The sequence below is a fragment of the Scyliorhinus torazame genome, chromosome 25 (genome assembly GCF_047496885.1).
Source record: "Scyliorhinus torazame isolate Kashiwa2021f chromosome 25, sScyTor2.1, whole genome shotgun sequence".
NCBI classification, from domain to species: domain Eukaryota; kingdom Metazoa; phylum Chordata; class Chondrichthyes; order Carcharhiniformes; family Scyliorhinidae; genus Scyliorhinus; species Scyliorhinus torazame.
Window position 1 is genome coordinate 9,139,047 of NC_092731.1, and position 576,716 is coordinate 9,715,762.

Consider the following 576,716-nt stretch of genomic DNA (forward strand, 5'->3'; position numbering starts at 1 on the left):
CTGATCGCTGGGCGTGACCTGGTGACTGTCAGTCTGCTTTGTCTTAGCTTCTTGTGGTGCCGGGGAGTCTGCCTTAACATTGTGTAATCTAAATGTTTCCCTTTTGTCCCCGGAGATGGCTCATTAGTATGTAGATCGTTTGGTAGTTTCTGTCCTGTCTGAAAGTTTAAGGTTCTAATCAACAGACAGAGCTTGCACCTGCTTGTTTCTTAGCATTGTCCAATTTTTCCTGCATTCTTTGCGGATGTCCATTTTGTAATCGGGACGTGGCCATCCCAGATGGCTACACACCCTCCTTGTGATCCTTAATGCAAAGCGTGAAGGATCACATTACTATGGCGTCTTCATCCTCTGATCCCCGGGGCACCCATGCTTAGGCTCTACACTGTCCTATCCTATGCAACACAATTTTACCTAAATCATTTAAATTACATTCATTATCATAAAACTCTATGGGGCGCTATGAGATTAATACATGCATTACAGAAAAATAAAAAAAACTGGAACCTCTAACTATTCTCAATAAGCTATCCTCATTCAAACAATCCAAAAATACAAACAATCCAAAAATAATCTATACATCTTAAACTGTACAAAATAGCAGCACACAGATTTCTCTGGCCTGGCAGTCAGACACAGAGGTTTACATCTCTTTATTCCATAGAATACATTAAACAAAATGGATGCTCTTTAATCCGTCCCAATGGGTTCGGGGGTCTGGTCTAATCCAAAAATGGGGGACCTAAATCTGTATACCGGGGTGCGAGAGCAATATGCTCTCTTTCGCCATTTCCTGTCTCTAAACGTTTGCACGACACTGCAAAGTATCGCCAGCACTAAGAGTGCTTCGACTACATATGAGAGTGAGTACCAGGTGATAAACTTATCACACCAGGTCGGGGTGTTGCTAGCTGTCGCTGGGCTAGTTATCTCGGGGTTTCATGTATTACAGGGGGGAGAGTCATTTACGGTTTGTGTGGTAGGGGTCGGGGGGTAGCGTCCGCGTGCAACTGAAGGGATCCCGCTAAGATCCATGTGAACACGAAGGCTGTCTTCATCTTTGTCGGACTTCTTCTTTGTCTTCCTCTGGGGTTCCCGGGTTTCCGAGTTCTGTGAACACAAGCATAATTTCTGTTATTATCTTGCTTCAGATCTCTTATGTCTGTCTGTCTGTCCTTTACTGCCAATTTCCCTTTATAATTGGTCACCATCTGTGACTCCCTCATTTAAAAAAAAACGAATATTTGGACAAGACATCCAAGAAAGAAAATACTGCGGTACTGTGAGCCGTCTCGCAGCCTGTATGAGGATGTAAATAGCAGAGGGAAGCAACCTAAGGATTGCCAAAACCAAACAAAAGAATTTTGAACGTAACGAGCCACACTGGGCCGCGGCGGGTAAGAAATGGGTGGAATCCCCGGGTAGGATGGTGATCAGTGCCGTATGTGCTCTACCCGAGCGTAGCTGACCAGACGGGGGGTCCTCAGGCAGGGCGGAGACCAATGCCGTTTCTCCACTGCCTCAGCAACCGGCAATAACGGGTAAGAATGTGGTCGTCGTGGGGGGCTGCCCCTCGAATTGGGAGAGCAACTATGAGTCGTGTTCTGTCAACAAATTAGTTCCTCTGAACTATTGTCCGGGACAAACTTGTACCTTTAACAAGGTTCTGGTGTGGTCTACAATATATGCAATCGCTGCCAGCTCTGCTGCCTGCGAGCCTAAGTGTCCTGGCAACTTCAAGGATATTTCATCTAGGGCGCGACCCTGCGCGTCCTCTACATATATCCCGCAACCGGTAATTCTCTCTCCGTTTAACACTCTGGAGGAGCCATCCACATATATCTTCAGGGGTGCGCACGTGTCTGTGGGCTGGGGTCTCTGGGATGTACTACCTGTTTTCCTGGGGGGTGTTTTGGGAATAAATGGGCCTGTGTTGTGTTTTGTGGTGATGATCTCACATTCATGAGGGATGCCTGCATACTGTAACTTATCGGCAAGGAAGGTATGGGTTTTGGTTCTCTTTACCGTGATGTCCCGTCCCTGTAAAAGAAGGGTCCAACGGGCTGCGCGGATTTGGCTGACTGTGCCATCTTTAAATCGGCCGTCTAATAATAGCTGTGTCGGGGTGTGTTCTGTGAGGATGTGATGGGGTTGAGTCCTGTAATGTAGGCGAAGTACTGTACTGCTCAAAAAACTGCGAGCAGGTGCCTTTCACAGGCAGAAAATCCTTGCCCTACGGGGTCTAACATGCATGAGGCGTAACTGGTCGTGGCGATCCTGGAGGAGCACGGCCGAAAGGGTTCGGTCAGTGCTTGTACCTCAATAGCGTACGGGGAATGTGGATCTGGGACCTGTAGAGCGGGGGCTGTGCTGAGTGCTCTTTTTAAAGCATCCACGGCATCTGTATGCTGTGGAAGCCATTCCCAAGGTGCCTGCTTCTTGAGAAGTTCGGAAAGGGGCGCTGCTTTAGTGGCAAAACCGTCAATATGGTTTTGGCAGTAACCAACTAGTCCTAAAAATGACCGGAGGGCTGAGGCATTGTGGGGAAGGGGCAATTTGACGATCGAGTCAATTCTCTTGTGCTCGATCTCGTGTTTATCATGTGTGATCACTGTTCCCAAGTAAATCACTTTTTCTTTCAAAATCTGGGCCTTCTTGGGGTTGACTTTACAACCAATTTCTTTTAGGAGTGCTAGGAGCTCGGCGAGAAGCAACATGTGCTCTCCCTTTGTGTCGGTCTGTAGTAGCAAGTCATCTACATACTGGACCAGACAATCGGGGTGGGAAAATTTTGCTAAACCATTTGCCAGCTGTCGGTGGAAAATGGAGGGGGAGTTGTGGAAGCTTTGTGGAAGGCATGTCCACGTGTATTGTTGCCCTTGGAATGTAAAGGCGAATTTGTACTGGCACGCTTTAGCCAATGGAATGGACCAGAAGCCATTACTAATGTCCAAAACTGAAAATTTTACTGACTGGAGTCCCTGTTCGAGCATGGTCTCGGGACTTGTGGCTACGGTGGGGGCTGCTACTGGGGTTACGTTGTTCAGTTTCCAGTAATCAATGGTCAGTCGCCATGATCCATCCAGTTTCTTGACGGGCCAAATCGGTGCGTTGTTTGTGGAGGCTACTGATCTGAGTACGCCTTGATCCAACAAACTCTCTATTACTTTGGAGATTTCTCCCTCTGCTTCCTGGGGAAATCCGTACTGCTTCTGGGGTTTAGGGTCGGGACCTGTAACGTTCGCAAAGCCAGTCAAACTGCCACAGTCGTGCTTGTGCTGTGCAAATGCTGCTTTATGTTCCTGGAGGACTGCCCTAACCTGTTTGTCTGCACTAATGGCTCGAGGGTTGAACCAGAAGTCTCCTACTGAGCTAATCCTATTTACATATTCTCCTACTGTGAGCGTGACGGGGCTCGTGCTGCCTTTGCCATTTTCCATACACACTTGTCCACTGGATCAAAAGAAATGTTATGGGAGCTCATGAAATCGATCCCAAGGATATGTTCTGCTGTCTGGGCAGATCAACTAAATCTACGGGGTGCTTGGTCGCTATGTTACCTATCTGTATTGCTATAGGGGCTGTGATGTGTCCCTGTTGTAAATGGCCTGTAAAACCGCTGAGTGTAATGGTGTCTGTTGTGGGCCACGTGTCTCGCTGGAACATCATGGAGGAATTGAGTGTGGTGCGGGACCCTCTGGTCCCAAAGAAATTCTATGGGTTGTCCCCAAACTTTGCCTGCTGCTACCCGTCTACCGGACTTGTCGCAGACCCAAGTTGGGGAGCCCGATCACCGTCAGTCGGTGCCATTCATGTCTGTACACTCTGAACAGGCGCTAACGCTATGGATTGGCTTTGCCCTATTCTTGTTTAGGGTGCTTGTCTGTTGGTTTCTCTGCTGCTTCTGGGGTGCGTTACACTCTCGTACAAAATGTCCTAGCTGTCCACAATTATAACATTCCTGAGCTTTGGGCTGGGGTTGGCTGTTCCTGCCCTCATTTCCCCATGCGGGGATCTGGTGTGCTTTAACTGGATTCATTTCTACTTGCTCTTCATCGGGTGTTATAAATGCGGTTTTGCCTGCAATTGATTGTTCCCAAGCTCGGGACAATCTCTTCAAAACCCATTTTCCGTTGTGGGTCCCACCTGAACAAGAACATAATTTTCATACTCAATTACTTTAAACTAATTCCTCTAAGCTATGGAGAGGGAGTGTTCCAATTCCTCTGGGTATATGATCACATGGTTACAAGACAATGATCAAGGTTTTTCTTGATGATATCGAAACAAACCTGTTGGACTTTAACCTGGTGTTGTAAGACTTCGTACTGTGCTCACCCCAGTCCAACGCCGGCATCTCCACAACAAGGTCTTTCTGGGTTGTCAGATGTTTGCAGCCCGTGTACATTTTGGAGTCTGTGTAATTTTTGGCTAGTTTTCTAGGTTGGTACATTCATCCTCTGAAACGAAACAGACGTGCAAACACCGCAACCTGTCTCAGAGCCTCGCTAATATTAGACTGTGTGCCGTCAACACAGGAGGTGCAGCAGTGCCGTTGAAGACAGCCATCGATAGCCAGCAACTGTTTCCCCAGTGAGACAGCACTCCGAGTATTGGGGACCAGATCGCTGAAATGTTTCTGTATTCCTTAGCCGCCGCCATGGGTTTAAATGGTCCAGGCACAACTCTACTTTCTCTTTTGCTAAGTGCTCTGTTCATTAAGTGGTTTCTTAAACCCAAACAGGTGCAGAAAGGCAGGCTGCCCCCAGGTCCTTCTGCCCTCCCAATTCTTGGCAACTTATTCCAAGTGAATAGAAGAGCACCGAACAAGTCTCTCATCAAGGTAAGCTGCTGACTACTGCAAATGTACGTATTTCATTCTAACTTTGGTCCCTTCCTCTGAAAGCTTTGCCTCATCTGGGAGCACAAATTCACAGGGGCCGGAGCACATCTGAGGATTCATCCCAGAAGCTATTCTAAAACAGTTTAGTAAAATTACTGAGTGTCGATGACCCACTAAAGCAAGATTCACTGCCAAACCAAATTTAATCCAACCAATATCCAAATAAGCTATTTTTTCAGCTCGGGTTGCGTATACTGCTCAGAAATAAAGGTTGGTGGACTTGAGCGATATTGAGGGTTTACTAGTGTCCCTAAAACTATCCTAACTGAAACTGGCAGACCAAAGTTGCAATTTTAGACCTTTGAGTTTCTAAATGACTTACGTCAATGCCTCAAACGCATTTATTTCCCAAAATGTTATGGATGTAGGACCACAAAGATAAAGTAATAATATAATCTTTTCCACCTGGGAAAAATAGCTAGACCAGGCTTTTGTAAAATTACCTTTCACCCGCAGTTTCATATCCTGGCCCAGTGAGAAGAAGGTCTGTCTGTTAGCTGGAAGCTTTCATTAAAAAAAATTTTTTTTTAAAGAGTATCCCAATTATTTTTGTTTCAATTAAGGGGAAATTTAGCATGGCCAATCCACCTACCCTGCACATCTTTTTGGGTTGTGGGGGTGAAGCCCACGCAGACACGGGGAGAACGTGCAAACTCTACACGGACAGTGACCCAGAGCCGGGATCAAACCTTGGACCTCAGCGGCGTGAGGCAGCTGGGCTAACCTTTGCACCTCCGTGCCGCCCTGCTGTAAGCATTCATGTGAAATGTGGTCAGTCCCAATCTCATTCCCAGTGGGCGCAAGGCCAAGAAAGGGGTCTTCCTAGTCGCTGGTCTGAGAGGCACGTTAACTTTTTTTAAAGATGTTATATATTGGGTATTTTGTACATGGTAGTTACAGGTGTACACAGAAAAACCAAAAATAGATAACAAAAACGTAACATAAGTAAAAAAACGAGGGGTGGGAGGTAAAAACTGGGGAAGTGTATATACATAAAAGCAACAGGGAGACAATTACAATGTACATGTTTTTGTTTGGGGGGGGGGGCTTTCTCCTTTCTTGTTTTAAAAAAAAAGAAAATACATGCAACACAAGCAAAGCAAAACAAAACTGGGTGGGCATGTTGCTTGCTTCTCCCGGTCGGATTTCGCTGTTTGAGGTACCCTCAATAATGACGCTTAGAGATTAAACTGTAAAGAAGGCTTTATTAGACTAATAACTATGCTACAGCTATGGACGAGAGCTGACTGCTATACAGACCATGAGGCAGGCCTTTATGTATGGCTCCCAGATGGGCGGAGCCAGAGGCGGAGTCCCCAGGGTTCCAAGCCAGGTCTTAAAGGGGACATCACCTTACATGATGATAAGGTAGTAACCGTTCATCACACTGTTGTTGTGTGTTTGCCTCCGTCTCGGCCGTTTGTCGTTCCTTCCTCCTAGACTTCCTTACTGTCTGTTGCCCTGCTGTGTTCGTTGTCGTTTCCCATGCCCTTCTTCCAGTTTGTGTTCCCTCACCGTTCCTCCCCTTCTTCTCTGCCCTCTGTCCTTCCTTCTTCCCTGCCCCCCCTCTCTGCAGCTCCCCTTTCTTTTCTGTTGTGTTTGGCTACCCCCTCTTGCACTGCCCCCCCCCCCCCCCCCCCCGATCCTCCCACTCTTCCTTTTCTTTTCTCATGTCTTGGCTACTTTGAGGCACGAGTACGTAACGATTACAGATGTTTACACTAGGCTCGTGCATTGCTGGGCACAACTAGCACCAGTATTATAGATCTTGTGCAACAAAAAAATGTGTTAATCAGAAATGTCCCAGATTTGATCCCTGGTCTGGATGAGTTGATCTCAGTGGAGATCTACAATTGGCTTCAGTGTCTTAGTTAAAGGATTGATCAAAGTTCCTCTGCAACAGCATTTAAACAGCCCAGTCAGTCATCCATTACTACCTTTGCTTCAGCCCATTTGTTGCTGAAACCCACATTGATGCATTTAAGACCATCAGACATAGGAGCAGAAGTAGGCCATTCGGCCCATCGGGTCTGCACCCATGCTTAAGGTTAGAGCAATCATCTCCTGGTAGGCCTCCTCTTTCCTACCTGCTATAAACATCTCTATTAAAACTCTGCTGCCCGTATCTTTTTTTAAAAAATCTTTATTTATTGTACAGTGTAACGCAAAAAAGGATTTTATCTTACTTTACTTTATTTACAGATTTCTGCCATCTAGTTCGGCGTGTCCTCCCCCCCCCCCCCCCCCCACCGCACCGCCCCCCCCCCCCCCCCCCCAGACCTCCTTTCCCTAACCCCTCCCTGTCTCCCCCCACCCACCCCATGCTGCCCATATCTTAACGTTCACCCAAAACCTATGTGCTCCCTGACCGACATTGGTTCCTGGTCTAATGCCTCAAGTTTAAAATTCTTACATTCAAATCACTTTCAATGATGTAACCACCTCCAGTTTTACAACTCTGAGAACTCTGCATGCCTCCATTTCTGACTTCTTTGTCATTCCCAACTCACTCTATTATTGCGGGATGTGCTTTCAGCTGTCTAGGCTCCAGTCTCTACAATTCACTTCTTGAATCTCACCATCTTTGGCTCCTTTAAGATTGCCCTCCACTCCAACCTTTCCAACTAAACTTTGGGCATTTGTTTTAATGTCTTTAAATGTTCCTTTAGCTCAGTTCAGTTGCTTGTCAATCTGTTTTTCTGTTCTAAGGGCACAATATAAATGCAAACTGTGTTATCGATCAGTGGCTTTGGCTGGAAAAAACATTTACGTAGCTGTCATGTGTCACTAGGAATGGGTTTAATGGCGAGGTTCCCCAAAATTAAAAAGCTGCTAGCTGCTCACTAGACTCAGACATGAAGAATGGTCTTTTGAATGAGATACCAGTGGAACTGCACCCTGCCACAACTGAGCACTTCCAGGAAAGTTAAACACTAGAAAATAATCCGTCCGGGTGAGATGCATTTTTGCCCTCCCCTTTGTGACTTGAAGAAGATCATTCTGTCCATGTGCATGTGTTAGCTCTCTACACTCAGGCCCAGCTACTCCAATCTATCCACATAACTGAAATTACTCATCCCTAGAACCATTCTCGTATATCTTTTCTGCATCTCTCTATTGCTTTCACTTCCTTCCTCAAGTGTGGTGCCCAGAACTGCGCGCAATACTCCAGTTCAGGCTGAACCAATGCTGTATACATAGGTTACCATAGCTTCCATGTTTTTGCATTCTGTGCCATTATTAATAAAGCTCAAGATGCCGCATACTTTATTAACCATGTTCTCAACCTGGGTGGCACAATGGTTAGCACTGTTCCCTCAACGGCAGGGACTAGGGTTAAATTCTATGTCTTGGGTCATTATCTGTCTGGAGTTTGTACTGTTCTCCCTGTCGTATTAGGTACACTGGTCTAACACTGGCTGCAACTGGATGCAGCTTAGATCAGAAAGATACTCCAGACCTTGATGTTAGTTCATTCAGGTTTATTGAACTAATAGCACAATTAACACAGTTCTCTGTGAGTTCGACTCTCTGCTAACTTAAGTGTGGTTACTCTGTCTGACTGAACCAGACTAGCTCTTAGCCACGTGGTGGAGGTGTGAGATTGGAACAACATCCTTGACTGACTCTCTAGATGTTCATCAGTGGAAAGAGGCGGAGTGTGAGTGCCTCGTGTCTTTTATAGTCAGATCCCACCCCTGAGTGTCCTGCCTGCTTATTGGTCATGTCCTGTTCTCTGTGTCCATTAGCTGCTTGTCTGTATATCATTATGTGTGTGTCTGCATATCATGACAGTCCTCATGTCTGCGTGAGTTTCCTCCGCATATACAGGTTTCCTCTCCCTGTCACAAATTAGTGCAGGTTAGGTGGGGTTCCGGGGATGGGGCAGGGGAGTGGGCCTGGGTAGAGTGTTCTTTCAGAGGGATAGTGCAGGCTCAATGGGCTGAATGGTCTCCGTCTGCACTACAGGGATTGTATACATTCCTGCCACCTTCAATGATTTGTACACATATATATGCAGGTCCATCTGCTCCGTCTCCTTTAGAATTGTACCTTTGGTTTTATATTATCTCTCTACATTCTTCCTTGCTAAATGGATCACTTAACACTTCTCTGCATTAAATTTATTTTGCCACTTGCTTGCCTTTTGCACCAACTTGTCTGTTATTTTTGAACTTCTACATTATCCATCTCACAGTTCCTAATAATTCCAAGGTTTGTTTGTCTGCACAATTAGAAGTTGTGCACTGTGCACCAAGGTCTCGGTCATTTATGTATATCCGAAAGAGCAGGGGCACAAACACAACTCCTGGGGATCTCCACTTTAAACCTTCCTCCAGTCTGATAGACAACTGTTCATCACTATTCTCTCTTTCATGTCACTCAGCCAATTTCAAGCTCCAGTTTTGCTCTGAAGCTTGTTGTATGGCACTTTATCAGATGTTTTTTGGAAGTCTCGGATGATTCGGGTGGTGAGCGTGTGCGGTTCCAATGTCGGGATGTCTGGGGACCCTGTGGGGAACAAGATGGTGCGCACATTGCGAGGTCGGGACAAGATGGCGGCGCCCATGGTGCGCACATTGCGGGGTCGGGACAAGATGGCGGCGCCCATGGCCGAAGGGGGACAAGATGGCGGCGCCCATTGGTCGCACATGGACCTGGGAGGAGAAGATGGCGGCTCCCATTGTGCACCTGGCGTGGGGGAGGGGGCGATGGCGGGCGCGATCGCAGCGACTGGCACACAGCCGCGAAGTGGCCCTTTTTACTGCAGCCTTTACAAACTGCAGTGTGGGCCGGGCAGTGTTGGCGGGGATGCTTCTGCTGACTGCAGAAGTAGCAGCGGGGACCCCCGGGGTGCGTGGGTCGGCGTGCGGTGCAGGCATATTGCGAAGGCAGGGCCCCGACTGAGGAGGTCGTCGGCGGGGTCCAGGAGGGGTAGGAAGGGGTAGAAGGGTGGGCAGCGCGGCAGGAGAGGTATGATTGTACGTTACGGGATGCGACCGTCATGGAGAGCGCCAAGGTTTTCAACTCCGCCAGTTCGAGCGTGGCCCCTTCAAGCAATCGTTCTCGGATGTGGTCCGACGCAAGCCTCGTCACGAAGGCATCGCACATGATGAGATTTGCGTGTTCGGCGGCCGTGACGGCCTGACAGTCACAGTCCCGGACGAGTGGAATTAGGGCCCGCCAGAAGTCTTCGATGGACTCATCAGGTAGTTGCGAGCGGGTGGCGAGTACATGCCTGGCGAAGAGCGTGTTCGCCTTCTGCGCGTAGTGTTCTTTGAGGAGTTCCATTGCTTTTGTGTAAGTTGTGGCGTCTTGGATCAACGGGAACACGCTGGAGCTCAGTCTGGAATGCAGGACATTTATCTTCTGAGCCTCCGTTGGCGCGGGGTCCGCCGCGTTGATGTACGCCTCGAAACATGCTAGCCAGTGAGTAAAGTCTTTGCTGGCGTCGGGCGAATGAGGATCCAGCTGCAGGCGATCGGGCTTAATTCGGATATCCATTCTGTGGAAAATCTGACTGGAATAAATTGATGCACGATCAATTGCACAAAGACTAAAGTTGGGGACAACTGTGGCTTTATTACAGTCAGATGCGTGGCCTCCTGCTGCAGCCGGCGAAATGGGAGGGCACTGGAGGTCATGCATATTTATACAGTTCTCCGTGGGCGGAGCCAGCCGGCAGGAGCTACCGGCAAACCTGTAGTGCAGGTCCTACCTTACATCTCTTATTACAGTGGATCACCACAAAGTCCATATGCATTACTGCATTACCCTTATCCACATTGTTACCTCATCAAGAAACAGGAATGTTAGTTAAACACAATTTGTCATTAACAAATTCATGCTGCCTTTCCTTCATTAATCTGCATTTGCCCAAATGATGCTGATCATGTACCGAATTTTAATTTCTAAAAGGTTCCCCACCACTGAGTTTAAACTGACTGGCCTGTTGTTGCTCGGCTTATCCTTGTCCCCCTTTTTGAACAAAGGTGTAACATTTGCAATTCTCCAGTCCTCTAGCACTACACCTGGGGCGTCATTCTCCGCCGGCGGGAGTCTCCGTTTTGCCGGCGCCCGGGGGTTTCCCGACGGCGTGGGGCTGCCCCACAATGGGAAACCCCATTGACCGGCCGGTGTTACGGAGACTCCCGCCGGCCGGTCGGCGCAGAAATGTGGCGGGGCGGGTAGGAGAATTTCGCCCCTGGTATCTAACTGAAGATGACGAGTCAAGTTTAGTGCTAGGAACAGGATGGAAAGAGATTCTTTGCTAGAAGTCGATGAAATACAATTAATAGTTGTTCTTTATTTATTATTTCTCTTCAGCTGGGTGAGCAATACGGCCCCGTATTCACCATTTGGTTTGGCAGTTCTCCTGCAGTGGTGCTGTGTGGCCAGGAGGCGGTGACAGAAGCATTGATCGAGCGAGGGCATGACTTTAGTGGCAGATATCTCTTGCCTGTCTTCAGAAAATTGACAAATTACTACGGTGAGCAAACGTCCTATTTTCTATTTGAATTATTATTGCTGCTTTTACTACAATAACTGAAAATTTAGAATGAGCCTGTTGTGGGAAAAATCAACCACTTCCGGAGTCAGACTTGCTGTGTTCAAATCAGTGCAGTTTTATTGTTACACAAAGCTTCGGGAGAAAGCGTACTTTCCCCGCGGTACGGTAGCCAGCCTTTCTCGTGGTTTGAATGGCAGTCATTCATTTTATACTTTGGGTTCACAATGAGCCCAGATACAAAAAAATTATCACCTTGTTATCTTTAAACATTTTATAGATTGTACATGGCTATTTGTAAGCGTTTTGCCATTTACACATGGTTATAGTTAATGAGGTTTTACAGGTTACAGGTAGCAGCAGAAAAGCAGTATCGATTGTCCCTTTGTTTTTGGAAATGGCCCAAGACATTCGTATTAGCATATCATTGTGTACACCTTGGCTGAAGTCAGCTTTATTCAAGTGGTGTCCCGCATTTATGTATTTCTTAATCTTCCTGTCTGGCTCCCTTTGTCCTGGATCTGTTCCTATCTGTCCCACTGGCACCCCGCTGGACTCCAGGCATCAGTTATGTCTGCTTTATTCTCTGTGTCTCCATCTTGTGTGTCAGGCAGCCATCTTCTGTGTCAACTTTAGTATCTGTTCCATGTTGTACTAACCAACAGTGAAAAAAGCATTTCTTAGAATAACTTGGTAATTCTTCCAGTGATAATCCTAATTCTTTGGCTCCTGGTTCCTAATTTGGAACGGCGAGGAACATATCAAAGTCACCAACCCACTGCTTCCAGCAAATCATAGAAATATTGAAGCAGCATTTCTAAAACACTTTTTCTGTCGTCAAGGCATCACAAAGCTCTTTGTTACCTATTAATTAAAGACCTTCTGAATTGTGGTTACTGTTGTTGGAACTATGATGTTGTTGCCATTACAGAGACCTGGTTGAGGGAAGGGCAGGATTGGCAGCTAAACGTTCCAGGATTTAGATGTTTCAGGCGGGATAGAGGGGGATGTAAAAGGGGTGGCAGAGTTGCTCTACTGGTTAGGGAGGATATAACAGCTGTACTACGGTAGGACACCTCAGAGGGCAGTGAGGCTATATGGGTAGAGATCAGGAATAAGAAGGGTCCAGTCACAGTGTTGGGGGTTTACTACAGGTCTCCCAACAGCCAGCGGGAGATAGAGGAGCAGATAGGTAGACAGATTTTGGAAAAGAGTAAAAACAACAGGGTTGTGATGATGGGAGACTTCAACTTCCCCAATATTGACTGGGACTCACTTAGTGCCAGGGGCTTAAACGGGGCAGAGTTTGTAAGGAGCGTCCAGGAGGGCTTCTTAAAACAATATGTAGACAGTCCAACTAGGGAAGGGGCGGTACTGGGCCTGGTATTGGGGAATGAGCCCGGCCAGGTGGTAGAAGTTTCAGTAGGGGAGCATTTCGGGAACAGTGACCACAATTCAGTAAGTTTTAAAGTGCTGGTGGACAAGGATAAGAGTGGTCCTAGGGTGAATGTGCTAAATTGGGGAAAGGCTAATTATAACGATATTAGGCGGGAACTGAAGAACCTAGATTGGGGGCGGATGTTTGAGGGTAAATCAACATCTGACATGTGGGAGGCTTTCAAGTGGCAGTTGAAAGGAATTCAGGACCGGCATGTTCCTGTGAGGAAGAAGGATAAATATGGCAATTTTCGGGAACCTTGGATAACGAGAGATATTGTAGGCCTCTTCAAAAAGAAAAAGGAGGCATTTGTCAGGGCTAAAAGGCTGTGAACAGACGAAGCCTGTGTGGAATATAAGGAAAGTAGGAAGGAACTTAAGCAAGGAGTCAGGAGGGCTAGAAGGGGTCACGAAAAGTCATTGGCAAATAGGGTTAAGGAAAATCCCAAGGCTTTTTACACGTACATAAAAAGCAAGAGGGTAGCCAGGGAAAGGGTTGGCCCACTGAAGGATAGGCAAGGGAATCTATGTGTGGAGCCAGAGGAAATGGGCAAGGTACTAAATGAATACTTTGCATCAGTATTCATCAAAGAGAAGGACTTGGTAGATGTTGAGTCTGGAGAAGGGTGTGTAGACAGCCTGGGTCACATTGAGATCCAAAAAGACGAGGTGTTGGGCGTCTTGAAAAATATTAAGGTAGATAAGTCCCCAGGGCCTGATGGGATCTACCCCAGAATACTGAAGGAGGCTAGAGAGGAAATTGCTGAGGCCTTGACAGAAATCTTTGGATCCTCACTGTCTTCAGGTGATGTCCCGGAGGACTGGAGAATAGCCAATGTTGTTCCTCTGTTGAGGAAGAGTAGTAAGGATAATCCAGGGAACTACAGGCCGGTGAGCCTTACGTCAGTGGTAGGGAAATTACTGGAGAGAATTCTTTGAGACAGGATCTACTCCCATTTGGAAGCAAATGGACGTATTAGTGAGAGGCAGCATGGTTTTGTGAAGGGGAGGTCGTGTCTCACTAACTTGATAGAGTTTTTTGAGGAGGTCACAAAAATGATTGATGCAGGTAGGGCAGTGGATGTTGTCTGTATGGACTTCAGTAAGGCCTTTGACAAGGTCCCTCATTGTAGACTAGTACAAAAGGTGAAGTCACACGGGATCGGGGGTGAGCTGGCAAGGTGGATACAGAACTGGAGGTTGTGTCTCACTAACTTGATAGAGTCTTTAGAAGAGGTAACAAAGATGATTGATGCAGGTAGGGCAGTGGATGTTGTCTATATGGACTTCAGTAAGGCCTTTGACAAGGTTTCTCATGGTAGACTAGTACAAAAGATGAAGTCACACGGGATCAGGGGTGAGCTGGCAAGGTGAATACAGAACTGGCTAGGTCAAAGAAGGCAGAGAGTAGCAATGGAAGGATGCTTTTCTAATTGGAGGGCTGTGTTCCGCAGGGATCAGTGCTGGGACCTTTGCTGTTTGTAGTATATATAAATGATTTGGAGGAAAATGTAACTGGTCTGATTAGTAAGTTTGCAGACGACACATAGGTTGGTGGAATTGCGGATAGTGATGAGGACGGTCAGAAGATACAGCAGGATTTAGATTGTTTGGAGACTTGGGCGGAGAGATGGCAGATGGAGTTTAATCCGGACAAATGTGAGGTAATGCATTTTGGAAGGTCTAATGCAGGTAGGGAATAGACAGTGAATGGTAGAACCCTCAAGACTATTGAAAGTCAGAGAGATCTAGGTGTACAGGTCCACAGGTCACTGATAGGGGCAACACAGGTGGAGAAGGTAGTCATGAAGGCATACGGCATGTTTGCCTTCATTGGCCGGGGCATTGAGTATAAGAATTGGCAAGTCATGTTGCAGCTGCATAGAACCTTAGATAGGCCACACTTGGAGTATAGTGTTTAATTCTGGTCACCACACTTTAGAGAGGGTGCAGAAGAGATTTACCAGAATGTTGCCTGGTATGGAGGTCTTTAGCTATGAGGAGCGGTTGAATAAACTCGGTTTGTTCTCACTGGAACGACGGAGGTTGAGGGGCGACCTGGTAGAGGTCTACAAAATTATGAGGGGCATAGACAGAATGGATAGTCAGAGGCTTTTCCCCAGGGTAGAGGGGTCAATTACTAGGGGGCATAGGTTTAAGGTGCGAGGGGCAAGGTTTAGAGTAGATGTACGAGGCAAGTTTTTTACACAGAGGGTAGTGGGTGCCTGGAACACGCTACCGGAGGAAGTGGTGGAAGCAGGGACGATAGTGACATTTAAGGGGCATCTTGACAAATACATGAATAGGATGGGAATAGAGGGATACGGACCCAGGAAGTGTAGAAGATTGTAGCTTAGTCGGGCAGCATGGTCGGCGCGGGCTTGGAGGGCCGAAGGGCCTGTTCCTGTGCTGTACTTTTCTTTGTTCTTTGTTCTTTGTTATGCAGCAAAATACAATTAATTATCTACAAGCAAGAAGGTTCGACCAACAATTGTCTGGTAAAGGAACAGGTATTATATGTTTTTTGTGTTCTTTGAAGAATAAAAGTTGGGTGGAACACTGAGTGCTACCCTGCACTTTGCTGATCATTGTCATGGATCTTTAAATCTACCGTTCACACAAATCTTCTACCCCCTCAAAGAGCTGGCTCACCCTCGCCCTTGTGGGTGATTGAAAATACATGCAGGCGGTGTGTCTGCAAAAGGTACAATTATGGGGCGAAATTCTCCCGAAACGGCGCGATGTCCGCCGACTGGTGCCCAAAACGGCGCAAATCAGACGGGCATCGTGCCGTCCCAAAGGTGCGGAATGCTCCGCATCTTTGGGGGCCGAGCCCCAACATTGAGGGGCTAGGTCGGCGGCGGACGAATTTCCGCCCCGCCAGCTGGCGGAAAAGGCATTTGGTGCCCCGCCAGCTGGCGCGGAAATGACATCTCCGGGCGGCGCATGCGCGGGAGCGTCATATTCCCGCGCATGCGCAGTGGAGGGAGTCTCTTCTGCCTCCGCCATGGTGGAGACCGTGGCGGAGGCGGAAGGGAAAGAATGCCCCCACGGCACAGGCCCGCCCGCGGATCGGTGGGCCCCAATCGCGGGCCAGGCCACCATGGGGGCACCCCCCGGGGCCAGATCGCCCCGCGCCCCCCCCCCAGGACCCCGGAGCCCGCCCGCGCCGCCTTGTCCCGCCGGTAAGGTAGGTGGTTTAATTTACGCCAGCGGGACAAGCATTTTAGCGGCGGGACTTCGGCCCATTCGGGCCAGAGAATCGAGCGGGGGGCCCTGCCAAGCGGCGTGGCGCGATTCCCGCCCCTGCTGAATATCCGGTGCCGGAGACTTCGGCAACCGGCGGGGGCGGGATTCACGCCAGCCCCCTGCGATTCTCCGACCCGGCGGGGGGTCGGAGAATCTCGCCATGATCTTCCAAAAGTGAGATAATCATTTATTCTAACCATGTACTTGTTTACAATGAGATTCTTAATGGAACATTGTTATAATTGCTGGAGATTCCCCGGAGAGTAGATAATTTAAGATTTTGGGGTGGATTCTCCGCCCTGTGACGCTGGAAACCTGGATCATGATTGAGCTGAGCATCGGGCGCCTGCCATAAACCAGGGTTGGTGCAGGCTGCCGAACCGACTGCCATGTGCCAGGGCCCCACTGGTGGTGACAACACGCCCTGCGCCGGATTGCGAAACCGGTGTTTGCATGCGTTAGCATACCATTCCATGACAACTGGTTAGACTCCTCAAACGTTTGAGAAATCTGTTACCCCTGATCAAATCTTAGTGGTATCAGAAGTGGGATAACGGAGATAGAAGTTCCAGATCTTGATTTGTTTAGTTTGTGAGAACACTGGGATTGGATAGGAAAAAAGCAAGAACTGCATGGACAGTGAAGGGAGTATTGACATTTTAGCAGTTTTATACATGATCTGCATGTGGCTGTCAGTTTCTCCAGTCATCTGTGGAATGAATCGTACCCTTGTGTGTACGGTTCCCTGGTGCACACAGCCTTCCAGCACCTTCCCCAAGTTTGTTCTTCGGATGCAGGAGGCAACAGTGAGACAGCAAGGCTCAGCGCAATAAAACTTAACCACTTATTTTGGAACTATAATCATAGCCTACATTATGGACACTTTGCACCAGGAGTTCGTGGAAGCTGTATTCCTCTCCCTAATTCAGGGATTCTGAGGCCAACTGCAAAGCCCAACATGCACCCAGAAAAATGACCGCTTGGGTGAGCTACTTGGAGGCTGTGGGAAAGAGGAGAAAAATATATTGAAAAATATTCCGTATATTCTGTCCGGAGCAAATGGAAAACTCCACCCCCAAGTTATTTACATTTGTGTTAAATGTCTCTGATTCAGGAATTGTCTTCAGCAATGGAGAGAGATGGAAACAGCTTCGCAAATTCACGCTCAGCACCTTCAGGAATTTTGGAATGGGGAAAAAGAGTATTGAAGAACGGATCCTGGAGGAAGCCCAGTTTCTAGTTACAGCTATCCAAAATAAAAAAGGTTTCTGACTAAAATACTGGAGGAATGTCATTTTCAAATTCAAGTAGAGATGCTCTCTTTTTTCAAGTTCCAAGCCAAAGATAGGAATGAAACCGAGTGATAGGATGTGGCATGGATAAAATGATACAATAAAAAACAAAATTTAAAATATCCTTCGCTTACTGATAAAGCAATTGGATAAAGAAGTGGGAAAAGGTGTCTGCTTACCCCTCAAGAATCTGGTCAGTACTTGGGTGTATGGCAATTAACTCAGGAAATAGAAAATAGAATCAATAGGAGGCCATTTGGCCCATGGAGCCTGCTCTGCCATTCATTATGATCATGGCTGATCAAGTTCAATACCCTATTCCTGTCTTTCCCCTATATCTCTTGATCTCTTTAGCCCCAAGAGTTATATCTAATTGCTTCCTGAAATGACATATTTTGGCCTCAACTACTTTCTGTGGTAGTGAATTCCAGGTTCATCACTCTCTGGGTGAGGAGATTTCATCTCCCCTCATTCCTAAAAGGTTTACCCCTTATCCTCAAACTCTGACCCCTAGTTCTGGACTCCCCCACCATCCACAACATTCTTTCTGAATCTACCTGTTTAATCCTGTTAGAATTTTACAAATTTCTATGAGATCCCCTCTCACTCTTCTAAACTCCAATGAATATGATCCTAACCCACTTAGTCCCTCCTCATTTGACTGTCCTGCCATCTCAGGAATCAGCCTGGTAAACCTTTGCTTCACCCCCTCCATAACAAGAACATCCTTCCTCAGATAAGGACACCAAAACTGCCCACAATACTCCAGGTGTGGCCTCACCAATGCCCTATACATAGAACATACCGTGCAGATAGAGGTCATTCGGCCCATCGAGTCTGCACCGACCCGCTTAAGCCCTCACTTCCACCCAATCCCCGTAACCCAATAACCCCTCCTAACCTTTTTTTGTCACTAAGGGCAATTTATCATGGCCAATCCACCTAATCTGCACGTCTATGGATTGTGGGAGGAAACCGGAGCACCCGGAGGAAACCCACGCACACGCGGGGAGAACGTGCAGACTCCACACAGACAGTGACCCAGCAGGGAATCGAACCTGGGACCCTGGCGCTGCTAACCACTTGTGCTACCGTGCTGCCCTCTACAATTGTAGTAAAACATGCCTATTCCTGTACTCAAATCCTCTCGCTATGAAGACCAACATACCATTTGCCTTCTTTATAGCCTGCTTATCTGCACGCTTACTTTCAGCACCAAGGGTCTTGCTGAGTATTCACCTCTCTCAATTTACACTCATTCAAATTATAATCTGCCTTCCTATTTTTGGTACCAAAGTGGATAACCTCACATTTATCCACATTATACTGTATTTGCCATACATTTGCCCACTTACTCAGCCTGTCCAAATCCCTCTGAAGCATCTCTACATCCTCCTCACAGCTCACTCTCCCACCCAACTTTGTATTGTCTGTAAATGTGGATATAATACATTTAGTTCCTTCATCTAAATCATTAATATATAATGTGAACAGTGGGATCCCTGCGACACCCCACTAGTCACTGCCTGCCAATCAGAAAAAGACACGTTTATTCCACCTTTTTACCTCCTGTCTGCTAACCAGCTTTTTACCCATCTCAAGACTGTACCGGCAATTCCATATATTTTACCTTTACATAGTAATCTGTCATGTGAGACCTTGTCGAAAGCCTTCTGAAAGTCCAAATAAACCATATCCACCATTTCTCCCTGGTCAACTCTACTAGTCATATCTTCAAAGAATTCCAGTAGATTTGTCAAGCACAATTTCCCTTTTGTAAATCCATACTGATTTTGTCTGTTTTCGAAATGCTGTGCTATGAAAGTCTTGATAATGGACTCCAGCAACTTCCCTACTACCGACATTAGGTTAACTGGCCTATAGTTCCCTGTTTTTTCTCTACCTCCATTGAGCCCTCTTGAACAAGTCAGAAGTACTGGTTTTCTGTGGGAAGATGAGGACTGGGTAGAATCATCTCATTGATTATACTGAGTTAAAACACATAGGTGGTTCTTCGGGGAGGAGGGCTAATTTGCAGTTCAGGTAGAAATGGAATAGTACTAAGAATCAATACAGAGTGAACACTATCTCTGCAGTTGACATCAAGAGTCATCAAGAGTTCACATGTTCAGTTACAATATATTTCAGAAAGAATGAGAAATCAAATGGAAAGAACAAAGGAAGAGAAGCGAGCCATTGTGAACATTTAGAATTTGGTTGTGGGTTTAAGGCTGCATAAGTGGAAAGATGTAATGGGCATCAACGCAGTGCCTCTCATTTTATCATGATTTTCCCACGAATGTCCAGAAGAGATGGGATTTAGAGAAATACTGGGAACAATACCGTGGGCAGCACGGTAGCATTGTGGTTAGCACAATTGCTTCACAGCTCCAGGGTCCCAGGTTCGATTCCCGGCTTGGGTCACTGTCTGTGCAGAGTCTGCACGTTCTCCCCGTGTGTGCGTGGGTTTCCTCCGGGTGCTCCGGTTTCCTCCCACAGTCCAAAGATGTGCAGGTTAGATGGACTGGCCATGATAAATTGCCCTTAGTGTCCAAAATTGCCCTTAGTGTTGGGTGGGGTTACTGGGTTATGGGGATAGGGTGGAAGTGTGGACCTTGGGTAGGGTGCTCTTTCCAAGAGCCGGTGCAGACTCGATGGGCCGAATGGCCTCCTTCTGCACTGTAAATTCTGTGATTCTATGAATCATCAATTTTATTATACCAAGTTTAGATTCCAGCTGTGTCTTGAATGTAAGGCTATCTTCCAACATTCCTTCATTTCCATTCCTATCCTAGTTATACCTCACAGTTGAGATAAATAACTTTATAACTTGAAGTTTAAAGAAAGAAAAATTCACCCTGGGTTTCTACCCAGTCAATGTCCAGTGTCTCCTCACAGATGGATGTCAAGTGAAGGCAGGTTTCTGTCCTGGTTGCAGTGATGCCTTCCCACACCACTGAATAACCTGTCTACATTAATGAAGAACTGGAGAGCTGCTCAAGCTCAACCCGGCAGGAGTCGTGCACTTCAGGAGAAAGGAAGAAAATAAAATGAATTAATTTTACATTGATCCCATGGATGAGGCGCTTCAGTATGTGCAGCAACTTGAGGTTGCTCTTCTTAGAGAACATAAGATTAAGGGGGAATTTAAAAAAGATGTTCAAAATTCAGAGGAGTTTTGGGAGTACAAGTGAGTAGCAGCCCTTTCTGGTGGGAGGTGGATCGATAATCAGAGGACACAGATTTAAGACATTTGCAAAGGAATTAGGGGGAGATAACTTTTTTTTAACGTAGCAAAGATATGATCTGAGTGCATTGCCTACCTGTGTGTTGGCTGCAGACTCAATTGTAACCTTCAAAAGACAATTAGATATACAGCATATCTGAATAGCAAAACACTTCACAGCCCTGGGGAAACAGTGGAAGAGTGGGACCAATTGGATAGCTTTTCCCAAAAACCAGCACACACAGGATGGGCTGAATGTGCTGTATGATTTGATTCTCAACAGTTATTAAGGAGGCTTTACTTCTACAGGCATCTGTTATAACATGCTGGTTTGTGAAAAACCGTTCTGTATGTTTAGGTATTTATCTTGCTGTTAGCAAAGGGATAGTGGCATCAAATGTCAGCCAACATTCCCAAGGTTTAAATGAAAGTTAAGGATAGCTCAACTATTAACAGCAATGAGTGACTGAGGTGCAAATACTAGAAATCGTCCAGGATTACACCCCTGATCTTGGTTGGCCTCAGATGAAAAAATGAAATGAAAATACTGAGGTGCACAAACTAGAAATGCTCCAGGTTTAATCCCCCGATCTTGATTGGCCTCAGCTAGAGTGTTGGTGGGATCTCTACAGTGCGCTTCAGCACATTGGAAGATTATGAAGTAAAACCAGTTACTTGACCCTAATTTGACTCCAGTGATACCCTCCCCGACTGGGAACGCAGGTAGATGGGCACTGAAAGAGGACAGATTTAAATTCAGATATGACGGCTCCCCTAATCCAAAAGCCAATTGACACTGGGAGGAAATTGTGCCTCATTGTGCCTGCTTTCCGGCCACAAAGTGGTGACAAAAAAGGTTTGCCTCTGGATGCTCAACTCTAGCTCACCAGAAACATGGTGATGAGCTCCGAGGCCCAATTTCAAACAAGTCTCAGACGTCCAGCATTCACACTGAGCAGTCATCTATTTTGGCCCTGAACCTGGAATAAAACCAATTTTTTAGCCTCTGTTTACTTACTTACTTTTGAATATTAATATCTATGAAATATTAATATCTTCCTCTGTTATTTATGTATCACAGTACACTTTTCTAACTGACCTTCTCTTTCGATTATATCAGATACCCCACTTAGCCCAAACTTTCTGCTGAGATGTGCATCATCTAATATCATCTGTTCCATCGTCTTTGGAGACCGGTTTGATCATGAAGATAAAAGGTTTCTCACATTGATTGAGTTGTTTGCAGAAAATCTGCAAATTTTAAGTGGCCCCTGGATACAGGTATTTCCCTTTCTTTTAAAATCATAATGTGACTGAAACAACTTAAACTGTCACATTTGCAGAAGATGCTCAAATAATGGGAGTGGCAGAGAGAGGAGCAGCTGGAGATTTGCAGGAGGATTTAAATTGATTATTTAACTTGGAAATATATGACAACTTGAATTTAAATGGATAAATAATGATCTGAGTTTGGAAATGAAGGTTTAGAAAGGGATCTGAGAGTAATGGTCGACTATTCATTTTCTATTTCTGGTTTAGACAATAAACTAAAAAAGAAAGAAAAAAGAGCTCAGTTTTCCAGCCCTTCCTGCCAATGGCGACCTCAGGTGTTCACCGGTGAACAATGCAAAACGCCATTGGTGGAGCAGAAGATCCCGCTGGCGATCATTGGCGAGCCGCCGCTGGAAAGCATGGTGCGGGGGTGGGAAATCCCGGCCATAGTCACGACAGAAAATATGTCTGCAAAGACAAAATACTGTGAATGCTCGTATAATACCCCTCACAAGACCCACGGGACACATCGACTGATCTCTCCGTGAGATTCGTGGAATATCAGCTCCCCGCTAGTGAGCCGAGGTCCGCACAACGGGGCTCGTAAATTCACCCTTTATAATCCAACCCGGAATGGGGTCGGCACTGCCAGTCGTCCCGATTGAGACCTGTGAGCTGGAAGCCACGTTGCAGCCTTTTACTTTATGTTTACGAATTAAATGTTGTTTAATTTACCTTCCCAGTCCTCCTGAGCTTTTATACCGAGAAACATGAAATACAAACAGAAAATGCTGGAAGTATTCAGTAGCCCAGGCAGACTGACGACCTTTAGACCTGAAATTTTTTTTTCTCTCCACTGGTGTTGCCTAAACTGTTGAGTAACAGTTTCCAACTATTTCTATTATCTATCTACAGAGGCTATCTACATTTGTCAGGCTTCCATTAGTTTTGTTCAGGTTGATCACATTTCAAAAATGTGTATACACAAGGTAGAAGTTATAAAGAGGAAGAATCAAACTGCGGCCAAGGGCATTAGGGTTACTTTATGAGGATCACAAAGTCAAATAGGAATCCCTATACTGCATAAGGAGCCCATTCGGCCCATCAGGTCTGTCTGCACTAACCCTCTGAAAGAGCACCCTACCTAGGCCCACACCCCACCCTATTCCCCTTACCCCACCTAATCTGCACATCATTGGACACTAATGGGCAATTTAACATGTCCAATTCACCTAATCTGCACATCATTGGACACTAATGGGCAATTTAACATGTCCAATTCACCTAATCTGCACATCATTGGACACTAATGGGCAATTTAATATGTCAATTCACCTAATCTGCACATCATTGGACACTAATGGGCAATTTAACATGTCCAATTCACCTAATCTGCACATCATTGGACACTAATGGGCAATTTAACATGTCCAATTCACCTAATCTGCACATCATTGGACACTAATGGGCAATTTAACATGTCCAATTCACCTAATCTGCACATCATTGGACACTAATGGGCAATTTAACATGTCCAATTCACCTAATCTGCACATCATTGGACACTAATGGGCAATTTAACATATCCAATTCACCTAATCTGCACATCATTGGACACTAATGGGCAATTTAACATGTCCAATTCACCTAACCTGCACATCTTTGGACTGTGGGAGGAATCAGGGGTACATGGAGGAAACCCACGCAGAAACGGGGAGAAAGTGCAAACTCCGCACAGTCACTTGAGTCCCGATGTAGTGAGCACCCATTCACCAATGATGTCAAGGCTCAGAGGCTTATATTTGCAGCAGAGGCATTTATATCTAGAGGTCTAGAACTTAACCAATTAGAAGTCATGCTTCAGCCAAACAAAGCCCTGGTTAGTCCACACCTTCAGTATGCTGAGCAATTCAATGCATTATTAGCACTGTTGCTTCACAGCGCCAGTGTCCCGGGTTCGATTCCCAGCTTGTGTTACTGCCTGTGAGGAGTCTACACGTTCTACCCGTGTCTGCGTGGGTTTCCTCTGGGTGCTCCGGTTTCCTCCCAGAGTCCAAAGATGTGCAGGTTAGGTGGATTGGACATGTTAAATTGACCATTAGTGTCCAATGATGTGCAGGTTAGTGAATTCGCCCTCGGTGTACCCGAACAGGCGCCGGTAAATGAGACCCAATGACACCATATGACAGGAAATCTAAGTGTTAAAAAACATTTTTTTTGCCTTGCAGCTGTACAATAACTTCCCGACGATCGTGGATTTCCTGCCTGGGCCTCACAAAAAGCTCTTCCAAAATGCAAAAGATTTGATGAATTTTATAAAACAAGTGATTCAAAGTCATAAAGAAAGTTTGCAGAAAGATGTTCCCAGGGATTTTATCGACTGTTTCCTCATCAAGATGGAGGAGGTACTGGAAGCAGTTTTCCTTTTATATTTGTACAGGTTCAATTTTCGTACCTCCTCCCCGAAGGTAAGGAGGGGTTTGGCTGGATACTGATGTGGTGAGTCCAACAGGTTTACACAAAGCTTAACACCAGCTAAACAAGACCAGCATTTTGGGAACTAGTGTCGTAAATGTCCCGTTGACACCAATACATAAGCAGCTAAAAAATGTAACATGTGGATTGATTAATAGCACAACCTGTATTTGAAAAGAAATCTGAAAGTGACGACACACAGCATAAGGCCGTTAATATTTTAAAAGTAGATTACATTTGTTTCAGGAGGAACACGAGCATGACTCGGAATTCATTCTCATGAATTTGTTGTGGACAATAATGAACTTATTTTTGGCTGGAACTGAAACAATCAGCACGACACTGCAATGGGCTATCCAGATCCTGGCAAAGTATCCACAAGTTCAGGGTAAGCAACATTACTATAAGAGGCTGGAGGATTTCAACAGTCCAACACTTGGGATTATAGTGTTGGGAGAATGGAACATTCTCATTTCGGAATCTAGAATCTAATTTTAACCTGGGGGTGGACAGCTGCATGAGACCTGGGACAGGAGTGAAGAGCTTACTACAACATGAGGCCTTAGGAATTTTTAATTTTTGGGCTTCATTTAAATGTTGATATGTTGAATCCCACCAAAAGCTGACAGAGCTGCCAACAAAGGCAGCAGTAGTGAGCTGTGTTTCTGGCAGCAGACTCGATGGGTTGAATGGCCTCCTTCGGCACTGTAAATTCTATGATTCGATGATATGTATGACCAAACAAATTAGGAGCAGGAGCAAGTCATTCAGCCCCTCGAGGCTGTTCCACCATATGATCATGGCTGATCTGATTGTAACCAGTACTTTCTGGTCTGCCCCATATACCCTTGATGTGGAGATGCTGGCATTGGACTGGGATGGGCACAGTAAGAAGTCTTACAACACCAGGTTAAAGTTCAACAGTTCCAACAATCATTAGCTTTCGGAGTGCAGCTCCTTCCTCAGGTGAATTCAGCTGTGCTCCGAAAGCTAGTGATTCGAAACAAATCTGTTGGACTTTAAGCTGCTGTTGTAAGACTTCTTACTGTACCCCATATACCCTTGTTAGTCAAGAATCTGTCCATTCCAGCCTCAGAAATATTGGAGACCCTGGGCGGGATTCTCCACTCCCACGCCGAAGTGGCCGCGCCGTCGTGAACGCCGTTGAGGTTCACAACGGCGCGGAACGGCCCCGGTCCCGACCGATTCAGGCCCTGACAATGGGCCAGTATCGGGGCCGCGTCATCCGCCAGGCCTTGTCGCCCGCGTAAAAGCGGCGCCACATAGATGACACGGCCGGCGCCGCATAACGGACGTCATCCACGCACGCGCGTGTTGGCCGGCGCCAACCCGCGCATTCGTGGTTGCCGTCCTGTCCAAATCCGCCCCGCAAGAAGATGGGGGACGGATCTTGCGGGGCTGCAGAAGGAAGGAGGTCCTCCTTCAGAGAGGACGGCCCGACAATCGGTGGGCACCGATCGCGGGCCACCCCACATTGCAGGTGAAGCCCGGTGCAGGATCCCCCCTCGCCCCCCCAGCGTTCACGCACCGCCCACAACTGCAGCGACCAGGTGTGGACGGCGCCGGGGGGAACCCGCCATTTTGGCCTGGCCGCTCGGCCCATCCGGACCTCAGAATAGCGGGGGTGCCGGAGAATCGCCATTTTGGGTGTCTCCGACAATTCTCCGACCTGCGGCCCGCAAAACTCGACCGGGCCGTTCCCGCCGCTTTGGAGAATCGCGGGAGGGCGTCGGACCGGCGTCCCCGGAAATTTTGGCGGCCCAGGCGATTCTCCCAACCGGCGTGGGAGTGGAGAATCGCGCCCCCTGCCTCCACTGTTCCCCGGGGAAGGGAATTCCACAGACTATCCACCCTCATAGAAAACTTTCTCCTCATCCTGATCTTAAATGGGTGACATCTTGGGCGGGATTCCCCCAGTCCAGCGACGCCAGGATCGTGAAACGCGATTGGGTGGAGAATCACGCGTGAGACCAAAATTGTGGCCAGTGGCAGGCGCATGCCAGAATGCCATGCTCCGGCGCCTTGACAGTGGCGTCAACGCATTCTACTCCACACGTAAAGTGAACGCTATCCGCATGTCATTAATAATAATAATCTTTATCCAACGTTGTCACAGGCTTCGAACTCCCTCATTTTGAAGCGGGAAAAGGACCCGGAACAGTGTGGGTCACACAGACCGATCTCCATGCCAAATGTGGATGCCAAACTATTGGCTAAGATCTTGGCCTCGAGAATAGAGGATTGTGTCCCAGGGTGATGGGGAGGACCAGACGGGGAGGCATCTGGTGGGCAATATCAGGAGGCTACTCAATGTGATCATGATGCCCCCAGGGGGGCGTGAGATTGAGGTGGGGTCGCCATGGATACAGAAAAGGCCTTTGATCGAGTGGAGTGGGACTGTATGTGGGAGGTCCTGGGGTAGTTTGGGTAGGGTTTTGTGGACTGGGTCTGGTTGTAATAACAGGCAGCGGACGAACCGAGTGAGTTCAGATTATTTCAGGCTGCACTGGGGGACGAGGCAGGGGTGCCCACTCTCCCCACTGCTGTTTGTCTTGGTTGTAGAACCTTTGGCAATGGCACTGAGGGCGTCAAGGGTCTGGCAGAGGATAGTGCGGCAGGGGGGAGTGGAGCACAGGGTCTTGTTATATACAGATGACCTACTTTTGTATATTTCAGATCCGCTTGGGGGATTGGAAGGATTATGGGGTTACTAGAGGAATTTGGTCGGTTCTCAGGGTATAAATTGAGTATGATAAAGAGCAAAGTCTTTGCGATCCAGGCGAGGGGGCAGGAGAAGAGATTGAGGGCCGATGTCATTCAAGGTGGTAAGGGTAAGAGCTTTGAGTATTTGGGCATCCATGTGGCACGGGAGTGGGAGCAGCTGCACAAGCTGAAACTGGGTCGGTTGGTAGAGCAGGTGAGGTGAGGACGTTCGGAGGTGGGATACGCTGTCATTGCTGGGAGGGTGCAGACAGTGAAGATGATGGTCCTTTCGAGGTCCCTGTTCGTCTTTCAGAGCCGACCAATTTTTATCCCCAAGCTGTTCTTTAAAAAAGTGAATGTGGTGATCTCAGGGTTTGTGTGGACAGGTGAAACCCCGCGGGTGAAGAAGGTGCTGCTGGAGCGGGGACGACGGGCTGGCCCTTCCGAACGTTATAAATTATTATTGGGCGGCGAACATACCAATGGTCAGGAAGTGGGTAGTGGGGGAGAGGTTGGTTTTGGATGGGAGGAGGTGGCCTCATGTAGGGACACGGGTTTAGGGGCACTGTTAACGGCACCTCTGCCGATTTCGCCGGCGAGGTACTCCACAGGCCCAGTAGTGTGGCAGCCCTGAGGGTGTGGGGACAGTGACAGCATCACATAGGGCTGGGGCGGGCGTCGTTATGGGCATCGATAGGTGGTAACCACCGGTTCACTCTGGAGGGGCTGGATTGGGGGGGGGGGGGGGGGTCCTGAGGTGGCAGCGGGCGGGGATCGAGAGATTTGTAGATCTTTTTATTGATGAGGGCTTCCTGAGATTGGGGGAGCTGGAGGAGGAGTTTGAGTTGCAGGGGGGGAAAGGGTTCCAGTATCTGCAAGTGAGTAACTTTGTGCGGAGGCAGGTTTTGATCTTCGAACATAGAACATAGAACATAGAAAATACAGCACAGAACAGGCCCTTCGGCCCACGATGTTGTGCCGAACCTTTGTCCTAGATTAATCATAGATTATCATTGAATTTACAGTGCAGAAGGAGGCCATTCTCGCACCTGCCGCCCCAGGGGCTGCAGGACAAGGTGATATCGAGAGCAGTGGTGGGGGAAGGGAAGGTTTCAGAGATCTACAAGGAACCGATGGAGTGGGAGGGAGCCCTGATAGGGGAGATGAAACGTAAATGGGAAGAGCTGGGTGGGGAGTTGGAGGCCGGGTTATGGGAGGAGGCCCTGAGGCGAGTCAACGCATCCTCGCCGTGTGCCAGGCTCAACCTGATACAATTCAAGGTGGTCCACAGTGCGCACGTGACTGTGGCCCGGATGAGCAGCTTCTTTGAGGGGGTGGAGGATAGGTGTGGGCGCTGTGCGGGGGGGTCTGCGACCCATGGCCAAATGTTTTGGGCGTGTCCGCGGCCGAGAGAATTTTGGCAGGGGTTTGTCAGAAGTATTAAAGGTGTGGGTCGTGCCGAGTCCAGAGGTGGCGATCTTTGGCGTGTCAGACGATCTGGGAGCCCCAGGGGTTGAGAGAGGCCGATGTTTTGGCCTTTGCCTCCCTGGTGGCCCAGAGACGAAGCTTACTAGTATGGAAGGACTCGGAACCCCAAAGTCGGGGGTATGGGTTAGCAACATAGCGGGGTTTCTCAGACTCGAGAAAATCAAGTTCGCCTTGAGGGGATCAGGACGGGGGGGAAAGAGGCATGGGGTGTTGAGTAAGGTTAGAAGGACCAGTGGAAAGTGGGGCTGGGGAAGGAGGTCCTGTTTATTAAAGACATGTTGGCTGGGGTTTGTTATTGGGTGGGGTTGTTGTTTATCTTGTTTTGTTCCCTTTGATACCTGGTGGTTAAAACTCCGGCGTCTGTTCGGGTAACTGAGGAAGAATTCAGAATGTCCAAATGACCTAACAAACACGTCTTTCGGGACTGTGGGAGGAAACCGGAGCACCCGGAGGAAACCCACGCAGGCACGGGGAGAAAGTGCAGACTCCGCACAGACAGTGACCCAAGTCGGGAATCGAACCTGGGACCCTGGCGCGGTGAAGCAGCGCTGCTAACCCCTGTGCTACCATTAATGGGCCTGACCTGTTATTTCCAGAGCCTCCGCGATGCTCTGCTGGGAGGAATTACCGACGGCGAGTTTCACTTCTGGTTTCAAAACCAGACCGATGAAGGAGAGGAGGTAGGACATGCAGAGGCGCGACCGTGGGCTGACGGACTTCCACTGGCAGGGCTGGCTGGAGATCCGTCTGCTAGGTCCGGGGAGGGGGGGCAGCGTGGGGTGACCAAGGGATGGGCAGTGGTGTCGGGTTGACGACCACAGGACTGGGGAGCCCAGACATGGACCGCCATTGCCGCAGCCTATAAGGCAGCCATCTTGCTGCGCACCCCACTGACTGCCCTCCTTGACCTTTGGTTACGCAATGACACCGGCCATATAGGTGCCCCCACCCCACCACCTCTACATTCCATCCCCCACCCACCAACTTTCCTCCCTGCCCCAACAACCGCATGCCACCCGTGGGGCAGCATGCGGCCCACCCTAGGGATGTGCCCACGCTAGCCCCTGCAGGAGGGCGCCTGGTGGGAGCCAAGGACCACAGAGCTAGCATGGGTAGCGCCAGCCAATGATACCCCTGGCAGTAGGGATGGGCACCAGAGCCAGAGGCCGCAACAGTGCCGGGCATTGAAGGGGCCAGAGGTGTAGAGGGCAGAGTGCCAGGGGGATCGGCTGGGTGGGTGGGGATGGGGAAGAGGACATGCAGGGGCAGGGATAAAGTGCAAACCGCGGCCACCGTTTGGCCTGTTGGACCTGGTTGGGTACGGGGGTACGCACCATGCTAACATGTCTGACTTCCACCCCATATAGACCATGGACTTGGAATCCAGCCAGGAATGGTGGTCTTCATCCTAGTCGCTGCAACCCTGGGGGATGCACTCAGGGTGTACGAGCTGGAGCTGCTCAGGGTAGACCTTGCAGCAACGGAGGCTGCCCCAGAGGAACAGGAGCCAGCTGGTGAGGATGGAGAGCCGGCCAAACAACAGTCCGAGGAGGAGATGTGAAGGAGGCACTGCGTGTACTGGCAGCGTCTGTCATTCGAGGACCTGCTGGACCGGGCATGACGTTGAAGACTCCGGCTGACATATATGCGACATATCTGCCAGATCATGGTGCACCTGGCACTGCGAGGGGTATGGAGGAGGACCCCCGCTCCCGGTGGTTGTCAAGGTGATGGCTGCCCTGAACCTTTATGCACCAGGGTCCTTCCAGGCGCCGAGTAGAGATCTGTCTGGGATCTCAGACCTCGGTGCGCAGGTGCAACTGCACTGTCATAGAGGCCCTTTATGCCCGGTGGGCACAATATATCAAATATGTGGACGGAGCTAACGAGGAGGTCCGGGCAGCGGGGCTCATTGTTACCGCCGAGATTCCCAAGGTTCAGGGGATGATCGACAGGATGCATGTCGCCCTACGAGCACCGGCCCACTCACCACAAATCGAAAGCTTTTCCACTCGATGAACCTGCAGCTGGTGTGTGACCATGAGGTGCACGTCATGCACGTCTGCGCCCAATACCCAGGCAGTGTGCACAACGTCTTCATCCTCGCATACTCAACGGTTCCTGACCTCTTGGAGGTGCAACCCCAGCTGAGGGGTTGTCTCCTGGGTTACTGGGGTTATCCGTTGCAGACATGCTTGATGACGCCTTTCCAGAGGCCCACTACAATGATGCCCATGCAGCGACCAGGGACATGATCGAGCGATGCTTCCTGAGGATGAGGTTCAGGTACCTGGCCCACTCTGGAGCAACCTTCCAGTATATGGTTAGGTGAGTCTCCCACATTATGGTGGCCTGCTGCATCCTTCACAACATCGCGCAGCAGGGGGGGGGGGGGGGGGGGGGCGTGCTGGAGGAGGGTAATCTTTTCTCAGTAGATAACCCCTCCACCCCAAGAATCAGTCGAGTGAACCTTCTCGCAGTGCTTCCAATGTAATCATATTCCTTTCTTAAATGAGACCAAAACCATACACAGTACTTTTAGGAGAAAAGTTAAGAGGAAATATAACTTAGGAGAGGTTACTGATCGAGGTGTTCAAAATAGAGGTAAAAAAGCCAACATAAGTGTACTTTACCTGACTGCTCGTCGTATTTGGAATAAGGTAAATGAGTTGATAGCGCAAATCATCGTGAATGACTATGATTTAGTGGCCATTACTGAAACATGGTTAAAGGATGGTCACGACTGGGATTTAAATATTCGAGGGTATCAAACTATTCGGAAGGACAGAGTGGATGGTAAAGGAGGTGGTGTAGCTCTGTTATTTAAGGATGACATCCGGGCAATAGTAAGGGATGACATCGGTGCTATGGAGGATAAAGTTGAATCCATTTGGGTGGAAATCAGGAATAGTAAGGCGAAAAAGTCACTGATAGGCGAAGTCTATAGGCCACCAAATAATAACATTATGGTGGGGCATGCAATAAACAAAGAAATAACGGATGCATGTAGAAATGCTACAGCAGTTATCATGGGGGATTTTAATCCACATTTCGATTGCTTTAAACAGGTCAGTCAAGGCAGCCTTGAGGAGAAGTTTATAGAATGTATCTGCGATAGTTTCCGAGAACAGTATATAATGGAACCTACGAGGGAACAAGTGGTCCTAGATCTGGTCCTGTGTAATGAGACAGGATTGATTCATGATCTCATAGCTAGGGATCCTCTCGGAAGGAGCGATCACAATATGGTGGAATTTAAAATACGGATGGAGGGTGAGAAGGTAAAATCAAACACTAGTGTTTTGTGCTTAAACAAAGGAGATTACAATGGGATGAGAGACAAACTAGCTAAGGTAGACTGGGAGCAAAGACTTTATGGTGAAACAGTTGAGGAACAGTGGAGAATCTTCCAAGCGATTTTTCAGTGCTCAGCAAAGGTTTATACCAACAAAAAGGAAGGACGGTAGAAAGAGGGAAAATCGACCGTGGATATCTAAGGAAATAAGGGAGAGTATCAAATTGAAGGAAAAAGCATACAAAGTGGCAAAAATTAGTGGGAGACTAGAGGACTGGGAAATCTTTAGGGGGCAACAGAAAGCTACTAAAAGAGCTATAAAAAAGAGTAAGGTAGATTGTGAGAGTAAACTTGCTCAGAATATAAAAACAGATAGTAAAAGTTTCTACAAACATATAAAACAAAAAAGAGTGGCTAAGGTAAATATTGGTCCTTTCGAGGATGAGAAGGGAGATTTAATAATGGGAGATGAGGAAATGGCTGAGGAACTGAACAGGTTTTTTTGGGTCGGTCTTCACAGTGGAAGACACAAATAACATGCCAGTGACTGATAGAAATGAGGCTATGACAGGTGAGGACCTTTAGAGGATTGTTATCGCCAAGGAGGTAGTGATGGGCAAGCTAATGGGGCTAAAGGTAGACAAGTCTCCTGGCCCTGATGGAATGCATCCCAGAGCGTTAAAAGAGATGGCTAGGGAAATTGCAAATGCACTAGTGATAATTTACCAAAATTCACTAGACTCTGGGGTGGTCCCGGCGGATTGGAAATTAGCAAACGTGACACCACTGTTTAGAAAAGGAGGTAGGCAGAAAGTGGGTAATTATAGGCCAGTGAGCTTAACTTCGGTAGTAGGGAAGATGCTGGAATCTATCATCAAGGAAGAAATAGCGAGGTATCTGGATGGAAATTGTCCCATTGGGCAGATGCAGCATGGGTTCATAAATGGCAGGTCATGCCTAACTAATTTCGTGGAATTTTTTGAGGACATTACCAGTGCGGTAGATAACAGGGAGCCAATGGATGCGGTTTTTCTGGATTTCCAGAAAACCTTTGACAAGGTGCCACATAAAAGGTTGCTGCATAAGATAAAGAGCCATGGCATTAAGGGGAAAGTAGTACCATGGATTGAGGATTGGTTAATTAATAGAAAGCAAAGAGTGGGGATTAATGGGTGTTTCTCTGGTTGGCAATCAGTAGCTAGTGGTGTCCCTCAGGGATCAGTGTTGGGCCCACAATTGTTCACAATTCACATCGATGATTTGGAGTTGGGGACCAAGGGCAATGTGTCCAAGTTTGCAGACGACACTAAGATGAGTGGTAAAGCAAAAGGTGCAGAGGATACTGGAAGTCTGCAGAGGGATTTGGACAGGCTAAGTGAATGGGCTAGGGTCTGGCAGATGGAATACAATTTTGGTAGGAATAACAACAAAAGGGATTATTATTTAAATGATAAAATATTAAAACATATGGCTGTGCAGAGAGACCTGGGTGGGCTAGTGCATGAGTCGCAAAAAGTTGGTTTACAAGTGCAACAGGTGATTAAGAAGGCAAATGGAATGTTGTCCTTCATTGCTAGAGGGATGGAGTTTAAGACTAGGGAGGTTGTGCTGCAATTGTATAAGGTGTTAGTGAGGCCACACCTGGAGTATTGTGTTCAGTTTTAGTCTCCTTACTTGAGAAAGGACGTACTGGCACTGGAGGGTGTGCAGAGGAGATTCACTAGGTTAATCCCAGAGCTGAAGGGGTTGGATTATGAGGAGAGGTTGAGTAGACTGGGACTGTACTCGTTGGAATTTAGAAGGATGAGGGGGGATCTTATAGAAACATATAAAATTATAAGGGAATAAATAGGATAGATGCGGGCAGGTTGTTTCCACTGGCGGGTGAAAGCAGAACTAGGGGGCATAGCCTCAAAATAAGAGGAAGTAGATTTAGGACTGAGTTTAGGAGGAACTTCTTCACCCAACGGGTTGTGAATCTATGGAATTCCTTGCCCAGTGAAGCAGTAGAGGCTCCTTCATTAAATGTTATTAAGATAAAGATAGATAGTTTTTTGAAGAATAAAGGGATTAAGGGTTATGGTGTTCGGGCCGGAAAGTGGAGCTGAGTCCACAAAAGATCAGACATGATCTCATTGAATGGCGGAGCAGGCTCGAGGGGCCAGATGGCCTACTCCTGTTCCTAGTTCTTATGTTCTTATTAAGTGTGGTTTCACCAATGGACTGTACAACTGTTGTAAAACCTCCCTGCCGTTATATAAGGAGGCCCAGTAGTTCAGTGGTTAGCACTGTTGCTTCACAGCACCAGGAACCCGGGTTTGATTACCGGCTTGGGTAACTATGCGGAGTCTGCACGGTCTCCCGTGTCTATGTGGGTTTCCTCCGGTTTCTTCCCAAAAGACGTGCTTGGTGAATTGGACATTCTGAATTCTCCCTTAGTGTACCCGATACGTGCGGAATGTGGCGACTAGGGGATTTTCACAGTAACTTCATTGCGGTGTTAATGTACGTCTACTAGTGACACTAATAAAGATTATTATTATATTCCATTCCCCTTGCAATAAGTAACAAAATGTTGTTTACCTTCTTAATCACTTGCTGCACCTGCATACTAACATTGTGTGATTCATGTACCAGGACACCTAAATCCCTATTCTCACACCTAGGCAGGTTCCAAGAAAAAGCTGATCACTTGGCAGGTCATTCCTCCGTCGCCTGCAGCATTCAACCGCTGCTCACTATCACAATCAGTTGCGTCTTCTAAATTTATCAATACCTCTATGGTGACTGTGACTGTGACTGTGAACTTTCTCTTCTTGTTCCTTTAATTTGCATATCCCCCATTTTGCAATCTTGCTTATCCCTGGATCTTCATTGTGTCAAAATCAAGACTCATCCACTTGGTTTCAAAAATGACGGGCAGGATTCTCTCATCCCGCGGCAGAGTGTCCACGCCGTCGTATACGCCGTCGCGTTTTACGACGGCGTGAACGGATGGATCCCAGGACTAATTCTGGCCCCTACAGGAGGCCAGCATGGTGCTGGAGCGGTTCACGCCACTCCAGCTGCCGATCCCGGCACGAACTGGGTGCCGCGGGATCCGCGCATGCGCGGTGGTGCCGGCGCCAACGCGCGCATGCGCAGTGGCCTCCTTTGACGGCTGGCCCCGACGCAACATGGCGCAGGACTACAGGGGCCGGCGCGTAGGAAATGTGTCCCATAGCCAGAGATGCCGGCCCGCCAATCGGTGGGCCCCGATTGCGGGCCAGGCCGCATTGGAGCCCCCTTCCCCCCCCTACAGACCGCCACCTGACCCTTCCACGCTGAGTTCCCGCTGGTTGAGAGCAGGTGTGGACGGCGCCGGCGGTACTCAGCAATTCCACGACGGCCGCTCGGCACATCCCGGCCCGAGAATCGGTGGGTTGGACATGTAGAGCGGCCCGCAACCAGCACAGCACCAACCACGCCGGCTCTGCGGAGAATCACATGCCGGCGTCGGGCGGCGTGGCCCTGCAGCCATCTAAGATGGCCACCTGCAAAGGGCCATGGGAATTATGGCCAACCCAGGACTCAGACAGATGCAGAGCCTATGTGTATCTGAAGCACAGGTAACCAGGCCTGATTGAAACCCCCGCTCGTTTGCATTTCAATGGCCCATTTTCCCAGGACAATAGAACTCCAATCAAGCAACCGGTACAGCCACAGACTGATCGGCGCCACTCCCTTTACCCAGGAAGTCCAACTGCCAAGGTCAATGACCGCTAAGGACCCGCCCAGCCACCAAGGCAGCCGCCCCTTTATTGGCCGAAATCGAAGACAGTGATCAGAGCCCTGGTGAACTATTGGGTCCAAGGTTAAGGACCTCCCCAAAGAGCGTGAAATCCCAGAGGGATAAAAGAGAGCACAGCCATGTGTTCTGTCTCTTTTGGATCCGGCCTGTGCTGACCCAATTGCAGCAGGAACAGCCATCCATGTTCAAGACCAACGATCACTACCTGACGGATGAGCCCAGCAGAGACAAAGCCACTTTCTTCGAACCAGCCAAGTGAAATCCAGATAAAGGCCTTATCCATTTACACAGTGCCGGTCGCCCTGAAGTTAAGTATAGGTTATTGTAGCTGATAGGTGTAGTTTAACTCGTAGTAGATATTGTAGATTTGCATGTCGACATAACCCTTATGTATGTAAATAAACCATCTTTTGAACTAACTAACTGGTTGTGTCGTCATTTGATCGATATAAGGGAAGGCTTGTGGTTCACCAACATTATTAATAGAGCAACAGCCCGGTCGCGGGGATTCTCTGGCCTGGCCCAGGGCTGGGAGAGTCCCGCCCGACGACTTTTCCAGTATCCCAAAACTATACGATTCCTTACCTCCTTTAATTTTTTTGCTTCATCCTAAAATCTTCAGGCTTTAAAGAGCCAAACATTGTGTGCCTAATCTTGGATTGTGGGCATTGATTTCCACCCCGGGTTTCTAAGTGAGAATATATTAAATAAGCTCTAACTCTCCAGTAGTCTTCAACCAATATCTTGTAATTGGCTAAGACCATCAAATACACTGGCAGTCAGGTAAAGTAATGGTATCGGCCACAATGTGCGAAGTGTCACAGACGACATGGATGATGTTTGTAAATGAAATATATTTAACAATTTAAAACTATCTTTCTTTGTCCTACCAGAAAAAATTCATCGAGAGATTGATGAAGTGGTTGGATCCTGTCGAAGACCCACTGTTGAAGATCGAGCAAATATGCCATATACAGATGCCGTTATACACGAAGTTCAGCGATACATCGACCTTGCTCCCATGAGTCTTCCACACACGGTGACAAGAGATGTAGAATTCAGCGGATATCTGATTCCTAAGGTTGGAATCAAAACCATTATTTATATAGTTCCTCATGATGTCAAAACAGCACGTTGTATTATGGAATTGCGTTTGAAACGCAACGACTATTGTTATACGGAAATTGTAGCGGATATTCCTTGCCACCATTCTCCCACAAAACACACAATGAGACATATAACTAGTTCTTTGGTTTATAGTTATTTTGTTAAGGGAGCAATATTGACTGGAATACCAGGAGGAAATTTTACATTATGAGAAGGTATTTAATAGCACAGATACAGGGAAACTATGTCCTCTGATGGGGAAATCCAGTACCAGGGAGCAATAGCCTTAATATGCAAGTGAAATCAGGGAGCACACAGGGTCATGGAAATCTGGAATTTATTCCCCTAAAAAGATGGGGATGCTGAATCAATTGAATTTTCAATGGAGGGGGATACATGGAGTTGATGTATAAGTTAGCCATGATTTAATTGAATGGCAGAAGTTTAAAAAAATACATTTTTATTGGCACTTTTCAATTTTTACAGAATAACAATTTAATGAATAGTGCACCTGATATTTATATGTTGTGCAGTTTCTTATTTACATACCTTTTAACATACATTCCCACCCATCCATCCTCCCCCCCACTCCCCCCCCCCCCCTTCCCGCCCTCATTGGTAGTCCAGTCTTCTGCCCTGGGTGTCAATTACTGGGCTCAGCTCCTCTTTTCTGCGGTTTTCTGTTGTTGTCCTTGTGAGTTCGGCTGGGGGGGGGGGGGGGGGGGCTTCCTGCCTCCACTCTTCCTTCCTTTTTTCCCCATGTGACTCCCTTGGGTTCCTTCCTCATCTCCTCCCCCTTCCACCTTTGCTCCGCCTCATTGTGTGCGTTCTTGTCTGCTCTCCCCCTTCACTCCTGTGGTGATATGCATATGCCCAGTAATGTATATAATTATCTATTAATGTATATAGTTATCTATACGAACTCCAACCAGCAGGTGGCGATGAGATCCACCATGTGACTCCACAGATGGGCAGTTGGTAGTAAGTTGTACTCGAGGACAGTTGCATTAGAAGTAGTTCCAGGAGAATTCACTTATTCATTAACATTTGTATTGTAATTCGTTAGTTATCTTTCCACGTGTTCATTTTGTCAATAAACTATCTTACGAGTAAAGAACTAGAAGTTCTGTGTGCATCCTTACAACGGCCACAGCACAGAACATAACATGGTACCAAGAGTGTTGAACAATTGAAGATAACTATGGAGAAGTCAGGACAAAACAGACTGAAGAAAGAAAAAAGAAAATTCTTCCACCTACCTGATAAACTACTGGCAACTGGAACTCAATGCACGAAAAGACTGAAATTTGAGATGGGAGGTCTGAAGGCATCTCACCAGCTTCAAGTCACTTGTAATGTGGATGAGAATTGGCGTGTTTTGAAGCAGCAATTCGAACTCTACGTTGCAGTCCTTGGCCTGCAGGCACAGCCTGATGAGAAGCATATTGTGTTGCTGCTCATGGTAGCAGGTCTTCAAGCCACTGAAATTTACAATACCTTCGCGTACGACAGCGAAGCAAAAAGCAAAACCTTTGATGAAGTAATGAAATACTTTGATTGACATTGCTTCCCGAAAAAAAAAGAAACATTCAAGCATTATTGGGGCGATTCTCCGATATTGAGGCCAAGTGTTCGCGCCGTCGTGAACGCCGTGAACAGGGCACGGACATGACCTATTCAGGCCCCCACAGGGGGCCAGCACGGCGCTGGAGCGGTTCACACCGCTCCAACGTCCTTACGTGGTGCCAAATGGGCGCCATGCCAACCCATGCATGCACAGTTCGGGCAGCCCAATCCTGCGCATGCGCAGTTGGGCCGCGCCATCCTGCGCATGTGCGGGGAACGTCTTACGCACGCCGGCCCCGCACCAACATGGAGCCGGTGTTCTGGGGCTGCGCGCAGAAGGAGGTAGGCCCGGGAGGGGAGAGGCCAGCCCGCCGATCGGTGGGCCCCGATTGCGGGCCAGACCCCATCGGAGGCCACCCCGGTAAAGGAGCCCCCTATCCCCCCCACAGGCCGCCCCCCCCCAGCGTTCCCGCAGAGTTCCCGCCGGCAGCAACCAGGGGTGGACGGCAACGCGGGAACCTTTCGTGTCGTAGCGGCCGCTCGGCCCACCCGGCCCGAGAATCGCCGCTCGCCGGTTCTCCGAGCGGCCCGATGCGAATTGCGCGCTGCTGGTTTCTGGGGGGTGGGAGAATCACGTGTGGGGGTCGGGGCAGCGTGGCGCGATTCGCGCGGCGCCCCTCCCACCCGGCGTGGGGGGGGGGTGGAGAATAGCGCCCTATTTCTTTCACATGTGTACTCAGTAGGTGGGCAAATCTTTTGTTAGTTTTCTAACCGACATATGGTTGAAGGTACAGTCGTGCAATTTTAGTATTTTAAAGTCGTTGATAATCTGCGATCAGATAGTGTCGGGATTTTGACTGATAAGGTATGCAAAAGGCTATTGAGGGAAGAGCTTCAGCAAGAAAACGCTATCAATATTTGTCATGCAAGCGAGCTAGCTGCACAGCAGATTAGCGCGCTCAATCTGAAATATTTTAGTGTCAATGTGGCACAGGATGCCAGCGCCATAAGCTTACTGACGCAGTCAAAGAAGAAACGTGGAACATGGTCTCAGAGTGGGCATCTATTTTAAGCGGCCGACCTGATCCGCCATTTTGTGCCAGCGATAATGTCCTGCGTTCGGGGAGGTGTGTTCCAAGTGTGGAAGAACAAATCATTTTGCTGGGCAATGTTTTTCACGTCCAACAGTGGACCAAACAAGACCAGTTAACTTAGTTAATGAGTCATCCATCGGAGACCTGGTTGCTGTTGATTTGATTTCAGCTGAGGACACAAGTAGTCCGAATAGGCAAAACCACAAATCTTTCCTCACAATTTGCAGCCATGGTGATGCGGATGCGAATACCACAGTAGATGGACGGTTCTGTTGATGGTGAATGGCACACTAATCAAATGAAATCTCAACACGGGAGCGAGGGCCAACCTTATCACTTTGTCAGCTTTAAAAGGGCTGAAAACGAAACTGAAAATAGTTCATCAATCAGTACTACAGGAGGAGTATAATGGTAATGAGATCGCAATGTGCTAGGAGCATGTGAGCTCGCAGTAACTCTAAAAGACAGAACTTAGAATCATAGAAAAGCTAAAGCACAGAAGGAGGCCATTCGGCCTATCTTGTCCATGCCAGCTCTAGGACACCCAGGTGCCGTTTCTAATCCCACCTTCCTGCATCCGAGCTCTCGCGGAGCGCAAATCCCTCATAGGAGTGGAAGTATGTGGAGCGCTTGGGCTGTTAAGTGGGTTTACAGTGCAGAATGCATGGTACCCCGCCAACATGCATCCATAAAATCCATCAAAAAGGGCTTTCCGAAGATATTTCAAGGCTTTGGCACTCTGCCTTTTACATACCACATCCAATTGAAGGAGGATGCGAAGCCAGTCATACACGTGGTGTGACAGCTCCATTGAAGGATAACTTGAAGGCCAAGTTAGATAGAATGACAGCTCTAGGCATCATCAAACGCATAGAGGAACCTACAGACTGGGTTAACTCTATGGTATGCGTCAAGGAGAGGAATAATGATCTACGAATATGCATAGACCCCAAAGACCTTAACATCAAGAGAAAACACTACCCGATTCCAAAGAGGGAGGAAATAATATGCGAGATGGCTGGAGTGACATGTTAGACATATCACAAGGCTTTTGGCAGCTCAAACTGAACAAAGCGAGCACAAAGCTGTGTACGTTTTACACATCCTTTGGGCGCTACTGTTTCCTTCGGATGCCATTTGGTATAATTTCTGCTTCAGAAATTTTCCATCGTGCCACGGAAACATCCGCAACAATAAATACAGAACAACCAGGAACACCAACAATAAATGAAGCGGAACATGATCACCTATTCAGCCATTGCTCAGATCAACCCGATTACTTCATAACCTCAGAGACTGAATTTGTAGTGAACTGTGCACAGTTACATGTTTAAAATTATTATGCATATCATGTTTGGTGAAGCAGTTCTATTTGTAAATGTTAATGCTTCCAAAGGAAGGGGGCTGTGGTTATATGCATATGCACAGTAATGTATATAGTTATCTAAACGATCTCCACCAGTAGGTGGCGATAGAGATCTAGCACGTGACGCCACAGATCGGCAGTTGGTTGTAGGTCGCCAGTTTGCTCAACGTTGCTAGTCTGTCCCTTATGTAAAAGTCCCTGACTGCTAGCGACGCCCGTCCTGTCTCCTTTTTATAAAAGTGATGTCGAGCATGGCTGGTGTGAATTTGAGATTTCCACAGATGGGGGCTGATGCACTATCAATTATGACGAGACGAGAGTAGACAGTAATCGAGGCTTTATTAAGCAGAGATGTGTTGCCTCCTGCAGCTGCTACCGAAATGGCAGCAGCTCGGTGAGCACACCCATTTATAATCAGCCTACTGGGCGGAGCCAGCAGGCAGGGATCTACCCCTGTACCTGTAGTACAGGAGCCTTACCGTATTACTTCTAATACACATCTTATACAAACAGTGGTGACTACCACAGGGGCCATGGGAGATATCTCTGTATGATCGAAATGCTGCCTCATTTGGTTCCATGTCTTTAGTGTTGCTACCACCACTGGGCAGGGTGTCTATTTCGTCGGGGCGGGGGGGGGGGGGGGGGGGTGGTAGTGCTGCTGTGGAGAGGGCCAGGAGGGTTGTTCCCTTGCAGGAGGACTCCTCCAACCTTACCCATTCCATGTTAAGTTCATGTATCCATCCCATCATCCTCTCTGCAGTAGCTGCCCACCAGTCGTCTTGTAGATTCGGCAGACCACCCATATTTTGCTTCCTTTGCAGTGTCAATTTAAGTTCTTACCCCCACCCTCCCCACACACAAATGCTATGATCATTTTGTCTATGTTATGGAAAAACTCTTTGGGGATGAGGATCGATATGGATCTAAACAGGAAGAGGAATCTTGGCAGTACGTTCATCTTGATCGTCTGCACCCTCCCCACCAGGGAAAGCGGGAGTCCATCCCATCTCTGTAGTCCTTTTTAACTTCCTCCGCCAGACTGGTCAGATTCCACTTGTGGACCCATGTCCAGTCATGGGCTATCTGGATCCCCAGGCAGTGGAATTTGTTTTGGGCTAGTTTGAATGGTAGTCCCTCCTTCTGTCCCTCCCCCATTTGGGTTCACCGGGAATGCCTCGCTCTTGCCCAGGTGAATTTGTAGCCCAAGAAGGCTCAAAACTCTTCCAGGAGCTGCATGATTGCTTTCAGGCAGTTCTGTGGGTCCAAGGCGTAGAGGAGCAGGTCATTCGCATAGAGTTTTGATTTGATTTGATTTATTATTGTCACATGTATTAGTATACAGTGAAAAGTATTGTTTCTTGCATGCTGTACAAACAATGCGTACCGTACATAGGGAAGGAAGGCGAGACTGCAGAATATAATGTTACAGTTATAGCAAGGTGTAGAGAAAGGATCAACTTAATATGAGGTAGGTCCATTCAAAAGTCTGGTGGCAGTAGGGAAGAAGCTGTTCTTGAGTCGGTTGGTACGTGACCTCAAACTTTGGTATCTTTTCCTGACGGAAGGAGGTGGAAGAGAGTATGTCCGGGGTGCGTGGGGTCCTTCATTCTGCTGGATGCCTTTCTGAGGCAGCGGGAATTATAGATAGAGTCAATGGATTGGAGGCTGGTTTGCGTGATGGACTGGGCTACATTCAGACCTAGAGTGAGACTCTGTGCTCTCTGCCTTTTCTTTGAATGCCCCTCCAGCTTTTCGCATCTTGCAGAGTGATAGCCAGGATTTCAATTGCCAGGCCGAACAAGAGCGGAGACAGTGGGCATCCCTGCCGTGTGCGGCTGTGCAGCTGGAGGTATTCAGAGCTGGTGGTGTTGGTTTGAACACTTGCCTTGGGGGGTGTTGTACTGGAGTTTCACCCATGAGGTGAACCCCGCACCTGGCCCAAACCGCTCCAGTACCTCAAAGAGCTACTTCCACTCGACTCGGTCCAAGGCCTTTTCTGCGTCCAGGGAGACGATAACCTCTGGTGTTCTCTCCCCAGATGGGGTCTATTACATTCATCAGTCGACTGATGTTCACAGTTAACTGTCTACCCTTAACAAAGCCCATTTGGTCCTCTGCGATTACCTCCGGTGCGCGGTTCTCCAATCTCTTGGTCATGACTTTCGCGAGTATCTTCTTGTCTACGTTGAGCAGCGAAATGGGTCTGTATGATCCGCATTCCGTCGGATCTTTTTTAGGTATCAGCGATATCGTGGCCTGTGTTAGCATAGGAGGCAGAGTACCCCTCGCTAGCGAGTCTGCGAATATATTCCTTAGGTGTGGGGCCAGGGCTAGTGCAAATTTTTAATAGAAGTCTACTGGGAACCAGCCAGGTCCCGGTGCCTACCCCGCCTGCATGGAACTGATACTCTCCATGATCTCTCCCAGTTCTATTGGTGTTTCCACATCCCCCCGCCTATCATCCCCCTTCTGCTATTCTTCACCTGGGCTATCTCCCTCGTGGCTGCCTGCTTTCTCAGCTGGTGAGCCAGTAGACGGCCAGCCTTTTCTCCGTGCTCATAGATGTTCCCCCATGTCTGGCAGAGTTGGTGCACTGCTTTCCTGGTGGATAGCAGATTAAAGTCCATTTGTAGCTTTTTCCTCTGCGGCAGCAGCTCTACGATCAATGCCTTGGAGTATTATTTGTCGATCTCAAGAATGGGGTCGATCAGTTGTTGCCTGGCCTCCCTATCTTCCCTGTCTCTACTTGCCTTGTAGACTATAATTTCTCCCCTAATCACAGCCACCAGTGCCTCTCAGAATGTGGAAGGTGAGACTTCCCCATTGTGGTTATCAGTAACATACTCGCCTATGGCCTGTGATGGCAGAAGACCTTGTCAGCCAAGAGGTCCGTGTCCAGCCGCCATATGGAGCACTGGGCATGGCCCATCTCCAGCCGCAACTCGGTAGCACTGTTTCTTCACAGCGCCAGGGTCCCGCTCGGGTCACTGTCTGTGCGGAGTCTGCATGTTCTCCCCGTGTCTGCGTGGGTTTCCTCCGCGTGCTCCTGTTTCCTCCCACAGTCCAAAGATGTGCAGATTGGGTGGATTGGCCATGCTAAATTACCCCCTAGTGTCCAAAATGGTTAGGTGGGGTTACTGGATTAAGGGAATAGGATGGAGGTGTGGCCTCTTTCCAAGGGCCGGTGCAGACTCGATTGCCAAATGGCCTCCTTCTGCACTGAAAATTCTAAAATTCTAAATCAAACTCTATGTAAGCGTGGTCGGTGATGACTATCACAGAATATTCCACCCTTACTATTCCTGGAAGCACCGATTTTCCCACTGCAAAGAAGTATATCCTTCAATATGCTTTGTGCACAGGCGAAAAGAACGAGAATTCCTTCTCACCAGGGTGTAAAAACCGCCATGGGTCCACTGCTCCCACCTGCTCCATGAATACTCCCAGTTCCCTAGCCATGCCTGCCTTTTTCCCTGTTCTGGGGTTTGATTTGTTGGTCAGAGCGTCCTGTACACAGTTGGTGTGTGTCAATGTCGGGAATTTCCGCCATGGTCTTTTTAAAGTCTGTGTCGTCCCAGTTGGGCGCGTACACATTTACCCAGATTACCAGTGCCCTGTCCAGGCACTGCTGATCATGATGTACCGTCCCCTTTGGTCCGTAATCCTTCTTTGTCGCTGTAAACCTCGTCCTCTTACCAATCAGTGTGGCTACTCCCCTAGCTCTTGTCCCGTAACATGAGTGATATGTCTGTCCCACCAAGCCCTTTCTTACCCGCAATCGGTCCTTCCCCTTAGGTGTGCCTCCTGCAGGAAGATCATGTCGGCTTTCAGAATTCTTAAGTGGGCGAAGACTCTGGATCTTTCCACCGGGCCGTTAAGTTCCCTGACATTCCAGGTGAACATAGAACAGTACAGCACAGTACAGGCCCTTTGGCCCACAATGTTGTGCCAACCATTTATCCTCATCTAAGATCAACCTAACCGACACCCCTTCAATTTACTGCTGTCCATGTGCCTGTCCAAAAGTCGCTTAAAAGTCCCTTTTGACTCTGACTCCACCACTTCCGTTGACAGTGCATTCCACACACCCACCACTCTCTCTGTAAAGAACCTACCTCTGACATCTCCCCTATACCTTCCTCCAATCACCTTAAAATCATGTCCCCCTCGTGACAGCCATTTCCACCTGATGTGCATCCTCTCAACACATCACCGTCACTGGAAGACCGAATGGCAGAGGTTTTGAATAGTGCATGTGGTCATGACGGGCAGCATGGTAGCGTTGTGGATAGCACAATTGCGTCACAGCTCCAGGGTCCCAGGTTCGATTCCGGCTTGGGTCACTGTCTGTGCGGAGTCTGCACGTTCTCCCCGTGTCTGCGTGGGTTTCCTCCAGGTGCTCCGGTTTCCTCCCACAGTCCAGAGATGTGCAGGTTAGGTGGATTGGCCGTGATAAATTGCCCTTAGTGTTCAAAATTGCCCTTAGTGTTGGGTGGGGTTATTGGGTTATGGGGATAGGGTGGAGGTGTTGACCTTGGGTAGGGTGCTCTTTCCAAGAGCCGGTGCAGACTCGAAGGGCCGAATGGCCTCCTTCTGCACTGTAAATTCTGTAAGTTCTATGATGACTGAAAACCTGATCCAAATAAGTAGAGATACTGGACTTTGCTCTAACTTTTCATTGTTAATCGTACAAAGAGTGTCTGTCCTCCAAATTCACTCTGGAATAGGAATTGAATCATCATCTTCTAACTAGGGGCACTAACAACTGAGTGAAGCTTGCATGTCTGTTCCACCAGCTGCCATTCATTAACCAGATTCACTCAATGTGGTTTTCAGGATTCCAATCAAATTTTCCCATCTCCACGCTGACAGTGCAAATTTCTATAGGTTCGAGGAGCTCTGAGACCTCACACACGTGTGCATTCCTCATGCAGGGACTTCTATGGACGATGGTGGCAGGCTGTTTCACTGGCATCTCAACCAAGCCTAACCATCCACAATCACATTCTTCTATTGTCTCAGCTTATAGTGGGAAACCTTTGTTAATTTTGCTTCAAATGTTCACCTATTACATCACTGTGATCTATTTCTGACCCTTTTCTGGATTGACTCTTATATCTTTGGGAATGGCATTCCACTGACATACAGAACAAGTCCAGACTCCCACAAGTACCTGGATTATTATTCTTTCCACTCGATCCCTTGCAAGGATTTCATTCCGTTCAGCAAATTTCTTCATCTCCATTCAATTTGCCCTCACGTTGTCACCTTTTACATGAGTTTTTAAAATGTTCCCCATTCTCCTCAACCATGGGTGAAAAACCTCAACCAAGTCCATCCTGTTTCTCTGCTTCTAGCCTCACCCAATCTCAAAATAGTGACAGAAACTCACCATTTCTGCATTCCACCTCACCAGCTGCCACATTCTTGCCACCTCCAATGCAAATATGCCCCATCTTCACCTCCCCTTTCATCATTGCAAAGGGAACTTTCCTCTGTGATATCCTATTTCACTCTTTCATCACTCCTATTACCTGGCAATGGAGATGCAACATGTCCCCATCCAAGTCTTCCCATACCACTGAAGAGGAACACAATCAGCCCTTCCAGGTACCACAGCAATTCACCTGTACCTCTGCCAACCTGTATATTGTATTGTCTCCTCGGCATTGGAATATTGAGTGTAGATTTGGTCCTCACTGTGTCAGACACCTTCATTCTGTCCTCTTGTAACAAAGAACTGTCACTTCAATTCTTTACCCCACCGTCACTCTGATTTCCACTTGGAATTTCTACAGTTCCAATAAAGCTCAACATAAGCTGAGGAACAGTGGGCGGGATTCTCCGATCCCCCGCCGGGTCGGAGAATCGCCGGGGGCTGGCGTGAATCCCGCCCCCGCCGTGTCCCGAACTCTCCGCCACCAAAGATTCGGCGGGGGGCGGGAATCGCGCCGTGCCGGTCGGCGGGACCACCCCCGCCGATTCTCTGGACCGCGATGAGCCAGTCCCGCTGCTGGAATGCCTGTCCCGCCAGCATGGATTAAACCATCTTTTGAACGGCGGGACAAGGTGGCGCGGGCGGGCTCCGGGGTCCTGGGGGGTGCGCGGGGCTATCTGGCCCCGGAGGGGTGCCCCCACGGTGGCTTCGCCCGCGATTGGGGCCCACCGATCTGCGGGCGGGCCTGTGCCGTGGGGGCACTCTTTTTCTTCCGCCTTCGCCATGGTCTTCACTATGGCAGAGGCGGAAGAGACCGCCTCCCCTGCGCATGTGCGGGGGTAACGTCAGCAGCCGCTGACGCTCCCGCGCATGCGTGGACCCGCGTCACCCGGCGAAGACCTTTTGGCCCCGGCTGGCGTGGCACCAAAGGCCTTTCCCACCGGCCGGTGGAGAGCAAAATACTCCGGCGCAGGCCTCGCCCCTCAAGGTGAGGGCCTGGCCCCTAAACATGCGGAGACTTCTGCAACTTTGAGGTGGCCTGACGCCAGAGTGGTTCCCGCCACTCCATCACGACGGGACCCCCCCGCCCCGCCGGGTAGGGGAGAATCCCGCCCAGTGCCTTTTTTACAGCTCTCTGGTCTTAGCACTGACTGTGCATCAGAACACAGCTTTCGGACTTCCGGTTGCGGCGATGCGGAGCTAAGCCGCATGATTCGGCAGCTCCCGTTATTACGGACTTTCGGGCTCTCTAGAGGAGCCCCAACGGGAATTTTTTGAAGATATTCCGTGTGGGAAGAGTGAGGTCCCCCTTCACCGTTTATGGACCGGACCAGAAGCGAAACGGCCAAAAAAGCGGCATTGGAGCAGCGGAAGAAGCAAGGGAAGAAAAACAAAATGGCGGCGGCCGGGGATAAAGTTGAATGCGGGCTGGAGCTGCAAGAGTTCATCAGGCGCTGCTTCGAGGAGCTGCGGAAGGAGATGCTGGCGCCTATGATGTCGGTGATTGAAGGACTAGGGATGACCCAGAAGGCCCACGAGGTAAAGATCCAGGAGGTGCAGAAAAAAGTCAATGAGAACGAGGACGAGATCTTGGGCCTGGCGGTGAAGGTGGAGGCACATGAGGCACTGCACAAGAGATGGGCGGGAAGATTCGAAGACCTGGAGAACAGGTCGAGGAGAAAGAATCTTCTGATCCTGGGTCTCCCTGAAGGAGTGGAGGGGTCCGATGCCGCGGCATATGCGAGCACGATGGTCGAGTCGATGATGGGCGCGGAGGCCCCTTCGAGGCCTTTGGAGCCGGATGGGGCACACCGGGTGCTGGCGAGGAGGCCCAAGGCTAACGAGCCGCCAAGGGCGATTGTGGTGAGGTTTCACAGTTTCACGGACAGTGAGAGGGTCTTGAAATGGGCCAAGAAAGAGCGGAGCAGCAAGTGGGACAATGCAGAGATCTGAATATACCCGGACTGGAGCACGGAGGTTGCAAAGAGGAGAGCGGGTTTCAACCGGGCCAAGGCGGTGCTGCATTGGAAAGGAGTGAGATTCGGAATGCAGCAGCCAGTGCGATTGTGGGTCACATACAAGGATCAGCACCATTATTTTGAAACGCCTGAAGAGGCGTGGACCTTTATTCAAACCGAAAAGTTGGACTCAAACTGAGGGTTTGTGAGGGTGGGGGGGATGTTTGATGGTTGTTGTATATCGGGTGTTAATCACGCGCAAGAAATGTTACACGGGCTGGGGGAGAGAGGGGGATGGCGATGGGGGAAAAGAGACAAGGCCGCGACAGGAGCTGCGCCAGAGGGGGCGGGGTAGGCTTAGGAAAGCGCGGGTTTTTTCCCACGTTAGGGAAGAAAGGCGGGAGAGGGAATGGAGGAACGCACACTGATTGGGAGATTCCCACACGGGGGGGGGTCAATGGGACGGCGGGGGAAGCCGGGGTCAGCAGGTGTCAGCTGACTTACGGGAGTGTTATGGGGGAGCAAAAAAGCTCGACACGGGTCTAGAGGGGGGAGGGGAGGGGGGAGGATTGGGGGGGGGAAAGGGTTGCTGCTGCACTGGCCGAAGGGGAATGGGACACAGAAGTGGTGGTCGGGGCGGGGGTCTCCCGTCTGGGGGACTGGAGGGTGAGGGCGGCGCGGGCACGGGACTGGCCTAGAAAAGGAGATGGCTAGTCGGCGGGGTGGGTGGGGGTGGGGGGGGCCCAATCCAGCTGATAACGTGGGGGTGGGAGCCCCCCCAATCCGGCATATAACGTGGAATGTGAGGGGCCTGATTGGGCCAGTAAAGAGGGCCCAAGTGTTCGCGCACTTAAAGGGACTGAAGGCAGACGTGGTCATGCTCCAGGAGACACATTTGAAGGTGGCGGATCAGGTCAGGTAAAGAAAGGGATGGGTAGGACAGGTATTCCATTCGGGGCTGGATGCGAAGAACCGAGGGGTGGCAATATTGGTGGGGAAGCGGGTGTCGTTTGAGGCCAAGAATATCGTAGTGGACAACGGAGGGCGATATGTGATGGTGAGCGGTAAGTTGCAGGGGACGGGGGTGGGATTGGTAAACGTATACGCCCCGAACTGGGATGATGCTGGATTCATGAAGCGCATGCTGGGGCGCATTCCGGACCTGGAGGTAGGAAGCTTGATAATGGGGGGGATTTCAACACGGTGTTGGACCCAGCACTGGATCGCTCCAGATCTCGGACCGGAAAGAGGCCGGCGGCGGCCAAGGTGCTTAGGGGGTTTATGGATCAGATGGGGGGAGTGGACCCGTGGAGGTTTGCCAGGCCGCAGGCCAGGGAATTTTCTTTTTTCTCCCACGTGCACAAAGCCTACTCCCGGATAGATTTTTTTGTTCTGGGCAGGGCGCTGATCCCGAAAGCGGAGGGAACGGAGTATTCGGCCATAGCCATTTCAGATCACACCCCGCACTGGGTGGAACAGGAGTTGGGAGAGGAGAGGGACCAACGCCCGCTGTGGCGGTTGGATGTGGGACTGCTGGCAGATGAGGTGGTGTGTGGGAGGGTGAGGGGGTGTATCGAAAGGTACTTGGAGGTCAACGACAACGGGGAGGTGCGGGTGGGGGTGGTATGGGAGGCGCTGAAGGCGGTGATCAGGGGAGAGCTAATCTCCATCAGGGCTCATAGGGAGAAGATAGAGGGCATGGAAAGGGAGAGGTTAGTGGGGGCGATTTTAAGAGTGGACAGGAGATACGCAGAGGCCCCTGAGGAAGGATTACTTAGGGAAAGGCGACGTCTCCAGACGGAGTTTGATCTGTTGACCACAGGGAAGGCAGAGGCACAGTGGAGGAAGGCGCAGGGGGCGACCTACGAGTATGGGGAGAAGGCGAGCCGGATGCTGGCACACCAGCTCCGTAAGAGGATGGCAGCGAGGGAAATAGGTGGAGTCAAGGATGGAAGGGGAGCTACGGTGCGGAGTGCGCCGAAAATAAATGAGGCATTCAAGGCCTTCTATGAGGAGCTGTACAGCTCCCAGCCCCCAGCGGGAGAAGAGGGGATGAGACGATTCCTAGACCAACTGAGATTCCCGAGGGTGGAGGAGCAAGAGGTGGCTGGTTTGGGGGCACCAATTGGGTTGGAGGAGCTGAGCAAGGGTTTGGGAGTATGCAGGCAGGCAAGGCCCCGGGACCGGACGGGTTCCCGGTGGAGTTCTACAGGAAGTACGTAGACCTGTTGGCCCCGCTGCTAGTGAGGACCTTTAATGAGGCAAGGGAGGGAGGGACCCTGCCCCCGACAATGTCGGAGGCGACAATTTCTTTGATCCTAAAGCGGGACAAGGACCCACTGCAATGTGGATTGTACAGGCCGACCTCACTCCTCAATGTGGATGCTAAGTTGCTGGCAAAAGTGCTGGCTACGAGGATCGAGGACTGTGTCCCGGGGGTGATTCACGAGGACCAGACGGGATTTGTAAAGGGCAGGCAGCTAAACACCAATGTGCGGAGGCTCCTAAACGTGATAATGATGCCATCGGAGGATTGAGAGGCGGAGATAGTGGCAGCTATGGACGCGGAGAAGGCCTTTGACCGAGTAGAGTGGGAGTACCTCTGGGAAGTGCTGCGTAGGTTTGGGTTCGGGGGAGGGTTTATTAGCTGGGTTAAGCTCCTTTACAGAGCCCCGGTGGCGAGTGTGGTTACGAATCGGCGGAGGTCGGAGTATTTTCGTCTGTACCGTGGGACGAGGCGGGGTCCCCCATGTTATTTGCATTAGCAATTGAACCCTTGGCCATATCATTAAGGGAGTCTAGGAAATGGAGGGGGGTGGTCCGAGGGGGAGAGGAGCATCAAGTGTCGCTTTATGCAGATGACCTGTTGCTGTATGTGGCGGATCCAGTGGAGGGGATGGTGGAGGTCATGCAGACTCTAAGGGAGTTTGGGGATTTTTCGGGCTATAAGCTTAATGTAGGGAAGAGTGAGCTTTTTGTAGTACAGGCAGGGGACCAAGAAAGGGGGATAGGCGATCTACCGCTGAGGAAGGCGGAGGGGAGCTTTCGGTACCTGGGGATCCAGATAGCCAGGGGTTGGGGGGCCCTACATAAACTGAATCTGATTAGACCGGTGGAGCAGATGGAGGACTTCAAAAAATGGGACATGTTACCGCTCTCGCTAGCGGGTAGAGTGCAGTCGGTCAAAATGGTGGTCCTTTCGAGGTTTCTCTTTGTGTTTCAGTGCCTTCCCATCGTGATCACCAAGGCCTTTTTTAAGAGGGTAGGCAGGAGCATTATGGGGTTTGTGTGGGCGAATAAGACCCCGAGGGTAAGGAGAGGGTTTTTGGAGCGCAGTAGGGACCGAGGAGGGTTGGCGCTGCTGAATCTGGGGAGCTACTACTGGGCAGCAAATGTGGCGATGATCCGTAAGTGGGTGATGGAGGGAGAGGGGGCGGCATGGAAGAGGTTGGAGATGGCGTCCTGCAAAGGAACGAGCCTGGGGGCGCTGGTGACGGCACCGCTGCTGCTCTCGCCGACAAGGTACACCACGTGTCCGGTGGTGGTGGCAACGCTAAAGATCTAGGGCCAGTGGAGACGGCACAGGGGTGCAATGGAAGCCTCGGTGTGGTCCCCGATCAGGGGTAACCACCGGTTTGTCCCGGGGAGGATGGACGGGGGGTTTCAGAGTTGGCATCGGGCGGGGATTAGAAGATCAGGGGACCTGTTCATTGATGGGACGTTTGCGAGCCTAGGGGCACTAGAGGAGAAGTTTGGGATACCCCCGGGAAATGCTTTCAGATACATCATAGAATTTACAGTGCAGAAGGAGGCCATTCAGCCCATCGAGTCTGCACCGGCTCTTGGAAAGAGCACCCTATCCAAGGTCAACACCTCCACCCTATCCCCATAACCCAGTAACCCCACCCAACACTAAGGGCAATTTTGAACACTAAGGCCAATCCACCTAACCTGCACATCTTTGGACTGTGGGAGGAAACCGGAGCACCTGGAGGAAACCCACGCACACACGGGGAGGATGTGCAGACTCCGCACAGACAGTGACCCAAGGCGGAATTGAACCTGGGACCCTGGAGCTGTGAAGAAATTGTGCTATCCACAATGCTACCGTGCTACATGCAGGTGAGGGCGTTTGTGAGGCGGCAGGTGAGGGAATTCCCATTGCTCCCGGCACAGGAAATTCAGGACAGGGTGATCTCGGGCGTATGGGTGGGAGAGGGCAAGGTGTCGGCAATATACCAGGAGATAAAAGAAGAGGGGGAGGCGTTGGTAGAGGAGCTGAAGGGTGAATGGGAGGAGGAGCTGGGGGAGGAGATTGAGGAGGGGCTATGGGCTGATGCCCTAGGTAGGGTTAATTCCTCCTCCTCGTGTGCCAGGCTCAGCCTGATACAATTTAAGGTGGTTCACAGAGCACACTTGATGGGGGCGAGGCTGAGTAGGTTCTTTGGGGTAGAGGACAGATGTGGAAGGTGGTCAGGAAGTCCGGTGAACCATGTCCATATGTTTTGGTCATGCCCGTCACTGGAGGGGTTCTGGAGGGGAGTGGCGGGAACAATATCTAAGGTGGTGAAAGCCCGGGTCAAGCCAAGCTGGGGGCTAGCAATATTTGGAGCAGTGGACGAGCCGGGAGTGCAGGAGGCGAAAGAGGCCGGCATTCTGGCCTTTGCGTCCCTAGTAGCCCGGCGAAGGATCTTGCTAATGTGGAAGGAGGCGAAGCCCCCCAGCGTGGAGGCCTGGATAAATGACATGGCTGGGTTCATTAAGCTGGAGAGGATAAAGTTTGCCTTGAGAGGGTCTGCGCAGGGGTTCTACAGGCGGTGGCAACCGTTCCTAGACTATCTCGCGGAGCGTTAGATGAAGGGCGGTCAGCAGCAGCACAACCCGGGGGGGGAGGGGGGGATGTCTTGTGAAGTGGGGCGGGGGGAGGGAGGGAGGGTGGAAGGGGGGTCTGCCTGGGGGGTATTTGAGCAAGAGAACACATGAAAGATCTGGAAAACTGACATGTACGGGAGGAATCCAGTGTACAAAGCTCTGTAACATATCGTTTTACCATGTTTATATCTTGCTCTGTGCGTTTTCTTTCTATTTTGTTACGAGGAGGGGGGTTTGTTTGTAAGGGTGAAAAATTGTGTTAAAAAACTTCAATAAATATATTTTTTAAAAAAAGAACACAGCTTTCAGTTACTCTTCTAGTTTATACTGTCAATGTAGAATAGGTGTGAGAGTTCTTGATGATGGGAGAGGAGAGTGCATTGGTGATAGGTGTGAAAGTACCATGTACACTCATAAAACTGAACTATTGTGGTCATTGCACCATTTCTGTCAACAACATATTTCACCTAGAATAGAACATAGAATATACAGTGCAGAAGGAGGCCATTCGGCCCATCGAGTCTGCACCGACCCACTTAAGCCCTCACTTCCACCCTAACCCCGTAACCCAATAACACCTCCTAACCTTTTTGGACACGAAGGGCAATTTATCACGGCCAATCCACCTAACCTGCACGTCTTTGGACTGTGGGAGGAAACCGGAGCACCCGGAGGAAACCCACGCACACACGGGGAGAACGTGCAGACTCCGCACAGACAGTGACCCAGCGGGGAATCGAACCTGGGACCCTGGCGCTGTGAAGCCACAGTGCTTTCCACTGTGCTACCATGCTGCCTGCTCTATTTGTCTAGATTTTTATGATTTCCATTCTACTATTCTTTATTAACTATTCTAGGTTCAGTGCTGTTCTTCTATTAGTTGATTTCTTATTCTCCACAATGCCCACTTCTAATTCTTTTCCAGTGCGTTGTTGCTGTGTATGTTTTGTCCTGTTCCCTATTCTGTTCCTCTCTAAATGCTGTTTATCAGTAAAGTTTTACATTCTGAGAAAGGTTCTGCAATGGAGAAGTTAGCTTGTGTTTTTTGATGTTTGATTTGTTGGGTGTTGTAGCCATCTGGAATGGCCACTTCCAGAATACAAAATGGATGCTCACAAAGAATGTAGGGAAGTGTGGACAATGCTAGACAACAAGCAGGCACAGAGCCTGAATGTATATTTGAGAAGCAGTTACCAGACGGAATCGAAACTCTGGGTCGATTAGCATATTGATGGCCCATCTCCGCGGAACAAAGGACTAACACTCAGGTAGTTGACACTGTTACAGACATCCCGGCGCCAGAAAGACACAAACAAAGCAAGGCCAACGGCCACCTAAGACACGCCCAGCCATCAGGGCACCCACCCCTTTTATTGGTTAACAGTGATCGAGAAGCTGCCCAATTAAAGGAACCCCCACGAGAGATTTGCTCTCTTAGATTTGGCTCTCTAAGCGGAGAGACCCATCCACCAGCATCACCAGAACCAAGTAAGTTCAAGGTCAACTCTCGCTACCAGACGGACGACCTTAGCTGTTCTCCTGTATCTCTTCGAACCCAACAGCCTCAGATCCGAACAACGGCCATTGTTCCTCTGACTACGTGGGCACCCGAAGTTAAGTATAGGCGTTAGCGTTAAAGATAGTTTAGTTTGTAGTACTGTTGTGCATGAGTAGATCTTACTGTGTGTTTAAATAAATAGTAATGACTTTGAACTAACTAACTGGTGTATTGGCTCTATGATCGGTATTCGGGTTGAACCTTGTGGCGGTATCAAGAGATACCTGGCAACTCTGAAAGTAAACATAATTAGGATTAAGGAAGGTGACCATATTGTCCGCCATATTTATAACCAGATAAACAGAGCAACAGTGTTTTCAGTGTTTGCTCCCTGGGAGCTACTCTGACTGTTTATTGATGTTACTTGATTCTTTTATCATGATGTTGCTATTGCCGTGTGAGTGTCCCTTTAAGAAAGGTTTTGTTTTACCACATGGCTTGTAGCACGGCTTCAGTGATGTCATTTGTGGGTGGAGCTGGGCTGTGGCTGTCAGGTGAGAGGGGGTTTATTTTTTTTGGTTTCATTTTTGGTTTGTTCGTTTGGACTGCAGGAAGTTTCCCTGTTTTCTCTGTTTTATTTTAAAGCTGTTGCAGTGAACTGAAACCACATTGCGTGTGGCAAACTGCCGTGGTAACCTGAAAGCTAGAGTTGCTTTCCGGAAGGAGTTTTGAATCTGCTGGATGGAACTGGATCAGAATCTCCAGGAAAGGACCAGTCCCATTCAGTGAGATTACAGTGTGCTGGGCCACACCCTTGAAAGGGGTTTTGGTTTATTGGATTTTGTATTGAATTGGAACTGTTACTACGGGGATTCATTAAGAGTTATATACAGAGATTACTATAGCTGTTGTGTTTTTTTCCGTGTTTGTAATTGATAACAAATTCTTGCTGCGTTTTATATATCATAGAATTTATGTTATATAATATATATAATATATGTTAACTACATTCTTATAATAAACCATGTTTTACTAAAAGCGCCTAGGAAGTCTGATGAATCATACCTGAAGTGAAGGCTTTTGTGTTCATCCTAGCCAAATTCAACAGAAAGGGTATAGGTCAGGTGAGCTTCATAATACACTTTGGAGTTTCTAAGCCCTGGCCCATAACACTATGTTGTAATGCACTCCAGTTTGTAATTCTGACGTGCATTTTTCTTGTTTTCTTTTCTGATCTCATAATTTTGTTTTTAGGGCACATATGTGGTTCCTCTGCTTTCCTCTGTTTTGAAAGGCACCAGCCAGTGGGAGACTCCAGAAGAATTTAACCCAAACCATTTTCTTGATGAGAATGGGCACTTCAAAAAGAGTGAAAGTTTTGTGGCATTCTCGGCAGGTACAGTCTCTTTCCTTTGTTACATTTTTTCTTGCAGTTTCTCTACTCTGTTACACCACATTTTAACCCCAAACTTCAAAACAGGAATCACAATTACACCAAGCCAGACATTGCAGGGATTTTGGTTACAATCCCACGATTTTAGGGAATAATTTCCTCCTGTAAAATTTCAGGTGTCATCGTCAGTGCTTCCAAGTGACAATTTAAACACCAACTTGGGTCTCACAGGGAGCATTCAGCTCCAGACTTTGTTCCAGGCCTGGTCCAAATAAGGACGAAAGAGCTGAATTCCAGAGGTCAGAGTGTCTACCTAAGACATCTAGGCAGCATTTGACCACAATTGGATTCAAGCAGGCCTATTAAAATTGAAATCAATGGAAATCAATGGGGGGAATCTCAACACCAGCTGAAGTTATACCCCGCACAAAAGATGATGACTGAGGTTGTTGGAAACTTTTCATCTCAGTCCCAGGACGTTGCTGCGGGAGCTTCTCAGGGTAACTACCTGCCCATTTGAAGGCTTGATGTGGGGATGTTCACTGATTGTTCAGAGTTCACTTCCAATTGCAACTCATCAGATAATGAGGCAGTCTGTGCCCACATGCAGCAAGACCCAGGCACCATTCAAGTTTGGGCTGATAAGTGACAAATAACATTTGGCTACACAAGCACCAGGCAATGACCATCTCTGACAACAGGAAGTCTAACCACCTCCCCATAGCATTCATCGGCATTTGGGGGTTACCACTGACCAGGAACTGAACTGAACTGAAATATAAATACTGCGGCAACAAGAGCGGGTCAGAGACCATATATTCTGCAATGAGTAAGACACTTCCTGGCTCCCTAAAGCCTTTAAACCATCTACAAGGCATAAATCAGGAAAGTGATAGAATATTATCCACTTGACTGAATGTGAGCAGCTCAAGCAACACTCCAAAGTTCGACATAATCCTGGACAAGGCTGCCTGGTTGATAGGCACCCCATCCACCACTTAAACACCTGGTTGGGAGCATAATTGGAGATAATAGGTATTAGTCTGGCACAAGGTAATCAAATCCTCAAAGGGCAAAATGATTCCTGTGGTTAGTTGGGTGTGAGAATTATGGAGGACAGAAAGGGTTAGGGTTAAACAGTAAAAATGTCAATAAATATTCTCAAGCATTGCAGGATTCCATCACCAATAAGCGAGTAAATTACATTTTGTTGGATATTGAGTATGTGGGTTAGAAAATGACCATTCACCTCATGGTTAAGATTCAAATCCAGTGCAGATTGATGGGATGCCAAGAGGGAACTCCACCTAAGACAGGCAGAAGTGTCAGAATATCAAAACTTTGAAAGTTAACACCTTGAACACACACATACATCCAGTTATATTATATTATTTATTTATTTATTCTTAAATTTAGAGTACCAATTTTTTTTCCAATTCAGGAACAATTTAATAATAATAATCTTTATTAGTGTCACAAGTAGACTCACATTAACACTGCACTAAAGTAACTGAAAATCCCCTAGTCGTCACATTCCGGCACCTGTTCAGGTACACAGAGGGAGATTTCAGAATGTCCAATTCACCTAACAAGCACGTCATTCGGGACTTGTGGGAGGAAACCGGAGCGCCCGGAAGAAACCCACGCAGACACGGGGAGAACGTACAGACACCGTAGACAGTGACCCAAGCCGGGAATCGAACCTGGGTCCCTGGCGCTGTGAAGCAACAGTGCTAACCACTGTGCTACCATGCCGGCGTGAAATTTAAGTTTCAAATTTAGTGTGGCCAATCCACCTACCCTGCACATCTTTGGGTTGTGGGGATGAGACCCACGCAGACACGGGGAGAATGTGCAAACTCCACATGGACAGTGATCCGAGTTCTGGATTAAACACGGGTCCTCGGTGCCGTGAGGCAGTAACCACATCCAGTTTTAACACAATACTGCAAACAAATTTCAAAATTTTTTCTTAACCTTTCAGGGAAAAGAATCTGTCCGGGAGAATCCTTGGCTCGCATGGAACTCTTTCTTTTCTTGACTACTCTGCTGCAGAGCTTTGTCTTCAAGCCTGTTATCGACCACAAGGAAATTGACATCTCAGCAGTTATAAGTGGTTTCACGGCTGTGCCAAATGATTACGAGTTCTATTTCATTTCTCGCTAAAATCAACTTGGTTATCAATTGATCTAGAATTGAAAAAAATAGAATGTTTTTTGTGATGTTGGCTGAGGGATTGATATTGGACCATTATCTTTAAATAGTAGTATTATATTAACATAAGAGAGCAGGTCAGGCTTGTCTCATCCAAAAGATGGAACTTATAGCAGTGCAGCACCCACTCAGTACTGTGCTGATTGTGTCCATCTCTGGAATGCAGCTTGAACAGCCAGCCTATTAACTCAGGTGACAATGCTACACCTGATCTAAAGTTGACACTTCTATCTTACATTTACTAATTCAGAACATAGCGTGATCTTCAGTATCCAGAATCCTGTCTAATCTATAGTTGCAGAAGTCCCTGCTGTCTGCACATGTTGCCTTAATTTTGTATGATCCAATTTCTTGATTGAGTTGCAGCACTCATCAACATGGTAAACTGCAGCCTACTTTACAAACACATCTTCACTCCTGCATCTTGATTGTAATCAACTTGACTCATTAGGAGAGAGGGAACATAGGGAAGAGACAGTAGGGGCAAGAAGAAAGGGGATACAGGAGGTTATATGAGAGGACGTCGTGGAGTAAAGGTGATCAGGTGGGATGGAGAGGGAGCTAACTGAATAAGGTCATGGCAGCATGGTGGTACAGTGGTTAGCACTGCTACCTTACAGCACCAGCGTTTGATCCTGACCTTGGGTGACTGTTTGCATGGCATTTGTATATTCTCTCTGTGCCTGCATGGAGTTTCCACGTTCTCCTCGTGGGTTTCCTCCGGGTGCTCCGGTTTTCTCCCAAACTCCAAACATGTGTAGGTTAGGTGGATTGGCCTTGCTAAATTGTCCCTTATGTGTCCAAAAGGTTAGGTGAGATTACGGGGACAGGTTGCTCTTTCAGAGGGTTGGTGCTCACTTGATGGGCGAATGGCATCCTTTTGCACTGTAGGGATTCTATGATTCTATTCTATGATGTTATTGTGAGCAGTTTTGGGTGCCGTTTCTAAGGAAGGATGTGCTGGCCTTGGAAAGGGTCCAGAGGAGGTTCACAAGAATGATCCCTGGAATGAAGAGCTTGTCTTATGAGGAACATTTGAGGACTCTGGATCTGTTCTCGTTGGAGTTTAGAAGGATGAGGGGGGATTTTATTTAAACTTACAGGATACTGCGAGGCCTGGATAGAGTAGACGTGGAGAGGATGTTCCAACTTGTGGGAAACACTAGAACCAGAGGACACAACCTCAGACTGAAAGGATGATCCTTTAAAACAGAGATGAGAAGCAATTTCTTCAGCCCGAGGCTGGTAAATCTGTGGAGCTCGTTTCCGCAGAAGGCTGTGGAGGCCAAATCACTGAGTGTCTTTAAGACAGAGATAGATAGATTTTTATTAATAAGGGGAATAGGAGTTATGGAGGGAAGGCACTGTGAATGCTACTTGGCTGGATGAGAGTGTTTTAGAGTTGGGTGAAAAACAGGGAGTTGGATGAAACTGGGAGAAGGTGAAATCGGGAGCAGAGCTGAGCGGGAGATTTTTGTCGCGCAGCCTGGGAAGGTATGTGGTTTCACTGATTCACTGATTAGGGGAGAAAAACTGAAAAGTGGTATCACAGGAAGGCTGTGATTTGATTGGCTAATAAGGAATCCTTTTTCTTAAAAACATCTTTTTATTCTCCTCATTTTCGACATTGTCATCAAATAAACAACAAAAGATAAAACAAAAAAACACAAATACAATAACAATCCCCCAAACAAAAACAGCACCCCCTCAATATACAGACCAAAAATTCCACCCGTACATTCTCGGTAAAATAAATTAACAGTCAATAAGTAAACGGTGTCATCAAAGTCAACAATAATCCTAGCCCCCCCTCCCCTCCCTAATATTCAATAGCAACCAATTCTCGAAAGTCCATAATAAACAGTCCCCATAAATTATAGAACCCTTCCTTGATCCTCCTCAGCTCAAACTTCACCTTCTCGAGAGTCAGAAATTCAAGTCGATCCCCCTGCCAAGCCGAGGCACAGGGCGGAGAAGCTGACCTCCACCCAAACAGGACCCGCTTATGAGCAATCAGCGAGGCGAAGGCTAAAACTTCTGTGCCCGCACCCACCTGCAGCTCGGGCCAGTCCGGCACCCCGAAAATGGCTTCCAAGTTGACACTGAAAACCGCCCTCCAATACTTCTCCAGCTTCAGACAGGATCAAAACACATGTCCATGGTTTGCAGGGCTCCTCCCACAACCCACACAGACGTCCTCCACTCCCTCAAAGTGTCAGTTAATTCTCCGCCTCGTGAGGTGCGCCCTAAACACAATCTTCAGCCATATCAGCCCAACCTTGCGCATGAGGTTGTGGCGTTCCCCCTCCTGAGTACCTCACACCACAAACCGTCTTCCATAACCTTCCACAACTCTTCCTCTCACTTGGCTTTCATCCCCAATGGACAGCCCTCCCTCCCCCAAAATCCTCCCGGGGATCGCCGACACCACTCCCTTCTCCATTTCCCCTGCCGTCAATACCTCTTCCAACAATGAGGGGGTAGGCCGAATTGGGAAGCTCTGAACCTCCTTCCTAGCAAAGTCTTAAAGCTGCAGGTACCCTTCTACTTGCCCCAGTCCATATTTCTTCCCCAACTCTTCCAACGTCGCAAAACGTCCCCCCAGGAACAGATCTTTTAATACCCTGATTCCCTCTCCTCCACCTCCGAAATCTCCTGTCGAGCCTCCCAGGCTCAAACCTATGGTTCCCCCTAATTGACGTCTCCCCTGACCGAGCCCCCAGCTTAAAATGCTGCCTCAAAATCTAAGGTGTTGCCACCACCACTGGACTCCCACAGTACTTGCCCAGGGCCATTGGGAGCGGCGCTGTTGCCAGCGCCCTCAACCCCGAAGGCCTACACAGACCCACCTCCATTCTAACCCACTGGAACTTCCCCCTTCCAACCCAACTCCTCACCTTTTCTGCATTCACCGCCCAATAGTAATATAATAAATTCGGGAGGCCCAACCCCACCGCCTGCTGCCCTCTCTGCAGGACCACCTTCCTAACCCTAGCTACCTACCCCCTCCCCAAATAAACAAAGTGATTGACTTTTCCACTACCTTAAAGAATGCCTTCGACAAAAAGATCGGCAGGCACTGAAATAGAAACAGAAATCGCGGCAACCCATTACTTTTAATCGCCTGCACCCGACCTGCCAGTGACAGAGGAAGGCTGTCCCACCTTGCCAAATCCGCTTTCACCCCCCCACCAGGCTAGAACAATTGTACCTATGGAGCACCCCCCCCCCCCAAGTCTTGCGCCATCTGCACTCTCAAATACATGAAATGGGTTGTCGCCCGGCGAAATGGCAGCCCTCCCACTCACACCTCCACTCCCAGCCGAGACACCACAAAATATTCACTCTTTTTCTGGTTCAATTTATACCTTGAGAAAGGTTCCTTACAAAATAGCTGTACCCACTCTGTAAATCTCAGCCCGATACAAAACCTCAAGAACCGCCATCAGATACCCCCATTCGATTCGATCAAATACCTTATCTGCGTCTAGTGCAACCACCACCTCTGTCTCCTTTCCCTCTTCCGGCGTCATGATTATATTTAATAACTTCCTAATATTTGAGATAAAGAACATAAGAACATAAGAACTAGGAGCAGGAGTAGGCCATCCGGCCCCTCGAGCCTGCTCCGCCATTCAATGAGATCGTGGCTGATCTTTGTGGACTCAGCTCCACTCTCCGGCCCGGACACCATATCCCCGAATCCCTTTATTCTTTAGAAAGGCATCTATCTTTTTCTTAAAAACGTTTAAAGAAGGAGCCTCAACTGCTTCACTGGGCAGGGAATTACAGAGATTCACAACCCTTTGGGTGAAGAAGTTCCTCCTAAACTCAGTCCTAAATCTACTTCCCCTTATTTTAATAGCTGCCTTTCTTTCACCCCCGTCTGAAATGAAATGAAAATCACTTATTGTCACAAGTAGGCTTCAAATGAAGTTACTGTGAAAAGCCCCTAGTCGCCACATTCTGGCGCCTGTTCAGGGAGGCTGGTACGGGAATTGATCCGTGCTGCTGGCCTGCCTTGGTCTGCTTTAAAAGCCAGCTAATTAGCCCTGTGCTAAACCAGGTAAAACATTCCTTCCCCCCCCCAAAGTCCAAGGGATCTGAAGACCCTGGCGAAGGAGGGCGTCGGACTTGTTTTGCCGCAGGTCGGACACCATTTGCATGAGGCATTGGATCGGGCGGCGTGTAACGAGAAGGTGAATGGTGCTTCCGCGATGATCGACGTAACGGTTGTTCATCCACGGGTCGTGGAATCGAGAGTTCCCTCTCCCAGGCATCCTGTGTCTCCATTCGGAGTCAGATTCCAAAGCCTCCGTCATCTCGCCGTCCATATCTCCAAGTGACTCTGCAACAACCCGCACAGGTGTTGAGTGCAGTGCCTGAGGAAGATCATGAGGATGAATCTCCACTCTGTCTGGTCTCTGCGGCTGTAGAAGTGAGCTTCAGGGGCGGGAATCTTTGGAAGAGGCTGCCTTCTGGACCGAACGTGGTCTAAATGTTTGCGCTGGAGACGACCCTGGGCTTGCACCTGGTGAGAGATTGGGCCCGTTTGTCAAAAGATAATGACAGGGACCAACTGGGCACCACCAATAAAACGCGAATGAACACCGGGTCACCAGGCGCAAACTGCCGAATCGTGTCGATGCCAAGAAAGGCCACCCCCTGTCGTTTTTGAGGGCAGCATACTTTTGCGCCAATGTCCGGGAAAATCATGCTAAGGTGGGTGCGAAGTCTCCGGCCCAATAGGAGTTCTGCGGGAGCTACCCCAGTGACCGCATGTGGAGTGGTCCTATATGAAATCAAATAATGAGTCAGTCTAGTGTCCCTAAACCCGAAAGACTGTTTCTTTAGGCCCCATTTGAACATCTGCACTGCACGCTCTGCCAACCCATTGGAAGCCGGGTGGTACAGAGTGGTGCGGATATGGTGTATGCTGTACATCTACATGAACCTTGCAAACTCCTCACTTGTGAAAAGAGTGCCATTGTCCATGACGAGCACCTTGGGGAAGCCATGCGTGCTGAAAGATAAACGCATCTTCTCGATCGTTGCGCAAGACATTGTGCCTACCATCTTATGCACCACTAACCATTTAGATTGGGCATTAATTAATAAAAGGAACATGGATCCTTGAAGAGGGCCGGCGAAAACCCCATGCAAGCACGCCCAAGGCCTCCCTGACCATTCCCAGTGATGTAGAGGCGCGACTGGCAGAAGCATCTGATGCTCCTGGCAAATGGAGCAGTTTTGGGCCACCTTCTCAATGTCGGCGTCGAGGCCTGGCCATCAGACATAACTCCGGGCCTTTTTCCGCAACGACCACACGCATCCCCCACAAGAGGATACAGTCTTCCATGCTAAATTCTGACAGCGTGAAGGAAAATGTCTGCAACTCGCCTGGGAGCAGCCTATGTTGCCCACCATACAGGACTATGTGCCGAACTTTTGACAGGACTGGATCCGTCTGGGTCCACTCACAGATCTGCGGTGCCGTGACAGGCAAGGAGTCCATAAAATTTAGGCATGCAACCACCTCACCTGTTGTGGTGGTCGACATGGGGCCGGTCAACAAAGGCAATCGGCTCAGTGCATCGGCATTCGCTATCTGGGTCCCTGGTTTATGCTTGAGAGAATACTTGTAGGCAGCGAGCTGTGGAGCTCAGCGCTTGATCCATGCGGAAGCAATGGGCGGAATTGGCTTATCCTCTTGGAAATGTCCAAGCAAAGGCTCATGATCAGTCACAATAGTGAAGTGTCAGCCGTAAACATACAGGGTAGAAGCGTTTCACTGCAAAGACCACCGCCAGGCCCTCCTTCGCGATCTGCGCGTACTTCTTTTCCGCTGCAGTCAATGTGTGGGAGGCAAAAGCTATCGGTCGCTCGGCTCTGTTCTCCATCTTGTGGGACAGGACAACCTCGATACCATATGGGGATGCACACACGTGATGAACAAAGGCTTTTCAGGATCATAGTGGGTTAGTAACCCGGACGACAACAGTTGCCAGATTGGGGAGGAACATCCCATAATAGTTTATGAGGCCGAGAAAAGAATGAAGAAGCGAAGCGTCAGTCGGGGCAGGGACCTGTTGAATTGCATGCACCTTCTCTGTGACGGGGTGCAAACCTTCGCAGTCCACCCGATAACCTAGGTAGACTACTTCCTTCGCCTGAAAGACCCACTTTGTATGGACTCCAGCCTCTGAGAAGCATCTAAGGACAGCCTCCAAATTTTCCAAATGTTCCTGCTCTGAGGTTTCCGTAATCAAAACATCCTCTAAGTAAACAGCGACACGTGGTAAACCTCTCAAGATGCCCTCCATGATGCGCTGAAAAATAGCGCAGGCAGAGGATACTCCAAAGGGCAACCGTGTATACTCATACAGAGCCCTGTATGTAATATAGTTACATATGGCCAGGAGACAGGGTCCAGCTCCAACTGTAGGTAGGCGTGACTCATGTCCAATTTCGTGAACGAGAGTCAGCCTGCAAGCTTCGCGTAGAGATCTTCTCTGCGGGGCATTGGCTATTTGTCGAGCTAGGAAGCTATATTCACTGTACGTTTATAGTTGCCACGCAGGCGACCCATGGCATCTGGCTTCATTACCGTTACAATTTGTGCTGCCCAGTCGGCGAAACGGACGGACCTGATAATACTCAAGGACTCCAAACGAGTGAGCTCCGCTTCTACCTTCTCGAGTAAGGCGTAAGGCACCGGGGGCGCCCGGAAATAGCATGGTGTGGCTCCTGGTTCAACCTGGATACAGGCTTCTTTATCTTCCCCAAACCGGGCTGGAATACATCTGGCTACCGTCCTAGTACCTCCACTAACCCTCCAGAACCTGTTTGAAGGATGTGCTGCCACTGCAGCTGCAAATGGCGCAACCAGTCCCGACCCAACATGCTGGGCCCCTGGCTGCGCACCACAATAAGCGGGAAACGCCCCTCCTGGTGACCATAAGCAACAGGGGTCATCATAGTTCCAGCAATGCCCAATGGTTACCCCGTATAGGTGGCCAACCTGGACTGTGTATCTTTCAATGTAAGGGGCTGTACACCCTGTTTGATGTGGTTGAATGTCCTCTGGGCAATCACGGAGACCACTGCGCCAGTGTCCAACTTCATCTCAAGCGGGTGTCCATTGACCCGTACTGTGACCTTAATGGGGGCCACACGGGGAGCTGCCACACAATGCAGCTGCAGGCAGTCATCCTCTGTCTCCACGTCCTCAGGAGTAGTCCCCACAGGTTCATCCATATGGAAGATACGGCCCCTGGGCTGTCCCCAGTTTCTGTCAGAACGACGGCACCTCTGGCGCCCCGTGGACTGGCGTCCGCGACGGGGCCGGCGCCCACACGTCCGACATTGACATGATTCCTCATCCATCGGCTCTGGAGAAGGTTCCCTTTGGGGAGGAATGTCCGGCGGCCACTGGAGTCGATTCAGACGCTGCCCCGCCCAAGGCACAGTAGATGTGCGGGAGGCGCTTTTGGATTGGAGGTGTTGCGCCCCAAGGCATGCACCTCCATTCCCTGTAGCTCCTGCACTCCCCGTTCTGCGCGCTCTCGGGACAACACTATCTGGATGGCCTGCTGAAAAGTCAATGTCAGCTCGGCTAACACCTTCCTCTCGGGGCCGTGTTGTTAATACCGCAAACCAAATGATCGCATAACATTTCTGACAAGGTCTCACGATAGTCACAGTACTCCGCAATCCTGCGTAGCCTGGATAAAAACTCAGCAAGAGATTCTCCTGGGGTCCTCTCTGTGGTATTAAACTGGTGACGCTAGACTATCGTGGACGGGGTTGGGTTAAAATGTTGCCCCACCAAGGCCACAAGTTCATCAAATGTCTTGCAGTCAGGCGCAGTTGGGTATGTCAGGCTCCTAATCACCACAAACGTATACGGGCCACAGGTGGTGAGCAAAATGACCACCTGTCGCTCATTTTCGTTAATGTTATTCACCCGGAAGTAGTAACGCATCCGTTGTGCATACTGGTTCCAACTTTCCAGTACAGCATCAAAGACATCCAAACGTCCAGAAAGAGGCATGGTGACACAGAAAAAAAACTTCCAACCTGTATCTAACAAAAATCCAGGGAGGTGGCTTCAGCAACGTAGCCAGCTATCCACTTTAACTCTCGTCGCCGGTTTTATGAGGGCCATGAAGAATCCAGCACGAGTTTGTAGAATCGGAAAGAAATAACTTTATTTACAATTACATATACACAACAGCAGTACTCCATCACTGCTCTCTCCTCTAGCTGGTTCCAAGCTGGTTCTAGCTGAAGTTACTGTGAAAATCGCCACATTCCGGTGCCTGTTCGGGTACACAGAGGGAGATTTCAGAATGTCCAAATTACCTAACAGCACATCTTCTGGACTTGTGGGAGGAAACCGGAGCACCCGGAGAAAACCCACGCAGATTCAGGGAGAACGTGCAGAGTCCGCACAGACAGTGACCCAAACCGGGAATCGAACCTGTGATCCTGGTGCAGTGAAGCAACTGTGATAACCACTGTGCAGTCCATGCATACTGACTGGATCAATCAAATTGGCAATAATAATAATCTTAATTCTCACAAGTAGGCTTACATTAACACTGCAATGAAGTTACTGTGAAAACCCCCTAGTCGTCACATTCCGGCACCCATTTTCGGGTACACAGAGGGAGAATTCAGAATGTCCAAATTACCTAACAGCACGTCTTTCGAAAAGGGTAGTCTCGAAGGAGATTTCATAGAGTGCATGAGGGATTGTTTATTAGAGCAGTATGTTGTGGAGCCAGCCAGAGAGCAGGCTAGTTTTGATTTCAGTAAGAAGTCTTACAACACCAAGTTAAAGTCCAACAGGTATTTTAGATTCAGTATTATGTAATGAAGGAGGATTGATAAATAGTCTTGTCGCTAAGGATCCTCTTAGAAGGAATGATCATAGCATGCTATAATTTCAAATTCAGATTGAGTGAGAGAGGACAGAGTGCCATACTAGAGTTTTAGCGTTGGACAGAGGTAATTATACAGGTAATAATTCTGAGGAAAGAGTTGGTCCAGGTAGGCTGGGCCCAAATAATTGAGGATAGGATAGTTCAGGAACAATGGCGGATGTTCAGGGAGATATTAAACACCTCTCAGTTAAAGTATATTCCCAAGTGGAAGAGGAATTGTAAAAGGGAGAAAAACGTTTCATTGCTAATTAAGGAAGTCAAGGAGGACATAAAGGCAAACACTAGGGGATACTATACTGCAAAAGCTAGTGGTAAGCTAGGAGGATTGGGAGAACTTTAAGGGTCAGCAAAAAGCTACTAAAAATAGAATGAAAAAAGCTAAGATTAAAATTTTTTAAAAAAAAGTGTATCCTATTATTTTTTTCCAACTAAGAGGCAATTTAAGGTGACCAAGCCACCTACCCCGCACATCTTTGGGTTGTGGGGTGAGACCTATGCAGACTTGGGGAGAATGTGCAAACTCCATGTGGACAGTGATCTGGGGCCAGGATTGAACCCGGGTTCTCAGCACCGAGAGGCAGAAGTGCTAACCATTGCGTTACCGTGCCACCCCTTAAAAAAGTTAAGATGAACTACGAAAGGAAACTAGCAGAAAACATAAACACTGATACCAAGAGCTTCTATAAGAATATAAAGAGGAAAATAATAGCTAAAGTAAATGTTGCCGCTTTAGAGGACGAAACTGGTGAGGTAATAATGTGGAACACAGAGATGGCAGAGGAACTGAACCAATATTTTGTCTCTGTCTTCACAGTACAGGATAATAAAAAAATTCTAAGAACTGCAATTAATGCAGAGGAACTTACTTCAATAACCATCACTAGGGAGATGGTATTGTATAATCTAGTGGGACTAAAGGCAGATAAGTCTCCAGGACCTGATGGCCTGCACCCGAGAGCATTAAAGAAGGTGGCAGCAGAGATAGTGGCTGCATTGGTTGATATTTTGAAATTCTCTGGATTCCAATGGATTGGAAACCCGCGAATGTGATGCCCTTATTCAAAAATGGAGAGAGACAAACGTAGGAAACTATAGACCAGTAGCTTGACCTCTATGGTTGGGAACTTGCTGGAATCAATCATTAAGGTGGAGATGACTGAATATTTGGAAAGATAAAGCTCAATCCACCATTGGCAGCATGGTCTTATGAAGAGTAAGGCATGCTTGACAAACTTGCTTGAGTTCTTTGAGGACGTAACCAGCAAGGTGGATAATGAGGAAACTGTGGATGTGGTATATCTAAACTTCCAGAAGGCGTTTGAGAAGGTGTCGCAAGATTGATCCAGAAGGTGGGACCGCAGGGGATTGGGGGTAGAGTACTCGATTGGATGAGGCTTGGTTGACTGACAGAAAGCAGAGGGTTGGGTTAAATGGGTCCTTTTCTGGTTGGCGAACTGTAACAAGTGGGCTGCCGCAGGGTTCAGTCCTCGGACCACAACTGTTTACAATCTATATAAATGATATTATTGACCACGTTCAGTGTCGTTAGTATGTGCCCTACGTAGAAGTCCCGAACTGTCAGCGTTCCCCCGTCCTGTTTCCATTTGTTAAACGTTGCGTCTAGTATGGCTGGCGGGCCTCTGTGGTTTCTGCAGATGGGGGCCATGGCGACATCCTGGTCAGCCCAAAATGTTGTATTAGCTGGCCTCACATTTTCAGTGTGGCCATTACCACTGGGCTCGATGTGTATTTTGCCGAGGGGGATGGGAGTGCTGCCGCGGCCAGGGCTCGAAGGGTCGTTCCCTTGCAGGCTGCCTCCTCCATCTGTACCCGCTCCAAGTTGGGCTCGTACACCCACCCCTCACCCTTTCCGTTGTTGCTGCCCAGTGATAATATTGCAGGTTTGGCAGTGCCAGGCCTCTCTTAATTTTCCCCCTTTGCAGTGTTGATTTGGTGACTCTATGATTCTTGTCCCCCACACAAATGCCATAATTAAGCTATCTACATTCTGGATGAAGGCCTTGGGGATGAAGATCGATCCCCACCCATAATCAGCTGTTGCAAGTCCAGATCCAGGATTTCCCCAATACTCGCCTCATAAACTCCACATCAGTCCAGTTTGGAGCATAAACATTTACCAGAACTACAGGCATACCCTCCAATTTCCCACTTATGAACACCCGAATCCGCTCCTATATTCCCCACCTCAAACGGCACGTGCTTATTGACCAGCACCCAACCATACTCCTCCTTAGGTCAGCCCCCCACCCGTGCCATGCGCCCCTTCAGGCCCACACCCGGAGGTCCACCATCACTACTCCCTCCCATATAACGCCACAGCCACAGCACACCTTTGTCAGCAGCCCGCCCTCCCAGATAAAACAACAAAACCCTCCCCCTCTACTTCACTAACCACCTGCTCACCCCCCACTCTGCTCCCGGTAACTAGCCCGCCCAGTTAGCCTGGCAGCCCCCGCTCAAGGCGCCTAAACCTCATTACCCGCACTGATTCCCCTCCGTCCCGCTCGCACGTCTCGCAACCAACAGTGCAACAAGAAAAAACAACAAAGGAAGAAAACCCAAAAGCACAATAGGTGCACTCACCCCTCATCGCATTGAAAGATCTTGGAGGAAAAAGGTTCCCCAACCACCAACAGAACAAAAGATACAGGGATTACCAAAAACAGGAGGGGGGCGGGGGGTGGGGGAAGGAAACATCATTCATCTCCACATCCCTCCTCCACAGTTTAATGTCCTCCTTCACCTGCCATCCAATTGTCTCTCAAAAACTCCATCGCCTCCTCTGGTGTCCAAAAATAGTGCTCTCTGTTGTGAAAGGTCACCCAGAAGCGAGCCGGGTACAACATCCCTAACTTCACCCCCTTTTTAAAGGGGGCAGCCTTCACCCGGTTAAACCCAGCCCTCCTCTTTGCCAGATCAGGGCACAGACCCTGATGCACCCGCAGCCCACTCCCCTCCCAGGTGCATCCCATCATCTACATCGCCCATCTCAGAATCTTTTCCTCATCTAGGAACCAGTGAAGACACACCACCATTGCCCTCGGAGGATTGTTCGCCTGCAGCCTCCTCATCAGCGCCCTATGTGCTCGGTCAACCTCCAGCGGCGGTCAGAGACCCCCTCTCCCATCAGCTTTTCCAACATTCTGACCACATACGTGGCAGCGTCCGCTCCCTCGATGCCTTCAGGCATCCCTACAATTCTCAGGTTTTGCCTCCGGGAGCGATTCTCAAAGTACTCTACCTTCCCCTCTAGCCTCTTCTGGGTCTCCCGCATTACTCCTACCTCGGCCGACTCCTCCACTTTCCGGATAGCTTGGCTCTGGGACTCCAGCCTCTGCTCCACTTGATCGATTCCTGACTTCAGCAGATCCGGCCTTAGCTAAGTCCTCATGCGCCTCGCTCCTCTGCTGGCAGAACGTCTCGTTTAAGAAGTCCACCAGTTGATCCATCGACCATTGGGTCGGCAGTGTAGGCCCTTTACCCTCCGCCATCTTAAACATTCTCCTGTTCCAGCTGCTCTCTTGTTCGCGACCAACTTCTGGTCTGTGGATCCATCCAGCAGTCCCACCAGTGGAGTCAGACTTCCCTCTGGCTAGCACTATACTTTCAACCACACATCCACCGTCCGGACGGGGAGCAGTTCCGAAAAACACACCCTTGAGCGGGAGCTGCCAAATGTGTGACCGCTCACACCCTGGCTGCCATCGGACGTCCAGGACTTGAATTTATATACTGCCTTCCACTCATGTCCTGAAGCTCTTCCCAGCAGTGAAAGTGGATTTGTAATGTAGTCACTGGTTTTGTTGACCAATTTTCTCACAAAGGCTTCCCAAACGGTGAAAAGATAAAAAAATTAAATTAGGTAACATGTTTCAGAATTCCCACTTGAGTGATCAATCTTGCTCATATACAAGAACTCTCCTGCTAATAAATCTATGCTGTATACTTACACTATGAAGGTAGTTTAAGAAATTCTCTTTGCTGGCATCACAACACTTACCAACAGTCTGATACACGATGAGCAAACGAAATTAATCGATATAAAAGCAGAAATGAAGCAATGATACAAGTGTATATTATATCATTTTTCTGTAATCCTATAGAATTGTTATAACATTTGTTTAAACAGCTATAAAATAAAGTTGTCTCAGGTATTCATTCTGTGTACTGGACTTGTTGCTGTATCACAGACACAACTGTGATAATTTATCCATCACTCAGAGGAAGGTCATGACCTTACATCAGAAGATGCCCATGTCTGAACTGTGTTTTGGACTTCCCTTATATGCTGGGATTTGTGAACATTTCCCACAAGGGATAAAATAGTTGATTCCTTGTCTGCTACACCCCCCTACCCCGCCCCAGCTTCCAAGTTATTAGCAAGAAGTAACTAAGCACAACTTTTGACCTTTTCCACAAACTAGACTCTCTGATATTAATGTTTGTTGGTACAGTCCGTTGGGCAATTAAAAAAAACCTCCAAGAGTCTCCATCCAGACATCGGCAAAAGATGACCAATTAAAATTCCCCAAATTTGGGTCTGCACATTTGATGCTGCGCCTGTGCAGCAGTAACACTGGGGTGAGAATACTCTTTATTTACTGTTTTTCAAATTAATGCTGTATTCAAAATGAGAACATACCTCTTCATTCACCTGAGGAAGGAGCAGCGCTCCGAAAGCTAGTGTTTGAAACAAACCTGTTGAACTTTAACCTGGTGTAAGACTTCTTACTGTGCTCACCCCAGTCCAACGCCGGCATCTCCACATCAAAATGAGAGTCAGACTTTCATTTTCCATCACCCAGCAATGGTATCAAGAGCTCCAAAGGCAGCCACAGAATGGGAGATTCCTCTACTTTAGCTGAAAGTGTGCTACTGCCTGAAACTAAAGAGAATTAAGAAAAAGAGATGGTGCATCTTCACACAAAACTTCAATAAAGTACTGACATGCATTTACTCACTTTTAAAATAAATCAGATTTATTCACTTCATGTTCATAACCACAGCCCAAACATAATTTGTTCTGGAAAGAATCCGTAACATAGGAGAATTTATTCTTTTCAACTGACTGTTGAATTCCATAATGCAATAATTGAATAGGTCAGAATATGTAGGTCAGGAAGAGGGCACAATAGTTAGGGCAGCGAGTGATAATTTTTCACTAAAATTATTTTTAAACTCCGGAGATTGGGACAGTTGTATGTAACTTCTTCGTTTCAGCAATCGTCGAGGTTTACAGCACAGAAAAGACCCTTCAACCCATCACATCTGCACCGGTCAAAAACAACCACCTAACTATTCAAATCCTCTTTTTCAGCACTTGGCCCAGAGCCTTTATGCCTCGGCAATGCAAGTGCAAATCTAAATACTTCTTAAATGTTATGAGGATCTCTGCCTCCGCTACCCTCTGCGTAAAAAGGTTTTCCTCACATCTCCTCCAAACCAGCTGCCCCTGAACCGTAAATCTATGCCCCCTGGTTATTGATCCCTCCACCAAGGGGAAAGGTTTCTTCCTGTCTACTCTATTTCTGCCCCTCATAATTTTATACATCTGGGTCATGTTCCCCCTCAGTTTCCTGTGCTCCAAGAAAAACAACCCCAGTCTATCCAATCGTTCCACAGAGCTAAAACTCTCCGGCCCAGACAACATCCTGATAAAGTCTCCTCTGCACCCTTTGGAATGAGGACACGTTGGAGATCGCAAGTAGCCGAGTTCAAGAACGCCAAATATTACCTAAAAGGAATAGACGTCCACTACATAGACCACCTTTTTGAATTGATTTCATGCATAGAAATTATGGGCACTTCACCGAGTGCCCTGTGCTATGACCAAGCACAGTGCAGCTGGTGAATGCCGGGAAAAGCCTCCCGCATGTTTCCCGGCAGCCTTCACACCTCAAGGGATCTACCCAAGTCCGACGAAGCATCGGAGTCAGGTTTTAAACCGACTTTGGTGAGCTTACCTGAGATCCACCAGCCTCCCGGGATCTACCGGCCTCATAAACGTGGTCCAGACGGAACGGCACCCGGGGGCTCTCCTGGGCTGTCGGAGACCACTGGGTGGTCAGAGTAAGTGCAGGGTGGCCCCCTGGCCCTCCCCTTGGTACATGGGCACCTTGGCACTTTGCCACTGCCACCCTGGCATTGCCAAGGTGCCTGGATAATTGCATAGCTGGCAGGAGCACTACCCTGGTACCAGGATGGCAGTGCAAGGGTGCGAGGGTAGTACTGCCGAGGGTTTGGGATCGAGGAGACTATGCTCATGAAAGGTGGGAGGATTTGCAATTGACACTCAGGAGGCTGACAAGCTGCAACCGCATATACACATTGCCCTCCCACACATACTCATCCCAGCCAACAAGATGACACTGGTTGTGCTGGAGCAAGTCCAACCTGCTGATGGTTTGGCTGGGACCAGAAGGCACCTCGGGGGTGGCTTGGGGTACACGACCCATGGCCCTAAGTTCACAATGGACAGTCAGAGGCGTGCGCAACAGCACGGCTGTCAGCAAACTATGGCAATATTGGACACTTTCTGTACCCCCTCTCTATCCCTCAGCAGCCACGGCGTCGGTCTCATGATTTAAAAAAGAACAAGTGAACTTCGCCATCGGGAATTTGTCCCAGCAGAGGCCCTGGAAAATACCGGATATGGTCCGCTAATCACATGCCAACGCTGTTTACTGTACGTGCGTTCTGGAATGCATTAACGCTGCTTTCGAGGCAACGGAGAATTGCGATTTGACGTGAAACCGGTGCCCGCCACGATTTCAGTGTCAAAACCAATTCTCCGCCCAATCACATTTCCCAATTCCGGCATCGGCCGACAGAGAATCCCGCCCTATGTATTTCCAATGTAGATGAATTAGGAGTAGAAGCAGGCTACTCCAGCTTGATCCGTTATTCAATAAGATCACGGCTCATTTGACTGTAACCTCCCGTCTATCCCCGGCAACCTTTCACCGCCTTGTTTATCAAGAATCTACCTCTGCCTTTTAAATATTCAAAGTTTCTGCTATCTTAAATGGGGGAACCTCTTATTTTTAAACAGCGACGCATAGTTCCAGGTTCTCCCATAAGAGGAAACATACTCTGCACATCCACGCTGTCAATAACCCTCAGGATCTTAAAGGCTTCAATCAAGTTGGCACTTACTCTTTGAAACTCCAGTGGATATAAGCCTAACCTTTCAAACCTTTCCTAATAAGACAACCTACCCATTCCTGGTATTACTTTGGTAAACTTCTCTGAACTGCTTCTAATGCATTTACATCCTTCCTTTAAAAGGGAGAACAAGACTGATACACAGTACTCCTGATGTGGTCTCACCAGCTTTATGTACAATTTGAAGCATTATCTCCCAATTTTATATTCAATTGCCCTTGGATAAATGATAATACTGTATTAGCTTTCCTAATTACATGCTATATACCTGTACACTAGCCTCTTGTGATTCATGCACTCAGACACCCAGATCCATCCACACCTCAGAACTCTGCAATCTCTCACATTTTCGATAATATGCTTGTTTAAAATTCTTGCTGCCAAAATAGACAATTTCCCATTTTCCCATTTATACATCTGCTCGATCATTGCCCACAACTTAACCTATCCAGACACCTTTGTCGCCTCCTTATGTCCTCTTCACAACTTTCCCACCTATCTTTGTATCATCAGCAAATTGAGAAAGCATAACTTTTTTGCCTTCAACCAAGTCCTTTATGTAAATTGTAAAAAGTTGAGGTCCCAACACTAATCCCTGTGGCATATCATGCATTACGTCCCGCCAGCCAGAAAAAGACCCATTTACACCGACATTCTGATTGCTGTGAGCTAGCTCATCTTTGATCTATGCCAATAAATTATCTCCTATGCCATGAGTTTTTATTTTCTGCAATAACCTTTGATGTGGCACCTTATCAAATATCTTCTGGAAATCTAAGTATAGTACATCCACCGGTTCCCCTTTATCCATAGCACATTTGATTCCTTGAATGAACTCAGATAAATTGGTCAAAATTTCACAAAACACATGTTGACTCTGCCTGATTGCCTGGCATCTTTAAGTGCTCTGCTATAACATCTTTAACAGTAGCTTCTAACATTTGCCTTCTGACAGATGTTAAGCTAACTGGCCTGTATTTTTCTGATTTCTGTTCCCCCCAAATTAAACCAATACATCAACTATCTCACTCGCCACTTTTAAGATTCTAGGATGAAATCCATCAGGACCCGGGGATTTACTCATATTAAATAGACCCTAAAGTTCAGTACCCAGGACCAGCCCCTTGTAACACTGAACATTATTTCTAAGCTGCCTGTGTTTGAGAAATCCATCTGAATACTTACCTCGACTTTTTTACTTGCTGTGTTTTATTAGATTTCTGTGGTAACTTGAACATGAAAGGGTAGTCGAAACACGTTGTTGGTTAAGTTAATAAAGTTAATCTTCTTTAATATCTAAAAATAATGCAATTTAAAATACAGCATGGACTCAAAAACGGGAGCAGCAAGCTAAACATCAAAATAACAGTAACAGAATAGAATCAGAACTAATGACATCACAGCACTCACTGATGACATCAGCAATGGATTTAAATAAGAAGATGTATAATAATAACACTCTTTCACATTTCCTGTCAGCATTATTCAATATTCTTTTGAATTTTGCTTCCAGCACAACTGAAATCACAATCCATACTTATTCACCCCTGAATTAATTTATCCAACATCATCCTCACCAGCATCTCATCCTCCACCCTCCTTAAAGACCTGAGACCAAATCTGCACCACCCTTCAGCACTTACGTTCTATTTACCCTGTGACGAAACACCCAAATAAATAGACAGAATTCATAAGCATTCAGGATATTATACTTCAGGTTTAAGAAAATGGATGCAGGCTAACAGTCATTTTTACCCAGAAGCCTTTATACACAGAATGGGCAACACAAAGTTTAGGATTAGACGTTGCTAGATTCTCCGGTCCCCCAGCAGCATGTTTCTTGGCAGCACACCATTTACTGATGGCGGAAATCTCTATTCCTGCCGGTTGTCAATGGGATTTCCTGTGGAAGCCACCTCATGCTGCCGGGAAACCTGCGGGAAGCGGTGCACTGCCAGCGGGGAAAATGAATCCCAACAGCCGGAGAATTCCGGCCAATACTCATAGAACATAGAACATAGAAAAATACAGCACAGAACAGGCCCTTCGGCCCACGATGTTGTGCTGAACCTTTGTCCTAGATTAATCATAGATTATCATTGAATTTACAGTGCAGAAGGAGGCCATTCGGCCCATCGAGTCTGCACCGGCTCTTGGGAAGAGCACCCTACCCAAGGTCAACACCTCCACCCTATCCCCATAACCCAGTAATCCCACCCAACTCTAAGGGCAATTTTGGACACTAAGGGCAATTTATCATGGCCAATTCACCTAACCTGCACATCTTTGGACTGTGGGAAGAAACCGGAGCACCCGGAGGGAACCCACGCTCACACGGGGAGGATGTGCAGATCAGGAACTGAGGAGTATGCAGCAATTACAACTTTCTAGATATTTGCTGAAAACTAATTTTGCTATCTTCTGAAATGCCACAAACATTATAAAATTATCGTCTGGGGTTCATCAACACAAGGACAGTCCACACTACCTTTCGTTCTGCTTTCAAAGGTCATCCAATAGGTCACTGTGGGAGGAGAAAAAAAAAACATGGAATAAAGCTCCAAAGCTGAGGCAAGAATCCTGGGCTGGATTTTCCATTTTTGGGACTATGTCCCCACGCCGTTGTGCAAATTGTGGTCTTTACGTCAGGAACCTGGCGTCAAAAAGCCACAGATTCACTGCCTTGCAGGGGACGTATCGGCAGCTGTCGTGGAGTTTGCAGCTCCACCTGCCGATACGTCCTCCCGCATTTCCGGGTCAGAGGCCGCGCATGCGCACAGTGACGGCCTCCAGTGGCCGCGCCATGCCCCATGGCGGACTCAGCCCGCGGACGTGGACCCCGAAATAGTGCCCTGAATCGGCCGCTCACCCATCCCGGACCGCCCGCCACATAGCCCCCAGTCCCGAATGAGACGTCCCCCTCTGCACCCTGTTTGGCCCTCCCTCGACTGTAGTGGCCATGGACTGAATCCGTAGCCGCCACGTGGGTATCATGGACGGTGGGAGCATAAGTGTTCCATGCCGTCAGGAATTCAGCCAGTCGGGGACGGAGAATAGTGGGGCGGGCCTCAGATAGTCGGCGGGGCGTACTCTCGGAGTCCTGATTTCTTGCGAGGAACTGGATTCTCCGCCCCGTCGCTGAACGCGATTTTGGCGTTGGGGTGTGGAGAATCCAGGCCCTGTTCTCTCATGTAGTAAGAACAAATTTTCATATTCAGTTCCTTTAAACAAATTCCTCTGAGCTATGGAGAGGGAGTGTTCCAATTCCTCAGAGTATATGATCACATGTTTACAAGATAATGAGTAAGGTTCTTCTGGGTTGTCAGATGTTTGCAGCCCGTGTACCCTCTGTGTAATTTCTGCCTAGTTTTCCAGGTTGACAAATACATCCTCTGAAACGAAACAGACGTGCAAACACCGCAACCTGTCTCAGAGCCTCGCTAATATTAGACTGTGTGCCGTCAACACAGGAGGTGCAGCAGTGCCGTTGAAGACAGCCGTCGATAGCCAGCAACTGTTTCCCCAGTGAGACAGCACTCCGAGTATTGGGGACCAGATCGCTGAAATGTTTCTGTATTCCTTAGCTGCCGCCATGGGTTTAAATGGTCCAGGCACAACTCTACTTTTTGTTTTGCTAAGTGTTCTGTTCATTAAATGGTTTCTTAAACACAAACAGCCGTGGAAAGGGAGGCTCCCCCCAGGGCCTTCTGCCCTCCCAATTCTTGGCAACCTATTCCAAGTGGATAGAAGAGCACCAAACAAGTCTCTCATGAAGGTAAGGTGCTGAATACTGCAATGCCCGTTTTTCATTCCAACTTTGTTCCTTTCCTTTAAACGTTTTGACTCATTTGGGAGCATGGTAGCACAGTGGTTAGAACTGTTGCTTTACAGCGTCAGGGACCCAGGTTATATACCTGGCTTGAGTCACTGTCTATGAAGTTTGCACGTTCTCCCCGTGTCTGCGTGGGTTTCCTCCGGGTGTTCCGGTTTCCGCCCACAATCCAAATGTGCGGGTTAGGGGATTGGTCACGCTAAATTGCCCGTAGTGTCCAAAACGTTAGTTGGGGTTGCTGGGTTACGTGATTAGGGTGGTTATGTGGGCTTAAGTAGGGTGCTCTTTCAGGGTCTGGTGTAGACTCGATGGGCTGAATGGCCTTCTTCTGCACTGTAAATTCTATGAAATTCACACTGGCCGGAGTGCCTCTGAGGATTCATCCAAGAAGCTCTTATAAAACTGTTTAGTAAAATTACTGAGTGTCGATGACCCACTAAAGCAAGACTCACTGCCAAACCAAATATTTTCCAACCAATATTCAAACAAGCTATATTTTCCAGCTCAGGTTACTTATACTGCTCAGAAATAAAGGTTGGTGGACTTGTACTAGCGATATTGAGTGTATTACTAGTGTCCCTAAAACTATCCTAACTGAAACTGGCAGACCAAAGTTCCTGTGCAACAGCAATAAAACCGCCTAGTCAGTCATCCATTACTACCCGTGCTTCAGCCCATTTGTTGCTGAATCCCACATTGATGCATTTAAGACCATCAGACGGAGGAGCAGTAGGCCTTTCGGACCATCGGGTCTGCTCCACTTCCATTCTTTAGATTACAGTCATGATCTCCTGGTTGGCCTCCTCTCTTCAAATTCTCATTTTCGTGTTCAAATCACTATATGGCCTCACCACTTCTTTTTCATTCCCAACTCGCTCTGTCATTGGTGGATGTGTTTTCAGCTTTCTAGGTGCCAGTCTCTAGAATTAACTTCTTGAATGTCACCATCTGTGTCTTCTTTAAGATTGATCTCCGCACCAACCTTTCCAACTAAATTTTGGACATCTGTTTTAATATCTGTTGTGTGGCCATCAAAAATGGCCACCCGCAAAGGATAATGGGAATTGTGGTCAGGCTGTGACACAGACAAGACACAGCTTGTGTGTGTTGGTGTTAGATCTACCGTGCGGTACTAACAGCACTTTGCGATTAATAGAACTCAGTAGAAATTTAAGTTAAAACTTCTCAGGTGCAAATAAGAATGGTTTTATTTGTCTTCTATTGATTACAATTGGGAGTCATTGAAAAGTTTAATTCTCGAATACGTCCAGCCAGCATAGGACTCACAGAGAGGCAATTTGTAGACAATTGAAACTTTCAAAGAATCACAGAAATGATTTTCTTGCTTAGGCAAACAGCTCGCAATAACTTTAGAAGTCAAAATCTGAAAATGAAATATGAAAGACAGCGAATAGTTAAATCAAAGTATAGATTGATTCCGGAAAGAGAGAGAGAGAGAATGATCCAGAAAGAGAGCGAGAGATGGCCGAAAATCCATCACGGTTATACTATATCATATCTGTCTTTAGCCATCTAATTACACCCCAATGTAATCCTAATTGGTTTAGGTTAATATCAAATAAATTTGAGTCGAGTGTTAGTTGTCACTCATTTAATAGGAAACATAGATTCTTGGCTGAGCTGAAGAATGAGGTCTGAGCACTCTTTTCTGTATTGGCTGTTAGCCACCTTGTTGTCGTGGAGCTTGCCTTTGGAGAAATGTATTCATTAAAGCGCATGCTCTATCAGAAACAATGTATTTTAAAGTTGTGTTCGAACAATGGCATGCTATCTTGTAAGCTGGATGTTTTGAAATGAATTGTGCTGAATGTGTGTTTTGCTATGAGTGAGTTTTAAAATGGTATTTAATTCTAGGGTCTTAACGCTCACTTTTACCCATTATAGATTACCAGGTGTACTAGAAAATACAGTTTGCAAAAGCAATCTAGACCTATGCAGAAATTTGCACCTGTTGGAGGTCAATCACAGATCTCCCCAGGACAATGGGCTCAGATTGAAACATAACAGCAGTAACAGACTCGGGGGCGCCTATTCACCTTATTTGGGAGTGCATATGTGCCTTGAACAATAATAACCAGAACCCGCCCAGCCATCAAGGTACCCGCCCCTAACTGGCCAGAATCGATGAGGGTGATCGAAATCCTATCGATCCATTGGATCCCGAGTTGGGACCGCCCAAAAGAGCTCGAACGATCGGAGGATAAGAGGAACTGCGTGACCAACGCTCTGTGTCTTTTGGGACAGGCCTCTGCCCCACTAACTGCAGCATATCGACCAGCCAAGTTCAGGGACCCGCGACCGCGACCAGAAGGACGAACCTCAGCCCAGACGTACCTGACAACTTCCAGCCACCATACTTGGGGAACCAGATGAAGGCCTTATCTAACCTGCACAGAGACGGTCACTTGAAAGTTAAGTAAAGGTCATTTAAGCTGTCGTCTAATGTGCAGTAGCGTGTAAGTTATTAAGTATGGAACCAATTCTATGTTTAATAATAAACTATAATTGAACTAATATCCTGGTTGTGTGGTCGTTTGTCCAATACCTGGAACGTACTCGCATCTTGTGGTATTGATAAAGATAGAATATAACTCTGATGGGATTCGACTAGAAGTGACTTTGTTACTCCGAGAGATCCCACAACTTTGATTGAATTGGAATAGGGCAAAACGCACAAGCGCGAGTTCCGTATTGGCCAAATGACCAAATTTCGGAAATGTGCACGAACCACATGAAAAACTAACAGGGAAGGATAGGGTAAACTCTGCAGACTTGCACGCAAATCGAGAGGGATTGTGAACCGGAACATAGCCATAAGCCGTAACCGTTGTTCGATCGACTCCCTAATCCCCTCTTCCAAATTAAATAGTGAGGAAATGGCGACGCAATTGATAGAGAGGAAGATGAATCCGCAGCAGCAAACCGAGGTAGAAGTACTTGACATGTCACAGAAGTGTCCCATATGGGAGGATGTACTAAGGAAATACTTAAAGAGGACAGAATGGCCCTTATGGGCATATCTTTGTGTGAACATCGAATCGGGTCCAGGGAAGATAGGACAAACTTGGTGGGAGGATTTATGTAAAATTTATAAGAAGAATGTAACAAAGTTTAAAAAGCCAATGGCCGTAGTGTGCTGCTTGACGCAGCTAAGAGGAACCGAGAAGGTCTTGGAGACGCTCCGCAGTCAATTAATAGAGAAGGAGGAGGAGAGGAAGAAAAATGAGGAATTCCGGGAGAAGTTAGCCACTAAGGACAGGGAAATTGCGGTTATTAAACGTGCCCACCAGTCCAGTATAATCCATTTTAGCAGCTTCCAAACCCAGTATGACAAGGCCTCCCAGGACACACAATGTGCGTTCACTTAGAGAATAAATGTGCCAATCTACAGGCAGCTTTAAGAACGCTCCACCAGTCCACTAAGGAGCAAAGGCAAAACACCGCTGACCACACCAAGTGCCAGCGAGAAATAGAGAGATTACATGCATTACTTACAGTTCAAGACGGATTTATGTGTACCTTCGGGACAGTAAGGACAGAGGAAGAGGAGATGGCTGATTGGGAAGAGTTACAGGAAAGCGCGCAGTTGTATGTAATTAGATCTGAAAGTCAAAAGCAGCCGCCACCATCCCCAGTAATAAATGCACCAGCCGCACCAGCAGGCCCGGTTGCACAGGTCACACCAACCCCACTGCCCCGGCACCTATGAATCCGGTCACTACAGAAAGAAGGATCGGGAATACTCCAGGTCCTCCTATTACCTCCTAATATAAAGATAGAAGTCAACATTAATTGGTGACTCTGATGGGATTCGACTAGAAGTGACTTTGTTACTCAGAGAGATCCCACAACTCACGGTAACCCAGTTAAGGGATGCATGTAACAAAATTACAACATTTCAGCCCACTGCGGACCCGCATTGCTTCTTTGAAGAGGCGCGCCAACAGAAAATTATGTATGGGTGGGATGAAAGGGAAGAGGTAAAATTAATAGATATGAAACTTGGCCACTCTACGATTAGCTCTACCTGAGCCCCAAAATGTAGGGGGGGAACCCAAGACGAAATGAGGGACACCATATTAATTGCTATTGGTTACAATAGAGGGGAACCTGTAGATGGTTTAAATAAATGTAGACAGAGGAAAGGGGAACATCTGACTGCCTTTGCCGGTCGCCTCTGGATACATTTTAAGGCAGTATTTGGAGACTTAAACCGTGCTAACTTAGATGATGATGTTGCTAACTTTTGGTTGGTTCAAGTGGCTCTGTTTTATAACCTTTGCTCTCGAGTCGCCAGGTACCTTTATGATACCGCCACGAGGTTCAAATTCAAGTAATGATCAATAACTCAACACACCAATTAGTAAGATTCAAATCAGTACACATTTATTATACACAGTAAATCGCTACTCATGCATAAATTCTACTTCTAAGCTACTTCTACAGCTAACAGGCCTATACTTAGCTTCGGACTGGCCCACCAGGTCAGGGGAACAAATGGCCTTTCGTTCAGGTTCTGAGTTTGCGGGATTCAAAAGTGGTATAGACTTGTAGCTAGGAGCGCCTATCTTGTAGCGAGCGTTGACTTAAGACTTATTTCGTTGGAGCGGCAGCTGGACAGGTCACTCTCAAGGGTTGCTTCGCGTTGCTGAGTGACCCTGTCAAGAAGGACGATTTGAACTTGGGGGCTTAACTTTATAGTCCCCAGGGGCATCCCGCCTTTCGCTTGGTTCGATTTCTCCAATACTGGAGCGGTTCCCTGATCGATGGGTGGTCTGGAGGTGTCCGTTAACCTCTTTTGTGTTGGCTCCTGCTGGCGCCGAGGAGTCTGGCTTGGCCTTGTTTATGCCAAATGTTTCGAATGTTCCCGGGGATCGCTCATTAGTATGTAGATGGCTGCTACATTATTATGCAGATGGCTGCTTGTATCGATGCTGTCTGGGCTTTTGCAGAGTTTAATACACAGTAAACTTGCACCTGCTAGTTTCTGCCTGTGTTGGCTGAATTTCCCTTCAGCCTTTGCTGTTCTCCATTTTACGTCGGGAGTTGGCCAACCCAGGTGGCTACAATGAAGTCACTACCAAATGGGCCCGCACTTTAGTTTCACTTGTCACAGAAGCAGGTAGAGAGGCTTGCGCAAACTTCGTCCCCGCAGAGCTGACACATAATGAAGCATGGGTACTCAGACAAATGAGGGCAGAGGAGAGGTCCAAGATCCCAGGGAACAATATCCAAGGTGTCATGAGAATGTCACTTTAAGAAATGTTTGTCTGCTCAAGTTACTGCAGTGATGTCAGAGTGTGGGTGGAGCTGAGCTCTGGCTCTGCTTTTTAGTTTCACTTTGAGAAAAGCTTGAGTGTGTCTGTGTTTTTTGGTTTTGTTTTAGTGTTGGAGCTGCCAGCCAGCCAAAGAAGGTCTAATGTTGTTTCTCTCTGCCATGTAAAGACTATCTCTTGATCATTTGGTGAATTCAGAGTGAGAACTGTTCTCATTAGTGAATTTAAACCTGACGTGCTTCGGTTCAAAGGTGTTTCTTTTGTCTTCTGGATGTTGTTTGGGAAATTATTAAGCATTAATTAGTGTTGTAGTCTTTGGGGGATGTATTTGAATTGATGGTTGCTAAGATGTTCACTGTATGTTTTAAAAAGGTTAACTTGAGTTCATAGAATAAACATTGTTTTGCTTAAAAAAATACTTTTCGATTTCTGCTGTACCACACCTGTAGAGTGGGCCGCGTGCTCCCCATAACCACAATCTAGTAAAAGCTGTGGGTCAGGTGAACTCCATGATACACTTTGGGGTTCTCTAAACCCTGGCCCATAACAAAGAGAACAATATCCAAGGGAACAATACCCCAGAGAGCCATACACAGGGCACGGGGTCCGTCTTATGCGCCCCAAGGGTCATGTTATAGTTATGGGCAATCGGGCCAGTTCGCTCGCGAATGTAGACAAAATCCGCCACCTTATAACTGATACCAAAGACCACAGGGACACACTAACCCCCCACCAAGAAACAATAGGCCTGACCACGATCGCATACCAAGTCAGCAAGAAGGCAACGCTCACACCATAAACGCCTCTGTAGATGATCTTGCATATAACTCCCTCAATTGACGGTGTCTGGCCTCTCTAACGTGGGTCTGTGATACACAATAGAATAATGTCGGGAGGCCGGTAAAAGGCAAAGTCCGGGGACATTTGATTGATTTTCTCTGCGACACAGGAGGCTTCTGGACAACGCTAATTCATCCACCCTGTCCCTCAAAGCGCCATGGCCAATTGTGGACACCATTACACTGAGCGGATTTACTGGGCACATGCAGGAAGGATATATTACAGCCCCTCTACCTGTCCATGTTGGAACAATAGCCACTAATCACCCTGTCGCTCTGGTCGAGCTACCCCCCAACGCAGAGTGCATTTTAGGAATGGATTTCATGAACTCTAATAACTTCTCATTCGTCCCCGTAAATAGGTGTGTATGGCAGATGTCTACCATAACAAGGCTCCTGTAACTATCAGGAGGTGATTATGTAAACAGGATCAATTCAGTGGGAGAATAGTGGTTAAAAGCAAATTACTGTGGATGCTGGAATCTGAAACGAAAGAGAAAATGCTGGAAAATCTCAGCAGGTCTGGCAGCATCAGTAGGGAGAGAAAAGAGCTAATGTTTCGAGTTCGATAACTCTTTGTCAAAGCTAACAGTAAGAAGACTTACAACACCAGGTTAAAGTCCAACAGGTTTGTTTCAAATCACTAGCTTTCGGAGCACTGCTCCTTCCTCAGGTGAATGAAGAGGTAAGTTCCACAAACATATATATAATTAAGTCTTTACAGATCTAGAGATAGGGATAACCCCAGGTTAAAGAGGTGCGAATTGTCTCAAGTCAGGACAGTTGGTAGGATTTCGCAAGCCCAGGCCAGATGGTGGGGGATGAATGTAATGCAACATGAATCCCAGGTCCCGGTTGAGGCCGCACTCATGTGTGCGGAACTTAACTATAAGTTTCTGCTCGGTGATTTTGCGTTGTAGCGCGTCCTGAAGGCTGCCTCGGAGAACGCTTACCCGGAGATCAGAGGCTGAATGCCCTTGACTGCTGAAGTGTTCCCCGACTGGAAGGGAACATTCCTGCCTGGTGATTGTCGCGCGATGTCCGTTCCTCCGTGGTCGCAGCTTCTACATGGTCTCGCCAATGTACCACGCTTCGGGACATCCTTTCCTGCAGCGTATGAGGTAGACAACGTTGGCCGAGTCGCACGAGTATGTACCAAGTGCCTGGTGTTCTCATGTGTAATGGTGGTACCCATGTCGATGATCTGACACATCTTGCAGAGATTGCCATGGTAGGGTTGTGTGGTGTCATGGTCGCTGTTCTGAAGGCTGGGTAGTTTGCTGCAAACAATGGTTTGTTTGAGGTTGCGCGGTTGTTTGAAGGCAAGTAGTGGGGATGGCCTTGGCAAGATGTTCGTCTTCATCGATGACGTGTTGAAGGCTGCGAAGAAGATGTCGTAGTTACTCCGCCTGGTGGAAGTACTGGACGACGAAGGGTACTCTGTCGGTTGTGTCCCGTGTTTGTCTTCTGAGGAATTCGGTGCGGTTTTTTTGCTATGGCACATTGGAACTGTCAATCGATGAGTCGAGCGCCATATCCCGTTCGTACGAGGGCATCTTTCAGCGTCTGTAGATGTCTGTTACGCTCCTCCTCATCTGAGCAGATCCTGTGTATATGGAGGGCTTGTCCACAGGGGATGGCTTCTTTAATGTGTTTAGGGTGGAAGCTTGAGACGTGGAGCATCATGAGGATAGATGTAGCCATCTAAAATGGCCACCCGCAAAGGATAATGGTCACGCTGGGACAAAGACAAGGCACAGCTTGTGTGTGTTGGAAAAAGCAACCTGAACCTATACAGAAACCTGCACCTGCTAGACGTCAATCATAGACCTCCCCAGGACAATGGGACTCAGATTGAAACATAACAGCGAGGCCACATTGGATTTGGTTTTGGGTAATGAACCAGGCCAGGTGTTGGATTTGGAGGTAGGTGAGCACTTTGTAGACAGTGACCACAATTCGGTGACGTTTACGTTAAGGATGGAAAGGGATAAGTATACACCGCAGGGCAAGAGTTATAGCTGGGGGAAGGGAAATTATGATGCCATTAGACGTGACTTGGGGGGGATAAGGTGGAGAAGTAGGCTGCAAGTGTTGGACACACTGGATAAGTGGAGCTTGTTCAAGGATCAGCTACTGCGTGTTCTTGATAAGTATGTACCGGTCAGGCAGGGAGGAAGGTGCCGAGCGAGGGAACCGTGGTTTACCAAAGAAGTGGAATCTCTTGTTAAGAGGAAGAAGGAGGCCTATGTGAAGATGAGGTGTGAAGTTTCAGTTGGGGCGATGGATAGTTACAAGGTAGCGAGGAAGGATCTAAAGAGAGAGCTAAGACGAGCAAGGAGGGGACATGAGAAGTATTTGGCAGGAAGGATCAAGGAAAACCCAAAAGCTTTCTATAGGTATGTCAGGAATAAGCGAATGACTAGGGAAAGAGTAGGACCAGTCAAGGACAGGGATGGGAAGTTGTGTGTAGAGTCTGAAGAGATAGGCGAGATACTAAATGAATATTTTTCGTCAGTATTCACTCAGGAAAAAGATAATGTTGTGGAGGAGAATGCTGAGCTCCAGGTAAATAGATTAGATGGCATTGAGGAACGTAGGGAAGAGGTGTTAGCAATTCTGGACAGGCTGAAAATAGATAAGTCCCCGGGACCTGATGGGATTTATCCTAGGATTCTCTGGGAGGCCAGGGAAGAGATTGCTGGACCATTGGCTTTGATTTTTATGTCATCATTGGATACAGGAATAGTGCCAGAGGACTGGAGGATAGCAAATGTGGTCCCTTTGTTCAAAAAGGGGAGCAGAGACAACCCCGGCAACTATAGACCGGTGAGCCTCACGTCTGTAGTGGGTAAAGTCTTGGAGGGGATTATAAGAGACAAGATTTATAATCATCTAGATAGGAATAATATGATCAGCGATAGTCAGCATGGCTTTGTGAAGGGTAGGTCATGCCTCACAAACTTTATCGAGTTCTTTGAGAAGGTGACTGAACAGGTAGATGAGGGTAGAGCAGTTGATGTGGTGTATATGGATTTCAGCAAAGCGTTTGATAAGGTTCCCCACGGTAGGCTATTGCAGAAAATACGGAGGCTGGGGATTGAGGGTGATTTAGAGATGTGGATCAGAAATTGGCTAGCTGAAAGAAGACAGAGGGTGGTGGTTGATGGGAAATGTTCAGAATGGAGTTCTGTCACAAGTGGAGTACCACAAGGATCTGCTCTGGGGCCGTTGCTGTTTGTCATTTTTATCAATGACCTAGAGGAAGGCGCAGAAGGGTGGGTGAGTAAATTTGCAGGCGATACTAAAGTCGGTGGTGTTGTCGATAGTGTGGAAGGAAGTAGCAGGTTACAGAGGGATATAGATAAGCTGCAGTGCTGGGCTGAGAGGTGGCAAATGGAGTTCAATGTAGAGAAGTGTGAGGTGATTCACTTTGGAAGGAATAACAGGAATGTGGAATATTTGGCTAATGGAAAAGTTCTTGAAAGTGTGGATGAGCAGAGGGATCTAGGTGTCCATGTACATAGATCCCTGAAAGTTGCCACCCAGGTTGATAGGGTGGTGAAGAAGGCCTATGGAGTGTTGGCCTTTATTGGTAGAGGGATTGAGTTCCGGAGTCAGGAGGTCAAGTTGCAGCTGTACAGAACTCTGGTACGGCCGCATTTGGAGTATTGCGTACAGTTCTGGTCACCGCATTATAGGAAGGATGTGGAGGCTTTGGAACGGGTGCAGAGGAGATTTACCAGGATGTTGCCTGGTATGGAGGGAAAATCTTATGAGGAAAGGCTGATGGACTTGAGGTTGTTTTCGTTAGAGAGAAGAAGGTTAAGAGGAGACTTAATAGAGGCATACAAAATGATCAGAGGGTTAGATAGAGTGGACAGTGAGAGCCTTCTCCCGCGGATGGAAATGGCTAGCACGAGGGGACATAGCCTTAAACTGAGGGGTAATAGATACAGGACAGAGGTCAGGGGTAGGTTCTTTACGCAAAGAGTAGTGAGGCCGTGGAATGCCCTACCTGCTACAGTAGTGAACTCGCCAACATTGAGGGCATTTAAAAGTTTATTGGATAAACATATGGATGATAATGGTATAGTGTAGGTTAGATGGCTTTTGTTTCGGTGCAACATCGTGGGCCGAAGGGCCTGTACTGCGCTGTATTGTTCTATGTTCTATGTTCTATAACAGTAATAACAGACTCGGGGACGCCTATTCACCTTATTTGGGAGTACATATGTGCCTTGGACAATAATAACCAGGACCCGCCCAGCTATCAAGATGCCCGCCCCTAATTGGCCAGAATCAATTAGGGTGATCAAAATACTATTGACCCATTGGATCCCAAGTTGGGACTGTGGTGATATGCATCACTGTCAATACACAAGGGGTTAATGTAAATACACTACGACTAAGTAAACACTAGAGGGAGCACCAGAGACGTTGTGACATGCAGACATACAGCTAATGAACACATAGAATACGACACGACCAATGGGCAGTCAAGACACCCAGAGATGACACTCCCACAAGGAGGCATTACACAACCCATATATAAGGACAGGGCACACATGCTCTGTCTCTTTGCACAGGCGACACTTAGAGAGTAGGACAGGGGCAGATCAGAAGCATCACACCCACCATATGGCTTAGAGCAGACTGGTTAGTTAGACTGAGTTACTATAGCAAGATTAGCAGGAGAGTCGAACTCATAGAGAACTGTGCTAATGGTTCAATAAATCACATTGAACTTACTTCAAAGTCTGGAGTATCTTTTGATCAAAGCTGCATCGAGTTGCAGCCTGTGTTATCCCAGAGTACATAACAGAACAGGAACCGCCCAAAAAGAGGCGCAGAAGATCGGAAGATAAGAGGAACTGCGCGACCAATGCTCTGTCTCTTTTGGGACAGCCCTCTGCCCCACCAACTGCAGCATATCGACCAGCTAAGTTCAGGGACCCGCGATTGCTGCTAGAAGGACGAACCTCAGCCCAGACATACCTGACAACTTCCAGTCGCCACACTTGGGGAACTAGACAAAGGCATAATCTAACCTGCACAGAGCCAGTCACTTGAAAGTTAAGTCAAGGTCATTTAAGCTGTTAGATATTGTCTAATGTGCAGTAGCGTGTAAGTTATCAAGTAGAGAACCAATCCTATGTTTAATAATAAACTATAATTGAATTAACATACTAGTTGTGTGGTAATTTTCCAATACATGGAACGTCCTCGCATCTTGTGGTATTGATAAAGATAGGAGTCAACAGTTCCTTGATCTCAGTTCTGGGGCGTCATTCTCCGACCCCCGCCGGGTCGGAGAATGGCCGTTGGCCGCCGTGAATCCCGCCCCCGCCCCCGCCGAAGTCTCCGAAGGGAGAAAAGTCGGCGGGGCGTTAATGGCGCCGCTGCCGCGGAGAATGTCACGGGTCTGCGCAAGGCAGCCCTTCCGGATGGGCCGAAGTCCCGTCGACGTGATGACCGTTCACGTCGACGTGAATCAAACCTCCTTTTCATCGGCGTGACCCGGTGCTCCAGGCTCACGCCGACCAGCGAGGAGGTGAGTGACGGCCTGGGGGGTTGGCTCTGGGCAGGAAATGGCGTGGCCGCAGACTGATTGCGTGAGGAGAGGTGTGTCTCGGCTTGTGTGTGTGTGCGGCGGGGGTGGGGGGGGGTGGGGGGGGGGGGGGTGGTTAGAGTAGGCTGGGCTCCGGGGGAGTGCCGGGAGGGGGTCCGTGCCGGGGTGGAGGTTGGGGGGGGGTCCGTGCCGGGGTGGAGGTTGGGGAGGGGGTCCGTGCCGGGGTGGAGGTTGGGGAGGGGGTCCGTGCCGGGGTGGAGGTTGGGTGGGGGTCCGTGCCGGGGTGGAGGTTGGGGGTTGGGGGGGGGTCCGTGCCGGGGTGGAGGTTGGGGAGGGGGTCCGTGCCGGGGTGGAGGTTGGGGGGGGGGGTCCGTGCCGGGGTGGAGGTTGGGGGAGGGGGTCCGTGCCGGGGTGGAGGTTGGGGAGGGGGTCCGTGCCGGGGTGGAGGTTGGGGGGGGGTCCGTGCCGGGGTGGAGGTTGGGGGAGGGGGTCCGTGCCGGGGTGGAGGTTGGGGAGGGGGTCCGTGCCGGGGTGGAGGTTGGGGGTTGGAGGGGGGTCCGTGCCGGGGTGGAGGTTGGGGAGGGGGTCCGTGCCGGGGTGGAGGTTGGAGGGGGGGTCCGTGCCGGGGTGGAGGTTGGGGAGGGGGTCCGTGCCGGGGTGGAGATTGGGGGGGGGGTCCGTGCCGGGGTGGAGGTTGGGGGGGTTGGGGTCCGTGCCGGGGTGGGTGATGGGAGGGCAAATGAGTTGGTCCACCTGGCCAGGTGCCAGCCTCCAACAGTTGGACCCATGCGGTCCATGCCACCTGGCTGGGGGGAGGAGGGGATATGGGCAATGATGACATGTCGTCGTTCCCCTCCCCCCCCACCAGGCCGTCATGTTTTCAGACCATCCAGCGATGTTGGCCGCCGTGGTGGCAGCCGCTCATGTCTATGTTGCCCTGGATGAGGAGGAGGAGGAGGAGGAGGAGGAGCGTGCCAGAGAGGCGGCGCATGCTGCCGCAGAGGGGCAGGCGGCAGCCGCCCAGGCTGGAGGGACACCTGACCGACAGGACGAGGAGGGGGAGGAGGACGTCGCGGCCCCACGGCAACGGAGGCACCCGAGGGCGCCCCGTGTGTACCGGCCCCGGCAGTCATACCAGGACCTCACGGACCGGGAATGCAGGAGGAGACTCCGGATGAGCCGGGAAACCGTGGCACACATCTGCCACCTGCTGGCACACCTGTCACCGCGTGGCACTGGCGGGGGACACCCTCTCCCCGTGTCCGTCAAGGTTACGGTGGCCCTGAACTTTTATGCAACGGGGTCATTCCAGGCACCGAGTGGGGACCTGTCCGGCATATCGCAGACATCGGTGCATCGGTGCATCCGGGCAGTGACAGATGCCCTTTATGCCATGGCGCACCGCTACATCCGCTTCCCCGTGGACCGGGCCAGCCAAGATGCCCGGGCCGTGGGCTTCTCTGCCGTTGCCGGGTTCCCCATGGTCCAGGGCGCGATCGATGGGATGCACGTCGCCGTGCGGCCACCTGCAGAGAACAGGGCCGTGTTCACTAATAGGAAGGGGACCTATTCAATGAACGTACAGGTGGTCTGCGACCACCGCATGATGATCCTGCACGTCTGCGCCCGTCACCCAGGCAGTGTACACGACTCATTCGTGTTGTCGCGGTCATCCATCCCCGGCATGTACGAGGGACGCCATCCCCGGCTGAGGGGCTGGTTGCTGGGCGACAGGGGCTACCCATTGCGATCGTGGCTGATGACGCCTATACGGAGGCCACGCAATGAGGCGGAGAACCGCTACAATGATGCCCATGTAGCGACAAGGGGAGTGATCGAGAGGTGCTTTGGCGTGCTGAAGATGCGTTTCAGGTGCCTGGACCTCTCTGGGGGCGCCCTCCAGTATCGGTCAGATAGGGTCGGCCGCATCATTGTGGTGTGCTGCGTCCTGCACAACATAGCCCAGCAGAGGGGCGATGTGCCGCAGGCAGAGGAGGGCGGAGTGGAGGAGCAGCAGGAAGAGGCCCAGTCCTCCCCAGATGAGGGGGATGGGGGCAATGGTCAGGGCAGACGGGGTAGACACAGGCGGGTGGCTGTCCACCGTTACCGGCTGGCCCAGCGGGCACGGGACAGACTGATAGACGCCCGCTTCACTGACTAGATGGGCGTGGGAATCGGGTAGTATGGCCACAGACCGCACACCATGACAACAGCCGACCACCCACACCCCCCACCCATCCACCCACCCAGCACCCTCACCCCCCTCCCCAACCCCACACACCCCACCCGCATGCACACCACCCCCCCACCCCCAATTGCCGATCCACCGGCGGCACAATGGGCCGGGCTCACCCAGTTGCGGGTGGACGCGTGTCTATCGCAGGCCATGGAGAATGATGACAACCCGCCTCCGATGAGCTCCTGGCTCTACATCGTTGGACTATGTCTGACCCATGGCCACAGTACCACCATCCACCCGGACCATCCCTGCATGCGGCTGTGACACTGCAGCGCACGGTCCCGTCCTCTGCCCGGGGGATGTTGATGGCGGCCCAGGGGGAAGGGGGCAGACTCACCTGGGGCTGAGGTAAGACCACCCCTCACACACACACTTGCGCTCAACGTACATGACACCCCCGCACACTTTGGACAGAGCACAAAGGCAGCTTCTGTAGGTGTAACATTGACTTTAATAACCAAAGGAGTTCATGCACGTGCCCTAGCCCCTAAAACTCATCTGTGCCCTGCACCCGTGCCAACTTACTCAGTGTCTAATTGTTTGGCCTTACGGGCCCTTTGACTACGTCTAAGTGGTTCCCCAGACGGTACAGCAGAACTGGAGGTGGACTCCTGTGATTCCTGCCCTCTGACACTGGATCCCTTTGGCGGCCGTTTCCTGGGGCGTCCTGGCCTAGATGGGCCAGGCTGCGGCCCGGGCGACTGGGATGGCGAGCTGCCAGCCTGTCCTGCCCGTTGCCCACCCGATGCACCTGGGACGGAAGGGGGGGAGTCCGAGGTGTCGCGGTGTACCGGGACCTCCCCTACAGAGGGAGCCGGGATGGACCACACCACCTCCTCCTCCCTCGGGGTGCCCGATGGCCCCCAGGCCTCTACATGGGTGGGGGATACGAACGGACTGGCCATCCGACGCGCCCCCGACATCTGGCGCTGCCAGTCCTGGAGGCCCGTGCTGGTATCGACAGGGGTCTGCAGGTTTGCAGCCATGGAGCCCAGGGGGTTGTCGAACCCTGTCTGCGACAGTGCGACGCCAGCTCGCACATGGCCACTGGCGCCGATGCCCTCAGCGATGGCCTGCTAAGACTGGGCCATGGCCTGCAGAGACTGGGCCATGGCCTGCAGAGACTGGGCTATGGCCTGCTGAGACTGGGCCATGGCCTGCTGAGACTGGGCCATGGCCTGCTGAGACTGGGCTATGGCGTTGAGCGCCTCTGCCATCTGGCGCTGGCACTGGCTCATGGCCTCCTGTGAGAGGGCAGCCATTTCCTGGGCCACAGATGCCGCCTGCACGGAAGGCCCCAGGCCTCGCAAACCGTTCCCCATGTCTGACACCGTCGCACCCATTGCCTCCACCGCGGACGCCACCCGTGCGGCGTCAGCCTGGGTGGCACGCATGACCGGGACCACTCCCAGCTCCTGGACGCGGGTGGACTCCTCCACCTGCGACCGCAGCCGCCGCAAGCCACCCGTCACCCTATTCGCTCGTCTCCGTGTCGGTGGTTGCATCGGATCTATGTGTGGGTGTGGTAACTGCAGGAACCCGGGATCCATCTGGGCGGCAGATGTTCGCTTGGCCTGGGCTGCCCTCCGACCGCCCGGTCCCTCTGCTGCTCCTACCTCCACCTGCTGTACCGGGACGGCTGTGTTGTGCGCACCAGTGAGTGTACCAGACGCCTCATCACTAAAGTGCCCAACCGTGGTGAGTGTTTCTGCGATGGTGGAGGGTGTTGGTGACAGCAGTGGCGTTGTGTCGTGCTCTTCGTCCCACTCTGAGTCCATGGCACTTTGGGGTGGGGGTTCGTCTCCACCCATCCAGTCTGAGTCACTGTCCGGTATTTCGTCTTCCCGGGTAGGGGTGTCCTGGGTAGTGCTGTCCCGGGTAGTGGTGTCCCGGGTAGTGCTGTCCCGGGTAGTGGTGTCCCGGGTAGGGGTGTCCTGGGTAGTGGTGTCCCGGGTAGGGGTGTCCTGGGTAGTGGTGTCCCGGGTAGGGGTGTCCTGGATAGTGGTGTCCTGGGTAGTGGTGTCCTGGCTCGGATGTGACGGGGGCCTGTGGCTGCCCCCCTCATCGCTGGGTGGACGCTCCCGCACGTGACGGGGGTGTCGTCTCCCTGTTGCTCCAGGTCTCTCCGTCTCCCGTGGTCTCCGAGGGGCATCCTGCGGGCGTCGCATGCTGGAGGGTTCGGGTCTCTCCGTCTCCCGTGGTCTCCGAGGGGCATCCTGCGGGCGTCGCATGCTGGAGGGTTCGGGTCTCTCCGTCTCCCGTGGTCTCCGAGGGGCATCCTGCGGGCGTCGCATGCTGGAGGGTTCGGGTCTCTCCGTCTCCCGTGGTCTCCGAGGGGCATCCTGCGGGCGTCGCATGCTGAAGGGTTCGGGTCTCTCCGTCTCCCGTGGTCTCCGAGGGGCATCCTGCGGGCGTCGCATGCTGGAGGGTTCGGGTCTCTCCGTCTCCCGTGGTCTCCGAGGGGCATCCTGCGGGCGTCGCATGCTGGAGGGTTCGGGTCTCTCCGTCTCCCGTGGTCTCCGAGGGGCATCCTGCGGGCGTCGCATGCTGGAGGGTTCGGGTCTCTCCGTCTCCCGTGGTCTCCGAGGGGCATCCTGCGGGCGTCGCATGCTGGAGGGTTCGGGTCTCTCCGTCTCCCGTGGTCTCCGAGGGGCATCCTGCGGGCGTCGCATGCTGGAGGGTGCGGGTCTCTCCGTCTCCTGTGGTCTCCGAGGGGCATCCTGCGGGCGGTCTGCATCTGCGGGGATGGGTGCCTGGACGTTTGGTCCTGCGATACACAATGAAGCATGCATGGTTAGACATCAGGCAGTGATCAGGTGATACGGGGGAGGGGGATATAGGGGAGGGGGGATATGGGGACGGGCTGTTGGTGGCTCACTTGCTCGTGGGGCCCCGACCTCTGCATCAGCAACCTCCCGGTCCTCAGGTCCGCCAGCCAGTTCCAGGGCCCTTTCCTCGTGTACGGTCAGTGGCCTCTCATCAGCGGGCCCTCCTCCAGTCCTCACATGCTCCCTATTGTTGTGTGCGCGCTTCTCCTGGGGGGGGGGGGGGGGTGGTGGCAGGGGTAAAAGGCAACAGTGTTAGGCAGGTATATGAATGCACGCCATCGGTTGCGCGTGCATTGCAGAGGTTAAGGTTAGGGCTGGATTCACTTGGGGATATGGGGGAGGGGGGGATATGGGGGATATGGGGAGGGGGATATGGGGGAGGGGGGAATATGGGGGATATGGGGGAGGGGGGATATGGGGGAGGGGGGATATGGGGGAGGGGGGAAATGGGGGAGGGGGGATATGGGGGATATGGGGGAGGGGGGATATGGGGGAGGGGGGAATATGGGGGATATGGGGGAGGGGGGATATGGGGGATATGGGGGAGGGGAGATATGGGGGAGGGGGGGATATGGGGGAGGGGGGATATGGGGGAGGGGGGATATGGGGGAGGGGGGATATGGGGGATATAGGGGAGGGGGGATATGGGGGATATGGGGGAGGGGGGATATGGGGGATATGGGGGAGGCTCACCCTGCCTGCTCTGACGAGGTCGTTCACCTTCTTGTGGCACTGGGTGCCTGTCCGTGGTGTTAGGGCCACAGCGGTGACGGCCTCTGCCACCTCCCTCCACAGACGCCGGCTGTGGCGTGGGGCAACTCTGCGGCCGTGCCCGGGATACAGGGCGTCCCTCCTCTGCTCCACCGCGTCCAGGAGCGCCTCCACATCGCGTGACTCGAACCTCGGGGCTGAGCGACGGCCAGCCATCAAGTCGGGTGTTGCGGTCGGCTGTTCCGGTCGGGTGGGGGGGTTCTGCGCGGCCTTATGAGCCGTCACGCCGTGCAGCGCGTATGACGCTGCACGGCGTGAACCACTGCGCAAGCGCGGATCCCGTTACGTCGCTGCTAGCCCATTTCGGGCCGCAGACTTTCGGCCCATTTTTATGACGTGACGCAAGTGGGATTTGCGCCGTTTTTTGCGCCGATCGGCGGACTTTCCGCCGATAATGGAGAATTTCGCCCCTGGTGTTTGTCGATCAACTTTTCTGTTAAATTCATTGTGATGTTTTCGTATTTTAAGGGCACAATCTAAATGCAAACTGTGTTATCGATCAGTGGCTTTGATTGCAAAAAACATTTACGTAGCTGATGTGTGTCACGAGGAATGGGTTTAATGGCGAAGTCCCCCAAAACCTGCTAGCAACTCACTAGCCTCAGACATGAAGAATGGTCTTTTGAATAAGATACCAGTGGAACTGCACCCTGCCACAACTGAGCACTTGCAGGAAAGGTATAAAAAAAATATTTTAATTGAAATGTTTATAAAACTTTTATATCAAAAACAGAAAAAGAACAATAGGCATTAAACATTAACATAGTGCAAAAATAGATATTTCCCCAAACTGCTCTGTCTTCCCAGACCGAAAATAAATAAAAAACAAACTAACACAACACTACCCCGCCCCCCCCCCCCCCCCCGGAAAGCTGCTACTGCCGACATTTTAAATTAAATTTCCCCAAGAAAGTCGACGAACGACTGCCACCTCCGGGAGAACCCTAACACTGATCCACTTCAGGCAAACTTTATTTTCTCAAGGCTGAGAAACCCAGCCATGTCACTAACCCAGGTCTCCACACTCGGGAGCTCCGAGTCCTCCCACAATAACAGGATCCGTCTCCGGGCTACCAGGGAGGCAAAGGCCAGAACGTTGGCCTCTTTCACTCCCTGAACTCCCGGGTCTACCGACACTCCAAAGATCGCCACCTCTGGACTCGGCACCACCTGCGTACCTCGCACCTTGGACATTTCCCTGGCAAACCACCGCCAGAACTTTTGGACATGGTTTGCTGGGCTCCCCCACACCTCGCACATCTGTCTTCTACCCCGAAAAACTTGCTCATCCTCTCCAACATCATGTGTGCCTGGTGAACCACTTTAAACTGTGTGAGACTGAGCCTGGCACATGATGAGGAGAAATTGACCCTATTTCGAGCATCCGCCCATAGTCACGGCTCTAACTCCCCTCTTAACTCCTCCTCCCACTTGCCTTTAAGCTCCTCCGCCGGGGTTTCCTCCGCCTCCAACAGCTCCTGGTAGATATCCGACACTTTCCCCTCCCCCACCCAGGTACCAGACACTACTCTGTCTTGTATCCTCCGTGGTGGCAGCAGCGGGAAGGCCACCACCAGTTTCCTCAGGAAGGCCCTCACTTGCAAATATCTAAAGCCATTCCCTGCCAGCAATTTAAACTTGTCCTCGAGCGCCTGCAGGCTGAGAAAGCTCCCATCTATAAACAGGTTCCCCATCCTCCTAATCCCCGCCCTCTGCCAGCTCTGGAACCAGCCGTCCATCAGGCAGGAACCAGACCGACGCGCCTTCCACACTCTTGTGTCTCCTCCACTGCCCCCAGATCTTCAGAGTCGCCACCACCACCGGACTTGTGGAGTAGCGGGCCGGCGAGAACAGCAGAGGTGCCGTTACCAGCGCCCCCAAACTGGTGCTTTTGCATGACGCCGCCTCCAACCGCTCCCATGCCAACCCCTCCCCCAATCTTACTGACCATGGCAATGTTGGCCACCCAGTAGTAGTTGCAAAAGTTTGCATGCCTGCCCACCCTCCCCCGACTGCGTACCAGCAGCACTCTCTTCACTCGCGGGGTCTTGTTCGCCCACACAAATCCCGAGATGATCTTATTAACCCACTTGAAAAAGGCTTTATGGATGAAGATGGGAAGGCACTGGAATACAAATAAGAACCTGGGGAGGACCATCATTTTCATGGTCTGTACCCTCCCCGCCAGTGACAGCGGGATCATGTCCCATCATTTAAAGTCCCCTTCCATTTGTTCCACAACCGGGTCAGATTAAACTTATGCAACAAATCCCACTTCCAGGCCACCTGTATACCAGGTAACGAACACTCATCTCCACCCTCCTCAGCGGCAGGTCCCTCAGTCTCTTCTCCAGTCCTTTAGCCTGGATCACAAACTGCTCGCTCTTCCCCACGTTCAATTTATACCCCGAGAAACTGCCAAATTCCTTAAGATCCGCATTGATTTGTTATGTTGTAGGTGTAACATAAGCGGCTTCCTTGTGGTGCACTTGACAAAGGAAGGTTCAGACGTGGAGATAACTTCAACACGTTTATTAGACTATTTACACTTCTATTACTCGGGTTCAACACTACTGCTAATCCGACTATAGCTACCCAGACTGACTAACCAGCTGCTGCAATCCGCGTGGTGGGTGTAATATTGAATCAACCCTGTGTCTCTACTCACTGACTGTCTCCACTGGAAAGAGGCAGATCATGTGTGTGGTGTCCTTTATATATGGGTTGGTATAATGCCCCCTGTGGTCGTGTCACCTCCTTGTGTATCGTGAATGTCTATTGGTCATGTCCTATCTACTTGATCTATTGGTTGAGTGTGTGTGTGTGTGTGTGATGTTTCTGGTCCTCCCTCTAGTGTCTAGCTAGTCTACATGCATTTACATTGATGCACATCACCACATCCCCCTTTTTCATATGTTACATATTTTCTGCACACTTTGTGAGAAGACTGAACAAAACCAGGTAGATAAGTTAAGGTATATACAAGTCATGAAAACAGTGATTAAACAATAAGTCCAAATCATTCACGTGAGTGCAAAAACCATCAATCACCATGGTCAAATGTCTCTCTTGGTTATGAACGCCATCAACATCCCTGTGCCACAGGAACCAAGAAGTGGTCAAATCACTTTGCTGTCTGATTTGGAGTCCCTTTCTTTTTTCGATGTTTGTGATGGTGCTGTCGGATGGCATCTTGTAGCTGATAAGGTGTTGACGTTGAAGAGGTACCATCAACAATATCATTCGAGGTCATGGATGTGCCATATGTTGAAGTTGGATAAGACTGTACATACTGGTTCTGGCCACATGCTGTGCTGGAAGGGTGATCCTGCTGAGAACCGTTGAGCTTGTCGAATTGGAAACAGAATTGCTGCTCGCATAAATACCTGGTGATGGTGTGAAACTAGAACCTTGCATCTGATAGGAATATGCCGTCTGGCCAAGTTGGGGTGTAGCAAATCCTGGGCTGTAACTAAGGCATCCAGTCTGTAGTGCAGATTGTGCTTGCGGTTGTCCTCCTTCGGTCTTGATTCCATTCGTGGGCAATCCGTAGTGCTGGCCTGTTTGAGAATATGCTGCATAGACTCCTGGCTGCTGCATGTCTGAATACTGGGTTTGTCCAGCATGAGCTGTCATTGGCTGCACTGCTGGTGTGGACAAAATGTGTGGATATAGCTGTGGTGAATATTAGTGTATTCCCCTTGGACTGTAGCCGCTGCTTGTTATTACTGACCCAGTGTAATTGTTAAGTGATCCATCTCCTGTCGTTGTGGCATCTGCTGTCACCCTGAGCATGCCATCACTGAGGTTGCGGCACTCCCTGTCTCGAGTAAAGTCCGGCTTCCGTGAATCAGAGTCGGCGTTTGGTTGCTCCCCATCTGGAGTCTGATCTGTTTTAACTGAGTCAGTGTTGGTTTGTTGATGCTCCCTGTCCGGAGTCTTAACAGGTTCACTGGAGTCAGCTGAGATTTCTTGAAGCTGCACATCTGGAGTCGGAACATGCAGGAATGCATTGACTTGTGGAGAGGTTCGAGCGAATGAGGGTGGAAGTATCATGGTGTCACCGGAGTCACCAGTGGTCTCACAGTGATCGTCGAGTGCCTCTGTACACACTAGCTGAGGTCTGTCACTTTGCACATCTTGCATGGAAGGTGGGATGCTGTCGTCACTCATCTCACATACCGTAGGTAGATCCTCAGTAGCTGCTTGTTGTTCACTTGGATTGGGTAAATTGTCAGAGTCTTCATCTGGTGGTGCAAACAATGTGGGTGGACTGTCATTGTCTTGCTGTTGTCCTTCATTTGGGCTTGGACTGTCATCGTCGCTTTGTTCTTCACTGTAACATGATAGACCGTCATCGTCGCTTTGTTCTTTGTTGTAGCACGATAGACCGTCATGGTCGTCCTGCTATGCACTGGAGCGTGGTAGACTGTCATAGTCTTCTTGCTGTTTACTTGAGCATGGCAGACTTGCATCGTCTGCTGCTAGTTGGTCAGAGGAGGTTGCTAGACTCTCATGGTCTTGTTCCTGCAAGGACTGCGCGTCGGAGTCTTGCGTTGCTTCTATTGTGGAGGCTGTCCACGAGCTCGCTGCGGAGGCTTGTGACACTGGAGTCACGTCTTGTGTATGCAAGGACTGCGCTCTGGAGTCTTGCGTTTCTTCTATCGTGGAGTTTGTCCACGAGCTCGCTGTGGAGGCTTGTGACACTGGAGTCACTTCTTGTTCGTTCAAGGCTGCGCTCTGGAGTCTTGCGTTTCTGCAATTGTGGAGTCTGTCCACGAGCTCACTGTGGAGGCTTGTGACACTGGAATCACTTCTTGTTCATTCAAGGACTGCGGTGTGGAGTCTTGCATGTCTTCTTTCGTAGAGTCGGGAACCCTGAGCGGTGCGTGGACCACGCTCTGTGTAGCAGCAGGCCGCTCTCTGTGGGCTTGTACCGCTCTCTGTCTCTTGGTTTCAGGCTGCAGCATCATCCTGCACTCACGAGTTGGGATATCATATCTGCTGGGCTGAAGATCCTCAAATCCGAAGAACAAATCCGCGTCTGTGTCGGATTCAATACGCAACACGTCTTCAATGTGCAACACGTCTAATTGCGGTTTGGATTTGGTACTGGGGTAGCCTCCCAAGGTGAAAGGTTCGTCTGTGTCGTTGTCTTCTAGGACCATATCATCACTGTTTGCGTCGGAGCTGGCATTGGGCTCGCGAGGACCAGAGAAAATGTAAAGGTCGGTATCGAAGTATTCAAGGTCGGAATCATCGGTTTGGGCGTAGGTAACTGCTTGTTGCAGGGCTCTTCGGAGGATAATTTCATTTCCTGGTTCAATTTGAGGCATTGTGCTGTCATTCCAAGTGAAGGAAGGTCGTTTTATAGCTTTAAAAGATTTTTTCTTTGATTTGGGACGTTTCCCCTATAAATGGGCGTGGCCCGGGGCCTCTGACGTCATGACGCATGTGACGTAGCGAGTAGGAAGCGATTGCACATGCACAGATCGCTGTTCCTTTACCGATGGCCATTTTCATGATTGTGCATGCGCGCCGTCTTGCGCATGCGCAAACGGACCTTCCCGTTCTGCGCGCTTCTCGCGCAACTGTGCAAGTGCAGTCCCTTTAGAAAGATGGCCGCCGATCACAATTGTTCTCTGCTCCGGGATCCCGGCCTCGTGGTGAGTACTGGCGCTTCTCTTGCTGGTTGGAGTGTGTTTTCCTCACAGTATTTGCCGAATTTGTCCAGGACTGCCTGGAAGTCGCTCCTGTTTTGCCCTTTGGAGAACTTGAATTTTTTAAAGATTTCTTCTGCTCTGGGACTGGCTATGGTGAGCAGAAGCTCTGTCTTTTCAGAATCGGCCGGTCTTCTAGTTCGGTTGCCACCAGGAAGATTTCAAACTTTTGCTGGAATGCCCGCCAGTTTGTATGGAGATCGCCGTGTCACTGGAGCTTCTGCGGAACACGGATCTAGAACATCTTGCCTGGGTATCGTTGCTGGTTGTCACTGTACGATGAGGTATGGCTATGTGGATTGAAACAGTTCAGTGCTGGTACCATGATTTGTTATGTTGTAGGTGTAACATAAGCGGCTTCCTTGTGGTGCACTTGACAAAGGAAGGTTCAGACGTGGAGATAACTTCAACACGTTACTCGGGTTCGACACTACTGCTAATCCTACTATAACTAGGGACCTGGGACAGCAATCGCACCCACCGGATAAAGCCCTCACCAAACCCAAACCTATCCAGCGCCTCCCACAGGTACTCCCACTCCACCCGATCAAAAGCTTTCTCTGCATCCATCGCTGACACAATCTCTGTTTCCTCTCCTTCCGAGGGCATCATAACAATATTTAAAAGCCTCCAGACATTAGCATTAAGTTGCCTGCCCTTAACGAATCCAGTCTGGTCTTCCCTGTAGAAGCCAGGTATTTCTAACACAACTAGTATAGGTAAAAGATAGCTGTTTAAGCATAAATATTAAGCCCCAGTTTTAAATATCCATTTAAAATTCACCCATAACCTCAGGTCATGACAAAACACATAGCTTCAACAGAGGCACAAAAAGCCTGACACATGCATAAACTAATTTGAGATAAAAACAACATTTTCACTAAGCAAAATGAAAAAGCTATTGTTCTAATAAATTAAGAAATGAGCTGTACCAGTAATCAGATCAAGGACGAAGCAGGCATCATAGCAACATGAACGCACCATTGTTCACAATACAGATAACAGCTAAGTCAGCAGAAGACCAGTTTTTGCTGGTAAAGATTAAGCAGACTATCGCATTCCATAACATGCACACGTATTCAGACATGAAACAATTAAAACTAATGTTGCACATTGAAGATGGACGGCCTGCCGTCAAATAAAATGCGTTTGAGTCTCACCCAAACCAATTAGGATTATATTGGGGTGTGATTAGATGACTTAAGACAGATATGAAAGGGTATAACTGAAGAGGTATTTGGCCACCATTTTAGTGTTGTGTGTTGCGGTGTGTTTTCTGTGTGTTTTTGTGAGTGTTTTGTGTGTGTGTTTTTGGTGTTTTAGTTTAGTTTGGAGTATAGTTTTAGATTAGTTTTTGTTTTGTTGGTTTGAAGCTGAAGATTAGCTCTCTCTCTCTCTTTTTCATATTTCATTTTCAGACTTTGACTTTTAAAAGTTATTGTCGAGCTATCTACCTAAGCAAGAAGATAATGTCTTAGATTCTCTGAAAGCTTCAAATTGTCTACGAATTGCCTTTTAAATGACTTTCAAATCGTATCAATAGAAGACAAATAAAACAATTCCTATTGGCACCTGAGAAGTTTTAACTTAAATTTCTACTGAGTTCCAGTAATCGCAAAGTGCTGCTGGTAACCGAATAGTAGGAATACTATAAATTCCTTCAACTTGGCGCAGTCCAATATTAGGAATCTTTCAACTTGGCGTAGTCGGCAGCAGGGGGAGTACTGATACGACCTTCGGAGGAGGCCAAGGCGACGAAGGAAAGCTTCGGAGATAATCGGAGGAGGCCCGGAACCTTCGGGAAGCTTCGGAGATAATCGGAGGAGGCCCGGAACCTTCGGGAAGCTTCGGAGGTAATCGGAGGAGGCCCGGAAACTTCGGAGATAATCGGAGGAGGCCCGGAAGACAGCCAGAACCCACGGCTAGACTAGGGTAAGAAATATCTTTTCCACCCATTAAAAGTCTTAAAGCCACATCAATCAGTGCTTCGGCCCCTGTAAAGAACATTTTTATCGACTGTGTTAAATCAATCAGGTGCCAGTCGTTGAGACTAACATAGGCGTGGCTGAAAGATTAGCCACGGCAATCAGCGATCAAGGAAAATCTATGGCTGATCCAAATCAAAGTGTAGATTCAGAGTCTTTAGCAGGAAGAAAATTACTCCCCACTACATCCAAGGGGGGGGGGGGGGGTGCTGGAATACCAGATGTTTCTGTTGAAGATTTGTTGGGGTATTTTAGATCTTTCATTCGTAGACAATTTGACCTATGTGAAACCTCAAAAAAAAATTGAATCAAAGTATGATATCCCCAGAGGACAGTGGTCCTCAAAAGAGCATGGGGAAAATGCACACGATTACACAGTGCAGAACGTGTAAAATGGTCCCTGGTAATTATGGGACAGATACGCAGTCAGCAAGAGATCATTATTAAAATTAAAAGTGATAATGAGTATAGGTCCACTAAAGACCAACTAATTGCAGTTGTTGAAGAATTGCGAGATGCAAAATCCAAACTTGAGCATTATGATGAAATTAAAACAGATTTGCAAAATAAAACCTCTGAACTCCAGCAGTTATCTTTTCAAATAGCAGAATTCCAAATTCAGGTTTTTAAAGTGGAGTCAGAATTCCAAAAACAAGTTTTTGAAGTGGAGGCAAAATACCAACAGTTGCAATTAAATACTGAGCGAAGTGATGATGAGTATAGGTTCACTAAAGACCAACTAATTGCAGTTGTTGAAGAATTGCAAGATGCAAAATCCAAACTTGAGCATTATGATGAAATTAAAACAGAATTGCGAGGTGCAAAATCCAAACTTGAACATTATGATGAAATTAAAACAGAATTGCAAAAGAAAACCTCTGAACTCCAGCAGTTATCTTTTCAAATAGCAGAATTCCAAAATCAAGTTTTGAAGTGGAGTCAAAATACCATCAGTTGCAATTAAAAACTGAGCGAATTGAACTTGAAATTGCAAGTTAATCGAAGAAAGATGTGTTTTAGAAAGAGATATAAACAACGTCACTGAACTCTGCAAATTTTTGACACATAGTCTTTCTGTGCAGAAATTTGAACAAACAGCACAAACTCAGAAAGCAGCCCAAGCATCCCACCTAGTGGCACAATCGGCAATTGCACAGCCAAGATCAAGTGTCAAGAATAAATCAGTTCCTTTGTCAGATGAATCAGACGAAGATAGTGTTCCTACAATGCAAAATACTAAATTAATTTGACTAGCCCCTTTAAAATGCAAACGGGTTAGAGTTGGAAGCAAAAAAATAGAAGAAGACGGTGAAACTATCACTAGAAACATATTTGACCACCAATGGATTCATGAACCAACAGACCCTTCAAAAATTGACGAATGGGCCAAAGGTCTTCCACACCCTAAAAAAGGTGGTATGACCTCATGGGATGGAATTCACAGATTACAAGCCATTTACAGTCTCCACCCATTTGATGGAGTACAAATTCTGACTATCATGCTAGGTACTCGTGTAATTTCAACCCTTAGAAATGAAGTAGAAGTTGCCCTTGGAGACGATTTGCAAAATTTAGAAGCTGGTTGGCTAGCAGTCAAGAATTGGCTTTTAAAATTTCGCCCCCCGAGGACCAATTGGTCTAAGATCACATCTTGCATTCAAAAAAATATTGAAGATATTCAGGATTTTGAGGAAAGATTTTTACATACTTGGATGGAATATTCAGGGATGACACTCGACCAGGAAAATGACACATGGGATGCAAGCACTTTAAGTCCATTAAAAACGGCTTTTATAGCCGGTGTTAAACCTGAAGTTTCTGCTGCCTTGTATTTGGTTTTACCAGCTTGGGCCACAGCTGGCACATACCGAGACATAGTTGACCGATGCATTCAGATCGATCGTGGTTTGCACAATCAGGCACGTTTTAACACTGCAGCTGCTCAAATGCAGCCTATTGCTCAAATCCAGCCCATGTTACCTGCTGCTCCAGCGGCGGCTGTTGCAGCACCTGCAGGAATATCAGCAGAAACTACAATTTCACCACCAGCGCCAGGGCAAACATGTACCCTTGCGCCATTAAAATCATGTAGGAAAATACCACAATGTCTTTTCTGTGGTGGAGTAGGACACTGGATGGCAAAATGCTGTCATAAACAACGGATGGATTCGAGAGATGATAATGAAGTAGACAATGTTCACTACAATACATTTCCACCTCGTGGTCAACCATGTAACGCGTACCAACAAGACACACCCAGTACGGCTTCTGGTCAGTCCCACTGGCTAAGCAACTACAACCATGGTTTGCTTTTACAGTTAATCAGCAACAGTATCACAATAGCCCAACTGTTTACCACATGACTCTACAGAATCATCTCAGGCAACTGCCTGTTCGGCCTTCCACCATTATCCATGAAGATGATGTTCTGATAACCTCCATCAATAAAAATGATCATGACAAAGACTTACGGGTGGTCTTGAACCACCTCAGTGCTAATAGTCACAAAGCTAGCTTTGCCAAAGCACAAATTGCCCAGAAAGAAGATGTTTACTTGGGACAGAAAATTTCCAAAGGAAAAAGGGAACTTACTCAGAACAGAACGGCTGCCATCAAAGCAGCTAAAGAAACCTCAATGTATCGCTAAAAAGTTGCCAAGAACTGTCAACTTAAGAAAACTGTCACTATTCTGAATGTTGCTTTATTAATTTAAAGTAATTAACATATATTGTTAGCTGTGTTTCCTTTAACAGAATCGACAAATTCATCTACAGAAAACCAAGATACAGCGCAAGATTGGTTCAGTTATATATTCAATAAGTTATTGTGTTTGATACTTTAAAATAAATGTTTAGAATTAGCTTGGAAATTAAAACTTCAGAAAAGTAACTCTGAGTAAAAGCAAATCTATATTCCAAAAGAACAGATCGTTCGAAGGCATTTGATAACGGGAATTTGGCAGCAATCCACCTTTTACTCCCAGTCCATTTGAGTGACAAATATAAAAAACGTTTAGAGATGCGAATGGCATCATTCCAAGCTATACGCCCCTTTTTGTCTCTGCAAGAAAATTAACCCTTTCAACAAGCTTTTGTGTATAATCCAGAAGATGTCAAAGACTTGACAATTCACATCCAATACAAAGTTTCATTGTTATTCATTTATTCGTGAATTATTATTAATAATTTATTAATAAATTACATAATCAATTTTGATAATCATTTTACCATTTATTACTAGATCATATGTTCAACATTTTTATTGTATAATCATTTTATTTGTATACATGAAGTTATTATTAATTGTTTATTGCTGAATTATGTAATCATGATATCAATTTTCAATCAGTATATCAATGTTAAGATCTGTAAAATGTTAACCGTAGTATTACAAAATCGAATGGCACTTGACTATGTGCTAGCTGAAAAAGGTGGCACCTGCGCCCTGATTGGTGCAGAGTGTTGCACTTTCATTCCCGATAACTCTAAAGAAGTTAAAGATTTGGCATTACATATCCAAAAAGAAATCAAAAAACTTGATCCACCCCAATTTATCTCTCTCTGGGATAAAATTTGCGAGTGGCTTGGACACACTGGAATGTCCACAATAAGGATAATCCTATTCTCCTGTGTAGCTGTATTCATCATTTACATAACATACCAATGTGCTAAGTGCATCAAAAAACTATTCGCTAAACACAGGGGACCAACTATCGGAATGTTTCAAACTAACCCAACTGCTCCCCCAATTGATGAATTTGAGCTGAAATACTATTATTGAAATGTTACTGATCAATCAACTATTTGACTATATTAACATATTGTAGAATTTATTAATACTGAATCAGTAGGATCAAATTTGATTAATTTATTAATTATAATAATTATTTTGAAATGCCTGTTGCAATGCTAAGTGTCCATTCTATTGTTTTCAACTGCAGTGACAATATGAATGAGTTATTCTTTGCGTTTTTACCTATCCTATCGCATTAATGATGTCTTTTATCTTATTCTTATATATCTCACTTAATCTTTCGATTTATCAAAGGGCTGACTGTAGAAGCCAGGTATTTCTAATACAACTAGTATAGGTAAAAGATAGCTGTTTCAGCATAAATATTAAGCCCCAGTTTTGAATACCCATTTAAAATTCACCCATAACCTTAGGTCATGACAAAACACATAGCTTCAACAGAGGCACAAAAAGCCTGACACATGCATAAACTAATTGGAGATAAAAACAATATTTTCACGAAGCAAAATGAAAAAGCTATTGTTCTAATAAATTAAGAAATGAGCTGTACCAGTAATCAGATCAAGGACGAAGCAGGCATCATAGCACCATGAACGCACCATTGTTCACAATGCAGATAACAGCTAAGTCAGCAGAAGACCAGTTTTTGCTGGTAAAGATTAAGCAGAATGTCGCATTCCATAACATGCACAAGTATTCAGACATGACACAATTAAAACTAATGTTGCACATTGAAGATGGACGGCCTGCCGTCAAATCAAATGTGTTTGAGTCTCACCTAAATCAATTAGGATTATATTGGGGTGTGATTAGATGCCTTAAGACAGATATGAAAGGGTATAACTGAAGAGGTATTTGGCCACCATTTTAGTGTTGTGTGTTGCGGTGTGTTTTCTGTGTGTTTTTGTGAGTGTTTTGTGTGTGTGTTTTTGGTGTTTTAGTTTAGTTTGGAGTATAGTTTTAGATTAGTTTTTGTTCTGTTGGTTTGAAGCTGAAGATTAGCTCTCTCTCTCTCTTTTTCATATTTCATTTTCAGACTTTGACTTTTAAAAGTTATTGTCGAGCTGTCTACCTAAGCAAGAAGATAATGTCTTAGATTCTCTGAAAGCTTCAAATTGTCTACAAATTGCCTTTTAAATGACTTTCAAATCGTAATCAATAGAAGACAAATAAAACAATTCCTATTGGCACCTGAGAAGTTTCAACTTAAATTTCTACTGAGTTCCAGTAATCGCAAAGTGCTGCTGGTAACCGAATAGTAGGAATACTATAAATTCCTTCAACTTGGCGCAGTCCAATATTAGGAATCTTTCATTCCCCTATCATCCCCTGGGACATAATCCTCTATCTTCGTGGCCAAGATCTTAGTCAATGGCTTGGCATCCACATTTAGCAACGAGATTGGCCTGTTCAGGGTCCTTCTCCCGTTGCAGAATGAGTGAGATCGAGGCCTGTGACATTGTAGGGGGGAGGATTCCCTTCTCTCTCGCCTCATTAAAGGTCCTCATTAATAGTGGGCTCAACATCTCTGAAAATCTTTTTAAAAATTCCACTGGGAAGCCATCCGGCCCCGGACCTTTGCCGGACAGCATGCCCTCCAGCCCCTTAACAATTTCTTCTATCTCGATCGATGCCACCAGCCCTCCACCAGACCCTCCTCCACCCTCAGTAACTTCAACTGGTCCAGAAATTGCCTCATCCCTTCCGCACCTGCTGGGGGTTCCGACTCATAGTTTGCTGTATAATTCCTTAAAAACTTCATTCACCCCCTCTGGGTCTGAGACCAAGTTGCCCTCCTTATTCTTTACTCCCACAATCTCCCTGGCTGCCTCTCTCTTCCTAAGCTGGTGCGCCAGCATCCTGCTCTCCTTCTCCCCATATTCATACACCACACCTCTAGCCTTCCTCAACTGTTCTACCGCTTTCCCTGTGGTCAACAATTCAAACTCCCCCTGAAGTTTGCGCCGCTCCCTCAGGAGTCCCGCGTATGGGGCCTCCGCATATTTCCTATCCACCCAGAGTAACTCCTCTACCATCTCTCCCTCTTCGCCCTTTCCCTCTTTTTTCTATGGGACCCGATCGATATAAGTTCCCCTCTAATAACTGCCTTCAGAGCTTCCCAGACCGTCGCTGCCGAAACCTCTCCCGTGTCGTTTGTTTCCAAATAGTTCTGGATACTCTTATTCACTCGCCCGCAAACCACCTCGTCCGCTAACAACCCCATGTCCAGTCTCCACAGCGGATGCGGCCCTCTCTCATCCCCAAGCCCGATTCCAGCTTGGGTCACTGTCTGTGGGGAGTCTGCACATCCTCCCTGTGTGTGCGTGGGTTTCCTCCGGGTGCTCCGGTTTCTTCCCACAGTCCAAAGATGTGCAGGTTAGGTGGATTGGCCATGATAAATTGCCCTTAGTGTCCAAAATTGCCCTTAGGGCTGGGTGGGGTTACTGGGTTCTGGGGATAGGGTGGAGGTGTTGACCTTGGGTAGGGTGCTCTTTCCAAGAGCCGGTGCAGACTCGATGGGCCGAATGGCCTCCTTCTGCACTGTAAATTCTATGAATAATCTATGAATAAGCCGCAAATCTACCCAGTGCGGGGAATGATCCGAAACTGTAATCGGCAAGTATTCCGTCCCCATCACCTTTGGGATCAACGCCCTGCCCAGGACAAAAAAATTAATACGGGAATAAACTTTGTGGACGTGGGAGAAGAAGGAAAGCTCCTTGTAAACCTCCAGGGGTCTACTCCCCCGCATCTGTTCCATAAAGCCCTTCAGCTCCCTTGCCGCCGCCGGCCTCTACCCCGTCCTGGATTTTGAGCGATCCAATTCAGGTTCAATGACCGTATTAAAGTCCCTTCCCATGACCAAGTTGTGTGACTCCAGGTCTGGGATTTTGCCTAACACATGCCTCACAAAATCCACATCGTCCCAGTTCAGGGCGTAGACATTCACGAGCACCACTCGGACCCCCTCCAGCATCCCACTCACCATGATATACCTATCCCCTTTATCAGCCACTATTCTCCCAGCCTCAAATGCCACTCGCTTGTTGATCAGAATTGCTACCGCCCTGGTCTTCGAGTCCAGCTCTGAGTGGAACACCTGACCCACCCAACCCTTCCTTAATTTCATCTGGTCAGTGACCTTCAGATGTGTCTCCTGGAGCATTGCCACGTCTGCCTCTAGTCCCTTTAAATGCGCGAACACGCGTGCTCTCTTCACTGGCCCATTCAGACCTCTCACGTTCCAAGTAATCAGCATGATTGGGGGGCTACCACCCCCCGCCCCCCCATGCCGACTAGCCATCACTCTTTCTTGGCCAGCCCCGAGCCCGTGCCCCCCCCCGCTTCCCCGGGCACCCCCTCAAGCAGCAGCCGCCCCCGACCCTCCTTTTATTCCCTGAAGAAAATTTATCTCTTGCCCGCAGAGCAGCCAACCCCCCCCCCCCCCCCCCCCAACACCAAAAACCTAATCTCCCAAATCAAACACCAACTCAACACTAAGTCACCCCCCACCATGCTCCCAAGAGTCAGCTGATCCATGCTGACCCTGATAGCCCCCGCCCCTGGTGCCGGTCAGCCTATCGCCCTGTTGTTCGGGCCCCTCTCCCCACATAGAAAAAAACCTATTTACACTTTCCCCAGTAAGTAAATAACAGCTCTCCAAAAGCCATTAGCATAACCATAAAGCCAAACAGACACACTCACTTAAAACAGAACCCAGTCCCCGAAGGGTAGTACTCGCTTCAGGGCCCCCCCCTCATATCAACCACCTTCTTAACAAAGCGCCCTCCAGCCATCCCCCCAACCCGTTCTCTCGCCCATGACTAACCACAATCTTATTTAAAACAGAACACAAGTACAAACCGCCGCCTCCACCCATCTTCAAAGCATTAAGTGTCTCTGAACTCGAGTCCAATTTCTTCGCTTTAATAAATGTCCAATCATCATCTGGCGACTCGAAATAATAGTGTCGGTCTTCGTGCGTTACCCACAGTCTCGCTGGGTATAACACCCCAAACTTCACCCCCTTCTTAAAGAGGGTCGCCTTTGCCCGGTTGAACCCCGCACGTCTCCGCACCCAGGTTCTGAATGATGCGCACCTCATTATTCTCCCACTTGCTGCTCCGTTCCTTCTTGGCCCATCGCAGGACGCGCTCCGTGTCTGAAAATCGGTGGAAACGGATCACCATATCCCTTGATGGGTCTTTCGCCTTGGGTTTCCTTGCGAGGGCTCTGTGGGCTCCATCCGGCTCCAGGGGTCGAGGGAAAGCCCCCGCTCCCATCAACGACTCCAGCATACTCACCACATACGCTCCCGCATCTGATCCCTCAATACCTTCGGGAAGGCCAACGATTCTTAAATTCTGCCTCCTGGTTCTGTTCTCCAGCTCCTCCCAGCTTCTCCTGCACCTGCTTGTGGCGGTCCTCTAGCACCTCCACCTTATGCTGCAGCACAGTTATCTCGTCCTCTTGGTTGGAGTTTTAATTCGATCTCCTGGATCGCTTTCCCCTGGGCTGCCTGAGTCGCGACCATTTGGTCGATCGATGCTTTCATCTGGTCAAGCATTCTCTTTTTAGCTCAGCAAAGCAACTCTTGAAAAACTCCATCTGCTGCTCCTTCGGCCAGTGAGCCGCCGCTCCCTGGTCCTTGACGTCTGCCATGCTTCGCCGCACTGCCAGCTCCCCTCGCTTCCCTCTATCGGGACTGATTCGTTTCACACGGCCACTTCTGGTCCAGCTATCCATACACCGGGGGGTAAATCCTCCTTACTGATGCTAACTCCACCGATTTATTTCATAAAGTCCACAAAAATCCAGGAAAAAAGATCCGAAAGTCTGATTCAGGCGGGAGCGATCGAATGTCCGACCTACTCCTCCATGGCTGCCACCGGAAGTCCACTTCCAGGAAAATTAAACACTAGAAAATAATCTGTCAGGGTGAGATGCATTTTTGCTCTCCCCTTTGTGACTTGAAGATCATTCTGTCCATGTGCATGTGTTGGCTCTCTACACTCATCCCCAGCTTCTCCAATCTATCCACATAACTGAAATTACTCATCCCTAGAACCATTCTCGTATATCTCTATCGCTTTCACCTCCTTCCTAAAATGTGGTGCCCAGAACTACGCGCAATACTCCAGTTCAGGCTGAACCAATGTTGTATACATAGGTTACCATAGCTTCCATGTTTTTGCATTCTGTACCATTATTAATAAAGCCCAAGATGCCGCATACTTTATTAACCATGTTCTCAACCTGGGTGGCACAGTGATTAGCACTGTTCCCTCACAGCGTCATGGACCAAGGTTCGATTCCGGCCTGGGTCACTCTCTGTCTGGAGTTTGTACTGTTCTTCCCGTGTTGTGTGAGTTTTTTCTGCATCCTCTGGTGTCCTCCGACACTCACAAATGTGTGCAGTTTAGATGGGGTGGCAGGAATTGAGCGGAGGAGTGGGCCTGGGTAGAGTGTTCTTTCAGAGGGATATTTCAATGGGCTGAATGGTCTCCGTCTGCACTACAGGGATTGTATACATTCCCGCCATCTTCAATGATTTGTACACATATATATGCAGGTCCATCTGCTCCATCTCCTGTAGAATTGTACCTTTGGTTTTATATTATCTCTCTACATTCTTCCTTGCTAAATGGATCACTTAACACTTCTCTGCATTAAATTTCTTTTGCCACTTGCTTGCCTTTTGCACCAACTTGTCTGTTATTTTTGAACTTCTACATTATCCTTCTCACAGTTCCTAATAATTCCAAGTTTCGTTTGTCTGCACAATTAGAAGTTGTGCGCTGTGCACCAAGGTCTCGGTCATTTATGTATGTCCGAAAGAGCAGGGGCACAAACACAACTCCTGGGGATCTCCACTTTAATCCTTCCTCCAGTCTGATAGACAACTGTTCATCACTATTCTCTCTTTCATGTCACTCAGCCAATTTCAAGCTCCAGTTTTGCTCTGAAGCTTGTTGCATGGCACTTTATCAGATGTTTTTTGGAAGTCCATGTGCAGCACATCAACTACATTACCCTCATCCACATTCTGTTACCTCGTCAAGAAACAGGAATGTTAGTTCAACACAATGGGCGGGATTCTCCGACCCCCCACCGGGTGGGAGAATCGCCGGGGGTGGGCGTGAATCCCGCCCCCGCCGTCCTCCCAATTCTCCAGCCCCCCAAAAACCGGCCCGGCGTGAGTCGCACCGCCCGCCCCGGTGAATGACGGGGTCCGGTGCGACTCGGGCTGGAGCCGCCCAAATTCTTCGGCCCGTGATTGGCCGAAGTCCCGCACGCCTGTAGCCGGTCCCGCCGGCGTAAATTAAAGTAGGTCCCTTACCGGTGGGGTATGGCCGCGCGGGCGGGCTCCGGGGTTCCTGGGGGGTCACGGGGAGATCTGGCCCCGGGAGGTGCCCTCACGGTGGCCTGGCCCACCGATCCGTGGGCGGGCCTGTGCCGTGGGGGCACTCAATTTCTCCGCATTGGCCGCTGTGGTCTTCCGCGATGGCCGATGCGGAGACGAACCCTCCCGCGCATGCACGGGGATGATGCCAGCATGCGCTGGCGCTCCCGCGCTTGCGCCGACTCGCGCCGGCCCTTCGGTGCCAGTTGGCATGGCGCCAAGCCCCTATCCCACCGGCTGGGCACCAACCACTCTGGGTGGTTCACGCCACTCCGTCCCACCGGGACCCCCCCACTCCGCCGGGTACAGGAGAATCCCGCCCAATTTGTCAATAACAAATTAATTCTGCCTTTTCTTCATTCATCTGCATTTGCCCAAATTATGCTAATTATGTCCCAAGTTTTAATTTCTAAACGCTTCCCCTCCACTGAGTTTAAACTGACTGGCCTGTTGTTGCTCGGCTTATCCTTATCTCCATTTTTGAACAAGGGTGTAACATTTGCAATTCTCCAGTCCTCTAGCACTGCACCTTGTATCTGAGGTGCAACGGAAGACGATGAGTTAAGTTTATTGCTAGGAACAGGATGGAAAGAGATTATTTGCTAGAAGTCGATGAAATACAATTAATAGTTGTTATTTATTTATTATTTCTCTTCAGCTGGGTGAGCAATACGGCCCCGTATTCACCATTTGGTTGGGCAGTTGTCCTGCAGTGGTGCTGTGTGGCCACGAGGCGGTGGCAGAAGCGTTGATCGAGCGAGGGCATGACTTCAGCGGCAGATATGTCTTGCCTGTCTCCAGAAAATTGGCAAATGGCCTCGGTGAGCAAACTTCATATTCTCTACTTGAATTATTATTGCTGCTTTTACTACCCTAATAACTGAAAATTTAGAATGAGCCCATTTCATTTTCATTTCTTTTCATTCACTCATTTTCATTTTATTCATTTGTCCACTGACTTTATGCGGGTTACGGATCTTCCACTGAAGTTACCTCGTCCAATCCAATGTCCCCGCCTTTTCCCCTATCACAATAGTCATTTATAATAACATGTTCCATGTTGTACGAACCCCCAGTGAAAAAAGCATTTCTTAGAATAACTTGTTCATTCTTCCAGTGATCATCCTAATTCTTTAGCATTTCTAAAACACTTTTTCTGTCCTCAAGGCATCACAAAGCTCTTCGTAACCTATGAATTAAAGTCCTTCTGAATTGTTAGCTGATAAAGGAACAGGTAATATGTTTTTTGTGTTCTTTGAGGAATAAAAGTTGGGTGGAACACTGAGCGCTACCCTGTACTTTGCTGATCATTGTCATGGATCTTTACATCTACCGGAATAAGAAACGGCCTGAGTAAAACGACACATGCAAAAGAGATCCTCGGAACAGCAATAAAGTGTCAGCCTATGTTATATATACTGTAGTTTTGGCAGATGATCGTGAACCCACATCTTCTAACTCAGATGCCAGAATTCCAGTACTGTACCAAACTGACACTGGAAAGCTTTAAGCATTAGTAGCTGCCAATTGGGAGACCCTGGGATTTTCTGGAGCAAAAACACTGAGAACAGTTATCACTTTAACATTACCACCAGGGAGCTGCGCTTGCCCGAGGAAATTCAAATGTTTGCCACTACCCGACATAATAAGCTGAGCCTCCTGACGTACCGCCGTAGCAAGGGAACTCTGCCTCTTCTTGTTCACCATGTCATGGCTAATGATTCACGGGAATTGCACCCCCTCCACTTCCAGCTGCAGATCTCTGAAAGGCAGACTGTAGTTCCTGATCCCCGCTCTAATGTCCAGCTCATGTCCGACAACAGCAGGCTGCTGTTGGTCATATTGTTCCTCATCCGAGGTCCAACCAATGGAATCCCAGCTTCTTCTCATCCAGATGTGATTCTCAACTGTAGAAAATAAATTCTCAGCAAAATTACTTTGAATGAAGTGATTGAGGAATATGTGCGGTTTAATTGTCCGGGTGAGGTCTCGCAGGTGGTGGTGTGGGAAGCTTTGAAGACAGTGGTGCGGAGGGAGGTGATATTGTTTCAGGCAAAGGTGGATAAGGAGGAGAGGGTGGAGCGGCAAAGGTTAATAGATGAGCTATTGGAAGTGGACAGGAGGTATGCAGAGTATGTTGATCCAGCACTGTTGGAAAAGAGGAAGGAGTTGAAGGCGAGTTTTGACCAGCTATCCACAAGGAAGGCAGTGCGCCAATTGAAGCGGGCGAGGGGAGCGGACTACGAGTATGGAGAGAAGCCAGGATGCATGCTGGCTGGTCAATGTCGGAGGGAGGCAGCGGCAAGGGAAATTGTTCAGTTCAGGATGGGACAGGCAAGTTGGTGGTGGCTCCGGACGAGATTAATAGGGTTTTTGAGGAGTTCTATGAGAGGTTGCATAGGTCGAACCACCAGGAGAGGATCGAGGAATTCAGGAATTCCTAGGTGGTATGGAAGCTAGCAGGGCTGGATGGGTTTCCGGTGAAGTACTACAAAAAATTTAGGGATAACTTTGCGCCGCTGATGGTGGGGATGTTTGAGGAGGCAATAGGGAAGGGAGTGTTGCCACAGACTTTGAGGCAGGCATTGATCTCCTTGTTGCTCAAGAAGGATAAGGATCTGACAGAGTGTGGGTCACATAGGCCCATATCACTCTTGAATGTAGATGCAAAGGTGTTGTCGAAAGTGTTAGCGAGGATCCTGGAGGAGTTCCTCCAGAAGGTGATAGGGAAGATCAGACAAGGTTTGTCAGAGGGAGGCAGTTTTTTTTCAAACATTATGAGGGTTCTGAATGGAGTTAATGCATAGGCGGAGGCAGAGGTAGTAGTGGCGCTGGACGCCGTGAAGGCGTTTGACCAGATAGAGTGGAGGTATTTATAAAGAAAATATTTTTATTTTCCTCCTTTTTCACATTTTCTCCCAAATTTACACCGAACAATAAACAATCAGTAACGAATGCAATGTCAATCCCCAGATTGTCATGTGAGAGTACCTTTAAGAAGTGGGTGTTTATTAAATAGCTGTAGTGGATATACCTTTAAGAAATGGGTGTTTATCAAATAACTGCAGTGATGTCAGAGTGTAGGTGGAGCTGGGCTGTCTGCCTGTTTTACTTTCGCTTTGGGCTGTCAACTACATGGTGTGTTTAAAAATGTTAATTGGATTCATAGAATTAGCATTGTTTTTTTGTTTAAAAATACTTTAGTACTCTGTTGCATCACACCTGTAAAGTGGGTCCTTGTGCTCCCCATAACCAAAATCTATTCACAGTTATGGTTCAGGTGAACTCCATGATACACTTTGAGGTTCACTAAACCCTGGCTGGTAACAAATTGGGGGCTCATCCGGGATACAAGTCTATCTATTAGGTTTGCTTTGTGAACTTAACGTCACTGAGGGGTGAGCATATTGTGGTTGCTTTTCATCGTGTGGTATTCCAGTTTAAGCAGGGAGTGTGTTGTGGACAATGGCTCTTTCAGAGGCTCTGACGTTTTTGGGGGTGGAGACGGTCACACACAGTATCTTATGAACAGAGACTACAAACAGGTTTTTAGATTTGGCAAAAACATTGCAGTTAACATTAACACCTGACAGAATATGAAAAGAGGTACTTACAGTGTGAGCTGAGCATTTAAAATTGCCTGAGCAATAGTCTGAGTCATTAGAAATGGCAAAAATTCAGTTACAAATCAAGCAACTTGAACATGAAAAAGAATTAAAGCAGCTTAAATATGAAATGAGAAAACAAGAGAGAGAAAGGGAGATACAGATCAGGGAAAAAGGACAGGAGAGCGAAGAAAGAAACAAAGAATAGCCCCGAGCAAAACAAAAAGAGAAAGGGAGATACAGATCATGGTAAAAGAAAAGAAGAGAGAAGAAAGCAACAAATAATGAATCACCTGCTCTATTTAATCGTTCCCTAAAATTTGACACGTAATCCAATAATGTAGGTTACGATTTCTCACTCACCAATTTTTTCTTACTCAATTTAAGTGGTCCTCGTACCTCATGACCAAACATTAATTCAAAAGGACTGAATTCGGTTGACTCATTAGGTGCATCCCTAATTGCAAACAGTATGAATGGAATTCCTTTATCCGAAACCCCTTCATTGTCTTTGATGTCTGATGCTACCTTTCTAACCCTCCCTGTGATTCTGGGTGGTACGCAGTTGATTTAAATTGTTTTATTCCTAAGCTATCCATAACTTTTTTGAATAACCTTCAGGTAAAACTTGATCCTTGATCCGAATGTATTTCTGTGGGTAGTCCCTATATAGTAAAGAATTTAAGTAACTCTTCCACAATCTTTTTAGCTGTAATATTACGTACTGGAATGGCCTCTGGAAACCTAGTAGACACATCCATTCTCGTCAAAAGATACTGATTCCCACTTTTTGTTTTAGGAAGCGGTCCTACACAACCAATTAAGACCCTTGTAAAAGGTTCCTCAATTGCTGGAATTGGTATTAAGGTCTCTGGTTTTATCACTGCTTGAGGTTTCCCTATCACTTGACATGTGTGACGTGATCGACAAAATTTAACTACATCTTTATGTAGTCTAGATCACCAAAAATGTTTTTGGATTTTAGTTTGTTTTCCTTACTCCCAAATGACCTCCCACTAGTACCTCATGTGCTACTCGCAACACCTCCTTTCTATACCCTACAGGCAATACTACTTGATGAACTTCTGCCCACTTTTCGTCCACCTTCTATTGTAACTCCGCCAATTTTCTTGAACTAAAAATACCCGCCTCATCCTCCACCTGTTCTTGTTCTTTTTCAACCATCTGACCAAAAATCATTTCTGATAATTGAACTTCAACTTTATCTTCACTCTTTGATTTCTCCTCTTGTCTTAACCTGTGACTTTGCGACCTTGTTACTACACAATCCGGAAAAATCCCAGGATATTCGTCCTTGAACACTTCAGTTGTCTGATTTTCCACTGGCTTATCAACCACAGTATGCATCACTCCCACCTGTGATACAGCTACAGCATTACCCAAGATAAACTGTATTCCTGGACAAGATAGTTTATCTATTACTCCTACTACAATTTCAACGCTCTTCACTAGACTTTCCAACCTTACCTTATATAATGGAACACTGCTCTTCGCACCCTGAGTTCCACATATTACCACCTTTTCTGGCAATATTCTTCCCAAACTACATAACTCCTCATCTCTTACCATTAAAGATTGACTAGCTCCCGTATCTCTTAAAATTGTGACTTCTTTACTTGCTCCTCCCGATACACATGAGTAAACTTTACCCACACATGTAATTCTTTAAAGAGATCTGGCACCATCTTATCAATCCCCTCTTTATCAATCTGTACATTCGTTTGCTCCTCCTTCGCTTCACTCGGGCTTTCCTTTACCACTTCAACAAACCCCACTGTCTTATCCTATTTTGCCACATCAGTCTTCCCAGTGCATTTCTTCAACCATCAACACCGTGACTTTACATGGCCTAGTTTATTACAGTGAAAACATTTGAAACTTTTCATTTCTCTTCCACCGTCATGGATTTCTTTTTTAATCTGAGGTACATTCTCCTTCTTATCTCCCATCAGATCACCTTTACCTCTACCACTTGAGTATTTCTCTTTTCCCCAGTTTCTATCCCTCACAGGCTGAAACTGATGTCGGTTACCAAGCTTTGATTTATGAACCAATTCATTATCATCTGCCATTTCTGCTGCTAATCTTGGAGTTTTAACCGTCTGCTTTTCCACATTCTACATCAGGAATTGAATTTTTAAACTCTTCCAAAAGCATAATTTCTCTGAGAGCTTCATTCGTTTGGTCTATTTTCAAAGCCCTTAGCCACCTATCAAAATTACTCTGCTTAATCCTTTCAAACTCCATGTATGTTTGACCAGGTTCTTTCCTTAAATTTCTAAACCTTTTGTCTGTAGGCTTCAGGCACTAGTTCATATGCACCTAAGATGGATTTTTCCACCTCCTCATCCGTCCCAGATACCTCCTCCAGTAGTGATGCAAACACTTCACTAGCCCTACCTACCAGCTTTGTTTGAATCAGTAATACCCACATGCCCTGTGGCCATTTCCTTTGTTTAGCCACCTTCCACCTTCTCAAATGAAATGAAAAAGGCTTACACCTCCTTCTCATCAAACCTTGGCAATGCTTGGACATATTTAAATAGATCCCCACCAAGCCTTCGACTGTGATCCTCTTTCTCTTTATCCTCATCACTATCCTCCAACTGTACATTTCCCTTTACATCCGCCAATTTTAAGTGTTATGTTTCATGGTCATTTTCTGAAGTTCAAACTTCTCTCTTTTATCCCTTTCTCTTTCTTTTTCCATGATCTGTATCTCCCTTTTTCTTTCCTCTCTCTTTTTCTTTTTCTCTCATTGCATTTCAAGCCGCTTTAATTCTTTTTCATGTTCAAGTTGCTTGATTTGTAACTGGATTTTTGCCATTTCCAATGAGTCAGACTGTTTCTTAGGCAATTTTAAATGCTCATCTAGCGCCATTAGTACCTCTTTCCTTTTCGTATTCTGTCAGGTAATGTTAACTGCAATGTTTTTGCGAAATCTAAAAGCATGTTTTTAGTCTCTGTTCGTGACCGCTTCCACCCCTAAAAACTTCAGAGCCTTTGAAAGAGCCATTGTCCACATCACACTCCCTACTTAAACTGGTATACCACACCTGACGAGCAGCCATGATATGCTCACTATCCCTTTTCATACCCCCGAACTTCCTAACGCCATGACCAATGACTCAATCGTGAGTGCAATCAGCAGGGGCGGCATAGGACATCCCTGCCTAGTCCCACGGTGGAGAGGAAGGTATTCTGAGCTGATGCTATTTGTGTGGACATTGACCCTCGGCTCCTTATATAGTAGCTTTACCCAGTCCACAAAACTTGGTCAAATCCCAAATCGCTCCAGAACTGCCACCCATTCTACTCGGTCAAACGCTTTCTCAGCGTCCAATGCCCCAACCACCTCCGGTTCCTTCCCCTCTGCCGGTGCCATAACCACGTTCAATACCCTCCTAATGTTCGAAAAGAGCTGCCTCCCTCTCGCAAACCACATTTGATCTTCATCTATCACCTTCAGGAGGCACTCCCCCAGCCTACCTGCCAGTATCTTTGCGTCCACGTTTAGAAGTGATATGGGCCTATACGACCCACACTCAGTCGGATCCTTATCTCGCCGTTCCAAAATAAAAGTTCCTGAGCTTGTAAGTCACCCTCAGCTTCGCTGGATATGCAATGCTGCACCGCACCTTGCTAATGTACAGTGCCCTCTTCACCCAGTTGAAGGCAGCCCGCCTCCTTGCCAGCTCCACCGTAAAGTCCTGGTATACATGTATACCAGCTCCAGCCCACTGCACCACCCGCTTCTGCTTGGCCCAGCTCAGGACCTTCTCCTTCACGCTGTACCTACGGAAGCACAGAGTCACTGCCCTTGGCGGCTCACTCGCCTTTGGTACAGGCCTCCACGACCGATGAGCCCGATCCAGTTCATATCGGGAGGGGTCCTCCCCCTCCCCCAGTAGTTTTGCCAGCATCGCGGCAAAATACTCAGTCGGCTTCGGTCCTTCAACTCCTTCGGGCAGCTCCACAATCCTCAAGTTCTGTCGCCTGGATCTATTTTCCAGGTCTTCCATTTTTCCTTGCAGATCCTTGTTAGTATCCATCACCTTCCGCATCTCTTTCCCCATCGAGGCAAGTTGATCACCGTGCTGCAATAACGTCTCCTCCACTTCCTTCAGCGCCTCCCCTTGCTCTCGCACCTCCGCCACTGCGTTTGATCCTTATCTTTCTTAAGTAACGGGGAAATCGATGCCTACCCCAAAGTTTGTGGTAACACCCCCTTCCCTATCGCTTCCTCAAACATCCCCATCATCAGCGGTACCAGCTTAACTTCGAATTTTTTGTAATATTCCACCGGAAACCCATCCAGCCCAACCACCTTCCCAGACTGCATCCTCCCAATCGCATCTTTTATCTCCTGCTCCACTATCGCCCCTTCTAATGTCGCCCTGTCCCCCTCCCCTAACCTCAGGTACTACAGACCATCTAGAAATTCTTGCATTTCCTGGCCTCCCCCAGGTGGCTCTGACCTGTACAACCTCTCATAGAATTCCTTAAAGACCTTGTTAATCTGATCTGGAGCCACCACCAACTTCCCTGCCCTGTCCCGCACCTGGACAATTTCCCTTGCCGCAGGCTCCCTCCGGAGCTGACCCGCTAACAGCCTTCTCTCCATGCTCGTAAACTGCACCCCTTGCTCGCCTCCATTGGCCTACGGCCTTCCTGGTAGATAGTCGATCAAAGCGCGCCTGAAGTTCCTTCCTCTTTTCCAACTGCGCTGGGTCCCTATCTTCTGCATACCTCCTGTCTACCTCCAGCATCTCATCTATTACCCTCTGATGCTCCAACCTCTCCTCTTTGTCTAGCCTATCCTTGAACAAGATCACCTAACCCCTCACCACCGCCTTTAAAGCCTCCCAGACAACCGCTTTCGACACCTCCCCCGTGCAGTTAAAACATACATATTCCTCGATTACTTTTTCAATTTTGTGACAGAACCCTCGGTCCCCCAACAGTCCCACAATTAACTTCCACCCTGGTCTGTGTGCCACCCCCTTCTCCAGTACCATATCCACCCAATGCATGGCATGATCTGATATTGCAATTTCCAAGTACTCTGACCCTTTAACCCCAGCTAGCAGCACCTTCCCCACCATGAAAAAGTCGATCCGCGAGTACACCTTATGGACCACTGAGAAAAATGAGTACTCCCGCTCCCTCGGGTGCAGAAACCTCCAAGGGTCCACCCTCCCATTTCCACCATGAGCCCAGCCAGCACCTTCGCCCCTTCCTGATGGGACCAGCAAGCGGGCTGTGACCTGTCCAATCTTGGCTACTGCACCAAGTTCCAGTACCCCCACTATCAGTTTGTATGTGTCCAAGTTGGGGATGGCCCCACACACCTTCTTTGCGAATCCCACATCGATCCAATTGGAACCATATACACTTACCAGCGCCACTAGCCTCCCCTCCAGCGCTCCTGTCACAATCACATACCTACGCCCCCTGATCTGAAACCACCTTCTCCATCTGGAACTGTACCCTTTTGCTGACCATTACCGCTACCCCTTGAGCCCTTCTGTCAAATCCAGAGTTAAACGCCTGACTAACCCAGCCCTTTTTAAGTCTCACTTGATCCTTCACCCTCAGATGAGTCTCCTGAAGCATTGCTACATCGGCTTTCAATCTTTTACGATGCGCAAGCACCCTTGACCTCTTGACTGGACCTCCCAACCCCCTCATGTACCATGTGACTATCCGAACTGGGGGTCTTTAACTCCCCCTTCTTATCCACCATCATAATTTCACCGGGGCCTGCCCCATGAGCCTGAATCGTCCCTATCCATTATTAACATCGACCCCCCCCCCCCCCACCTCCCAGAATCCCCCCTGCACTTCCCCTCAAAAAAATCTCACACAGTATCCATCCTCTCCCCTCCCCCACTTGCTCGCCTCGTAGACGCATCAAAACCTGCTAACCAGGCTCAATGTCCGCAGCCTTCCTCTCACCTCACCTCCGTTCACTAGCTGACATTAATTAGCTAGCGCGGGTGGCCCCTCCCCCCCCAAAAGGCATACTGTCCCCTCCCACCCAGTCCCAAAAGTCAAAGAAAAGCTATGTAACCCATACAATTCAATAAAATAACATATAACATTTGCAACAAAGAAAAAGAACAAAAATGCCAATCAAACCAAACCAAAACTTAAACTCCATAACGATGTGAAGTCAAGTATGTTACAATACAGTGAAGCACGATCAATGACCACTAAAGCGAGGTTGTAGTCCAACTGAAGGCTTTAATAAGCTAGATGTTTCCCCCAGCAGCTCAGGTACAGAATGAAGGCTGCTGGGGTGGCACGGGCTCTTACACCCCGCCTAGCAGGGCGGAGCTACCATACAGTTTGACCAATAGGAAGCATACAATATCTACCAATGCTGTTCCAGCATTACCAGGTACCGTAATTCCTTTACACAGACTACCACATACAGGTCAGTGAAAAGAAAGTTATAACATTTATACATTTTCCAGCTCCCCAATCACAGTCCACAATCTTTCTTCCAGCTCCACTCCTCACTTCTGTCCCAAGCCTCTGCCTTCATGAAAGCCTCAGCTGCCTCCACCGTTTCAAAATAAAAATCTTTGGCATTGTATGTCACCCTCTGCTTTGCCGGATATACCCTACCAAATCGCACCCCCTTGTTGTACAGTGCTGCCTTCACTCAGCTGAACGCAGCTCGTCTCTTCACCAACTCCACAAGTCCTGGTAAATCCGAACTCTAGCACATCCCACTGCACCTCCCACTTCTGCGTCACCCAGCTTAACACCTTCTCCTTCATGTGGTATTTATGGAAGCAGATAATTACTGCTCCCGGAGGCTCATTTATTTTGGGTTTTGGCCTTAACGACCAATGAGCTAGGTCCAGTTCATACCGGGAGGGGCCTTCACCCTCCCCCTTCAACTCCCGTACCAGCCTCCCCGAACAGGTGCCGGAATGTGGCGACTAGGGGCTTTTCACAGTAACTTCATTGAAGCCTACTTGTGACAATAAGCAATTTTCATTTTTCATTTTTCAACTCCACCAGCATCCTAGCAAAGTACTCTGTTGGCCTTGAGCCCTCTGCCCCTTTGGCAAGCCCAGAATTCTCAGATTGCGCACCTCGAGCAGTTCTCCAAGTCCTCGAGCTTTGCTTGGAGTCCTCTGTTGACCTCCACCAACCTCCACAGCTCGTCCCTCATCAAAGTGAGCTGGTCGCTGTGCTGCGACATGGCCTCCTCCATTTCCTTCATCTTCTCGCCCTGCTCGCTCACCTCGACCAATGTCTTTGCCACAGCTACCCTCACCAGGGTGATTGTCTCCTCCACCAATGATTTCAGTGCGATTGCCATCTCCTCCCTCGCAAACTGCTTCTCCAGTTCCACAGCAATCACCTTGGCCATCCTTTCCACTGTAAGTAGTGCGGCCCAACACACGGTCCGGCACCCGCCATCTTGTCAGCGCTTTTACTGGTCCTCTCATTCTTCACAATTGTTTTTGGCATCCCTTAACCACTTAGTATGTTTCTCCTTCTTTCTTCAATCTTAAAATAAATAAATAATTATGATAAAAATTTTTAAACATTCTTATTAAATAAAAATTAAAAATAAAATAAAACAAAATTCAAAAATCAAAATTCAAAAAATCTCTTCCCCTGGGACCGGACTTCAAACATCCCAAAGATTCATTTTCAGCGGGGATACAGAGTGGAGGCATTTGATGGCGGTTTTGGAGAGGTTTGGCATTGGGCTGCGATTTGTGGATTGGGTAAAATTACTGTACAGGGAGCCGAGGGCAAGTGTCCACACGAATAATATGAATTCTGAGTATTTTGCTCTACATCGAGGGACCAGGCAGGGGGATCCTATGTCCCCCTGTTGTTTGTGTTTGCGATCGAGCCTTTGGCCATCACGTTGAGATGTTTGGGGATGTGGAGGGGGATAGTACGGGGGTAGGGGGGGTGGAACATAGGTGGCACAAAATTGGGGTGCTCCGTAGATATAACATCACTAGTTTGGTGAGGAGGGTGAAAGCGGATTTGGCAAGATGGGATTGTCTTCCTCTATCGCTGGCAGGTCGGGTGCAGACAGTTAAGCCTGGTATGGAGGGCATTAGCTATGAGGAGCGGTTGAATAAACTCGGTTTGTTCTCACTGGAACGACGGAGGTTGAGGGGCGACCTGATAGAGGTCTACAAAATTATGACGGGCATAGACAGAGTGGATAGTCAGAGGCTTTTCCCCAGGGTAGAGGGGTCAATTACTAGGGGCCATAGGTTTAAGGTGAGAGGGGCAAGGTTTAGAGTAGATGTACGAGGCACGTTTTTTATACAGAGGGTAGTGGGTGCCTGGAACTCGCTACCGGAGGAGGTTGTGGAAGCAGGGACGATCGTGACATTTAAGGGGCATCTTGACAAATACATGAATCGGATGGGAATAGAGGGATACGGACCCAGGGAGTGTAGAAGGTTGTAGTTTAGTCGGGCAACATGGTCGGCACGGGCTTAGAGGGCCGAAGGGCCTGTTCCTGTGCTGTACATTTCTTTGTTCTTTTTGTTTTGAATGTATTGCCGCGGTTTCCATTCATTTTCAGTGCTTGCCGATCTTTTTATCAAAGGTGTTTTTTAAGGAAGTTGAAAAGATGATTACCTTGTTTCTTTGGGGGGGGGGGGGGGCGGGAAGGTGGCCAGGATTAGGAAGGTGCTGTTGCAGAGAGGATGGCAGTGAGGGGTGTTGGATTTCCTAAATTTATTGTATTATTACTGGGCAGCGAATGCTGAGAAGGTGCGGAGTTGGGTGAGGGGGTGACCCCCAGTGGGTTAGAATGGAGGAGAGTCAATGCAGAGGGTCGGGATTGAGGGCGTTGGCAACAGTGCCGCTCCCGATGGCCCAGGGAAATACACAGGGTGTCCGGTGGTAGTGGCGATGCTCAGGATCTGGAGGCAGTTGCACCAGCACTTTAGGTTGTAGGCGGGGTCAAGGGAAATGCCGATTCGAGGGAATCATAGATTTGAACCTGGAAGTTGGGATGGGAATTTTCGGAGATGGAAGTGAGGGCATTAAAGATTTGTTTCTGGAAAGCTGTTTTGCGAAGTTGGAGGAGCTGGGGGTGAAATATGGATTGGGGCAGTGGGAGATGTTTAGATATATGCAGGTCCGAAATGCTGCCATGAAGGAGGTACAGAGCTTTGCGATTGCACCGCCCCCACACTGTTGGAAGAGATATTGACGGCGGGGGGGTTGGAGAAAGAGGTGGTGTCGGCGATTTATGGGGTTATTCTGGGAGAAGATAAGGTATCACTGGATGGTGTAGCCATCTGGGATGGCCACTTTCGGTATACAAAATTGACGCGCAGAGAGACTCTCGGGAAATATGGACAATACTAGGCAACAAGCAGGCACAGAGCCTGAATGTATATTTGGGAAGCAGTCAGCAGACGGAATCGGAACTCTGGGTCGATTTACATATTGATGGCCCATCTCCGAGGAACAAAGGACTAATACTCAGGTAGCTGATACTGTCTCAGACATCCCGGCGCCACTACCCCAACCAAAAGACACAAACAAAGCAAGGCCAACGACCACCTAGGACACGCCCAGCCATCAGGGCACCCGCCTCTTTATTGATTTAGATCGATGACAATGATCAAAAAGCTGCCCAATTAATTGAGACTAAGTTTAAGGCCCACCTAAAAGCGCGCAAAGCCCCTCCAAGTGTAAGAAGGAACCCCCACCAAAGATTCAGCCTCTTGGATTCGGCTTTCAAGCGGAGAGACCCATCCACCAGCATCAGTTCAAGGTCAACGCTCGCTACCAGACGGACGACCTTAGCTGTACTCCTGTTACCTCTTCGAACCCAACAGCCTCAGATCTGAACAACGGCCATTGTGCCTCTGACCTAAGTGGGCACCCGAAGTTAAGTATAAGTGTTAGTGATAGAGATAGTTTCGTTTGTAGCATTATTGTGCATGAGTAGATATTACTATGTGTAAATAAATACCATTGACTTTGAACTAACGAACTGGTGTATTGGCTCTTTGATCGGTATTAACCTTGTGGCGGTATCGAGAGATACCTGGCGACTCTGGAAGTATACTCATAATTAGGATTAAGAAAGGCGATCATATTGACTGCTATATTTATAGCAAGTAATCAGAGCAACAATGGGATTAAGGAAAAGTGAGAGGAAGAGATGGCGGAGGGCAGGGAGGAGGGGTTGTGGTGTGAGGTGCTACGGAGGGTGAATACGTCAACATCATGTGCGAGATTGAGGCTGATACAGCTGCAGGTGGTGCATAGGGCGCACCTCACAAGTGCGAGGATGAACCGAGGGGGCGGAGGATGTTTGTGAAGGCTATGGGGGGGGGGGGGGGGGGGGGGGCACTAATCACGTTCATATGTTTTGGTCCTGCCCAAAACTGGAGGGGTATTGGAGGGAGGTCTTCAGGGTAATCTCAAAGGTGGTGCACGTGAGATCGAATGAGGTTCCCTAGAAGCCATATTCGGGGAGTTAGATCGGCCGGAATTGGAAGGCAGTTGTCGGAGGCAGTTGTCTTAGCCTTCGCCTCGCTCATTGCCCGAAGGCGGATTCTGTTGGGGTGGAGGTCGGCTTCCCCGCCCTGTTCCTCGGCATGGTGGGGGGACCTGCTGGAGTTCCTAACACTTGAGAAAGTAAAGTTCGAGTTGAGGGGGCGGATGGAAGGATTCTACAACTCATGGGCCTTGTTCACCATGTATTTTCACGAATTGGATGACATTGAACATTGGGGGGGGGCGGTTGGAATGTATAAATTAATGATGATTCTTTTTCATTGGTGTTTTGTATACAAAATGTTTGGAGCTGTTTGAGGGTGGGTGGGATGAGGGGATTGTTGGCTCGGGGATTGTCATTGTGTTTGTTGTTATTGTTAATTAGTTGTTGTTGTAAATGTGATGAAAATGTGAAAAAGGAGGAGAATAAAAATAATTATGACAATTTTTTACTTTAAATGAACCCTTTCCCACTATTAGGTGTAATAGTGGAACAGAAACTGCTGTAAGTATTGAATATATATTGTGGTGTTCCAATTACTTTAAATAGTTTAGGGGCTGGTTTAGCACAGTGGGCTAACAGCTGGCTTGTAATGAAATGAAAATCGCTTATTGTCACAAGTAGGCTTCAAATGAAGTTACTGTGAAAAGCCCCTAGTCGCCACATTCCGGCACCTGTTCGGGGAGGCTGTTACGGGAATTGAACCGTGCTGCTGGCCTGCCTTGGTCTGCTTTAAAAGCCAGCTATTTAGCCCAGTGTGCTAAACCAGCCCCTGCAAAACAAGGCAGCAGCGCGGGTTCAATTCCTGTACCTGCCTCCCCGACCAGGCGCTGGAATGTGGCGGCTAGGGGCTTTTCACAGTAACTTCATTGAAGCCTACTTGTGACAATAAGCGGTTATTATTATTATCAATCCCCTCAATTGCCATTGTGTCTTTGCCTTGCTTTAACTCGCAAGTTTTAGCAGAACGTGGAAAGCTGTGGATGTGATGTTCAGTTTAAAAGTGTGTGGATATACTGACCCAATTGAGCAATGAGCATGTGTTAGTGGTAACTCACATCAAGGGAATGCATGCAAAATATGCATTTGAGCTAAATGCAGAACTCAGTAGGTCGAAGCAGACTTCCCAACATGCCCGTACATTTTAATATCCCACCTGGACTCTAATCCTCCAGGTGAACACTCCCTTGAATGAAGCTCGACTGTGATAGCTGCCATTAGTCAGCGCTCATTGCCCTGGTTCACGTGAAGGTTTGCCACTTGGATACGGTGTTAGAGAATCCATTCACTGCACTGGAACCTGGCTCAGTCAGACTGGATAAACACATGAGAAACAAGGGCAGGACACAACAAACAGGGACATACGATAGATACAGTTGGGAAGTTCTGCTTTATAGTATGTGCAGTACAAAACATTCAATCCCCCTTCAAATCACCATCTGGCATCGTGTAATGAATTGCATGGGCAGAAATGACTAAGTAGGGGAGTCTTCACATTGCATCAGTATTCTACAATATAGAAGCAAATGATCAATTTATAAAATAGTTATGAGTAGATGTGAGAATGTTATAAAATTGTGAGAAATAATAGTTAAAGAAGGAATGCTGAGGTTGTGGTTTCTGAGGAATAAGGTTTGCTCTCTCTTTGTCCCAAGTTCAGGGAACTCTTCAGTTCTTGTGGGAGATAAAATACAACACAGTCAATAGCTTATCGTTCTCCAAAAGGGTTCTACCGAGGTTACAGTGCTTCTTCAGATACAGGTCTCTTATGGACAAACCAGATTTTGATCACATAAAGTCACAATCAACATTAAATAAATGAGATGGTCTGACAAGAGACAAGTTATAAGGTAATATCAGGGGCAAGGGGAGGCTGGAAAATGAGATGTCGACTTTGTGTCTCTATCTGCCCCTTGGATAATTGAATGGAAAGACATGATTGAATGAGCGATTAACATGAGACGGCCACCAACTCCTTGAAAATAAGGTAGATAAATGGGTAGTCAAGAAAGAGAAGACACACAGAAAAGGACAAGGCTAAAGCCTTTTGGCAGCCTGAAGAGATAGTTACATCTGGCAGCAGAGACCAGGCCATTCAGTTTGTCTGATCTGAGACCAGTAAACCTTCTCACCTGTCACGGGTTGAATGTCTACCCCATACATTCTGATCAGGTGTTGTATTTAAACTGTTACTCTCGATAAACCACTTTAAACCTATAATTAAACTGTGTGAGGAATGTAGGAAATGTTTATATGGATTGTATTAAAAAAATCTGTTGCAGTAATGTTATTAAAAGCCTGCGTTAGGGTATAGATATATAAATCTGTTGCAGTAATAATTAAAAAAAAACTGATTGAACAAGCAGGCAGATGGTGTGTCTGCAAAAGATACAATTCTGGGGCGTCATTCTCCGACCCCCCGCCGGGTCGGAGAATGGCCGTCGGCCGCCGTGAATCCCGCCCCCGCCCCCGCCGAAGTCTCCGGTACCGGAGATTGGGCGGGGGCGGGAATCGGGCCGCGCCGGTTGGCGGGACCCCCCGCTGGATTCTCCGGCCCGGATGGGCCGAAGTCCCGCCCAGAAATTGCCTGTCCCGCCGGCGTAAATCGAACCTGGTATTTACCGGCGGGACCAGGCGGCGTGGGCGGGCTCCAGGGGGGGGGGCGCGGGGCGATCTGACCCCGGGGGGTGCCCCCACGGTGGCCTGGCCAGCGATCGGGGCCCACCGATCCGCGGGCGGGCCTGTGCCGTGGGGGCACTCTTTCCCTTCCGCCTCCGCTACGGCCTCCACCATGGCGGAGGCGGAAGAGACTCTCCCCACTGCGCATGCGCGGGAAACAGACAGCGGCCGCTGACGCTCCCGCGCATGCGCCACATTTGCGCGCCAGCTGGCGGGGCAACAAACGTCATTTCCGCCAGCTGGCGGGGTGGAAATCCCTCCGGCGTCGGCCTAGCCCCTCAATGTTGGGGCTCGGCCGCCAAAGATGCGGAGCCTTCCGCGCCTTTGGGCCGGCGCGATGCCCGTCTGATTGGCGCCGTGTTTGGCGCCAGTCGGCGGACATCGCGCCGTTGGGGGAGAATTTCGCCCAAGATCTTCCAAAAGTGAGATAATCATTCATTCCAACCATGTACTTGTTTACAATGAGATTCTTAATGGAACATTGTTATAATTGCTGGAGATTCCCCGGAGAGTAGATAATTTAAGATTTTGGGGTGGATTCTCCGCCCCGTGACGCTGGAGACCTGGATCATGATTGAGCTGAGCATCGGGCGCCTGCCACAAATCAGGGTTGGTGCAAGCTGCCGAACCGACTGCCATGCTCCGGAGCTCCACTGGTGGTGACAACACGCCCTGCGCCGGATTACGAAACCTGTTTTTGCATGCGTTAGCATACCATTCATGACAACTGGTTAGACTCCTCAAACGTTTGAGAAATCTGTTAGTCCTGATCAAATCTTAGTGGTATCAGAAGTAGGATAACGGAGATAGAAGTTACAGATCTTGATTTGTTTAGTTTGTGAGAACACTGGGATTGGATAGGAAAAAAGCAAGAATGCATGGACAGTGAAGGGAGTCTTGACATTTTAGCAGTTTTATACATGATCTGCATGTGGCTGTCAGTTTCTCCAATTATCTGTGGAATGAATCATACCCTTGTGCGTACGGTTCCCTGGTGCACACAGCCTTCCAGCACCTTGCCCCAGTTTGTTCTTCGGATGCAGGTGGCAAAAGCGAGTCAGCAAGGCTGAGTGCAATAATAAAACTCAACCACTTATTTTGGAACTATAATCATAACCTACATTATGGACACGTTGCACGAGGAGTTCCTGGAAGCTGTATTAAAATCATAGAATTTACAGTGCAGAAGGAGGCCATTTGGCCCATCGAGTCTGCACCGGCCCCTGAAACAGCACCCGACCTAAGCCCACACCTTCACACTATCCCCGTAACCCAGCAACCCCACCTAACGTTTGGATACCACGGGGCAATTTAGCATGACCAATCCACCTAACCTGCATATCTTTGGACTGTGGAAGGAAACCGGAGCACCCGGAGGAAACCCACGCAGACACGGGGAGAACGTGCAGACTCCGCATAGACAGTGACCCAAGCCGGGAATCGAACCCGGGTCCCTGGTACTGTGAAGCAACACTGCTAACCACTGTGCTACCGTGCTGCCCAGTATTCCTCTCCCTAACTCAGGGATCCTGACACCAACACAACACAACTTGCACCTAGAAAAATAACCGCTTGGTTGAGGTACTTGGAGGCTGTGTCAAAGAGGAGAAAAAAATATTGAAAAATATTCCATATATTTTGTCTGTAGCAAATAGAAAATTTCACCCCCAAGTTATTTACATTTGTGTTAAATGTCTCTGATTCAGGAATTGCCTCCAGCAACGGAGAGAGGTGGAAACAGCTTCGCAGATTCACTCTCAGCACGCTGAAGAATTTTGGAATGGGGAAAAAGAGTGTTGAACAGCGGAACCTGGAGGAAGCCCAGTTTCTCGTTACAGCTATTCGAAATAAAAAAGGTTTCTGAATAGAATACTGGAGGAATTTCATTTTCAAATCCAAGTCGAGTTGCTATTTTTTTTCAAGTTCCAAACCAAAGATAGGAGTGAAACCGAGTGATAGGATGTGGCATGGAAATGGTACAAGGGTTAGTGAAGAGTTCACGGTCCAAAATTATCTTTGCCCTTGATGGACAATTAAATGATATAATAAAAATCAAAAAAATTTATATTACCCAATTCATTTTTTCCAATTAAGGGGCAATTTAGCGTGGCCAATCCACCCACTCTGCACATCTTTGGGTTGTGGGGGTGAAACCCACGCAGACACAGGGAGAATGTGCAAACTCCACACGGACGTGACCCAGAGCCGGGATCGAACCTGGGAACTCGGCACCGTGAGGCAGCAGTGCTAACCACTGTGCCACCATGCCGCCCTGACCGCCTTCACCTTTTGATACAGCAGTTGGATGAAGAAGTGATAAAAAGGACATTTGCTGTCTGTTTATCCCTCAAGAGTCTGGTCAGCACTTGGATCTGTGGCAATTAACTTGAGGTTTAAAGAAAGAAATATTCACCCTGGGCTTCCACCCCAGTCAATGTCCAGTGTCTCCTCACAGATGGATGTCAATTGAAGGCAGGTTTCTGTCCTGGTTGCAGTGATGCCTTCCCACACCACTGAATAACCTGTCTACATTAATGAAGAACTGGAGAGCTGCTCAAGCTCAACCCGGCAGGAGTCGTGCACTTCAGGAGAAAGGAAGAAAATAAAATGAATTCATTTTACATTGATCCCATGGATGAGGCGCTTCAGTATGTGCAGCAACTTGCGGTTGCTCTTCTTAGAGAACATAAGGTTAAGGGGGAATTTAAAAAAGATGTTCAAAATTCAGAGGAGTTTTGGGAGTACAAGTGAGTAGCAGCCCTTTCTGGTGGGAGGTGGATCGATAATCAGAGGACACAGGTTTAAGACATTTGCAAAGGGATTAGGGGAGACAACAAAATGTTATGATCTGAGTCATTGCCTATCAGCATGTTGGCTGCAGACTCAATTGTACTCTTCAAAGGACAATTAGATATACAGTATATTTGAACAGCAAAACATTTCACAGCCCTGGGGAAACAGTGGAAGAGTGGGACCAATTGGATAGCTTTTCCCAAAAACCAGCACACACAGGATGGGCTGAATGTGCTGTAGGTTTTTATTCTCAATAGTTATTCAGGAGGTTTTACTTCTACAGGCATCTGTTATAACACGCTGGATTGTGAAAAACTGTTCTCTGTATGTTAAGGTATTTATCTTGCTGTTAGCAAAGGGATAGTGGCACCAACATTCCTAAGGTTAAAATGAAAGTGAAGAGGTGGGATTTTCCGTTATAGCGGCAGAGTGTTGACAGCGTCCTAAACGCAGGAGCTTTTTACGACAGCGTCAGCGGGCTGCTAGGAACAGCGATCCTGCTGGATCATGGGGGGAACAGCGAACCTGGCCGCGGTGGAGGATAGGAGGGCAATCCTGTACCCCAGCCTGGGCCGCAACATCCCGTGCAGCACCGTCCGGCGTATGTGGAGGGAGGTGGGACAAGCCGTCAGCGCTGTGGGGCACACCCCATCGACCAGCGACCAGTGCCGCAAAAAGCTGCATGACCTAACTAGGGTAGGGTGCGTACCCAGCAAACCCCCAACCCCTCTCCCAGGAGGATGACACAATCCCCTCCTTGACCCCCATGGGCTGCACCCACCCATTCCAGCCATATTGGCAGGGCGCCATGTGCCCCTATGCCATCGTATTGCCAACAGCTGCGCTGCATGCGTCGGACCACCTAACACTGATGTTTGTTCCCCCCCAGGGGGAGAGCGCCCACAACCACAGGGAGCAGGAAGAAAATGTAGGGGGTCCATCCGTACTGCACCCTCTCACCGTCCATGAGCAGAGGGCACTGGACCTCGCAGGCTACCCGAGGACTTGGAGGTTGCCGATTGCCAGGTCGGCGGCGCACCAACAAGTGAGACTCCCCTGCCTGACTCTACCCCCTCACCCCAGCCCCCCACTTCACACCCTCACCCCAGCCCCCCACTCCACACCCTCAGCCCAGCCACCCACTCCACACCCTCACCCCAGCCCCCCACTCCACACCCTCACACCAGCCACCCACTCCACACCCTCACCCCAGCCACCCACTCCACACCCTCAGCCCAGCCACCCACTCCATACCCTCACCCCAGACCCCCACTCCATACCCTCACCCCAGCCCCCCACTCCACACCCTCAGCCCAGCCCCCCACTCCATACCCTCACCCCAGACCCCCACTCCATACCCTCACCCCAGCCCCCCACTCCACACCCTCAGCCCAGCCCCCCACTCCACACCCTCACACCAGCCCCCCACTCCACACCCTCACCCCAGCCCCCCACTCCACACCCTCACCCCAGCCCCCCACTCCACACCCTCACCCCAGCCCCCCACTCCACACCCTCACACCAGCCCCCCACTCCACACCCTCACCCCAGCCCCCCACTCCACACCCTCAGCCCAGCCACCCACTCCATACCCTCACCCCAGACCCCCACTCCATACCCTCACCCCAGCCCCCCACTCCACACCCTCAGCCCAGCCCCCCACTCCATACCCTCACCCCAGACCCCCACTCCATACCCTCACCCCAGCCCCCCACTCCACACCCTCAGCCCAGCCCCCCACTCCACACCCTCACACCAGCCCCCCACTCCACACCCTCACCCCAGCCCCCCACTCCACACCCTCACCCCAGCCCCCCACTCCACACCCTCACCCCAGCCCCCCACTCCACACCCTCACACCAGCCCCCCACTCCACACCCTCACCCCAGCCCCCCACTCCACACCCTCAGCCCAGCCCCCCACTCCATACCCTCACCCCAGACCCCCACTCCAAACCCTCACCCCAGCCCCCCACTCCACACCCTCAGCCCAGCCCCCCACTCCACACCCTCACCCCAGCCCCCCACTCCACACCCTCACACCAGCCCCCCACTCCACACCGTCAGCTCAGCCCCCCACTCCACACCCTCACACCCCATCCGCCTGTCTAACGATACATGCTGCCTTGTGTCTTACAGGACCAGCCGCCGGTTGTCCCAGGCCGTCCAGCATACCAGTGCCAGGTCCAGTGGCCCCCAGGGACGCAGGCCACGGCGGGGAGGGCAGCCGTCACAGAAGCCCTGCCAGGACACGGACACCCAGGAAACTTACACACAGAGGACACCCAAAGGATGACACACCAGACACCGACACAGAGAAGACGGACACAGAGAGGACGGACACATAGAGGGCGGACACACAGAGGACGGACACACAGAGGACGGACACACAGAGGACACCCAAAGGACGACACACCAGACACCGGCACTGAGAGGACGGACACAGAGGACGGACACACAGAGGACGGACACAGAGAGGACGGACACAGAGAGGACGGACAGAGAAAGGACAGACACAGAGAGGACGGACACAGAGAGGGCGGCACACACAGAGGACAGACACACAGAGGACGGACACACAGAGGACAGACACACAGAGGACGGACACACAGAGGACGGACACACAGAGGACGGACACACAGAGGACGGACACACAGAGGACGGACACACAGAGGACGGACACAGAGAGGGCGGACACACAGAGGACGGACACACAGAGGATGGCACACAGAGGACAGACACAGAGAGGACGGACACACAGAGGATGGACACACAGAGGACAGACACACAGAGGACGGACACAGAGAAGACGGTCACACAGAGGACGGACACACAGAGGACGGACACACAGAGGACGGACACACAGAGTACGGACACACAGAGGACGGACACACAGAGGACAGACACACAATGGACGGACACACAGAGGACGGACACACAGAGGACTGACAGACCGGACACTGATACACAGAGGGGGGGCGACACAGGGACCTTCAGGCCAAGGGTTGACGCAGGAGATCCTGGACTTTGGCTCTGATGGCGACATGGACTTTTCATCACTGCTGTCTCCCACACCCTCCTCCATTGCAGAGACTCACCTCAGTTGGCAATTTAGTGATGAGGCTTCCGGGACGCTCACTGGGGCGCACCACACAGCCGTACCGGTATAACAGGTGGAGGTAGGAGCAACTGTGGGGCCGGACGGTCGGAGGGCAGACCGGCCCCAGCAACCATTAGCCACCCAGATGGGTCCCAGGTTCCTGCAATTACCACAGCCACCCAGAGACCCGATGCAGTCAGACACCCAGAGACTAGACAACGGGATGACGGCTGGCTTCCAGTAGCTGCAGACACAGGTGGAGGAGACCATCCGCGTCCAGGAGCAGCGAGTGGTGCCGGTCATGGCTGCCACCCAGGCCAACACCACACGGGTGGCGTCGCGGTGGAGGCAGAGGGGGCAAAGGTGTCGGACATGGGTCAGGTTATGCAAGGCATGGGGCTTTCTGTGCAGGCGGCATCCGTGGCCCAGGACAGTGCTGCCCTCTCACAGGCAGCCATGTGCCAGAGCCAGCTGGAGGTTGCAGCGGCTCTCCGCAGTGTGGCCGGGTCTCAGCAGGCCATGGCTGAGAGCATCGGCGCCATAGCCCAGGTGCTGGTTGGTGTCGCACAGGCCCAGAGGGAGGTGGCGCTGTCCCAGGCAGTGATGGCCCACTCCCTGAGCTCCATCGCTGCTAATGTTCAGACCCTGGTCGATACCATAGCGGGCCTGCAGGACTGGCAGCAGCAGGTGTCGGTGTTGCCTCGGGGCATGTCTGCGCTCGCACCTCCCTCCCTTGGAGAGGCCATGGGGCCACCGGCCCCCCGAGAGAGGAGGGGGTGCTGGGGCCCGTGCCGGTGACTCCTGCAGGGGAGGTCCCGGAACACCCCCGCACCTCGGACTCCCCCCATTCCGTCCCTGGTACATCTGGTGGGCAGCGGGCAGAAAAGGGTGGCACCACGTCATCCAGGATGCCTGAGGGCAGCCTGGCCCATCCGGCCGCGCCGCCTCAGTAAACAAGCGCCAACGGGGACCCAGGTCGCAGGGCAGGAGTCTCAGCAGTCCGCCTCCGCTGCTGCTATACCGTCTGGGGAACCACAGAGACGTAGTGATAGGGCCCGTAAGGCCATCAAGTTAGATACCTAGTAAGTTGGCACAGGTGCAGGGCACAGCTTAGTTTAGGGGCGAGGGCACCTGCATATAACCTTTCTAATTAAACTCACTGTCACACCAATGCAAGTTGCCTTTGGCTATTTTCGATGCTTGTCGGGCCGGGTAGGGGACTGAGTGCCACTGTGGTGGAACACTGAGCCCCGGTGGGTGTACTGTGCCCCTCCCCCCCACCCCGGACGTCCATGCCAGCCCTCCCCCAGTAATTCAACAGGGCCATGTGATGGAGTGTCCAGCACACATACAAGGACCACCCAGGTGGAGGGTGTAACTGTGGCCATGAGTCAGACATTATCTTACGGCTTGGAGCTCAGAGCTCAGCGCAGAGCAGGTTGTCATTATCCTCCATGGCATGGACCACACCCGCTTCCACAAGCAACCGTGTGAGCCCAGCCCATTGTGCCACAGGTGGATGTGTAATGGCGGGATGGTGTGGGAGGGGTGGTGTAGGAGGTGCGTCTCATGGGTGTTTTGGGAGGTGGGGGTGGTGGGTGATGAGGTGGCGCAGTACAGTGGTGTCAGTGCCTCTGCTCAGCAAACCCCCACCCCCCTAGTTGGTGAAACGTGCGGCGATCAACGTGTCCCATGCTCGCTGGCCCTGCCAGTGGCGTCGTGCAGCCTCCCGTCCATGTCCAGCCCCCATGTTCCTCCATTCACGCCCCCTCCCCATTCTCCTCATCTGGAGAGGCATGCTCTTCCTCGTGCTCCTCCTGCCCCTCTGCCTCCCCCTCCTTCAGCACATCGCCCCTCCGCTGGCCTATATTGTGGAGGACGCAACATACCACAACGATGCGGCCGACCCTCTCCGACTGGTACTGGAGGATAGGTCCAGGCACCTGAAGCGCATCTTCACCAGCCCGAAGCACCTCTCGATCACACACCTGGTCGCTGCATGGGCATCGTTGTATCGGGTCCCCGCATCGGTCTGTGAACTCTGAACAGGCGTCATCAGCCACGATCGCAACTGGTAACCCCTGTCACCCAGCAGCCATCCTCGAACGTGTTGGGTATGAATGATTGCGCCAGGTTAAACGGGTCATGCACCCTGCCCGGGTAACGGGCGCAGACATGCAGGATCCTCGTCACTGACCACCTGAACGTTCATGGAGTAGGACCCCTTCCTGTTCATGATCACGGCCCTGTTATCTGCTGGTGGCCACTTGCACCCCATCGATTGCCCCCTGGACCATGGGTGTCCTGGCCACGGCAGTGAAGCCCGCTGCCCGGGCATCCTGGTGGGCACGGTCCACAGGGAACTGAAGGTAGCGCTCCGCGGTGCCATACAGGGCGCCTGTCACTGCACGGATGCATCGGTGCACCGATGCCTGGGAGATGCCCACTCGGCGACTGGAACGACCCCGTCGCATAGACGTTCAGGGGCACCGTCACCTTGACGGCCACCGGGAGTGGGTGTCCACCCCCAGTCCCATGCGGTGCCAGGTGTGCCTTCAGGTAGCAGATATGGGCGACGGCTTCCCGGCTCATCCAGAGTCTCTGACTGCATGCCCTGTCCGGGAGGGCCTCGAATGACATGCGGCACCGATAAACACGAGGCCTCATCGGGCGCCTCCGTCGCCGTGGCTTCATTTCCTCCACCCCCTCTCCTCCTCCTCCTCATCGGTATCCTCATCCTCGTCGTGGTCCTCCTCCTTCTCCCCTCCAGCCTGAGTGGCTGCGACCTGCCCCTCTGCAGCCCATTGATCTGCTGCAGCCGCCACAGCCTCTCTGAGCCACCTGCGCTGACGCTGCCACAGGGCTGCATGCAGGGCAGCGGCCCACGCCACGGTGGCCAACATCGCTGGCTGGTGCCCAAACATTATGATCTGCAGGGGGTGGGAGGTAGACAACAAGTTTAACCATGGTGCATGACCCTCTCCACAACCAGAAGCCATGGGCTACGTGGCTGCCCTGGTTGGCAGTTTGCGCCCCAGCCACGCAGGCCCCCCACCCCCACCCACCCCCTTGGTGTTCCGACTCCTGTTGCCTATCCCTCCTGCCAGAGCCACCGTTGAATGGCGCAGCCCTCACCGGGGGATGCCGTGGCTGCGGCCCTGGACTTATGGAATGCCGCCACCTGGGGGGGTCCGGCACCGATCCGCACGGCCGGGAGGCCTGCGCTCAGCAAGTGCCCGGGGTCGGTGCCCATCAGCCTGGCCGCCGTAATGGCGTCCGTGGCTTTGGAACCACCCTACCATGCGGGCAGTTCCCGGCTGTCGGGACTGTCCTCCCCACGCCCCCACCAGAACCTGGAGGGCCTCCCCCCCACCCCCGCCAGCCACGGCCGTGCCCGTCCCGCCAGCCCTGGGTCCCCCCACGCCAACCCCTATCTCCTGCTGTCGCATTGTCAGCCAGCACGACTGGCTGACGATTTTTAAAACCCCATTAGAACCGCGCCGGCGTGACCGCGGGACTTCGGCTCAGCCGGGCCATAGTATCGCTGGGAGCCCGGAGAATCCTCATCGGACCACCTCAGGCGATTCTCTGGGCCGCGCGGCACCTTTCATGACCACACCGTTTGACCTCGTTTGGAGAATAGCAAAACGGCGTCGGACCGGCGTTGTGCGACTTTCTGTCGTGAACGGCGATTCTCCGAACCGGCGAGGGCTCGGAGAATCCCACCCAAGGTAGCTCAACTATTAATAACAATGAGTGACTGAGGTGCACATACTAGAAATGCTCCAGGTTTAATCCCCCGATCTTGATTGGTCTCAGCTAGAGTGTTGGTGGGATCTCTACAGTGCGCTTCAGCACATTGGAAGATTATGAAGTAAAACCAGTTACTTGACCCTAATTTGACTCCAGTGATACCCTCCCCGACTGGGAACGCAGGTAGCTGGACACTGAAAGAGGACAGATTTAAATTCAGATATGACGGCTCCCCTAATCCAAAAGCCAATTGACACTGGGAGGAAATTGTGCCTCATTGTGCCTGCTTTCCGGCCACAAAGTGGGGACAAAAAAGGTTTGCCTCTGGATGCTCAACTGTAGCTCACCAGAAACATGGTGATGAGCTCCGAGGCCCAATTTCAAACAAGTCTCAGACGTCCAGCATTCACACTGAAGTCATCTATTTTGGCCCTGAACCTGGAATAAAACCAATTTTCTGGCCGCTGTTTGTAGTGATCTGCATACCTGTATATATACAAGGGGTCAATATAAGTGCACTACAACTAAGCAATCACCAAGGGGAGCACAGGAGATGTATAAATATGGACAGACAGGAAGTCAGGGGGCACTCTTAACAGAAGCAGCAGCTGGTGAGCAGGACACAGACAGGCAGCTCAGATGGAACATAGTATAAGCGTTGGGGAGAGAACAAACTCACACAATAAAGCATCTACTTCAACTGTAAGACTACGAGCTTTATTCAGACATAAGGAATAAGACATGGTACCAGGTGACTTCAGAACGCTTACTAGAAGATTACACAAGATGCAGACAAAGAAAGATTGAAAGAACAAGAAAACACGTACCGGACATTCGACGTGGGGAGACTTCGCTGATTCAATGAAACTCGTTGGAACTCCACCGAAGCTGAAAACAACCGGTACTTTAAGTCATAGATGGAAAAGTTGTAAACAAATATTCGAGAATATATATCATAGCTAATGATTTGAGAACAGCCTCGGAAGAAACAAAAATAGCACTGCTCCTAGCAGACGTGAAGCTAGAGAAATCTATAACGGCTTTAAATACTTGAAAGGTGAGGACAACATCAAATTAGAAGTAATACTCAAAAAATTTGAAGATCACTGTAACATCAGTAACAATGCTACTTTAAGACATTCAATGCTTGGAGACCAAATTGCACAGGGAATGAGTGAAGCAAAACTCAAACAATCATTACCAGAACTGAAAGGTTTAACGCTGGAAATCGCGATTGAAAAGTGCAGATCGAAAGAAAAAAGTAACATTAACTTTTGACCAAGAGAAATCCACGTTAAAATGGCGTCTGAGCACATTTTAAAGTCCCCGGGGAAGAAAAGACGCAAATCGGGTTCTGTGCATGCACTGGAAACCGAAGACACGCATGCGCAGTCAAAACCAGCCGTTTTGCGCGAAGACCATTCTGCGCATGCGCAAGCCGCACATGCGCAGTTGAACAAAAACAGCACACCGTTCGAGGACGGATCTGCGCATGCGCACAGTAAAGGAAAATCGATTTGCACATGCGCAATCGATTGGTACGCATGACGTCAGGACCGTGATGATGATGTCAGAAGACTCCGACCACGCCCACTGAAAGGGTAAATGCCCAAAAATCACAAACAAGACTCTTAAAGGCACATAACCAAAAAATTCAACCTCAAAATGCACAACATTGCCTGAACTTCTACCAGCAGTTGAAACTAACTTTCACAACATCCTGGAACAAGCAGTTTGCACCACCCAAAGTGAAGAGCACAATGGCAAACCAGAAACCAAAGAAAATGATTTGTTCATTGATCATGAAGAGCACAATAACAAATCCAAAACAAAAAAATATGATTTGTTTATCGAAAAATACTACTCAGACATGGCTGAGTTATTCGGATATGCTAATCATAGTATCAGCGACATGGTTGAAAAACTCAACACGACTCTACTCATGGTACATGAATCCAATACCATGATGCAATGGCAGATTGTTGATACATTGGATGAGAGCAACCTGTCGAATGGCCAAGAAGAAAACAACGCCACACAGAGAGCACTGACCGACTCCGTTGAGAGAGCACAGATCGACTCCACAGAGAGGACACAACACGACTCCACACGGAGAGCGACGAAAGACTCCACAGAGAGAGCGATGCAAGCCTCCACAGAGAGCTCATTGACAGACTCCAAAATAGAAGCAATGAAAGACTCCATAGCGAACGCCATGCATGACCAAGACCATGAAGGTCTATCCACCTTATCTGAGCACCCAGGAAAAGACAATGTATGTGAGAACAGTCACAATGTGATCACAATCGACATACAGGATGTGCAGGATCACAGCGAGACTGACAGATCTATGCTCGTCTGTACAGAAGCACTCAACAATCAGAGTAGAGCTACTCATGAGTCCAGTGAGACCACGTCAATCGAAACCTCATCTATTCTAAACTACACACAAGAAAATGAAATCTTGAAAATTTTGACTCCAGAAGAGGAGCACCAAGAAACCAAAGATGATTCAAATGAACCAGAAATGACTCCAGAAGAGGAGCACCAAGAAACCAAAGATGATTCAAATGAACCAGAAATGACTCCAGAAGAGGAGCACCAAGAGACCACAGATGAAGCAGATCAACCAGAAATTACTCCAGAAGAGGAGCACCAAGAGACCACAGATGAAGCAGATCAACCAGAAATTACTCCAGAAGAGGAGCACCAAGGAAGCAAAGAAGAGGAATCAAATCCACCACAAATGACTGATGTCACCAAGATCAATGCAACATCAGATCATTCTCACAATCCTCAAGAAGAAACGCTCAATGAAACATCAGATACAACAAAGGACACTGACACCAATAACTTTGAGAATGACCCAAATTATCCACATGGAACAGTCATTGAGCGCAACAAGAACAACAAAAACCACAAGAAGCACAACAGAAACAAGAACAACAGCAACAATAAAAACAACAAGAAGCACAACAAGAACAACAACAAAAACTACAAGCACAACAAAATCAACATGAACAAGCATAACAAAGACAACAACAGCAACAACAAGCATGACAAAAACAACAAGAACAACAATGAAAACAACAAAAACAGAAACTACAAGCACAACAAAAACAACAACAAGAACGACTACAAAAACATCAAAGGCAGAAATGACAGAAACAACAGCAATGAAACAACAACCTGTACAACATAGTACAGCTCTGCACATGAAGGACAATGCAACAGCACACTCCAAAACAATGACAAGAGTACAAACATACCATGGCATGACAACAAATCTGACAAATTCACATTTTCTCCAGAACAAACAAGCGCACGAGCTTTCAAGGCAGATGACATACTGAATCGATACCACAAGCACAGAAAAAAGTCCACGTCAGTCAACATCAGTGGTTTGATCATTCAAACACCTCGTGATGATTTATTGGTTACTTAAAAACAAGAACACTGATGACATTCACAAAGAAAGTACAGTATCAACATCACCACGTCATCAACAGAAGAAAAAACTCAACTTAATAAATTCATCAAGTTGGACTCACGAACTTTTTTATTAAGATTGGACTCAGAAATATTAATTGGCTTTGTATAATAACCAATATCATCACAACTTGTACAGATATGCATATCATAATTAATTAAATTGTTTTGTAGAATTTTCTTTAACACTGTACAAAAAATATGTAAAAGGAAAAAGGGGGGATGTAGTGATCTGCATATCTGTATAGACAAGGGGTCGATGTAAATGCACTGCACTTAATCAATCACTGGAGGGAGCATGGGAGATGTATGAATATGGACAGACAGGAAGGCAGGGGGCACTCTTCACAGGAACGGCAGTTGGTGAGCAGGATACAGACCGGCAGTTCAGATGTAACATAGTATAAGCACTGGAGAGAGAACAAACTCACACAATAAAGCATCTACTTCAACTGTAAGACTACAAGCTTTATTCAGACACAAGGAATAAAACACTGTTTACTTACATACTTATGAATATTAATATCTGTGAAATATTAATGTATTCCTCTGTTATTTGTGTAACACTGTACACTTTTATAAGTCACCTTCTCTTTCAATTATATCAGATACCTCACTTAGCCCAAACTTTCTGCTGAGATGTGCATCATCTAATATCATCTGTTCCTTAGTCTTTGGAGACCGGTTTGATTATGAAGATAAAAGGTTTCTCACATTGATGGAGATGATTTCAGAAAATATGCGAGTTTTAAGTGGCCCCTGGATACAGGTATTTCCCTTTCTTTTAAAATCATAATGTGACTGAAACTAACTTAAACTGTCACATTTGCAGAAGATGCTCAAATAATGGGAGTGGCAGAGCGAGGAGCAGCTCGAGATTTTCAGAAGGATTTAAATTGATTATTTAACTGGGAAATATATGACAACTTGAATTTAAATGGATAAATAATGATCTGAGTTTGGAAATGAAGGTTTAGAAAGGGATCTGAGAGTATGTAGAATCCCGCTCATTGTTACCTGGATTTTTAGTCCAATATCAGAACCACTTCTCTGACTGGGTGCCATAATTATGTCCTGTGCCCTATGTTCGTTCTGCAATTTACTCCCACCCGTTTTTTTCCTGTCATTATTTAGAAACATAAGCCTTTTTCCCCAGCTTCTTAAAAATAAATTTAGAGCAGCCAATTCTGTTTTTTCCAATTAAGGGACAATTTAGCGTGGCCAATCCACCTACCCTGCACACCTTTTTGGGTTGTGGGGATGAGACCTCTGCAGATACGGGGAGAATGTACAAACTCCACATGGACAGTGACCCGGGGCCGGGGCTAATCATTGTATCACCGTGCTGCCTGTGCTTCTTTCCCAGATTAGTGCCAGCTCTTATTGGCTCACCTAACACCAAGAATTGAATCAAAGACTCTCTTGGTCCCTCTGGTTCGGAATGCGAACAGGAGATTGAACTGTATTTCATGCATTGTTCTGTTTGGGATAACTGAGTCCACACCAATCTAATGGGTGGGATTTACGGTCCACCCCGCCACATGTTTTTTGGCGGGGAAGCAGCCTGTCAGCGGTATCTACCGGTCCCGCCGTTGTCAATAGGATTTCCAGTGTGCCGGTGTGGGACCAGAATTTTCTGCCAGTGTGAACAGCCGGTAAATCTCATCCAATGTCACCATACGACCAGAAATATAAGTGATAACGAACATTTATTTTGCCTTGCAGCTGTACGATAACTTCCCGACGATCCTGGATTTCCTGCCTGGGCCTCACAAAAAGCTCTTCCAAAACACAGCAGATTTGCAGAATTTTATGAATCAAATGATTCAAAGTCATAAAGAAAGTTTGCAGAAAGATGTTCCCAGGGATTTTATCGACTGTTTCCTCATCAAGATGGAGGAGGTACTGGAAGAAGTTTTCATTTCACATTCGTACAGTTTCAATTTTCTTTTTACATTCGTACAGTTTCAATTTTCGTACCTGCTCCCCGAAGGTAAGGAGGTGTTTGGCTGGATACTGATGTGGTGAGTCCAACAGATTTACACAAAGCTTAACACCAGCTAAACAAGACCAGCATTTTGGGAACTAGTGTCGTAAATGTCTCGTTGACACCAATACAAAACAGCTAAAAAATTTAACATGTGGATTGGTGTGGTAGTATGCATTAGGGGTCATGTGGGACTGTGAAGCCGTGATGTCATTGGCTGACAGATCCCGGGTCCTGGTTGGCTGTTGACCTCTAGCTCCGCCCTGAAGGCGGAGTATAAGAACCAGGAGTTCTCCCCCGCAGGCCAGTCTGTTACTGAACTGCGGGGAACAAGTCACGCTTAATAAAGCCTCATCGACTTCATCGCTATTCGTCTCTCTTGAGTCTTTGTGCGCTACAATTTATTAAGCGTGCTTAAAGGACTATGGAGCTCAGGATCATCCCGGAATGCCTGAGGATCAGCCCCAACGCAGTGAACTCAGCAGCAGTTTGCACTCGAGGGTAAGCCCGGAAATTTTCCCTCTCATCGAAGACGCAGAGGATTTCCAGACGGCGTTCGCAGCGCTAAAGAGCATCTATATTCGCCCAGTGTACCAGATCTACGCACGCTACCAACTCGCAATGAGACGGCAAAGTCCCGGAGAATCGCTGGACGAATTCTACGCCGCGCTGCTAATTTTGGGACGGGCCTGCAACTGCCCGCCGGTAAACGTGATTGAACACATGGACATGTTGATGCGCGATGCTTTTGTCGCAGGTATGAACTCTCCCCAAATCCGCCAAAGACCTTTGGAAAAAGAGTCGCTGGGACTCTCAGAGGCACGGGCCCTTGCAGCCTCCATGGATGTAGCCGCGCGAAACGCCCGCGCGTACGGCCCCGACCGCGCGGCAGCCCCTTGGGCTCCGTGGACCTCCGTCGCGACAAACCCCCCCCCCCACCCCACAGGCTTGCGCGGTTCAGACTCCAAGTCGGCCCGGGGGAGCCCGCTGCTATTTCTGCGGCCAAGCGAAACACCCCCGGCAGCGCTGCTCGGCCCGCGCAGCGATTTGCAAAAGCTGCGGGAAAAAGGGCCATTTCGCGGCTGTGTGCCGGTCCCGGGAGGTCGCCGCTGTCCCAGGAGAAGAGGCAGTCCTGCGCGTTTCTAACGCTCCCCAACCCCCCCAGTGCCCTATGTACGACCCGCAAGCGCAACAATTTTGGGTCCCGGCCACCGCTGTCCCCGGAGAACAAGGAGTCCTGCGCGTTTCAAACGCTCCCCAACCCCCCCAGCGCCCCATGTGCGACCCGCAGGCGCCGCCATTTCGAGTCCCGGCCACCACGAGGGGAGGAGGTGCACCGCCATCTTGGGACCCCCAGCCCTGTGCGACGCATGGGGGCGGCCATTTTGTTCACCCCGCCACCATCTCGTGACACCCCAGCCATGTGTGATGCATGGGGGCGGCCATTTTGTTCACCCCTGCCGCCATCTTGGACGGCAACAACGGACCCCAGTATCGACGGCTCCACGGGGTTCGAGGAAGATGCTCAAGCACTACGATCACGTCTGGCCTCAATGACGCTGGACCAAGCACGGCCCCGGACGCTCCAGGCGACGGCAACAACGGTGCTGATAAACGGCCACGAGACACCATGCCTGCTCGACTCCGGGAGCACAGAAAGCTTCATCCACCCCGACACGGTAAGACGCTGTTTTTTGACCATCCGTCCCAGTGCGCAAAAGATTTCCCTAGCTGCAGGATCCCACTCCGTACAGATTAAAGGCTTCTGCACAGTAACCCTAACGGTGCAAGGGAGGGAGTTTAAAAACTACAGGCTCTACGTCCTTCCCCAACTCTGCGCGCCCACATTACTGGGATTAGACTTCCAGTGCAATCTGCAGAGCCTAACCTTCCAATTCGGCGGCCCAATACCCCCACTCACTATCTGCGGCCTCGCAACCCTCAAGGTTGAGCCCCCATCCTTGTTTGCAAACCTCACCCCGGATTGCAAACCCGTCGCCACTAGGAGCAGACGGTACAGCGCCCAGGACCGGACATTCATTCGGTCCGAAGTCCAGCGGCTACTGAAGGAAGGCATAATCCAGGCCAGCAATAGTCCCTGGAGAGCACAGGTGGTAGTAGTAAAGACAGGGGAGAAGCAAAGGATGGTCATAGACTATAGCCAGACCATCAACAGGTACACACAACTAGATGCGTACCCTCTCCCCCGCATATCCGACATGGTCAATCGGATTGCCCAATATAAGGTCTTCTCCACCGTGGACCTCAAGTCCGCCTACCATCAGCTCCCCATCCGCCCAAGTGACCGCAAGTACACAGCCTTCGAGGCAGACGGGCGATTATACCACTTCCTAAGGGTCCCATTTGGCGTCACAAACGGGGTCTCGGTCTTCCAACGAGAGATGGACCGAATGGTTGATCAACACGGGTTGCAGGCCACGTTCCCGTATCTCGACAACGTAACCATCTGCGGCCACGATCAGCAGGACCACGACGCCAACCTCCAAAAATTCCTCCAGACCGCTAAAGCCTTGAACCTCACATACAACGAGGACAAGTGCGTGTTTAGCACAAACCAGCTAGCCATCTTGGGATATGTAGTGCGCAATGGGATAATGGGCCCCGACCCCGAACGCATGCGCCCCCTCATGGAATTTCCCCTCCCTCACTGCTCAAAAGCCCTAAAACGCTGCCTGGGGTTCTTTTCATATTACGCCCAGTGGGTCCCCCAGTACGCAGACAAGGCCCGCCCCCTAATACAGACCACGACTTTCCCTCTGTCGACAGAGGCTTGCCAGGCCTTCAGCCGCATCAAAGCGGATATCGCAAAGGCCACGATGCACGCCATCGACGAGTCCCTCCCCTTCCAGGTCGAGAGCGACGCCTCCGATGTAGCTCTAGCGGCCACCCTTAACCAAGCGGGCAGACCCGTGGCCTTTTTCTCCCGAACCCTCCACGCTTCAGAAATCCGCCACTCCTCAGTGGAAAAGGAAGCCCAAGCCATAGTGGAAGCTGTGCGACATTGGAGGCATTACCTGGCCGGCAGGAGATTCACTCTCCTCACGGACCAACGGTCGGTAGCCTTCATGTTCGATAATGCACAGCGGGGCAAAATTAAAAACGACAAGATCTTAAGGTGGAGGATCGAGCTCTCCACCTTCAACTATGAGATCCTGTACCGTCCCGGAAAGCTGAACGAGCCGTCCGATGCCCTATCCCGCGGCACATGTGCCAACGCACAAATTAACCGCCTCCAAACCCTCCACGAGGACCTCTGCCACCCGGGGGTCACTCGGTTCTACCACTTTATAAAGTCCCGCAACCTCCCCTACTCTGTGGAGGAGGTCCGTACGGTCACAAGGAACTGCCACATCTGCGCAGAGTGCAAACCGCACTATTTCAGGCCGGATGGTGCGCACCTGATCAAGGCTTCCCGTCCCTTTGAACGCCTTAGTCTGGATTTCAAAGGGCCCCTCCCCTCCACCGACCGCAACACATACTTCCTGAATGTGGTGGACGAGTACTCCCGTTTCCCCTTCGCCATCCCCTGCCCTGACATGACAGCGGCCACAGTCATTAAAGCGCTTAACACCATATTCACACTGTTCGGTTGCCCCGCATACGTCCACAGCGACAGGGGGTCCTCCTTCATGAGTGACGAGCTGCGCCAGTTCCTGCTCAACAACGGTATAGCCTCGAGCAGGACGACCAGCTACAACCCCCGGGGGAACGGGCAAGTAGAGAGGGAGAACGGCACGGTCTGGAAGACCGTCCTACTGGCCCTACGGTCCAGGGACCTCCCAGTTTCACGGTGGCAGGAGGTCCTCCCAGACGCTCTCCACTCCATCCGGTCGCTGCTGTGTACTAGCACTAACCAAACGCCTCATGAGCGCCTCCTTGTCTTCCCCAGGAAGTCCTCCTCCGGAACGTCACTGCCGACCTGGCTGGTGGCCCCAGGACCCATCTTGCTCCAAAAACATGTGCGGGCGCACAAGTCGGTCCTCCTCCCAGGTCCGACCAGAAGTGAAGTTGAAGCAGAAACCGTAAGGCTCCCGGAGACGACAACACGGGAACAAGCACCACCACCGGGGCCGAGGCGATCGACAAGGACGACCAGACCGCCCGACCGACTCGTGGCACGGATGTAACACTACAATGTTGTGGACTTTAACGAGAACTTTTTTCTTTTCCCCCTTACGACCACTGTAAATAGTGCAAAACAAAAATAACCCTGTACATACTGTGATGACATGCAAAAGTTTTCCTCCCAGGACCAGCCTTGTAAACCCTTACCACCCCGCCGGGTTCATTTTTAACAGGGGGTGAATGTGGTAGTATGCATTAGGGGTCATGTGGGACTGTGAAGCCGTGATGTCATTGGCTGACAGATCCCGGGTCCTGGTTGGCTGTTGACCTCTAGCTTCGCCCTGAAGGCGGAATATAAGAACCAGGAGTTCTCCCCCGCAGGCCAGTCTGCTACTGAACTGCGGGGAACAAGTCACGCTTAATAAAGCCTCATCGACTTCATCGCTATTCGTCTCTCGTGAGTCTTTGTGCGCTACAATTGGTTAATAGCACAATCTGTATTTGAAAAGAAATCTGAAAGTGACTACACACAACATCAGGCCGTTAATATTTTAAAAGTAGATTAAATTTGTTTCAGGAGCAACACAAGCATGACTCGGAATTCATTCACATGAACTTGTTGTGGACAATAATGAACTTATTTTTGGCTGGAACTGAAACAATCAGCACGACACTGCAATGGGCTATCCAGATCCTGGCAAAGTATCCACAAGTTCAGGGTAAGCAACATTACTATAAGAGGTTGGAGGATTTCAACAGTCCAACACTTGGGATTTTTTGTGTTGGGAGAATGGAACATTCTCATTTCGGAATCCAGAATCTAATTTTAACCTGGGGGCAGGACAGCGGCATGAGAACTGGGACAGGAGTGAAGAGCTTACTACAACATGAGGTCTTGGGAAGTTTTAATTGTTGGGCTTCATTTAAATGTTGATATGTTGAATCCCACCGAAAGCTGACAGAGTTGCCAACAAAGGCAGCAGTAGTGAGCTGTGTTTCTAGTAGCAGGTGAACACCACTGGGGATAGCAGTAACAGCCTCCCCGAACAGGCGCCGGAATGTGGCGACTAGGGGCTTTTCACAGTAACTTCATTTGAAGCCTACTTGTGACAATAAGCGATTTTCATTTTCATCTGAGAGAATGGTCACTGCATTATACACATATGTACAACCATACAAATTAGGAGCAGGAGCAAGTCATTCAGCCCCTCGTGTCTGTTCCACCATATGATCATGGCTGATCTGATTGTAACCATTACTGTCTGATCTGCCCCATACACCCTTGTTATTCAACAATCTGTCCATTTCAGCCTCAGAAATATTGGAGACCCTGCCTCCACTGCTCCCCGGGGAAGGGAATTCCACAGACTATCCACCCGCATTGAAAACTTTCTCCTCATCTTGGTCTCAAATGGGTGACATCTTGGGCGGGATTGTCCGTCCAGCGACACCGGAATCGCAAAATGTGACTGGATGGAGAATCGCGCGTGAGGCCAAAATTGTGGCCAGTGCCAGGTGCCCGCCAGAATGCCAGGCTCCGGAGTGCCTCGACTGCATTGTCAAATATCTCCAGACGTAAAGTAAACGCTGTCAGCATATCATTAGGAGGCCTGAGCTGATATTCCAGGAGTCTCCGCGATCTCCACCTCTGCTGGTAAGAACTACCGACGGCGAGTTTCACTTGTCATTTCAAAAATCGGGCAACAGGTGCAGTGGCTGATGAGGGAAAAGACAGGAGAGGAGGTAGGACATGCAGAGGCAAGACTGTGGGATGGGCTGACCCCCCCACAGCACCATGGCATCCAGACATCCATTGCCGCAGCCTGAAAGGCAGCCATCTTGCTGCACACCCCACTGGCTTGTTGCGAGAGTGACACTGACCGTGTGGGTGTTCCCATTCCATCCCCCCCTTCCCAACTAGCTGCTTCCCGCCGGAGGGGCAGCACGTGGCCCACCCAAGGGCAGCGCCCACAATAGCCCTGCAGGAGGGCGCCCGACGGGGGATACGGAACGTACTGCTGGCATGGGTTGTGATAGCCAATAGTACCTCTGGCAGTAGGGGTGATGGTAGGGCCAGAGGCCGCCACATTGCAAGGAGTGAAGATGGATGGGGTGGGTTTGGGGATAGGGGGGGCCATGCGGGGGCAGGGTCTGCAGTGCAAACCGGGGCCACTGTGTAGCCCATTGGACCTGGTTGGACACAGGGGTACCAACATGCTAACATGTCTTCCACCCCATACAGACAATGGACGTCAGAATCCAACCAAGAATGGTGGCCTACATCTTAGTTGTTGCAGCCTTGGGGGATGCATTCAGGTTGTACGAGCTGGAGCTGCTCGGGGAGGTCACCGAGAACAGGAACCAGGTGGTGAGGATGGGGAGCTGGCAGACCAACAAGCCAAGGAAGAGATGGGAAGGAGGCACGGCATGAGGCCTCGTGTGAACTGGCAGCGTCTGCCATTCGAGGACCTGCCAGGCCGGGCATGCCTTCGCAGACTCCGACTGAGCAGGGGGACAATGCAACATTATTGCCAGATCATGGCGCACCGAGCACCACGGGGTATGGGGGAGGACACTCGTTCCCGGTGGCCGTCAAGGTGATGGTCGCCCTGATGCTTTACTCCATGGGTTCTTTCAGGGGCCGAGTAGGGACCTGTCTGGGATCTCACACACCTCGGTGCACAGGTGCATCCGCGCCGTCACAGAGGCCCTATATACCCGATTGGCACAGTATAATCAAACTCAATGTGGACTGAGCCGAGCCCACCAAGGTGCCCGGGCAGCGTGGTTCGCCGCCATCGCCAAGGTGCATTGGGTCCAGGGGGTGATCGACGGGATGCAAGGCACCAAACGAGCACCGGCCGTCTTCACAAACCGAAAGTGTTTCCACTTGCTGAATGTGCAGCAGCTGGTGTGCGACCATGAGATGCACATCGTGCACCCGATACCCGGGCAGCGTGCACAATGCCTGGCACACTCGACGGTTCCTGACCTCTTCAAGGCTGAAGGGTTGGTTTCTGGCTGTCAGGGGTTATTCACTGCAGTTGTGGCTGGTGGCGCCAATCCGGAGGCCACTGACTGATGGGGAGACCAGCCACAACGACACCCATGCAGCGACAGGGGCAGGATCAAGGCGTGCTTCAGCATCCTAAAGAGGAAGTTCAGGTCCCTGGATCGCTGTGAAGGGGCCCTCCAGTATATTGCTAGGAGAGTCTGAGACCTCCACAACATCGCACAGCCAGGGGCAAAATTCTGGAGGTGGAAGATGAACTCCAGGCCTCGTCCAACAAGGAGGCTGCGGAGGAGGCGCGGATGGGCAGGACATGGGGCTCAGGCACACACAGGAGGCCGCTAAATGTGTGCGCCAGGGCCGACACGCATGGAATGGTCTAATCGCCTCCAGATTGATTGCCGCAGGGGTCTGGCCAGTAGCCGAACCCCCTGGGCATCCACCCCCTCCCATGAACACCTCCCCTGTACCACCCCCACCACCTTACAACCCACTCTGAGATTCCTACCTGCCTCACCATGGGGTGTGGGCCCTGGGTTGGCAATAACAGAAGGTCCAGCCTTTGGGATGGGGGTGATGACGACCTGCTCTGCGATGAGCTCTGGTACTCTGTGCAGTTTGACAACATCTGACCCCTGCCCGCGGCAGCACTTTCCACCGTCCACCTGGGTGATTCTGCATGCAAGCTTTCCATTCCATCACATGGTCCCACTGAACGCTAGGGGTGGCGGAGGAAGGGGGTATGGGGTGGAGAGGGAAAGGGTGGGGCACCGGAGCGGTGAGCGCTGGCTGAACTGGGGTCCCTGGCCCAAGTCCACCCCCCGTCTGCTCATCTCACCCCCAGCGTCCCCCCTGCAGCCAGCCCAATCCATCCCTCACACGCGTCTGACAGAGCACCGAGGCAGGTTGAAACGTTGTGAACATGTGTTTATTGTGAAATGGTGAATGTATGTATACAGGTTTGTGCCCAGCCTCTAACACGATACTCTGTGCTGCACCCGTGCCAATCTAACTGGTGTGCACCTTTCTGGCCTTACGGACCCTAACGCTATGCCTAGGTGGATTACCAGGTGGTACATCAGGAGTGGAGGCGGCCTGCTGCGATTCCCGCCTTGTGATCTGGGTCCACTTTGGTGACTGTCTTCTGGAGCAACTGGGCCTGGATGAGCCCGGCTGCTGCTTGGGTGTCCCAGATGGCATGATGTCACCCTGTTCTGCCCGCTGGCAAAGACAGGAGTATGGGGGGTCCAAAGCGCTGTGGTGTTCCGGCACCTCCCTTGCCGGAGTCACTGGCATGAGCCCCATCACCTCCTCTCCCTCGGGGTGCCCCACGGCCCCCGGCCGATTCCATGGGACGGCGGTGAGGCACGATCAATTTGGCTGGAGACGAAGTTGAATTCAAACTGAGGTTTTATTAGTCTCTGAAGTGTGGCCTCCTACAGCAGCTGACGAAATGGCTGCGAGCTGAAGGCCACGCACATTTATAACCCGGCTCCTGGGCGGAGCTAGCATGCAGGGGCCCAGGTGAACCCTTAATATAAGAACACATTGGTTTGCCACATTCACCCCCTGTTAAAAGTGAGTCCGGAGGGGGTGGTGGATAACTATATATAATTCGCAAACTTTAATATTTACAGAACAGTAAAATAAAATGTCTCTGGTCATCCGTGGGCCGGTCAGAGGTTCAGCCAGTCCGGCACCTTCATCGTCCTCTATGATCGACGATGTGGAGCCGGTGATGTTGGTGCTGTCGTGGTCGAAGTTGACTCCGGGAGTGTGCCAAAATCCTCTTCATCAACGGGGGTGGGCATGGGGAGGACAGACAGTCCTAGGTGGGGTGATGGGAGAGGGTGGCGCCGGGGGCGATGGGAGTGGCGCGGGGGTGGAACCTGCTGGTGCCAGATCCCTGAGGGAGACGGTATCCTGGTGGCCGTCGGGGAACACCACGTAGGCATACTGTGGGTTTGCGTGGAGCAGGTGCACCCTTTCCACCAACGTATCCGCCTTGTGGAGCCGCACATGTTTACGGAGAAGCACGGTTCCCGGAGCTGTGAGCCAAGTTGGGAGCAATACCCGGGATATGGACTTCCTGGGGAAGGAAAAAGACGTTCATGCGGTGTACTGTTAGTAGCAGTGTAAAGTAACGAGCGAATAGAATGTAGTGCATCAGGGAGGACCTCTTGCCAGCGGGAGGCCGAGAGATTTCTGGACTGTTGGGCCAGCTGGACGGCCCTCCATACCGTCCCATTCTCCCTTTCTTCCTGTCCGTTTCCTCGGGGGTTGTAGCTCGTCGTTCTGCTGGAGGCGATACCCCTGCTGAGCAGGAACTGATGTAGCTCATCACTCATGAATGAGGATCCCCTGTCACTGTGGATGTAGGCGGGGTAGCCAAACAGAGTGAAGATAGAATTAAGGGCTTTAATGACGGTGGCAGACGTCATGTCGGGGCATGGGATGGCGAAGGGAAAACGGGAGTATTCATCGATCACACTGAGGAAATACGTGTGTCGGTCGGAGGAGGGGAGGGGGCCTTTGAAATCCACACTGGGGCGTTCAAAGGGGCGGGAAGCCTTCACCAGGTGCGTGAGGTCCGGCCGGTAGAAGTGCGGTTTGCACTCCGCACAGACCTGGCAGTCCTTGGTGATCGTCCTTACTTCCTCGACGGAGTAGGGCAAATTTCATGAATCTCCTGCCGGCCAGGTAATGTCTCCAATGTCGCACAGCCTCAACAATAGCCTGGGACTCCTTTTCGACGGATGAGTGCCAAATTTCGGAGGCATGGAGGGTGCGGGAAAATAATGTCACGGGCCTGCCTGCCTGGTTGAGGGTGGCGGCAAGGGTGATGCGTCGCTTTCTACTTGGAAAGGAAGTGTTTCGTCGACAGCGTGCATTCCAGTTTTGGCAACATCAGCTCTGATCCGGGTGAAAGCCTGTTGGGCCTTGGCAGTCAGGGGGAAATGAGTGGACTGTATGAGTGGGCGGGCCTTGTCCGCATAGTTTGGGACCCACTGAGCGTAATACGAGAAGAATCCCAGGCAGCGTTTGAGGGCCTTGGGGCAGTGGGGGAGGGGAAGCTCCATGAGGGGGCGCATGCGGTCGGCATCGGGCCCCAGAAATCTGTTCTGGACCAGAGGATGGCTAAGCGGTTTGTACGGAACACACACTTCTCCTTGTTATACCTGAGGTTGAGGAGAGTGGCGGTGCGGAGAAATTTAGCGAGGTTGGCGCTGTGGTCCTGCTGATCATGGCCGCAGATGGTCACATTGTCTAGTTACGGAAACATGACCCGCAAGCCGTACTGGTCGACCATTCGGTCCATCTCCCCTTGGAAGACCGAAAGCCCATTGGTGACACCGAAGGGGACCCTAAGGAAGTGATATAGCCGGCCGTCTGCCTCGAAGGCGATGTATGGCCGGTCCGATTTACGGATGGGGAGCTGGTGGTAAGCGGATTTCAGGTCCACCATTGAGAAGACCCAGAACTGTGCAATCTGGTTAACCATGTCAGATATGCGTGGGAGGGGGTACGCGTCGAGCTGCATGTACCTGTTGATGATCTGGCTGTAGTCCACGACCATTCGGTTTTTCTCCCCAGACTTAACCACAACCACTAGAGCTCGCCAGGGGCTGTTGCTGGCCTCAATGACTCCCTCCCGAAGCAACCGCTGGACCTCGGACCTGATGAAGGCCTCCTACAGCAGCTGACGAAATGGCTGCAAGCTGAAGGCAACGCATATTTATAACCCGGCTCCTGGGCGCATGCAGGGGCCCAGGTGAACATGTAGTGCAGGTTCTACAGTACAACCCTTAATATAAGAACACAGTGGTTTACCACAGGCGGTGCGAGCGGAGCAAACCCGAGGCTCATCTGCCAGTCCTGGAGGCCCGCTTCTGTCTCGAACAGGGTTTCAATGCGGATATCTTTGGCCCCAAGGCCTCCACCGCGGACGACACCCATAGACAGGGTGACACGCATTGCCGATACTACCTCCTGCCCCTGCAGGCAGTTGGACTTCTCCAACTGCATCTGCAGGCGCCGGGTGGTTGCTGACAACCCCTCATGCAGTCCCAGGCTCTGTGACTGCATCTCCACTGTCGCTGGGACTGCCCTTTCCAGAAGCCCAAAACCTATCTGGACAGCAGCTAGTCTGACAGTCCGCCTCCTCGGTGGTTCGTACCTCCACCTGATGTACCACAGCACGAGTGTAGAGCGCACTAGATAGTGTCCCAGGAGCCTCTTCACTAACATGCTCAACCGTGAGGTGAGTGTCTATGGGATAGTGGAGAGTGTTGGAGGCAGCTGTGTCGGGAAGTCAGTGTCATACCCGGACTTGTAATCCAGGGTGTCTTGGGCAGCGGTTTGAACGCTCGCATCGCTGTCTGTGTCGTCTTCCTTGCTGCTGTACACTGGGGGTTGGGGTTGTAGTTGGGTCAGGGGAAACCAGAAGGTCCCGCCTCATCGCCAGGGGATCCTGCAAGACACAAGGCATGATTGTGTTGTGGGTTGGAGTGGTGGTGGAAGGAGATGGTATGGGAGTGGTGGTGATGGAGGGGGGGTATTTGGGGGACGGGGGATGGTGGGCGGTGGTCTGGGTGTGGGGAACGGAGTGTTAATATGCGGCTGCAGCTTGTCAGCTTCTCGTGTCTTAACTCCGACACAGTTTCTCATTGAAATCGATTGTGTTCCACGTGGTGCCAGTGCTAGCCCATGAACGGCTGATGAACTGCTCCGGGAGTGGCACTACTTTTGCTGTGGTAGAACTCCACCAGTTCTGTCCCGGGGTCAGCAGATACGGCAGGATTCACCGCTCCCCGACGGTGATATCATAATTCGTTCCGACGCTGAAATCGAGGGTGGCGCCGGTTTGACGCCGGTTTTCTATGCTCCGCCCCCTCCAAAATGGAGTCATTGCATCGCACGCTATTGCACCGGCGTTGGCGCATCACCTGAAGGCCCTCCCCCGATGCTCCGCCGCTGATGGGCCGAGTGTGGTCTCAGCGGTCGGCAATCCGGCGTGGCGGCTGCGGACTGTGTCCAGTGCTGCCAGTTGGCCGGGTGCCGTGCTGCTGGCCAGTGCGGTCTTCGCGAGGGCTGGGTTGACTGGTGGGGGCTGGCCAGGGGGGCACATTTTGGTAGGTCGGGTCTGCACACGGCCGGCGCGAGTTTTACGGCACGACCGCTGCAGGTCATCGGCGTGCACATACGTGGCCACAGACCCGGCAATTCTCCAGCCGTTTGTATCGTGTGAGCTGGGAGTTTTACTCGGCGCGGCTGTTAGCTCCTCACCACTCACAGGATCGGTGAGGATTCGCCGCCGTATTTGGCCGTCGTAAAATGCCACTGTTCCCACGCTGGCATTGGCACTGAGCCTCCAAAACGGTGCATCCAGCCCATAGTCTCTGAAACGGAGAATCCCGCCTCTTATTTTTAAATTGTGTCACACTAGAGGAAACATCCTTCCAGCATTAACCCGTCAAATCCCATCAGGATCTTTTATGTTTCAATACAATCACATCTCATTCTTCTAAACTGCAATGGATACAGGACCAATCTGTACAATCTCTTCTCAGTGGATAACCCCTCCACCCCAAGAATCAGTTGAGTGAACCTTCTCACAATGCTTCCAATGCAATTATATCCTTTCTTAAATGAGACCAAAACCGTACACAGTAACTTAAGTGTGGTTTCACCAATGTACTGTACAACTGTCGCAAAATTTCCCCACCTTTATATTCCATTCCCCGAGCAATAAATAGCAACATTCTGTTTACCTTCCGAATTACTTGCTACACATGCATACTAACATTGTGTGATTCATGTAGCAGGGCACCTAAATTCCTCTTCTCACACCGAGACAGGTTCCAAGAAAAAGCTGATCACTTGGCAGGTCATTCCTCCCTCGCCTCCAACTTTCAACCGCTGCTCACTATCACAATCAGTTGCGTCTATCAATACCTCTGTGGTGACTGTGGCTCTGAACTTCCTCTTCTTGTTCCTTCAACTGGCATATCCTCCATTCTGCAATCGTGTTTTTCCCTGGATCTTCATTGTGTCAAAATTAAGCCTCATCCACTTGGTTTAAAAATATGGTGACTTTTCCAGTGTCCCAAAACGATACGATTCCTTACCTCCTTTAATTTTTTTGCTTCATCCTAAAATCTTCAGGCTTTAAAGAGCCAAACTTTGTGTGCCTAATCTTGGATTGTGGGCATTGATTTCCACCCCGGGTTTCTGAGTGAAAATATGTTAAATAAGCTCTAACTCTCCAGTAGTCTTCAACCAATATCTTGCAATTGGCTAAAACCATCAAATACATTGGCAGTCAGGTAAAGTAATGGTATCGGCCACAATGTGCGAAGTGTCACAGATGACATTGATGATGTTTGTAAATTAAATGTATTTAACAATTTAAAACTATCTTTCTTTGTCCTACCAGAAAAAATTCATAGTGAGATTGATGAAGTGGTTGGATCCTGTCGAAGACCCACTGTTGAAGATCGAGCAAAAATGCCATATACAGATGCCGTTATACACGAAGTTCAGCGATACATCGACCTTGTTCCCATGAGTCTTCCACACACGGTGACAAGAGATGTAGAATTCAGAGGATATCTGATTCCTAAGGTTGGAATCAAAACCATTATTTATACAGTTCATCATGATGTCAAAACAGCACGTTGTATTATGGAATTGCGTTTGAAACGCTACGACGATTGTTATTTGGGAAATTGTAGTAGATATTCCTTGCCACCATTCTCCCACAAAACACACAATGAGACACATAACTAGTTCTTTTCGTGATTGTTTTTTGTTAAGGGAGAAATATTGACTGGAATACCAGGAGGAAATTTTACATGATGAGAAGCTATTCAACAGCACGGATACATGGAAACTGGGCGGGATTCTCTGGTCGCCGACAGCGCATTCAGTGATCGCCCGGAGAATCCCTGTTTGTGCCAAAATCGGAGTTAGCACCGCTTTTGCAATGCTCCGCCCCCTCGAAAACGGCATACTCGCAGAGTACAGCGTACGCCGTCAGAACGACCTCTGGGCGTCCCCTGAGGCCCTCCCCCGATGCTCCAACCCCAACACGCCGGGTTCCCTACAGTGTGGAACACCTGTCCTTTCTATTTTCATGAACCTGGCGGGGCGGCTGCGGACTGAGTCCAGTGCCGCCACAGTCGGGGATGGGGGGTGGGGGGGAGACGTTTCGCAGGCAGGGAGGGCTTTGGCGTGGGCTGGGGGCACTGGATGGGGGATGTTCCGGGGATGGCGAGGCTGACTACAGGGGGGCAGGTTTTGGCAGGCTGGGTCCGTGCACGGCCGTGCCAATTTGCACGGTGCAGCCGCTGCAGGCCGCCGCCGTGAGCATGCGCAGCCACGGCAATTCTCCGGCCGTATCCACAGGTAAAGCCGGGGGTTTTACACCGTGTGCCTTCAAGCACCCGCCAGACGGAGGATCGGTGCAGCTTTTGCGTTGTTTTTCCGGGCGTAAAACGCCACAGTTCCCACGCCGGCGTCAGCACTTAGTCTTCAATTCGGAGAATCCAGCCCACTATGTCCTCTGTTAGGGAAATCCAGTACTAAGGAGCAATAGCCTTAATATTAGAGCTAGACCATATGCAAATGAAATCAGGGAGCAATCTTTAGCACACAGGATCATGGAAATCTGGAATTCACTCCCGAAAAGATGTGGATGCTGAATCAATTGAATTTTCAAGAAAGAGGGATAAATGGAGTTGATGTATCGATCGGATTGGATTGGATTGAATTAGCCATGATTTAATTAAATGGCAGAAGTTTTGAATGGTGCATGTGACCATTATTGAAAACCTGATCCAAATAAGTAGAGACAAGGGGCGTGATTCTCCGCCGGCGTGATTCTCCGTTTTGCCAGCGCTCGGGCGTTTCCCGACGGCTGGGACTGCCCCACGTTGGGAAACCCCATTGACCGGCTGGCGTAACGGAGAATCCCGCTGGCCGATCGGGGCAGAAATGTGGCACGGCGAGGCGGAGAATCCCGCCCAATGTTCTTTGTTTGAAATTTTCATTGTTAATCGTACTCAAGAGCGTTCGTCTCAAATTCACCCTGGAATCGGACTTGAATCACATCTTCTAACTAGGACCGTTACCAACTGAGTGAAGCTTGCATGTCTGTTCCACCAGCTGCCATTCATTAACCAGACTCACACAATGTGGTTTTCAGGATTCCAATCAAATTTTCTCATCTCCACGCTGGCTGTGCAAATTTCTATAGGTTCGAGGAGCTCTGAGACCTCACACACGTGTGCATTCCTCATGCAGGGACTTCTATGGACGATGGTGGCAGGCTGTTTCACTGGCATCTCAACCAAGCCTAACCATCCACAATCTCATTCTTCTATTGTCTAAGCTTATAGTGGGAAACCTTTGTTAATATTGCTTCAAATGTTCACCTATATTCCCGTACCAGCCTCCCCGAACAGGCGCCGGAATGTGGCGACTAGGGGCTTTTCACAGTAACTTCATTTGAAATCTACTTGTGACAATAAGCGATTTTCATTTCACTTTCATTTCATTTTTTCATATTACATCACTGTGATCTATTTCTGACCCTTTTTTGGATTGGCTCTTATATCTTAGGGAATGGCATTCCACTGACATACAGAACAAGTCCAGACTCCCACAAGTACCTGGAGTACAAGTTCCACTCGATCCCTTGCAAGGATTTCATTCCGTTCAGCCAATTTCTTCATCTCCATTCAATTTGCCCTCACGTTGTCACCTTTTACAGGAGCTTTTAAAATTGATATGGGCCAGGGTTTAGAGAACCCCAAAGTGTATCATGGAGTTCACCTGACCCACAACTTTTACTAGATTGTGGTTATGGGGAGCACAGGGGTTTACCTTACAGGTGTGATGCACCAGAAATCTACAGTATTTATAAATTAAAACAGTGTTTATTTATGAAACCAGCTAACACTTTGTAAACCCACAGTAAACATCTTAACAACTATCAACACCAATAAATCCCCCAAAGAATACAGTACTCTATAAGTAACTCTTAATCTTTCCTTGCAACATCCACAAGACAAAAAGAACCCTTGGTACAGAAAGACATCAGGTTTAACTTCACTACTGAGAACAGTCACCACGTTGAAATCACCAAATGGACATTCATAAGCCTGCAGAGATTCATCACATCTTGCTGTGACTGCAGCTTCTCCAAATCTAAAACAAAACTAAACTCACCCTGTAGCTGCAAGCACAAAGCGAAAGTAAAAGCAGACAGACAGTCCAGCTCCACCCACACTCTGACATCACTGATAATCACCCATTTCCTAAAGGTACATGCACGACAGATATTTTTATAAACACCCATTTCTTAAATGTACTCTCACATGACACCTCCCCCAAGGAAAAAACCCATCAACTTCAAGATGGTTTCATTTTTCACCTTTTCACTTTCCTTTGAGAAATATGGACAGTGAATATACGTTTTTTTTTAACAAAACAAAACACGCAAACATTTATAATAATTTAGCCCATTTTAGTTCTTCTTCCTCCACCGAACCTGCTTCTGTTCATCACATTTGTGACAAAGCGGTAGGGTCCTTGGCAATGTGGAGGAGCAGAGAGATCTTGGGGTCTATGCTCATAGATCTTTGAAAGTTGCCACTCAAGTGGATAGAGCTGTGAAGAAGGCCTATGGCGTGCTAGCGTTCATTAACAGAGGGATTGAATTTAAGAGCCGTGAGGTGATGATGCAGCTGTACAAAACCTTGGTAAGGCCACGTTTGGAGTAAGGTGTACAATTCTGGTCGCCTCATTTTAGAAAGGATGTGGAAGCTTTGGAAAAGGTGCAAAGGAGATTTACCAGGATGTTGCCTGGAATGGAGAGTAGGTCTTACGAGGAAAGGGTGAGGGTGCGAGGCCTTTTCTCATTAGATCGGAGAAGGACGAGGGGTGACTTGATAGAGGTTTATAAGATGATCAGGGGAATAGATAGAGTGGTCAGTCAGAGACTTTTTCCCTGGGTAGAACAAACCATTACAAGGGGACATAAATTTAAAGTGAATGGTGGAAGATATAGGGGGGATGTCAGAGGTAGGTTCTTTACCCAGAGAGTAGTGGGGGCATGGAATGCACTGCCCTTGGAAGTAGTTGAGTCGGAAACATTAGGGACCTTCAAGCAGCTATTGGATAGGTACATGGATTCCGGTAGAATGATATAGTGTAGATTAATTTGTTCTTAAGGGCAGCACGGTAGCATTGTGGATAGCACAATTGCTTCACAGCTCCAGGGTCCCAGGTTCAATTCCGGCTTGGGTCACTGTCTGTGCGGAGTCTGCACGTTCTCCCCTTGTGCGTGGGTTTCCTCCGGGTGCTCTGGTTTCCTCCCACAGTCCAAAGATGTGCAGGTTAGCTGGATTAGCCATGATAAATTGCCCTTAGTGTCCAAAATTGCCCTTAGTGGCTGGTTTAGCACACAGATGCTGGTTTAGCACACAGGGCTAAATCGCTGGCTTTGAAAGCAGACCAAGGCAGGCCAGCAGCACGGTTCAATTCCCGTACCAGCCTCCCCGAACAGGCGCCGGAATGTGGCAACTAGGGGCTTTTCACAGTAACTTCATTGAAGTCTACTTGTGACAATGAGCGATTTTCATTTTAATTTCATTTCATTAGTGTTGGGTGTGGTTACTGGGTTATGGGGATAGGGTGGAGGTGTTGACCTTGGGTAGGGTGCTCTTTCCAAGAGCCGGTGCAGACTCGATGGGCCTAATGGCCTCCTTCTGCAATGTAAATTCCATGATAATCTTTGATTAATCAAGGACAAAGGTTCGGCACAATATCGTGGGCCGAAGGGCCTGTTCTGTGCTGTATTGTTCTATGTTCTATGTTCTGAAGCATCGACTATCACGTTTTCTCGTCCTGCCATATGTACTATTTTTAAATGCAAAGGATGTAACAATAAATTCCATCGAAACAGTCTTGCATTGTTATTCCGGAATCGTTCCAAAGATGCCAATGGATTATGATCCGTATATATAATGGTGTCAGACGGATTGCTGGTCACATAAATGTGAAAATGTTGCAAAGCCAGCACCAAACTCAAAGTCCCCTTCTCAATCGTCGAATACTTTTTCTGGTGAGAATTCAATTTCTTTGAAAAATAACCAAGAGGCTGCTCTAGTCCTTCATCATCGTGTTGTCGAAGCACCGCACCTACGCCCACATCACTCGCATCCACAGCCACTTTGAATAGTTTGGTATAATTTGGGATGGCTAACACAGGAGCAGTGGTCAACGCAGCTTTCAAGCAGTCATATGCCTGTTGACACGCCGCTGTCCACTTAAATTTGCTACGTTTCTTTAGCAAGTCCGTCAGTGGAGCAACCACACTACTAAAATTTGGCACAAATTTCCGGTAGAATCCACTCATGCCAAGAAATTGCATTATTTCCCTTTGTGGCGAAGGTATTGTAAACTCCCCAATAACTTTTGTTTTCAAATCCCGTGGGACCATTTGTGACTTGGGCTTTTCCAAATTCACTTTTGGCTAGGTTTACCACCAAACGCACGTCCTGAAGTCGATCGAATAACTTTTAAATATTCTTCCCATATCTGGCTGAAAATTACCAGATCGTCGATGTATACTGCACAATTGGATAATCCGGAAACCACTTTGTTAGTTAACCGTTGAAATGTGGCTGCGGCGATTTTCATGCCAAATGGCATAACTTTGAATTGGTATATACCATCTGGAGTCACAAAAGCTGAGATCTCCTTCGCCCTTTCGGATAAAGGTACCAGCCAGTAACCTTTAAGTAAATCCAGTTTGGAAATAAAAGCTGACTGTCCCACTTTCTCAATGCAATCCTCCAAATGTGGGATTGGATAAGAGTCCGTTCTTCTAACTGCATTAAGCTTTCTCTAATCCACACACAACCGTTGGGTACTGACCGGTTTTGGTACCATCACTATGACTCCATTGGCTACAACCCACTTCAATTATGCCATTTTTAAGCATACTTTCAATCTCCTTGTTAACCTGTGCCAATTTTAAAGGGTTAAGTCTGTATAGATGTTGTTTAATTGGAACAGCATTTCCCACATCTACATCATGTACTGCCATTTTAGAGCTTCCCAACTTATCTCCACAAACTTGCCCATGTCATATCAATAACTCTTTCAGGTCAGTCCGTTTTTCCTCCGGAAGGTAACTCAACAATTTATCCCAATTTTTAAGAACATCCTCGTTTTCCAATTTAATTTGAGGTATGTCAAATTCAAAGTCATCTGGATTTGGTTCGTCACTTTGAGTTAGAATCTTTAAAACCTCTTCCTTTTCCTCTCCTTCCCGTTCAAAGTACCTTTTAAGTATATTCACATGACACACTCGGTGAGATTTCCTTCTATCCGGCATTCGTACTGTATAATTCACCTGACTTAATTTCCTTTCAATCTGATAAGGTCCACAAAACCTTGCTTTTAAAGGTTCACCTCCCACTGGTAACAATACTAAAACTTTATCTCCACTGGCAAAACTACGAACTTTGAATTTTGTGCAATTTTTAAATGCTGTCAAGCCAATTCACCTGCTCTAAAATTCTCTAAAATTTGATACGTAATCCAATAATGTAAGTTCTGATTTTTCACTCACCAACTTTTCCTTAAACAATTTAAGTGCTCCTCTTACCTCATGACCAAAAATTAGTTGAAAAGGACTGAATTACGTTGACTTATTAGGGGCATTCCTAATTGCAAACAGTACAAACGGAATTCCATTATCCCAATCCTCTGGATAATCTTGTCTTCAATGTCTGATGCCACCTTTGTAACGCTCCCTGCGATTATGGATGGTACGCAGTTGATTTAAATTGTTTTATTCCTAAACTATCTATAACTTCTTTGAATAACCTTGAGGTAAAATTTGATCCTTGATCCGATTGTATTTCTGTGGGTAGCCCATTTCTAGTAAAGAATTTAAGTAACTCCTCCACAACCTTTTTGGCTGCAATATTACGTACTGGAATGGCCTCTGAAACCTGGTAGACACATCCATTATCGTCAAAAGATATTGATTCCCACTTTTTGTTTCAGGAAGCGGCCCTATGCAATCAATTAAGACCCTTGTAAAAGGTTCCTCAAATGCTGGAATGGGTATTAAGGTCGCTGGTTTGATCACTGCTTGAGGTTTCCCTATCACTTGACATGTGTGACATTGTCGACAAAATTTAACTACATCTTTATGTAGTCCAGGCCAATAGAAATGTTTTTGTATTTTAGCTTGAGCTTTCCTGACTCCCAAATGACCTCCCACTGGTACCTCATGTGCTACTCGCAACACCTCCTTTCTATACCCTACCGGCAATATTACTTGATGAACTTCTGCCCACTTTGCAACTGCCTGCATATGTAAAGGTCTCCATTTTCTCATCAAGACATAATTTTTACGGTAATAACACTCCGGTATACACTCAGATTCCTCTTCCGTGTATGTTTTCTGATACATCCGTTTTATTTCTATATCTTGCTGTTGTAACTCTGCCAATTTTCCTGAACTGAAAATACGGAAGCAACCTAAGGGTTGCCGAAAACAAACAGAAGAATTTAGACTTGAAAGTGCCAAAATTGGGTGCGTATGGGCCGCGGCAGGTAAGAAGTGGGTGGAATCCCCGGGTAGGACGGTGATCAGTGCCGTTTGTGCTCTCCCCGAGAGTAGCTGAACAGAGGGGGGTCCTCAGGCAGGGCGGGGATCAGTGCCGTTTCTCCACAGCCTGAGTGACCGGCAAGAATGGCTAAGAATGTGGTCGTCGTGGGGGGCTGCCTCTCGTGATCGAATCAGGAGAGTAGCTATGAGTGGTGTTCTGTCGACAAACTAGTTCCTCTAAACGGTTGTCTGAAGACAAACTAGTTCCTCTAACAGTCACTGGGCGTCAAAGGGGTGGTGGCGTGGGGCCAGGAAAAACTTTTTAAAAAACTTCTAAATTTACACACAATAAACATGTACATTAAACGAACAAACATACAACAAACATGGTGCAGGTTCCATCAGAAAGGACACCATATCTCTCCATCAGTTCCTTTTTTCCATCATCTGGACACCTCATTGATCAGTAGCGAACAGGGTCGCAAAAGGATTCGGTTGGTGGGAGTCTAACTCTATGTCACCATCTTCTCCCGGCTGCCATACTCTTGACTGGAGTAGTTTGGCTAAAGCTGCTTGGGGTGAATTGGGGTCCATCTCATCATTCCGGATGAGCCTGAACGAATTGTTGCGGTGCCAGAATTGGGTGGCGAGGTTGGAGCTACTGGGCTGTAATCCGTAATCGTCGGGCAGTGGGTCTGGTCAGGGGCTTTGATGTATGGGATCTCGAAGGGATCGCTGGAATCATGGTGGGAATCGCTGGCAGTGGGGCCTGGTGCATGGTATAATCATAAGGTGGTGTGCTGTGGCTGTCGTCATTGCTGTCGCTATCACTGTCGCTGCTGGTTGAAGGAAGAGAGAGGCGGAGTTGTGCCTCTGGGGGTGGAGTTGAAGTTGTGTCTGAGGATGGGCTGGACTGGCTGGGGGAGGGTATGAATGCTTTATCTGTGGGCGGGTCGTGCTCGTCTGCTGCTGCGAGCAAGATGTGGTGTGAATGGTTGTTCTACGAGCCATAAGCCTTAAGCTGGTTTATGTGAAACCACACAGACTTGCCGTTCGGATATGTGATCTTGTATACCGAGGGGCTTACTTTGTCCGAAATGGAGTACCGACCGGAAAATTTGGGGGAAAGGAATGAACTGGGGTTGTATAGGGAAAGCATCACCTGCTGCCCTACTACAAACTCGGTGGCGTGTACCTTGTTGTCGAAACAAGCCGTGCTTTGTTTCCTCCTGGTTCCAAGTCTCACAGCTGCTGCGAGTTGCGCTGCCGTTATGGTCTCTATTAACTGTTGTACAGCATTTTCATGCGTGAGATGACTGCGGGGCTGGCCAAATCCAGTCCTAATAAATACTCTGTCCCTTTCATGGGGCGTCCGGTCATGAGGGTGTGGGAGGTGTATCCTGTGACGTGGATACCGTGTTTCTTAGGAACATTAAAGCAAATGGGAGAACTGAATCCCAGGTGCTGTTGTTTTGTTGCACCATTTTCCTGAGGGTGGCTTTTAGAGTCCTGTTCATCCTCTCCACAATGCCGCTTGACTGGGGGTGGTAGGCTATGTGAAACTTTTGCCTGATTCCGAAGATTGTGAGGACGTTTTTCATTACTCGTCCTGTAAAATGGGAGCCTTGATCGGACTCTATACTGTGTGGGAGGCCACATCTTGCAAAGGTGTGCTGTGTTAGTATTTTAGCTGTTGTCTTGGCCGTATTCGTTCTCGATGGAAAAGCTTCCACCCATTTTGTGAAGGTGTCGATGACCACCAACACATACTTATAACCATTTCTGCAGGGGCATAGGGGTCCTATGTAGTCTATCTGCAAATTCGTCCAGGGGCCATTAACGGGGCGGGTGTGACTAAGCTGAGCCTTTCTTGCATATCTGTCCGGATTGTTCTGGGCACAAATCAAGCAATTCTCGATGTAGTGAGTAACATCGGCTTTTAAAACAGGCCACCAGCAGAGCAGTCTGAGGTGGGCTAGGGTTGGTTCAATGCCTTGGTGTCCATGATTGTCATGGACCTGACAAATAATCAGGTTCCTGTCCTGGCTGGGAACTACATAAATGCCTTCTTTGAAAATCATACCGTCGTGTGTGGTGATTGCGTTTTTAAACTTGTCGTACAGGGCTGGGAAGGTTCTTTTTGAAACTTCCCTGACTTTTTCATCTTCCTTCTGTGCCTTTGCTACATCCTGAATGTTGGTCTGTAACCTGAACTGCGTGTACTGGTGCGCTCTCGGTGGGGGGGGGTTCCAAAAGTAACCATGCCTGGAACCTGCCTTTGCTAGGGCGTCTGCTTTAACGTTACCTGGGGGGGGGGAAGAACGGTGATGAGTGCGAACTTTAATTATGCAATATTTCCTATTTTTGGCTGTCTCTAGGATATGTTGGAGTAATGGGGCTGAGGGTAGGGGCTTTCCATCTGCGGAAACAAATCCTCTAGTTTCCCACAGGGGTAGGAATTCCGTCGAACTATTACAGACATACAAGCTGTCCGAATAGATGTCTGCTGGGGTCGGGAACGAGTCGGGGTGGTCTACAATATAAGCGATTGCTGCCAGTTCTGCTGCCTGCGAGCCTAAGTGCCCGGGCAACTTTAATGAGATCTCATTTAGGGTGCGTCCCTGTGTGACCTCTACATAAATGCCGCAACCGGAAATTTTCTTTCCGTTCAAAACTGTGGAGGAGCCGTCCACATAGATTTTCAGGGGTGCGCACGTGCCTGTGGGCTGGGGTCTCTGGGGTGTATTACCTGCTTTCCTGGGAGGTGTTTTAGGTATAAATGGGCCTGTGTTGTGTTTGGTGGTGATGATCTCACACTCATGAGGGGCTCCTGCATATTGCAAATTATCAGCTAGGAAGGTGTGGGTCTTGGTTCTTTTGACTGTAATGTCCCGTCCCTGTAAAAGAAGGGTCCAACGGGCTGCGCGGATTTGGCTGACTGTGCCATCTTTAAGTCGACCGTCTAATAATAGCTGTGTTGGGGTGTGTTCAGTGAGAATGGTGATGGGGTTGAGTCCTGTAATGTATGCGAAGTACTGTACTGCTCAAAAAACTGCGAGCAGGTGCCTTTCGCAGGCAGAAAATCCTTGCTCGACAGGATCTAACACGCGTGAGGCGTATGCCACGGAGCGTAATTGGTCATGGAGTTCCTGGAGGAGTACGGCCGAAAGGGTTCGGTCGGTGCCTGCAACCTCAATTGTGTATGGAGGAAGTGGATCTGGGACCTGTAATGCGGGGGCTGTGCTGAGGGCTCTTTTTAAAGCATCCACGGCATCCGTGTTCTGTGGAAGCCATTCCCAAGGTGCCTGCTTCTTGAGAAGGTCGGATAGGGGCGCTGCTTTTGTGGCGAAACCGTCAATATGGATTCTGCTGTAGCCAGCCAGTCCTAAAAATGACCGGAGGGCTGAGACATTGTGGGGAAGGGGCAATTTGTCGATCGAGTCAATTCTCTTTTGCTCGATCTCGCGTTTACCATGTGTGATTACTATACCCAAGTAAATCACTTTTTCCTGCAAAATCTGGGCCTTCTTGTGGTTGACTTTACATCCAATTTCTTTCAGGAGTACTAGGAGTTCAGCGAGAAGCGAAATGTGCTCTCCCTTTGTGTCGGTCTGTAGTAGCAAGTCATTTACATACTGGACCAGACAATCGGGGCGGGAAAATTTTGCTAGTCCATTTTCCAGCTGTCGGTGGAAAATGGAGGGGGAGTTGTGGACGCCTTGTGGAAGGCACGTCCACGTATATTGTTGTCCCTGGAATGTAAAGGCAAATTTGTACTGGCACGCTTTATCCAATGGAATGGACCAAAAGCCGTTACTAATGTCCAAAACCGAATTTGTTTTTGACTCGAATCCCTGTTTGAGCATTGTCTCGGGATTCGTGGCTATGGTGGGGGCTGCTACTGGGGTTACTTTGTTCAGTTCCCGGTAATCAATGGCCAGTCGCCATGATCCATCGGGTTTCAGACAGGCCAAATTGGTGCGTTGTTTGTGGAGGCTACTGATCTGAGTACGCCTTGATCCAGCAAACTCTCTATTACCTTTGAGATTTCTCCCTCTGCCTCTTGGGGAAAGCCATACTGCTTTTGGGGTCTCGGGTCAGGACCTGTAATATTTACCAAGCCAGCTATCTTGCCACAGTCGTGCTTGTGCTGTGCAAATGCTGCTTTATGTTCCTGCAGGACTGCCGTAACCTGTTTGTCTGTATTAATGGCTCGAGGGACGAACCAGAAGTCTCCTACTGAGCTAATCTTGTTTTCATAGTCTCCAACTGTGAGTGTGGCGGGGGCTCGTGCTGCCTTTGCCATTCTCCAAACACATTTATGAACTGGATCAAAAGAGAGGTTGTGGGAGCTCATAAAATCGATTCCTAGGATGTGTTCAGCTGTCTGGGGTAGATCAACCAAAACTGCGGAGTGTTTGGTTATAATGTTCCCTATTTGTATCGCTACAGGGGCTGTGATGTGTCCTTGTTGTAAATGACCTGTAAAGCCTCTGAGGGTGATGGTGTCTGTTGTGGGCCACATGTCTCGCTGAAACATTGTGGAGGAATTGAGTGTCGTGCGGGACCCTCCTGTGTCCCAAAGAAATTCTACGGGGTGTCCCCGGACATTGCCTGCTGCGACCGGTCTACCAGACTTGTCCCAAAGTGTGTCGCAGACCCAGGTTGGGGAGCCCGAACACCGTCAGTCAGTGCCGTTCATGTCTATGTTCACTGAACGGGCGCTAACGCTATGGATTGGCTTTGCCCTATTCTTATTTAGGGTGCCTGTCTGTTGGTTTCTCTGCTGCTTTTGGAGCGCATTGCACTCTCGTGCAAAGTGTCCTAACTGTCCACAGTTGTAACATTCCTGGGGTTTTGGCTGAGGTGGGCTGTTCCTGCCCTCATTTACCCATGCGGGGTTCTGGTGCGCTTTAACTGGATTCATATCTACCTGCTCTTCATCTGGTTTTATAAATGCGGTTTTGCCTTGGACTGATTGCTCCCAAGCGCGGGACAATCTCTTCAAACCCCATTTCTCATTGTGGGCCTCGTCTGAGGGGTCGTAATTTGCACAAGCTCTCTGTCCATCGTCTGTTGCATGAGAGACTAGGATTCGAGTCCATTTGACCATGTTATCTGGGGACAAATGGGCGCGGGCTAACTCTCAGAAAACTGCTGTGAAATGTATCCACAAGCGTCCAGCCAATGCTATGGGATGCTCTGTCTTCTTTTGCCTACACTTGTTTAGGCCTTCTGCGGGGTCTCCTCTGTTATAGCCGATCGCATCTTGGATCGCTGTGTGCATGTCTTGGAGTGTGCCTCCTCCTACATTCTGTGGGTCGGGAAGGGCTGCCACGACTGAAGGGTCGAGGCTTAAAACTGTGAGCTTCACTTGCTCCTTTTCGTCCAGGCCGTACATGGTAGCCTGCTGTTTAACTCTCGCGAAAAACTGGTGGGGGTCTGATGTGGGAAGGAACGGTGTAATTTTTCCACACGTGTCCCATAATTGAGTCACGATTAACGGGGTTGTATATAGGAAATCTGCGTCTCCTTCTGCTGCGGCCCTGCGATGTGTGGTTACAGGGTTCATGGGGGTGTGTTCTGCCTGTTCAGTCGGGGGTTGGGCTGCTTTTCTCTTTTGGGGTTTTTCTTGCGTACATGTCCCATGTATATATCTATGGGCAGTCTCATTTAACTCCTGCCAATCGGGGCCGTTTACCTGGTCTAATTGGGGTCCAAACGTATTTTGAAACCCATTCTGAACGAAAAGCAGAGATTGCAATTCTGCAATTTGCTTCCGGTACGTTGCGTGATCAACTGAGCTCTGCCTTTGTTCCACTTCATGGAAGTGTGGAGCACTTGTAGGGCTGCTTTCAAATCATTGCACTGTTTCTGCAATTTCTCTACCTGTTGCTCGGTTTCTTGTCTTACCAAGACCGCACGTTGCGTGTCCTGGTAGGCCTTATCATATTGGGTCTGAAAACTACTCAAATGGGCGAGACAAGACTGGTGTGCCCCCTTGGCACCATCCACCTCTCTGTCCCTCGCTGCTAACTGTTCTTTCAAATCTTTATTCTCTTTCTCAAACTCGCTCACATCTCCCTCACTACTTCTGTCCCTCTCCTCTATCTCTCTACGGAGCGTCCGAACGACCTCCTCTGTGCCTCGCAATTGTGCCAAGCAGGAAATGATTGCCAGCGGCTTGCGAGCTTTCCCTAAGCTATGCTTGTGGATCTCTGACAAGTTCTCCCACCAAGTATATCCTATACTCCCGGGACCTGTTTCATCATTCGCGCAGAATTCGCTCCAAAGGGGCCATCCATTCCCTTTGAGGTACTTCCTGATTTCCTTTTCCCATACGGGACACTGTCCTGCTCTACTGGTCGCTGCGACCTCGAATTCCTGGGGGTTCATAAGGCGTTCCATTGCCTTCATTGCCATTTTCTCAATCTGGGTTCTCTACTGAATTTGGAACAGGGGGTGATAAAGTGGTGATGTAAACACGGGTATGGCTTACACTAATTTCCGGCCTAAAAAACTCCCGACAGTTTTACGTCACAAAATCTCTCAGGTTTACCTTATATCCCTGTTAGTACGCATGCATTAACACACTTCTGAATCTCGGAGGTTTGATCAGTATTGTTCTTACACTTGTGGTTTTTCTGTTTCTAATTGGATTCCAATTCAAATTTGGGTTCTCTCGGAGTCGTTAGGCCACTTCTAAGTCGAGTCCCGTCAGATGTTGCCAGTAAATATTGCTAATTGTGTTTCTCTTAATTTGGCTCTGAAGATGGCGGCCAATATGGTCACCTTCCTTAATTCTAATTACGTTCGCTCTAGAGTCGCCAGGTATCTTACAATACCGCCACAAGGTTCAAAACCGAATACTGATCAAAGACTCGATACACCAGTTAGTAAGTTCAAACTTAATGCTCATTTATTTACACACACTGTTAAATATACTCATGCATAAAACTCTACAAACTAAACTACCACTACTGCTAAAAGTCTATACTTAGCTTCGGGCGCCCACTCAGTCAGAGGAACAGTGGCCGTTGTTCGGTGCTGGGGTCGAATTGGTACGGAATAACAGCTAGAAGCGTCTGTCTCGTAGCGTGCGTTGACCTTGGACTTACTTGTTCTGATGTTGCTGTTGGGCAGGTCTCTTCTTGGTGAGAGCCGGGGCCGCAAGAGGGCGATTCTCTCTTGGGGGATTCTTCTTATACCCAAAAGGGGCTTTGCGCGCTATTGGGCGGGCCTTGAATTTGGCCCCAATTAATTGGGCCGTTTCCCAATCGTTCTCATCGATTTCCTCCAACAGAGGGGTGGGTGCTCTGATTGCTGGGCGTGCCCTAGGCGGTTGTTGGCCGGCTTTATTCCGGTTTCCTCTGGCGCCGGGGTGTCTGTCTTGGTATTGTTTACTTAAATGTTACCTTTTTGTTCCCGGGGATGGCTCATTAGTATTGAACTGCTGTGGCTCCAATCAACAGACACACCTTGCACCTGCTTGCTTTCTTAGTATTGTCCATTTTCCCTGCAATCTTTGCAGAGTGTCCATTTTGTAATCGGGAAGTGGCCATCCCAGATGGCTACACTACACAACCCGGAAAAATCCCAAGATACTTGTCCTTCAACAATTCAGTTGTCTGATTTTCCACTGGCTTATCAACAACAGTAGGCATCACTCCCACCTGCGATCTAGCTATATCATTACCCAAGATAAACTGTATTCCTGGACAAGATAGCTTCTCTGTTACTTCCTACCACTTCACCACTCTTCACTGGACTTTCCAACCTTACCTTATATAATGGAACACTACTCTTCTCACTCTGAATTCTACATATTACCACCTTTTCTGGCAATTCTCTTCCCAAACTACATAACTCCTCATCTCTTACCATTAAAGATTGACTAGCTCCCGTATCTCTTAAAATTGTGACTTCTTTACCTGCTCCTCCTGATACACGTGAGCAAACTTTACCCACACTTTAAAGAGATCTGGCACCTTCTTATCAATCACCTCTTGATCAGGCTGTACAATCTTTTACAGCTCCTTCGCTTCACTTAGGCTTTCTTTTACCACTTTAACAAACTCCACTGTCTTATCCTGTTTTACCCTATCAGCCTTCCCAGTGCTTTTCTTCAACCACCAACACTGTGACTTTACATGGCCTAGTTTATTACAGTGAAAACATTTTAAACTTTTCATGTCTCTTCCACCCTCCTGGATTTCCTTTTTAATCTGAGGTACTCTCTCCTTATTATCTCCCATCAGATCACCTTCACCTTTACCACTTGAGTATTACTCATGTCCCCAGTTTCTATCCCTCATAGGCTGAAACTGATGTCCTAAACCAAACTTTGATTTATGAACTAGTTCATAATCAACTGCCATTTCTGCTGCCAATCTCACAGTTTTAACCCTCTGCTCTTCCACATGAGTTCTCACTACAACAGGAATTGAATTTTAACACTCCTCCAAAAGTATAATTTCTCTGAGAGCTTCATACGTTTGGTCTATTTTCAAAACCCTTATCCACCTATCAAAATTACTCTGTTTGATCCTTTCAAACTCCATGTATGTTGACCAAATTCTTTACTAAAATTTCTAAACGTTTGTCAGTCGGCTTCAGGCACTAGCTCATATGCATCGAAGATGGATTTTTTCACCTCCTCATACGTCCCAGATACCTCCTCCGATAGTGATGCAAACACTTCACTCGCCTTACCTACCAGCTTTGTTTGAATCAGTAATACCCACATGTCCTGTGGCCATTTCATTTGTTTAGCTACCTTCTCAAATGAAATGAAAAAGGCTTCTACCACCTTCTCATCAAATCTTGGCTCTGCGTGAACATATTTAAATAGATCCCCACCAAACCTTCGACTATGATGCTCTTTCTCACTATCCTCCACCTGGACGTTTCCCTTTACGTCCGCCAATTTTAACTGACTCATGTTTCATGGCCATTTTCCAAAGTTCAAACTATCTCTCTCTTTCTTTTTCCTCTCTTTCTCTTTCTTTTTCATCTTTAATCATGGACTCTAAAATCTTCCCAATGACCGAAGTCAGGCTGACCAGTCTATAATTCCCCATCTTCCGACTCCCTCCCTTCTTAAACAGCGGAGTTGTTTCCAGTTCCCTGGGTCCCTTCCTGTCTCCAGTGATTCCTAAAAGATCACCACCAATGCCTCCACAATCTGCTTAGCTACCTCTTTTAGAACCCTGGGGTGTACTCCATCTGGTCCAGGTGTTAAAGGTAAGATCCTGGCATGGATAGAGGATTGGCTGACTGGCAGAAGGCAGAGTATGAGGATAAAGGTTGTTTTTTCAGGATGGCAGCTGGTGACTTGTGGTATGGTGGCGTGCCTCAGGGGTCTGTGCTGGGACCACAATTTTTCACAATATACATTAATGATCTGGAAGAAGGAACTGAAGGCACTGTTAATAATAATTGCTTATTGTCACAAGTTGGCTTCAATGAAGTTACTGTGAAAAGCCCCAAGTTGCCACATTCCGGCACCTGCTCGGGGAGGCCGGTATGGGAATTGAACCCGTGCTGCTGCCTTGTTCTGCCAGCTGTTTAGCCCACTGTGCTAAACCAACCAGCCCCTGGGGATAGGGGGAGGGTGTTGGGGAGGGGGGTGGACCAAACCAACCAACCAACCTGTTGCTAAGTTTGCAGATGATACAAAGATCTGTAGAGGGACAGGTAGTATTGAGGAAGCCGGGGGGCTGCAGAAGGATTTGGACAGGTTAGGAGAGTGGGCAATGAAGTGGCAAATGAAATACAATGTGGAAAAGTGTGAGGTTATGCACTTTGGAAGGATGAATGGAGCCATCGGCTATTTTCTAATTGGGAAAATGCTTCGGAAATCAGAAGCACAAAGGGACTTAGGAGCCCTTGTTCATGATTCTCTTGACATTAATGCGCAGGTTCAGTCGGCAGTTACGAAGGCAAATGCAATGTTAGCATTCATCTCGAAAGTCCAAGACCAGTGATGTACATCTGAGGCCGTAAAAGGCTCTGGTAAGACCCCACTTGGAGTATTGTGAGCAGTTTTGTGCCCCGTATCTAAGGAAAGATGTGCTGGCCTTGGAAAGGGTCCAGAGGAGGTTCACAAGAATGATCCCTGGAATGAACAGCTTGTCGTATGAGGAACGGTTGAGGACTCTGAGTCTGTAATCTCGTTGGAGTTTAGGAGGATGAGGGGGGGTCTTATTGAAACCTACAGGATACTGCGTGGCCTGGATAGAGTGGACATGGAGGGGATATTTCCACTTGGAGGAAAAACTAGAACCAGAGGACACAATTTCAGACAAAAGGGACAATCTTTTATAACTGAGGTGAGGAGGAATTTCTTCAACCAGAGGGTGGTGAATCTGTGGAACTCTTTGCCGCAGAAGGCTGTGGAGGCCAAATCACTGACTGTCTTTAAGACAGAGATAGATAGGTTCTTGATTAATAAAGGGATTAGGGTTACGGGGAGAAGGCAGGAGAATGGGGATTAGAAAAGTATCAGCCATAATTGAATGGCGGAGCAGACTCCATGGGCTGAGTGGACTCATTCTGCTCCTGTGTTTTATGGTCTTATCAACTATTCTAAGGTTCAGTGCTGTTCTTCTATTACTGGATTTCCTATTCTCCACAATGTTGAACACACTTTTAATTATTTTCTCGTATGTTGTTGCTGTGTATGTTTTGTCCTGTCCCCTATTCTGTTCCCCCCTAAATGCTGTTCATCAGTAAAGCTTTACATTCTGAGAAAAGTTCTGCGTGGAGAAGTTAGCTTGCGTTTTCTCAATACATGACATCAAATTTGTTGCTCTTTTCATTGATTGCCTGCTGGGAGCTACTCTGACTGCTTATTGATGTTACTTGATCATGATGTTGCTATGTTGGAATGCACACAAGTGTGTAATTCTTATGTGCATTTTTCTTGTTTTCTTGTCTGATCTCATAATTTTGTTTTTAGGGCACATGTGTGGTTCCTCTGCTTTCCTCTGTTTTGAAAGGCACCAGCCAGTGGGAGACTCCAGAAGAATTTAACCCAAACCATTTTCTTGATGAGAATGGGCACTTCAAAAAGAGTGAAAGTTTTATGGCATTCTCGGCAGGTACAATCTCTTTCCTTTGTTACATTTCTCACTTTGCAACACCACATTTTAACCCCAAACTTCAAAACAGTAATCACAATTGCACCAAGCCAGACGATGCAGGGATTTTGGTTACAATTCCGCGATTTTAGAGAATAATTTCCTCCTGTAAAATTTCAGGTGTCATCGTCAGTGCTTCCAAGTGACACTTTACACACCAACTTGGGTCTCACAGGGAGCATTCAGCTCCACACCTTGTTACAGGCCTGGTTCAAATATGGACGAAAGAGCTGAATTCCAGAGGTCAGAGTGTCTACCTAAGACATCTAGGCAGCATTTGATCACATGTGGATTCAAGCAGCCCTATTAAAATTGAAATCAATGGAAATCAATGGGGGGAATCTCTACACCAGCTGAAGTTATACCCCGCACAAAAGATGATCACAGTAAGAAGTCTTATAACACCAGGTTAAAGTCCAACAGGTTTGATTCAAACACTAGCTTTCGGAGCACTGCTCCTTCCTCAGGTGACTCTGAGGAACTGGCTCCGAAAGCTAGTGTTTGAAACAAACCTGTTGGACTTTAAACCTGGTGTTGTAAGACTTCTTACTGTGCTCACCCCAGTGCTATGCCGGCATCGCCACATCACAAAAGATGATGACTGAGGTTGTTGAAAACTTATTATCTCAGCCCCAGGACGTGGCTGCGGGAGCTTCTCAGGGTAACTATCTTCCCATTTGAAGGCTTGATGTGGGGATGTTCACTGATTGTTCAGAGTTCACTTCCAATTGCAACTCATCAGATAATGAGGCAGTCTGTGCCCACATGCAGCAAGACCCAGGCACCATTCAAGTTTGGGCTGATAAGTGACAAATAACATTTGGCTACACAAGCACCAGGCAACGACCATCTCTGACAACAGGAAGTCTAACCACCTCCCCAAAGCATTCATCGGCATTTGGGGGTTACCACTGACCAGGAACTGAACTGAACTGAAATATAAATACTGCGGCGACAAGAGCGGGTCAAAGACCATATATTCTGCAATGAGTAAGACACTTCCTGGCTCCCTAAAGCCTTTAAACCATCTACAAGGCATAAATCAGGAAAGTGATAGAATATTATCCACTTGACTGAATGTGAGCAGCTCAAGCAACACTCCAAAGTTCGACATAATCCTGGACAAGGCTGCCTGGTTGATTGGCACCCCATCCACCACTTAAAAACCTGGTTGGGAGCATAATTGAAGATAATAGGTATTAGTCTGGCACAAGGTAATCAAATCCTCAAAGGGCACAATGATTCCTGTGGTTAGTTGGGTGTGAGAATTATGGAGGACAGAAAGGGTGAGGGTTAAACAGTAAAAATGTCAATAAATATTCTCAAGCATTGCAGGATTCCATCACCAATAAGCGAGTAAATTACATTTTGTTGGATATTGAGTATGTGGGTTAGAAAATGACCATTCACCTCATGGTTAAGATTCAAATCCAGTGCAGATTGATGGGATGCCAAGAGGGAACTCCACCTAAGACGGGCAGAAGTGTCAGAATTGTTAAAATTGGAAAGTTAACAGCTTGAACACACCCACTTCCATTTATCACAAGAAAGCAAACAATACTACAAACAAATTTCAGAATTTTTTCTTAACCTTTCAGGGAAAAGAATCTGCCCGGGAGAATCCTTGGCTCGCATGGAACTCTTTCTTTTCTTGACTACTCTGCTGCAGAGCTTTGTCTTCAAGCCTGTTATCGACCACAAGGAAATTGACATCTCACCAGCCATAAGTGGTTTAGTAGTTGTGCCAAATGATTACGAGTTCTATTTCATTTCTCGCTAAAATCAACTTGGTCATCAATTGATCTAGAATTGAAAAAAATAGAATGTTTTTTGTGATGTTGGCTGAGGGATTGATATTGGACCATTATCTTTAAATAGTAGTATTATATTAACATAAGAGAGCAGGTCAGGCTTGTCTCATCCAAAAGATGGAACTTATAGCAGTGCAGCACCCACTCAGTACTGTGCTGATTGTGTTCATCTCTGGAATGCAGCTTGAAGAGCCAGCCTATTAACTCAGGTGACAATGCTACACCTGATCTAAAGTTGACACTTGTATCTTACATTTACTAATTCAGAACATAGCGTGATCTTCAGGATCCAGAATCCTGTCTAATCTTTGGTTGCAGAAATTTTCTTTGCTGGCATCACAACACTTGCCAACAGCAAACGCAATCTGATGCACGATGAGCAAATTAATCGATATGAAAGCAGAAACGAAGCAATGATAAAAGTGATTATATATGATTTTTCTGTAATCCTATAGAATTGTTATAACATTTGTTTAAACAGCTATAAAATAAAGTTGTCTTTGGAATTCATTCTGTATACTGGACTGGTTGCTGTATTTTTTAAGACACAACTATGATAATCATTCCGTCACTCAGAGGAAGGTTATGACCTTACATCAGAAGATGCCCATGTCTGAACTGTGTTTTAGACTTCCCTTATACGCTGGGATTTGTGAACATTTCCCACAAGGGATAAAATAGTTGATTCCATGTCTGCTACACCTCCACCCCCACCCTCCAAGTTATCAGTAAGAAGTCCAAAGATGTGCAGGTTAGGTGGATTGGCCATGATAAATTGCCCTTCGTGTCCAAAATTGCCCTTATTGTTGGGTGGGGTTACTGGGTTATGGGGATAGGGTGGAGTTGTTGACCTTGGGTAGGGTGCTCTTTCCAAGAGCTGGTGCAGAGCGATGGGCCGAATGGCCTCCTGCTGCACTGTAAATTCTATGATATAATTGAGTACCTACTTTTTACCTTTTGCACAAACTAGATTCTCTGATATTAATGTTTATTGGGACAGTCCTTTAGGCAATTCAAAAAAAACCCCAAGAGTCCACACCCAGGCATTTGATAGGTGCATCTGCAATAAAGGACAAATTAAAATCTCCCCAAATTTGGGTCTGCACATTTGATGCTGTGGGCAACATTAATACTGGGATGAGAATATTCTTTATTTACTGCTTTTCAAATTAATGTTACATTCAAAATGAGAGTCAGACTTTCATTTTTCATCACCCAGTGTTGTACCGTCAATATGCCGCAAGGCAGGTTGAAGTAACGTTAATTAAAGGCTTTATTAAGCAGAACTTGATCCCCAGCAGCTTGGTTCCAGAATGCAGCTGCTGGGGGAAATGCCGGGTTCTTATACCGACATTTCTGGGCGGAGCCCAGTAGGCAGCCGATCCTATCAGGACCCGGCATCCCTCCACCAATAGCCTGTCGACACGTGGTGTACCGTATTAACCCTAATACATACCACCACACCCAGCAATGGCATCAAGAGCTCCAAAGGCAGCCACGGAATGGGAGATTCCTCTACTTTGGCTGAAAGTGGTTCTTACTGGTTTTCTGCTGACTCACATTTTATCCATATTCTGATCAATGGTGGATTCATTTTGCTCTGGTGCTCATTCCGACCTTGATTACTGGTACAGCTCATTTTTAATATGAAACTAATTTTGAATTCTGTTCATTAGAACAATAGTCAGTTCATATTGTCAGGAAAAATGTTGCATTTTTCTCCAGGTAGTTTGTGGATGTGTCAAGTTCTGTACCTCTGTTAAAGTTATGTGTTTTGTCATGACCTAAGGTTATGAATACTGAAATCCTTATTTTTAAATGGGTTTTAAAGACTGGGCTTTAATATTTACAAAAAAATAACCTTTTACCTTTTTCCCATGAGTCATTACCAATGACAAGGTGAACAGGATGAGGTAGATGTGGCGGTACTTCAGGAGGCTCAGGTTATTATGTCAGTTGTGGCAAACATTGGGGCTGGATTCTCTGTTCTGGAGAAACGGCGTGAAAACGGTGGCATTTAATGCCAGGAAAACTGGCGCAAAACGGCTACCGATTCCCTGCTCTGAGGGTGCCAGCAGCCAGGCAGCGTATTCATTGAATTTGATTCTACTGATTCAGTATTAATCTTTTAGCAATATGTTAGTAATACAGTCAAATAATTGATTCATTGTTATTGCATAATATTAATTTGTTAAGAATTTTAATAATGTTTGCTGTAATGCTTGAAATGCAATGCTTGCCCACTCTATTGTTGAAGATTGTTATCAATGACAATGTGAATGGGTTTTAAAGACTGGGCTTTAATATTTACAAAAAAATAACCTTTTACCTATCAGAAATAGCTGATTTGCTTCAGTCCTCCCTTTGGTAAATCAAAAGATTAAGTCAGATATGTCACAATGAGATAAAACAAAGGAGTAAATGTGATAGGATAGGTAAAAGCCCGAAGAGGAACTCATTCACAGTGTCATTGATAACAATCTTCAACAATCGAGTGGGCAAGCATTGCATTTCAAGCATTACAGCAAACATTATGAAAATTCTTAACAAATTAATATTATGCAATAACAATGAATCAATTATTTGACTGTATTACTAACATATTGCTAAAAGATTAATACTGAATCAGCAGAATCAAATTCAATGAATACGCTGCCTGGCTGCTGGCACACTCAGAGCAGGGAATCGGTAGCCGTTTTGCGCCAGTTTTCCTGGCATTAAATGCCACCGTTTTCACGCCGTTTCTCCAGAACAGAGAATCCAGCCCCAATGTTTGCCACAACTGACATAATAACCTGAGCCTCCTGAAGTACCGCCACATCTACCTCGTCCTGTTCACCTTGTCATTGGTAATGACTCATGGGAACTACGCCCCCTCCACTGTCCAGCTGCAGATCTCTGAAAGGCAGGCTGTAGTTGCTGATCCCCGCTCTAATGTCCAGCTCATGTCCTACAACAGCAGGCTGCTGTTGGTTTGTTCCTCATCTGAGGTCCAATCAAAGGAAGCCAGATGCTGCTCACCCTGATGTGATTCTCAACTGTAGAAAGTAAATTCTCAGCAAAATTACTTTGAATGAACCCTTTCGCACTATTGAGTAAGAAGCTGATGTAAGTATTGAATATTAATTGTCGGGTACCAGTTTAAATCAATCCCTTCAATTGCCATTGTGACTTTACCTTGCTTTAAGTTTCAGCAGAACTGGGAAAACTGGATGTGATGTTAAGTTTAAAAACGTGTGGATATATTGATCCAATTGAGTGAGGAGCATGTATTAGTGGTAACTCATATCAAAGGAATGCATGCAGAATATGCATTCAAGATAAAAGCAGAACTCAGTAGGTCGAAGCAGGCTTGCCAACATGCTCGTACATTTTAATATCCCACCTGGACTCCAATCCTCCAGGTCAACACTCCTTTTAATGAAGCTCGACGGTGATAGCTGCCATTACTCAGTAATCCATCAGCACTCATTGCCTGGTTCACGTAAAGGTTTCCCACTTGGATACGGTGTCAGATAAACCATTCACTGCACTGCAACCTGGCTCAGTCAGACTAGATAAATTCATGGGAAATAAGGGCAGGATACAACAAACAGGGAAATACAATAAATACAGTAGAGAAAGTTTTGCTATGTCATATGTGCAGCGTAAAACAGTCAATTGGGGTCCCCAATGGTCCCGGACCCCTTGGGACGGAGGTGCGGCGGAGTGAGCTCTGAAGGTTCCACCGTCACCTTGCGCTACCAATCTTAGAGGTCCACTGTAGTCTCGACCAGGATCTCAATGCACTTGGCCATGCCCCTCTGGGACTGTGCCAAGTCCCTCGGTGCCTGGCACAGCTCAGCCAGCGTCACCCTAAGGTTTACTAGCTTCTCCTGGCATTGCAGGCTGGTTCTCACGGTGGAGTCCACAGCGCTCACCGCCCGTGCCAACTGCGCCCAGGCCTGGTTGACTTCCGCAGACAAATAGGGTGTCTCGCCTCACCTCCACAGCAGTGTCTCCAGCTCCGTATTCACTCTCCTCGGTCCCATTTTCCTGGCTGCAATGAAAGTGAGTGGAGAGCAGAGTGCTTAGATGCAGCTCCAGTTTGTCAAGTTCTCCAGTGCCATTTCCGGCCTCAGCGAATCCGCGCAGGCATCAGTTGGAATTTCACTCGTTTCACGTGGGCAGATTGCTGGCCCATTACCATGTCCTGAACGATTCCGGTCTGGCGCTCCCAACGGGAACAGGGAACACTCCCAATTAATTCCCGGTGTCAACACTTCGGGCTGGATTCTCTGATTTTGAGGCTGTGTCTGGAGGAAGTGTCTCGGTATACGATGAAAAAGTCGGCGCCGACCCCACACCGATGCTCCGCCCGTTGGGGGGCTCACAGTCACGCCACGTAAAACCCCTGGCATTCGCGACAGAAATGGTTGGATAATTGCCGGGTCCATGACCTACAGCGGTCGCGCCGTACAACATGGCACCGGTCTGCCAGATAGTGCCCTTCTGTACTACCCTCGCCACCCTTCACCAGTCCTCCTTTCCCCCGCGAAAGCGCCCCCCGGCCAGCGGAATGGCAACCCCCCCACCTCCCCGGACTATGGCTGTACTGGACACGGTCCATAGCCGCCATGCGAGGTTGACAAAAACTCAGAGCACACGTGTCCCACGCCGTCGGGAAGTCAGCCCATTAGGGTCGGAGGATCAGGGGAGGGCCTTCAGGTGACGTCCTGAGGCCGACCCAACGGCGTGCAGCGGACTCACTGAGAACGCTGTTTAGGAGGGTACGGTGCATCCGAAAAATGGTGCCGCCCCAGATGTTGCCATCAAAATGGATTCTCCGCCTGATCGTCGAGTACGGCGTCAGCGAGCGGAGAATCCCACTTATTGGGCGTCATTCTCCGACCCCCCGCCGGGTCGGAGAATGGCCGTTGGCCGCCGTGAATCTCGCCCCCGCCCCCGCCGAAGTCTCCGAAGGGAGAAAAGTCGGCGGGGCGTTAATGGCGCCGCTGCCGCGGAGAATGTCACGGGTCTGCGCAAGGCAGCCGATTTTCGGCCTGCCGATATTTTCCCTTCCGGATGGGCCGAAGTCCCGTCGACGTGATGACCGTTCACGTCGACGTGAATCAAACCTCCTTTTCATCGGCGTGACCCGGTGCTCCAGGCTCATGCCGACCAGCGAGGAGGTGAGTGACGGCCTGGGGGGTTGGCTCTGGACAGGAAATGGCGTGGCCGCAGACTGATTGCGTGAGGAGAGGTGTGTCTCGGCTTGTGTGTGTGTGCGGCGGGGGGGGGGGGGGGGTTAGAGTAGGCTGGGCTCCGGGGGAGTGCCGGGAGGGGGTCCGTGCCGGGGTGGAGGTTGGGGGTTGGGGGGGGGGGGTCCGTGCCGGGGTGGAGGTTGGGGGGGGGGGTCCGTGCCGGGGTGGAGGTTGGGAGGGGGGGTCCGTGCTGGGGTGGAGGTTGGGGGTTGGGGGGGGTCCGTGCTGGGGTGGAGGTTGGGGAGGGGGTCCGTGCCGGGGTGGAGGTTGGGGGGGGGGTCCGTGCTGGGGTGGAGGTTGGGGAGGGGGTCCGTGCCGGGGTGGAAGTTGGGGGGGGGGTCCGTGCCGGGGTGGAGGTTTGGGATGGGGTCCGTGCTGGGGTGGAGGTTGGGGGTTGGGGGGGGTCCGTGCTGGGGTGGAGGTTGGGGAGGGGGTCCGTGCCGGGGTGGAGGCTGGGGGGGGGGGGTCCGTGCTGGGGTGGAGGTTGGGGGTTGGGGGGGGTCTGTGCTGGGGTGGAGGTTGGGGAGGGGGTCCGTGCCGGGGTGGAGGTTGGGGAGGGGGTCCGTGCCGGGGTGGAAGTTGGGGGGGGGGGTCCGTGCCGGGGTGGAGGTTTGGGATGGGGTCCGTGCTGGGGTGGAGGTTGGGGGGGGGGTCCGTGCTGGGGTGGAGGTTGGGAGGGGGGGTCCGTGCTGGGGTGGAGGTTGGGGGTTGGGGGGGGTCCGTGCTGGGGTGGAGGTTGGGGGTTGGGGAGGGGATCCCTGCCGGGGTGGGTGATGGGAGGGCAAATGAGTTGGTCCACCTGGCCAGGTGCCAGCCTCCAACAGTTGGACCCATGCGGTCCATGCCACCTGGCTGGGGGGAGGAGGGGATATGGGCAATGATGACATGTCGTCGTTCCCCTCCCCCCCACCAGGCCGTCATGTTTTCAGACCATCCAGCGATGTTGGCCGCCGTGGTGGCAGCCGCTCATGTCTATGTTGCCCTGGATGAGGAGGAGGAGGAGGAGGAGGAGGAGGAGCGTGCCAGAGAGGCGGCGCAGGCTGCCGCAGAGGGGCAGGCGGCAGCCGCCCAGGCTGGAGGGACACCTGACCGACAGGACGAGGAGGGGGAGGAGGACGTCGCGGCCCCATGGCAACGGAGGCACCCGAGGGCGCCCCGTGTGTACCGGCCCCGGCAGTCATACCAGGACCTCACGGACCGGGAATGCAGGAGGAGACTCCGGATGAGCCGGGAAACCGTGGCACACATCTGCCACCTGCTGGCACACCTGTCACCGCGTGGCACTGGCGGGGGACACCCTCTCCCCGTGTCCTTCAAGGTTATGGTGGCCCTGAACTTTTATGCAACGGGGTCATTCCAGGCACCGAGTGGGGACCTGTCCGGCATATCACAGACATCGGTGCATCCGGGCAGTGACAGATGCCCTTTATGCCATGGCGCACCGCTACATCCGCTTCCCCGTGGACCGGGCCAGCCAAGATGCCCGGGCCGTGGGCTTCTCTGCCGTTGCCGGGTTCCCCATGGTCCAGGGCGCGATCGATGGGCTGCACGTCGCCGTGCGGCCACCTGCAGAGAACAGGGCCGTGTTCACTAATAGGAAGGGGACCTATTCAATGAACGTACAGGTGGTCTGCGACCACCGCATGATGATCCTGCACGTCTGCGCCCGTCACCCAGGCAGTGTACACGACTCATTCGTGTTGTCGCGGTCATCCATCCAGGGCATGTACGAGGGACGCCATCCCCGGCTGAGGGGCTGGTTGCTGGGCGACAGGGGCTACCCCTTGCGATCGTGGCTGATGACGCCTATACGGAGGCCACGCAATGAGGCGGAGAACCGCTACAATGATGCCCATGTAGCGACAAGGGGAGTGATCGAGAGGTGCTTTGGCGTGCTGAAGATGTGTTTCAGGTGCCTGGACCTCTCTGGGGGCGCCCTCCATTATCGGTCAGATAGGGTCGGCCGCATCATTGTGGTGTGCTGCGTCCTGCACAACATAGCCCAGCAGAGGGGTGATGTGCCGCAGGCAGAGGAGGGCGCAGTGGAGGAGCAGCAGGAAGAGGCCCGGTCCTCCCCAGATGAGGGGGATGGGGGCAATGGTCAGGGCAGACGGGGTAGACACAGGCGGGTGGCTGTCCACCGTTACCGGCTGGCCCAGCGGGCACGGGACAGACTGATAGACGCCCGCTTCACTGACTAGATGGGCGTGGGAATCGGGTAGTATGGCCACAGACCGCACACCATGACAACAGCCGACCACCCACACCCCCCACCCATCCACCCACCCAGCACCCTCACCCCCCTCCCCAACCCCACACACCCCACCCGCATGCACACCACCCCCCCCCCCAATTGCCGATCCACCGGCGGCACAACGGGCCGGGCTCACCCAGTTGCGGGTGGACGCGTGTCTATCGCAGGCCATGGAGGATGATGACAACCCGCCTCCGATGAGCTCCTGGCTCTACATCGTTGGACTATGTCTGACCCATGGCCACAGTACCACCATCCACCCGGACCATCCCTGCATGCGGCTGTGACACTGCAGCGCACGGTCCCGTCCTCTGCCCGGGGGATGTTGATGGCGGCCCAGGGGGAAGGGGGCAGACTCACCTGGGGCTGAGGTAAGACCACCTGTCACACACACACTTGCGCTCAACGTACATGACACGCCCGCACACTTTGGACAGAGCACAAAGGCAGCTTCGGTAGGTGTAACATTGACTTTAATAACCAAAGGAGTTCATGCACGTGCCCTAGCCCCTAAAACTCATCTGTGCCCTGCACCCGTGCCAACTTACTCAGTGTCTAATTGTTTGGCCTTATGGGCCCTTTGACTACGTCTACGTGGTTCCCCAGACGGTACAGCAGAACTGGAGGTGGACTCCTGTGATTCCTGCCCTCTGACACTGGATCCCTTTGGCGGCCGTTTCCTGGGGCGTCCTGGCCTAGATGGGCCAGGCTGCGGCCCGGGCGACTGGGATGGCGAGCTGCCAGCCTGTCCTGCCCGTTGCCCACCCGATGCACCTGGGACGGAAGGGGGGGAGTCCGAGGTGTCGCGGTGTACCGGGACCTCCCCTACAGAGGGAGCCGGGACAGACCACACCACCTCCTCCTCCCTCGGGGTGCCCGATGGCCCCCAGGCCTCTACATGGGTGGGGGATGCGAACGGACTGGCCATCCGACGCGCCCCCGACATCTGGCGCTGCCAGTCCTGGAGGCCCGTGCTGGTATCGACAGGGGTCTGCAGGTTTGCAGCCATGGAGCCCAGGGGGTTGTCGAACCCTGTCTGTGACAGTGCGACGCCGGCTCGCACATGGCCACTGGCGCCGATGCCCTCAGCGATGGCCTGCTGAGACTGGGCCATGGCCTGCAGAGACTGGGCCATGGCCTGCAGAGACTGGGCTATGGCCTGCTGAGACTGGGCCATGGCCTGCTGAGACTGGGCTATGGCGTTGAGCGCCTCTGCCATCTGGCGCTGGCACTGGCTCATGGCCTCCTGTGAGAGGGCAGCCATTTCCTGGGCCACAGACGCCGCCTGCACGGAAGGCCCCAGGCCTCGCAAACCGTTCCCCATGTCTGACACCGTCGCACCCATTGCCTCCACCGTGGACGCCACCCGTGCGGTGTCAGCCTGGGTGGCACGCATGACCGGGACCACTCCCAGCTCCTGGACGCGGGTGGACTCCTCCACCTGCGACCGCAGCCGCCGCAAGCCACCCGTCACCCTATTCGCTCGTCTCCGTGTCGGTGGTTGCATCGGATCTATGTGTGGGTGTGGTAACTGCAGGAACCCGGGATCCATCTGGGCGGCAGATGTTCGCTTGGTCTGGGCTGCCCTCCGACCGCCCGGTCCCTCTGCTGCTCCTACCTCCACCTGCTGTACCGGGACGGCTGTGTTGTGCGCACCAGTGAGTGTACCAGACGCCTCATCACTAAAGTGCCCAACCGTGGTGAGTGTTTCTGCGATGGTGGAGGGTGTTGGTGACAGCAGTGGCGTTGTGTCGTGCTCTTCGTCCCACTCTGAGTCCATGGCACTTTGGGGTGGGGGTTCGTCTCCACCCATCCACTCTGAGTCACTGTACGGTATTTCGTCTTCCCGGGTAGGGGTGTCCTGGGTAGTGCTGTCCCGGGTAGTGCTGTCCCGGGTAGTGCTGTCCCGGGTAGTGCTGTCCCGGGTAGGGGTGTCCTGGGTAGTGGTGTCCCGGGTAGGGGTGTCCTGGGTAGTGGTGTCCCGGGTAGGGGTGTCCTGGATAGTGGTGTCCTGGGTAGTGGTGTCCTGGCTCGGATGTGACGGGGGCCTGTGGCTGCCCCCCTCATCGCTGGGTGGTCGCTCCCGCACGTGACGGGGGTGTCGTCTCCCTGTTGCTCCAGGTCTCTCCGTCTCCCGTGGTGTGCGAGGGGCATCCTGCGGGCGTCGCATGCTGGAGGGTCCGGGTCTCTCCGTCTCCCGTGGTCTCTGAGGGGCATCCTGCGGGCGTCGCATGCTGGAGGGTCCGGGTCTCTCCGTCTCCCGTGGTGTGCGAGGGGCATCCTGCGGGCGTCGCATGCTGGAGGGTCCGGGTCTCTCCGTCTCCCGTAGTGTGCGAGGGGCATCCTGCGGGCGTCGCATGCTGGAGGGTCCGGGTCTCTCCGTCTCCCGTGGTCTCCGAGGGGCATCCTGCGGGCGTCGCATGCTGGAGGGTGCGGGTCTCTCCGTCTCCTGTGGTCTCCGAGGGGCATCCTGCGGGCGGTGTGCATCTGCGGGGATGGGTGCCTGGACGTTTGGTCCTGCGATACACAATGAAGCATGCATGGTTAGACATCAGGCAGTGATCAGGTGATACGGGGGAGGGGGATATAGGGGAGGGGGGATATGGGGACGGGCTGTTGGTGGCTCTCTTGCTCGTGGGGCCCCGACCTCTGCATCAGCAACCTCCCGGTCCTCAGGTCCGCCAGCCAGTTCCAGGGCCATTTCCTCGTGTACGGTCAGTGGCCTCTCATCAGCGGGCCCTCCTCCAGTCTTCACATGCTCCCTATTGTTGTGTGCGCGCTTCTCCTGTGGGGGGGGGGGGCGGGTGGTGGCAGGGGTAAAAGGCAACAGTGTTAGGCAGGTATATGAATGCACGCCATCGGTTGCGCGTGCATTGCAGAGGTTAAGGTTAGGGCTGGATTCACTTGGGGATATGGGGGATATGGGGGAGAAGGGGATATGGGGGAGGGGGGGATATGGGGGATATGGAGGAGGGGGGATATGGGGGAGGGGGGATATGGGGGAGGGGGGATATGGGGAGGGGGGATATGGGGGAGGGGGGATATGGGGGAGGGGGGGATATGGGGGATATGGGGGAGGGGGGATATGGGGGAGGGGGGATATGGGGGATATGGGGGAGGGGGGATATGGGGGAGGGGGGATATGGGGGAGGGGGGGATATGGGGGAGGGGGGATATGGGGGTGGGGGGATATATAGGGGATATGGGGGAGGGGGGATATGGGGGAGGGGGGATATGGGGGAGGGGGAGATATGGGGGATATGGGGGAGGGGGATATGGGGAGGGGGGATATGGGGGAGGGGGAGATATGGGGGATATGGGGGAGGGGGGATATGGGGAGGGGGGATATCGGGGATATGGGGGAGGGGGGATATGGGGAGGGGGATATGGGGGATATGGGGAGGCTCACCCTGCCTGCTCTGACGAGGTCGTTCACCTTCTTGTCGCACTGGGTGCCTGTCCGTGGTGTTAGGGCCACAGCGGTGACGGCCTCTGCCACTTCCCTCCACAGACGCCGGCTGTGGCGTGGGGCAACTCTGCGGCCGTGCCCGGGATACAGGGCGTCCCTCCTCTGCTCCACCGCGTCCAGGAGCGCCTCCACATCGCGTGACTCGAACCTCGGGGCTGAGCGACGGCTAGCCATCCAGTCGGGTGTTGCGGTCGGGTGTTGCGGTCGGGTGGGGGGGAGCTGCGCGGCCTTATGAGCCGTCACGCCGTGCAGCGCGTATGACGCTGCACGGCGTGAACCATTGCGCAAGCGCGGATCCCGTCACGTCGCTGCTAGCCCATTTCGGGCCGGAGACTATCGGCCCATTTTTATGACGTGACGCAAGTGGGATTTGCGCCGTTTTTTGCGCCGATCGGCGGACTTTCCGGCGATAACGGAGAATTTCGCCCATTGTCTCTCAAACGGAGAATTCCACCCATTGTGTTTAAACGTAGGTAAGCAGGTCATGCGAGCTGAGTTGAACAGAGATGATGTAATTAATGGGAGGAGCCAGGTCTGACTGGAGATTGGCAGTTTGAAATAGGTTTGGCAGTCTGCTGGGAGTTTTCAAGTTGAGCAACAGTTTTGTCAAATGCTGTCAGGCTGAGCAGGAGTCTGAAAAAAGCCAGAAGCATCTGCAGGCTGTTCCGGAAATATGTCTCTGTCTCTCTCTCTCCATGCAGTCTTTCCAAGAAAGCTGTACACGAGTACAGCAAGTATCCCTGTGTTTGCTAACTTTATTTAGCAACGCCGTTTAACCTGCAATGGGCTTTGCTTAATTGGAGATAAAGGGTGTATAAGTCACTGGTTAAAGTGTGTCCTTTTATTTTAAGATTTTTAAAACTGTTAATTGTAAAGCTATTTTCTGTGAGGTCAATTTGTTTAATCCTGTGTCGATAATAAAGTTTATTTCAGTATAAAAGAACCTCATTTGTCAGTGAACTTTATTATCAAAGAACTTGTCTGCCTGTGACCGCTGTAACAATGAGCGCCGCCCACAGGCGGCAGGTCTTTATACCGCCCCGGGGGGGCGGAGCCCACCAGGGTTCCAGTACAATACATGGAAGGAGATCATATTACCATTCCCTGGCCATAGGACACAGTACTTCAGACAACTTAGATTATGGTGATTACATTCACCACAATAGATTACAGCTCCACCTTCAAAACCATTATCCAAACAAGATTAATAACCAAACCTTGCAACCTTGGACTTGACCCCTCCCTGTGCAGCTGGATCTTTGATTTCCTCACCAATAGACCGCAATCTGTCAGGATAGGTAGCAACACCTCCTCCACAATAGTGCCCAACACCGGGGCCCCGCAAAGGTGTGCTCAGTCCTCCACTGTACTCCCTGTCATACATGACCGTGTGACGAGATTCAACTCCAATTCAATCTATAAGTTTGCAGATGATACGACTGTGGTGGGTCGTATCTCAAACAACGACGAATCAGACTACAGAAGGGAGATAGATCACTTGGTTGCATGGTGTACCGAAAACAACCTCTCTCTAAATGTTGAAAAGACCAAGGAACTGATCATCGACTTCAGGAAGCACAGCACGACACCCCCCACCCGTCTACATCAATGGCTCTGAAATCAATGGCCCCGCGGTCGCCCTGGTCGGGGGCGGGGGATCAGGCACCGGGGAGGGGGCCTTATGGGCGGCCGGGGGACAGCTCATGCCTGTCGATCTTCGGGCGCGTGGCCGATCCGGGGGGGGGGGGGGGGGGGCGGCCTACATTCTTCACCTGTCTCCGCGGTCCGAGTCTGCCATGGCGCTCGGCGCGGCCGCTGGAGGCCACCGCCGTGCGCATGCGTGGACTCAAAACCGGACGTGCGGGGGCCCGTATCTGCAGCTAAAGCTGCGTGAACTACTCCAGGTCCCAGCTAGCCCCCTGTAGGCCAGTGAATCAGCTCATCCTTTTCCAAGGAAACCTGAGAGTAAAACGCCAGCGTGGGGACATTGTCACATTTTGGGAGAATCCAGTCCATAGAGCTCAGTTTTCCAGCCCTTCCTGCCAATGGCGACCTCAGGTGTTCACCGGTGAACAATGCAAAACGCCATTGGTGGAGCAGAAGATCCCGCTGGCGATCATTGGCGAGCCGCCGCTGGAAAGCATGGTGCGGGGGTGGGAAATCCCGGCCATAGTCACGACAGAAAATATGTCTGCAAAGACAAAATACTGTGAATATTCGTATAATACCCCTCACAAGACCCATGGGGCATATCAGCTCCGCCGCTCGTGAGCCGAGGTCCGCACAGCGGGGCTCGTAAATTCACCCTTTAAAATCCAACCCGGAATGGGGTCGGCACTGCCAGTCGTCCCGATTGAGACCTGTGAGCTGGAAGCCACGTTGCAGCCTTTTACTTTATGTTTACGAATTAAATGTTATTTAGGTTTATAATCATCTCGATAGGAATAATATGATCAGGGATAGTCAGCATGGCTTTGTGAAGGGTAGGTCATGCCTCACAAACCTTATCGAGTTCTTTGAGAAGGTGACTGAACAGGTAGACGAGGGTAGAGCAGTTGATGTGGTGTATATGGATTTCAGCAAAGCGTTTGATAAGGTTCCCCACGGTAGGCTATTGCAGAAAATACGGAGGCTGGGGATTGAGGGTGATTTAGAGATGTGGATCAGAAATTGGCTAGCTGAAAGAAGACAGAGGGTGGTGGTTGATGGGAAATGTTCAGAATGGAGTACAGTCACAAGTGGCGTACCACAAGGATCTGTTCTGGGGTCGTTGCTGTTTGTCATTTTTATCAATGACCTAGAGGAAGGCGCAGAAGGGTGGGTGAGTAAATTTGCAGACGACACTAAAGTCGGTGGTGTTGTCGACAGTGTGGAAGGATGTAGCAGGTTACAGAGTTCATAGAATAAACATTGTTTTGCTTCAAAAGATACTAAGTGCCGATGCCAACGGATGATCTGTACTGCTTCACGACGGGAAAATTGGCGCGGAAGCCTCACCAATTCCGCTACCGGTGAGAGGCTAGCACCGGCGCCGTGTGAAACATCCACAGAATGAGCGGAAAACAGTCGGAGAATCACAGGGTCCCGTGCTGCACATGTGCAGGGCTGATAAGCGGGAGACGCGCATGCCGACACACCAACACGTGCATTGGTCACACCGGAAATGATGGCGCCGGCCGTGCTGGACCGCATACCCACCCACCCCAACCCTATAGGCAACCTCCTGGCCACCCCCTACTCCCCGCAGCCCTGGCAGAAGCCGCCCGGCCAGCAGAACGGATCTCTGCCGAATGTGGTGGCGCTGGACACTGTCCACGCGCCGGCACGCCAGGCTCCCGACTGCTGGGAACTCGGCCCGTTGCAGGCAGAGCATTGCGGGTGCGCCAGCTGATGACGTATTAACCACATTGGCGCACGTCCTAATGATGCCGATTTGAAGGGAACGGAGCATCGTGACCTGGCGTCAAACCCCCGCCTGTCCCGATCCGGCATTGGGATATGAGAATCCCACCCAATGTCATCTGGATTTTTAGTCCAATATCATAACCACTTCTCTGACTGGGTGCCATACTTGTGTCCTCCACCCTATGTTCGCTCTGCAAGTTAAAAGCTTGTTTTCTCCCACCCGTTTTTTTCCTGTTGTTATTTAGAAACATGAGCCTTTTTCCCCAGCTTTTTAAATAAATTTAGAGTACCCAATTCTGTTTTTTCCAATTAAGGGGCAATTTAGCGTGGCCAATTCGCCTACCCTGCACGTCTTTTTGGGTTGTGGGGGTGAAACACACGCAGACATGGGGAGAATGTGCAAACTCCATACGGACCGTGACCCGGGATCAAACCCGGGTCCTCAGCACCATGAGGCAACAGTGCTAACCACTGCACCACCGTGCTACCTGTCCTTTTTTCCCAGCTTAGTGCCAGCTCTTGTTGGCTCACCTAAGACCAAGAATCGAATCAAAGACTCTCTTGGTCCCTCTGGTTCGGCATGACACCAGGAGATTGAACTGTTTATCATGCATTGTCCCGTTTAGGATAACTGAGTCCACACCAATCTAATGGGTGGGATTTACGGTCCACCCTGCCACGTGTTTTTTGGCGGGGAGGCGACCTGTCAGCGGTATCTACCGGTCCCGCCGTTGTCAACAGGATTTCCAGTGTACCGGTGTGGAACCGGAATTTCCTGCCGGTGTGAACAGCCCCTAAATCCCGTCCAATGACACCATACGACCAGAAATCTAAGTGTTAACAAACATTTTTTTTGCCTTGCAGCTGCACAATAACTTCCCGACGATCATGGATTTCCTGCCTGGGCCTCACAAAAAGCTCTTCAGAAATTCAGCAGATTTGCTGAATTTTATAAAACAAATGATTCAAAGTCATAAAGAAAGTTTGCAGAAAGATGTTCCCAGGGATTATATTGACTGTTTCCTCATCAAGATGGAGGAGGTACTGGAAGCAGTTTTCTTTTTACATTCATACAGTTTCAATTTTCTTTTTACATTCGTACAGTTTCAATTTTCGTACCTGCTCCCCGAAGGTAAGGAGGTGTTTGGCTGGATACTGATGTGGTGAGTCCAACAGATTTACACAAAGCTTAACACCAGCTAAACAAGACCAGCATTTTGGGAACTAGTGTCGTAAATGTCCCGTTGACACCAATCCAAAAGCAGCTAAAAAATGTAACATATGGATAAAAGCACAACCTGTATTTGAAAAGAAATCTGAAAGTGACGACACACAACATAAGGCCGTTAATATTTTAAAAGTAGATTTAATTTGTTTCAGGAAAAACACAAGCATGACTCGGAATTCATTCACATGAACTTGTTGTGGACAATATTGAACTTATTTTTTGCTGGAACTTGTTTTTGAAAACTCACCACGATTCTTAGAATTCCCCCTATACCAAAAAGGGCCTACATTCCAAATGGTGATCAGGGATTCTCACTCCCCGACTCCGATACAGGCTTCAGTGGGTGCTATTCAGGTCAAACTATGTTTTCAAGTTATCCCCCGGTATAACCAATACCTTAGACCATAAGACATAGGAGCGGAAGTAAGGCCATTCGGCCCATCGAGTCCACTCCGCCATTCAATCATGGCTGATTTCAACTCCATTTACCCGCTCTCTCTCCATAGCCCTTAATTCCTCGAGAAAGCAAGAATTTATCAACTTCTGTCTTAAAGACACTCAACGTCCCGGCCTCCACCGCCCTCTGTGGCAATGAATTCCACAGACCCACCACTCTCTGGCTGAAGAAATTTCTCCTCATCTCTGTTCTAAAGTGACTCCCTTTTATTCTAAGGCTGTGCCCCCGGGTCCTAGTCTCCCCTGCTAATGGAAACAACTTCCCTACATCCACCCTATCTAAGCCATTCATTATCTTGAAAGTTTCTATTAGATCTCCCCTCAACCTCCTAAACTCCAATGAATATAATCCCAGGATCCTCAGACGTTCATCGTATGTTAGGCCTACCATTCCTGGGATCATCCGTGTGAATCTCCGCTGGACCCGCTCCAGTGCCAGTATGTCCTTCCTGAGGTGTGGGGCCCAAAATTGCTCACAGTATTCTAAATGGGGCCTAACTAATGCTGTATAAAGCTTCAGAAGTGCATCCCTGCTTTTATATTCCAAGCCCCTTGAGATGAATGACAACATTGCATTTGCTTTCTTAATTACGGACTCAACCTGCAAGTTTACCTTTAGAGAATCCTGGACTAGGACTCCCAAGTCCCTTTGCACTTCAGCATTATGAATTTTGTCACCATTTAGAAAATAGTCCATGCCTCTATTCTTTTTTCCAAAGTGCAAGACCTCGCACTTGCCCACGTTGAATTTCATCAGCTATTTCTTGGACCACTCTCCTAAACTGTCTAAATCTTTCGGCAGCCTCCCCACCTCCTCCACACTACCTGCCCCTCCACCTATCTTTGTATCATCGGCAAACTTAGCCAGAATGCCCCCAGTCCCGTCATCTAGATCGTTAATATATAAAGAGAACAGCTGTGGCCCCAACACTGAACCCTGCGGGACACCACTCGTCTCCGGTTGCCATTCCGAAAAAGAACCTTTTATCCCAACTCTCTGCCTTCTGCCTGACAGCCAATCGTCAATCCATGTTAGTACCTTGCCTCGAATACCATGGGCCCTTATTTTACTCAGCAGTCTCCCGTGAGGCACCTTATCAAAGGCCTTTTGGAAGTCAAGATAGATAACATCCATTGGCTCTCCTTGGTCTAACCTATTTGTTATCTCTTCAAAGAACTCTAACAGGTTTGTCAGGCACGACCTCCCCTTACTAAATCCATGCTGACTTGTCCTAATCTGACCCTGCACTTCCAAGAATTTAGAAATCTCATCCTTAACAATGGATTCTAGAATCTTGCCAACAACCGAGGTTAGGCTAATTGGCCTATAATCTTTTTCCTTGTTCCCTTCTTGAACAGGGGGGTTACAACAGCGATTTTCCAATCCTCTGGGACTTTCCCGGACTCCAGTGACTTTTGAAAGATCATAACTAACGCCTCCACTATTTCTTCAGCTATCTCCTTTAGAACTCTAGGATGTAGTCCATCTGGGCCCGGAGATTTATCAATTTTTAGACCTCTTAGTTTCTCTAGCACTTTCTCCTTTGTGATGGCTACCATATTCAACTCTGCCCCCTGACTCTCCGGAATTGGTGGGATATTACTCATGTCTTCTACTGTGAAGACTGATGCAAAGTACTTATTTAGTTCCTCAGCTATTTCCTTGTCTCCCATCACAAAATTACCAGCGTCATTTTGGAGCGGCCCAATGTCTACTTTTGCCTCCCGTTTGTTTTTAATGTATTTAAAGAAACTTTTCCTATCATTCCTAATGTTACTGGCTAGCCTACCTTCATATTTGATCCTCTCTTTCCTTATTTCTCTCTTTCTTATCCTCTGTTTTTTTTTGTAGCCTTCCCAATCTTCTGACTTCCCACTACTCTTTGCCACATTATAGGCTTTCTCTTTTGATTTGATGCATTCCCTAACTTCCTTTGTCAGCCATGGCTGCCTAATCCCCCCTCTGATAACCTTTCTTTTCTTTGGGATGAACCTCTGCACTGTGTCCTCAATTACTCCCAGAAACTCCTGCCATTGCTGTTCTACTGTCTTTCCCACTAGGCTCTGCTCCCAGTCGATTTTCGTCAGTTCCTCCCTCATGCCCCTGTAGTTACCTTTATTTAACTGTAACACCTTTACATCTGATTCTACCTTCTTTCTTTCAAATTGGAGATTGAATTCTACCATATTATGATCACTGCCTCCTAAGTGTTCCCTTACTTTAAGATCTTTTATCAAGTCTGGCTCATTACATGACACTAAGTCCAGAATGGCCTGTTCCCTCGTGGGCTCCATCACAAGCTGTTCCAAAAAGCCCACCTGTAAACATTCAATGAATTCCCTTTCCTTGGGTCCACTGGCAGCATTATTTACCCAGTCCACCTGCATATTGAAGTCCCCCATGATCACTGTGACCTTGCCTTTCTGACATGCACTTTCTTTTTCGTGGTGCATTTTGTGCCCCCGGTCCTGACCACTGTTAGGAGGCCTGTACATAACTCCCATTATGGTTTTTTTGCCTTTGTGGTTCCTCAACTCTACCCACACAGACTCCACATCACCTGACCCTATGTCATTTAGTGCTATTGATTTAATTTCATTCCTAATTAACAAGGCAACCCCGCCCCCACTGCCCACCTCCCTGTCTTTTCGATAGGTTGTGAATCCCTGGATGTTTAAATGCCAGTCCTGAACCCCCTGCAACCATGTCTCTGTGATGCCTACCACATCATACCTGCCAGTCACAATCTGGGCCACAAGCTCATCTACCTTGTTCCGTACACTGCGCGCATTTAAATATAGCACCTTTAATTCTCTAGTGATCGTCCCTTTTTGTTTTCTTAGTGTGGTGGACCTTGGTTTACTGAGCCTTTCCATACACTGAGTCATATTTTGTGGGATGGGGACTATCGTAACCTCTCCTGAGTTTTGTCTTTTCGTGCTTTTTTGTATTCCTAAGCAGCTACGCTTCCCACTGATTACTTCACCTCTTGGTTCCCTGACTTTCCCTTCCCCCCCAATCTTTAGTTTAAAGTCCTATTGACCACCCTATTTATTCTTTTCGCCAGAACACTGGTCCCAGCTCGGTTCAGGTGGAGACCATCCCAACGGTATAGGTCCCCCCTGTCCCAAAACTGATGCCAGTGTCCCATGAAAAGAACCGTGAAAATGTCCCGTGTCCCGTGAAAATCTTCACCGAAGATTTCATCTACTTACAACTTAGTAGCATCGATCCTGGGTCCCGCATTGCTAAGTAAGTAAAGTAGACTTTGGAATAACTTTGACTTCAAGAGGTGTTACTTTTGGTTCGGTTCCTGTCGTTTCTGTAGTTTTATGTTCCAATTGTGTCCTCAGCTCATAATTTTGACTTTGATTTTGGCTTTGAATTATGTTTCTCGTGGACTGATCGTCTCCAGTTTTCTTTAATTTACCTGGTATTAGCAAAATTTCACACCGAGAATTGTCCCAAATTCAACTGACCCTCATCCTTTCTTTTCCTTTCCAGCTGTTCACTAAGATAATTAATTTCAACGAAGGTGTGAAACATTGCTTTCAGCTGTACGCTAAAAATCCACTTGGTTATAACTTCAAAGGTTGACATTTATCACCTAGCTCAACTGAAACCTGCTTTTCCAGATGCTTACTAAGATAGTTACTTTCAATGAAGGTGTGAGCCATTGTTTTTGGCTTCATTCAAAATCCTGTGTTTGCTAAACCTGCTTGACCAAGGATATCTGCATTTTACAATCCTGCTCTTTGCAGCTGCTGTTAACCCTTTGTGGGATCTTTCCTTGTATTCTCTCATGTTCCTCTCAGACCAGATATTGCCAGACTTCCATGTTTCAAATGACACATATTTCCATATTTTCAATAACAAACTGAAACAACCAGCGTGGTAGCACATGTGGCTAGCACTGTGGCTTCACAGCGCCAGGGTCCCAGGTTCGATTCCCTGCTGGGTCACTGTCTGTGTGGAGTCTGCACGTTCTCCCTGTGTCTGTGTGGGTTTTCTCCGGCTGCTCCGGTTTCCTCCCACAGTCCAAAGACTTGCAGGTTAGGTGGATTGGCTGTGATAAAGTCAGGAAGAGGGCACAATAGTTAGGGCAGCGAGTGATAATTTTTCACTAAAATTATTTTTAAACTCCGGAGATTGGGACAGTTGTATGTGACTTCTTCGTTTCAGCAATCGTCGAGGTTTACAGCATAGAAAAGACCCTTCAACCCATCACATCTGCACCGGTCAAAAACAACCACCTAACTATTCAAATCCTCTTTTTCAGCACTTGGCCCAGAGCCTTTATGCCTCGGCAATGCAAGTGCAAATCTAAATACTTCTTAAATGTTATGAGGATCTCTGCCTCTGTTACCCTCTGCGTAAAAAGGTTTTCCTCACATCTCCTCCAAACCAGCTGCCCCTGAACCGTAAATCTATGCCCCCTGGTTATTGATCCCTCCACCAAGGGGAAAGGTTTCTTCCTGTCTACTCTATTTCTGCCCCTCATAATTTTATACATCTGGGTCATGTTCCCCCTCAGTTTCCTGTGCTCCAAGAAAAACAACCCCGGTCTATCCAATCGTTCCACAGAGCTAAAACTCTCCGGCCCAGACAACATCCTGATAAAGTCTCCTCTGCACCCTTTGGAATGAGGACACGTTGGAGATCGCAAGTAGCCGAGTTCAAGAACGCCAAATTTTACCTAAAAGGAATAGACGTCCACTACATAGACCACCTTTTTGAATTGATTTCATGCATAGAAATTATGGGCACTTCACCGACTGCCCAGCGCTATGACCAAGCACGGTGCAGCTGGTGAATGCTGGAAGAAGCCTCCCGCATGTTTCCCGGCAGCCTTCACACCTCAAGGGATCTACCCAAGTCCGACGAAGCATCGGAGTCAGGTTTTAAACCGACTTTGGTGAGCTTACCTGAGATCCACCAGCCTCCCGGGATCTACCGGCCTCATAAACGTGGTCCAGACGGAACGGCACCCGGGGGCTCTCCTGGGCTGTCGGAGACCCCTGGGTGGTCAGAGTAAGTGCAGGGTGGCCCCCTGGCCCTCCCCTTGGTACATGGGCACCTTGGCACTTTGCCACTGCCACCCTGGCATTGCCAAGGTGCCTGGATAATTGCATAGCTGGCAGGAGCACTACCCTGGTACCAGGATGGCAGCGCAAGGGTGCGAGGGTAGTACTGCCGAGGGTTTGGGATCGAGGAGACTATGCTCATGAAAGGTGGGAGGATTTGCAATTGACACTCAGGAGGCTGACAAGCTGCAACCGCATATACACATTGCCCTCCCACACATACTCATCCCAGCCAACAAGATGACACTGGTTGTGCTGGAGCACGTCCAACCTGCTGATGGTTTGGCTGGGACCAGAAGGCACCTCGGGGGTGGCTTGGGGTACACGACCCATGGCCCTAAGTTCACAATGGACAGTCAGAGGCGTGCGCAACAGCACGGCTGTCAGCAAACTATGGCAATATTGGACACTTTCTGTACCCCCTCTCTATCCCTCAGCAGCCACGGCGTCGGTCTCATGATTTAAAAAAGAACAAGTGAACTTCGCCATCGGGAATTTGTCCCAGCAGAGGCCCTGGAAAATACCGGATATGGTCCACTAATCACATGCCAACGCTGTTTACTGTACGTGCGTTCTGGAATGCATTAACGCTGCTTTCGAGGCAACGGAGAATTGCGATTTGACGTGAAACCGGTGCCCGCCACGATTTCAGTGTCAAAACCAATTCTCCGCCCAATCACATTTCCCAATTCCGGCATCAGCCGACAGAGAATCCCGCCCTATGTATTTCCAATGTAGATGAATTAGGAGTAGAAGCAGGCTACTCCAGCTTGATCCGTCATTCAATAAGATCACGGCTCATTTGACTGTAACCTCCCGTCTATCCCCGGCAACCTTTCACCGCCTTGTTTATCAAGAATCTACCTCTGCCTTTTAAATATTCAAAGTTTCTGCTATCTTAAATGGGGGAACCTCTTATTTTTAAACAGCGACGCATAGTTCCAGGTTCTCCCATAAGAGGAAACATACTCTGCACATCCACGCTGTCAATAACCCTCAGGATCTTAAAGGCTTCAATCAAGTTGGCACTTACTCTTTGAAACTCCAGTGGATATAAGCCTAACCTTTCCAACCTTTCCTAATAAGACAACCTACCCATTCCTGGTATTACTTTGGTAAACTTCTCTGAACTGCTTCTAATGCATTTACATCCTTCCTTTAAAAGGGAGAACAAGACTGATACACAGTACTCCTGATGTGGTCTCACCAGCTTTATGTACAATTTGAAGCATTATCTCCCAATTTTATATTCAATTGCCCTTGGATAAATGATAATACTGTATTAGCTTTCCTAATTACATGCTATATATCTGTACACTAGCCTCTTGTGATTCATGCACTCCGACACCCAGATCCATCCACACCTCAGAACTCTGCAATCTCTCACATTTTCGATAATATGCTTGTTTTAACTTCTTGCTGCCAAATTAGACAATTTCCCATTTTCCCATTTATACATCTGCTCGATCATTGCCCACAACTTAACCTATCCAGACACTTTTGTCGCCCCCTTATGTCCTCTTCACAACTTTCCCACCTATCTTTGTATCATCAGCAAATTGAGAAAGCATAACTTTTTTGCCTTCAACCAAGTCCTTTATGTAAATTGTAAAAAGTTGAGGTCCCAACACTAATCCCTGTGGCATATCATGCATTACGTCCCGCCAGCCAGAAAAAGACCCATTTACACCGACATTCTGATTGCTGTGAGCTAGCTCATCTTTGATCTATGCCATTAAATTATTTCCTATGCCGTGAGTTTTTATTTTCTGCAATAACCTTTGATGTGGCACCTTATCAAATATCTTCTGGAAATCTAAGTATAGTACATCCACCGGTTCCCCTTTATCCATAGCACATTTGATTTCTTGAATGAACTCCGATAAATTGATCAAAGTTTCACAAAACACATGTTAACTCTGCCTGATTGCCTGGCATCTTTAAGTGCTCTGCTATAACATCTTTAAAAGTAGCTTCTAACATTTTCCTTCTGACAGATGTTCAGCTAACTGGCCTGTAGTTTTCTGATTTCTGTTCCCCCCAACCCCCCCCCCTTTTTAAACAAGGGAGTCACATTAATAATTTTCCAATCTAATGTATCCTTCCTATATCTCGTGAATTTTAGAAAATTAAACCAATACATCAACTATCTCACTTGCCACTTTTAAGATTCTAGGATGAAGTCCATCAGGACCCGGGGATTTACTTATATTAAATAGACCCTAAAGTTCAGTACCCAGGACCAGCCCCTTGTAACACTGAACATTATTTCTAAGCTGCCTATTTAATAGGGGCTGTTTAGCACAGGGCTAAAGCGCTGGCTTTGAAAGCAGACCAAGACAGACCAGCAGCACGATTCAATCCCCATGACAGCCTCCCCGAGCAGGCGCTGTAATGTGACGACTAGGGGCTTTTCACAGTAACTTCATTTGAAACCGACTTGAGACAATAAGCGATTTTAATTTCATTTCATAATAAAGGCGTTTGAGAAATCCATCTGAATACTTACCTCGACTTTTTTACTTGCTGTGTTTTATTAGATTTCTGTGGTAACTTGAACACAAAAGGGCAGTCGAAACACGTTGTTGGTTAAGTTAATAAAGTTAGACTTCCGGTGACGGCGGGCGGGAGGCAGCCGCACATTGGAGGGCTCCCGTTCGGGAACGGCATTTTCGCGGAGTAACGCCCGGTCCTAGGGCCAGCGACGGCAGTAAAAGTCGGGGGATAGCGCAAGGAGAAGAAGGATGTCGAAAATCACCAAAAAATCGGCCGGGAAAAAAGCGGCTGAAAGGCCGTTGGAGAGTGGAAAGGTCACCGCGGGGTCAACAAAGAAAATGGAGGCTGGAGCACCAGGGAAGGCCGCAGTGCTTACGGCTGAAGAACTAACTAAGGTGATAGCTGCGGAATTCCAAAAGCAGTTGGCGCAGATTGAGAAATGTATGGAGATGGTGAGGAAGGAGATGAGGGATGTTTTGAATGTGCTGGTGGAGGAGGCGGTTTCCCCGGTGAAGACTGCGAGCACAGTGGCGGAGGTGCGAGAGCAAGGGGAGGTGCTGAAGGAAGTGGAGGAGACGGTATTGCAGCACGGTGATCAACTTGCCTCGATGGGGAAGGAGATGCGGAAGGGGATGGACACGAACAAGAATCTGAGAGGAAAAATGGAAGATCTGGAAAACATATCCAGGCGACAGAATTTGAGGGTCGTGGGGCTGCCCGAAGGAGTTGAAGGACCGAAGCCGACTGAGTATTTTGCCGCGATGCTGGCAAAACTACTGGGGGAGGGGGAGGACCCCTCCTGATATGAACTGGATCGGGCTCATCGGTCGTGGAGGCCTGTGCCAAAGGCGAGTGAGCCGCCAAGGGCAGTGACTCTGTGCTTCCGTAGGTATAGTGTGAAGGAGAAGGTCCTGAGCTGGGCCAAACAGAAGCGGGTGGTGCAGTGGGCTGGAGCTGGTATACGTGTATACCAGGACTTTATGGTGGAGCTAGCGAAGAGGCGGGCTGCCTTTCAACCGGGTGAAGAGGGCACTGTACATTAGCAAGGTGCAGTGCGGCATTGTATATCCAGCGAAGCTGAGGGTGACTTACAAGCTCAGGGACTTTTATTTTGGAACGGCGGAAGCAGCGGAGGAGTTTGCGAAGGCAGAAGGACTGTGGCAGAACTGACAAATTGAGGAATGGTCATGTGCCGATGTAACCTCATGACTGTATTGTCTTCCTTTTTTTTTGTATCACTGCGCGCGGGGGTAGAGGCTAAAGGAGCCAGTGCTGCATATATTTGGACAAGGGAAGGGAGCAGCACCCTTTCACTCGAAAGGAGGGCTCTTTGGGGTGTAGGTGGATATGCGGGGTTTGTGTGCTAAAAGGGGATCTTTGGGCTTTTCTAGGGCTGGGCAAGAGGGAAAGGGACCTGGGCGGGGGCCTCCACGCTGGCCAGTTTAAGCCGGCCAGTGAACGGGAGTGAGGTGGGGGGAGGGGCTGCGGCCATCGGAGCCTGACAGAACGGGGTCCGAGTGGTCTAGCCGAGTGGAAATTTGGGGGGAGGAGGAGTTTTACAAGAGGCATTGGACGGGAGGAGCTGGAGACTTGGGGGAGGGGGGGTGAGGGGTACATCTTTGGGGTATCATGTACGGTACTCTCTTAGAGGCTGGATGGCGTTGGTTGGGGTGGGTGGGTGGGGGGGTGGGTGGGTGGAGAGCCGTGTAGATTAAGGGCGACTACGGGTAATCCCTGATTCCTTTTTGTCATTTGTTTATGTAAACAGGCGGGTTGAGGTTTGGGGGTTGGTGGGTGGATGGGATCGTTGTTATTATGGGGATTGACATATCTTGTTGATTATTGTTTATTGTTGATGGGTGTAAATGTGGGAGAAAACGTGAAAAAGGAGAATAAATTAAAAAAAAAAAAAAAGTTAATCAAGTTAATCTTCTTTAATATCTAAAAATAATGCAATTTAAAATACAGCATGGACTCAAAAACGGGAGCAGCAAGCTAAAGATCGAAATAACAGTAACAGAATAGAATCAGAACTAATGACATCACAGCACTCACTGATGACATCAGCAATGGATTTAAATAAGATGATGTATAATAATAACACTCTTTCACATTTCCTTTCAGCTTTATTCAATAATCTTTTGAATTTTGTTTTCAGCACAACTGAAATCATAATCCATACTTATTCACCCCTGAATTAATTTATCCAACATCATCCTCACCAGCATCTCATTCTCCACCCTCCTCAAAGACCTGAGACCAAATCTGCACTACCCTTCAGCACTTACGTTCTATTTACCCTGTGACGAAACACCCAAATAAATAGACAGAATTTATAAGCATTTAGAGGGCAGCACGGTAGCATGGTGGTTAGCACAATTGCTTCACAGCTCCAGGGTCGCAGGTTCGATTTCCGGCTTGGGTCACTGTCTGTGCGGAGTCTGCACGTTCTCCCTGTGTGTGCGTGGGTTTCCTCCAGGTGCTCCGGTTTCCTCCCACAGTCCAAAGATATGCAGGTTAGGTGAATTGGCCATGATAAATTGCCCTTAGTGTCTAAAATTGCCCTTAGTGTTGGGTGGGGTTACTGGGTTATGGGGATAGGGTGGAGGTGTGGGCATGGGTAGGGTGCTCTTTCAAAGAGGCCTCCTTCTGCACTGTAACTTCTATGATATTATACTTCAGGTTTAAGAAAATGGATGCAGGCTAACAGATAGTCATTTTTTACCCAGAAGCCTTCATACACAGAATGGGCAACACGAAGTTTAGGATTAGACGTTGCTAGATTCACCGGTCCCCCAGCAGCATGTTTCTTGGCAGCACACCATTTACTGATGGCGGAAATCTCTATTCCTGCCGGTTGTCAATGGGATTTCCTGTGGAAGCCACCTCATGCTGCCGAGAAACCTGCGGGGAGCGGTGCACTGCCAGCGGGGAAAATGAATCCCAACAGCCGGAGAATTCCGGCCAATAGTCATAGAACATAGAAAAATACAGCACAGAACAGGCCCTTCGGCCCACGATGTTGTGCCGAACCTTTGTCCTAGATTAATCATAGGTTATCATAGAATTTACAGTACAGAAGGAGGCCATTCGGCCCATCGAGTCTGCACCGGCTCTTGGAAAGAGCACCCTACCCAAGGTCAACACCTCCACCCTATCCCCATAACCCAGTAACCCCACCCAACTCTAAGGGCAATTTTGGACACTAAGGGCAATTTATCATGGCCAATTCACCTAACCTGCACATCTTTGGACTGTGGGAAGAAACCGGAGCACCCGGAGGAAACCCACGCTCACACGGGGAGGATGTGCAGATCAGGAACTGAGGAGTAAGCAGCAATTACAACTTTCTAGATATTTGCTGAAAACTAATTTTGCTATCTTCTGAAATGCCACAAACATTATAAAATTATCGTCTGGGGTTCATCAACACAAGGACAGTCCACACTACCTTCGGTTCTGCTTTCAAAGGTCATCCAATAGGTCACTGTGGTAGGAGAAAAAAAAAATGGAATAAAGCTCCAAAGCTGAGGCAAGAATCCTGGGCTGGATTTTCCATTTTTAGGACTATGTCCCCACGCCGTTGTGCAAATTGTGGTCTTTACGTCAGGAAACCTGGCGTCAAAAGGCCACAGATTCACTGCCTTGCAAGGGACGTATCGGCAGCTGTTGTGGAGTTTGCAGCTCCACCTGCCGATACGTCCTCCCGCATTTCCGGGTCAGAGGCCGCGCATGCGCATGGTGACGGCCTCCAGTGGCCGCGCCATACCCCATGGCGGACTCAGCCCGCGGACGTGGACCCCGAAATAGTGCCCTGAATCGGCCGCTCACCCGTCCCGGACCGCCCGCCACATAGCCCCCAGTCCCGAATGAGACCTTCCCCTCTGCACGCTGTTTGGCCCTCCCTCGACTGTGGTGGCCATGGACTGAATCCGTAGCCGCCACGTGGGTATCATGGACGGTGGGAGCATAAGTGTTCCATGCCGTCAGGAATTCAGCCAGTCGGGGAGGGAGAATAGTGGGGCGGGCCTCAGATAGTCGGCGGGGCGTACTCTCGGAGTCCTGATTTCTTGCGAGAAACTGGATTCTCCGCCCCGTCGCTGAACGCGATTTTGGCGTTGGGGTGTGGAGAATCCAGGCCCTGTTCTCTCATGTAGTAAGAACAAATTTTCATATTCAGTTCCTTTAAACAAATTCCTCTGAGCTATGGAGAGGGAGTGTTCCAATTCCTCAGGGTATATGATCACATGTTTACAAGATAATGAGTAAGGTTCTTCTGGGTTGTCAGATGTTTGCAGCCCGTGTACCCTCTGTGTAATTTCTGCCTAGTTTTCCAGGTTGACAAATACATCCTCTGAAACGAAACAGACGTGCAAACACCGCAACCTGTCTCAGAGCCTCGCTAATATTAGACTGTGTGCCGTCAACACAGGAGGTGCAGCAGTGCCGTTGAAGACAGCCGTCGATAGCCAGCAACTGTTTCCCCAGTGAGACAGCACTCCGAGTATTGGGGACCAGATCGCTGAAATGTTTCTGTATTCCTTAGCTGCCGCCATGGGTTTAAATGGTCCAGGCACAACTCTACTTTTTGTTTTGCTAAGTGTTCTGTTCATTAAATGGTTTCTTAAACACAAACAGCCGTGGAAAGGGAGGCTCCCCCCAGGGCCTTCTGCCCTCCCAATTCTTGGCAACCTATTCCAAGTGGATCGAAGAGCACCGAACAAGTCTCTCATGAAGGTAAGGTGCTGAATACTGCAATGCCCGATTTTCATTCCAACTTTGTTCCTTTCCTTTAAACGTTTTGACTCATTTGGGAGCATGGTAGCACAGTGGTTAGAACTGTTGCTTCACAGCGTCAGGGACCCAGGTTATATACCTGGCTTGAGTCACTGTCTGTGTGGAGTTTGAGTCGAGTGTGTTGTCACTCATTTAATAGGAAACATAGATTCTTGGCTGAGCTGAAGAATGAGGTCTGAGCACTCTTTTCTGTATTGGCTGTTAGCCACCTTGTCGTGGAGCTTGCCTTTGGAGAAATGTATTCATTAAAGCGCATGCTTTATCAGAAACAATGTATTTTAAAGTTGTGTTCGAACAATGGCATGCTATCTTGTAAGCTGGATGTTTTGAAATGAATTGTGCTGAATGTGTGTTTTGCTATGAGTGAGTTTTAAAATGGTATTTAATTCTAGGGTCTTAACGCTCACTTTTACCCATTATAGATTACCAGGTGTACTAGAAAATACAGTTTGCAAAAGCAATCTAGACCTATGCAGAAATTTGCACCTGCTGGAGGGCAATCACAGATCTCCCCAGGACAATGGGCTCAGATTGAAACATAACAGCAGTAACAGACTCGGGGGCGCCTATTCACCTTATTTGGGAGTGCATATGTGCCTTGAACAATAATAACCAGGACCCGCCCAGCCATCAAGGTACCCGCCCCTAACTGGCCAGAATCGATGAGGGTGATCGAAATCCTATCGATCCATTGGATCCCGAGTTGGGACCGCCCAAAAGAGCTCGAACGATCGGAGGATAAGAGGAACTGCGTGACCAACGCTCTGTGTCTTTTGGGACAGGCCTCTGCCTCACTAACTGCAGCATATCGACCAGAGAAGTTCAGGGACCCGCGATCGCGCCCAGAAGGACGAACCTCAGTCCAGACGTACCTGTCAACTTCCAGCCACCACACTTGGGGAACCAGATGAAGGCCTTATCTAACCTGCACAGAGACGGTCACTTGAAAGTTAAGTAAAGGTCATTTAAGCTGTCGTCTAATGTGCAGTCATAGATTATCATAGAATTTACAGTGCAGAAGGAGGCCATTCGGCCCATCGAGTCTGCACCGGCTCTTGGAAAGAGCACCCTACCCAAGGTCAGCACCGCCACCCTATCCCCATAACCCAGGAACCCCACCCAACACTAAGGGCAATTTTGGACACTAAGGGCAATTTATCATGGCCAATTCACCTAACCTGCACATCTTTGGACTGTGGGAGGAAACCGGAGCACCCGGAGGAAACCCACGCACACACGGGGAGGATGTGCAGACTCCGCACAGACAGTGACCCAAGCTGGAATCGAACCTGGGACCCTGGAGCTGTGAAGCAATTGTGCTATCCACAAGGCTACCGTGCTGCCCCTAAGTAGCGTGTAAGTTATTAAGTATGGAACCAATTCTATGTTTAATAATAAACTATAATTGAACTAATATCCTGGTTGTGTGGTCATTTGTCCAATACATGGAACGTACTCGCATCTTGTGGTATTGATAAAGATAGAAGTCAACATTAATTGGCGACTCTGATGGGATTCGACTAGAAGTGACTTTGTTACTCCGAGAGATCCCACAACTTTGATTGAATTGGAATAGGGCAAAACGCACAAGCGCGAGTTCCGTATTGGCCAAATGACCAAATTTCGGAAATGTGCACTAACCACCTGCAAAACTAACAGGGTAGGATAGGGTAAATGCAAATGCATGCAAATCGAGAGGGATTGTGAACCGGAACATAGCCATAAGCCGTAACCGTTGTTCGATCGACTCCCTAATCCCCTCTTCCAAATTAAATAGTGAGGAAATGGCGACGCAATTGATAGAGAGGAAGATGAATCCGCAGCAGCAAACCGAGGTAGAAGTACTTGACATGTCACAGAAGTGTCCCATATGGGAGGATGTACTAAGGAAATACTTAAAGAGGACAGAATGGCCCTTATGGGCATATCTTTGTGTGAACATCGAATCGGGTCCAGGGAAGATAGGACAAACTTGGTGGGAGGATTTATGTAAAATTTATAAGAAGAATGTAACAAAGTTTAAAAAGCCAATGGCCGTAGTGTGCTGCTTGACGCAGCTAAGAGGAACCGAGAAGGTCTTGGAGACGCTCCGCAGTCAATTAATAGAGAAGGAGGAGGAGAGGAAGAAAAATGAGGAATTCCGGGAGAAGATAGCCGCTAAGGACAGGGAAATTGCGGTTATTAAACGTGCCCACCAGTCCAGTATAATCCATTTTAGCAGCTTCCAAACCCAGTCCGACAAGGCCTCCCAGGACACACAATGTGCATTCACTTAGAGAATAAATGTGCCAATCTACAGGCAGCTTTAAGAACGCTCCACCAGTCCACTAAGGAGCAAAGGCAAAACACCGCTGACCACACCAAGTGCCAGCGAGAAATAGAGAGATTACATGCATTACTTACAGTTCAAGACGGATTTATGTGTACCTTCGGGACAGTGGACAGAGGAAGAGGAGATGGCTGATTGGGAAGAGTTACAGGAAAGCGCGCAGTTGTATGTAATTAGATCTGAAAGTCAAAAGCAGCCGCCACCATCCCCAGTAATAAATGCACCAGCCGCACCAGCAGGCCCGGTTGCACAGGTCACACCAACCCCACTGCCCCGGCACCTATGAATCCGGTCACTACAGAAAGAAGGATCGGGAATACTCCAGGTCCTCCTATTACCTCCTAATATAAAGATAGAAGTCAACATTAATTGGTGACTCTGATGGGATTCGACTAGAAGTGACTTTGTTACGCCGAGAGATCCCACAACTCAAGGTAACCCAGTTAAGGGACGCATGTAACAAAATTACAACATTTGAGCCCACTGCGGACCCTTATTGCTTCTTTGAAGAAGTGTGCCAACAGAAAATTATGTATGGGTTGGATGAAAGGGAAGAGGTAAAATTAATAGATATGAAACTTGGCCACTCCGTACGATTAGCTCTACCTGAGCCCCAAAATGTAGGAGGGGGAACCCGAGACGAAATGAGGGACACCATATTAATTGCTATCGGTTACAATAGAGGGGAACCTGTAGATGGTTTAAATAAATGTATACAGAGGAAAGGGGAACATCTGACTGCCTTTGCCGGTCGCCTCTGGATACATTTTAAGGCAGTATTTGGAGACTTAAACCGTGCTAACTTAGATGATGATGTTGCTAACTTTTGGTTGGTTCAATTGGCTCTGTTTTATAACCTTTGCTCTCGAGTCGCCAGGTACCTTTATGATACCGCCACGAGGTTCAAGTTCAAGTAATGATCAATAACTCAACACACCAATTAGTAAGATTCAAATCAATACACATTTATTATACACAGTAAATCGCTACTCATGCATAAATTCTACTTCTAAGCTACTTCTACAACTAACAGGCCTATACTTAGCTTCGGACTGGCCCACCAGGTCAGGGGAACAAATGGCCTTTCGTTCGGGTTCTGAGTCTGCGGGATTCAAAAGCTGGTATGGACTGGTAGCTAGGAGCGCCTATCTCGTAGCAAGCGTTGACTTAAGACTTACTTTGTTGGAGCGGCAGTTGGACAGGTCACTCTCAAGGGTTGCTTTGCGTTGCTGAGTGACCCTGTCAAGAAGGACGATTTGAACTTGGGGGCTTAACTTTATAGTTCCCAGGGGCTTCCCGCCTTTCGGGGCGGACCCTGTACCTGGTTCCAAGTGATTGGACTTCGTTCCAATCGCTTGTTTCGATTTCTCCAATACTGGAGCGGTTCCCTGGTCGATGGGCGGTCTTGAGGTGTCCGTTAACCTCTTTTGTGTTGGCTCCTGCTGGTGCCGAGGAGTCTGGCTTGGCCTTGTTTATCCCAAATGTTTCGATTGTTCCCGGGGATCGCTCATTAGTATGGAGATGGCCGCTACATTATTATGCAGATGGCTGCTTGTATCAATGCTGCCTGGGCTTTTGCAGAGTTTAATACACAGTAAACTCACACCTGCTAGTTTCTGCCTGTGTTGGCTGAATTTCCCTTCAGCCTTTGCTGTTCTACATTTTACGTCGGGAGTTGGCCAACCCAGGTGGCTACACACCCTCCTTGTGATCCTAACGCGAAGCATGAAGGATCACATAACTGCGTTGTTCTTCATTCCCTGACCCGGCGAGCACTCTTCTGTGGCCTCTACACTGACCATAACTATGCAAGAAATTTTTAACTGACAATTTCGTGGGGCGCTATGTCAAACAGGGACATGCATTACAAAATAAGAAAATTGGTACCTCTAACTATCCTTAATAAACTACACTCACTCAAACATTCAATCATACTAACTTCCTAAACAATACACACAAAATCATAGCAGCATTATACACATTTTTCTGGCTTGGCAGTCAAGCTCAGGATTGTACAATCGCTCATGAAACATTTCTTTATTCACAACAACAAAAAACTCTTTATTGTAGATCGTGGGGGGTGGGGGTCTGGTCATATCCGAAAATAGGGGATCTCATCCTATATACCGGGGTGCGAGCGCGGTAGGCTCTCCTTCTCCATTTTCTCAGACGAATAGTCTGCACAATGCAGCAGAATATCGCCAATACTAGTAGGGAGTCTATCAAGTAGGACAGGGAGTACCAGGTTATAAACCTGTCACACCAAGATGGTGTGGTGTCGCTTGTGACTGGGCTCTGGGTACTGTGGGGAAGTGAATCATTAACGGCTGGGGGGGTTTGAGGTCAGGGGGTTCGCGTTCGCGCGCAACCAAATGTCTATTATAACGATGAACCACGCGGAGGATGTCCTCATGGTTCTTCTTCTTTCATAGAACATAGAACGATACAGCGCAGTACAGGCCCTTCGGCCCACGATGTTGCACCGAAACAGAAGCCATCTAACCTACACTATGCCATTATCATCCATATGTTTATCCAATAAACTTTTAAATGCCCTCAATGTTGGCGAGTTCACTACTGTAGCAGGTAGGGCATTCCACGGCCTCACTACTCTTTGCGTAAAGAACCTACCTCTGACCTCTGTCCTATATCTATTACCCCTCAGTTTAAAGCTATGTCCCCTCGTGCCAGCCATTTCCATCCGCGGGAGAAGGCTCTCACTGTCCACCCTATCCAACCCCCTGATCATTTTGTATGCCTCTATTAAGTCTCCTCTTAACCTTCTTCTCTCCAACGAAAACAACCTCAAGTCCATCAGCCTTTCCTCATAAGATTTTCCCTCCATACCAGGCAACATCCTGGTAAATCTCCTCTGCACCCGCTCCAAAGCCTCCACGTCCTTCCTATAATGCGGTGACCAGAACTGTACGCAATACTCCAAATGCGGCCGTACCAGAGTTCTGTACAGCTGCAACATGACCTCCTGACTCCGGAACTCAATCCCTCTACCAATAAAGGCCAACACTCCATAGGCCTTCTTCACAACCCTATCAACCTGGGTGGCAACTTTCAGGGATCTATGTACAGGGACACCTAGATCCCTCTGCTCATCCACACTTCCAAGAACTTTACCATTAGCCAAATATTCCGCATTCGTTATTCCTTCCAAAGTGAATCACCTCACACTTCTCTACATTAAACTCCATTTGCCACCTCTCAGCCCAGCTCTGCAGCTTATCTATATCCCTCTGTAACCTGCTACATCCTTCCACACTATCGACAACACCACCGACTTCTCTTTCACTTCTCTTTTCTTCTCTTCTCTGGTCCTGGAGCTTCTGGAGTTCTGTGGGCTCAAGCATAGTGTCTGTTACTTTCTTGGTTTAATATCTCGTATGATAGCCTGTCTGTCCTTTAGTGCCAATTACTCCCTTTATAATTGGCCACTATCTGTGACTCCCTCATTTCCCCCCCCAAAAACCGGATTTCAGGACAAGACACACTTACAAATACTGAACCAGTGCGAGCCGTCTCGCAGACTGTACGGTTTACCTTCCAAATGTTTGAGGATGTAAATAGCAGAGGTTGGCAACCTAAGGGTTACCTGAAAACAAAACAAAGCTTTTTGAACAAAACTTGCCGAAATGCGGTGCGTATGGGCCGCGACGGGTAAGATTTGGATGGAGTACCCGGGTAGGACGGCGACCAATGCCGTGTGTGCCCTACCCGAGCGTAGCTGACCAGAGGGGGGTTCCCAGGCAGGGCGGGTCCCAATGCCGTTTCTCCACTGCCTGAGCAACCGACAAGAATGGGCAAGAAATGTAGTCATCGTGGGAGGTTGCCCTATTGGTTCTTCCTTCGAACCAGAAGGGCAGTTACGAACGGGGGTCTGTGTTTCAGTCGACAGACGAGTTCCTCTGAACTGGCGTCTGGGACATGAACAAGTCTCTGCGGACAAACTAGTTCCTCTGAACTAGCATCTGGCCAAACGCGTTTCGCTGACTGCCAGTGGGCGTCAGAAGGGTGGTGGCGTGGACCATGGAAAAAAATTTCTGGTCTAACATACAACATTTAACAGTACAAGTACAAACAACATCAAACATGCTGCAGGTTCCATCAGAAAGGACACCGTTTTCTCCCAAGCGGTTCCTTTTAAAACATCATCGGGACACCTCAGTTATCGGTTGCGAACAGGGTCGCAAAGGGGTTCTCGTTTTGGGAGTCAGACTCAAAGTCGTCATCTTCTCCCGGATGCCAAACTCCCGAGTGTATCAGGGCTGATAGGGCTGCATGGTGTGATTTGGGATCGCTCTCGTCATTGCGGATGAGTCTGTACGAATTGTCTCGGTGCCAAAAGGTGGTGTCTAGTTCTGTGGGGACGGAATCGGAGTCGTCATTGTAGGTCAGTGGTGGGGTTTGTTTCAGAAAGTGATCATGAAGGGATCACTCGAATCGTGGTCAGATTTGCTGGGTGTGGGTCCTGTTGCATGGGGATAGTAGGGAGTCGTGCTGTGGCTATTGTCTGAGTCACAGTCGCTGTCGCTGCTGCTGCAGTCTGTGGGCGTTCCGGGGCGGAGTCTATCGTTCGGGGATGGAGTCGGGGTTGAGTCCGTGGCTGGGCTGGACGTGTTGGGTAGGGTTACGTTGGCTGTGGGCGGGGCGTGGTCTGCTGCGTCGAGCATGACGTGGTGTGCGTGGTTAGACTGTGTTCCATATGCCTTCATCTGGTTGATATGGAACCACGCAGTCTTTCCATTGGGGTACTTTATTTTGTAGACGGAAGGGCTTACTTTGTCCGCAATGGAGTACTGACCCGAATACTTTGGTGACAGGAATATGCTGGGGTTGTATACGGAGAGCATGACTTGCTGTCCTACACTGAACTCAGTCGCATGCACTGTCTTATCGAAACAGGCTTGCTCTGTTTCTTTCTTGTGCCCAATATCACTGCGGCTGCTAGCTGAGCCTTTTTTACGTTTTCCACTAATTGTTCTACTGCTTTCTCGTGTGTGAGGGCCGTCACTTCGGGGCTGGTCAAATCTAAACTTAACAAAAATTCTGTGCCTTTCATGGGGCGTCCGGTCATGAGAGTGTGTGGGGTGTAACCTGTGGATGCGGAAACCGTATTTCACAGAAACATCAGCGCAAAAGGGAGGACTGAATCCCAAGTGGTGTTGTTTTGCTGGACCATTTTACTGAGGGTGGATTTTAGGGTCTGATTCATGCGCTCCACGATACCACTCGACAGGGGGTGGTATGCAATGTGGAAATATCGTGAGGACGTTCTTCCTGACACGTCCCGGAAAATGGGAACCTTGGTCGGATTCAATGCTGCGGGGTTGTCCCCATTTCGTAAAGATGTGGTGGGTTAAAGTCTTGGCTGTGGTCTTTGCCGTGTTCATTTTGGATGGGAATGCTTCCACCCATTTGGTAAACGTGTCTATCACCACGAGTACATATTTATAACCATTCCTGCAACGGGGCAATGGTCCAATATAATCAATCTGGAGGTTAGTCCAGGGGCCATTAACGGGTCGGGTGTGACTGAGCTGAGCCTTTTTGGCATATCTGTCCGGGTTGTTCTGGGCACAGATAAGGCAATTCTCAATGTAGTGATTTACATCATCTTTTAAACTCGGCCACCAATAGAGCTGCCTGAGGTGGGCTGTAGTGGGATCAATTCCCTGATGTCCATGACTGTCATGGAACAAACAAATGAGCTGATTCCTGTCCTGTTCAGGAACCACATAAAGGGTGTCTTTTAACACCACACCGTCATGTGTGGTCAGAGCGTTTTTAAACCTATCATCGGGGGCTGGATAGTTCCCTTTCAAAATCTCCCTGAGATTGCTATCCTGCTTCTGGGCCTGCACTAAATCCTCGATATTAGTCTGCGAGACCTGAACTGCATTCACTGGTGCGCTTTCGGGGGTGTCCAAAAATATCCGTGCCTGGAACCTGCTTTTGCCAGTGCGTCGGCTTTTACATTTCCAGGGGGGAGGAACGATGGTGACTTTGAACTTTAACTATTCCAAAAGTCCTGTTCTGTGCTCGCTCTAAAATATGACGGAGCAATGGGGCTGAAGGGAGGGTTTTTCCGTCTGCGGAAACAAATCCTCTTGCTTTCCACAGGGGTAGGAATTCCGTAAGCTGTTGCAGACATAGAGGCTGTCCGAGTATATGTCTGCTGGGCAGGGGAAGGAATCTGGGTGTTCCACTATGTATGCGATGGCCGCAAGTTCTGCTGCCTGCGCGCCTAAGTGTCCTGGAAGTTTTATTGCGATTTCTTCTAGGGCGCGCCCCTGCGCGTCCTCGACAGAAATGCCGCATCCTGTTATGCGCTTCCCTTCTAATATTGTGGAATATCCATCCACATATATCTTAATGGGCTCGCACGTGTCTGTGTGCTGGGGGCTCTGGGTTGAATTACCTATCTTTCGGGGGGGTGTTTCAGCAATAAAGGGGCCAGTGTTGTGGTGCGGTGAGATAATGTCACATTCATGGGGCGTTCCGGGGTACTGTAGGTTATCGGCTAAAAAAGTGTGGGTCTTTGTCCTTTTAACAGTGATGTCCCGTCCCTGCAAAAGAAGGGTCCATCTGGCTGCTCTAATCTGACTAACTGTACCGTCCTTGAGTCGTCCGTCCAGTAAAAGTTGGGTGGGGGTGTGTTCTGTCAGGATTGTGATGGGGTTTAGTCCGGTAATGTAAGAAAAATACTGTACTGCCCAAAAAACTGCAGGCTGAAAATCCCTGCCGCACAGCATCTAAAACTCTGGAGGCGTAAGCCACGGGCCTTAACTGTTCGTGCCGTTCGTGAAGGAGCACGGCCGAAACTGTGCTTGCTACCTCTATCGCATAGGGGGAAAGCGGGTCTGGAATTTGTAGTGCGGGGGCTGCTATGAGTGCCCTTTTCAACGAGTCCACGGCATCCGTATGCTGCGGAAGCCATTCCCAGGGGGCTCCTTTCTTTAGGAGGTCTGAGAGGGGCGCTGCCTTGCTGGCGAAACCGTCAATGTGGTTTCGGCAGTAGCCAACCAGTCCTAAAAACGACCGGAGGGCTGAAACGTTCTGGGGAAGGGGCAATTTGGCAATCGAGTCAATCCTTTTATGCTCGATCTCGTGTTTACCGTGCGTGATAATTGTACCCAAATATATCACTTTGTGTTCCAAAATCTGGGCCTTTTTGGGGTTAACTTTACATCCAATTGCTTGTAGGACTTCCAGGAGTTTGGACAGAAGTTCGATGTGTTCTTCCTTGGTGTCTGTCTGCAGTAGTAGGTCATCTACGTACTGGACCAGACATTCGGGGCGAGAAAATTTGGCTAAACCATTTGCCAGTTGTAGGTGGAAAATGGAGGGGGAGTTGTGGAATCCTTGTGGAAGGCATGTCCGTGTGTACTGTTGGTTTTTAAAGGTGAAGGCAAATTTGTACTGGCACGCCTTTGCCAATGGAATGGACCAGAATCCATTACTGATATCCAAAACCGTAAAGTATCGGGAATCGAGTCCCTGCTTGAGCATGGTTTCGGGGCTTGTGGCTACTGTGGGGGCTGCTGCGGGGGTGATTTTGTTGAGTTCCCAGTAATCGATGGTCAGTCGCCATGATCCATCGCGCTTTCTCACTGGCCAAATCGGGGCATTATTAGTGGTGGCTACTGATCTAAGTACGCCCTGCTCTAATAAGCTGTCGATTACTTTTGCGATTTCTCCCTCTGCCTCTTGGGGAAATCCATATTGCTTTTGGGGTTTAGGGTCAGGTCCTGTGATTTGTACTGAACCAGTCATCCGGCCACAGTCGTGTTTGTGGGTCGCGAATGCTGTCCTGTTCTTTTGTAACACTGCCCTAACCTGCTTGTCCATGCTAATTGTAGTCGGGTTAAACCAAAATTTGCCTACTGCGCTAATTTTGTTGGCGTATTCACCTATTGGGAGCGTTGCGGGGGCTCTTGCAGATTTTGCCATTTTCCAGACACATTGGTTGACTGGATCAAAGGATAGATTGTGTCTATGCCCAAAATGTGTTCTGCTGTCTGGGGCAGGTCGACTAAAATTATGGGGTGCTTGGTGGTGATGTTGCCGATTTGAATAGGTACAGGGCTGTGATGTGTCCCTGCTGTGAGTGGCCTGTAAAGCCGCTGAGGGTGATGGTGGGTGTAGTGGGCCACGTGTCCTTTTGAAACATGGTGGAGGAATTTATTGTGGTGCGGGACCCTCCTGTGTCCCAGAGAAACTCGATGGGCTGTCCCCATATTTTTGCTGCAACAACTGGTCGGCCGGACCTATCCCAAAGGGTGTCGCAGACCCAACTGGGGGAGCCCAAACACCGTCAGTCGGTTCCGTTCAGGTCCGTCTGATCTGAACGGGTGCTCACACTGTGTATGGGCTCTGTCTTATTCTATTTCAGGGTGCCTGCCTGCTGGGCTCTCTGTGGCTTTCGTGGGGCATTGCACTCTCTTGCAAAGTGTCCCAACTGTCCACAGTTGTGACACTCCTGTGACTTTTGTGGGGGGCTGTTCTTGCCTTCATTTACCCATGCGGGGTTCTGGTGTGCCTTAACTGCTTGTATGTCTAAACTGCTTGCCTATTTAGAGATTATAAAGAGCTGGGATTCAAATTAAAAATCAGGTCCTCAAGGGTCATAATCTCCGGATTACTGCCGGAGCGACGTGCAAATTGGCAGAGGGAGGCAAGAATAAGGGAAGTTAACACCTGGCTGAAAGAGTGGTGTGGGAAAGAGGGGTTCCTTTTCATGGGACACTGGCATCAGTTTTGGGACAGGGGGGACCTATAGCGTTGGGATGGTCTCCACCTGAACCGAGCTGGGACCAGTGTTCTGGCGAAAAGAGTAAATAGGGTGGTCAATAGGACTTTAAACTAGAGATTGGGGGGGGAAGGGAAAGTCAGGGAACCAAGAGGTGAAGTAATCAATGGGAAGCGTAGCTGCTTAGGAATACAAAAAAGCACGAAAAGACAGAACTCAGGAGAGGTTACGATAGTCGCCATCTCACAAAATATGACACAGTGTATGGAAAGGCTCAGTAGACCAAGGTCCACCACACTAAGAAAACAAAACAGGACGGTCAATAGAGAATTAAAAGTGCTATATTTAAATGCGCGCAGTGTACGGAACAAGGTAGATGAGCTTGTGGCCCAGATTGTGACTGGCAGGTATGATGTGGTAGGCATCACAGAGACGTGGTTGCAGGGGGTTCAGGACTGGCATTTAAACATCCAGGGATTTACAACCTATCGAAAAGACAGCGAGGTGGGCAGTGGGGGCGGGGTTGCCTTGTTAATTAGGAATGAAATTAAATCAATAGCACTAAACGACATAGGGTCAGATGATGTGGAGTCTGTGTAGGTAGAGTTGAGGAACCACAAAGGCAAAAAAAACATAATAGGAGTTATGTACAGGCCTCCTAACAGTGGTCAGGACCAGCGGCACAAAATGCACCACAAAATAGAAAGTGCATGTCAGAAAGGCAAGGTCACAGTGATCATGGGGGACTTCAATATGCAGGTGGACTGGGTAAATAATGTTGCCAGTGGACCCAAGGAAAGGGAATTCATTGAATGTTTACAGGAGGGCTTTTTGGAACAGCTTGTGATGGAGCCCACGAGGGAACAGGCTATTCTGGACTTAGTGTCATGTAATGAGCCAGACTTGATAAAAGATCTTAAAGTAAGGGAACACTCAGGAGGCAGTGATCATAATATGTAGAATTCAGTCTGCAATTTGAAAGAAAGAAGGCAGAATCAGGTGTAAATGTGTCACAGTTAAATAAAGGTATCTACAGGGGCATGAGGGAGGAACTGACGAAAATCGATTGGGAGCAGAGCCTAGTGGGAAAGACAGTAGAACAGCAATGGCAGGAGTTTCTGGGAGTAATTGAGGACACAGTACAGAGGTTCATCCCAAAGAAAAGAAAGGTTATCAGAGGGGAGATTAGGCAGCCATGGCTGACAAAGGAAGTCAAGGAATGCATCAAAGCAAAAGAGAAAGCCTATAATGTGGCAAAGAGTAGTGGGAAGTCAGAAGATTGGGAAGGCTACAAAAACAAACAGAGGATAACAAGGAGAGAAATAAGGAAAGAGAGGATCAAATATGAAGGTAGGCTAGCTGGTAACATTAGGAATGATAGTAAAAGTTTCTTTAAATACATTAAAAACAAACGGGAGGCAAAAGTAGACATTGGGCCGCTCCAAAATGACGCTGGTAATCTAGTGATGGGAGACAAGGAAATAGCTGAGGAACTAAATAAGTACTTTGCGTCAGTCTTCACAGTAAAAGACATGAGTAATATCCCAACAATTCAGGAGAGTCAGGGGGCAGAGTTGAATATGGTAGCCATCAAAAAGGAGAAAGTGCCAGAGAAACTAAGAGGTCTAAAAATCGATAAATCTCCGGTCCCAGATGGGCTACATCCTAGAGTTCTAAAGGAAATAGCTGAAGAAATAGTGGAGGCATTAGTTATGATCTTTCAAAAGTCACTGGAGTCAGGGAAAGTCCCAGCGGATTGGAAAATCGCTGTTGTAATCCCCCTGTTCAAGAAGGGAACAAGAAAAAAGATGGAAAATTATAGGCCAATTAGCCTAACCTTGGTTGTTGGCAAGATTCTAGAATCCATCGTGAAGGATGAGATTTCTAAATTCTTGGAACTGCAGGGTCGGATTAGGACAAGTCAGCATGGATTTAGTATGGAGTTGAGGAACCACAAAGGCAAAAAAACCATAATGGGAGTTATGTACAGGCCTCCTAACAGTGGTCAGGACCAGGGGCACAAGATGCACCACAAAATAGATAGTGCATGTCAGAAAGGCAAGGTCACAGTGATCATGGGGGACTTTAATATGCAGGTGGACTGGGTAAATAATACTGCCAGTGGACCCAAGGAAAGGGAATTAATTGAATGTTTACAGGAGGGCTTTTTGGAACAGCTTGTGATGGAGCCCACGAGGGAACAGACTATTCTGGACTTAGTGTCATGTAATGAGCCAGACTTGATAAAAGATCTTAAAGTAAGGGAACACTTAGGAGGCAGTGATCATAATATGTAGAATTCAGTCTGCAATTTGAAAGAAAGAAGGCAGAATCAGGTGTAAATGTGTCACAGTTAAATAAAGGTAACTACAGGAGCATGAGGGAGGAACTGACGAAAATCGATTGGGAGCAGAGCCTAGTGGGAAAGACAGTAGAACAGCAATGGCAGGAGTTTCTGGGAGTAATTGAGGACACAGTACAGAGGTTCATCCCAAAGAAAAGAAAGGTTATCAGAGGGGAGATTAGGCAGCCATGGCTGACAAAGGAAGTCAAGGAATGCATCAAAGCAAAAGAGAAAGCCTATAATGTGGCAAAGAGTAGTGGGAAGTCAGAAGATTGGGAAGGCTACAAAAACAAACAGAGGATAACAAGGAGAGAAATAAGGAAAGAGAGGATCAAATATGAAGGTAGGCTAGCCAGTAACATTAGGAATGATAGTAAAAGTTTCTTTAAATACATTAAAAACAAACGGGAGGCAAAAGTAGTCATTGGGCCGCTCCAAAATGACGCTGGTAATCTAGTGATGGGAGACAAGGAAATAGCTGAGGAACTAAATAAGTACTTTGCGTCAGTCTTCACAGTAAAAGACATGAGTAATATCCCAACAATTCAGGAGAGTCAGGGGGCAGAGTTGAATATGGTAGCCATCAAAAAGGAGAAAGTGCCAGACAAACTAAGAGGTCTAAAAATCGATAAATCTCCGGTCCCAGATGGGCTACATCCTAGAGTTCTAAAGGAAATAGCTGAAGAAATAGTGGAGGCATTAGTTATGATCTTTCAAAAGTCACTGGAGTCAGGGAAAGTCCCAGCGGATTGGAAAATCGCTGTTGTAATCCCCCTGTTCAAGAAGGGAACAAGAAAAAAGATGGAAAATTATAGGCCAATTAGCCTAACCTTGGTTGTTGGCAAGATTCTAGAATCCATCGTGAAGGATGAGATTTCTAAATTCTTGGAACTGCAGGGTCGGATTAGGACAAGTCAGCATGGATTTAGTATGGAGTTGAGGAACCACAAAGGCAAAAAAACCATAATGGGAGTTATGTACAGGCCTCCTAACAGTGGTCAGGACCAGGGGCACAAGATGCACCACGAAATAGATAGTGCATGTCAGAAAGGCAAGGTCACAGTGATCATGGGGGACTTTAATATGCAGGTGGACTGGGTAAATAATACTGCCAGTGGACCCAAGGAAAGGGAATTAATTGAATGTTTACAGGAGGGCTTTTTGGAACAGCTTGTGATGGAGCCCACGAGGGAACAGGCCATTCTGGATTTAGTGTTATGCAATGAGCCAGACTTAATTAAAGATCTTAAAGTAAGGGTGCACTTAGGAGGCAGTGATCATAATATGGTCGAATTCAATCTCCAATTTGAAAGAAAGAAGGTAGAATCAGATGTAAAGGTGTTACAGTTAAATAAAGGTAACTACAGGGGCATGAGGGAGGAACTGACGAAAATCGAATTGGAAAATCGCTGTTGTAATCCCCCTGTTCAAGAAGGGAACAAGGAAAAAGATGGAAAATTATAGGCCAATTAGCCCGACCTCGGTTGTTGGCAAGATTCTAGAATCCATTGTTAAGGATGAGATTTCTAAATTCTTGGAAGTGCAAGGTCGGATTAGGACAAGTCAGCATGGATTTAGTAAGGGGAGGTTGTGCCTGCCAAACCTGTTAGAGTTCTTTGAAGAGATAACAAATAGGTTACACCAAGGAGGGCCAATGGATGTTATCCATCTTGACTTCCAAAAAGGCCTTGGATAAGGTGCCTCACGGGAGACTGCTGAGTAAAGTAAGGGCCCATGGTATTAGAGGCAAGGTACTAACATGGATTGACGATTGGCTGTCAGGCAGAAGGCAGAGAGTTGGGATAAAAGGTTCTTTTTCGGAATGGCAACCGATGACGAGTGGTGTCCCGCAGGGTTCAGTGTTGGGACCACAGCTGTTCTCTTTATATATTAACGATCTCGATAACGGGACTGAGGGCATTCTGGCTAAGTTTGCCGATGATACGAAGATAGGTGGAAGGGCAGGTAGTATGGAGGAGGTGGGGAGGCTTCAGAAAGATTTAGACAGTTTAGGAGAGTGGTCCAAGAAATGGCTGATGAAATTCCACGTGGGCAAGTGCGAGGTCTTGCACTTTGGAAAAAAGAATAGAGGCGTGGACTATTTTCTAAACGGTGACAAAATTCATAATGCTGAAGTGCAAAGGGACTTGGGAGTCCTAGTCCAGGATTCTCTAAAGGTAAACTTGCAGGTTGAGTCCGTAATTAAGAAAGCAAATGCAATGTTGTCATTCATCTCAAGAGGCTTGGAATATAAAAGCAGGGATGCACTTCTGAAGCTTTATAAAGCATTAGTTAGGCCCCATTTAGAATACTGTGAGCAATTTTGGGCCCCACACCTCAGGAAGGACATACTGGCACTGGAGCGGGTCCAGCGGAGATTCACACGGATGATCCCAGGAATGGTAGGCCTAACATACGATGAACGTCTGAGGATCCTGGGATTATATTCATTGGAGTTTAGGAGGTTGAGGGGAGATCTAATAGAAACTTACAAGATAATGAATGGCTTAGATAGGGTGGATGTAGGGAAGTTGTTTCCATTAGCAGGGAGACTAGGACCCGGGGGCACAGCCTTAGAATAAAAGGGAGTCACTTTAGAACAGAGATGAGGAGAAATTTCTTCAGCCAGAGAGTGGTGGGTATGTGGAATTCATTGCCACAGAGGGCGGTGGAGGCCGGGACGTTGAGTGTCTTTAAGACAGAAGTTGATAAATTCTTGCTTTCTCAAGGAATTAAGGGCTATGGAGAGAGCGCGGGTAAATGGAGTTGAAATCAGCTATGATTGAATGGTGGAGTGGACTCGATGGGCCGAATGGCCTTACTTCCACTCCTATGTATTATGGTCTTATAGTAAGGGGAGGTCGTGCCTGACAAACCTGTTAAGAGTTCTTTGAAGAGATAACAAATAGGTTAGACCAAGGAGAGCCAATGGATGTTATCTATCTTGACTTCCAAAAGGCCTTTGATAAGGTGCCTCACGGGAGACTGCTGAGTAAAATAAGGGCCCATGGTATTCGAGTTAGGGTACTAACATGGATTGATGATTGGCTGAGGCAGAGAGTTGGGATAAAAGGTTCTTTTTCGGAATGGCAACCGGTGACGAGTGGTGTCCTGCAGGGTTCAGAGTTGGGGCCGCACTGTTCTCTTTATATATTAACGATCTAGATGACGGGACTGGAGGCATTCTGGCTAATTTGCCGATGATACAAAGATAGGTGGAGGGGCAGGTAGTAGCGAGGAGGTGCGGAGGCTGCAGAAAGATTTAGACAGTTTAGGAGAGTGGTCCAAGAAATGGCTGATGAAATTCAACGTGGGCAAGTGCGAGGCCTGGCACTTTGGAAAAAAGAATAGAGGCATGGACTATTTTCTAAACGGTGACAAAATTCATAAGGCTGAAGTGCAAAGGGACTTGGGAGTCCTCGTCTAGGATTCTCTAAAGGTAAACTTGCAGTTTGAGTCCGTAATTAAGAAAGCAAATGCAATGTTGTCATTTATCTCAAGAGGCTTGGAATATAAAAGCAGGGATGTACTTCTGAAGCTTTATAAAGCATTAGTTAGGCCCCATTTAGAATACTGTGAGCAATTTTGGGCCCCAAACATCAGGAAGGACTTACTAGCACTGGAGCGGAGATTCACACGGATGATCCCAGGAATGGTAGGCCTAACATACGATGAACGTCTGAGGTTCCTGGGATTATATTCATTGGAGTTTAGGAGGTTGAGGGGAGATCTAATAGAAACTTACAAGATAATGAATGGCTTAGATAGGATGGACGTAGGGAAGTTGTTTCCATTAGCAGGGGAGACTAGGACCCGGGGGCACAGCCTTAGAAAAAAAGGGAGTCACTTTAGAACAGAGATGAGGAGAAAAGTCTTCAGCCAGAGAGTGGTGGGTCTGTGGAATTCATTGCCACAGAGGGCGGTGGAGGCCGGGACGTTGAATGTCTTTAAGACAGAAGTTGATAAATTCTTGATTTCTCGAGGAATTAAGGGCTATGGAGAGAGAGCGGGTAAATGGAGTTGAAATCAGCCATGCTTGAATGGTGGAGTGGACTCGCTGCGCCGAATGGCCTTACTTCCGCTCCTATGTCTTATGGTCTTATGGTCTTATGTCTGCTTCTGCCTGCTTTTCTTCGGGATTTTTAACTGCAGGTTTGTTTTGTACAGACTGCTCTCAGGCGCGGGACAATCTTTTTACGACCCATTTCTCATTATGAGCCTCCTCTGAGGGATCATAATTCGCACAAGCTTTTTGTCCTTTTTCTGTGGCATGGGAGATAAGGGTGCGGGTCCATTTGGCCATGTTGTCTGGGGACAAATAGGCGCGGTCTAAGTCTCCAAAAACTGCTGCAAAATGGATCCACAGGCGTCCAGCAAACGCTGTGAGGTGCTCGGTTTTCTTTTGCCTGCATTTATTGAGGCCATCTACGGGGTCACCCCTGTTATACCCGATCGTGTCTAGGATCGCGGTATGCATTTCTGCAAGGGTGCCTCCTCCTACATTCTGTGGGTTGGGAAGGGCTGCTATGACCGAAGGGTCTAAACTCAAAACTGTGAGCTTTACGTGCTCACGACATGGTCGCCTGCTGCTTTACTCTGGCAAAGAAGTGGTGGGGGTCTGAGGTGGGGAGGAACGGTTGATTTTCTCGCACGCGTCCCGTAATTGGGTCACTGTTAAGGGCGTGGTGTGCAGAAATTCCGTGTCGTCCGATGTGGCTGTGCGGTGGGTGGTGACTGGGTTCATTGGAGCCTGAACTATCTGCTCTGTGGGGGGTTGGGGCGCTTTTCTCTTTTGGGGCTTTCCCTGCGCACATGTTCCCTGAACATATCTCTGCGCTGTCTCATTTACCTCTTCCCAATCAGGGCCGTCTTCCTCGTCTAACTGTGATCCAAAGGTTTCCTGGAATCCTTTTTGAACTGAAAGCAGAGATTGCAGTTCTGCAATCTGCTTCCGGTACTTTGTGTGGTCTAGTGAGCTTTGCCTTTGCTCCGTGGTGGCAGCATGGAGTGCTCTTAACGCTGCCTTCAGGTCACTACACTGCCTCTGCAATGCCTCTACCTGCTTCTCGGTTTCTTCCCGTACCAGGACTGCACGTTGCGTGTCCTGATAGGCCTTTTCATACTGGGGTTGGAAGGTGCTTAAGTGCGCCAGACAAGACCGGTGTGCCCGCTTGGCATCATCCACCTCTCCGTCTTTTGCTGCCAACTTCCTCCTTAACTCTGCGTTCTCTCTTTCTACCTCACTGACATCGCCCTTGCTCATTCGATGTCTGCCTTCTATCTCTTTCCAGAGTGTCCTAACAACCTCCTCTGTGCCTCGCAACTGTGCCAAGCAGGACATGATTAGCATCGGCTTGCGAGCTTTTCCGAAGCTCTTCTTGTGAATCTCGCTCAGGTTCTCCCACCAGGTATGTCCAATACTCCTGGGACCTGTTTCCTCATTGTTACAGAATTCGCTCCAAAGGGGCCATCCTTTCCCTTTGAGGTACTTCCTGATTACTTCTTCCCAAACGGGACACTGTCCTACTCTACTGCTGCTGGTCGCTGTGATCACAAATTCTTCTGGGTTCATGAGGCGTTGCATTGCCTCCATTGCCATCTTTCCTACCTGAATGCTTTCTTAACAATTGGAACAACGGGTATTAAGGCGGTGCTGTAATTACAGGTACGGCTTTCGCTATTTTCCGGAATACAAACTCCCGACAGTTTTGTCGCAACAAAAATCTATCAGTATTACCTTATCGCCCTGTTAGTTACGCATGCATTTAACACACTTCCGAATTATGAGGATTGATCAGAGCTGCTTGAAGACTTGTGATTTTCTGTTCCCAAAGGATCTCTAATTCAAATTTTTGTGTTCTTCCGGAGTGGTTAAGCCACTTCTAGATCGGGTCCCGGCGGAGTCGCCAGTAATATGTTGCTAAATTTTGGTTGATTCAATTGGCTCTGTTTTATAACCTTTGCTCTCGAGTCGCCAGGTATCTTTGTGATACTGCCACGAGTTTCAAGTTCAAGTAATGATCAATAACTCAACACACCAATTAGTAAGATTCAAATCAATACACATTTATTATACACAGTAAATCGCTCCTCATGCATAAATTCTACTTCTAAGCTACTTCTACAACTATCAGGCCTATACTTAGCTTCGGACTGGCCCACCAGATCTGGGGACCAAATGGCCTTTTGTTCGGGTTCTGAGTCTGCGGGATTCAAAAGCTGGTATGGACTGGTAGCTAGGAGCGCCTATCTCGTTGCGAGCGTTGACTTAAACTTACTTTGTTGGAGCGGCAGCTGGACAGGTCACTCTCAAGGGTTGCTTTGCTTTGCTGAGTGACCCTGTCAAGAAGGACGATTTGAACTTGGGGGCTTAACTTTATAGCCCCCAGGGGCTTCCCGCCTTTCGGGGCGGACCCTGTACCTGGTTCCAAGAGATTGGACTTTGTTCCAATCGCTTGGTTCGATTTCTCCAATACTGGAGCATTCCCTGATCAATGGGCGGTCTTGAGGTGTCTGTTAACCTCTTTTGTGTTGGCTCCTGCTGGCGCCGAGGAGTCTGGCTTGGCCTTGTTTATCCCAAATGTTTCGATTGTTCCCGGGGATCGCTCATTCGTATGTAGATGGCTGCTACATTATTATGCAGATGGCTGCTTGTATCAATGCTGTCTGGGCTTTTGCAGAGTTTAATACACAGTAAACTCGCACCTGCTAGTTTCTGCCTGTGTTGGCTGAATTTCCCTTCAGCCTTTGCTGTTCTCCATTTCACGTCGGGAGTTGACCAACCCAGGTGGCTACAATGAAGACACTACCAAATGGGCCTGCACTTTAATTTCACTTGCCACAGAAGCAGGGAGAGAGGCTTGCACAAACTTCGACCCCACAGAGCAGACACATAATGAAGCATGGGTACTCAGATGTCTATCTAGAGCATGGGAACAGTCGCTGCAGGACCAAACAAGACAGGACGGCTTGGAAGGTGCCATGCACCCAGTTAAGACTAGTCATGGACAAATGAGGGCAGAGGAGAGGTCCAAGATTCCAGGGAACAATATCCAAGGTGTCATGAGAATGTCACTTTAAGAAATGTTTGTCTGCTCAAGTTACTGCAGTGATGTCAGAGTGTGGGTGGAGCTGAGCTCTGGCTCTGCTTTTTAGTTTCACTTTGAGAAAAGCTTGAGTGTGTCTGTGTTTTTTGGTTTCGTTTTAGTGTTGGAGCTGCAGCCAGCCAAATAAGGTGTAATGTTGTTTCTCTCTGCCATGTAAAGACTATCTCTTGATCATTTGGTGAATTCAGAGTGATAACTGTTCTCATTAGTGAATTTAAACCTGATGTGGTTTAAAGGTGTTTCTTTTGTCTTCTGGATGTTGTTTGGGAAATCTTTAAGGATTACTTAGTGTTGTATTCTTTGGGGGATGTATTTGAATTGATGGTTGCTAAGATGTTCACTGTATGTTTTAAAAAGGTTAACTTGAGTTCAGAGAATAAACATTGTTTTACTAAAAAAAATACTTTTCGATTTCTGCTGTACCACACCTGTAGAGTGTGGGGCGTGTGCTCCCCATAACCACAATCTAGTAAAAGTCGTGGGTCAGGTGGACTCCATGATACACTTTGGGGTTCTCAAAACCCTGGCCCATAACAAAGAGAACAATATCCAAGGGAACAAAACCCCAGAGAGCCATACACCAGAGCACGGGTCCATCTTATGCGCCCCAAGCGTCATGTTATAGCTGTGGGCAATCGGGCTACTTCGCTCGCGAATGTAGACAAAATCCGCCACCTTATAACTGATACCAAAGACCACAGGGACACACTAACCCCTCGCCAAGAAACAATAGGCCTGACCACGATCGCAGACCAAGTCAGCTAGAAGGCAACGCTCACACCATATACGCCCCTGTAGATGATCTTGCATATAACTCCCTCAATTGACAGTGTCTGGCCTCTCCAACGTGGGTCTGTGATACACAATAGAATGTCGGGAAGCCGGTAAAAGGCAAAGTCCGGGGACATTTGGTTGATTTTCTCTGCGACACAGGAGGCTCTCGGACCACGCTAATTCATCCACCCTGTTCCTCAAAGCGCCATGGCCAATTGCGGACACCATTACACTGAGCGGATTTACTGGGCACAAGCAGGAAGGATATATTACAGCCCCTCTACCTGTCCATGTTGGAACAATAGCCACTAATCACCCTGTCGCTCTGGTCGAGCTACCCCCCAACGCAGAGTGCATTTTAGGAATGGATTTCATGAACTCTAATAACTTCTCATTCGTCCCCGTAAATAGGTGTGTATGGCAGATGTCTACCATAACAAGGCTCCTGTAACTATCAGGAGGTGATTATGTAAACAGGATCAATTCAGTGGGAGAATAGTGGTTAAAAGCAAATTACTGTGGATGCTGGAATCTGAAACGAAAGAGAAAATGCTGGAAAATCTCAGCAGGTCTGGCAGCATCAGTAGGGAGAGAAAAGAGCTAATGTTTTGAGTCCGATAACTCTTTGTCAAAGCTAACAGTAAGAAGACTTACAACACCAGGTTAAAGTCCAACAGGCTTGTTTCAAATCACTAGCTTTCGGAGCAATGGTCCTTCCTCAGGTGAATGAAGAGGTATGTTCCACAAACATATATACAATTAAGTCTTTACAGATCTACAGATAAGGATAACCCCAGGTTAAAGAGGTGCGAATTGTCTCAAGCCAGGACAGTTCGAACATAGAACATCGAAAAATACAGCACAGAACAGGCCCTTCGGCCCACGATGTTGTTCCGAACCTTTGTCCTAGATTATCATTGAATTTACAGTGCAGAAGGAGGCCATTTGGCCCATCGAGTCTGCACCGGCTCCTGGAAAGAGCACCCTACACAAAGTCAACACCTCCACCCAACACTAAGGGCAATTTTGGACACTAAGGGCAATTTATTGTGGCCAATCCACCTAACCTGCACATCTTTGGACTGTGGGAGGAAACCAGAGCACCCGGAGGTAACCCAAGCAGACACGGGGAGGATGTGCAGACTCCGCACAGACAGTGACCCAAGCCGGAATTGAACCTGGGACCCTGGAGCTGTGAAGCAATTGTGCTATCCACAATGCTACTGTGCTGCCCGTAAGAACAATAAAATCTACACTATATAATTTTACCGTAATCCATGTACCTATCCAATAGCTGCTTGAAGGTTGGTACCTTCCAAGACAGTTGGTAGGATTTCGCAAGCCCCGGCCAGATGGTGGGGGATGAATGTAATGCAACATGAATTCCAGGTCCCGGCTGAGGCCGCACTCCTTTGTGCGGAATTTGACTATCAGTTTCTGCTCGGTGATTTTGCGTTGTATCGCGTCCTGAAGGCTGCCTTGGAGAATGCTTACCCGGAGATCAGAGGCTGAATGCCCTTGACTGCTGAAGTGTTCCCCGACTGGAAGGGAACATTCCTGCCTGGAGATTGTCGCGCGATGTCCGTTCCTCCGTGGTCGCAGCTTCTACATGGTCTCGCCAATGTACCACGCTTCGGGACATCCTTTCCTGCAGCGTATGAGGTAGACAATGTTGGCCAAGTCGCACGAGTATGTACCAAGTGCCTGGTGTTCTCATGTGTAATGGTGGTACCCATGTTGATGATCTGACACGTCTTGCACAGATTGCCATGGTAGGGTTGTGTGGTGTCATGGTCGCTGTTCTGAAGGCTGCGTAGTTTGCTGCGTTTGTTTGAGGTTGCGTGGTTGTTTGAAGGCAAGTAGTGGGGATGACCTTGGCAAGATGTTCGTCTTCATCGATGACATGTTGAAGGCTGCGAAGAAGATGTTGTAGTTACTCCGCCTGGTGGAAGTACTGGACGACGAAGGGTAGTCTGTCGGTTGTGTCCCGTGTTTGTCTTCTGAGGAACTCGGTGCGGTTTTTTTGCTATGGCACATTGGAACTGTCAATCGATGAGTCGAGCGCCATATCCCGTTCGTACGAGGGCATCTTTCAGCATCTGTAGATGTCTGTTACGCTCCTCCTCATCTAAGCAGATCCTGTGTATTCGGAGGGCTTGGCCACAGGGGATGGCTTCTTTAATGTGTTTAGGGTGGAAGCTGGAGACATGGAGCATCATGAAGCTAGATGTGGCCATCTAAAATGGCCACCCGCAAAGGATAATGGGTATTGTGGTCACGCTGGGACACAGACAAGGCCCAGCTTGTGTGTGTTGGAAAAAGCAACCTGAACCTATACAGAAACTTGCACCTGCTAGACGTCAATCATAGACCTCCCCAGGACAATGGGACTCAGATTGAAACATAACAGTAATAACAGACTCGGGGACGCCTATTCACCTTATTTGGGAGTACATATGTGCCTTGGACAATAATAACCAGGACCCGCCCAGCTATCAAGATACCCGCCCCTAATTGGCCAGAATCAATTAGGGTGATCAAAATACTATTGATCCATTGGATCCCAAGTTGGGACTATGGTGATATGCATCACTGTCAATACACAAGGGGTTAATGTAAATACACTACGACTAAGTAAACACTAGTGGGAGCACCAGAGACGTCATGACATGCAGACTTACAGCTAATGAACACATAGAATACGACACGACCAATGGGCAGTCAAGACACCCAGAGGCGACACTCCCACAAGGGGGCATTACACAACCCATATATAAGGACAGGGCACACATGCTCTGTCTCTTTCCACAGGTGACACTTAGAGAGTAGGACAAGGGCAGATCAGAAGCATCACACCCACCATATGGCTTAGAGCAGACTGGTTAGTTAGACTGAGTTACTATAGCAAGATTAGCAGGAGAGTCGAACTCATAGAGAACTGTGCTAATGGTTCAATAAATCATATTGAACTTACTTCAAAGTCTGGAGTATCTTTTGATCAAAGCTGCATCGAGTTGCAGCCTGTGTTATCCCAGAGTACATAACAGAACAGGAACCGCCCAAAAAGAGGCGCAGAAGATCGGAAGATAAGAGGAACTGCGCGACCAATGCTCTGTCTCTTTTGGGACAGGCCTCTGCCCCACCAACTGCAGCATATCGACCAGCTAAGTTCAGGGACCCGCGATTGCTGCTAGAAGGACGAACCTCAGCCCAGGCATACCTGACAACTTCCAGTCGCCACACTTGGGGATCTAGATAAAGGCATAATCTAACCTGCACAGAACCAGTCACTTGAAAGTTAAGTAAAGGTCATTTAAGCTGTTAGATATTGTCGAATGTGCAGTAGCGTGTAAGTTATCAAGTAGAGAACCAATCCTATGTTTAATAATAAACTATAATTGAATTAACATACTAGTTGTGTGGTAATTTTCCAATACATGGAACGTCCTCGCATCTTGTGGTATTGATAAAGATAGGAGTCAACAGTTCCTTGATCTCAGTTCTGGTGTTTGTCGATCAACTTTTCTGTTAAATTCATTGTGATGTTTTCGTATTTTAAGGGCACAATCTAAATGCAAACTGTGTTATCGATCAGTGGCTTTGATTGCAAAAAACATTTACGTAGCTGATGTGTGTCACTAGGAATGGGTTTAATGGTGAAGTCCCCCAAAACCTGCTAGCAACTCACTAGACTCAGACATGAAGAATGGTCTTTTGAATAAGATACCAGTGGAACTGCACCCTGCCACAACTGAGCACTTGCAGGAAAGTTGAAAAATTGTAAAATTTTTATATCAAAAACAGAAAAAGAATAGGCATTAAAGATTAACATAGTGCAAAAATAGATATTTCCCCGAACTGCTCTGTCTTCCCAGACCACCGAAAATAAATAAAAAACAAACAAACACAACACTAACCTCCCCCTCGGAAAGCTGCTACTGCCGACATTTTAAATTAAATTTCCCCAAGAAAGTCGACGAACGACTGCCACCTCCGGGAGAACCCTAACACTGATCCACTTCAGGCAAACTTTATTTTCTCAAGGCTGAGAAACCCAGCCATGTCACTAACCCAGGTCTCCACACTCGGGGGCTCCGAGTCCTCCCACAATAACAGGATCCGTCTCCGGGCTACCAGGGAGGCAAAGGCCAGAACGTTGGCCTCTTTCACTCCCTGAACTCCCGGGTCTACCGACACTCCAAAGATCGCCACCTCTGGACTCGGCACACCCGTGTACCTCGCACCTTGGACATTTCCCTGGCAAACCACCGCCAGAACTTTTGGACATGGTTTGCTGGGCTCCCCCACACCTCGCACATCTGTCTTCTACCCCGAAAAACTTGCTCATCCTCTCCAACATCATGTGTGCCTGGTGAACCACTTTAAACTGTGTGAGACTGAGCCTGGCACATGATGAGGAGAAATTGACCCTATTTCGGGCTTCCGCCCATAGTCCCGGCTCTAACTCCCCTCTTAACTCCTCCTCCCACTCTCCTTTAAGCTCCTCCGCCGGGGTTTCCTCCGCCTCCAACAGCTCCTGGTAGATATCCGACACTTTCCCCTCCCCCACCCAGGTACCAGACACTACTCTGTCTTGTATCCTCCGTGGTGGCAGCAGCGGGAAGGCCACCACCTGTTTCCTCAGGAAGGTCCGCACTTGCAAATATCTAAAGCCGTTCCCTGCCGGCAATTTAAACTTGTCCTCGAGTGCCTGCAGGCTGGGAAAGCTCCCATCTATAAACAGGTCACCCAGCCTCCTAATCCCCGCCCTCTGCCAGCTCTGGAACCCGCCGTCCATCAGGCAGGAACCAGACCGACGCGCCTTCCACACTCTTGTGTCTCCTCCACTGCCCCCAGATCTTCAGTCGCCACCACCACCGGACTTGTGGAGTAACGGGCCGGCGAGAACAGCAGAGGTGCCGTTACCAGCGCCCCCAAACTGGTGCTTTTGCATGACGCCGCCTCCAACCGCTCCCATGCCAACCCCTCCCCCAATCTTACTGATCATGGCAATGTTGGCCACCCAGTAGTAGTTGCAAAAGTTTGCATGCCCGCCCACCCTCCCCCGACTGCGTTCCAGCAGCACTCTCTTCACTCGCGGGGTCTTGTTCGCCCACACAAATCCTGAGATGATCTTATTAACCCACTTGAAAAAGGCTTTATGGATGAAGATGGGAAGGCACTGGAATACAAATAAGAACCTGGGGAGGACCATCATTTTCATGGTCTGTACCCTCCCCGCCAGTGACAGCGGGAGCATGTCCCATCTTTTAAAGTCCCCTTCCATTTGTTCCACAACCGGGTCAGATTAAACTTATGCAACAAATCCCACTTCCAGGCCACCTGTATACCAGGTAACGAACACTCATCTCTACCCTCCTCAGCGGCAGGTCCCTCAGTCTCTTCTCCAGTCCTTTAGCCTGGATCACAAACTGCTCGCTCTTCCCCACGTTCAATTTATACCCCGAGAAACTGCCAAATTCCTTAAGATCCGCATTGATTTGTTATGTTGTAGGTGTAACATAAGCGGCTTCCTTGTGGTGCACTTGACAAAGGAAGGTTCAGACGTGGAGATAACTTCAACACGTTTATTAGACTATTTACACTTCTATTACTTGGGTTCGACACGACTGCTAATTCGACTATAGCTACCCAGACTGACTAACCAGCTGCTGCAATCCGCGTGGTGGGTGTAATATTGAATCAACCCTGTGTCTCTACTCACTGACTGTCCCCACTGGAAAGAGGCAGATTGTGTGTGTGGTGTCCTTTATATATGGGTTGGTGTAATGCCCCCCTGTGGTCGTGTCACCTCCTTGTGTATCGTGAATGTCTATTGGTCGTGTCCTATCTACTTGATCTATTGGTTGAGTGTGTGTGTGTGTGTGATGTTTCTGGTGCTCCCTCTAGTGTCTAGCTAGTCTACATGCATTTACATTGATGCACATCACCACATTTCCCTTTTTTATATGTTACATATTTTCTGCACACTTTGTGAGAAAACTGAACAAAACCAGGTAGATAAGTTAAGGTATATACAAGTCATGAGAATAGTGATTAAACAATAAGTCCAAATCATTTGTGTGAGTGCAAAAACCATCAATCATCATGGTCAAATGTGTCTCTTGGTTATGAACGCCATCAACGTCCCTGTGCCACAGGAACCAAGAAGTGGTCAAATCACTTTGCTGTCTGATTTGGAGTCCCTTTCTTTTTTCGATGTTTGTGATGGTGCTGTCGGATGGCATCTTGTAGCTGAGAAGGTGTTGACGTTGAAGAGGTACCATCAACAATATTATTCGAGGTCATGGATGTGCCATATGTTGAAGTTGTATAAGACTGTACATACTGGTTCTGGCCACATGCTGTGCTGGAAGGGTGATCCTGCTGAGAACCGTTAAAGCTTGTCGAATTGGAAACAGAATTGCTGCTCGCATAAATACCTGGTGATGGTGTGAAACTAGAACCTTGCATCTGATAGGAATATGCCGTCTGGCCAGGCTGGGGTGCAGCAAATCCTGGGCTGTAACTAAGGCACCCAGTCTGTAGTGCAGATTGTGCTTGCGGTAGTCCTCCTTCGGTCTTGATTCCATTAGTGGGCAATCCGTAGTGCTGGCCTGTTTGAGAATATGCTGCATAGACTGCTGGCTGCTGCATGCCCGAATACTGGGTTTGTCCAGCATGAGCTGTCATTGGCTGCACTGCTGGTGTGGACAAAATGTGTGAATATAGCTGTGGTGAATATTAGTGTATTCCCCTTGGACTGTAGCCGCTGCTTGTTATTACTGACCCAGTGTAATCATTAAGTGATCCATCTCCTGTCGTTGTGGCATCTGCTGTCACCCTGAGCATGCCATCACTGAGGTTACAGCACTCCCTGTCTGGAGTAAAGTCCGGCTTACGTGAATCAGAGTCGGCGTTTGGTTGCTCCCATCTGGAGTCTGATCTGTTTTAACTGAGTCAGTGTTGGTTTGTTGATGCTCCCCGTCCGGAGTCTTAGCAGGTTCACTGGAGTCAGCTGAGATTTCTTGAAGCTGCACATCTGGAGTCGGAACATGCAGGAATGCATTGACTTGTGGAGAGGTTCGAGCGAATGAGGGTGGAAGTATCATGGTGTCACCGGAGTCACCAGTGGTCTCACAGTGATCGTCGAGTGCCTCTGTACACACTAGCTGAGGTCTGTCACTTTGCACATCTTGCATGGAAGGTGGGATGCTGTCGTCACTCGTCTCACATACCGTGGGTAGATCCTCAGTAGCTGCTTGTTGTTCACTTGGGTTGGGTAAATTGTCAGAGTCTTCATCTGGTGGTGCAAACAATGTGGGTGGACTGTCATTGTCTTGCTGTTGTCCTTCATTTGCGCTTGGACTGTCATCGTCGCTTTGTTCTTCACTGTAACATGATAGACCGTCATCGTCGCTTTGTTCTTTGCTGTAGCACGATAGACCGTCATGGTCGTTCTGCTATGCACTGGAGCGTGGTAGACTGTCATAGTCTTCTTGCTGTTTACTTGAGCGTGGCAGACTTGCATCGTCTGCTGCTAGTTGGTCAGAGGAGGTTGCTAGACTCTCATGGCCTTGTTCCTGCAAGGACTGCGCGTCGGAGTCTTGCGTTGCTTCTATCGTGGAGTCTGTCCACGAGCTCGCTGCGGAGGCTTGTGACACCGGAGTCACGTCTTGTGTATGCAAGGACTGCGCTCTGGAGTCTTGCGTTTCTTCTATCGTGGAGTTTGTCCACGGGCTCGCTGTGGAGGCTTGTGACACTGGAATCACTTCTTGGTCACTCAAGGACTGCGGTGTGGAGTCTTGCATGACTTCTTTCGTAGAGTCGGGAACCCTGAGCGGTGCATGGACCACGCTCTGTGTGGCAGCAGGCCGCTCTCTGTGGGCTTGTACCGCTCTCTGTCTCTTGGTTTCAGGCTGCAGCATCATCCTGCACTCACGAGTTGGGATATCATATCTGCTGGGCTGAAGATCCTCAAATCCGAAGAACGAATCTGCGTCTGTGTCGGATTCAATACGGGGGTCTTCAATGTGCAACACGTCTAATTGCGGTTTGGATTTGGTACTGGGGTAGCCTCCCAAGGTGAAAGGTTCGTCTGTGTCGTTGTCTTCTAGGACCATATCATCACTGTTTGCGTCGGAGCTGGCATTGGGCTCGCGAGGACCAGAGAAAATGTAAAGGTCGGTATCGAAGTATTCAAGTTCGGAATCATCGGTTTGGGCGTAGGTAACTTCGGAGGATAATTTCATTTCCTGGTTCAATTTGAGGCATTGTGCTGTCATTCCAAGTGAAGGAAGGTCGTTTTACAGCTTTAAAATATTTTTTCTTTGATTTGGGACGTTTCCCCTTTAAATCGGCGTGGTCCGGGGCCTCTGACATCATGACGCATGTGACGTAGCACATAAGAAGCGATTGCGCATGCGCAGATCGCAGTTCCTTTACCGATGGCCATTTTCTTGATTGCGCATGCGCGGCGTCTTGCGCATGTGCAAACAGACCTTCCCGTTCTGCGCGCTTCTCGCGCAACTGTGCAAGTGGAGTCCCTTTAGAAAGATGGCCGCCGATCACAATTTTTCTCTGCTCCGGGATCTCGGCCTCGTGGTGAGTACTGGCGCTTCTCTTACCTTTTCTTGCTGGTTGGAGTGTGTTTTCCTCACAGTATTTGCCGAATTTGTCCAGGACTGCCTGGAAGTTGCCCCTGTTTTGCCCTTTGGAGAACATGAATTTTTTAAAGATTTCTTCTGCTCTGGCACTGGCTATGGTGAGCAGAAGCTCTGTCTTTTCAGAATCGGCCGGTCTTCTAGTTCGGTTGCCACCAGGAAGATTTCAAACTTTTGCTGGAATGCCCGCCAGTTTGTATGGAGATCGCCGTGTCACTGGAGCTTCTGCGGAACACGGATCTAGAACATCTTGCCTGGGTATCGTTGCTGGTTGTCACTGTACGATGAGGTATGGCTATGTGGATTGAAACAGTTCAGTGCTGGTACCATGATTTGTTATGTTGTAGGTGTAACATAAGCGGCTTCCTTGTGGTGCACTTGACAAAGGAAGGTTCAGACGTGGAGATAACTTCAACACATTACTCGGGTTCGACCCTACTGCTAATCCTACTATAGCTACCCAGACTGACTAACCAGTTGCTGCAATCCATGTGGTGGGTGTAATATTGAATCAACCCTGTCTCTGTACTCATTGACTGTCTCCACTGGAAAGAGGCAGATCATGTGTGTGGTGTCCTTTATATATGGGTTGGTGTAATGCCCCCCTGTGGTCGTGTCACTCCTTGTGTATCGTGAATGTCTATTGGTCGTGTCCTATCTACTTGATCTATTGGTTGAGTGTGTGTGTGTGATGTTTCTGGTGCTCCATCTAGTGTCTAGCTAGCCTACATGCATTTACATTGATGCACATCACCAGACGCATGACCTCCCCCATCCCCTCCAATGGGTCCGAAATATACAGGAGGATATCATCCGCATGGAGCGAGACGCGATGCTCCACCGCACCCCCCCCCCCCCACCCCTGTCCAACCCCTGCCAGTTCTCTGAAGCTCTCAGTGCGATGGCTAGCGGTTCAATGGCGAGAGCAAATAATAACGGGGAAAGTGGACACCATTGCCTCGTACCCCGGTGCATTTTTAAATACTCCGACCTAAGCCGGTTCGTGCGCACGCTTGCCACAGGCGCCTGGTACAGCAATCGCACCCACCGGATAAAGCCTTCACCAAACCCAAACCTATCCAGCGCCTCCCACAGGTACTCCCACTCCACACGATCAAAAGCTTTCTCTGCATCCATCGCTGCCACAATCTCTGTTTCCTCTCCTTCCGAGGGCATCATAACAATATTTAAAAGCCTCCAGACATTAGCATTAAGTTGCCTGCCCTTAACGAATCCAGTCTGGTCTTCCCTGTAGAAGCCAGGTATTTCTTTCATAGGTAAAAGTTAGCTGTTTAAGCATAAATATTGAGCCCCAGTTTTAAATACCCATTTTAAATTCACCCATAACCTCAGGTCATGACAAAACACATAGCTTCAACAGAGGCACAAAAAAGCCTGACACATGCATAAACTAATTGGAGATAATTAATTGTTTAATTGTTTCATGTCTACATGTTATGGAATGTGATATTCTGCTAATCTTTACCAGCAATAGACTGGTTTTAAGGTAGCTTAGCTGTTATCTGCATTGTGAACAATGGTGCTTTCATGTTGCTGTGGTATTCAGTCCTTGTCCTTGACAATTAGCACAAGCAGTGTCAAATTGTAATCTCACACTGACTTTGAAAATATGCATTTGCCAGAACAACGGACCTCAGTAAAAGTGAATTATGCTGTATAAATGGGTATTTAAAACTGGGGCTTAATATTTATGCTTAAACAGCTATCTTTTACCTATACTAGTTGTATCCAAAATACCTGGCTTCTACAGTCGGCCCTTTGATAAATCGAAAAATTAAGTGAGATATATCAGAAAAGATAAAATACATCATTAATGCGATAGGATAGGTAAAAGCGCAAAGAATAACTCATTCACATTGTCATTGCAGTTTTAAACAATAAAATGGACACTTAACATTGCAACAGGCATTTCAAAATAATTATTATAATTAATAAATTAATCAAATTTGATCCTACTGATTCAGTATTAATAAATTATACAATATGTTAATTATACAGTCAAAATAATTATTATAATTAATAAATTAATCAAATTTGATCCTACTGATTCAGTATTAATAAATTATACAATATGTTAATAATAGTCAAATAGTTGATTGATCAGTAACATTTCAATAATAGTATTTCAGCTCAAGTTCATCAATTGCGGGTACAGTTGGGTTAGTCTGAATCATTCTGATAGTTGGTCCCCTGCGTTTAGCGAATAGTTTTATGCACTTAGCACATTGGTATGTTATGTAAATGATGAATACTGCTACACAGGAGAATAGGATTATTCTTATTCTGGACATTCCAGTGCGTCCAAACCACCCACAATTTAAAAAAAACAAAAACCTTTTATTCATATTTTTTGGCCAAACATAACAATACGTAGTGTTTCTTTTACACAACAATAAAGCAATATAAATAACCGTGGCCAGTTTTAAACAAATAAATAAGGAATATATAAACAAAAACAAAACTAAATGGCAACTGCCTTGTCCAAAATAAATACTCTCCAAAAATACAATCCAAATATCCAATATACAATTACATATACCAAATACCTATACATATACAATAACATCCCTGAGAGTCCGTCCGATTCCTCCCCCCCCCACCCGCCCATCCCCCCCCCCACCCCTCCCCCCTGGGTTGCTGCGGTTGTCTACTTCTTTTCCATTCCCTCTATCTTTCTGTGAGGTAGTTGACGAACGGTTGCCACCGCCTGGTGAACCCCTGAGCCGAACCCCTTAACACGAACTTAATCCGTTCTAACTTTATAAACCCTGCCATGTCGTTTATCCAGGTCTCCACACCCGGGGGTTTGGCTTCCTTCCACATTGACAATATCCTGCGCCGGGCTACAAGGGACGCAAAGGTCAACACGTCAGCCTCTCTCGCCTCCTGCACTCCCGGCTCTTCTGCAACCCCAAATATAGCCAACCCCCAGCTTGGTTCGACCCGGACCCCCACAACCTTCGAAAGCACCTTTGCCACCCCCACCCAGAACCCCTGTAGTGCCGGGCATGACCAGAACATGTGGGTGTGATTCGCTGGGCCTCTCGAGCATCTCGCACACCTATCCTCTACCCCAAAAAATTTACTAAGCCGTGCTCCCGTCATATGCTCCCTGTGTAGCACCTTAAATTGTATCAGGCTTAGCCTGGCACACGAGGATGATGAGTTTACCCTACGTAGGGCATCAGCCCACAGCCCCTCCTCAATCTCCTCCCCCAGTTCTTCTTCCCATTTCCCTTTCAGCTCATCTACCATGATCTCCCCCTCGTCCCTCATCTCCCTGTATATGTCCGCCACCTTACCGTCCCCCACCCATGTCTCTGAGATCACTCTATCCTGCACTTCCTGCGTCGGGAGCTGCGGGAATTCCCTCACCTGTTGCCTCGCAAAAGCCCTCAATTGCATATACCGAAATGCATTCCCTTGGGGCAACCCATATTTCTCCGTCAGCGCTCCCAGACTCGCAAACGTCCCATCTACAAATAGATCTCTTAGTTGTACGACCCCAGCTCTTTGCCATGCTCCAAATCCCCCATCCATTCTCCCCGGAACGAACCTATGATTGTTTCTTATCGGGGACCGCACCGAAGCTCCCGTCCCTCCCCTATGCCGTCTCCACTGCCCCCAAATTCTCAATGTAGCCACCACCACCGGGCTTGTGGTGTATTTCTTTGGTGAGAACGGCAACGGCGCCGTCACCATTGCTTGCAGGCTAGTCCCCCTGCAGGACTCCCTCTGCAATCTCTTCCACGCCGCTCCCTCCCCTTCTCCCATCCACTTACACACCATTGAAACATTGGTGGCCCAGTAGTACTCACTTAGGCTCGGTAGTGCCAGTCCCCCCCTGTCCCTACTACGCTGCAAGAATCCCCGCCTCACTCTCGGGGTCTTCCCAGCCCACACAAAACTCATAATGCTCTCTCAATTCTTTTGAAAAAAGCCTTCGTGATCACCACCGGGAGGCACTGGAACACAAAAAGGAATCTCGGGAGGACCACCATTTTAACCGCCTGCACCCTATCTTACAATGACGCATTATCTCTGGCATCCCCTCCGTCGGGTCCGCCACATAGAGCAACAAATCATCCGCATACAGAGATACCCGGTGTTCTTCTCCCCCCCTAAGTACTCCCCTCCACTTCCTGGAACCCCTCAGTGCTATGGCCAGGGGTTCAATCGCCAGTGCAAACAATAACGGGGACAGAGGACATCCCTGCCTCGTCCCTCTATGGAGCCGAAAATAGTCAGACCCCCGTCCATTCGTGACCACACTCGCCATCGGGGCCCTATACAGCAACTGTACCCACCTGATATACCCGTCCCCAAAGCCAAATCTCCTCAACACCTCCCACAAATAATCCCACTCCACTCTATCAAATGCTTTCTCGGCATCCATCGCCACCACTATCTCCGCTTCCCCCTCTGGTGGGGGCATCATCATTACCCCTAGCAGCCTCCGTATATTTGTATTTAGCTGTCTACCCTTCACAAACCCAGTTTGGTCCTCATGAACCACCCCCGGGACACAATCCTCTATCCTCATTGCCATTACCTTGGCCAGAATCTTAGCATCCACATTCAGGAGGGAAATGGGCCTGTATGACCCGCATTGCAGCGGGTCTTTTTCCTTCTTTAGGAGGAGAGATATCGTTGCCTCTGACATAGTCGGGGGCAGCTGCCCCCTTGCCCTCGCCTCATTAAAGGTTCTCATCAGTAGCGGGGCCAGCAAGTCCAAATATTTCTTATAGAATTCAACTGGGAATCCGTCTGGTCCCGGGGCCTTCCCCGCCTGCATGCTCCCAATCCCTTTCACTACTTCCTCCGTCTCAATCTGTGCTCCCAGCCCCACTCTCTCCTGCTCCTCCACCTTAGGAAATTCCAGCTGATCAAGAAAGCACATCATTCTCTCCTTCCCGTCCGGGGGCTGAGCTTCATATAGTCTTTCGTAAAATGCCTTGAACACTCCATTTACTCTCTCCGCTCCCCGCTCCATCTCTCCCTCCTCATCTCTCACCCCCCCCTATCTCCCTCGCTGCTCCCCTTTTCCTCAGTTGGTGGGCCAACAACCTACTCGCCTTCTCCCCATATTCGTACTGTACACCCTGTGCCTTCCTCCATTGTGCCTCTGCATTACCCGTAGTCAACAAGTCAAATTCTACATGTAGCCTTTGCCTTTCCCTGTACAGTCCCTCCTCTGGTGCCTCCGCGTATTGTCTGTCCACCCTCAGAAGTTCTTTCAACAACCGCTCCCTTTCCCTACCCTCCTGCTTTCCTTTATGTGCCCTAATAGATATCAGCTCCCCTCTAACCACTGCCTTCAGTGCCTCCCAGACCACTCCCACCTGTACCTCCCCATTATCATTAAGTTCCAAGTACCTTTCAATACACCCCCTCACCCTTAAACACCCCCCCTCATCTGCCAATAATCCCATGTCCATTCTCCAGGGTGGAAGCTGTTGTTTTTCTTCCCCTATCTCCAGGTCCACCCAGTGTGGAGCATGATCCGAGATGGCTATAGCCGTGTACTCCGTCCCCGTCACCTTTGGGATCAGTGTCCTTCCCAAAACAAAAACATTTATTCGTGAAAATACTTTGTGTACATAGGAGAAAAACGAAAACTCCTTACTCCTAGGTCTACTAAATCTCCAGGGATCTACTCCTCCCATCTGCTCCATAAAATCCTTAAGCACCCTAGCTGCAGCCGGCCTCCTTCCGGTCCTGGACCTCGATCTGTCCAGCCCTGGGTCCAGCACCGTATTAAAGTCTCCACCCATGACCAACTTCCCCACTTCTAGGTCCGGGATTCGTCCTAACATATGCCTCATAAAATTGGCATCATCCCAGTTCGGGGCATACACGTTCACTAATACCACCGCCTCCCCTTGCAGTTTGCCACTCACCATCACGTATCTGCCCCCACTATCCGCCACTATAGTCTTTGCCTCAAACATTACCCGCTTCCCCACTAGTATGGCCACCCCCTTGTTTTTTGCGTCTAGCCCCGAATGAAACACCTGCCCCACCCATCCTTGGCGTAGTCTAACCTGGTCTATCAGCTTCAGATGCGTCTCCTGAAGCATAACCACATCTGCCTTAAGTTTCTTTAGGTGCGCGAGTACCCGTGCCCTCTTAATCGGCCCGTTCAGCCCTCTCACATTCCACGTGATCAACCGGGTTGGGGGGCTCTTTACACCCCCCCCCCCCCGCCCCCCCCTGACGACTAGCCATTTCCTTTTTCAATCCAGCTCCTCACCCGGTTCCCACGTAGCTGTATCCCCCCCCAGGCGGTGCCCCCCCCGCCCCGACCGCGCCTCCCATACCAGCTCCCCCTTCTCCCCAGCAGCAGCAACCCAGTTAACCCCGCCCCGCTAGACCCCAAGATAGCGTAATTGCACCCCCCATGTTGCTCCCAGAAGTCAGCAAACTCTGGCCGACCTCGGCTTCCCCCCGTGACCTCGGCTCACACTGTGCGAGGCCCCCTCCTTCCTGCTTCCCTGTTCCCGCCATGATTACCATAGCGCGGGAACAAAGCCTGCGCTTACCTTTTGGCCCCGCCCCCAATGGCCGGCGCCCTCAGCTCCTCATCCTCCCTCACCCCCCTCCCCCACGACATGGGGAAGAGAGAGAAGTTACAGGGTCGCAGGTTTAACAGCTTGGGAAGTCATCTCTTCCCCCTTTTCCCCCCTTCATCCCACATATTCACCCCCCCACTTTTGTCCCAAACGTTCTTTTTCTGGCCCGCTCACTCCAGCTTCTCCTCGACAATAAATGTCCACGCCTCCTCTGCCGTTTCGAAGTAGTGGTGTTTCCCTAGATGTGTGACCCACAGTCTTGCCGGTTGCAGCATTCCGAATTTGACCTTCCTTTTATGCAACACCGCCTTGGCCCGATTAAAGCTTGCCCTCCTTCTCGCCACCTCCGCACTCCAATCTTGATATACGCGGATCACTGCGTTCTCCCACCTACTGCTCCGAGTTTTCTTTGCCCATCTGAGGACCATCTCTCTGTCCTTGTATCGGAGAAATCTCACCACTATTGCTCGAGGAATTTCTCCAGCCCTCGGCCTTCGCACCATAACCCGATAGGCTCCCTCCACCTCCAGCGGACCCATCGGGGCCTCCGATCCCATTAACGAGTGCAGCATCGTGCTCACATATGCCCCGACGTCCGCCCCTTCTGCACCTTCGGGAAGACCAAGAATCCATAGGTTCTTCCTCCTCGCATTATTCTCCAGCACCTTCAGCCTTTCCACACATCTTTTGTGTTGTGCCTCGTGGATCTCCGTTTTCACCACCAGGCCCTGTATGTCGTCCTCATTCTCAGCAGCCTTTGCCTTCACGACCCGAAGCTCCTGTTCCTGGGTCTTTTGCTCCTCCTTTAGCCCCTCAATCGCTTGTAATATCGGGGCCAACAGCTCCTTCTTCATCTCCTTTTTGAGTTCATCTACGCAACGCCGCAGGAACTCTTGTTGGTCAGGGCCCCATATTAAACTGCCTCCTTCCGACGCCATCTTGCTTTCTGCCTTCCTTCCTAGCCGCTGCTCTAGAGGATCCACAGCAATCCGGCTACTTTCCTCTCTTTTTTCCATCCGTGTCCAGGGGGGATTCCCTTCTGGATTACCGCACAGTGTTATTTGCCGTTAAAATTGCCGATGGGGCTCCTATTAAGAGCCCAAACGTCCGTTCCACCGGGAGCTGCCGAAACGTGCGACTTAGCTGGTCATCGCCGCACCCGGAAGTCCCACCCACAAATTTTATCCCAGAGAGAGATAAATTGGGGTGGATCAAGTTTTTTGATTTCTTTTTGGATATGTAATGCCAAATCTTTAACTTCTTTAGAGTTATCGGGAATGAAAGTGCAACACTCTGCACCAATCAGGGCGCAGGTGCCACCTTTTTCAGCTAGCACATAGTCAAGTGCCATTCGATTTTGTAATACTACGGTTAACATTTTACAGATCTTAACATTGATATACTGATTGAAAATTGATATCATGATTACATAATTCAGCAATAAACAATTAATAATAACTTCATGTATACAAATAAAATGATTAGTATACAATAAAAGTTGAACATATGATCTCGTAATAAATGGTAAAATGATTATCAAAATTGATGTCAAGTCTTTGACATCTTCTGGATTATACACAAAAGCTTGTTGAAAGGGTTAATTTTCTCGCAGAGCCGAAAAGAGGCGTATAGCTTGGAATTATGCCATTCGCATCTCGAAACTTTTTTTTTTGCACTCAAATGGACTGGGAGTAAAAGTTGGATTATTGCCAAATTCCCGTTATCAAATGTCTTTGAACGATCTGTTCTTTTGGAATATAGATTTGAGTTGGGTTTTTTTAAAAACCAGCTTCCACATTGTTTGAAGTTTTAATTTCCAGGCTAATTTTAAACATTTATTTTAAAATATCAAATACAATAACTTATTAAATATATAACTGAACCAATCTTGTGCTGTATCTTGATTTTCTGTAGATGAATTTGTTGATTCTGTTAAAAGAAACATAGCTAACAAGATATGTTATCCCCAGAGGACAGTGGTCCTTTGATAATATCAAGAGAGCATGGAGAAAATGAAATGAAAATGAAATGAAATGAAAATGGCTTATTGTCACAAGTAGGCTTCAATGAAGTTACTGTGAAAAGCCCCTAGTCGCCACATTCCGGTGCCTGTTTGGGAAATGCACACGATTACACGGTGCAGAACGTGTAAAATGTTCCCTGGTAATTATGGGACAGATACGCAGTCAGCAAGAGATCATTATTAAAAATAAAAGTGATAATGAGTATAGGTCCACTAAAGACCAACTAATTGCAGTTGTTGAAGAATTGCGAGATGCAAAATCCAAACTTGAGCATTATGATGAAATTAAAACAGATTTGCAAAATAAAACCTCTGAACTCCAGCAGTTATCTTTTCAAATAGCAGAATTCCAAATTCAGGTTATTAAAGTGGCGTCAAAATTCCAAAATCAAGTTTTTGAAGTGGAGTCAAAATACCAACAGTTGCAATTAAATGCTGAGCGAAGTGATGATGAGTATAGGTCCACTAAAGACCAACTAATTGCAGTTGATGAAGAATTGCAAGATGCAAAATCCAAACTTGAGCATTATGATGAAATTAAAACAGAATTGCGAGATGCAAAATCCAAACTTGAGCATTATTATGAAATTAGAACAGATTTGCAAAACAAAACCGCTGAACTCCAGCAGTTATCTTTTCAAATAGCAGAATTCCAAAATGAAGTTTTTGAAGTGGAGTCAAAATACCAACAGTTGCAATTAAATACTGAGGGAAGTGATGATGAGTATAGGTTCACTAAAGACCAACTAATTGCAGTTGATGAAGAATTGCAAGATGCAAAATCCAAACTTGAGCATTATGATGAAATTAAAACAGAATTGCGAGATGCTTAATCCAAACTTGAACATTATGATGAAATTAAAACAGAATTGCAAAAAGAAAACCTCTGAACTCCAGCAGTTATCTTTTCAAATAGCAGAATTCCAAAATCAAGTTTTGAAGTGGAGTCAAAATACCATCAGTTGCAATTAAAAACTGAGCGAATTGAACTTGAAAATTGCAAGTTAATCGAAGAAAGATGTGTTTTAGAAAGAGATATAAACAACGTCACTGAACACTGCAAATTTTTGACACATAGTCTTTCTGTGCAGAAATTTGAACAAACAGCACAAACTCAGAAAGCAGCCCAAGCATCCCACCTAGTGGCACAATCGGCAATTGCACAGCCAAGATCAAGTGTCAAGAATAAATCAGTTCCTTTGTCAGATGAATCAGACGAAGATAGTGTTCCTACAATGCAAAATACTAAATTAATTTGACTAGCCCCTTTAAAACGCAAACGGGTTAGAGTTGGAAGCAAAAAAAAAAAAGAAGACGGTGAAACTATCACTAGAAACATATTTGACCATCAATGGATTCATGAACCAACAGATCCTTCAAAAATTGACGAACGGTCCAAAGATCTTCCACACCCTAAAAAAGGTGATATGACCACATGGGTTGGAATTCACAGATTACAAGCCATTTACAGTCTCCACCCATTTGATGGAGTACAAATTCTGACTATCATGCTAGGTACTCGTGTAATTTCAACCCTTAGAAATGAAGTAGACGTTGCCCTTGGAGACAATTTGCAAAATTTAGAAGCTGGTTGGCTAGCAGTCAAGAATTGGCTTTTAAAATTTCGCCCCCCGAGGACCAATTGGTCTAAGATCACATCTTGCATTCAAAAAAATATTGAAGATATTCAGGAATTTGAGGAAAGATTTTTACATACTTGGATGGAATATTCAGGGATGACACTCGACCAGGAAAATGACACATGGGATGCAAGCACTTTAAGTCCATTAAAAACGGCTTTTATAGCCGGTGTTAAACCTGAGGTTTCTGCTGCCTTGAATTTGGTTTTACCAGCTTGGGCCACAGCTGGCACATACCGAGACATAGTTGACCGATGCATTCAGATAGATCGTGGTTTGCACAATCAGGCACGTTTTAACACTGCAGCTGCTCAAATGCAGCCTATTGCTCAAATCCAGCCCATGTTACCTGCTGCTCCAGCGGCGGCTGTTGCAGCACCTGCAGGAATATCAGCAGAAACTAAAATTTCACCACCAGCGCCAGGGCAAACATGTACCCTTGCGCCATTAAAATCATGTAGGAAAATACCACAATGTCTTTTTTGTGGTCGAGTAGGACACTGGATGGCAAAATGCTATCATAAACAACAGATGGATTCGAGAGATGATAATGAAGTAGACAATGGTCACTACAATACATTTTCACCTCGTGGTCAACCATGTAACGCGTACCAACAAGACACACCCAGTACGGCTTCTGGTCAGTACCACTGGCTAAGCAACTACAACCATGGTTTGCTTTTACAGTTAATCAGCAACAGTATCACAATAGCCCAACTGTTTAACACATGGTTCTACAGAATCATCTCAGGCAACTGCCTGTTCGGCCTTCCACCATTATCCAGTATGAAGATGATGTTCTGATAACCTCCATCAATAAAGATGATCATGACAAACACTTACGGGTGGTCTTGAACCACCTCAGTGCTAATAGTCACAAAGCTAGCTTTGCCAAAGCACCAATTGCCCAGAAAGAAGATGTTTACTTGGGACAGAAAATTTCCAAAGGAAAAAGGGAACTTTCTCAGAACCGAACGGCTGCCATCAAAGCAGCTAAAGAAACCTCAATGTATCGCTAAAAAGTTGCCAAGAACTGTCAACTTAAGAAAACTGTCATTATTCTGAATGTTGCTTTATTAATTTAAAAAAATTAACATATCTTGTTAGCTGTGTTTCCTTTAACAGAATCGACAAATTAATCTACAGTCTGGTCTTCCCTTATCATCCCCTAGGACATAATCCTCTATCCTCGTGGCCAAGATCTTAGCCAATGGCTTGGCATCCACATTTAGCAACGAGATTGGCCTGTTCAGGGTCCTTCTCCCGTTGCAGAATGAGTGAGATCGAAGCCTGTGACATTGTAGGGGGGAGGATTCCCTTCTCTCTCGCCTCATTAAAGGTCCTCATTAATAGTGGGCTCAGCATCTCTGAAAATCTTTTTTTAAATTCCACCGGGAAGCCATCAGGCCCCGGAGCTTTGCCCGACAGCATGCCGTCCAGCCCCTTAACAATTTCTTCTATCTCGATCGATGCCACCAGCCCCTCCACCAGACCCTCCTCCACCCTCAGGAACTTCAACTGGTCCAGAAATTGCCTCATCCCTTCCGCACCCGCTGGGGGTTCCGACTCATATAGTTTGCTGTATAATTCCTTAAAACCTTCATTCACCCCCTCTGGGTCTGAGACCAAGTTGCCCTCCTTATTCTTTACTCCCACAATCTCCCTGGCTGCCTCTCTCTTCCTAAGCTGGTGCGCCAGCATCCTGCTCTCCTTCTCCCCATATTCATACACCACACCCCTAGCCTTCCTCAACTGTTCTACCGCTTTCCCTGTGGTCAACAATTCAAACTCCCCCTGAAGTTTGCGCCGCTCCCTCAGGAGTCCCGCGTATGGGGCCTCCGCATATTTCCTATCCACCCAGAGTAACTCCTCCACCATCTCTCCCTCTTCGCCCTTTCCCTCTTTTTTCTATGGGACCCGATCGATATAAGTTCCCCTCTAATAACTGCCTTCAGGGCTTCCCAGACCGTCGCTGCCGAAACCACTCCGTGTCGTTTGTTTCCAAATAGTTCTGGATACTCTTATTCACTCGCCCGCAAACCACCTCGTCCGCTAACAACCCCATGTCCAGTCTCCACAGCGGACGCTGCCCTCTCTCCTCCCCAAGCCCGATTCCGGCTTGGGTCACTGTCTGTGGGGAGTCTGCACATCCTCCCCGTGTGTGCGTGGGTTTCCTCCGGGTGCTCCGGTTTCTTCCCACAGTCCAAAGATGTGCAGGTTAGGTGGATTGGCTATGATAAATTGTCCTTAGTGTCCAAAATTGCCCTTAGGGTTGGGTGGAGTTACTGGGTTATGGGGATAGGGTAGAGGTGTTGACCTTGGGTGCTCTTTCCAAGAGCCGGTGCAGATAAGATGGGCCGAATGGCCTCCTTCTGCACTGTAAATTCTATGAATAATCTATGAATAAGCCGCAAATCTACCCAGTGCGGGGAATGATCCGAAACTGTGATCGGCAAGTATTCCGTCCCCATCACCTTTGGGATCAACGCCCTGCCCAGGACAAAAAAATCAATACGGGAATAAACTTTGTGGACGTGGGAGAAGAAGGAAAACACCTTGTAAACCTCCAGGGGTCTACTCCCCCGCATCTGTTCCATAAAGCCCTTCAGCTCCCTTGCCGCCGCCGGCCTCTTCCCCGTCCTGGATTTTGAGCGATCCAATTCAGGTTCAATGACAGTATGAAAGTCCCCTCCCATGACCAAGTTGTGTGACTCCAGGGGCGAAATTCTCCTACCCGCCCCGCCACATTTCTGCCCCGACCGGCCGGCGTGAGTCTCCGTAACACCGGCCGGTCAATGGGGTTTCCCATTGTGGGGCAGCCCCACGCCGTCGGGAAACCCCCGGGCGCCGGCAAAACGGAGACTCCCGCCGGCGGAGAATGACGCCCGGGATTTTGCCTAACACATGCCTCACAAAATCCACATCGTCCCAGTTCGGGGCGTAGACATTCACGAGCACCACTCGGACCCCCTCCAGCATCCCACTCACCATGATATACCTATCCCCTTTATCAGCCACTATTCTCCCAGCCTCAAATGCCACTCGCTTGCTGATCAGAATTGCTACCGCCCTGGTCTTCGAGTCCAGCTCTGAGTGGAACACCTGACCCACCCAACCCTTCCTGAATTTCATCTGGTCAGTGACCTTCAGATGTGTCTCCTGGAGCATTGCCACGTCTGCCTCTAGTCCCTTTAAATGCGCGAACACGCGTGCTCTCTTCACTGGCCCATTCAGACCTCTCACGTTCCAAGTAATCAGCCTGATTGGGGGGCTACCACCCCCCGCCCCCCATGCCGACTAGCCATCACTCTTTCTTGGCCAGCCCCGAGCCCGTGCCCCCCTCCCCCCGCTTCCCCGGGTACCCCCTCAAGCAGCAGCCGTCCCCGACCCTCCTTTTATTCCCTGAAGAAAATTTCTCTCTTGCCCGCAGAGCAGCCATCCCCCCTACCCCCTCCCCACTAACACCAAAAACCTAATCTCCCAAATCAAACACCAACTCAACACTAAGTCACCCCCCACCATGCTCCCGAGAGTCAGCTGCTCCATGCTGACCCTGATAGCCCCCGCCCCTGGTGCCGGTCAGCCTATCGCCCTGTTGTTCGGGCCCCTCTCCCCACATAGAAAAAACCTATTTACACTTTCCCCAGTAAGTAAATAACAGCTCTCCAAAAGCCATTAGCATAACCATAAAGCCAAACAGACACACTCACTTAAAACAGAACCCAGTCCCCTGAAGGGTAGTACTCGCTTCAGGGCACCCCCCTCATATCAACCACCTTCTTAACAAAGCGCCCTCCAACCGTCCCCCCAACCCGTTCTCTCGCCCATGACTAACCACAATCTTATTTAAAACAGAACACAAGTACAAACCGCCGCCTCCTCCCATCTTCAAAGCATTAAGTGTCTCTTAACTCGAGTCCAATTTCTTCTCTTTAATAAATGTCCAATCATCATCTGGCGACTCGAAATAATAGTGTCGGTCTTCGTGCGTTACCCACAGTCTCGCTGGGTATAACACCCCAAACTTCACCCCCTTCTTAAAGAGGGTCGCCTTTGCCCGGTTGAACCCTGCACGTCTCCGCACCCAGGTTCTGAATGATGCGCACCTCATTATTCTCCCACTTGCTGCTCCGTTCCTTCTTGGCCCATTGCTCCGTGTCTGAAAATCGGTGGAAACGGATCACCATGGCCCTTGGCGGGTCTTTCGCCTTGGGTTTCCTTGCGAGGGCTCTGTGGGCTCCATCCGGCTCCAGGGGTCGAGGGAAAGCCCCCGCTCCCATCAACGACTCCAGCATACTCACCACATACGCTCCCGCATCTGATCCCTCAATACCTTCAGGAAGGCCAACGATTCTTAAATTCTGCCTCCTGGTTCTGCTCCCCAGCTCCTCCCAGCTTCTCCTGCACCTGCTTGTGGCGGTCCTCTAGCACCTCCACCTTATGCTGCAGCACAGTTATCTCGTCCTCTTGGTTGGAGTTTTAATTCGATCTCCTGGATCGCTTTCCCCTGGGCTGCCTGAGTCGCGACCATTTGGTCGATCGATGCTTTCATCTGGTCAAGCGTATCTCTTTTTAGCTCAGCAAAGCAACTCTTGAAAAACTCCATCTGCTGCTCCTTCAGCCAGTGAGCCGCCGCTCCCTGGTCCTTGACGTCTGCCATGCTTCGCCGCACTGCCAGCTCCCCTCGCTTCCCTCTATCGGGACTGATTCGTTTCACACGGCCACTTCTGGTCCAGCTATCCATACACCGGGGGGTAAATCCTCCTTACTGATGCTAACTCCACCGATTTATTTCATAAAGTCCACAAAAATCCAGGAAAAAAGATCCGAAAGTCTGATTCAGGCGGGAGCTATCGAATGTCCGACCTACTCCTCCATGGCTGCCACCGGAAGTCCACTTCCAGGAAAGTTAAACACTAGAAAATAATCTGTCGGGGTGAGATGCATTTTTGCTCTCCCCTTTGTGACTTGAGGAAGATCATTCTGTCCATGTGCATGTGTTGGCTCTCTACACTCAGGCCCAGCTTCTCCAATCTATCCACATAACTGAAATTACTCATCCCTAGAACCATTCTCATATATCTTCTCTGCACCTCTCTATCGCTTTCACCTCCTTCCTAAAATGTGGTGCCCAGAACTACGCGCAATACTCCAGTTCAGGCTGAACCAATGTTGTATACATAGGTTACCATAGCTTCCATGTTTTTGCATTCTGTGCCATTATTAATAAAGCTCAAGATGCCGCATACTTTATTAACCATGTTCTCAACCTGGGTGGCACAGTGATTAGCACTGTTCCCTCACAGCGTCATGGACCAAGGTTCGATTCCGGCCTGGGTCACTCTCTGTCTGGAGTTTGTACTGTTCTTCCCGTGTTGCGTGAGTTTTTTCTGCATCCTCTGGTGTCCTCCGACACTCACAAATGTATGCAGTTTAGATGGGGTGGCAGGAATTGAGCGGAGGAGTGGGCCTGGGTAGAGTGTTCTTTCAGAGGGACTCAATGGGCTGAATGGTCTCCGTCTGCACTACAGGGATTGTATACATTCCCGCCATCTTCAATGATTTGTACACATATATATGCAGGTCCATCTGCTCCATCTCCTTTAGAATTGTACCTTTGGTTTTATATTATCTCTCTACATTCTTCCTTGCTAAATGGATCACTTAACACTTCTCTGCATTAAATTTCTTTTGCCACTTGCTTGCCTTTTGCACCAACTTGTCTGTTATTTTTGAACTTCTACATTATCCTTCTCACAGTTCCTAATAATTCCAAGTTTCGTTTGTCTGCACAATTAGAAGTTGTGCACTGTGCACCAAGGTCTCGGTCATTTATGTATATCCGAAAGAGCAGGGGCACAAACACAACTCCTGGGGATCTCCACTTTAAACCTTCCTCCAGTCTGATAGACAACTGTTCATCACTATTCTCTCTTTCATGTCACTCAGCCAATTTCAAGCTCCAGTTTTGCTCTGAAGCTTGTTGCATGGCACTTTATCAGATGTTTTTTGGAAGTCCATGTGCAGCACATCAACTACATTACCCTCATCCACATTCTGTTACCTCATCAAGAAACAGAAATGTTAGTTCAACACAATGGGCGGGATTCTCCGACCCCCGCCGGATGAGAGAATCTCTGGGGGTCGGCGTGAATCCCGCCCCCGCCGTCCTCCCAATTCTCCAGCCCCCCAAAAACCGGCCCGGCGTGAGTCGCACTGCCCGCCTCGGAGAATGACGGGGTCCGGTGCGACTCGGGCTGGAGCCGCCCGAAGTCCCGCCCGCCTGTAGCCGGTCCCGCCGGCGTAAATTAGAGTAGGTCCCTTACCGGTGGGGTATGGCCATGCGGGCGGGCTCCGGGGTTCCTGGGGGCTCACAGGGAGATCTGGCCCCGGGAGGTGCCCTCACGGTGGCCTGGCCCACGGTCGGGGCCCACCGATCCGTGGGCGGGCCTGTGCCGTGGGGGCACTCAATTTCTCCGCATTGGCCGCTGTGGTCTTCCGTGATGGCCGATGCGGAGACGAACCCTCCTGCGCATGCACGGGGATGATGCCAGCATGCGCTGGCACTCCCGCGCTTGCGCCGACCCTTCGGTGCCAGTTGGCATGGCGCTAAGCCCCTATCGCACCGGCTGGGCGCCAACCACTCCGGGTGGTTCACACCACTCTGTCCCACCGGGACCCCCCCACCCCGCCGGGTACAGGAGAATCCCGCCAAATTTGTCAATAACAAATTCATTCTGCCTTTTCTTCATTAATCTGCATTTGCCCAAATTATGCTAATTATGTCCCAAGTTTTAATTTCTAAACGCTTCCCCTCCACTGAGTTAAAACTGACTGGCCTGTTGTTGCTTGGCTTATCCTTATCTCCATTTTTGAACAAGGGTGTAACATTAGCAATTCTCCAGTCCTCTAGCACTGCACCTTGTATCTGAGGTGCAACGGAAGACGATGAGTTAAGTTTATTGCTGGGAACAGGATGGAAAGAGATTCTTTGCTAGAAGTCGATGAAATACAATTAATAGTTGTTATTTATTTATTATTTCTCTTCAGCTGGGTGAGCAATACGGCCCCGTATTCACCATTTGGTTGGGCAGTTGTCCTGCAGTGGTGCTGTGTGGCCACGAGGCGGTGGCAGAAGCGTTGATCGAGCGAGGGCATGACTTCAGCGGCAGATATGTCTTGCCTGTCTTCAGAAAATTAGCAAATGGCCTCGGTGAGCAAACTTCATATTCTCTACTTGAATTATTATTGCTGCTTTTACTACCCTAATAACTGAAAATTTAGAATGAGCCCATTTCATTTTCATTTCATTTCATTCACTCATTTTCATTTTATTCATTTGTCCACTGACTTTATGCGGGTTACGGATCTTCCACTGAAGTTACCTCATCCAATCCAATGTCCCCGCCTTTTCCCCTATCACAATAGTCATTTATAATAACATGTTCCATGTTGTACGAACCCCCAGTGAAATAACTTGTTCATTCTTCCAGTGATCATCCTAATTCTTTAGCATGTCTAAAACACTTTTTCTGTCCTCAAGGCATCACAAAGCTCTTCGTAACCTATGAATTAAAGTCCTTCTGAATTGTTAGCTGATAAAGGAACAGGTAATATGTTTTTTGTGTTCTTTGAGGAATAAAAGTTGGTGGAACACTGAGGGCTACCCTGTACTTTGCTGATCATTGTCATGGATCTTTACATCTACCGGGATAAGAAACGGCCTGAGTAAAACGACACATGCAAAAGAGATCCTCGGAACAGCAACAAAGTGTCAGCCTATGTTATATATACTGTCGTTTTGGCAGATGAACGTGAACCCACATCATCTAACTCAGATGCCAGAATTCCAGTACTGTACCAAACTGACACTGGAAACTTTTAAGCATTAGTAGCTGCCAATTGGGAGACCCTGGGATTTTCTGGAGCAAAAACATTGAGAACAGTTATTACTTTAACATTACCACCAGGGAGCTGCACTTGCCCGAGGAAATTCAAATGTTTGCCACTACCTGACATAATAAGCTGAGCCTCCTGACGTACCGCCATAGCAAGGGAACTCCGCCTCTTCTTGTTCACCATGTCATGGGTAATGATTCATGGGAATTGCACCCCCTCCACTTCCAGCTGCAGATCTCTGAAAGGCAGGCTGTAGTTCCTGATCCAGCACTGTTGGAAAAGAGGAAGGAGTTGAAGGCGAGTTTTGACCAGCTGTCCACAAGGAAGGCAGTGCGCCAATTGAAGCGGGCGAGGGGAGCGGACTACGAGTATGGAGAGAAGCCAGGACGCATGCTGGCTGGTCAATGTCGGAGGGAGGCAGCGGCAAGGGAAATTGTTCAGTTCAGGATGGGACAGGCAAGTTGGTGGTGGCTCCGGACGAGATTAATAGGGTTTTTGAGGAGTTCTATGAGAGGTTGTATAGGTCGAACCACCGGGAGAGGATCGAGGAATGCAGGAATTCCTAGGTGGTATGGAAGCTAGCAGGGCTGGATGGGTTTCCGGTGAAGTACTACAAAAAATTTAGGGATAACTTTGCGCCGCTGATGGTGGGGATGTTTGAGGAGGCAATAGGGAAGGGAGTGTTGCCACAGACTTTGAGGCAGGCATTGATCTCCTTGTTGCTCAAGAAGGATAAGGATCTGACAGAGTGTGGGTCGCATAGGCCCATATCACTCTTGAATGTAGATGCAAAGGTGTTGACGAAAGTGTTAGCGGGAATGCTGGAGGAGTTCCTCCAGAAGGTGATAGGGAAGATCAGACAAGGTTTGTAAGAGGGAGGCAGTTTTTTTTCAAACATTATGAGGGTTCTGAATGTAGTTAATGCATAGGCGGAGGCAGAGGTAGTAGTGGCGCTGGACGCGTGAAGGCGTTTGACCGGATAGAGTGGAGGTATTTTAAAAGAAAATATTTTTATTTTCCTCCTTTTTCACATTTTCTCCCAAATTTACACCGAACAATAAACAATCAGTAACGAATGCAATGTCAATCCCCAGATTGTCATCTGAGAGTACCTTTAAGAAGTGGGTGTTTATCAAATAGCTGTAGTGGATATGCCTTTAAGAAATGGGTGTTTATCAAATAACTGCAGTGATGTCAGAGTGTAGTTGGAGCTGGGCTGTCTGCCTGTTTTACTTTCGCTTTGGGCTGTCAACTACAGGGTGTGTTTAAAAATGTTAATTGGACTCATAGAATTAGCATTGTTTTTTTGTTTAAAAATACTTTAGTACTCTGTTGCATCACACCTGTAAAGTGGGCCCTTGTGCTCCCCATAACCAAAATCTATTCACAGTTATGGTTCAGGTGAACTCCATGATACACTTTGGGGTTCACTAAACCCTGGCTGGTAACAAATTGGGGGCTCATCCGGGATACAAGTCTATCTATTAGGTTGGCTTTGTGAACTTAACGTCACTGAGGGGTGAGCATATTGTGGTTGCTTTTCATCGTGTGGTATTCCAGTTTAAGTAGGGAGTGTGTTGTGGACAATGGCTCTTTCAGAGGCTCTGACGTTTTTGGGGGTGGAGACGGTCACACACAGTACCTTATGAACAGAGACTACAAACAGGTTTTTAGATTTGGCAAAAACATTGCAGTTAACATTAACACCTGACAGAATATGAAAAGAGGTACTTACAGTGCGAGCTGAGCATTTAAAATTGCCTGAGCAATAGTCTGAGTCATTAGAAATGGCAAAAATTCAGTTACAAATCAAGCAACTTGAACATGAAAATTAATTAAAGCAGCTTAAATAGGAAATGAGAAAACAAGAGAGAGAAAGGGAGATACAGATCAGGGAAAAAGGACAGGAGAGCGAAGAAAGAAACAAAGAATAGCCCCTAGCAAAACAAAAAGAAAGAGAAAGGGAGATACAGATCATGGGAAAAGAAAAGAAGAGAGAAGAAAGCAACAAATAATGAATAGCCCTCGCAGAGCAAAAAGAAAAAGAGGGAGAGAAAAGGGAAAAAGAGAGAGAGGAAAGGGAAAAAGTGGGAGAGTTTGAACTTCAAAAAATAGCCATGAACATGACAGTCAGTTAAAATTGGCAAATGTAAAGGGAAATGTACAGTTGGAGGAAAGTGATGAGGATAAAGAGAAAGAGCGTCACAGTCAAAGGCTTGGTGGGGATCGATTTAAATATGTCCAAGCATTGCCAAGGTTTGATGAGAAGGAGGTGGAAGCCTTTTTCACTTCATTTGAGAAGGTGGTTAAACAACTGGAATGGCCACAGGACATCTGGGTATTACTAATTCAAGCAAAGCTGGTATGTAGGGCTAGTGAACTGTTTGCATCGCTATCAGAGGAGGTATCTGGGACGTATGAGGAGGTGAAAAAAATCGATCGTAGGGGCATATGAACTCGTGCCTGAAGCCTACAGACAAAGGTTTAGAAATTTAAGGAAAAAAACCTGGTCAAACATACGTGGAGTTTGAAAGGAACAGAGTAATTTTGATAGGTGGATAAGGGCTTTGAAAATAGACCAAATGTATGAAGCTCTCAGAGACATTATACTTTGGGAGGAGTTTAAAATTCAATTCCTGATGTAGTGAGAAGTCATGTGGAAGAGCAGAGGATTAAAACTGCGAGGTTAGCAGCAGAAATGGCAGATGTTTATCAATTAATTCATAAATCAAAGCTTGGGTACCAACATCAGTTTCAGCCTGTGAGGGATAGAAACTGGGGAAAAGAGAAATACTCAAGAGGTAGTGGTAAAGGAGATCTGATGGGAGATAATAAGGAGAGTGTACCTCAGATTAAAAGATCAACATTTTAATGTTGTCTAGCCAACTCACCTGCTCTATTTAATCGTTCCCTAAAATTTGACACGTAATCCAATAATGTAGGTTACGATTTCTCACTCACCAATTTTTTCTTACTCAATTTAAGTGGTCCTCTTACCTCGACCAAACATTAATTCAAAAGGACTGAATTCGGTTGACTCATTAGGTGCATCCCTAATTGCAAACAATACGAATGGAATTCCTTTACCCCAAACCCCTTCATTGTCTTTGATGTCTGATGCTACCTTTCTAACCCTCCCTGCGATTCTGGGTGGTACGCAGTTGATTTAATTTGTTTTATTCCTAAGCTATCCATAACTTCTTTGAATAACCTTCAGGTAAAATTTGATCCTTGATCCGAATGTATTTCTGTGGGTAGTCCATATCTAGTAAAGAATTTAAGTAACTCTTCCACAATCTTTTTAGCTGTAATATTACGTACTGGAATTGCCTCTGGAAACCTAGTAGACACATCCATTATAGTCAAAAGATACTGATTCCCACTTTTTCTTTTAGGAAGCGGTCCTACACAACCAATTAAGACCCTTGTAAAAGGTTCCTCAATTGCTGGAATGGGTATTAAGGTCTCTGGTTTTATCACTGCTTGGGGTTTCCCTATCACTTGACATGTGTGACGTGATCGACAAAATTTAACTACATCTTTATGTAGTCTAGATCACCAAAAATGTTTTTGGATTTTAGTTTGTTTTCCTTACTCCCAAATGACCTCCCACTGGTACCTCATGTGCTACTCACAACACCTCCTTTCTATACCCTACAGGCAATACTACTTGATGAACTTCTGCCCACTTTTCGTCCACCTTCTGTTGTAACTCCGCCAATTTTCTTGAACTAAAAATACCCGCCTCATCCTCCACCTGTTCTTGTTCTTTTTCAACCATCTGACCAAAAATCATTTCTGATAATTGAACTTCAACTTTATTTTCACTCTTTGATTTCTCCTCTTGTCTTAACCTGTGACTTTGCGACCTTGTTACTACACAATCCGGAAAAATCCCAGGATATTCGTCCTTGAACACTTCAGTTGTCTGATTTTCCACTGGCTTAGCAACCATGGTATGCATCACTCCCACCTGCGATACAGCTACAGCATTACCCAAGATAAACTGTATTCCTGGACAAGATAGTTTATCTATTACTCCTACTACAATTTCAACGCTCTTCACTGGACTTTCCAACCTTACCTTATATAATGGAACACTGCTCTTCGCACCCTGATTTCCACATATGACCACCTTTTCTGGCAATATTCTTCCCAAACTACATAACTCCTCATCTCTTACCATTAAAGATTGACTAGCTCCCGTATCTCTTAAAATTGTGACTTCTTTACTTGCTCCTCCCGGTACACATGAGTAAACTTTACCCACACATGTAAATTTTTTAGAGATCTGGCACCATCTTATCAATCCCCTCTTTATCAATCTGTACATTTGTTTGCTCCTCCTTCACTTCACTCGGGCTTTCCTTTACCACTTCAACAAACCCCACTGTCTTATCCTATTTTGCCACATCAGCCGTCCCAGTGCATTTCTTCAACCATCAACACTGTGACTTTACATGGCCTAGTTTATTACAGTGAAAACATTTGAAACTTTTCATTTCTCTTCCACCGTCATGGATTTCTTTTTTAATCTGAGGTACATTCTCCTTCTTATCTCCCATCAGATCACCTTTACCTCTTCCACTTGAGTATTTCTCTTTTCCCCAGTTTCTATCCCTCACAGGCTGAAACTGATGTTGGTTACCAAGCTTTGATTTATGAACCAATTCATTATCACCTGCCATTTCTGCTGCTCATCTTGGAGTTTTAACCCTCTGCTCTGCCACATTCTACATCAGGAATTGGATTTTTAAACTCCTCCAAAAGCATAATTTCTCTGAGAGCTTCATTCGTTTGGTCTATTTTCAAAGCCCTTAGCCACCTATCAAAATTACTCTGCTTAATCCTTTCAAACTCCATGTATGTTTGACCAGGTTCTTTCCTTAAATTTCTAAACCTTTTGTCTGTAGGCTTCAGGCACTAGTTCGTATGCACCTAAGATGGATTTTTCCACCTCCTCATATGTCCCAGATACCTCCTCCAGTAGTGATGCAAACACTTCACTAGCCCTACCTACCAGCTTTGTTTGAATCAGTAATACCCACATGCCCTGTGGCCATTTCCTTTGTTTAGCCACCTTCCACCTTCCCTTTCTCTTTCTTTTTCTATGATCTGTATCTCCCTTTTTCTTTCCTCTCTCTTTTTCTTTTTCCTCATTGCATTTCAAGCTGCTTTAATTCTTTTTCATGTTCAAGTTGCTTGATTTGTAACTGAATTTTTGCCATTTCCAATGAGTCAGACTGTTTCTCAGGCAATTTTAAATGCTCATCTAGCGCCATTAGTACCTCTTTCCTTTTCGTATTCTGTCAGGTAATGTTAACTGCAATGTTTTTGCGAAATCTAAAAGCATGTTTTTTAGTCTCTGTTCGTGACCGCTTCCACCCCTAAAAACTTCAGAGCCTTTGAAAGAGCCATTGTCCACATCACACTCCCTACTTAAACTGGTATACCACACCTGACGAGCAGCCATGATATGCTCACTATCCCTTTTCATACCCCCGAACTTCCTAACGCCATGACCAATGACTCAATCGTGAGTGCAAACAGCAGGGGCGGCATAGGACATCCCTGCCTAGTCCCACGGTGGAGAGGAAGGTATTCTGAGCTGATGTTATTTGTGTGGACATTGACCCTCGGCTCCTTATATAGTAGCTTTACCCAGTCCACAAAACTTGGTCAAATCCCAAATCGCTCCAGAACTGCCACCCATTCTACTCAGTCAAACGCTTTCTCAGCGTCCAATGCCCCAACCACCTCCGGTTCCTTCCCCTCTGCCGGTGCCATAACCACGTTCAATACCCTCCTAATGTTCGAAAAGAGCTGCCTCCCTCTCGCAAACCACATTTGATCTTCATCTATCACCTTCAGGAGGCACTCCCCCAGCCTACCTGCCAGTATCTTTGCGTCCACGTTTAGAAGTGATATGGGCTTTTACGACCCACACTCAGTCGGATCCTTATCTTTCTTTTAAAAAAAATAATTTTTTTTTATTCTCCTCCATTTTCACATTTTCTCCCACATTTACATCCATCAACGATAAACAATAATCAGCAAGATATGCCAGTCCCCATAATAACAACGATCCCATCTACCCACCAACCCCCAAACCTCAACCCGCAAGTTTACATAAACAAATGACAAAAATAAATCAGGGATTACCCGTAGTCACCCCTAATCTTACACTGCTCCCACCCCCCCCACCCCCCACTCCCCCCACCCCAGGTCTCCAGCTCCTCCCGTCCAATGCCTCTTGTAAAACTCCTCCCCCTACCCTCGGTTCCTTCCCCCCAACTTTCCACCCCGGCTAGACCACTCGAACCCTGTTCTGCCAGGCTCCGATGGCCGCAGCCCCTCCCCCCACCTTACTCCCGTTCACTGGCCGGCACACACTGGCCAGCATGGAGGCCCCCGCCCGGGTCCCTTTCCCACTTTCCTGGCCCCAGGAAAGCCCAAAGATCCCCTTTTAGCACACAAACCCCGCCTATCCACCTACACCCCAAAGAACTCTCATTTCGAGTGAAAGTCCCGTCCCTTCCCGCGTCCAAATATATACCACCTTGGCTCCTTTAATCTCTACACCCGCGCGCAGTGATACAAAAAAGAAGAAAATACAGTCATGAGGTTACATCGGCACATGGCCATTCCTCAGTTTGTGAGTTCTGCCACAGTCCTTCTGCTTTCGCAAACACCTCCGCTGCTTCCGCCGTTCCAAAATAAAAGTCCCTGAGCTTGTAAGTCACCCTCAGCTTCGCTGGATATACAATGCCGCACCGCACCTTGCTAATGTACAGTGCCCTCTTCACCCAGTTGAAGGCAGCCCGCCTCCTTGCCAGCTCCACCGTAAAGTCCTGGTATACACGTATACCAGCTCCAGCCCACTGCACCACCCGCTTCTGTTTGGCCCAGCTCAGGACCTTCTCCTTCACCCTGTACCTACGGAAGCACAGAGTCACTGCCCTTGGCGGCTCACTCGCCTTTGGTACAGGCCTCCACGACCGATGAGCCCAATCCAGTTCATATCGGGAGGGATCCTCCCCCTCCCCCAGTAGTTTTGCCAGCATCGCGACAAAATACTCAGTCGCTTCGGTCCTTCAACTCCTTCGGGCAGCTCCACAATCCTCAAGTTCTGTCGCCTGGATCTATTTTCCAGGTCTCCCATTTTTCCTCGCAGATCCTTTTTAGTATCCATCACCTTCCACATCTCTTTCCCCATCGAGGCAAGTTGATCACCGTGCTGCAATGTCTCCTCCACTTCCTTCAGCGCCTCCCCTTGCTCTCGCACCTCCGCCACTGCGCTCGATCCTTATCTTTCTTAAGTAATGGGGAAATCGATGCCTACCCCAAAGTTTGTGGTAACACCCCCTTCCCTATCGCTTCCTCAAACATCCCCATCATCAGCGGTACCAGCTTAACTTCAAATTTTTTATAATATTCCACCGGAAACCCATCCAGCCCAGCCACCGTCCCAGACTGCATCCTCCCAATCGCATCTTTTATCTCCTGCTCCACGATCGCCCCTTCTAATGTCGCCCTGTCCCCCTCCCCTAACCTCGGGTACTACAGCCCATCTAGAAATTCCTGCATCTCCTGGCCTCCCCCAGGTGGCTCTGACCTGTACAACCTCTCATAGAATTCCTTAAAGACCTTGTTAATCTGATCTGGAGCCACCACCAACTTCCCTGCCCTGTCCCGCACCTGGACAATTTCCCTTGCTGCAGCCTCCCTCCGGAGCTGACCCGCTAACAGCCTTCTCTCCATGCTCGTAAACTGCACCCCTTGCTCGCCTCCATTGGCCTACCGCCTTCCTGGTAGATAGTCGATCAAAGCTCGCCTGAAGTTCCTTCCTCTTTTCCAACTGCGCTGGGTCCCTATCTTCTGCATACCTCCTGTTTACCTCCAGCATCTCATCTATTACCCTCTGATGCTCCAACCTCTCCTCTTTGTCTAGCCTATCCTTGAACAAGATCACCTAACCCCTCACCACCACCTTTAAAGCCTCCCAGACAACCGCTTTCGACACCTCCCCCGTGCAGTTAAAACATACATATTCCTCGATTACTTTTTCAATTTTGTCACAGAACCCTCGGTCCCCCAACAGTCCCACAATTAACTTCCACCCTGGTCTGTGTGCCACCCCCTTCTCCAGTACCAAATCCACCCAATGCATGGCATGATCTGATATTGCAATTTCCAAGTACTCTGACCCTTTAACCCTAGCTAGCAGCACCTTCCCCACTATGAAAAAGTTGATCCGTGAGTACACCTTATGGACCACTGAGAAAAACGAGTACTCCCGCTCCCTCGGGTGCAGAAACCTCCAAGGGTCCACCCTCCCATTTCCACCATTAGCCCAGCCAGCACCTTCGCCCCTTCCTGATGGGACCAGCGAGCGGGCTGTGACCTCTCCAATCTTGGCTACTGCACCAAGTTCCAGTACCCCCCACTATTAGTTTGTATGTGTCCAAGTTGGGGATGGCCCCACACACCTTCTTCGCGAATCCCACATCGATCCAATTGGAACCATATACACTTACCAGCGCCACTAGCCTCCCCTCCAGCGCTCCTGTCACAATCACATACCTACGCCCCCTTATCTGCAACCACCTTCTCCATCTGGAACTGTACCCTTTTGCTGACCATTACCACTACCCCTCGAGCCCTTCTGTCAAATACAGAGTTAAACGCCTGACTAACCCAGCCCTTTTTAAGACTCACTTGATCCTTCACCCTCAGGTGAGTCTCCTGAAGCATTGCTACATCGGCTTTCACTCTTTTACGATGCGCAAGCACCCTTGACCTCTTGACTGGACCTCCCAACCCCCTCACGTACCACGTGACTATCCGAACTGGGGGTCTTTAACTCCCCGCCCCCTCTTCTTATCCACCATCATCATTTCACCGGGGCCTGCCCCATGAGCCTGAATCGTCCCTATCCATTATTAACATCGAACCCCCTCCCCACCTCCCAGAATCCCCCCTGCACTTCCCCTCAAAAAAATCTCACACAGTATCCATCCTCTCCCCTCCCCCACTTGCTCGCCTCGTAGACGCATCAAAACCTGCTAACCAGGCTCAATGTCCGCAGCCCTCCTCTCACCTCACCTCCGTTCACTAGCTGACATTAATTAGCTAGCGGGGGTGGCCCCTCCCCCCCCAAAAGGCATACTGTCCCCTCCCACCCAGTCCCAGAAGTCAAAGAAAAGCTATGTAACCCATACAATTCAATAAAATAACGTATAACATTTGCAACAAAGAAAAGGAACAAAAATGCCAATCAAACCAAACCAAAACTTAAACTCTATAACGATGTGAAGTCAAGTATGTTACAATACAGTGAAGCACGATCAATGACCACTAAAGCGAGGTTGTAGTCCAACTGAAGGCTTTAATAAGCTAGATGTTTCCCCAAGCAACTCAGGTACAGAATGAAGGCTGCTGGGGCGGCACGGACTCTTACACCCCGCCTAGCAGGGCGGAGCTACCATACAGTTTGACCAATAGGAAGCATACAATATCTACCAATGCTGTTCCAGCATTACCAGGTACCGTAATTCCTTTACACAGACTACCACATACAGGTCAGTGAAAAGAAAGTTATAACATTTATACATTTTCCAGCTCCCCAATCACAGTCCACGATCTTTCTTCCAGCTCCACTCCTCACTTCTGTCCCAAGCCTCTGCCTTCATGAAAGCCTCAGCTGCCTCCACCGTTTCAAAATAAAAATCTTTGGCATTGTATGTCACCCTCTGCTTTGCCGGATATACCCTACCAAATCGCACCCCCTTGTTGTACAGTGCTGCCTTCACTCGGCTGAACGCCGCTCGTCTCTTCACCAACTCCACAAGTCCTGGTAAATCCGAACTCTAGCACCATCCCACTGCACCTCCCGCTTCTGCGTCAACCAGCTTAACACCTTCTCCTTCATGTGGTATTTATGGAAGCAGATAATTACTGCTCCCGGAGGCTCATTTATTTTGGGTTTCGGCCTTAACGACCAATGAGCTAGGTCCAGTTCATACCGGGAGGGGCCTTCACCCTCCCCCTTCAACTCCCATACCAGCCTCCCCGAACAGGTGCCGGAATGTGGCGACTAGGGGCTTTTCACAGTAACTTCATTGAAGCCTACTTGTGACAATAAGCGATTTTCATTTTTCATTTTTCAACTCCACCAGCATCCTAGCAAAGTACTCTGTTGGCCTTGAGCCCTCTGCCCCTTCAGGCAAGCCCAGAATTCTCAGATTGCGCACCTCGAGCAGTTCTCCAAGTCCTCGAGCTTTGCTTGGAGTCCTCTGTTGACCTCCACCAACCTCCACAGCTCGTCCCTCATCAAAGTGAGCTGGTCGCTGTGCTGCGACATGGCCTCCTCCATTTCCTTCATCTTCTCGCCCTGCTCTCTCACCTCGACCGATGTCTTTGCCACAGCTACCCTCACCAGGGTGATTGTCTCCTCCACCAATGATTTCAGTGCGATTGCCATCTCCTTCCTCGCAAACTGCTTCTCCAGTTCCACAGCAATCACCTTGGCCATCCTTTCCACTGTAAGTAGTGCGGCCCAACACACGGTCCGGCACCCGCCATCTTGTCAGCGCTTTTACTGGTCCTCTCATTCTTCACAATTGTTTTTGGCATCCCTTAACCACTTAGTATGTTTCCCCTTCTTTCTTCAATCTTAAAATAAATAAATAATTATGATTAAAAAAATTTAACATTCTTTTTAAATAAAAATTAAAAATAAAATAAAACAAAATTCAAAAATCAAAATTGAAAAAATCTCTTCCCCTGGGACCGGACTTCAAACATCCCAAAGATTCATTTTCAGCGGGGGCCACCCGATGTGCGCTGCTCCCCCTCTACATTTGTGCTGGATTGGGGCGTCGCCTCAGGCCAAGCTCCTCCCCCGCCGCTCGCCAGGCTCGATGCCCACCAGTTCCAAACCGGCCCGATCTGGTGCCCGTCCCTCAGGCCCCAACGGCGGAAGAAATCCCAATCGGCAAATCAACGGGGAAACCCCCCAGAAATGCCAAAATGTCTCAGACCGGCGTGAGCCCCCTCTCAACTCAGCCACTCTGCTCGCGCGCGCCACCAGAAGTCAGAGTGGAGGCATTTGATGGCGGTTTTGGAGAGGTTTGGCATTGGGCTGCGATTTGTGGATTGGGTAAAATTACTGTACAGGGAGCCGAGGGCAAGTGTCCACACGAATAATATGAATTCTGAGTATTTTGCTCTCCATCGAGGGACCAGGCAGGGGGATCCTATGTCCCCCTGTTGTTTGTGTTTGCGATCGAGTCTTTGGCCATTACGTTGAGATGTTTGGGGGTGTGGAGGGGGATAGTACGGGGGTAGGGGGGGGCGGAACATAGGTGGCACAAAATTGGGGTGCTCCGTAGATATAACATCACTAGTTTGGTGAGGAGGGTGAAAGCGGATTTGGCAAGATGGGATTGTCTTCCTCTATCGCTGGCAGGTCGGGTGCAGACAGTTAAGCCTGGTATGGAGGGCATTAGCTATGAGGAGCGGTTGAATAAACTCGGTTTGTTCTCACTGGAACGACAGAGGTTGAGGGGCGACCTGATAGAGGTCTACAAAATTATGAGGGGCATAGACAGAGTGGATAGTCAGAGGCTTTTCCCCAGGGTAGAGGGGTCAATTACTAGAGGCCATAGGTTCAAGGTGAGAGGGGCAAGGTTTAGAGTAGCTGTACGAGGCAAGTTTTTTACACAGAGGGTAGTGGGTGCCTGGAACTCGCTACCGGAGGAGGTGGTGGAAGCAGGGACGATCGTGACATTTAAGGGGCATCTTGACAAATACATGAATCGGATGGGAATAGAGGGATACGGACCCAGGAAGTGTAGAAGATTGTAGTTTAGTCGGGCAACATGGTCGGCACGGGCTTGGAGGGCCGAAGGGTCTGTTCCTGTGCTGTACATTTCTTTGTTCTTTTTGTTTTGAATGTATTGCCGCGGTTTCCATTCATTTTCAGTGCTTGCCGATCTTTTTATCAAAGGTGTTTTTTAAGGAAGTAGAAGAGATGATTACCTTGTTTCTTTGGGGGGGGGGGGCGGGGGGGGGGGAAGGTGGCCAGGATTAGGAAGGTGCTGTTACAGAGAGGACGGCAGTCAGGGGTGTTGGATTTCCTAAATTTATTGTATTATTACTGGGCAGCGAATGCTGAGAAGGTGCGGAGTTGGGTGAGGGGGTGACCCCCAGTGGGTTAGAATGGAGGAGAGTCTATGCAGAGGGTCGGGATTGAGGGCGTTGGCAACAGTGCCGCTCCCGATGGCCCAGGGAAATACACAGGGTGTCCGGTGGTAGTGGCGATGCTCAGGATCTGGAGGCAGTTGCGCCAGCACTTTAGGTTGTAGGCGGGGTCAAGGGAAATGCCGATTCGAGGGAATCATAGATTTGAACCTGGAAGTTGGGATGGGAATTTTCGGAGATGGAAGTGAGGGCATTAAAAATTTGTTTCTGGCAAGCTGTTTTGCGAAGTTGGAGGAGCTGGGGGTGAAATATGGATTGGGGCAGTGGGAGATGTTTAGATATATGCAGGTCCGAAATGCTGCCATGAAGGAGGTACAGAGCTTTGCAATTGCACCGGCCCCCACACTGTTGGAAGAGATATTGACGGCGGGGGGGTTGGAGAAAGAGGTGGTGTCGGCGATTTATGGGGTTATTCTGGGAGAAGATAAGGTATCACTGGATGGTGTAGCCATCTGGGATGGCCACTTTCGGTATACAAAATTGACACGCAGAGAGACTCTCGGGAAATATGGACAATACTAGGCAACAAGCAGGCACAGAGCCTGAATGTATATTTGGGAAGCAGTCAGCAGACGGAATCGGAACTCTGGGTCGATTTACATATTGATGGCCCATCTCCGAGGAACAAAGGACTAATACTCAGGTAGCCGATACTGTCTCAGACATCCCGGCGCCGCTACCCCAACCAAAAGACACAAACAAAGCAAGGCCAACGACCACCTAGGACACTCCCAGCCATCAGGGCACCCGCCTCTTTATTGGTTAGATCAATGACAATGATCAAGAAGCTGCCCAATTAATTGAGACCAAGTTTAAGGCCCGCCTAAAAGCGCGCGAAGCCCCTCCAAGTGTAAGAAGGAACCCCCATCAAAGATTCAACCTCTTGGATTCGGCTTTCAAGCGGAGAGACCCATCCACCAGCATCAGTTCAAGGTCAACGCTCGCTACCAGACGGACGACCTTAGCTGTACTCCTGTTACCTCTTCGAACCCAACAGCCTCAGATCTGAACAACGGCCATTGTGCCTCTGACCTAAGTGGGCACCCGAAGTTAAGTATAAGTGTTAGTGATAGAGATACTTTAGTTTGTAGCATTATTGTGCATGAGTAGATATTACTATGTGTAAATAAATACCATTGACTTTGAACTAACGAACTGGTGTATTGGCTCTTTGATCAGTATTCGGGTTGAACCTTGTGGCGGTATCGAGCGATACCTGGCGACTCTGGAAGTATACTCATAATTAGGATTAAGAAAGGCGATCATATTGACTGCTATATGTATAGCAAGTAATCAGAGCAACAATGGGATTAAGGAAAAGTGAGAGGAAGAGATGGCGGAGGGCACGGAGGAGGGGTTGTGGTGTGAGGTGCTACGGAGGGTGAATACGTCAACATCATGTGCGAGATTGAGGCTGATACAGCTGCAGGTGGTGCATAGGGCGCACCTCACAAGTGCGAGGATGAACCGAGGGGGCGGAGGATGTTTGTGTAGGCAATGGCGGGGGGCGGGGGGGGGGGGGGGGCGGGCACAAATCACGTTCATATGTTTTGGTCCTGCCCAAAACTGGAGGGGTATTGGAGGGAGGTCTTCAGGGTAATCTCAAAGGTGGTGCACGTGAGATCGAATGAGGTTCCCTAGAAGCCATATTCGGGGAGTTAGATCGGCCGGAGTTGGAAGGCAGTTGTCGGAGGCAGTTGTCTTAGCCTTCGCCTCGCTCATTGCCCGAAGGCGGATTCTGTTGGGGTGGAGGTTGGCTTCCCCGCCCTGTTCCTCGGCATGGTGGGGGGACCTGCTGGAGTTCCTAACACTTGAGAAAGTAAAGTTCGAGTTGAGGGGGCGGATGGAAGGATTCTACAACTCATGGGCCTTGTTCACCATGTATTTTCACGAATTGGATGACATTGAAAATTGGGGGGGGCGGTTGGAATGTATAAATTAATGATGATTCTTTTTCATTGGTGTTTTGTATTCAAAATGTTTGGAGCTGTTTGAGGGTGGGTGGGATGAGGGGATTGTTGGCTTGGGGATTGTCATTGTATTTGCTGTTATTGTTAATTAGTTGTTGTTGTAAATGTGATGAAAATGTGAAAAAGGAGAATAAAAATAATTATTACAATTTTTTACTTTAAATAAACCCTTTCCCACTATTAGGTGTAATAGTGGAACAGAAACTGCTGTAAGTATTGAATATATATTGTGGTGTTCCAATTACTTTAAATAGTTTAGGGGCTGGTTTAGCACAGTGGGCTAACAGCTGGCTTGTAATGAAATGAAATGAAATGAAAATCACTTATTGTCACAAGTAGGCTTCAAATGAAGTTACTGTGAAAAGCCCCTAGTCGCCACATTCCGGCGCCTGTTCGGGGAGGCCGGTACGGGAATCGAACCGTGCTGCTGGCCTGCCTTGGTCTGCTTTAAAAGCCAGCTATTTAGCCCAGTGTGCTAAACCAGCCCCTGCAAAACAAGGCAGCAGTGCGGGTTCAATTCCTGTACCTGCCTCCCCGACCAGGCGCTGGAATATGGCGGCTAGGGGCTTTTCACAGTAACTTCATTGAAGCCTACTTGTGACAATAAGCGATTATTATTATTATCAATCCCCTCAATTGCCATTGTGTCTTTGCCTTGCTTTAACTCGCAAGTTTTAGCAGAACGTGGAAAGCTGTGGATGTGATGTTAAGTTTAAAAGTGTGTGGATATACTGACCCAATTGAGCAATGAGCATGTGTTAGTGGTAACTCACATCAAGGGAATGCATGCAAAATATGCATTTGAGCTAAATGCAGAACTCAGTAGGTCGAAGCAGACTTCCCAACATGCCCGTACATTTTAATATCCCACCTGGACTCTAATCCTCCAGGTGAACACTCCCTTGAATGAAGCTCGACTGTGATAGCTGCCATTAGTCAGCACTCATTGCCCTGGTTCACGTGAAGGTTTGCCACTTGGATACGGTGTTAGAGAATCCATTCACTGCACTGGAACCTGGCTCAGTCAGACTGGATAAACACATGAGAAACAAGGGCAGGACACAACAAACAGGGACATACGATAGATACAGTTGGGAAGTTCTGCTTTATAGTATGTGCAGTACAAAACATTCAATCCCCCTTCAAATCACCATCTGGCATCGTGTAATGAATTGCATGGGCAGAAATGACTAAGTAGGGGAGTCTTCACATTGCATCAGTATTCTACAATATATAAGCAAATGATCAATTTATAAAATAGTTATGAGTAGATGTGAGAATGTTATAAAATTGTGAGAAATAATAGTTAAAGAAGGAATGCTGAGGTTGTGGTTTCTGAGGAATAAGGTTTGCTCTCTCTTTGTCCCAAGTTCAGGGAACTCTTCAGTTCTTGTGGGAGATAAAATACAACACAGTCAATAGCTTATCGTTCTCCAAAAGGGTTCTACCGAGGTTACAGAGCTTCTTCAGAGACAGGTCTCTTATGGACAAACCAGATTTTGATCACATAAAGTCACAATCAACATTAAATAAATGAGATGGTCTGACAAGAGACAAGTTATAAGGTAATATCAGGGGCAAGGGGAGGCTGGAAAATGAGATGTCGACTTTGTGTATCTATCTGCCCCTTGGATAATTGAATGGAAAGACATGATTGAATGAGCGATTAACATGAGACGGCCACCAACTCCTTGAAAATAAGGTAGATAAATGGGTAGTCAAGAAAGCGAAGACACACAGAAAAGGACAAGGCTAAAGCCTTTTGGCAGCCTGAAGAGATAGTTACATCTGGCAGCAGAGACCAGGCCATTCAGTTTGTCTGATCTGAGACCAGTAAACCTTCTCACCTGTCACGGGTTGAATGTCTACCCCATACATTCTGATCAGGTGTTGTATTTAAACTGTTACTCTCGATAAACCACTTTAAACCTATAATTAAACTGTGTGAGGAATGTAGGAAATGTTTTTTGGATTGTATTAAAAAAATCTGTTGCAGTAATGTTATTAAAAGCCTGCGTTAGGGTATAGATATATAAATCTGTTGCAGTAATAATTAAAAAAAAACTGATTGAACAAGCAGGCAGATGGTGGGCGAAATTCTCCCCCAACGGCGGGATGCCCGCCGACTGGCGCCAAAGCTGGCGCAAATCAGACGGGCATCGCGCCGGCAAAAAGGTGCGGAAGTCTCCGCATCTTTGGCGGCCTAGCCCCAACATTGAGGGGCTAGGCCGACGCCGGAGGGATTTCCGCCCCGCCAGCTGGCGGAAATGGCGTTTGTTGCCCCGCCAGCTGGCGCGGAAATGCGGCGCATGCGCGGGAGCGTCAGCGGCCGCTGTCAGTTTCTCCGCGCATGCGCGGGAGCGTCAGCGGCCGCCGAAAGTTTCCCGCGCATGCGCAGTGGGGAGAGTCTCTTCCGCCTCCGCCATGGTGGAGGCCGTAGCGGAGGCGGAAGGGAAAGAGTGCCCCCACGGCACAGGCCCGCCCGCGGATCGGTGGGCCCCGATCGCGGGCCAGGCCACCGTGGGGGCACCCCCCGGGGTCAGATCGCCCCGCGCCCCCCCCCAGGACCCCGGAGCCCGCCCACGCCGCCTGGTCCCGCCGGTAAATACCAGGTTTGATTTACGCCGGCGGGACAGGCAGTTTCTGGGCGGGACTTCGGCCCATCCGGGCCGGAGAATCCAGCGGGGGGTCCCGCCAACCGGCGCGGCTGGATTCCCGCCCCCGCCCAATCTCCGGGAGCGGAGACTTCGGCGGGGGCGGGGGCGGGATTCACGGCGGCCAACGGCCATTCTCCGACCCGGCGGGGGGTCGGAGAATGACGCCCGGTGTGTCTGCAAAAGATACAATAGTGGGGCGTCATTCTCCGACCCCCCAGAGGGTCGGAGAATGGCCGTTGGCCGCCGTGAATACCGCCCCCGCCGGTTGCCGAAGTCTCCGAAGGGAGAAAAGTCAGCGGGGCGTTAATGGCGCCGCTGCCGTCGGAGAATGGCACGGGTCTGCGCAAGGCAGCCGATTTTCGGCCTGCCGATATTCTCCCTTCCGGATGGGCCGAAGTCCCGTCGACGTAAACCTCTTTTTCATCGGCGTGACCCTGTGCTCCAGGTTCACGCCGACCAGCGTGGAGGTGAGTGACGGCCAGGGGGGTTGGCTCTGGGCAGGCGATGGCGTGGCCGCAGTCTGAATGTGTAAGGAGAGGTGTGTCTCGGGTTGTGTGTGTGTGTGTGTGGCGGGGGGGGGGGCGGTGGTTAGAGCGGGCTGGGCTCCGGGGGAGTGCCGGGAGGGGGGTCCGTGCTGGGGAGGGGGATGGAGGGGTCCGTGCCGGGGAGGAGGTTGGGGGGGGTCCGTGCCGGGGAGGGGGATGGGGGGTCCGTGCCGGGGAGGAGGTTGAGGGGGTCCGTGCCGGGGAGGAGGTTAGGGGGGTCTGTGCCGGGGAGGAGGTTGGGGGGGGGGTCCGTGCCGGGGAGGAGGTTGGGGGGGTCCGTGCCGGGGAGGAGGTTGGGGGGGTCCGTGCCGGGGAGGAGGTTGGGGGGGGGTCCGTGCCGGGGAGGGGGATGGGGGGTCCGTGGCGGGGAGGAGGTTGGGGAGGGGGTCCATGCCGGGGAGGAGGTTGGGGGGGTCCGTGCCGCGGAGGAGGTTGGGGGGGGGGTCCGTGCCGGGGAGGGGGATGGGGGGTCCGTGCCGGGGAGGAGGTTGGGGGGGGGGGGTCCGTGCCGGGGAGGAGGTTGGGGGGGTCCATGCCGGGGAGGAGGTTGGGGGGGTCCGTGCCGGGGAGAGGGATGGGGGGTCCGTGCCGGGGAGGAGGTTGGGGGGGGGTCCGTGCCGGGGAGGCGGATGGGGGGTCCGTGCCGGGGAGGAGGTTGGGGGGGGGTCCGTGCCGGGGAGGGGGATGTGGGGTCCGTGCCGGGGAGGGGGATGCGAGGGCAAGTGAGTTGGTCCACCTGGCCATGTGCCAGCCTTCAACAGTTGGACCCATGCGGTCCATGCCACCTGGCTGGGGGGAGGAGGGGATATGGGCAATGATGACATGTCGTCGTTCCCCTCCCCCCCACCAGGCCGTCATGTTTTCCGATCATCCAGCGATTTTGGCCGCCGTGGCGGGAGCCGCTAATGTCTATGTTGCCCTGGATGAGGAGGAGGAGGAGCGTGCCAGAGAGGCGGCGCAGGCTGCCGCAGAGGGACAGGCGGCAGCTGCCCAGGCTAGAGGGACACCTGACTGACAGGACGAGGAGGGGGAGGAGGACGTCGCGGCCCCACGGCAGCGGAGGCACCCGAGGGCGCCCCGTGTGTACCGGCCCCGGCAGTCATACCAGGACCTCACGGACCGGGAATGCAGGAGGAGACTCCGGATGAGGCGGGAAACCGTGGCACACATCTGCCAACTGCTGGCACACCTGTCACCGCGTGGCATTGGCGGGGGGGACCCTCTCCCCGTGTCCGTCAAGGTTACGGTGGCCCTGAACTTTTATGCAACGGGGTCATTCCAGGCACCGAGTGGGGACCTGTCCGGCATATCGCAGACATCGGTGCATCCGGGCAGTGACAGATGCCCTATATGCCATGGCGCACCGCTATATCCGCTTCCCCGTGGACCGGGCCAGCCAAGATGCCCGGGCCGTGGGCTTCTCTGCCGTGGCCGGGTTCCCCATGGTCCAGGGCGCGATCGATGGGATGCACGTCGCCGTGCGGCCACCTGCAGATAACAGGGCCGTGTTCACCAATAGGAAGGGGACCTATTCGATGAACATACAGGTGGTCTGCGACCACCGCATGATGATCCTGCACGTCTGCGCCCGTTACCCATGCAGTGTACACGACTCATACATGTTGTCGCGGTCATCCATCCCCGGCATGTACGAGGGACGCCATCCCCGGCTGAGGGGCTGGTTGCTGGGGGACAGGGGCTACCCATTGCGATCGTGGCTGATGACGCCTATACGGAGGCCACGCAATGAGGCGGAGAACTGCTACAATGATGCCCATGTAGCGACAAGGGGAGTGATAGAGAGGTGCTTTGGCGTGCTGAAGATGCGTTTCAGGTGCCTGGACCTCTCTGGGGGCGCCCTCCAGTATCGGTCAGATAGGGTTGGCCGCATCATTGTGGTGTGCTGCGTCCTGCACAACATAGCCCAGCAGAGGGGCGATGTGCCGCAGGCAGAGGAGGGCGGAGTGGAAGAGCAGCAGGAAGATGCGCAGTCCTCCCCAGATGAGGGGGATGGGGGTAATGGTCAGGGCAGACGGGGTAGACACAGGCGGGTGGCTGTCCACCATTACCGGCTGGCCCAGCGGGCACGGGACAGACTGATAGCCGCCCGCTTCACTGACTAGATGGGCGTGGGAATCGGGTAGTATGGCCACAGTCCGCACACCATGGCAACAGCCGACCACCCACACCCCCCACCCATCCACCCACCCAGTACCCTCACCCCCCTCCCCAACCCCACCCACCCCACCCGCATGCACACCACCCCCCCCCATTCCCGATCCACCTGCGACACAACGGGCCGGGCTCACACAGTTGCGGGTGGACGCGTGTCTATTGCAGGCCATGGAGGATGATGACAACCCGCCCTGCGGTGAGCTCCTGGCTCCACATCGTTGGACTATGTCTGACCCATGGCCACAGTACCACCATCCACCCGGACCATCCCTGCATGCGGCTGTGACACTGCAGCGCACAGTCCCGTCCTCTGCCCGGGGGATGTTGATGGCGGCCCAGGGGGAAGGGGGCAGACTCACCTGGGGCTGAGGTAAGACCACCCCTCACACACACACTTGCGCTCAACGTACATGACACCCCCGCACGCTTTGGACAGAGCACAAAGGCAGCTTCTGTAGGTGTAACATTGACTTTAATAACCAAAGGAGTTCATGCACGTGCCCTAGCCCCTAAAACTCATCTGTACCCTGCACCCGTGCCAACTTACTCAGTGTCTAATTGTTTGGCCTTACGGGCCCTTTGACTACGTCTACGTGGTTCCCCAGACGGTACAGCAGTACTGGAGGTGGACTCCTGTGATTCCTGCCCTCTGACACTGGATCCCTTTGGCGGCCGTTTCCTGGGGCGTCCTGGCCTAGATGGGCCAGGCTGCAGCCCGGGCGACTGGGATGGCGAGCTGCCAGCCTGTCCTGCCCGTTGCCCACCCGATGCACCTGGGACGGAAGGGGGGGAGTCCGAGGTGTCGCGGTGTACCGGGACCTCCCCTACATGGGGAGCCGGGACGGACCACACCACCTCCTCCTCCCTCGGGGTGCCCGATGGCCCCCAGGCCTCTACATGGGTGGGGGATGCGAACGGACTGGCCATCCGACGCCCCCCGACATCTGGCGCTGCCAGTCCTGGAGGCCCGTGCTGGTATCGACAGGGGTCTGCAGGTTTGCAGCCATGGAGCCCAGGGTGTTGGCCAACCCTGTCTGTGACAGTGCGACGCCGTCTCGCACATGGCCACTGGCGCCGATATCCTCAGCGATGGCCTGCAGAGACTAGGCCATGGCCTGCTGAGACTGGGCCACGGCCTGCAGAGACTGGGCTATGGCGTTGAGCGCCTCTGCCATCTGGCGCTGGCACTGGCTCATGGCCTCCTGTGAGAGGGCAGCCATGTCCTGGACCACAGACGCCGCCTGCACAGAAAGCCCCAGGCCTCGCAAACCGTTCCCCATGTCTGACACCGTCGCACCCATTGCCTCCACCGCGGACGCCACCCGTGCGGTGTCAGCCTGGGTGGCACGCATGACCGGCACCACTCCCAGCTCCTGGACGCGGGTGGACTCCTCCACCTGCGACTGCAGCCGCCGCAAGCCGGCCGTCACCCTCTTCGCTCGTCTCCGGGTCGGTGGTTGCATCGGATCTATGTGTGGGTGTGGTAACTCCAGGAACCCGGGATCCATCTGGGCGGCAGATGTTCGCTTGGGCTGGGCTGCCGTCCGACCGCCCGGCCCCACTGCTGCTCCTACCTCCACCTGCTGTACCGGGACGGCTGTGTTGTGCGCACCAGTGAGTGTAGCAGACGCCTCATCACTAAAGTGCCCAACCGAGGTGAGTGTTTCTGCGATGGTGGAGGGTGTTGGTGACAGCAGTGGCGTTGTGTCGTGCTCTTCGTCCCACCCTGAGTCCATGGCACTTTGGGGTGGGGGTTCGTCTCCACCCATCCTCTCTGAGTCACTGTCCGGTATTTCGTCTTCCTGGGTAGTGCTGTCCCGGGTAGGGGTGTCCTGGGGAGTGCTGTCCCGGGTAGTGGTGTCCCGGGTAGTGGTGTCCTGGGTAGTGGTGCCCCGGGTAGTGGTGTCCTGGGTAGTGGTGTCCTGGGTAGTGGTGTCCTGGGTAGTGGTGACCTGGTTCGGATGTGACGGGGGCCTGTGGCTGACCCCTCGTCGCTGGGTGGTCGCTCCCGCACGTGACGGGGTTGTCGTCTCCCTGTTGCTCCAGGTCTCTCCGTCTCCCGTGGTGTGCGGGGGGCATCCTGCGGGCGTCGCATGCTGGAGGGTCCGTGTCTCTCCGTCTCCCGTGGCCTCCGAGGGGCATCCTGCGGGCGGTCTGCATCTGCGGGGATGGGTGCCTGGACATTTGGTCCTGCGATACACAATGAAGCATGCATGGTTAGACATCAGGCAGTGATCAGGTGATATGGGGGAGGGGGATATGGGGGAGGGGGGGATATGGGGGAGGGGGGATATGGGGGAGGGGGATATGGGGAGGGGGGTATGGGGGAGGGGGATATGGGGGTGATATGGGGAGGGGGGATATGGGCGAGGGGGGATATGGAGGAGGGGGGATATGGGGAGGGGGGATATTGGGGAGGGGGGATATGGGGGAGGGGGATATGGGGGAGGGGGGATATGGGGGAGGAGGGATATGGGGGAGGGGGATATGGGGAGGGGGGGATATGGGGAGGGGAGATATGGGGAGGGGGGATATGGGGGAGGGAGGGATATGGGGGAGGGGGGATATGGGGAGGGGGATATGGGGGAGGGGGGATATGGGGGAGGGGGGATATGAGAGAGGGGGGATACGGGGAGGCTCACCCTGCCTGCTCTGACGAGGTCGTTCACCTTCCCAGCTGCTGTCCAACACACTGTCCAACAGACTGTGTTCACCTTCTTGTGGCACTGGGTGCCTGTCCGTGGTGTCAGGGCCGCAGCGGTGACGGCCTCTGCCACTTTCCTCCACAGACGCCGGCTGTGGCGTGGGGCAACTCTGCGGCCATGCCCGGGATACAGGGCGTCCCTCCTCTGCTCCACCGCGTCCAGGAGCGCCTCCACATCCCGTGACTCGAACCTCGGGGCTGAGCGGCGGCCAGCCATCCAGTCGGGTGTCCCGGTCAGGTGTTCCGGTCGGGTGGGGGGGAGCAGCGCGGCCATATGAGCCGTCACGCCGTGCGGCGCGTATGACGCTACACGGCGTGAACCACATGCGCAAGCGCGGATCCCGTTACGTCGCTGCTAGCCCATTTCGGGCCGGAGACTTTCGACCCATTTTTCCGACGTGACGCAAGTCGGATTTGCGCCGTTTTTTGCGCCGATCGGCGGACTTTCCGCCGATAACGGAGAATTTCGCCCATGATCTTCCAAAAGTGAGATAATCATTCATTCCAACCATGTACTTGTTTACAATGAGATTCTTAATGGAACATTGTTATAATTGCTGGAGATTCCCCGGAGAGTAGATAATTTAAGGTTTTGGGGTGGATTCTCCGCCCCGTGATGCTGGAAACCTGGATCGTGATTGAGCTGAGCATCGGGCGCCTGCCATAAATCAGGGTTGGTGCAGGCTGCCGAACCGACTGCCATGCTCCGGGTCACACTGATGGTGACAACACGCCCTGCGCCGGATTACGAAACCTGTGTTTGCATGCGTTAGCATACCATTCATGACAACTGGTTAGACTCCTCAAACGTTTGAGAAATCTGTTAGTCCTGATCAAATCTTAGTGGTATCAGAAGTAGGATAACGGATATAGAAGTTACAGATCTTGATTTGTTTAGTTTGTGAGAACACTGGGATTGGATAGGAAAAAAAGCAAGAACTGCATGGACAGTGAAGGGAGTCTTGACATTTTAGCAGTTTTATACATGATCTGCATGTGGCTGTCAGTTTCTCCAATTATCTGTGGAATGAATCATACCCTTGTGCGTACGGTTCCCTGGTGCACACAGCCTTCCAGCACCTTGCCCCAGTTTGTTCTTCGGATGCAGGTGGCAAAAGCGAGTCAGCAAGGCTGAGTGCAATAAAACTCAACCACTTATTTTGGAACTATAATCCTAGAATGGTCTCAAATCTTCTCAGATTTTTGAGCACACCTGTAGACACAAAAGCAAAGGGAAGAAAACACATTTGAGACGATTCAAGGTGGTGCAGGGGATGGTCCTAAAAACAGCCTACATTATGGACACGTTGCACGAGGAGTTCCTGGAAGCTGTATTAAAATCATAGAATTTACAGTGCAGAAGGAGGCCATTTGGCCCATCGGTTCTGCACCGGCCCCTGAAACAGCACCCGACCTAAGCCCACACCTTCACCCTATTCCTGTAACCCAGCAACCCCACCTATCGTTTGGATACCACGGGGCAATTTAGCATGACCAATCCACCTAACATGCACATCTTTGGACTGTGGAAGGAAACCGGAGCACCCGGAGGAAACCCACGCAGACACGGGGAGAACTTGCAGACTCCGCACAGACAGTGACCCAAGCCGGGAATCGAACCCAGGTCCCTGGCGCTGTGAAGCAACACTGCTAACCACTGTGCTACCGTGCTGCCCAGTATTCCTGTCCCTAACTCAGGGATCCTGACACCAACACAACACAACTTGCACCTAGAAAAATAACCGCTTGGTTGAGGTACTTGGAGGCTGTGTCAAAGAGGAGAAAAAAATATTGAAAAATATTCCATATATTTTGTCTGCAGCAAATAGAAAATTTCACCCCCAAGTTATTTACATTTGTGTTAAATGTCTCTGATTCAGGAATTGCCTCCAGCAACGGAGAGAGATGGAAACAGCTTCGCAGATTCACTCTCAGCACGCTGAAGAATTTTGGAATGGGGAAAAAGAGTGTTGAACAGCGGAACCTGGAGGAAGCCCAGTTTCTAGTTACAGCTATTCGAAATAAAAAAGGTTTTTGAATAGAATACTGGAGGAATTTCATTTTCAAATCCAAGTCGAGTTGCTATTTTTTTTCAAGTTCCAAACCAAAGATAGGCGTGAAACCGAGTGATAGGATGTGGCATGGAAATGGTACAAGGGTTAGTGAAGAGTTCACGGTCCAAAATTATCTTTGCCCTTGATGGACAATTAAATGATATAATAAAAATCAAAAAAATTTATATTACCCAATTCATTTTTTCCAATTAAGGGGCAATTTAGCGTGGCCAATCCACCCACTCTGCACATCTTTGGGTTGTGGGGGTGAAACCCACGCAGACACGGGGAGAATGTGCAAACTCCACACGGACGTGACCCAGAGCCGGGATCGAACCTGGGAACTCGGCACCGTGAGGCAGCAGTGCTAACCACTGTGCCACCGTGCCGCCCTGACCACCTTCACTTTTTGATACAGCAGTTGGATGAAGAAGTGGGAAAAGGACATTTGCTGTCTGTTTATCCCTCAAGAGTCTGGTCAGCACTTGGATCTGTGGCAATTAACTTGAGGTTTAAAGAAAGAAATATTCACCCTGGGCTTCCACCCCAGTCAATGTCCAGTGTCTCCTCACAGATGGATGTCAATTGAAGGCAGGTTTCTGTCCTGGTTGCAGTGATGCCTTCCCACACCACTGAATAACCTGTCTACATTAATGAAGAACTGGAGAGCTGCTCAAGCTCAACCCGGCAGGAGTCGTGCACTTCAGGAGAAAGGAAGAAAATAAAATGAATTAATTTTACATTGATCCCATGGATGAGGCGCTTCAGTATGTGCAGCAACTTGAGGTTGCTCTTCTTCGAGAACATAAGGTTAAGGGGGAATTTAAAAAAGATGTTCAAAATTCAGAGGAGTTTTGGGAGTACAAGTGAGTAGCATCCTTTTCTGGTGGGAGGTGGATCGATAATCAGAGGACACAGATTTAAGACATCTGCAAAGGGATTAGGGGAGATAACAAAAAGTTATGATCTGAGTCATTGCCTATCAGCATGTTGGCTGCAGACTCAATTGTACTCTTCAAAGGACAATTAGATATACAGTATATTTGAACAGCAAAACATTTCACAGCCCTGGGGAAACAGTGGAAGAGTGGGACCAATTGGATAGCTTTTCTCAAAAACCAGCACAAATGTCAGCCAACATTCCCAAGGTTTAAAAGAAAGTGAAGAGGTGGGATTTTCCGTTATAGCGGCAGAGTGTTGACAGCGTCCTAAACGCAGGAGCTTTTTACGACAGTGTCAGCGGGCTGCTAGGAACAGCGATCCTGCAGCGCACAAGGGGCCAGCACGGGCGCCACGTGAAGCGCGGGGGGAGCGGCCCCAGACTGGCGTCGGATACACGGGCTGCGTAATTGACGCAATGCCGCATTTCATCACATAAGTTGTGCGAGCGCCGCACACTGCCGATGCTTGCAAGATGGCCATCACTCGCCCTGCTACCCCGAGGTTTAGGGACCACAACCTTGACATGCTCCTGGCCGCGGTGGAGGATAGGAGGGCAGTCCTGTACACCGGCCTGGGCCGCAACATCCCGTGCAGCACCGCCCGGCATACGTGGAGGGAGGTGGGCCAAGCCGTCAGCGCTGTGGGGCACACCCCATCGACCAGCGACCAGTGCCGCAAAAAGCTGCATTACCTAATGAGGACAGCTAGGGTGCGTACCCAGCAAAGCCCGCACCCCTCTCCCAGGAGGATGGCACAACCCCCTCCCTGACCCCCATGGGCTGCACCCACCCATTCCAGCCACATTGGCAGGGCGCCATGTGCCCCTATGCCATCGTATTGCCAACAGCTGCGCTGCATGCGTCGGACCACCTAACACTGATGTTTGTTCCTCCCCAGGAGAAGGGCGCCCACAACCACAGGGAGCAGAAAAAAAACGGAGGGGGTCCATCCGTACTGCACCCTCTCACCGTCCATGAGCAGAGGGCACTGGACCTCGCAGGCGGACCCGAGGACTTGGAGGTTGCTAATTGCCAGGTCGGCGGCGCACCAACAAGTGAGACTCCCCTGCCTGACTCTACCCCCTCACCCCAGCCCCCCACTCCACACCCTCACCCCAGCCCCCCACTCCACACCCTCAGCCCAGTCCCCCACTCCACACCCTCACCCCAGCCCCCCACTCCACACCCTCACCCCAGCCCCCCACTCCACACCCTCACCCCATCCCCCACTCCACACCCTCACCCCAGCCCCCCACTCCACACCCTCACCCCAGCCCCCCACTCCACACCCTCACCCCAGCCCCCCATTCCACACCCTCAGCCCAGCCCCCCACTCCACACCCTCACCCCAGCCCCCCAGTCCACACCCTCAGCCCAGCCCCCCACTCCACACCCTCACCCCAGACCCCCACTCCAAACCCTCACCCCAGCCCCCCACTCCACACCCTCACCCCAGCCCCCCATTCCACACCCTCAGCCCAGCCCCCCACTCCACACCCTCACCCCAGCCCCCCAGTCCACACCCTCAGCCCAGCCCCCCACTCCACACCCTCACCCCAGACCCCCACTCCAAACCCTCACCCCAGCCCCCCACTCCACACCCTCACCCCAGCCCCCCACTCCACACCCTCACACCAGCCCCCCACTCCACACCCTCACCCCAGCCCCCGACTCCACACCCTCACCCCCCGTCCGCCTGTCTAACGATACATGCTGCCTTGTGTCTTACAGGACCAGCCGCCGGTTGTCCCAGGCCGTCCAGCATACCAGTACCAGGTCCAGTGGCCCCCAGGGACGCAGGCCACGGCGGGGAGGGCAGCCGTCACAGAAGCCCTGCCAGGACACGGACACCCAGGAAACTTACACACAGAGGACACCCAAAGGACGACACACCAGACACCGACACAGAGAAGACGGACACAGAAAGGACGGACACAGAGAGGACGGACACAGAGAGGACGGACACAGAGAGGACGGACACAGAGAGGACGGACACAGAGAGGACGGACACACGGAGGACGGACACACAGAGGACACCCAAAGGACGACACACCAGACACCGACACTGAGAGGACGGACACAGAGGACGGACACAGAGAGGACGGACACACAGAGGACGGACACACAGAGGACACCCAAAGGACGACACACCAGACACCGACACTGAGAGGACGGACACAGAGGACGGACACAGAGAGGACGGACACACAGAGGACGGACACACAGAGGACACCCAAAGGACGACACACCAGACACCGACACTGAGAGGACGGACACAGAGGACGGATACACAGAGGACGGACACACCGAGGACAGACACACAGAGGACAGACACACAGAGGACGGACACACAAAGGACGGACACACAAAGGACAGACACACAGAGGACGGACACACAGAGGACGGACACACGGAGGACGGACACACAGAGGACAGACACAGAGAGGACAGACACACAGAGGACGGACACAGAGAGGACGGTCACACAGAGGACGGACACACAGAGGACGGACACACAGAGGACGGACACACAGAGGACAGACACAGAGAGGACGGACACACAGAGGACGGACACACAGAGGACGGACACACAGAGGACGGACACACAGAGGACAGACACACAGAGGACGGACACAGAGAAGACGGTCACACAGAGGACGGGCACAGAGAGGACGGACACACAGAGGACGGACACACAGAGGACAGACACACAGAGGACGGACACAGAGAAGACGGTCACACAGAGGACGGGCACACAGAGGACGGACACACAGAGTACGGACACACAGAGGACGGACACACAGAGGACGGACACACAGAGGACAGACACACAATGGACGGACACACAGAGGACGGACACACAGAGGACTGACAGACCGGACACTGATACACAGAGGGGGGCGACACAGGGACCTTCAGGCCAAGGGTTGACGCAGGAGATCCTGGACTTTGGCTCTGATGGCTACATGGACTTTTCATCACTGCTGTCTCCCACACCCTCCTCCATTGCAGAGACTCACCTCAGTTGGCAATTTAGTGATGAGGCTTCCGGGATGCTCACTGGGGCGCACCACACAGCCGTACCGGTATAACAGGTGGAGGTAGGAGCAACTGTGGGGCCGGACGGTCGGAGGGCAGACCGGCCCCAGCAACCATTAGCCACCCAGACGGGTCCCAGGTTCCTGCAATTACCACAGCCACCCAGAGACCCGATGCAGTCAGACACCCAGAGACTAGACAACGGGATGACGGCTGGCTTCCAGTAGCTGCAGACACAGGTGGAGGAGACCATCCGCGTCCAGGAGCAGCGAGTGGTGCCGGTCATGGCTTCCACCCAGGCCAACACCACACGGGTGGCGTCGCGGTGGAGGCAGAGGGGGCAAAGGTGTCGGACATGGGTCAGGTTATGCAAGGCATGGGGCTTTCTGTGCAGGCGGCATCCGTGGCCCAGGACAGTGCTGCCCTCTCACAGGCAGCCATGTGCCAGAGCCAGCTGGAGGTTGCAGCGGCTCTCCGCAGTGTGGCCGGGTCTCAGCAGGCCATGGCTGAGAGCATCGGCGCCATAGCCCAGGTGCTGGTTGGTGTCGCACAGGCCCAGAGGGAGGTGGCGCTGTCCCAGGCAGTGATGGCCCACTCCCTGAGCTCCATCGCTGCTAATGTTCAGACCCTGGTCGATACCATAGCGGGCCTGCAGGACTGGCAGCAGCAGGTGTCGGTGTTGCCTCGGGGCATGTCTGCGCTCGCACCTCCCTCCCATGGAGAGGCCATGGGGCCACCGGCCCCCGAGAAAGGAGGGGGTGCTGGGACCCGTGCCGGTGACTCCTGCAGGGGAGGTCCCGGAACACCGCTGCACCTCGGACTCCCCCCATTCCGTCCCTGGTGCATCTGGTGGGCAGCGGGCAGAAAAGGGTGGCACCACGTCATCCAGGATGCCTGAGGGAAGCCTGGCCATCCGGCCGCGCCGCCTCAGGAAACAAGCGCCAACGGGGACCCAGGTCGCAGGGCAGGAGTCTCAGCAGTCCGCCTCCGCTGCTGCTGTACCGTCTGGGGAACCACAGAGACGTAGTGATAGGGCCCGTAAGGCCAGCAAGTTAGATACCTAGTAAGTTGGCACAGGTGCAGGGCACAGCTTAGTTTAGGGGCGAGGGCACCTGTATATAACCTTTCTAATTAAACTCACTGTCACACCAATGCAAGTTGCCTTTGTGCTATGTTCGATGCTTGTGGGGCCGGGTAGGGGACTGAGTGCCACTGTGGTGGAACACTGAGCCCCGGTGGGTGTAATGTGCCCCTCCCCCCCACCCCAGATGTCCATGCCAGCCCTCCCCCAGCAATTCAACAGGGCCATGTGATGGAGTGTCCAGCACACATACAAGGACCACCCAGGTGGAGGGTATAACTGTGGCCATGAGTCAGACATTATCTTACGGCTTGGAGCTCAGAGCTCAGCGCAGAGCAGGTTGTCATTATCCTCCATGGCATGGACCACACCCGCTTCCACAAGCAACCGTGTGAGCCGAGCCCATTGTGCCACAGGTGGATGTGTAATGGCGGGATGGTGTGGGAGGGGTGGTGTAGGAGGTGCGTCTCATGGGTGTTTTGGGAGGTGGGGGTGGTGGGTGATGAGGTGGCGCAGTACAGTGGTGTCAGTGCCTCTGCTCAGCAAACCCCCACCCCCCTAGTTGGTGAAACGTGCGGCGATCAACGTGTCCCATGCTCGCTGGCCCTGCCAGTGGCGTCGTGCAGCCTCCCGTCCATGTCCAGCCCCCATGTCCCTCCATTCACGCCCCCTCCCCATTCTCCTCATCTGGAGAGGCATGCTCTTCCTCGTGCTCCTCCTGCCCCTCTGCCTCCCCCTCCTCCTCCTTCAGCACATCGCCCCTCCGCTGGGCTATATTGTGGAGGACGCAACATACCACAACGATGTGGCCGGCCCTCTCCGACGGGTACTGGAGGATAGGTCCAGGCACCTGAAGCGCATCTTCACCAGCCCGAAGCACCTCTCGATCACACACCTGGTCGCTGCATGGGCATCGTTGTATCGGGTCCCCGCATCGGTCTGTGAACTCTGAACAGGCGTCATCAGCCACGATCGCAACTGGTAACCCCTGTCACCCAGCAGCCATCGTCGAACGTGTTGGCTACGAATGATTGCGCCAGGTTAAACGGGTCATGCACCCTGCCTGGGTAACGGGCGCAGACGTGCAGGATCCTTGTCACTGACCACCTGAACGTTCATGGAGTAGGACCCCTTCCTGTTCATGATCACGGCCCTGTTATCTGCTGGTGGCCCCCCGGACCATGGGTATCCTGGCCACGGCAGTGAAGCCCGCTGCCCGGGCATCCTGGTGGGCACGGTCCACAGGGAACTGAATGTAGCGCTCCGCGGTGCCATACAGGGCGCCTGTCACTGCACGGATGCATCGGTGCACCGATGCCTGGGAGATGCCCACTCGGCGAGTGGAACGACCCCGTCGCATAGACGTTCAGGGGCACCGTCACCTTGACGGCCACCGGGAGTGGGTGTCCACCCCCAGTCCCATGCGGTGCCAGGTGTGCCTTCAGATATGGGCGACGGCTTCCCGGCTCATCCAGAGTCTCTGACTGCATGCCCTGTCCGGGAGGGCCTCGAATGACATGCGGCACCAGTAAACACGAGGCCTCATCAGGCGCCTCCGTCGCCGTGGCTTCATTTCCTCCTCCCCCTCTCCTCCTCCTCCTCATCGGTATCCTCATCCTCGTCGCGGTCCTCCTCCTTCTCCCCTCCAGCCTGAGTGGCTGCGACCTGCCCCTCTGCAGCCCATTGATCTGCTGCAGCCGCCACAGCCTCTCTGAGCCACCTGCGCTGACGCTGCCACAGGGCTGCATGCAGGGCAGCGGCCCACGCCACGGTGGCCAACATCGCTGGCTGGTGCCCAAACATTATGATCTGCAGGGGGTGGGAGGTAGACAACAAGTTTAACCATGGTGCATGACCCTCTCCACAACCAGAAGCCATGGGCTACGTGGCTGCCCTGGTTGGCAGTTTGCGCCCCAGCCACGCAGGCCCCCCACCCCCGTCCACCCCCTTGGTGTTCCGACTCCTGTTGCCTATCCCTCCTGCCAGCGCCACCGTTGAATGGCGCAGCCCTCACCGGGGGATGCCGTGGCTGCGGCCCTGGACTTATGGAATGCCGCCACCTGGGGGGGTCCGGCACCGATCCGCACGGCCGGGAGGCCTGCGCTCAGCAAGTGCCCGGGGTCGGTGCCCATCAGCCTGGCCGCCGTAATGGCGTCCGTGGCTTTGGAACCACCCTACCATGGCGGGCAGTTCCCGGCTGGCAGGGCTGTCCTCCCCACACCCGCACCAGAACCTGGAGGGCCTCCCCCCCCGCGCCAGCCATAGCCGTGCCCGTCCCGCCAGCCCTGGGTCCCCCCACGCCAACCCCTATCTCCTGCTGTCGCATTGTCAGCCAGCACGACTGGCTGACGATTTTTAAAACCCCATTAGAACCGCGCCGGCGTGACCGCGGGACTTCGGCTCAGCCGGGCCATAGTATCGCTGGGAGCCCGGAGAATCCTCATCGGACCACCTCAGGCGATTCTCTGGGCCGCGCGGCACCTTTCATGACCACACCGTTTGACCTCGTTTGGAGAATAGCAAAACGGCGTTGGACCGGCGTTGTGCGACTTTCTGTCGTGAACGGCGATTCTCCGAACCGGCGAGGGCTCGGAGAATCCCACCCAAGGTAGCTCAACTATTAATAACAATGAGTGACTGAGGTGCACAAACTAGAAATGCTCCAGGTTTAATCCCCCGATCTTGATTGGTCTCAGCTAGAGTGTTGGTGGGATCTCTACAGTGCGCTTCAGCACATTGGAAGATTATGAAGTAAAACCAGTTACTTGACCCTAATTTGACTCCAGTGATACCCTCCCCGACTGGGAACGCAGGTAGATGGACACTGAAAGAGGACAGATTTAAATTCAGATACGACGGCTCCCCTAATCCAAAAGCCAATTGACACTGGGAGGAAATTGTGCCTCATTGTGCCTGCTTTCCGGCCACAAAGTGGGGACAAAAAAGGTTTGCCTCTGGATGCTCAACTGTAGCTAACCAGAAACATGGTGATGAGCTCCGAGGCCCAATTTCAAACAAGTCTCAGACGTCCAGCATTCACACTGAAGTCATCTATTTTGGCCCTGAAACTGGAATAAAACCAATTTTCTGGCCGCTGTTTGTAGTGATCTGCATACCTGTATATATACAAGGGGTCAATATAAATGCACTACAACTAAGCAATCACCAAGGGGAGCACAGGAGATGTATAAATATGGACAGACAGGAAGTCAGGGGGCACTCTTAACAGAAGCAGCAGCTGGTGAGCAGGACACAGACAGGCAGCTCAGATGGAACATAGTATAAGCGTTGGGGAGAGAACAAACTCACACAATAAAGCATCTACTTCAACTGTAAGACTACGAGCTTTATTCAGACATAAGGAATAAGACATGGTACCAGGTGACTTCAGAACGCTTACTAGAAGATTACACAAGATGCAGACAAAGAAAGATTGAAAGAACAAGAAAACACGTACCGGACATTCGACGTGGGGAGACTTCGCTGATTCAATGAAACGCGTTGGAACTCCACCGAAGCTGAAAACAACCGGTACTTTAAGTCATAGATGGAAAAGTTGTAAACAAATGTTCGAAAATATATCATAGCTAATGATTTGAGAACAGCCTCGGAAGAAACAAAAATAGCACTGCTCCTAGCAGACATGAAGCTAGAGAAATCTATAACGGCTTTAAATACTTGAAAGGTGAGGACAACATCAAATTAGAAGTAATACTCAAAAAATTTGAAGATCACTGTAACACCAGTAACAATGCTACTTTAAGACATTCAATGCTTGGAGACCAAATTGCACAGGGAATGAGTGAAGCAACACTCAAACAATCATTACCAGAACTGAAAGGTTTAACGCTGGAAATCGCGATTGAAAAGTGCAGATCGAAAGAAAAAAGTAACATTGACTTTTCACCGAGAGAAATCCACGTTAAAATGGCGTCTGAGCACATTTTAAAGTCCCCGGGGAACAAAAGACGCAAATCGGGTTCTGTGCATGCACTGGAAACCGAAGACACGCACGCGCAGTCAAAACCAGCCGTTTTGCGCGAAGACCGTTCTGCGCATGCGCAAGCCGCATATGCGCAGTTGAACAAAAACAGCACACCGTTCGAGGACGGATCTGCGCATGCGCACAGTAAAGGAAAATCGATTTGCACATGCGCAATCGATTGGTACGCATGACGTCAGGACCGTGATGATGTCAGAAGACTCAGGCCACGCCCACTGAAAGGGTAAATGCCCAAAAATCACAAACAAGACTCTTAAAGGCACATAACCAAAAAATTCAACCTCAAAATGCACAACATTGCCTGAACTTCTACCAGCAGTTGAAACTAACTTTCACAGCACCCTGGAACAAGCAGTTTGCACCACCCAAAGTGAAGAGCACAATGACAAACCAGAAACCAAAGAAAATGATTTGTTCATTGATCATGAAGAGCACAATAACAAATCCAAAACAAAAAAATATGATTTGTTTATCGAAAAATACTACTCAGACATGGCTGAGTTATTCGGATATGCTAATCATAGTCTCAGCGACATGGTTGAAAAGCTCAACACGACTCTACTCATGGTACATGAATCCAATACCATGATGCAATGGCAGATTGTTGATACATTGGATGAGAGCAACCTGTCGAATGGCCAAGAAGAAAACAACGTCACACAGAGAGTACTGACCAACTCCGTTGAGAGAGCACAGATCGACTCCACAGAGAGGACACAACACGACTCCACACGGAGAGCGATGAAAGACTCCACAGAGAGCTCGTTGACAGACACCAAAATAGAAGCAATGAAAGACTCCATAGCGAACGCCATGCATGACCAAGACCATGAAGGTCTATCCACCTTATATGAGCACCCAGGAAAAGACAATGTATGTGAGAACAGTCACAATGTGATCACAATCGACATACAGGATGTGCAGGATCACAGCGAGACTGACAGATCTATGCTCGTCTGTACAGAAGCACTCAACAATCAGAATAGAGCTACTCATGAGTCCAGTGAGACCACGTCAATCGAAACCTCATCTATTCTAAACTACACACAAGAAAATGAAATCTTGAAAATTTTGACTCCAGAAGAGGAGCACCAAAAAACCAAAGATGATTCAAATGAACTAGAAATGACTCCAGAAGAGGAGCACCAAGAGACCACAGATGAAGCAGATCAACCAGAAATTACTCCAGACGAGGAGCACCAAGGAAGCAAAGAAGAGGAATAAAATCCACCACAAATGACTGATGTCACCAAGATCAATGCAACATCAGATCATTCTCACAATCCTCAAGAAGAAACGCTCAATGAAACATCAGGTGCAACAAAGGACACTGACACCAATAACTTTGAGAATTACCCAAATTATCCACGTGGAACAGTCATTGAGCGCAACAAGACCAAAAACCACAAGAAGCACAACAGAAACAAGAACAACAGCAACAATAAAAACAACAAGAAGTACAACAAGAACAACAACAAAAACTACAAGCACAACAAAAACTACAAGAACAAAATGAACAAGCATAACAAAGACAACAACAGCAACAACAAGCATGACAAAAAGAACAATGAAAACAACAAAAACAGAAACTACAAGCACAACAAAAACAACAAGAACGACTACAAAAACATCAAAGACAGAAATGACAGAAACAACAGCAATGAAACAACAACCTGTACAACATAGTACAGCTCTGCACATGAAGGACAATGCAACAGCACACTCCAAAACAATGACAAGAGTACAAACATACCATGGCATGACAACGAATCTGACAAATTCACATTTTCTCCAGAACAAACAAGCGCACCAGCTTTCAAGGCAGATGACATACTGAATCGATACCACAAGCACAGAAAAAAGTCCACGTCAGTCAACATCAGTGGTTCGATCATTCAAACACCTCATGATGATTTATTGGTTACTTAAAAACAAGAACACTGATGACATTCACAAAGAAATTACAATGTCAACATCACGTCATCAACAGAAGAAGAAAAAACTCAACTCAATAAATTCATAAAGTTGGACTCACTAACTTTTTTATTAAGATTGGACTCAGAAATATTAATTGGCTTTGTATAATAACCAATATCATCACAACTTGTACAGATATGCATATCATAATTAATCAAATTGTTTTGTCGAATTTTCTTTTAACACTGTACAAAAAATATGTAAAAGAAAAAAGGGGGGATGTAGTGATCTGCATATCTGTATAGACAAGGGTTCAATGTAAATGCACTGCACTTAAGCAATCACTGGAGGGAGCACGGGAGGTGTATAAATATGGACAGACAGGAAGGCAGGGGGCACTCTTCACAGGAACGGCAGTTGGTGAGCAGGATACAGACCGGCAGTTCAGATGTAACATAGTATAAGCACTGGAGAGAGAACAAACTCACACAATAAAGCATCTACTTCAACTGTAAGACTACGAGCTTTATTCAGACACAAGGAATAAAACACTGTTTACTTACATACTTATGAATATTAATATCTGTGAAATATTAATGTATTCCTCTGCTATTTGTGTAACACTGTACACTTTTATAAGTCACCTTCTCTTTCAATTATATCAGATACCTCACTTAGCCCAAACTTTCTGCTGAGATGTGCATCATCTAATATTATCTGTTCCTTAGTCTTTGGAGACCGGTTTGATTATGAAGATAAAAGGTTTCTCACATTGACGGAGATGATTTCAGAAAATATGCGAGTTTTAAGTGGCCCCTGGATACAGGTATTTCCCTTTCTTTTAAAATCATAATGTGACTGAAACAACTTAAACTGTCACATTTGCAGAAGATGCTCAAATAATGGGAGTGGCAGAGCGAGGAGCAGCTGGAGATTTGCAGAAGGATTTAAATTGATTATTTAACTGGGAAATAAATGACAACTTGAATTTAAATGGATAAATAATGATCTGAGTTTGGAAATGAAGGTATAGAAAGGATTCTGAGAGTATGTAGAATCCCGCTCATTGTTACCTGGATTTTTAGTCCAATATCAGAACCACTTCTCTGACTGGGTGCCATAATTGTGTCCTGTGCCCTATGTTCGTTCTGCAATTTACTCCCACCCGTTTTTTTCCTGTCATTATTTAGAAACATAAGCCTTTTTCCCCAGCTTCTTAAAAATAAATTTAGAGCAGCCAATTCTGTTTTTTACAATTAAGGGACAATTTAGCGTGGCCAATCCACCTACCCTGCACATCTTTTTGGGTTGTGGGGATGAGACCTCTGCAGATACGGGGAGAATGTACAAACTCCACATGGACAGTGACCCGGGGCCGGGGCTAATCATTGTACCACCGTGCTGCCTGTGCTTCTTTCCCAGATTAGTGCCAGCTCTTATTGGCTCACCTAACACCAAGAATTGAATCAAAGACTCTCTTGGTCCCTCTGGTTCGGAATGCGAACAGGAGATTGAACTGTATTTCATGCATTGTTCTGTTTGGGATAACTGAGTCCACACCAATCTAATGGGTGGGATTTACGGTCCACCCTGCCACGTGTTTTTTGGCGGGGAAGCAGCCTGTCAGCGGTATCTACCGGTCCCGCCGTTGTCAATAGGATTTCCAGTGTGCCGGTGTGGAACCGGAATTTTCTGCCAGTGTGAACAGCCGGTAAATCTCATCCAATGTCACCATACGACCAGAAATATAAGTGATAACGAACATTTATTTTGCCTTGCAGCTGTACAATAACTTCCCGACGATCCTGGATTTCCTGCCTGGGCCTCACAAAAAGCTCTTCCGAAATTCAGCAGATTTGCAGAATTTTATGAATCAAATGATTCAAAGTCATAAAGAAAGTTTGCAGAAAGATGTTCCCAGGGATTTTATCGACTGTTTCCTCATCAAGATGGAGGAGGTACTGGAAGAAGTTTTCATTTCACATTCGTACAGTTTCAATTTTCTTTTTACATTCGTACAGTTTCAATTTTTGTACCTCCTCCCCGAAGGTAAGGAGGTGTTTGGCTGGATACTGATGTGGTGAGTCCAACAGGTTTACACAAAGCTTAACACCAGCTACACAAGACCAGCATTTTGGGAACTAGTGTCGTAAATGTCTCGTTGACACCAATACAAAAGCAGCTAAAAAATTTAACATGTGGATCGGTTAATAGCACAATCTGTATTTGAAAAGAAATCTGAAAGTGACTACACACAACATAAGGCCGTTAATATTTTAAAAGTAGATTAAATTTGTTTCAGGAGCAACACAAGCATGACTCGGAATTCATTCACATGAACTTGTTGTGGACAATAATGGACTTATTTTTTGCTGGAACTGAAACAACCAGCACGACACTGCAATGGGCTATCCAGATCCTGGCAAAGTATCCACAAGTTCAGGGTAAGCAACATTACTGTAAGAGGTTGGAGGATTTCAACAATCCAACACATGAGATTATAGTGCTGGGAGAATGGAACATTCTCATTTCGGAATCCAGAATCTAATTTTAACCTGGGGGTGGACAGCGGCATGAGACCTGGGACAGGAGTGAAGAGCTTACTCCAACATGAAGCCTTGGGAAGTTTTAATTGTTGGGCTTCATTTAAATGTTGATATGTTGAATCCCACCAAAAGCTGACAGAGTTGCCAACAAAGGCAGCAGTAGTGAGCTGTATTTCTAGTAGCAGATGAACACCACTGGGGATAGCAGTAACAGCCTCCCCGAACAGGCGCCGGAATGTGGCGACCAGGGGCTTTTCACAGTAACTTCATTTGAAGCCTACTTGTGACAATAAGCGATTTTCATTTTCATCTGAGAATGGTCACTGCATTATACACATATGTACAACCATACAAATTAGGAGCAGGAGCAAGTCATTCAGCCCCTCGTGTCTGTTCCACCATATGATCATGGCTGATCTGATTGTAACCATTACTGTCTGATCTGCCCCATACACCCTTGTTATTCAACAATCTGTCCATTTCAGCCTCAGAAATATTGGAGACCCTGCCTCCACTGCTCCCCGGGGAAGGGAATTCCACAGACTATCCACCCGCATTGAAAACTTTCTCCTCATCTTGGTCTCAAATGGGTGACATCTTGGGCGGGATTGTCCGTCCAGCGACACCGGAATCGCAAAATGTGACTGGATGGAGAATCGTGCGTGAGGCCAAAATTGTGGCCAGTGCCAGGTGCCCGCCAGAATGCCAGGCTTCGGTGCCTCGACTGCATTGTCAAATATCTCCAGACGTAAAGTAAACGCTGTCAGCATATCATTAGGAGGCCTGAGCTGATATTCCAGGAGTCTCCGCGATCTCCACCTCTGCTGGGAAGAAATACCGACGGCGAGTTTCACTTGTCATTTCGAAAATCGGGCAACAGTGGCTGATGAGGGAAAAGACAGGAGAGGAGGTAGGACATGCAGAAGCAAGACTGTGGGATGGGCTGACCCCCCCACAGCACCATGGCGTCCAGACATCCATTGCCGCAGCCTGAAAGGCAGCCATCTTGCTGCACACCCCACTGGCTTGTGGTTGCGAGAGTGACACTGACCGTGTGGATGTTCCCATTCCATCCCCCCCTTCCCAACTAGCTGCTTCCCGCCGGAGGGGCAGCACGTGGCCCACCCAAGGGCAGCGCCCACAATAGCCCTGCAGGAGGGCGCCCAACGGGGGTCACGGAACGTACTGCTGGCATGGGTTGTGATAGCCAATAGTACCTCTGGCAGTAGGGGTGATGGTAGGGCCAGAGGCCCTCACAGTGCAATGAGTGAAGATGGATGGGGTGGGTTTGGGGATAGGGGGCCCATGCGGGGGCAGGGTCTGCAGTGCAGACCGGGGCCACTGTGTAGCCCATTGGATCTGGTTGGACACAGGGGTACCAACATGCTAACATGTCTTCCACCCCATACAGACAATGGACGTCAGAATTCAACCAAGAATGGTGGCCTACATCTGAGTCGTTGCAGCCTTGGGGGATGCATTCAGGCTGTACGAGCTGGAGCTGCTCGGGGAGGTCACCGAGAACAGGAACCAGCTGGTGAGGGTGGGGAGCTGGCAGCCCAACAAGCCAAGGAAGAGATGGGAAGGAAGCACTGCATGAGGCCTCATGTGAATTGGCCGCGTCTGCCATTCGAGGACCTACCAGGCCAGGCATGCCTTCGCAGATTCCAACTGAGCAGGGGGACAATGCAACATACCTGCCAGATCATGGTGCACCGAGCACCACGGGGTATGGGGGAGGACACTCGTTCCCGGTGGCCGTCAAGGTGATGGTCGCCCTGATGCTTTACTCCATGGGTTCTTTCAGGGGCCGAGTAGGGACCTGTCTGGGATCTCACACACCTCGGTGCACAGGTGCATCCGCGCCGTCACAGAGGCCCTATATACCCGATTGGCACAGTATAATCAAATTCAATGTGGACTGAGCCGAGCCCACCAAGGTGCCCGGGCAGCGTGGTTCGCCGCCATCGCCAAGGTGCATTGGGTCCAGGGGGTGATCGACGGGATGCAAGGCACCAAACGAGCACCGGCCGTCTTCACATACCGAAAGTGTTTCCACTTGCTGAATGTATAGCTGGTGTGCGACCATGAGATGCACATCGTGCATATCTGCACCCGATACCCGGGCAGCGTGCACAATGCCTGGCACACTCGATGGTTCCTGACCTCTTCAAGGCTGAAGGGTTGGTTTCTGGCTGTCAGGGGTTATTCACTGCAGTTGTGGCTGGTGGCGCCAATCCGGAGGCCACTGACTGATGCGGAGACCAGCCACAACGACACCCATGCAGCGACAGGGGCAGGATCAAGGCGTGCTTCAGCATCCTAAAGAGGAAGTTCAGGTACCTGGATCGCTGTGAAGGGGCCCTCCAGTATATTGCTAGGAGAGCCTGAGACCTCCACAACATCGCACAGCCGAGGGGCAAAATGCTGGAGGCGGAAGATGAACTCCAGGCCTCGTCCAACAAGGAGGCTGCGGAGGAGGCGCGGATGGGCAGGACATGGGGCTCAGGACACACAGGAGGCCGCTAAATGTGTGCGCCAGGGCCGACACGCATGGAATGGTCAAATCGCCTCCAGATTGATTGCCTCAGGGGTCTGGCCAGTAGCCGAGCCCCCTGGGCATCCACCCCCTCCCATGAACACCTCCCCTGTACCACCCCCACCACCTTACAACCCGCTCTGAGATTCCTACCTGCCTCACCATGGGGTGTGGGCCCTGGGTTGGCAATAACAGAAGGTCTAGCCTGTGGGATGGGGGTCATGACGACCTGCTCTGCGATGAGCTCTGGTACTCTGTGCAGTTTGACAACATCTGTCTCCTGCCCGCGGCAGCACTTTCCACCGTCCACCTGGGTGATTCTGCATGCAAGCTTTCCATTCCATCACATGGTCCCACTGAACGCTAGGGGTGGCGGAGGAAGGGGGTATGGGGTGGAGAGGGAAAGGGTGGGGCACCGGAGCGGTGAGTGCTGGCTGAACTGGGGTCCCTGGCCCAAGTCCACCCCCTGTCTGCTCATCTCACCCCCAGCGTCCCCCCTGCAGCCAGCCCAATCCATCCCTCACACGCGTCTGACAGAGCACCGAGGCAGGTTGAAACGTTGTGAACATGTGTTTATTGTGAAATGGTGAATGTATGTATACAGGTTTGTGCCCAGCCTCTAACACGATACTCTGTGCTGCACCCGTGCCAATCTAACTGGTGTGCACCTTTCTGGCCTTACGGACCCTAATGCTATGCCGGCTGCTGCTTGGGTGTCCCAGATGGCATGATGTCTCCCTGTTCTGCCCGCTGGCAAAGACAAGAGTATGGGGGGTCCAAAGCACTGTGGTGTTCCGGCACCTCCCTTGCCGGAGTCACCGGCATGAGCCCCATCACCTCCTCTCCCTCGGGGTGCCCCATGGCCCCCGGCCGATTCCATGGGACGGCGGTGAGGCACGATCAATTTGGCTGGAGACGAAGTTGAATTCAAACTGAGGTTTTATTAGTCTCTGAAGTGTGGCCTCCTACAGCAGCTGACGAAATGGCTGCGAGCTGAAGGCCACGCATATTTATAACCCGGCTCCTGGGCGGAGCTAGCATGCAGGGGCCCAGGTGAACCCTTAATATAAGAACACAGTGGTTTACCACATTCACCCCCTGTTAAAATTGAGTCCGGCGGGGGTGGTGGATAACTATATACAATTCGCAAACTTTAATATTTACAGAACAGTAAAAAAAAATGTCTCTGGTCATCCGTCGGCCGGTCAGATGTTCAGCCGGTCCGGCACCTTCATCGTCCTCTGAGATCGACGAAGTGGAGCCGGCGATGTTGGTGCTGTCGTGGTCGAAGTTGACTCCGGGAGCGTGCCAAAATCATCAACGGGAGTGGGCATGGGGAGGACAGACAGTCCTAGGGGGTTGATGGGGGAGGGTGGTGCCAGGGGCGACGAGGGTGGAACCTGCTGGTGCCAGGTCCCTGAGGGAGACGGTATCCTGGCGGCCGTCGGGGAATGCCACGTAGGCGTACTGTTGGGTTTGCGTGGAGCAGGTGCACCCTTTCCACCAACGGATCCGCCTTGTGGAGCCGCACATGTTTATGGAGAAGCACGGTTCCCGGAGCTCTGAGCCAAGTTGGGAGCGATACCCCGGATATGGACTTCCTGGGGAAGGAAAAAGACGTTCATGCGATGTACTGTTAGTAGCAGTGTAAAGTAACGAGCGAATAGAATGGAGTGCATCAGGGAGGACCTCTTGCCAGCGGGAGGCCGAGAGATTTCTGGACTGTAGGGTCAGCTGGACGGCCCTCCATACCGTCCCATTCTCCCTTTCTTCCTGTCCGTTTCCCCGGGGGTTGTAGCTCGTCGTTCTGCTGGAGGCGATACCCCTGCTGAGCAGGAACTGACGTAGCTCATCACTCATGAATGAGGATCCCCTGTCACTGTGGATGTAGGCGGGGTAGCCAAACAGAGTGAAGATAGAATTAAGGGCTTTAATGACGGTGGCAGACGTCATGTCGGGGCATGGGATGGCGAAGGGAAAACGGGAGTATTCATCGATCACACTGAGGAAATACGTGTGTCGGTCGGAGGAGGGGAGGGGGCCTTTGAAATCCACACTGGGGCGTTCAAAGGGGCGGGAGGCCTTCACCAGGTGCGTGCAGTCCGGCCGGTAGAAGTGCGGTTTGCACTCCGCACAGACCTGGCAGTCCTTGGTGATCGTCCTTACTTCCTCGACGGAGTAGGGCAAATTTTGTGAATCTCCTGCCGGCCAGATAATGCCTCCAATGTCGCACAGCCTCAACAATAGCCTGGGCCTCCTTTTCGACGGATGAGTGCCAAATATCGGAGGCATGGAGGGTGCGGGAAAATAATGTCACGGGCCTGCCTGCCTGGTTGAGGGTGGCGGCAAGGGTGACGTCCGATGTGTCGCTTTCTACTTGGAAAGGAAGTGTTTCGTCTACAGCGTGCATTCCAGCTTTGGCAACATCAGCTCTGATCCGGTCGAAAGCCTGTTGGGCCTCGGCAGTCAGGGGGAAATGAGTGGACTGTTTGAGTGGGCGGGCCTTGTCCGCATAGTTTGGGACCCACTGAGCGTAATACGAGAAGAATCCCAGGCAGCGTTTGAGGGCCTTGGGGCAGTGGGGGAGGGGAAGCTCCATGAGGGGGCGCATGCGGTTGGCATCGGGCCCCAGAAATCTGTTCTGGACCAGAGGATGGCTAAGCGGTTTGTACGGAACACACACTTCTCCTTGTTATACCTGAGGTTGAGGAGAGTGGCGGTGCGGAGAAATTTAGCGAGGTTGGCATTGTGGTCCTGCTGATCATGGCCGCAGATGGTCACATTGTCTAGGTATGGAAACATGGCCCGCAAGCCGTACTGGTCGACCATTCGGTCCATCTCCCTTTGGAAGACCGAAAGCCCATTGGTGACGCCGAAGGGGACCCTAAGGAAGTGATATAGCCGGCCGTCTGCCTCGAAGGCGATGTATGGCCGGTCCGATTTACGGATGGGGAGCTGGTGGTAAGCGGATTTCAGGTCCACCATTGAGAAGACCCAGAACTGTGCAATCTGGTTAACCATGTCAGATATGCGTGGGAGGGGGTACGCGTCGAGCTGCGTGTACCTGTTGATGGTCTGGCTGTAGTCCACGACCATTCGGTTTTTCTCCCCAGACTTAACCACTCCCACTTGAGCTCGCCAGGGGCTGTTGCTGGCCTCGATGACTCCCTCCCGAAGCAACCGCTGGACCTCGGACCTGATGAAGGCCTCCTACAGCAGCTGACACAATGGCTGCAAGCTGAAGGCAACGCATATTTATAACCCGGCTCCTGGGCGCATGCAGGGGCCCAGGTGAACCTGTAGTGCAGGTTCTACCGTACAACCCTTAATATAAGAACACAGTGGTTTACCACAGGCGGTGCGAGCGGAGCAAACCCGAGGCTCATCTGCCAGTCCTGGAGGCCCGCTTCTGTCTCGAACAGGGTTTCAATGCGGATATCTTTGGCCCCAAGACCTCCACCGCGGACGACACCCATAGACAGGGTGACACGCATTGCCGATACTACCTCCTGCCCCTGCAGGCGCCGGGTGGTTGCTGACAACCCCTCATGCAGTCCCAGGCTCTGTGACTGCATCTCCACTGTCGCTGGGACTGCCCTTTCCAGAAGCCCAAAACCTATCTGGACAGCAGCTAGTCTGACAGTCCACCTCCTCGGTGGTTCGTACCTCCACCTGGTGTACCACAGCACGAGTGTAGAGCGCACTAGATAGTGTCCCAGGAGCCTCTTCACTAACATGCTCAACCGTGAGGTGAGTGTCTATGGGATAGTGGAGAGTGTTGGAGACAGCTGTGTCTCCGCCGTATTTGGCCGTCGTAAAATGCCACTGTTCCCACGCTAGCATTGGCACTGAGCCTCCAAAACGGTGCACCCAGCCCATAGTCTCTGAAACGGAGAATCCCGCCTCTTATTTTTAAATTGTGTCACACTGGAGGAAACATCCTTCCAGCATCAACCCGTCAAATCCCATCAGGATCTTTTATGTTTCAATACAATCACATCTCATTCTTCTAAACTGCAATGGATACAGGACCAATCTGTACAATCTCTTCTCAGTGGATAACCCCTCCACCCCAAGAATCAGTTGAGTGAACCTTCTCACAATGCTTCCAATGCAATTATATCCTTTCTTAAATGAGACCAAAACCGTACACAGTAACTTAAGTGTGGTTTCACCAATGTACTGTACAACTGTCGCAAAATTTCCCCACCTTTATATTCCATTCCCCGAGCAATAAATAGCAACATTCTGTTTACCTTCCGAATTACTTGCTACACATGCATACTAACATTGTGTGATTCATGTAGCAGGGCACCTAAATTCCTCTTCTCACACCGAGACAGGTTCCAAGAAAAAGCTGATCACTTGGCAGGTCATTCCTCCCTCGCCTCCAACTTTCAACCTGCTCACTATCACAATCAGTTGCGTCTATCAATACCTCTGTGGTGACTGAGGCTCTGAACTTCCTCTTCTTGTTCCTTCAACTGGCATATCCTCCATTCTGCAATCTTGTTTTTCCCTGGATCTTCATTGTATCAAAATCAAGCCTCATCCACTTGGTTTAAAAATATGGTGACTTTTCCAGTGTCCCAAAACGATACGCTTCCTTACCTCCTTTAATTTTTTTGCTTCATCCTAAAATCTTCAGGCTTTAAAGAGCCAAACTTTGTGTGCCTAATCTTGGATTGTGGGCATTGATTTCCACCCCGGATTTCTCAGTGAAAATATGTTAAATAAGCTCTAACTCTCCAGTAGTCTTCAACCAATATCTTGCAATTGGCTAAGACCATCAAATACATTGGCAGTCAGGTAAAGTAATGGTATCGGCCACAATGTACGAAGTGTCACAGATGACATTGATGATGTTTGTAAATTAAATATATTTAACAATTTAAAACTATCTTTCTTTGTCCTACCAGAAAAAATTCATAGTGAGATTGATGAAGTGGTTGGATCCTGTCGAAGACCCACTGTTGAAGATCGAGCAAATATGCCATATACAGATGCCGTTATACACGAAGTTCAGCGATACATCGACCTTGTTCCCATGAGTCTTCCACACACGGTGACAAGAGATGTAGAATTCAGAGGATATCTGATTCCTAAGGTTGGAATCAAAACCATTATTTATACAGTTCATCATGATGTCAAAACAGCACGTTGTATTATGGAATTGCGTTTGAAACGCTACGACGATTGTTATTCGGGAAATTGTAGTAGATATTCCTTGCCACCATTCTCCCACAAAACACACAATGAGACACATAACTAGTTCTTTTCGTGATTGTTTTTTGTTAAGGGAGAAATATTGACTGGAATACCAGGAGGAAATTTTACATGATGAGAAGCTATTCAACAGCACGGATACATGGAAACTGGGCGGGATTCTCTGGTCGCCGACAGCGCATTCAGTGATCGCCCGGAGAATCCCTGTTTGTGCCAAAATCGGAGTTAGCGCCGCTCTTGCAATGCTCCGTCCCTCGAAAACGGCATACTCGCAGAGCACGGCGTACGCCGTCAGAACGACCTCTGGGCGTCCCCTGAGCCCCTCCCCCGATGCTCCAACCCCAACACGCCGGGTTCCCTACAGTGTGGAACACCTGTCCTTTCTATTTTCATGAACCTGGCGGGGCGGCTGCGGACTGAGTCCAGTGCCGCCACAGTCGGGGATGGGGGGTGGGGGGGAGACGTTTCGCAGGCAGGGAGGGCTTTGGCGTGGGCTGGGGGCACTGGATGGGGGATGTTCCGGGGATGGCGAGGCTGACTACAGGGGGGCAGGTTTTGGCAGGCTGGGTCCGTGCACGGCCGTGCCAATTTGCACGGTGCAGCCGCTGCAGGCCGCCGCCGTGAGCATGCGCAGCCACGGCAATTCTCCGGCCGTATCCACAGGTAAAGCCGGGGGTTTTACACCGTGTGCCTTCAAGCACCCGCCAGACGGAGGATCGGTGCAGCTTTTGCGTTGTTTTTCCGGGCGTAAAACGCCACAGTTCCCACGCCGGCGTCAGCACTTAGTCTTCAATTCGGAGAATCCAGCCCACTATGTCCTCTATTAGGGAAATCCAGTACTAAGGAGCAATAGCCTTAATATTAGAGCTAGACCATATGCAAATGAAATCAGGGAGCAATCTTTAGCACACAGGATCACGGAAATCTGGAATTTACTCCCGAAAAGATGTGGATGCTGAATCAATTGAATTTTCAAGAAAGAGGGATAAATGGAGTTGATGTATCGATCGGATTGGATTGGATTGAATTAGCCACGATTTAATTAAATGGCAGAAGTTTTGAATAGTGCATGTGACCATTATTGAAAACCTGATCCAAATAAGTAGAGCCAAGGGGCGTGATTCTCCGCCGGAGTGATACTCCGTTTTGCCAGTGCTTGGGGGTTTCCCGACGGCTGGGACTGCCCCACGTTGGGAAACCCCATTGACCGGCTGGCGTAACGGAGAATCCCGCTGGCCGATCGGGGCAGAAATGTGGCACGGCGAGGCGGAGAATCCTGCCCAATGTTCTTTGCTTGAAATTTTCATTGTTAATCGTACACAGTAGCGTTCGTCTCAAATTCACCCTGGAATCGGACTTGAATCACATCTTCTAACGAGGACCGTTACCAACTGAGTGAAGCTTGCATGTCTGTTCCACCAGCTGCCATTCATTAACCAGACTCACACAATGTGGTTTTCAGGATTCCAATCAAATTTTCTCATCTCCACGCTGGCTGTGCAAATTTCTATAGGTTCGAGGAGCTCTGAGACCTCACACACGTGTGCATTCCTCATGCAAGGACTTCTATGGACGATGGTGGCAGGTTGTTTCACTGACCCAACCAAGCCTAACCATCCACAATCTGATTCTTCTATTGTCTAAGCTTATAGTGGGAAACCTTTGTTAATATTGCTTCAAATGTTCACCTATATTCCCGTACCAGCCTCCCCGAACAGGCGCCGGAATGTGGCGACTAGGGGCTTTTCACAGTAACTTCATTTGAAATCTACTTGTGACAATAAGCGATTTTCATTTCACTTTCATTTCATTTTTTCATATTACATCACTGTGATCTATTTCTGACCCTTTTTTGGATTGGCTCTTATATCTTATGGCATTCCACTGACATACAGAACAAGTCCAGGCTCCCACAAGTACCTGGAGTACAAGTTCCACTCGATCCCTTGCAAGGATTTCATTCCGTTCAGCCAATTTCTTCATCTCCACTCAATTTGCCCTCACGTTATCACCTTTTACAGGAGCTTTTAAAATTGATATGGGCCAGGGTTTAGAGAACCCCAAAGTGTATCATGGAGTTCACCTGACCCACAACTTTTACTAGATTGTGGTTATGGGGAGCACAGGGGCTGACCTTACAGGTGTGATGCACCAGAAATCTACAGTACTTATAAATTAAAACAGTGTTTATTTATGAAACCAGTTAACACTTTGTAAACCCACAGTAAACATCTTAACAACTATCAACACCAATAAATCCCCCAAAGAATACAGTACTCTATAAGTAACTCTTAATCTTTCCTTGCAACATCCACAAGACAAAAAGAACCCTTGGTACAGAAAGACATCAGGTTTAACTTCACTACTGAGAACAGTCACCACGTTGAAATCACCAAATGGACATTCATAAGCCTGCAGAGATTCATCACAACTTGCTGTGACTGCAGCTTCTCCAAATCTAAAACAAAACTAAACTCACCCTGTAGCTGCAAGCACAAAGCGAAAGTAAAAGCAGACAGACAGTCCAGCTCCACCCACACTCTGACATCACTGATAATCACCCATTTCCTAAAGGTACATGCACGACAGATATTTTTATAAACACCCATTTCTTAAATGTACTCTCACATGACACCTCCCCCCCAAGGAAAAAACCCATCAACTTCAAGATGGTTTCATTTTTCACCTTTTCACTTTCCTTTGAGAAATATGGACAGTGAATATACATTTCTTTTTTTAACAAAACAAAACACGCAAACATTTATAATAATTTAGCCCATTTTAGTTCTTCATCCTCCACCGAACCTGCTTCTGTTCATCACATTTGTGACAAAGCGGTAGGGTTCTTAGCAATATGGAGGAGCAGAGAGATCTTGGGGTCTATGTTCATAGATCTTTGAAAGTTGCCTCTCAAGTGGATAGAGCTGTGAAGAAGGCCTATGGCGTGCTAGCGTTCATTAACAGAGGGATTGAATTTAAGAGCCGTGAGGTGGTGATGCAGCTGTACAAAACCTTGGTACGGCCACGTTTGGAGTAAGGTGTACAGTTCTGGTCGCCTCATTTTAGAAAAGATGTGGAAGCTTTGGAAAAGGTGCAAAGGAGATTTACCAGGATGTTGCCTGGAATGGAGAGTAGGTCTTACGAGGAAAGGGTGAGGGTGCAAGGCCTTTTCTCATTAGATTGGAGCAGGATGAGGGGTGACTTGATAGAGGTTTATAAGATGATCAGGGGAATAGATAGAGTGGACAGTCAGAGACTTTTTCCCCGGGTGGAACAAACCATTACAAGGGGACATACATTTAAAGTAAATGGTGGAAGATACAGGGGGGATGTCAGAGGTAGGTTCTTTACCCAGAGAGTAGTGGGGGCATGGAATGCACTGCCTGTGGAAGTAGTTGAGTCGGAAACATTAGGGACCTTCAAGCAGCTATTGGATAGGTACATGGATTCCGGTAGAATGATATAGTGTAGATTAATTTGTTCTTAAGGGCAGCACGGTAGCATTGTGGATAGCACAATTGCTTCACAGCTCCAGGGTCCCAGGTTCAATTCCGGCTTGGGTCACTGTCTGTGCGGAGTCTGCACATCCTCCCCGTGTGCGTGGGTTTTCTCCGGGTTGGGTGTGGTTAGTGGGTTTTGGGGATAGGGTGGAGGTGTTGACCTTGGGTAGGGTGCTCTTTCCAAGAGGCGGTGCAGACTCGATGGGCCGAATGGCCTCCTTCTGCACTGTGTCCAAACGCAAAGTGTCCTTCTCAATCGTTGAATACTTTTTCCGGTGAGAATTCAATTTCTTTGAAAAATAACCAAGAGGCTGCTCTAGTCCTTCATCATCGTGTTGTCGAAGCACCGCACCTACGCCCACATCACTCGCATCCACAGCCACTTTGAATAGTTTGGTATAATTTGGGATGGCTAGCACAGGAGCAGTGGTCAACGCAGCTTTCAAGCAGTCATATGCCTGTTGACACGCCGCTGTCCACTTAAATTTGCTACGTTTCTTTAGCAAGTCCGTCAGTGGAGCAACCACACTACTAAAATTTGGCACAAATTTCCGGTAGAATCCACTCATGCCAAGAAATTGCATTATTTCCCTTTGTGCCGAAGGTATTGTAAACTCCCCAATAACTGTTGTTTTCAAATCCCGTGGGACCATTTGTGACTTGGGCTTTTCCAAATTCACTTTTGGCTAGGTTTACCACCAAACGCACGTCCTGAAGTCGATCGAATAACTTTTAAATATTCTTCCCATATCTGGCTGAAAATTACCAGATCGTCGATGTATACTGCACAATTGGATAATCCGGAAACAACTTTGTTAGTTAACCGTTGAAATATGGCTGCGGCGATTTTCATGCCAAATGGCATAACTTTGAATTGGTATATACCATCTGGAGTCACAAAAGCTGAGATATCCTTCGCCCTTTCGGATAAAGGTACCAGCCAGTAACCTTTAAGTAAATCCAGTTTGGAAATAAAAGCTGACTGTCCCACTTTCTCAATGCAATCCTCCAAATGTGGGATTGGATAAGAGTCCGTTCTTCTAACTGCATTAAGCTTTCTCTAGTCCACACACAACCGTTGGGTACTGACCGGTTTTGGTACCATCACTATGACTCCATTGGCTACAACCCACTTCAATTATGCCATTTTTAAGCATACTTTCAATCTCCTTGTTAACCTGTGCCAATTTTAAAGGGTTAAGTCTGTATAGATGTTGTTTAATTGGAACAGCATTTCCCACATCTACATCATGTACTGCCATTTTAGAGCTTCCCAACTTATCTCCACAAACTTGCCCATGTCATATCAATAACTCTTTCAGATCAGTCCGTTTTTCCTCTGGAAGGTAACTCAACAATTTATCCCAATTTTTAAGAACATCCTCGTTTTCCAATTTAATTTGAGGTATGTCAAATTCAAAGTCATCTGGATTTGGTTCGTCACTTTGAGTTAGAATCTTTAAAACCTCTTCCTTTTCCTCTCCTTCCCGTTCAAAGTACCTTTTAAGTATATTCACATGACACACTCGGTGAGATTTCCTTCTATCCGGCATTCGTACTGTATAATTCACCTCACTTAATTTCCTTTCAATCTGATAAGGTCCACAAAACCTTGCTTTTAAAGGTTCACCTCCCACTGGTAACAATACTAAAACTTTATCTCCACTGGCAAAACTACGAACTTTGTGCAATTTTTAAATGCTGTCCAGCCAATTCACCTGCTCTAAAATTCCCTAAAATTTGATACGTAATGCAATAATGTAAGTTCTGATTTTTCACTCGCCAACTTTCCCTTAAACAATTTAAGTGCTCCTCTTACCTCATGACCAAAAATTAGTTGAAAAGGACTGAATTACGTTGACTTATTAGGGGCATTCCGAATTGCAAACAGTACAAACGGAATTCCATTATCCCAATCCTCTGGATAATCTTGTCTTCAATGTCTGATGCCACCTTTGTAATGCTCCCTGCGATTATGGATGGTACGCAGTTGATTTAAATTGTTTTATTCCTAAACTATCTATAACTTCTTTGAATAACCTTGAGGTAAAATTTGATCCTTGATCCGATTGTATTTCTGTGGGTAGCCCATTTCTAGTAAAGAATTTAAGTAACTCCTCCACAATCTTTTTAGCTGCAATATTACGTACTGGAATGGCCTCTGAAACCTGGTAGACACATCCATTATCGTCAAAAGATAATGATTGCCACTTTTTGTTTCAGGAAGCGGCCCTACGCAATCAATTAAGACCCTTGTAAAAGGTTCCTCAAATGCTGGAATGGGTATTAAGGGCGCTGGTTTTATCACTGCTTGAGGTTTCCCTATCACTTGACAAGTGTGACATTGTCGACAAAATTAAACTACATCTTTATGTAGTCCAGGCCAATAGAAATGTTTTTGTATTTTAGCTTGAGCTTTCCTGACTCCCAAATGACCTCCCACTGGTACCTCATGTGCTACTCGCAACACCTCCTTTCTTTACCCTACCAGCAATATTACTTGATGAACGTCTGCCCACTTTTCAACTGCCTGCATATGTAAAGGTCTCAATTTTCTCATCAAGACATCGTTTTTACGGTAATAACACTCCGGTATACACTCAGATTCCTCTTCCGTGTATGCTTTCTGATACATCCGTTTTATTTCTATATCTTTCTGTTGTAACTCTGCCAATTTTCCTGAACTGAAAATATCCGCCTCATCCTCCACCTGTTCTTGTTCTTTTTCAACCATCTATCTGATCAAAAATTGTTTCTGATAATTGCACTTCAACTTCATCTTCATTCTTTGATTTCTTCTCTTGTCTTAGCCTGTGTCTTTGCGACCTTGTTACTACTGTTGCTAATTGTCTTTCTCTTAATTTGGCTCTGAAGATGGCGGTCAATATTGGTCGCCTTCCTTAATTCAAATTACGTTCGCTCTAGAGTCGCCAGGTATCTTTCGATACCGCCACAAGGTTCAAAACCGAATACTGATCAAAGACTCGATACACCAGTTAGTAAGTTCAAACTCAATGCTCATTTATTTACACACACAGTAAAATATACTCATGCATAAAACTCTGCAAACTAAACTATCACTACTGCTAAAAGCCTATACTTAGCTTTAGGCGCCCACTCAGTCAGAGGAACAATGGCCATTGTTCGGTTCTGAGGCTGCTGGGGTCGAATTGGTACGGAATAACAGCTAGAAGCGTCTGTCTCGTAGCGTGCGTTGACCTTGGACTTACTTGTTCTGATGTTGCTGTTGGGCAGGTCTCCCCTTGGTGAGAGCCGGGGCCGCAAGAGAGCGATTCTCTCTTGGGGGATTCTTCTTATACCCAAAAGGGGCTTCGCGCGCTTTTGGGCGGGCCTTGAACTTGGCCCCAATTAATTGGGCCGTTTCCCAATCGTTCTCATCGATTTCCTCCAATAGAGGGGTGGGTGCCCTGATTGCTGGGTGTGTCCTAGATGGCCGATGGCCGGCTTTGTTCTGGTCTCCTCTGGCGCCGGGGTGTCTGTCTTGGTATTGTTTACTTAAATGTTACCCTTTTGTTCCCGGGGATGGATCATTAGTATGGAAATGGTTTGCAGTATCGGTCTTGTCTGGGAGCTATGGTTCCAATCAACAGACAAACCTTGCACCTGCTTGCTTTCTTCGTCTTGTCCATTTTCCCTGCAATCTTTGCAGAGTGTCCATTTTGTAATCGGGAAGTGGCCATCCCAGATGGCTACACACCCTCCTTGTGATCCCCAACGTGAAGCATGAAGGATCACATTACTGCGTCGTCTTTGTTCTCTGACCAAGCGGGACACCCGTAAGCAGTTCATGGGCTCTACACTGCCCTATCCTATGAAACGCAATTCTTTACCTAAAATCGTTTTACTTACATACATCAGTATAAAACTCTACGGGGCACTATGACATTCAGGCATGCATTACAAAATTAAAAAAATGGAACCTCTAACTATCCTCAATAAACTATCCTCACTCAAACAATCAAAAATAATCTACAACACTTTAAATGTACAAAATAGCAGCAACACAAGTTTCTCTGGCCTGGCAGTCAGACACAGAGGTTTACATTTCTTTATTGAACAAAACACACATAAAGAGGAGCGGATGCACTTTAATTCATGTCAAGGGGTTCAGTGTTTGGTGAAGTCCGAAAATAAGGGACCTAAACCTGAATACCGGGGCGATAGAGCGGAAGTGGATCTGGGACCTGTAATGCGGGGGCTGTGCTGAGGGCTCTTTTTAAAGCATCCACGGCATCCATGTTCTGTGGAAGCCATTCCCAAGGTGGCTGCTTCTTGAGAAGGTCGGATAGGGGCGCTGCTTTTGTGGCGAAACCGTCAATATGGTTTCTGCAGTAGCCAGCCAGTCCTAAAAATGACCGGAGGGCTGAGACATTGTGGGGAAGGGGCAAATTGTCGATCGAGTCAATTCTCTTTTGCTCGATCTCGCGTTTACCATGTGTGATTACGATAAGTAAATCACTTTTTCCTGCAAAATCTTGGCCTTCTTGGGGTTGACTTTACATCCAATTTCTTTCAGGAGTACTAGGAGTTCAGCGAGAAGCGAAATGTGCTCTCCCTTTGTGTTGGTCTGTAGTAGCAAGTCATCTACATACTGGACCAGACAATCGGGACGGGAAAATTTTGCTAGTCCATTTGCCAGCTGTCGGTGGAAAATGGAGGGGGAGTTGTGGACGCCTTGTGGAAGGCACGTCCACGTATATTGTTGTCCCTGGAATGTAAAGGCAAATTTGTACTGGCACGCTTTATCCAATGGAATGGACCAAAAGCCGTTACTAATGTCCAAAACCGAAATTTTTTTTGACTCGAATCCCTGTTTGAGCATTGTCTCGAGATTCGTGGCTATGGTGGGGGCTGCTACTGGGGTTACTTTGTTCAGTTCCCGGTAATCAATGGCCAGTCGCCATGATCCATCGGGTTTCAGACAGGCCAAATTGGTGCGTTGTTTGTGGAGGCTACTGATCTGAGTACGCCTTGATCCAGCAAACTCTCTATTACCTTTGAGATTTCTCCCTCTGCCTCTTGGGGAAAGCCATACTGCTTTTGGGGTCTGGGGTCGGGACCTGTAATATTTACCAAGCCAGCTAGCTTGCCACAGTCGTGCTTGTGCTGTGCAAATGCTGCTTTATGTTCCTGCAGGACTGCCCTAACCTGTTTGTCTGCACTAATGGCTCGAGGGACGAACCAGAAGTCTCCTACTGAGCTAATCTTGTTTTCATAGTCTCCAACTGTGAGCGTGGCGGGGGCTCGAGCTGCCTTTGCCATTCTCCAAACACATTTATTAACTGGATCAAAAGAGAGGTTATGGGAGCTCATAAAATCGATTCCTAGGATGTGTTCAGCTGTCTGGGGTTGATCAACCAAAACTGCGGAGTGTTTGGTTATAATGTTCCCTATTTGTATCGCTACAGGGGCTGTGATGTGTCCTTGTTGTAAATTACCTGTAAAGCCTCTGAGGGTGATGGAGTCTGTTGTGGGCCACATGTCTCGCTGAAACATTGTGGAGGAATTGAGTGTCTTGCGGGACCCTCCTGTGTCCCAAAGAAATTCTACGGGGTGTCCCCGGACATTGCCTGCTGTGACCGGTCTACCAGACTTGTCCCAAAGGGTGTCGCAGACCCAGGTTGGGGAGCCCGAACACTGTCAGTCGGTGCCGTTCATGTCTATGTTCACTGAACGGGCGCTAACGCTATGGATTGGCTTTGCCCTATTCTTATTTAGGGTGCCTGTCTGTTGGTTTCTCTGCTGCTTTTGGGGCGCATTGCACTCTCGTGCAAAGTGTCCTAACTGTCCACAGTTGTAACATTCCTGGGGTTTTGGCTGTGGTGGGCTGTTCCTGCCCTCATTTACCCATGCGGGGTTCTGGTGCGCTTTAACTGGATTCATATCTACCTGCTCTTCATCTGGTTTTATAAATGCGGTTTTGCCTTGGACTGATTGCTCCCAAGCGTGGGACAATCTCTTCAAACAACATTTCTCATTGTGGGCCTCGTCTGAGGGGTCGTAATTTGCACAAGCTCTCTGTCCATCGTCTGTTGCATGAGAGACTAGGATTCGAGTCCATTTGGCCATGTTATCTGGGGACAAATGGGCGCGGGCTAACTCTCAGAAAACTGCTGTGAAATGTATCCACAAGCGTCCAGCCAATGCTATGGGATGCTCTGTCTTCTTTTGCCTACACTTGTTTAGGCCTTCTACGGGGTCTCCTCTGTTATAGCCGATCGCATCTTGGATCGCTGTGTACATCTCTTGGAGTGTGCCTCCTCCTACATTCTGTGGATCGGGAAGGGCTGCCTCGACTGAAGGGTCGAGGCTTAAAACTGTGAGCTTCACTTGCTCCTTTTTGTCCAGGCCGTACATGGTAGCCTGCTGTTTAACTCTAGCGAAAAACTGGTGGGGGTCTGATGTGGGAAAGAGCGGTGTAATTTTTCCACACGTGTCCCATAATTGGGTCACGATTAACGGGGTTGTATATAGGAAATCTGCGTCTCCTTCTGCTGCGGCCCTGCGATGTGTGGTTACAGGGTTCATGGGGGTGTGTTCTGCCTGTTCAGTCGGGGGTTGGGCTGCTTTTCTCTTTTGGGGTTTTTCTTGCGTACATGTCCCATGTATGTATCTATGGGCAGTCTCAATTAACTCCTGCCAATCGGGGCCGTTTACCTGGTCTAATTGGGGTCCAAGCATATTTTGAAACCCATTCTGAACGAAAAGCAGAGATTGCAATTCTGCAATTTGCTTCCGGTACGTTGCGTGATCTACTGAGCTCTGCCTTTGTTCCACTTCATGGAAGTGTGGAGCACTCGTAGGGCTGCTTTCAAATCATTGCACTGTTTCTGCAATTTCTCTACCTGTTGCTCGGTTTCTTGTCTTACCAAGACCGCACGTTGCGTGTCCTGGTAGACTTTATCATAATGGGTCTGAAAACTACTCAAATGGGCGAGACAAGACTGGTGTGCCCCCTTGGCACCATCCACCTCTCTGTCCCTCGCTGCTAACTGTTCTTTCAAATCTTTATTCTCTTTCTCAAACTCGCTCACATCTCCCTCACTACTTCTGTCTCTCTCCTCTATCTCTCTACGGAGCGTCCGAACGACCTTCTCTGTGCCTCGCAATTGTGCCAAGCAGGAAATGATTGCCATCGGCTTGCGAGCTTTCCCTAAGCAATGCTTGTGGATCTCTGACAAGTTCTCCCACCAAGTATATCCTATACTCCCGGGACCTGTTTCATCATTCGCGCAGAATTCGCTCCAAAGGGGCCATCCATTCCCTTTGAGGTGCTTCCTGATTTCCTTTTCCCATACGGGACACTGTCCTACTCTACTGGTCGCTGCGACCTCGAATTCCTGGGGGTTCATAAGGCGTTCCATTGCCTTCATTGCCATTTTCTCTATCTGGGTTCTCTACTGAATTTGGAACAGGGGGTGATAAAGTGGTGATGTAAACACGGGTACGGCGTACACTAATTTCCGGCCTACAAAACTCCCGGCAGTTTTATGTCACGAAATCTCTCAGGTTTACCTTATATCCCTGTTAGTACGCATGCATTAACACACTTCTGAATCTCGGAGGTTTGATCAGTATTGTTCTTACACTTGTGGTTTTTCTGTTTCTAATTGGATTCCAATTCAAATTTGGGTTCTCTCGGAGTCGTTAGGCCACTTCTAATTCGAGTCCTGTCAGATGTCGCCAGTAAATATTGCTAATTGTGTTTCTCTTAATTTGGCTCTGAAGATGGCGGCCAATATGGTCACCTTCCTTAATTCTAATTACGTTCGCTCTAGAGTCGCCAGGTATCTTACAATTCCGCCACAAGGTTCAAAACCGAATACTGATCAAAGACTCGCTACACCAGTTAGTAAGTTCAAACTCAATGCTCATTTATTTACACACAGTCAAATATACTCATGCATAAAACTCTACAAACTAAACTACCACTACTGCTAAAAGTCTATACTTAGCTTCGGGCGCCCACTCAGTCAGAGGAACAGTGGCCATTGTTCGGTGCTGGGGTCAAATTGGTACGGAATAACAGCTAGAAGCGTCTGTCTCGTAGCGTGCGTTGACCTTGGACTTACTTGTTCTGATGTTGCTGTTGGGCAGGTCTCTTCTTGGTGAGAGCCGGGGCCGCAAGAGAGCGATTCTCTCTTGGGGGATTCTTCTTATACCCAAAAGGGGCTTTGCGCGCTATTGGGCGGGCCTTGAATTTGGCCACAATTAATTGGGCCGTTTCCCAATCGTTCTCATCGATTTCCTCCAACAGAGGGGTGGGTGCTCTGATTGCTGGGCGTGCCCTAGGCGGTTGTTGGCCGGCTTTATTCTGGTTTCCTCTGGCGCCGGGGTGTCTGTCTTGGTATTGTTTACTTAAATGTTACCTTTTTGTTCCCGGGGATGGCTCATTAGTATTGAACTGCTGTGGCTCCAATCAACAGACACACCTTGCACCTGCTTGCTTTCTTAGTATTGTCCATTTTCCCTGCAATCTTTGCAGAGTGTCCATTTTGTAATCGGGAAGTGGCCATCCCAGATGGCTACACTACACAACCCGGAAAAATCCCAAGATACTTGTCCTTCAACACTTCAGTTGTCTGATTTTCCACTGGCTTATCAACAACAGTAGGCATCACTCCCACCTGCAATCCAGCTATATCATTACCCAAGATAAACTGTATTCCTGGACAAGATAGCTTCTCTGTTACTCATCCTACCACTTCACCACTCTTCACTGGACTTTCCAACCTTACCTTATATAATGGAACACTACTCTTCTCACTCTGAATTCTACATATTACCACCTTTTCTGGCAATTCTCTTCCCAAACTACATAACTCCTCGGGCGTCATTCTCCGACCCCCCGCCGGGTCGGAGAATGGCCGTTGGCCGCCGTGAATCCCGCCCCCGCCCCCGCCGAAGTCTCCGAAGGGAGAAAAGTCGGCGGGGCGTTAATGGCGCCGCTGCCGCGGAGAATGTCACGGGTCTGCGCAAGGCAGCCGATTTTCGGCCTGCCGATATTTTCCCTTCCGGATGGGCCGAAGTCCCGTCGACGTGATGACCGTTCACGTCGACGTGAATCAAACCTCCTTTTCATCGGCGTGACCCGGTGCTCCAGGCTCACGCCGACCAGCGAGGAAGTGAGTGACGGCCTGGGGGGTTGGCTCTGGGCAGGAAATGGCGTGGCCGCAGACTGATTGCGTGAGGAGAGGTGTGTCTCGGCTTGTGTGTGTGTGTGTGCGGCGGGGGTGGGGGTGGGGGTGGTTAGAGTAGGCTGGGCTCCGGGGGATTGCCGGGAGGGGGTCCGTGCTGGGTGGAAGTTGGGGGGGGTCCGTGCCGGGGTGGAGGTTGGGGGTTGGGGGGGGGTCCGTGCTGGGGTGGAGGTTGGGGAGGGGGTCCGTGCTGGGGTGGAGGTTGGGGGGGGGGGTCCGTGCCGGGGTGGAGGTTGGGGGTTGGGGGGGGTCCGTGCTGGGTGGAGTTGGGGAGGGGGTCCGTGCTGGGGTGGAGGTTGGGGGGGGGTCCGTGCCGGGGTGGAGGTTGGGGGTTGGGGGTGGGTCCGTGCTGGGGTGGAGGTTGGGGAGGGGGTCCGTGCTGGGGTGGAGGTTGGGGGTTGGGGGGGGTCCGTGCTGGGGTGGAGGTTGGGGAGGGGGTCCGTGCCGGGGTGGAGGTTGGGGAGGGGGTCCGTGCCGGGGTGGAGGTTGGGGAGGGGGTCCGTGCTGGGGTGGAGGTTGGGGGGGGTTCCGTGCCGGGGTGGAGGTTGGGTGTTGGGGGGGGGGTCCGTGCTGGGGTGGAGGTTGTGGGTTGGGGGGGGTCCGTGCCGGGGTGGAGGTTGGGGGTTGGGGGGGGGGGGTCCGTGCTGGGGTGGAGGTTGGGGAGGGGGTCCGTGCTGGGGTGGAGGTTGGGGGGGGGTCCGTGCCGGGGTGGAGGTTGGGGGTTGGGTCCGTGCTGGGGTAGAGGTTGGGGAGGGGGTCCGTGCCGGGGTGGAGGTTGGGGAGGGGGTCCGTGCTGGGGTGGAGGTTGGGGGGGGTCCGTGCCGGGGTGGAGGTTGGGGGGGGGGTCCGTGCTGGGGTGGAGGTTGGGGGTTGGGGGTGTCCGTGCCGGGGTGGAGGTTGGGGGTTGGGGAGGGGGTCCGTGCCGGGGTGGAGGTTGGGGGTTGGGGAGGGGGTCCGTGCCGAGGAGGGTGATGGGAGGGCAAATGAGTTGGTCCACCTGGCCAGGTGCCAGCCTCCAACAGTTGGACCCATGCGGTCCATGCCACCTGGCTGGGGGGAGGAGGGGATATGGGCAATGATGACATGTCGTCGTTCCCCTCCCCCCCACCAGGCCGTCATGTTTTCAGACCATCCAGCGATGTTGGCCACCGTGGTGGCAGCCGCTCATGTCTATGTTGCCCTGGATGAGGAGGAGGAGGAGGAGGAGGAGGAGGAGCGTGCCAGAGAGGCGGCGCAGGCGGCAGCCGCCCAGGCTGGAGGGACACCTGACCGACAGGACGAGGAGGGGGAGGAGGACGTCGCGGCCCCACGGCAACGGAGGCACCCGAGGGCGCCCCGTGTGTACCGGCCCCGGCAGTCATACCAGGACCTCACGGACCGGGAATGCAGGAGGAGACTCCGGATGAGCCGGGAAACAGTGGCACACATCTGCCACCTGCTGGCACACCTGTCACCGCGTGGCACTGGCGGGGGACACCCTCTCCCCGTGTCCGTCAAGGTTACGGTGGCCCTGAACTTTTATGCAACGGGGTCATTCCAGGCACCGAGTGGGGACCTGTCCGGCATATCGCAGACATCGGTGCATCGGTGCATCCGGGCAGTGACAGATGCCCTTTATGCCATGGCACACCGCTACATCCGCTTCCCCGTGGACCGGGCCAGCCAAGATGCCCGGGCCGTGGGCTTCTCTGCCGTTGCCGGGTTCCCCATGGTCCAGGGCGCGATCGATGGGATGCACGTCGCCGTGCGGCCACCTGCAGATAACAGGGCCGTGTTCACTAATAGGAAGGGGACCTATTCGATGAACGTACAGGTGGTCTGCGACCACCGCATGATGATCCTGCACGTCTGCGCCCGTCACCCAGGCAGTGTACACGTCGTGTTGTCGCGGTCATCCATCCCCGGCATGTACGAGGGACGCCATCCCCGGCTGAGGGGCTGGTTGCTGGGCGACAGGGGCTACCCATTGCGATCGTAGCTGATGACGCCTATACAGAGGCCACGCAATGAAGCGGAGAACCGCTACAATGATGCCCATGTAGCGACAAGGGGAGTGATCGAGAGGTGCTTTGGCGTGCTGAAGATGCGTTTCAGGTGCCTGGACCTCTCTGGGGGCGCCCTCCAGTATCGGTCAGATAGAGTCGGCCGCATCATTGTGGTGTGCTGCGTCCTGCACAACATAGCCCAGCAGAGGGGCGATGTGCCGCAGGCAGAGGAGGGCGGAGTGGAGGAGCAGCAGGAAGAGGCGCAGTCCACCCCAGATGAGGGGGATGGGGGCAATGGTCAGGGCAGACGGAGTAGACACAGGCGGGTGGCTGTCCACCGTTACCGGCTGGCCCAGCGGGCACGGGACAGACTGATAGCCGCCCGCTTCACTGACTAGATGGGCGTGGGAATCGGGTAGTATGGCCACAGACCGCACACCATGGCAACAGCCGACCACCCACACCCCCCACCCATCCACCCACAGAGCACCCTCACCCTCCTCCCCAACCCCACACACCCCACCCGCATGCACACCACCCCCCCCCCCCCAATTGCCGATCCACCGGCGGCACAACGGGCGGGCTCACCCAGTTGCGGGTAGACGCGTGTCTATCGCAGGCCATGGAGGATGATGACAACCCGCCATGCGATGAGCTCCTGGCTCTACATCGTTGGACTATGTCTGACCCAGCCCCTAAAACTCATCTGTGCCCTGCACCCGTGCCAACTTACTCAGTGTCTAATTGTTTGGCCTTACGGGCCCTTTGACTACGTCTACGTGGTTCCCCAGACGGTACAGCAGAACTGGAGGTGGACTCCTGTGATTCCTGCCCTCTGACACTGGATCCCTTTGGCGGCCGTTTCCTGGGGCGTCCTGGCCTAGATGGGCCAGGCTGCGGCCCGGGCGACTGGGATGGCGAGCTGCCAGCCTGTCCTGTCCGTTGCCCACCCGATGCACCTGGGACGGAAGGGGGGGAGTCCGAGGTGTCGCGGTGTACCGGGACCTCCCCTACAGAGGGAGCCGGGACGGACCACACCACCTCCTCCTCCCTCGGGGTGCCCGATGGCCCCCCAGGCCTCTACATGGGTGGGGGATGCGAACGGACTGGCCATCCGACGCGCCCCCGACATCTTGCGCTGCCAGTCCTGGAGTCCCGTGCTGGTATCGACAGGGGTCTGCAGGTTTGCAGCCATGGAGCCCAGGGGGTTGTCAAACCCTGTCTGTGACAGTGCGACGCCGGCTCGCACATGGCCACTGGCGCCGATGCCCTCAGCGATGGCCTGCTGAGACTGGGCCATGGCCTGCTGAGACTGGGCCATGGCCTGCAGAGACTGGGCCATGGCCTGCAGAGACTGGGCTATGGCCTGCTGAGACTGGGCCATGGCCTGCTGAGACTGGGCTATGGCGTTGAGCGCCTCTGCCATCTGGCGCTGGCACTGGCTCATGGCCTCCTGTGAGAGGGCAGCCATTTCCTGGGCCACAGACACCGCCTGCACGGAAAGCCCCAGGCCTCGCAAACCGTTCCCCATGTCTGACACCGTCGCACCCATTGCCTCCACCGCGGACGCCACCCGTGCGGTGTCAGCCTGGGTGGCACGCATGACCGGGACCACTCCCAGCTCCTGGACGCGGGTGGAGTCCTCCACCTGCGACCGCAGCCGCCGCAAGCCACCCGTCACCCTATTCGCTCGTCTCCGTGTCGGTGGTTGCATCGGATCTATGTGTGGGTGTGGTAACTGCAGGAACCCGGGATCCATCTGGGCGGCAGATGTTCGCTTGGCCTGGGCTGCCCTCCGACCGCCCGGTCCCTCTGCTGCTCCTACCTCCACCTGCTGTACCGGGACGGCTGTGTTGTGCGCACCAGTGAGTGTACCAGACGCCTCATCACTAAAGTGCCCAACCGTGGTGAGTGTTTCTGCGATGGTGGAGGGTGTTGGTGATAGCAGTGGCGTTGTGTCGTGCTCTTCGACCCACTCTGACTCCATGGCACTTTGGGGTGGGGGTTCGTCTCCACCCATCCACTCTGAGTCACTGTCCGGTATTTCGTCTTCCCGGGTAGGGGTGTCCCGGGTAGTGCTGTCCCGGGTAGTGCTGTCCCGGGTGGGGTGTCCTGGGTAGTGCTGTCCCGGGTAGTGCTGTCCCGGGTAGTGGTGTCCCGGGTAGGGGTGTCCTGGATAGTGGTGTCCCGGGTAGTGCTGTCCTGGGTAGTGGTGTCCCGGGTAGGGGTGTCCTGGATAGTGGTGTCCTGGGTAGTGGTGTCCTGGCTCGGATGTGACGGGGGCCTGTGGCTGCCCCCCTCATCGCTGGGTGGTCGCTCCCGCACGTGACGGGGGTGTCGTGTCCCTGTTGCTCCAGGTCTCTCCGTCTCCCGTGGTGTGCGAGGGGCATCCTGCGGGCGTCGCATGCTGGAGGGTCCGGGTCTCTACGTCTCCCGTTGTCTCCGAGGGGCATCCTGCGGGCGTCGCATGGTGGAGGGTCCGGGTCTCTCCATCTCCCGTGGTCTCCGAGGGGCATCCTGCGGGCGTCGCATGCTGGAAGGTCCGGGTCTCTCCGTCTCCCGTGGTGTCCGAGGGGCATCCTGCGGGCGTCGCATGCTGGAGGGTCCGGGTCTCTCCGTCTCCCGTGGTCTCCGAGGGGCATCCTGCGGGCGTCGCATGCTGGAGGGTGCGGGTCTCTCCGTCTCCTGTGGTCTCCGAGGGGCATCCTGCGGGCGGTGTGCATCTGCGGGGATGGGTGCCTGGACGTTTGGTCCTGCGATACACAATGAAGCATGCATGGTTAGACATCAGGCAGTGATCAGGTGATACGGGGGAGGGGGATATAGGGGAGGGGGGATATGGGGACGGGCTGTTGGTGGCTCACTTGCTCGTGGGCCCCCGACCTCTGCATCAGCAATCTCCCGGTCCTCAGGTCCGCCAGCCAGTTCCAGGGCCCTTTCCTCGTGTACGGTCAGTGGCCTCTCATCAGCGGGCCCTCCTCCAGTCCTCACATGCTCCCTATTGTTGTGTGCGTGCTTCTCCTGTGGGGGGGGGGGGGGCTGGTGGCAGGGGTAAAAGGCAACAGTGTTAGGCAGGTATATGAATGCACGCCATCGGTTGCGCGTGCATTGCAGAGGTTAAGGTTAGGGCTGGATTCACTTGGGGATATGGGGGATATGGGGGAGGGGGGATATGGGGGATATGGGGGAGGGGGGATATGGGGGATATGGGGGAGGGGGGATATGGGGGATATGGGGGAGGGGGGATATGGGGGATATGGGGGAGGGGGGATATGGGGGATATGGGGGAGGGGGGATATGGGAGAGGGGGGATATGGGGGAGGGGGGATATGGGGGAGGGGGATATGGGGAGGGGGGATATGGGGGAGGGGGATATTGGGGAGGGGGGATATGGGGGAGGGGGGATATGGGGGAGGGGGGATATGGGGAGGGGGGATATGGGGGATATGGGGGAGGGGGGATATGGGGAGGGGGATATGGGGGAGGGGGGGATATGGGGGAGGGGGGATATGGGTGAGGGGGGATATGGGGGAGGGGGGATATGGGGGAGGGGGGATATGGGGGAGGCTCACCCTGCCTGCTCTGACGATGTCGTTCACCTTCTTGTGGCACTGGGTGCCTGTCCGTGGTGTCAGGGCCACAGCGGTGACGGCCTCTGCCATTTCCCTCCACAGACGCCGGCTGTGGCGTGGGGCAACTCTGCGGCCGTGCCCGGGATACAGGGCGTCCCTCCTCTGCTCCACCGCGTCCAGGAGCGCCTCCACATCGCGTGACTCGAACCTCGGGGCTGAGCAACGGCCAGCCATCCAGTCGGGTGTTGCGGTCGGGTGTTCTGGTCGCGTGGGGGGGAGCTGCGCGGCCTTATGAGCCGTCACGCCGTGCAGCGCGTATGACGCTGCACGGCGTGAACCACTGCGCAAGCGCGGATCCCGTTACGTCGCTGCTAGCCCATTTCGGGCCGGAGACTATCGTCCCATTTTTACGACGTGACGCAAGTGGGATTTGCGCCGTTTTTTGCGCCGATCGGCGGACTTTCCGCCGATAACGGAGAATTTCGCCCCTCATCTCTTACCATTAAAGATTGACTAGCTCCCGTATCTCTTAAAATTGTGACTTCTTTACCTGCTCCTCCTGATACACATGAGCAAACTTTACCCACACTTTAAAGAGATCTGGCACCTTCTTATCAATCACCTCTTGATCAGGCTGTACAAGCTTTTACAGCTCCTTCGCTTCACTTAGGCTTTCTTTTACCACTTTAACAAACTCCACTGTCTTATCCTGTTTTACCCTATCAGCCTTCCCAGTGCTTTTCTTCAACCACCAACACTGTGACTTTACATGGCCTAGTTTATTACAGTGAAAACATTTTAAACTTTTCATGTCTCTTCCACCCTCCTGGATTTCCTTTTTAATCTGAGGTACTCTCTCCTTATTATCTCCCATCAGATCACCTTCACCTTTACCACTTGAGTATTACTCATGTCCCCAGTTTCTATCCCTCATAGGCTGAAACTGATGTCCTAAACCAAACTTTGATTTATGAACTAGTTCATAATCAACTGCCATTTCTGCTGCCAATCTCACAGTTTTAACCCTCTGCTCTTCCACCTGAGTTCTCACTACAACAGGAATTGAATTTTAACACTCCTCCAAAAGTATAATTTCTCTGAGAGCTTCATACATTTGGTCTATTTTCAAAACCCTTATCCACCTATCAAAATTACTCTGTTTGATCCTTTCAAACTCCATGTATGTTGACCAAATTCTTTACTAAAATTTCTAAACGTTTGTCAGTCGGCTACAGGCACTAGCTCATATGCATCGAAGATGGATTTTTTTCACCTCCTCATATGTCCCAGATACCTCCTCCGATAGTGATGCAAACACTTCACTAGCCTTACCTACCAGCTTTGTTTGAATCAGTAATACCCACATGTCCTGTGGCCATTTCATTTGTTTAGCTACCTTCTCAAATGAAATGAAAAAGGCTTCAACCACCTTCTCATCAAATCTTGGCTCTGCGTGAACATATTTAAATAGATCCCCACCAAACCTTCGACTATGACGCTCTTTCTCACTATCCTCATCACTATCCTCCACCTGGACGTTTCCCTTTACGTCCGCCAATTTTAACTGACTCATGTTTCATGGCCATTTTCCAAAGTTCAAACTATCTCTCTCTTTCTTTTTCCTCTCTTTCTCTTTCTTTTTCATCTTTAATCATGGACTCTAAAATCTTCCCAATGACCGAAGTCAGGCTGACCAGTCTATAATTCCCCATCTTCCGACTCCCTCCCTTCTTAAACAGCGGAGTTGTTTCCAGTTCCCTGGGTCCCTTCCTGTCTCCAGTGATTCCTAAAAGATCACCACCAATGCCTCCACAATCTGCTTAGCTACCTCTTTTAGAACCCTGGGGTGTACTCCATCTGGTCCAGGTGTTAAAGGTAAGATCCTGGCATGGATAGAGGATTGGCTGACTGGCAGAAGGCAGAGTATGCGGATAAAGGTTTTTTTTTCAGGATGGCAGCTGGTGACTTGCAGTGTGGTGGCGTGCCTCAGGGGTCTGTGCTGGGACCGCAATTTTTCACAATATACATTAATGATCTGGAAGAAGGAACTGAAGGCACTGTTAATAATAATTGCTTATTGTCACAAGTTGGCTTCAATGAAGTTACTGTGCAAAGCCCCAAGTTGCCACATTCCGGCACCTGCTCGGGGAGGCCGGTATGGGAATTGAACCCGCGCTGCTGCCTTGTTCTGCCAGCTGTTTAGCCCACTGTGCTAAACCAACAAGCACCTGGGGATAGGGGGAGGGTGTTGGGGAGGGGGGTGGACCAAACCAACCAACCAACCTGTTGCTAAGTTTGCAGATGATACAAAGATCTGTAGAGGGACAGGTAGTATTGAGGAAGCCGGGGGGCTGCAGAAGGATTTGGACAGGTTAGGAGAGTGGGCAATGAAGTGGCAAATGAAATACAATGTGGAAAAGTGTGAGGTTATGCACTTTGGAAGGATGAATGGAGCCATAGGCTATTTTCTAATTGGGAAAATGCTTCGGAAATCAGAAGCACAAAGGGACTTAGGAGCCCTTGTTCATGATTCTCTTGACATTAATGCGCAGGTTCAGTCAGCAGTTACGAAGGCAAATGCAATGTTAACGTTCATCTCGAAAGTCCAAGACCAGTGATGTACATCTGAGGCTGTAAAAGGCTCTGGTCAGACCCCACTTGGAGTATTGTGAGCAGTTTTGTGCCCCGTATCTAAGGAAAGATGTGCTGGCCTTGGAAAAGATCCAGAGGAGGTTCACAAGAATGATCCCTGGAATGAACAGCTTGTCGTATGAGGAACGGTTGAGGACTCAGAGTCTGTAATCTCGTTGGAGTTTAGGAGGATGAGGGGGAGTCTTATTGAAACCTACAGGATACTGCGTGGCCTGGATAGAGTGGACATGGAGGGGATGTTTCCACTTGTAGGAAAAACTAGAACCAGAGGACACAATCTCAGACAAAAGGGACAATCTTTTATAACTGAGGTGAGGAGGAATTTCTTCAGCCAGAGGGTGGTGAATCTGTGGAATACTTTGCCGCAGAAGGCTGTGGAGGCCAAATCACTGAATGTCTTTAAGACAGAGATAGATAGGTTCTTGATTAATAAGGGGATTAGGGTTACGGGGAGAAGGCAGGAGAATGGGGATGAGAAAAGTATCAGCCATAATTGAATGGCGGAGCAGACTCGATGGGCTGAGTGGACTCATTCTGCTCCTGTGTTTTATGGTCTTATCAACTATTCTAAGGTTCAGTGCTGTTCTTCTATTACTGCATTTCCTATTCTCCACAATGCTGAACATACTTTTAATTATTTTCTCGTATGTTGTTGCTGTGTATGTTTTGTCCTGTCCCCTATTCTGTTCCCCCCTAAATGCTGTTCATCAGTAAAGCTTTACATTCTGAGAAAAGTTCTGCGTGGAGAAGTTAGCTTGCGTTTTCTCAATACATGACATCAAATTTGTTGCTCTTTTCATTGATTGCCTGCTGGGAGCTACTCTGACTGCTTATTGATGTTACTTGATCATGATGTTGCTATGTTGGAATGCACACAAGTGTGTAATTCTTATGTGCATTTTTCTTGTTTTCTTGTCTGATCTCATAATTTTGTTTTTAGGGCACATGTGTGGTTCCTCTGCTTTCCTCTGTTTTGAAAGGCACCAGCCAGTGGGAGACTCCAGAAGAATTTAACCCAAACCATTTTCTTGATGAGAATGGGCACTTCAAAAAGAGTGAAAGTTTTGTGGCATTCTCGGCAGGTACAGTCTCTTTCCTTTGTTACATTTCTCACTTTGCAACACCACATTTTAACCCCAAACTTCAAAACAGTAATCACAATTGCACCAAGCCAGACGATGCAGGGATTTTGGTTACAATCCCGCGATTTTAGAGAATAATTTCCTCCTGTAAAATTTCAGGTGTCATCGTCAGTGCTTCCAAGTGACACTTTACACAGCAACTTGGATCTCACAGGGAGCATTCAGCTCCACACCTTGTTACAGGCCTGGTCCAAATATGGACGAAAGAGCTGAATTCCAGAGGTCAGAGTGTCTACCTAAGACATCTAGGCAGCATTTGATCACATGTGGATTCAAGCAGCCCTATTAAAATTGAAATCAATGGAAATCAATGGGGGGAATCACTACACCAGCTGAAGTTATACCCCGCACAAAAGGTGATCACAGTAAGAAGTCTTACAACACCAGGTTAAAGTCCAACAGGTTTGATTCAAACACTAGCTTTCGGAGCACTGCTCCTTCCTCAGGTGACTCTGAGGAACTGGCTCCGAAAGCTAGTGTTTGAAACAAACCTGTTGGACTTAAAACCTGGTGTTGTAAGACCTCTTACTGTGCTCATCCCAGTGCTATGCCGGCATCTCCACATCACAAAAGATGATGACTGAGGTTGTTGAAAACTTATCATCTCAGCCCCAGGACGTGGCTGCGGGAGCTTCTCAGGGTAACTATCTTCCCATTTGAAGGCTTGATGTGGGGATGTTCACTGATTGTTCAGAGTTCACTTCCAATTGCAACTCATCAGATAATGAGGCAGTCTGTGCCCACATGCAGCAAGACCCAGGCACCATTCAAGTTTGGGCTGATAAGTGACAAATAACATTTGGCTACACAAGCACCAGGCAATGACCATCTCTGACAACAGGAAGTCTAACCACCTCCCCAAAGCATTCATCGGCATTTGGGGGTTACCACTGACCAGGAACTGAACTGAACTGAAATATAAATACTGCGGCGACAAGAGCGGGTCAAAGACCATATATTCTGCAATGAGTAAGACACTTCCTGGCTCCCTAAAGCCTTTAAACCATCTACAAGGCATAAATCAGGAAAGTGATAGAATATTATCCACTTGACTGAATGTGAGCAGCTCAAGCAACACTCCAAAGTTCGACATAATCCTGGACAAGGCTGCCTGGTTGATTGGCACTCCGTCCACCACTTAAACACCTGGTTGGGAGCATAATTGGAGATAATAGGTATTAGTCTGGCACAAGGTAATCAAATCCTCAAAGGGCACAATGATTCCTGTGGTTAGTTGGGTGTGAGAACTTTTGTGGAGGACAGAAAGGGTTAGGGTTAAACAGTAAAAATGTCAATAAATATTCTCAAGCATTGCAGGATTCCATCACCAATAAGCGAGTAAATTACATTTTGTTGGATATTGAGTATGTGGGTTAGAAAATGACCATTCACCTCATGGTTAAGATTCAAATCCAGTGCAGATTGATGGGATGCCAAGAGGGAACTCCACCTAAGACAGGCAGAAGTGTCAGAATTTTAAAAATTGGAAAGTTAACAGCTTGAACACACCCACTTCCATTTATCACAAGAAAGCAAACAATACTACAAACAAATTTCAGAATTGTTTCTTAACCTTTCAGGGAAAAGAATCTGCCCGGGAGAATCCTTGGCTCGCATGGAACTCTTTCTTTTCTTGACTACTCTGCTGCAGAGCTTTGTCTTCAAGCCTGTTATCGACCACAAGGAAATTGACATCTCACCAGCCATAAGTGGTTTAGCAGTTGTGCCAAATGATTACGAGTTCTATTTCATTTCTCGCTAAAATCAACTTGGTCATCAATTGATCTGGAATTGAATAAAATAGAATGTTTTTTGTGATGTTGGCTGAGGGATTGATATTGGACCATTATCTTTAAATAGTAGTATTATATTAACATAAGAGAGCAGGTCAGGCTTGTCTCATCCAAAAGATGGAACTTATAGCAGTGCAGCACCCACTCAGTACTGTGCTGATTGTGTCCATCTCTGGAATGCAGCTTGAAGAGCCAGCCTATTAACTCAGGTGACAATGCTACACCTGATCTAAAGTTGACACTTGTATCTTACATTTACTAATTCAGAACATAGCGTGATCTTCAGTATCCAGAATCCTGTCTAATCTTTGGTTGCAGAAATTCTCTTTGCTGGCATCACAATACTTGCCAACAGCAAACGCAATCTGATGCACGATGAGCAAATTAATCGATATGAAAGCAGAAACGAAGCAATGATAAAAGTGATTATATATGATTTTTCTGTAATCCTATAGAATTGTTATAACATTTGTTTAAACAGCTATAAAATTAAGTTGTCTTTGGAATTCATTCTGTATACTGGACTGGTTGCTGTATTTTTTAAGACACAACTATGATAATCATTCCGTCACTCAGAGGAAGGTTATGACCTTACATCAGAAGATGCCCATGTCTGAACTGTGTTTTAGACTTCCCTTATACGCTGGGATTTGTGAACATTTCCCACAAGGGATAAAATAGTTGATTCCATGTCTGCTACATCTCCACCCCCGCCCTCCAAGTTATCAGTAAGAAGTAATTGAGTATATATTTTTTACCGTTTGCACAAACTAGATTCTCTGATATTAATGTTTATTGGGACAATCCTTCAGGCAATTTTTAAAAAAAAAACAAGAGTCCACATCCAGGCATTTGATAGGTGCATCTGCAATAAAGGACAAATTAAAATCTCCCCAAATTTGGGTCTGCATAATTGATGCTGTGGGCAACATTAATACTGGGGTGAGAATATTCTTTATTTACTGCTTTTCAAATTAATGTTACATTCAAAATGAGAGTCAGACTTTCATTTTTCATCACCCAGTGTTGTACCGTCAATATGCCGCAAGGCAGGTTGAAGTAACGTCAATTAAAGGCTTTATTAAGCAGAACTTGATCCCCAGCAGCTTGGTTCCAGAATGCAGCTGCTGGGGGAAATGCCGGGTTCTTATACCGGCATTTCTTGGCGGAGCCCAGTAGGCAGCCGATCCTATCAGGACCCGGCATCCCTCCACCAATAGCCTGTCGACACGTGGTGTACCGTATTAACCCTAATACATACCACCACACCCAGCAATGGCATCAAGAGCTCCAAAGGCAGCCACGGAATGGGAGATTCCTCTACTTTGGCTGAAGGTGGTTCTTACTGGTTTTCTGCTGACTCACATTTTATCCATATTCTGATCAATGGTGGATTCATTTTGCTCTGGTGCTCATTCCGACCTTGATTACTGGTACAGCTCATTTTTAATATGAAACTAATTTTGAATTCTGTTCATTAGAACAATAGTCAGTTCATAATGTCAGGAAAAATGTTGCATTTTTCTCCAGGTAGTTTGTGGATGTGTCAAGCTCTGTACCTCTGTTCAAGTTATGTGTTTTGTCATGACCTAAGGTTATGAATACTGAAATCCTTATTTTTAAATGGGTTTTAAAGACTGGGCTTTAATATTTACATAAAAATAACCTTTTACCTATCAGAAATAGCTGATTTGCTTCAGTCCTCCCTTTGATAAATCAAAAGATTAAGTCAGATATGTCACAATGAGATAAAACAAAGGAGTAAATGTGATAGGATAGGTAAAAGCCCGAAGAGGAACTCATTCACATTGTCATTGATAACAATCTTCAACAATAGAGTGGGCAAGCATTGCATTTCAAGCATTACAGCAAACATTATTAAAGTTCTGAACAAATTAATATTATGCAATAACAATGAATCAATTATTTGACTGTATTACTAACATATTGCTAAAAGATTAATACTGAATCAGTAGAATCAAATTCAATGAATACGCTGCCTGGCTGCTGGCACACTCAGAGCAGGGAATCGGTAGCCATTTTGCGCCAGTTTTCCTGGCATTAAATGCCACCGTTTTCACGCCGTTTCTCCAGAACGGAGAATCCAGCCCCGATGTTTGCCACAACTGACATAATAACCTGAGCCTCCTGAAGTACCGCCACATCTCCCTCGTCCTGTTCACCTTGTCATTGGTAATGACTCGTGGGAACTACGCTCCCTCCACTGTCCAGCTGCAGATCTCTGAAAGGCAGGCTGTAGTTGCTGATCCCCGCTCTAATGTCCAGCTCATGTCCTACAACAGCAGGCTGCTGTTGGTTTGTTCCTCATCCGAGGTCCAATCAAAGGAAGCCCAGATGCTGCTCACCCTGATGTGATTCTCAACTGTATAAAGTAAATTCTCAGCAAAATTACTTTGAATGAACCCTTTTGCACTATTGGGTAAGAAGCTGATGTAAGTATTGAATATTAATTGTCGGGTACCAGTTTAAATCAATCCCTTCAATTGCCATTGTGACTTTACCTTGCTTTAAGTTTCAGCAGAACTGGGAAAACTGTGGATGTGATGTTAAGTTTAAAAACGTGTGGATATATTGATCCAATTAAGTGAGGAGCATGTATTAGTGGTAACTCATATCAAAGGAATGCATGCAGAATATGCATTCAAGATAAAAGCAGAACTCAGTAGGTCGAAGCAGGCTTGCCAACATGCTCGTACATTTTAATATCCCACCTGGACTCTAATCCTCCAGGTCAACACTCCTTTTAATGAAGCTCGACGGTGATAGCTGCCATTACTCAGTAATCCATCAGCACTCATTGCCTGGTTCACGTAAAGGTTTCCCACTTGGATACGGTGTCAGATAAACCATTCACTGCACTGCAACCTGGCTCAGTCAGACTAGATACATACATGGGAAACAAGGACAGGACACAACAAACAGGGAAATAATATAAGTACAGTAGAGAAAGTTTTGCTATGTCATATGTGCAGCGTAAAACAGTCAATTGGGGTCCCCAATGGTCCCGGACCCCTTGGGACGGAGGTGCGGCGGAGTGAGCTCTGAAGGTTCCACCGTCACCTTGCGCTACCAATCTTAGAGGTCCACTGTAGTCTCGACCAGGATCTCGATGCACTTGGCCATGTCCCTCTGGGACTGTGCCAAGTCCCTCGGTGCCTGGCACAGCTCAGCCAGCGTCACCCTAAGGAGGTTTACTAGCTTCTCCTGGCATTGCAGGCTGGTTCTCACGGTGGAGTCCACAGCGCTCACCGCCCGTGCCAACTGCGCCCAGGCCTGGTTGACTTCCGCAGACAAATAGGGTGTCTCGCCTCACCTCCACAGCAGTGTCTCCAGCTCTGTATTCGCTCTCCTCAGTCCCATTTTCCTGGCTGCAATGAAAGTGAGTGGAGAGCAGAGTGCTTAGATGCAGCTCCAGTTTGTCAAGTTCTCCAGTGCCATTTCCGGCCTCAGCGAATCCGCGCAGGCATCAGTTGGAATTTCACTCGTTTCACGTGGGCAGATTGCTGGCCTGAACGACTCCGGTCTGGCGCTCCCAACGGGAACAGGGAACACTCCCAATTAATTCCCGGTGTCAACACTTCGGGCTGGATTCTCTGATTTTGAGGCTGTGTCTGGAGGAAGTGTCTAGGTTTACGATGAAAAAGTCGGCGCTGCCCCCACACCGATGCTCCGCCCGTTGGGGGGCTCGCAGTCGCGCCACGTAAAACCCCTGGCATTCGCGACAGAAATGGTCGGATAATTGCCGGGTCCATGACCTACAGCGGTCGCGCCGTACAACATGGCACCGGTCTGCCAGATAGTGCCCTTCTGTACCACCCTCGCCACCCTTCACCAGTCGTCCTTTCCCCCGCGAATGCGCCCCCCGGCCAGCGGAATGGCAACCCCCCCACCTCCCCGGACTATGGCTGTACTGGACACGGTCCATAGCCGCCATGCGAGGTTGACAAAAACTCAGAGCACACGTGTCCCACGCCGTCGGGAAGTCAGCCCATTAGGGTCGGAGGATCAGGGGAGGGCCTTCAGGTGACGTCCTGAGGCCGACCCAACGGCGTGCAGTGGACTCACTGAGAAAGCTATTTAGGTGGGGGTGGTGCATCCGAAAAATGGTGCCGCCCCAGATGTTGCCATCAAAATGGATTCACCGCCTGATCGTCGAGTACGGCGTCAGCAAGCGGAGAATCCCACTTATTGTCTCTCAAACCGATAATTCCACCCATTGTGTTTAAACGTAGGTAAGCAGGTCATGCGAACTGAGTTGAACAGAGATGATGTAATTAATGGGAGGAGCCAAGTCTGACTGGAGATTTGCAGTTTGAAATAGGTTTGGCAGTCTGCTGGGAGTTGAGCAGCAGTTTTGTCAAATGCTGTCAGGCTGAGCAGGAGTCTGAAAAAAGCCAGAAGCATCTGCAGGCTGTTCCGGAAATATGTCTCTGTCTCTCTCTCTCCATGCAGTCTTTCCAAGAAAGCTCTACACGAGTAGAGCAAGTATCCCTGTGTTTGCTAACTTTATTTAGCAATGCCGTTTGACCTGCAATGGGCTTTGCTTAATTGGAGATAAAGGGTGTATAAGTCACTGGTTAAAGTGTGTCCTTTTATTTTAAGATTTTTAAAACTGTTAATTGTAAAGCTATTTTCTGTGAGGTCAATTTGTTTAATCCTGTGTCGATAATAAAGTTTATTTCAATATAAAAGAACCTCATTTGTCAGTGAACTTTATTATCAAAGAACTTGTCTGCCTGTGACCGCTGTAACAATGAACGCCGCCCACAGGCGGCGGGTCTTTATACCGCCCCGGGGGGGGGGGGGGGCGGAGCCCACCAGGGTTCCAGTACAATACATGGAAGGAGATCATATTACCATTCCCTGGCCATAGGACACAGTACTTCAGACAACTTAGATTATGGTGATTACATTCACCACAATAGATTACAGCTCCACCTTCAAAACTATTATCCAAACAAGACTAATAACCAAACCTTGCAGCCTTGGACTTGACCCCTCCCTGTGCAGCTGGATCTTTGATTTCCTCACCAACAGACCGCAATCTGTCAGGATAGGTAACAACACCTCCTCCACAATAGTCCTCAACACCGGGGCCCCACAACGGTGTGCTCAGTCCTCCACTGTACTCCCTGTCATACATGACCGTGTGACGAGATTCAACTCCAATTCAATCTATAAGTTTGCAGATGATACGACTGTGGTGGGTCGTATCTCAAACAACGACGAATCAGACTACAGAAGGGAGATAGATCACTTGGTTGCATGGTGTACCGAAAACAACCTCTCTCTAAATGTTGAAAAGACCAAGGAACTGATCATCGACTTCAGGAAGCACAGCACGACACCCCCCACCCGTCTACATCAATGGCTCTGAAATCAATGGCCCCGCGGTCGCCCTGGTCGGGGGCGGGGGATCAGACACCGGGGAGGGGGCCTTATGGGCGGCCAGGGGACAGCTCATGCCTGTCGATCTTCGGGCGCGTGGCCAATCGAGGGGGGCGGCCTACATTCTTCACCTGTCTCCGCGGTCCGAGTCTGCCATGGCGCTCGGAGCGGCCGCTGGAGGCCACCGCCGTGCGCATGCGTGGACTCAAAACCGGACGTGCGGGGGCCCGTATCCGCAGCTAAAGCTGCGTGAACTACTCCAGGTCCCAGCTAGCCCCCTGTAGGCCAGTGAATCAGCTCATCTTTTTCCAAGGAAACCTGAGAGTAAAACGCCAGCGTGGGGACATTGTCACATTTTGGGAGAATCCAGTCCATAGAGCTCAGTTTTCAGGCCCTTCCTGCCAATGGCGACCTCAGGTGTTCACCAGTGAACAATGCAAAATGCCATTGGTGGAGCAGACGATCCCGCTGGCGATCATTGGCGAGCCGCCGCTGGAAAACATGGTGCGGGGGTGGGAAATCCCAGCCATAGTCACGACAGAAAATATGTCTGCAAAGACAAAATACTGTGAATACTCGTATAATACCCCTCACAAGACCCACGGGACACATCGACTGATCTCTCCGTGAGATTCGTGGAATATCAGCTCCCCGCTCGTGAGCTGAGGTCCGCACAACGGGGCTCGTAAATTCACCCTTTATAATCCAACCCGGAATGGGGTCGGCACTGCCAGTCGTCCCGATTGAGACCTGTGAGCTGGAAGCCACGTTGCAGCCTTTTACTTTATGTTTACGAATTAAATGTTATTTAATTTACCTTCTCAGTCCTCCTGAGCTTTTCTACCTAGAAACATGAAATACAAACAGAAAATGCTGGAAGTATTCAGTAGTCCAGGCAGACTGACGACCTTTCGAACTGAAATGTTTGTTTCTCGCGACAGGTGTTGCCTAACCTGTTGAGTAACAGTTTTCACCTATTTCTATTCCCTATCTACATAATCCGTACAGTGCATAAGGAGTACATTCAGTCCATCGAGTCTGCACCGACCCTCTAGTTTCGTTTTCAGAGCTGGATAGCTGCAGTCACAGCCAGAAAGTGTATGAGTCTCTCTCTCTGTAATCCAGAAACTGTAAATCGATCCTTTAGTGATTTAAAACTAATAACTACTCTCAGTAGTGACTTTAACGTGATGTGTTTCTGTTAAACGTTATGTTTTTAAGTCTTACAGATGTTAAAAGGACAGCTGGAAGGATTACTTAGTGTTGTATTCTTTGGAGGTTGTATTTGAATTAATCGTTGCTAAGATGTTCACTGTATGTTTTAAAAAGGTTAACTTGAGTTCATAGAATAAACATTGTTTTGCTTCAAAAGATACTAAGTGCCGATGCCAACGGATGATCCGTAGTGCTTCACGACGGGAAAATCGGCGCGAAAGCCTCACCGATTCCGCTACCGGTGAGAGGCTAGCACCGGCGCCGTGTGAAACATCCACGGAATGAGCGGAAAACAGTCGGAGAATCGCAGGGTCCCGTGCTGCACATGTGCAGGGCTGATAAGCGGGAGACGCGCATGCCGACACACTCACACATGCATTGGTCACACCGGAAAAGGTGGCGCCGGCCATGCTGGACCGCATACCCACCCACCCCAACCCTATAGGCAACCTCCTGGCCACCCCCTACTCCCCGCAGCCCTGGCAGAAGCCGCCCGGCCAGCGGAATGGATCTTTGCCGAATGTGGTGGTGCTGGACACTGTCCACGCGCCGGCACGCCAGGCTCCCGACTGCTGGGAACTCGGCCCGTTGCAGGCAGAGCATTGCGGGTGTGCCTGCTGATGACGTATTAACCACATTGGCGCACGTCCTAATGATGCCGATTTGAAGGGAGCGGAGCATCGTGACCTGGCGTCAAACCCCCGCCTGTCCCGATCCGGCATTGGGATATGAGAATCCCACCCAATGTCATCTGGATTTTTAGTCCAATATCATAACCACTTCTCTGACTGGGTGCCATACTTGTGTCCTCCACCCTATGTTCGCTCTGCAAGTTAAAAGCTTGTTTTCTCCCACCCGTTTTTTTCCTGTTGTTATTTAGAAACATGAGCCTTTTTCCCCAGCTTTTTAAATAAATTTAGAGTACCCAATTCTGTTTTTTCCAATTAAGGGGCAATTTAGCGTGGCCAATTCGCCTACCCTGCACGTCTTTTTGGGTTGTGGGGGTGAAACACACGCAGACACGGGGAGAATGTGCAAACTCCATACGGACCGTGACCCGTGATCAAACCCGGGTCCTCAGCACCATGAGGCAACAGTGCTAACCACTGCACCACCGTGCTACCTGTCCTTTTTTCCCAGCTTAGTGCCAGCTCTTGTTGGCTCACCTAAGACCAAGAATCGAATCAAAGACTCTCTTGGTCCCTCTGGTTCGGCATGACACCAGGAGATTGAACTGTTTATCATGCATTGTCCCGTTTAGGATAACTGAGTCCACACCAATCTAATGGGTGGGATTTACGGTCCACCCTGCCACGTGTTTTTTGGCGGGGAGGCGGCCTGTCAGCGGTATCTACCGGTCCCGCCGTTGTCAATAGGATTTCCAGTGTACCGGTGTGGAACCGGAATTTCCTGCCGGTGTGAACAGCCCCTAAATCCCGTCCAATGACACCATACGACCAGAAATCTAAGTGTTAACAAACATTTTTTTTGCCTTGCAGCTGCACAATAACCCTGACGATCATGGATTTCCTGCCTGGGCCTCACAAAAAGCTCTTCAGAAATTCAGCAGATTTGCTGAATTTTATAAAACAAATGATTCAAAGTCATAAAGAAAGTTTGCCGAAAGATTTTCCCAGGGATTGTCATGATATTCAAACACACACATCATGATGGACACACTAACAGGCAAATCAGAGTACACAACACCACAACCAATCACAGACAAGAACACCAACCACATAAAAAGCACGAGCACGACACCTGGAGGTCAGTAGGTCTGGGGAGAAGGAAGCATGAAAGAGCTGTTGAAACACCACAAGCAGGGAGCCCCCCACGTGCAGAGTGCAAAGACCAAGTTGTAAATAGTGAGTTTAAATAAACAAGTGTTGTACCATATGCAACTGTGTTGGCTCTTCTGTGTGTTAGAACACCCAACACCACATGGTACAGGAGTGGATCGATACCTGCCTACCAACCTGCCATTCTGGACATGGACCACACCGGCAAACCGCAGCCGATGCAAGTCACGGGGAACCTAGGCACCAACTGGAAGCTCTACAGGCAGCGATTTGACCTGTACATCCGTGCCACCGAAAAACAGAATGTCTCGGATGATTCGAAGATTGCAATGCTCCTCTTCTACGCAGGCCCCCACCCAAATGATGTCTTTAATTCACTGGTGTTCGAGGAAGGCGAAAACCAGGCCAAATATGACACGGTCATCCTCAAAATGGACCAGCACTTTCAAACTGAAGTAAACGAAACTTTCGAAAGATACATCTTTCAGCAACGCCTGCAAGGTAAGGAGGAGCTTTTTCAACCCTTTTTGACGCACCTCCGGATTCTAGCGCAGTCCTGCGGTTACGGCACCACCACAGAGTCCATGATCAGGGACCAGATTGTTTTTGGCGTTGCCTCCAGTGGCCTACGCCAGCAGCTTCTTAAAATAAAGAGCCTCACCTTGGCGTCTGCTGTGGAAGCCTGTGTCCTCCATGAAAATGCGACCTGCCGTTTTGCCCGATTTCAGGCGTCCGAGTTGGCACGGAGGGGGTCCCCAGCCGTCGAATCGGCAAGCCAGGCCGCCCACGACGTCGAACGCATCCAGGCCGTCGATTTCTTCCCGCCCCACGGCCCGGACGACAGCGGCCGCTTCCCGCGCTTTTCGCGGTCTCCCGCGCAGGTGCGCGCCAAGAATAACGGCCACAACGAGGGACGCACTGCGCAGGCGCGCCCACCGCAAGATCGCACTGCGCATGCGCAGTGGCGCAACGAACGCCGTGACGTCATGACGTGCAGCAAGTGTGGAGGTCTACACTTAAAAGGGCAATGTCCTGCAAAATACCAACAGTGCAACAGATGTGCCATGATAGGCCACTACGCAGCCCGCTGTCGTGCGGCTCAACCCATGGATCCGGCGCATCCTCGACAACCTCGCACACGAGTCAGGACCGTCCAGCCCACGCATCAAGACTTCCAGTTAAGTGATGCAGATGACCAGGATGACTTCAGAGTTGCCGTCATTGATGTCAACAAGGTCAATGCCATCAATCCAGACGATGAGTGGTGTGCCACCCTGACGGTCAACCGATCGCGCGTCGCCTTCCGTCTGGACACCGGCGCATCCGCCAACCTGATTGCTTACTCTGCAGTCCAGGCCATGAAGGTCAAACCACTCATCACACCATCCCGGCTTAAGATGGTTGACTATAACGGGAACGTTATCCCGTCCGTAGGATCTTGCCAGCTACAGGTGACTCACAAGAGGTACACGGCCACACTCCCCTTCGAAGTTGTGGGCTCATCAAAGGACTCGTTACTGGGCGCACAAGCGTGTAAGGTCCTTCACCTGGTACAGCGCATCATGTCTCTCTCTCCAGATGAGATATCCGACTTCCCGGATGCTGAGTTCCACGCGAATCTCCATTCCCTCCTCGCTCACAACCAGGAGGTTTTTGAAGGCATGGGGACATTGCCACACACGTACAAGATTCGACTCAGACCGGACGCCATCCCTGTCGTTCACGCACCTCGCAGGGTTCCTGCGCCTCTCAAAGACCGCCTCAAGGCACAACTGCAGATTCTTCAGGACCAAGGGGTCCTATCCAAGGTCACGGAGCCCACGCCATGGGTCAGCTCCATGGTCTGTGTAAAGAAGCCCTCTGGCGAGCTCCGTATATGTATAGATCCAAAAGATCTGAACAACAACATCATGCGGGAACACTATCCCATCCCAAAACGAGAAGACCTCACCAGCGAGATGGCGCGAGCCAACATATTCACTAAATTGGATGCGTCCAAAGGATTCTGGCAGATCCAACTGGACCCGGCCAGCCGAAGACTATGCACATTCAACACCCCTTTTGGCAGATTCTGCTACAACCGGATGCCATTCGGCATCATTTCGGCATCTGAAGTATTCCACCGCATTATGGAGCAGATGATGGAAGGCATCGAAGGGGTACGTGTATATGTGGACGATATCATCATTTGGTCCACCACTCCGCAGGAACACATGCATCGTCTTCGACGTGTCTTCACCCGCATACGGCAAAATGGCCTGCGTCTCAACCGTGCGAAGTGTGCTTTCGGCCAGACGGAGCTGAAATTCCTCGGGGACCACATCTCAAGGTCCGGGGTCCGTCCCGATGCAGACAAGGTTAGCGCCATCACAGCCATGCCACGACCGGCTGACAAGAAGGCTGTCTTAAGATTCCTGGGCATGGTCAACTTCCTTGGGAAGTTCATTCCCAACCTGGCTTCTCATACAACAAACATGCGCCATCTCGTAAAAAAATCGACGGAATTCAACTGGCACCAGTCGCATCAGCAGGAATGGGAGGAGCTCAAGCACAAACTGGTCACGGCACCAGTGCTGGCCTTCTTTGACGCGACTCGCCCTACAAAGATCTCAACAGACGCCAGCCAATCTGGTATTGGAGCGGTACTCCTGCAAAAAGACAGCACGTCATCATGGGCCCCGGTTGCGTATGCCTCACGAGCCATGACCCCTACCGAACAGCGCTACGCGCAAATCGAAAAAGAATGCCTGGGCTTGTTAACTGGACTGGACAAGTTCCACGACTATGTGTATGGCCTGCCACGATTCACGGTCGAAACTGACCACCGCCCCCTGGTCAACATCATTAACAAAGACCTGAACGACATGACTCCTCGCCTCCAGCGCATCTTACTCAAACTCAGGAGGTACGATTTTGAACTGATCTACACTCCGGGGAAGGAACTCATAGTGGCGGACACTCTTTCCCGAGCAGTGAGCACACCACCAGATGCGGAGGGGTTCGTGCGTCAAATTGAGGCACACGTGACTCTGACAGCAGCAAATATGCCAGCTGATGATCCTTGTCTGGCCCACATACGCGCAGAGACGGCGACTGACCCTCTGCTGCAGCGAGTGATGCGCCACATGACGGAAGGGTGGCTAAAAGGGCAGTGCCCCCAGTTTTACAATGTGCGAGATGATCTCACCAATATAGACGGGGTCCTTATGAAATCGCATAGGATCGTCATTCCACACAGTGTGCGCCAGATGATTCTTCGTCAACTACACGAAGGCCACTTGGGTGTCGAAAAATGCAGACGAAGGGCCCGGGCGGCGGTATATTGGCCGGGTATTAATGAAGACATAGCCAACATGGTGCTCAACTGCACAACCTGTCAGAGGTTTCAGCCGGCGCAACCTCCGGAAACACTTCTACCACACGAGATGGTGACGTCCCCCTGGGCGAAGGTGGGTGTTGACCTATTTCACGCGCTCGGCAGAGATTACATTGTTATTATAGACTACTTCTCAAACTACCCGGAAGTCATGCCTCTCCATGATCTGACGTCGTCCGCAGTCATTGGGGCCTGCAAGGAAACGTTTGCTCGCCATGGCATTCCAAGGACTGTCATGTCAGACAATGGACCTTGTTTTGCCAGCCGTGAATGGTCGTCCTTTGCCGCAGCATATGGTTTCACTCATGTGACATCCAGCCCTCTGCATCCACAATCGAACGGGAAGGCTGAAAAGGGTGTCCACATCGCAAAGCGGCTCCTGTGCAAGGCGGCTGATGCCGGATCGGACTTTAACCTTGCCTTGCTGGCCTATCGATCGGCCCCGTTATCCACGGGCCTCTCGCCAGCGCAGCTACTAATGGGTCGCTCCCTCAGGACGACGGTACCTTCCGTCCTGGCACCGACAACAGACCATGAGGCGGTTCTTCGGGACATGCAACTGCAGCGTGATCGCCAGAAAGGTCGGTACGACACACGAGCGACGGACCTGCCCCCCCTGTCCTCCGGAGACAAAGTACGCGTCCATCAACCGTATGGTGGCTGGTCAGCACCGGCCGAAGTCCTCCGACAAGTGGCTCCCCGCTCGTTCCTGGTTCGCATGCCGGATGGTTCCGTGCGTCGCCGCAATCGGCGCGCCCTTCGCCGACTTCCACGTTCACAGCCACACAACACGCCAGATCCTCAACAGGCTTCCGAGGATGACTTTGTGGAGCTGCCGCACATCACGCCCTTTCCATCGCCACCCATGGCCATGCCTGCACAGCAGCCGGTGGTTCTTGATCCACCCTTAAGGCGGTCAACCCGAATTCGTCGCAAACCCATTAGAATGGACTTATAATACAGTTCATATGTTTAATAAGTTGGACAATTTTACATGATAACCTGTTGTTGTTTATCGTTCCAGATGTCGTCTGACTGGACAACTGTTCAAAATTTTTTTTCTTCTTCTCTCGTTCGCATTTCTGTTATGTTATGGTACAACTGGATTCATGTGACGCACTCGACATCGCCCCATGTACATAGTTCCGTCATAGACACATGCTGCACACGACACACACACACTCTTAGATGCACTCACGTCACGATCATATTTATTACCACGTAGGCACATATCTTTGTAAAAAGGGGGGATGTCATGATATTCAAACACACACATCATGATGGACACACTAACAGGCAAATCAGAGTACACAACACCACAACCAATCACAGACAAGAACACCAACCACATAAAAAGCACGAGCACGACACCTGGAGGTCAGTAGGTCTGGGGAGAAGGAAGCATGAAAGAGCTGTTGAAACACCACAAGCAGGGAGCCCCCCACGTGCAGAGTGCAAAGACCAAGTTGTAAATAGTGAGTTTAAATAAACAAGTGTTGTACCATATGCAACTGTGTTGGCTCTTCTGTGTGTTAGAACACCCAACACCACAGGGATTATATTGACTGTTTCCTCATCAAGATGGAGGAGGTACTGGAAGCAGTTTTCTTTTTACATTCGTACAGTTTCAATTTTCGTACCTGCTCCCCGAAGGTAAGGAGGTGTTTGGCTGGATACTGATGTGGTGAGTCCAACAGGTTTACACAAAGCTTAACACCAGCTAAACAAGACCAGCATTTTGGGAACTAGTGTCGTAAATGTCCCGTTGACACCAATCCAAAAGCAGCTAAAAAATGTAACATATGGATAAAAGCACAACCTGTATTTGAAAAGAAATCTGAAAGTGACGACACACAACATAAGGCCGTTAATATTTTAAAAGTAGATTTAATTTGTTTCAGGAAAAACACAAGCATGACTCGGAATTCATTCACATGAACTTGTTGTGGACAATATTGAACTTATTTTTTGCTGGAAGTTGTTTTTGAAAACTCACCACGATTCTTAGAATTCCCCCTATACCAAAAAGGGCCTACATTCCAAATGGTGATCAGGGATTCTCACTCCCCGACTCCGATACAGGCTTCAGTGGGTGCTATTCAGGTCAAACTATGTTTTCAAGTTATCCCCCAATATAACCCATACCTTCACCGAAGATTTCATCTACTTACCACTTAGTAGCATCGATCCTGGATCCCGCATTGCCAAGTAAGTAAAGTAGACTTTGGAATAACCACTATTTCAGGTTAAATTAAGTTATTTTATTGTTATATTTTTTCTTTTAAAAGCTGCAATTACTGCCTTTACAGAAAGGTAACAAGATATTGCTTCTGGATCCTTCTGGTTGGTTGAAGGGGCCTTCAGGCCCACCTTGACAATCAATCTTCTTTTTAAAATCTGGTCTTCTTTAGATGTATTCGCCGATGAGCTCGGTTGCTGTGTCCTGTCTTTCCCATGTACCGAGCTGTGAGAGCTATCTCTGAGCTGACTCTGCCTACTCTTTAAAATCTAGTCTTCCTTAGATGTATGAGCTGTTTTATCTCGGCTGCTTTGCCCTGTCTCTTTCCCATGGCTGAGCTGACTGTAATCTGACTCTGCTTCTCCCCTCTCTCTCTCTCTATCTCTCCCTCTCTGAGTTCTGCTTCTGGTTCTGGTTCCTGCTCTGGTCTCTAGGTTTATATATTTTTCTAACAGTATCTAGTTTTTATGACTTTATTGAAAGTAACTTTTTTCACTTTGATTGTAAAAAGTATCTTTCATATAAACATTCTAATCCAACTAAGTATTCATTTTGACATGACTTCACCTCATAGATCTGATTACATTGTTTCCTTTGTGATGTTCAAAATGCTTTGACTTCAAGAGGTGTTACTTTTGGTTCGATTCCTGTCGTTTCTGTAGTTTTATGTTCCAATTGTGTCCTCAGCTCATAATTTTGACTTTGATTTTGGCTTTGAATTATGTTTCTCGTAGACTGATAGTCTCCAGTTTTCTTTAATTTACCTGGTATTAGCAAAATTTCACACCGAGAATTGTCCCAAATTCAACTGAACCTCATCCTTTCTTTTCCTTTCCAGCTGTTCACTAAGATAATTAATTTCAACGAAGGTGTGAAACATTGCTTTCAGCTCTACGCTAAAAATCCACTTGGTTATAACTTCAAAGGTTGACATTTATCACCTAGCTCAACTGAAACAATCATCCCTGCTTTTCCAGATGCTTACTAAGATAGTTACTTTCAATGAAGGTGTGAGCCATTGTTTTTGGCTTCGTTCAAAATCCTGTGTGTTTGCTAAACCTGCTTGACCAAAGATATCTGCATTTTACAATCCTGCTCTTTGCAGCTGCTGTTAACACTTTGTGGGATCTTTCCTTGTATTCTCTCATGTTTCTCTCAGACCAGATATTGCCAGACTTCCATGTTTCAAATGACACATATTTCCATATTTTCAATAACAAACTGAAACAACCAGCGCGGTAGCACATGTAGCTAGCACTGTGGCTTCACAGCGCCAGGGTCCCAGGTTCGATTCCCTGCTGGGTCACTGTCTGTGTGGAGTCTGCACGTTCTCCCTGTGTCTGTGTGGGTTTTCTCTGGGTGCTCCGGTTTTCTCCCACAGTCCAAAGACTTGCAGGTTAGGTGGATTGGCTGTGATAAAGTCAGGAAGAGGGCACAATAGTTCGGGCAGCGTGTGATAATTTTTCACTAAATGTTATGAGGATCTCTGCCTCCACTACCCTCTGCGTAGAAAGGTTTTCCTCATATCTCCTCCAAACCAGCTGCCCCTGAACCGTAAATTTATGCCCCCTGGTTATTGATCCCTCCACCAAGGGGAAAGGTTTCTTCCTGTCTACTCTATTTCTGCCCCTCATAATTTTATACATCTGGGTCATGTTCCCCCTCAGTTTCCTGTGCTCCAAGAAAAACAACCCCAGTCTATCCAATCGTTCCACAGAGCTAAAACTCTCCGGCCCAGACAACATCCTGATAAAGTCTCCTCTGCACCCTTTGGAATGAGGACACGTTGGAGATCGCAAGTAGCTGAGTTCAAGAACGCCAAATTTTACCTAAAAGGAATAGACGTCCACTACATAGACCATCTTATTGAATTGATTTCATGCATAGAAATTATGGGCACTTCATCGACCGCCCTGCGCTATGACCAAGCACGGTGCAGCTGGTGAATGCTGGAAGAAGCCTCCCGCATGTTTCCCGGCAGCCTTCACACCTCAAGGGATCTACCCAAGTCCGACGAAGCATCGGAGTCAGGTTTTAAACCGACTTTGGTGAGCTTACCTGAGATCCACCAGCCTCCCGGGATCTACCTGCCTCATAAACGTGGTCCAGACGGAACGGCACCCGTCCTGGGCTGTCAGAGACCCCTGGGTGGTCAGAGTAAGTGCAGGGTGGCCCCCTGGCCCTCCCCTTGGTACATGGGCACCTTGGCACTTTGCCACTGCCACCCTGGCATTGCCAAGGTGCCTGGATAATTGCATAGCTGGCAGGAGCACTACCCTGGTACCAGGATGGCAGCGCAAGGGTGCGAGGGTAGTACTGCCGAGGGTTAGGGGCCGAGGAGACTATGGTCATGAAAGGTGGGAGGATTTGCAATTGACACTCAGGAGGCTGACAAGCTGCAACCGCATATACACATTGCCCTCCCACACATACTCATCCCAGCCAACAAGATGACACTGGTTGTGCTGGAGCACGTCCAACCTGCTGATGGTTTGGCTGGGACCAGAGGGCACCTCGGGGGTGGCTTGGGGTACACGACCCATGGCCCTAAGTTCACAATGGACAGTCAGAGGCGTGCGCAACAGCACGGCTGTCAGCAAACTATGGCAATATTGGACACTTTCTGTACCCCCTCTCTATCCCTCAGCAGCCACGGCGTCGGTCTCATGATTTTAAAAAGAACAAGTGAACTTCGCCATCGGGAATTTGTCCCAGCAGAGGCCCTGGAAAATACCGGATATGGTCCGCTAATCACATGCCAACGCTGTTTACTGTACGTGCGTTCTGGAATGCATTAACGCTGCTTTCGAGGCAACGGAGAATTGCGATTTGACGTGAAACCGGTGCCCGCCACGATTTCAGTGTCAAAACCAATTCTCCGCCCAATCACATTTCCCAATTCCGGCATCAGCCGACAGAGAATCCCGCCCTTTGTGTTTCCAATGTAGATGAATCAGGAGTAGAAGCAGGCTACTCCAGCTTGATCCGTCATTCAATAAGATCACGGCTCATTTGACTGTAACCTCCCGTCTATCCCCGGCAACCTTTCACCGCCTTGTTTATCAAGAATCTACCTCTGCCTTTTAAATATTCAAAGTTTCTGCTATCTTAAATGGGGGAACCTCTTATTTTTAAACAGCGACCCCTAGTTCCAGGTTCTCCCATAAGAGGAAACATACTCTGCACATCCACGCTGTCAATAACCCTCAGGATCTTAAAGGCTTCAATCAAGTTGGCACTTACTCTTTGAAACTCCAGTGGATATAAGCCTAAACTTTCCAACCTTTCCTAATAAGACAAACTACCCATTCCTGGTATTACTTTGGTAAACTTCTCTGAACTGCTTCTAATGCATTTACATCCTTCCTTTAAAAGGGAGAACAAGACTGATACACAGTACTCCTGATGTGGTCTCACCAGCTTTATGTACAATTTGAAGCATTATCTCCCAATTTTATATTCAATTGCCCTTGGATAAATGATAATACTGTATTAGCTTTCCTAATTACATGCTATATATCTGTACACTAGCCTCTTGTGATTCATGCACTCAGACACCCAGATCCATCCACACCTCAGAACTCTGCAATCTCTCACATTTTCGATAATATGCTTGTTTTAACTTCTTGCTGCCAAAATAGACAATTTCCCATTTTCCCATTTATACATCTGCTCGATCATTGCCCACAACTTAACCTATCCAGACACCTTTGTCGCCCCCTTATGTCCTCTTCACAACTTTCCCACCTATCTTTGTATCATCAGCAAATTGAGAAAGCATAACTTTTTTGCCTTCAACCAAGTCCTTTATGTAAATTGTAAAAAGTTGAGGTCCCAACACTAATCCCTGTGGCATATCATGCATTACGTCCCGCCAGCCAGAAAAAGACCCATTTACACCGACATTCTGATTGCTGTGAGCTAGCTCATCTTTGATCTATGCCATTAAATTATTTCCTATGCCGTGAGTTTTTATTTTCTGCAATAACCTTTGATGTGGCACCTTATCAAATATCTTCTGGAAATCTAAGTATAGTACATCCACCGGTTCCCCTTTATCCATAGCACATTTGATTTCTTGAATGAACTCCGATAAATTGATCAAAGTTTCACAAAACACATGTTAACTCTGCCTAATTGCCTGGCATCTTTAAGTGCTCTGCTATAACATCTTTAAAAGTAGCTTCTAACATTTTCCTTCTGACAGATGTTCAGCTAACTGGCCTGTAGTTTTCTGATTTCTGTTCCCCCCAACCACCCCCCCCCCCACACTTTTTAAACAAGGGAGTCACATTAATAATTTTCCAATCTAATGTATCCTTCCTATATCTCGTGAATTTTAGAAAATTAAACCAATACATCAACTATCTCACTCGCCACTTTTAAGATTCTAGGATGAAGTCCATCAGGACCCAGGGATTTACTCATATTAAATAGACCCTAAAGTTCAGTACCCAGGACCAGCACCTTGTAACACTGAACATTATTTCTAAGCTGCCTGTTTAATAGGGGCTGTTTAGCACAGGGCTAAAGCGCTGGCTTTGAAAGCAGACCAAGACAGACCAGCATCACGGTTCAATTCCCGTAACAGCCTCCCCGAACAGGCGCTGTAATGTGGCGACTAGGGGCTTTTCACAGTAACTTCATTTGAAGCCTACTTGAGACAATAAGCGATTTTCATTTCATTTCATAATAAAGGTGTTTGAGAAATCCATCTGAATACTTACCTCGACTTTTTTACTTGTTGTGTTTTATTAGATTTCTGTGGTAACTTGAACACAAAAGGGCAGTCGAAACACGTTGTTGGTTAAGTTAATAAAGTTAGACTTCCGGTGACGGCGGGCGGGAGGCAGCCGCACATTGGAGGGCTCCTGTTCGGGAACGGCATTTTCGCGGAGTAACGCCCGGTCCTAGGGCCAGCGACGGCAGTAAACGTCGGGGGATAGCGCAAGGAGAAGAAGGATGTCGAAAATCACCAAAAAAACGGCCGGGAAAATAGCGGCTGAAAGTCCGTTGGAGAGTGGATGTGTCACCGCGGGGTCAACAAAGAAAATGGAGGCTGGAGCACCAGGGAAGGCCGCAGTGCTTACGGCTGAAGAACTAACTAAGGTGATGGCTGCGGAATTCCAAAAGCAGTTGGCGCAGATTGAGAAATGTATGGAGATGGTGAGGAAGGCGATGAGGGCGGTTTTGAATGTGCTGGTGGAGGAGGCGGTTTCCCCGGTGAAGACGGCGAGCACAGTGGCGGAGGTGTGAGAGCAAGGGGAGGTGCTGAAGGAAGTGGAGGAGACGGTATTGCAGCACGGTGATCAACTTGCCTCGATGGGGAAGGAGATGCGGAAGGTGATGGACACTAACAAGGATCTGAGAGGAAAAATGGAAGATCTGGAAAACATATCCAGGCGACAGAATTTGAGGGTCGTGGGGCTGCCCGAAGGAGTTGAAGGACCGAAGCCAACTGAGTATTTTGCCGCGATGCTGGCAAAACTACTGGGGGAGGGGGAGGACCCCTCCCGATATGAACTGGATCGGGCTCATCGGTCGTGGAGGCCTGTACCAAAGGCGAGTGAGCCGCCAAGGGCAGTGACTCTGTGCTTCCGTAGGTATAGTGTGAAGGAGAAGGTCCTGAACTGGGTCAAGCAGAAGCGGGTGGTGCAGTGGGCTGGAGCTGGTATACGTGTATACCAGGACTTTACGGTGGAGCTGGCGAAGATGCGGGCTGCCTTCAACCGGGTGAAGAGGGCACTGTACATTAGCAAGGTGCGGTGTGGCATTGTATATCCAGCGAAGCTGAGGGTGACTTACAAGCTCAGGGACTTTTATTTTGGAACGGCGGAAGCAGCGGAGGAGTTTGCGAAGGCAGAAGGACTGTGGCAGAACTGACAAATTGTGGAATGGTCATGTGCCGATGTAACCTCATGACTGTATTTTCTTCCTTTTTTTTTTGTATCACTGCGCGCGGGTGTAGAGGCTAAAGGAGCCAGTGCTGCATATATTTGGACAAGGGAAGGGAGCAGCACCCTTTCACTCGAAAGGAGGGCTCTTTGGGGTGTAGGTGGATATGCGGGGTTTGTGTGCTAAAAGGGGATCTTTGGGCTTTCCTAGGGCCGGGCAAGGGGGAAAGGGACCCGGGCGGGGGCTCCACGCTAGCCGGTTTAAGCCGGCCAGTGAACGGGAGTGAGGTGGGGGGAGGGGCTGCGGCCATCGGAGCCTGACAGAACGGGGTCCGAGTGGTCTAGCCGGGGTGGAAAGTTGGGGGGAGGGAACCGAGGTTGGGAGGAGGAGTTTTACAAGAGGCATTGGACGGGAGGAGCTGGAGACTTGGGGTGGGGGTACAACTTTGGGGTATCATGTACGGTACTCTCTTAGAGGCTGGATGGCGTAGGTTGGGGGCGTGGGTGGAGAGCCGTGTAGATTAAGGGAGACTACGGGTAATCCCTGATTCCTTTTTGTCATTTGTTTATGTAAACAGGCGGGTTGAGGTTTGGGGGTTGGTGGGTGGATGGGATCGTTGTTATTATGGGGATTGACATATCTTGCTGATTATTGTTTATTGTTGATGGGTGGAAATGTGGGAGAAAACGTGAAAAAGGAGGAGAATAAAAAAAATAACTAAAAAAAATGTTAATAAAGTTAATCTTCTTTAATATCTAAAAATAATGCAATTTAAAATACAGCATGGACTCAAAAACGGGAGCAGCAAGCTAAAGATCGAAATAACAGTAACAGAATAGAATCAGAACTAATGACATCACAGCACTCACTGATGACATCAGCAATGGATTTAAATAAGATGATGTATAATAATAACACTCTTTCACATTTCCTTTCAGCTTTACTCAATATTCTTTTGAATTTTGTTTCCAGCACAACTGAAATCATAATCCATACTTATTCACCCCTGAATTAATTTATCCAACATCATCCTCACCAGCATCTCATTCTCCACCCTCCTCAAAGACCTGAGACCAAATCTGCACTACCCTTCAGCACTTACGTTCTATTTACCCTGTGACGAAACACCCAAATAAATAGACAGAATTCATAAGCATTTAGAAGGCAGCACGGTAGCATGGTGGTTAGCACAATTGCTTCACGGCTCCAGGGTCGCAGGTTCGATTTCCGGCTTGGGTCACTGTCTGTGCGGAGTCTGCACGTTCTCCCTGTGTGTGCGTGGGTTTCCTCCGGGTGCTCCGGTTTCCTCCCACAGTCCAAAGATATGCAGGTTAGGTGGATTGGCCCTGAGTGTCCAAAATTGCCCTTAGTGTTGGGTGGGGTTACTGGGTTATGGGGATAGGGTGGAGGTGTGGGCATGGGTAGGGTGCTCTTTCAAAGAGGCCTCCTTCTGCACTGTAACTTCTATGATATTATACTTCAGGTTTAAGAAAATGGATAGTCATTTTTTACCCAGAAGCCTTCATACACAGAATGGGCAACACGAGGTCTAGGATTAGACGTTGCTAGATTCTCCGGTCCCCCAGCAGCATGTTTCTTGGCAGCACACCATTTACTGATGGCGGAAATCTCTATTCCTGCCGGTTGTCAATGGGATTTCCTGTGGGAGCCACCTCATGCTGCCGGGAAACCTGCGGGGAGCGGTGCACTGCCAGCGGGGAAAATGAATCCCAACAGCCGGAGAATTCCGGCCAATACTCATGGAACATAGAAAAATACAGCACAGAACAGGCCCTTCGGCCCACGATGTTAAGCTGAACCTTTGTCCTAGATTAATCATAGGTTATCATAGAATTTACAGTGCAGAAGGAGGCCATGCGGCCCATCGATTCTGCACCGGCTCTTGGAAAGAGCACCCTACCCAAGGTCAACACCTCCACCCTATCCCCATAACCCAGTAACCCCACCCAACTCTAAGGGCAATTTTGGACACTAAGGGCAATTTATCATGGCCAATCCACCTAACCTGCACATCTTTGGACTGTGGGAAGAAACCGGAGCACCCGGAGGAAACCCACGCACACACGGGGAGGATGTGCAGATCAGGAACTGAGGAGTAAGCAGCAATTACAACTTTCTAGATATTTGCTGAAAACTAATTTTGCTATCTTCTGAAATGCCACAAACATTATAAAATTATCGTCTGGGGTTCATCAACACAAGGACAGTCCACACTACCTTCGGTTCTGCTTTCAAAGGTCATCCAATAGGTCACTGTGGTAGGAGAAAAAAAAAAAATGGAATCAAGCTCCAAAGCTGAGGCAAGAATCCTGGGCTGTATTTTCCATTTTTGGGACTATGTCCCCACACCGTTGTGCAAATTGTGGTCTTTACGTCAGGAAACCTGGCGTCAAAAAGCCACAGATTCACTGCCTTGCAGGGGACATATCGGCAGCTGTCGTGGAGTTTGCAGCTCCACCTGCCGATACGTCCTCCCGCATTTCCGGGTCAGAGGCCGCGCATGCCAACGGTGACGGCCTCCAGTGGCCGCGCCATGCCCCATGGCGGACTCAGCCCGCGGACGTGGACCCCGAAATAGTGCCCTGAATCGGCCGCTCACCCGTCCCGGACCGCCCGCCACATAGCCCCCAGTCCCGAATGAGACCTCCCCCTCTGCACCCTGTTTGCCCCTCCCTCGACTGTAGTGGCCATGGACTGAATCCGTAGCCGCCACGTGGGTATCATGGACGGTGGGAGCATAAGTGTTCCATGCCGTCAGGAATTCAGCCAGTCGGGGAGGGAGAATAGTGGGGCGGGCCTCAGATAGTCGGCGGGGCGTACTCTCGGAGTCCTGATTTCTTGCGAGAAACTGGATTCTTCGCCCCATCACTGAACGCGATTTTGGCGTTGGGGTGTGGAGAATCCAGGCCCTGTTCTCTCATGTAGTAAGAACAAATTTTCATATTCAGTTCCTTTAAACAAATTCCTCTGAGCTATGGAGAGGGAGTGTTCCAATTCCTCAGAGTATATGATCACATGTTTACAAGATAATGAGTAAGGTTCTTCTGGGTTGTCAGATGTTTGCAGCCCGTGTACCCTCTGTGTAATTTCTGCCTAGTTTTCCAGGTTGACAAATACATCCCCTGAAACGAAACAGACGTGCAAACACCACAACCTGTCTCAGAGCCTCGCTAATATTAGACTGTGTGCCGTCAACACAGGAGGTGCAGCAGTGCCGTTGAAGACAGCCGTCGATAGCCAGCAACTGTTTCCCCAGTGAGACAGCACTCCGAGTATTGGGGACCAGATCGCTGAAATGTTTCTGTATTCCTTAGCCGCCGCCATGGGTTTAAATGGTCCAGGCACAACTCTACTTTTTGTTTTGCTAAGTGTTCTGTTCATTAAATGGTTTCTTAAACACAAACAGGCATGGGAAGGAAGGCTCCCGCCAGGTCCTTCTGCCCTCCCAATTCTTGGCAACCTATTCCAAGTGGATAGAAGAGCACCAAACAAGTCTCTCATGAAGGTAAGGTGCTGAATACTGCAATGCCCGTTTTTCATTCCAACTTTGTTCCTTTCCTTTAAACGTTTTGACTCATTTGGGAGCATGGTAGCACAGTGGTTAGAACTGTTGCTTCACAGCGTCAGGGACCCAGGTTATATACCTGGCTTGAGTCACTGTCTGTGTGGAGTTTGCACGTTCTCCCCGTGTCTGCGCGGGTTTCCTCCGGGTGCTCCGGTTTCCGCCCACAATCCAAATGTGCGGGTTAGGGGATTGGTCACGCTAAATTGCCCCGTAGTGTCCAAAACGTTAGTTGGGGTTGCTGGGTTACCTGATTAGGGTTGTAATGTGGGCTTAAGTAGGGTGCTCTTTCAGGGTCTGGTGTAGACTCGATGGGCTGAATGGCCTTCTTCTGCACTGTAAATTCCATGAAATTCACACTGGCCGGAGTGCCTCTGAGGATTCATCCAAGAAGCTCTTATAAAACTGTTTAGTAAAATTACTGAGTGTCGATGACCCACTAAAGCAAGACTCACTGCCAAACCAAATATTTTCCAACCAATATTCAAACAAGCTATATTTTCCAGCTCAGGTTACTTATACTGCTCAGAAATAAAGGTTGGTGGACTTGTACTAGCGATATTGAGGGTATTACTAGTGTCCCTAAAACTATCCTAACTGAAACTGGCAGACCAAAGTTCCTGTGCAACAGTAATTAAACCGCCTAGTCAGTCATCCATTACTACCCGTGCTTCAGCCCATTTGTTGCTGAATCCCACATTGATGCATTTAAGACCACCAGACGGAGGAGCAGTAGGCCTTTCGGACCATCGGGTCTGCTCCACTTCCATTCTTTAGATTACAGTCATGATCTCTTGGTTGGCCTCCTCTTTTCTACCCTCTAAAAAACTCTGCTGCCCAATGTGGTAGTATGCATTAGGGGTCATGTGGGACTGTGAAGCCGTGATGTCATTGGCTGACAGATCCCGGGTCCTGGTTGGCTGTTGACCTCTAGCTCCGCCCTGAAGGCGGAGTATAAGAACCAGGAGTTCTCCCCCGCAGGCCAGTCTGCTACTGAACTGTGGGGAACAAGTCACGCTTAATAAAGCCTCATCGACTTCATCTCTATTCGTCTCTCGTGAGTCTTTGTGTGCTACACCCGCATCTGAACGTTCACCCATAACCTATGTGCTCCCTGACCTACATTGGTTCCTGGTCCAATGCCTCAAATTTCAAATTCTCATTTTCGTGTTCAAATCACTATATGGCCTCACCACTTCTTTTTCATTCCCAACTCGCTCTATCATTGGTGGATGTGTTTTCAGCTTTCTAGGCGCCAGTCTCTAGAATTCACTTCTTGAATTTCACCATCTGTGTCTTCTTTAAGATTGATCTCCGCACCAACCTTTCCAACTAAATTTTGGGCATCTGTTTTAATATCTGTTCTGTGGCCATCAAAAATGGCCACCCGCAAAGGATAATGGGAATTGTGGTCAGGCTGTGACACAGACAAGACACAGCTTGTGTGTGTTGGTGTTAGATCTACCGTGCGGTACTAACAGCACTTTGCGATTAATAGAACTCAGTAGAAATTTAAGTTAAAACTTCTCAGGTGCAAATAAGAATGGTTTTATTTGTCTTCTATTGATTACAATTGAGAGTCATTTAAAAGTCTAATTCTCTAATACGTCCAGCATAGGACTCACAAGAGAGGCAATTTGTAGACAATTGAAACTTACAAAGAGTCACAGAAATGATTTTCTTGCTTAGGCAAACAGCTCGCAATAACTTTAGAAGTCAAAATCTGAAAATGAAATATGAAAGACAGCGAATAGTTAAGTCAAAGTATAGATTGATTCCGGAAAGAGAGAGAGAGAGAATGAATCAGAAAGAGAGAGAGAGATGGCCGAAAATCCATCACGGTTATACTATATCATATCTGTCTTTAGCCATCTAATTACACCCCAATGTAATCCTAATTGGTTTAGGTTAATATCAAATAAATTTGAGTCGAGTGTGTTGTCACTCATTTAATAGGAAACATAGATTCTTGGCTGAGCTGAAGAATGCGGTCTGAGCACTCTTTTCTGTATTGGCTGTTAGCCACCTTGTTGTCGTGGAGCTTGCCTTTGGAGAAATGTATTCATTAAAGCGCATGCTTTATCAGAAACAATGTATTTTAAAGTTGTGTTAGAACAATGGCATGCTATCTTGTAAGCTGGATGTTTTGAAATGAATTGTGCTGAATGTGTGTTTTGCTATGAGTGAGTTTTAAAATGGTATTTAATTCTAGGGTCTTAATGCTCACTTTTACCCATTATAGATTACCAGGTGTACTAGAAAATACAGTTTGCAAAAGCAATCTAGACCTATGCAGAAATTTGCACCTGCTGGAGGTCAATCACAGATCTCCCCAGGACAATGGGCTCAGATTGAAACATAACAGCAGTAACAGACTCGGGGGCGCCTATTCACCTTATTTGGGAGTGCATATGTGCCTTGAACAATAATAACCAGGACCCGCCCAGCCATCAAGGTACCCGCCCCTAACTGGCCAGAATCGATGAGGGTGATCGAAATCCTATCGATCCATTGGATCCCGAGTTGGGACCGCCCAAAAGAGCTCGAACGATCGGAGGATAAGAGGAACTGCGTGACCAACGCTGTCTCTTTTGGGACAGGTCTCTGCCCCACTAACTGCAGCATATCGACCAGAGAAGTTCAGGGACCCGCGATCGCGCCCAGAAGGACGAACCTCAGCCCAGACGTACCTGACAACTTCCAGCCGCCACACTTGGGGAACCAGATAAAGGCCTTATCTAACCTGCACAGAGACGGTCACTTGAAAGTTAAGTAAAGGTCATTTAAGCTGTCGTCTAATGTGCAGTAGCGTGTAAGTTATTAAGTATGGAACCAATTCTATGTTTAATAATAAACTATAATTGAACTAATATCCTGGTTCATGGTTCCCTGATCGATGGGCAATCTTGAGGTGTCCGTTAACCTCTTTTGTGTTGGCTCCTGCTGGTGCCGAGGAGTCTGGCTTGGCCTTGTTTATCCCAAATGTTTCGATTGTTCCCGGGGATCGTTCATTAGTATGTAGATGGCCGCTTCATTATTATGCAGATGGCTGCTTGTATCAATGCTGTCTGGGCTTTTGCAGAGTTTCGACTGAAACACAGACCCCCGTTCGTAACTGCCCTTCTGGTTCGAAGGAAGAACCAATAGGGCAACCTCCCACGATGACTACATTTCTTGCCCATTCTTGTCGGTTGCTCAGGCAGTGGAGAAACGGCATTGGGACCCACCCTGCCTGGGAACCCCCCTCTGGTCAGCTACATTCGGGTAGGGCACACACGGCATTGGTCGCCGTCCTACCCGAATACTCCATCCAAATCTTACCCGTCGCGGCCCATACGCACCTCATTTCGGCAAGTTTTGTTCAAAAAGTTTTGTTTTGTTTTCAGGTAACCCTTAGGTTGCCAACCTCTGCTATTTACATCCCCAAATATTTGGAAGGTAAACCGTACAGTCTGCGAGATGGCTCGCACTGGTTCAGTATTTGTAAGTGTGTCTTGTCCTGAAATTCGGTTTTTGGGGGAAAACATGAGGGAGTCACACATAGTGGCCAATTATAAAGGGAGTAATTGGCACTAAAGGAAGGACAGGCTATCATACGAGATATTAAACCAAGAAAATAACAGACACTATGCTTGAGCCCACAGAACTCCAGAAGCTCCAGGACCAGAGAAGAGAAGAAAAGAGAAGTGAAAGAAGAAGAACCATGAGGACACCCTCCGCGTCTAGGGTCAGATGATGTGGAGTCTGTGTAGGTAGAGTTGAGGAACCACAAAGGCAAAAAAAACATAATAGGAGTTATGTACAGGCCTCCTAACAGTGGTCAGGACCAGGGGCACAAGATGCACCACAAAATAGAAAGTGCATGTCAGAAAGGCAAGGTCACAGTGATCATGGGGGACTTCAATATGCAGGTGGACTGGGTAAATAATGCTGCCAGTGGACACAAGGAAAGGGAATTCATTGAATGTTTACAGGAGGGCTTTTTGGAACAGCTTGTGATGGAGCCCACGAGGGAACAGGCCATTCTGGACTTAGTGTCATGTAATGAGCCAGACTTGATAAACGATCTTAAAGTAAGGGAACACTTAGGAGGCAGTGATCATAATATGGTAGAATTCAGTCTGCAATTTGAAAGAAAGAAGGTAGAATCAGATGTAAATGTGTTACAGTTAAATAAAGGTAACTACAGGGGCATGAGGGAGGAACTGACGAAAATCGACTGGGAGCAGAGCCTAGTGGGAAAGACAGTAGAACAGCAATGGCAGGAGTTTCTGGGAGTAATTGAGGACACAGTACAGAGGTTCATCCCAAAGAAAAGAAAGGTTATCAGAGGGGAGATTAGGCAGCCATGGCTGACAAAGGAAGTCAAGGAATGCATCAAAGCAAAAGAGAAAGCCTATAATGTGGCTTTTGTAAGGGCCACGAAGAATCCAGCACGAGCTTTAAGGATACAAAGTAATAACATTTATTTACTATAACATATATACATAACAGTAGTAGTAACTTCCCTTGCTACATACTCCTTCCTCCTGGTTCCTGAACTGGCCAGCTTATTTATACTAGGAGTTTACTAGTGGTTTCTCCGCCCCCCTCATTGGGGAAGCTCATACTCCCACAGGATTGTGGGATAGTCATTAGTCCCCAGCCAATGGTAAGTAGGCAGGTTATAACATCTCTCCCCCCCAAAGTCCAAGGAATCCACCAAAGACCCTGGCGAAGGAGGGCGTCGGACTCGTTTGGCCGCAGGCCGGACACCATTTGCACGCGGCGCTGGATCAGGCGGCGTGTAACGAGACGGAGACCGGCGCTTCCGTGATGAACGGCGCAACAGTTGTACATCCACAGCCTGTGGACCCGAGGATTCCCCCTCTGATGCATCCTGTGTCTCCATCTCGGAGTCAGAGTCTGCTGCCTCCGTCATGTCAGCGTCTCTATCTCCATTCGGTCCCGTAACGACCTGCACAGGCTTCGAGTGAGGCACCAGTGGAAGATTGTGAGGACTACCTTCCCTTGTCTCTGGTCTCTGCGGCTGTTGAAATGAGCTCCGGGGGCGGGGAATCTTTTGAGGGGATGATCTTCTGGACCGAACGTGGTCTACATGTTTTCGCTGGAGACGACCCTGGGCTTGCACTTGGTAAGATATAGGGCCCGTTTGGCGAAAGATTACACCAGGAACCCATTGGGCACCACCAGCAAAATTCCGAACGAACACTAGGTCGCCGGGCGCAAACTGCCGAATCGGACGATGCCGAGAAAATCCCTGTCCCTGCCGTTCTTGTGTGCGGCGTACTTTTGCGCCAATGTCCGGGAAAACCATACTAAGGCGGGTGCGAAGTCTCCGGCGCATTAGGAGTTCTGCGGGAGCTACCCCAGTCACTGCATGGGGGGAGGTCCTGTACGTAAACAAAAAGTGAGCCAGTCTCGTGTCCATTGATCCGGAAGACTGCTTCTTTAGGCCTCTTTTGAATCTCTGCCAACCCATTTGAAGCCGGGTGTGTAGCGCACAAAGACTCCGTGAGACGAATAGAATGAAGTCGATGAGGCTTTATTAAGCGTGTCTATTCCCCCGCAGCTCGATAGTAGAATGGCCCGCGGGGGAGGACTCTGGCTTCTTATACTCCGCCTTCAGGGCGGAGCTAGAGGTCAACGGCCAACCAGGACCCGGGATCTGTCAGCCAATGACATTAGGGCTTCCAGTCCCACATGACCCCTAATACATACTACCACATTCACCCCTTGTCAAAAATGAACCCGGCGGGGTGATGCTTCGCATGGTGGTAAGGGTTTACAGGGCTGGTCCTGGGAGGAAAACATTCATATGGCAATACAGTATGTACAACTTTGTCCTGTTTCAACTATTTACAGAAGGTATCGGGAGAAAAGCAAAATGTTCTTGTGAAAAGTCCATATATTGATTTAGATCGACGCCACGAGTCGGTCGGGCGGTCTGGTCGTCCGTGTCGATCGCCTCGGCCCCGGTGGTGGTGGTGGTGCTTGTACCGGTGTTGTCGTCTCCGGGAGCCTTACGGTTTCAGCTTGGGCTTTATTCTTGGTCGGGCCTGAGGGGAGGGGACCCGATCCTCCTGGGAAGGGGGCGGTCGCGGGGTGCGGCGGTGGCAGGAAGGGGGGGGGGTTGGGTGAATGGTGTCGGGGGGGTGTGTGTGTTGCCGGCGGGCGCCAGATCCCGCAGGGAGACCGTGTCCTGTCGGCCGTCGGGGTACTCCACGTAAGCGTACTGCGGGTTCGCGTGGAGGAGGTGAACCCTTTCGACCAACGGGTCCGCCTTGTGTGCCCGCACATGCTTTCGGAGCAGGATGGGTCCTGGGGCCGCCAGCCAGGTCGGCAGCGACGTTCCAGAGGAGGACCTCCTAGGGAAGACAAGGAGATGCTCATGAGGCGTTTGATTAGTGCTCGTACATAATAGCGACCGGATGGAGTGGAGAGCGTCCGGGAGGACCTCCTGCCACCGTGAAACTGGGAGGTCCCTGGACCGTAGGGCCAGTAGGACGGTCTTCCAGACCGTGCTGTTCTCCCTCTCTACTTGCCTGTTCCCCCGGGGGTTGTAGCTGGTCGTCCTGCTTGAGGCTATGCCCTTGCTGAGCAGGAACTGGCGCAGCTCGTCACTCATGAAAGAGGACCCCCTGTCGCTGTGGACGCATGCGGGGCAACCGAACAGTGTGAAGATGGTGTTCAGGGCTTTAATGACTGTGGCCGCGGTCATGTCAGAGCAGGGAATGGCGAATGGGAAGCGGGAGTATTCGTCCACCACATTAAGGAAGTATGTGTTGCGGTCGGTGGAGGGGAGGGGCCCTTTGAAATCCAGACTAAGGCGTTCAAAGGGGCGGGAAGCCTTAATCAGGTGCGCACCATCCGGCCTGTAAAAATGCGGTTTGCATTCCGCGCAGATGTGGCAGTCCCTTGTGACTGTACGGACCTCCTCTAAAGAGTATGGGAGGTTGCGGGACTTGATAAAGTGGAAAAACCGAGTGACCCCCGGGTGGCAGAGGTCCTCGTGGAGGGTTTGGAGGCGGTTAATTTGTGCGTTGGCACATGTGCCGCGGGATAGGGCATCGGACGGCTCGTTCAGCTTTCCGGGACGATACAAGATCTCGTAGTTGAAGGTGGAGAGCTCGATCCTCCACCTTAAGATCTTGTCGTTTTTGATTTTGCCCCGCAGTGCATTATCGAACATGAAGGCTACCGACCGTTGGTCGGTGAGGAGAGTGAATCTCCTGCCGGCCAGGTAATGCCTCCAATGTCGCACAGCTTCCACTATGGCTTGGGCTTCCTTTTCCACTGAGGAGTGGCGGATTTCTGAAGCGTGGAGGGTTCGGGAGAAAAAGGCCACGGGTCTGCCCGCTTGGTTAAGGGTGGCCGCTAGAGCTACGTCGGAGGCGTCGCTCTCAACCTGGAAGGGGAGGGACTCGTCGATGGCGCGCATATGCGCGTGGCCTTTGCGATATCCGCTTTGATGCGGCTGAAGGCTTGGCAAGCCTCTGTCGACAGAGGGAAGGTCGTGGTCTGTATTAGGGGGCGGGCCTTGTCTGCGTACTGGGGGACCCACTGGGCGTAGTATGAAAAAAACCCCAGGCAGCGTTTCAGGGCTTTTGAGCAGTGCGGGAGGGGAAATTCCATGAGGGCGCGCATACGTTCGGGGTCGGGGCCTATTATCCCATTGCGCACTATGTAGCCCAGAATGGCTAGCCGGTTGGTGCTAAAAACGCACTTGTCCTCGTTGTACGTGAGGTTCAAGGCTTTGGCGGTCTGGAGGAATTTTTGGAGGTTGGCATCGTGGTCCTGCTGGTCGTGGCCGCAGATGGTTACATTGTCGAGATACGGGAACGTGGCCCGCAACCCATGTTGATCAACCATTCGGTCCATCTCCCGTAGCAAGACCGAGACCCCGTTTGTGATGCCAAATGGGACCATTAGGAAATGGTATAATCGCCCGTCTGCCTCGAAGGCTGTGTACTTGCGGTCACTTGGGCGGATGGGGAGCTGATGGTAGGCGGACTTGAGGTCCACGGTGGAGAAGACTTTATATTCGGCAATCCGATTGACCATGTCGGATATGCGGGGGAGAGGGTACGCGTCTAGTTGTGTGTACCTGTTGATGGTCTGGCTATAGTCTATGACCATCCTTTGTTTCTCCCCTGTCTTCACTACTACCACCTGTGCTCTCCAGGGACTATTGCTGGCCTGGATTATGCCTTCCTTTAGTAGCCGCTGGACTTCGGACCGAATGAAGGTCCGGTCCTGGGTGCTGTACCGTCTGCTCCTAGTGGCGACGGGTTTGCAATCCGGGGTGAGGTTCGCAAACAAGGACGGGGGTTGCACCTTGAGGGTTGCGAGGCCGCAGATAGTGAGTGGGGGTATTGGGCCGCCGAATTTGAACGTAAGGCTCTGTAGATTGCACTGGAAATCTAATCCCAGTAATGTGGGGGCGCAGAGTTGGGGAAGGACGTGTAGTTTGTAGTTTTTGAACTCCCTCCCCTGCACCGTTAGGGTAACTATGCAGAAACCTTGGATCTGTACGGAGTGGGATCCTGCAGCTAGGGAAATCTTTTGTGCGCTGGAATAGGTGGTCAAGGAACAGCGTCTTACCGTGTCGGGGTGGATAAAGCTCTCCGTGCTCCCGGAGTCGACTAGGCATGGTGTCTTGTGCCCGTTTATTAGCACCGTTGTCGTCGTCGTCTGGAGTGTCCGGGGCCGAGCTTGATCGAGCGTAATTGAAGCGAGACGTGGTTGTAGCAGTGGAGCGTCTTCCTCGAACCCCGTGGAGCCGTCGACACTGGGGTCCGTTGTTGCCGTCCAAGATGGCGTCGGGTATGAACAAAATGGCTGCCCCCATACATCGCACATGGCTGGGGGGTCACAAGATGGCGGCGGGGGTGGACAAAATGGCCACCCCCACGCGTCGTACAGGTCTGGGGTGGTCCAAGATGGCAGCGCCCTTCCTCCCCTCGTGGTGGCCGGGACCCAAAATGGCAGCGTCTGCGGGTCGCACATGGGGCGCTGGGGAGGTTGGGGAGCGTAAGCGGCTTGCAGGGCTCCCTGTTCTCCCGGGACAGCGGCGACCTCGCGGGACCGGCACACAACCGCGAAATGGCCCTTTTTCCCGCAGCTCTTGCAGATTGCTGCGCGGGCCGGGCAGCGCTGCCGGGGGTGTTTCGCCTGGCCGCAGAAATAGCAGCGGGCGCCCCCGGTGCGACTTGGCGTTTAGACCGCGCAAGCCTGTGGGGTGTCCGGGGGGGGGGTGAGTTTGTCTCGACGGGTACGTACGGAGCCCAATGGGCTGCCGCGCGGTCGGGGCCGTAGGCGCGGGTATTACGCGCGGCCACGTCTAGAGAGGCTGCTAGGGCCCGTGCCTCTGAGAGTCCTAGCGACTCTTTTTCTAGAAGTCTTTGGCGGATTTGGGAGGAATTAATACCTGCCACAAAAGCATCGCGCATTAACATGTCCGTGTGTTAATTTGCGTTCACCGAAGGGCAGCTGCAGGCTCGTCCCAAAATCAGCAGCGCGGCGTAGAATTCGTCCATCGATTCTCCGGGACCTTGCCGTCTCGTCGCGAGCTGGTAGCGAGCGTAGATTTGGTTAACTGGGCGGACATAGAGACTTTTCAGTGCTGCGAACGCCGTCTGGAAATCCTCCGCGTCTTCGATGAGGGAGAAAATCTCCGTGCTTAACCTCGAGTGCAGGACCTGTAGTTTTTGGTCTTCTGTGACCCGGCCGGTGGCCGTTCTGAGGTAGGCCTCAAAACAAGTCTGCCAGTGCTTGAAGGCTGCTGCCGCATTCACTGCGTGGGGGCTGATCCTCAGGCATTCCGGGATGATCCTGAGCTCCATAGTCCTTTTTAGGCACGCTTAATAAATTGTAGCGCACAAAGACTCCGTGAGACGAATAGAGTGAAGTCGATGAGGCTTTATTAAGCGTGTCTGTTCCCCCGCAGCTCGATAGTAGAATGGCCTGCGGGGGAGGACTCCGGCTTCTTATACTCCGCCTTCAGGGCGGAGCTAGAGGTCAACGGCCAACCAGGACCCGGGATCTGTCAGCCAATGACATTAGGGCTTCCAGTCCCACATGACCCCTAATACATACTACCACAGGGTGGTAAGGGGCAGTGTGGATATGGCGGATGCCGTTCATCTTTGTGAACCTAGCAAACTCCTCACTCGTGAATGGAGTGCCGTTATCCGTGACCAGCACCTCGGGGAGGCCATGCGTACTAAACGATAAACGCATCTTTTCAATTGTTGCGCAGAACGTTGTCCCCTGCATCTTATGCACCTCTAGCCATTTGGACTGGGCGTCAATTAGTAGAAGGAACATGGATCCTTGAAAAGGGCCTGCGAAATCTGCATGCAAGCGTGCCCAAGGCCGCCCTGGCCGCCCTGGCCATTCCCAGTGATGTAGGGGCGCGGCCGGCGGAAGCTTCTGATGCTCCTGGCAAATGGAGCAGTTTTGGGCCATCTTCTCAATGTCGGTGTCGAGGCCTGGCCACCAGACATAACTCCGGGCCAACATTTTCATTTTGGTCACGCCTGGATGCCCATTGTGCAAGTCTGATAGTATCAGCTCCTGGCCTTTTTCCGGGACAATCACACGTGTCCCCCACAAGAGGATGCCGTCTTCCACGCTGAATTCTGACAGCTTGGAGGAAAATGCCCGCAACTCGCCTGGGAGCTGTCTATGCTGCCCACCATACAGGACTATGTGCCGAACCTTTGACAGGACTGGCTCCTTCTGGGTCCACTCACGGATATGTGATGCCGTGACAGGCAAGGTGTCCAAAAAATTTAGGGTTGCAACCACCTCACCGGTCGTGGGGGTCGACATGGGGCCGGCCGATAAAGGCAATCGGCTCAGTGCGTCGGCATTTGCAATCTGCGTACATGGTTTGTGCTCCAGAGAATACTCATATGCAGCAAGCAACAAAGCCCAGCGCTGGATCCGTGCAGAAGCAATGGGCGGTATTGGCTTATCCTCTCTGAAAAGTCCCAGCAGGGGCTTATGATCAGTCACGATAGTGAAATGGCGGCCGTACACGTACTGGTGGAAGCGTTTCACCGCAAAAACCACTGCCAGGCCCTCCTTCTCGATCTGCGCTTACTTTTTCTCCGCTGCAGTCAATGTGCGGGAGGCGAAAGCTATCAGTCGTTCGGCCCCATTCTCCATCTTGTGGGACAGGACGGCCCCAATACCATATGGGGATGCATCACATGTGACGAGCAAAGGCTTTCCAGGATCATAGTGGGTTAGTAACCCAGACGACGACAATTGTTGCTTTACCCGCCGGAAAGCGGTTTCTTGCGGCTGACCCCAAACCCAGGTGTGATTTTTCTTTAGTAGAAGGTGCAAAGGGGCCAGCGTAGTTACCAGATTGGGGAGGAACTTCCCGTAATAGTTTACGAGACCGAGAAAAGAACGAAGATGCGAAGTGTCAGTCGGGGCGGGGGCATGTTGAATTGCGCGCACCTTCTCTGCGACGGGGTGCAAACCTTCGCGGTCCACCCGATAACCTAGGTAGACTACTTCCTTTGCCTGAAATACGCACTTTGTGCGACGTAAACAGCCTCCAGCCTCCGAAAGGCGTCTGAGGACAGCCTCCAGATTTTCCAAAAGTTCCTGCTCTGACGTCCCTGTAATCAAAACGTCATCTAGGTAGACAGCCACACGTGGTAAACCTCTCAAAATGCCCTCCATAACACGTTGAAAAATTGCGCAGGCAGAGGATACTCCAAAGGGCAACCGTGTATATTCATACAGGCCCCGGTGTGTATTAATCGTTACATATGGTCGGGAGGCAGGGTCCAGCTCCAACTGCAGGTAGGCGTGACTCATATCTAATTTTGTGAACGAGAGTCCACCTGCAAGTTTTGCGTAGAGATCCTCTATGCGAGGCATTGGATATCGGTCGAGTCGGGAAACCGTATTCACTGTAAGTTTATAGTCGCCACACAAGCGAACTGTGGCATCTGGCTTCATTACAGGTACAATTGGTGCTGCCCAGTCAGCAAAACGGACGGGCCTGATAATACCCAAACTCTCCATACGAGTGAGCTCCCCTTCTACCTTCTCGATCAAGGCGTAAGGCACTTGGCGCGCCCGGAAATAGCGCGGCGTGGCTCCTGGTACAACTTGGATATGGGCTACGGCCCCTTTTATTTTCCCCAAACCAGGCTGGAATACATCTGGGTATCGTCCTAGCACCTCAGTCAACCCTTCAGAAACTGTTTGGAGGATGTGCTGCCATTGCAACCGCAAATGGCGCAACCAGTCCCGACCCAACAGGCTGGGCCCATGGCCATGATAAGTGGGAAATGCCCCTCCTGGCGTCCATAGACAACAGGGGTCATTGTAGTTCCTGCAATGTCCAGTGGTTCCGGCGTGTAGGTGGCCAACCTGGCCTGTGAGTCAGTTAATGTAAGGGTCTGTATACCCTGCTTGATGCGGTCGAATGTCCTCTGGGCGATCACGGAGACCGCTGCGCCAGTATCCAACTCCATCTCAAGCGGGTGGCCATTGACCCGTACTGTCACCTTAATGGGGGCCACACGGGGAGCTGCCACACAATGCAGCTGCAGGCAGTCGTCCTCCGTCTCCACGTCCTCAGGGGCAGTCGCCGCAGGTTCATCCACATGGAAGGTACGGCCTCTGGGCTGGTCCCAGTTACGGTCCCTGGGCTGGTCCCAGTTTCGGTCGGAACGACGGCGCCTCTGGCGCCCCCAGGACCGCCGTCCGCGACGGGGTCGGCGCCTACAAGTCTGACACGGACATGGCTCCTCATCCATTGGCTCTGGAGAAGGCTCCCTTCGGGGAAGACTGTCCGATGGCCACTGGCGTCGGTCTGGACGTTGTCTCGCCCAAGGTACCGCAGGAGTGCGGGGGGACGTTTTCGGACGGAAGGGGTTGCGCCCCAAGGCGTGCACTTCCATTCCCTGTAGTTCCTGTATTCCTCGCTCTGCGCTCTCTCGGGACAATACTATTTGAATGGCCTGTTGAAAAGTCAATGTTGGCTCCGCTAACAACTTTCTCTGGGTGGCCGCATTGTTAATACCGCAAACCAAACGGTCGCGTAACATTTCTGACAAGGTCTCACCATAGTCACAGTACTCCACAATCCTGCGTAGCCTGGATAGAAAATCGGCAAGGGATTCTCCAGGTGTCCTCTCAGCGGTATTAAACCGGTAACGTTGGACTATCGTGGACGGGGTTGGGTTAAAATGTTGCCCCACTATATTCACAAGTTCATCAAACGTTTTGGTGTCCGGCGCAGCTGGGTACGTAAGGCTCCTAATCACCCCAAACGTATGCGGGCCGCAGGCGGTGAGCAATATGACCACCTGGCGCTCGTTTTCGGTGATATTGTTTGCCCGGAAATAGTAACGCATCCGTTGTGTGTACTGGTTCCAGCTTTCCAGCGCAGCATCAAAAACATCCAAACGTCCGTACAGAGGCATGGTATAATAGAAAACAACTTCCAACCTGTATCCAACAAAAATCCAGGGAGGTGGCTTCAGCAGTGTAGACGGCTATTCACTTTAACCTTCGTCGCCAGTTTTGTAAGGGCCACGAAGAATCCAGCACGAGTTTTAAGGATACAAAGTAATAACATTTATTTACTATAACATATATACATAACAGTAGTAGTAACTTCCCTTGCTACATACTCCTTCCCCCTGGTTCCTGAACTGGCCAGCTTATTTATACTAGGAGTTAACTAGTGGTTTCTCCGCCCCCCCCCTCATTGGGGAAGCTCATACTCCCACAGGATTGTGGGATAGTCATTAGTCTCCAGCCAATGGCAAGTAGGCAGGGTATAACAGTGGCAAAGAGTAGTGGGAAGTCAGAAGATTGGGAAGGCTACAAAAACAAACAGAGGATAACAAAGAGAGAAATAAGGAACGAGAGGATCAAATATGAAGGTAGGCTAGCCAGTAACATTAGGAATGATAGTAAAAGTTTCTTTAAATACATTAAAAACAAATGGGAGGCAAAAGTCGACATTGGGCCGCTCCAAAATGACGCTGGTAATCTAGTGATGGGAGACAAGGAAATAGCTGAGGAACTAAATAAGTACTTTGCGTCAGTCTTCACAGTAAAAAATATGAGTAATATCCCAACAATTCGGGAGAGTCGGGGGCAGAGTTGAATATGGTAGCCATCAAAAAGGAGAAAGTGCTAGAGAAATTAAGAGGTCTAAAAATCGATAAATCTCCGGGCCCAGATGGGCTACATCCTAGAGTTCTAAAGGAGATAGCGGAAGAAATAGTGGAGGCATTAGTTATGATCTTTCAAAAGTCACTGGAGTCAGGGAAAGTCCCAGCGGATTGGAAAATCGCTGTTGTAATCCCCCTGTTCAAGAAGGGAACAAGAAAAAAGATGGAAAATTATAGGCCAATTAGCCTAACCTCGGTTGTTGGCAAGATTCTAGAATCCATTGTTAAGGATGAGATTTCTAAATTCTTGGAAATGCAGGGTTGGATTAGGACAAGTCAGCATGGATTTAGTAAGGGGAGGTCGTGCCTGACAAACCTGTTAGAGTTCTTTGAAGAGATAACAAATAGGTTAGACCAAGGAGAGCCAATGGATGTTATCTATCTTGACTTCCAAAAGGCCTTTGATAAGGTGCCTCACGGGAGACTGCTGAGTAAAATAAGGGCCCATGGTATTCGAGGCAGGGTACTAACATGGATTGATGATTGGCTGAGGCAGAGAGTTGGGATAAAAGGTTCTTTTTCGGAATGGCAACCGGTGACGAGTGGTGTCCTGCAGGGTTCAGAGTTGGGGCCACAGCTGTTCTCTTTATATATTAACGATCTAGATGACGGGACAAAAGAACAAAGAACAAAGAAATGTACAGCACAGGAACAGGCCCTTCGGCCCTCCAAGCCCGTGCCGACCATGCTGCCCGACTAAACTACAATTTTCGACACTTCCTGGGTCCGTATCCCTCTATTCCCATCCTATTCATGTATTTGTCAAGATGCCCCTTAAATGTCACTATCGTCCCTGCTTCCACCACCTCCTCCGGTAGCGAGTTCCAGGCACCCATTACCCTCTGCGTAAAAAACTTGCCTCGCACATCTACTCTAAACCTTGCCCCTCTCACCTTAAACCTATGCCCCTCGTAATTGACCCCTCTACTCTGTCTATGCATTCTGGCTAAGTTTGCCGATGATACAAAGATAGGTGGAGGGGCAGGTAGTATTGAGGAGGTGGGGAGGCTGCAGAAAGATTTAGACAGTTTAGGAGAGTGGTCCAAGAAATGGCTGATGAAATTCAACGTGGGCAAGTGCGAGGTCTTGCACTTTGGAAAAAAGAATAGAGGCATGGACTATTTTCTAAACGGTGACAAAATTCAGAATGCTGAAGTGCAAAGGGACTTGGGAGTCCTCGTCCAGGATTCTCTAAAGGTAAACTTGCAGGTTGAGTCCGTAATTAAGAAAGCAAATGCAATGTTGTCATTTATCTCAAGAGGCTTGGAATATAAAAGCAGGGATGTACTTCTGAAGCTTTATAAAGCACTAGTTAGGCCCCATTTAGAATACTGTGAGCAATTTTGGGCCCCACACATCAGGAAGGACATACTAGCACTGGAGCGGAGATTCACACGGATGATCCTAGGAATGGTAGGCCTAACATACATACGATGAACGTCTGAGGATCCTGGGATTATATTCATTGGAGTTTAGGAGGTTGAGGGGAGATCTAATAGAAACTTACAAGATAATGAATGGCTTAGATAGGGTGGACGTAGGGAAGTTGTTTCCATTAGCAGGGGAGACTAGGACTCGGGGGCACAGCCTTAGAAAAAAAGGGAGTCACTTTAGAACAGGGATGAGGAGAAAAGTCTTCAGCCAGAGAGTGGTGGGTCTGTGGAATTCATTGCCACAGAGGGCGGTGGAGGCCGGGACGTTGAATGTCTTTAAGACATAAGTTGATAAATTCTTGATTTCTCGAGGAATTAAGGGCTATGGAGAGAGAGCGGGTAAATGGAGTTGAAATTAGCCATGCTTGAGTGGTGGAGTGGACTCGCTGGGCCGAATGGCCTTACTTCCGCTCCTATGTCTTATGGTCTTATGGTCTTATGTCTGCTTCTGCCTGCTTTTCTTCGGGATTTTTAACTGCGGGTTTGTTTTGTACAGACTGCTCTCAGGTGCGGGACAATCTTTTTACGACCCATTTCTCATTATGAGCCTCCTCTGAGGGATCATAATTCGCACAAGCTTTTTGTCCTGTTTCTGTGGCATGGGAGATAAGGGTGCGGGTCCATTTGGCCATGTTGTCTGGGGACAAATGGGCGCGGTCTAAGTCTCCAAAAACTGCTGCAAAATGGATCCACAGGCATCCAGCAAACGCTGTGGGGTGCTCGGTTTTCTTTTGCCTGCATTTGTTGAGGCCATCTACGGGGTCACCCCTGTTATACCCGATCGCATCCAGGATTGCGGTATGCATTTCTGCAAGGGTGCCTCCTCCTACATTCTGTGGGTTGGGAAGGGCTGCTACGACCGAAGGGTCTAAACTCAAAACTGTGAGCTTTACGTGCTCACGACATGGTCACCTGCTGCTTTACTCTGGCAAAGAAGTGGTGGGGGTCTGAGGTGGGGAGGAACGGTTGATTTTCTCGCACGCGTCCCGTAATTGGGTCACTGTTAAGGGGGTGGTGTGCAGAAATTCCGTGTCGTCCGATGTGGCTGTGCGGTGGGTGGTGACTGGGTTCATTGGAGCCTGAACTATCTGCTCTGTGGGGGGTTGGGGCGCTTTTCTCTTTTGGGGCTTTCCCTCCGCACATGTTCCCTGAACATATCTCTGCGCTGTCTCATTTAACTCTTCCCAATCAGGGCCGTCTTCCTCGTCTAACTGTGATCCAAAGGTTTCCTGGAATCCTTTTTGAACTGAAAGCAGAGATTGCAGTTCTGCAATCTGCTTCCAGCACTTTGTGTGGTCTAGTGAGCTTTGCCTTTGCTCCGTGGTGGCAGTATGGAGTGCTCTTAACGCTGCCTTCAGGTCACTACACTGCCTCTGCAATGCCTCTACCTGCTTCTCGGTTTCTTCCCGTACCAGGACTGCACGTTGCGTGTCCTGATAGGCCTTTTCGTACTGGGGTTGGAAGCTGCTTAAGTGCACCAGACAAGACTGGTGTGCCCGCTTGGCATCATCCACCTCTCCGTCTTTTGCTGCCAACTTCCTCCTTAACTCTGCGTTCTCTCTATCTACCTCACTGACATCGCCCTTGCTCATTCGATGTATGCCTTCTATCTCTTTCCAGAGCGCCCCAACAACCTCCTCTGTGCCTCGCAACTGTGCCAAGCAGGACACGATTGCCATCGGCTTGCGAGCTTTTCCTAAGCTCTTCTTGTGAATCTCGCTCAGGTTCTCCCACCAGGTATGTCCAATACTCCTGGGACCTGTTTCCTCATTGTTACAGAATTCGCTCCAAAGGGGCCATCCTTTCCCTTTGAGGTACTTCCTGATTACGTCTTCCCAAACGGCACGCTGTCCTACTCTACTGCTGCTGGTCGCTGTGATCACAAATTCTTCTGGGTTCATGAGGCGTTGCATTGCCTGCATTGCCATCTTTCCTATCTGAATGCTTTCTTAAAAATTGGAACAAGGGGTATTAAGGCGGTGCTGTAATTACGGGTACGGCTTTCGCTATTTTCCGGAATACAAACTCCCGACAGTTTTGTCGCAACAAAAATCTATCAGTATTACCTTATCGCCCTGTTAGTTACGCATGCATTTAACACACTTCCGAATTATGAGGATTGATCAGAGCTGCTTGAAGACTTGTGATTTTCTGTTCCCAAATGGATCTCTAATTCAAATTTTTGTGTTCTTCCAGAGTGGTTAAGCCACTTCTAGATCGGGTCCCGGCGGAGTCGCCAGTAATATGTTGCTAACGTTTGGTTGGTTCAATTGGCTCTGTTTTATAACCTTTGCTCTCGAGTCGCCAGGTATCTTTGTGATACTGCCACAGGTTTCAAGTTCAAGTAATGATCAATAACTCAACACACCAATTAGTAAGATTCAAATCAATACACATTTATTATACACAGTAAATCGCTACTCATGCATAAATTCTACTTCTAAGCTACTTCTACAACTAACAGGTCTATACTTAGCTTCGGACTGGCCCACCAGGTCAGGGGACCAAACGGCCTTTTGTTCGGGTTCTGAGTCTGCGGGATTCAAAAGCTGGTATGGACTGGTAGCTAGGAGCGCCTATCTCGTAGCGAGCGTTGACTTAAAACTTACTTCGTTGGAGCGGCAGCTGGACAGGTCACTCTCAAGGGTTGCTTTGCTTTGCTGAGTGACCCTGTCAAGAAGGACGATTTGAACTTGGGGGCTTAACTTTATAGTCCCCAGGGGCTTCCCGCCTTTCGGGGCGGACCCTGTACCTGGTTCCGAGAGATTGGACTTTGTTCCAATCGCTTGGTTCGATTTCTCCAATACTGGAGCATTCCCTGACCGATGGGCGGTCTTGAGGTGTCTGTTAACCTCTTTTGTGTTGGCTCCTGCTGGCGCCGAGGAGTCTGGCTTGGCCTTGTTTATCCCAAATGTTTCGATTGTTCCCGGGGATCGCTCATTCGTATGTAGATGGCTGCTACATTATTATGCAGATGGCTGCTTGTATCAATGCTGTCTGGGCTTTTGCAGAGTTTAATACACAGTAAACTCGCACCTGCTAGTTTCTGCCTGTGTTGGCTGAATTTCCCTTCAGCCTTTGCTGTTCTCCATTTTACGTCGGAAGTTGTCCAACCCAGGTGGCTACAATGAAGACACTACCAAATGGGCCCGCACTTTAGTTTCACTTGCCACAGAAGCAGGGAGAGAGGCTTGCACAAACTTCGACCCCGCAGAGCACACACATAATGAAGCATGGGTACTCAGATGTCTATCTAGAGCATGGGAACAGTCGCTGCAGGACCAAATAAGACAGGACGGCTTGGAAGGTGCCATGCACCCAGTTAAGACTAGTCATAGACAAATGAGGGCAGAGGAGAGGTCCAAGATTCCAGGGAACAATATCCAAGGTGTCATGAGAATGTCACTTTAAGAAATGTTTGTCTGCTCAAGTTACTGCAGTGATGTCAGAGTGTGGGTGGAGCTGAGCTCTGGCTCTGCTTTTTAGTTTCACTTTGAGAAAAGCTTGAGTGTGTCTGTGTTTTTTGGTTTCGTTTTAGTGTTGGAGCTGCAGCCAGCCAAATAAGGTGTAATGTTGTTTCTCTCTGCCATGTAAAGACTATCTCTTGATCATTTGGTGAATTCAGAGTGATAACTGTTCTCATTAGTGAATTTAAACCTGACGTGCTTCGGTTCAAAGGTGTTTCTTTTGTCTTCTGGATGTTGTTTGGGAAATTATTAAGCATTAATTAGTGTTGTAGTCTTTGGGGGATGTATTTGAATTGATGGTTGCTAAGATGTTCACTGTATGTTTTAAAAAGGTTAACTTGAGTTCATAGAATAAACATTGTTTTGCTTAAAAAAATACTTTTCGATTTCTGCTGTACACACCTGTAGAGTGGGCCGTGTGCTCCCCATAACCACAATCTAGTAAAAGTCGTGGGTCAGGTGGACTCCATGATACACTTTGGGGTTCTCAAAACCCTGGCCCATAACAAAGAGAACAATATCCAAGGGAACAAAACCCCAGAGAGCCATACACCAGAGCACGGGTCCATCTTACGCGCCCCAAGCGTCATGTTATAGCTGTGGGCAATCGGGCTACTTCGCTCACGAATGTAGACAAAATCCGCCACCTTATAACTGATACCAAAGACCACAGGGACACACTAACGCCTCGCCAAGAAACAATAGGCCTGACCACGATCGAATACCAAGTCAGCTAGAAGGCAACGCTCACACCATATACGCCCCTGTAGATGATCTTGCATATAACTCCCTCAATTGACGGTGTCTGGCCTCTCCAACGTGGGTCTGTGATACACAATAGAATAATATCGGGAGGCCGGTAAAAGGCAAAGTCCGGGGACATTTGGTTGATTTTCTCTGCGACACAGGAGGCTCTCGGACCACGCTAATTCATCCAGCCTGTTCCTCAAAGCGCCATGGCCAATTGCGGACACCATTACACTGAGCGGATTTACTGGGCACATGCAGGAAGGATATATTACAGCCCCTCTACCTGTCCATGTTGGAACAATAGCCACTAATCACCCTGTCGCTCAGGTCGAGCTACCCCCCAACGCAGAGTGCATTTTAGGAATGGATTTCATGAACTCTAATAACTTCTCATTCGTCCCTGTAAATAGGTGTGTATGGCAGATGTCTACCATAACAAGGGCTCCTGTAACTATCAGGAGGTGATTATGTAAACAGGATCAATACAGTGGGAGAATAGTGGTTAAAAGCAAATTACTGTGGATGCTGAAATCTGAAACGAAAGAGAAAATGCTGGAAAATCTCAGCAGGTCTGGCAGCATCAGTAGGGAGAGAAAAGAGCTGATGTTTCGAGTCCGATAACTCTTTGTCAAAGCTAACAGTAAGAAGACTTACAACACCAGGTTAAAGTCCAACAGGTTTGTTTCAAATCACTAGCTTTCGGAGCACTGCTCCTTCCTCAGGTGAATGAAGAGGTAAGTTCCACAAACATATATACAATTAAGTCTTTACAGATCTACAGATAAGGATAACCCCAGGTTAAAGAGGTGCGAATTGTCTCAAGCCAGGACAGTTAGAACATAGAACATCGAAAAATACAGCAGAGAACAGGCCCTTCGGCCCACGATGTTGTGCCGATCCTTTGTCCTAGATTAATCACAGATTATCATTGAATTTACAGTGCAGACGGAGGCCATTCGGCCCATTGAGTCTGCACCGGCTCCTGGAAAGAGCACCCTACACAGAGTCAACACCTCCACCCAACAGGAAGGGCAATTTTGGACACTAAGGGCAATTTATCATGGCCAATCCACCAAACCTGCACATCTTTGGACTGTGGGAAGAAAAAAGAGCACCCGGAGGTAACCCACGCAGACACGGGGAGGATGTGCAGACTCCGCACAGACAGTGACCCAAGCCGGAATCGAACCTGGGACCCTGGAGCTGTGAAGCAATTGTGCTATCCACAATGCTACTGTGCTGCCCGTACCGTAATCCATGTACCTATCCAATAGCTGCTTGAAGGTTGGTACCTTCCAAGACAGTTGGTAGGATTTCGCAAGCCCCGGCCAGATGGTGGGGGATGAATGTAATGCAACATGAATCCCAGGTCCCGGTTGAGGCCGCACTCATGTGTGCGGAATTTGACTATCAGTTTCTGCTCGGTGATTTTGCGTTGTATCGCGTCCTGAAGACTGCTTTGGAGAACGCTTACCCGGAGATCAGAGGCTGAATGCCCTTGACTGCTGAAGTGTTCCCCGACTGGAAGGGAACATTCCTGCCTGGTGATTGTCGCGCGATGTCCGTTGCTCCGTGGTCGCAGCTTCCACATGGTCTCGCCAATGTACCACGCTTCGGGACATCCTTTCCTGCAGCGTATGAGGTAGACAATGTTGGCCGAGTCGCACGAGTAGGTACCAAGTGCCTGGTGTTCTCATGGTAATGGTGGTACCCATGTCGATGATCTGACACCTCTTGCAGAGATTGCCATGGTAGGGTTGTGTGGTGTCATGGTCGCTGTTCTGAAGGCTGGGTAGTTGGCTGCAAACAATGGTTTGTTTGAGGTTGCGCGGTTGTTTGAAGACAAGTAGTGGGGATGACCTTGGCAAGATGTTCGTCTTCATCGATGACATGTTGAAGGCTGCGAAGAAGATGTCGTAGTTACTCCGCCTGGTGGAAGTACTGGACGACGAAGGGTAGTCTGTCGGTTGTGTCCCGTGTTTGTCTTCTGAGGAATTCGGTGCGGTTTTTTTGCTATGGCACATTGGAACTGTCAATCGATGAGTCGAGCGCCATATCCCGTTCGTACGAGGGCATCTTTCAGCGTCTGTAGATGTCTGTTACGCTCCTCCTCATCTGAGCAGATCCTGTGTATTCGGAGGGCTTGTCCACAGGGGATGGCTTCTTTAATGTGTTTAGGGTGGAAGCTGGAGACATGGAGCATCATGAAGCTAGATGTGGCCATCTAAAATGGCCACCCGCAAAGGATAATGGGTATTGTGGTCACGCTGGGACACAGACAAGGCACAGCTTGTGTGTGTTGGAAAAAGCAACCTGAACCTATACAGAAACCTGCACCTGCTAGACGTCAATCATAGACCTCCCCAGGACAATGGGACTCAGATTGGAACATAACAGTAATAACAGACTCGGGGACGCCTATTCACCTCATTTGGGAGTACATATGTGCCTTGGAGAATAATAACCAGGACCCGCCCAGCTATCAAGATACCCGCCCCTAATTAGCCAGAATCGATTTGGGTGATCAAAATACAATTGATCCATTGGATCCCAAGTTGGGACTATGGTGATATGCATCACTGTCAATACACAAGGGGTTAATGTAAATACACTACGACTAAGTAAACACTAGTGGGAGCACCAGAGACGTCATGACATGCAGACATACAGCTAATGAACATAGAGAATACGACACGACCAATGGGCAGTCAAGACACCCAGAGGTGACACTCCCACAAGGGGGCATTACACAACCCATATGTAAGGACAGGGCACACATGCTCTGTCTCTTTTCATAGGCGACACTGAGAGAGTAGGACAGGGGCAGATCAGAAGCATCACACCCACCATATGGCTGAGAGCAGACTGGTTCGTTAGACTGAGTTACAATAGCCAGATTAGCAGGAGAGTCGAACTCATAGAGAACTGTGCTAATGGTTCAATAAATCACATTGAACTTACTTCAAAGTCTGGAGTATCTTTTGATCAAAGCTGCATCGAGTTGCAGCCTTTGTTATCCCAGAGTACATAACAGAACAGGAACTGCCCAAAAAGAGGCACAGAAGATCGGCAGATAAGAGGAACTGCGCGACCAATGCTCTGTCTCTTTTGGGACAGGCCTCTGCCCCACCAACTGCAGCGTATCGACCAGCCAAATTCAGGGACCCGCGATTGATACCAAACCAGTGGAACTGCACCCTGCCACGACTGAGCACTTGCAGGAAAGTTGAAAAAAAATTTTTAATTGAAATATTTGTAAAATCTTTATAACAAAAACAGAAAAAAAACAATAGGCATTAAACATTAACATAGTGCAAAAATAGATATTTCCCCGAACTGCTCTGTCTTCCCAGACCACCGAAAATAAATAAAAAACAAACAAACATAACACTAACCTCCCCCTCGGAAAGCTGCTACTGCCGACATTTTAAACTAAATTTCCCCAAGAAAGTCGACGAACGACTGCCTACTCCGGGAGAACCCTAACACTGATCCACTTCAGGCAAACTTTATTTTCTCAAGGCTGAGAAACCCAGCCATGTCACTAACCCAGGTCTCCACACTCGGGGGCTCCGAGTCCTCCCACAATAACAGGATCCGTCTCCGGGCTACCAGGGAGGCAAAGGCCAGAACGTTGGCCTCTTTCACTCCCTGAACTCCCGGGTCTACCGACACTCCAAAGATCGCCACCTCTGGACTCGGCACCACCTGCGTACCTCGCACCTTGGACATTTCCCTGGCAAACCACCGCCAGAACTCTTCAGGCTTCAGGTTGCCCAAAACTTTTGGACATGGTTTGCTGGGCTCCCCCACACCTCGCACATCTGTCTTCTACCCCGAAAAACTTGCTCATCCTCTCCGACATCATGTGTGCCTGGTGAACCACTTTAAACTGCATGAGACTGAGCCTGGCACATGATGAGGAGAAATTGACCCTATTTCGGGCTTCCGCCCATAGTCCCGGCTCTAACTCCCCTCTTAACTCCTCCTCCCACTTGCCTTTAAGCTCCTCCGCCGGGGTTTCCTCCGCCTCCAACAGCTCCTGGTAGATATCCAACACTTTCCCCTCCCCCACCCAGGTACCGGACACTACTCTGTCTTGTATCCTCCGTGGCGGCAGCAGCGGGAAGGCCACCACCTGTTTCCTCAGGAAGGTCCGCACTTGCAAATATCTAAAGCCGCTCCCTGCCGGCAATTTAAACTTGTCCTCGAGCGCCTGCAGGCTGGGAAAGCTCCCATCTATAAACAGGTCACCCAGCCTCCTAATCCCCGCCCTCTGCCAGCTCTGGAACCCGCCGTCCATCAGGCAGGAACCAGACCGACGCGCCTTCCACCCTCTTGTGTCTCCTCCACTGCCCCCAGATCTTCAGAGTCGCCACCACCACCGGACTTGTGGAGTAGTGGGCCGGCGAGAACAGCAGAGGTGCCGTTACCAGCGCCCCCAAACTGGTGCTTTTGCATGACTCCGCCTCCAACCGCTCCCATGCCGACCCCTCCCCCAATCTTACTGATCATGGCAATGTTGGCCACCCAGTAGTAGTTGCAAAAGTTCGCATGCCTGCCCACCCTCCCCCCGACTGCGTACCAGCAGCACTCTCTTCACTCGCGGGGTCTTGTTCGCCCACACAAATCCTGAGATGATCTTATTAACCCGCTTGAAAAAGGCTTTAGGGATGAAGATGGGAAGGCACTGGAATACAAATAAGAACCTGGGGAGGACCATCATTTTCATGGTCTGTACCCTCCCCGCCAGTGACAGCGGGATCATGTCCCACCATTTAAAGTCCCCTTCCATTTGTTCCACAACCGGGTCAGATTAAACTTATGCAACAAATCCCACTTCCAGGCCACCTGTATGCCAGGTAACGAACACTCATCTCTACCCCCCTCAGCGGCAGGTCCCTCAGTCTCTTCTCCAGTCCTTTAGCCTGGATCACAAACTGCTCGCTCATCCCCACGTTCAATTTATACCCCGAGAAACTGCCAAATTCCTTAAGATCCGCATTGATTTGTTATGTTGTAGGTGTAACATAAGCGGCTTCCTTGTGGTGCACTTGACAAAGGAAGGTTCAGACGTGGAGGTAATTTCAACACGTTTATTAGACTATTTACACTTCTATTACTCGGGTTCGACACTACTGCTAATCCGACTATAGCTACCCAGACTGACTAACCAGCTGCTGCAATCCGCGTGGTGGGTGTAATATTGAATCAACCCTGTGTCTCTACTCACTGACTGTCCCCACTGGAAAGAGGCAGATCATGTGTGTGGTGTCCTTTATATATGGGTTGGTGTAATGCCCCCCTGTGGTCGTGTCACCTCCTTGTGTATCGTGAATGTCTATTGGTCGTGTCCTATCTACTTGATCTATTGGTTGAGTGTGTGTGTGTGTGATGTTTCTGGTGCTCCCTCTAGTGTCTAGCTAGTCTACATGCATTTACATTGATGCACATCACCACATCCCCCTTTTTTATATGTTACATATTTTCTGCACACTTTTTGAGAAAACTGAACAAAACCAGGTAGATAAGTTAAGGTATATACAAGCCATGAGAATAGTGATTAAACAATAAGTCCAAATCATTTGTGTGAGTGCAAAAACCATCAATCATCATGGTCAAATGTCTCTCTTGGTTATGAACGCCATCAACGTCCCTGTGCCACAGGAACCAAGAAGTGGTCAAATCACTTTGCTGTCTGATTTGGAGTCCCTTTCTTTTTTCGATGTTTGTGATGGTGCTGTCGGATGGCATCTTGTAGCTGATAAGGTGTTGACGTTGAAGAGGTACCATCAACAATATCATTCGAGGTCATGGATGTGCCATATGTTGAAGTTGTTTAAGACTGTACATACTGGTTCTGGCCACATGCTGTGCTGGAAGGGTGATCCTGCTGAGAACCGTTAAAGCTTGTCGAATTGGAAACAGAATTGCTGCTCGCATAAATACCTGGTGATGGTGTGAAACTAGAACCTTGCATCTGATAGGAATATGCCATCTGGCCAGGCTGGGGTGCAGCAAATCCTGGGCTGTAACTAAGGCACCCAGTCTGTAGTGCAGATTGTGCTTGCGGTAGTCCTCCTTCGGTCTTGATTCCATTCGTGGGCAATCCGTAGTGCTGGCCTGTTTGAGAATATGCTGCATAGACTGCTGGCTGCTGCATGCCTGAATACTGGGTTTGTCCAGCATGAGCTGTCATTGGCTGCACTGCTGGTGTGGACAAAATGTGTGGATATAGCTGTGGTGAATATTGATATATTCCTCTTGGGACTGTAGCCGCTGCTTGTTATCACTGACCCAGTGTAATTGTTAAGTGATCCATCTCCTGTCGTTGTGGCATCTGCTGTCACCCTGAGCATGCCATCACTGAGGTTGCGGCACTCCCTGTCTCGAGTAAAGTCCGGCTTACGTGAATCAGAGTCGGCGTTTGGTTTCTCCCCATCTGGAGTCTGATCTGTTTTAACTGAGTCAGTGTTGGTTTGTTGATGCTCCCTGTCCGGAGTCTTAGCAGGTTCACTGGAGTCAGCTGAGATTTCTTGAAGCTGCACATCTGGAGTCGGAACATGCAGGAATGCATTGACTTGTGGAGAGGTTTGAGCGAATGAGGGTGGAAGTATCATGGTGTCACCGGAGTCACCAGTGGTCTCACAGTGATCGTCGAGTGCCTCTGTACACACTAGCTGAGGTCTGTCACTTTGCACATCTTGCATGGAAGGTAGGATGCTGTCGTCACTCATCTCACATACCGTGGGTAGATCCTCAGTAGCTGCTTGTTGTTCACTTGGGTTGGGTAAATTGTCAGAGTCTTCATCTGGTGGTGCAAACAATGTGGGTGGACTGTCATTGTCTTGCTGTTGTCCTTCATTTGGGCTTGGACTGTCATCGTCGCTTTGTTCTTCACTGTAGCACGATAGACCGTCATGGTCGTCCTGCTATGCACTGGAGCGTGGTAGACTGTCATAGTTTTCTTGCTGTTTACTTGAGCATGGCAGACTTGCATCGTCTGCTGCTAGTTGGTCAGAGGAGGTTGCTAGACTCTCATGGTCTTGTTCCTGCAAGGACTGCGCGTCGGAGTCTTGCGTTGCTTCTATTGTGGAGGCTGTCCACGAGCTCGCTGCGGAGGCTTGTGACACCGGAGTCACGTCTTGTGTGTGCAAGGACTGCGCTCTGGAGTCTTGCGTTTCTTCTATCGTGGAGTCTGTCCACGAGCTCGCTGTGGAGGCTTGTGACACTGGAATCACTTCTTGGTCACTCAAGGACTGCGGTGTGGAGTCTTGCATGACTTCTTTCGTAGAGTCGGGAACCCTGAGCGGTGCGTGGACCACGCTCTGTGTGGCAGCAGGCCGCTCTCTGTGGGCTTGTACCGCTCTCTGTCTCTTGGTTTCAGGCTGCAGCATCATCCTGCACTCACGAGTTGGGATATCATATCTGCTGGGCTGAAGATCCTCAAATCCGAAGAGCGAATCCGCGTCTGTGTCGGATTCAATACGGGGGTCTTCAATGTGCAACACGTCTAATTGCGGTTTGGATTTGGTGAAAGGTTCGTCTGTATCGTTGTCTTCTAGGACCATATCATCACTGTTTGCGTCGGAGCTGGCATTGGGCTCGCGAGGACCAGAGAAAATGTAAAGGTCGGTATCGAAGTATTCAAGGTCGGAATCATCGGTTTGGGCGTAGGTAACTGCTTGTTGCAGGGCTCTTCGGAGGATAATTTCATTTCCTGGTTCAATTTGAGGCATTGTGCTGTCATTCCAAGTGAAGGAAGGTCGTTTTATAGCTTTAAAAGATTTTTTCTTTGATTTGGGATGTTTCCCCTTTAAATGGGCGTGGTCCGGGGCCTCTGACATCATGACGCATGTGACGTAGCGCGTAGGAAGCGATTGCGCATGCACAGATCGCTGTTCCTTTACCGATGGCCATTTTCTTGATTGCGCACGCGCGGCATCTTGCGCATGTGCAAACGGACCTTCCCGTTCTGCGCGCTTCTCGCGCAACTGTGCAAGTGCAGTCCCTTTAGAAATATGGCCACCGATCACAATTGTTCTTTGCTCCGGGATCTCGGCCTCGTGGTGAGTACTGGCGCTTCTCTTACCTTTTCTTGCTGGCTGGAGTGTGTTTACCTCACAGTATTTGCCGAATTTGTCCAGGACTGCCTGGACGTCGCTCCTGTTTTGCCCTTTGGAGAACTTGAATTTTTTAAAGATTTCTTCTGCTCTGGCACTGGCTATGGTGAGCAGAAGCTCTGTCTTTTCAGAATCGGCTGGTCTTCTAGTTCGGTTGCCACCAGGAAGATTTCAAACTTTTGCTGGAATGCCCGCCAGTTTTTGCGGAGATCGCCGTGTCACTGGAGCTTCTGCGGAACACGGATCTAGAACATCTTGCCTGGGTATCGTTGCTGGTTGTCACTGTACGATGAGGTATGGCTATGTGGATTGAAACAGTTCAGTCCTGGTACCATGATTTGTTATGTTGTAGGTGTAACATAAGCAGCTTCCTTGTGGTGCACTTGACAATGGAAGGTTCAGACGTGGAGATAACTTCAACACGTTACTCGGGTTCGACACTACTGCTAATCCTACTATAGCTACCCAGACTGACTAACCAGTTGCTGCAATCCATGTGGTGGGTGTAATATTGAATCAACCCTGTCTCTGTACTCACTGACTGTCTCCACTGGAAAGAGGCAGATCATGTGTGTGGTGTCCTTTATATATGGGTTGGTGTAATGCCCCCCTGTGGTCGTGTCACTCCTTGTGTATCGTGAATGTCTATTGGTCGTGTCCTATCTACTTGATCTATTGGTTGAGTGTGTGTGTGTGGTGTTTCTGGTGCTTCATCTAGTGTCTAGCTAGCCTACATGCATTTACATTGATGCACATCACCACACGTATGACCTCCCCCATCCCCTCCAATGGGTCCGAAGTATACAGGAGGAGATCATCCGCATAGAGCGAGACCCGATGCTCCACCCCCCCCCCCCCCCCTGACCAACCCCTGCCAGTTCCTTGAAGCTCTCGGTGCGATGGCCAGCGGTTCAATGGCGAGAGCAAATAATAACGGGGAAAGTGGACACCATTGCCTCGTACCCCGGTGCATTTTTAAATACTCCGACCTAAGCCGGTTCGTGCGCACGCTTGCCACAGGCGCCTGGTACAGCAATCGCACCCACCGGATAAAGCCTTCGCCAAACCCAAACCTATCCAGCGCCTCCCACAGGTACTCCCACTCCACCCGATCAAAAGCTTTCTCTGCATCCATCGCTGCCACAATCTCTGTTTCCTCTCCTTCCGAGGGCATCATAACAATATTTAAAAGCCTCCAGACATTAGCATTAAGTTGCCTGCCCTTAACGAATCCAGTCTGGTCTTCCCTGTAGAAGCCAGGTATTTCTTTTATAGGTAAAAGTTAACTGTTTAAGCATAAATATTAAGCCCCAGTTTTAAATACCCATTTTAAATTCACTCATAACCTCAGGTCATGACAAAACACAGCTTCAACAGAGGCACAAAAAGCCTGACACATGCATAAACTAATTGGAGATAAAAACAACATTTTCACGAAGCAAAATGAAAAGGCTATTGTTCTAATACATTAAGAAATGAGCTGTACCAGTAATCAGATCAAGGACGAAGCAGGCATCATAGCAACATGAACGCACCATTGTTCACAATACAGATAACAGCTAAGTCAGCAGAAGACCAGTTTTTGCTGGTAAAGATTAAGCAGAATATTGCATTCCATAACATGCACAAGTATTCAGACATGAAACAATTAAAACTAATGTTGCACATTGAAGATGGACGGCTTGCCGTCAAATCAAATGTGTTTGAGTCTCACCCAAACCAATTAGGATTATATTGGGGTGTGATTAGATGACTTAAGACAGATATGAAAGGGTATAACTGAAGAGGTATTTGGCCACCATTTTAGTGTTGTGTGTTTCGGTGTGTTTTCTGTGTGTTTTTGTGAGTGTTTTGTGTGTGTGTTTTAGTTTAGTTGGAGTATAGTTTTAGATTAGTTTTTGTTTTGTTGGTTTGAAGCTGAAGATTAGCTCTCTCTCTCTTTTTCATATTTCATTTTTAGACTTTGACTTTTAAAAGTTATTGTCGAGCTATCTACCTAAGCAAGAAGATAATGTCTTTGATTCTCTGAAAGCTTCAAATTGTCTACGAATTGCCTTTTAAATGACTTTCAAATCGTATCAATAGAAGACAAATAAAACAATTCCTATTGGCACCTGAGAAGTTTTAACTTAAATTTCTACTGAGTTCCAGTAATCGCAAAGTGCTGCTGGTAACCGAATAGTAGGAATACTATAAATTCCTTCAACTTGGCGCAGTCCAATATTAGGAATCTTTCAACTTGGCGTAGTCGGCAGCAGGGGGGAGTACTGATACGACCTTTGGAGGAGGCCAAGGCGACGACAGAAAGCTTCAAAGATAATCGGAGGAGGCCCGGAACCTTCGGGAAGCTTCGGAGATAATCGGAGGAGGCCCGGAACCTTCGGGAAGCTTCGGAGATAATCGGAGGAGGCCCGGAAGACAGCCAGAACCCACGGCTAGACTAGGGTAAGAAATATCTTTTTCACTCATTAAAAATCTTAAAGCCGCATCAATCAGTGCTTCGACCCCTGAAAAGAAGATTTTTATCGACTGTGTTAAATCAATCAGGTGCCAGTCGTTGAGACTAACATAGACGTGGCTGAAAGATTAGTCACGGCAATCAGCGATCAAGGAAAATTTATGGCTGATCCAAATCAGAGTGTAGATTCAGAGTCTTTAGCAGGCAGAAAATTACTCCCCACTACATCCAAGGGGGGTGCTGGAATACCAGATGTTTCTGTTGAAGATATGTTGGGGTATTTTAGATCTTTCATTCGTAGACAATTTGACCTATGTGAAACCTCAAAAAAAAATTGAATCAAAGTATGATATCCTGTAGGAATCTGCAACTGAAGGAATGTTAACTCCTGGCTGGCTCGCCAATTGTTGAAATCTTTAATTTGAAGGGATCTTAACCTGCCGAACTACGCCAAGTTTGGGGGAAGCTTAGTTGATGAATCAAAGTCCTGGCACAATACGACAAGTTGTAAGATTTGTAATATTTCTGGACTATTCCAAGTTGTTGGATTCCTAGTATTATTCGACTGTGTAAAGTTGAAGGAATTTATATCATTTCTGCTATTCGGTTACCAGTAGCACTTTGCGAATACTGGGACTCAGCAGAAACTTCAGTTAAAACTTCTCAGGTGCCAAAAAGAATTGTTTTATTTGTAGTTGCTTGATTACAATTTGAAAGTCATTTAAAAGGCAATTTGTAGACAATTCAAAGCTTTCAGAGAATCACAGACATTGGGTGAAATTCTCCGTTATCGGCGCAAATCCGACTTGCGTCACGCCGGAAAAATGGGTCAAAAGTCTCCGGCCCGAAATGGGTTAGCAGCGACGTGACAGGATCCGCGCTTGCGGACGTGGTTCACGCTGTGCAGCATCATACACGCCGCACGGCGTGGCGGCTCATAAGGCCGCGCTGCTCCCCCCCATCCGACCGGAACACCCGACCGGAACACCCGACTGGATGGCTGGCCGCTGCTCAGCCTCAAGGTTCCAGTCACGGGATGTGGAGGCGCTCCTGGACGCAGTGGAGCAGAGGAGGGACGCCCTGTATCCCGGGCACGGCCGCAGAGTTGCCTCACGCCACAGCCGGCGTCTGTGGAGGGAGGTGGCAGAGGCCGTCACCGCTGTGGCCCTGACACCACGGACAGGCACCCAGTGCCACAAGAAGGTGAACAACCTCGTCAGAGCAGGCAGGGTGAGCCTCCCCATATCCCTCCTCCCCCATATCCCCCCTCCCCATCCCTCATATCCCCCCATCCCCCATATCCCCCCCATCCCCATATCCCCCCTCCCCCATATCCCCCCTTCCCCCCCATATCCCCCCACCCCCGTATCCCCCTCCCCCATATCCCCCCTCCCCCATATCCCCCCTCCCCCATATCCCCCTCCCCATATCCCCACTCCCCCATATCCCCCCTCCCCCATATCCCCAAGTGAATCCAGCCCTAACCTTAACCTCTGCAATGCACGCGCAACCGATGGCGTGCATTCATATACCTGCCTAACACTGTTGCCTTTTACCCCTGCCACCACCACCCCCCCCCCCCCCCAGGAGAAGCGCGCACACAACAATAGGGAGCATGTAAGGACTGGAGGAGGCCCCGCTGATGAGAGGCCACTGACCGAACACGAGGAAAGGTCCCTGGAACTGGCTGGCGGACCTGACGACCGGTGGCAGAGGCCGTCCCGCTGTGGCCCTGACACAGCGGACAGGCACCCAGTGCCACAAGAAGGTGAATGACCTGGTCAGAGCAGGCAGGGTGAGCCTCCCCATATCCCCCCCTCCCCCATATCCCCCCTCCCCCATATCCCCCCTCCCCATATCCCCCCTCCCCCATATCCCCCCTCCCCATATCCCACCTCCGCACATCCCCCCTCCCCATATCCCCCCTCCCCCATATCCCCCTCCCCCATATCCCCCCTTCCCATATCCCCCCTCCCCCATATCCCCCCTCCCCCATATCCCCCCTCCCCCATATCCCCCCTCCCCCATATCCCCAAGTGAATCCAGCCCTAACCTTAACCTCTGCAATGCACGCGCAACCGATGGCGTGCATTCTATACCTGCCGAACACTGTTGCCTTTTACCCCTGCCACCATCCCCACCTACTCCCCCCCCCACCCCCGCTACAGGAGAAGCGCGCACACAACAATAGGGAGCATGTGAGGACTGGAGGAGGCGCCGCTGATGAGAGACCACTGACCGAACACGAGGAAAGGGCCCTGGAACTGGCTGGCGGAGCTGACGACCGGGAGGTTGCTGATGCAGAGGTCGGGGGCGTACTGGCAAGTGAGCCACCGACAGCCCGTCCCCATATCCCCCCTCCCCCATATCTCCCCTCCCCCATATCACCTGATCACTGCCTGCGTGTCTAACCATGCTAGCTTCATTGTGTATCACAGGAGCAAACGTCGAGGCACCCATCCCCGCAGATGCAGACCGCCTGCAGAATGCCCCTCGGAGGCCACAGGAGACGGAGAGACCCAGACCCTCCGGCATGCGACGCCCGCAGGATGCCCCTCGCACACCACGGGAGACGGAGAGACCCGGGCCCTCCGGCATGCGACGCCCGCAGGATGCCCCTCGGAGGCCACGGGAGACGGAGAGACCCGGACCCTCCAGCATGCGACGCCCGCAGGATGCCCCTCGCACACCACGGGAGACGGAGAGACCAGGAGCAACAGGGAGACGACACCCCCGTCACGTGCGGGAGCGGCCACCCAGCGACGAGGGGGGCAGCCACAGGCCCCCGTCACATCCGAGCCAGGACACCACTACCCAGGACACCACTACCCAGGTCACCACTACCCAGGTCACCACTACCCAGGTCACCACTACCCAGGACACCCCTACCCGGGACAGCACTACCCAGGAAGACAAAATACCGGACAGTGACTCAGAGTGGATGGGTGGAGACGAACCCCCACCCCAAAGTGCCATGGACTCAGAGTGGGACGAAGAGCACGACACAACGCCACTGCTGTCACCAACACCCTCCACCATCGCAGAAACACTCACCTCGGTTGGGCACTTTAGTGATGAGGCGACTGGTACACTCACTGGTGCGCACAACACAGCCGTCCCGGTACAGCAGGTGGAGGTAGGAGCAGCAGAGGGGCCGGGCAGTCGGAGGGCAGCCCAGCGCAAGCGAACATCTGCCGCCCAGATGGATCCCGGGTTCCTGGAGTTACCACACCCACACATAGATCCGATGCAACCACCGACCCGGAGACGAGCGAAGAGGGTGACGGCCGGCTTGCGGCGGCTGCAGTCGCAGGTGGAGGAGTCCACCCACGTCCAAGAGCTGGAAGTGGTGCCGGTCATGCGTGCCACCCAGGCCGACACCGCACGGGTGGCGTCCGCGGTGGAGGCAATGGGTGCGGCGGTGTCAGACATGGGGAACGGTTTGCGAGGCTTGGGGCTTTCCGTGCAGGCGGCGTCTGTGGCCCAGGACATGGCTACCCTCTCACAGGAGGCCATGAGCCAGTGCCAGCGCCAGATGGCAGAGGCGCTCAACACCATAGCCCAGTCTCAGCAGGCCATAGCCCAGTCTCAGCAGGCCATAGCCCAGTCTCTGCAGGCCATGGCCCAGTCTCAGCAGGCCATCGCTGAGGGCATCGGCGCCATTGCCCATGTGCGAGCCAGCGTCGCACTGTCACAGACAAGGTTTGCCAACCCCCTGGCCTCCATGGCTGCAAACCTGCAGACCCCTGTCGATACCAGCACGGGCCTCCAGGACTGGCAGCGCCAGATGCCGGGGGGGCATCGGATGGCCAGTCCGTTCGCATCCCCCACCCATGTAGAGGCCTGGGGGCCATCGGGCACCCCGAGGGAGGAGGAGGTGGTGTGGTCCGTCCCGGCTCCCCCTGTAGGGGAGGTACCGGAACACCGCGACACCTCGGACTCCCCCCCTTCCATCCCAGGTGCATCGGGTGGGCAACGGGCAGGACAGGCTGGCAGCTCGCCATCCCAGTCGCCCGGGCTGCAGCCTGGCCCATCTAGGCCAGGACACCCCAGGAAATGGCCGCCAAAGGGATCCAGTGTCAGAGGGCAGGAATCACAGGAGTCCACCTCCAGTTCTGCTCTAGTGTCTGGGGAACAACGTAGACGTAGTCAAAGGGCCCGTAAGGCCAAACAATTAGACACTGAGTAAGTTGGCACGGGTGCAGGGCACAGATGAGTTTTAGGGGCTAGGGCACGTGCATGAACTCATTTGGTTATTAAAGTTGACAGATAGTTGACAGTAACTTTGTAATTTAAAAAAAAAAAAGTATTTATTAAAAAAAAAAGACAAATTTTAATTTTAATTAATTGACGCAATGTCAGTTAGAGGGGTGCTGTGCTCTGACTGTGAGATGTGGCAGGTCCGGGAGGCTTCCAGCGTCCTGGATGGCTTCATCTGCAGAAAGTGCACCCAACTGCAGCTCCTCACAGACCGCATGGTTCGGTTGGAGCGGCAATTGGATGCACTTAGGAGCATGCAGGTGGCGGAAAGCGTCATAGATCGCAGTTATGTAAGTGTGGTCACACCCAAGGTGCAGGCAGAGAAATGGGTGACCACCAGAAAGGGCAGGCAGTCAGTGCAGGAATCCCCTGTGGTTGTCCCCCTCTCGAACAGATATACCCCTTTGGATACTGTCGGGGGGGATAGCCTATCAGGGGAAAACAGCAGCAGCCAGAGCAGTGGCACCACGGCTGGCTCTGATGTTCAGAAGGGAGGGTCAAAGCGCAGAAGAGTAATAGTTATAGGGGACTCTATAGTCAGGGGAACAGATAGGCGCTTCTGTGGACGTGAAAGAGACTCCAGGATGGTATGTTGCCTCCCTGGTGCCAGGGTCCAGGATGTCTCCGAACGGGTAGAGGGAATCCTGAAGGGGGAGGGCAAACAGGTAGAGGTCGTTGTACATATTGGTACTAACGACATAGGCAGGAAGAGGCATGAGGTCCTGCAGCAGGAGTTCAGGGAGCTAGGCAGAAAGTTAAAAGACAGGACCTCGAGGGTTGTAATCTCGGGATTACTCCCTGTGCCACGTGCCAGTGAGGCTAGAAATAGGAAGATAGAGCAGACAAACACGTGGCTAAACAGCTGGTGTAGGAGGGAGGGTTTCGGTTATCTGGACCACTGGGAGCTCTTCCGGGGCAGGTGTGACCTGTATAAGATGGACGGGTTGCATCTAAACCGGAGAGGCATAAATATCCTGGCCGCGAGATTTGCTAGTGTCACACGGGAGGGTTTAAACTAGTATGGCAGGGGGGTGGGCACGGGAGCAATAGGTCAGAAGGTGAGAGCGTTGAGGGAGAACTAGGGAATATGGACAGTGTGGCTCTGAGGCAGAGCAGACGGGGAGAAGTTGCTGAACACAGCGTGTCTGGTGGCCTGAAGTGCATATGTTTTAATGCAAGGAGCATTACGGGTAAGGCAGATGAACTTAGAGCTTGGATTACTACTTGGAACTATGATGTTGTTGCCATTACAGAGACCTGGTTGAGGGAAGGGCAGGATTGGCAGCTAAACGTTCCAGGTTTTAGATGTTTCAGGCGGGATAGAGGGGGATGTAAAAGGGGAGGCGGAGTTGCGCTACTTGTTCAGGAGAGTATCACAGCTATACAGCGAGAGGACACCTCAGAGGGCAGTGAGGCTATATGGGTAGAGATCAGGAATAAGAAGGGTGCAGTCACAATGTTGGGGGTATACTACAGGCCTCCCAACAGCCAGCGGGAGATAGAGGAGCAGATAGGTAGACAGATTTTGGAAAAGAGTAAAAACAACAGGGTTGTGGTGATGGGAGACTTCAACTTCCCCAATATTGACTGGGACTCACTTAGTGCCAGGGGCTTAGACGGGGCAGAGTTTGTAAGGAGCATCCAGGAGGGCTTCTTAAAACAATATGTAAACAGTCCAACTAGGGAAGAGGCGGTACTGGACCTGGTATTGGGGAATGAGCCCGGCCAGGTGGTAGATGTTTCAGTAGGGGAGCATTTCGGTAACAGTGACCACAATTCAGTAAGTTTTAAAGTACTGGTGGACAAGGATAAGAGTGGTCCGAGGATGAATGTGCTAAATTGGGGGAAGGCTAATTATAACAATATTAGGCGGGAACTGAAGAGCATAGATTGGGGGCGGATGTTTGAGGGCAAATCAACATCTGACATGTGGGAGGCTTTCAAGTGTCAGTTGATAGGAATACAGGACAGGCATGTTCCTGTGAGGAAGAAAGACAAATACGGCAATTTTCGGGAACCTTGGATGACGAATGATATTGTAGGCCTCGTCAAAAAGAAAAAGGAGGCATTTGTCAGGGCTAAAAGGCTGGGAACAGACGAAGCCTGTGTGGCATATAAGGAAAGTAGGAAGGAACTTAAGCAGGGAGTCAGGAGGGCTAGAAGGGGTCATGAAAAGTCATTGGCAAATAGGGTTAAGGAAAATCCCAAGGCTTTTTACACTTACATAAAAAGCAAGAGGGTAGCCAGGGAAAGGGTTGGCCCACTGAAGGATAGGCAAGGGAATCTATGTGTGGAGCCAGAGGAAATGGGCGAGGTACTAAATGAATACTTTGCATCAGTATTCACCAAAGAGAAGGAATTGGTAGATGTTGAGTCTGGAGAAGGGGGTGTAGATAGCCTGGGTCACATTGTGATCCAAAAAGACGAGGTGTTGGGTGTCTTAAAAAATATTAAGGTAGATAAGTCCCCAGGGCCGGATGGGATCTACCCCAGAATACTGAAGGAGGCTGGAGAGGAAATTGCTGAGGCCTTGACAGAAATCTTTGGATCCTCGCTGTCTTCAGGGGATGTCCCGGAGGACTGGAGAATAGCCAATGTTGTTCCTCTGTTTAAGAAGGGTGGCAGGGATAATCCCGGGAACTACAGGCCGGTGAGCCTTACTTCAGTGGTAGGGAAATTACTGGAGAGAATTCTTCGAGACAGGATCTACTCCCATTTGGAAGCAAATGGACGTATTAGTGAGAGGCAGCACGGTTTTGTGAAGGGGAGGTCGTGTCTCACTAACTTGATAGAGTTTTTCGAGGAGGTCACTAAGATGATTGATGCAGGTAGGGCAGTAGATGTTGTCTATATGGACTTCAGTAAGGCCTTTGACAAGGTCCCTCATGGTAGACTAGTACAAAAGGTGAAGTCACACGGGATCAGGGGTGAACTGGCAAGGTGGATACAGAACTGGCTAGGCCATAGAAGGCAGAGGGTAGCAATGGAGGGATGCTTTTCTAATTGGAGGGCTGTGACCAGTGGTGTTCCACAGGGATCAGTGCTGGGACCTTTGCTCTTTGTAGTATATATAAATGATTTGGAGGAAAATGTAACTGGTCTGATTAGTAAGTTTGCAGACGACACAAAGGTTGGTGGAATTGCGGATAGCGATGAGGACTGTCTGAGGATACAGCAGGATTTAGATTGTCTGGAGACTTGGGCGGAGAGATGGCAGATGGAGTTTAACCTGGACAAATGTGAGGTAATGCATTTTGGAAGGGCTAATGCAGGTAGGGAATATACAGTGAATGGTAGAACCCTCAAGAGTATTGAAAGTCAAAGAGATCTAGGAGTACAGGTCCACAGATCACTGAAAGGGGCTACACAGGTGGAGAAGGTAGTCAAGAAGGCATACGGCATGCTTGCCTTCATTGGCCGGGGCATTGAGTATAAGAATTGGCAAGTCATGTTGCAGCTGTATAGAACCTTAGTTAGGCCACACTTGGAGTATAGTGTTCAATTCTGGTCGCCACACTACCAGAAGGATGTGGAGGCTTTAGAGAGGGTGCAGAAGAGATTTACCAGAATGTTGCCTGGTATGGAGGGCATAAGCTATGAGGAGCGATTGAATAAACTCGGTTTGTTCTCACTGGAACGAAGGAGGTTGAGGGGCGACCTGATAGAGGTATACAAAATTATGAGGGGCATAGACAGAGTGGATAGTCAGAGGCTTTTCCCCAGGGTAGAGGGGTCAATTACTAGGGGGCATAGGTTTAAGGTGAGAGGGGCAAAGTTTAGAGTAGATGTACGAGGCAAGTTTTTTACGCAGAGGGTAGTGGGTGCCTGGAACTCACTACCGGAGGAGGTAGTGGAGGCAGGGACGATAGGGACATTTAAGGGGCATCTTGACAAATATATGAATAGGATGGGAATAGAAGGATACGGACCCAGGAAGTGTAGAAGATTGTAGTTTAGTCGGGCAGTATGGTCGGCACGGGCTTGGAGGGCCGAAGGGCCTGTTCCTGTGCTGTACATTTCTTTGTTCTTTGTTTGTTCTAAAGTCAATGTTACACCTACAGAAGCTGCCTTTGTGCTCTGTCCAAAGCGTGCGGGGGTGTCATGTACGTTGAGCGCAAGTGTGTGTGTGAGGGGTGGTCTTACCTCAGCCCCAGGTGAGTCTGCCCCCTTCCCCCTGGGCCGCCATCAACATCCCCCCGGGCAGAGGACGGGACCGTGCGCTGCAGTGTCACAGCCGCATGCAGGGATGGTCCGGGTGGATGGTGGTACTGTGGCCTTGAGTCAGACATAGTCCAACAATGTGGAGCCAGGAGCTCACCGCAGGGTGGGTTGTCATCATCCTCCATGGCCTGCAATAGACACGCGCCCACACCCAACTGTGTGAGCCCGGCCGTTGTGCCGCAGGTGGATCGGCAATGGGGGGGTGGTGGTGTGCATGCGGATGGGGTGGGTGGGGTTGGGGAGGGGGGTGAGGGTGCTGGGTGAGTGGATGGGTGGGGGGTGTGGGTGGTCGGCTGTTGCCATGGTGTGCGGTCTGTGGCCATACTACCCGATTCCCACGCCCATCTAGTCAGTGAAGCGGGCGGCTATCAGTCTGTCCCGTGCCCGCTGGGCCAGCCGGTAACGGTGGACAGCCACCCGCCTGTGTCTAGCCCGTCTGCCCGGACCATTGCCCCCATCCCCCTCATCTGGGGAGGACTGCGCCTCTTCCTGCTGCTCCTCCACTCCGCCCTCCTCTGCCTGCGGCACATCGCCCCTCTGTTGGGCTATGTTGTGCAGGACGCAGCACACCACAATGATGTGGCCGACCCTATCTGACCGATACTGGAGGGCGCCCCCAGAGACGTCCAGGCACCTGAAACGCATCTTCAGCACACCAAAGCACCTCTCTATCCCTCCCCTTGTCGCTACATGGGCATCATTGTAGCGGTTCTCCGCCTCATTGCGTGGCCTCCATATAGGCGTCATCAGCCACGATCGCAATGGGTAGCCCCTGTCGCCCAGCAATCAGTCCCTCAGCCGGAGATGGCGTCCCTCGTACATGCCGGTGATGGATGACCGCGACAACATGTATGAGTCGTGTACACTGCCTGGGTAACGGGCGCAGACTTGCAGGGTCATCATGCGGTGGTCGCAGACCACCTGTACGTTCATCGAATAGGTCCCCTTCCTATTGGTGAACACGGCCCTGTTATCTGCAGGTGGCCGCACGGCGACGTGCATCCCATCGATCGCGCCCTGGACCATGGGGAACCAGGCCACGGCAGAGAAGCCCACGGCCCGGGCATCTTGGCTGGCCCGGTCCACAGGGAAGCGGATGTAGCGGTGCGCCATGGCAGATAGGGCGTCTGTCACTGCCCGGATGCACCGATGTCTGCGATATGCCGGACAGGTCCCCACTCGGTGCCTGGAATGACCCCGTTGCATAAAGGTTCAGGGCCACCGTAACCTTGACGGACACGGGGAGAGGGTGTCCCCCGCCAGTGCCACGCGGTGACAGGTGTGCCAGCAGGTGGCAGATGTGTGCCACGGTTTCCCGCCTCATCCGGAGTCTCCTCCTGCATTCCCGGTCCGTGAGGTCCTGGTATGACTGCCGGGGCCGGTACACACGGGGCGCCCTCGGGTGCCTCCGTTGCCGTGGGGCCGCGACGTCCTCCTCCCCCTCCTCGTTCTGTCGGTCAGGTGTCCCTCCAGCCTGGGCAGCTGCCACCTGCCCCTCTGCGGCAGCCTGCGCCGCCTCTCTGGCACGCTCCTCCTCCTCCTCCAGGGCAACATGGACATTCGCGGCTGCCGCCACGGCCGCCAACATCGCTGGATGATCGGAAAACATGACGGCCTGGTGGAGGGGGGGGGGGGGGGGAACGACGACATGTCATCATAGCCCATATCCCCTCCTTCCCCCCAGCCAGGTGGCATGGACCGCATGGGTCCAACTGTTGGAGGCTGGCACCTGGCCAGGTGGACCAACTCACTTGCCCTCGCACCCCCCCTCCCCGGCACGGACCCCCCCCCATCCCCCTCCCCGGCACGGACCCCCCCATCCCCCCTCCCCGGCACGGACCCCCCATCCTCCTCCCCGGCACGGACCCCATCCTCCTCCCCGGGACGGACGCCATCCTCCTCCCCGGCACGGACCCCCCCCCATCCCCCTCCCCGGCACGGACCCCAACCTCCTCCCCGGCACGGACCCCCCCATCCTCCTCCCCGGCACGGACCCCCGCCCCCCCCATCCTCCTCCCCGACACGGACCCCCCCCATCCTCCTCCCCGGCACGGATCCCCCCTCCCCGGCACCGACCCCCCCATCCTCCTCCCCGGCACGGACCCCCCCCCCCATCCTCCTCCCCGACACAGACCCCCCCATCCTCCTCCCCGGCACGGACCCCCCATCCCCCCTCCCCGGCACGGACCCCCCATCCTCCTCCCCGGCACGGACTCCCCATCCCCCTCCCCGGCACGGACCCCCCCCATCCCCCTCCCCGGCACGGACCCCCCATCCTCCTCCCCGGCACGGACCCCCCATCCCCCTCCCCGGCACGGACCCCCCATCCTCCTCCCCGGCACGGACCCCCCATCCTCCTCCCCGGCACGGACCCCCCATCCTCCTCCCCGGCACGGACCCCCCCCCCATCCTCCTCCCCGGCACGGACCCCCCCCAATCCCCCTCCCCGGCATGGACCCCAACGTCCTCCCCGGCACGGACCCCCCCTCCTCCTCCCCGGCACGGACCCCCCCATCCCCCCTCCCCGGCACGGATCCCCCATCCTCCTCCCCGACACGGACCCCCCATCCCCCTCCCCGGCACGGACCCCCCATCCTCCTCCCCGGCATGGACCTCCCATCCTCCTCCCCGGCACGGACCCCCCATCCTCCTCCCCGGCACGGACCCCCCATCCCCCTCCCTGGCACGGACCCCCCATCCTCCTCCCCGGCACGGACCCCCCATCCTCCTCCCTGGCACGGACCCCCCTCCCGGCACTCCCCCGGAGCCCAGCCCACTCTAAAACCCCCCCCCCCGGCTGCACACACACACACACAACCCGAGATACACCTCTCCCCACACATTCAGACTGCGGCCACGCCATCGCCTGCCCAGCGGCCAACCACCCAGGCCGTCACTCACCTCCACGCTGGAGCACAGGTTCACGCCAATGAAAAGGAGGTTTGATTTACGTCGACGTGAACGGTCATTAGGTCGACGGGACTTCGGCCCATCCGGAAGGGAGAATATCGGCAGGCCGAAAATCGGCTGCCTCGCGCAGACCCGTGCCATTCTCCGCCGTCAGCGGCGCCATTAACGCCCCGTCGACTTTTCTCCTTTCGGAGACTTCGGCAACCGGCTGGGCCGGGATTCACGGCGGCAAACGGCCATTCTCCGACCCGCTGGGGGGGGGTCGGAGAATCTCTCCCATTATCTTTCTTTGCTTAGGCAGACAGCTCAAAAGTAACTTTTAAAAGGTCAAAGTCTGGAAATGAAACATGAAGTGAGAGAGAGCTAATCTTCAGCTAAACTCAAACTCAAAGGTACACTACATCACTGACACAGACTAACAGACTGACAGAATCAAAGACAGCAATTAAGGACAGACAACACAACACAAAGACACTACAGAAAGACTCTTAAGGACAAAACTGACTAAACTAACAGAAAGACAACACTGACAGAATCAAAGACAGAACCCCCAAAAGCAAAACCAAAATGGCGGGCGAAAACTTTTCAGTTATACACTTTCATATCTGTCTTAAGTCATCTAATCACACCCCAATATAATCCTGATTGGTTTGGGTTAGACTCAAACACATTTGATTTGATGGCAAGCCGTCCATCTTCAATGTGCAACATCAGCTTTTAATTGTTTCATGTCTACATGTTATGGAATGTGATATTCTGCTAATCTTTACCAGCAATAGACTGGTTTTAAGGTAGCTTAGCTGTTATCTGCATTGTGAACAATGGTGCTTTCATGTTGCTATGGTATTCAGTCCTTGTCCTTGACAATTAGCACAAGCAGTGTCAAATTGTAATGTCACACTGACTTTGAAAATATGCATTTGCCAGAACAACGGACCTCAGTAAAAGTGAATTATGCTGTATAAATGGGTATTTAAAACTGGGGCTTAATATTTATGCTTAAACAGCTATCTTTTACCGATACTAGTTGTATTCGAAATACCTGGCTTCTACAGTCGGCCCTTTGATAAATCGAAAAATTAAGTGAGATATATCAGAAAAGGTAAAATACATCATTAATGCGATAGGATAAGTAAAAGCGCAAAGAATAACTCATTCATATTGTCATTGCAGTTTTAAACAATAAAATGGACACTTAACATTGCAACAGGCATTTAAAAATAATTATTATAATTAATAAATTAATCAAATTTGATCCTACTGATTCAGTATTAATAAATTATACAATATGTTAATTATACAGTCAAACTAATTATTATAATTAATAAATTAATCAAATTTGATCCTACTGATTCAGTATTAATAAATTCTACAATATGTTAATAATAGTCAAATAGTTGATTGATCAGTAACATTTCAATAATAGTATTTCAGCTCAAGTTCATGAATTCCGGGTACAGTTGGGTTAGTCTGAATCATTCTGATAGTTGGTCCCCTGCGTTTAGCGAATAGTTTTTTTATGCACTTAGCACATTGGTATGTTATGTAAATGATGAATACTGCTACACAGGAGAATAGGATTATTCTTATTCTGGACATTCCAGTGTGTCCAAACCACCCACAAATTTTATCCCAGAGAGAGATAAATTGGGGTGGATCAAGTTTTTTGATTTCTTTTTGGATATGTAATGCCAAATCTTTAACTTCTTTAGAGTTATCAGGAATGAAAGTGCAACACTCTGCACCAATCAGGGCGCAGGTGCCACCTTTTTCAGCTAGCACATAGTCAAGTGCCATTCGATTTTGTAATACAACGGTTAACATTTTACAGATCTTAACATTGATATACTGATTGAAAATTGATATCATGATTACATAATTCAGCAATAAACAATTAATAATAACTTCATGTATACAAATAAAATGATTAGTATACAATAAAAGTTGAACATATGATCTAGTAATAAATGGTAAAATGATTATCAAAATTGATGTCAAGTCTTTGACATCTTCTGGATTATACACAAAAGCTTGTTGAAAGGGTTAATTTTCTCGCAGAGACAAAAAGAGGCGTATAGCTTGGAATTATGCCATTCGCATCTCGAAACTTTTTTTAAACTTAAATGGACTGGGAGTAAAAGTTGGATTATTGCCAAATTCCCGTTATCAAATGTCTTTGAACGATCTGTTCTTTTGGAATATAGATTTGAGTTGGGTTTTTTTAAAAACCAGCTTCCACATTGTTTGAAGTTTTAATTTCTAGGCAAATTTTAAACATTTATTTTAAAATATCAAATACAATAACTTATTAAATATATAACTGAACCAATCTTGTGCTGTATCTTGATTTTCTGTAGATGAATTTGTCGATTCTGTTAAAAGAAACATAGCTAACAAGATATGTTATCCCCAGAGGACAGTGGTCCTTTGATAATATCAAGAGAACATGGAGAAAATGAAATGAAAAGAAAATGGCTTATTGTCACAAGTAGGCTTCAATGAAGTTACTGTGAAAAGCCCCTAGTCGCCACATTCCGGTGCCTGTTCGGGAAATGCACACGATTACACGGTGCAGAACGTGTAAAATGTTCCCTGGTAATTATGGGACAGATACGCAGTCAGCAAGAGATCATTATTAAAAATAAAAGTGATAATGAGTATAGGTCCACTAAAGACCAACTAATTGCAGTTGTTGAAGAATTGCGAGATGCAAAATCCAAACTTGAGCATTATGATGAAATTAAAACAGATTTGCAAAATAAAACCTCTGAACTCCAGCAGTTATCTTTTCAAATAGCAGAATTCCAAATTCAGGTTATTAAAGTGGAGTCAAAATTCCAAAATCAAGTTTTTGAAGTGGAGTCAAAATACCAACAGTTGCAATTAAATACTGAGCGAAGTGATGATGAGTATAGGTCCACTAAAGACCAACTAATTGCAGTTGTTGAAGAATTGCAAGATGCAAAATCCAAACTTGAGCATTATGATGAAATTAAAACAGAATTGCGAGATGCAAAATCCAAAATTGAGCATTATGATGAAATTAAAACAGAATTGCGAGATGCTTAATCCAAACTTGAACATTATGATGAAATTAAAACAGAATTGCAAAAAGAAAACCTCTGAACTCCAGCAGTTATCTTTTCAAATAGCAGAATTCCAAAATCAAGTTTTGAAGTGGAGTCAAAATACCATCAGTTGCAATTAAAAACTGAGCGAATTGAACTTGAAAATTGCAAGTTAATCGAAGAAAGATGTGTTTTAGAAAGAGATATAAACAACGTCACTGAACACTGCAAATTTTTGACACATAGTCTATCTGTGCAGGAATTTGAACAAACAGCACAAACTCAGAAAGCAGCCCAAGCATCCCACCTAGTGGCACAATCGGCAATTGCACAGCCAAGATCAAGTGTCAAGAATAAATCAGTTCCTTTGTCAGATGAATCAGACGAAGATAGTGTTCCTACAATGCAAAATACTAAATTAATTTGACTAGCCCCTTTAAAACACAAACGGGTTAGAGTTGGAAGCAAAAAAATAGAAGAAGACGGTGAAACTATCACGAGAAACATATTTGACCATCAATGGATTCATGAACCAACAGATCCTTCAAAAATTGACGAATGGTCCAAAGATCTTCCACACCCTAAAAAAGGTGGTATGACCACATGGGATGGAATTCACAGATTACAAGCCATTTACAGTCTCCACCCATTTGATGGAGCACAAATTCGGACTATCATGCTAGGTACTCGTGTAATTTCAACCCTTAGAAATGAAGTAGAAGTTGCCCTTGGAGACGATTTGCAAAATTTAGAAGCTGGTTGGCTAGCAGTCAAGAATTGTCTTTTAAAATTTCGCCCCCCGAGGACCAATTGGTTTAAGATCACATCTTGCATTCAAAAAAATAATGAAGATATTCAGGATTTTGAGGAAAGATTTTTACATACTTGGATGGAATATTCAGGGATGACACTCGACCAGGAAAATGACACATGGGATGCAAGCACTTTAAGTCCATTAAAAACGGCTTTTATAGCCGGTGTTAAACCTGAGGTTTCTGCTGCCTTGAATTTGGTTTTACCAGCTTGGGCCACAGCTGGCACATACCGAGACATAGTTGACCGATGCATTCAGATAGATCGTGGTTTGCACAATCAGGCACGTTTTAACACTGCAGCTGCTCAAATGCAGCCTATTGCTCAAATCCAGCCCATATTACCTGCTGCTCCAGCGGCGGCTGTTGCAGCACCTGCAGGAATATCAGCAGAAACTACAATTTCACCACCAGCGCCAGGGCAAACATGCACCCTTGCGCCATTAAAATCATGTAGGAAAATACCACAATGTCTTTTTTGTGGTCGAGTAGGACACTGGATGGCAAAATGCTATCATAAACAACAGATGGATTCGAGAGATGATAATGAAGTGGACAATGTTCACTACAATACATTTCCACCTCGTGGTCAACCATGTAACGCGTACCAACAAGACGAGACGAGGGTAGAGCAGTTGATGTGGTGTATATGGATTTCAGCAAAGCGTTTGATAAGGTTCCCCACGGTAGGCTATTGCAAAAAATATGGAGGCTGGGGATTGAGGGTGATTTAGAGATGTGGATCAGAAATTGGCTAGCTGAAAGAAGACAGAGGGTGGTGGTTGATGGGAAATGTTCAGAATGGAGTACAGTCACAAGTGGAGTACCACAAGGATCTGTTCTGGGGCCGTTGCTGTTTGTCATTTTTATCAATGACCTAGAGGAAGGCGCAGAAGGGTGGGTGAGTAAATTTGCAGACGATACTAAAGTCGGTGGTGTTGTCGATAGTGTGGAAGGATGTAGCAGGTTACAGAGGGATATAGATAAGCTGCAGAGCTGGGCTGAGAGGTGGCAAATGGAGTTTAATGTAGAGAAGTGTGAGGTGATTCACTTTGGAAGGAATAACAGGAATGCGGAATATTTGGCTAATGGTAAAGTTCTTGAAAGTGTGGATGAGCAGAGGGATCTAGGTGTCCATGTACATAGATCCCTGAAAGTTGCCACCCAGGTTGATAGGGTTGTGAAGAAGGCCTATGGAGTGTTGGCCTTTATTGGTAGAGGGATTGAGTTCCGGAGTCGGGAGGTCATGTTGCAGCTGTACAGAACTTTGGTACGGCCGCATTTGGAGTATTGCGTACTGTTCTGGTCACCGCATTATAGGAAGGACGTGGAGGCTTTGGAGCGGGTGCAGAGGAGATTTACCAGGATGTTGCCTGGTATGGAGGGAAAATCTTATGAGGAAAGGCTGATGGACTTGAGGTTGTTTTCGTTGGAGAGAAGAAGGTTAAGAGGAGACTTAATAGAGGCATACAAAATGATCAGGGGGTTGGATAGGGTGGACAGTGAGAGCCTTCTCCCGCGGATGGATATGGCTGGCACGAGGGGACATAACTTTAAACTGAGGGGTAATAGATATAGGACAGAGGTCAGAGGTAGGTTCTTTACGCAAAGAGTAGTGAGGCCGTGGAATGCCCTACCTGCTACAGTAGTGAACTCGCCAACATTGAGGGCATTTAAAAGTTTATTGGATAAACATATGGATGATAATGGCATAGTTTAGGTTAGATGGCTTTTGTTTCGGTGCAACATCGTGGGCCGAAGGGCCTGTACTGCGCTGTATTGTTCTATGTTCTATGTTCTATGTTCTAAGACACACCCAGTACGGCTTCTGTTCAGTACCACTGGCTAAGCAACTGCAACCATGGTTTGCTTTTACAGTTAATCAGCAACAGTATCACAATAGCCCAACTGTTTACCACATGGTTCTACAGAATCATCTCAGGCAACTGCCTGTTCGGCCTTCCACCATTATCCAGTATGAAGATGATGTTCTGATAACCTCCATCAATAAAGATGATCATGACAAACACTTACGGGTGGTCTTGAACCACCTCAGTGCTAATAGTCACAAAGCTAGCTTTGCCAAAGCACAAATTGCCCAGAAAGAAGATGTTTACTTGGGACAGAAAATTTCCAAAGGAAAAAGTGAACTTTCTCAGAACAGAACGGCTGCCATCAAAGCAGCTAAAGAAACCTCAATGTATCGCTAAAAAGTTGCCAAGAACTGTCAACTTAAGAAAACTGTCATTATTCTGAATGTTGCTTTATTAATTTAAAAAAATGAACATATCTTGTTAGCTGTGTTTCCTTTAACAGAATCGACAAATTAATCTACAGTCTGGTCTTCCCCTATCATCCCCTGGGACATAATCCTCTATCCTCGTGGCCAAGATCTTAGCCAATGGCTTGGCATCCACATTTAGCAACGAGATTGGCCTGTTCAGGGTCCTTCTCCCGTTGCAGAAGGAGTGAGATCGAGGCCTGTGACATTGTAGGGGGGAGGATTCCCTTCTCTCTCGCCTCATTAAAGGTCCTCATTAATAGCGGGCTCAACATCTCTGAAAATCTTTTTTGAAATTCCACCGGGAAGCCACCCGTCCCCGGAGCTTTGCCGGACAGCATGCCCTCCAGCCCCTTAACAATTTCTTCTATCTCGATCGGTGCCCTCAGCCCCTCCACCAGACCCTCCTCCACCCTCAGGAACTTCAACTGGTCCAGAAATTGCCTCATCCCTTCCGCACCCGCTGGGGGTTCCGACTCATATAGTTTGCTGTATAATTCCTTAAAAACTTCATTCACCCCCTCTGGGTCTGAGACCAAGTTGCCCTCCTTATTCTTTACTCCCACAATCTCCCTGGCTGCCTCTCTCTTCCTAAGCTGGTGCGCCAGCATCCTGCTCGCCTTCTCCCCATATTCATACACCACACCCCTAGACTTCCTCAACTGTTCTACCGCTTTCCCTGTGGTCAACAATTCAAACTCCCCCTGAAGTTTGCGCCGTTCCCTCAGGAGTCCCGCGTATGGGGCCTCCGCATATTTCCTATCCACCCAGAGTAACTCCTCCACCATCTCTCCCTCTTCGCCCTTTCCCTCTGTTTTCTACGGGACCCGATCGATATAAGTTCCCCTCTAATAACTGCCTTCAGGGCTTCCCAGACCGTCGCTGCCGAAACCTCTCCCGTGTTGTTTGTTTCCAAATAGTTCTGGATACTCTTATTCATTCGCCCGCAAACCACCTCGTCCGCTAACAACCCCATGTCCAGTCTCCACAGCGGACGCTGCCCTCTCTCCTCCCCAAGCCCGATTCCGGCTTGGGTCACTGTCTGTGGGGAGTCTGCACATCCTCCCTGTGTGTGCGTGGGTTTCCTCCGGGTGCTCCGGTTTCCTCCCACAGTCCAAAAATGTGCAGGTTAGGTGGATTGGCCATGATAAATTGCCCTTAGTGTCCAAAATTGCCCTTAGTGTTGGGTGAGGTTACTGGGTTATGGGGATAGGGTGGAGATGTTGACCTTGGGTGCTCTTTCCAAGAGCCGGTGCAGACTCGATGGGCCGAATGGCCTCCTTCTGCACTGTAAATTCTATGAATAATCTATGAATAAGCCGCAAATCTACCCAGTGCGGGGAATGATCCGAAACTGTGATCGGCAAGTATTCCGTCCCCATCAACTTTGGGATCAACGCCCTGCCCAGGACAAAAAAATCAATACGGGAATAAACTTTGTGGACGTGGGAGAAGAAGGAAAACTCCTTGTAAACCTCCAGGGGTCTACTCCCCCGCATCTGTTCCATAAAGCCCTTCAGCTCCCTTGCCGCCGCCGGCCTCTTCCCTGTCCTGGATTTTGAGCGATTCAATCAGGTTCAATGACAGAATTAAAGTCCCCTCCCATGGCCAAGTTTTGTGACTCCAGGGGCGTCATTCTCCGACCCCCCCAGCGGGTCGGAGAATGGCCGTTGGCCGCCGTGAATCCCGCCCCCGCCGGTTGCCGAAGTCTCCGAAGGGAGAAAAGTCGGCGGGGCGTTAATGTCGCCGCTGCCGTCGGAGAATGGCACGGGTCTGCGCAAGGCAGCCGATTTTCGGCCTGCCGATATTCTCCCTTCCGGATGGGGCGAAGTCCCGTCTACGTGATGACCGTTCACGTCGACGTAAATTAAACCTCCTTTTCATCGGCGTGACCCTGTGCTCCAGGGTCACGCCGACCAGCGTGGAGGTGAGTGACGGCCTGGGGGGTTGGCTCTGGGCAGGCGATGGCGTGGCAGCAGTCTGAATGTGTGAGGAGAGGTGTGTCTCGGGTTGTGTGTGTGTGTGTGCGGCGGGGGGGGCGTGGTTAGAGTGGTCTGGGCTCCGGGGGAGTTCCGGGAGGGGGGTCCGTGCCGGGGAGGGGGATCCATGCCGGGAAGGAGGTTGGGGGGGGGTCCGTGCCGGGGAGGGGGATGGGGGGTCCGTGCCGGGGAGGAGGTTGGGGGGGGGGGTCCGAGCCGGGGTGGGGGTTCCGTGCCGGGGAGGAGGTTGGGGTCCGTGCCGGGGAGGAGGTGGGGGGGGTGTCCGTGCCGGGGAGGGGGATGGGGGGTCCGTGCCGGTGAGGAGGTTGGGGGTGGTCCGTGCCGGGGAGGAGGTTGGGGTCCGTGCCGGGGAGGACGTTGGGGGGGGTCCGTGCCGGGGAGGAGGTTGGGGGGGGTCCGTGCCGCGGAGGGGATGGGGGGTCCGTGCCGGGGAGGAGGTTGGGGTCCGTGCCGGGAGGAGGTTGGGGGGGGGTCCGTGCCGGGGAGGAGGTTGAGGGGGGGTCCGTGCCGGGGAGGAGGTTGGGGGGGGGGGGGGTCTGTGCCGGGGAGGGGGATGGGGGGTCCGTGCCGGGGAGGAGGTTGGGGGGGGGTCCGTGCCGGGGAGGGAGATGGGGGTCCGTGCCGGGGAGGAGTTTGGGGTCCGTGCCGGGGAGGAGGTTGGGGGGGGTCCTTGCTGGGGAGGAGGTTGGGGTCCGTGCCGGGGAGGAGGTTGGGGGGGTGGTCCGTGCCGGGGAGGAGGTTGGGGGGGGGGTCCGTGCCGGGGAGGGGGATGGGGGGTCCGTGCCGGGGAGGAGGTTGGGGTCCGTGCCGGGGAGGAGGTTGGGGGGGGGTCCGTGCCGGGGAGGGGAATGGGGGGTCCGTGCCGGGGAGGAGGTTGGGGGGGGGGGGGGTCTGTGCCGGGGAGGGGGATGCGAGGGCAAGTGAGTTGGTCCACCTGGCCAGGTGCCAGCCTCCAACACTTGGACCCATGCGGTCCATGCCACCTGGCTGGGGGGTGGAGGGGATATGGACAATGATGACATGTCGTCGTTCCCCTCCCCCCCACCAGGCCGTCATGTTTTCCGATCATCCAGCGATGTTGGCCGCCGTGGCGGCAGCCGCTAATGTTGCCCTGGATGAGGAGGAGGGGGAGGAGGAGGAGGAGCGTGCCAGAGAGGCGGCGCAGGCTGCCGCAGAGGGACAGGCGGCAGCTGCCCAGGCTGGAGGGACACCTGACCGACAGGACGAGGAGGGGGAGGAGGACGTCGCGGCCCCACGGCAACGGAGGCACCCGAGGGCGCCCCGTGTGTACCGGCCCCGGCAGTCATACCAGGACCTCACGGACCGGGAATGCAGGAGGAGACTCCGGATGAGGCGGGAAACCGTGGCACACATCTGCCACCTGCTGGCACACCTGTCACCGCGTGGCACTGGCGGGGGACACCCTCTCCCCGTGTCCGTCAAGGTTACGGTGGCCCTGAACTTTTATGCAACGGGGTCATTCCAGGCACCGAGTGGGGACCTGTCCGGCATATCGCAGACATCGGTGCATCCGGGCAGTGACAGATGCCCTATATGCCATGGCGCACCGCTACATCCGCTTCCCTGTGGACCGGGCCAGCCAAGATGCCCGGGCCGTGGGCTTCTCTGCCGTGGCCGGGTTCCCCATGGTCCACGGCGCGATTGATGGGATGCACGTCGCCGTGCGGCCACCTGCAGATAACAGGGCCGTGTTCAACAATAGGAAGGTGACCTATTCGATGAACGTACAGGTGGTCTGCGACCACCGCATGATGATCCTGCACGTCTGCGCCCGTTACCCAGGCAGTGTACACGACTCATACGTGTTGTCGCGGTCATCCATCCCCGGCATGTACGAGGGACGCCATCCCCGGCTGAGGGGCTTGTTGCTGGGCGACAGGGGCTACCCATTGCGATCGTGGCTGATGGCGCCTATACAGAGGCCACGCAATGAGGCGGAGAACCGCTACAATGATGCCCATGTAGCGACAAGGGGAGTGCTAGAGAGGTGCTTTGGCGTGCTGAAGATGCGTTTCAGGTGCCTGGACCTCTCTGGGGGCGCTCTCCAGTATCGGTCAGATAGGGTCGGCCGCATCATTGTGGTGTGCTGCGTCCTGCACAACATAGCCCAGCAGAGGGGCGATGTGCCGCAGGCAGAGGAGGGCGGAGTGGAGGTGCAGCAGGAAGAGGCGCAGTCCTCCCCAGATGAGGGGGATGGGGGTAATGGTCAGGGCAGACGGGGTAGACACAGGCGGGTGGCTGTCCACCGTTACCGGCTGGCCCAGCGGGCACGGGACAGACTGATAGCCGCCCGCTTCACTGACTAAATGGGCGTGGGAATCGGGTAGTATGGCCACAGACCGCACACCATGGCAACAGCCGACCACCCACACCCCCCACCCATCCACCCATCCAGCACCCTCACCCCCCCTCCCCAACCCCACCCACCCCACCCGCATGCACCCCCCGCCCCCCCCCCCCCCCCCCCACATTGCCGATCCACCTGCGGCACAACGGGTCGGGCTCACACAGTTGCGGGTGGACGCGTGTCTATTGCAGGCCATGGAGGATGATGACAACCCGCCCTGCGGTGAGCTCCTGGCTCCTCATCGTTGGACTATGTCTGACCCATGGCCACAGTACCACCATCCACCCGGACCATCCCTGCATGCGGCTGTGACACTGCAGCGCATGGTCCCGTACTCTGCCCGGGGGATGTTGATGGCGGCCCAGGGGGAAGGGGGCAGACTACCCTGGGGCTGAGGTAAGACCACCCCTCACACACACACTTGCGCTCAACGTACATGACACCCCCGCACGCTTTGGACAGAGCACAAAGGCAGCTTCTGTAGGTGTAACATTGACTTTAATAACCAAATGAGTTCATGCACGTGCCCTAGCCCCTAAAACTCATCTGTGCCCTGCACCCGTGCCAACTTACTCAGTGTCTAATTGTTTGGCCTTACGGGCCCTTTGACTACGTCTACGTTGTTCCCCAGACACTAGAGCAGAACTGGAGGTGGACTCCTGTGATTCCTGCCCTCTGACACTGGATCCCTTTGGCGGCCATTTCCTGGGGCGTCCTGGCCTAGATGGGCCAGGCTGTGGCCCGGGCGACTGGGATGGCGAGCTGCCAGCCTGTCCTGCCCGTTGCCCACCCGATGCACCTGGGGCAGAAGGGGGGGGAGTCCGAGGTGTCGCGGTGTACCGGGACCTCCCCTACAGGGGGAGCCGGGACGGACCACACCACCTCCTCCTCCCTCGGGGTGCCCGATGGCCCCCCAGGCCTCTACATGGGTGGGGGATGCGAACGGACTGGCCATCCGACGCCCACCCGGCATCTGGCGCTGCCAGTCCTGGAGGCCCGTGCTGGTATCGACAGGGGTCTGCAGGTTTGCAGCCATGGAGCCCAGGGGGTTGTCAAACCCTGTCTGTGACAGTGCGACGCCGGCTCGCAAATGGCCACTGGCGCCGATGCCCTCAGCGATGGCCTGCAGAGACTGGGCCATGGCCTGCTGAGACTGGGCCATGGCCTGCAGAGACTGGGCTATGGCGTTGAGCGCCCCTGCCATCTGGCGCTGGCACTGGCTCATGGCCTCCTGTGAGAGGGCAGCCATGTCCTGGGCCACAGACGCCGCCTGCACGGAAAGCCCCAGGCCTCGCAAACCGTTCCCCATGTCTGACACCGTCGCACCCATTGCCTCCACCGCGGACGCCACCCGTGCGGTGTCAGCCTGGGTGGCACGCATGACCGGCACCACTCCCAGCTCCTGGATGCGGGTGGACTCCTCCACCTGCGACTGCAGCCGCCGCAAGCCGGCCATCACCCTCTTCGCTCGTCTCCAGGTCGGTGGTTGCATCGGATCTATGTGTGGGTGTGGTAACTCCAGGAACCCGGGATCCATCTGGGCGGCAGATGTTCGCTTGGGCTGGGCTGCCCTCCGACCGCCTGGCCCCTCTGCTGCTCCTACCTCCACCTGCTGTACCGGGACGGCTGTGTTGTGCGCACCAGTGAGTGTAGCAGACGCCTCATCACTAAAGTGCCCAACCGAGGTGAGTATTTCTGCGATGGTGGAGGGTGTTGGTGACAGCAGTGGCGTTGTGTCGTGCTCTTCGTCCCACTCTGAGTCCATGGCACTTTGGGGTGGGGGTTCGTCTCCACCCATCCACTCTGAGTCACTGTCCGGTATTTCGTCTTCCTGGGTAGTGCTGTCCCGGGTAGGGGTGTCCTGGGCAGTGCTGTCCCTGGTAGTGGTGTCCTGGGTAGTGGTGTCCTGGGTAGTGGTGTCCTGGGCAGTGCTGTCCCGGGTACTGGTGTCCTGGGTAGTGGTGTCCTGGGTAGTGGTGTCCTGGGTAGTGGTGTCCTGGCTCGGATGTGACGGGGGCCTGTGGCTGCCACCCTCGTCGCTGGGTGGTCGCTCCCGCACGTGACGGGGGTGTCGTCTCCCTGTTGCTCCAGGTCTCTCCGTGTCCCGTGGTGTGCGAGGGGCATCCTGCGGGCGTCGCATGCTGGAGGGTCCGGGTCTCTCCGTCTCCCGTGGCCTCCGAGGGGCATCCTGCGGGCGTCGCATGCTGGAGGGTCCGGGTCTCTCCGTCTCCCGTGGTCTCCGAGGGGCATCCTGCGGGCGTTGCATGCTGGCGGGTCCGGGTCTCTCCGTCTCCCGTGGTCTCCGAGGGGCATCCTGCGGGTGTCGCATGCTGGAGGGTCCGGGTCTCTCGTCTCGCGTGGCCTCCGAGGGGCATCCTGCGGGCGTCGCATGCTGGGGGGTCCGGGTCTCTCCGTCTCCCGTGGTGTGCGAGGGGCATCCTGCGGGCGTCGCATGCTGGAGGGTCCGGGTCTCTCTGTCTCCCATGGCCTCTGAGGGACATCCTGCGGGCGGTGTGCATCTGCGGGGATGGGTGCCTGGACGTTTGGTCCTGCGATACACAATGAAGCATGCATGGTTAGACATCAGGCAGTGATCAGGTGATATGGGGGAGGGGGATATAGGGGAGGGGGGATATGGGGACGGGCTGTCGGTGGCTCACTTGCTAGTACGCCCCCGACCTCTGCATCAGGTCCTCAGGTCCGCCAGCCAGTTCCAGGGCCCTTTCCTCGTGTTCGGTCAGTGGCCTCTCATCAGCTGGGCCTCCTCCAGTCCTCACATGCTCCCTATTGTTGTGTGCGCGCTTCTCCTGTGGGGGGGGGCGGGGGTGGCAGGGGTAAAAGGCAACACTGTTAGGCAGGTATATGAATGCACGCCATCGGTTGCGCGTGCATTGCAGAGATTAAGGTTAGGGCTGGATTCACTTGGGGATATGGGGGAGGGGGTATATGGGGGAGGGGGGCTATGGGGGACGGGGTGATATAGGGGATATGGGGGAGGGGGTATATGGGGGAGGGGGGTATATGGGGAGGGGGGCATATGGGGGAGGGGGGATATGGGGGAGGGGGGATATGGGGAGGGGGCGATATGGGGGAGTGGGGGATATGGGGGAGTGGGGGATATGGGGGAGGGGGGATATGGGGGAGGTGGGATATGGGGGAGGAGGGATATGGGGGAGATATGGGGGAGGGGGGATATGGGGGAGGGGGGATATGGGGAGGCTCACCCTGCCTGCTCTGACGAGGTTGTTCACCTTCTTGTGGCACTGGGTGCCTGTCCGTGGTGTCAGAGCCGCAGCGGTGACGGCCTCTGCCACTTCCCTCCACAGACGCCGGCTGTGGCGTGGGGCAACTCTGCGGCCGTGCCCGGGATACAGGGCGTCCCTCCTCTGCTCCACCGCGTCCAGGAGCGCCTCCACATCCCGTGACTCCAACGTCGGGGCTGGGCGGCGGCCAGCCATCCAGTCGGGTGTTCCGGTCGGGTGTTCCGGTCGGGTGGGGGGGGAGCAGCGTGGCCTTATGAGCCGTCACGCCGTGCGGCGCGTATGACGCTGCACGGCGTGAACCACTGCGCAAGCGCGGATCCCGTTACGTCGCTGCTAGCCCATTTTGGGCCGGAGACTTTCGACCCATTTTTCCGACGTGACGCAAGTCGGATTTGCGCCGTTTTTTGCGCCAATCGGCGGACTTTCCGCCGATAACGGAGAATTTCGCCCCAGGTCTGGGATTTTGCCTAACACATGCCTCACAAAATCCACATCGACCCAGTTCGGGGCGTAGACATTCACGAGCACCACTCGGACCCCCTCCAGCATCCCACTCACCATGATATACCTATCAGCCACTATTCTCCCAGCCTCCAATGCCACTCGCTTGCTGATCAGAATTGCTACCGCCCTGGTCTTCGAGTCCAGCTCTGAGTGGAACACCTGACCCACCCAACCCTTCCTTAACCTCATCTGGTCTGTGAACTTCAGATGTGTCTCCTGGAGCATTGCCACGTCTGCCTCTAGTCCCTTTAAATGTGCGAACACGCGTGCTCTCTTCACTGGCCCATTCAGACCTCTCACGTTCCAAGTAATCAGCCTGATTGGGGGGCTACCACCCCCCAGCCCCCCATGCCGACTAGCCATCACTCTTTCTTGGCTAGCCCCAAGCCCGTGCCCCCCCCCCCCGCTTCCCCGGGTACCCCCTCAAGCAGCAGCCGTCCCCGACCCTCCTTTTATTCCCTGAAGAAAATTTCTCTCTTGCTCGCAGAGCAGCCATACTCCCCCACCCCCTCCTCCCTAACGCCAAAAACCTAATCTCCCAAATCAAATACCAACCCAACACTAAGTCACCCCCCACCATGCTCCCGAGAGTCAGCTGATCCATGCTGACCCTGATAGCCCCCGCCCCTGGTGCCGGTCAGCCTATCGTCCTATTGTTCGGGCCCCTCTCCCCACATAGAAATAACCTATTTACACTTTCCCCAGTAAGTAAATAACAGCTCTCCAAAAGCCATTAGCATAACCATAAAGCCAAACAGCCACACTCACTTAAAACAGAACCCAGTCCCCTGAAGTGTAGTACTCGCTTCAGGGGCCCCCCCTCATATCAACCACCTTCTTAACAAAGCGCCCTCCAACCGTCCCCCCAACCCGCTCTCTCGCCCATGACTAACCACAATCTTATTTAAAACAGAACACAAGTACAAACCGCCGCCTCCTCCCATCTTCAAAGCATTAAGTGTCTCTTAACTCGAGTCCAACTTCTTCTGTTTAATAAATGTCCAATCATCATCTGGCGACTCGAAATAATAGCGTCGGTCTTCGTGCGTTACCCACAGTCTCGCTGGGTATAACACCCCAAACTTCACCCCCTTCTTAAAGAGGGTCGCCTTTGCCCGGTTGAACCCCGCACGTCTCCGCACCCAGGTTCTGAATGATGCGCACCTCATTATTCTCCCACTTGCTGCTCCGTTCCTTCTTGGCCCATCGCAGGACGCGCTCCGTGTCTGAAAATCGGTGGAAACGGATCACCATGGCCCTTGACGGGTCGTTCGCCTTGGGTTTCCTTGCGAGGGCTCTGTGGGCTCCATCCGGCTCCAGGGGTCGAGGGAAAGCCCCCGCTCCCATCATCGACTCCAGCATACTCACCACATACGCTCCCGCATCTGATCCCTCAATACCTTCAGGAAGGCCAACGATTCTTAAATTCTGCCTCCTGGTTCTGTTCTCCAGCTCCTCCCAGCTTCTCTTGCACCTGCTTGTGGCGGTCCTCTAGCACCTCCACCTTATGCTGCAGCACAGTTATCTCGTCCTCTTGGTTGGAGTTTTAATTCGATCTCCTGGATCGCTTTCCCCTGGGCTGCCTGAGTCGCGACCATTTGGTCGATCGATGCTTTCATCGGGTCAAGCGTATCTCTTTTTAGCTCAGCAAAGCAACTCTTGAAAAACTCCATCTGCTGCTCCTTCGGCCAGTGAGCCGCCGCTCCCTGGTCCTTGACGTCTGCCATGCTTCGCCGCACTGCCAGCTCCCCTCGCTTCCCTCTATCGGGACTGATTCGTTTCACACGGCCACTTCTGGTCCAGCTATCCATACACCGGGGGGTAAATCCTCCTTACTGATGCTAACTCCACCGATTTATTTCATAAAGTCCACAAAAATCCAGGAAAAAAGATCCGAAAGTCTGATTCAGGCGGGAGCTATCGAATGTCCGACCTACTCCTCCATGGTCGCCACCGGAAGTCCACTTCCAGGAAAGTTAAACACTAGAAAATAATCCGTCCGGGTGAGATGCATTTTTGCACTCCCCTTTGTGACTTGAAGAAGATCATTCTGTCCATGTGCATGTGTTGGCTCTCTACACTCAGGCCCAGCTTCTCCAATCTATCCACATAACTGAAATTACTCATCCCTAGAACCATTCTCATATATCTTCTCTGCACCTATCGCTTTCACCTCCTTCCTAAAATGTGGTGCCCAGAACTGCGCGCCATACTCCAGTTCAGGCTGAACCAATGTTGTATACATAGGTTACCATAGCTTCCATGTTTTTGCATTCTGTGCCATTATTAATAAAGCTCAAGATGCCGCATACTTTATTAACCATGTTCTCAACCTGGGTGGCACAGTGATTAGCACTGTTCCCTCACAGCGTCATGGACCAAGGTTCGATTCCGGCCTGGGTCACTCTCTGTCTGGAGTTTGTACTGTTCTTCCCGTGTTGCGTGAGTTTTTTATGCATCCTCTGGTGTCCTCCGACACTCATAACTGTATGCAGTTTAGATGGGGTGGCAGGAATTGAGCGGAGGAGTGGGCCTGGGTAGAGTGTTCTTTCAGAGGGATAGTGCAGACTCAATGGGCTGAATGGTCTCCGTCTGCACTACAGGGATTGTATACATTCCCGCCATCTTCAATGATTTGTACACATATATATGCAGGTCATCTGCTCCATCTCCTTTAGAATTGTACCTTTGGTTTTATATTATCTCTCTACATTCTTCCTTGCTAAATGGATCACTTAACACTTCTCTGCATTAAATTTCTTTTGCCACTTGCTTGCCTTTTGCACCAACTTGTCTGTTATTTTTGAACTTCTACATTATCCTTCTCACAGTTCCTAATAATTCCAAGTTTCGTTTGTCTGCACAATTAGAAGTTGTGCACTGTGCACCAAGGTCTCGGTCATTTATGTATATCCGAAAGAGCAGGGGCACAAACGCAACTCCTGGGGATCTCCACTTTAAACCTTCCTCCAGTCTGATAGACAACTGTTCATCACTATTCTCTCTTTCATGTCACTCAGCCAATTTCAAGCTCCAGTTTTGCTCTGAAGCTTGTTGCATGGCACTTTATCAGATGTTTTTTGGAAGTCCATGTGCAGCACATCAACTACATTACCCTCATCCACATTCTGTTACCTCATCAAGAAACAGGAATGTTAGTTCAACACAATGGGCGGGATTCTCCGACCCCCCCGCCGGGTGGGAGAATCGCCAGGGGTTGGCGTGAATCCCGCCCTCGCCGTCCTCCCAATTCTCCAGCCCCCCAAAAACCGGCCCGGCGTGAGTCGCACCGCCCGCCTCGGAGAATGACGGGGTCCGGTGCGACTCGGGCTGGAGCCGCCCGAAGTCCCGCCCGCCTGTAGCCGGTCCCGCCGGCGTAAATTAGAGTAGGTCCCTTACCGGTGGGGTATGGCCGCGCGGACGGGCTCCGGGGTTCCTGGGGGGTCACGGGGAGATCTGGCCCCGGGAGGTGCCCTCAAGGTGGCCTGGCCCACCGATCCGTGGGCGGGCCTGTGCCGTGGGGGCACTCAATTTCTCCGCATCGGCCGCTGTGGTCTTCCGTGATGGCCGATGCGGAGACGAACCCTCCCGCGCATGCACGGGGATGATGACAGCATGCGCTGGCACTCCCGCGCTTGCGCCGACTCGCGCCGGCCCTTCGGTGCCAGTTGGCATGGCGCCAAGCCCCTATCCCACCGGCTGGGCACCAACCACCCTGGGTGGTTCACGCCACTCCGTCCCACCGGGACCCCCCCACCCCGCCGGGTACAGGAGAATCCCGCCCATTTTGTCAATAACAAATTCATTCTGCCTTTTCTTCATTAATCTGCATTTGCCCCAATTATGCTAATTATGTCCCAAGTTTTAATTTCTAAACGCTTCCCCTCCACTGAGTTTAAACTGACTGGCCTGTTGTTGCTCGGCTTATCCTTATCTCCATTTTTGAACAAGGGTGTAACATTTGCAATTCTCCAGTCCTCTAGCACTACACCTTGTATCTGAGGTGCAACGGAAGACGATGAGTTAAGTTTATTGCTAGGAACAGGATGGAAAGAGATTATTTGCTAGAAGTCGATGAAATACAATTAATAGTTGTTATTTATTTATTATTTCTCTTCAGCTGGGTGAGCAATACGGCCCCGTATTCACCATTTGGTTGGGCAGTTGTCCTGCAGTGGTGCTGTGTGGCCACGAGGCGGTGGCAGAAGCGTTGATCGAGCGAGGGCATGACTTCAGCGGCAGATATGTCTTGCCTGTCTCCAGAACATTGGCAAATGGCCTCGGTGAGCAAACTTCATATCCTCTACTTAAATTATTATTGCTGCTTTTACTACCCTAATAACTGAAAATTTAGAATGAGCCCATTTCATTTTCATTTCTTTTCATTCACTCATTTTCATTTTATTCATTTGTCCACTGACTTTATGCGGGTTACGGATCTTCCACTGAAGTTACCTCGTCCAATCCAATGTCCCCACCTTTTCCCCTATCACAATAGTCATTTATAATAACATGTTCCATGTTGTACGAACCCCCAGTGAAAAAAGCATTTCTTAGAATAACTTGTTCATTCTTCCAGTGATCATCCTAATTCTTTGGCATTTCTAAAACACTTTTTCTGTCCTCAAGGCATCACAAAGCTCTTTGTAACCTATGAATTAAAGTCCTTCTGAATTGTTAGCTGATAAAGGAACAGGTAATATGTTTTTTGTGTTCTTTGAGGAACAAAAGTTGGGTGGAAAACTGAGCGCTACCCTGTACTTTGCTGATCATTGTCATGGATCTTTACATCTACCGGAATAAGAAACGGCCTGAGTAAAACGACACATGCAAAAGAGATCCTCGGAACAGCAATAAAGTGTCAGCCTATGTTATATATACTGTAGTTTTGGCAGATGAACGTGAACCCACATCTTCTAACTCAGATGCCAGAATTCCAGTACTGTACCAAACTGACACTGGAAAGCTTTAAGCATTAGTAGCTGCCAATTGGGAGACCCTGGGATTTTCTGGAGCAAAAACACTGAGAACAGTTATCACTTTAACATTACCACCAGGGAGCTGCACTTGCCCGAGGAAATTCAAATGTTTGCCACTACCCGACATAATAAGCTGAGCCTCCTGACGTACCGCCATAGCAAGGGAACTCCGCCTCTTCTTGTTCACCATGTCATGGGTAATGATTCATGGGAATTGCACCCCCTCCACTTCCAGCTGCAGATCTCTGAAAGGCAGGCTGTAGTTCCTGATCCCCGCTCTAATGTCCAGCTCATGTCCGACAACAGCAGGCTGCTGTTGGTCATATTGTTCCTCATCCGAGGTCCAACCAATGGAATCCCAGCTTCTTCTCATCCAGATGTGATTCTCAACAGTAGAAAGTAAATTCTCAGCAAAATTACTTTGAATGAAGTGATTGAGGAATATGTTCGGTTTAATTGTCCGGTTGAGGTCTCGCAGGTGGTGGTGTGGGAAGCTTTGAAGACAGTGGTGAGGGGGGAGGTGATATTGTTTAAGGCAAAGGTGGATAAGGAGGAGAGGGTGGAGCGGCCAAGGTTAATAGATGAGCTATTGGAAGTGGACAGGAGGTATGCAGAGTATGTGGATCCAGCACTGTTGGAAAAGAGGAAGGAGTTGAAGGCGAGTTTTGACCAGCTGTCCACAAGGAAGGCAGTGCGCCAATTGAAGCGGGCGAGGGGAGCGGACTACGAGTATGGAGAGAAGCCAGGGCGCATGCTGGCTGGTCAATGTCGGAGGGAGGCAGCGGCAAGGGAAATTGTTCAGTTCAGGATGGGACAGGCAAGTTGGTGGTGGCTCCGGACGAGATTAATAGGAGTTCTATGAGAGGTTGTATAGGTCGAACCACCGGGAGAGGATCGAGGAATGCAGGAATTCCTAGGTGGTATGGAAGCTAGCAGGGCTGGATGGGTTTCCGGTGAAGTACTACAAAAAATTTAGGGATAACTTTGCGCCGCTGATGGTGGGGATGTTTGAGGAGGCAATAGGGAAGGGAGTGTTGCCACAGACTTTGAGGCAGGCATTGATCTCCTTGTTGCTCAAGAAGGATAAGGATCTGACAGAGTGTGGGTCGCATAGGCCCATATCACTCTTGAATGTAGATGCAAAGGTGTTGACGAAAGTGTTAGCGGGAATGCTGGAGGAGTTCCTCCAGAAGGTGATAGGGAAGATCAGACAAGGTTTGTAAGAGGGAGGCAGTTTTTTTTCAAACATTATGAGGGTTCTTAATGTAGTTAATGCATAGGCGGAGGCAGAGGTAGTAGTGGCGCTGGACGCCGTGAAGGCGTTTGACCGGATAGAGTGGAGGTATTTTTAAAGAAAATATTTTTATTTTCCTCCTTTTTCACATTTTCTCCCAAATTTACACCGAACAATAAACAATCAGTAACGAATGCAATGTCAATCCCCAGATTGTCATGTGAGAGTACCTTTAAGAAGTGGGTGTTTATCAAATAGCTGTAGTGGATATACCTTTAAGAAATGGGTGTTTATCAAATAACTGCAGTGATGTCAGAGTGTAGGTGGAGCTGGGCTGTCTGCCTGTTTTACTTTCGCTTTGGGCTGTCAACTACAGGGTGTGTTTAAAAATGTTAATTGGATTCATAGAATTAGCATTGTTTTTTTGTTTAAAGATACTTTAGTACTCTGTTGCATCACACCTGTAAAGTGGGCCCTTGTGCTCCCCATAACCAAAATCTATTCACAGTTATGGTTCAGGTGAACTCCATGATACACTTTGGGGTTCACTAAACCCTGGCTGGTAACAAATTGGGGGCTCATCCGGGATACAAGTCTATCTATTAGGTTGGCTTTGTGAACTTAACGTCACTGAGGGGTGAGCATATTGTGGTTGCTTTTCATCGTGTGGTATTCCAGTTTAAGTAGGGAGTGTGTTGTGGACAATGGCTCTTTCAGAGGCTCTGACGTTTTTGGGGGTGGAGACGGTCACACACAGTACCTTATGAACAGAGACTACAAGCAGGTTTTTAGATTTGGCAAAAACATTGCAGTTAACATTAACACCTGACAGAATATGAAAAGAGGTACTTACAGTGCGAGCTGAGCATTTAAAATTGCCTGAGCAATAGTCTGAGTCATTAGAAATGGCAAAAATTCAGTTACAAATCAAGCAACTTGAACATGAAAAAGAATTAAAGCAGCTTAAATATGAAATGAGAAAACTAGAGAGAGAAAGGGAGATACAGATCAGGGAAAAAGGACAGGAGAGCGAAGAAAGAAACAAAGAATAGCCCCTAGCAAAACAAAAAGAAAGAGAAAGGGAGATACAGATCATGGGAAAAGAAAAGAAGAGAGAAGAAAGCAACAAATAATGAATAGCCCTCACAGAGCAAAAAGAAAAAGAGGGAGAGGAAAGGGAAAGAGAGAGGAAAGGGAAAAAGAGAGAGAGTTTGAACTTCAAAAAATAGCCATGAAACATGACAGTCAGTTAAAATTGGCAAATGTAAAGGGAAATGTACAGTTGGAGGAATGTGATGAGGATAAAGAGAAAGAGCGTCACAGTCAAAGGCTTGGTGGGGATCGATTTAAATATGTCCAAGCATTGCCAAGGTTTGATGAGAAGGAGGTAGAAGCCTTTTTCACTTCATTTGACAAGGTGGTTAAACAACTGAAATGGCCACAGGACATCTGGGTATTACTAATTCAAGCAAAGCTGGTATGTAGGGCTAGTGAACTGTTTGCATCACTATCAGAGGAGGTATCTGGGAAGTATGAGGAGGTGAAAAAAAATCGATCTTAGGGGCATATGAAGTCGTGCCTGAAGCCTACAGACAAAGGTTTAGAAATTTAAGGAAAAAAAACCTGGTCAAACATACGTGGAGTCTGAAAGGATCAGAGTAATTTTGATAGGTGGATAAGGGCTTTGAAAATAGACCAAATGTATGAAGCTCTCAGAGACATTATACTTTTAAAAATTAAATTCCTGATGTAGTGAGAAGTCATGTGGAAGAGCAGAGGATTAAAACTGCAAGGTTAGCAGCAGAAATGGCAGATGATTATCAATTACTTCATAAATCAAAGCTTGGGTACCAACATCAGTTTCAGCCTGTGAGGGATAGAAACTGGGGAAAAGAGAAATACTCAAGTGGTAGTGGTAAAGGAGATCTGATGGGAGATAATAAGGAGAGTGTACCTCAGATTAAAAGATCAACATTTTAATGTTGTCTAGCCAACTCACCTGCTCTATTTAATCGTTCCCTAAAATTTGACACGTAATCCAATAATGTAGGTTACGATTTCTCACTCACCAATTTTTTCTTACTCAATTTAAGTGGTCCTCTTACCTCATGACCAAACATTAATTCAAAAGGACTGAATTCGGTTGACTCATTAGGTGCATCCATAATTGCAAACAGTATGAATGGAATTCCTTTATCCCAAACCCCTTCATTGTCTTTGATGTCTGATGCTACCTTTCTCACCCTCCCTGTGATTCTGGGTGGTACGCAGTTGATTTAATTTGTTTTATTCCTAAGCTATCCATAACTTCTTTGAATAACCTTCAGGTAAAATTTGATCCTTGATCCGAATGTATTTCTGTGGGTAGTCCATATCTAGTAAAGAATTTAAGTAACTCTTCCACAATCTTTTTAGCTGTAATATTACGTACTGGAATTGCCTCTGGAAACCTAGTAGACACATCCATTCTCGTCAAAAGATACTGATTCCCACTTTTTCTTTTAGGAAGCGGTCCTACACAACCAATTAAGACCCTTGTAAAAGATTCCTCAATTGCTGGAATGGGTATTAAGGTCTCTGGTTTTATCACTGCTTGAGGTTTCCCTGTCACTTGACATGTGTGACGTGATCGACAAAATTTAACTACATCTTTATGTAGTCTAGATCACCAAAAATGTTTTTGGATTTTAGTTTGTTTTCCTTACTCCCAAATGACCTCCCACTGGTACCTCATGTGCTACTCGCAACACCTCCTTTCTATACCCTACAGGCAATACTACTTAATGAACTTCTGCCCACTTTTCGTCCACCTTCTGTTGTAACTCCGCCAATTTTCTTGAACTAAAAATACCCGCCTCATCCTCCACCTGTTCTTGTTCTTTTTCAACCATCTGACCAAAAATCATTTCTGATAATTGAACTTCAACTTTATTTTCACTCTTTGATTTCTCCTCTTGTCTTAACCTGTGACTTTGCGACCTTGTTACTACACAATCCGGAAAAATCCCAGGATATTCGTCCTTGAACACTTCAGTTGTCTGATTTTCCACTGGCTTATCAACCACAGTATGCATCACTCCCACCTGCGATACAGCTACAGCATTACCCAAGATAAACTGTATTCCTGGACAAGATAGTTTATCTATTACTCCTACTACAATTTCAACGCTCTTCACTGGACTTTCCAACCTTACCTTATATAATGGAACACTGCTCTTCGCACCCTGAGTTCCACATATTACCACCTTTTCTGGCAATATTCTTCCCAAACTACATAACTCCTCATCTCTTACCATTAAAGATTGACTAGCTCCCGTATCTCTTAAAATTGTGACTTCTTTACTTGCTCCTCCCGATACACATGAGTAAACTTTACCCACACATGTAAATTCTGTAAAGAGATCTGGCACCATCTTATCAATCCCCTCTTTATCAATCTGTACATTCGTTTGCTCCTCCTTCGCTTCACTCGGGCTTTCCTTTACCACTTCAACAAACCCCACTGTCTTATCCTATTTTGCCACATCAGCCTTCCCAGTGCATTTCTTCAACCATCAACACCGTGACTTTACATGGCCTAGTTTATTACAGTGAAAACATTTGAAACTTTTCATTTCTCTTCCACCGTCATGGATTTCTTTTTTAATCTGAGGTACATTCTCCTTCTTATCTCCCATCAGATCACCTTTACCTTTACCACTTGAGTATTTCTCTTTTCCCCAGTTTCTATCCCTCACAGGCTGAAACTGATGTCGGTTACCAAGCTTTGATTTATGAACCAATTCATTATCATCTGCCATTTCTGCTGCTCATCTTGGAGTTTTAACCCTCTGCTTTTCCACATTCTACATCAGGAATTGAATTTTTAAACTCTTCCAAAAGCATAATTTCTCTGAGAGCTTCATTCGTTTGGTCTATTTTCAAAGCCCTTAGCCACCTATCAAAATTACTCTGCTTAATCCTTTCAAACTCCATGTATGTTTGACCAGGTTCTTTCCTTAAATTTCTAAACCTTTTGTCTGTAGGCTTCAGGCACTAGTTCATATGCACCTAAGATGGATTTTTCCACCTCCTCATCCGTCCCAGATACCTCCTCCAGTAGTGATGCAAACACTTCACTAGCCCTACCTACCAGCTTTGTTTGAATCAGTAATACCCACATGCCCTGTGGCCATTTCCTTTGTTTAGCCACCTTCCACCTTCTCAAATGAAATGAAAAAGGCTTACACCTCCTTCTCATCAAACCTTGGCAATGCTTGGACATATTTAAATAGATCCCCACCAAGCCTTCGACTGTGATCCTCTTTCTCTTTATCCTCATCACTATCCTCCAATTGTACATTTCCGTTTACATCCGCCAATTTTAAGTGTTATGTTTCATGGTCATTTTCTGAAGTTCAAACTTCTCTCTTTTATCCCTTTCTCTTTCTTTTTCTATGATCTGTATCTCCCTTTTTCTTTCCTCTCTCTTTTTCTTTTTCTCTCATTGCATTTCAAGCCGCTTTAATTCTTTTTCATGTTCAAGTTGCTTGATTTGTAACTGAATTTTTGCCATTTCCAATGAGTCAGACTGTTTCTCAGGCAATTTTAAACGCTCATCTAGCGCCATTAGTACATCTTTCCTTTTCGTATTCTGTCAGGTAATGTTAACTGCAATGTTTTTGCGAAATCTAAAAGCCTATTTTTTAGTCTCTGTTCGTGACCGCTTCCACCCTTAAAAACCTCAGACCCTTTGAAAGAGCCATTGTCCACATCACACTCCCTACTTAAACTGGTATACCACACCTGACGAGCAGCCATGATATGCTCACTATCCCTTTTCATACCCCTGAACTTCCTAACGCCATGACCAATGACTCAATCGTGAGTGCAAACAGCAGGGGCGGCATAGGACATCCCTGCCTAGTCCCACGGTGGAGAGAAAGGTATTCTGAGCTGATGTTATTTGTGTGGACATTGACCCTCGGCTCCTTATATCGTAGCTTTACCCAGTCCACAAAACTTGGTCAAATCCCAAATCGCTCCAGAACTGCCACCCATTCTACCCGGTCAAACGCTTTCTCAGCGTCCAATGCCACAACCACCTCTGGTTCCTTCCCCTCTGCCGGTGCCATAACCACGTTCAATACCCTCCTAATGTTCGAAAAGAGCTGCCTCCCTCTCACAAACCACATTTGATCTTCATCTATCACCTTCAGGAGGCACTCCCCCAGCCTACCTGCCAGTACCTTTGCGTCCACGTTTAGAAGTGATATGGGCCTATACGACCCACACTCTGTCGGATCCTTATCTTTCTTTTTAAAAAAAAATTTTTTTTTCTTCTCCTCCATTTTCACATTTTCTCCCACATTTACATCCATCAACGATAAACAATAATCAGCAAGATATGTCAGTCCCCATAATAACAACAACAATCCCATCTACCACCAACCCCCAAACCTCAACCCGCATGTTTACATAAACAAATGACAAAAATAAATCAGGGATTACCCGTAGTCACCCTTAATCTACACAGCTCCCCCCCCCCCCCCCCCCCCCCACCCCAGGTCTCCAGCTCCTCCCGTCCAATGCCTCTTGCAAAACTCCTCCCCCTACCCTCGGTTCCTTCCCCCCCAACTTTCCACCCCGGCTAAACCACTTGGACCCTGTTCTGCCAGGCTCCGATGGCCGCAACCCCTCCCCCCACCTCACTCCCGTTCACTGGCCGGCACACACTGGCCAGCGTGGAGGCCCCCGCCTGGGTCCCTTTCCCACTTGCCCGGCCCCAGGAAAGCCCAAAGATCCCCTTTTAGCACACAAACCCCGTCTATCCACCTACACCCCAAAGAACTCTCATTTCGAGTGAAAGTCCCGTCCCTTCCCTCGTCCAAATATATACCACCTTGGCTCCTTTAATCTCTACACCCGCGCGCAGTGATACAAAAAAGAAGAAAATACAGTCATGAAGTTACATCGGCACATGGCCATTCCTCAGTTTGTCAGTTCTGCCACAGTCCTTCTGCTTTCGCAAACACCTCCGCTGCTTCCGCCGTTCCAAAATAAAATTCCCTGAGCTTGTAAGTCACCCTCAGCTTCGCTGGATATGCAATGCCACACCGCACCTTGCTAATGTACAGTGCCCTCTTCACCCGGTTGAAGGCAGCCCGCCTCCTTGCCAGCTCCACCGTAAAGTCCTGGTATACACGTATACCAGCTCCAGCCCACTGCACCACCCGCTTCTGCTTGGCCCAGCTCAGGACCTTCTCCTTCACCCTGTACCTACGGAAGCACAGAGTCACTGCCCTTGGCGGCTCACTCGCCTTTGGTACAGGCCTCCACGACCGATGAGCCCGATCCAGTTCATATCGGGAGGGGTCCTCCCCCTCCCCCAGTAGTTTTGCCAGCATCACGGCAAAATACTCAGTCGGCTTCGGTCCTTCAACTCCTTCGGGAAGCCCCACAATCCTCAAGTTCTGTCGCCTGGATCTATTTTCCAGGTCTTCCATTTTTCCTTGCAGATCCTTGTTAGTATCCATCACCTTCCGCATCTCTTTCCCCATCGAGGCAAGTTGATCACCGTGCTGCAATAACGTCTCCTCCACTTCCTTCAGCGCCTCCCCTTGCTCTCGCACCTCCGCCACTGCGTTCGATCCTTATCTTTCTTAAGTAACGGGGAAATCGATGCCTACCCCAAAGTTTGTGGTAACACCCCCTTCCCTATCGCTTCCTCAAACATCCCCATCATCAGCGGTACCAGCCTAACTTCGAATTTTTTATAATATTCCACCCGAAACCCATCCAGCCCAACCACCTTCCCAGACTGCATCCTCCCAATCGCATCTTTTATCTCCTGCTCCACTATCGCCCCTTCTAATGTCGCCCTGTCCCCCTCCCCTAACCTCAGGTACTACAGCCCATCTAGAAATTCCTGCATCTCCTGGCCTCCCCCAGGTGGCTCTGACCTGTACAACCTCTCATAGAATTCCTTAAAGACCTTGTTAATCTGATCTGGAGCCACCACCAACTTCCCTGCCCTGTCCCGCACCTGGACAATTTCCCTTGCCGCAGCCTCCCTCCGGAGCTGACCCGCTAACAGCCTTCTCTCCATGCTCGTAAACTGCACCCCTTGCTCGCCTCCATTGGCCTACCGCCTTCCTGGTAGATAGTCGATCAAAGCTCGCCTGAAGTTCCTTCCTCTTTTCCAACTGCGCTGGGTCCCTATCTTCTGCATACCTCCTGTCTACCTCCAGCATCTCATCTATTACCCCCTGATGATCCAACCTCTCCTCTTTGTCTAGCCTATCCTTGAACAAGATCAGCTAACCCCTCATCACCGCCTTTAAAGCCTCCCAGACAACCGCTTTCGACACCTCCCCCGTGCAGTTAAAACATACATATTCCTCGATTACTTTTTCAATTTTGTCACAGAACCCTCGGTCCCCCAACAGTCCCACAATTAACTTCCACCCTGGTCTGTGTGCCACCCCCTTCTCCAGTACCAAATCCACCCAATGCATGGCATGATCTGATATTGCAATTTCCAAGTACTCTGACCCTAGCTAGCAGCACCTTCCCCACCATGAAAAAGTCGATCCGCGAGTACACCTTATGGACCACTGAGAAAAACGAGTAATCCCGCTCCCTCGGGTGCAGAAACCTCCAAGGGTCCACCCCTCCCATTTCCACCATGAGCCCAGCCAGCACATTCGCCCCTTCCTGATGGGACCAGCGAGCGGGCTGTGACCTGTCCAATCGTGGCTACTGCACCAAGTTCCAGTACCCCCCACTATCAGTTTGTATGTGTCCAAGTTGGGGATGGCCCCACGCACCTTCTTCGCGAATCCCACATCGATCCAATTGGAACCATATACACTTACCAGCGCCACTAGCCTCCCCTCCAGCGCTCCTGTCACAATCACATACCTACGCCCCCTGATCTGCAACCACCTTCTCCATCTGGAACTGTACCCTTTTGCTGACCATTACCGCTACCCCTTGAGCCCTTCTGTCAAATCCAGAGTTAAACGCCTGACTAACCCAGCCCTTTTTAAGTCTCACTTGATCCTTCACCCTCAGGTGAGTCTCCTGAAGCATTGCTACATCGGCTTTCACTGTTTTACGATGCGCAAGCACCCTTGACCTCTTGACTGGACCTCCCAACCCCCTCACGTACCACGTGACTATCCGAACTGGGGGTCTTTAACTCCCCGCCCCCTCTTCTTATCCACCATCATCATTTCACCGGGGCCTGCCCCATGAGCCTGAATCGTCCCTATCCATTATTAACATCGAACCCCCTCCCCACCTCCCAGAATCCCCCCTGCACTTCCCCTCAAAAAAATCTCACACAGTATCCATCCTCTCCCCTCCCCCACTTGCTCGCCTCGTAGACGCATCAAAACCTGCTAACCAGGCTCAATGTCCGCAGCCCTCCTCTCACCTCACCTCCGTTCACTAGCTGACATTAATTAGCTAGCGGGGGTGGCCCCTCCCCCCCCAAAAGGCATACTGTCCCCTCCCACCCAGTCCCAGAAGTCAAAGAAAAGCTATGTAACCCATACAATTCAATAAAATAACGTATAACATTTGCAACAAAGAAAAGGAACAAAAATGCCAATCAAACCAAACCAAAACTTAAACTCTATAACGATGTGAAGTCAAGTATGTTACAATACAGTGAAGCACGATCAATGACCACTAAAGCGAGGTTGTAGTCCAACTGAAGGCTTTAATAAGCTAGATGTTTCCCCTAGCAACTCAGGTACAGAATGAAGGCTGCTGGGGTGGCACGGGCTCTTACACCCCGCCTAGCAGGGCGGAGCTACCATACAGTTTGACCAATAGGAAGCATACAATATCTACCAATGCTGTTCCAGCATTACCAGGTACCGTAATACCTCTACACAGACTACCACATACAGGTCAGTGAAAATAAAGTTATAACATTTATACATTTTCCAGCTCCCCAATCACAGTCCACGATCTCTCTTCCAGCTCCACTCCTCACTTCTGTCCCAAGCCTCTGCCTTCATGAAGGCCGTTTCAAAATAAAAATCTTTGGCATTGTATGTCACCCTCTGCTTTGCCGGATATACCATACCAAATCGCACCCCCTTGTTGTACAGTGCTGCCTTCACTCCGCTGAACGCCGCTCGTCTCTTCACCAACTCCACCGTCAAGTCCTGGTAAATCCGAACTCTAGCACCATCCCACTGCACCTCCCACTTCTGCGTCACCCAGCTTAACACCTTCTCCTTCATGTGGTATTTATGGAAGCAGATAATTACTGCTCCCGGAGGCTCATTTATTTTGGGTTTCGGCCTTAACGACCGATGAGCTAGGTCCAGTTCATACCGGGAGGGGCCTTCACCCTCCCCCTTCAACTCCCGTACCAGCCTCCCCGAACAGGTGCCGGAATGTGGCGACTAGGGGCTTTACACAGTAACTTCATTGAAGCCTACTTGTGACAATAAGCGATTTTCATTTTTCATTTTTCAACTCCACCAGCATCCTAGCAAAGTACTCTGTTGGCCTTGAGCCCTCTGCCCCTTCAGGCAAGCCCAGAATTCTCAGATTGCGCACCTCGAGCAGTTCTCCAAGTCCTCGAGCTTTGCTTGGAGTCCTCTGTTGACCTCCACCAACCTCCACAGCTCGTCCCTCATCAAAGTGAGCTGGTCGCTGTGCTGCGACATGGCCTCCTCCATTTCCTTCATCTTCTCGCCCTGCTCTCTCACCTCGACCGATGTCTTTGCCACAGCTACCCTCACCAGGGTGATTGTCTCCTCCACCAATGATTTCAGTGCGATTGCCATCTCCTCCCTCGCAAACTGCTTCTCCAGTTCCACAGCAATCACCTTGGCCATCCTTTCCACTGTAAGTAGTGCGGCCCAACACACGGTCCGGCACCCGCCATCTTGTCAGCGCTTTTACTGGTCCTCTCATTCTTCACAATTGTTTTTGGCATCCCTTAACCACTTAGTATGTTTCTCCTTCTTTCTTCAATCTTAAAATAAATAAATAATTATGATAAAAAAATTTTAACATTCTTTTTAAATAAAAATTAAAAATAAATTAAAACAAAATTCAAAAATCAAAATTCAAAAAATCTCTTCCCCTGGGACCGGACTTCAAACATCCCAAAGATTCATTTTCAGCGGGGATACAGAGTGGAGGCATTTGATGGCGGTTTTGGAGAGGTTTGGGATTGGGCTACGATTTGTGGATTGGGTAAAATTACTGTACAGGGAGCCGAGGGCAAGTGTCCACACGAATAATATGAATTCTGAGTATTTTGTTCTACATCGAGGGACCAGGCAGGGGGATCCTATGTCCCCCTATTGTTTGTGTTTGCGATCGAGCCTTTGGCCATCACGTTGAGATGTTTGGGGATGTGGAGGGGGATAGTACGGGGGTAGGGGGGGTGGAACATTGGTGGCACAAAATTGGGGTGCTCCGTAGATATAACATCACTAGTTTGGTGAGGAGGGTGAAAGCGGATTTGGCAAGATGGGATTGTCTTCCTCTATCGCTGGCAGGTCGGGTGCAGACAGTTAAGCCTGGTATGGAGGGCATTAGCTATGAGGAGCGGTTGAATAAACTCGGTTTGTTCTCACTGGAACAACGGAGGTTGGGGGGCGACCTGATAGAGGTCTACAAAATTATGACGGGCATAGACAGAGTGGATAGTCAGAGGCTTTTCCCCAGGGTAGAGGGGTCAATTACTAGGGGCCATAGGTTTAAGGTGAGAGGGGAAAGGTTTAGAGTAGATGTACGAGGCACGTTTTTTACACAGAGGGTAGTGGGTGCCTGGAACTTGCGACCGGAGGAGGTGGTGGAAGCAGGGACGATCGTGACATTTAAGGGGCATCTTGACAAATACATGAATCGGATGGGAATAGAGGGATACGGACCCAGGGAGTGTAGAAGATTGTAGTTTAGTCGGGCAACATGGTCGGCACGGGCTTGGAGGGCCGAAGGGCCTGTTCCTGTGCTGTACATTTCTTTGTTCTTTTTGTTTTGAATGTATTGCCGCGGTTTCCATTCATTTTCAGTGCTTGCCGATCTTTTTATCAAAGGTGTTTTTAAGGAAGTAGAAAAGATGATTACCTTGTTTCTTTGGGGGGGGGGGGGGGGGGGGGCGGGGGGGGGGGAAGGTGGCCAGGATTAGGAAGGTGCTGTTGCAGAGAGTACGGCAGTCAGGGGGGTTGGATTTCCTAAATTTATTGTATTATTACTGGGCAGCGAATGCTGAGAAGGTGCGGAGTTGGGTGAGGGGGTGACCCACAGTGGGTTAGAATGGAGGAGAGTCTATGCAGAGGGTCGGGATTGAGGGCATTGGCAACAGTGCCGCTCCCGATGGCCCAGGGAAATACACAGGGTGTCCGGTGGTAGTGGCGATGCTCAGGATCTGGAGGCAGTTGCGCCAGCACTTTAGGTTGTAGGCGGGGTCAAGGGAAATGCCGATTCGAGGGAATCATAGATTTGAACCTGGAAGTTGGGATGGGAATTTTCGGAGATGGAAGTGAGGGCATTAAAGATTTGTTTCTGGCAAGCTGTTTTGCGAAGTTGGAGGAGCTGGGGGTGAAATATGGATTGGGGCAGTGGGAGATGTTTAGATATATGCAGGTCCGAAATGCTGCCATGAAGGAGGTACAGAGCTTTGCGATTGCACCGTCCCCACACTGTTGGAAGAGATATTGACGGCGGGGGGGATTGGAGAAAGAGGTGGTGTCGGCGATTTATGGGGTTATTCTGGGAGAAGATAAGGTATCACTGGATGGTGTAGCCATCTGGAATGGCCACTTTCGGTATACAAAATGGACGCTCAGAGAGACTCTCGGGAAATATGGACAATACTAGGCAACAAGCAGGCACAGAGCCTGAATGTATATTTGGAAAGCAGTCAGCAGACGGAATCGGAACTCTGGGTCGATTTACATATTGATGGCCCATCTCCGATGAACAAAGGACTAATACTCAGGTAGCTGATACTGTCTCAGACATCCCGGCACCACTACCCCAACCAAAAGACACAAACAAAGCAAGGCCAACGACCACCTAGGACACGCCCAGCCATCAGGGCACCCGCCTCTTTATTGATTTAGATCGATGACAATGATCAAGAAGCTGCCCAATTAATTGAGACTAAGTTTAAGGCCCACCTAAAAGCGCGCGAAGCCCCTCCAAGTGTAAGAAGGAACCCCCACCAAAGATTCAGCCTCTTGGATTCGGCTTTCAAGCGGAGAGACCCATCCACCAGCATCAGTTCAAGGTCAACGCTCGCTACCAGACGGACGACCTTAGCTGTACTCCTGTTACCTTTTTGAACCCAACAGCCTCAGATCTGAACAACGGCCATTGTGCCTCTGACCTAAGTGGGCACCCGAAGTTAAGTATAAGTGTTAGTGATAGAGATAGTTTCGTTTGTAGCATTATTGTGCATGAGTAGATATTACTATGTGTAAATAAATACCATTGACTTTGAACTAACTAACTGGTGTATTGGCTCTTTGATCGGTATTCGGGATGAACCTTGTGGCGGTATCGAGAGATACCTGGCGACTCTGGAAGTATACTCATAATTAGGATTAAGAAAGGCGATCATATTGATTGCTATATTTATAGCAAGTAACAGAGCAACAATGGGATTAAGGAAAAGTGAGAGGAAGAGATGGCGGAGGGCAGGGAGGAGGGGTTGTGGTGTGAGGTGCCACGGAGGGTGAATACGTCAACATCATGTGCGAGATTGAGGGTGATACAGCTGCAGGTGGTGCATAGGGCGCACCTCACAAGTGCGAGGATGAACTGAGGGGGCAGAGGATGTTTGTGAAGGCAATGGGGGAGGGGGGGGCACAAATCACGTTCATATGTTTTGGTCCTGCCCAAAACTGGAGGGGTATTGGAGGGAGGTCTTCAGGGTAATCTCAAAGGTGGTGCACGTGAGATCGAATGAGGTTCCCTAGAAGCCATATTCGGGGTGTTAGATCGGCTGGAGTTGGAAGGCAGTTGTCGGAGGCAGTTGTCTTAGCCTTCGCCCCGCCCGAAGGCGGATTCTGTTGGGGTGGAGGTTGGCTTCCCCGCCCTGTTCCTCGGCATGGTGGGGGGACCTGCTGGAGTTCCTAACACTTGAGAAAGTAAAGTTCGAGTTGAGGGGGAGGATGGAAGGATTCTACAGCTCATGGGCCTTGTTCACCATGTATTTTCACAAATTGGATGACATTGAACATTGGGGGGGGCGGTTGGAATGTATAAATTAATGATGATTCTTTTTCATTGGTGTTTTGTATTCAAAATGTTTGGAGCTGTTTGAGGGTGGGTGGGATGAGGGGATTGTTGGCTCGGGGATTGTCATTGTGTTTGTTGTTATTGTTAATTATTTGTTGTTGTAAATGTGATGAAAATGTGAAAAAGGAGAATAAAAATAATTATGACAATTTTTTACTTTAAATGAACCCTTTCCCACTATTAGGTGTAATAGTGGAACAGAAACTGCTGTAAGTATTGAATATATATTGTGGTGTTCCAATTACTTTAAATAGTTTAGGGGCTGGTTTAGCACAGTGGGCTAACAGCTGGCTTGTAATGAAATGAAAATCACTTATTGTCATAAGTAGGCTTCAAATGAAGTTACTGTGAAAAGCCCCTAGTCGCCACATTCAGGCGCCTGTTCGGGGAGGCTGTTACGGGAATTGAACCGTGCTGCTGGCCTGCCTTGGTCTGCTTTAAAAGCCAGCTATTTAGCCCAGTGTGCTAAACCAGCCCCTGCAAAACAAGGCAGCAGCGCGGGTTCAATTCCTGTACCTGCCTCCCCGACCAGGCGCTGGAATGTGGCGGCTAGGGGCTTTTCACAGTAACTTCATTGAAGCCTACTTGTGACAATAAGCGATTATTATTATTATCAATCCCCTCAATTGCCATTGTGTCTTTGCCTTGCTTTAACTCGCAAGTTTTAGCAGAACGTGGAAAGCTGTGGATGTGATGTTCAGTTTAAAAGTGTGTGGATATACTGACCCAATTGAGCAATGAGCATGTGTTAGTGGTAACTCACATCAAGGGAATGCATGCAAAATATGCATTTGAGCTAAATGCAGAACTCAGTAGGTCGAAGCAGACTTCCCAACATGCCCGTACATTTTAATATCCCACCTGGACTCTAATCCTCCAGGTGAACACTCCCTTGAATGAAGCTCGACTGTGATAGCTGCCATTGGTCAGCACTCATTGCCCTGGTTCACGTGAAGGTTTGCCACTTGGATACGGTGTTAGAGAATCCATTCACTGCACTGGAACCTGGCTCAGTCAGACTGGATAAACACATGAGAAACAAGGGCAGGACACAACAAACAGGGACATACGATAGATACAGTTGGGAAGTTCTGCTTTATAGTATGTGCAGTACAAAACATTCAATCCCCCTTCAAATCACCATCTGGCATCGTGTAATGAATTGCATGGGCAGAAATGACTAAGTAGGGGAGCCTTCACATTTCATCAGTATTCTACAATATAGAAGCAAATGATCATTTTTATAGTACGAAGTCTTACAACACCAGGTTAAAGTCCAACAGGTTTGTTTCGATGTCACTAGCTTTCGGAGCGCTGCTCCTTCCTCAGGTGAATGAAGAGGTCTGTTCCAGAAACACATATATAGACAAATTCAAAGATGCCAAACAATGCTTGGAATGCGAGCATTAGCAGGTGATTAAATCTTTACAGATCCAGAGATGGGTTAACCCCAGGTTAAAGAGGTGTGAATTGTCTCAAGCCAGGACAGTTGGTAGGATTTCGCAGGCCAGATGGTGGGGGATGAATGTAATGTGACATGAATCCCAGGTCCCGGTTGAGGCCGCACTCATGTGTACGGAACTTGGCTATAAGTTTCTGCTCGGCGATTCTGCATTGTCGCGGGTCCTGAAGGCCGCCTTGGAGAACGCTTACCCGGAGATCAGAGGCTGAATGCCCTTGACTGCTGAAGTGTTCCCCGACTGAAGTGTTCCTTCATTCACCTGAGGAAGGAGCAGCGCTCCGAAAGCTAGTGACATCGAAACAAACCTGTTGGACTTTAACCTGGTGTTGTAAGACTTCGTACTGTGCTCACCCCAGTCCAACGCCGGCATCTCCAGATCATTTTTATAAAATAGTTATGAGTAGATGTGAGAATGTTATAAAATTGTGAGAAATAATAGTTAAAGAAGGAATGCTGAGGTTGTGGTTTCTGAGGAATAAGGTTTGCTCACTCTTTGTCCCAAGTTCAGGGAACTCTTCAGTTCTTGTGGGAGATAAAATACAACACAGTCAATAGCTTATCGTTCTCCAAAAGGGTTCTAACGAGGTTACAGAGCTTCTTCAGAGACAGGTCTCTTATGGACAAACCAGATTTTGATCACATAAAGTCACAATCAACATTAAATAAATGAGATGGTCTGACAAGAGACAAGTTATAAGGTAATATCAGGGGCAAGGGGAGGCTGGAAAATGAGATGTCGACTTTGTGTATCTATCTGCCCCTTGGATAATTGAATGAAAAGACATGATTGAATGAGCGATTAACATGAGACGGCCACCAACTCCTTGAAAATAAGGTAGATAAATGGGTAGTCAAGAAAGAGAAGACACACACAAAAGGACAATGCTAAAGCCTTTTGGCAGCCTGAAGAGATAGTTACGTCTGACAGCAGAGACCAGGCCATTCAGTTTGTCTGATCTGAGACCAATAAACCTTCTCACCTGTCACGGGTTGAATGTCTACCCCATACATTCTGATCAGGTGTTGTATTTAAACTGTTACTCTCGATAAACCACTTTAAACCTATAATTAAACTGTGTGAGGAATGTAGGAAATGTTTATATGGATTGTATTAAAAAAATCTGTTGCAGTAATGTTATTAAAAGCCTGCGTTAGGGTATAGATATATAAATCTGTTGCAGTAATAATTTAAAAAATACTGATTGAACAAGCAGGCAGATGGTGTGTCTGCAAAAGATACAATTATGATCTACCAAAAGTGAGATAATCATTCATTCCAACCATGTACTTGTTTACAATGAGATTCTTAATGGAACATTGTTATAATTGCTGGAGATTCCCCGGAGAGTAGATAATTTAAGATTTTGGCGTGGATTCTCCGCCCCGTGACGCTGGAGACCTGGATCGTGATTGAGCTGAGCATCGGGCGCCTGCCACAAATCAGGGTTGGTGCAGGATGCCGAACCGACTGCCATGCTCCGGGGCACCACTGGTGGTGACAACATGCCCTGCGCCTGATTGCGAAACCTGTGTTTGCATGCGTTAGCATACCATTCATGACAACTGGTTAGACTCCTCAAACGTTTGAGAAATCTGTTAGTCCTGATCAAATCTTAGTGGTATCAGAAGTAGGATAACGGAGATAGAAGTTACATATCTTGATTTGTTTAGTTTGTGAGAACACTGGGATTGGATAGGAAAAAAAGCAAGAACTGCATGGACAGTGAAGGGTGTCTTGACATTTTAGCAGTTTTATACATGATCTGCATGTGGCTGTCAGTTTCTCCAATTATCTGTGGAATGAATCATACCCTTGTGCGTACGGTTCCCTGGTGCACACAGCCTTCCAGCACCTTGCCCCAGTTTGTTCTTCGGATGCAGGTGGCAAAAGCGAGTCAACAAGGCTGAGTGCAATAAAACTCAACCACTTATTTTGGAACTATAATCATAACCTACATTATGGACACGTTGCACGAGGAGTTCCTGGAAGCTGTATTAAAATCATAGAATTTACAGTGCAGAAGGAGGCCATTTGGCCCATCGAGTCTGCACCGGCCCCTGTAACAGCACCTGACCTAAGCCCACACCTTCACACTATCCCCGTAACCCAGCAACCCCACCTAACGTTTGGATACCACGGGGCAATTTAGCATGACCAATCCACCTAACCTGCATATCTTGGGACTGTGGAAGGAAACCGGAGCACCCGGAGGAAACCCACACAGACACGGGGAGAACGTGCAGACTCCGCACAGACAGTGACCCAAGCCAGGAATCGAACCCGAGTCCCTGGCGCTGTGAAGCAACACTGCTAACCACTGTGCTACCGTGCTGCCCAGTAGTCCTCTCCCTAACTCAGGGATCCTGACACCAACACAACACAACTTGCACCTAGAAAAATAACCGCTTGGTTGAGGTACTTGGAGGCTGTGTCAAAGAGGAGAAAAAAATATTGAAAAATATTCCATATATTTTGTCTGCAGCAAATAGAAAATTTCACCCCCAAGTTATTTACATTTGTGTTAAATGTCTCTGATTCAGGAATTGCCTTCAGCAATGGAGAGAGATGGAAACAGCTTCGCAGATTCACTCTCTGCACTCTGAAGAATTTTGGAATGGGGAAAAAGAGTGTTGAACAGCGGAACCTGGAGGAAGCCCAGTTTCTCGTTACAGCTATCCGAAATAAAAAAGGTTTCTGAATAGAATACTGGAGGAATTTCATTTTCAAATCCAAGTCGAGTTGCTATTTTTTTTCAAGTTCCAAACCAAAGATAGGAGTGAAACCGAGTGATAGGATGTGGCATGGAAATGGTACAAGGGTTAGTGAAGAGTTCACGGTCCAAAATTATCTTTGCCCTTGATGGACAATTAAATGATATAATAAAAATCTGAAAAATTTATGTTACCCAATTCATTTTTTCCAATTAAGGGGCAATTTAGCGTGGCCAATCCACCCACTCTGCACATCTTTGGGTTGTGGGGGTGAAACCCACGCAGACACGGGGAGAATGTGCAAACTCCACACGGACGTGACCCAGAGCCGGGATCGAACCTGGGAACTCGGCACCGTGAGGCAGCAGTGCTAACCACTGTGCCACCGTGCCGCCCTGACCGCCTTCACTTTTTGATACAGCAGTTGGATGAAGAAGTGGGAAAAGGACATTTGCTGTCTGTTTATCCCTCAAGAGTTTGGTCAGCACTTGGATCTGTGGCAATTAACTTGAGGTTTAAAGAAAGAAACATTCACCCTGGGCTTCCACCCCAGTCAATGTCCAGTGTCTCCTCACAGATGGATGTCAAGTGAAGGCAGGTTTCTGTCCTGGTTGCAGTGATGCCTTCCCACACCACTGAATAACCTGTCTACATTAATGAAGAACTGGAGAGCTGCTCAAGCTCAACCCGGCAGGAGTCGTGCACTTCAGGAGAAAGGAAGAAAATAAAATGAATTCATTTTACATTGATCCCATGGATGAGGCGTTTCAGTATGTGCAGCAACTTGCGGTTGCTCTTCTTAGAGAACATAAGGTTAAGGGGGAATTTAAAAAAGATGTTCAAAATTCAGAGGAGTTTTGGGAGTACAAGTGAGTAGCATCCTTTTCTGGTGGGAGGTGGATCGATAATCAGAGGACACAGGTTTAAGACATCTGCAAAGGGATTAGGGGAGATAACAAAAAGTTATGATCTGAGTCATTGCCTATCAGCATGTTGGCTGCAGACTCAATTGTACTCTTCAAAGGACAATTAGATATACAGTATATTTGAACAGCAAAACATTTCACAGCCCTGGGGAAACAGTGGAAGAGTGGGACCAATTGGATAGCTTTTCCCAAAAACCAGCACACACAGGATGGGCTGAATGTGCTGTAGGTTTTTATTCTCAATAGTTATTCAGGAGGTTTTACTTCTACAGGCATCTGTTATAACACGCTGGTTTGTGAAAAACTGTTCTCTGTATGTTTAGGTATTTATCTTGCTGTTAGCAAAGGGATAGTGGCACCAACATTCCGAAGGTTAAAATGAAAGTGAAGAGGTGGGATTTTCCGTTATAGCGGCAGAGTGTTGACAGCGTCCTAAACGCAGGAGATTTTTACGACAGCGTCAGCGGGCTGCTAGGAACAGCGATCCTGCTGGATCATGGGGGGAACAGCGCTCCTGGCCGCGGTGGAGGATAGGAGGGCAATCCTGTACCCCAGCCTGGGCCGCAACATCCCGTGCAGCACCGTCCGGCGTATGTGGAGGGAGGTGGGACAAGCCGTCAGCGCTGTGGGGCACACCCCATCGACCAGCGCCGCAAAAAGCTGCATGACCTAACTAGGGTAGGGTGCGTACCCAGCAAACCCCCCACCCCTCTCCCAGGAGGATGGCACAACCCCCTCCCTGACCCCCATGGGCTGCACCCACCCATTCCAGCCACATTGGCAGGGCGCCCTGTGCCCCTATGCCATCGTATTGCCAACAGCTGCGTTGCATGCGTCGGACCACCTAACACTGATGTTTGTTCCCCCTCAGGAGAAGGGCGCCTACAACCACAGGGAGCAGGAAGAAAACGGAGGGGGTCCATCCGTACTGCACCCTCTCACCGTCCATGAGCAGAGGGCACTGGACCTCGCAGGCGGACCCGAGGACTTGGAGGTTGCCGATTGCCAGGTCGGCGGCGCACCAACAAGTGAGACTCCCCTGCCTGACTCTACCCCCTCACCCCAGCACCCCACTCCACACCCTAACCCCAGCCCCCCACTCCACACCCTCACCCCAGCACCCCACTCCAGACCCTCACCCCAGCCCCCCACTCCACACCCTCACCCCAGCCCCCCACTCCATACCCTCACCCCAGACCCCCACTCCATACCCTCACCCCAGCCCACCACTCCACACCCTCACCCCTGCCCCCCACTCCACACCTTCAGCCCAGCCCCCCACTCCATACCCTCACCCCCGCCCCCCACTCCACACCCTCACCCCAGCCCCCCACTCCACACCCTCACCCCAGCCCCCCACTCCATACCCTCACCCCAGACCCCCACTCCATACCCTCACCCCAGCCCCCCACTCCACACCCTCACCCCAGCCCCCCACTCCACACCCTCAGCCCAGCCCCCCACTCCATACCCTCACCCCAGACCCCCACTCCAAACCCTCACCCCAGCCCCCCACTCCACACCCTCACCCGAGCCCCCGACTCCATACCCTCAGCTCAGCCCCCCCACTCCACACCCTCACCCCAGCCCCCCACTCCACACCCTCACCTCAGCCCCCGACTCCACACCCTCAGCCCAGCCCCCCCACTCCACACCCACACCCCCCATCCGCCTGTCTAACAATACATGCTGCCTTGTGTCTTACAGGACCAGCCGCCGGTTGTCCCAGGCCGTCCAGCATACCAGTGCCAGGTCCAGTGGCCCCCAGGGACGCAGGCCACGGCGGGGAGGGCAGCCGTCACAGAAGCCCTGCCAGGATACGGACACCCAGGAAACTTACACACAGAGGACACCCAAAGGACGACACACCAGACACCGACACAGAGAAGACGGACACAGAGAGGACGGACACACAGAGGACGGACACAGAGAGGTCGGACACACGGAGGACAGACACAGAGAGGACGGACACAGAGAGGGCGGACACACAGAGGACGGACACACAGAGGACGGACACACAGAGGACACCCAAAGGACGACACACCAGACACCGACACTGAGAGGACGGACACAGAGGACGGACACACAGAGGACGGACACAGAGAGGACGGACAGAGAGAGGACAGACACAGAGAGGACGGACACACAGAGGATGGCACACACAGAGGACGGACACACAGAGGACGGACACACAGAGGACAGACACACAGAGGACGGACACACAGAGGCCGGACACACAGAGGACGGACACAGAGAGGACGGACACACAGAGGACGGACACACAAAGGACGGACACACAGAGGACGGACACACAGAGGACAGACACACAGAGGACGGACACACAGAGGACGGACACACAGAGGACGGACACAGAGAGGGCGGACACACAGAGGACGGACCCACAGAGGATGGCACACAGAGGACGGACACACAGAGGACGGACACACAGAGGACGGCACACAGAGGACGGACACACAGAGGACGGACACACAGAGGACAGACACACAGAGGACAGACACACAGAGGACGGACACACAGAGGACAGACACACAATGGACGGACACACAGAGGACGGACACACAGAGGACAGACACACAGAGGACAGACACACAGAGGATGGACACACAGAGGACGGACACACAGAGGACAGACGCACAGAGGACAGACACACAATGGACGGACACACAGAGGACGGACACACAGAGGACGGACACACAGAGGACAGACACACAATGGACGGGCACACACAGGACGGACACACAGAGGACGGACACACAGAGGACGGACACACAGAGGACGGACACACAGAGGACAGACACACAGAGGACGGACACACAGAGGACGGACACAGAGAGGGCGGACACACAGAGGACGGACCCACAGAGGACGGGCACACAGAGGACGGACACACAGAGGACGGACACACAGAGGACGGCACACAGAGGACGGACACACAGAGGACGGACACACAGAGGACGGACACACAGAGGATGGACACACAGAGGACAGACACACAGAGGACAGACACACAATGGACGGACACACAGAGGACGGACACACAGAGGACGGACACACAGAGGACGGACACACAGAGGAGAGACACACAATGGACGGACACACAGAGTACGGACACACAGAGGACGGACACAGAGAAGACGGTCACACAGAGGACGGACACACAGAGGACGGACACACAGAGTACGGACACACAGAGGACGGACACACAGAGGACAGACACACAATGGACGGACACACAGAGGACGGACACACAGAGGACTGACAGACCGGACACTGATACACAGAGGGGGGGCGACACAGGGACCTTCAGGCCAAGGGTTGACGCAGGAGATCCTGGACTTTGGCTCTGATGGCGACATGGACTTTTCATCACTGCTGTCTCCCACACCCTCCTCCATTGCAGAGACTCACCTCAGTTGGCAATTTAGTGATGAGGCTTCCGGGACGCTCACTGGGGCGCACCACACAGCCGTACCGGTATAACAGGTGGAGGTAGGAGCAACTGTGGGGCCGGACGGCCGGAGGGCAGACCGGCCCCAGCAACCATTAGCCACCCAGACGGGTCCCAAGTTCCTGCAATTACCACAGCCACCCAGAGACCCAATGCAGTCAGACACCCAGAGACTAGACAACGGGATGACGGCTGGCTTCCAGTAGCTGCAGACACAGTTGGAGGAGACCATCCGCGTCCAGGAGCAGCGAGTGATGCCGGTCATGGTTTCCACCCAGGCCAACACCACACGGGTGGCGTCGCGGTGGAGGCAGAGGGGGCAAAGGTGTCGGACATGGGTCAGGTTATGCAAGGCATGGGGCTTTCTGTGCAGGCGGCATCCGTGGCCCAGGACAGTGCTGCCCTCTCACAGGCAGCCATGTGCCAGAGCCAGCTGGAGGTTGCAGCGGCTCTCCGCAGTGTGGCCGGGTCTCAGCAGGCCATGGCTGAGAGCATCGGCGCCATAGCCCAGGTGCTGGTTGGTGTCGCACAGGCCCAGAGGGAGGTGGCGCTGTCCCAGGCAGTGATGGCCCACTCCCTGAGCTCCATCGCTGCTAATGTTCAGACCCTGGTCGATACCATAGCGGGCCTGCAGGACTGGCAGCAGCAGGTGTCGGTGTTGCCTCGGGGCATGTCTGCGCTCGCACCTCCCTCCCTTGGAGAGGCCATGGGGCCACCGGCCCCCGAGAGAGGAGGGGGTGCTGGGGCACGTGCCGGTGACTCCTGCAGGGGAGGTCCCGGAACACCGCTGCACCTCGGACTCCCCCCATTCCGTCCCTGGTGCATCTGGTGGGCAGCGGGCAGAAAAGGGTGGCACCACGTCATCCAGGACGCCTGAGGAGCAGCCTGGCCCATCCGGGCCGCGCCGCCTCAGGAAACAAGCACCAACGGGGACCCAGGTCGCAGGGCAGGAGTCTCAGCAGTCCGCCTCCGCTGCTGCTATACCGTCTGGGGAACCACAGAGACGTAGTGATAGGGCCCGTAAGGCCAGCAAGTTAGATACCTAGTAAGTTGGCACAGGTGCAGGGCACAGCTTAGTTTAGGGGCGAGGGTACCTGTATATAACCTTTCTAATTAAACTCACTGTCACACCAATGCAAGTTGCCTTTGTGCTATGTTCGATGCTTGTGGGGCCGGGTAGGGGACTGAGTGCCACTGTGGTGGAACGCTGAGCCCCGGTGGGTGTAATGTGCCCCTCCCCCCCACCTCGGACGTCCATGCCAGCCCTCCCAGCAATTCAACAGGGCCATGTGATGGAGTGTCCAGCACACATACAAGGACCACCCAGGTGGAGGGTGTAACTGTGGCCATGAGTCAGACATTATCTTACGGCTTGGAGCTCAGAGCTCAGCGCAGAGCAGGTTGTCATTATCCTCCATGGCATGGACCACACCCGCTTCCACAAGCAACCGTGTGAGCCTAGCCCATTGTGCCACAGGTGGATGTGTAATGGCGGGATGGTGTGGGAGGGGTGGTGGAGGAGGTGCGTCTCATGGGTGTTTTGGGAGGTGGGGGTGGTGGGTGATGAGGTGGCGCAGTACAGTGGTGTCAGTGCCTCTGCTCAGCAAACCCCCACCCCCCTAGTTGGTGAAACGTGCGGCGATCAACGTGTCCCATGCTCGCTGGCCCTGCCAGTGGCGTCGTGCAGCCTCCCGTCCATGTCCAGCCCCCATGTCCCTCCATTCACGCCCCCTCCCCATTCTCCTCATCTGGAGAGGCATGCTCTTCCTCGTGCTCCTCCTGCCCCTCTGCCTCCCCCTCCTCCTCCTTCAGCACATCGCCCCTCCGCTGGGCTATATTGTGGAGGACGCAACATACCACAACGATGCGGCCGGCCCTCTCCGACGGGTACTGGAGGATAGGTCCATGCCCCTGAAGCGCATCTTCACCAGCCCGAAGCACCTCTCGATCACACCCCTGGTCGCTGCATGGGCATCGTTATATCGGGTCCCCGCATCAGTCTGTGAACTCTGAACAGGCATCATCAGCCACGATCGCAACTGGTAACCCCTGTCACCCAGCAGCCATCCTCGAACGTGTTGGTTACGAATGATTGCGCCAGGTTAAACGGGTCATGCACCCTGCCCGGGTAACGGGCGCAGACGTGCAGGATCCTCGTCACTGACCACCTGAACGTTCATGGAGTAGGACTTCTTCCTGTTCATGATCACGGCTCTGTTATCTGCTGGTGGCCTCATGCACCCCATCGATTGCCCCCTGGACCATGGGTGTCCTGGCCACGGCAGTGAAGCCCGCTGCCCGGGCATCCTGGTGGGCACGGTCCACAGGGAACTGAATGTAGCTCTCATACAGGGTGCCATACAGGTGCCATACAGGGCGCCTGTCACTGCACGGATGCATCGGTGCACCGATGCCTGGGAGGTGTCCACTCAGCGACTGGAACGACCCCGTCGCATAGACGTTCAGGGGCACCATCACCTTGACGGCCACCGGGAGTGGGTGTCCACCCCCAGTCCCATGCGGTGCCAGGTGTGCCTTCAGGTAGCAGATATGGGCGACGGTTTCCCGGCTCATCCAGAGTCTCTGACTGCATGCCCTGTCCGGGAGGGCCTCGAATGACATGCGGCACCGGTAAACACGAGGCCTCATCGGGCGCCTCCGTCGCCGTGGCTTCATTTCCTCCTCCCCCTCTCCTCCTCCTCCTCATCGGTATCCTCATCCTCGTCGTGGTCCTCCTCCTTCTCCCCTCCAGCCTGAGTGGCTGCGACCTGCCCCTCTGCAGCCCATTGATCTGCTGCAGCCGCCACAGCCTCTCTGAGCCACCTGCGCTGACGCTGCCACAGGGCTGCATGCAGGGCAGCAGCCCACGCCACGGTGGCCAACATCGCTGGCTGGTGCCCAAACATTATGATCTGCAGGGGGTGGGAGGTAGACAACAAGTTTAACCATGGTGCATGACCCTCTCCACAACCAGAAGCCATGGGCTACGTGGCTGCCCTGGTTGGCAGTTTGCGCCCCAGCCACGCAGGCCCCCCACCCCCGCCCACCCCCTTGGTGTTCCGACTCCTGTTGCCTATCCCTCCTGCCAGCGCCACCGTTGAATGGCGCAGCCCTCACCGGGGGATGCCGTGGCTGCGGCCCTGGACTTATGGAATGCCGCCCCCTGGGGGGGTCCGGCACCGATCCGCACGGCCGGGAGGCCTGCGCTCAGCAAGTGCCCGGGGTCGGTGCCCATCAGCCTGGCCGCCGTAATGGCGTCCGTGGCTTTGGAACCACCCTACCATGGCGGGCAGTTCCCGGCTGGCGGGGCTGTTCTCCCCACGCCCCCACCAGAACCTGGAGGGCCTCCCCCCCACCCCCGCCAGCCACGGCCGTGCCCGTCCCGCCAGCCCTGGGTCCCCCCACGCCAACCCCTATCTCCTGCTGTCGCATTGTCAGCCAGCACGACTGGCTGACGATATTTAAAACCCCATTAGAACCGTGCCGGCGTGACCGCGGGACTTCGGCTCAGCCGGGCCATAGTATCGCTGGGAGCCCGGAGAATCCTCATCGGACCACCTCAGGCGATTCTCTGGGCCGCGCGGCACCTTTCATGACCACACCGTTTTCCCTTGTTTGGAGAATAGCAAAATGGCGTTGGACCGGCGTTGTGCGACTTTCTGTCGTGAACGGCGATTCTCCGAACCGGCGAGGGCTCGGAGAATCCCACCCAAGGTAGCTCAACTATTAATAACAATGAGTGACTGAGGTGCACAAACTAGAAATGCTCCAGGTTTAATCCCCCAATCTTGATTGGTCTCAGCTAGAGTGTTGGTGGGATCTCTACAGTGCGCTTCAGCACATTGGAAGATTATGAAGTAAAACCAGTTACTTGACCCTAATTTGACTCCAGTGATACCCTCCCCGACTGGGAATGCAGGTAGCTGGACACTGAAAGAGGACAGATTTAAATTCAGATATGACGGCTCCCCTAATCCAAAAGCCAATTGACACTGGGAGGAAATTGTGCCTCATTGTGCCTGCTTTCCGGCCACAAAGTGGGGACAAAAAAGGTTTGCCTCTGGATGCTCAACTGTAGCTCACCAGAAACATGGTGATGAGCTCCGAGGCCCAATTTCAAACAAGTCTCAGACGTCCAGCATTCACACTGAGCAGTCATCTATTTTGGCCCTGAAACTGGAATAAAACCAATTTTCTGGCCGCTGTTTGTAGTGATCTGCATACCTGTATATATACAAGGGGTCAATATAAATGCACTACGACTAAGCAATCACCAAGGGGAGCACAGGAGATGTATAAATATGGACAGACAGGAAGTCAGGGGGCACTCTTAACAGGAGCAGCAGCTGGTGAGCAGGACACAGACAGGCAGCTCAGATGGAACATAGTATAAGCGTTGGGGAGAGAACAAACTCAATAAAGCATCTACTTCAACTGTAAGACTACGAGCTTTATTCAGACATAAGGAATAAGACATGGTACCAGGTGACTTCAGAACGCTTACTAGAAGATTACACAAGATGCAGACAAAGAAAGATTGAAAGAACAAGAAAACACGTACCGGACATTCGACGTGGGGAGACTTCGCTGATTCAATGAAACTCGTTGGAACTCCACCGAAGCTGAAAACAACCGGTAATTTAAGTCATAGATGGAAAAGTTGTAAACAAATGTTCGAAAATATATCAGAGCTAATGATTTGAGAACAGCCTCGGAAGAAACAAAAATAGCACTGCTCCTAGCAGACATGAAGCTAGAGAAATCTATAACGGCTTTAAATACTTGAAAGGTGAGGACAACATCAAATTAGAAGTAATACTCAAAAAATTTGAAGATCAATGTAACACCAGTAACAATGCTACTTTAAGACATTCAATGCTTGGAGACCAAATTGCACAGGGAATGAGTGAAGCAAAACTCAAACAATCACTCCCAGAACTGAAAGGTTTAACACTGGAAATCGTGATTGAAAAGTGCAGATCGAAAGAAAAAAGCAACATTAACTTTTCACCAAGAGAAATCCACGTTAAAATGGCGTCTGAGCACATTTTAAAGTCCCCGGGGAACAAAAGACGCATATCGGGTTCTGTGCATGCACTGGAAACCGAAGACACGCACGCGCAGTCAAAACCAGCCGTTTTGCGCGAAGACCGTTCTGCGCATGCGCAAGCCGCACATGCGCAGTTGAACAAAAACAGCACACCGTTCGAGGACGGATCTGCGCATGCGCACAGTAAAGGAAAATCGATTTGCACATGCGCAATCGATTGGTACGCATGACGTCAGAACCGTGATGATGTCAGAAGACTCAGACCACGCCCACTGAAAGGGTAAATGCCCAAAAATCACAAACAAGACTCTTAAAGGCACATAACCAAAAAATTCAACCTCAAAACGCACAACATTGCCTGAACTTCTACCAACAGTTGAAACTAACTTTCACAGCACCCTGGAACAAGCAGTTTGCACCACCCAAAGTGAAGAGCACAATGGCAAACCAGAAACCAAAGAAAATGATTTGTTCATTGATCATGAAGAGCACAATAACAAATCCAAAACAAAAAAATATGATTTGTTTATCGAAAAATACTACTCAGACATGGCTGAGTTATTCGGATATGCTAATCATAGTCTCAGCGACATGGTTGAAAAGCTCAACACGACTCTACTCATGGTACATGAATCCAATACCATGATGCAATGGCAGATTGTTGATACATTGGATGAGAGCAACCTGTCGAATGGCCAAGAAGAAAACAACGTCACACAAAGAGTACTGACCAACTCCGTTGAGAGAGCACAGATCGACTCCACAGAGAGGACACGACACGACTCCACACGGAGAGCGACGAAAGACTCCACAGAGAGAGCGATGCAAGCCTCCACAGAGAGCTCGTTGACAGACACCAAAATAGAAGAAATGAAAGACTCCATAGCAAACGCCATGCATGACCAAGACCATGAAGGTCTATCCACCTTATCTGAGCAACCAGGAAAAGACAATGGATGTGAGAACAGTCACAATGTGATCACAATCGACATACAGGATGTGCAGGATCAAAGCGAGACTGACAGATCTATGCTCGTCTGTACAGAAGCACTCAACAATCAGAATAGGGCTACTCATGAGTCCAGTGAGACCACGTCAATCGAAACCTCATCGACTCTAAACTACACACAAGAAAATGAAATCTTGAAAATGTTGACTCCAGAAGAGGAGCACCAAGAAACCAAAGATGATTCAAATGAACCAGAAATGACTCCAGAAGAGGAGCACCAAGGAAGCAAAGAAGAGGAATCAAATCCACCACAAATGACTGATGTCACCAAGATCAATGCAACATCAGATCATTCTCACAATCCTCAAGAAGAAACGCTCAATGAAACATCAGATACAACAAAGGACACTGACACCAATAACTTTGAGAATGACCCAAATTATCCACATGGAACAGTCATTGAGCGCAACAAGAACAACAAAAACCACAAGAAGCACAACAGAAACAAGAACAACAGAAACAATAAAAACAACAAGAAGCACAACAAGAACAACAAAAACTACAAGCACAACAAAAACTACAAGAACACAATGAACAAGCATAACAAAGACAACAACAGCAACAACAAGCATGACAAAAACAACAATGAAAATAACAAAAACAGAAACTACAAGCATAACAAAAACAACAACAAGAACGACTACAAAAAACATCAAAGACAGAAATGACAGAAACAACAGCAATGAAACAACAATGTGTACAACATAGTACAGCTCTGCACATGAAGGACAATGCAACAGCACACTCCAAAACAATGACAAGAGTACAAACATACCATGGCATGACAACGAATCTGACAAATTCACATTTTCTCCAGAACAAACAAGCGCACCAGCTTTCAAGGCAGATGACATACTGAATCGATACCACAAGCACAGAAAAAAGTCCACGTCAGTCAACATCAGTGGTTCGATCATTCAAACACCTCGTGATGATTTATTGGTTACTTAAAAACAAGAACACTGATGACATTCACAAAGAAATTACAGTATCAACATCACCACATCATCAACAGAAGAAGAAAAAACTCAACTCAATAAATTCATAAAGTTGGACTCACTAATTTTTTTATTAAGGTTGGACTCCAAAATATTAATTGGCTTTGTATAATAACCAATATCATCACAACTTGTACAGATATGCATATCATAATTAATCAAATTGTTTTGTAGAATTTTCTTTAACACTACAAAAAATATGTAAAAGAAAAAAGGGGGGATGTAGTGATCTGCATATCTGTATAGACAAGGGTTCAATGTAAATGCACTGCACTTAAGCAATCACTGGAGGGAGCACGGGAGGTGTATAAATATGGACAGACAGGAAGGCAGGGGGCACTCTTCACAGGAACGGCAGTTGGTGAGCAGGATACAGACCGGCAGTTCAGATGTAACATAGTATAAGCACTGGAGAGAGAACAAACTCACACAATAAAGCATCTACTTCAACTGTAAGACTACGAGCTTTATTCAGACACAAGGAATAAAATACTGTTTACTTACATACTTATGAATATTAATATCTGTGAAATATTAATGTATTCCTCTGCTATTTGTGTAACACTGTACACTTTTATAAGTCACCTTCTCTTTCAATTATATCAGATACCTCACTTAGCCCAAACTTTCTGCTGAGATGTGCATCATCTAATATCATCTGTTCCTTAGTCTTTGGAGACCGGTTTGATTATGAAGATAAAAGGTTTCTCACATTGACGGAGATGATTTCAGAAAATATGCGAGTTTTAAGTGGCCCCTGGATACAGGTATTTCCCTTTCTTTTAAAATCATAATGTGACTGAAACAACTTAAACTGTCACATTTGCAGAAGATGCTCAAATAATGGGAGTGGCAGAGCAAGGAGCAGCTGGAGATTTGCAGAAGGATTTAAATTGATTATTTAACTGGGAAATAAATGACAACTTGAATTTAAATGGATAATTAATGATCTGAGTTTGGAAATGAAGGTTTAGAAAGGGATCTGAGAGTATGTAGAATCCCGCTCATTGTTACCTGGATTTTTAGTCCAATATCAGAACCACTTCTCTGACTGGGTGCCATAATTGTGTCCTGTGCCCTATGTTCGTTCTGCAATTTACTCCCACCCGTTTTTTTCCTGTCATTATTTAGAAACATAAGCCTTTTTCCCCAGCTTCTTAAAAATAAATTTAGAGCAGCCAATTCTGTTTTTTACAATTAAGGGACAATTTAGCGTGGCCAACCCACCTACCCTGCACATCTTTTTGGGTTGTGGGGATGAGACCTCTGCAGATACGGGGAGAATGTACAAACTCCACATGGACAGTGACCCGGGGCCGGGGCTAATCATTGTACCACCGTGCTGCCTGTGCTTTTTTCCCAGCTTAGTGCCAGCTCTTATTGGCTCACCTAACACCAAGAATTGAATCAAAGACTCTCTTGGTCCCTCTGGTTCGGAATGTGAACAGGAGATTGAACTGTATTTCATGCATTGTTCTGTTTGGGATAACTGAGTCCACACCAATCTAATGGGTGGGATTTACGGTCCACCCCGCCACGTGTTTTTTGGCGGGGAAGCAGCCTGTCAGCGGTATCTACCGGTCCCGCCGTTGTCAATAGGATTTCCAGTGTGCCGGTGTGGGACCAGAATTTTCTGCCAGTGTGAACAGCCGGTAAATCTCATCCAATGTCACCATACGACCAGAAATATAAGTGTTAACAAACATTTATTTTGCCTTGCAGCTGTACAATAGCTTCCCGACGATCCTGGATTTCCTGCCTGGGCCTCACAAAAAGCTCTTCCAAAACACAGCAGATTTGCAGAATTTTATAAAACAAATGATTCAAAGTCATAAAGAAAGTTTGCAGAAAGATGTTCCCAGGGATTTTATCGACTGTTTCCTCATCAAGATGGAGGAGGTACTGGAAGACGTTTTCATTTCACATTCGTACAGTTTCAATTTTCTTTTTACATTCGTACAGTTTCAATTTTCGTACCTGCTCCCCGAAGGTAAGGAGGGGTTTGGCTGGGTACTGATGTGGTGAGTCCAACAGGTTTACACAAAGCTTAACACCAGCTAAACAAGACCAGCATTTTGGGAACTAGTGTCGTAAATGTCCCGTTGACACCAATACAAAAGCAGCAAAAAAATTTAACATGTGGATCGGTTAATAGCACAATCTGTATTTGAAAAGAAATCTGAAAGTGACTACACACAACATCAGGCCGTTAATATTTTAAAAGTAGATTACATTTGTTTCAGGAGCAACAAAAGCATGACTCGGAATTCATTCACATGAACTTGTTGCGGACAATAATGGACTTATTTTTTGCTGGAACTGAAACAATCAGCACGACACTGCAATGGGCTATCCAGATCCTGGCAAAGTATCCACAAGTTCAGGGTAAGCAACATTACTACAAGAGGTTGGAGGATTTCAACAGTCCAACACATGAGATTATAGTGTTGGTAGAATGGAACATTCTCATTTCAGAATCCAGAATCTAATTTTAACCTGGGGGTGGACAGCGGCATGAGACCTGGGACAGGAGTGAAGAGCTTACTCCAACATGAAGCCTTGGGAAGTTTTAATTTTTGGGCTTCATTTAAATGTTGATATGTTGAATGCCACCGAAAGCTGACAGAGCTGCCAACAAAGGCAGCAGTAGTGAGCTGTATTTCTAGTAGCAGGTGAACATCACTGGGGATAGCAGTACCAGCCTCCCCGAACAGGCGCCGGAATGTGGCGACTAGGGGCTTTTCACAGTAACTTCATTTGAAGCCTACTTGTGACAATAAGCGATTTTCATTTTCATCTGAGAGAATGGTCACTGCATTATACACATATGTACAACCATACAAATTAGGAGCAGGAGCAAGTCATTCAGCCCCTCATGTCTGTTCCACCATATGATCATGGCTGATCTGATTGTAACCATTACTGTCTGATCTGCCCCATACACCCTTGTTAGTCAACAATCTGTCCATTTCAGCCTCAGAAATATTGGAGACCCTGCCTCCACTGCTCCCCGGGGAAGGGAATTCCACAGACTATCCACCCGCATTGAAAACTTTCTCCTCATCTTGGTCTCAAATGGGTGACACCTTGGGCGGGATTGTCCGTCCAGCGACACCGGAATCGCAAAATGTGACTGGATGGAGAATCGCGCGCGAGGCCAAAATTGTGGCCAGTGCCAGGTGCCCGCCAGAATGCCAGGCTCCGGAGTGCCTCGACTGCATTGTCAAATATCTCCAGACGTAAAGTAAACGCTGTCAGCTCTCATTCGGAGGCCTGAGCCGATATTCCAGGAGCCTCCGCGATCTCCACCTCTGCTGGGAAGAAATACCGACGGCGAGTTTCACTTGTTGTTTCAAAAATCGGGCAACAGGTGCAGTGGCTGATGAGGGAAAAGACAGGAGAGGAGGTAGGACATGCAGAGGCCCAGATGAACCCTTAATATAGGAACACAGTGGTTTTCCACATTCACCCCCTGTTAAAAGTGAGTCCGGCGGGGGTGGTGGATAACTATATACAATTCGCAAACTTTAATATTTACAGAACAGTTAAAAAAAATGTCTCTGGTCATCCGTGGGCCGGTCAGTGGTTCAGCCGGTCCGGCACCTTCATCGTCCTCTGAGATCGACGATGTGGAGCCGGTGATGTTGGTGCTGTCGTGGTCGGAGTTGACTCCGGGAGCGTGCCAAAATCCTCTTCATCAACGGGGCTGGGCAGGGGGAGGACAGACAGTCCTAGGGGGGTGATGGGGGAGGGTGGCGCCGGGGTGGTGCGGGGGTGGAACCTGCTGGTGCCAGGTCCCTGAGGGAGACGGTATACTGGCGGCCGCCGGGGAACGCCACGTAGGCGTACTGTGGGTTTGCGTGGAGCAGGTGCACCCTTTCCACCAACGGGTCCGCCTTGTGGAGCCGCACATGTTTACGGAGAAGCACGGTTCCCGGAGCTGTGAGCAAGTTGGGAGCGATACCCCGGATATGGACTTCCTGGGGAAGGAAAAAGACGTTCATGCGGTGTACTGTTAGTAGCAGTGTAAAGTAACGAGCGAATAGAATGGAGTGCATCAGGGAGGACCTCTTGCCAGCGGGAGGCCGAGAGATTTCTGGACTGTGGGGCCAGCTGGACGGCCCTCCATACCGTCCCATTCTCCCTTTCTTCCTGTCCGTTTCCCCGGGGGTTGTAGCTGGTCGTTCTGCTGGAGGCGATACCCCTGCTGAGCAGGAACTGACGTAGCTCATCACTCATGAATGAGGATCCCCTGTCACTGTGGATGTAGGCGGGGTAGCCAAACAGAGTGAAGATAGAATTAAGGGCTTTAATGACGGTGGCAGACGTCATGTCGGGGCATGGGATGGCGAAGGGAAAACGGGAGTATTCATCGATCACACTGAGGAAATACGTGTGTCGGTCGGAGGAGGGGAGGGGGCCTTTGAAATCCACACTGGGGCGTTCAAAGGGGCGGGAGGCCTTCACCAGGTGCGTGCGGTCCGGCCGGTAGAAGTGCGGTTTGCACTCCGCACAGACCTGGCAGTCCTCGTCCTTACTTCCTCGACGGAGTAGGGCAAATTTTGTGAATCTCCTGCCGGCCAGGTAATGCCTCCAATGTCGCACAGCCTCAACAATAGCCTGGGCCTCCTTTTCGACGGATGAGTGCCAAATTTCGGAGGCATGGAGGGTGCGGGAAAAGAATGCCACGGGCCTGCCTGCCTGGTTGAGGGTGGCGGCAAGGGCGACGTCCGATGCGTCGCTTTCCACTTGGAAAGGAAGTGTTTTGTCTACAGCGTGCATTCCAGCTTTGGCAACATCAGCTCTGATCCGGGCGAAAGCCTGTTGGGCCTCGGCCGTCAGGGGGAAATGAGTGGACTGTATGAGTGGGCGGGCCTTGTCGGCATAGTTTGGGACCCACTGAGCGTAATACGAGAAGAATCCCAGGCAGCGTTTGAGGGCCTTGGGGCAGTGGGGGAGGGGAAGCTCCATGAGGGGGCGCATGCGGTTGGCATCGGGCCCCAGAACTCTGTTCTGGACCAGAGGATGGCTAAGCGGATTGTACGGAACACACACTTCTCCTTGTTATACCTGACGTTGAGGAGAGTGGCGGTGCGGAGAAATTTAGCGAGGTTGGCGTTGTGGTCCTGCTGATCATGGCCGCAGATGGTCACATTGTCTAGGTATGGAAACATGGCCCGCAAGCTGTACTGGTCGACCATTCGGTCCATCTCCCTTTGGAAGACCGAAAGCACATTGGTGACGCCGAAGGGGACCCTAAGGAAGTGATATAGCCGGCCGTCTGCCTCGAAGGCGATGTATGGCCGGTCCGATTTACGGATGGGGAGCTGGTGGTAAGCGGATTTCAGGTCCACCATTGAGAAGACCCAGAACTGTGCAATCTGGTTAACCATGTCAGATATGCGTGGGAGGGGGTACGCGTCGAGCTGCGTGTACCTGTTGATGGTCTGGCTATAGTCCACGACCATTCGGTTTTTCTCCCCAGACTTAACCACAACCACTAGAGCTCGCCAGGGGCTGTTGCTGGCCTCAATGACTCCCTCCCGAAGCAACCGCTGGACCTCGGACCTGATGAAGGCCTCCTACAGCAGCTGACAAAATGGCTGCAAGCTGAAGGCAACGCATATTTATAACCCGGCTCCTGGGCGCATGCAGGGGCCCAGGTGAACATGTAGTGCAGGTTCTACCGTACAACCCTTAATATAAGAACACAGTGGTTTACCACAGGCGGTGCGAGCGGAGCAAACCCGAGGCTCATCTGCCAGTCCTGGAGGCCCGCTTCTGTCTCGAACAGGGTTTCAATGCGGATATCTTTGGCCCCAAGGCCTCCACCGCGGACGCCACCCATAGACAGGGTGACACGCATTGCCGATACTACCTCCTGCCCCTGCAGGCGCCGGGTGGTTGCTGACAACCCCTCATGCAGTCCCAGGCTCTGTGACTGCATCTCCACTGTCGCTGGGACTGCCCTTTCCAGAAGCCCAAAACCTATCTGGACAGCAGCTAGTCTGACAGTCCGCCTCCTTGGAGGTTCGTACCTCCACCTGATGTACCACAGCACGAGTGTAGAGCGCACTAGATAGTGTCCCAGGAGCCTCTTCACTAACATGCTCAACCGTGAGGTGAGTGTCTATGGGATAGTGGAGAGTGTTGGAGGCAGCTGTGTCAGGGAAGTCAGTGTCATACCCGGACTTGTAATCCAGGGTGTCTCGGGCAGCGGTTTGAACGCTCGCATCGCTGTCTGTGTCGTCTTCCTTGCTGCTGTACACTGGGGGTTGGGGTTGTAGTTGGGTCAGGGGAAACCAGAAGGTCCCGCCTCATCGCCAGGGGATCCTGCAAGACACAAGGCATGATTGTGTCGTGGGTTGGGGTGGTGGTGGAGGGAGATGGTATGGGAGTGGTGGTGATGGAGGGGGGGCATTTGGGGGACGGGGATGGTGGATGGTGGTCTGGGTGTGGGGAACGGAGTGTTAATATGCGGATGCAGCTTGTCAGCTTCTCGAGTGTTAACTCCGACATAGTTTCTCATTGGAATCGATCGTGTTCCACGTGGTGCCAGTGCTAGCCCATGAACGGTTGATGAACTGCTCCGGGAGTGGCGCTACTTTTGCTGTGGTAGAACTCCACTGGGTCTGTACCGGGGTCAGCAGATACGGCAGGATTCACCGCTCCCCGACGGTGATATCATAATTCGTTCCGACGCTGAAATCGGGGGTGGTGCCGGTTTGACGCCGGTTTTCTATGCTCCGCCCCCTCCAAAATGGAGTCATCGCGTCGCACGGCGTTGGCGCAACACCTGAAGGCCCTCCCCCGATGCTCCGCCGCTGATGGGCCGAGTGTGGTCTCAGCGGTCGGCAATCCGGCGTGGCGGCTGCGGACTGTGTCCAGTGCTGCCAGTTGGCCGGGTGCCGTGCTGCTGGCCAGTGGGGTCTTCGCGAGGGCTGGGTTGACTGGTGGGGGTTGACCAGGGGGGCACATTTTGGTAGGTCGGGTCTGCACACGGCCGGCGTCGTGTTTTATGGCGCGACCAATGCAGGTCATCGGCGTGCGCATGCGCGGCCACAGACCCGGCAATTCTCCAGCCGTTTGTGTCGTGTGAGCTGGGAATTTTACTCGGCACGGCTGTTAGCCCCTCACCACTCACAGGATTGGTGAGGATTCGCCGCCATATTTGGCAGTCGTAAAATGCCACTGTTCCCACGCTGGCATTGGCACTGAGCCTCCAAAACGGTGCATCCAGCCCATAGTCTCTGAAACGGAGAATCCCGCCTGGATTATGGATTATAGCCATTGATTTCCACCCTGGGTTTCTAAGTGAAAATATATTAAATAAGCTCTAACTCTCCAGTAGTCTTCAACCAATATCTTGCAATTGGCTAAGACCATCAAATACATTGGCAGTCAGGTAAAGTAATGGTATCGGCCACAATGTGCGAAGTGTCACAGATGACATTGATGATGTTTGTAAATCAAATATATTTAACAATTTAAAACTATCTTTCTTTGTCCTACCAGAAAAAATTCATCGAGAGATTGATGAAGTGGTTGGATCCTGTCGAAGACCCACTGTTGAAGATCGAGCAAAAATGCCATATACAGATGCCGTTATACATGAAGTTCAGCGATACATCGACCTTGTTCCCATGAGTCTTCCACACATGGTGACAAGAGATGTGGAATTCAGAGGATATCTGATTCCTAAGGTTGGAATCAAAACCATTATTTATATAGTTCATCATGATGTCAAAACAGCACGTTGTATTATGGAATTGCGTTTGAAACGCTACGACGATTGTTATTCGGGAAATTGTAGTAGATATTCCTTGCCACCATTCTCCCACAAAACACACAATGAGACACATAACTAGTTCTTTTTGTGATGGTTGTTTTTGTTAAGGGGCAATATTGACTGGAATACCAGGAGGAAATTTTGCATTATGAGAAGGTATTCAACAGCACGGATACATGGAAACTGGGTGGGATTCTCTGGTGGCCGAAAGCGCATTCAGTGATCGCCCGGAGAATCCCTGTTTGTGCCAAAATCGGAGGCAGCACCACTTTTGCAATGCTCCGCATCCTTGAAAACGGCATACTCGCAGAGTACGGCGTTCGCCGTCAGAACAACCTCAGGGCGTCCCCTGAGGCCCTCCCCCGATGCTCCAACCCCAACACGCCGGGTTCCCTACAGTGTGGAACACCTGTCCTTTCTATTTTCATGAACCTGACGGGGAGGCTGCGGACTGAGTCCAGTGCCGCCACAGTCGGGGGTGGGGGGTGGGGGGGAGCCGTTCCGCAGGCAGGGAGGGCTTTGGCGTGGGCTGGGGGCACTGGAGGGGGGGGGGGTGTTCTGGGGATGGCGAGGCTGACTACAGGGGGGCAGGTTTTGGCAGGCTGGGTCCGTGCACGGCCGGCGCCAATTTGCATGGAAATCTGGAATTTACTCCCTAAAAGATGTGGATGCTGAATCAATTGAATTTTCAAGAAAGAGGGATAAATGGAGTTGATGTATCGATCGGATTGGATTGGATTGAATTAGCCACGATTTAATTGAATGGCAGAAGTTTTGAATAGTGCATGTGACCATTATTGAAAACCTGATCCAAATAAGTAGAGACAAGGGGCGTGATTCTCCGCCGGAGTGATACTCCGTTTTGCCAGTGCTTGGGGGTTTCCCGACGGCTGGGACTGCCCCACGTTGGGAAACCCCATTGACCGGCTGGCGTAACGGAGAATCCCGCTGGCCGATCGGGGCAGAAATGTGGCACGGCGAGGCGGAGAATCCCGCCCAATGTTCTTTGTTTGAAATTTTCATTGTTAATCGTACTCAAGAGCGTTCGTCCTCTCAAATTCACTCTGGAATCCGACTTGAATCACATCTTCTAACTAGGACCGTTACCAACTGAGTGAAGCTTGCATGTCTGTTCCACCAGCTGCCATTCATTAACCAGACTCACACAATGTGGTTTTCAGGATTCCAATCAAATTTTCCCATCTCCACGCTGACAGTGCAAATTTCTATAGGTTCGAGGAGCTCTGACACCTCACACACGTGTGCATTCTTCATGTAAAGACTTCAATGGACGATGGTGGCAGGCTGTTTCACTGGCATCACAACCAAGCCTAACCATCCACAATCACATTCTTCTATTGTATAAGCTTATAGTGGGAAATCTTTGTTAATTTTGCTTCAAATGTTCACCTATTATTACATCACTGTGATCTATTTCTGACCCTTTTCTGGATTGACTCTTATATCTTTGGGAATGGCATTCCACTGACATACAGGACAAGTCCAGACTCCCACAAGTCCCTGGATTATTATTCTTTCCACTCGATCCCTTGCAAGGATTTCATTCCGTTCAGTAAATTTCATCATCTCCATTCAATTTGCCCTCACGTTATCACCTTTTACATGTGTTTTTAAAATTGTTATGGGCCAGGGTTTAGAGAACCCCAAAGTGTATCATGGAGTTCACCTGACCCACAACTTTTACTAGATTGTGGTTATGGGGAGCACACGGGTTTACCTTACAGGTGTGATGCACCAGAAATCTACAGTACTTATAAATTAAAACAGTATTTATTTATGAAACCAGTTAACACTTTGTAAACCCACAGTAAACATCTTAACAACTATCAACACTAATAAATCCCCCAAAGAATACAGTACTCTATAAGTAACTCTTAATCTTTCCTTGCAACATCCACAAGACAAAAAGAACCCTTGGTCCAGAAAGACATCTGGTTTAACTTCACTACTGAGAACAGTCACCACGTTGAAATCGCCAAATGGACATTCATAAGCCTGCAGAGATTCATCACATCTTGCTGTGACTGCAGCTTCTCCAAATCTAAAACGAAAAAAAAAACTCACCCTGCAGCTGCAAGCACAAAGCGCAAGTAAAAGCAGACATCCCAGCTCCACCCACACTCTGACATCACTGATAAATACCCATTTCTTAAAGGTACATCCACGACAGATATTTTTATAAACACCCATTTCTTAAAGGTATTCTCACATGAAACCTCCCCCAAGAAAAAAGAAATAAATCATCAACTTCAAGATGGTTTCATTTTTCACCTTTTCACTTTCCTTTAAGAAATATGGACATTTTTTTAAAAAACAAAACAAAACACGCTAACATTTATTCCGAAATCGCTCCAAAAACGTCAACGGATTATGATCAGTATATATAATGGTGTCAGACGGATTGCTGGCCACATAAATGTGAAAATATTGCAAAGCCAGCACCAAACTCAAAGTTTCCATCTCAATCGTTGAATTCTTTTTCTGGTGAGAATTCAATTTCTTTGAAAAATAACCAATAGGCTGCTCTCGTCCTTCGCCATCGTGTTGTCGAAGCACCGTACCTACACCCACATCACTCGCATCCACAGCCACTTTGAATAGTGGGATGGCTAACACAGGAGCAGTGGTCAACGCAGCCTTCAGGCAATCAAGTACCTGTAGACACTCCGCTGTCCACTTAAATTTGCTACGTTTTCTTTAGCAAGTCCGTCAGTGGAGCAACCACACTACTTTGAGGGCAGCACGGTGGCACAAGTGGATAGCACTGTGGCTTCACAGCACCAGGGTCCCAGGTTCAATTCCCCGCTGGGTCACTGTCTGTGCAGAGTCTGCACGTTCTCCCCGCGTCCGCGTGGGTTTCCTCCGGGTGCTCCGGTTTCCTCCCACAGTCCAAAGATGTGCAGGTTAGGTTGATTGGCTATGATAAATTGCCCTTAGTGACCAAAAAAAAGGTTCGGAGGGGTTATTGGGTTACGGAGATAGGGTGGAAGTGAGGGCTTAAGTGGGTTGGTGCAGGCTCGATGGGCCGAATGGCCTCCTTCTGCACTGTATGTTCTATGTCTATGTACTAAAATTTGGCACAAATTTCCGGTAGAATCCATTCATGCCAAGAAATCGCATTATTTCCCTTTGTGTCGAGGGTATTGGAAACTCCCCAATAACGTTTGTTTTCACATCCCGTGGGACCATTCAACCCTGACCGATTGCATGGGCAAGAAAAGTGACTTGGGCTTTTTAAATTCACTTTTGGCTAGGTTTACCACCAAACCCACATTCTGAGGTCGATCGAATAACTCCATCAGATGTTTTAAATATTCTTCCCATGTCTGGCTGAAAATTACAAGATTATCGATGTATACCGCACAATTGGGTAATCCTGAAACAACCTTGTTAGTTAACCGTTGAAATGTGGCTGGGGCGTTTTTCATGCCAAATGGCATAACTTTGAATTGGTATATACCATCTGGAGACACAAAAGCTGAGATCTCCTTCGCTCTTTCGGATAAAGGTACCTGCCAGTAACCTTTAAGTAAATCCAGTTTGGAAATAAAAGCTGATTGTCCCACTTTCTCAACGCAATCCTCCAAACGTGGGATAGGATAAGAGTCCGTTCTTGTAACTGCATTAAGCTTTCAATAGTCCACACACAACCGTTGGGTACTGTCCGGAATTGGTACCATCACTATGGGTGAGCTCCATTGGCTACAACCCACTTCAATTATGCCATTTTTTAAGCATACTTTCATCTTGTTAACCTGTGCCAATTTTAAACGGTTAAGTCTATATGGATGTTGTTTAATGGAACAGCATTTCCCACATCTATATCATAGAGCATAGAACATAGAACGATACAGTGCAGTACAGGCCCTTCGGCCCACGATGTTGCACCGACATGGGAAGTCAAAAAACAAAAGCCATTTAACCTACACTATGCCATTATCATCCATATGTTTATCCAATAAACTTTTAAATGCCCTCAATGTTGGCGAGTTCACTACTGTTGCAGGTAGGGCATTCCACGGCCTCACCACTCTTTGCGTAAAGAACCTACCTCTGACCTCTGTCCTATATCTATTACCCCTCAGTTTAAGGCTATGTCCCCTACTGCTAGCCATTTCCATCCGCGGGAGAAGCCATGTATAGCCATATTTGTGCTTCCAAACTTATCTCCACAAACTTGCCCATGTGATATTCTCATGTGATAGTACCTTTAAGAAATGGATGTTTAAGCAATGTACCTTTAAGAAAACAGTGATGTCAGAGAGTGGGTGGAGCTGAGCTCAGTTCAGCCATTTTGAAGTTTCAGTTTTGAGGAAAAGAGCTTGGGGAGTTCTGTGTGTGCAGTGAGCTGGATCTGCCGTGATCTCTGCCATGAAAGACAATCTATGGATCATTTGGGTGATTTAAACTCATAATAGTAAAGCCTTTAACCTGATGTGTTTCTGTTTAAAGGTGTTAAGTCTCTCTTGGATGTTGAAAGGAATAACTGAAGGATTATTTAGTGTTGTAATATTTTCTGAGTTATCTTTGAAGTAAGGGGTGTTAAGAGATCCAATGTTTATTTAAGAGGTTAAGTTGAGTTCATGGAATAAACATTGTTTTGTGTTTTAAAAACCATTTGTCCATAATTGCTGTAATTTCACACCTGGAGAACAAGCCGTGTGCTCGGAAAAGCAACAATAGCATTAAAGGGGGAGGTTAGTTGAACTCCATGATACATTTTGGGGTTCTGAAAACGCCTCGCCCATAACAATATCAATAGCTCTTTCAGGTTAGTCCGTTTTTCCTCTCGAAGGTAACTCAACAATTTATCCCAATTTTTAAGAACATCCTCGTTTTCCAATATAACTTGAGGTATGTCAAATTCAAAGTCATCTGGATTTGGTTCGTCAATTTGAATTAGAATCTTTAAAACCTCTTCCTTTTCCTCTCCTTCCCGTTCAAAGTACCCTTTAAGTATATTCACATGACACACTCGGTGAGATTTCCTTCTATCCGGCATTCGTACTGTATAATTCACCTCACTTAATTTCCTTTCAATCTGATAAGGTCCACAAAACCATGCTTTTAAAGGTTCACCTCCCACTGGTAACAATACTAAAACTTTATCTCCACTGGCAAAACTACGAACTTTGAATTTTGTGCAATTTTTAAATGCTGTCCAGCCAATTCACCTGCTCTAAAATTCCCTAAAATTTGATACGTAATCCAATAATGTAACTTCTGATTTTCACTCACCAGCTTTTCCTTAAACAATTTAAGTGCTCCTCTTACCTCATGACCAAAAATTAGTTGAAAAGGACTGAATTACATTGACTTATTAGGGGCATCCCTAATTGCAAACAGTACAAACGGAATTCCATTATCCCAATCCTCTGGATAATCTTGTCTTCAATGTCTGATGCCACCTTTGTAACGCTCCCTGCGATTATGGATGGTACGCAGTTGATTTAAATTGTTTTATTCCTAAACTATCGATAATTTCTTTGAATAACCTTGAGGTAAAATTTGATCCTTGATCCGATTGTATTTCTGTGGGTAGCCCATTTCTAGTAAAGAATTGAAGTAACTCCTCCACAATCTTTATAGCTGCAATATTACGTACTGGATTGGCCTCTGAAACCTGGTAGACACATCCATTATCGTCAAAAGATATTGATTCCCACTTTTTGTTTCAGGAAGCGGCCCTACGCAATCAATTAAGACCCTTGTAAAAGGTTCCTCAAATGCTGGAATGGGTATTAAGGGCGCTGGTTTTATCACTGCTTCAGGTCTCCCTATCACTTGACATGTGTGACATTGTCGACAAAATTTAACTACATCTTTATGTAGTCCAGGCCAATAGAAATGTTTTTGTATTTTAGCTTGAGCTTTCCTGACTCCCAAATGACCTCCCACTGGTACCTCATGTGCTATTCGCAAAAACCTCCTTTCTATACCCTACCGGCAATATTACTTGATGAACTTCTGCCCACTTTGCAACTGCCTGCATATGCAAAGGTCTCCATTTTCTCATCAAGACATCATTTTCACGGTAATAACACTCCGGTATACACTCAGATTCCTCTTCCGTGTATGCTTTCTGATACATCCGTTTTATTTCTATATCTTTCTGTTGTAACTCTGCCAATTTTCCTGAACTGAAAATATCCGCCTCATCCTCCACCTGTTCTTGTTCTTTTTCAACCATCTATCTGATCAAAAATTGTTTCTGATAATTGCACTTCAACTTCATCTTCATTCTTTGATTTCTTCTCTTGTCTTAACCTGTGTCTTTGCGACCTTGTTACTACTGTTGCTAATTGTCTTTCTCTTAATTTGGCTCTGAAGATGGCGGTCAATATTGGTCTCCTTCCTTAATTCAAATTACGTTTGCTCTAGAGTCGCCAGGTATCTTTCGATACCGCCACAAGGTTCAAAACCGATTACTGATCAAAGACTCGATACACCAGTTAGTAAGTTCAAACTCAATGCTCATTTATTTACACACACAGTCAAATATACTCATGCATAAAACTCTACAAACTAAACTATCACTACTGCTAAAAGCCTATACTTAGCTTTGGGCGCCCACTCAGTCAGAGGAACAATGGCCGTTGTTCGGTTCTGAGGCTGCTGGGGTCGAATTGGTACGGAATAACAGCTAGGAGCATCTGTCTCGTAGCGTGCGTTGACCTTGGACTTACTTGTTCTGATGTTGCTGTTGGGCAGGTCTCCCCTTGGTGAGAGCCGGGGCCGCAAGAGAGCGATTCTCTCTTGGGGGATTCTTCTTATACCCAAAAGGGGCTTCGCGTGCTTTTGGGCGGGCCTTGAACTTGGCCCCAATTAATTGGGACGTTTCCCAATCGTTCTCATCGATTTCCTCCAATAGAGGAGTGGGTGCCCTGATTGCTGGGCGTGTCCTAGATGGCCGATGGCCGGCTTTGTTCTGGTCTCCTCTGGCGCCGGGGTGTATGTCTTGGTATTGTTTACTTAAATGTTACCCTTTTGTTCCCGGGGATGGCTCATTAGTCTGGAAATGGTTTGCAGTATCGGTCTTGTCTGGGAGCTATGGTTCCAATCAACAGACAAACCTTGCACCTGCTTGCTTTCTTCGTCTTGTCCATTTTCCCTGCAATCTTTGCAGAGTGTCCATTTTGTAATCGGGAAGTGGCCATCCCAGATGGCTACACACCCTCCTTGTGATCCTCAACGTGAAGCATGAAGGATCACATTACTGCGTCGTCTTTGTTCTCTGACCAAGCGGGACACCCGTAAGCAGTTCATGGGCTCTACACTGCCCTATCCTATGAAACGCAATTCTTTACCTAAAATCGTTTTTCTTACATACATCAGTATAAAACTCTACGGGGCGTTATGACATTCAGGCATGCATTACAAAATTTAAAAAATGGAACCTCTAACTATCCTGAATAAACTATCCTCACTCAAACAATCAAAAATAATGTACAACACTTTAAATGTACAAAATAGCAGCAACACAAGTTTCTCTGGCCTGGCAGTCAGACACAGAGGTTTACATTTCTTTATTGAACAAAACACACATAAAGAGGAGCGGATGCACTTTAATTCATGTCAAGGGGTTCAGTGTTTGGTGAAGTCCGAAAATAAGGGACCTAAACCTGAATACCGGGGCGAAAGAGCGGTAGGTTCTCCTTCGCCATTTTCTGATTCTAAGTGTATGCACGACTCCGCAAAGTATCGCCAGTACTAAGAGGGCTTCTACTATGTACGATAGTGAATACCAGGTGATAAACTTATCACAACAGGTCATGGTATCGTTAACTGTCGCGGGGCTAACTATCGCGGGGTTCTGTGTATTGCAGGGGTGTGAATCTTTCACGGCCTATGTGGTTGGGGTCAGGGAGGTAGCGTCCGCGCGCAACTGAAGGGATCTCGCTAAGAAGATCCAGGTGAAAAAGATGGAGGTCGTCTTCATCTTTCCGTCTTCTTCTTTGTCTTCCTCTGGGGTTCCTGAGGTTCCGGAGTTCTATGGTCACAAGCATAATATCTGTTATTATCTTGCTTAAGATCTCGTATGTCTGTCTGTCTGTCTTTTGTTGCCAATTACCCATTGTGATTGGTCACATTCTGTGACTCCCTCATTTTTTTTTTAAACCAAATATTTGGGACAAGACATCCGAGAAAATACTGACATAGTTCGAGCTGTCTCGCAGCCTATGCGATCTACCATCCTAGTGTTTGAGGATGTAAATAGCATACGGAAGCAACCTAAGGGTTGCCGAAAACAAACAGAAGAATTTAGAATTGAAAGTGCAAAAATGGGGTGCGTATGGGCCGCGGCAGGTAAGAAGTGGGTGGAATCCCCGGGTAGGATGGTGATCAGTGCTGTTTGTGCTCTCCCCGAGAGTAGCTGATCAAAGGCAGGTCGGGGATCAGGGCCGTTTCTCCACAGCCTGAGTGACCGGCAAGAACGGCTAAGAATGTTGTCGTCGTGGGGGGCTGCCTCCCGTGATCGAATCAGGAGAGTAGCTATGAGTGGTGTTCTGTCGACAAACTAGTTCCTCTAAACGGTTGTCTGAAGACAAACTAGTTCCTCTAACAGTCACTGGGCGTCAAAGGGGTGGTGGCGTGGGGCCAGGAAAAACTTTTTTAAAAACTTCTAAATTTACACACAATAAACATGTACATTAAACAAACAAACATACAACAAACATGGTGCAGGTTCCATCAGAAAGGACACCGTATCTCTCCATCAGTTCCTTTTTTCCATCATCTGGACACCTCATTGATCAGTAGCGAACAGGGTCGCAAAAGGATTCGGTTGGTGCGAGTCTAACTCTATGTCACCATCTTCTCCCAGCTGCCATACTCTTGACTGGAGTAGTTTGGCTAAAGCTGCTTGGGGTGAATTGGGGTCCATCTCATCATTCCGGATGAGCCTGAACGAATTGTTGCGGTGCCAGAATCGGGTGGCGAGGTTGGAGCTACTAGGCTGTAATCCGTAATCGTCGGGCAGTGGGTCTGGTCAGGGGCTTTGATGTATGGGATCTCGAAGGGATCGCTGGAATCATGGTGGGAATCGCTGGCAGTGGAGCCTGGTGCATGGTATAATCATAAGGTGGTGTGCTGTGGCTGTCGTCATTGCTGTCGCTATCACTGTCGCTGCTGGTTGAAGGAAGAGAGAGGCGGAGTTGTGCCTCTGGGGGTGGAGTTGAAGTTGTGTCTGAGGATGGGCTGGACTGGCTGGGGGAGGGTATGAATGCTTTATCTGTGGGCGGGGCGTGCTCGTCTGCTGCTGCGAGCAAGATGTGGTGTGAATGGTTGTTCTACGAGCCATAAGCCTTAAGCTGGTTTATGTGAAACCACACAGACTTGCCGTTGGGATATGTGATCTTGTATACCGAGGGGCTTACTTTGTCCGAAATGGAGTACCGACCGGAAAATTTGGGGGAAAGGAATGAACTGGGGTTGTATAGGGAAAGCATCACCTGCTGCCCTACTACAAACTCGGTGGCGTGTACCTTGTTGTCGAAACAAGCCGTGCTTTGTTTCCTCCTGGTTCCAAGTCTCACAGCTGCTGCGAGTTGCGCTGCCGTTATGGTCTCTATTAACTGTTGTACAGCATTTTCATGCGTGAGATGACTGCGGGGCTGGCCAAATCCAGTCCTAATAAATACTCTGTCCCTTTCATGGGGCGTCCGGTCATGAGGGTGTGGGAGGTGTATCCTGTGACGTGGATACCGTGTTTCTTAGGAACATTAAAGCAAATGGGAGAACTGAATCCCAGGTGCTGTTGTTTTGTTGCACCATTTTCCTGAGGGTGGCTTTTAGAGTCCTGTTCATCCTCTCCACAATGCCGCTTGACTGGGGGTGGTAGGCTATGTGAAACTTTTGCCTGATTCCGAAGATTGTGAGGACGTTTTTCATTACTCGTCCTGTAAAATGGGAGCCTTGATCGGACTCTATACTGTGTGGGAGGCCACATCTTGCAAAGGTGTGCTGTGTTAGTATTTTAGCTGTTGTCTTGGCCGTATTCGTTCTCGATGGAAAAGCTTCCACCCATTTTGTGAAGGTGTCGATGACCACCAACACATACTTATAACCATTTCAGCAGGGGCATAGGGGTCCTATGTAGTCTATCTGCAAATTCGTCCAGGGGCCATTAACGGGGCGGGTGTGACTAAGCTGAGCCTTTCTTGCATATCTGTCCGGATTGTTCTGGGCACAGATCAAGCAATTCTCGATGTAGTGAGTAACATCGGCTTTTAAAACAGGCCACCAGCAGAGCAGTCTGAGGTGGGCTAGGGTTGGTTCAATGCCTTGGTGTCCATGATTGTCATGGACCTGACAAATAATCAGGTTCCTGTCCTGGCTGGGAACTACATAAATGCCTTCTTTGAAAATCATACCGTCGTGTGTGGTGATTGCGTTTTTAAACTTGTCGTACAGGGCTGGGAAGGTTCTTTTTGAAACTTCCCTGACTTTTTCATCTTCCTTCTGTGCCTTTGCTACATCCTGAATGTTGGTCTGTAACCTGAACTGCGTGTACTGGTGCGCTCTCGGTGGGGGGGGTTCCAAAAGTAACCATGCCTGGAACCTGCCTTTGCTAGGGCGTCTGCTTTAACGTTACCTGGGGGGGGGGGAAGAACGGTGATGAGTGCGAACTTTAATTATGCAATATTTCCTACTTTTGGCTGTCTCTAGGATATGTTGGAGTAATGGGGCTGAGGGTAGGGGCTTTCCATCTGCGGAAACAAATCCTCTAGTTTCCCACAGGGGTAGGAATTCCGTCGAACTATTACAGACATACAAGCTGTCCGAATAGATGTCTGCTGGGGTCGGGAACGAGTCGGGGTGGTCTACAATATAAGCGATTGCTGTCAGTTCTGCTGCCTGCGAGCCTAAGTGCCCGGGCAACTTTAATGAGATCTCATCTAGGGTGCGTCCCTGTGCGACCTCTACATAAATGCCGCAACCGGAAATTTTCTTTCCGTTCAAAACTGTGGAGGAGCCGTCCACATAGATTTTCAGGGGTGCGCACGTGCCTGTGGGCTGGGGTCTCTGGGGTGTATTACCTGCTTTCCTGGGAGGTGTTTTAGGTATAAATGGGCCTGTGTTGTGTTTGGTGGTGATGATCTCACACTCATGAGGGGCTCCTGCATATTGCAAATTATCAGCTAGGAAGGTGTGGGTCTTGGTTCTTTTGACTGTAATGTCCCGTCCCTGTAAAAGAAGGGTCCAACGGGCTGCGCGGATTTGGCTGACTGTGCCATCTTTAAGTCGACCGTCTAATAATAGCTGTGTTGGGGTGTGTTCAGTGAGAATGGTGATGGGGTTGAGTCCTGTAATGTATGCGAAGTACTGTACTGCTCAAAAAACTGCGAGCAGGTGCCTTTCGCAGGCAGAAAATCCTTGCTCGACAGGATCTAACACGCGTGAGGCGTATGCCACGGAGCGTAATTGGTCATGGAGTTCCTGGAGGAGTACGGCCGAAAGGGTTCGGTCGGTGCCTGCAACCTCAATTGTGTATGGAGGAAGTGGATCTGGTACCTGTAATGCGGGGGCTGTGCTGAGGGCTCTTTTTAAAGCATCCACGGCATCCGTGTTCTGTGGAAGCCATTCCCAAGGTGGCTGCTTCTTGAGAAGGTCGGATAGGGGCGCTGCTTTTGTGGCGAAACCGTCAATATGGTTTCTGCAGTAGCCAGCCAGTCCTAAAAATGACCGGAGGGCTGAGACATTGTGGGGAAGGGGCAATTTGTCGATCAAGTCAATTCTCTTTTGCTCGATCTCGCGTTTACCATGTGTGATTACTATACCCAAGTAAATCACTTTTTCCTGCAAAATCTGGGCCTTCTTGTGGTTGACCTTACACCCAATTTCTTTCAGGAGTACTAGGAGTTCAGCGAGAAGCGAAATGTGCTCTCCCTTTGTGTCGGTCTGTAGTAGCAAGTCATTTACATACTGGACCAGACAATCGGGGCGGGAAAATTTTGCTAGTCCCATTTGCCATCTGTCGGTGGAAAATGGAGGGGGAGTTGTGGACGCCTTGTGGAAGGCACGTCCACGTATATTGTTGTCCCTGGAATGTAAAGGCAAATTTGTACTGGCACGCTTTATCCAATGGAATGGACCAAAAGCCGTTACTAATGTCCAAAACCGAAATTTTTTTTTGACTCGAATCCCTGTTTGAGCATTGTCTCGGGATTCGTGGCTGTGGTGGGGGCTGCTACTGGGGTTACTTTGTTCAGTTCCCGGTAATTAATGGCCAGTCGCCATGATCCATCGGGATTCAGACAGGCCAAATTGGTGCGTTGTTTGTGGAGGCTACTGATCTGAGTACGCCTTGATCCAGCAAACTCTCTATTACCTTTGAGATTTCTCCCTCTGCCTCTTGGGGAAAGCCATACTGCTTTTGGGGTCTCGGGTCGGGACCTGTAATATTTACCAAGCCAGCTATCTTGCCACAGTCGTGCTTGTGCTGTGCAAATGCTGCTTTATGTTCCTGCAGGACTGCCCTAATCTGTTTGTCTATATTAATGGCTCGAGGGACGAACCAGAAGTCTCCTACTGAGCTAATCTTGTTTTCATAGTCTCCAACTGTGAGTGTGGCGCGAGCTCGTGCTGCCTTTGCCATTCTCCAAACACATTTATGAACTGGATCAAAAGAGAGGTTGTGGGAGCTCATAAAATTGATTCCTAGGATGTGTTCAGCTGTCTGGGGTAGATCAACCAAAACTGCGGAGTGTTTGGTTATAATGTTCCCTATTTGTATCGCTACAGGGGCTGTGATGTGTCCTTGTTGTAAATGACCTGTAAAGCCTCTGAGGGTGATGGTGTCTGTTGTGGGCCACATGTCTCGCTGAAACATTGTGGAGGAATTGAGTGTCGTGCGGGACCCTCCTGTGTCCCAAAGAAATTCTACGGGGTGTCCCCGGACATTGCCTGCTGCGACCGGTCTACCAGACTTGTCCCAAAGTGTGTCGCAGACCCAGGTTGGGGAGCCCGAACACCGTCAGTCAGTGCCGTTCATGTCTATGTTCACTGAACGGGCGCTAACGCTATGGATTGGCTTTGCCCTATTCTTATTTAGGGTGCCTGTCTGTTGGTTTCTCTGCTGCTTTTGGAGTGCATTGCACTCTCGTGCAAAGTGTCCTAACTGTCCACAGTTGTAACATTCCTGGGGTTTTGGCTGAGGTGGGCTGTTCCTGCCCTCATTTACCCATGCGGGGTTCTGGTGCGCTTTAACTGGATTCATATCTACCTGCTCTTCATCTGGTTTTATAAATGCGGTTTTGCTTTGGACTGATTGCTCCCAAGCGCGGGACAATCTCTTCAAACCCCATTTCTCATTGTGGGCCTCGTCTGAGGGGTCGTAATTTGCACAAGCTCTCTGTCCTGCGTCTGTTGCATGAGAGACTAGGATTCGAGTCCATTTGGCCATGTTATCTGGGGACAAATGGGCGCGGGCTAACTCTCAGAAAACTGCTGTGAAATGTATCCACAAGCGTCCAGCCAATGCTATGGGATGCTCTGTCTTCTTTTGCCTACACTTGTTTAGGCCTTCTACGGGGTCTCCTCTGTTATAGCCGATCGCATCTTGGATCGCTGTGTGCATCTCTTGGAGTGTGCCTCCTCCTGCATTCTGTGGGTCGGGAAGGGCTGCCACGACTGAAGGGTCGAGGCTTAAAACTGTGAGCTTCACTTGCTCCTTTTCGTCCAGGCCGTACATGGTAGCCTGCTGTTTAACTCTCGCGAAAAACTGGTGGGGGTCTGATGTGGGAAGGAACGGTGTAATTTTTCCACACGTGTCCCATAATTGGGTCACGATTAACGGGGTTGTATATAGGAAATCTGCGTCTCCTTCTGCTGCGGCCCTGCGATGTGTGGTTACAGGGTTCATGGGGGTGTGTTCTGCCTGTTCAGTCGGGGGTTGGGCTGCTTTTCTCTTTTGGGGTTTTTCTTGCGGACATGTCCCATGTATATATCTATGGGCAGTCTCATTTAACTCCTGCCAATCGGGGCCGTTTACCTGGTCTAATTGGGGTCCAAACGTATTTTGAAACCCATTCTGAACGAAAAGCAGAGATTGCAATTCTGCAATTTGCTTCCGGTACGTTGCGTGATCAACTGAGCTCTGCCTTTGTTCCACTTCATGGAAGTGTGGAGCACTTGTAGGGCTGCTTTCAAATCATTGCACTGTTTCTGCAATTTCTCTACCTGTTGCTCGGTTTCTTGTCTTACCAAGACCGCACGTTGCGTGTCCTGGTAGGCCTTATCATATTGGGTCTGAAAACTACTCAAATGGGCGAGACAAGACTGGTGTGCCCCCTTGGCACCATCCACCTCTCTGTCCCTCGCTGCTAACTGTTCTTTCAAATCTTTATTCTCTTTCTCAAACTCGCTCACATCTCCCTCACTACTTCTGTCTCTCTCCTCTATCTCTCTACGGAGCGTCCGAACGACCTCCTCTGTGCCTCGCAATTGTGCCAAGCAGGAAATGATTGCCAGCGGCTTGCGAGCTTTCCCTAAGCTATGCTTGTGGATCTCTGACAAGTTCTCCCACCAAGTATATCCTATACTCCCGGGACCTGTTTCATCATTCGCGCAGAATTCGCTCCAAAGGGGCCATCCATTCCCTTTGAGGTACTTCCTGATTTCCTTTTCCCATACGGGACACTGTCCTGCTCTACTGGTCGCTGCGACCTCGAATTCCTGGGGGTTCATAAGGCGTTCCATTGCCTTCATTGCCATTTTCTCTATCTGGGTTCTCTACTGAATTTGGAACAGGGGGTGATAAAGTGGTGATGTAAACACGGGTATGGCTTACACTAATTTTCGGCCTACAAAACTCCCGACAGTTTTACGTCACAAAATCTCTCAGGTTTACCTTATATCCCTGTTAGTATGCATGCATTAACACACTTCTGAATCTCGGAGGTTTGATCAGCATTGTTCTTACACTTGTGGTTTTTCTGTTTCTAATTGGATTCCAATTCAAATTTGGGTTCTCTCGGAGTCGTTAGGCCACTTCTAAGTCGAGGCCTGTCAGATGTCGCCAGTAAATATTGCTAATTGTGTTTCTCTTAATTTGGCTCTGAAGATGGCGGCCAATATGGTCACCTTCCTTAATTCTAATTACGTTCGCTCTAGAGTCGCCAGGTATCTTATAATCCCGCCACAAGGTTCAAAACCGAATACTGATCAAAGACTCGCTACACCAGTTAGTAAGTTCAAACTTAATGCTCATTTATTTACACACACAGTCAAATATATTCATGCATAAAACTCTACAAACTAAACTACCACTACTGCTAAAAGTCTATACTTAGCTTCGGGCGCCCACTCAGTCAGAGGAACAGTGGCCGTTGTTCGGTGCTGGGGTCAAATTGGTACGGAATAACAGCTAGAAGCGTCTGTCTCGTAGCGTGCGTTGACCTTGGACTTACTTGTTCTGATGTTGCTGTTGGGCAGGTCTCTTCTTGGTGAGAGCCGGGGCCGCAAGAGGGCGATTCTCTCTTGGGGGATTCTTCTTATACCCAAAAGGGGCTTTGCGCGCTATTGGGCGGGCCTTGAATTTGGCCACAATTAATTGGCCCGTTTCCCAATCGTTCTCATCGATTTCCTCCAACAGAGGGGTGGGTGCTCTGATTGCTGGGCGTGCCCTAGGTGGTTGTTGGCCGGCTTTATTCTGGTTTCCTCTGGCGCCGGGGTGTCTGTCTTGGTATTGTTTACTTAAATGTTACCTTTTTGTTCCCGGGGATGGCTCATTAGTATTGAACTGCTGTGGCTCCAATCAACAGACAAACCTTGTACCTGCTTGCTTTCTTAGTATTGTCCATTTTCCCTGCAATCTTTGCAGAGTGTCCATTTTGTAATCGGGAAGTGGCCATCCCAGATGGCTACACTACACAACCCGGAAAAATCCCAAGATACTTGTCCTTCAACACTTCAGTTGTCTGATTTTCCACTGGCTTATCAACAACAGTAGGCATCACTCCCACCTGCAATCCAGCTATATCATTACCCAAGATAAACTGTATTCCTGGACAAGATAGCTTCTCTGTTACTCATCCTACCACTTCACCACTCTTCACTGGACTTTCCAACCTTACCTTATACAATGGAACACTACTCTTCTCACTCTGAATTCTACATATTACCACCTTTTCTGGCAATTCTCTTCCCAAACTACATAACTCCTCATCTCTTACCATTAAAGATTGACTAGCTCCCGTATCTCTTAAAATTGTGACTTCTTTACCTGCTCCTCCTGATACACACGAGCAAACTTTACCCACACTTTAAAGAGATCTGGCACCTTCTTATCAATCACCTCTTGATCAGGCTGTACAATCTTTTACACCTCCTTCGCTTCACTTAGGCTTTCTTTTACCACTTTAACAAACTCCACTGTCTTATCCTGTTTTATCCTATCAGCCTTCCCAGTGCTTTTCTTCAACCACCAACACTGTGACTTTACATGGCCTAGTTTATTACAGTGAAAACATTTTAAACTTTTCATGTCTCTTCCACCCTCCTGGATTTCCTTTTTAATCTGAGGTACTCTCTCCTTATTATCTCCCATCAGATCACCTTCACCTTTACCACTTGAGTATTACTCATGTCCCCAGTTTCTATCCCTCATAGGCTGAAACTGATGTCCTAAACCAAACTTTGATTTATGAACTAGTTCATAATCAACTGCCATTTCTGCTGCCAATCTCACAGTTTTAACCCTCTGCTCTTCCACATGAGTTCTCACTACAACAGGAATTGAATTTTAACACTCCTCCAAAGTATAATTTCTCTGAGAGCTTCATACGTTTGGTCTATTTTCAAAACCCTTATCCACCTATCAAAATTACTCTGTTTGATCCTTTCAAATTCCATGTATGTTGACCAAATTCTTTACTAAAATTTCTAAACGTTTGTCAGTCGGCTTCAGGCACTAGCTCATATGCATCGAAGATGGATTTTTTCACCTCCTCATACGTCCCAGATACCTCCTCCGATAGTGATGCAAACACTTCACTAGCCTTACCTACCAGCTTTGTTTGAATCAGTAATACCCACATGTCCTGTGGCCATTTCATTTGTTTAGCTACCTTCTCAAATGAAATGAAAAAGGCTTCTACCACCTTCTCATCAAATCTTGGCTCTGCGTGAACATATTTAAATAGATCCCCACCAAACCTTCGACTATGATGCTCTTTCTCACTATCCTCCACCTGGACGTTTCCCTTTACGTCCACCAATTTTAACTGACTCATGTTTCATGGCCATTTTCCAAAGTTCAAACTATCTCTCTCTTTCTTTTTCCTCTCTTTCTCTTTCTTTTTCATCTTTAATCATGGACTCTAAAATCTTCCCAATGACCGAAGTCAGGCTGACCAGTCTATAATTCCCCATCTTCCGACTCCCTCCCTTCTTAAACAGCGGAGTTGTTTCCAGTTCCCTGGGTCCCTTCCTGTCTCCAGTGATTCCTAAAAGATCACCACCAATGCCTCCACAATCTGCTTAGCTACCTCTTTTAGAACCCTGGGGTGTACTCCATCTGGTCCAGGTGTTAAAGGTAAGATCCTGGCATGGATAGAGGATTGGCTGACTGGCAGAAGGCAGAGTATGAGGATAAAGGTTGTTTTTTCAGGATGGCAGCTGGTGACTTGTGGTATGGTGGCGTGCCTCAGGGGTCTGTGCTGGGACCACAATTTTTCACAATATACATTAATGATCTGGAAGAAGGAACTGAAGGCACTGTTAATAATAATTGCTTATTGTCACAAGTTGGCTTCAATGAAGTTACTGTGAAAAGCCCCAAGTTGCCACATTCCGGCACCTGCTCGGGGAGGCCGGTATGGGAATTGAACCCGCGCTGCTGCCTTGTTCTGCCAGCTGTTTAGCCCACTGTGCTAAACCAACCAGCCCCTGGGGATAGGGGGAGGGTGTTGGGGAGGGGGGTGGACCAAACCAACCAACCAACCTGTTGCTAAGTTTGCAGATGATACAAAGATCTGTAGAGGGACAGGTAGTATTGAGGAAGCCGGGGGGCTGCAGAAGGATTTGGACAGGTTAGGAGAGTGGGCAATGAAGTGGCAAATGAAATACAATGTGGAAAAGTGTGAGGTTATGCACTTTGGAAGGATGAATGGAGCCATAGGCTATTTTCTAATTGGGAAAATGCTTCGGAAATCAGAAGCACAAGGGACTTAGGAGCCCTTGTTCATGATTCTCTTGACATTAATGCGCAGGTTCAGTCGGCAGTTACGAAGGCAAATGCAATGTTAGCGTTCATCTCGAAAGTCCAAGACCAGTGATGTACATCCGAGGCGAGGCCGTAAAAGGCTCTGGTAAGACCCCACTTGGAGTATTGTGAGCAGTTTTGTGCCCCGTATCTAAGGAAAGATGTGCTGGCCTTGGAAAGGGTCCAGAGGAGGTTCACAAGAATGATCCCTGGAATGAACAGCTTGTCGTATGAGGAACGGTTGAGGACTCTGAGTCTGTAATCTCGTTGGAGTTTAGGAGGATGAGGGGGGGTCTTATTGAAACCTACAGGATACTGCGTGGCCTGGATAGAGTGGACATGGAGGGGATATTTCCACTTGGAGGAAAAACTAGAACCAGAGGACACAATTTCAGACAAAAGGGACAATCTTTTATAACTGAGGTGAGGAGGAATTTCTTCAACCAGAGGGTGGTGAATCTGTGGAACTCTTTGCCGCAGAAGGCTGTGGAGGCCAAATCACTGACTGTCTTTAAGACAGAGATAGATAGGTTCTTGATTAATAAGGGGATTAGGGTTACGGGGAGAAGGCAGGAGAATGGGGATTAGAAAAGTATCAGCCATAATTGAATGGCGGAGCAGACTCCATGGGCTGAGTGGACTCATTCTGCTCCTGTGTTTTATGGTCTTATCAACTATTCTAAGGTTCAGTGCTGTTCTTCTATTACTGGATTTCCTATTCTCCACAATGTTGAACACACTTTTAATTATTTTCTCGTATGTTGTTGCTGTGTATGTTTTGTCCTGTCCCCTATTCTGTGCCCCCCTAAATGCTGTTCATCAGTAAAGCTTTACATTCTGAGAAAAGTTCTGCGTGGAGAAGTTAGCTTGCGTTTTCTCAATACATGACATCAAATTTGTTGCTCTTTTCATTGATTGCCTGCTGGGAGCTACTCTGACTGCTTATTGATGTTACTTGATCATGATGTTGCTATGTTGGAATGCACACAAGTGTGTAATTCTTATGTGCATTTTTCTTGTTTTCTTGTCTGATCTCATAATTTTGTTTTTAGGGCACATGTGTGGTTCCTCTGCTTTCCTCTGTTTTGAAAGGCACCAGCCAGTGGGAGACTCCAGAAGAATTTAACCCAAACCATTTTCTTGATGAGAATGGGCACTTCAAAAAGAGTGAAAGTTTTATGGCATTCTCGGCAGGTACAATCTCTTTCCTTTGTTACATTTCTCACTTTGCAACACCACATTTTAACCCCAAACTTCAAAACAGTGATCACAATTGCACCAAGCCAGACGATGCAGGGATTTTGGTTACAATTCCGCGATTTTAGAGAATAATTTCCTCCTGTAAAATTTCAGGTGTCATCGTCAGTGCTTCCAAGTGACACTTTACACACCAACTTGGGTCTCACAGGGAGCATTCAGCTCCACACCTTGTTACAGGCCTGGTTCAAATATGGACGAAAGAGCTGAATTCCAGAGGTCAGAGTGTCTACCTAAGACATCTAGGCAGCATTTGATCACATGTGGATTCAAGCAGCCCTATTAAAATTGAAATCAATGGAAATCAATGGGGGGAATCACTACACCAGCTGAAGTTATACCCAGCACAAAAGGTGATCACAGTAAGAAGTCTTACAACACCAGGTTAAAGTCCAACAGGTTTGATTCAAACACTAGCTTTCGGAGCACTGCTCCTTCCTCAGGTGACTCTGAGGAACTGGCTCCGAAAGCTAGTGTTTGAAACAAACCTGTTGGACTTTAAACCTGGTGTTGTAAGACTTCTTACTGTGCTCACCCCAGTGCTATGCCGGCATCTCCACATCACAAAAGATGATGACTGAGGTTGTTGAAAACTTATCATCTCAGCCCCAGGACGTGGCTGCGGGAGCTTCTCAGGGTAACTATCTTCCCATTTGAAGGCTTGATGTTGGGATGTTCACTGATTGTTCAGAGTTCACTTCCAATTGCAACTCATCAGATAATGAGGCAGTCTGTGCCCACATGCAGCAAGACCCAGGCACCATTCAAGTTTGGGCTGATAAGTGACAAATAACATTTGGCTACACAAGCACCAGGCAATGACCATCTCTGACAACAGGAAGTCTAACCACCTCCCCAAAGCATTCATCGGCATTTGGGGGTTACCACTGACCAGGAACTGAACTGAACTGAAATATAAATACTGCGGCGACAAGAGTGGGTCAAAGACCATATATTCTGCAATGAGTAAGACACCTCCTGGCTCCCTAAAGCCTTTAAACCATCTACAAGGCATAAATCAGGAAAGTGATAGAATATTATCCACTTGACTGAATGTGAGCAGCTCAAGCAACACTCCAAAGTTCGACATAATCCTGGACAAGGCTGCCTGGTTGATTGGCACCCCATCCACCACTTAAAAACCTGGTTGGGAGCATAATTGGAGATAATAGGTATTAGTCTGGCACAAGGTAATCAAATCCTCAAAGGGCACAATGATTCCTGTGGTTAGTTGGGTGTGAGAATTATGGAGGACAGAAAGGGTTAGGGTTAAACAGTAAAAATGTCAATAAATATTCTCAAGCATTGCAGGATTCCATCACCAATAAGCGAGTAAATTACATTTTGTTGAATATTGAGTATGTGGGTTAGAAAATGACCATTCACCTCATGGTTAAGATTCAAATCCAGTGCAGATTGATGGGATGCCAAGAGGGAACTCCACCTAAGACAGGCAGAAGTGTCAGAATTTCAAAAATTGGAAAGTTAACAGCTTGAACACACCCACTTCCATTTATCACAAGAAAGCAAACAATACTACAAACAAATTTCAGAATTTTTTCTTAACCTTTCAGGGAAAAGAATCTGCCCGGGAGAATCCTTGGCTCGCATGGAACTCTTTCTTTTCTTGACTACTCTGCTGCAGAGCTTTGTCTTCAAGCCTGTTATCGACCACAAGGAAATTGACATCTCACCAGCCATAAGTGGTTTAGTAGTTGTGCCAAATGATTACGAGTTCTATTTCATTTCTCGCTAAAATCAACTTGGTCATCAATTGATCTAGAATTGAAAAAAATAGAATGTTTTTTGTGATGTTGGTTGAGGGATTGATATTGGATCATTATCTTTAAATAGTAGTATTATATTAACATAAGAGAGCAGGTCAGGCTTCTCTCATTCAAAAGATGGAACTTATAGCAGTGCAGCACCCACTCAGTACTGTGCTGATTGTGTCCATCTCTGGAATGCAGCTTGAAGAGCCAGCCTATTAACTCAGGTGACAATGCTACACCTGATCTAAAGTTGACACTTGTATCTTACATTTACTAATTCAGAAGATAGCGTGATCTTCAGTATCCAGAATCCTGTCTAATCTTTGGTTGCAGAAATTCTCTTTGCTGGCATCACAATACTTGCCAACAGCAAACGCAATCTGATGCACGATGAGCAAATTAATCGATATGAAAGCAGAAACGAAGCAATGATAAAAGTGATTATATATGATTTTTCTGTAATCCTATAGAATTGTTATAACATTTGTTTAAACAGCTATAAAATAAAGTTGTCTTTGGAATTCATTCTGTATACTGGACTGGTTGCTGTATTTTTTAAGACACAACTATGATAATCATTCCGTCACTCAGAGGAAGGTCATGACCTTACATCAGAAGATGCCCATGTCTGAACTGTGTTTTAGACTTCCCTTATACGCTGGGATTTGTGAACATTTCCCACAAGGGATAAAATAGTTGATTCCATGTCTGCTACATATCCACCCCCGCCCTCCAAGTTATCAGTAAGAAGTAATTGAGTATATATTTTTTACCGTTTGCACAAACTAGATTCTCTGATATTAATGTTTATTGGGACAGTCCTTTAGGCAATTCAAAAAAAAACCCAAGAGTCCACATCCAGGCATTTGATAGGTGCATCTGCAATAAAGGACAAATTAAAATCTCCCCAAATTTGGGTCTGCACATTTGATGCTGTGGGCAACATTAATACTGGGGTGAGAATATTCTTTATTTACTGCTTTTCAAATTAATGTTACATTCAAAATGAGAGTCAGACTTTCATTTTTCATCACCCAGTGTTGTACCGTCAATATGCCGCAAGGCAGGTTGAAGTAACGTCAATTAAAGGCTTTATTAAGCAGAACTTGATCCCCAGCAGCTTGGTTCCAGAATGCAGCTGCTGGGGGAAATGCCGGGTTCTTATACCGGCATTTCTGGGCGGAGCCCAGTAGGCAGCCGATCCTATCAGGACCCGGCATCCCTCCACCAATAGCCTGTCGACACGTGGTGTACCGTATTAACCCTAATACATACCACCACGCCCAGCAATGGCATCAAGAGCTCCAAAGGCAGCCACGGAATGGGAGATTCCTCTACTTTGGCTGAAGGTGGTTCTTACTGGTTTTCTGCTGACTCACATTTTATCCATATTCTGAACAATGGTGGATTCATTTTGCTCTGGTGCTCATTCCGACCTTGATTACTGGTACAGCTCATTTTTAATATGAAACTAATTTTGAATTCTGTTCATTAGAACAATAGTCAGTTCATATTGTCAGGAAAAATGTTGCATTTTTCTCCAGGTAGTTTGTGGATGTGTCAAGTTCTGTACCTCTGTTAAAGTTATGTGTTTTGTCATGACCTAAGGTTATGAATACTGAAATCCTTATTTTTAAAAGGGTTTTAAAATGAAACCCTCTTCACCGGCCCGTTCAGGCCCCTCACGTTCCACGTTATCAGCCGGATTGGAGGGGCTCTCACCCCCCCCCCCCCCCCGACTAGCCATCTCCTTTTCTAGGCCAGTCCCTTGTCTGTGCCGCCCTCACCCTCCAGTCTCCCAGCCGGAAGACCCCCCACCCCGACCACCTCTTCTGTGTCCCATTCCCTTTCGGCCAGTGCAGCAGCAACCCTTTTCTCCTCCCCCCCTCCCCTCCCTCCCCCCGCTAGACCCGTGTCTAGATTTTTTGCTCCCCCCATATCACTCCCGTAAGTCAGCTGACACCTGCTGACTCCGGCTGACCCCGAAGTTCCTCTTCGGGCTTTTACCTATCCTATCACATTTACTCCTTCGTTTTATCTCATTGTGACATATCTGACTTAATCTTTTGATTTACCAAAGGGAGGACTGAAGCAAATCAGCTATTTCTGATAGGTAAAAGGTTATTTTTTTGTAAATATTAAAGCCCAGTCTTTAAAACCCATTCACATTGTCATTGATAACAATCTTCAACAATAGAGTGGGCAAGCATTGCATTTCAAGCATTACAGCAAACATTATTAAAATTCTTAACAAATTAATATTATGCAATAACAATGAATCAATTATTTGACTGTATTACTAACATATTGCTAAAAGATTAATACTGAATCAGTAGAATCAAATTCAATGAATACGCTGCCTGGCTGCTGGCACCCTCAGAGCAGGGAATCGGTAGCCGTTTTGCGCCAGTTTTCCTGGCATTAAATGCCACCGTTTTCACGCCGATTCTCCAGAACAGAGAATCCAGCCCCAATGTTTGCCACAACTGACATAATAACCTGAGCCTCCTGAAGTACCGCCACATCTACCTCGTCCTGTTCACCTTGTCATTGGTAATGACTCATGGGAACTACGCCCCCTCCACTGTCCAGCTGCAGATCTCTGAAAGGCAGGCTGTAGTTGCTGATCCCCGCTCTAATGTCCAGCACATGTCCTACAACAGCAGGCTGCTGTTGGTTTGTTCCTCATCTGAGGTCCAATCAAAGGAAGCCCAGATGCTGCTCACCCTGATGTGATTCTCAACTGTAGAAAGTAAATTCTCAGCAAAATTACTTTGAATGAACCCTTTCGCACTATTGGGTAAGAAGCTGATGTAAGTATTGAATATTAATTGTCGGGTACCAGTTTAAATCAATCCCTTCAATTGCCATTGTGACTTTACCTTGCTTTAAGTTTCAGCAGAACTGGGAAAACTGGATGTGATGTTAAGTTTAAAAACGTGTGGATATATTGATCCAATTGAGTGAGGAGCATGTATTAGTGGTAACTCATATCAAAGGAATGCATGCAGAATATGCATTCAAGATAAAAGCAGAACTCAGTAGGTCGAAGCAGGCTTGCCAACATGCTCGTACATTTTAATATCCCACCTGGACTCCAATCCTCCAGGTCAACACTCCTTTTAATGAAGCTCGATGGTGATAGCTGCCATTACTCAGTAATCCATCAGCACTCATTGCCTGGTTCACGTAAAGGTTTCCCACTTGGATACGGTGTCAGATAAACCATTCACTGCACTGCAACCTGGCTCAGTCAGACTAGATAAATACATGGGAAACAAGGACAGGACACAACAAACAGGGAAATACAATAAATACAGTAGAGAAAGTTTTGCTATGTCATATGTGCAGCGTAAAACAGTCAATTGGGGTCCCCAATGGTCCCGGACCCCTTGGGACGGAGGTGCGGCGGAGTGAGCTCTGAAGGTTCCACCGTCACCTTGCGCTACCAATCTTAGAGGTCCACTGTAGTCTCGACCAGGATCTCAATGCACTTGGCCATGCCCCTCTGGGACTGTGCCAAGTCCCTCGGTGCCTGGCACAGCTCAGCCAGCGTCACCCTAAGGTTTACTAGCTTCTCCTGGCATTGCAGGCTGGTTCTCACGGTGGAGTCCACAGCGCTCACCGCCCGTGCCAACTGCGCCCAGGCCTGGTTGACTTCCGCAGACAAATAGGGTGTCTCGCCTCACCTCCACAGCAGTGTCTCCAGCTCCGCATTCACTCTCCTCGGTCCCATTTTCCTGGCTGCAATGAAAGTGAGTGGAGAGCAGAGTGCTTAGATGCAGCTCCAGTTTGTCAAGTTCTCCAGTGCCATTTCCGGCCTCAGCGAATCCGCGCAGGCATAAGTTGGAATTTCACTCGTTTCACGTGGGCAGACTGCTGGCCCATTACCATGTCCTGAACGATTCCGGTCTGGTGCTCCCAACGGGAACAGGGAACACTCCCAATTAATTCCCGGTGTCAACACTTCGGGCTGGATTCTCTGATTTTGAGGCTGTGTCTGGAGGAAGTGTCTCGGTATACGATGAAAAAGTCGGCGCCGACCCCACACCGATGCTCCGCCCGTTGGGGGGCTCACAGTCGCGCCACGTAAAACCCCTGGCATTCGCGACAGAAATGGTTGGATAATTGCCGGGTCCATGACCTACAGCGGTCGCGCCGTACAACATGGCACCGGTCTGCCAGATAGTGCCCTTCTGTACTACCCTCGCCACCCTTCACCAGTCCTCCTATCCCCCGCGAAAGCGCCCCCCGGCCAGCGGAATGGCAACCCCCTCACCTCCCCGGACTATGGCTGTACTGGACACGGTCCATAGCCGCCATGCGAGGTTGACAAAAACTCAGAGCACACGTGTCCCACGCCGTCGGGAAGTCAGCCCATTAGGGTCGGAGGATCAGGGGAGGGCCTTCAGGTGACGTCCTGAGGCCGACCCAACGGCGTGCAGCGGACTCACTGAGAAAGCTATTTAGGTGGGGGTGGTGCATCCGAAAAATGGTGCCGCCCCAGATGTTGCCATCAAAATGGATTCTCCGCCTGATCGTCGAGTACGGCGTCGGCAAGCGGAGAATCCCACTTATTGTCTCTCAAACGGAGAATTCCACCCATTGTGTTTAAACGTAGGTAAGCAGGTCATGCGAGCTGAGTTGAACAGAGATGATGTAATTAATGGGAGGAGCCAGGTCTGACTGGAGATTGGCAGTTTGAAATAGGTTTGGCAGTCTGCTGGGAGTTTTCAAGTTGAGCAACAGTTTTGTCAAATGCTGTCAGGCTGAGCAGGTGTCTGAAAAAAGCCAGAAGCATCTGCAGGCTGTTCCGGAAATATGTCTCTGTCTCTCTCTCTCCATGCAGTCTTTCCAAGAAAGCTGTACACGAGTACAGCAAGTATCCCTGTGTTTGCTAACTTTATTTAGCAACGCCGTTTAACCTGCAATGGGCTTTGCTTAATTGGAGATAAAGGGTGTATAAGTCACTGGTTAAAGTGTGTCCTTTTATTTTAAGATTTTTAAAACTGTTAATTGTAAAGCTATTTTCTGTGAGGTCAATTTGTTTAATCCTGTGTCGATAATAAAGTTTATTTCAGTATAAAAGAACCTCATTTGTCAGTGAACTTTATTATCAAAGAACTTGTCTGCCTGTGACCGCTGTAACAATGAGCGCCGCCCACAGGCGGCAGGTCTTTATACCGCCCCGGGGGGGCGGAGCCCACCAGGGTTCCAGTACAATACATGGAAGGAGATCATATTACCATTCCCTGGCCATAGGACACAGTACTTCAGACAACTTAGATTATGGTGATTACATTCACCACAATAGATTACAGCTCCACCTTCAAAACCATTATCCAAACAAGACTAATAACCAAACCTTGCAACCTTGGACTTGACCCCTCCCTGTGCAGCTGGATCTTTGATTTCCTCACCAACAGACCGCAATCTGTCAGGATAGGTAACAACACCTCCTCCACAATAGTGCTCAACACCGGGGCCCCGCAAAGGTGTGCTCAGTCCTCCACTGTACTCCCTGTCATACATGACCGTGTGACGAGATTCAACTCCAATTCAATCTATAAGTTTGCAGATGATACGACTGTGGTGGGTCGTATCTCAAACAACGACGAATCAGACTACAGAAGGGAGATAGATCACTTGGTTGCATGGTGTACCGAAAACAACCTCTCTCTAAATGTTGAAAAGACCAAGGAACTGATCATCGACTTCAGGAAGCACAGCACGACCCCCCCCACCCGTCTACATCAATGGCTCTGAAATCAATGGCCCCGCGGTCGCCCTGGTCGGGGGCGGGGGATCAGGCGCCGGGGAGGGGGCCTCATGGGCGGCCGGGGGACAGCTCATGCCTGTCGATCTTCGGGCGCGTGGCCGATCCGGGGGGGGGGGGGGGGGCGGCCTACATTCTTCACCTGTCTCCGCGGTCCGAGTCTGCCATGGCGCTCGGAGCGGCCGCTGGAGGCCACCGCCGTGCGCATGCGTGGACTCAAAACCGGACGTGCGGGGGCCCGTATCCGCAGCTAAAGCTGCGTGAACTACTCCAGGTCCCAGCTAGCCCCCTGTAGGCCAGTGAATCAGCTCATCTTTTTCCAAGGAAACTTGAGAGTAAAACGCCAGCGTGGGGACATTGTCACATTTTGGGAGAATCCAGTCCATAGAGCTCAGTTTTCAGGCCCTTCCTGCCAATGGCGACCTCAGGTGTTCACCGGTGAACAATGCAAAATGCCATTGGTGGAGCAGAAGATCCCGCTGGCGATCATTGGCGAGCCGCCGCTGGAAAACATGGTGCGGGGGTGGGAAATCCCAGCCATAGTCACGACAGAAAATATGTCTGCAAAGACAAAATACTGTGAATACTCGTATAATACCCCTCACAAGACCCATGGGGCACATCGACTGATGTCTCCATGAGACTCGTGGAATATCAGCTCCGCCGCTCGTGAGCCAAGGTCCGCACAGCGGGGCTCGTAAATTCACCCTTTAAAATCCAACCCGGAATGGGGTCGGCACTGCCAGTCGTCCCGATTGAGACCTGTGAGCTGGAAGCCACGTTGCAGCCTTTTACTTTATGTTTACGAATTAAATGTTATTTAGGTTTATAATCATCTCGATAGGAATAATATGATCAGGGATAGTCAGCATGGCTTTGTGAAGGGTAGGTCATGCCTCACAAACCTTATCGAGTTCTTTGAGAAGGTGACTGAACAGGTAGACGAGGGTAGAGCAGTTGATGTGGTGTATATGGATTTCAGTAAAGCGTTTGATAAGGTTCCCCACGGTAGGCTATTGCAGAAAATACGGAGGCTGGGGATTGAGGGTGATTTAGAGATGTGGATCAGAAATTGGCTAGCTGAAAGAAGACAGAGGGTGGTGGTTGATGGGAAATGTTCAGAATGGAGTTCAGTTACAAGTGGCGTACCACAAGGATCTGTTCTGGGGTCGTTGCTGTTTGTCATTTTTATCAATGACCTAGAGGAAGGCGCAGAAGGGTGGGTGAGTAAATTTGCAGACGATACTAAAGTCGGTGGTGTTGTCGACAGTGTGGAAGGATGTAGCAGGTTACAGAGGGATATAGATAAGCTGCAGAGCTGGGCTGAGAGGTGGCAAATGGAGTTTAATGTAGAGAAGTGTGAGGTGATTCACTTTGGAAGGAATAAGAGGAATGCGGAATATTTGGCTAATGGTAAAGTTCTTGGAAGTGTGGATGAGCAGAGCGATCTAGGTGTCCATGTACATAGATCCCTGAAAGTTGCCACCCAGGTTGATAGGGTTGTGAAGAAGGCCTATGGAGTGTTGGCCTTTATTGGTAGAGGGATTGAGTTCTGGAGTCAGGAGGTCATGTTGCAGCTGTACAAAACTCTGGTACGGCCGCATTTGGAGTATTGCGTACAGTTCTGGTCACCGCATTATAGGAAGGACGTGGAGGCTTTGGAGCGGGTGCAGAGGAGATTTACCAGGATGTTGCCTGGTATGGAGGGAAAATCTTATGAGGAAAGGCTGATGGACTTGAGGTTGTTTTCATTAGAGAGAAGAAGGTTAAGAGGAGACTTAATAGAGGCATACAAAATGATCAGGGGGTTAGATAGGGTGGACAGTGAGAGCCTTCTCCCACGGATGGAAATGGCTGGCACGAGGGGACATAGCTTTAAACTGAGGGGTAATAGATATAGGACAGAGGTCAGAGGTAGGTTCTTTACGCAAAGAGTAGTGAGGCCGTGGAATGCCCTACCTGCAACAGTAGTGAACTCACCAACATTGAGGGCATTTAAAAGTTTAATGGATAAACATATGGATGATAATGGCATAGTGTAGGTTAGATGGCTTTTGTTTCGGTGCAACATCGTGGGCCGAAGGGCCTGTACTGCGCTGTATCGTTCTATGTTATTTAATTTACCTTCTCAGTCCTCCTGAGCTTTTCTACCTAGAACCATGAAATACAAACAGAAAATGCTGGAAGTATTCAGTAGTCCAGGCAGACTGACGACCTTTCGAACTGAAATGTTTGTTTCTCTCGACAGGTGTTGCCTAACCTGTTGAGTAACAGTTTTCACCTATTTCTATTCCCTATCTACATAATCCGTACAGTGCATAAGGAGTACATTCAGTCCATCGAGTCTGCACCGACCCTCTAGTTTCGTTTTCAGAGCTGGATAGCTGCAGTCACAGCCAGAAGGTGTATGAGTCTCTCTCTCTGTAATCCAGAAACTGTAAATCGATCCTTTAGTGATTTAAAACTAATAACTACTCTCAGTAGTGACTTTAACGTGATGTGTTTCTGTTAAACGTTATGTTTTTAAGTCTTACGGATGTTAAAAGGACAGCTGGAAGGATTACGTAGTGTTGTAGTCTTTGGAGGTTGTATTTGAATTAATCGTTGCTAAGATGTTCACTGTATGTTTTAAAAAGGTTAACTTGAGTTCATAGAATAAACATTGTTTTGCTTCAAAAGATACTAAGTGCCGATGCCAACGGATGATCCGTAGTGCTTCACGACGGGAAAATCGGCGCGAAAGCCTCACCAATTCCGCTACCGGTGAGAGGCTAGCACCGGCGCCGTGTGAAACATCCACGGAATGAGCGGAAAACAGTCGGAGAATCACAGGGTCCCGTGCTGCACATGTGCAGGGCTGATAAGCGGGAGACGCGCATGCCGACACACCAACACGTGCATCGGTCACACCGGAAATGATGGCGCCGGCCGTGCTGGACCGCATACCCACCCACCCCAACCCTATAGGAAACCTCCTGGCCACCCCCCACTACTCCCCGCAGCCCTGGCAGAAGCCGCCCGGCCAGCAGAACGGATCTCTGCCGAATGTGGTGGCGCTGGACACTGTCCACGCGCCGGCACGCCAGGCTCCCGACTGCTGGGAACTCGGCCCGTTGCAGGCAGAGCATTGCGGGTGCGCCAGCTGATGACGTATTAACCACATTGGCGCACGTCCTAATGATGCCGATTTGAAGGGAACGGAGCATCGTGACCTGGCGTCAAACCCCCGCCTGTCCCGATCCGGCATTGGGATATGAGAATCCCACCCAATGTCATCTGGATTTTTAGTCCAATATCATAACCACTTCTCTGACTGGGTGCCATACTTGTGTCCTCCACCCTATGTTCGCTCTGCAAGTTAAAAGCTTGTTTTCTCCCACCCGTTTTTTTCCTGTTGTTATTTAGAAACATGAGCCTTTTTCCCCAGCTTTTTAAATAAATTTAGAGTACCCAATTCTGTTTTTTCCAATTAAGGGGCAATTTAGCGTGGCCAATTCGCCTACCCTGCACGTCTTTTTGGGTTGTGGGGGTGAAACACACGCAGACACGGGGAGAATGTGCAAACTCCATACGGACCGTGACCCGTGATCAAACCCGGGTCCTCAGCACCATGAAGCAACAGTGCTAACCACTGCACCACCGTGCTACCTGTCCTTTTTTCCCAGCTTAGTGCCAGCTCTTGTTGGCTCACCTAAGACCAAGAATCGAATCAAAGACTCTCTTGGTCCCTCTGGTTCGGCATGACACCAGGAGATTGAACTGTTTATCATGCATTGTCCCGTTTAGGATAACTGAGTCCACACCAATCTAATGGGTGGGATTTACGGTCCACCCTGCCACGTGTTTTTTGGCGGGAAGGCGACCTGTCAGCGGTATCTACCGGTCCCGCCGTTGTCAATAGGATTTCCAGTGTACCGGTGTGGAACCGGAATTTCCTGCCGGTGTGAACAGCCCCTAAATCCCGTCCAATGACACCATACGACCAGAAATCTAAGTGTTAACAAACATTTTTTTTGCCTTGCAGCTGCACAATAACTTCCCGACGATCATGGATTTCCTGCCTGGGCCTCACAAAAAGCTCTTCAGAAATTCAGCAGATTTGCTGAATTTTATAAAACAAATGATTCAAAGTCATAAAGAAAGTTTGCCGAAAGATTTTCCCAGGGATTATATTGACTGTTTCCTCATCAAGGTGGAGGAGGTACTGGAAGCAGTTTTCTTTTTACATTCGTACAGTTTCAATTTTCGTACCTGCTCCCCAAAGGTAAGGAGGGGTTTGGTTGGATACTGATGTGGTGAGTCCAACAGGTTTACACAAAGCTTAACACCAGCTAAACAAGACCAGCATTTTGGGAACTAGTGTCGTAAATGTCCCGTTGACACCAATCCAAAAGCAGCTAAAAAATGTAACATATGGATAAAAGCACAACCTGTATTTGAAAAGAAATCTGAAAGTGACGACACACAACATAAGGCCGTTAATATTTTAAAAGTAGATTTAATTTGTTTCAGGAAAAACACAAGCATGACTCGGAATTCATTCACATGAACTTGTTGTGGACAATATTGAACTTATTTTTTGCTGGAACTTGTTTTTGAAAACTCACCACGATTCTTAGAATTCCCCCTATACCAAAAAGGGCCTACATTCCAAATGGTGATCAGGGATTCTCACTCCCCGACTCCGATACAGGCTTCAGTGGGTGCTATTCAGGTCAAACTATGTTTTCAAGTTATCCCCCAATATAACCCATACCTTCACCGAAGATTTCATCTACTTACCACTTAGTAGCATCGATCCTGGATCCCGCATTGCGAAGTAAGTAAAGTAGACTTTGGAATAACCACTATTTCAGGTTAAATTAAGTTATTTTATTGTTATATTTTTTCTTTTAAAAGCTGCAATTACTGCCTTTACAGAAAGGTAACAAGATATTGCTTCTGGATCCTTCTGGTTGGTTGAAGGGACCTTCAGGCCCACCTTGACAATCAATCTTCTTTTTAAAATCTGGTCTTCTTTAGATGTATTCGCCGATGAGCTCGGTTGCTGTGTCCTGTCTTTCCCATGTACCGAGCTGTGAGAGCTATCTCTGAGCTGACTCTGCCTACTCTTTAAAATCTAGTCTTCCTTAGATGTATGAGCTGTTTTATCTCGGCTGCTTTGCCCTGTCTCTTTCCCATGGCTGAGCTGACTGTAATCTGACTCTGCTTCTCCCCTCTCTCTCTCTCTTTTTTTTTATTAAATATTTTATTGAAAATTTTTGGTCAACCAACACAGTACATTGTGCATCCTTTACACAATATTATAACAACACAAATAACAATGACCTATTTTATAAACAAAAAATGAATAAATAATAAATAACAAAAATGAAAACTAGCCCTAATTGGCAACTGCCTTGTCACAAGTAACACTCTCCAAAATATAATTTAACAGTCCAATATATAATTATCTGTAGCAACGACCTATACATACTATACAGTATATATTAACAACCCTGAGAGTCCTTCTGGTTCCTCCTCCCCCCCCCCCCCACCCCTCCCCCCCCCCCCCCCCCCCGATCCTGGGCTGCTGCTGCTGCCTTCTTTTTCCCATTCCGTCTATCTTTCTGCGAGGTATTCGACGAACGGTTGCCACCGCCTGGTGAACCCTTGAGCCGACCCCCTTAGGACGAACTTAATCCGCTCTAGCTTTATAAACCCCGCCATGTCATTTATCCAGGTCTCCACCCACGGGGGCTTGGCTTCTTTCCACATTAGCAATATCCTGCGCCGGGCTACTAGGGACGCAAAGGCCAAAACATCGGCCTCTCTCGCCTCCTGCACTCCCGGCTCTTGTGCAACCCCAAATATAGCCAACCCCCAGCTTGGTTCGACCCGGACTCCTACTACTTTTGAAAGCACCTTTGTCACCCCCATCCAAAACCTCTGTAGTGCCGGGCATGACCAAAACATATGGGTATGATTCGCTGGGCTTCTCGAGCACCTCGCACACCTATCCTCCACCCCAAAAAATTTACTGAGCCGTGCTCCAGTCATATGTGCCCTGTGTAATACCTTAAACTGAATCAGGCTTAGCCTGGCACACGAGGACGACGAGTTTACCCTGCTTAGGGCATCTGCCCACAGCCCCTCCTCGATCTCCTCCCCCAGCTCTTCTTCCCATTTCCCTTTTAGTTCATCTACCATAGTCTCCCCTTCGTCCCTCATTTCCCTATATATATCTGACACCTTACCATCCCCCACCCATGTCTTTGAGATCACTCTGTCCTGCACCTCTTGTGTCGGGAGCTGCGGGAATTCCCTCACCTGTTGCCTCGCAAAAGCCCTCAGTTGCATATACCTGAATGCATTCCCTTGGGGCAACCCATATTTCTCGGTCAGCGCTCCCAGACTCGCGAACTTCCCATCCACAAACAGATCTTTCAGTTGCGTTATTCCTGCTCTTTGCCACATTCCATATCCCCCATCCATTCCCCCCGGGGCAAACCTATGGTTGTTTCTTATCGGGGACCCCCCCAAGGCTCCAGTCTTTCCCCTATGCCGTCTCCACTGTCCCCAAATCTTCAGTGTAGCCACCACCACCGGGCTTGTGGTGTAGTTCCTCGGTGAGAACGGCAATGGGGCTGTCACCATAGCCTGTAGGCTAGTCCCCCTACAGGACGCCCTCTCTAATCTCTTCCACGCCGCTCCCTCCTCCTCTCCCATCCACTTACTCACCATTGAAATATTAGCGGCCCAATAATACTCACTTAGGCTCGGTAGTGCCAGCCCCCCCCTATCCCTGCTACGCTGTAAGAATCCCTTCCTCACTCTCGGGGTCTTCCCGGCCCACACAAAACCCATGATGCTCTTTTCAATCCTTTTAAAAAAAGCCTTCGTGATCACCACCGGGAGGCACTGAAACACAAAGAGGAATCTCGGGAGGACCACCATCTTAACCGCCTGCACCCTCCCTGCCATTGACAGGGATACCATATCCCATCTCTTGAAATCCTCCTCCATCTGTTCCACCAACCGCGTTAAATTTAACCTATGCAATGTGCCCCAATTCTTAGCTATCTGGATCCCCAGGTAACGAAAGTCCCTTGTTACCTTCCTCAGCGGTAGGTCCTCTATTTCTCTACTCTGCTCCCCTGGATGCACCACAAACAACTCACTTTTCCCCATGTTCAATTTATACCCTGAAAAATCCCCAAACTCCCCAAGTATCCGCATTATTTCTGGCATCCCCTCCGCCGGGTCCGCCACGTATAGTAGCAAATCGTCCGCATACAAAGATACCCGGTGCTCTTCTCCTCCCCTAAGTACTCCCCTCCACTTCTTGGAACCCCTCAACGCTATCGCCAGGGGCTCAATCGCCAGTGCAAACAATAATGGGGACAGAGGGCATCCCTGCCTTGTCCCTCTATGGAGCCGAAAATATGCAGATCCCCGTCCATTCGTGACCACGCTCGCCACTGGGGCCCTATACAACAGCTGCACCCATCTAACATACCCCTCTCCAAAACCAAATCTCCTCAACACCTCCCACAAATAATCCCACCCCACTCTATCAAATGCTTTCTCGGCATCCATCGCCACTACTATCTCCGTTTCTCCCTCTGGTGGGGCCATCATCATTACCCCTAACAACCTCCGTATATTAGTGTTCAGCTGTCTCCCCTTCACAAACCCAGTTTGGTCCTCGTGGACCACCCCCGGGACACATTCCTCTATTCTCATTGCCATTACCTTGGCCAGGACCTTGGCATCTACATTTAGGAGGGAAATAGGTCTATAGGACCCGCATTGTAGCGGGTCCTTTTCCTTCTTTAAGAGAAGCGATATTGTTGCTTCAGACATAGTCGGGGGCAGTTGTCCCCTTTCCTTTGCCTCATTAAAGGTCCTCGTCAGTACCGGGGCGAGCAAGTCCACATATTTTCTATAGAATTCGACTGAGAATCCATCCGGTCCCGGGGCCTTTCCCGCCTGCATGCTCCTAATTCCTTTCACCACTCCTTCTACCTCGATCTGTGCTCCCAGTCCCACCCTTTCCTGCTCTTCCACCTTGGGAAATTCCAGCCGATCCAAGAAGCCCATCATTCTCTCCCTCCCATCCGGGGGTTGAGCTTCATATAATTTTTTATAAAATGTCTTGAACACTCCATTCACTCTCTCCGCTCCCCGCTCCATCTCTCCTTCCTCATCCCTCACTCCCCCTATTTCCCTCGCTGCTCCCCTTTTCCTCAATTGGTGTGCCAGCAACCTGCTCGCCTTCTCCCCATATTCGTACTGTACACCCTGTGCCTTCCTCCATTGTGCCTCTGCAGTGCCTGTAGTCAGCAAGTCAAATTCTACATGTAGCCTTTGCCTTTCCCTGTACAGTCCCTCCTCCGGTGCTTCCGCATATTGTCTGTCCACCCTCAAAAGTTCTTGCAGCAACCGCTCCCGTTCCTTACTCTCCTGCTTCCCTTTATGTGCCCTTATTGATATCAGCTCCCCTCTAACCACCGCCTTCAACGCCTCCCAGACCACTCCCACCTGGACCTCCCCATTATCATTGAGTTCCAAGTACTTTTCAATGCACCCCCTCACCCTTAGACACACCCCCTCATCTGCCATTAGTCCCATGTCCATTCTCCAGGGTGGGCGCCCTCCTGTTTCCTCCCCTATCTCCAAGTCCACCCAGTGTGGAGCGTGATCCGAAATGGCTATAGCCGTATACTCCGTTCCCCTCACCTTCGGGATCAATGCCCTACCCAGCACAAAAAAGTCTATTCGCGAGTAGACTTTATGGACATAGGAGAAAAACGAGAACTCCTTACTCCTAGGTCTGCTAAATCTCCACGGGTCTACACCTCCCATCTGCTCCATAAAATCTTTAAGCACCTTGGCTGCTGCCGGCCTCCTTCCAGTCCTGGACTTCGACCTATCCAGCCCTGGTTCCAACACCGTATTAATATCTCCCCCCATTATCAGCTTTCCCATCTCTAGGTCCGGAATGCGTCCTAGCATCCGCCTCATAAAATTGGCATCATCCCAGTTCGGGGCATATACGTTTACCAAAACCACCGTCTCCCCCTGTAGTTTGCCACTCACCATCACGTATCTGCCCCCGTTATCCGCCACTATAGTCTTTGCCTCGAACATTACCCGCTTCCCCACTAATATAGCCACCCCCCTGTTTTTCGCATCTAGCCCCGAATGGAACACCTGCCCCACCCATCCTTTGCGTAGCCTAACCTGGTCTATCAGTTTCAGGTGCGTTTCCTGTAACATAACCACATCTGCCTTAAGTTTCTTAAGGTGTGCGAGTACCCGTGCCCTCTTTATCGGCCCGTTCAGCCCTCTCACGTTCCACGTGATCAGCCGAGTTGGGGGGCTTCCTACCCCCCCCCCCCCCCCTTGTCGATTAGCCATCACCTTTTTCCAGCTCCTCACCCAGTTCCCACGCAGCTGTATCTCCCCCAGGCGGTGCCCCCCCGCCCATCCTCTCCCATACCAGCTCCCCCCTCTCCCCAGCAGCAGCAACCCAGTAATTCCCCCCTCCCACCCCCCCCGCTAGATCCCCGCTAGCGTAATTACTCCCCCCATGTTGCTCCCAGAAGTCAGCAAACTCTGGCTGACCTCGGCTTCCCCCTGTGACCTCGGCTCGCACCGTGCGACGCCCCCTCCTTCCTGTTTCTCTATTCCCGCCATGATTATCATAGCGCGGGAACCAAGCCCGCGCTTCTCCCTTGGCCCCGCCCCCAATGGCCAACGCCCCATCTCCTCCACCTCCCCTCCTCCCCCCATCACCACCTGTGGGAGAGAGAAAAGTTACCACATCGCAGGATTAGTACATAAAACCCCTCTTTGCCCCCCACATTCGCCCCACCACTTTGTTCGAACGTTCTTTTTAATAACCCGCTCATTCCAGTTTTTCTTCCACAATAAAAGTCCACGCTTCATCCGCCGTCTCAAAGTAGTGGTGCCTCCCTCGATATGTGACCCACAGTCTTGCCGGTTGCAGCATTCCAAATTTTATCTTCTTTTTATGAAGCACCGCCTTGGCCCGATTAAAGCTCGCCCTCCTTCTCGCCACCTCCGCACTCCAGTCTTGATAAACGCGGATCACTGCGTTCTCCCATTTACTGCTCCGAGTTTTCTTCGCCCATCTAAGGACCATTTCTCTGTCCTTAAAACGGAGGAATCTCACCACTATGGCTCTGGGAATTTCTCCTGCTCTCGGTCCTCGCACCATCACTCGGTATGCTCCCTCCACCTCCAACGGACCCGCCGGGGCCTCCGCTCCCATTAACGAGTGCAGCATCGTGCTCACATATGCCCCGACGTCCGCTCCCTCCACACCTTCAGGAAGACCAAGAATCCTCAGGTTGTTCCTCCTTGCGTTGTTTTCCAGTGCCTCCAACCTTTCCACACATCGTTTCTGATGTGCCTCCTGCGTCTCCGTCTTCACCACCAGGCCCTGTATATCGTCCTCATTCTCGGCTGCCTTTGCCTTCACGACCCGAAGCTCCCGCTCCTGGGTCTTTTGTTCCTCCTTTAGCCCTTCGATCGCCTGTAGTATCGGGGCCAACAGCTCTTTCTTCATTTCCTTTTTTATCTCTTCCACACAGCATTTCAAGAACTCTTGTTGTTCAGGGCCCCATGTTAAACTGCCACCTTCCGACGCCATCTTGGTTTTTGCTTGCCTTCCTTGCCGCTGTTCTAAAGGATCCACTGCAATCTGGCCACTCTCTTCTCCTTTTTCCATCCGTATCCAGGGGGGATTCCCTTCTGGTTTACCGCACAGTGTTTTTAGCCGTCAAAATTGCCGTTGGGGCTCCTATCAAGAGCCCAAAAGTCCGTTTCACAGGGAGCTGCCGAAACGTGCGACTCAGCTGGCCATCGCCGCACCCGGAAGTCCTCTCTCTCTCTCTATCTCTCCCTCTCTGAGTTCTGCTTCTGGTTCTGGTTCCTGCTCTGGTCTCTAGGTTTATATATTTTTCTAACAGTATCTAGTTTTTATGACTTTATTGAAAGTAACTTTTTTCACTTTGATTGTAAAAAGTATCTTTGATATAAACATTCTAATCCAACTAAGTATTCATTTTGACATGACTTCACCTCATAGATCTGATTACATTGTTTCCTTTGTGATGTTCAAAATGCTTTGACTTCAAGAGGTGTTACTTTTGGTTCGGTTCCTGTCGTTTCTGTAGTTTTATGTTCCAATTGTGTCCTCAGCTCATAATTTTGACTTTGATTTTGGCTTTGAATTATGTTTCTCGTAGACTGATAGTCTCCAGTTTTCTTTAATTTACCTGGTATTAGCAAAATTTCACACCGAGAATTGTCCCAAATTCAACTGAACCTCATCCTTTCTTTTCCTTTCCAGCTGTTCACTAAGATAATTAATTTCAACGAAGGTGTGAAACATTGCTTTCAGCTGTACGCTAAAAATCCACTTGGTTATAACTTCAAAGGTTGACATTTATCACCTAGCTCAACTGAAACAATCATCCCTGCTTTTCCAGATGCTTACTAAGATAGTTACTTTCAATGAAGGTGTGAGCCATTGTTTTTGGCTTCGTTCAAAATCCTGTGTGTTTGCTAAACCTGCTTGACCAAAGATATCTGCATTTTACAATCCTGCTCTTTGCAGCTGCTGTTAACACTTTGTGGGATCTTTCCTTGTATTCTCTCATGTTTCTCTCAGACCAGATATTGCCAGACTTCCATGTTTCAAATGACACATATTTCCATATTTTCAATAACAAACTGAAACAACCAGCGCGGTAGCACATGTGGCTAGCACTGTGGCTTCACAGCGCCAGGGTCCCAGGTTCGATTCCCTGCTGGGTCACTGTCTGTGTGGAGTCTGCACGTTCTCCCTGTGTCTGTGTGGGTTTTCTCTGGGTGCTCCGGTTTTCTCCCACAGTCCAAAGACTTGCAGGTTAGGTGGATTGGCTGTGATAAAGTCAGGAAGAGGGCACAATAGTTAGGGCAGCGTGTGATAATTTTTCACTAAATGTTATGAGGATCTCTGCCTCCACTACCCTCTGCGTAGAATGGTTTTCCTCATATCTCCTCCAAACCAGCTGCCCCTGAACCGTAAATCTATGCCCCCTGGTTATTGATCCCTCCACCAAGGGGAAAGGTTTCTTCCTGTCTACTCTATTTCTGCCCCTCATAATTTTATACATCTGGGTCATGTTCCCCCTCAGTTTCCTGTGCTCCAAGAAAAACAACCCCAGTCTATCCAATCGTTCCACAGAGCTAAAACTCTCCGGCCCAGACAACATCCTGATAAAGTCTCCTCTGCACCCTTTGGAATGAGGACACGTTGGAGATCGCAAGTAGCTGAGTTCAAGAACGCCAAATTTTACCTAAAAGGAATAGACGTCCACTACATAGACCATCTTATTGAATTGATTTCATGCATAGAAATTATGGGCACTTCATCGACCGCCCTGCGCTATGACCAAGCACGGTGCAGCTGGTGAATGCTGGAAGAAGCCTCCCGCATGTTTCCCGGCAGCCTTCACACCTCAAGGGATCTACCCAAGTCCGACGAAGCATCGGAGTCAGGTTTTAAACCGACTTTGGTGAGCTTACCTGAGATCCACCAGCCTCCCGGGATCTACCGGCCTCATAAACGTGGTCCAGACGGAACGGCACCCGTCCTGGGCTGTCAGAGACCCCTGGGTGGTCAGAGTAAGTGCAGGGTGGCCCCCTGGCCCTCCCCTTGGTACATGGGCACCTTGGCACTTATATTGCCAGACTTCCATGTTTCAAATGACACATATTTCCATATTTTCAATAACAAACTGAAACAACCAGCGCGGTAGCACATGTGGCTAGCACTGTGGCTTCACAGCTCCAGGGTCGCAGGTTCGATTTCCGGCTTGGGTCACTGTCTGTGCGGAGTCTGCATGTTCTCCCTGTGTGTGCGTGGGTTTCCTCCGGGTGCTCCGGTTTCCTCCCACAGTCCAAAGATATGCAGGTTAGGTGGATTGGCCCTTAGTGTCCAAAATTGCCCTTAGTGTTGGGTGGGGTTACTGGGTTATGGGGATAGGGTGGAGGTGTGGGCATGGGTAGGGTGCTCTTTCAAAGAGGCCTCCTTCTGCACTGTAACTTCTATGATATTATACTTCAGGTTTAAGAAAATGGATAGTCATTTTTTACCCAGAAGCCTTCATACACAGAATGGGCAACACGAGGTTTAGGATTAGACATTGCTAGATTCTCCGGTCCCCCAGCAGCATGTTTCTTGGCAGCACACCATTTACTGATGGCGGAAATCTCTATTCCTGCCGGTTGTCAATGGGATTTCCTGTGGGAGCCACCTCATGCTGCCGGGAAACCTGCGGGGAGCGGTGCACTGCCAGCGGGGAAAATGAATCCCAACAGCCGGAGAATTCCGGCCAATACTCACAGAACATAGAAAAATACAGCACAGAACAGGCCCTTCGGCCCACGATGTTGTGCCGAACCTTTGTCCTAGATTAATCATAGGTTATCATAGAATTTACAGTGCAGAAGGAGGCCATGCGGCCCATCGATTCTGCACCGGCTCTTGGAAAGAGCACCCTACCCAAGGTCAACACCTCCACCCTATCCCCATAACCCAGTAACCCCACCCAACTCTAAGGGCAATTTTGGACACTAAGGGCAATTTATCATGGCCAATCCACCTAACCTGCACATCTTTGGACTGTGGGAAGAAACCGGAGCACACGGAGGAAACCCACGCTCACACGGGGAGGATGTGCAGATCAGGAACTGAGGAGTATGCAGCAATTACAACTTTCTAGATATTTGCTAAAAACTAATTTTGCTATCTTCTGAAATGCCACAAACATTATAAAATTATCGTCTGGGGTTCATCAACACAAGGACAGTCCACACTACCTTTGGTTCTGCTTTCAAAGGTCATCCAATAGGTCACTGTGGTAGGAGAAAAAAAAAACATGGAATAAAGCTCCAAAGCTTAGGCAAGAATCCTGGGCTGGATTTTCCATTTTTGGGACTATGTCCCCATGCCGTTGTGCAAATTGTGGTCTTTACGTCAGGAAACCTGGCGTCAAAAAGCCACAGATTCACTGCCTTGCAGGGGACGTATCGGCAGCTGTCGTGGAGTTTGCAGCTCCACCTGCCGATACGTCCTCCCGCATTTCCGGGTCAGAGGCCGCGCATGCGCACAGTGACGGCCTCCAGTGGCCGCGCCATGCCCCATGGCGGACTCAGCCCGCGGACGTGGACCCCGAAATAGTGCCCTGAATCGGCCGCTCACCCGTCCTGGACCGCCCGCCACATAGCTCCCAGTCCCGAATGAGACCTCCCCCTCTGCACCCTGTTTGGCCCTCCCTCGACTGTGGTGGCCATGGACTGAATCCGTAGCCGCCACGTGGGTATCATGGACGGTGGGAGCATAAGTGTTCCATGCCGTCAGGAATTCAGCCAGTCGGGGACGGAGAATAGTGGGGCGGGCCTCAGATAGTCGGCGGGGCGTACTCTCGGAGTCCTGATTTCTTGCGAGAAACTGGATTCTTCGCCCCGTCACTGAACGAGATTTTGGCATTGGGGTGTGGAGAATCCAGGCCCTGTTCTCTCATGTAGTAAGAACAAATTTTCATATTCAGTTCCTTTAAACAAATTCCTCTGAGCTATGGAGAGGGAGTGTTCCAATTCCTCAGAGTATATGATCACATGTTTACAAGATAATGAGCAAGGTTCTTCTGGGTTGTCAGATGTTTGCAGCCCGTGTACCCTCTGTGTAATTTCTGCCTAGTTTTCCAGGTTGACAAATACATCCCCTGAAACGAAACAGACGTGCAAACACCGCAACCTGTCTCAGAGCCTCGCTAATATTAGACTGTGTGCCGTCAACACAGGAGGTGCAGCAGTGCCGTTGAAGACAGCCGTCGATAGCCAGCAACTGTTTCCCCAGTGAGACAGCACTCCGAGTATTGGGGACCAGATCGCTGAAATGTTTCTGTATTCCTTAGCCGCCGCCATGGGTTTAAATGGTCCAGGCACAACTCTACTTTTTGTTTTGCTCAGTGTTCTGTTCATTAAATGGTTTCTGAAACACAAACAGCCATGGAAAGGAAGGCTCCCCCCAGGTCCTTCTGCCCTCCCAATTCTTGGCAACCTATCCCAAGTGGATCGAAGAGCACCTAACAAGTCTCTCATGAAGGTAAGGTGCTGAATACTGCAATGCCCGTTTTTCATTCCAACTTTGTTCCTTTCCTTTAAACGTTTTGACTCATTTGGGAGCATGGTAGCACAGTGGTTAGAACTGTTGCTTCACAGCGTCAGGGACCCAGGTTATATACCTGGCTTGAGTCACTGTCTGTGTGGAGTTTGCACGTTCTCCCCGTGTCTGCGCGGGTTTCCGCCGGGTGCTCCGGTTTCCGCCCACAATCCAAATGTGCGGGTTTGGGGATTGATCGCGCTAAATTGCCCCGTAGTGTCGAAAACGTTAGTTGGGGTTGCTGGGTTACCTGATTAGGTCTGTTATGTGGTTACGTTTTCGGACGGAAGGGGTTGCGCCCCAAGGCGTGCACTTCCATTCCCTGTAGTTCCTGTACTCCTCGCTCTGCGCTCTCTCGGGACAATACTATTTGAATGGCCTGTTGAAAAGTCAATGTTGGCTCCGCTAACAACTTTCTCTGGGTGGCCGCATTGTTAATACCGCAAACCAAACGGTCGCGTAACATTTCTGACAAGGTCTCACCATAGTCACAGTACTCCGCAATCCTGCGTAGCCTGGATAGAAAATCGGCAAGGGATTCTCCAGGGGTCCTCTCAGCGGTATTAAACCGGTAACGTTGGACTATCGTGGACGGGGTTGGGTTAAAATGTTGCCCCACTATATTCACAAGTTCATCAAACGTTTTGGTGTCCGGCGCAGCTGGGTGCGTAAGGCTCCTAATCACCCCAAACGTTTGCGGGCCGCAGGCGGTGAGCAATATGACCACCTGGCGCTCGTTTTCGGTGATATTGTTTGCCCGGAAATAGTAACGCATCCGTTGTGTGTACTGGTTCCAGCTTTCCAGCGCAGCATCAAAAACATCCAAACGTCCGTACAGAGGCATGGTATAATAGAAAACAACTTCCAACCTGTATCCAACAAAAATCCAGGGAGGTGGCTTCAGCAGTGTAGACAGCTATTCACTTTAACCTTCGTCGCCAGTTTTGTAAGGGCCACGAAGAATCCAGCACGAGTTTTAAGGATACAAAATAATAACATTTATTTACTATAACATATATACATAACAGTAGTAGTAACTTCCCTTGCTACATACTCCTTCCTCCTGGTTCCTGAACTGGCCAGCTTATTTATACTAAGAGTTAACTAGTGGTTTCTCCGCCCCCCCCTCATTGGGGAAGCTCATACTCCCACAGGATTGTGGGATAGTCATTAGTCCCCAGCCAATGGCAAGTAGGCAGGTTATAACAGTGGCAAAGAGTAGTGGGAAGTCAGAAGATTGGGAAGGCTACAAAAACAAACAGAGGATAACAAAGAGAGAAATAAGGAACGAGAGGATCAAATATGATGGTAGGCTAGCCAGTAACATTAGGAATGATAGTAAAAGTTTCTTTAAATACATTAAAAACAAACGGGAGGCAAAAGTCGACATTGGGCCGCTCCAAAATGACGCTGGTAATCTAGTGATGGGAGACAAGGAAATAGCTGAGGAACTAAATAAGTACTTTGCGTCAGTCTTCACAGTAAAAAATATGAGTAATATCCCAACAATTCAGGAGAGTCAGGGGGCAGAGTTGAATATGGTAGCCATCAAAAAGGAGAAAGTGCTAGAGAAACTAAGAGGTCTAAAAATCGATAAATCTCCGGGCCCAGATGGGCTACATCCTAGAGTTCTAAAGGAGATAGCTGAAGAAATAGTGGAGGCATTAGTTATGGTCTTTCAAAAGTCACTGGAGTCAGGGAAAGTCCCAGCGGATTGGAAAATCGCTGTTGTAATCCCCCTGTTCAAGAAGGGAACAAGAAAAAAGATGGAAAATTATAGGCCAATTAGCCTAACCGCGGTTGTTGGCAAGATTCTAGAATCCGTTGTTAAGGATGAGATTTCTAAATTCTTGGAAATGCAGGGTTGGATTAGGACAAGTCAGCATGGATTTAGTAAGGGGAGGTCGTGCCTGACAAACCTGTTAAGAGTTCTTTGAAGAGATAAAAAATAGGTTAGACCAAGGAGAGCCAATGGATGTTATCTATCTTGACTTCCAAAAGGGAAGTATTTGTCAAGATGCCCCTTAAATGTCACTATCGTCCCTGCTTCCACCACCTCCTCCGGTAGCGAGTTCCAGGCACCCATTACCCTCTGCGTAAAAAACTTGCCTCGTACATCTACTCTAAACCTTGCCCCTCTCACCTTAAACCTATGCCCCTCGTAATTGACCCCTCTACTCTGTCTATGCATTCTGGCTAAGTTTGCCGATGATACAAAGATAGGTGGAGGGGCAGGTAGTATTGAGGAGGTGGGGAGGCTGCAGAAAGATTTAGACAGTTTAGGAGAGTGGTCCAAGAAATGGCTGATGAAATTCAACGTGGGCAAGTGCGAGGTCTTGCACTTTGGAAAAAAGAATAGAGGCATGGACTATTTTCTAAACGGTGACAAAATTCAGAATGCTGAAGTGCAAAGGGACTTGGGAGTCCTCGTCCAGGATTCTCTAAAGGTAAACTTGCAGGTTGAGATGGTAATTAAGAAAGCAAATGCAATGTTGTCATTTATCTCAAGAGGCTTGGAATATAAAAGCAGGGATGTACTTCTGAAGCTTTATAAAGCACTAGTTAGGCCCCATTTAGAATACTGTGAGCAATTTTGGGCCCCACACATCAGGAAGGACATACTAGCACTGGAGCGGAGATTCACACGGATGATCCTAGGAATGGTAGGCCTAACATACGATGAACGTCTGAGGATCCTGGGATTATATTCATTGGAGTTTAGGAGGTTGAGGGGAGATCTAATAGAAACTTACAAGATAATGAATGGCTTAGATAGGGTGGACGTAGGGAAGTTGTTTCTATTAGCAGGGGAGACTAGGACCCGGGGGCACAGCCTTAGAAAAAAAGGGAGTCACTTTAGAACAGGGATGAGGAGAAAAGTCTTCAGCCAGAGAGTGGTGGGTCTGTGGAATTCATTGCCACAGAGGGCGGTGGAGGCCGGGACGTTGAATGTCTTTAAGACATAAGTTGATAAATTCTTGATTTCTCGAGGAATTAAGGGCTATGGAGAGAGAGCGGGTAAATGGAGTTGAAATTAGCCATGCTTGAGTGGTGGAGTGGACTCGCTGGGCCGAATGGCCTTACTTCCGCTCCTATGTCTTATGGTCTTATGGTCTTATGTCTGCTCCTGCCTGCTTTTCTTCGGGATTTTTAACTGCGGGTTTGTTTTGTACAGACTGCTCTCAGGAGCGGGACAATCTTTTTACGACCCATTTCTCAGTATAAGCCTCCTCTGAGGAATCATAATTCGCACAAGCTTTTTGTCCTGTTTCTGTGGCATGGGAGATAAGGGTGCGGGTCCATTTGGCCATGTTGTCTGGGGACAAATGGGCGCGGTCTAAGTCTCCAAAAACTGCTGCAAAATGGATCCACAGGCATCCAGCAAACGCTGTGGGGTGCTCGGTTTTCTTTTGCCTGCATCTATTGAGGCCATCTACGGGGTCACCCCTGTTATACCCGATCGCGTCTAGGATCGCGGTATGCATTTCTGCAAGGGTGCCTCCTCCTACATTCTGTGGGTCGGGAAGGGCTGCTACGACCGAAGGGTCTAAACTCAAAACTATGAGCTTTACGTGCTCACGACATGGTCGCCTGCTGCTTTACTCTGGCAAAGAAGTGGTGGGGGTCTAAGGTGGGGAGGAACGGTTTGATTTTCTCGCACGCGTCCCGTAATTGGGTCACTGTTAAGGGGGTGGTGTGCAGAAATTCCGTGTCGTCCGATGTGGCTGTGCGGTGGGTGGTGACTGGGTTCATTGGAGCCTGAACTATCTGCTCTGTGGGGGGTTGGGGCGCTTTTCTCTTTTGGGGCTTTCCCTCCGCACATGTTCCCTGAACATATCTCTGCGCTGTCTCATTTACCTCTTCCCAATCAGGGCCGTCTTCCTCGTCTAACTGTGATCCAAAGGTTTCCTGGAATCCTTTTTGAACTGAAAGCAGAGATTGCAGTTCTGTAATCTGCTTCCAGCACTTTGTGTGGTCTAGTGAGCTTTGCCTTTGCTCCGTGGTGGCAGCATGGAGTGCTCTTAACGCTGCCTTCAGGTCACTACACTGCCTCTGCAATGCCTCTACCTGCTTCTCGGTTTCTTCCCGTACCAGGACTGCACGTTGCGTATCCTGATAGGCCTTTTCGTACTGGGGTTGGAAGCTGCTTAAGTGCGCCAGACAAGACTGGTGTGCCCGCTTGGCATCATCCACCTCTCCGTCTTTTGCTGCCAACTTCCTCCTTAACTCTGCGTTCTCTCTATCTACCTCACTGACATCGCCCTTGCTCATTCGATGTATGCCTTCTATCTCTTTCCAGAGCGTCCTAACGACCTCCTCTGTGCCTCGCAACTGTGCCAAGCAGGACACGATTGCCATCGGCTTGCGAGCTTTTCCTAAGCTCTTCTTGTGAATCTCGCTCAGGTTCTCCCACCAGGTATGTCCAATACTCCTGGGACCTGTTTCCTCATTGTTACAGAATTCGCTCCAAAGGGGCCATCCTTTCCCTTTGAGGTACTTCCTGATTACTTCTTCCCAAACGGGACACTGTCCTACTCTACTGCTGCTGGTCGCTGTGATCACAAATTCTTCTGGGTTCATGAGGAGTTGCATTGCCAGCATTGCCATCTTTCCTATCTGAATGCTTTCTTAAAAATTGGAACAAGGGGTATTAAGGCGGTGCTGTAATTACGGGTACGGCTTTCGCTATTTTCCGGAATACAAACTCCCGACAGTTTTGTCGCAACAAAAATCTATCAGTATTACCTTATCGCCCTGTTAGTTACGCATGCATTTAACACACTTCCGAATTATGAGGATTGATCAGAGCTGCTTGAAGACTTGTGATTTTCTGCTCCCAAATGGATCTCTAATTCAAATTTTTGTGTTCTTCCAGAGTGGTTAAGCCACTTCTAGATCGGGTCCCGGCGGAGTCGCCAGTAATATGTTGCTAACTTTTGGTTGGTTCAATTGGCTCTGTTTTATAACCTTTGCTCTCGAGTCGCCAGGTATCTTTGTGATACTGCCACGAGTTTCAAGTTCAAGTAATGATCAATAACTCAACACACCAATTAGTAAGATTCAAATCAATACACATTTATTATACACAGTAAATCGCTACTCATGCATAAATTCTACTTCTAAGCTACTTCTACAACTAACAGGCCTATACTTAGCTTCGGACTGGCCCACCAGGTCAGGGGACCAAATGGCCTTTTGTTCGGGTTCTGAGTCTGCGGGATTCAAAAGCTGGTATGGACTGGTAGCTAGGAGCGCCTATCTCGTAGCGAGCGTTGACCTAAAACTTACTTCGTTGGAGCGGCAGCTGGACAGGTCACTCTCAAGGGTTGCTTTGCTTTGCTGAGTGACCCTGTCAAGAAGGACGATTTGAACTTAGGGGCTTAACTTTATAGTCCCCAGGGGCTTCCCGCCTTTCGGGGCGGACCCTGTACCTGGTTTCAAGAGATTGGACTTTGTTCCAATCGCTTGGTTCGATTTCTCCAATACTGGAGCATTCCCTGACCGATGTGGCGGTCTTGAGGTGTCTGTTAACCTCTTTTGTGTTGGCTCCTGCTGGCGCCGAGGAGTCTGGCTTGGCCTTGTTTATCCCAAATGTTTCGATTGTTCCCGGGGATCGCTCATTCGGATGTAGATGGCTGCTACATTATTATGCAGATGGCTGCTTGTATCAATGCTATCTGGGCTTTTGCAGAGTTTAATACACAGTAAACTCGCACCTGCTAGTTTCTGCCTGTGTTGGCTGAATTTCCCTTCAGCCTTTGCTGTTCTCCATTTTACGTCGGGAGTTGGCCAACCCAGGTGGCTACAATGAAGACACTACCAAATGGGCCCGCACTTTAGTTTCACTTGCCACAGAAGCAGTGAGAGAGGCTTGCACAAACTTCGACCCCGCAGAGCAGACACATAATGAAGCATGGGTACTCAGATGTCTATCTAGAGCATGGGAACAGTCGCTGCAGGACCAAACAAGACAGGACGGCTTGGAAGGTGCCATGCACCCAGTTAAGACTAGTCATGGACAAATGAGGGCAGAGGAGAGGTCCAAGATTCCAGGGAACAATATCCAAGGTGTCATGAGAATGTCACTTTAAGAAATGTTTGTCTGCTCAAGTTACTGCAGTGATGTCAGAGTGTGGGTGGAGCTGAGCTCTGGCTCTGCTTTTTAGTTTCACTTTGAGAAAAGCTTGAGTGTGTCTGTGTTTTTTGGTTTCGTTTTAGTGTTGGAGCTGCAGCCAGCCAAAGAAGGTGTAATGTTGTTTCTCTCTGCCATGTAAAGACTATCTCTTGATCATTTGGTGAATTCAGAGTGATAACTGTTCTCATTAGTGAATTTAAACCTGACGTGCTTCGGTTCAAAGGTGTTTCTTTTGTCTTCTGGATGTTGTTTGGGAAATTATTAAACATACATCCTCTGAAACGAAACAGACGTGCAAACACCGCAACCTGTCTCAGAGCCTCGCTAATATTAGACTGTGTGCCGTCAACACAGGAGGTGCAGCAGTGCCGTTGAAGACAGCCGTCGATAGCCAGCAACTGTTTCCCCAGTGAGACAGCACTCCGAGTATTGGGGACCAGATCGCTGAAATGTTTCTGTATTCCTTAGCCGCCGCCATGGGTTTAAATGGTCCAGGCACAACTCTACTTTTTGTTTTGCTAAGTGTTCTGTTCATTAAATGGTTTCTTAAACACAAACAGCCATGGAAAGGAAGGCTTCCCCCCAGGGCCTTCTGCCCTCCCAATTCTTGGCAACCTATTCCAAGTGGATCGAAGAGCACCTAACAAGTCTCTCATGAAGGTAAGGTGCTGAATACTGCAATGCCCGTTTTTCATTCCAACTTTGTTCCTTTCCTTTAAACGTTTTGACTCATTTGGGAGCATGGTAGCACAGTGGTTAGAACTGTTGCTTCACAGCGTCAGGGACCCAGGTTATATACCTGGCTTGAGTCACTGTCTGTGTGGAGTTTGCATGTTCTCCCCGTGTCTGCGCGGGTTTCCTCCGGGTGCTCCGGTTTCCGCCCACAATCCAAATGTGCGGGTTAGGGGATTGGTCACGCTAAATTGCCCCGTAGTGTCCAAAACGTTAGTTGGGGTTGCTGGGTTACCTGATTAGGGTTGTAATGTGGGCTTAAGTAGGGTGCTCTTTCAGGGTCTGGTGTAGACTCGATGGGCTGAATGGCCTTCTTCTGCACTGTAAATTCCATGAAATTCACACTGGCCGGAGTGCCTCTGAGGATTCATCCAAGAAGCTCTTATAAAACTGTTTAGTAAAATTACTGAGTGTCGATGACCCACTAAAGCAAGACTCACTGCCAAACCAAATATTTTCCAACCAATATTCAAACAAGCTATATTTTCCAGCTCAGGTTACTTATACTGCTCAGAAATAAAGGTTGGTGGACTTGTACTAGCGATATTGAGGGTGTTACTAGTGTCCCTAAAACTATCCTAACTGAAACTGGCAGACCAAAGTTCCTGTGCAACAGCAATTAAACCGCCTAGTCAGTCATCCATTACTACCCGTGCTTCAGCCCATTTGTTGCTGAATCCCACATTGATGCATTTAAGACCACCAGACGGAGGAGCAGTAGGCCTTTCGGACCATCGGGTCTGCTCCACTTCCATTCTTTAGATTACAGTCATGATCTCTTGGTTGGCCTCCTCTCTTCTACCCTCTAAAAAACTCTGCTGCCCAATGTGGTAGTATGCATTAGGGGTCATGTGGGACTGTGAAGCCATGATGTCATTGGCTGACAGATCCCGGGTCCTGGTTGGCTGTTGACCTCTAGCTCCGCCCTGAAGGCGGAGTATAAGAACCAGGAGTTCTCCCCCGCAGGCCAGTCTGCTACTGAACTGTGGGGAACAAGTCACGCTTAATAAAGCCTCATCGACTTCATCTCTATTCGTCTCTCGTGAGTCTTTGTGTGCTACACCCGCATCTGAACGTTCACCCATAACCTATGTGCTCCCTGACCTACATTGGTTCCTGGTCCAATGCCTCAAATTTCAAATTCTCATTTTCGTGTTCAAATCACTATATGGCCTCACCACTTCTTTTTCATTCCCAACTCGCTCTATCATTGGTGGATGTGTTTTCAGCTTTCTAGGCGCCAGTCTCTAGAATTCACTTCTTGAATTTCACCATCTGTGTCTTCTTTAAGATTGATCTCCGCACCAACCTTTCCAACTAAATTTTGGGCATCTGTTTTAATATCTGTTCTGTGGCCATCAAAAATGGCCACCCGCAAAGGATAATGGGAATTGTGGTCAGGCTGTGACACAGACAAGACACAGCTTGTGTGTGTTGGTGTTAGATCTACCGTGCGGTATTAGCAGCACTTTGCGATTACTCGGACTCAGTAGAAATTTAAGTTAAAACTTCTCAGGTGCAAATAAGAATGGTTTTATTTGTCTTCTATTGATTACAATTGAGAGTCATTTAAAAGTCTAATTCTCTAATACGTCCAGCCAGCATAGGACTCACAAGAGAGGCAATTTGTAGACAATTGAAACTTACAAAGAGTCACAGAAATGATTTTCTTGCTTAGGCAAACAGCTCGCAATAACTTTAGAAGTCAAAATCTGAAAATGAAATATGAAAGACAGCGAATAGTTAAGTCAAAGTATAGATTGATTCCGGAAAGAGAGAGAGAGAGAATGATCCAGAAAGAGAGAGAGAGATGGCCGAAAATCCATCACGGTTATACTATATCATATCTGTCTTTAGCCATCTAATTACACCCCAATGTAATCCTAATTGGTTTAGGTTAATATCAAATAAATTTGAGTCGAGTGTTAGTTGTCACTCATTTAATAGGAAACATAGATTCTTGGCTGAGCTGAAGAATGCGGTCTGAGCACTCTTTTCTGTATTGGCTGTTAGCCACCTTGTTGTCGTGGAGCTTGCCTTTGGAGAAATGTATTCATTAAAGCACATGCTTTATCAGAAACAATGTATTTTAAAGTTGTGTTAGAACAATGGCATGCTATCTTGTAAGCTGGATGTTTTGAAATGAATTGTGCTGAATGTGTGTTTTGCTGAGTGAGTTTTAAAATGGTATTTAATTCTAGGGTCTTAACGCTCACTTTTACCCATTATAGATTACCAGGTGTACTAGAAAATACAGTTTGCAAAAGCAATCTAGACTTATGCAGAAATTTGCACCTGCTGGAGGTCAATCACAGATCTCCCCAGGACAATGGGCTCAGATTGAAACATAACAGCAGTAACAGACTCGGGGGCGCCTATTCACCTTATTTGGGAGTGCATATGTGCCTTGAACAATAATAACCAGGACCCGCCCAGCCATCAAGGTACCCGCCCCTAACTGGCCAGAATCGATGAGGGTGATCGAAATCCTATCGATCCATTGGATCCCGAGTTGGGACCGCCCAAAAGAGCTCGAACGATCGGAGGATAAGAGGAACTGCGTGACCAACGCTGTCTCTTTTGGGACAGGTCTCTGCCCCACTAACTGCAGCATATCGACCAGAGAAGTTCAGGGACCCGCGATCGCGCCCAGAAGGACGAACCTCAGCCCAGACGTACCTGACAACTTCCAGCCGCCACACTTGGGGAACCAGATAAAGGCCTTATCTAACCTGCACAGAGACGGTCACTTGACAGTTAAGTAAAGGTCATTTAAGCTGTCGTCTAATGTGCAGTAGCTTGTAAGTTATTAAGTATGGAACCAATTCTATGTTTAATAATAAACTATAATTGAACTAATATCCTGGTTGTGTGGTCGTTTGTCCAATACATGGAACGTACTCGCATCTTGTGGTATTGATAAAGATAGAAGTCAACATTAATTGGCGACTCTGATGGGATTCTCTGATGGACTTTGTTACTCCGAGAGATCCCACAACTTTGATTGAATTGGAATAGGGCAAAACGCACAAGCGCGAGTTCCGTATTGGCCAAATGACCAAATTTCGGAAATGTGCACTAACCACCTGCAAAACTAATAGGGTAAATGCAAATGCATGCAAATCGAGAGGGATTGTGAACCGGAACATAGCCATAAGCCGTAACCGTTGTTCGATCGACTCCCTATTCCCCTCTCCCAAATTAAATAGTGAGGAAATGGCGACGCAATTGATAGAGAGGAAGATGAATCCGCAGCAGCAAACCGAGGTAGAAGTACTTGACATGTCACAGAAGTGTCCCATATGGGAAGATTTACTAAGGAAATACTTAAAGAGGACAGAATGGCCCTTTTGGGCATATCTTTGTGTGAACATCGAATCGGGTCCAGGGAAGATAGGACAAACTTGGTGGGAGGATTTATGTAAAATTTATAAGAAGAATGTAACAAAGTTTAAAAAGCCAATGGCCGTAGTGTGCTGCTTGACGCAGCTAAGAGGAACCGAGAAGGTCTTGGAGACGCTCCGCAGTCAATTAATAGAGAAGGAGGAGGAGAGGAAGAAAAATGAGGAATTCCGGGAGAAGATAGCCGCTAAGGACAGGGAAATTGCGGTTATTAAACGTGCCCACCAGTCCAGTATAATCCATTTTAACAGCTTCCAAACCCAGTCCGACAAGGCCTCCCAGGACACACAACGTGCACTCACTTAGAGAATAAATGTGCCAATCTACAGGCAGCTTTAAGAACGCTCCACCAGTCCACTAAGGAGCAAAGGCAAAACACCGCTGACCACACCAAGTGCCAGCGAGAAATAGAGAGATTACATGCATTACTTACAGTTCAAGACGGATTTATGTGTACCTTTGGGACAGTGGACAGAGGAAGAGGAGATGGCTGATTGGGAAGAGTTACAGGAAAGCGCGCAGTTGTATGTAATTAGAACTGAAAGTCAAAAGCAGCCGCCACCATCCCCAGTAATAAATGCACCAGCCGCACCAGCAGGCCCGGTTGCACAGGTCACACCAACCCCACTGCCCCGGGACCTATGAATCCGGTCACTACAGAAAGAAGGATCGGGAATACTCCAGGTCCTCCTATTACCTCCTAATATAAAGATAGAAGTCAACATTAATTGGTGACTCTGATGGGATTCGACTAGAAGTGACTTTGTTACTTCGAGAGATCCCACAACTCAAGGTAACCCAGTTAAGGGACGCAAGTAACAAAATTACAACATTTGAGCCCACTGCGGACCCTTATTGCTTCTTTGAAGAAGTGTGCCAAAAGAAAATTATGTATGGGTTGGATGAAAGGGAAGAGGTAAAATTAATAGATATGAAACTTGGCCACTCCGTACGATTAGCTCTACCTGAGCCCCAAAATGTAGGAGGGGGAACCCGAGACAAAATGAGGGACACCATATTAATTGCTATCGGTTACAATAGAGGGGAACCTGTAGATGGTTTAAATAAATGTATACAGAGGAAAGGGGAACATCTGACTGCCTTTGCTGGTCGCCTCTGGATACATTTTAAGGCAGTATTTGGAGACTTAAACCGTGCTAACTTAGATGATGATGTTGCTAACTTTTGGTTGGTTCAATTGGCTCTGTTTTATAACCTTTGCTCTCGAGTCGCCAGGTACCTTTATGATACCGCCACGAGGTTCAAGTTCAAGTAATGATCAATAACTCAACACACCAATTAGTAAGATTCAAATCAATACACATTTATTATACACAGTAAATCGCATGCATAAATTCTACTTCTAAGCTACTTCTACAACTAACAGGCCTATACTTAGCTTCGGACTGGCCCACCAGGTCAGGGGAACAAATGGCCTTTCGTTCGGGTTCTGAGTCTGCGGGATTCAAAAGCTGGCATGGACTGGTAGCTAGGAGCGCCTATCTCGTAGCAAGCGTTAACTTAAGACTTACTTTGTTGGAGCGGCAGTTGGACAGGTCACTCTCAAGGGTTGCTTTGCGTTGCTGAGTGACCCTGTCAAGAAGAACGATTTGAACTTGGGGGCTTAACTTTATAGTTCCCAGGGGCTTCCCGCCTTTCGGGGTGGACCCTGTACCTGGTTCCAAGTGATTGGACTTCATTCCAATCGCTTGTTTCGATTTCTCCAATACTGGAGCGGTTCCCTAGTCGATGGGCGGTCTTGAGGTGTCCATTAACCTCTTTTGTGTTGGCTCCTGCTGGTGCCGAGGAGTCTGGCTTGGCCTTGTTTATCCCAAATGTTTCGATTGTTCCCGGGGATCGCTCATTAGTATGTAGATGGCCGCTACATTATTATGCAGATGGCTGCTTGTATCAATGCTGTCTGGGCTTTTGCAGAGTTTAATACACAGTAAACTCACACCTGCTAGTTTCTGCCTGTGTTGGCTGAATTTCCCTTCAGCCTTTGCTGTTCTACATTTTACGTCGGGAGTTGGCCAACCCAGGTGGCTACACACCCTCCTTGTGATCCTAACGCGAAGCATGAAGGATCACATAACTGCGTTGTTCTTCATTCCCTGACCCGGCGAGCACTCTTCTGTGGCCTCTACACTGACCATAACTATGCAAGAAATTTTTAACTGACAATTTCGTGGGGCGCTATGTCAAACAGGGACATGCATTACAAAATAAGAAAATCGGTACCTCTAACTATCCTTAATAAACTACACTCACTCAAACATTCAATCATACTAACTTCCTAAACAATACACACAAAATCATAGCAGCATTATACACATTTTTCTGGCTTGGCAGTCAAGCTCAGGATTGTACAATCGCTCATGAAACATTTCTTTATTCACAACAAAAAAAAACTCTTTATTATAGATCGTGGGGGTTGGGGGTCTGGTCATATCCGAAAATAGGGGATCTCATCCTATATACCGGGGTGCGAGCGCGGTAGGCTCTCCTTCTCCATTTTCTCAGACGAATAGTCTGCACAATGCAGCAGAATATCGCCAATACTAGTAGGGAGTCTATCAAGTAGGACAGGGAGTACCAGGTTATAAACCTGTCACACCAAGATGGTGTGGTGTCGCTTGTGACTGGGCTCTGGGTACTGTGGGGAAGTGAATCATTAACGGCTGGGGGGGTTTGAGGTCAGGGGGTTCGCGTTCGCGCGCAACCAAATGTCTATTATGGCGATGAGCCACGCGGAGGATGTCCTCATGGTTCTTCTTCTTTCATAGAACATAGAACGATACAGCGCAGTACAGGCCCTTCGGCCCACGATGTTGCACCGAAACAAAAGCCATCTAACATACACTATGCCATTATCATCCATATGTTTATCCAATAAACTTTTAAATGCCCTCAATGTTGGTGAGTTCACTACTGTAGCAGGTAGGGCATTCCACGGCCTCACTACTCTTTGCGTAAAGAACCTACCTCTGACCTCTGTCCTATATCTATTACCCCTCAGTTTAAAGCTATGTCCCCTCGTGCCAGCCATTTCCATCCGCGGGAGAAGGCTCTCACTGTCCACCCTATCCAACCCCCTGATCATTTTGTATGCCTCTATTAAGTCTCCTCTTAACCTTCTTCTCTCCATCGAAAACAACCTCAAGTCCATCAGCCTTTCCTCATAAGATTTTCCCTCCATACCAGGCAACATCCTGGTAATTCTCCTCTGCACCCGCTCATAAGCCTCCACGTCCTTCCTATAATGCGGTGACCAGAACTGTACGCAATACTCCAAATGCGGCCGTACCAGAATTCTGTACAGCTGCAACATGACCTCCTGACTCCGGAACTCAATCCCTCTACCAATAAAGGCCAACACTCCATAGGCCTTCTTCACAACCCTATCAACCTGGGTGGCAACTTTCAGGGATCTATGTACAGGGACACTTAGATCCCTCTGCTCATCCACACTTCCAAGAACTTTACCATTAGCCAAATATTCCGCATTCGTTATTCCTTCCAAAGTGAATCACCTCACACTTCTCTACATTAAACTCCATTTGCCACCTCTCAGCCCAGCTCTGCAGCTTATCTATATCCCTCGGTAACCTGCTACATCCTTCCACACTATCGACAACACCACCGACTTCTCTTTCACTTCTCTTTTCTTCTCTTCTCTGGTCCTGGAGCTTCTGGAGTTCTGTGGGCTCAAGCATAGTGTCTGTTATTTTCTTGGTTTAATATCTCGTATGATAGCCTGTCTGTCCTTTAGTGCCAATTACTCCCTTTATAATTGGCCACTATCTGTGACTCCCTCATTTTCCCCCCCAAAAACCGAATTTCAGGACAAGACACACTTACAAATACTGAACCAGTGCGAGCCGTCTCGCAGACTGTGCGGTTTACCATCCAAATGTTTGAGGATGTAAATAGCAGAGGTTGGCAACCTAAGGGTTACCTGAAAACAAAACAAAACTTTTTGAACAAAACTTGCCGAAATGAGGTGCGTATCGGCCGCGACGGGTAAGATTTGGATGGAGTACCCGGGTAGGACGGCGACCAATGCCGTGTGTGCCCTACCCGAGCGTAGCTGACCAGAGGGGGGTTCCCAGGCAGGGCGGGTCCCAATGCCGTTTCTCCACTGCCTGAGCAACCGACAAGAATGGGCAAGAAATGTAGTCATCGTGGGAGGTTGCCCTATTGGTTCTTCCTTCGAACCAGAAGGGCAGTTACGAACGGGGGTCTGTGTTTCAGTCGACAGACGAGTTCCTCTGAACTGGCGTCTGGGACATGAACAAGTCTCTGCGGACAAACTAGTTCCTCTGAACTAGCATCTGGCCAAACGCGTTTCGCTGACTGCCAGTGGGCGTCAGAAGGGTGGTGGCGTGGACCATGGAAAAAAATTTCTGGTCTAACATACAACATTTAACAGTACAAGTACAAACAACATCAAACATGCTGCAGGTTCCATCAGAAAGGACACCGTTTTCTCCCAAGCGGTTCCTTTTAAAACATCATCGGGATACCTCATTGACTGGTTGCGAACAGGGTCGCAAAGGGGTTCTCGTTTTGGGAGTCAGACTCAAAGTCGTCATCTTCTCCCGGATGCCAAACTCTCGAGTGTATCAGGGCTGATAGGGCTGCATGGTGTGATTTGGGATCGCTCTCGTCATTGCGGATGAGTCTGTACGAATTGTCTCGGTGCCAAAAGGTGGTGTCTAGTTCTGTGGGGACGGAATCGGAGTCGTCATTGTAGGTCAGTGGTGGGGTTTGTTTCAGAAAGTGATCATGAAGGGATCACTCGAATCGTGGTCAGATTTGCTGGGTGTGGGTCCTGTTGCATGGGGATAGTAGGGAGTCGTGCTGTGGCTATTGTCTGAGTCACAGTCGCTGTCGCTGCTGCTGCAGTCTGTGGGCGTTCTGGGGCGGAGTCTATCGTTCGGGGATGGAGTCGGGGTTGAGTCCGTGGCTGGGCTGGACGTGTTGGGTAGGGTTACGTTGGCTGTGGGCGGGGCGTGGTCTGCTGCGTCGAGCATGACGTGGTGTGCGTGGTTAGACTGTGTTCCATATGCCTTCATCTGGTTGATATGGAACCACGCAGTCTTTCCATTGGTGTACTTTATTTTGTAGACGGAAGGGCTTACTTTGTCCGCAATGGAGTACTGACCCGAATACTTTGGTGACAGGAATATGCTGGGGTTGTATACGGAGAGCATGACTTGCTGTCCTACACTGAACTCAGTCGCATGCACTGTCTTATCGAAACAGGCTTGCTCTGTTTCTTTCTTGTGCCCAATTTCACTGCGGCTGCTAGCTGAGCCTTTTTTACGTTTTCCACTAATTGTTCTACTGCTTTCTCGTGTGTGAGGGCCGTCACTTCGGGGCTGGTCAAATCTAAACTTAACAAAAATTCTGTGCCTTTCATGGGGCGTCCGGTCATGAGAGTGTGTGGGGTGTAACCTGTGGATGTGGAAACCGTATTTCACAGAAACATCAGCGCAAAAGGGAGGACTGAATCCCAAGTGGTGTTGTTTTGCTGGACCATTTTACTGAGGGTGGATTTTAGGGTCCGATTCATGCGCTCCACGATACCACTCGACAGGGGGTGGTATGCAATGTGGAATTTTTGGGTAATGCCAAATATCGTGAGGACGTTCTTCCTGACACGTCCCGGAAAATGGGAACCTTGGTCGGATTCAATACTGCGGGGTTGTCCCCATCTCGTAAAGATGTGGTGGGTTAAAGTCTTGGCTGTGGTCTTTGCCGTGTTCATTTTGGATGGGAATGCTTCCACCCATTTGGTAAACGTGTCTATCACCACGAGTACATATTTATAACCATTCCTGCAAGGGGGCAATGGTCCAATATAATCAATCTGGAGGTTAGTCCAGGGGCCATTAACGGGTCGGGTGTGACTGAGCTGAGCCTTTTTGGCATATCTGTCCGGGTTGTTCTGGGCACAGATAAGGCAATTCTCAATGTAGTGATTTACATCGTCTTTTAAACTCGGCCACCAATAGAGCTGCCTGAGGTGGGTTGTAGTGGGATCAATTCCCTATTTTTAAACCTATCATCGGGGGCTGGATAGTTCCCTTTCAAAATCTCCCTGAGATTGCTATCCTGCTTCTGGGCCTGCACTAAATCCTCGATTTTAGTCTGCGAGACCTGAACTGAATTCACTGGTGCGCTTTCGGGGGGTGTCCAAAAATATCCGTGCCTGGAACCTGCTTTTGCCAGTGCGTCGGCTTTTACATTTCCAGGGGGGAGGAACGATGGTGACTTTGAACTTTAACTATTCCAAAAGTCCTGTTCTGTGCTCGCTCTAAAATATGACGGAGCAATGGGGCTGAAGGGAGGGTTTTTCCGTCTGCGGAAACAAATCCTCTTGCTTTCCACAGGGGTAGGAATTCCGTAAGCTGTTGCAGACATAGAGGCTGTCCGAGTATATGTCTGCTGGGCTAGGGAAGGAATCTGGGTGTTCCACTATGTATGCGATGGCCGCAAGTTCTGCTGCCTGCGCGCCTAAGTGTCCTGGAAGTTTTATTGCGATTTCTTCTAGGGCGCGCCCCTGCGCGCCTCGACAGAAATGCTGCATCCTGTTATGCGCTTCCCTTCTAATATTGTGGAAGATCCATCCACATATATCTTAATGGGCTCGCACGTGTCTGTGTGCTGGGGGCTCTGGGTTGAATTACCTATCTTTCGGGGGGGTGTTTCAGCAATAAAGGGGCCAGTGTTGTGGTGCGGTGAGATAATGTCACATTCATGGGGTGTTCCGGGGTACTGTAGGTTATCGGCTAAAAAAGTGTGGGTCTTTGTCCTTTTAACAGTAATGTCCCGTCCCTGCAAAAGAAGGGTCCATCTGGCTGCTCTAATCTGACTAACTGTACCGTCCTTGAGTCGTCCGTCCAGTAAAAGTTGGGTGGGGGTGTGTTCTGTCAGGATTGTGATGGGGTTTAGTCCGGTAATGTAAGAAAAATACTGTACTGCCCAAAAAACTGCAGGCTGAAAATCCCTGCTGCACAGCATCTAAAACTCTGGAGGCGTAAGCCACGGGCCTTAACTGTTCGTGCCGTTCGTGAAGGAGCACGGCCGAAAGGGTGCGGTCGTGCTTGCTACCTCTATCGCATAGGGGGAAAGCGGGTCTGGAATTTGTAGTGCGGGGGCTGCTATGAGTGCCCTTTTCAACGAGTCCACGGCATCCGTATGCTGCGGAAGCCATTCCCAGGGGGCTCCTTTCTTTAGGAGGTCTGAGAGGGGCGCTGCCTTGCTGGCGAAACTGTCAATGTGGTTTCGGCAGTAGCCAACCAGTCCTAAAAACGACCGGAGGGCTGAAACGTTCTGGGGAAGGGGCAATTTGGCAATCGAGTCAATCCTTTTATGCTCGATCTCGTGTTTACCGTGCGTGATAATTGTACCCAAATATATCACTTTGTGTTCCAAAATCTGGGCCTTTTTGGGGTTAACTTTACATCCAATTGCTTGTAGGACTTCCAGGAGTTTGGACAGAAGTTCGATGTGTTCTTCCTTGGTGTCTGTCTGCAGTAGTAGGTCATCTACGTACTGGACCAGACATTCGGGGCGAGAAAATTTGGCTAAACCATTTGCCAGTTGTAGGTGGAAAATGGAGGGGGAGTTGTGGAATCCTTGTGGAAGGCATGTCCGTGTGTACTGTTGGTTTTTAAAGGTGAAGGCAAATTTGTACTGGCACGCCTTTGCCAATGGAATGGACCAGAATCCATTACTGATATCCAAAACCGTAAAGTATCGGGAATCGAGTCCCTGCTTGAGCATGGTCTCTGGGCTTGTGGCTACTGTGGGGGCTGCTGCGGGGGTGATTTTGTTGAGTTCCCAGTAATCGATGGTCAGTCGCCATGATCCATCGCGCTTTCTCACTGGCCAAATCGGGGCATTATTAGTGGTGGCTACTGATCTAAGTACGCCCTGCTCTAATAAGCTGTCGATTACTTTTGCGATTTCTCCCTCTGCCTCTTGGGGAAATCCATATTGCTTTTGGGGTCTAGGGTCAGGTCCTGTGATTTGTACTGAACCAGTCATCCGGCCACAGTCGTGTTTGTGGGTCACGAATGCTGTCCTGTTCTTTTGTAACACTGCCCTAACCTGCTTGTCCATGCTAATTGTAGTCGGGTTAAACCAAAATTTGCCTACTGCGCTAATTTTGTTGGCGTATTCACCTATTGGGAGCGTTGCGGGGGCTCTTGCAGATTTTGCCATTTTCCAGACACATTGGTTGACTGGATCAAAGGATAGATTGTGGGAATTCATAAAGTCTATGCCCAAAATGTGTTCTGCTGTATGGGGCAGGTCGACTAAAATTATGGGGTGCTTGGTGGTGATGTTGCCGATTTGAATGGGTACAGGGCTGTGATGTGTCCCTGCTGTGAGTGGCCTGTAAAGCCGCTGAGGGTGATGGTGGCTGTAGTGGGCCACGTGTCCTTTTGAAACATGGTGGAGGAATTTATTGTGGTGCGGGACCCTCCTGTGTCCCAGAGAAACTCGATGGGCTGTCCCCATATTTTTGCTGCAACAACTGGTCGGCCGGACCTATCCCAAAGGGTGTCGCAGACCCAACTGGGGGAGCCCAAATACCGTCAGTCGGTTCCGTTCAGGTCCGTCTGATCTGAACGGGTGCTCACACTGTGTATGGGCTCTGTCTTATTCTATTTCAGGGTGCCTGCCTGCTGGGCTCTCTGTGGCTTTCGTGGGGCATTGCACTCTCTTGCAAAGTGTCCCAACTGTCCACAGTTGTGACACTCCTGTGACTTTTGTGGGGGGCTGTTCTTGCCTTCATTTACCCATGCGGGGTTCTGGTGTGCCTTAACTGCTTGTATGTCTAAACTGCTTGCCTATTTAGAGATTATAAAGAGCTGGGATTCAAATTAAAAATCAGGTCCTCAAGGGTCATAATCTCCGGATTACTGCCGGAGCGACGTGCAAATTGGCAGAGGGAGGCAAGAATAAGGGAAGTTAACACCTGGCTGAAAGAGTGGTGTGGGAAAGAGGGGTTCCTTTTCATGGGACACTGGCATCAGTTTTGGGACAGGGGGGACCTATACCGTTGGGATGGTCTCCACCTGAACCGAGCTGGGACCAGTGTTCTGGCGAAAAGAGTAAATAGGGTGGTCAATAGGACTTTAAACTAGAGATTGGGGGGGGAAGGGACAGTCAGGGAACCAAGAGGTGAAGTAATCAGTGGGAAGCGTAGCTGCTTAGGAATACAAAAAAGCACAAAAAGACAGAACTCAGGAGAGGTTACGATAGTCGCCATCTCACAAAATATGACACAGTGTATGGAAAGGCTCAGTAGACCAAGGTCCACCACACTAAGAAAACAAAACAGGACGGTCAATAGGGAATTAAAGGTGCTATATTTAAATGCGCGCAGTGTACGGAACAAGGTAGATGAGCTTGTGGCCCAGATTGTGACTGGCAGGTATGATGTGGTAGGCATCACAGAGACGTGGTTGCAGGGGGTTCAGGACTGGCATTTAAACATCCAGGGATTTACAACCTATCGAAAAGACAGCGAGGTGGGCAGTGGGGGCGGGGTTGCCTTGTTAATTAGGAATGAAATTAAATCAATAGCACTAAACGACATAGGGTCAGATGATGTGGAGTCTGTGTAGGTAGAGTTGAGGAACCACAAAGGCAAAAAAAACATAATAGGAGTTATGTACAGGCCTCCTAACAGTGGTCAGGACCAGCGGCACAAAATGCACCACAAAATAGAAAGTGCATGTCAGAAAGGCAAGGTCACAGTGATCATGGGGGACTTCAATATGCAGGTGGACTGGGTAAATAATGTTGCCAGTGGACCCAAGGAAAGGGAATTCATTGAATGTTTACAGGAGGGCTTTTTGGAACAGCTTGTGATGGAGCCCACGAGGGAACAGGCCATTCTGGACTTAGTGTCGTGTAATGAGCCAGACTTGATAAAAGATCTTAAAGTAAGGGAACACTTAGGAGGCAGTGATCATAATATGTAGAATTCAGTCTGCAATTTGAAAGAAAGAAGGTAGAATCAGGTGTAAATGTGTCACAGTTAAATAAAGGTAACTACAGGGGCATGAGGGAGGAACTGACGAAAATCGACTGGGAGCAGAGTCTAGTGGGAAAGACAGTAGAACAGCAATGGCAGGAGTTTCTGGGAGTAATTGAGGACACAGTACAGAGGTTCATCCCAAAGAAAAGAAAGGTTATCAGAGGGGAGATTAGGCAGCCATGGCTGACAAAGGAAGTCAAGGAATGCATCAAAGCAAAAGAGAAAGCCTATAATGTGGCAAAGAGTAGTGGGAAGTCAGAAGATTGGGAAGGCTACAAAAACAAACAGAGGATAACAAGGAGAGAAATAAGGAAAGAGAGGATCAAATATGATGGTAGGCTAGCCAGTAACATTAGGAATGATAGTAAAAGTTTCTTTAAATACATTAAAAACAAACGGGAGGCAAAAGTAGACACTGGGCCGCTCCAAAATGACGCTGGTAATCTAGTGATGGGAGACAAGGAAATAGCTGAGGAACTAAATAAGTACTTTGCGTCAGTCTTCACAGTAGAAGACATGAGTGATATCCCAACAATTCCGGAGAGTCAGGGGGCAGAGTTGAATATGGTAGCCATCAAAAAGGGGAAAGTGCTAGAGAAACTAAGAGGTCTAAAAATCGATAAATCTCCGGGCCCAGATGGGCTACATCCTCGAGTTCTAAAGGAAATAGCTGAAGAAATAGAGGAGGCATTAGTTATGATCTTTCAAAAGTCACTGGAGTCAGGGAAAGTCCCAGCGGATTGGAAAATCGCTGTTGTAATCCCCCTGTTCAAGAAGGGAACAAGAAAAAAGATGGAAAATTATAGGCCAATTAGCCTAACCTTGGTTGTTGGCAAGATTCTAGAATCCATCGTGAAGGATGAGATTTCTAAATTCTTGGAAATGCAGGGTCGGATTAGGACAAGTCATCATGGATTTAGTATGGAGTTGAGGAACCACAAAGGCAAAAAAACCATAATGGGAGTTATGTACAGGCCTCCTAACAGTGGTCAGGACCAGGGGCACAAGATGCACCACAAAATAGATAGTGCATGTCAGAAAGGCAAGGTCACAGTGATCATGGGGGACTTTAATATGCAGGTGGACTGGGTAAATAATACTGCCAGTGGACCCAAGGAAAGGGAATTCATTGAATGTTTACAGGAGGGCTTTTTGGAACAGCTTGTGATGGAGCCCACGAGGGAACAGGCCATTCTGGACTTAGTGTTATGCAATGAGCCAGACTTAATTAAAGATCTTAAAGTAAGGGAGCGCTTAGGAGGCAGTGATCATAATATGGTTGAATTCAATCTCCAATTTGAAAGAAAGAAGGTAGAATCAGATGTAAAGGTGTTACAGTTAAATAAAGGTAACTACAGGGGCATGAGGGAGGAACTGACGAAAATCGGATTGGAAAATCGCTGTTGTAATCCCCCTGTTCAAGAAGGGAACAAGGAAAAAGATGGAAAATTATAGGCCAATTAGCCTGACCTCGGTTGTTGGCAAGATTCTAGAATCCATTGTTAAGGATGAGATTTCTAAATTCTTGGAAGTGCAAGGTCGGATTAGGACAAGTCAGCATGGATTTAGTAAGGGGAGGTTGTGCCTGCCAAACCTGTTAGAGTTCTTTGAAGAGATAACAAATAGGTTACACCAAGGAGAGCCAATGGATGTTATCCATCTTGACTTCCAAAAAGGCCTTTGATAAGGTGCCTCACGGGAGACTGCTGAGTAAAGTAAGGGCCCATGGTATTAGAGCCAAGGTACTAACATGGATTGACGATTGGCTGTCAGGCAGAAGGCAGAGAGTTGGGATAAAAGGTTCTTTTTCGGAATGGCAACCGATGACGAGTGGTGTCCCGCAGGGTTCAGTGTTGGGACCACAGCTGTTCTCTTTATATATTAACGATCTCGATAACGGGACTGAGGGCATTCTGGCTAAGTTTGCCGATGATACGAAGATAGGTGGAAGGGCAGGTAGTATGGAGGAGGTGGGGAGGCTTCAGAAAGATTTAGACAGTTTAGGAGAGTGGTCCAAGAAATGGCTGATGAAATTCCACGTGGGCAAGTGCGAGGTCTTGCACTTTGGAAAAAAGAATAGAGGCGTGGACTATTTTCTAAACGGTGACAAAATTCATAATGCTGAAGTGCAAAGGGACTTGGGAGTCCTAGTCCAGGATTCTCTAAAGGTAAACTTGCAGGTTGAGTCCGTAATTAAGAAAGCAAATGCAATGTTGTCATTCATCTCAAGAGGCTTGGAATATAAAAGCAGGGATGCACTTCTGAAGCTTTATAAAGCATTAGTTAGGCCCCATTTAGAATACTGTGAGCAATTTTGGGCCCCACACCTCAGGAAGGACATACTGGCACTGGAGCGGGTCCAGCGGAGATTCACACGGATGATCCCAGGAATGGTAGGCCTAACATACGATGAACGTCTGAGGATCCTGGGATTATATTCATTGGAGTTTAGGAGGTTGAGGGGAGATCTAATAGAAACTTACAAGATAATGAATGGCTTAGATAGGGTGGACGTAGGGAAGTTGTTTCCATTAGCAGGGGAGACTAGGACCCGGGGGCACAGCCTTAGCAAAAAAGGGAGTCACTTTAGAACAGAGATGAGGAGAAAAGTCTTCAGCCAGAGAGTGGTGGGTCTGTGGAATTCATTGCCACAGAGGGCGGTGGAGGCCGGGACGTTGAATGTCTTTAAGACAGAAGTTGATAAATTCTTGATTTCTCGAGGAATTAAGGGCTATGGAGAGAGAGCGGGTAAATGGAGTTGAAATCAGCCATGCTTGAATGGTGGAGTGGACTCGCTGCGCCGAATGGCCTTACTTCCGCTCCTATGTCTTATGGTCTTATGGTCTTATGTCTGCTTCTGCCTGCTTTTCTTCGGGATTTTTAACTGCAGGTTTGTTTTATACAGACTGCTCTCAGGCGCGGGACAATCTTTTTACGACACATTTCTCATTATGAGCCTGCTCTGAGGGATCATAATTCGCACAAGCTTTTTGTCCTTTTTCTGTGGCATGGGAGATAAGGGTGCGGGTCCATTTGGCCATGTTGTCTGGGGACAAATAGGCGCGGTCTAAGTCTCCAAAAACTGCTGCAAAATGGATCCACAGGCGTCCAGCAAACGCTGTGAGGTGCTCGGTTTTCTTTTGCCTGCATTTATTGAGGCCATCTACGGGGTCACCCCTGTTATACCCGATCGTGTCTAGGATCGCGGTATGCATTTCTGCAAGGGTGCCTCCTCCTACATTCTGTGGGTTGGGAAGGGCTGCTACGACCGAAGGGTCTAAACTCAAAACTGTGAGCTTTACGTGCTCACGACATGGTCACCTGCTGCTTTACTCTGGCAAAGAAGTGGTGGGGGTCTGAGGTGGGGAGGAACGGTTGATTTTCTCGCACGCGTCCCGTAATTGGGTCACTGTTAAGGGGGCGGTGTGCAGAAATTCCGTGTCGTCCGATGTGGCTGTGCGGTGGGTGGTGACTGGGTTCATTGGAGCCTGAACTATCTGCTCTGTGGGGGGTTGGGGTGCTTTTCGCTTTTGGGGCTTTCCCTGCGCACATGTTCCCTGAACATATCTCTGCGCTGTCTCATTTACCTCTTCCCAATCAGGGCCGTCTTCCTCGTCTAACTGTGATCCAAAGGTTTCCTGGAATCCTTTTTGAACTGAAAGCAGAGATTGCAGTTCTGCAATCTGCTTCCGGCACTTTGTGTGGTCTAGTGAGCTTTGCCTTTGCTCCGTGGTGGCAGCATGGAGTGCTCTTAACGCTGCCTTCAGGTCACTACACTGCCTCTGCAATGCCTCTACCTGCTTCTCGGTTTTTTCCCGTACCAGGACTGCACGTTGCGTGTCCTGATAGGCCTTTTCGTACTGGGGTTGGAAGCTGCTTAAGTGCGCCAGACAAGACCGGTGTGCCCGCTTGGCATCATCCACCTCTCCGTCTTTTGCTGCCAACTTCCTCCTTAATTCTGCGTTCTCTCTTTCTACCTCACTGACATCGCCCTTGCTCATTCGATTTCTGCCTTCTATCTCTTTCCAGAGTGTCCTAACAACCTCCTCTGTGCCTCGCAACTGTGCCAAGCAGGACACGATTACCATCGGCTTGCGAGCTTTTCCGAAGCTCTTCTTGTGAATCTCGCTCAGGTTCTCCCACCAGGTATGTCCAATACTCCTGGGACCTGTTTCCTCATTGTTACAGAATTCGCTCCAAAGGGGCCATCCTTTCCCTTTGAGGTACTTCCTGATTACTTCTTCCCAAACGGGACACTGTCCTACTCTACTGCTGCTGGTCGCTGTGATCACAAATTCTTCTGGGTTCATGAGGCGTTGCATTGCCTCCATTGCCATCTTTCCTACCTGAATGCTTTCTTAACAATTGGAACAACGGGTATTAAGGCGGTGCTGTAATTACAGGTACGGCTTTCGCTATTTTCCGGAATACAAACTCCCGACAGTTTTGTCGCAACAAAAATCTATCAATATTACCTTATCGCCCTGTTAGTTACGCATGCATTTAACACACTTCCGAATTATGAGGATTGATCAGAGCTGCTTGAAGACTTGTGATTTTCTGTTCCCAAATGGATCTCTAATTCAAATTTTTGTGTTCTTCCAGAGTGGTTCAGCCACTTCTAGATCGGGTCCCGGCGGAGTCGCCAGTAATATGTTGCTAACTTTTGGTTGATTCAATTGGCTCTGTTTTATAACCTTTGCTCTCGAGTCGCCAGGTATCTTTGTGATACTGCCACGAGTTTCAAGTTCAAGTAATGATCAATAACTCAACACACCAATTAGTAAGATTCAAATCGATACACATTTATTATACACAGTAAATCGCTCCTCATGCATAAATTCTACTTCTAAGCTACTTCTACAACTATCAGGCCTATACTTAGCTTCGGACTGGCCCACCAGGTCTGGGGACCAAATGGCCTTTTGTTCGGATTCTGAGTCTGCGGGATCCAAAAGCTGGTATGGACTGGTAGCTAGGAGCGCCTATCTCGTAGCGAGCGTTGACTTAAACTTACTTTGTTGGAGCGGCAGCTGGACAGGTCACTCTCAAGGGTTGCTTTGCTTTGCTGAGTGACCCTGTCAAGAAGGACGATTTGAACTTGGGGGCTTAACTTTATAGTCCCCAGGGGCTTCCCGCCTTTCGGGGCGGACCCTGTACCTGGTTCCAAGAGATTGGACTTTGTTCCAATCGCTTGGTTCGATTTCTCCAATACTGGAGCATTCCCTGATCAATGGGCGGTCTTGAGGTGTCTGTTAACCTCTTTTGTGTTGGCTCCTGCTGGCGCCGAGGAGTCTGGCTTTGCCTTGTTTATCCCAAATGATTCGATTGTTCCCGGGGATCGCTCATTCGTATGTAGATGGCTGCTACATTATTATGCAGATGGCTGCTTGTATCAATGCTGTCTGGGCTTTTGCAGAGTTTAATACACAGTAAACTCGCACCTGCTAGTTTCTGCCTGTGTTGGCTGAATTTCCCTTCAGCCTTTGCTGTTCTCCATTTCACGTCGGGAGTTGGCCAACCCAGGTGGCTACAATGAAGACACTACCAAATGGGCCCGCACTTTAGTTTCACTTGCCACAGAAGCAGGGAGAGAGGCTTGCACAAACTTCGACCCCGCAGAGCAGACACATAATGAAGCATGGGTACTCAGATGTCTATCTAGAGCATGGGAACAGTCGCTGCAGGACCAAATAAGACAGGACGGCTTGGAAGGTGCCATGCACCCAGTTAAGACTAGTCATAGACAAATGAGGGCAGAGGAGAGGTCCAAGATTCCAGGGAACAATATCCAAGGTGTCATGAGAATGTCACTTTAAGAAATGTTTGTCTGCTCAAGTTACTGCAGTGATGTCAGAGTGTGGGTGGAGCTGAGCTCTGGCTCTGCTTTTTAGTTTCACTTTGAGAAAAGCTTGGGTGTGTCTGTGTTTTTTGGTTTCGTTTTAGTGTTGGAGCTGCAGCCAGCCAAAGAAGGTGTAATGTTGTTTCTCTCTGCCATGTAAAGACTATCTCTTGATCATTTGGTGAATTCAGAGTGATAATTGTTCTCATTAGTGAATTTAAACCTGATGTGGTTTAAAGGTGTTTCTTTTGTCTTCTGGATGTTGTTTGGGAAATCTTTAAGGATTACTTAGTGTTGTATTCTTTGGGGGATGTATTTGAATTGATGGTTGCTAAGATGTTCACTGTATGTTTTAAAAAGGTTAACTTGAGTTCATAGAATAAACATTGTTTTGCTTAAAAAAATCCTTTTCGATTTCTGCTGTACCACACCTGTAGAGTGTGGGGCGTGTGCTCCCCATAACCACAATCTAGTAAAAGTCGTGGGTCAGGTGGACTCCATGATACACTTTGGGGTTCTCAAAACCCTGGCCCATAACAAAGAGAACAATATCCAAGGGAACAAAACCCCAGAGAGCCATACACCAGAGCACGGGTCCATCTTACGCGCCCCAAGCGTCATGTTATAGCTGTGGGCAATCGGGCTACTTCGCTCGCGAATGTAGACAAAATCCGCCACCTTATAACTGATACCAAAGACCACAGGGACACACTAACCCCTCGCCAAGAAACAATAGGCCTGACCACGATCGCAGACCAAGTCAGCTAGAAGGCAACGCTCACACCATATACGCCCCTGTAGATGATCTTGCATATAACTCCCTCAATTGACAGTGTCTGGCCTGTCCAACGTGGGTCTGTGATACACAATAGAATGTCGGGAGGCCGGTAAAAGGCAAAGTCCGGGGACATTTGGTTGATTTTCTCTGCGACACAGGAGGCTCTCGGACCACGCTAATTCATCCACCCTGTTCCTCAAAGCGCCATGGCCAATTGCGGACACCATTACACTGAGCGGATTTACTGGGCACATGCAGGAAGGATATATTACAGCCACTCTACCTGTCCATGTTGGAACAATAGCCACTAATCACCCTGTCGCTCTGGTCGAGCTACCCCCCAACGCAGAGTGCATTTTAGGAATGGATTTCATGAACTCGAATAACTTCTCATTCGTCCCCGTAAATAGGTGTGTATGGCAGATGTCTACCATAACAAGGGCTCCTGTAACTATCAGGAGGTGATTATGTAAACAGGATCAATACAGTGGGAGAATAGTGGTTAAAAGCAAATTACTGTGGATGCTGGAATCTGAAACGAAAGAGAAAATGCTGGAAAATCTCAGCAGGTCTGGCAGCATCAGTAGGGAGAGAAAAGAGCTAATGTTTCGAGTCCGATAACTCTTTGTCAAAGCTAACAGTAAGAAGACTTACAACACCAGGTTAAAGTCCAACAGGTTTGTTTCAAATCACTAGCTTTCGGAGCACTGCTCCTTCCTCAGGTGAATGAAGAGGTAAGTTCCACAAACATATATACAATTAAGTCTTTACAGATCTACAGATAAGGATAACCCCAGGTTAAAGAGGTGCGAATTGTCTCAAGCCAGGACAGTTCGAACATAGAATATCGAAAAATACAGCACAGAACAGGCCCTTCGGCCCACGATGTTGTTCCGAACCTTTGTCCTAGATTATCATTGAATTTACAGTGCAGAAGGAGGCCATTCGGCCCATCGAGTCTGCACCGGCTCCTGGAAAGAGCACCCTACACAAAGTCAACACCTCCACCCAACACTAAGGGCAATTTTGGACACTAAGGGCAATTTATCGTGGCCAATCCACCTAACCTGCACATCTTTGGACTGTGGGAGGAAACCAGAGCACCCGGAGGTAACCCAAGCAGACACGGGGAGGATGTGCAGACTCCGCACAGACAGTGACCCAAGCCGGAATTGAACCTGGGACCCTGGAGCTGTGAAGCAATTGTGCTATCCACAATGCTACTGTGCTGCCCGTAAGAACAATAAAATCTACACTATATCATTTACCGTAATCCATGTACCTATCCAATAGCTGCTTGAAGGTTGGTACCTTCCAAGACAGTTGGTAGGATTTCGCAAGCCCCGGCCAGATGGTGGGGGATGAATGTAATGCAACATGAATCCCAGGTCCCGGCTGAGGCCGCACTCCTGTGTGCGGAATTTGACTATCAGTTTCTGCTCGGTGATTTTGCGTTGTATCGCGTCCTGAAGGCTGCCTTGGAGAACGCTTACCCGGAGATCAGAGGCTGAATGCCCTTGACTGCTGAAGTGTTCCCCGACTGGAAGGGAACATTCCTGCCTGGTGATTGTCGCGCGATGTCCGTTCCTCCGTGGTCGCAGCTTCTACATGGTCTCGCCAATGTACCACGCTTCGGGACATCCTTTCCTGCAGCGTATGAGGTAGACAATGTTGGCCAAGTCGCACGAGTATGTACCAAGTGCCTGGTGTTCTCATGTGTAATGGTGGTACCCATGTTGATGATCTGACACGTCTTGCACAGATTGCCATGGTAGGGTTGTGTGGTGTCATGGTCGCTGTTCTGAAGGCTGCGTAGTTTGCTGCGTTTGTTTGAGGTTGCGCGGTTATTTGAAGGCAAGTAGTGGGGATGACCTTGGCAAGATGTTCGTCTTCATCGATGACATGTTGAAGGCTGCGAAGAAGATGTTGTAGTTACTCCGCCTGGTGGAAGTACTGGACGACGAAGGGTAGTCTGTCGGTTGTGTCCCGTGTTTGTCATCTGAGGAATTCGGTGCGGTTTTTTTGCTATGGCACATTGGAACTGTCAATCGATGAGTCGAGCGCCATATCCCATTCGTACGAGGGCATCTTTCAGCGTCTGTAGATGTCTGTTACGCTCCTCCTCATCTGAGCAGATCCTGTGTATTTGGAGGGCTTGTCCACAGGGGATGGCTTCTTTAATGTGTTTAGGGTGTAAACTGGAGACGTGGAGCATCATGAAGCTAGATGTGGCCATCTAAAATGGCCACCCGCAAAGGATAATGAGTATTGTGGTCACGCTGGGACACAGACAAGGCACAGCTTGTGTGTGTTGGAAAAAGAAACCTGAACCTATACAGAAACTTGCACCTGCTAGACGTCAATCATAGACCTCCCCAGGACAATGGGACTCAGATTGAAACATAACAGTAATAACAGACTCGGGGACGCCGATTCACCTTATTTGGGAGTACATATGTGCCTTGGACAATAATAACCAGGACCCGCCCAGCTATCAAGATACCCGCCCCTAATTGGCCAGAATCAATTAGGGTGATCAAAATACTATTGATCCATTGGATCCCAAGTTGGGACTATGGTGATATGCATCACTGTCAATACACAAGGGGTTAATGTAAATACACTACGACTAAGTAAACACTAGTGGGAGCACCAGAGACATCATGACATGCAGACATACAGCTAATGAACACATAGAATACGACACGACCAATGGGCAGTCAAGACACCCAGAGGTGACACTCCCACATGGGGGCATTACACAACCCATATATAAGGACAGGGCACACATGCCCTGTCTCTTTCCACAGGTGACACTTAGAGAGTAGGACAAGGGCAGATCAGAAGCATCACACCCACCATATGGCTTAGAGCAGACTGTTTGGTTAGACTGAGTTACAATAGCCAGATTAGCAGGAGAGTCGAACTCATAGAGAACTGTGCTAATGGTTCAATAAATCATATTGAACTTACTTCAAAGTCTGGAGTATCTTTTGATCAAAGCTGCATCGAGTTGCAGCCTGTGTTATCCCAGAGTACATAACAGAACAGGAACCGCCCAAAAAGAGGAGCAGAAGATCGGAAGATAAGAGGAACTGCGCGACCAATGCTCTGTCTCTTTTGGGACAGGCCTCTGCCCCACCAACTGCAGCATATCGACCAGCTAAGTTCAGGGACCCGCGATTGCTGCTAGAAGGACGAACCTCAGCCCAGGCATACCTGACAACTTCCAGTCGCCACACTTGGGGAACTAGATAAAGGCATAATCTAACCTGCACAGAACCAGTCACTTGAAAGTTAAGTAAAGGTCATTTAAGCTGTTAGATATTGTCTAATGTGCAGTAGCGTGTAAGTTATCAAGTAGAGAACCAATCCTATGTTTAATAATAAACTATAATTGAATTAACATACTAGTTGTGTGGTAATTTTCCAATAAATGGAACGTCCTCGCATCTTGTGGTATTGATAAAGGTAGGAGTCAACAGTTCCTTGATCTCAGTTCTGGTGTTTGTCGATCAACTTTTCTGTTAAATTCATTGTGATGTTTTCGTATTTTAAGGGCACAATCTAAATGCAAACTGTGTTATCGATCAGTGGCTTTGATTGCAAAAAACATTTACGTAGCTGATGTGTGTCACTAGGAATGGGTTTAATGGTGAAGTCCCCCAAAACCTGCTAGCAACTCACTAGCCTCAGACATGAAGAATGGTCTTTTGAATAAGATACCAGTGGAACTGCACCCTGCCACAACTGAGCACTTGCAGGAAAGTTGAAAAATTGTAAAATTTTTATATCAAAAACAGAAAAAGAATAGGCATTAAACATTAACATAGTGCAAAAATAGATATTTCCCCGAACTGCTCTGTCTTCCCAGACCACCGAAAATAAATAAAAAACAAACAAACACAACACTAACCTCCCCCTCGGAAAGCTGCTACTGCCGACATTTTAAATTAAATTTCCCCAAGAAAGTCGACGAACGACTGCCACCTCCGGGAGAACCCTAACACTGATCCACTTCAGGCAAACTTTATTTTCTCAAGGCTGAGAAACCCAGCCATGTCACTAACCCAGGTCTCCACACTCGGGAGCTCCGAGTCCTCCCACAATAACAGGATCCGTCTCCGGGCTACCAGGGAGGCAAAGGCCAGAACGTTGGCCTCTTTCACTCCCTGAACTCCCGGGTCTACCGACACTCCAAAGATCGCCACCTCTGGACTCGGCACCACCCGTGTACCTTGCACCTTGGACATTTTCCTGGCAAACCACCGCCAGAACTCTTCAGGCTTCAGGTTGCCCCAAACTTTTGGACATGGTTTGCTGGGCTCCCCCACACCTCACACATCTGTCTTCCACCCCGAAAAACTTGCTCATCCTCTCCAACATCATGTGTGCCTGGTGAACCACTTTAAACTGTGTGAGACTGAGCCTGGCACATGATGAGGAGAAATTGACCCTATTTCGGGCTTCCGTCCATAGTCCCGGCTCTAACTCCCCCTCTCACTTGCCTTTACGCTCCTCCGCCAGGGTTTCCTCCGCCTCCAACAGCTCCTGGTAGATATCCGACACTTTCCCCTCCCCCACCCAGGTACCAGACACTACTCTGTCTTGTGTCCTCCATGGTGGCAGCAGCGGGAAGGCCACCACCTGTTTCCTCAAGAAGGTCCGCACTTGCAAATATCTAAAGCCGTTCCCTGCCGGCAATTTAAACTTGTCCTCGAGTGCCTGCAGGCTGAGAAAGCTCCTATCTATAAACAGGTTCCCCATCCTCCTAATCCCCGCCCTCTGCCAGCTCTGGAACCCGCCATCCATCAGGCAGGAACTAGACCGACGCGCCTTCCACCCTCTTGTGTCCCCTCCACTGCCCCCAGATCTTCAGTCGCCACCACCACCGGACTTGTGGAGTAGCGGGCCGGCGAGAACAGCAGAGGTGCCGTTACCAGCGCCCCCAAACTGGTGCTTTTGCATGACGCCGCCTCCAACCGCTCCCATGCCAACCCCTCCCTCAATCTTACTGATCATGGCAATGTTGGCCACCCAGTAGTAGTTGCAAAAGTTCGCATGCCCGCCCACCCTCCCCCGACTGCGTTCCAGCAGCACTCTCTTCACTCGCGGGGTCTTGTTCGCCCACACAAATCCCGAGATGATCTTATTAACCCACTTGAAAAAGGCTTTAGGGATGAAGATGGGAAGGCACTGGAATACAAATAAGAACCTGGGGAGGACCATCATTTTCATGGTCTGTACCCTCCCCGCCAGTGACAGCGGGAGCATGTCCCATCTTTTAAAGTCCCCTTCCATTTGTTCCACAACCGGGTCAGATTAAACTTATGCAACAAATCCCACTTCCAGGCCACCTGTATACCAGGTAACGAAAACTCATCTCTACCCTCCTCAGCGGCAGGTCCCTCAGTCTCTTCTCCAGTCCTTTAGCCTGGATCACAAACTACTCGTTCTTCCCCACGTTCAATTTATACCCCGAGAAACTGCCAAATTCCTTCTGATCCGCATTGATTTGTTATGTTGTAGGTGTAACATAAGCGGCTTCCTTGTGGTGCACTTGACAAAGGAAGGTTCAGACGTGGAGATAACTTCAACACGTTTATTAGACTATTTACACTTCTATTACTTGGGTTCGACACGACTGCTAATTCGACTATAGCTACCCAGACTGACTAACCAGCTGCTGCAATCCGCGTGGTGGGTGTAATATTGAATCAACCCTGTGTCTCTACTCACTGACTGTCCCCACTGGAAAGAGGCAGATCATGTGTGTGGTGTCCTTTATATATGGGTTGGTGTAATGCCCCCCTGTGGTCGTGTCACCTCCTTGTGTATCGTGAATGTCTATTGGTCGTGTCCTATCTACTTAATCTATTGGTTGAGTGTGTGTGTGTGTGTGATGTTTCTGGTGCTCCCTCTAGTGTCTAGCTAGTCTACATGCATTTACATTGATGCACATCACCACATCCCCCTTTTTTATATGTGACATATTTTCTGCACACTTTGTGAGAAAACTGAACAAAACCAGGTAGATAAGTTAAGGTATATACAAGTCATGAGAATAGTGATTAAACAATAAGTCCAAATCATTTGTGTGAGTGCAAAAACCATCAATCATCATGGTCAAATGTCTCTCTTGGTTATGAACGCCATCAACGTCCCTGTGCCACAGGAACCAAGAAGTGGTCAAATTACTTTGCTGTCTGATTTGGAGTCCCTTTCTTTTTTCGATGTTTGTGATGGTGCTGTCGGATGGCATCTTGTAGCTGAGAAGGTGTTGACGTTGAAGAGGTACCATCAACAATATTATTCGAGGTCATGGATGTGCCATATGTTGAAGTTGTATAAGACTGTACATACTGGTTCTGGCCACATGCTGTGCTGGAAGGGTGATCCTGCTGAGAACCGTTGAAGCTTGTCGAATTGGAAACAGAATTGCTGCTCGCATAAATACCTGGTGATGGTGTGAAATTAGAACCTTGCATCTGATAGGAATATGCCGTCTGGCCAGGCTGGGGTGCAGCAAATCCTGGGCTGTAACTAAGGCACCCAGTCTGTAGTGCAGATTGTGCTTGCGGTAGTCCTCCTTCGGTCTTGATTCCATTAGTGGGCAATCCGTAGTGCTGGCCTGTTTGAGAATATGCTGCATAGACTGCTGGCTGCTGCATGCCCGAATACTGGGTTTGTCCAGCAGGAGCTGTCATTGGCTGCACTGCTGGTGTGGACAAAATGTGTGAATATAGCTGTGGTGAATATTAGTGTATTCCCCTTGGACTGTAGCCGCTGCTTGTTATTACTGACCCAGTGTAATCGTTAAGTGATCCATCTCCTGTCGTTGTGGCATCTGCTGTCACCCTGAGCATGCCATCACTGAGGTTACGGCACTCCCTGTCTGGAGTAAAGTCCGGCTTACGTGAATCAGAGTCGGCGTTTGGTTGCTCCCATCTGGAGTCTGATCTGTTTTAACTGAGTCAGTGTTGGTTTGTTGATGCTCCCTGTCTGGAGTCTTAGCAGGTTCACTGGAGTCAGCTGAGATTTCTTGAAGCTGCACATCTGGAGTCGGAACATGCAGGAATGCATTGACTTGTGGAGAGGTTCGAGCGAATGAGGGTGGAAGTATCATGGTGTCACCGGAGTCACCAGTGGTCTCACAGTGATCGTCGAGTGCCTCTGTACACACTAGCTGAGGTCTGTCACTTTGCAAATCTTGCATGGAAGGTGGGATGCTGTCGTCACTCATCTCACATACCGTGGGTAGATCCTCAGTAGCTGCTTGTTGTTCACTTGGGTTGGGTGAATTGTCAGAGTCTTCATCTGGTGGTGCAAACAATGTGGGTGGACTGTCATTGTCTTGCTGTTGTCCTTCATTTGGGCTTGGATTGTCATCGTCGCTTTGTTCTTCACTGTAACATGATAGACCGTCATCGTCGCTTTGTTCTTTGCTGTAGCACGATAGACCGTCATGGTCGTCCTGCTATGCACTGGAGCATGGTAGACTGTCATAGTCTTCTTGCTGTTTACTTGAGCATGGCAGACTTGCATCGTCTGCTGCTAGTTGGTCAGAGGAGGTTGCTAGACTCTCATGGTCTTGTTCTTGCAAGAACTGCGCGTCGGAGTCTTGCGTTGCTTCTATCGTGGAGGCTGTTCACGAGCTCGCTGCGGAGGCTTGTGACACCGGAGTCACGTCTTGTGTGTGCAAGGACTGCGCTCTGGAGTCTTGCGTTTCTTCTATCGTGGAGTTTGTCCACGAGCTCGCTGTGGAGGCTTGTGACACTGGAGTCACTTCTTGTTCGTTCAAGGACTGCGCTCTGGAGTCTTGCGTTTCTGCAATTGTGGAGTCTGTCCACGAGCTCGCTGTGGAGGCTTGTGACACTGGAATCACTTCTTGGTCACTCAAGGACTGCGGTGTGGAGTCTTGCATGACTTCTTTCGTAGAGTCGGGAACCCTGAGCGGTGCGTGGACCACGCTCTGTGTGGCAGCAGGCCGCTCTCTGTGGGCTTGTACCGCTCTCTGTCTCTTGGTTTCAGGCTGCAGCATCATCCTGCACTCACGAGTTGGGATATCATAACTGCTGGGCTGAAGATCCTCAAATCCGAAGAACGAATCCGCGTCTGTGTCGGATTCAATACGGGGGTCTTCAATGTGCAACACGTCTAATTGCGGTTTGGATTTGGTACTGGGGTAGCCTCCCAAGGTGAAAGGTTTGTCTGTATCGTTGTCTTCTAGGACCATATCATCACTGTTTGCGTCGGAGCTGGCATTGGGCTCGCGAGGACCAGAGAAAATGTAAAGGTCGGTATCGAAGTATTCAAGGTCGGAATCATCGGTTTGGGCGTAGGTAACTGCTTGTTGCAGGGCTCTTCGGAGGATAATTTCATTTCCTGGTTCAATTTGAGGCATTGTGCTGTCATTCCAAGTGAAGGAAGGTCGTTTTACAGCTTTAAAATATTTTTTCTTTGATTTGGGACGTTTCCCCTTTAAATCGGCGTTGTCCGGGGCCTCTGACATCATGACGCATGTGACGTAGCACATAAGAAGCGATTGCGCAGATCGCAGTTCCTTTACCGATGGCCATTTTCTTGATTGCGCATGCGCGGTGTCTTGCGCATGTGCAAACAGACCTTCCCGTTCTGCGCGCTTCTCGCGCAACTGTGCAAGTGGAGTCCCTTTAGAAAGATGGCCGCCGATCACAATTGTTCTCTGCTCCGGGATCTCGGCCTCGTGGTGAGTACTGGCGCTTCTCTTACCTTTTCTTGCTGGTTGGAGTGTGTTTTCCTCACAGTATTTGCCGAATTTGTCCAGGACTGCCTGGAAGTCGCTCCTGTTTTGCCCTTTGGAGAACTTGAATTTTTTAAAGATTTCTTCTGCTCTGGGACTGGCTATGGTGAGCAGAAGCTCTGTCTTTTCAGAATCGGCCGGTCTTCTAGTTCGGTTGCCACCAGGAAGATTTCAAACTTTTGCTGGAATGCCCGCCAGTTTGTATGGAGATCGCCGTGTCACTGGAGCTTCTGCGGAACACGGATCTAGAACATCTTGCCTGGGTATCGTTGCTGGTTGTCACTGTACGCTGAGGTATGGCTATGTGGATTGAAACAGTTCAGTCCTGGTACCATGATTTGTTATGTTGTAGGTGTAACATAAGCGGCTTCCTTGTGGTGCACTTGACAAAGGAAGGTTCAGACGTGGAGATAACTTCAACACGTTACTCGGGTTCGACCCTACTGCTAATCCTACTATAGCTACCCAGACTGACTAACCAGTTGCTGCAATCCATGTGGTGGGTGTAATATTGAATCAACCCTGTCTCTGTACTCACTGACTGTCTCCACTGGAAAGAGGCAGATCATGTGTGTGGTGTCCTTTATATATGGGTTGGTGTAATGCCCCCCTGTGGTCATGTCACTCCTTGTGTATCGTGAATGTCTATTGGTCGTGTCCTATCTACTTGATCTATTGGTTGAGTGTGTGTGTGTGATGTTTCTGGTGCTCCATCTAGTGTCTAGCTAGCCTACATGCATTTACATTGATGCACATCACCAGACGCATGACCTCCCCCATCCCCTCCAATGGGTCCGAAATATACAGGAGGAGATCATCAGCAGAGAGCGAGACGCGATGCTCCACCGCACACCCCCCCTTGACCAACCCCTGCCAGTTCTCTGAAGCTCTCAGTGCGATGGCCAGCGGTTCAATGGCGAGAGCAAATAATAACGGGGAAAGTGGACACCATTGCCTCGTACCCCGGTGCATTTTTAGATACTCCGACCTAAGCCGGTTCGTGCGCACGCTTGCCACAGGCGCCTGGTACAGCAATCGCACCCACCGGATAAAGCCTTCACCAAACCCAAACCTATCCAGCGCCTCCCACAGGTACTCCCACTCCACACGATCAAAAGCTTTCTCTGCATCCATCGCTGCCACAATCTCTGTTTCCTCTCCTTCCGAGGGCATCATAACAATATTTAAAAGCCTCCAGACATTAGCATTAAGTTGCCTGCCCTTAACGAATCCAGTCTGGTCTTCCCTGTAGAAGCCAGGTAAAATTTAGCTGTTTAAGCATAAATATTAAGCCCCAGTTTTAAATACCCATTTTAAATTCACCCATAACCTCAGGTCATGACAAAACACATAGCTTCAACAGAGGCACAAAAAAGCCTGACACATGCATAAACTAATTGGAGATAATTAATTGTTTAATTGTTTCATGTCTACATGTTATGGAATGTGATATTCTGCTAATCTTTACCAGCAATAGACTGGTTTTAAGGTAGCTTAGCTGTTATCTGCATTGTGAACAATGGTGCTTTCATGTTGCTGTGGTATTCAGTCCTTGTCCTTGACAATTAGCACAAGCAGTGTCAAATTGTAATCTCACACTGACTTTGAAAATATGCATTTGCCAGAACAACGGACCTCAGTAAAAGTGAATTATGCTGTATAAATGGGTATTTAAAACTGGGGCTTAATATTTATGCTTAAACAGCTATCTTTTACCTATACTAGTTGTATCCAAAATACCTGGCTTCTACAGTCGGCCCTTTGATAAATCGAAAAATTAAGTGAGATATATCAGAAAAGATAAAATACATCATTAATGCGATAGGATAGGTAAAAGCGCAAAGAATAACTCATTCACATTGTCACTGCAGTTTTAAACAATAAAATGGACACTTAACATTACAACAGGCATTTCAAAATAATTATTATAATTAATAAATTAATCAAATTTGATCCTACTGATTCAGTATTAATAAATTATACAATATGTTAATTATACAGTCAAAACAATTATTATAATTAATAAATTAATCAAATTTGATCCTACTGATTCAGTATTAATAAATTATACAATATGTTAATAATAGTCAAATAGTTGATTGATCAGTAACATTTCAATAATAGTATTTCAGCTCAAGTTCATCAATTGTGGGTACAGTTGGGTTAGTCTGAATCATTCTGATAGTTGGTCCCCTGCGTTTAGCGAATAGTTTTATGCACTTAGCACATTGGTATGTTATGTAAATGATGAATACTGCTACACAGGAGAATAGGATTATTCTTATTCTGGACATTCCAGTGTGTCCAAACCACCCACAATTTTTTAAAAAAAAAATACATTTTATTCAAGTTTTTTGGCCAAACATAACAATACGTAGTGTTTCTTTTACACAACAATAAAGCAATATAAATAACCATGGCCAGTTTTAAACAAATAAATAAGTAATATATAAACAAAAACAAAAACAAAACTAAATGGCAACTGCCTTGTCCAAAATAAATACTCTCCAAAAATACAATCCATATATCCAATATACAATTACATATACCAAATACCTATACATATACAATAACATCCCTGAGAGTCCGTCCGATTCCTCCCCCCCCCCCCGCCCATCCCCCCCACCCACCCCTCCCCCCTGGGTTGCTGCGGTTGTCTACTTCTTTTCCATTCCCTCTATCTTTCTGTGAGGTAGTCGACGAACGGTTGCCACCGCCTGGTGAACCCCTGAGCCGAACCCCTTAACACGAACTTAATCCGTTCTAACTTTACAAACCCTGCCATGTCGTTTATCCAGGTCTCCACACCCGGGGGTATGGCTTCCTTCCACATTAACAATATCCTGCGCCGGGCTACAAGGGACGCAAAGGTCAACACGTCAGCCTCACTCGCCTCCTGCACTCCCGGCTCTTCTGCAACCCCAAATATAGCCAACCCCCAGCTTGGTTCGACCCGGACCCCCACCACCTTCGAAAGCACCTTTGCCACCCCCACCCAGAACCCCTGTAGTGCCGGGCATGACCAGAACATGTGGGTGTGATTCGCTGGGCCTCTCAAGCATCTCGCACACCTATCCTCTCCCCCCAAAAATTTACTAAGCCGTGCTCCAGTCATATGCGCCCTGTGTAGCACCTTAAATTGTATCAGGCTTAGCCTGGCACACGAGGACGATGAGTTTACCCTACGTAGGGCATCAGCCCACAGCCCCTCCTCAATCTCCTCCCCCAGTTCTTCTTCCCATTTCCCTTTCAGCTCATCTACCTTGATCTCCCCCTCGTCCCTCATCTCCCTGTATATGTCCGCCACCTTACCGTCCCCCACCCATGTCTCTGAGATCACTCTATCCTGCACTTCCTGCGTCGGGAGCTGCGGGAATTCCCTCACCTGTTGCCTCACAAAAGCCCTCAATTGCATATACCGAAATGCATTCCCTTGTGGCAACCCATATTTCTCCGTCAGCGCTCCCAGACTCGCAAACGTCCCATCTACAAATAGATCTCTTAGTTGTACTACCCCAGCTCTTTGCCATGCTCCAAATCCCCCATCCATTCTCCCCGGAATGAACCTATGATTGTTTCTTATCGGGGACCGCACCGAAGCTCCCGTCCCTCCCCTATGCCGTCTCCACTGCCCCCAAATTCTCAATGTAGCCACCACCACCGGGCTTGTGGTGTATTTCTTTGGTGAGAACGGCAACGGCGCCGTCACCATTGCTTGCAGGCTAGTCCCCCTGCAGGACACCCTCTCCAATCTCTTCCACGCCGCTCCCTCCCCTTCTCCCATCCACTTACACACCATTGAAACATTGGTGGCCCAGTAGTACTCACTTAGGCTCGGTAGTGCCAGTCCTCCCCTGTCCCTACTACGCTGCAAGAATCCCCGCCTCACTCTCGGGGTCTTCCCAGCCCACACAAAACTCATAATGCTCTCTCAATTCTTTTGAAAAAAGCCTTCGTGATCACCACCGGGAGGCACTGGAACACAAAAAGGAATCTCGGGAGGACCACCATTTTAACCGCCTGCACCCTACCTGCCAATGACAGGGACACCATGTCCCATCTCTTGAAATCCTCCTCCATCTGTTCCACCAACCGTGTTAAATTAAGCCTATGTAATGTACCCCAATTCTTGGCTATCTGGATCCCCAGGTACCGGAAGTCCCTTGTTACCTTCCTCAACGGTAAACCCTCTATCTCTCTGCTCTGCTCCCCCGGATGCACCACAAATAACTCACTTTTCCCCATGTTCAGTTTATACCCTGAAAAATCCCCAAACTCCCAAAGTATCCGCATTATCTCTGGCATCCCCTCCGTCGGGTCCGCCACATACAGCAACAAATCATCCGCATACAGAGATACCCGGTGTTCTTCTCCCCCCCTAAGTACTCCCCTCCACGTCCTGGAACCCCTCAGTGCTATGGCCAGGGGTTCAATCGCCAGTGCAAACAATAAAGGGGACAGAGGACATCCCTGCCTCGTCCCTCTATGGAGCCGAAAATAGTCAGACCCCCGTCCATTCGTGACCACGCTCGCCATCGGGGCCCTATACAGCAACTGTACCCACCTGATATACCCGTCCCCAAAGCCAAATCTCCTCAACACCTCCCACAAATAATCCCACTCCACTCTATCAAATGCTTTCTCGGCATCCATCGCCACCACTATCTCCGCTTCCCCCTCTGGTGGGGGCATCATCATTACCCCTAGCAGCCTCCGTATATTTGTATTTAGCTGTCTCCCCTTCACAAACCCAGTTTGGTCCTCATGAACCACCCCCGGGACACAATCCTCTATCCTCATTGCCATTACCTTGGCCAGAATCTTAGCATCCACATTCAGGAGGGAAATGGGACTGTATGACCCGCATTGCAGCGGGTCTTTTTCCTTCTTTAGGAGGAGCGATATCGTTGCCTCTGACATAGTCGGGGGCAGCTGCCCCCTTTCCCTCGCCTCATTAAAGGTTCTCATCAGTAGCGGGGCCAGCAAGTCCAAATATTTCTTATAGAATTCAACTGGGAATCCGTCTGGTCCCGGGGCCTTCCCCGCCTGCATGCTCCCAATCCCTTTCACTACTTCCTCCGTCTCAATCTGTGCTCCCAGCCCCACTCTCTCCTGCTCCTCCACCTTAGGAAATTCCAGCTGATCAAGAAAGCACATCATTCTCTCCTTCCCGTCCGGGGGCTGAGTTTCATATAGTCTTTTGTAAAATGCCTTGAACACTCCATTTACTCTCTCCGCTCCCCGCTCCATCTCTCCCTCCTCATCTCTCACCCCCCCCTATCTCCCTCGCTGCTCCCCTTTTCCTCAGTTGGTGGGCCAACAACCTACTCGCCTTCTCCCCATATTCGTACTGTACACCCTGTGCCTTCCTCCATTGTGCCTCTGCATTACCCGTAGTCAACAAGTCAAATTCTACATGTAGCCTTTGCCTTTCCCTGTACAGTCCCTCCTCTGGTGCCTCCGCGTATTGTCTGTCCACCCTCAGAAGTTCTTTCAACAACCACTCCCTTTCCCTACCCTCCTGCTTTCCTTTATGAGCCCTAATAGATATCAGCTCCCCTCTAACCACTGCCTTCAGTGCCTCCCAGACCACTCCCACCTGTACCTCCCCATTATCATTAAGTTCCAAGTACCTTTCAATACACCCCCTCACCCTTAAACACCCCCCCTCATCTGCCAATAATCCCATGTCCATTCTCCAGGGTGGAAGCTGTTGTTTTTCTTCCCCTATCTCCAGGTCCACCCAGTGTGGAGCATGATCCGAGATGGCTATAGCCGTGTACTCCGTCCCCGTCACCTTTGGGATCAGTATCCTTCCCAAAACAAAAACATTTATTCGTGAAAATACTTTGTGTACATAGGAGAAAAACGAAAACTCCTTACTCCTAGGTCTACTAAATCTCCAGGGATCTACTCCTCCCATCTGCTCCATAAAATCCTTAAGCACCCTAGCTGCAGCCGGCCTCCTTCCGGTCCTGGACCTCGATCTGTCCAGCCCTGGGTCCAGCACCGTATTAAAGTCTCCACCCATTACCAACTTCCCCACTTCTAGGTCCGGGATTCGTCCTAACATACGCCTCATAAAATTGGCATCATCCCAGTTCGGGGCATACACGTTCACTAATACCACCGCCTCCCCTTGCAGTTTGCCACTCACCATCACGTATCTGCCCCCACTATCCGCCACTATAGTCTTTGCCTCAAACATTACCCGCTTCCCCACTAGTATGGCCACCCCCTTGTTTTTTGCGTCTAGCCCCGAATGAAACACCTGCCCCACCCATCCTTTGCGTAGTCTAACCTGGTCTATCAGCTTCAGATGCGTCTCCTGAAGCATAACCACATCTGCCTTAAGTTTCTTTAGGTGTGCGAGTACCCGTGCCCTCTTAATCGGCCCGTTCAGCCCTCTCACATTCCACGTGATCAACCGGGTTGGGGGGCTCTTTACACCCCCCCGCCCTTGACGACTAGCCATTTCCTTTTTCAATCCAGCTCCTCACCCGGTTCCCACGTAGCTGTATCCCCCCCCCAGGCGGTGCCCCCCCGCCCTGACCCCCGCCTCCCATACGAGCTCCCCCTTCTCCCCAGCAGCAGCAACCCAGTTAACCCCCCCCCCCCCCCGCTAGATCCCAAGCTAGCGTAATTGCACCCCCCATGTTGCTCCCAGAAGTCAGCAAACTCTGGCCGACCTCGGCTTCCCCCCGTGACCTCGGCTCACACTGTGCGAGGCCCCCTCCTTCCTGCTTCCCTGTTCCCGCCATGATTACCATAGCGCGGGAACAAAGCCCGCGCTTACCTTTTGGCCCCGCCCCCAATGGCCGGCGCCCTCAGCTCCTCATCCTCCCTCACCCCCCTCCCCCACGACATGGAGAAGAGAGAGAAGTTACAGGATCGCAGGTTTAACAGCTTGGGAAGTCATCTCTTTCCCCTTTTCCCCCCTTCATCCCACATATTCACCCCCCCCACTTTTGTCCCAAACGTTCTTTTTCTGACCCGCTCACTCCAGCTTCTCCTCGACAATAAATGTCCACGCCTCCTCTGCCGTTTCGAAGTAGTGGTGTTTCCCTAGATGTGTGACCCACAGTCTTGCCGGTTGCAGCATTCCGAATTTGACCTTGCTTTTATGCAACACCACCTTGGCCCGATTAAAGCTTGCCCTCCTTCTCGCCACCTCCGCACTCCAATCTTGATATACGCGGATCACTGCGTTCTCCCACCTACTGCTCCGAGTTTTCTTTGCCCATCTGAGGACCATCTCTCTGTCCTTGTATCGGAGAAATCTCACCACTATTGCTCGAGGGATTTCTCCAGCCCTCGGCCTTCGCGCCATAACCCGATAGGCTCCCTCCACCTCCAGCGGACCCGTCGGGGCCTCCGATCCCATTAATGAGTGCAGCATCGTGCTCACATATGCCCCGACGTCCGCCCCTTCTGCACCTTCGGGAAGACCAAGAATCCATAGGTTCTTCCTCCTCGCATTATTCTCCAGCACCTTCAGCCTTTCCACACATCTTTTGTGTTGTGCCTCGTGGATCTCCGTTTTCACCACCAGGCACTGTATGTCGTCCTCATTCTCAGCAGCCTTTGCCTTCACGACCCGAAGCTCCTGTTCCTGGGTCTTTTGCTCCTCCTTTAGCCCCTCAATCGCTTGTAATATCGGGGCCAACAGCTCCTTCTTCATCTCCTTTTTGAGTTCATCTACGCAATGCCGCAGGAACTCTTGTTGGTCAGGGCCCCATATTAAACTGCCTCCTTCCGACGCCATCTGCTTTCTGCCTGCCTTCCTGGCCGCTGCTCTAGAGGATCCACCGCAATCCGGCTACTTTCCTCTCTTTTTTCCATCCGTGTCCAGGGGGGATTCCCTTCTGGATTACCGCACAGTGTTATTTGCCGTTAAAATTGCCGATGGGGCTCCTATTAAGAGCCCAAACGTCCGTTCCACCGGGAGCTGCCGAAACGTGCGACTTAGCTGGTCATCGCCGCACTCGGAAGTCCCACCCACAAATTTTATCCCAGAGAGAGATAAATTGGGGTGGATCAAGTTTTTTGATTTCTTTTTGGATATGTAATGCCAAATCTTTAACTTCTTTAGAGTTATCGGGAATGAAAGTGCAACACTGACAGAAATCTTTGGATCCTCGCTGTCTTCAGGGGATGTCCCGGAGGACTGGAGAATAGCCAATGTTGTTCCTCTGTTTAAGAAGGGTGGCAGGGATAATCCCGGGAACTACAGGCCGGTGAGCCTTACTTCAGTGGTAGGGAAATTACTGGAGAGAATTCTTCGAGACAGGATCTACTCCCATTTGGAAGCAAATGGACGTATTAGTGAGAGGCAGCACGGTTTTGTGAAGGGGAGGTCGTGTCTCACTAACTTGATAGAGTTTTTCGAGGAGGTCACTAAGATGATTGATGCAGGTAGGGCAGTAGATGTTGTCTATATGGACTTCAGTAAGGCCTTTGACAAGGTCCCTCATGGTAGACTAGTACAAAAGGTGAAGTCACACGGGATCAGGGGTGAACTGGCAAGGTGGATACAGAACTGGCTAGGCCATAGAAGGCAGAGGGTAGCAATGGAGGGATGCTTTTCTAATTGGAGGGCTGTGACCAGTGGTGTTCCACAGGGATCAGTGCTGGGACCTTTGCTCTTTGTAGTATATATAAATGATTTGGAGGAAAATGTAACTGGTCTGATTAGTAAGTTTGCAGACGACACAAAGGTTGGTGGAATTGCGGATAGCGATGAGGACTGTCTGAGGATACAGCAGGATTTAGATTGTCTGGAGACTTGGGCGGAGAGATGGCAGATGGAGTTTAACCTGGACAAATGTGAGGTAATGCATTTTGGAAGGGCTAATGCAGGTAGGGAATATACGGTGAATGGTAGAACCCTCAAGAGTATTGAAAGTCAAAGAGATCTAGGAGTACAGGTCCACAGATCACTGAAAGGGGCTACACAGGTGGAGAAGGTAGTCAAGAAGGCATACGGCATGCTTGCCTTCATTGGCCGGGGCATTGAGTATAAGAATTGGCAAGTCATGTTGCAGCTGTATAGAACCTTAGTTAGGCCACACTTGGAGTATAGTGTTCAATTCTGGTCGCCACACTACCAGAAGGATGTGGAGGCTTTAGAGAGGGTGCAGAAGAGATTTACCAGAATGTTGCCTGGTATGGAGGGCATAAGCTATGAGGAGCGATTGAATAAACTCGGTTTGTTCTCACTGGAACGAAGGAGGTTGAGGGGCGACCTGATAGAGGTATACAAAATTATGAGGGGCATAGACAGAGTGGATAGTCAGAGGCTTTTCCCCAGGGTAGAGGGGTCAATTACTAGGGGGCATAGGTTTAAGGTGAGAGGGGCAAAGTTTAGAGTAGATGTACGAGGCAAGTTTTTTACGCAGAGGGTAGTGGGTGCCTGGAACTCACTACCGGAGGAGGTAGTGGAGGCAGGGACGATAGGGACATTTAAGGGGCATCTTGACAAATATATGAATAGGATGGGAATAGAAGGATACGGACCCAGGAAGTGTAGAAGATTGTAGTTTAGTCGGGCAGTATGGTCGGCACGGGCTTGGAGGGCCGAAGGGCCTGTTCCTGTGCTGTACATTTCTTTGTTCTTTGTTCTTTGTTCACTCTGCACCAATCAGGGCGCAGGTGCCACCTTTTTCAGCTAGCACATAGTCAAGTGCCATTCGATTTTGTAATACTACGGTTAACATTTTACAGATCTTAACATTGATATACTGATTGAAAATTGATATCATGATTACATAATTCAGCAATAAACAATTAATAATAACTTCATGTATACAAATAAAATGATTATTATACAATAAAAGTTGAACATATGATCTCGTAATAAATGGTAAAATGATTATCAAAATTGATGTCAAGTCTTTGACATCTTCTGGATTATACACAAAAGCTTGTTGAAAGGGTTAATTTTCTCGCAGAGCCAAAAAGAGGCGTATAGCTTGGAATTGTGCCATTCGCATCTCGAAACTTTTTTTTTGCACTCAAATGGACTGGGAGTAAAAGTTGGATTATTGCCAAATTCCCGTTATCAAATGTCTTTGAACGATCTGTTCTTTTGGAATATAGATTTGAGTTGGGTTTTTTAAAAAAACAGCTTCCACATTGTTTGAAGTTTTAATTTCCAGGCTAATTTTAAACATTTATTTTAAAATATCAAATACAATAACTTATTAAATATATAACTGAACCAATCTTGTGCTGTATCTTGATTTTCTGTAGATGAATTTGTTGATTCTGTTAAAAGAAACATAGCTAACAAGATATGTTATCCCCAGAGGACAGTGGTCCTTTGATAATATCAAGAGAGCATGGAGAAAATGAAATGAAAATGAAATGAAATGAAAATGGCTTTTGTCACAAGTAGGCTTCAATGAAGTTACTGTGAAAAGCCCCTAGTCGCCACATTCCGGTGCCTGTTCGGGAAATGCACACGATTACACGGTGCAGAACGTGTAAAATGTTCCCTGGTAATTATGGGACAGATACGCAGTCAGCAAGAGATCATTATTAAAAATAAAAGTGATAATGAGTATAGGTCCACTAAAGACCAACTAATTGCAGTTGTTGAAGAATTGCGAGATGCAAAATCCAAACTTGAGCATTATGATGAAATTAAAACAGATTTGCAAAATAAAACCTCTGAACTCCAGCAGTTATCTTTTCAAATAGCAGAATTCCAAATTCAGGTTATTAAAGTGGAGTCAAAATTCCAAAATCAAGTTTTTGAAGTGGAGTCAAAATACCAACAGTTGCAATTAAATGCTGAGCGAAGTGATGATGAGTATAGGTCCACTAAAGACCAACTAATTGCAGTTGATGAAGAATTGCAAGATGCAAAATCCAAACTTGAGCATTATGATGAAATTAAAACAGAATTGCGAGATGCTTAATCCAAACTTGAACATTATGATGAAATTAAAACAGAATTGCAAAAAGAAAACCTCTGAACTCCAGCAGTTATCTTTTCAAATAGCAGAATTCCAAAATCAAGTTTTGAAGTGGAGTCAAAATACCATCAGTTGCAATTAAAAACTGAGCGAATTGAACTTGAAAATTGCAAGTTAATCGAAGAAAGATGTGTTTTAGAAAGAGATATAAACAACGTCACTGAACACTGCAAATTTTTGACACATAGTCTTTCTGTGCAGAAATTTGAACAAACAGCACAAACTCAGAAAGCAGCCCAAGCATCCCACCTAGTGGCACAATCGGCAATTGCACAGCCAAGATCAAGTGTCAAGAATAAATCAGTTCCTTTGTCAGATGAATCAGACGAAGATAGTGTTCCTACAATGCAAAATACTAAATTAATTTGACTAGCCCCTTTAAAACACAAACGGGTTAGAGTTGGAAGCAAAAAAATAGAAGAAGACGGTGAAACTATCACTAGAAACATATTTGACCATCAATGGATTCATGAACCAACAGATCCTTCAAAAATTGACGAACGGTCCAAAGATCTTCCACACCCTAAAAAAGGTGATATGACCACATGGGATGGAATTCACAGATTACAAGCCATTTACAGTCTCCACCCATTTGATGGAGTACAAATTCGGACTATCATGCTAGGTACTCGTGTAATTTCGACCCTTAGAAATGAAGTAGAAGTTGCCCTTGGAGACGATTTGCAAAATTTAGAAGCTGGTTGGCTAGCAGTCAAGAATTGGCTTTTAAAATTTCGCCCCCCGAGGACCAATTGGTCTAAGATCACATCTTGCATTCAAAAAAATATTGAAGATATTCAGGATTTTGAGGAAAGATTTTTACATACTTGGATGGAATATTCAGGGATGACACTCGACCAGGAAAATGACACATGGGATGCAAGCACTTTAAGTCCATTAAAAACGGCTTTTATAGCCGGTGTTAAACCTGAGGTTTCTGCTGTCTTGAATTTGGTTTTACCAGCTTGGGCCACAGCTGGCACATACCGAGACATAGTTGACCGATGCATTCAGATAGATCGTGGTTTGCACAATCAGGCACGTTTTAACACTGCAGCTGCTCAAATGCAGCCTATTGCTCAAATCCAGCCCATGTTACCTGCTGCTCCAGCGGCGGCTGTTGCAGCACCTGTTGCAGAATATCAGCAGAAACTACAATTTCACCACCAGCGCCAGGGCAAACATGTACCCTTGCGCCATTAAAATCATGTAGGAAAATACCACAATGTCTTTTTTGTGGTCGAGTAGGACACTGGATGGCAAAATGCTATCATAAACAACAGATGGATTCGAGAGATGTTAATGAAGTAGACAATGTTCACTGCAATACATTTCCACCTCGTGGTCAACCATGTAACGCGTACCAACAAGACACACCCAGTACGGCTTCTGGTCAGTACCACTGGCTAAGCAACTACAACCATGGTTTGCTTTTACAGTTAATCAGCAACAGTATCACAATAGCCCAACTGTTTACCACATGGTTCTACAGAATCATCTCAGGCAACTGCCTGTTCGGCCTTCCACCATTATCCAGTATGAAGATGATGTTCTGATAACCTCCATCAATAAAGATGATCATGACAAACACTTACGGGTGGTCTTGAACCACCTCAGTGCTAATAGTCACAAAGCTAGCTTTGCCAAAGCACAAATTGCCCAGAAAGAAGATGTTTACTTGGGACAGAAAATTTCCAAAGGAAAAAGGGAACTTTCTCAGAACAGAACGGCTGCCATCAAAGCAGCTAAAGAAACCTCAATGTATCGCTAAAAAGTTGCCAAGAACTGTCAACTTAAGAAAACTGTCATTATTCTGAATGTTGCTTTATTAATTAAAAAAAATTAACATATCTTGTTAGCTGTGTTTCCTTTAACAGAATCGACAAATTAATCTACAGTCTGGTCTTCCCTTATCATCCCCTGGGACATAATCCTCTATCCTCGTGGCCAAGATCTTAGTCAATGGCTTGGCATCCACATTTAGCAACAGGATTGACCTGTTCAGGGTCCTTCTCCCGTTGCAGAATGAGTGAGATCGAAGCCTGTGACATTGTAGGGGGGAGGATTCCCTTCTCTCTCGCCTCATTAAAGGTCCTCATTAATAGTGGGCTCAGCATCTCTGAAAATCTTTTTAAAAATTCCACCGGGAAGCCATCCGGCCCCGGAGCTTTGCCGGACAGCATGCCCTCCAGCCTCTTAACAATTTCTTCTATCTCGATCGGTGCCCTCAGCCCCTCCACCAGACCCTCCTCCACCCTCAGTAACTTCAACTGGTCCAGAAATTGCCTCATCCCTTCCGCACCCGCTGGGGGTTCCGACTCATATAGTTTGCTGTATAATTCCTTAAAAACTTCATTCACCCCCTCTGGGTCAGAGACCAAGTTGCCCTCCTTATTCTTTACTCCCACAATCTCCCTGGCTGCCTCTCTCTTCCCAAACTGGTGCGCCAGCATCCTGCTCTCCTTCTCCCCACATTCATACACCACACAACTAGCCTTCCTCAACTGTTCTACCGCTTTCCCTGTGTTCAACAATTCAAACTCCCCCTGAAGTTTGCGCCACTCCCTCAGGAGTCCCGCGTATGGGGCCTCCGCATATTTCCTATCCACCCAGAGTAACTCCTCCACCATCTCTCCCTCTTCGCCCTTTCCCTCTTTTTTCTATGGGACCCGATCGATATAAGTTCCCCTCTAATAACTGCCTTCAGGGCTTCCCAGACCGTCGCTGCCGAAACCTCTCCGTGTCGTTTGTTTCCAAATAGTTCTGGATACTCTTATTCACTCGCCCGCAAACCACCTCGTCCGCTAACAACCCCATGTCCAGTCTCCACAGCGGACGCTGCCCTCTCTCCTCCCCAAGCCCGATTCCGGCTTGGGTCACTGTCTGTGGGGAGTCTGCACATCCTCCCCGTGTGTGCGTGGGTTTCCTCCGGGTGCTCCGGTTTCTTCCCACAGTCCAAAGATGTGCAGGTTAGGTGGATTGGCCATGATAAATTGTCCTTAGTGTCCAAAATTGCCCTTAGGGTTGGGTGGGGTTACTGGGTTATGGGGATAGGGTAGAGGTGTTGACCTTGGGTGCTCTTTCCAAGAGCCGGTGCAGATAAGATGGGCCGAATGGCCTCCTTCTGCACTGTAAATTCTATGAATAATCTATGAATAAGCCGCAAATCTACCCAGTGCGGGGAATGATCCGAAACTGTAATCGGCAAGTATTCCGTCCCCATCACCTTTGGGATCAACGCCCTGCCCAGGACAAAAAAATCAATACGGGAATAAACTTTGTGGACGTGGGAGAAGAAGGAAACACCTTGTAAACCTCCAGGGGTCTACTCCCCCGCATCTGTTCCATAAAGCCCTTCAGCTCCCTTGCCGTCGCCGGCCTCTTCCCTGTCCTGGATTTTGAGCGATCCAATTCAGGTTCAATGACAGTATGAAAGTCCCCTCCCATGACCAAGTTGTGTGACTCCAGGTCTGGGATTTTGCCTAACACATGCCTCACAAAATCCACATCGTCCCAGTTTGGGGACATTCACGAGCACCACTCGGACCCCCTCCAGCATCCCACTCACCATGATATACCTATCCCCTTTATCAGCCACTATTCTCCCAGCCTCAAATGCCACTCGCTTGCTGATCAGAATTGCTACCGCCCTGGTCTTCGAGTCCAGCTCGAAGTGGAACACCTGACCCACCCAACCCTTCCTTAATCTCATCTGGTCAGTGACCTTCAGATGTGTCTCCCGGAGCATTGCCACGTCTGCCTCTAGTCCCTTTAAATGCGCGAACACGCGTGCTCTCTTCACTGGCCCATTCAGACCTCTCACGTTCCAAGTAATCAGCCTGATTGGAGGGCTACCACCCCCCGCCCCCCATGCCGACTAGCCATTACTCTTTCTTGGCCAGCCCCGAGCCCGTGCCCCCCTCCCCCCGCTTCCCCAGGCACCCCCTCAAGCAGCAGCCGTCCCCGACCCTCCTTTTATTCCCTGAAGAAAATTTCTCTCTTGCCCGCAGAGCAGCCATCCCCCCTACCCCCTCCCCACTAACACCAAAAACCTAATCTCCCAAATCAAACACCAACTCAACACTAAGTCACCCCCCACCATGCTCCCGAGAGTCAGCTGATCCATGCTGACCATGATAGCCCCCGCCCCTGGTGCCGGTCAGCCTATCGCCCTGTTGTTCGGGCCCCTCTCCCCACATAAAAATAACCTATTTACACTTTCCCCAGTAAGTAAATAACAGCTCTCCAAAAGCCATTAGCATAACCATAAAGCCAAACAGACACACTCACTTAAAACAGAACCCAGTCCCCTGAAGGGCAGTACTCGCTTCAGAGCAACCACCTTCTTAACAAAGCGCCCTCCAACCGTCCCCCCAACCCGCTCTCTCGCCCATGACTAACCACAATCTTATTTAAAACAGAACACAAGTACAAACCGCCACCTCCTCCCATCTTCAAAGCATTAAGTGTCTCTTAACTCGAGTCCAATTTCTTCTCTTTAATAAATGTCCAATCATCATCTGGCGACTCGAAATAATAGTGTCGGTCTTCGTGCGTTACCCACAGTCTCGCTGGGTATAACACCCCAAACTTCCCCCCCTTCTTAAAGAGGGTCGCCTTTGCCCGGTTGAACCCTGCACGTCTCCGCACCCAGGTTCTGAATGATGCGCACCTCATTATTCTCCCACTTGCTGCTCCGTTCCTTCTTGGCCCATCGCAGGACGCGCTCCGTGTCTGAAAATCGGTGGAAACGGATCACCATGGCCCTTGACGGGTCTTTCGCCTTGGGTTTCCTTGCGAAGGCTCTGTGGGCTCCATCCGGCTCCAGGGGTCGAGGGAAAGCCCCCGCTCCCATCAACGACTCCAGCATACTCACCACATACGCTCCCGCATCTGATCCCTCAATACCTTCAGGAAGGCCAACGATTCTTAAATTCTGCCTCCTGGTTCTGTTCTCCAGCTCCTCCCAGCTTCTCCTGCACCTGCTTGTGGCGGTCCTCTAGCACCTCCACCTTATGCTGCAGCACAGTTATCTCGTCCTCTTGGTTGGAGTTTTAATTCGATCTCCTGGATCGCTTTCCCCTGGGCTGCCTGAGTCGCGACCATTTGGTCGATCGATGCTTTCATCTGGTCAAGCATTTCTCTTTTTAGCTCGGCAAAGCAACTCTTGAAAAACTCCATCTGCTGCTCCTTCGGCCAGTGAGCCGCCGCTCCCTGGTCCTTGACGTCTGCCATGCTTCGCCGCACTGCCAGCTCCCCTCGCTTCCCTCTATCGGGACTGATTCGTTTCACACGGCCACTTCTGGTCCAGCTATCCATACACCGGGGGGTAAATCCTCCTTACTGATGCTAACTCCACCGATTTATTTCATAAAGTCCACAAAAATCCAGGAAAAAAGATCCAAAAGTCTGATTCAGGCGGGAGCTATCGAATGTCCGACCTACTCCTCCATGGTCGCCACCGGAAGTCCACTTCCAGGAAAGTTAAACACTAGAAAATAATCCGTCCGGGTGAGATGCATTTTTGCTCTCCCCTTTGTGACTTGAGGAAGATCATTCTGTCCATGTGCATGTGTTGGCTCTCTACACTCAGGCCCAGCTTCTCCAATCTATCCACATAACTGAAATTACTCATCCCTAGAACCATTCTCATATATCTTCTCTGCACCTCTCTATTGCTTTCACCTCCTTCCTAAAATGTGGTGCCCAGAACTACGCGCAATACTCCAGTTCAGGCTGAACCAATGTTGTATACATAGGTTACCATAGCTTCCATGTTTTTGCATTCTGTGCCATTATTAATAAAGCTCAAGATGCCGCATACTTTATTAACCATGTTCTCAACCTGGGTGGCACAGTGATTAGCACTGTTCCCTCACAGCGTCATGGACCAAGGTTCGATTCCGGCCTGGGTCACTCTCTGTCTGGAGTTTGTACTGTTCTTCCCGTGTTGCGTGAGTTTTTTATGCATCCTCTGGTGTCCTCCGACACTCACAAATGTATGCAGTTTAGATGGGGTGGCAGGAATTGAGCGGAGGAGTGGGCCTGGGTAGAGTGTTCTTTCAGAGGGATAGTGCAGACTCAATGGGCTGAATGGTCTCCGTCTGCACTACAGGGATTGTATACATTCCTGCCATCTTCAATGATTTGTACACATATATATGCAGGTCCATCTGCTCCATCTCCTTTAGAATTGTACCTTTGGTTTTATATTATCTCTCTACATTCTTCCTTGCTAAATGGATCACTTAACACTTCTCTGCATTAAATTTCTTTTGCCACTTGCTTGCCTTTTGCACCAACTTGTCTGTTATTTTTGAACTTCTACATTATCCTTCTCACAGTTCCTAATAATTCCAAGTTTCGTTTGTCTGCACAATTAGAAGTTGTGCACTGTGCACCAAGGTCTCGGTCATTTATGTATATCCGAAAGAGCAGGGGCACAAACACAACTCCTGGGGATCTCCACTTTAAACCTTCCTCCAGTCTGATAGACAACTGTTCATCACTATTCTCTCTTTCATGTCACTCAGCCAATTTCAAGCTCCAGTTTTGCTCTGAAGCTTGTTGCATGGCACTTTATCAGATGTTTTTTGGAAGTCCATGTGCAGCACATCAACTACATTACCCTCATCCACATTCTGTTACCTCATCAAGAAACAGGAATGTTAGTTCAACACAATGGGCGGGATTCTCCGACCCCCCGCCGGATGGGAGAATCGCCGGGGGTCGGCGTGAATCCCGCCCCCGCCGTCCTCCCAATTCTCCAGCCCCCCAAAAACCGGCCCGGCGTGAGTCGCACCGCCCGCCTCGGAGAATGACGGGGTCCGGTGCGACTCGGGCTGGAGCCGCCCGAAGTCCCGCCCGCCTGTAGCCGGTCCCGCCGGCGTAAATTAGAGTAGGTCCCTTACCGGTGGGGTATGGCCGTGCGGGCGGGCTCCGGGGTTCCTGGGGGCTCACGGGGAGATCTGGCCCCGGGAGGTGCCCTCACGGTGGCCTGGCCCACGGTCGGGGCCCACCGATCCGTGGGCGGGCCTGTGCCGTGGGGCACTCAATTTCTCCGCATTGGCCGCTGTGGTCTTCCGTGATGGCCGATGCGGAGACAAACCCTCCCGCGCATGCACGGGGATGATGCCAGCATGCGCTTGCGCCGACCCTTCGGTGCCAGTTGGCATGGCGCCAAGCCCCTATCGCACCGGCTGGGCGCCAACCACTCCGGGTGGTTCACACCACTCTGTCCCACCGGGACACCCCTACCCCGCCGGGTACAGGAGAATCCCGCCCAATTTGTCAATAACAAATTCATTCTGCCTTTTCTTCATTAATCTGCATTTGCCCAAATTATGCTAATTATGTCCCAAATTTTAATTTCTAAACGCTTCCCCTCCACTGAGTTAAAACTGACTGGCCTGTTGTTGCTTGGCTTAACCTCATCTCCATTTTTGAACAAGGGTGTAACATTAGCAATTCTCCAGGCCTCTAGCACTACACCTTGTATCTGAGGTGCAACGGAAGACGATGAGTTAAGTTTATTGTTGGGAACAGGATGGAAAGAGATTCTTTGCGAGAAGTCGATGAAATACAATTAATAGTTGTTATTTATTTATTATTTCTCTTCAGCTGGGTGAGCAATACGGCCCCGTATTCACCATTTGGTTGGGCAGTTGTCCTGCAGTGGTGCTGTGTGGCCACGAGGCGGTGGCAGAAGCGTTGATCGAGCGAGGGCATGACTTCAGCGGCAGATATGTCTTGCCTGTCTTCAGAAAATTAGCAAATGGCCTCGGTGAGCAAACTTCATATTCTCTACTTGAATTATTATTGCTGCTTTTACTACCCTAATAACTGAAAATTTAGAATGAGCCCATTTCATTTTCATTTCATTTCATTCACTCATTTTCATTTTATTCATTTGTCCACTGACTTTATGCGGGTTACGGATCTTCCACTGAAGTTACCTCATCCAATCCAATGTCCCCGCCTTTTCCCCTATCACAATAGTCATTTATAATAACATGTTCCATGTTGTACGAACCCCCAGTGAAATAACTTGTTCATTCTTCCAGTGATCATCCTAATTCTTTAGCATGTCTAAAACACTTTTTCTGTCCTCAAGGCATCAAAAGCTCTTCGTAACCTATGAATTAAAGTCCTTCTGAATTGTTAGCTGATAAAGGAACAGGTAATATGTTTTTTGTGTTCTTTGAGGAATAAAAGTTGGGTGGAACACTGAGGGCTACCCTGTACTTTGCTGATCATTGTCATGGATCTTTACATCTACCGGGATAAGAAACGGCCTGAGTAAAACGACACATGCAAAAGAGATCCTCGGAACAGCAACAAAGTGTCAGCCTATGTTATATATACAGATGAACGTGAACCCACATCGTCTAACTCAGATGCCAGAATTCCAGTACTGTACCAAACTGACACTGGAAACTTTTAAGCATTAGTAGCTGCCAATTGGGAGACCCTGGGATTTTCTGGAGCAAAAACATTGAGAACAGTTATTACTTTAACATTACCACCAGGGAGCTGCACTTGCCCGAGGAAATTCAAATGTTTGCCACTACCTGACATAATAAGCTGAGCCTCCTGACGTACCGCCATAGCAACGGAACTCCGCCTCTTCTTGTTCACCATGTCATGGGTAATGATTCATGGGAATTGCACCCCCTCCACTTCCAGCTGCAGATCTCTGAAAGGCAGGCTGTAGTTCCTGATCCCCGCTCTAATGTCCAGCTCATGTCCGACAACAGCAGGCTGCTGTTGGTCATATTGTTCCTCATCCGAGGTCCAACCAATGGAATCCCAGCTTCTTCTCATCCAGATGTGATTCTCAACAGTAGAAAGTAAATTCTCAGCAAAATTACTTTGAATGAAGTGATTGAGGAATATGTGCGGTTTAATTGTCCGGGTGAGGTCTCGCAGGTGGTGGTGTGGGAAGCTTTGAAGACAGTGGTGAGGGGGGAGGTGATATTGTTTAAGGCAAAGGTGGATAAGGAGGAGAGGGTGGAGCGGCAAAGGTTAATAGATGAGCTATTGGAAGTGGACAGGAGGTATGCAGAGTATGTGGATCCAGCACTGTTGGAAAAGAGGAAGGAGTTGAAGGCGAGTTTTGACCAGCTGTCCACAAGGAAGGCAGTGCGCCAATTGAAGCGGGCGAGGGGAGCGGACTACGAGTATGGAGAGAAGCCAGGACGCATGCTGGCTGGTCAATGTCGGAGGGAGGCAGCGGCAAGGGAAATTGTTCAGTTCAGGATGGGACAGGCAAGTTGGTGGTGGCTCCGGACGAGATTAATAGGGTTTTTGAGGAGTTCTATGAGAGGTTGTATAGGTCGATCCACCGGGAGAGGATCGAGGAATGCAGGAATTCCTAGGTGGTATGGAAGCTAGCAGGGCTGGATGGGTTTCCGGTGAAGTACTACAAAAAATTTAGGGATAACTTTGCGCCGCTGATGGTGGGGATGTTTGAGGAGGCAATAGGGAAGGGAGTGTTGCCACAGACTTTGAGGCAGGCATTGATCTCCTTGTTGCTCAAGAAGGATAAGGATCTGACAGAGTGTGGGTCGCATAGGCCCATATCACTCTTGAATGTAGATGCAAAGGTGTTGACGAAAGTGTTAGCGGGAATGCTGGAGGAGTTCCTCCAGTAGGTGATAGGGAAGATCAGACAAGGTTTGTAAGAGGGAGGCAGTTTTTTTCAAACATTATGAGGGTTCTGAATGTAGTTAATGCATAGGCGGAGGCAGAGGTAGTAGTGGCGCTGGACGCCGTGAAGGCGTTTGACCGGATAGAGTGGAGGTATTTTAAAAGAAAATATTTTTATTTTCCTCCTTTTTCACATTTTCTCCCAAATTTACACCGAACAATAAACAATCAGTAATGAATGCAATGTCAATCCCCAGATTGTCATCTGAGAGTACCTTTAAGAAGTGGGTGTTTATCAAATAGCTGTAGTGGATATGCCTTTAAGAAATGGGTGTTTATCAAATAACTGCAGGGATGTCAGAGTGTAGGTGGAGCTGGGCTGTCTGCCTGTTTTACTTTCGCTTTGGGCTGTCAACTACAGGGTGTGTTTAAAAATGTTAATTGGACTCATAGAATTAGCATTGTTTTTTTGTTTAAAAATACTTTAGTACTCTGTTGCATCACACCTGTAAAGTGGGCCCTTGTGCTCCCCATAACCAAAATTTATTCACAGTTATGGTTCAGGTGAACTCCATGATACACTTTGGGGTTCACTAAACCCTGGCTGGTAACAAATTGGGGGCTCATCCGGGATACAAGTCTATCTATTAGGTTGGCTTTGTGAACTTAACGTCACTGAGGGGTGAGCATATTCTGGTTGCTTTTCATCGTGTGGTATTCCAGTTTAAGTAGGGAGTGTGTTGTGGACAATGGCTCTTTCAGAGGCTCTGACGTTTTTGGGGGTGGAGACGGTCACACACAGTACCTTATGAACAGAGACTACAAACAGGTTTTTAGATTTGGCAAAAACATTGCAGTTAACATTAACATCTGACAGAATATGAAAAGAGGTACTTACAGTGCGAGCTGAGCATTTAAAATTGCCTGAGCAATAGTCTGAGTCATTAGAAATGGCAAAAATTCAGTTACAAATCAAGCAACTTGAACATGAAAATGAATTAAAGCAGCTTAAATAGGAAATGAAAAAACAAGAGAGAGAAAGGGAGATACAGATCAGGGAAAAAGGACAGGAGAGCGAAGAAAGAAACAAAGAATAGCCCCTAGCAAAACAAAAAGAAAGAGAAAGGGAGATACAGATCATGGGAAAAGAAAAGAAGAGAGAAGAAAGCAACAAATAATGAATAGCCCTCGCAGAGCAAAAAGAAAAAGAGGGAGAGAAAAGGGAAAAAGAGAGCGAGGAAAGGGAAAAAGAGAGAGAGTTTGAACTTCAAAAAATAGCCATGAAACATGACAGTCAGTTAAAATTGGCAAATGTAAAGGGAAATGTACAGTTGGAGGAAAGTGATGAGGATAAAGAGAAAGAGCGTCACAGTCAAAGGCTTGGTGGGGGTCGATTTAAATATGTCCAAGCATTGCCAAGGTTTGATGAGAAGGAGGTAGAAGCCTTTTTCACTTCATTTGAGAAGGTGGTTAAACAACTGGAATGGCCACAGGACATCTGGGTATTACTAATTCAAGCAAAGCTGGTATGTAGGGCTAGTGAACTGTTTGCATCACTATCAGAGGAGGTATCTGGGACATATGAGGAGGTGAATAAAAATCGATCTTAGGGGCATATGAACTCGTGCCTGAAGCCTACAGACAAAGGTTTAGAAATTTAAGGAAAAAAACCTGGTCAAACATACGTGGAGTTTGAAAGGATCAGAGTAATTTTGATAGGTGGATAAGGGCTTTGAAAATAGACCAAATGTATGAAGCTCTCAGAGACATTATACTTTGGGAGGAGTTTAAAAATTCAATTCCTGATGTAGTGAGAAGTCATGTGGAAGAGCAGAGGATTAAAACTGCGAGGTTGGCAGCAGAAATGGCAGATGTTTATCAATTAATTCATAAATCAAAGCTTGGGTACCAACATCAGTTTCAGCCTGTGAGGGATAGAAACTGGGGAAAAGAGAAATACTCAAGAGGTAGTGGTAAAGGAGATCTGATAGGAGATAATAAGGAGAGTGTACCTCAGATTAAAAGATCAACATTTTAATGTTGTCTAGCCAACTCACCTGCTCTATTTAATCGTTCCCTCAAATTTGACACGTAATCCAATAATGTAGGTTACGATTTCTCACTCACCAATTTTTTCTTACTCAATTTAAGTGGTCCTCTTACCTCGACCAAACATTAATTCAAAAGGACTGAATTCGGTTGACTCATTAGGTGCATCCCTAATTGCAAACAGTACGAATGGAATTCCTTTATCCCAAACCCCTTCATTGTCTTTGATGTCTGATGCTACCTTTCTAACCCTCCCTGCGATTCGGGGTGGTACGCAGTTGATTTAATTTGTTTTATTCCTAAGCTATCCATAACTTCTTTGAATAACCTTCAGGTAAAATTTGATCCTTGATCCGAATGTATTTCTGTGGGTAGTCCATATCTAGTAAAGAATTTAAGTAACTCTTCCACAATCTTTTTAGCTGTAATATTACGTACTGGAATTGCCTCTGGAAACCTAGTAGACACATCCATTATAGTCAAAAGATACTGATTCCCACTTTTTCTTTTAGGAAGCGGTCCTACACAACCAATTAAGACCCTTGTAAAAGGTTCCTCAATTGCTGGAATGTGTATTAAGGTCTCTGGTTTTATCACTGCTTGAGGTTTCCCTATCACTTGACATGTGTGACATGATCGACAAAATTTAACTACATCTTTATGTAGTCTAGATCACCAAAAATGTTTTTGGATTTTAGTTTGTTTTCCTTACTCCCAAATGACCTCCCACTAGTACCTCATGTGCTACTCACAACACCTCCTTTCTATACCCTACAGGCAATGCTACTTGATGAACTTCTGCCCATTTTCCGTCCACCTTCTGTTGTAACTCCGCCAATTTTCTTGAACTAAAAATACCCGCCTCATCCTCCACCTGTTCTTGTTCTTTTTCAACCATCTGATCAAAAATCATTTCTGATAATTGAACTTCAACTTTATTTTCACTCTTTGATTTCTCCTCTTGTCTTAACCTGTGACTTTGAGACCTTGTTACTACACAATCCGGAAAAATCCCAGGATATTCGTCCTTGAACACTTCAGTTGTCTGATTTTCCACTGGCTTATCAACCACAGTATGCATCACTCCCACCTGCGATACAGCTACAGCATTACCCAAGATAAACTGTATTCCTGGACAAGATAGTTTATCTATTACTCCTACTACAATTTCAACGCTCTTCACTGGACTTTCCAACCTTACCTTATATAATGGAACACTGCTCTTCGCACCCTGATTTCCACATAGTACCACCTTTTCTGGCAATATTCTTCCCAAACTACATAACTCCTCATCTCTTACCATTAAAGATTGACTAGCTCCCGAATCTCTTAAAATTGTGACTTCTTTACTTGCTCCTCCCGATACACATGAGTAAACTTTACCCACACATGTAAATTTTTTAGAGATCTGGCACCATCTTATCAATCCCCTCTTTATCAATCTGTACAATCGTTTGCTCCTCCTTCACTTCACTTGGGCTTTCCTTTACCACTTCAACAAACCCCACTGTCTTATCCTATTTTGCCACATCAGCCGTCCCAGTGCATTTCTTCAACCATCAACACCGTGACTTTACATGGCCTAGTTTATTACAGTGAAAACATTTGAAACTTTTCATTTCTCTTCCACCGTCATGGATTTCTTTTTTAATATGAGGTACATTCTCCTTCTTATCTCCCATCAGATCACCTTTACCTCTACCACTTGAGTATTTCTCTTTTCCCCAGTTTCTATCCCTCACAGGCTGAAACTGATGTTGGTTACCAAGCTTTGATTTATGAACCAATTCATTATCACCTGCCATTTCTGCTGCTCATCTTGGAGTTTTAACCCTCTGCTTTTCCACATTCTACATCAGGAATTGGATTTTTAAACTCCTCCAAAAGCATAATTTCTCTGAGAGCTTCATTCGTTTGGTCTATTTTCAAAGCCCTTAGCCACCTATCAAAATTACTCTGCTTAATCCTTTCAAACTCCATGTATGTTTGACCAGGTTCTTTCCTTAAATTTCTAAACCTTTTGTCTGTAGGCTTCAGGCACTAGTTCATATGCACCTAAGATGGATTTTTCCACCTCCTCATATGTCCCAGATACCTCCTCCAGTAGTGATGAAAACACTTCCCTAGCCCTACCTACCAGCTTTGTTTGAATCAGTAATACCCACATGCCCTGTGGCCATTTCCTTTGTTTAGCCACCTTCCACCTTCTCAAATGAAATGAAAACGGCTTCCACCTCCTTCCCATCAAACCTTGGCAATGCTTGGACATATTTAAATAGATCCCCACCAAGCCTTCGACTATGATGCTCTTTCTCTTTATCCTCATCACTATCCTCCAACTGTACATTTCCCTTTACATCCGCCAATTTTAAGTGTTATGTTTCATGGTCATTTTCTGAAGTTCAAACTTCTCTCTTTTATCCCTTTCTCTTTCTTTTTCCATGATCTGTATCTCCCTTTCTCTTTCCTCTCTCTTTTTCTTTCCCTCATTGCATTTCAAGCTGCTTTAATTCTTTTTCATGTTCAAGTTGCTTGATTTGTAACTGAATTTTTGCCATTTCCAATGAGTCAGACTGTTTCTCAGGCAATTTTAAACGCTCATCTAGCGCCATTAGTACATCTTTCCTTTTCGTATTCTGTCAGGTAATGTTAACTGCAATGTTTTTGCGAAATCTAAAAGCCTATTTTTTAGTCTCTGTTCGTGACCGCTTCCACCCCTAAAAACTTCAGACCCTTTGAAAGAGCCATTGTCCACATCACACTCCCTACTTAAACTGGTATACCACACCTGACGAGCAGCCATGATATGCTCACTATCCCTTTTCATACCCCTGAACTTCCTAACGCCATGACCAATGACTCAATCGTGAGTGCAAACAGCAGGGGCGGCATAGGACATCCCTGCCTAGTCCCACGGTGGAGAGGAAGGTATTCTGAGCTGATGTTATTTGTGTGGACATTGACCCTCGGCTCCTTATATAGTAGCTTTACCCAGTCCACAAAACTTGGTCAAATCCCAAATCGCTCCAGAACTGCCACCCATTCTACTCGGTCAAACGCTTTCTCAGCGTCCAATGCCCCAACCACCTCCGGTTCCTTCCCCTCTGCCGGTGCCATAACCACGTTCAATACCCTCCTAATGTTCGAAAAGAGCTGCTTCCCTCTCGCAAACCACATTTGATCTTCATCTGTCACCTTCAGGAGGCACTCCCCCAGCCTACCTGCCAGTATCTTTGCGTCCACGTTTAGAAGTGATATGGGCCTATACGACCCACACTCAGTCGGATCCTTATCTTTCTTTAAAAAAAAATAATTTTTTTTTATTCTCCTCCATTTTCACATTTTCTCCCACATTTACATCCATCAACGATAAACAATAATCAGCAAGATATGTCAGTCCCCATAATAACAACGATCCCATCTACCCACCAACCCCCCAAACCTCAACCCGCATGTTTACATAAACAAATGACAAAAATAAATCAGGGATTACCCGTAGTCACCCTTAATCTTACACAGCTCCCACCCCCCCACCCCAGGTCTCCAGCTCCTCCCGTCCAATGCCTCTTGTAAAACTCCTCCCCCTACCCTCGGTTCCTTCCCCCCCAACTTTCCACCCCGGCTAGACCACTCGAACCCTGTTCTGCCAGGCTCCGATGGCCGCAGCCCCTCCCCCCACCTCACTCCCGTTCACTGGCCGGCACACACTGGCCAGCATGGAGGCCCCCGCCCGGGTCCCTTTCCCACTTTCCTGGCCCCAGGAAAGCCCAAAGATCCCCTTTTAGTACACAAACCCCGTCTATCCACCTACACCCCAAAGAACTCTCATTTCGAGTGAAAGTCCCGTCCCTTCCCGCGTCCAAATATATACCACCTTGGCTCCTTTAATCTCTACACCCGCGCGCAGTGATACAAAAAAGAAGAAAATACAGTCATGAGGTTACATCGGCACATGGCCATTCCTCAGTTTGTCAGTTCTGCCACAGTCCTTCTGCTTTCGTAAACACCTCCGCTGCTTCCGCCGTTCCAAAATAAAAGTCCCTGAGCTTGTAAGTCACCCTCAGCTTCGCTGGATATACAATGCCGCACCGCACCTTGCTAATGTACAGTGCCCTTTTCACCCAGTTGAAGGCAGCCCGCCTCCTTGCCAGCTCCACCGTAAAGTCCTGGTATACACGTATACCAGCTCCAGCCCACTGCACCACCCGCTTCTGCTTGACCCAGCTCAGGACCTTCTCCTTCACCCTGTACCTACGGAAGCACAGAGTCACTGCCCTTGGCGGCTCACTCGCCTTTGGTACAGGCCTCCACGACCGATGAGCCCGATCCAGTTCATATCGGGAGGGATCCTCCCCCTCCCCCAGTAGTTTTGCCAGCATCGCGACAAAATACTCAGTCGGCTTCGGTCCTTCAACTCCTTCGGGCAGCTCCACAATCCTCAAGTTCTGTCGCCTGGATCTCTTTTCCAGGTCTTCCATTTTTCCTCGCAGATCCTTTTTAGTATCCATCACCTTCCACACCTCTTTCCCCATCGAGGCAAGTTGATCACCGTGCTGCAATGTCTCCTCCACTTCCTTCAGCGCCTCCCCTTGCTCTCGCACCTCCGCCACTGCGCTCGATCCTTATCTTTCTTAAGTAATGGGGAAATCGATGCCTACCCCAAAGTTTGTGGGAACACCCCATCGCTCCCTCAAACATCCCCATCATCAGCGGTACCAGCTTAACTTCAAATTTTTTATAATATTCCACCGGAAACCCATCCAGCCCAGCCACCGTCCCAGACTGCATCCTCCCAATCGCATCTTTTATCTCCTGCTCCACGATCGCCCCTTCTAATGTCGCCCTGTCCCCCTCCCCTAACCTCGGGTACTACAGCCCATCTAGAAATTCCTGCATCTCCTGGCCTCCCCCAGGTGGCTCTGACCTGTACAACCTCTCATAGAATTCCTTAAAGACCTTGTTAATCTGATCTGGAGCCACCACCAACTTCCCTGCCCTGTCCCGCACCTGGACAATTTCCCTTGCCGCAGCCTCCCTCCGGAGCTGACCCGCTAACAGCCTTCTCTCCATGCTCGTAAACTGCACCCCTTGCTCGCCTCCATTGGCCTACCGCCTTCCTGGTAGATAGTCGATCAAAGCTCGCCTGAAGTTCCTTCCTCTTTTCCAACTGCGCTGGGTCCCTATCTTCTGCATACCTCCTGTCTACCTCCAGCATCTCATCTATTACCCTCTGATGCTCCAACCTCTCCTCTTTGTCTAGCCTATCCTTGAACAAGATCACCTAACCCCTCACCACCGCCTTTAAAGCCTCCCAGACAACCGCTTTCGACACCTCCCCCGTGCAGTTAAAACATACATATTCCTCGATTACTTTTTCAATTTTGTCACAGAACCCTCGGTCCCCCAACAGTCCCACAATTAACTTCCACCCTGGTCTGTGTGCCACCCCCTTCTCCAGTACCATATCCACCCAATGCATGGCATGATCTGATATTGCAATTTCCAAGTACTCTGACCCTTTAACCCTAGCTAGCAGCACCTTCCCCACTATGAAAAAGTCGATCCGCAAGTACACCTTATGGACCACTGAGAAAAACGAGTACTCCCGCTCCCTCGGGTGCAGAAACCTCCAAGGGTCCACCCTCCCATTTCCACCATTAGCCCAGCCAGCACCTTCGCCCCTTCCTGATGGGACCAGCGAGCGGGCTGTGACCTGTCCAATCTTGGCTACTGCACCAAGTTCCAGTACCCCCCACTATTAGTTTGTATGTGTCCAAGTTGGGGATGGCCCCACACACCTTCTTCGCGAATCCCACATCGATCCAATTGGAACCATATACACTTACCAGCGCCACTAGCCTCCCCTCCAGCGCTCCTGTCACAATCACATACCTACGCCCCCTGATCTGCAACCACCTTCTCCATCTGGAACAGTACCCTTTTGCTGACCATTACCGCTACCCCTTGAGCCCTTCTGTCAAATCCAGAGTTAAACGCCTGACTAACCCAGCCCTTGTTAAGTCTCACTTGATCCTTCACCCTCAGGTGAGTCTCCTGAAGCATTGCTACATCGGCATTCAATCTTTCACGATGCGCAAGCACCCTTGACCTCTTGACTGGACCTCCCAACCCCCTCACGTACCACGTGACTATCCGAACTGGGGGTCTTTAACTCCCCGCCCCCCCTTCTTATCCACCATCGTCATTTCACCGAGGCCTGCCCCATGAGCCTGAGTCATCCCTATCCATTATTAACATCGAATCCCCTCCCCACCTCCCAGAATCCCCCCTGCACTTCCCCTCAAAAAAATCTCACTCAGTATCCATCCTCTCCCCTCCCCCACTTGCTCGCCTCGTAGACGCAAAAAAACCTGCTAACCAGGCTCAATGTCCGCAGCCCTCCTCTCACCTCACCTCCGTTCACTAGCTGACATTAATTAGCTAGCGCAGGTGGCCCCTTCCCCAAAAAGGCATACTGTCGCTTCCCACCCAGTCCCAGAAGTCAAAGAAAAGCTATGTAACCCATACAATTCAATAAAATAACGTATAACATTTGCAACAAAGAAAAAGAACAAAAATGCCAATCAAACCAAACCAAAACTTAAACTCTATAACGATGTGAAGTCAAGTATGTTACAATACAGTGAAGCACGATCAATGACCACTAAAGCGAGGTTGTAGTCCAACTGAAGGCTTTAATAAGCTAGATGTTTCCCCTAGCAACTCAGGTACAGAATGAAGGCTGCTGGGGTGGCACGGGCTCTTATACCCCGCCTAGCAGGGCGGAGCTACCATACAGTTTGACCAATAGGAAGCATACAATATCTACCAATGCTGTTCCAGCATTACCAGGTACCGTAATACCTCTACACAGACTACCACATACAGGTCAGTGAAAAGAAAGTTATAACATTTATACATTTTCCAGCTCCCCAATCACAGTCCACGATCTTTCTTCCAGCTCCACTCCTCACTTCTGTCCCAAGCCTCTGCCTTCATGAAAGCCTCAGCTGCCTCCACCGTTTTAAAATAAAAATCTTTGGCATTGTATGTCACCCTCTGCTTTGCCGGATATACCATACCAAATCGCACCCCCTTGTTGTACAGTGCTGCCTTCACTCAGCTGAACGCAGCTCGTCTCTTCACCAACTCCACCGTCAAGTCCTGGTAAATCCGAACTCTAGCACCATCCCACTGTACCTCCCACTTCTGCGTCACCCAGCTTAACACCTTCTCCTTCATGTGGTATTTATGGAAGCAGATAATTACTGCTCCCGGAGGCTCATTTATTTTGGGTTTCGGCCTTAACGACCAATGAGCTAGGTCCAGTTCATACCGGGAGGGGCCTTCACCCTCCCCCTTCAACTCCCGTACCAGCCTCCCCGAACAGGTGCCGGAATGTGGCGACTAGGGGCTTTTCACAGTAACTTCATTGAAGCCTACTTGTGACAATAAGCGATTTTCATTTTTCATTTTTCAACTCCACCAGCATCCTAGCAAAGTACTCTGTTGGCCTTGAGCCCTCTGCCCCTTCAGGTAAGCCCAGAATTCTCAGATTGCGCACCTCGAGCAGTTCTCCAAGTCCTCGAGCTTTGCTTGGAGTCCTCTGTTGACCTCCACCAACCTCCACAGCTCGTCCCTCATCAAAGTGAGCTGGTCGCTGTGCTGCGACATGGCCTCCTCCATTTCCTTCATCTTCTCGCCCTGCTCGCTCACCTCGACCGATGTCTTTGCCACAGCTACCCTCACCAGGGTGATTGTCTCCTCCACCAATGATTTCAGTGCGATTGCCATCTCCTTCCTCGCAAACTTCTTCTCCAGTTCCACAGCAATCACCTTGGCCATCCTTTCCACTGTAAGTAGTGCGGCCCAACACACGGTCCGGCACCCGCCATCTTGTCAGCGCTTTTACTGGTCCTCTCATTCTTCATAATTGTTTTTGGCATCCCTTAACCACTTAGTATGTTTCGCCTTCTTTCTTCAATCTTGAAATAAATAAATAATTATGATTAAAAATTTTTAACATTCTTTTTAAATAAAAATTAAAAATAAAATAAAACATCCCAAAGATTCATTTTCAGCGGGGGCCACCCGATGTGCGCTGCTCCCCCTCTACATTTGTGCTGGATTGGGGCGTCGCCTCAGGCCAAGCTCCTCCCCCGCCGCTCGCCAGGCTCGATGCCCACCAGTTCCAAACCGGCCCGATCTGGTGCCCGTCCCTCAGGCCCCAACGGCGGAAGAAATCCCAAAATCGGCAAATCAACGGGGAAACCCCCCAGAAATGCCAAAATGTCTCAGACCGGCGTGAGCCCCTTCTCAACTCAGCCACTCTGCTCGCGCGCGCCACCAGAAGTCAGAGTGGAGGCATTTGATGGCGGTTTTGGAGAGGTTTGGGATTGGGCTACGATTTGTGGATTGGGTAAAATTACTGTACAGGGAGCCGAGGGCAAGTGTCCACACGAATAATATGAATTCTGAGTATTTTGCTCTACATCGAGGGACCAGGCAGGGGGATCCTATGTCCCCCTGTTGTTTGTGTTTGCGATCGAGCCTTTGGCCATCACGTTGAGATGTTTGGGGGTGTGGAGGGGGATAGTACGGGGGTAGGGGGGGGGTGGAACATAGGTGGCACAAAATTGGGGTGCTCCGTAGATATAACATCACTAGTTTGGTGAGGAGGGTGAAAGCGGATTTGGCAAGATGGGATTGTCTTCCTCTATCGCTGGCAGGTCGGGTGCAGACAGTTAAGCCTGGTATGGAGGGCATTAGCTATGAGGAGCGGTTGAATAAACTCGGTTTGTTCTCACTGGAACGACGGACGTTGAGGGGCGACCTGATAGAGGTCTACAAAATTATGAGGGGCATAGACAGTGTGGATAGTCAGAGGCTTTTCCCCAGGGTAGAGGGGTCAATTACTAGGGGCCATAGGTTCAAGGTGAGAGGGGCAAGGTTTAGAGTAGATGTACGAGGCAAGTTTTTTACACAGAGCGTAGTGGGTGCCTGGAACTCGCTACCGGAGGAGGTGGTGGAAGCAGGGACGATCGTGACATTTAAGGGGCACCTTGACAAATACATGAATAGGATGGGAATAGAGGGATACGGACCCAGGAAGTGTAGAAGATTGTAGTTTAGTCGGGCAACATGGTCGGCACGGGCTTGGAGGGCCGAAGGGCCTGTTCCTGTGCTGTACATTTCTTTGTTCTTTTTGTTTTGAATGTATTGCCGCGGTTTCCATTCATTTTCAGTGCTTGCCGATCTTTTTATCAAAGGTGTTTTTTAAGGAAGTAGAAGAGATGATTACCTTGTTTATTTGGGGTGGGGGGGCGGGGGAAGGTGGCCAGGATTAGGAAGGTGCTGTTACAGAGAGGACGGCAGTCAGGGGTGTTGGATTTCCTAAATTTATTGTATTATTACTGGGCAGCGAATGCTGAGAAGGTGCGGAGTTGGGTGAGGGGGTGACCCCCAGTGGGTTAGAATGGAGGAGAGTCAATGCAGAGGGTCGGGATTGAGGGCGTTGGCAACAGTGCCGCTCCCGATGGCCCAGGGAAATACACAGCGTGTCCGGTGGTAGTGGCGATGCTCAGGATCTGGAGGCAATTGCGCCAGCACTTTAGGTTGTGGGTGGGGTCAAGGGAAATACCGATTCGAGGGAATCATAGATTTGAACCTGGAAGTTGGGATGGGAATTTTCGGAGATGGAAGTGAGGGCATTAAAGATTTGTTTCTGGCAAGCTGTTTTGTGAAGTTGGAGGAGCTGGGGGTGAAATATGGATTGGGGCAGTGGGAGATGTTTAGATATATGCAGGTCCGAAATGTTGCCATGAAGGAGGTACAGAGCTTTGCAATTGCACCGGCCCCCACACTGTTGGAAGAGATTTTGACGGCGGGGGGATTGGAGAAAGAGGTGGTGTCGGCGATTTATGGGGTTAGTTTTGGAGAAGATAAGGTATCACTGGATGGTGTAGCCATCTGGGATGGCCACTTTCGGTATACAAAATGGACGCTCAGAGAGACTCTAGGGAAATGTGGACAATACTAGGCAACAAGCAGGCACAGAGCCTGAATGTGTATTTGGGAAGCAGTCAGCAGACGGAATCGGAACTCTGTGTCGATTTACATATTGATGGCCCATCTCCGAGGAACAAAGGACTAATACTCAGGTAGCCGATACTGTCTCAGACATCCTGGCGCCACTACCCCAACTAAAAGACCCAAACAAAGCAAGGCCAGCGGCCACCTAGGACACTCCCAGCCATCAGGGCACCCGCCTCTTTATTGGTTAGATCAATGACAATGATCAAGAAGATGCCCAATTAATTGAGACCAAGTTTAAGGCCCACCTATAAGCGCGCGAAGCCCCTCCAAGTATAAAAAGGAACCCCCACCAAAGATTCAGCCACTTGGATTCGGCTCTCAAGTGGAGAGACCCATCCACCAGCACCACCAGAAGCAAGTAAGTTCAAGGTCAACGCTCGCTACCAGACGGACGACCTTAGCTGTACTCCTGTTACCTCTTCGAACCCAACAGCCTCAGATCTGAACAACGGCCATTGTTCCTCTGACCTAAGTTGGCACCCGAAGTTAAGTATAGGTGTTAGTGATAGAGATAGTTTAGCCTGTAGCATTATTGTGCATGAGTAGATCTTACTGTGTGTAAATAAATACTATTGACTTTGAACTAACTAATTGGTGTGTTGGCTCTTTGATCGGTATTCGGGTTGAACCTTGTGACGGTATCGAGAGATACCTGGCGACTCTGAAAGTATACTCATAATTAGGATTAAGAAAGGCGACCTTATTGACTGCTATATTTAGAGCAAGTAAACAGAACAACATTACTGGCGCCATCTGACGGGACTCAACCTAGAAGTGGCTTTGTCACTCCGAGAGAACCCAAATTTGAATTAGAAACCCAATTGGAAAAAGTAAAAACCACAAGCGTAAGACCAGTATCTATCAAACCTCCAAGATTCAGGAGTGTGTTATTTGCATGCGTACTAACAAGGGATATAAGGTAAACTTGATAGATTTTGTTGCGTAAAACTGTCGGGAGTTTTGTAGACCGGAAAATAGCGTAAGCCGTACCGTGTTTACATCACCACTTTATTCCCCCCTGTTCCAAATTCGGTAGGAACCCAGAGATAGCGATAGAAATGGCAATGAAGGCAATGGAACGCCTTATGAACCCCCAGGAATTCAAGGTCGCAGCGACCAGTGGAGCAGGACAGTGTCCCGTATGGGAAGAGGAAATGAGAAAATATCTCAAAGGGAAAGGATGGCCCCGTTGGAGCGAATTTTGTGCAAACGACGAAACAGGTCCCGGACGTATAGGGCATACTTGGTGGGAGAACCTGACCGAGATTCATAAGAAAAGCTTAGGGAAACCTCGTACGCCGATGGCAATCGTGTCTAGCTTGGCACAATTGCGAGGCACAGAGGAGGCCCGTGAGGACGCTCTGCAGAGAGATTGAAAAGAGAGATAAGAATAGTGAGGGAGACGTTAGCGAGTACGAAGAAGTTAACAGGCAACTTTAAGAGAAGTTAGCGGTGAACGACAAGGAGAGGGCTGATGTCAAACGGGCACACCAATCTTGTCTCGCCCACTTAAGCAGCTTTCAGTCACAATACGATAAGGCCTACCAAGACACGCAACGCGCGGTGTTGGTACGAGAAGAGACAGAACACCAAATTGAGAAATTAAAGAAACAATGTAATGATTTAAAAGCAGCCCTAAGAGCACTCCACAGTTCCACGACGGAACAGAGGCAGAGCTCGGTAGACCACGCCAAATGCCGAAAGCAAATTGCAGACCTGCAATCCCTGCTTTCTATACAAAATGGAACATGTACTCAGGACAAACCTCAGAAAAGAAAAGCACCCCCACCCCCGACTGCACAGGTAGAGCACAACCCCATGAACCCTGTCGCCACACAGCGCAGGGCCACAACAGACGGAGACCCAGATTTTCTGTACACCACCCCATTAACCGTCACTCAATTAAGGGATGCGTATGATAAGATAACACCGTTCCTACCCACATCGGACCCACACCATTATTTCGCAAGAGTTAAACAACAGGCGACCATGTACGATCTGGATGAAAAAGAGCAAGTGAAGCTCACAGTTTTGAGCCTCGACCCCTCAGTCGTGGCAACCCTTCCCGACCCACAAAATTTAGGAGGAGGCACCCTCCAAGAATTGCATGCAGCGATCCTAGATGCAATCGGCTACAATAAGGGAGACCCCTAGAAGGCCTCAATAAATGTAGGCAGAAAAAGACAGAGCACCCAACAGTGTTTGCTGGACGCCTTTGGATTCATTTCACAGCAGTATTCGGAGAGTTAGCCCGCGCCCATTTGACCCCAGACAATATGGCCAAATGGACTTGAATCCTCGTCTCTCACGCGACCGAAGCAGGACAGAGAGCTTGCGCCAATTATGACCCCTCAGACGAGACCCACAATGAGAAATGGGGACCAAAGAGATTGTCCTGAGCTTGGGAATGGTCCATTCAGGGAAAATCAGATTACAGTAAGACAGAGAAAGAGCAGGCAGATGCTAACATGCATCCAATTAGGACACATCAGAACCCCGCATGGGTAAACAAGGAAAGAAATAACCCACAGCAGCCGAAACCCACGAATGTTACAATTGCGGACAGTTTGGACATTATGCACAAGAGTGCAATGCACCCCAGAAACAACAGCGAAACCAGCAGGCAAATACCCTGAATAAGAATAGGGCCAAGCCAATTCATAGTGTTAGCGCCCGTTCCGAGAACGCAGACATGAACGGCATTGATGGTGTTCGGACACCCCAACTTGGGTCTGCGACACCCTGTGGGACAAGTCTGGAAGACCGGTAGTGGCAGGCACAGTCCGGGGACACCCCGTAGAATTTCTTTGGGACACAGGAGGGTCCGCACCACGCTCAATTCCTCCACAATGTTTCAACGAGACACATGGCCCACCACAGACACAATTACCCTCAGCGGTTTCACAGGGCACTTGCAGCAGGGACACATCACAGCCCCTGTAGCGATTCAGATAGGAAACATCAAAACCAAACACCCCGTAGTTCTAGTCGATCTACCCCAGACAGCCGAAAACATTTTGGGGATAGACTTTATGAGCTCCCACAATCTTTTGTTCGACCCCGTAAACAAATGTGTGGGGAGAATGGCAAAGGCAGCTCGAGCCCCCGCCACGCTCACAGTTGGAGACTACCCACACAGGATTAGCGCAGTACCATTAGTCAGGACAAAGACGTTAGAGACATTTTGCAGAGGCACAAAGCTTCTTTTGCCCAGCACAAGCACGACTGCAGCAAGATAGCAGGTTTAGTAAACATTACAGGACCTGACCCCAAACCCCAAAAGCAGTACGGTTTTCCCCAACAAGCAGAGGGAGAAATCGCAAAGGTTATCCAGAGTTTGCTTGACCAAGGCGTACTCCGTTCAGTAGCCTCAACGAACAATGCCCCAATTTGACCCGTCAGGAAACCCGATGGCTCATGGCGACTGACCATTGATTATAGGGAACTAAACAAAGTAACCCCAGTAGCAACTCCCACTGTAGCCACAAGTCCCGAGACAATGTTAAAGCAGGGACTCCAGTCAAATCTTTTTTCGGTTTTGGACATCAGCAATGGCCTTTGGTCCATTCCATTGGATAAAGCGTGCCAATATAAATTTGCTTTCAGCTTCCAGGGACAGCAATACACGTGGACGTGCCTACCACAAGGCTTCCACAACACCCCCTCCATTTTCCACCGACAGCGGGCGAATGGATTAGCCAAATTTTCCCGACCCGATTGCCTTGCCCAGTATGTAGACGACTTGCTTCTGCAGACAGACACTAAGGGAGAGCACATTTCGCTTCTCAACGAATTATTAGGACTCCTTCATGAAATTGGATGCAAAGTGAACCCTAAAAAGGCCCAGATTCTCCAAGAAAAAGTAATTTATTTAGGCACAGTCATCACCCATGGCAAATGCGTGATCGAGCAGAAATGCATCGACTCCATTGTCAAACTACCCTTGCCCCATAATGTCACAGCCCTCCGGTCATTTCTATGACTGGTTGGCTACTGCAGGAACCACATAGATGGTTTTGCCACAAAGGCAGCCCCTCTTTCCTAACTCCTAAAAAAGCAAGCACCATGGGAATGACTTCCACAGCACATGGATGCCGTGGATGCATTAAAACGAGCCCTCAGCACAGCTCCCACATTACAGATCCCAGATCCACTCTCCCCATACGCAATACAGGTTGCAACCACCGACCGAACCCTTTCGGCCGTGCTCCTCCAAGAAAGACACGATCATTTAGGCCCCGTAGCATACACCTCACGAGTTCTCGACCCAGTTGAGCAAGGATTTTCTGCCTGCGAAAGGCACCTGCTCGCAGTTTTTTGGGCTGTTCAATATTTCGCCAACATAACACAGGACTCAACCCCGTCACCATTTTGACAGAGCACACCCCAACCCAACTTCTACTAGATGGTAGACTAAAGGACGGCACAGTCAGACAAATCCGCGCCGCATGATGGACCCTTATCTTACAAGGACGGGACATTACAGTAAAAAGGACAAAAACACACCGTTTCTCGCAGATAATTTACATTACACAGGCACCCCACATGAGTGTGAAATCATTACCACCAGGCACAATACAGGACCCTTTGTACCCAAGTCAGCTCCCCCGAAACCATGTACGACACGCCAGAGACCCCAGCCCACAGACACGGACGCACCCCTTAAGATTTATGTGGATGGCTCCTCCACAGTTTTGAACAGTAAACAAATGACTGGTTGTGGCATTTATGTAGAGGACGCGCAGGGACGCGCGTTAGAAGAGATATCATTGAAATTGCCTGGATATCTAGGTTCACAGGCAGCAGAACTAGTAGCCGTTGCATATATTGTACAGCACCCTGACTCGTTCCCGACCCAGCCCACATATACTCCGACAGCCTATATGTCTGCAATAGTTTAACGGAATTCCTACCTCTGTGGGAATCTAGAGGTTTTGTTTCCGCAGATGGAAAACCCCTACCCTCAGCCCCATTACTGCAGCATATTCTCAGGACAGCTAAACACCGTAAATACGGTATTATTAAAGTTCATAGCCACCATCGTTCTTCCCCCCTGATAACATTAAGGTAGACACCCTAGCAAAGGCAGGTTCCAGACATGGTCACTTGTGGAATCCCCCTGAGAGTGCCCCAGTACACGCGGTCCAGGTCTCACAGACCAATATTCAAGATTTGACTCAGGCCCAAAAGTCGACACCTTCACAAAATGGGTGGAAGCTTTTCCATCCAGAATTAACACGGCAAAAACAACAGCCAAGATCCTAACGTAGCACATCTTTACAAGATGGGGACTTCCCTGCAGTTTAGAGTCCAACCAAGGCTCACATTTTACAGGACGTGTCATGAAAAATATCCTCACAATTTACGGCATCCGACAGAAATTTCACATTGCCTATCACCCCCAGTCAAGCGGAATCGTAGAGAGAATGAATAGAACCCTCAAGGCAACCCTCAGGAAAATGCTGCAACAGCACAATACCACATGGGACACAGTTCTCCCCTTTGCACTAATGTTCATACGGAACATGGTATCCACTTCGACAGGATACACCCTTCACACACTCATGACCGGACGACCCATGAAGGGGACAGAATACTTGTCAGGACTTGATTTGGCCAGCCCCACAGTCACCACCCTCACCCATGAGAAAGCAGTACAGCAGATTCTCAATAACGTGAAAGCAGCCCAGCTGTTAGGCTTGGGGCACGAAAGAAGCAAAGTAAAGTTTGCTTTGACAAAACAGTACGCGCCACAGAATTTGTAGTAGGGCAGCAGGTCATGCTATACCTATATAACCCCAGTTCATTTCTTTCCCCCAAATTCACAGGACCCTACTCCATTTCAGATAAAGTCAGCCCCTCCGTGCATAAGATTACTTATCCCAATGGCAAGCCAGGATGGTTTCACATAAACCAGCTTAAAGCTTATGGCACACAGAACAACCACTCACACCACATCTCACTTGCAGCAGCAGAAGAACACGCCCTGCCCACGGACGACCTATTCCGATCCTCCCCCAACCAGTCCAGCCTATCCTCGAACACCACTTCCACTCCACCCCCAGAGGCATGACTCCGCCTTTCCCTTCATTTGAACAGCACCGACAGCGATAGCAATGATACACTAGACCCCATGGTCCCACCGCACGATTTCACTTCTGCACCAAGCCCCACTCCCAGCGACTCCGAACACGATTCCAGCGACCCCTTTGAGATCACGTACATTAAAGCCCCTGATCCGGACCCACCGCCCGACGACTATGGATTGCCCCCTACCACCTCCAACCTCGACACAAAACATTGGCACCGTGACAATTCTTACAGACCCATCCGCAATGATGAGATGGAACCCACATCGCCCCAGGCAGCTTTGGCACAGCTACCCCAGTCATGAGTTTGGCAACCGGGAGAAGATGATGACTCAGAGTGTGACTCCTGCCAGACGAGCCCTTTGCGACTCTGTTCGCTATAGAGCAATGAGGTGTCCAGATGATAGTAAAAAGGAACCAATGGAGATTTACAGTGTCCTTCTGATGGAGCCTGCCTGATTTTGTTATTTTAGTTTGTTACTTTTAAATGTTGAATGTTTGTTTGTGCACTTAAAGTTTATTCATGGCCCCACGCCACATTTTGAAATGGTCATAACCACTCTTTTAACGCCCACTGGCAGTTAAAGGAACTAGTTTGTCGGCAGACACCGATTCATAGCTACTCTTCTGATTCGAAGGTAATCATAAAGGGCAGTATCCACGGTGAACACAAATTCTTTCCGTTCTTGTCTGGTCGCTCAGGCAGTGGAGTAACGGCACTGATCCCCGCCCTGCCTGAGGACCCCCATCTGGTCAGCTACGCTCGGGTAGTGCCCTTACGGCACTGGTCACCATCCTACCTGGGAACTCATATGCACCCCATTTGGAGCTTTTTGTTCAAAACTCTTTTACTGTTCTTTTAGTCTGTGTTTTAAAGAATGCTCTTTGCCACAAGTTTTGTTTGTTTTCCGGCGACCCTTAGGCTGTTCTCCCATATGCTATTTACATCCTCAAACACTTGGATGGAACACTTTACTGCTGGACGGAGAAATTGTCCACCCACTCACCGCATCGATCACACCGGCTGCGAGGCTGCTCGCGCTGTGACAGCATTTTCTTTTCGCATGTCTGGTCCCCAAAATATTTGGTTTAAAAAAAAAATGAGGGAGTCACATATGGTGACAATTCTAATGGGCAATTGATAATAAAAGGGCAGACAGACAGACTTACGAGATCTTAAACAAGATAATAACAGAGATTATGCTTGTGTCCACAGAAATCCAGAACCACAGAAGCCACAGGAAGACTAAGAAGGAAGAGAACATGAAGACAGACGTCATGATCCTGCCATACACCACACCCAGAGACAGCCACTGATACACCAACCTGGTTTGACAAATTTATCAAATGGTATTCCCTGTCAATACATCGTAGAAGCACTGTTTGTCATAGCGATACTCTGCAGTGTCATCCAGACACTGAGACTTCGGAAATGGTGAAGGAAAGCCTCCCGCACTCCGGTAGATACCCTCAGACCCCCTATTTTCGGACTTCAGCAAACCCCCCACTCCCTCTAAGTAAATAAAGTGCGTCGATTAATTTTTGTTTTTGCTCTAAGATGTGACATTCTGTACTTGACCGCCAAGATACAGACACATTTAATGTTGCTATTGTATAGTTTATACTGTTGTAAATTCTTTTAAGTGACTAAGGATAATTTAGAGAAGAATAGTTAGAAGTTCCCATGTTTTAATTGTAATGCATGCCTGAATGTCATAGCGCCTGTTAGTATTTTATAATAATGTGATGTCTTTAAAGCAATTTAGGTAAAGGTTCCGATCCATAGGACAGAGTAGAATAGAACCTGTCCTTGATTGCGGATGCTCGACTTAGGCAGAAAACAAAGAAGATTCAGTAATATGATCCTTCACGCTTCACGTTGAGGATCACAAGGAGGGTGTGTAGCCATCTAGGATGGCCACTTTCGGTATACAAAATGGATGTTCACAGAGACTCTAGGGAAATATGGACAATACTGGGCAACCAGCAGGCACAAAGCCTGAATGTATATTTGGAAAGCAGTCAGCAGACGGAATCGAAACTCTGGGTCGAAATGCATATTGATGGCCCATCTCCGAGGAACAAAGGACTAATACTCAGGTAGCCGATACTGTCTCAGACATCCCGGCGCCGCTACCCCAACCAAAAGACACAAACAAAGTAAGGCCAACGGCCACCTAGGACACGCCCAGCCATCAGGACATCCGCCCCTTTATTGGTTTAGATCGATGACAATGATCAAGAAGCTGCCCAATTAATTGAGACCAAGTTTAAGGCCCACCTAAAAGCGCGCAAAGCCCCTCCAAGTATAAGAAGGAACCCCCACCAAAGATTTAGCCTCTTGGATTCGGCTCTCAAGTGGAGAGACCCATCCACCAGCATCACCAGAAGCAAGTAAGTTCAAGTTCAACGCTCGCTACCAGACGGACGACCTTAGCTGTACTCCTGTTACCTCTTCGAACCCAACAGCCTCAGATCTGAACAACGGCCATTGTTCCTCTGACCTAAGTGGGCACCCGAAGTTAAGTATAGGTGTTAGTGAGAGAGATAGTTTAGTTTGTAGTGTTATTGTGCATGAGTAGATATTACTGTGTGTAAATAAATACCATTGACTTTGAACTAACTAACTGGTGTATTGGCTCTTTGATCGGTATTCGGGATGAACCTTGTGGCGGTATCGAGAGATACCTGGCGACTCTGGAAGTATACTCATAATTAGGATTAAGAAAGGCGATCATATTGACTGCTATATTTATAGCAAGTAAACAGAGCAACAATGGGATTAAGGAAAAGTGCGAGGAAGAGATGGCGGAGGGCAGGGAGGAGGGGTTGTGGTGTGAGGTGCTACGGAGGGTGAATACGTCAACATCATGTGCGAGATTGAGGCTGATACAGCTGCAGGTGGCGCATAGGGCGCACCTCACAAGTGCGAGGATGAACCGAGGGGGCGGAGGATGTTTGTGAAGGCTATGGAGGGGGGGGGCACAAATCACGTTCATATGTTTTGGTCCTGCCCAAAACTGGAGGGGTATTGGAGGGAGGTCTTCAGGGTAATCTCAAAGGTGGTGCACGTGAGATCGAATGAGGTCCCCTAGAAGCCATATTCGGGGAGTTAGATCGGCCGGAGTTGGAAGGCAGTTGTCGGAGGCAGTTGTCTTAGCCTTCGCCTCGCTCATTGCCCGAAGGCGGATTCTGTTGGGGTGGAGGTTGGCTTCCCCGCCCTGTTCCTCGGCATGGTTAGGGGATCTGCTGGAGTTCCTAACACTTGAGAAAGTAAAGTTCGAGTTGAGGGGGCGGATGGAAGGATTCTACAACTCATGGGCCTTGTTCACCATGTATTTTCACGAATTGGATGACATTGAAAATTGGGGGGGGCGGTTGGAATGTATAAATTAATGATGATTCTTTTTCATTGGTGTTTTGTATTCAAAATGTTTGGAGCTGTTTGAGGGTGGGTGGGATGAGGGGATTGTTGGCTCGGGGATTGTCATTGTATTTGTTGTTATTGTTAATTAGTTGTTGTTGTAAATGTGATGAAAATGTGAAAAAGGAGAATAAAAATAATTATTACAATTTTTTACTTTAAATGAACCCTTTCCCACTATTAGGTGTAATAGTGGAACAGAAACTGCTGTAAGTATTGAATATATCTTACGGTGTTCCAATTAGTTTAAATAATTTAGGGGCTGGTTTAACACAGTGGGCTAAACAGCTGGCTTGTAATGCAGAACAAGGCAGCAGCGCGGGTTCAATTCCTGTACCTGCCTCCCCGAACAGGCGCTGGAATGTGGCGACTAGGGGCTTTTCACAGTAACTTCATTGAAACCTACTTGTGACAATAAGCGATTATTATTATTATCAATCCCCTCAATTGCCATTGTGTCTTTGCCTTGCTTTAACTCGCAAGTTTTAGCAGAACGTGGAAAGCTGTGGATGTGATGTTCAGTTTAAAAGTGTGTGGATATACTGACCCAATTGAGCAATGAGCATGTGTTAGTGGTAACTCACATCAAGGGAATGCATGCAAAATATGCATTTGAGCTAAATGCAGATCTTAGTAGGTCGAAGCAGACTTCCCAACATGCCCGTACATTTTAATATCCCACCTGGACTCTAATCCTCCAGGTGAACATTCTCTTTAATGAAGCTCGACTGTGATAGCTGCCATTAGTCAGCACTCATTGCCCTGGTTCGCGTGAAGGTTTGCCACTTGGATACGGTGTTAGAGAATCCATTCACTGCACTGGAACCTGGCTCAGTCAGACTGGATAAACACATGAGAAACAAGGGCAGGACACAACAAACAGGGACATACGATAGATACAGTTGGGAAGTTCTGCTTTATAGTATGTGCAGTACAAAACATTCAATCCCCCTTCAAATCACCATCTGGCATCGTGTAATGAATTGCATGGGCAGAAATGACTAAGTAGGGGAGTCTTCACATTTCATCAGTATTCTACAATATAGAAGCAAATGATCATTTTTATAAAATAGTTATGAGTAGATGTGAGAATGTTATAAAATTGTGAGAAATAATAGTTAAAGAAGGAATGCTGAGGTTGTGGTTTCTGAGGAATAAGGTTTGCTCTCTCTTTGTCCCAAGTTCAGGGAACTCTTCAGTTCTTGTGGGAGATAAAATACAACACAGTCAATAGCTTATCGTTCTCCAAAAGGGTTCTACCGAGGTTACAGAGCTTCTTCAGAGACAGATCTCTTATGGACAAACCAGATTTTGATCACATAAAGTCACAATCAACATTAAATAAATGAGATGGTCTGACAAGAGACAAGTTATAAGGTAATATCAGGGGCAAGGGGAGGCTGGAAAATGAGATGTCGACTTTGTGTATCTATCTGCCCCTTGGATAATTGAATGGAAAGACATGATTGAATGAGCGATTAACATGAGACGACCACCAACTCCTTGAAAATAAGGTAGATAAATGGGTAGTCAAGAAAGAGAAGACACACACAAAAGGACAAGGCTAAAGCCTTTTGGCAGCCTGAAGAGATAGTTACATCTGGCAGCAGAGACCAGGCCATTCAGTTTGTCTGATCTGAGACCAGTAAACCTTCTCACCTGTCACGGGTTGAATGTCTACCCCATACATTCTGATCAGGTGTTGTATTTAAACTGTTACTCTCGATAAACCACTTTAAACCTATAATTAAACTGTGTGAGGAATGTAGGAAATGTTTATATGGATTGTATTAAAAAAATCTGTTGCAGTAATGTTATTAAAAGCCTGCGTTAGGGTATAGATATATAAATCTGTTGCAGTAATAATTTAAAAAACTGATTGAACAAGCAGGCAGATGGTGTGTCTGCAAAAGATACAATAGTGGGGCGTCATTCTCCGACCCCCCGCCGGGTCGGAGAATGGCCGTCGGCCGCCGTGAATCCCGCCCCCGCCGGTTGCCGAAGTCTCCGAAGGGAGAAAAGTCGGCGGGGCATTAATGTCGCCGCTGCCGTCGGAGAATGGCACGGGTCTGCGCAAGGCAGCCGATTTTCGGCCTGCCGATATTCTCCCTTCCGGATGGGCCGAAGTCCCGTCGACGTAAACCTCCTTTTCATCGGCGTGACCCTGTGCTCCAGGGTCACGCCGACCAGCGTGGAGGTGAGTGACGGCCTGGGGGGGTTGGCTCTGGGCAGGCGATGGCGTGGCCGCAGTCTGAATGTGTAAGGATAGGTGTGTCTCGGGTTGAGTGTGTGTGTGTGCGGCGGGGGGGGGGGGGTGGTTAGAGTGGGCTGGGCTCTGGGGGAGTGCCGGGAGGGGGGTCCGTGCCGGGGAGGGGGATGGAGGGGTCCGTGCCGGGGAGGAGGTTGGGGGGGTCCGTGCCGGGGAGGGGGATTGGGGGGTCCATGCCGGGGAGGAGGTTGGGGGGGTCCGTGCCGGGGAGGAGGTTGAGGGGGTCCGTGCCGGGGAGGAGGTTGGGGGGGGGGGTCCGTGCCGGGGAGGAGGTTGGGGGGGGGTCCGTGCCGGGGAGGAGGTTGGGGGGGTCCGTGCCGGGGAGGAGGTTGGGGGGGGGTCCGTGCCGTGGAGGAGGTTGGGGGGGGGTCCGTGCCGGGGAGGGGGTTGGGGGGGTCCATGCCGGGGAGGAGGTTGGGGGGGTCCGTGCCGGGGAGGAGGTTGGGGGGGTCCGTGCCGGGGAGAGGGATGGGGGGTCCGTGCCGGGGAGGGGGATGGGGGGTCCGTGCCAGGGAGGAGGTTGGGGGGGGGTCCGTGCCGGGGAGGGGGATGGGGGGTCCGTGCCGGGGAGGGGGATGCGAGGGCAAGTGAGTTGGTCCACCTGGCCATGTGCCAGCCTTCAACAGTTGGAGCCATGCGGTCCATGCCACCTGGCTGGTGGGAGGAGGGGATATGGGCAATGATGACATGTCGCGTTCCCCTCCCCCCCACCAGGCCGTCATGTTTTCCGATCATCCAGCGATGTTGGCCGCCGTGGCGGCAGCCGCTAATGTCTATGTTGCCCTGGATGAGGAGGAGGAGGAGGAGCGTGCCAGAGAGGCGGCGCAGGCTGCCGCAGAGGGACAGGCGGCAGCCGCCCAGGCTGGAGGGACACCTGACTGACAGGACGAGGAGGGGGAGGAGGACGTCGCGGCCCCACGGCAGCGGAGGCACCCGAGGGCGCCCCGTGTGTACCGGCCCCGGCAGTCATACCAGGACCTCACGGACCGGGAATGCAGGAGGAGACTCCGGATGAGGCGGGAAACCGTGGCACACATCTGCCACCTGCTGGCACACCTGTCACCGCGTGGCACTGGCGGGGGGGACCCTCACCCCGTGTCCGTCAAGGTTACGGTGGCCCTGAACTTTTATGCAACGGGGTCATTCCAGGCACCGTGTGGGGACCTGTCCGGCATATCGCAGACATCGGTGCATCCGGGCAGTGACAGATGCCCTATATGCCATGGCGCACCGCTACATCCGCTTCCCCGTGGACCGGGCCAGCCAAGATGCCCGGGCCGTGGGCTTCTCTGCCCGGGTTCCCCATGGTCCAGGGCGCGATCAATGGGATGCACGTTGCCGTGCGGCCACCTGCAGATAACAGGGCCGTGTTCACCAATAGGAAGGGGACCTATTCGATGAACATACAGGTGGTCTGCGACCACCGCATGATGATCCTGCACGTCTGCGCCCGTTACCCAGGCAGTGTACATGACTCATACGTGTTGTCGCGGTCATCCATCCCCGGCATGTACGAGGGACGCCATCCCCGGCTGAGGGGCTGGTTGCTGGGCGACAGGGGCTACCCATTGCGATCGTGGCTGATGACGCCTATACGGAGGCCACGCAATGAGGCGGAGACCCGCTACAATGATGCCCATGTAGCGACAAGGGGAGTGATAGAGAGGTGCTTTGGCGTGCTGAAGATGCGTTTCAGGTGCCTGGACCTCTCTGGGGGCGCCCTCCAGTATCGGTCAGATAGGGTCGGCCGCATCATTGTGGTGTGCTGCGTCCTGCACAACATAGCCCAGCAGAGGGGCGATGTGCCGCAGGCAGAGGAGGGCGGAGTGGAGGAGCAGCAGGAAGAGGCGCAGTCCTCCCCAGATGAGGGGGATGGGGGTAATGGTCAGGGCAGACGGTGTAGACACAGGCGGGTGGCTGTCCACCATTACCGGCTGGCCCAGCGGGCACGGGACAGACTGATAGCCGCCCGCTTCACTGACTAGATGGGCGTGGGAATCGGGTAGTATGGCCACAGTCCGCACACCATGGCAACAGCCGACCACCCATACCCCCCACCCATCCACCCACCCAGCACCCTCACCCCCCTCCCCAACCCCACCCACCCCACCCGCATGCACACCACCCACCCCCATTGCCGATCCACCTGCGACACAACGGGCCGGGCTCACACAGTTGCGGGTGGACGCATGTCTATTGCAGGCCATGGAGGATGATGACAACCCGCCCTGCGGTGAGCTCCTGGCTCCACATCGTTGGACTATATCTGACCCATGGCCACAGTACCACCATCCACCCGGACCATCCCTGCATGCGGCTGTGACACTGCAGCGCACAGTCCCGTCCTCTGCCCGGGGGATGTTGATGGCGGCCCAGGGGGAAGGGGGCAGGCTCACCTGGGGCTGAGGTAAGACCACCCCTCACACACACACTTGCGCTCAACGTACATGACACCCCCGCACGCTTTGGACAGAGCACAAAGGCAGCTTCTGTAGGTGTAACATTGACTTTAATAACCAAAGGAGTTCATGCACGTGCCCTAGCCCCTAAAACTCATCTGTGCCCTGCACCCGTGCCAACTTACTCAGTGTCTAATTGTTTAGCCTTACGGGCCCTTTGACTACGTCTACGTGGTTCCCCAGACGGTACAGCAGAACTGGAGGTGGACTCCTGTGATTCCTGCCCTCTGACACTGGGTCCCTTTGGCGGCCGTTTCCTGGGGCGTCCTGGCCTAGATGGGCCAGGCTGCGGCCCGGGCCACTGGGATGGCGAGCTGCCAGCCTGTCCTGCCCGTTGCCCACCCGATGCACCTGGGACGGAAGGGGGGGAGTCCGAGGTGTCGCGGTGTACCGGGACCTCCCCTACAGGGGGAGCCGGGACGGACCACACCACCTCCTCCTCCCTCGGGGTGCCCGATGGCCCCCAGGCCTCTACATGGGTGGGGGATGCGAACGGACTGGCCATCCAACGCCCCCCGACATCTGGCGCTGCCAGTCCTGGAGGCCCGTGCTGGTATCGACAGGGGTCTGCAGGTTTGCAGCCATGGAGCCCAGGGGGTTGGCAAACCCTGTCTGTGACAGTGCGACGCCGTCTCGCACATGGCCACTGGCGCCGATATCCTCAGCGATGGCCTGCAGAGACTAGGCCATGGCCTGCTGAGACTGGGCCATGGCCTGCAGAGACTGGGCTATGGCGTTGAGCGCCTCTGCCATCTGGCACTGGCTCATGGCCTCCTGTGAGAGGGCAGCCATGTCCTGAACCACAGACGCCGCCTGCACGGAAAGCCCCAGGCCTCGCAAACCGTTCCCCATGTCTGACACCGTCGCACCCATTGCCTACACCGCGGACGCCACCCATGCGGTGTCAGCCTGGGTGGCACGCATGACCGGCACCACTCCCAGCTCCTGGACGCGGGTGGACTCCTCCACCTGTGACTGCAGCCGCCGCAAGCCGGCCGTCACCCTCTTCGCTCGTCTCCGGGTCGGTGGTTGCATCGGATCTATGTGTGGGTGTGGTAACTCCAGGAACCCGGGATCCATCTGGGCGGCAGATGTTCGCTTGGGCTGGGCTGCCGTCCGACCGCCCGGCCCCTCTGCTGCTCCTACCTCCACCTGCTGTACCGGGACGGCTGTGTTGTGCGCACCAGTGAGTGTAGCAGACGCCTCATCACGAAAGTGCCCAACCGAGGTGAGTGTTTCTGCGATGGTGGAGGGTGTTGGTGACAGCAGTGGCGTTGTGTCGTGCTCTTCGTCCCACTCTGAGTCCATGGCACTTTGGGGTGGGGGTTCGTCTCCACCCATCCACTCTGAGTCACTGTCCGGTATTTCGTCTTCCTGGGTCGTGCTGTCCCGGGTATGGGTGTCCAGGGCAGTGCTGTCCCGGGTAGTGGTGTCCCGGGTAGTGGTGTCCTCGGTAGTGGTGCCCCGGGTGGTGGGGTCCTGGGCAGTGGTGTCCTGGGTAGTGGTGTCCTGGGTAGTGGTGTCCTGGGTAGTGGTGTCCTGGCTCGGATGTGACGGGGGCCTGTGGCTGACCCCTCGTCACTGGGTGGTCGCTCCCGCACGTGACGGGGGTGTCGTCTCCCTGTTGCTCCAGGTCTCTCCGTCTCCCGTGGTGTGCGGGGGGCATCCTGCGGGCGGTCTGCATCTGCGGGGATGGGTGCCTGGACGTTTGGTCCTGCGATACACAATGAAGCATGCATGGTTAGACATCAGGCAGTGATCAGGTGATATGGGGGAGGGGGATATAGGGGAGGGGGGAGATGGGGACGGGCTGTCGGTGGCTCACTTGCTACTATGCCCCCGACCTCTGCATCAGCAACCTCCCGGTCGTCAGGTCCGCCAGCCAGTTCCAGGGCCCTTTCCTGCTGTTTGGTCAGTGGCCTCTCATCAGCGGGGCCTCCTCCAGTCCTCACATGCTCCCTATTGTTGTGTGCGCGCTTCTCCTGTGGGGGGGGGGGGGGCGGCAGGGGTAGAAGGCAACACTGTTAGGCAGGTATATGAATGCACGCCATCGGTTGCGCGTGCATTGCAGAGGTTAAGGTTAGGGCTGGATTCACTTGGGGATATGGGGGATGGGAGGATATGGGGGAGGGGGGATATGGGGGAGGGGGGATATGGGGGAGGGGGGATATGGGGGAGGGGGGATATGGGGAGGGGGATATGGGGAGGGGGGATATGGGGGAGGGGGGATATGGGGGAGGGGGGATATGGGGAGGGGGAATATGGGGGAGGGGGATATGGGGGAGGGGGATATGGGGGAGGGGGATATGGGGGAGGAGGGATATGGGGGAGGGGGGATATGGGGGAGGGGGGATATGGGGAGGGGAGATATGGGGAGGGGGGATATGGGGAAGGGGGGATATGAGAGAGGGCGGATATGGGGGAGGCTCACCCTGCCTGCTCTGACGAGGTTGTTCACCTTCTTGTGGCACTGGGTGCCTGTCCGTGGTGTCAGGGCCGCAGCGGTGACGGCCTCTGCCACTTCCCTCCACAGACGCCGTCTGTGGCGTGGGGCAACTCTGCGGCCGTGCCCGGGATACAGGGCGTCCCTCCTCTGCTCCACCGCGTCCAGGAGCGCCTCCACATCCCGTGACTCGAACCTCGGGGCTGAGCGGCGGCCAGCCATCCAGTCGGGTGTCCCGGTCGGGTGTTCCGGTCGGATGGGGGGGAGCAGCGCGGCCATATGAGCCGTCACGCCGTGCGGCGCGTATGACGCTACACGGCGTGAACCACATGCGCAAGCGCGGATCCCGTTACGTCGCTGCTAGCCCATTTCGGGCCGGAGACTTTCGACCCATTTTTCCGACGTGACGCAAGTCGGATTTGCGCCGTTTTTTGCGCCGATCGGCGGACTTTCCGCCGATAACGGAGAACTTCGCCCATGATCTTCCAAAAGTGAGATAATCATTCATTCCAACCATGTACTTGTTTACAATGATATTCTTAATGGAACATTGTTATAATTGCTGGAGATTCCCCGGAGAGTAGATAATTTAAGATTTTGGGGTGGATTCTCCGCCCCGTGACGCTGGAAACCTGGATCGTGATTGAGCTGAGCATCGGGCGCCTGCCATAAATCAGGGTTGGTGCAGGCTGCCGAACCGACTGCCATGCTCCGGGTCTCCACTGGTGGTGACAACACGCCCTGCGCCGGATTACGAAACCTGTGTTTGCATGCGTTAGCATACCATTCATGACAACTGGTTAGACTCCTCAAACGTTTGAGAAATCTGTTAGTCCTGATCAAATCTTAGTGGTATCAGAAGTAGGATAACGGAGATAGAAGTTACAGATCTTGATTTGTTTAGTTTGTGAGAACACTGGGATTGGATAGGAAGAAAAGCAAGAACTGCATGGACAGTGAGGGGAGTTTTGACATTTTAGCAGTTTTATACATGATCTGCATGTGGCTGTCAGTTTCTCCAATTATCTGTGGAATGAATCATACCCTTGTGCGTACGGTTCCCTGGTGCACACAGCCTTCCAGCACCTTGCGCCAGTTTGTTCTTCGGATGCAGGTGGCAAAAGCGAGTCAGCAAGGCTGAGTGCAATAAAACTCAACCACTTATTTTGGAACTATAATCATAGCCTACATTATGGACACGTTGCACGAGGAGTTCCTGGAAGCTGTATTAAAATCATAGAATTTACAGTGCAGAAGGAGGCCATTTGGCCCATCGGGTCTGCACCGGCCCCTGAAACAGCACCCGACCTAAGCCCACACCTTCACCCTATCCCTGTAACCCAGCAACCCCACCTAACGTTTGGATACCACGGGGCAATTTAGCATGACCAATCCACCTAACATGCACATCTTTGGACTGTGGAAGGAAACCGGAGCACCCGGAGGAAACCCACGCAGACACGGAGAGAACGTGCAGA

The 576,716-nt window shown here is 49.3% G+C and overlaps 5 protein-coding genes and 3 long non-coding RNA genes across 18 annotated transcripts in view; 5 read left to right on the top strand and 3 right to left on the bottom strand.

Annotated features, from left to right (window-relative positions):
* Positions 1-4,321: 4,321 nt before the first annotated feature.
* On the top strand, positions 4,322-71,294 carry LOC140402292 (cytochrome P450 2C3-like). 2 transcript variants are annotated; one of them, XM_072489958.1, is made up of 9 exons: positions 4,322-4,843; positions 11,231-11,393; positions 17,212-17,361; positions 21,736-21,896; positions 24,116-24,355; positions 24,609-24,750; positions 36,553-36,740; positions 55,815-55,956; positions 57,938-71,294. In XM_072489958.1, exons 1-9 carry the CDS (start codon positions 4,634-4,636, stop codon positions 58,117-58,119), a joined length of 1,578 nt encoding a protein of 525 aa, XP_072346059.1. In that variant the 5' UTR covers positions 4,322-4,633; the 3' UTR covers positions 58,120-71,294. The 2 variants fall into 2 exon arrangements, with proteins under 2 accessions (XP_072346059.1, XP_072346060.1); XM_072489959.1 differs by having other exon boundaries at positions 4,324-4,843; positions 24,116-24,292.
* Positions 11,506-280,795, bottom strand: LOC140402296 (uncharacterized). 6 transcript variants are annotated; one of them, XR_011938111.1, is made up of 15 exons: positions 280,629-280,795; positions 270,833-270,990; positions 255,872-255,997; positions 178,943-179,154; positions 178,762-178,819; positions 140,833-140,893; positions 132,774-132,942; positions 128,838-128,995; positions 124,427-124,695; positions 71,878-72,021; positions 57,931-58,142; positions 57,203-57,260; positions 36,550-36,735; positions 20,247-20,414; positions 11,506-12,065 (listed from the first exon to the last, which is right to left on the bottom strand). It is a non-coding gene; the product is annotated as an uncharacterized lncRNA (long non-coding RNA). The 6 variants fall into 6 exon arrangements; XR_011938115.1 differs by lacking the exon at positions 280,629-280,795 and adding an exon at positions 16,970-17,097 and having other exon boundaries at positions 270,833-271,631; XR_011938110.1 differs by lacking the exon at positions 280,629-280,795 and having other exon boundaries at positions 270,833-271,631.
* Positions 77,635-179,679, top strand: LOC140402295 (cytochrome P450 2C38-like). The gene is made up of 9 exons (XM_072489965.1): positions 77,635-78,075; positions 114,198-114,360; positions 132,067-132,216; positions 144,103-144,263; positions 145,220-145,396; positions 150,145-150,286; positions 159,014-159,201; positions 177,171-177,312; positions 178,950-179,679. Exons 1-9 carry the CDS (start codon positions 77,866-77,868, stop codon positions 179,129-179,131), a joined length of 1,515 nt encoding a protein of 504 aa, XP_072346066.1. The 5' UTR covers positions 77,635-77,865; the 3' UTR covers positions 179,132-179,679.
* On the top strand, positions 207,059-325,730 carry LOC140402293 (cytochrome P450 2C21-like). Of its 2 annotated transcripts, none has more exons than XM_072489960.1 (9): positions 207,059-207,535; positions 254,879-255,041; positions 279,923-280,072; positions 291,743-291,903; positions 292,859-293,035; positions 293,380-293,521; positions 301,082-301,269; positions 323,256-323,397; positions 325,038-325,730. In XM_072489960.1, the coding sequence occupies exons 1-9, from the start codon at positions 207,326-207,328 to the stop codon at positions 325,217-325,219; spliced, it is 1,515 nt and encodes a 504-aa protein (XP_072346061.1). In that variant the 5' UTR covers positions 207,059-207,325; the 3' UTR covers positions 325,220-325,730. The 2 variants fall into 2 exon arrangements, with proteins under 2 accessions (XP_072346061.1, XP_072346062.1); XM_072489961.1 differs by having other exon boundaries at positions 291,806-291,903.
* Positions 325,731-348,254: 22,524 nt separating this feature from the next.
* On the top strand, positions 348,255-469,574 carry LOC140402302 (cytochrome P450 2C3-like). The gene is made up of 9 exons (XM_072489984.1): positions 348,255-348,709; positions 409,024-409,186; positions 428,383-428,532; positions 440,612-440,772; positions 441,728-441,904; positions 442,249-442,390; positions 447,521-447,708; positions 467,073-467,214; positions 468,852-469,574. Exons 1-9 carry the CDS (start codon positions 348,500-348,502, stop codon positions 469,031-469,033), a joined length of 1,515 nt encoding a protein of 504 aa, XP_072346085.1. The 5' UTR covers positions 348,255-348,499; the 3' UTR covers positions 469,034-469,574.
* Positions 419,804-425,583, bottom strand: LOC140402306 (uncharacterized). The gene is made up of 2 exons (XR_011938120.1): positions 425,241-425,583; positions 419,804-421,098 (listed from the first exon to the last, which is right to left on the bottom strand). It is a non-coding gene; the product is annotated as an uncharacterized lncRNA (long non-coding RNA).
* Positions 429,095-576,716, bottom strand: part of LOC140402304 (uncharacterized) — a 148,832-nt gene continuing 1,210 nt past the window's right edge. Inside the window, exons 2-6 of the long non-coding RNA XR_011938118.1 lie at positions 556,176-556,444; positions 468,845-469,056; positions 468,664-468,721; positions 437,510-437,570; positions 429,095-429,257 (exon numbers count right to left, since the gene is read on the bottom strand). This is a non-coding gene — a long non-coding RNA (uncharacterized lncRNA). The remainder of the gene's footprint in view (positions 429,258-437,509; positions 437,571-468,663; positions 468,722-468,844; positions 469,057-556,175; positions 556,445-576,716) is intronic.
* LOC140402299 (cytochrome P450 2C42-like) overlaps positions 496,492-576,716 on the top strand; it is a 124,279-nt gene continuing 44,054 nt past the window's right edge. The window contains exons 1-2 of one of the 4 annotated variants that reach the window (XM_072489974.1): positions 496,492-496,844; positions 544,383-544,545. In XM_072489974.1, the coding sequence (XP_072346075.1) occupies positions 496,839-496,844; positions 544,383-544,545 (169 nt within the window). In that variant the 5' untranslated portion in view covers positions 496,492-496,838. Of the gene's footprint in view, positions 496,845-544,382; positions 544,546-545,478; positions 545,612-545,854; positions 546,030-569,253; positions 569,445-576,716 lie in introns of those variants that run through there. The other 3 variants (XM_072489977.1, XM_072489975.1, XM_072489976.1) reach the window with 3 other exon arrangements.

What these genes read in the sequence shown, in the direction of transcription:
- LOC140402295 (XM_072489965.1), top strand. Translation starts at nt 77,866, where the DNA reads ATGTTTCTGTATTCCTTAGCTGCCGCCATGGGTTTAAATGGTCCAGGC. An exon ending in AGCTATTCGAAATAAAAAAG is followed by an intron (nt 132,217 to 144,102) that starts GTTTCTGAATAG and finishes CAATTATATCAG; the next exon opens with ATACCTCACTTAGCCCAAAC. An exon ending in GAGGATATCTGATTCCTAAG is followed by an intron (nt 159,202 to 177,170) that starts GTTGGAATCAAA and finishes TTTTGTTTTTAG; the next exon opens with GGCACATGTGTGGTTCCTCT.
- LOC140402293 (XM_072489960.1), top strand. Translation starts at nt 207,326, where the DNA reads ATGTTTCTGTATTCCTTAGCTGCCGCCATGGGTTTAAATGGTCCAGGC. An exon ending in AAAATTAGCAAATGGCCTCG is followed by an intron (nt 255,042 to 279,922) that starts GTGAGCAAACTT and finishes TCTCTGATTCAG; the next exon opens with GAATTGCCTCCAGCAACGGA. An exon ending in AAAGTATCCACAAGTTCAGG is followed by an intron (nt 293,522 to 301,081) that starts GTAAGCAACATT and finishes TTGTCCTACCAG; the next exon opens with AAAAAATTCATAGTGAGATT.
- LOC140402292 (XM_072489958.1), top strand. Translation starts at nt 4,634, where the DNA reads ATGTTTCTGTATTCCTTAGCCGCCGCCATGGGTTTAAATGGTCCAGGC. An exon ending in AAAATTGACAAATTACTACG is followed by an intron (nt 11,394 to 17,211) that starts GTGAGCAAACGT and finishes TCTCTGATTCAG; the next exon opens with GAATTGTCTTCAGCAATGGA. An exon ending in TTTTGTGGCATTCTCGGCAG is followed by an intron (nt 55,957 to 57,937) that starts GTACAGTCTCTT and finishes TTAACCTTTCAG; the next exon opens with GGAAAAGAATCTGTCCGGGA.
- LOC140402302 (XM_072489984.1), top strand. Translation starts at nt 348,500, where the DNA reads ATGTTTCTGTATTCCTTAGCCGCCGCCATGGGTTTAAATGGTCCAGGC. An exon ending in AGCTATCCGAAATAAAAAAG is followed by an intron (nt 428,533 to 440,611) that starts GTTTCTGAATAG and finishes CAATTATATCAG; the next exon opens with ATACCTCACTTAGCCCAAAC. An exon ending in AAAGTATCCACAAGTTCAGG is followed by an intron (nt 442,391 to 447,520) that starts GTAAGCAACATT and finishes TTGTCCTACCAG; the next exon opens with AAAAAATTCATCGAGAGATT.